At 38.0% G+C, this 576,716-nt stretch overlaps 2 protein-coding genes and 2 pseudogenes across 3 annotated transcripts; 3 read left to right on the top strand and 1 right to left on the bottom strand.

Moving 5' to 3' along the window:
* Positions 1–69,499: 69,499 nt before the first annotated feature.
* On the top strand, positions 69,500–74,249 carry LOC122749199 (annotated as a pseudogene).
* A 40,250-nt stretch (positions 74,250–114,499) lies between these two features.
* Positions 114,500–360,534, top strand: MYO10 (myosin X). The gene is made up of 41 exons (XM_043971604.1): positions 114,500–115,128; positions 171,572–171,670; positions 223,184–223,342; positions 241,996–242,183; positions 247,875–248,009; positions 250,277–250,401; positions 250,894–250,907; positions 251,015–251,099; positions 253,387–253,490; positions 261,455–261,584; positions 262,020–262,138; positions 263,747–263,893; positions 264,539–264,639; positions 264,743–264,809; positions 267,059–267,151; positions 267,979–268,047; positions 268,666–268,748; positions 270,853–270,961; positions 272,993–273,073; positions 310,236–310,360; positions 310,656–310,770; positions 318,847–318,953; positions 319,806–319,997; positions 320,695–320,740; positions 322,684–323,559; positions 324,508–324,631; positions 329,550–329,793; positions 332,334–332,429; positions 335,366–335,459; positions 336,141–336,196; positions 338,408–338,550; positions 339,009–339,203; positions 340,549–340,706; positions 343,204–343,327; positions 345,364–345,661; positions 346,683–346,890; positions 350,670–350,806; positions 354,292–354,412; positions 355,688–356,140; positions 357,925–358,116; positions 359,001–360,534. Exons 1-41 carry the CDS (start codon positions 115,108–115,110, stop codon positions 359,109–359,111), a joined length of 6,144 nt encoding a protein of 2,047 aa, XP_043827539.1. The 5' UTR covers positions 114,500–115,107; the 3' UTR covers positions 359,112–360,534.
* An 8,138-nt stretch (positions 360,535–368,672) lies between these two features.
* LOC122749194 lies at positions 368,673–371,588 on the bottom strand (annotated as a pseudogene).
* A 38,652-nt stretch (positions 371,589–410,240) lies between these two features.
* On the top strand, positions 410,241–576,245 carry RETREG1 (reticulophagy regulator 1). Of its 2 annotated transcripts, XM_043982932.1 has the most exons (9): positions 410,241–410,774; positions 450,913–451,019; positions 454,984–455,014; positions 559,710–559,836; positions 564,597–564,681; positions 565,651–565,788; positions 566,531–566,595; positions 566,802–566,928; positions 571,402–576,245. In XM_043982932.1, exons 1-9 carry the CDS (start codon positions 410,392–410,394, stop codon positions 571,896–571,898), a joined length of 1,560 nt encoding a protein of 519 aa, XP_043838867.1. In that variant the 5' UTR covers positions 410,241–410,391; the 3' UTR covers positions 571,899–576,245. The 2 variants fall into 2 exon arrangements, with proteins under 2 accessions (XP_043838867.1, XP_043838877.1); XM_043982942.1 differs by lacking the exons at positions 410,241–410,774; positions 450,913–451,019; positions 454,984–455,014 and adding an exon at positions 520,989–521,555.
* Positions 576,246–576,716: the final 471 nt, after the last annotated feature.

The following is a 576,716-nucleotide window of genomic DNA, read 5'->3' as shown; positions in this document are numbered from 1 at the left end:
CAAAGAGAGAGTCAGAGAGACAGGCAAACAGAGACAGAGGGGGGAGCCGGGGATTCTGGCCTATTAATCTAAAATAAGTCATGCATTAATGTATTAAATGGAAGCTGAAACTCAATATTACTTTAAATGTATAGATCTTTTTATCAGTGGCCTAGCTAAAGAATCTGCAAGGTGGAGAATTCATAGACTTTCAAAGGCTGGGAGTAATGCACTTTCATCTACAGCTCCAGCCCACTCTCAATCTGACCTATGGTCCTAAACAGAGGTCACCAACTGAAAGTGAGATAAATGACTCAAACACACACACACACACACACACACACACACACACACATCTGTAAGGGGTCCTGGCATTAATTTAGAATGGAATTGGTACTTCCAATCCTCTTTCTCAGTTTCTATGGAGATCCTAAAGTTCAGGTAGTTTTCTACAAGGGAAACCAAGATAAGGCACATCATTGGAAGTGAGACTGCTCTAATCTTCTCTACAACAGAGGGGACAATCAAAGCTTTCATGGTGTGAATATGCTATAGAGCAGGAAGACTCACAGTAGGAGAGGTTGATGAAAACTGTATGCTAAGGTGTCCTCAATTGGTGTCCTGTTTTCTTGCTGTTCTCCTTCCATGAGTGAATCAGATTGCTCTGGGCCATGGCTGCTGCCAGGGATGTTGATGGCGGGGGACCTGGACCACATAGGGAGATGCAGAAACCATTACCAGTGCCACACTGAAGCCATGGTAGCATGAGGAAAAAAAATACCCAGAAATCCTTAGGTGGGAGTGATTCTGATTCTGGAGCATACAGGGGTTCCAGGAATAACAAAGAGAAAAGATCCAGAGTTGCCCAAGCTGCCAACTATTTTCAGTACTATTGGACTTGTGAGCAGGAGGGAAAACTGATTTCCTTCACTGCCTTCCCTGTTTCCCCTTGTCCATGATGTTGTATTGGAGTACAGATACATCCTTTCTCTTATTTCTTTCCCATGACCATGGGATTTAGGAAGACAACCATATGAATGTTGAAGTGATAATGACAGGTGGATCTCTCCTATAAAAGAGTTCTTGATCCATTTCCTTTTTACTTTTGTTCTATGTTCAATAAATGATGTGATCATATCTATAAATCCTGTGAATGCAGTGAACTGTTAGAGAAAAGCTAAGGTGAGGCAGGCATTCATGATGTACATACAGACAAGATTTTATATTTTAATATTCTGAGCACTTGTAACTCCTGTCCCAAAGCCCATTGGTATGAGGGCTTATTGGTGGAGATGGTGGAGATGAGTGACATGCTCTGTGTGAGGACAGAGTTGATGAAAGGTGAGAGAGTTTCAGTCTTCTCCAATTCCCTTTGGCATTGTCCAAAGACCTGTCCTCCCTTTGAGGATCCTTCAAGCAGGAGTTCCCCTTTGGGACTCTCCAAGAAAAGGTCTTCTTTGAGTGTAGCAAAGAGTTGGTTTCCATTTTTGAGAGAGAAGATGGATGAGGCCAACTCCAGGTTGCTGAAGGAAAAGACTCTGGGAAGATATGTGAGGCTCCAGCTGTCTATCATGTTCTTATTCCCAACTTTCCACTCGAGAGACTTTAGGGAGTTTCCCCTTGAGTAAGATCTAAAACATTATCTTTTGGTTGAGTTGAGTTATTTTGCTCTCAGTGGGAGAGCTCCTTCATTCTGTATTGTCTGGTATATATTTTCCTATGTATACCTTATCCGATTTCAGTTTTGCTATGATTTGGATAAATGAGCTTCTTTGCTATTCTCTATGTGTGTTCATTATAGAACTGGTATTTCAAAGCAAAAGAGTCAAGCCTTAAATATAGAGTTTAGGGCCCTTCTTCCTCTAAACATGAAAAAGTGATAAAAAGTCAGATGGAATCCAATATTATCCCCTAGATGAACAATATTTTAAAGCAGCAGATAGATATGCTTCTAGTCGAGTACACTCTCTCTGAGGAGAGCAGAGTGGTAGCCTCTGACCCCAATCTCCTGCTTCCTTTCCTGGCAGGAATGAAAGTCACTTTAGTCCCTTCTAGGCATAGGGGACAGTGATTGAAAAGGCAGAGACTTGGAAAATGGAATGTCCTGTGCCAAGAGCAGCAAGTGGGCCTGTGTAGTTAGATTATAGAGGGTATGGAAGGAAGTAATCTGTCTGAAAAGGAAGGAAGGGGCCAAGAGTCGGGGAAGAAGAGGCTCAAGATGTCTAAACTGCCCTGTTTTGAGCCACAAAAAAGGACAGGCCTTCACCATACCTGGGCCCCTCTATACATGGGGAACCATATTGCTGCACACTGTCCCACTTCATCCAGTAGATTGATTTTGAACCCAGTGAGTGTAGTTTTGTCCAAATTGCTAACAGCCACCAGCAAAATCTGGGTTGGGGGTGGGGTAGAGAAGGAGAAACAGTTTAGATATTTGTAGCCTTGATTTCCTTTGGTGACCATAACAGATATAGCAATCTCTCAGGAAGGCCATCTCTTGCATGAACCAGAAACTGACAAGACCACTAGTTTAATGGTTTGAGTAGACCCCACTTAGTAGGTAACTCAGACATAATTTTCCCTTGTTGAATAATTAATTAAGGATGTCCCCAATAAAGCTTATAAGATTATTAAAACTTAAAACAGCACTAAGACTTTGGGGGCACCCAGCACCCTGTACAGTAACTTGTCAATTTTCTATAGACTAAAGGAAAGTAGCACTGGAGTTATCCAGCCTAAAGGCCTTAGATTGGGGGGTTCCGGTGGGGAAGGTATAATATCATATACTGGTGCTTTTATTTAATGAATTTTCTTTTAAGATGGAGAAAATATATCCAACACACACATAAATGGGAAGTAGAGAGTGGAGAGGGCTATCATAGACAAAGATTATGAGAAGCATGTCTACTACTCATCGACCTCTTAAGTGATCCTTCTTGGCACCTTATTGGGGAGACCTAAAATTAGCTTCTAACTAATAGTAAACTTAGCATTTTCCATGCTTCTCCATATGCCCTGACAGTAAGTAGAGACAATGTACTGGAAGAAAACAATGCTTATTTCTGACAGAAGTAATCCATCTTGCCTTTGAAGATGCTAGGCAGATTTTAAATACTTTGCTTAGTCAGCTCTAAATGGAGCACCAACTTCCCAGGTCTACAGGTCTCTGTGCCTTTCAGATGAATTCAAGTTCCCACTCTGTACAAATCAGGTTTTTTACACATTAATTGTAATCTTTAGTAGGAACAAAATAAAACCTTTTAATCTACATCCTTCCTTCCACAGTTTAAAAAAAATCTAAGGCCACATCAAAGAAAACCAGCTAGACAGACAAAACAACACATGTTGTTTAGCAGGGTTTAAATAAGACATTATTCCTCTTAGTTATGACTAACCCACATTTGTCTTCTGGTTCTACAAAGTCCATGGGTACATTTTTCAATGTTTTAATAACTCCACATTAGAAAACAGTTATAATGAGAGTCAGTTTAAAGACAGCCCACAACTAGCTTCAGGAACTCAGTTCTTATATATGTATTATGGTTGATGAATTAGGTCATAACCTCTAGAATTGCTTTCACCTACTCCTTCCAAAGGATAGGAATGATAGAATAAGGCCAGCTTATGGAGTGGGTTCTGGGGAGAGGAGGGATGGCAGAAGGGAAGGAAGTCACCTGAGAATTGCATAATGCCAAAAGAGAAAATTTTGATAGGTAAATTAGATCAATATTATTTGGAAATTAGGATTAAAGAAAGAGAGGGCAGCTAGGTGGTGCAGTGGATAAAGCACCAGCCCTGGATTCAGGAGGACCCGAGTTCAAATTTGATCTCAGACACTTGACCTAGCTGTGTGACCCTGGGTAAGTCTCTTTTTTTTTTTTAAGTGAGGCAACTGGGGTTAAGTGACTTGCCCAGGGTCACACAGCTAGTAAGTGGTAAGTGTCTGAGGCCGGATTTGAATTCAGGTCCTCCTGAATCCAGGGCCGGTGCTCTATCCACTGCGCCACCTAGCTGCCCCTGGGCAAGTCTCTTAACCCTCATTGCCCTGCAAAAAAAAAACTCCAAACAAAAAGGGATTAAAGAAAGAAAATCTCTTTATTCATAAGATTGGGAGGATAACTTCAAGAAAGCTGTTAAAGTTTAGTGTTACTTATGTTTATATCTATAACAATATCTAGTGATTGGTGTGAGCAAAAATTATGGGGGAAATGCAGGAAAAAACTGCACTGAACTAGAAAAATAATGATAAGGGATAATAATAATAAAACACATAGCAATTTAAAGTTTGCCCACTGACAAGGTAGCTATAAGGTCACCTTACAGGGAAAGCACTTACAGCCAGGAGGTGCCTAGGAAAGGTATTCTGCTTGAGCTGAGTCTTGAAAGAAGTGAGGGGAGCTAAGAGGCAAAGGTGAGATAGGAAAACTTTCTAGGCATAGGGGACAGTGATTGAAAAGGCAGAGACTTGGAAAATGGAATGTCCTGGGCCAGCAGCAGCAAGTGGGCCTGTGTAGTTAGATTATAGAGGGCATGGAAGGAAGTAATGTGTCTGAAAAGGAAGGAAGGGGCCAAGTTGTGAAGGGCTTCAAATGTCAAACAGAGGCATTTCTATTTGATCCTAGAGGTAATAGAGAGCCATCAGAGCTTACTAAACAGAGGGGTGCCATGGTCAGGCCCTATGCTTTAGGAAGATCACTTTGGCAGCTGCATGGAAGATGAATTGGGGGCAGCTAGGTGGCACAGTGGATAGAGCACTGACCCTGGATTCAGGAGGACCTGAGTTCAAATCCGGCCTCAGACACTTGACACTTACTAGGTGTGTGACCCTGGGCAAGTCACTTAATCCCAATTGCCCCACACACACACAAAAAAAGACGAATTGAAGAAGGGAGAGACTCGAGGCAAGGAGACCTATTAGAAAGCTTAAGCAATAGTCTGGCAGGAGGCAATGAGAACTTGAAGCAGGGCAGTCACTCTGTGAATAGAGAGAAGAGGACCTATGATACAGACATTATGGAGAAAGAAATGACAAGATTTAGAAAATTTCAGTGTGGCCTAAGTGAAAGTGAGGAGTCCAGGATGACCCAGAGTTTTGTAAACCTGGGCACTGGGAAAATGGTGGTGCTCTCAACAGTAGTATATTCACTTACAGAGGAGGACACTCAGGGAAAGAGAGGTTGAGTGATTTGCCAATGATCACACAGGTGGAGAGTATGTCAGACAGAAGCATCTTCCTGACTCCAAGTCCAGAACTATTTCTATTCTTTTAAAAAGCCCATTTCTATTGTCAGTGTTATGCTGTTCTGAGAACATGGCCTAATCATTACAATTCCCCATGGTGCCTCAAGCTTCCTGTGAAATGGCCGTAATAATATAGGCTTGTTTTGAGGATTTAGTATAGTAAAAATATCTTAAAAGCTTTAGGAACTCCTCAGAGAAAGGAAACCTGAAAAACAATGAAAGGAACTTTACACATACTAGTGTATTAGACAATTAATAGACCTCGTAGCTATCTGTAACTCCCCCAATTCATTCTTAATGTATTTAATGAGAACTAAGTAAATAGTCTGAGGCAAAGTTCAGGCCATATCTGGCCAGAGTATCACCCTACCCAAGTAAGGGGAATTCCTAGAGAATTGTAGGATCTGGGAACATAGCCAGACAAGGATTTTACTCTTGTCTCTTCCCCTCTGACACAAACACCCCTAAAAAAGCTTTATGTTTCTTTTGGTTTTTGTTTTGTGAATACAATAGTAAGAATGAACTCATATCCACCTTTCTAAATTCAGGCCACCATCTTTTATTTGTAATTACTTTTAGATATTAAATAAAGTCCATACTTGAACTTTAGAGAGAGAAAAAAAAGGTAGCAAGGATGGAGGAGATCACTAGTCCTTCTGCTTCTTTCTCAGCTAGAAATTACTGCCACATGGCTTGAATCATAAGAATTGGATTCAGGATTATCTTGAAGAAGGAGGAGGAGGAGGAGGAGGAGGAGAAGAAGAAGAAGAAGAAGAAGAAGAAGAAGAAGAAGAAGAAGAAGAAGAAGAAGAAGAAGAAGAAGAAGATGATGATGATGATGATGATGATGAAGATTTTACTCCTGGCTGCTTGGGAATTCTGACTCAGAGTGTGATGTCTCTTGTATAGAAGGGATTCTACCTAAGAATTTTTTTGTTCGTTTGTTTTTGTTTTGTGGGGCAATGAGAGTTAAGTGACTTGTCCTGGGCCACACAGCTAGTGTCAAGTGTCTGAGGATGGATTTGAACTCAGGTCCTCCTGAATCCAGGGCTGGTGCTCTATCCACTGCACCACCGAGCTGCCCCCCACCTATATATTTTTTAAAGTTTTCGGCATTACACGGTCTCAAGTTCCACATCTGACCACACAAATGTTCTTTGGGGTCTGAGTTGAGGAACTGTCTAATCTTTTCTCCTAAACCCATCTGCTTTTTCCCAGTGAAGATTCCCAGGACTGTAATGCATGGGCTTAACACTTATTATGTTTATTTTTTCATCATAAAGGTAGAAATTTTTCCTTCAAATTAAAATGAGAGAATCACAGCCATCTGTTTTCTCCACTTTATCTTCCATATCTTCTTTTTTCTACTTCTGACCACTTTCTTTCACTACAAAATGATACAAGGATCCCATTTAGGGATTTTTATCTGAGAGGGTTCCTGGTGCACTGTACCTATACCGCCCGCCCCCCCCCCCAAAGTATCTTCTTTATCAAGGAACCTTTAATCTTATTACTTTAGTTGGGCTGTTGGTCACAAAGGATCAGCATAAACCTAGCCTCAACACAGTCTCAGATTAAAAGGAGAGATTAGCCAGATATTGGCACAGTAGGCGATATAAACTACAAGCTCTTTAAAATATCGGTTACTATTCAGATAACATTTAATGCAGCTACTTCTTATCACCACATACTTTTTTCAATGACAGTTTCACCCAATGGGAGAAAAGAAAATGTGACTCATGGAGACTTAATCAAGGCTTTCACTAAGAAGAAAAGCTCCGTTTGGGTTACTTCTCCCACCAACTTCAGCCATTGTTCTTGCCTCCACTATCATCACAGCTGATTCAACTTTGACAAGGACAAGGAAAAGAAATTTTTCTGCTTACCTTTGTATTCGTTTTTCTGGACTGGAAAAACAATGTGACATAGTGTGCCCACGTCAGGCCAAAGACCTGAGTTCATATCCCACTTCAGATACTTGATATGGAACACTGGGTCATATAATATCTCAAAGCCCCAGGCAACTCTCCATTGTTGGAGGGGCTTTCTTCCCCATACCAAAGAAATCATAGCTCTAGACAAAAGACAATTTGGAATTACATAGGTAGTATGGAGAAACTTTCCTTTTTTTACTGGTGTTTTTCTATTTTACTCTAAGACAGTCTTTAAGGCAGATAAGTAGAACAATGGATAGAATTCTAGAGCTGGAGTCAGAAAGATCAGAGTTCAAATTCTGCCTCAGACATTTCCTCAGTTTCCCCATATGTAAAAAGGGAATAATAATAGCACCTACCTCTGAGGGTTGATGGGAGGATAAAATGAGTCAATATTTATAAAGCACTTTGCAAACCTTAAAGTACTTTATAAATGCTAGGTATTATTAGTATAGTATTGGTATAGTGGGGCAGCTAGGTGGCACAGTGAATTGAGGGGAGCCAGGAAGGAATCAGGAAGACCTGAATTTAAATCTAGCCTCAGATGCTTACTATCTGCATGACCCTATGCAAGTCACTTAACCCTGTTTGCCTCAGTTTCCTCATCTGTAAAATAACTGAAGAAGGAAATAGCAAACCACTCCACTATCTTTGCCAAAAAAAACCCCAAATGGGGTTACAAAGAGTTAGTCATGACTGACTCAACACCACTAAACAAAAACAAAAATATTAGTATAGTATGTTTCATAGTCACTGTGGTTGAATTAAAACTATTTTAAATCTAATATTTTGATGATAACAGCAATTCTTTCCCTTCATTCTCTTCTTTAAGGTATTTGTCAACATTGTTTACTGTAAAAATATGCCCAGGATGTACAAAGTCTTCTAAATAAGGCCAACTGGCCTCTTGATCATGATAGTAGAGTAGAAACTGTCAATCTAGGTGGATCACTTGAAGAGAACTTGATTGCCAGTCATATTATAGCATATTGTCCCCAAGAAGGGTAAGATTATGGTGTCAAATCAGCACAGAATGAGGTGGGAAGTGGTCAGGACTGTTATTCCAGGACCAGCCTCTCAATATCATAGAAGCAATGTGAGGTACAAGAAAGACTTCCACTTCGGGGATTAGAAGAGGCCTATATGAGTCCTTTTAGCTTCAAAGGGGGCTGGCTTTGGACTGAGAGTTCAATAGCCTAGCTATGCCATTTACGACTTACGTGACCTTGAGAGAATCAAGCTCTCCGACCTCAAACTTTGCCCAATCTGAACCTTTGTTTTCTCATCTGTAAACAAGAGGGTTAAGCTGTATGACCCATAAGGCCACCTCTATGAGAAACTTTTTCTAAAGTGGAGAGCCTTATTTCAAGGAATTTTCTGGTTCTCTGCCTTTTAGAACAAGGATCCCTACCAAAGTGTGAGGCAATATCTTCCTGTTTAACTCCCATTTCTTCTAAACTTTAGAGTCTAAAGGTATGTCTGACCAAAGGGGTGTTTCCAGGTACCAACTATACACTAACTATTGGCATCCAAAGGACCAAGTATCTTTTCCAAAGACTTGGCCAAGAAGGAGGGAGGTGGCACAAGAGGCAGAGCATTGGGTTTGAAGATAAGAAGGACATGCCTCAGAAAGTACTACCTTTGTCATGCCTAGAAAGTCCTTTAACCTGTCTCAGCCTCAGTTTTCTCATGCTTAAAATGGGATGATAATAGCACCTGCCTCACAGGGTAGTTATGAGGATCAACAGTGTTATATAAATGCTATTATTATTACTATTATTATTTTCTTATCTGAAAAATGAGGATAATAGCACCTACCTCATAGATTTGTAAGGCTCAAATAAAATAATATATTGAAAATATTTTTGCAAACCTTAAGTGGTATAAGAAGGAAAAGGAGGAATCAACAGGAGAGAGCTGACATGTAAAAATTAGAAAAATTGTTTCATATAAACATTTGAAGCCAGTCAGAAAGCTAATCTTGTGTAAGAACATGCAAACATAGGTGCAGTTCTGGAGAATTTATCTAACCAATGTTCAAAGTAATATAGATTAATTCTAAGACTGCTCCATCTGTACCTGATATTTAAAATTTTTTTTTAATTATTTTGAATAATGAGTCAAAGGAAATGTATGCCATTGTTAAGGAAACTAGGATGAAACACCAAGCTAACATTCCTAATAAAGTCAAAATTGAGATTGCAAGTCAGAAGACTTTCCTGTTTTTGTCAAAGGATACCCAATAAAAATACATATTTTTTTCAAGTAACAGTTACTGTGTCTCTATTATCTCAAGAAGATGGGCTGACCACATATCAGTTCTGTTTTGTAAATCAGAGAGATAGCTTGTTCTTCAACCACGAGTTTGTCTTCTGATTGGTGGGGGTGGGAGGGTGAGGTTGGTGATACTTACTCAAGGTCTCGTTCCTCCCAGACTTTTCCAGGGCTTTTATTTTGATACTGTATTGCTTGGCTTGTGCAGCTTTAATATTTCTTAAGGACAAGCAAAAAAGCTGACAATGAATTGCTCTGTCAGTATTGGAGCTTGGACCTATTATAAGAAATGCAAGATAATACATAAATAGAGCTGCTCTATGCAGCAAAAACACTTTTAATTAAGGGGTAGGGGGTAAATAGAATTTGCATTTTGTTTTTAGAGCTGTGGGATTCTTTGGAATTTCCTCCTAAATCTGGGTGAAAGTTAAATGTTCTTTTCCCCAACTCTGGGTTACCTAGATTCAACTGGCTACTTCACCTTGAAAATTGCCAATTGTATAAAGGCCCCTTCTGAGCCTAAATTCCTTAAACAGATTATCTGTTATTCCATCAAGAAACATTTATTAAGTACCTAGTATGTGTCAGATACCATGACCAAGTGTACTTAAGTTAGCAGGCATGTGAGTGAGATTTTTCACAACCATAAGATACAAGTGATTTAACAGTAGTACTAAGCAGTTTACAGACTACAAACTGTGATATTCTTTACTAGCTTAATAGTAAATAAGATAGATATTGAAAGGAGCTAAGGCAAATGCTAACTTGCCTACTCTACAAGCTTTACCAAAGATTCAACTATTTGACTTCCAATTGTGGTTAGGTATAGCCACCAATCAGCTTAAAGGTCAAATACCTAAAATGGTAACTTCTGAGCTATAAGGGACCAATCAGAGAGGGAGAGTAGTTGGAAAGCCAAGCTTAACCAATATGGTGGAAAGTCTTGATAGCCGAGAAACAACTCAGAAAAAGATAGACCAGAGAGGCTACATCTGAGATGGCAAAGATGCAATCCAGTAGATGGCTTCTTATGTTATGAACCTGTTACTTAGTAACAGGACTATTTTAAGTAGGATATCTAGAATGACAAGTGTTTGTATTAGTATATGACTGATGGTTTCTTTCTTCCTATTCCATACTTATTGTATTTGTACCCCTGGAATTATGTTAATTTGTGGGAGGAGTCATGGCATATAAATAATTATGGATCCTGAGACTCAGGGTCTTTGGATCCTAGACCTGAGACCCATTTTATTGTGAGACAGGATTCCTCTCTCAATAAACCTATTTTCTTTTGGCTTGGAGACTTTAGGTTTGTTTTTTCTTCATATAACAGCACGACTTAGAAATTTTTGCAACAGGAGTTATAGGGGTTTTCACTTTAAAGTCAGAGTAAATTGAATTTCAAAATGGAATTTACTTCAGCCTCATCATAACTTTAGGATATAACTCACGGGGAAAAGAGAAGCCTGTAGACCTGGAATAAATGTTGCTATCAACATTGGTTAATTAACACTAACATTATTCTCAAAACATAAAAACAAAAACACTACAGAGCTAAAGCTAGAGATAGAACCACAAAGAATGTCATGATCATAACTTTATTTATAACTGAAAACTCACCTGCATCAATATTTATTACAAAAACAGTTGCAGCTATACATGTTTAGAGTGACATCAGCTACGTTATCAAATCTTTAAAGATAACAATACATCGTCATCCTGTAAAGATTTCCTTAATGTTTCTATCTTAAATATGTCTTGAAAAGACTATTCCTTTTTCCATGAATATGTTAAAGCCAACATTAGCCCAAATTCTTACTAGGGGTATGTTGGAACCAACTCTAGGGTTGTCATGTGAGCCTATTGTTAAATTGTCAGTGTGAGCATTCACACCTTGGAAATTAACAAATTCTACAAATCAGGGCTTTATTTATTGTTTTCTTAATTGTCTAGACTTAAGAAAGCAATGGAGAAAATGTTAATAATATAAATTAAACTTTAAAGTGGGTCCTGAGTACATTCCCCCTCTCCAGGGAGCTGGTTGTTAAACATTTATTAGCTCAACCCTGGCTCCTGTGGAAAGGCAATAGAAAATAAAGCATTCTCTTCCTTTGTGGAGGAAAAGGCTGCCAAGTAGTATTAGGTTTTCCCACACTCTCAAGACCCAGTCTGTTTCCAGTAGTATTGTTGTGTAGTTTGCTGCAAGAATGAAAAGGCCTTTAAACACAACTCTGCATGTTGATAATCTAGGTCTCTAATGTAAGCTCATACTATTGTTGACCACACTGACTTCACTGCTCAGGAATTTGTCTCTAGCATTGTTCTTCACTGTCAACAATAGCATACCAAATGGACTCTTCAAAAAAGAAAACACATTTTTAAAAGCAATCATTTAAATGTCCAAGGATTCAAGAAAAAAAAAGAAATGGTTTCTTAAAATATTTAATAGCCACTGTCTGCATAGCACCTCCATGGGTCAATGACCTAAGAAAGAAACAGGCACTCCTTCCCCAGGAGCATGAAAGAGATGGCTGTATGAACAGTGGATTCTGCTTTGTTTGTTTGTGTGGGTTTTTTTTCCTTTTTAACACCTGCATGGTCATTTGTTGTTTTAAATAAACAGCTACATCCCCGAAGGATTTAGAAGGATCCAGATCTAGAAAGGATTTTGCAGATGAGGAAAGTGAGTCTCAGAGAGGAGTAAGCTACTTTTTTTTAAACAATTGCATGCAGGTAGTAATTGGCAGAGCTCGAAGGAGAAAACAGATTTTGGGGCTATTCATCCAGTGCTTTTCTCCCATTCACTACCCCATCCCATTTCCTTATCCCATTTGACTCACCCTTTCTGTTTCTATGTGAGGCCCTGTATCTGACTCTGGCTTTCGGACTTGTTCTAACCAAGTGTGTACTGTATCTGTCTTAATCTATTTCTTTTTTTTTAAATTCTTTTTATTTTTATTTTTTTGTGGGACAATAAGGGTTAAGTGACTTGCCCAGGGTCACACAGCTAGTAAGTTTCAAGCGTCTGAGGCCAGATTTGAATTCACAAAAAAAAAAAAAAAGGAAAAGAAGAAGAAGGAAAAAAAGGGTACTCCTTTCACCTCTGCTGATTGCAGGCCCTCTGTATCTCAATAGATGATTTCATGAGTTGCTATGTACAAGAAAAATCATCAGGTGGCTAATTTTCTAGTGAGGAGCCTCTCTTCACTTAACTAGGCTGGATCTTAGATCTCTAGTCTGTTGCCCAAACCTTATTCAAAGCCCTTCTAACCTGAAAGAATGTGCCAAAGTTGACATTCTGTTGACACACCCTTCAAGAGTCCAGAGTAGCCTCCAACCCATGATAGTACATCAGAGTAGGACTTTATGGGAGAATTCTGCACATGGTAGACTTTTAATAAATGCCTATTGAATTGAATTCTTCATAGTAATGGCTTACATAGATTTTTTTTTTTTTAGTGAGGCAATTGGGGTTAAGTGTCTGAGGCCGGATTTAAACTCAGGTCCTCCTGACTCCAGGGCCAGTGCTCTATCCACTGTGCCACCTAGCTGCCCCGGCTTACATAGATTTTTATAGGATTTTACAGTTACAATGCCATTTATATGCAAAAAAATATCTATGTATAGATATACATACACATATACATACATATATACATCGCCTTTAATCCTCACAACAACCTTGTGAGGTGAATAAATGCAAGTATTATTATCTCCATTTTATAGATTAAAAAACCTGAGCCACAGAGACATTAGATCACTTAGCGAAGACCACACGACCAGTAAGTGAAGTGGGGCTAATACTTATTTAAGATAAGAGTGTCATGGAATCATGGATGTAAAAACTAGAAGGGACCTCAGGGCCATCTATCTAACCCTCTCCTTTTACAGATGAGGTACCAGGTCTTGTGACTAAATCCAGCATTCCTCCCACCTTATCATGCTGCCTGTCTAGACTCAAACAACAAAGGGACCACTGGCAAATTAGAACCAACAGACCAACTGAAAACCATAAGATAGCACGGGTCATATAGATAGAAAGCTGAAATGATTAGATTCATGGGGTAGTTCAGTCATTTAAAATTCAAATTCAGTTTGGCATTTAAGGAATATCACAGCCTTGATCTCTATCTGTAAAACAAGATTAATAGAACTTTAGCTTTCATCTAAGATTATGTGAGAATTCCTCCTGACTCCAGGGCCAGTGCTCTATCCTCTGGGACTTGAGTTCAAATCTGGCCTCAGACATTTGACACTTTCTAGTTGTATGACTCTGGGCAACTCACTTAACTGATTGCCTCAAACATCCAGAGCCATCTCCAATCGTCCTGATATGTATCTTGTCACTGGACCCAGATGGCTCTGGAGGAGATAGCAAGGTTGGTGACTTTGCCTAGCACCTCCTTCTCTTAAATCCAATTCACTGCAAGTCATAGCATGACCCAGATGCCATGGTTCTCTTCTAGAACGAAGGACAAACAACAACCATAATGCAAGAATTATTTGACTAATGAATCCAAAGCCTGTTAAAATATAAGAATATCATGTTTGTTGAATCCCAGTCATATATTTTTTGCTGTAAAGAGTTGCTACACTGAAGTCTCACTCACTCCTCTCAGTAGTTCTATAGGACTGTATTATACAGTATGTGAAAGTCTTATAATGAGATCTTCTAGTATTTCCAAATACTAAACCCCTTTGAATAAGATTCCAAGGCAGTTCTTGAATAAAGTTGATACCTTACTTTGGTTTTTCTTTTAATAGTTTATAATTTTTATTTTTTAAATTAACAATCATTTTTAGAATTAATCTGCCCCTTCTACTGCATACCCTCCTGCACACTGAGCAAATTAAGAAAAAAATAAGACCCTCAATACTTAGTTGCATAGTTTGACAAAACAGATTTCTAAATTAGTTGTGTCCAAAAATGGATCTTTTTCTGCATTTAAGTTCACCTCTCCATCAGAAGGTGAGTGGTATGTTTCATTTTCATTCTTTTGGATTCATGATTCATCATCAAAATTGTTTCTCTCTCTCTCTCTCTCTCTCTCTCTCTCTCTCTCTCTCTCTCTCTCTCTCTCTCTCTCTCTTTTCGAGACAATGAGGGTTAAGTGACTTGCCCAGGGTCACACAGCCATTAAGTGTCAAGTGTCTAAGGCCAGATTTGAACTCCTGTTCTCCCGAATCCAGGGCTGGTGCTTTATCCACTGCACCACATAGCTGTACCTTTTTCTTTTCTCTTTTTTTTTCCAAAATTGTTTTTCTCAATAATGTTTTCATTGTATAAATTATTCTACTACTTCTGCTTATTTTGTTCTCCATCAAGGTCTTCCCAGTTTCCTATGAAATTGTTCTTTTCATCATTTCTTATGGCACAATAGTATTCCATTCCATTCATATGCCACAATTTGTTTATCCATTCCCCAACAGGATATGTTCTTAGTTTCCAATTTTTGGCTACCATGAGAAGAACTGCTAGAAACACTTTTATGCATATAGGTCCTTTCCTTTCTCATTGATTTCTTTGGGGCATTAACCTAGGAGTGGTATAATTAGGTCAAAGGATATATACAGTTTGGTAACTTTTGAAAATAGTTCAAAATTGCTTTGGAGAATGGCCAACCAATTCACAGCTTCACCACAGTACATGAATGGGCAAGTGTTTTTACCTCAGCTCCACCACCATTTGTCATTTTCTTTATCATCATTGCCAGTCTGATAGCTGAGGTATAAACTCAGAGCTGCTTTAATTTGCATCTCTAATTTTTAGTGATGCATAACATTTTTTCATGCCATGTTGATAATTTGAATTCCTGTGAAAATTGCCCTTTTGTACTTTTAACTATTCGTCTATTGTCACACACAAAATGAAAGGTAATATCGTGTCAAAGATAAGAATGCCAACATTTAAACATATTATAAAAAGATTAAAACAAAATGTTTTGTTTTTGTTTTTTTTTTGCGGGGCAATGGGGATTAAGTGACTTGCCCAGAGTCACACAGCTAGTAAGTGTTAAGTGTCTGAAACCGGATTTGAACTCAGGTACTCCTGAATCCAGGGCCGGTGCTTTATCCACTGCGCCACCTAGCCGCCCCCAAAACAAAATGTTTTTTAACAATAGTTCACTATAGACCTTTATTTGGCTTTGTAACAAAATCCTATCTATGTATTAAAAAATAGGTAATGTAATGTATTGTTGTAGAAAAAATAACTAAAATAGGAATCGCATAAGCAGGACAACTTTGAAAGTTACATGTTTTCTTACTTCAAAAGCAAGCTTTGCATAATAGATTTGCAGTTTCATATATAGGACTATCCTTGTGTTCTGTGTTACATATGGAAATGTTCATTTTATTGGTATCTGTTAAGGTTATCATTTTAAAAAAGAAAATCATTAAAATATTTAGTATTTCTATCCAGTAAAGTCCTTCTCCAATACCAGCTTCTTTGTGCTATGGAGATTCTTGAAGGCTATATAAATAGTGTGCAAATTCTGATCCTACCAGGAAGAAAAAGCTTTGAATATAAGCTCAGCAAAATTCAATCATCCAAGAAAAAGGATCCACATGTACAAAAATATTTATAGCAACTCTCTTTGTGGTGGCAAAGAATTGGAAATTGAGGGGATGCCCATCAATAGGGAAATGGTTGAACAAGTTATGTTATATGAATGTAATGAAATACTATTATGCTATAAGAAATGACAAGCAGGCAGATTTCAGAAAAACCTGAAAAGACTCAAGTGGACTGAGGCTGAGTGAAGTGAGAAGAACCAGGAGAACATTGTACACAGTAACAGCAACACTGTGTGATGATCAGCTCTTCTCAGCAATACAATGATACAAGGCAATTCCAAAAGACTCATGATGGAAAATGTTCTTCACAACCAGAAAAAGAACTGTGGAATCTGAATGCAGACTGAACCATACTATTTTCACTTTAAAACATTTTTTTTTCTTTCTTGAGGTTTTTCCCTTTTGTTCTGATTCTTCTTTCACAACATGACTAATGTAGAAATATGTTTAATGTAATTGTACATATGTAACATATCAGATTGCTTGCCACCTTAAGGAGGGGAATGGGAAGGGAGGGAGAAAAATTTGGAACTCAAAATCTTATAAAAACAAATGTTGAAAACTATCTTCACATGTAACTGGAAAAAATAAAATACTATTAAGAAAGAAAAAATACATTTTTAAAAATTCTATCATCCAAGGGCCCGTCTAGCCAAGCTCAAAGAGGCTTATCACCTACAGGTTTGAATGTTTTAATCCAGAGGAAATCATGAAACCATCTACTACAGAAGTAGGCAGCATAGCGTAATAGAGAAAGTCCAAAATCCTGTGATTCATAGAACCAGGTTCAAATCTGTTCTCTGCTAAATAACTAGATATATGACCATGAGAATGTGATTTCTTCTTTCCCAGGTATCCACATGGATGAAATGATAAGTATTGTGAAGTATATGTAATTACGACAAATTGTAATTTAATAATCTTCAAGGATTTAGAGAGTGGCAATTATTCCCACTGATAAGTAATCATTGGCAGTGCTGGGGCTACTCACAGGCCTTTTATTCAGGGCAATTGTTTTAATTATTATGAACCTGATAAACATTGTTGAATGCTTCCTTATACAAAGGAGAATAAAAGAGGATTGTGGGGGCAGCTCGGTGGCACAGTGGATAGAACACTGGCCCTGGATTCAGGAGGACCTGAGTTCAAATCCGGTCTCAGATATTTGACACTTACTTGCTGTGTGACCCTGGGCAAGTCACTTAACCCTCATTGCTCTGAAAAAAAAAAAAAGGATTGTGTAGGATACTACTGATCTCTGTTATATACAGATTGGAGTTTTGATTTGGGGTTTTTTTTGTTTTGTTTTGTTTTGTTTTTTAGTGAGGCAATTGGGGTTACATGACTTGCCCAGGGTCACACAGCTGGTAAGTGTTAAGTGTCTGAGGCCGGATTTGAACTCAGGTACTCCTGACTCCAGGGCCAGTGCTCTATCCACTGCACCACCTAGCTGCCCCTGGTTTTGTTTTTAGTATATATTGAATTTAACATCGTAGTTCCAAAACTGCCCTTTTAAATTTCCTTCTCTTCCTTTCTATGTATTTTAAAATGTTTCATTTATTCTGCTTTTTTTTTTACTCTTTTTTTGTTATCAGTATCGCTAGTTACCTTTCTGTCCCACTTCCCCGAAATAACAGCCCTCCCTTATTAAACAAAACAATTCTACACATTGGGCCTGACTGTTTAAAAATCTATGTCTCATTCTCCTCCTCTAGTCCAATATCTCTCTGCTAAAAAGTGGGAACTAGGAGTAATTATCTGCCTTCTAGAATCATGATTGTTCATTGAGGAGATCACAGTTCTTAAGCTTTCACAGCTATTTTCCTTTACAATAATGTAGTCATTGTATAAATTGTCCTGCTAGTTCTGCAAGATAGAACCTATCCACTGCTTCATCTGGCAGGATTTCAGGTAGTGCAGTAGGTGGAGTGCTGGGCCTAGAGCCAGGAAGACCCAAGTTGAAATCCTGCCTCACGTTCTTACTAGTTACATATGATCCTGGGCAAATCATTTAGTTTCTCTTTGCCTCAGTTTCCTAGACTAGAAAATGAATATGTTAATAGCACTTATTTCTCCCTTCCCCACTCCACTTTGTTGTGAGCATGAAATGAAATGAAATAAGGTTTTTAAAGCTCAGCACAGTACCTGGCACATAGTCTATACTAAATAAATGTTTATTTCCTTCCCAGTTATTGGGCACCCACTTTGTTTCAAATTCTTTCCTTCAATAAAAAGTACTGCTACAATGTTTGTATGTATATGGGTCCTTTACCTCTTTCTTTGATTTCTTACATGTCTAAGAGGTATTGCTGGGTCAAATGATATAAAAAATTTAGCAGCTTATGGGTATGCTTCCAAATTTAATAATTGCTGGACCAATTCATAACTTTGCCAACCACATATTAGTGTGTTTATCCTCCTGTAGTCCTTCCAACAATTATTTTCCTTTTTTGGTCATCTTAGCCAATCTGATAGATGTGAGGTAGAGCCTCAGAGTTGTTTTAATTCTATTTCTCTTACTAATGATTTGGAGTACTTTCCCCTATGATTATTGATAACTTGCCTTTCTTTTTTTTGAGAGCTGCCTATTCACATCTTTTGACATCATCCATTAGGGAATGTCTCTTATTCTTCTATATTTGAATCAATTCCCTATATAGTGGATAAAACTTTCACTAGTTCACCAAGCCACAAGGTCAGCATTCAGGACTCTCATATACTCTCATATACTCATTATTATTACTGTCTGTAGTTTAAAATTATAATTGATGTGTAGTTTATACTCATTTACTTTTTTTTCTTTTTCTTTCTTTCTTTTTTTTAGTGAGGCAATTGGGGTTAAGTGACTTGCCCAGGGTCACACAGCTAGTAAGTGTTAAGTGTCTGAGGCTGGATTTGAACTCAGGTCCTCCTGAATCCAGGGCCTGTGCTCTATCCACTGCGCCACCTAGCTGCCCCCACTCATTTACTTTTAAAGAAAATTGTATCATTCCTAATTAGTAAATAACAGTGAAGAGAAAAAGTTCAAAATAGCTTAAAGTAGTATATCTATTTCCCTTTGCCTTTGGAAGATTCCCCCCAATAATTACCTCCTACACTACTGAATGGTGAATGAAAGAAAACCAAATTGTAAAAACAAATTTTCACTTTCTTTATGTACAGAAGAACTGTGAAACATTTTGGAGATTAGGATATGCATGAAGAATAAGATAAAACAATATTATTTGTGTGGTATTTGTAGAATATGTGTCTAGACAAATGCCTGAATCCCAGTCATATATCGGTGATGACAAAGAGCCTGGCACAATGAATAATGCACCAGCCACAGAGACTAGAAGACCTGTGTTCAAGAGCTGCTTTTGATACCTATTAACTATTTCACTCTGGACAAGTCATTTAACCTCTCCATGTCTCCAAGCAACTCTCTATGACTCTAAGTTATAGAAACGGCACCAGGATATACTGTAGAGGAAATTCCTCACTGGGGTACTCCATACATCAATTAAATCACGTCTTCAGCCCCACCCAAAAAATGTTAATGATGGCGGCCACATAATATAGAAGTTTAAGAAATTACCAAGAAGCTACAAGTTACATGGCACCTAACTGTATACTGAAAAATAGATACAGACAGTATCAACTTAGCAGTGGACATTGCAAATGAGAATACAGCCTAACATACAGACATATTGTGCCTAATGCTATTAATCTATCCCACAAAAACATAGAATTCTAGGGTTGGAAACAACCTCTAGGGTTGTCTAGTTCCCCCTTTGCATCATTTCCAGTATATGTTCACGCATTATGTTAGGTAAAATATTGTTACAAGGGTCAATTAGCTCTGGGGTCATAGCATGACGGATACTAGCTGACAACTTTCAAGATATAAGAAAGGAAAGGTGAGGCTTCAACACCTCCCCTAGCATAAGAAATCGGCTTTCACAACTGTTGTTGAGTCAAAGTGTTTATTTACCTAGATTCTTCCTCTCTGGTCTTTGTCTCTGTTTTCCCTCTCATTGTTGATCTTGGCTTCATTAACAGAGAGGTTTACTCTCTGCTTTTTGCCAGATCAAGCTCCCTCTACTTGCCCCTACTAGAAGTCTTTACAATCGTATTAGATCACACCATAGTTAAAAATCTTTTTTTTTTTTTTACTGATAAAGAAATTGAGGACCAGAGAGGCTTTTTAAGGACCATCTTTATGCCATCGCTTCCATTTTCATCATAATTAATAGATCTCTCTCTCTCTCTCTCTCTCTCTCTCTCTCTCTCTCTCTCTCTGCATTTGTTACTAAAACAAAATTTTCACAAAAATGTTTTGTGAGAAAAGTCAGAAATCATACTAATGGGGTGAAGAGATAGGGTAGTAAAAGGTAAAGAAAACTAAATTGGATTTAAAAGATCTGAATTCAAGTACGTCCCTTACCACTTGCTATCTGTGACTTGGGCATTTGACCTCTGAGTTTCATCGGCCATGAAATGGAGGCAACAATCAATACCTGTCCTTGGATGAGGGAGAGTAGCACAGTAGACCTGAGTTGATAGGCCATCTCTCTCTCTTTTTTTTTTTTTTTTGTGAGGCAATTGGGGTTAAGTGACTTGCCCAGGGTCACACAGCTAGTAAGTGTCAAGTGTTTGAGGCTGACTCAGGTCCTCCTGAATCCAGGGCCAGTGCTCTATCCACTGCATCACCTAGCTGCCCCTGATAGGCTGCCTCTTATACCAACTAGCTGAATGGCAGTGGAAAAATCATATCTCACTGCCCTAGATTTTATGGTTTTAAGTTATCTGTTGCTAATTTTCATTCTTTGCAGGGAGACCTCATACTTCTGAAATCACAGGTTTGAAAAAATAAAATCTTTTAAAATTTCCTACCTCCAAAGGTTGTCATGAGGCTAAAAGGAGGAAACGTAGAGGAGGGAGAGTAAAGAAATAACCTCCTGGAGAAGGTAACTTTGAGTCATGATATAAATGAGGAATGTTGCTTTATGTCCGGATGGGACAAAAACTAAGTACTCAGAGAATGAATTTAATTGTAAAGAAGCAGGGACAAGTGTTGGGGAAAGGTTTGTCAGAAACACTCCAAAATTTCAGCTGCATTATTAAGACGATCTATATACATGTTTCACTCCGACAAAACCCCATATTTCACATATTATTATGGATTCCCAATAGAGTATCCAAAATATGAAATCAACTAGAGATAGGGGATGAATCCATAAAATTCAAGTCAATGAACTTATTAAGTATCCATTATATTCAAAGCAAAGAGACATAATGACACAATACAGAGAATTGTCCTTGGAGTCAGAAGTCTTGGATTCAAGTCCTTTCTCTGACACACAATGGCTTTATGTGACTCTGAACAAGTCCCTCAACCTCTCAGTGCCCAAGAAACCTCTAAAACAATGAATTGCAGAGCATTTGGTGATCTGCATTAGTAGAAAGGGGTTTCCTCACTGTAGGATCCCTCTACCAATGAAATTATAGGTCCTGATCTGTATAAATAAATGTGTTAGGTGCTGTGCTCAATGTAAGAGATGCAAAACCCAAAATGAAATAGACCCTTCTGGGACTGGTCCATGTTAAAGAAAGAATCCTGTATACAATACCCCTCACTGCTCCATTTCTGCTACATACACACACAATACGGGTAGCAGCTGGGGACTCTGGGATGAGGAAGAGAGGAAGTGACTTGATGCTGCTGGGGCATATTTCCTGCACTCAAGGTCAGATGAAAGGGGATGTCAGGTCAATGTCAGCATGGCTTCTTGCCAGAGCTGGCTGGTAAATCCACTTACCCTGATCTATGCTGGCTTAGTTAAGCCTCAGAGCAGACAGAGGTTCTCACAAACAACCAGATTACTAGAATTGCATCAAACTGCATCAAATCCCTTTTCATGTCCCTGGCTGAGCCAAGAGCCTGAGTCCATCTGAATCCTGAATCCATTCTCTGAGCCAGGAATCCCAAAATGCTAGCTCCTCTAGAGTTTTTCTGCCTCTTCATCTAGCCAGACGAGCACTGAATGGGGGGGGGTGGCAGCCCCCATCAAACAAACCCAAAGTGTGTATGCCCTAGAACTCCTGGGTCCAGATCCATCCTAAGCCTGGTGTGGGGGAGAGGAGAGCTTCCACTCAGCACTTCTATCCCAGCAGGGCATGAACAAACGGCCAGGCTGTGAATATACCTTTCTTCCATTAAGGGTTCTTGAATCAAAGGACTAGGTTATTCAGTCTTCCAGTTCTCCGTATTATGTAGTTTTTGTATATAGCTTCATTTCTCATCCCCTGCACACACAACTCTGAACTTTTTCATCACACATACACACATACACACAAACACACATTTGTATCTAATGGTAGTCATAGTGGGGGAAAAGGTACGTGATAACTGTATTATATATTTGAAAGGAAAAGCAAGTTGTACATAATAGATTTTTTTATATCATAAAACTGTTTTATTATTTTCCAGTTACATGTAAAGATAGTTTTCAACATTTATTTTCATAAGATTTTTAGTTCCAAATTTTTCTCCCTCCTTCCCTTGCCTCCATTCTCCCCAAGACAGAAAACAATTTGATGTAGGTTATATAGTACATAATAGATTTGTAGTTTCATATGCAATCCTCTTTTTCTTCCTATTCTATTTTGTTATGGAAATGCTTGTTTTATTGTTTTATTTATTTATTCATCTATCTATCTATCTATTTATTTATTTGCAGGGCAATGAGGGTTAAGTGAATTGCCCAGGGTCACACAGCTAGTAAGTGTCAAGTGTCTGAGGCCGGATTTGAACTCAGGTCCTCCTGACTCCAGGGCTGGTGCTCTATCCACTGCACCACCTAGCTGCCCCTGTTTTATTTCTTAAATTCAGAATTTCAACAACAACAAAACTCTTTTTTCCATCATGTTCCAGAAACTCCTCATCCTGGAAGATCACTTCAGCCCTAGAACTCATACCTCAAAAGAACCCTCTGCCCCTGTGCTCCCTCCCTCGGATGGAGGGCTCCTCTCAGAACCTTCATTTAAGGGGGGGCGACTTAAGACTTAAGACACCATTTCATTTCTCACTTGGCTGCACTGCTCTGTCTTTCTCCATCTCCACCCGCTTCGCCCCAGGTATCTTCACTTCCTCCCACTCTACCCCTTTTCAGCTTCCTCTATTAGATTGTAAGATACTTAAGAACTTCTATATGCTTGTATTTATATTTCTAGAGTTTATCATAGTGCCTGTCACATGGTAATTGTTTTATAAATGCATGTTGGGGGCAGCTAGGTGGTGCAGTGGATAGAGCACCAGCCCTGGATTCAGGAGTACCTGAGTTCAAATCTGGCCTCAGACACTTAACACTTACTAGCTGTGTGGCCCTGGGCAAGTCACTTAACCTCAATTGCCTCACAAATAAACAAACAAACAAACAAATAAATGTATGTTGACAGACCGAATGTCATATTGCATATAATTATTTCTTGACATCATGTATTTATTTTCACTCATTCCGCAAAATTGTAGAAATAAAGGATTAGACGTCATCTAATCCCACTGAAAGCCGGAATCTCCTCTAGAACATCCAGGTGTCCATCCTACCTCTGCTTTGCCACCCCAATAAGGGGACCCTCTTAATTCACGTGGAAATCCATTTCATTTTTGGACAAGTCAAATTGCTAGAAAATCATTCCTTACATTAAGAAGAAGTCTGCATATCCTTAACTTCTACTCTTTTTTTTTTTTTTTTTTTTTGGTGAGGCAGCTGGGGTTAAGTGACTCGCCCAGGGTCACACAGCTAGTAAGTGTCAAGTGTCTGAAGCTGGATTTGAACTCAGATCCTCCTGAATCCAGGGCCAGTGCTCCATCCACTGCGCCATCTAGCTGCCCCAACTTCTACTCTTTGATCCCATTTTTTTTCCCTTTGGACCTCAAGAATCTTTTATGAACAGGAACAATGTCTATTTCCTTTTTCGTTTCCTTTGGCATTTGGTGCTACTGACTAGATCCCAGTTTGGGGAAAAAAAGATTTGGGGCCTTCATATCTTGTAGTTCCAATTTTGTTGTTGTTGTTCAGTCCTGTACAACTCTTTGTGACCCCAATGGGGTTTTCTTTTTTTCTTTTTTCTTTTTTTTTGTTGAGGCAATTGGGGTTAAGTGACTTGTCCAGGGTCACACAGCTATCTCAGGGTCACACAGCTAGGGGTTTTCTTGACAGAAACGCTGGAGTGCTTTGCTATTTCCTTTTCAGATGAGGAAACTAAGGCAAACTGGATTAAGTGACTTGCCTGGGATCACACAGTTAGTAAGTGTATGTGGGTGGATTTGAACTCAGGTCTTCCTGACTCTAGGCCTGGCACTTTATCCACTGTGTCACCTAGCTGCCCTATCCCACTCATCAAAAATTTGAAAGGTATCTTCAAGGGAGATAACCTTCACCATGTCTAGGGAAAAGTGGCCTAAGATAAATTTTCCAATACCACATAATAATAAGCTTTTTTTCCTAGAATGGAGCAGCATGAAGAGAGTACCAGATTTTATGTCATCAGACTTGGGTTCAAATCCTGGTTCTGACCTTGGATGAGTTGTTTCAAATCTCTATAGTTTTCATCTTCCTCATCTGTAAAATGAAAAGGTTGGACTCAATGATCTGTAAGGTTCTTTCCTATCATAATACTCCCGATCCCACAAACGTGAATTTGATTGCCATTAATCATAATCCTAAAAGGAGTAGAACAGAAGAGAATCTTGATTCTGAAACAAGTAATTTCAGAAAAGTTACTGTGTACACTGAGATGAACTTGGTTTGCAGGGCCTCACTAAAAACATCACATTCCCTGAAATCCCAGGCCTGTTCTACCTTCTTCAAATATCAAACCTCTTCAAAGCAGGCTGTATTGACAAATACCCCCTAGAATTTAGAGAGATTGTTTAGTCCTTGGAGCATGAACATTCTTGCATATTGCTGAGTTCATCTTTATCTGAAGACCACAAGAATTGTGCTTAATGTATTCTTTCAGTCTGACAGAGAAATTTACTACCCACTAGGGAAATATTCTAAGTAATGTAACACTAGCCAATCTGCAAAAGGTTTGAGATTGGGCCCTTTCCCCCCCTTCTTTTCCAATGTTCTTTAGGCCTTTGTGGAATGAAACATATTTTTCTACTGCTATTGAAAAGCTCTTTGCAAAGCTAGCCAGTCATAGGCTGTTCTGACTGAGCATCTGATATACTAAATGACCCAGTCATTCCCAAAGCTCCAAACAAATGGAAGATAATTAGCCACAATGATTTTTTTCCAAGAATATAAATATCACAAGGTATCGTTAAAAATGACTCTGGCTGCAAAATATGAAATACTGGAAAAGTTCTAGCTCATACCTTAGTAATTTTCTAAAATGTTTTTGAGAAAGTAGAATTCCTTCTATTGGCAAATAGCTAATGACATTTGTTTATTTAACATAGACATATAGCTAAAATTGAGAAAGAATTTTAGTTCTTAAGATAGCATCTGTATTTACTTTGTATAGGAGTTGTGCAGTTCAGGTCTATAATACTATCATTACTGATTTTTTTTCATACAAATAGCTAGAGAAACCTAGACTCTATGAGTTACTTGGAATCAAATGTAATAATGACTAGCATTTATCTAGTGCTTTAAGGTTTGTAATATACTTTAAAAATATTACCTTATTTGATCCTGTAATTAAAAATAAAGATTAGTTGCATTTTTTATTTGGTTGTTTCTGGGAGACAGAGTTAAGTGACTTGCCCAAGGTCACACAGGTAGTGCATGCCTAAGCTGGATTTGACCTCAGGTCTTTATGGCTCCAGGTCCAGAACTTTTTCCATTGTGCTACTTAGCTGCCTCAATTAGAATCAAATGTAATAAAGATTAGTAATACCAACATTAACTTTTTTGTTTGTTTTTGTTTTGTTTGTTTTTATGGGGAAATGAGGTTTAAGTGACTTGCCTAGGGTCACACAGTAAGTGTCAAGTGTCTGAAGCTAGATTTGAATTCAGGTCCTCCTAAATCCAGGGCTGGTGCTTTTTTCACTGTACCAACTAGCTGCCCCCCAACATTAACTATTAAAATAATTTATTTTTAAAAGTTCAAAGCTATACTTTCATTTCACATCTCAAAAAATACATTAATTATGAAATTTGGTTGAGATCCCATAGGAAGCTGTTAGGGGTATCAATTGGAAAGATCAGATCCAAATCAGGGTTTTATTTTTGTACATTACATGAAAGAAGATCTCAGGTTTAAAACACATGTAAATCATACTTTGACTCATACATTTCATTCTGAAAAATGGGCACCCTGAATTTCCCAGTGCAGATCCCTTTCTGAACGGACTAACTATAGGTACTACAGTGTCTGACTCTGTAGGCAATGCCAAGGAGAGGCGCAAATGAAACATCACATGCTATTTTTGACACTGACATAAGTAGAATGTGAAGGGTATTGTTTTTGTAAGTCAAATCTCTTGATACAGAAAAAGGAATCCTGTTCAAATCTTACTCTGATTCCTGAAGCTGTTTGTGTGTTTTCCAACTTTATTGTTAGCTTCTCTTTATAGTATTTTTAAAAGTTATTTTTCTTTTCTTTTTTTAATTTAAAAAGGATTTCAAATTAAGTTCATGCCCGCCTTCCATTTACTTTTCATCTGTCCCAGAAGAGGGATATCTATTGTTAAATTATGCTCTGACAAGCTTATTTTTATACACATTATAAAATAAATGTTTTCAGTGAGATGGTATAATCCTGGTGAATAGACAATTAGTACAGGACTCTGGAGAGCAACACTTTCTTTCCAGTCCCATCATTGCCTTGCTATATGGCATAGGGCAAGTGGTCCCAGAATTTACTTAATGGAAGGGGTGAAACTTCAGGTTCTTGATTTATCTTCTTTTATCCAGGGAGAATTTTACTTCTTTCCAAAAGGGAAATGAGAGTACTGGTTGATGTGGGGTCATGATACCAGGTCTGCTTTGTGTCTTATGCTGATGCTATCACATCTCAACCTCCAGAGACGCTTGAGTGGAGGTACTCGGCCTGAGGCTTTCAGAGATAAAGAAAATGACATTTCATACCTTGAGTCTGGAAAAAATGCTATTGGTGAACTGAAGGGTGTTTAAAAGGAAGAGATAGATGTGATATAATGAAAGGAGCAATGGACTCTTCTATCCAAAGACATTAATTCTAGTCAAGATGCTGCACTAACTGCAGGTCACTAGACAAGTACAGAGCCATAACTAGCCACTATGGTACCAAGGGCAATTAGTGCTAAACACATTCTCAAGTTCACTACAGTTGGGATAGTGCGGAAAGAGTCTAACACTAAACCTGGTAGGGATTTTCTAATATGACATAAGTCTGTTACTTGGGAATCTGCTGCCTGGGGAGGAACAGGGTGTAGCTAGGCAAGGGAAGTATCTGGCCTTCTAAGCATACAGCCACTAGGGGGAAAGAAACCAGTAATCTGGAAGTCTCCTGACAACTAAATACAAAAGGAGTGAGAATTCAATCAAAACATAACTAATCTAGGACAGCTAGGTGGTACAGTGGATAGAGCACTGGCCCTAGAGTCAAGGAGGACCTAAGTTAAATTTTGCCTCAGACACTTACTAGTGACCTTGGGCAAGTCACTTAACTCTGTCTCCCAGAAACAACCAAATGAAAAAATGAAACTAATTTTTTTTAAAGTACAGTATTTAAAAACCAGTATTTTAAAGTTTTGCAGGCTCTGAACTGTAGTGCTGTGGGGCAAAACCCTAGTCATCCCAAACTAATGGTGCTAAATTCTTTCTCAGCTCCAATATTACAGAACCATTATCTTCAAGAAAAGATTCCTACCCCCATACCTCTCTAAGGCACTAACTCAGCAGATTATATACTTGAAGTTAGCTTCAAGAGGCTAAAGTGTCTCCTTAATGATACCCATAATTACTCTAAACAGATTGGCCTAACAATTTATGTTGGAAACCTAATTAGATGAAAGATAACTATTCCATTTCTAAACATTGACATGCTGTTAGATGATTAGTGACTTAAGTTAGTAAATATCTAGATCAGGAACTAGAAATGGATAATAAGTTGGGCCCAATCTTTTTTTTTAAAAGGAAGAGAATGGGCTATATTGCATTTGGGAAGTTGCACAGTAGGTTCAGTGATCCTAAGCAATGCACTGGTGCAAAAATATCTTTAAACCCCCCCCACAAATGTTCTGATTTCTAATTGCCCTAGGAGACATAAAAATTATGCAGCTTGAAAATCTGCTAAAGAAACCTGATTTAACACATTGGATATCTCTGAGAGCTGTTGCTCAACTATGTTCACTGGGTTCTTCAAATTATTTCATTAAACACATTAGTGGACAAAGGAAGCCTTATAGATAGAAACAACCAAGGAATTTTACTTCCTTGGTAGGATTTAAGGGCATATATTATACTTGTGATTTATTACAATCCATCTCATACAGCCTTCTACCATGCCTGCTCAGTGTGGATGTCCTCTCCTATGGACATATTGTATACACATGCCACCTACTGACATGTGACTGCCAACTAAAAGTTTTTGGACTAAGGCTACCAAATATTCATTCTACATTCTGTCAAGGAAACAAGTAACTCACTATTCATCCTGAATAGACTATTCCAGGCAAAATGAGCCACATTAAAAAAAAAAAGTCAAGTCAAATTAATAAGCATGTAATAAGTGCTTCTCACTCTGTATTAGACATTGGGTTAAGTGCTAGTGATACAACAAAAATGCAAAAAGACGATCTTGGGAGACCTTATGTTCTAGTAGTAGGCCTCCACCAGTCACAGACGACCATGGATCAGTGCCTTGAAGAGCCACAGGCCACAGTGTGGGTGAGCAGTCCGATACGGGAGCCACAGCTCCTGAGTGACTTATAACTGGTAACTGCCGCATCCCATGTTGTATCTACCCCATGAGGAGTAGCTGGAGTGTCCTCTCCAGGGCGCTGGCCTGGGCGGATCAATATGGAAAACAAGCTGTTGCCCATGCAGCAGGTTTTCCCTCTCTGTGACATTGGTGGATCCAAAGAAGAGGCAGAGCCAACACAGTTTGGCACCAGTGCCCTGCAGGAGTTGCCAGAGGGATGTGATGTCCAACATCCAACTGCCTAAGGCACTCCAACTCCTGATTTGTCCTTGGGGTTAACTCCCGAAGCCTTTCCCATATATGGGTATAGCCACAAGGCAGCGGAGGTTTAAATCAGGGTTTTCCTTCCCCTAGGCAGGTTGCCTGCCAAGGCTAATGAGCCCCACCTGCCCAAAGTGACTGGTTTTAAGGCGCCAATGATTCGCCTTTGCCCCTTCTCCCGTTAGTGGAAACAGTTCTGCCACGAGAAGGCCAGGAATTGGGTTTTGGTTGTCAGAGGCTATTTGAGATGCACGCCATTGGAGCATTTTATAGACAGTGGGAGCTTATCCCCACTCCCAGCCCTGCATGACAAACCTTATGTTCTAATGGAGGAGATAATGTAAGCAACTAGGTTACTGTAAGATAAGTGCAGGGTTGATTCTAGGCACTTTGAAAAGGGGAGGCATTCATGGCTAGGGAAACTGGGAAAGGCCTCCTGGAGTAGGTTAGATTTGAGCTGAGTCTTAAAAAAATGTTAAGAAACCTGAGGCAGAAGTGATAGGACAGTCCATTCCAGGCCAGGGGAACAGCTAGTGCAGAAAGCACAGAGATTGGAGATGGAGTATCATGGAATTGTAAATAGATAAGGGTGCCTCCAACATGGAGTATATGGAGGAGAGTAAGGGAAAAGAATAAATAAGACAGGAAGGGGCCAGTTTATAAAAGAGCTTGAAATGCCAAAGAAAGAAGATGATATTTGATCTTGAAAGTTATTCCTTTGAAGGGAGCCACTGGAACTCATTCAGCAGGGCAGTGACATGGTCAGACCAAGTTTCAGATACATCATCTGGGCCGTTGAGTAGAGGATGGATTAGAGTGAGGGATAGTATGAGGGCCAAATTTAATATATGGAAAGTTAATTGAGTGGCTCACTGTAATATTGGGGTCCCAGAAATAATGAGGAACCTCCAGGTCCAAAGTTCCCTCCCCTCCGAACTGCCTTTTTAGATATTTCTCCCAGGTCAATAAGAAAGGAGCCTTACAGCTTCTTTTCCACAAATGAATCAGGTTTTATTAATGGGAATAAAATAAATAGCAAAGGTGAAATTAATGAAATCAAAGACAAGGGAATAGGGAAAAAGAAATATGGATAATCCCCCCAAGTCTATACAATTCCCAAACTCACTTCCAGTTCAGCTAATTCAAAAGAGCAGGGCTCATATGTTAGCTCACCACCTGGGGTCCGTAGCTTCAATGGAAAAACAGCTTTGCAGCCAGGGCCCACAGGACTGCTGCTCGCTCCACGGGAAGAGAGGTCACTCTGGAAGAGACTGAGCTCCCAAGCATTACTCCCCCTCCCCCAAGAGGGGAGGTCCTTCAAAACTGCCTGTGGAGAGTGGTTTCTCTTGCTGACATCAGCAGCACATGTCACTCAGGGCAGGTCAGGTGTGGCTCATCCATAGTCTGCCAAATTCCAATAATCTTACCACATTCCCCCCTTTTATTGGACTGGGAGGATGGTGGTACCCTCAACAGCAATATGGAAGTTAGGAAGAAGGAAGGGTTCGGGAGGAAGAGATAATAAGTTATGTGTTGGGCTTGTTCAGTTTGAGATGCTTTTTGGACACCCAATTTGATATTCCCAAAAGGTAGATGGCAATATGTAACTGGAGCTCAGGAGAAAAATAAAGGCAGAATATAAAGATCTTTGAATCGCCTCTATAAAGATAATAATGGAACCCATGGGGACTGATGAGATCACTAAGTAAGATAGTATATAGGGAAAAGCTAAGAGGGAGGGAACAGGCTAGAACCTTAGGGCATCCTCATAGTCAGTGGATGTGGCCTGAGTGAAGATTCAGCAAAGGAAACTGAAGGAGCAATCAAACAGCTAGAACAGAGAGAATATCAGACCTAGAAAGGTGTATTGAGGCTACATTGCTAAAGGCTCCACAGAGATCAATAACAATGAAGACTGAGAAAAGACCATTAGGTTTGGCAATTAAGTGATGATTAGTAACTTTTTTTTTGTGACACAATTGGCATTAAGTGATTTGCCCAGGGTCACACAGCTAGTAAGTGTCAAGTGTCTGAGGCCAGATTTGAACTCAGGTCCTCCTGAATCCAGGGCCAGCGCTCTATCCACTGTGCCACCTAGCTGCCCCGATGATTAGTAACTTTGAAGATGGTGTGTCATTTGAATGATGAGGTCAGAAGTCATACTACAGAGGGTCTATTTAGAAAAGTGACACAGTGGATAGAATGCCAGGCCTGGAGCCAGGAAGACTCATTTTTCTGAGTTCAAGTCTGGCCTTGGATATTTGCTAGCTGGGCAAGTCACTTAACCCTGTTTGCCTCGGTTTCCTCAGCTATAAAATGAACTGAAGAAGAAAACAACAAACCATTCCTATTTCTTTGCCAAGAAAACACCAAATGGGGTCACAAAGAGTCAGACACGACTGAACAATTGCAACAATGATTGAATGGAAAAGAAGTGGAGGCAGCTTTCTTAAGAAATTGAGCTAAGCAGAAGTGATGGTACAGGACAATAATTATTGGAGATAGTAGAATCAAATGGGGGTGTTTTAAGGTTGGGGGAGAAGAGAATGTGTCTGTAAACAGCAGGAACGAAACTAGTCAACAGAGAAAGATTAAAGATAAAAGAGAATGGGGCTGATGGTTTGTACAATCTTCTGGTGAAGTTGGAAGGGGATGTAGAGAAGTTGACTTCATCAAAGAGAACTGCCATGTCTTCATACAAGACCAGAGTTAAGGAGAAGGTAGTAGTGAAAGATGTCTGAATGGTATGAGATAAGGAGAAAGTAAAAAGGGAGAGATGGGTTCTTAGTGAATGGCCTCATTTTACTGTAAGATTTTACTATAAGATTCATTTTAAAAAATGAAATATTTAATAAAAATAATGAAATATCTGAAATGAACTATGAAATGAAAAATCTAATAAAATATTATTAATGAAATAATAAGGTGGGGCAGCTAGGTGGTGCAGTAGATAGAGCGCTGGCCCTGGAGTCAGGAGGACCTGAGTTCAAATCTGGCCTCAGACACTTAACACTTACTAGCTGTGTGACCCTGGGCAAGTCACTTAGCCCCAATTGCCTCACTAAAAGAAAGAAAGAAATAATAAGGTGCTTAGCTAAGAGTCAGAGGAGGGAATGCTATGGAGGGTCTGAGGAGGTGAAAGAAGGTTTAGAACAACTGTTTAGGGGCGTAATATAGCAAATCAATTGGAATGGATAAATATTTGCCTTTGTAGCCCAGCTGAGATTAAATAACATAAACTTTTATTGGAATCAATCATCATAGTTTTGTGATTTTCCCAGCTCCATTCAGTGGCTTGTGAATAGCATTAAAGGAAGCTGATTGTGGAGATAATCCAGGGTCAGAGTTTGACAAGACAAGATCAGAGATATATGTCAAGAGAGCAAAAGGTTCAAGGTGGAGGATAGAGCAAAGCTCAGTTGGTTCACCAAGGCATCAAGATAGGGAAGGGAGAAGGATATATGTAACTGATAAAGAAGTGATGGATGACCTAACAATGAACTGACGAATGTGGTCATAGTGAGAATGAAGAATAGGGGTAGGGGTTATAAGGCAGAGGGAAAGATTGAATAATAAAAATATTATCATATAAAGGAATTTAGGAGTTTGTGAACAAGGAAGTGGAATGCTTGTGGGTAATGGCATGATCAAAGCTATGAACATCTCTGTGTGTAGCTGAGGTGGAATGGAAGTCATGGGAACTAAGTAGATTGGGGAACTTTAAAGTTAGAGTGTTTGAGAGAAGATCAATATGTATGTTATAGTTCCCTAATAGGAGTTACCTAAATGGCGCAGTGGGTAGAGCGCCAGGCCTGAAGTCAGGAAGATCTGAGTTCAAATATGACCTCAGACACTTACTAGCTGTGTAACCCTGGGCAGGTCACTTAACCTCTGTTTGCCATACAGGTCACAGAGTTGGACATAACTGAACAACAAAGTCCTCTCATATGAGTAGGAGATGAGAAGAGTAAGACTATGAGTCATGCACTAAACTCTCTGAAGAAGGAGAGAGAGTATGATGGAGGTTGGTGAATAATTAGACTTTTGATTGGGTGATAAATAGGGACTGAATGAACCTCAAAAAAGGAGTAGTTACTAAGTAATGGTGGGAGCCATTCCAGAGTCTGGAAGTAGCAATGGGGAGCCGGGAGTATCCAACTCTGCCACCATGATCACTGAGTGCAGGATATGAATGAAAGGGTAACTAGGGCTCAGGGTACTGAGGGGCAGAGACTTTCTCTAATGCTATTAGCTCCAGCCACAATTCCAGTGTGTTTTCCCCACCATTAACTGCTGGTGATTAGCGCTCCAGTTCCATTTAACCAATTAATGTAGTTTGATACCTTCCCTGCAAATTACAGTCTTAGTGAGTTGCCTGGTGCCCTGAGAAGTTAAGTATCTTGCCAGAAGTCATACAATCAGTCAGTAAGAGGCTGAACCAGGATTTGTATCCAACGAATTCTTCCCAACTCCAAGACTAGCTTTCTATCCATATGCCTGGCTGCCTCTCTATTTTGGCTTTTAAATCCACACAGATTTAACACCAGCAAATGTAAAAATCAACAAAGAAAACCACCCTTTTCACTACTTTCTCCCCCAAGGAATAACTTAAACCTTGCTTTCTAAAGTTCTTGGCTCTTCTTTGCTGGATGGAGCTCAGTGTGCTTTAGTGAAAAGAGCTGGAGATTAGTCAAGAAGAGCTGGACCCAGGTCCCCACCTCACTGTTCACGAGCTGTGGGAGCTTGTCGAGTCACTCCAACACTTCTATTTACCCTTAGTTTTCTCCTCTGGGTAAGTTATTTAACCTCTCAGATCCCTAGGTATTGAAGGTGCCTACCTGCAGTGGGAGAGGGAGTTGGCTCGTCCAGAGCTCCCTTTTTGAATGAAATAAATCATAGGCCCAGTCCTGATCCCCTCTCCTTCCTCCTCTGTAAAAACATGATTTACCTATTTAGAAAGTAGAAAATGTTATTTAATACAATACAATAAAAACATTATTTACCTACTTACAGTGTAGAAAACATTATTTAATATATTACAATACAATAAAACATTATTTATCTACTTAGAGAGTAGAAAACATTATTTAATACATTACAATACAATAAGAACATTATTTACCTACTTAGAGAGTACAACTTATAGATTTGTTATAGAGAAAATCTGGTGTCAGACATTCCTAGTTGTGTAACCCTGGGCCAATGACTTAACCACTGTCTGCCTCAGTTTCCTCTGGAAAATGAGGATAATCAAAGCTCCTAGTCTCAGGGCTGTTGTGAGGATCAAATGAGATAATATTCATAAAGTGCTTTGTAAACTTTAAAGCACCATATTAATGCTAGTTATTATTATTGTAGAGTACAACCAAGGTACCAGTATATGGGAAAGGACTTTCCAAAAAGTACACAAATGTAAATTATTTTTATTTTCTACAAAGAGATATTTTTACCTCTCTGACAAAAATGGATGTTTCCCCGTAAATATACCCATTTTACCGGGAACCTATTTTCCTTTATGACTTTTACAATTGCCCACCAGGCCAAACATAGCCCTTTGAATACCCAAAAGGTTATTCAGCCACCCAAGCTTTCTGCCTTCAGTCATTCTCATGGTTGCAAAGCCAGAGGTCATACTGGAGATCTGCTGTTTACACACGGCCAATAACAATATCAGTTCTGGGAATTTTCATTCCCCTAGGCCTGTGGCCAGCTAATTTCAAATCTTCCATCTTGTGCCCTAAAAAATTTTACTTTCCTTCTTGGCTACTCAAGGCTGGCCATCATCAAACAGCTCATGTGAACAAATGCCTGAGACTCTAGTGTACCCAAGGACTTCCTACCTCCAGGAGTTTTTGGATCAACTGTTAGGGTCTCCATCAATGGAGGAAAAGGTTAATGTTTCCCCTGCTCAGACTCTTCTCTTGATGACTAATGAAAACATGTATAAGTTCTGACAAGTTGTATACATTCCCCCTCCTCCCCACCACTCTTTGCTATAAACTGGTGGCTTTATATGGGTGCTTTTATCAGATTTACAATTTCTGAGATCTTTCCTGGGCTCCTGGAATTGGGTATGTCAGCTTCTCTGACAAGATACACAGTTTAATGATCAGCAGGGAGGGATAAGCTTAGAAGGAGAGTTTGTGCCAAGGCCAATTTGGGAGCATATTCCTGCCTGCCTTGAGCCAGAGCTGCCTCTGTTCTAGAGGATTTAGGCCAGGGGCAGTTCATTCTGTGTGGTCCCCTGTGCATCCTCAACATTTTTCCTGGGAAAATCAGATTAAGCCAAACATCAAGGGAGGGAAGAAGTCACTGAAGGGCGCCTGGGCGTGGATGTGTGTTTGGGGGTGGGTAATTGCACCACAGACTCCAGTAAATGAATGCTTTTTGAACTTCTATGGTATAGTGGAGAAAGAGTACAAGACCTGAAGTAAGGAACACTGGATTCAAATCTCGACTCTTTACCATCTGGGTAGTTTCTAGGCAAGATTGTGCTGTGGATAGCTCAGGGCCTGGAGTCAGAAGGACCTGAATTCAAATACAGCTTCAGACACTTAATAGCTGTGACCCTAGGCAAGTCATTTAACCTCTTCTTGTTTCAGTTTCTTCATCTGGAAAATAGAGATAAAAATAGCAACTACCTCTCAGGATTGTAAGGATTATGATATAGTTTAAGATCTGGCACTGCTAACCCTCCTTCCTTTACATTTTTTTCATTAGTTCCTTTGATATTTTTGACTTTTTGTTCTTCCAAATGAATTTTGTTATTTTTTTCTAACTCGGTAAAAAAAATTCTGGTAATTTAATTGGGATGGCATTTAATATGTCTAATGTCAGCCATCTCTAAGGGTGGGGTGAAAGGGAAAGGGAAGAAAAAAGGGGAAAAAAATAAATTTACATAACTCTATTGTATATTTAAAAGGAATAACAAGTTGTACATAACAGATTTGCAGTTTCATGTGCAATCACCTTTTCATTATACTTTATTACAGAAATGCTTGTTTTATTTCATAAATTCAAAATAAAATTTCCAAAAAAGAGAAATAAAATTTGTAAAGTGCTTAGCACAGTACCTAGCACATTGTAGGTACTCTATAAATGTTTGGGTTTTTTTTTTTTTAGTTAATCTTTGTTCTTTTTTTGTTTTGTTTTGTTTTTTTAGTGAGGCCATTGGGGTTAAGTGACTTGCCCAGGGTCACACAGCTAGTAAGTGTTAAGTGTCTGAGGCTGGATTTGAACTCAGGTACTCCTGACTCCAGGGCTGGTGTTCTATCCACTGCGCCATCTAGCTGCCCCTAATCTTTGTTCTTAATCATATATTTATTTATTTAGAATTTTTTCCCCACCTTACATGTAAAAACAAATTGTAACATCGATTTTTGTAACTTTGTGTTCCAAATTCTCTTCCTCCCTCCCTACCCCCACAAAGAACTCAAACAATTTGACATAAGCTATACATATACAGTCATACAAAACATATCAGACAAAAAACTTTAGAAATAGGAACTAACAACAACAAAATATACTTCCATCTGAATTCAGATACCATCAGTTCTTTCTCTGTAGATGAATTGCATTTTTTTCATAAGTCCTTCGGAGTTGTCTTGGATCACTGTACCACTGAAAATAACTAAGTCATTTGCAGCAGATCATCCTATAATATTGCTATTATTTTGTATACAATACATTTCACTTTGCTTCAGCTACTGTAAGTCTTTCCAGGTTTTTCTGATAGCATCCTGCTCATCTTTTTTTTTTTTTTTAATAGTAAACTACATTTATATAGTACTTTAAAGGGAGATTTCCTTACAAAACACCCATAACAGTTGATTATTGCAACAACAATAATAGCCAACATCTATACAGTACTTTATACCTGACAAAGAATTTTCTTCACAAGAGCCCAGCAAAGTAGGCACTATATAAATGTTAGCTATCATTACTATTATTATTGCCACTACTACTATTACTACTACTGCTGCTGCTGCTGCACCTGCCACTACTACTACACTATGACTACTACTACTATCTGAACCTCAGTTTCTTCATTTGTAAAATAAAGATAATAATACTTGTACTATCTCCCTCACAGGGTTGTTGTGAGCCAAGCACCTTGTAAACCTCAAAACGTTATATAAATGTGAGCTATTGATAACTGAGTAGGTCTTTCAAGTCAGAGGACCTTCTTCATACCCTGCCTTTGTCACTACCTATGTGACCCCGGGCAAGTTGCTTAACCTCTCTGTGCCTCAGTTTCCTCATCTATAAAATGAAGGACTTGGGTCAAATGGCTTCTGAGTCCTCTTTCAATTCCAAATCTGTGATTTATGAACTGAAACTCAATTAAAATGAAATCCATTGAAGAGGAGCTCTATCATTGTTTCAGGAACCCAGGGGCCAGCTGAGGGATTGATTTCAAGCTGGTGATATAGCTGTGGACTGCAGATAGAGCTCTTTGTTCTCCAATCAACTGCTTTTCTGCATGTCTGAGAGGAAAGTAAAAGGGGAGGGTCCAGGATTACAGGACTGGGTAGATGGGGGGTAGGAGTGTTAAACTTTAGGGAGAGCTATCCCTCAAACCAAAAATGTCCCTAAACTCAAATAAGGGACTATAACAATGACTAACATAGGAATTCACTATCTACAAAGACTTTCTCTTACCTCATCTCATGTGAAACTCATACCTATCCATTGAAACAGAGGCTACAATCGTCACTAACCTCATTCTACAGATATGAGTGTAGGGCTAAAGAGTTTCAGTGCCCTGCCCTTGTCACTCAGCCAGTGTTAGAGGCTGCATTTGGACTCAGGTTTTGGGGATCCAGGACTTACCTTTCTGCTGATGTGCAGAAGATTTCACTTGCATTCTCAGACAACATATGTCTCCGTGGGAGAGAATGTGACACAGACTTTTGGATTTTTGTACTAAATATTCTCACACAACATTAGTAAATATCCTTTTCTAAAATCGACTTAAGGCAGGCTGACTAAGTGATTCTTGGCTAAGAAACAAGGGAAGCACACCATGGGTGGGGTGGGAGTCAGGGGGGAGGGTTAGCCAATAAAATTAGAGAATCATCCCTAACCCTTCAGAGATACCCCAAGAACCTTGAAGAAGAGATATATTGGGGGCAGCTAGGTGTCACGGTAAATAGAGCACTACCCCGGGAGTCAGAAGGGCCTAAGTTCAAACCCAGTATCAGACACTTACTAGCTGTATGACCCTGGACAAGTCACTTAACCCCAATTTGGGGTAGGGATGGGGCTGGGATTTAAGTTCTAATACCTGACTCATTAGTGGGATTGGAGTTGGGATAATGAACCTTTTAGCTCATATAGCCTACAATATGCAACAAAACAAAACAAAACCTGAAAACGAACACTGTGGAATTATGTCAAAGTTTGACCTGGAGAAGAGTTTAATAAATGTACCTGCCTTCCTTCTTTGAAGAGCTAAAGGCCTATGGGTGTGGAATATTAAGAATAGCTGACATTTATATGTCACTTTTAAGATTTATAAAGTACTTTACATATAATTATCTCATTTAATCTTAATGATAACTCTGTGAGTAGGTGCACTATTAGCCTCATTTTACAGATGAAACTGGAGTTAAGTGACTTGCCCAGGGTCATATATCTAGTAAGTGTAGGAGGGAGGATTTGAACCAAGATCTTCTTGATTTCCAGAGCAGTGCTCTACTCATTACGCCAGGTTTTCTTGATATGTTGGTTGGATTTGCTAGGCTTCCTTTTTTTTTTTTTTTTTTTTTGTGAGACAATTGGGGTTAAGTGACTTGCCCGGGGTCACACAGCTAGCAAGTGTTAAGTGTCTGAGGCTGGATTTGAACTTAGATCCTCCTGACTCCAGGGCCGGTGCTCTATCCACTGCGTCACCTAGCTGCCTCCTAGGCTTCCTTTTTAATCTGTCTTTTTTTTAAAAATTATTTGTTAAAAAGAATTGCTTGACAGGAAATGGAGGAAGTAGGGAAATATTTAGAAATGAAGGTGATTTTAAACACAAGATATCAATAAATTTTTTGTTTTTATTTTTTGCTGGGCAATGGGGGTTAAGTATTTGCTCAGGGTCGCACAGCTAGTAAGTGTCAAGTGTCTGAAGTCGAATTTGAACTCAGATCCTCCTGAACCCAGGGCTGGTGCTTTATCCACTGCGCTATCTAGCTGCCCCCAATAAAAATATTTTTAAAGTATCATTTAAACCAAGAAAGTGAGGGCAAAACACACACAAAAATTAACTCTACATCCACACATCAAATTTGAGTCCAGTTTTTATGTCGTTCTCTTGACAAAACAGTCCCAAGGCATTAACAATAGACTTGGAGGAGCTACATGACAGTTTCCTCTGTAAAGGGTAAGGGAGTTTGGATTTGAAAGTCTCATGGGAGAAGCAAAGCTGGCTTGGAGGGCGATCATAGGATGTTATGGCCCATAAATTTCCTGCTTGGTAGGAATCTTCCTCTGCTGGTTTGCAATTTGTCACGTCGAAATAAATAAGTGCTCACCTTAGGTAGGGGTTAGGACAGAACTTAGTTTAATTCAGGGCGATTCAGTCTTTGCAATCATTAATGCTTCCTCTGGTGTGTTTTGTGAGCAGCTGCCCTAAGACTTCACCTGCCTAAGCCCCTCAGTCAGTTACAGAATTCCAAAAGCTTAAGCAGTTTGCATTTCCATAGCCAGGAAACCACTTAAGTAGCCTGGAATTTCTGTAACACTTCCATTTTATCTAGGTCTAAAAGACTGACCACAAAAGCATGAAGATTTGTGAGCTGAGATGAATGTAGGCTAGCCTACAGAGGGTTTACAAATCTAAAATTTTCCCAACTCTCTTATCTCCCTCCAAGTCCCATCAGCAATTGTTAAACTATTCCTGGGGCAATTTTAATTCTGCAAGTATTACTTCATGGATGAGATTTCCACAATAGCCAAACAACTGAGTCTCTAAATAACTCTTCTGCATCTACCCTAGCCTGGAAGTGAAATTGATATTGAATGTTCCCACTTGAATTGTTATTGGCCTGAAGATTTTCACAGATAGGTCTCAAAGAAGCCAACGTAGATGGAGGTGGATAGGAAAAAGTGACCTGTTATCTAACTCTGAGCATTTCAGGGAGAGCCAGGAGCAAACTTTGATGACAGCTGCTTTGGAACCTACATTTCCCTTGAGCAGATTTTTACTGTGAAGCTATTTATCAGCAAGGTGTCCAACCACTGGGTTGGTCGTAGGCACCTAAGTGGTTCCAACGCTACAGCCATGCTACATGATGAAGCGGGGGATATTTGTTTTCAGTCTATTCCACCTCCCTTCTCTGTGCTCTTTCTCTCCTTTTTACACCTCAAACCTCACCACAGCCCTAACCCCAGTGTTACCCTAGTCCTTTTTGTCAGTCGAGGTGATAAACCAATTCATACTAAGATGTGTGAGATAGGTATTACAATAAAGTACTATCTCTCCTAAGTATAAATTGATAATAAATTGACTATTAAAGAAGATGCCTGGAAAAAGCAATAATTATCTTCAAAGAATTAATCAATAATAATAGAATTTCATGTGCAATCTGTTGTGTTTAGTATAGATATTTTGCAGGAGGGCACTCTTTCCAGTTGACACCCTCCCCCCTCCCTCCAAAATAAAGAAAATCACAGGAATATAGGATTGCATTGCATTTTTTTTTTTGGTGAGGCAATTGGGGGTAAGTGATTTGCCCAGGGTCACACAGCTAGTAAGTGTCAAGTGTCTGAGGCTGGATTTGAACTCAGGTACTCCTGAATCCAGAGCCAGTGCTCTATCCCCTGCGCCACCTAGCTGCCCCGGATTGCATTGTATTTTTAAACTTATCTATAGGATCTTTGTTTTTTGAGAGGCAGCGAGGGTTAAGTGACTTGCCCAGGGTCACACAGCTGGTAAATGCCAAGTGTCTGAGGCTGGATTTGAACTTAGGTCCTCTTGAATCCAGGGCCGGTGCTTTATCCACTGCTCCACCTAGATGCCCCCATAGGATCTTTTTAAAAAAAATAGTATTTTATTTTTTCTAATTACATGTAAAGGCACTTTTTGATGTTCATTTTTAAAATTGAGTTCCAAATGTTCGCCTTTACTCCCTCCCTCTTTCCCCCATCCCTCTGAAAAGATAAGAATTTTAAATAGGTTATATGTGTGCAATCATGTAACACATATTTCCAAATTAGTCATGCTGTGAAAGAAGAAACACACCAAAAGGATAAAACCATGAAAAAGATAAAGAAAGTGAAAATAGTGTGCTTTGATCTGCATTCAGACTCTATTAGTTCTTCCTTGAGATGAGGATAGTATTTTCCATCATGAGTCCTTTGGAATTGTCCTGGATCTTTGCACTGCTGAGAAGTGTTAAGTCTATTACAGTTAATCATCATGCAATGTTGCTGTTACTGTGTACAATGTTCTCCTGGTTCTGTTCACTTCACTCAGCATCAGTTCATGTAAGTATTTCCAGGTTTTTCTGAACTCTGCCTGCTCATCATTTCTCACAGCACAATAGTATTCCATTACATTCATTTACCACAAATTGTTCAGCCATTCCCCAATTGATGGGCATATCCTCAATTTCCAACTCTTTGCTACCAAAAAAGAGCTGCTAGAAATATTTTTGTACATGTGGGTCCTTTTCCCTTTTATATGATTTCTTTGGGATACAGACCTGGTTGTGATATTGCTGCACCACAGGGTAGGCACAATTTGATTGCCCTTTGGGCATAGAGGACCATGGGATTTTGAACCTGAAAGATATCTAATCCAGTCTCTTTATTCTACAGATTAGGAGACATAACAAAGGTAAAGTATCTACCTGGGGCAGCTAGGTGGCTTATTGGATAGAGTATTGCAGGTAGAGTCAGGAAGACCTGATTTTGAATTCCACCTTGAACACTGGCTTATGTTACTTTGGACAAGTCACTTCACCTCTCTCATGGTCCTATCATTTAAATGGGGAAAATAACAGCACCTATCCAACAAAACTGTTGGATCAAATGAGATAACAAATGGAAAGTGCTTTGAGTCCTAAAGTGATAGGTGTGAGCAATTATGGTCATTGTCATGCCAGTCCTATTGTTATGTTTCAGGTCTAGGACCAGTATTGGTTTTGTAAGGAGTGTATGTTAGATTTTTAAACTTTCACAAACTTCTCTCTGGCCCTGACTTTATTAGTTTGGTGCTTGCCTAGGGTTCCTCACCCTTTCTCACCCCCAGAGCATACAGAGGTCTGAGAAGGGGCAAAAGGTGTTGGCTCAGCTGCTGCCAACTCACTCCAGTCACACAAGAGTGACCTAGGATTTGAGAGAAGAGAGCAGCAGTGCCCAGTGCCTGAGAAAGGTAAACTTGATTTGGAAGGAGTCAGGAAGAAGGGATTTGAGTGTGAGAGTCCTAATAAGACCACAAGTGAAAGAGAGTGAAGAATTATGAATGGATGCAAAGAAAGAGAATAAGATTTTGGTCCTTTTCAATCCCATATCCATTCACTCAACTTATTTAAAGCATCAGATCAGTTAGAAACTGATCCTGAGATTGGTGATATATCTAGTCACCCCCACTTTACAGTCTCAGATGTGGAATTGAAATAATCACTTAATTCAGTAGCATAAAGACAGATTGTACATCTTCTATATTTTGGAACTTATTGATGGGCAATAAATGTGTTTTTAATAGCCTCACTCATGTAATTAAACATGAGACAAGTCTGTGTTGTTAGGCAATAAATTATGGAATTGAAGGTGGAAAATTCCTGGCTGGGAAAAGGCTGAACATAGCAGACAATAGATTGCCTTCTTGGCCCATATCTCTCTGACAGCTTCATGGTAACAAGTAAACCAGCTGTGGGTCTCTAGAGGGTTCTCAGTGTTCTTGGACATCTCTTAGATCATAGAATTAAATCATCATCTTATTGAGCTTGACAACACTCCTGGGAGTCAGGTAGCAAAAATCATTATCCCCATTTTACCAATGTAGGAGTAAAAGTTAAATGATTTTCCCAGTGTCACAGGGCAAGTTCCCACCATCGAGGCTGAGCTCACAGGCAGCAACATGTGAACAAATTAAGTCAGAGCCAAGAGAACTGAAACTCAAGTAAAGATTTTCCTAACTTCAGGCCAACAAAGGCTAGCACGTAAGCCTTTCTACCTTGCGATTTTTTTTTTTAATGTGTGTGCACGCGTGCGTGTATAGAAATTTTCCTTGTAGCATTGCTTGTTCTTAAAAAAATCTCAGCCTCCACATCTCATGCTATCTGATAATTACTTTAGAAAACTCTTCTCAGAACAATGCTTTTAGATGCATAAAATAAAACTGGTAAGGTTGCCAAGGAAACCAATTACATTGAAAAAGTTATCAAAATATTTTTTTTAAATACAATTACACATACCCCAGGTTAAGAACACCTGTTTTAGATGATCTCCAAATACCTTTTATTTAGTGTAGAAATTATGTAAATTGTATTGTTCACCTGTGCAAGAACACTGTCTGAAACTATCAATTTATTGAAGTGAATTAATCTTTTTTATTTCAATGCTATCTAAAGTTTTATCCAAATACCCCATCTGGTATCAATTTTTAAATTCTGAGCCCCCAACCAAAGTATTTAAGAAAATTTCTTCTTTATTATCTGGCAAATAACTAGATCTCCAGGAAAAAACGGTTTCTTCCTTTCTTCCCCTCTTCTTTTCAATGTAGATTTTTCTTGAACAATATTTATGCCTATGACTAAAAGTTTGTTTGAACAATGCCATCCCTTACACATAAAGCATAAATGCTGAGGCTCATCAGTAGCTTCATGTTCTGTTAATTTCATTGTTGATTCATTATCAGCTTTTAGCTAACTCCTCTCACTCACTAGTATGATGATTATTGTCAGCATCATTAGTTTTGCAGTCATTGTAATTAATATAGCAAGAAAATGTCTTGATGAAAAGAACCGAAAGTGGAAAACACTGACAGCCTGGCTAAATGGGTTAGAGAAATTTTAGAATACAATATTTATTGTCTTCCCTGTATCAATGAGTTTTCAGAGAAGATTAGTTAATTAAAGGCAAGATCTGGTTAACTACTACTTGCCCTGTGTTTCTTTGATATATCTAGAAAGGATGCTTCTCTAGTTTATGGGAAGATGGATAGGATAATGGAAATGTTGGCCGGAGAGCTGGGTTCAAAAATCACATCTGATACTTTGTAGCAGTAATACCCTGGGCAAGTTGCTTCAGCTTTATGAGCCTCAGTTTCCTCTTCCATAAAATGGGTTGGGGGGGGGTGGGGTAACCCTTGTATTGCCAACTCTACAGGATTATGAGACACCATTTTGCAAATATTAAAATCCTAGAAACAGGAACTTCTGTTTTTCAAAACATAAAATAGCAAAGAGACAGAGACCAAGCATTTGACTGCTCCCATCCCCATCCTTTTCTCAAACAACATTTTCAATAATGGTTCACTGTCTCAATCTTGTTATTTTAATAATGGCTCTGCTGCTCTCTTCTCTCAAATCCTAAAGTACCGGGTCTGGAGTCAGGAAGACCTGAATTAGAATCCAGCCTAAGACACTTACTAGTTGTGTGACCCCTGGCAAATCATTTATCTTCTCTTTGTCTTAATCCACTAGAGAAGGAAATAAACCACTCCAGTATCTTTGCTAAGAAAACCCCACAGGCAGTATTGGTATGATATAGTCTATTGGGTCATGAAAAATTGGACTTGACTGAACCACCAAATAACAACACTTACTTTGCATATATGTACAGATGACACACATACACATATTATTATCTATTCCAAAGTAGAAATACTAGTCAAAGCAACTATAAAATCTTTGTCTATGGGGATCTTGAATTTTCCTCAGAAAGCATCTCTACAACTTAAAATCTGTGGGTTTCACTTGTAATGCCACAAAAAGCCCAGAAGGGATATGTGGGGTTGGAACCTTCTCTTCCTCATAGTTGAATTTTAGAAATTCTCCAAAGAATATTGGGGAAACCCTTTTTTTTTTTTTTTTTAAAAAACAGGATTTGGTATCAGTCAGATGATATTTAGTGCATTTGAGACTGCTTGGGGTTTACATTCAAAGCCAGGAATATTTTGTTTCTTTTGCTCACTTGAAATGTAAAAGAAGAACTCATTTGAAATGTGAGCTCCAGCTTGGGACAGTCACATTATTACACAAATCATTCTCAACTGGATTGTCTCTAAAAGTAAAAGACTATAGTAATTCAGCCTGCTTTGCAAAAAGAGACAATAAGTGCCCAATGTCCTGGCTTGGTAGAAGCCCAAGATTATTTAGAGAGAACCAGATTCAGGAAGACCTGGCCAGGTTCAAGTCTTCATCTGACAGTCTGGCTGTGTGACATAGTACAACTCTTCTCAATACCCCAGTCAACTTTCTAAGACTATAAACATAATTGCTGATCTGCATGGGCAAAGGGAGTGTCCTTGCCAAGAGTTCCTTACGCTGATTAAATAAATAATGTTTGGACACCCCAAAAATACTGTACAGCATAAATATTTCTTTTTAGCAGAGATCATAAGATTTAAAGCTAAAAGAGACCTTAGAAATCCATTCATCTAATCCCTTTATTTATTTAGGTGAGGCAATTGGGGTTAAGTGACTTGCCCAGGGTCACACAGCTAGTAAGTGTCACTTACTAGCTGTGTGACCCTGGGCAAGTCACTTAACCCCAACTGCCTCACTTTAAAAAAAAAAAAAAAGAACTCATGGTCAGAATGTTGCAAATATGGGGTAGATCAAGTCAATCATCCAAGTAGGAAAGAACATTTCCAAGCCTCTTACTTTTTGAAAGAGACCTCTTTAAAGCAAGGATTAAATTAGTGTTCTGACCCTATGATCTTAAAAATAGAAAGCTGGTCCAGATGCTTTCCAACTCAGTATGCGTTTACATTATCTAGAGACTCCTTTTGTTCATGCTACAGGTGCAGCAAGGGGAGGTTATTTTAGGTGGCAGGGCATTTCTAGCATGCATGTGACATGATGCACTCTTAAAAGACCTCACTTCAGAAATCTCCATTAAGAAAAAAATGAAGCAAAATGCCTCTATTCCTGTACATTTAAAGTGGATAATAAAGGCAGAACTTTTGTGGGGGGTAATACTTCTGTGCTATGCAATGCCTCCATTTGTGTCTGGTTAAAAGAGACATAATTAGGCTAAAAGTAAAAAGTGACTGTTAGAAGATCCTCTGGGACTATCACGTTACGAGCACATAAAACCACCAATGCAGCTCAAGCAATTTACCGGTTTTGCCATTAAAAGTAATATATAGTCTGTCCTATCCTGAGGTCTGACAGAAAAATGCTTTAAAGAAAAGACAATATTCTCTTTGTTGCCAACTCTCCAAACCGAGAACAATTCTGTCTGTGCCCTGTTTCCTGCTGGCATATCCTCGAAGAAAAAAAATCAATTCTTTCTTTGTGGATATTTAGAAATTGTGTAGGCATTAAAAAGAAAAACCCTCAATAGACTTAATGTCACTGGAGACAAAAGATGTAAATGAATTTGAAGAAAGAGGAAAGTGGAAGGAAAGCTCATTCAGGATTTGAAGCATCATACACTAGGGCCATGGGGTAATTTAAGGTCACTGACCAGGGGCAAAATACCAATCTTGGTGTTCTGATTTCATGTTGATCTTTTTGTTAAACTTTAACTAAACCATAACATATGTTTTCACTTGGGGTGAAAAAAAATCAGGTATTTGGTATTATGGTAAGAACAGGAGACTTGAATTCCCAAGACCTGGGTTTGAATGCTGGCAAAACCACTTAGTTGCTATGTGATACTGGCAACTTCACCCCAGCTGAACTTTACCTCAATTTTGTCTCATTTTTCTTAGTTGCAAAACAGGGATAATAATACCTACCTTGCATGTCTGACAGGGTGGTTATAAGATCAAATTCATTAAATAAATAGTTATTGATACACCGTGCAAAGGAAATCCTGGGCAAGGTACAAAGTTTACATAAAACATAGTTATTGCATTTGCCTTTGCTAATATTACAGTCAAGGAGGGGAATAAGACATCAGCATTGATTAGTGTAAGATGCAGCATTACATATTAAGTACATTAAAAGAGCTGAAAAAAATTAAGTGCTAAGTGTGGTCCAGAGGCATTGGTCATTACTGAATCCATGTGAACATACTTTATGTGTTTGTGTAAAATGCCTTCCAAACATGAGGTGATTTTCATGTTGGGCAACCCATAAAATTAATGTGTATGTCTTAGACAAGCACTATGGATGGAGAATCAGATGAACTGGGAATTTAGTCAGAGGAGGCTGGGCTGAATCAGATTGGGAATTGTAACATTTTAATTGATTCCCCAGAACTGTTGCTTGGACATCATTATTCTCCTGTGGTACAGAAGAGAAAGAACAGTCTCTGGAGATAGATAACCTGGGTTCAGATCCAGCCTTTGATACTTACTGTGTGACCTTGAGCCAGTCACTTATAGCCTTGGGGCTCAGGTCCATTATTGTACAATGATGAAGGGATTGGATTAGATGACCTCTGGGGTTTCTTCTAGCTCTAGAGCTGTATCCTATATGGCTGAGTATCGTGGAATTTCATGATCTTGAAAGAATTAAAATTATAAAGAACCGTTCCCCCCAAAATTAATTAAAAGATATGTGATCGGGGCAGCTAAGTGGCACAGTGGATAGAGCACAGGCCCCGGAGTCAGGAGGATCTGAGTTCAAATCCGGCCTCAGACACTTAACACTTACTGTCTGTGTGACCCTGGCCAAGTCACTTAACCCCAATTGCCTCACTAAAAAAAAAAAAAAAGATATGTGATAAGTTTAGACTGCTATACCATGATTGACTTTTATACAAAAAGTGACATGAAAGACATATGCAAGGATATATATGATTAGAAAAGGTTATATTGAGAGAATAAGACAACAAACAGGTTGGTAACCTGGGGCATATTCTGAGCTGCTAGGTGATATAGTGAACAGAATGTTGACCTCAGGGTTGGAAAGACCTGAGGTCAAATCTAGACCTTTACTAGCTGTGTGACCCTGGGCAAATCATTTATTCTCTGTCAGTCTCAGTTTCCTCTTCTGTAAAATGGGAATAATAGTACCTATTTTCCAATGGTTTTGTGAGGATCAAATGACATAATATTTGCAAAGCACTTTGTAAACTTTAAAGCATTATATAAATGCTAGTTAATTTTATTATAGCCACCCCAGAGATACAACAAAACAAAACAAAAACCAAATAAAAGAAAGCCTCTACCATATTGGATAGATCCTCTATGTCGAACTGAAGGAAAAACAAGAACAAGAATCATAGGGGATGAATTCAGGAAGAGTTTTTGATCTGTGTCAATGGGGAGAGTATCCATACTGATGAAATCAAGTATCTTTAGAAGTCTTGAAGTAAAAATAATAGTAACAACAAGAATAACAATAACACTTAAATAGTGCTTAAAGATTTACAAAGCATTTTATATATAGTGTCTTCGGTGATCCTTACAATAACATTGTGAAATAGATAAATGCCCACATATAAGGCACCTATGTTAGACACTGCAAATACATAGCAGCAATGAGAATTAACATTTGTGGGGCAGTTAGGTGGCGCAGTGGATAGAGCATTGGCCCTGGATTCAGGAGAACCTGAGTTCAAATCTAGCCTCGGACACTTGACACTCGCTGTGTGACCCTGGGCAAGTCACTTAACCCCCATTGCCCTGTAAAAACAAACAAACAAAAGAATTGACATTTGTTGAGAGCTTCAGGGTAACAAAGCAATTTTCTCATAATAACTCTTTGATTTAATTAAAGCAATTTTCCTTATCCTCATTTAACAGGTAAAGAAAGCTGCCTTGGCTTCCTGCAAGTCCAAGCAAAAATCTCACCTTCTGACAAGAAGCCTTTTCTGACCCCTCTTACTTAATTCTAGTGTCTTCCTTCAGGGAATTATTTCCGATTCAATCCTGTTTATATTCTGTTTGTACAAGTTGTTTGCAAATTGTCTCCTTCATTAATCTGGGAGCTCCTTGAAACAGGACACTATTTTTGTCTCTTCCTAGCACTTAGCACAGTGTCGGGGACACAGAAAGTGTTTAATAAATGTTTGTTGACTTGACTTATTTGATTCTAAGAAAGATATTTAGTCGCTTTGTACTTCACCTTTCTCACCTATGAAATGGAGATAATGATATTCAACCTACCTTTCTCCCAAGGTCATGAGAAAATTGTTTTGTAAGCCTTAAAGCTCTAAACAAATACGAATTAATATTATTGCTATTTATTCTCATTGCCTAACACAGTGCCTTATCCAAAGGCACTTAGTAAATGTTTAATTGTATTTTTTTTTTGCAGGGCAATGAGGGTTAAGTGACTTGCCCAGGGTCAAACAGCTAGTAAGTGTGAAGTGTCTGAGGCAGGATTTGAACTCAGGTCCTCCTGAATCCAGGGCCGACTTTTTATCCACTGTGCCACTTAGTTGCCCCCATACATTTGATTTTTTAAAATATTTTTAACCACCCCTCATATCACAGAGAGTGTTTTTAACTTATCTCTTCTTTTCATTTTAGCAAATTCAATCTACATCTGAGGCTTAAGTAAAAGAACTTTTAATGGTGATTTAATATTTGGTCAATTATGACTGTTAATGGTGTCACTGCACATTAGAGACTGACTGAGAGCATTAAAAAAAAAAACCCCAATACTAAATCCAGATCTATAGTAAGTAGGTCAATGAAAAATAAATGCTATCAGATTTATCCTCCAGTTTCAGTTTAGCAAGATTATCTTCTTGTTGCAGTAAAACCCTCTTTTAACTGAAATGTTTAGTGTGTCCTGCTTAACTCGGGAATAAGCAGAAAAAAACTTTCGATTTCAATCCATAATTTTGAAAACCTCTCTAAATCATAAGCCCCACTGTCATGTAATCCTGACCTCAAAGGACTGATGGCAAAGCATATCTCTTCTCCCGTGGCAGAGAGGTGGTGGACTAGAGGTGTGCAATGAGACAAATGTTTGCAGACATAACTGATGCATTAATTTACTTTATTTAGCCACAGTTACTTGATATTAGAGAGGGTCCTATTGGCAGTGAAAATCATAGGAGGTGACAACAATATAAGAAAAGAGAAGAGATTATCAATAAAGCATTTAAAAAGAAGAAAAAAGAAAATCCAATTTTCTATTACAACAAGAACATACTAAAAATGGTTTGAGCTTTGTTTGTTGGCTACATGTAGATGGGAGATGTTATACTGAATCTGTATCAAAGAAATTACTATCCTTGACTCCCCCAAAAAGTCTGTTATACAACTATTACTCTATTGTCACTTGATTCATTCACTTAAAAGTCAAATGCCAGAAAATTCTGGTTACCTTAAGAATATGTTAATTGAAGTTCAGAATTAATCAAGACATTTCTGGATTATTCTATGTATTAAATTGTTCATTCACTTGCTGGTTAGTAACCCACTGTGGGTAGTGTGGAGCACAGGTAACACAAGGTATGGTGCCTTTTAACAATCTCTTCTCTCTATATCTACTTTCTCTTTTCTCCCATTGGGAAACTAACTAGGGCTACCACTTCTCAGTATTGGCCTTAATTTGTATCACATAATGCTCGTTTCTTTTCTTTCCTTTCCTTTTCTTTTCTCTTTTCTTTTCCTTTATTTTTCTCTTCTCTTCTCTCTTCCTTCCTTCCTTCCTTCCTTCCTTCCTTCCTTCCTTCCTTCCTTCCTTCCTTTCTTCCTTCCTTCCTTTCTTTTTTTTTTTTTGCGGTGCAATGAGGATTAAGTGACTTGCCCAGGGTCAGACAGCTAGTAAGTGTCAAGTGTCTGAGGCTGGATTTGAACTCAGGTCATCCTGAATCCAGGGCCAGTGCTTTATACGTTGTGCCACCTAGCTGCCCCACATAATGCTCATTTCTTATTAATAATTTCCAGAACTGACCTACAAGCAAGGAGAGCAGACTAGAAGGGCTAAGAGCCCTTCTGAAGTAAAGTGTGACAGAAAAGACAAAAAGATCACCCATTTCCCCCTAACTAGTCCTCCTTGCCATACTTTATAGAACCTCCCATTTGCAAACAGAGTTTGGGCCAGGGGATGTTCACCTTTTTGTGTGTCATGGACCCTCTTAACCATCTGGTGAAACCTAAGGACCCTTTCTCAGAATGATGTTTTCAAATAGTTAAAGGTAATGCTAAATGCTAACTAGAGGTTAATGAAAATAAAGATGTAATTTTTTTCATCCCAGGTCACAGACCTCTTGAAATCTATGCTCAGAGTCATAGGAACCCCAGATCCAGGCAGATGAGAGTAGAATGGACAGGAGGAGTGGCATTCATGGCTGTGAAAGATATAAAGGAATCCTTCCTGTTTTTCTCACCCATTGTTCTCCCTGGAGGGAGGCCTCAATTCCCAAGGTTTGATAGTTGACAGTTGTCTCTTTATAAAGGGCTGTGCTGCTGCATCATGTCAATAGTATATACAGCCCTCTTATCAGTGTGAGCAATGTAGAAGGTGCACAGTCTTTAGAAGAGTGTACCAAATCACCCACCAAAAAGGAGAGTGGCAGCATTTTGTCTTCACCTGATTCCTGAAACCAGCCAATGTCACAATTTACTTCTAAGAGACCTCTCTGCAGCAACAGGAAAAGTGTGCGGGGTGATCTCACTTACCAAAACAACCCAAGGTAAAGGACTTCAAGAATAGCTTTTGCTTTCAAATGTCTTAAAATATTGTGTGTTCCTCTGAGGGGAATAAATGACTAAGTCACAGCCAGTTCAGCAGTTACAGATTTAACTCTAATGCCGTAGACTTGGAGTTCTGGTTTGTAAATAATCTTCTATCCTTGCCATAAACCCCTCACACATAAACACAGCATCCTGATGATAGATGAGCAGCAAGAAAGAGCTGTCCACATTTACAAGGATCATTTAAGATAGACTCCTTTCAGACGCTAGGATGAGCCAAATCCATTGTCACTGACTCCCTTAAGATCCATTCCCATTTGAGTACGTTACATTCAAGTCATCAGAGACTGTTCAACCAACTGGCTGAAGAATGCCTTTTCCAAGGATGAGCTCAGATGTGGTACTGACCACATCCGCTGCTCTTCCTTCATCTGGCCAGGAACAAAGGGTTTATTCCCAATTCTGCTCTTCCTCTGACACCATATGGGCATCAAAGTATGCATCTCCAAGGTTACAAAAGCCTATCCTCCATTTGAAAATTTAGGGGTTGAACGGAATCAGATTTGTGCAAAATATCCATCATAGAATAGAATTTACTCTGACCCTTCCTTTTCTTTTCATTTTTTTTTTTTCAGGAAAGAAATAGCCTAACTGATTCCAGGATTCTTGGCTCAAATCATGTCCTAAGCCACAAAAACTTCAATCATCCAATGAGTCAGCGGCCTCTCAACCACACTTTAAATAAAGGCCTTTTATCATGATATTTTCACACGCGTTTTCTCTCAATTGCATCCAGTGTCAGTGCTAAAGTCTTTGGAGTTCCTTCCCTTTTTCCAAAGAAATTATAGAGTAGATAGATCTGTTCCAGCAGCTATTTTCATAAGAAAGACTCTTCCCCCTCCCTTCAAATGCCTAAGCAGTCATCTTGGCAGTTAATTCCAGTGGTGGTTTCCTGTAGACTACTCTAGCTTTTCTCCATGGCTTTGTTCTCCTTTGGTTTACTTCAGTACCACATGGTACTCATCATTAAGGCAGCAGGTTGCCCCCAAGGTATTGCTGAACATCTCTACAGTTAATTCCTTAGGCTAAACCTGTGCACTGAGATTATCTATGTCCGTTGCTTCCCCTTGTCTTTGCCTACCCACCTTCCAGCCCTTTGAACATTTCAATGCACCTCAGCAACTTCACCAGCGATTAGTCAGATAGAAAGGTCACTCTCGTTTATTTGCTTATTCTTTAGTGGTATTATTGAGGAGGATGAAATTCTTTACTTGAAGTTTTAGGACTGTGTTGAGTTTATAATTACCCAGGCTATTTTTGTTCCCCATCACTATGGATAATTGAGAAGAGTTTATATTAGGAACAGTCAACTGAATAGTATATAGAGAGCTTTTTCTGACTTCCAAATGAGGTTCCTTTCTCTCCCGAGAGAGCCCTTTGGTGTCCCAGTTAGAATATGGCCTAAAAATGGACCTAAGAAAACTTCTAAAGAGCAAAATTTTAACAGGCTAAGGCTTGGCTTCTGGGCACCTTAATATAAATGATGGGTAACAAAAATGCCATTCCTCATTTGTTTGGTTTTTCAAATGATGTATGAATGATGGGAAGTGGAACAGGAACTTGTAGTCAACAATTTGTGGATACAGCTACTAGAATATGGCCCAGTGAGAGGAAGAGGTCAATTACCAAGCATTTATTAGGCACTTATTATGTGCCAGTCATGATGATAAGTGCTTAGAGAATACAAATACAGGCAAAACGACAAAAACCATCCCTGCCCTCAAGGAGCTAACATGGAAGCAAATGGTTACACACAGATACATACAGAGCAGAAGGAAGGGAGCTTTAGAGGGGAAGGCTCACTTGGCTGAAGAGATGAACTGAGTCTTGAAAGAAGCCAGAGACATCAAGGGATGGAGGCAGAGAGGGAAAGAATTTTAAGTGCAAAAGACAGTTGGTGCAAAGGCATGCATATGGAAGCTGGAGTGTCACATTAGGAATAGAAAATGGGCTAGTATCAATGAATTGTAGGTATATGGAGAGGAGTGAAGGGTGAGAAAACTAGAGAGGCAGAGAAAGGTCAGGTTGTGAGGACCCTCAAATGTAAAATAGAGGATGTTATATTTATTTATTTTTTTATTTTTTTAGTGAGGCAATTGGGGTTAAGTGACTTGCCCAGAGTCACACAGCTAGTAAATGTTAAGTGTCTGAGGCCGGATTTGAACTCAGGTACTCCTGACTCCAGGGCCGGTGCTCTATCTACTGCACCACCTAGCTGCCCCAGGATGTTATATTTGATCCTAAAGTTAATAGGGAGCCACTGAAGTTTATTGAGTAAAGATGTAACAGAGTCAACCTTCATTTTAGGAAAATCATTTTAATGGCAGCAAGTAACAGACTAATTTTGGTCTCGTTTTATTTTGATATTACAAAGTAACTATCAAATTAATTTTTTCTATATTTAAAAGTAAGTTGTACATAACAGATTTGTAGTTTAATGTGCAACCATCTTTTTTAAATTCTACTATGTTATGGAAATGCTTGGGTTTTTTTCTTAAATTCAGAATAAAATAAATAACTAAAAAGTAATATTCCTATACATGTAAATTCTTAGAGTACTTTTCTCCTCGTTTCCCTATCAGCATTTATATGTAGGCCAAAAAGTAGAGCAATAACTTAATTCTTCTTGCATTATCTGTGCAGGAGACTTCATTCTATTACCTCTATTTTTCAAGATCAAAAATAGTAAAACAATTGTCTTTAGCATTATAGGATTAGAAACCATGTGCTCTTAAAATGAATCTACTTTTTTTCTTTTCTTTCTTTCTTTTTTTTGTTTGTTTTTTTTGTTCTATACCTGTAATTTCAATGTTGACAATCCTAATACCAATGCAGACTGGTAGCTTTCTGTGATTTATAGTTTTACAGATGGAGTTAGGCAGCATAGATGGAGCTCTGGGCCTAGAGTCAGGAAGACCTGAGTTCAAATATGGCCTCAGATACCACCTGTGTGACCTCAGGCAAATCACATTTGCCTTAGTTTCTTCAACTTTATAATGGGGATAATAATATTACTTACCTCCCAGGATTGTTATGAGGATCAAATGAGATAATATCTGTAAACGTCTTAGCACAGTGCCTGACACATGGTTGGTGCTTAATTAAATCGTGTTCCCTTACCCTCCCCACCACCCCCTTAGAGAACTTCCTGAGGTACTTAGAGGTTAAATGACTTGTCCATGATCATACTGTGAGTAAGAGGTTTTAGGACTTGGGCTTAACATTTTCCTAATACCAAGGCCACACTATGCCATGCTGCTTTTCAAAAAGAAGTAGATCATGAGTCATTAAAAGATCCCACAATTACAAGGGGCTTCTCAAAATTAGAACCTCTTACCATTCTATACATTAATTATAGGGAGACATGACTAGACAGACATGAAAAAGACTTGAGGATTTTAGTGGGCTACAACTTCAATATGAGTCAAAAGCATGACACAGCAGACCAAAAAACTAACCTTGTGCTAGATTAATAGAAATGTATTGTTAAGAACAAAGGAGGTTCTCATCACCTCCATTACACTGTGCCCTGGTCAGGCCATATTTGGAGTCATACATTCAAGAATGGGTGCCACATTTTCGGAAAGACTATTCCTCATTTACTCCAAGTTCCTGTTTCACTTCTCAGTATTCCTGCATCATTTTTTTACAAGGAATAAGGTCCTGTTACGCTGTTGACTGTTCAGAGGACAGCAATCAAGATGCCAGAGGGTACAAGGGACTAAACCATGCAAGGAAAGGTTGAAAAAAATTGTAATGTTTAATATGAAAATGAGAAGATAAAGAAGATGATATGGCAGCTGTCTTCAAGAGGTGGGCCTCCCCCTACCCCACTGTTTTTTGCCTTTTTTGGCCCAGTGCTTGACATATATTAAGTGCTTAAGGAATGCTTGTTGACTGGACTTGATTAGATTTAATTCTTTTTGGCCTTAGAGTTCAAAACAAGAAGCAATGGGAGAATGAACTCATGTTCTATTTTTCCATGCCTTTGCACTGGATTTCCTCCATAATTGGAATGTTCTCTCTCCCCACGCCCAGTTCTTGGTACATCTAACACCCTTCAAGACTCAGCTCAAGTGATACCTCCTTCAAGAGAACTTTCTTGAGTCCTTTAGTTTCGGGTCCCTCTGTTGCCTCATCACTGTGGGTGTGTTTGTTTGTTTTGGGGGGCAAGGGGAGAAGGATGTATGTCATGAGAAGTAGCATCTTATACCAGAGAGAGATCAGAACTAGGAGCCAGGAAGAACTAGGTTCAAGTATCACCTCTGACACAAACTGACTATAGGACCCTGGGCAAGACATTCTAGACAACCTTCTGAGAATAAGACAAGGGAAGGTGCTGACCCACATTATTGATGGAATTACCTCATCTGGGAGTTCCCTATAGCAATGAAATCACATCCACTCATCATTTTCTATTCTATATTATTTTATGTTGCATCCTCCTGATACAATGCATGCTTTTTGAGGGCATCAGCTGTTTCACTTTTATATTTCTATCCTCAATGCCTTAAACATAGCAGGAAAAACTGCAGGTGTTTAATAAATACTCACTGATTGAATAATTGGCTTTGCCAAATGGCAGATTTCAGCTTGATAAAAGGAAAGACCTCCTAAAAGTTAGAGCTATCCAAAAGTGGAACATTTACCCAGGAAATAGAGATTCATATCACTAAAAGTCTTCAAGTGGAGGCTAGATGACCATTTATTCAAATACTGTAGAAAGAAAGGATGCCTATTCAAAAATACATTGGACTAGATGACCTCTGAAGTTTCTTCTAAGTCCAAGATTTTGGAAGTTTTATAGAGAAATCATTCCATTTAAATTAACTTTTGGCTTGCCTTACACGAAATGTTTGGGGTTTTTCTTTCTAACCCTTAATCATTGTGTAATGCACTCTTGGGGGTCTTTATCAACTCTAGAAGTCACCTACTTTCTGGGGGAAAATAACTTTGTAAAGACAGGAAGAACAGACATAGTGGTGAACATAGGTCAGACTCCATTCCCGGGACACAGCCTGTTCAGAGATCTGTTTAGGAAAGGTGCTTTGTATTGAAGGTATCTTGTTATCTTAAGGAATGAGTAAGATCCCTCTTTTACACGCATTTTTTCTTCTTTTTAATTTTTTTACATACATTTTAAAATACAACCAAAATCCACTCCTCACAGATATATTGCAGGAAAAACATAGAAAAACTAGCCAAGTAGGCAGAAAGCAGAATAAAGGGGGAACGGCTAGCAAGGAACTGAGTGCTTCCAATAGTCATCTTCCTACTGAGCTGAACACCCAAATATTTCAAAACTCCTTATCTGGCCTGGACTCCTCTAGGAAGAGTCAGCTGACTCCATCTCCTAGAGCTGTTTATCATCTCCTTATCCTAAAATCAGCAAGTGTTCGGAGAACAAAAACAACAACAACAACAACAAAAAGACCCAAATGTTATTTCTCTGTAAGAGCGCTAAACAGCTGAAAAATTCATCACAATCCCACTTGAGTTGCTATTCTTTCCCTTGTTGCAGTAAACATTACCAACAAACACAAATACATCTTACAGGTACTAAGAAAATCTGTGCCAAAAATATCACAAGCCCCCTGCCTGCAAACTTCCTTTCTCTGACTTCCTTGAAGACTTTTAAGGTCCTGTTCACATTTGCCTTACAAATAACAATGCACACTGCTGGCTTTCATTTCATCCATCCTGCTTCCCTGCCCCAAACGATTGTGTTGTGTTGCTGGAGGATGTTAGTGGCTGGCCTGAACAAGGAAGCAGTTGTGTGGTTCAGGGGTGACTATGCCCATCAAAAGGAGAGAAGAGGGTGCTGTGCTCTAACTCTTCAGAGTGTCTGGGTCTGCAAGATTCACCACATTTCTCTCATGAGTATCTGACTCACCAAGTGGATAGCAGTACATGGGAATAAATAGGATTAGGCTGGAGGAAAACATTTCATATTCTCTCTTACAGAACATCCATGAGCAAGCTTTGACTTCTGGCTCTTTTGGGAATGGTGATGATTTTGCAGGGGAGGCTGCTGCTTTTTCAGTGTAACAGACTACATAAGCCTCTGGCATTTCCTTCCTACCCAAAGCCCTTTTTAAGGATATGCAATGGTGTAGGGCAGTGGTGTCAAACTCAAAAAGAAATGGGAGCCAGTAAACTGTATGGATCCCTACAGGTCTCATATTGATTTACAAAAACACATAGTAATACTTATTTTCATTATCAATTTTTATTGTATTTTTATTTATTTTGTTAGATATCTCCCAATTACATTTTAATCTGGTTCAGTAAACATTATACCAGTAATTATTATTAAGCTACTTCGGGGAATCTCAGAACTCTGTGTGGCATGATGTTAGTTGGTCACTAAACACCTATTAAATGCCTACTATGATCCAGGGACCTTTTTAAGTGCTAGGGATACAAAAAAAAAGTAAAAGTCAGTCCCTACTTACACTATTCACAGTCTAATGGAGGAGGTAATATATGAACAACCCTGTACAAACAAACAATATACAGGAAAAATCAGAAATAAGCAACAGAGGGAAGGCCCTGGAACAAAGATTTTAGCAGAGGTTTGAAGGAAGATGGGGAAATCAGGACATGGAGATGAGAACAAGAGAGTTGCATGCATGGGAGACAGCTGGAGAAAATGTCCAGAGTCAAGAGATAGAGAATTTTGTTTGAGGAACAATCGTTAATAATTGAAAATTTTCACTCATCACAATTCACTTTATTAAAAATGAAGTAAAACATATTTATATCTGGCAATTAGATAGCACTTTAAGGTTTGAAAAGTTCGATAACATACATAAAGGGTTTTACAATACTTAAGGTGCTATATATGTCAGTTAATTATTATTATTGTTGTTTTTGTTATTATTAATCATCAAAACAGCTTTGTTAGGTAGGTATTACTATTTCCCTTTTACTATGTGGAGGTCAAGTGATTTGTGCCAAAGCTAATAAGGATTAGAGGCAGACTGAACCCAGGTCTCTCCTGTAGCTAAGTCCAGCACTCTCCACTGCCCCAAGTTAAAAAGTCAATTATATGACTAATGTAGAAATGTTTTACATGATTGCACATGTATAACCTATATCAGATTGTTTACTGTCTCAGAGTGGGCAGAGTAGAATAAGGGAAGAAGGGAGGGATAGATAGAGTTTGGAATGCAAAACAACAACAACAAAAAAAACCAACAAATGTTAAAAATTGTTTTTATATGTAATTGGGGGGAAAACAAACCATTTTATAAAAAAAGTCAGTTACAAATGTTGTTTAGAGAGTGAATGTACATACCCTTTCTGCTTTCCCCCCATATCTTCCATTGCTTCCTTTACTCATTTCTCTTTTTTCCTGCATTTTTCTCTCCCTCATTTCTTCTGCACATGTCTCTTCCCTACTTACCATTTGCCTTTCCTTTCTTATTTCCCCCCACATCTCATTCCCGGTCCCCCCATTTCCCCTTTCTTTTCTTTTCTTCCCTCTCAGTTTCTTTCCCTGTGAGGAGTCTGTCTGGCATTGGTCCTGGACTTGAAAAGAGATTGCATTAAGACATTAAAAAAAAGTAACTTCATCTGTCTGTGCCCGGAACTTGGGATGGAAGCAGGGATGAAGGGAAAACAGAGGTGAGAGAGGAATGATAAGAAGGAAGAATGGGAAGAATTGATTTGAAATGGAGAGCAGGAGAAAGTGATGAAAGAACAGGACTAGGAGAAAGAGATAAAGAAATAACCAACCAGCATAATGGGAATAATAATGAAAATAATAACTGACCATCATGTAGCCCATTGTCTTCATTTTATAAATGAGGAACCTGAGGCTGAGAAAGGTTGAGTGATTGGGCCATGGTCCACAGCTTGTAGAGGTAAGAGGAACGGTATGAACCTAGGCTTCTCCTGACTCTCCCCAATGCACGTAGGTGGTACAGTAGACAGAGCACTGGGCCTGGAGTCAAGAAGACCTCAGTTCAAATTTGGTCCCGGGGGCAGCTAGGTGGTGCAGTGGATAAAACACTGGCCCTGGATTCAGGAGGACCTGAGTTCAAATCCAGCCTCAGACACTTGACACTTACTAGCTGTGTGACCCTGGGCAAGTCACTTAACTCTCATTGCCCTACAAAAAAACCCCCACAAAACAAAACCAAACAAATCTGGTCCCAGACATTTACTAGCTGTGTAACCCTGGGAAAGTCAATTAAGCACATTCTGCCTCACTGTAGCAGGTAAAATGCAGCTAATAACAACATCTATAACATGGGGTTGATTATAGCACTGACCTCACAGGGTTATCATGAAGATCAAAGGAGATACCTGTAAAATGCTTAGCACAATGCCTGGCACATAACAGGCATTTAATAGGTCCTTGTTTTCTTCCTTCTTTCCTCCCTTTGCTTTTTTCTTCCTTGCCTCCTTCCTTCTTTTCTTCTTTCTAGTATAGAAGATAAGCATATGGCTATCAATCCAGAACCAATTGGTTTCTTGAAATGACTGGTTGTTACTATCCAATTGTGGAAAAGAAACCAATATAATGAAAATGCCCTTCAAAAGCAACTTGCAACCAGTATTAATATGCCAAAGAAAGTCACCACCCTCCCAAGAAAGTCAATTTATAAAGACTGGTTTTAGGGCAGCTAGGTGGCACTGTGGATAAAGCACTGGCCCTGGATTCAGGAGGACCTGAGTTCAAATCAGACCTCAGACACTTGACACTTACTAGCTGTGTGACCCTAAGCAAGTCACTTAACCCCCATTGCCCCGCCAAAAAAAAAAAAAAAAGACTGGTTTTGTAACACACACACACACACACGCGCGCGCGCGCACACACACGCACACACAATGTGAGTGAATGGGTGTTCATCTAGTCTAAGGCATATGTGCCTTTGATGAGGACTAAGTTAGAAGATCTACAGAGGGGCCTGGCACCAAACACTGGCTCTTTTACAGAATAAGCTGTAAGGCTTGTGGGAAGCACCTAGTTTAAAGTGATCTTTTTGCTACCATGCCTATCATGTCATATCAAACCTTCAAGACAAATAATGTGATTTATTCCAATAAGGAAAGGATGCTGTGGTGAGATGGTAATTAAATGCTGTCACTAAGAAGAAATAGGCATTTTCACAAAACATTTTCTTTAGGTTAACTTCTTTTGTTCTCTTCCATTTTGCTTCATCTGATTTCAAAGTCACAGGAGTCTCACTTCCCTGGGTTCTTCGCCATTCCAATGAATGGAGATGATCCTGAGACTCATGGGTGATTTCTGCCAGTTTCCAAATGTATTTCAATGGGTGATCTCTGCCAGTTTCCAAATGTGTTTCAACACCACACCCTGATTAGTCATAAAGCTCAATAAAACATTAGTACATACAGAAGCTGACAAGCAAAATTCATTCCAGAACTCTTGACAAAAATAAATGATACCCAGGGAGCCCCTCCTGCCCACAGTCAAAACCACTGTAGTTACACTTAAGAGCCATTTACATTCCCTCTTCAAATGCTATGTTGCCATCTTTAAAATCTGTCCAACTAAGGAGAGGGTGGGGGCACCATGATGAGGAAGGGGTGCCCTGAAAAGATAGGAAAACTCTTTCTTTTTCATTAGTTAGAATGGAACATAGCCAAGAAACACTTGGTCATTTTTCAAACCAAAGCTTGGTAGGCCAAAGTTGGAATTGCTCATAGCTCCATCAGGAAAAAAAATTACCCATATTATATTGTGCCAGCCTAACAGATTTGTTTCTTTAAGATTTTGACACAAATCCTGTGGGAGGTGAAAAGTCCCTTAAATTTTAACCCTACTCATTAAGTAGTAGTTAACTAGTTTTTACCAAAAGATCATGTCACTGGAGCAGCAAAAAGTATTCACTGCCGGTTATGGTCATGCTTATTCTGAATGTCTATTATATATTTTCAGTTTAAGTTATTCCTTTGCAATTGTCCTCTCACTAAAAAGCTCAAAGCATTTCACAGATGCTATTTAATTTAGCCTCTCCTCTGAAGTGGGTAAAAAAAATTCCACCTGTTTTTCAGAGGGTAAATATGTGAGATTTTCCTCTTGCCATATTTTTGACTAGTCAAGCTAGCAGAGGTGACAAATTTCACCCTGCATGGTGCAATGTGTTGGAAGAGAGGACAGCATAAGACAATAGGAGAGTCTACCCCTTTTTTTCTCATTGGGAGGCAGGGTCAGACATTATCACACTTAGAGTTTTCATTTGGATTTGTGATCTCAAAGGTTTCACAGGAAAACCCTGCTAATTTAGCAAGATGACCCCCTCAAGTACTGAATTCACTGAGTCTATTCAGGAATTTCCTTTTTTACTATGTGAACTATTCAGTCTGGATTGCACAACTAAAGACTTTTCTTGCTCTGATTATCAAGATGACAGAAGCAATTGGGTTAGGCCAAATACACAGAGGAGAGGTCTATGTTGGAGACAATACAATGTTGAGGGAATCAAACTAAGTATATGAAGGAAGGAAAGATACTAGTGAAGGCCTAAAAAGTATCTTAGATCTGGGCTACAGTCTGGGCCCTTTTCTTTTCTCTCTCTACTTTCTCTCTTGGTGATCCCATAAGTTTCCATAAGTTCAATTTTCATCTTTATGTAGATTATTCCTAATTCTACCTATCCAGCCTTCATCTCTTGCCTGTCCTACAACCTCACACCACCAAGTAAATATTTCACATTCCCACTAGAGTCCCATAGGCATCTCAAACTCAACAATTCTAACAACAATACTTACTTTCTTTCCCTTTAAACCCACCCCTCCTTCTAACTTATCTATTTCTGTTGATGATACCACCCTTCTACCAGTCAACCAGCTGTACGACCTCAGAATTATCCTTTACTTTTCATTCTTTCTTCCTCCCTCCCTTCATTTGATCAGTTAGCAAGTCTTTCCAATTCTAAATCTATAAGCTCACTCATATCCATTCCCTTCTTTCCAAAGAACCACCATTCCAGGCTCTCATCACATTCATATGGATTATTGCAATAACTTCCTTATTGGTATCTCTCTCCTTCCCAAACTATCCTCCATAGAGCTAGCAGCCAAATTCATATTCCTAACCATGTCATTCCATTACTCAAGAAAATAGAAACTCCAATGTTTGACATTTAAAGTACTTCACAACCTGGCTCCAACCTATATTTCTAGACTAATTTCTTATTATTCTCCCTCATGCATTCTAAATCATAGTCAAGCTGACCTACTTTCTGGTCCCTGTCTATGACATTCCATTTCCTGTTGATGTGCCTAAACCATGTTTCACCTTTGCCTCTTAGAATTCCTAGCTCTCTGAGGCTCCTCAGTGCTCATCTCAAGTATCACCTTTCATAAAAGACTTCCTGATTCTTTCCACCACCAACAAAAATCATCTTGTACTTATTTTCTTTATTGGTTAGGGTGTACTAGCAAATGTTTAACAACTGGCTTTCTGGAAGGAAAAATGTTCACATGACATATCTTTAAATTTCAATCTGTATTTTAACACTTTCTCCATCCCTTTCTTAGCTCTAGTCAACAAAATAATAAATCAAGCCTTGGTTCTGTAGCATTTGCTGATGTCATAGGTCTAAATGCTCACCTTGAAAATGTAACAATGGACTCCCATACACTGGCTCCAGCACACCTCTGCTTATTTGCGGATGTGTAGTTTTTCTCTAGTGGAATGGAAGCTTCTTGGGAGAAGGAGCTGTCATTTTTGTCTTTGCATCCACATCTCCTAGCATAATACCTGCCACATTGTAGGCACAATAAATATTTTGAATTGAATTGAATAATCACCATTTATGTAGCACCTTACAGTTTGAATCAATTCAACAAACATACATTAAATATCTACTATGTACAATATACCACGCTACTCTCCAGAGATACAAAGACAAAAACCAAACAGTACCTGCCTTCAAAAAGCTTACATTCTTCTGGGTTTACAAAGTGCTTTCTTTATAACAGCCCTGTGAGGTAGGGAGTATATTTGCAAATACCATCTTGATTTTATAGATGAGTAACCTGAGTCTTAGAAATGGTGAAGTGACTTGCCTGGGTATTGACAAAGATGTAATTAGAACAGGGCTAGAGGCACTTTGTTCCAGGGGGCTGAAACTGGGGAAAAGGCTGCTTCACTGAAGTTATCATCCCCAAAGTGATGTCTTCTTGCCTTGAGGGCCTTCAGGAACAGTTAACAGTCTACCTCCCCAAAAGTTTCCATCCTCTTGGCAAACTTTTTGATAGCTCCTTTCCTTCTCAATACCTGTAAAATAAAGGTCAGACTGCTCCTTATGCTGGGGCAACTTTACTAACTGTCCAATTGCCCTTGCTGTTTATCTCTCACTTCCACCTTTGCCACCCTGTCCTGGGCTTCTTGCTGCTAAACTTGTTTCTCTTTTCCTTGTTTGACAGTACTGGTCTTGGTCTTCCTTTGAAGTCTTCCCATAATGACTCATCTTGGAATGGAAGTTGGGAGGAACTTCATTATTCATCTAGTCCACCCTGTACTAGGAGAAGCATTCCTTCCATAAGAGACCCAAAAAGTGGTCATCCCTCCTTAGTTTTAAGACCTTCAGTGAGAGGGAACCCACAGTCTCCCAAGGCATTCCATTCCACTTTAGGATAGTCCAAATTATAAGGAAGGTGGTTTTTTTCTTCATCAAGCTTAAATTTATATTTCTGCAACTTCAATTTGTTCCTTTGTCTGTCCTCTGGTGCCAAATATAACAAGTATAATCATTCTTGCCCACAACAGCCCTGAAAATTCCTAAAGCCAGCTATCATACTGGCAAACATGCAAGTCCATTTCCCTCTCTGAACCTCAACTTTTTTTCCATATAAATATTTTATTATTTTCCAGTTGCATTTAGAGATAGTTTTCAACATTTGTTTTTATAAGATTTCTAGTTTCAAATTTTTGTCCCTTCCTCCCCTCCCTATCCCCTCCCCAAGACAGCAAGTAATCTGATATAGGTTATATATGTAAAATCACATTAAACATATTTCTGCATTAGTCATGTTATGGGAGAAGAATCAGAGCAAAAAAGGAAAAAACCTCAAAAAAGAAAAACAACAACAAAAAAAAAAACAATAGAAATAGTATGGTTCAATCTGCATCTAGATTCCACAATTCTTTATTTTTCTGGATTTGGAGAGCATTTTCCATCATGAGTCCTTTGGAACTATCTTGGACCATTGTATTGCTGAGAAGAATCAAGTCTATCACAGTTGATAGACACATAATGTTGTTGATACTGTGTACAATGTTCTCCTGGTTCTACTCATCTCATTCAGCATCAGTTCATGCAAGTCCTTCCAGGTTTCTCTGAAATCTGCCTGCTCATCATTTCTTACAGCATAATAGTATTCCATTACATTCATATGCCACAACTTGTTCAGCCATTCCCCAATTGATAGGCAACCCCTCAATTTCTAATTCCTTGCCACCACAAAAAGAGCAGCTATAAATATTTTTTGTACACGTGGGTCCTTTTCCCTTTTTTATGATCTCTTTGGGAAAAAGACCTAATAGTTGAACCTCAACTTTTGCATCTGTAAAGGCAATGTGATAGAATAAAAAAAGAGTATTGGGTTTGTCATTAGAGGACTTCTGTTCAAATTTCAGTCCTACCACTTGCTAACTATGTGACTTTAAGCATGTCAGTTCCTATTCCCATCCCCAACTATTCTTACCCTAGGTAAAAATATGTTTAGTTTTAATTCTGAATTCTGGAACCACAGTTTGGATCCAAGTCTTCTGACTCCACGTATGTCTCATTTTAGTATCTACTTCAAAGACATCATCAGTGTAGTGTGGGGTGGCATGGTGTGACATGGCATGGCATTTCATGGTTTGGTAAGGTATGGTATAGTGTTCTATAGTATAAGGTAGGATAGAGTAACATAGTAAGAACAGGATATTTGATATCAGAATACATAAGTTCAAATCTCAGTCTAGCTATATAGTACTTACGTGACTTTTTGAACAAGTAATTTAACCCCATCTATGTCTTAGTTTCTTAATTTGTAAATTTAGTAAGTTGGACTCAATGAACTTCTAGTTTAACATCCTACATGATTCATTTTGCAACTGTGCTTTTGTCAGGGTCCAACATTTTTTCAAAATGTTAATAATGATCAATATCAAATTGTTACTAGAATTTTTCTGATGTGACTCAATTAAAAACAATGTATCCTAGAAAAAGGAATGAAGCATTTAGATTTGGTGCCACGAGGTACAATTCTCTGTCCTACTTAACTGGATAATCCTTTGATCCTGGATAATAGTTGATTTCATTTCTCAGAACATGAGTAACACCAGAAAAGAGAGGACTTGTATTCATTTCGGTCACATTATGTGAATGTCTGTATAAAATATTTGGATACTTAAAGTGTTCAACAAAAATCAGAAAGAGGAAATAGGAGCATGTTCCATAAATTATTTCCATGGTCAATGACAGAGGAGTGTAAGCAAGCAGACAAACAAAAGGGTCTAATGCACTGAGTCACAACAGCTTTTTTCGACTATTCAAATGGAAAATGAAATGAATCATGGCTAGCTCAAGAAAAAGTATGAAAGAGAACTGGATGTAAGAATAAACAAAAATGGCCATTTCATTACAATTTCTTACCATTCTGCCTCATCTCCTAAATTGACATTGTTTCATTGTATTCAAGGCAGTAAAGATAGGTCATCATTCACATAATTTATAATGTTTCTCAGGACAAATGATTAAGCTCTCATGTTCTGTTATTTTAAAAATTACCTCCCAAATCCATGTATTGCATTTATAGAAAACTTCATTTGCACTCAAATAAAGTTGGTACTAGCTCATTTTCTACTTGTAAATTTTAGTCTGTCGAGAGATTAAAGCTATACCACTTTGAAATGCTACATAAATATGTTACTATCATTATCTTTATGTGCAAAAAAAGAAAAGAAATAGGAGCCTGTAAAAAAAGTTGAGTAATGTGAATTTTGGTGTTGATTTGTGTGTTGGATTGAATTATTTTGATTTTGGGAGATGATAGAAACATTATTATATTCATCTAATTTGGAATTGCTTGCTTGTATTTTACTGTAGGAGAGGAAAAATTAGAAAGCAAGTGACTACATAAGAATGTGAGTGAAGCGTCCACAACTCTGACCAGCCAAAAGAAGTGTTCCTGATTGGCTGACAGCACTCTGGGGATTCTTGATTAGCTGCTAGTCATCCTAGAATTACAAAACTAGGCTCTACTTACTTAGCTGTTCAAATGGGAGGATCCCAGAAGCAGGGCCACATATTATGAGAATGAAAGTCAATTCAATGATAGAATACATAAGAGTATGTTCTTCAATGTGAGAGCAATACAAAAGCTTAGTTCAACCATGACAAGAACAATCTCACTAGGGAAGTCTGTTCTTAGCAGTCAATGGGAATCAAATGACTTTTCATGGACTGGTTTTCCTCACATATCCTGCAGTTACAGCGAGATCTACCACTCACCATTCAAAAGTTCACACTTTCTCTCTCTGCCAACCAACCTGAGGCCCCTTTACACACACACACACACACACACACACACACACACACACACACACACACACACACACACACTCTATGGAGTTATCACAAACCCATCCAATGTTCTGCATCCTGGGAACCTGAGATTCCCAAAGCATGGGATTCTCACATATTATTTTTGTATCCATAGATTTTTTTCCCTTGTCAATAAAAATTGTATTGTTGTGATCTGGAAAATAAAGTGGCAGGATTAGAAAGGGAAAGAATGAAGTAGGTATTAGGACTGGACACAAAGATGGGGGACAAGTAGGTAGAGATCAGATATAGCATTTCTCTGAACCCAAAGAGTCAAGCTTGCTCAGGGACCCAGAGGGTCAGGAGACTCAATAATTTGAGATGAGATGTGATGATCAAGGAAGGTTTAGAAAAGAATGAAAGAGGCATAGCCAGGCAACACAGTGGATAGAATACCTCTCCTGGAGTCAGAAAGACTTGAGTTCAAACCCGGCTTCAGATAGTTACTAACCATGCAACCCTGCACAAATCACTTAACCCCAATTTCCTCCAAAGAAAGGAACAAAAGATCAAAGCCCTGAGATCAGCTCTAAGAAAGTGCCTAAACTTGTTGGAGAAGATAAGCTGGGTTCTAGGGAAGCTAAGATAATTCAATGAGGCTATCCTTTACAGGGACTAGGAGAACTATAAAACTACGGTAAAGAGGCAGACCCTTTCAAAGTTTTTGAAGGATTATAATTATTATTTGTACATTCAAATACATATGCACACACACAAATATGGATCTTCATTTGAAACACAATGTTTTGAAGTAAAAAGTAAAAGTTATGGTATCTACCCAATCAGATGGACTTGGCTTGGGACAAGTAGAAAGGTGAGAAAGACCTGAAAAAGCTTTGGGTAAGCACTGATTTATTTAAAATAAGCCTGATCCTATGAAGAACCAAGTTGAACAGGAAACACCTTAGGAATAAAACGATCCTTTGGATAGCTTCTTCCAGTCATCGGTAATGTAAGAAATGATGAGAGAAAGGCAGATTCTTGAATCTGCCTGCTTAACAATTCATCTAAAAGTATTCAAGTGATTAAAAAATAATGGTTTCCAAAGTAAATAATTTTCATTCCTACCACTGAATCATTATGGTATTTTTGGCACTATAAAGAAGGTAAAGCAATAAAAATTTACTAAAGCCAGGGAGAAGTAAGCCAGGCAGCAGAGTATTTTTGTGATTAGAGAAAATATATTACATGTCAGACAAAGCACTCCCTGCCACCCCCTTCATTGGTCATACTATATGTATGCATGCATGCATGCATGTATATATGTATGTGTATATGTATATTATGTATGTGTATATGTATGTATGTGTGTTATTTCACTGATTTTCACTGAAGGTCTCTGAGTAACTTTCATTGTAGATTTATTTTTGATATCACATCCGATCAGATGTTTCAGATAAAGCAGATAATCTGCTATTGGTAATTCTCAAACTGGCCTTCCTTTTCCATCCCCAGGGTTTACAATCAATTCTTTCTAATCACTGATGACTGTGGGAGATCTTGCCTAACCTCTAGGGCGACTAGTTGTCCTATCCTGGCCAACAAAAAAGTAGTTACTGGTGACAGGCCCTTCTTAAAATCCAACTACAGTATTTAACTGTTTGACTATTTGACCCTCTGCACCAGTAAATTCCTCGAACTGACCACATGCTGTGCGTAAAACTATTTCCTTTTATTTGTTCTTAATTTCCTTGTTAAGTGACCCCTTGTTCTCATGTTAGAGAAGAGCTTTAAAAAAAAGAAATTCGTCTTGATGGAAGTTTGACAGATGAGGAGGAGTTAGGAGGGAGATTATCTTAATGACCTCTCTACTCTTGTGAAATTAATTAGATAAATAAATTTACTAGATTTTACTCACACATAGGTTTCTTCATACCTTTACTTCCTAATGGTTCTCTATTATTAATCCGACAAGTTGCCCTTATGATCATTTTAAAAAAGAAGTTGCAAAAAATTCCTATCTTACAGGAGTGGTGTAATCCAGCATGGATTTCCTGGATGGCCAAGAAAAAGTGGTGTTTTGTCCTGATTTTTATACCAGGTAATGATTTGGGCTTCAATTTCCTCCTCTGTAAAATAAATAAGTTGTAAAAAATTAGGTTATCTTTAAAGTATTTTCCAGGTTCTTATTTTGTAATGCCAAAATATTTTCACTAATAAGCTTTCCATTAAAGTATTATCATTTAATGATTATTAAACCAGAAACTAGTTTTCACAACACTATAATATGTATTTATTATAATTAGTAATACAATCATACAGTGCCTTACACTTACAAAGCATTTGACATATATCATCTCACTTTTAAAAATCAAAAATGTTCATTACTAAAATGTTACAAAGTCTTGATTTGCCTTGGTAGTTACCAGCCATGTTGTTTAAGTTTTGTCTTTACATTTTTCAGAGGCATGATAGAATTTTAGAGTTGGAAGGGACCTTTGAAGAAATGTAATCCAACCCACTGCAATATTCTAAACCAATGGCCATCCGGTGTCTACTTGAAGACCTCCAATGAGACAGGAAATGACTACAATCCACTTTTGAATAGCTCCAGTTGATAAGAAATTTCTCCTGATATATAGCTTAAATTTGCTTTTTCAGCTTCTGCTCCTTATTCCTAAATCTGCCCTGTAGAGTTCAGATAAAAGAAGTCTGATCTCTGTTCCACATGATAGCCCTTCAACTGGGTAAAGACACTATCACAGCAGTTTGGTGGTATAACGAATGACTAGAACACTTGGGCTTAGAATCAGGGAGACCTGAGTTCAAATCCCACTCACACAGCTGTATGACCCCTGGGCAAGTCACTAAACCTCTGTCAGTTTCTTTATATTTAAAATCAGGGGATTGGACTAGATAGACTCAAAGATCCCTTCTAGCTCTAAATCAATGATCTTTCAACCTCTCTTCTAAAAACGAAACATTCCCAGTTCTGAGGATCACATATGACAGATAGATAGAGGATTTATTTATTAAGCACTGCTATTTATAATTGGAAAGGACTTTGGAAATAATTTAATCCAACTCTCTCATTTCGTAGATGAAGAAACTGGAGCCTGGAGAGGTTGTGACTCATCCAGTGTTACGCAGTTAACAATTAACCAAGCTGTGATTTAAAAACCCTATTTTCTGACTGCAAATCCAGTTGTTTTTCCAGAAAAATAAATAAGGTTAATTTGGCATGGCCTGTTCTATCTTGAAGGTATGATACCTCTATATGGTGCCTGCTTCCTTTTCTAGATATTCACCAAACATTTAGAATTTTATTAGAAATTGAAATTATACTCTTTGGTTTATAGTTTACTCTCTGTCCCCTTTTGAAAATTGTGAAAATTTGTGTGTTAGTTGTGCAGTGCCTTTCCAATCTTCATGTTTTTTTCAGATTATCACCAACAGTGTTTTAGTAATCTTATCTGTCCATTCTTTCAGTATCCAAGGATGTAGTTCATCTGGTTCATGTGACTTGAATTCATAAGTGACAGCTAGGTGATTTCTTAGTTTTTTAAATTTATACTGGGTATCTCCCCCTGATAACCTTTTCTTTGGCCATGTGGACTGCAAGAATGGCTAGAAGAAATTAAGCAAGAGTTTTTTTAAAAATGGAATTTGGATTAAAGTGAGAGTGATAGAAAAGAAAGAAATAGGAGAAGTAATGACAGAATTGTAAGCTCCAAAACTGTCCAATCTTCAAGAAAAAACACTGAGGTAGAGTTCTAAACGATTAAGCATTTATTAAAGGAACCAGATCCCTTCAGTGAATGGGACCTTAGACCTTCCCCATGATCTGATATGCCTTCTTCCTCCAGTGCCTTAGTTTTATAGTGCTTGATAACCAGACTATGCAGAAGAGGCACAGTAAAATACAGAGACCTACTCCTTGATAGAGTTTGGCCTTGATCCTCCAGGAGGGTCTACACAAAATAGAGAATCCCATTGGTTGACAAACAAGCTGATGAGCAGACCTTGACAGACCTCTTAAACGTTCAGGAGGTCCTGCTGAGCTGATGAGCAGACTCATGGACTGGGCTGAAAAACATATCAAAACATCTATGTGGATCAACGGGCTAGTAGAAAGGGAAGCTACTGGCCAGCAAGTAGGGTCACTTATTGGACAAATGCTCATGGCCATCTCTTCATCTTGGGTAACAGAGGGATGATGAAGGACAGAGGGGCACCTAAAACATCTGGGAGACTTTCCATGTCATTGAGTCACCTTCACCACGCTGGGCTGGGTCACCATAGCAAGGAAAAATAAGGGTAGAGGTCTACTAGTTAGCTTCCTATGATTAAGCAAGTGAAATTACAATCTGCAGTTCAGAGCTCTGGAGTCTAATATACAGGATTTATAATCATTACTTCTACGTAATTATATCAAACTGATTAATAGTAAATGGAATAAAATAGGGGTCCAATTAATCATTGATCACAGAATGGAGGGCAAAAACCTTTACCTGAGAAATGGTCTACTTGAAAATAGAATATAGCAATAATAACTCAAGTGTCTGAGGTCGGATTTGAACTCAGGTCCTCCTGAATCCAGGGCCAGTGCTTTATCCACTGGCTGCCCCTACCGATGACTTTTGTTATTTTTTCTAATTTGAAAAAGCAATTCATTGGGTTTTTTTATTGATATGATGCAAATAAGTAAATAAATTTATGCAGTTTGGTCATTTTTATTATACTGGCACTGCCCTACCATGAACAATTAATATCTCTCCAACTCTTTCAGTCTGTTTTTAATTTTTACAATAGTTGTATTCATGAAATTCTTGTACATTTTTACTGTACTTTCTAATATTTTATATACTCTAGTTATTTTTAATAACTACAAAGAAGTAACCATAAAAATCATTTCCTACTTCTTTCCAATCTTTGTGGTGCAGTTAGTGCTGGCCATTTTAGCAGCAGGAATCTTTGCCATAAGCACCCCAGTTTTCCTTGACATCACTGAAAAGGATCAAGCTGAAGAATTTTGACTTTACCTGAAATCTAAAAGAATTGAAATCTTCAAGTGAGAACACTGGAAGTGGATTCATGTAAATGTAGCTCAGATCATTGAAGCTTGTGATATTTTGCTAAAAAGATGATAAAAATCCTAAAAATAAAATAAACAATGTAGTATTCTCTCCATTGATCCTGGAGTCTGACATGGAAAAAACTTATTGAAAGCCTTTGTAAAAAGTTGGTTAAATTTCAAGAAGGTGAATATTTGTCCCTGAGGCTGCAATTGCTAAGCAATCTTTTGCATGGCATGGATTAGAATACCACTATATGATATAGACTCAAGTATAATCTTATTAAGGTAGCAGCATCTGGTGGTCCCACTCCAATTGAACTGATCAAGTTTAGAAACAGACATCTAAATGGAACCTCAATGCTGAATAGCAAATATTCTTTTTTTTTTTTTTCTTCAGGGCAATGAGAGTTAAGTGACTAGCCTAGGGTCACACAGCTAGTAAGTGTCGATTTTGAATTCAGGTCCTCCTGAATCCAAGGCCAGTGCTTTATCCACTGCACCACCTCACTGCCCCACAAATATTCTTTTGAGGCTATTCTGTAAGGCACCTGGAGAAGGTAATTGCTTCAAAAGTCATATTGGAATTATTAGGAAGTTACACAGAAAACAAAGTTTCTTAGGCTTGAGTTGATGCCCATAGGTATATCTTAAAAGTAACCAATCAATTAATAAACATTTATTAAAGCACTTTCTATGTGCCAGGGACTGAGCTAGGAACTAGAGATACAAAGAAATGGAAAAGATTGTCCTTGTTCTTGAGAAGCTCATGATTTAATGGGGGAGACAGCATGCACATAACTTTGTATAAACAAATTATATAGGGGCAGCTAGGTGGCGCAGTGGATAGAGCACCAGCCCTGGAGTCAGGATTACCTGAGTTCAAATCCAACCTCAGACACTTAACACTTACTAGCTGTGTGACCCTGGGCAAGTCACTTAACCCCAATTGCCTCACTAAAAACAAAACAAAACAAATTATATACAAGATAACTTTGAAATAACTAACAGAGAGAAAACACTAGAATCAAGAGGAATTAGGAAGGGCTTTCTATAGATGTTGAGATTTTAGCTGAGACTTTAAAGAAGTCTCAGAAGTTGGGAGGCAGAGATGAGACGGGAAAATATTCCTCCTGAACTGCCAATGAAAATGTCTGGAGTCAGGTGGAGTGTCTTGTTCAAGGAACATCAAGGAGTCCAGTTCCACTGAATGAAAGAGTATGTGGTGGGTTGTAAGATCTAAGAAGACTGGAAAGGATGCATTCCTTTTTGACCACCTTCTTGTTTTACTACCATCCAAAACATGGAAAGAAGCTTATTCATGATCCTTTGACCAGTTTCATGAGTGCAAAATTGGCATCATATGTCATTTTACCAGAATAATAAAACTTCATTGATTGTCTTGGCCCATTTTATGAATAGCATATAGCTAAAATTGAAACAGTTATGGAACTGGAAATGGGAAATAAAGAAATTTCTTCTGATACAATACAGCAAGAACTTCACACTAAAGCTAATAATGTTGAAGTATTTGTTAACTGATGGAAAAACAACTAAGATAGTGTTAAGCGAAACTGACCAAACATAGAGAAAAGTAGTTGTTAAGCATAGTGCATGTCAGAAATTTTAAACATGTCAATGGCTACAACTGTATGACATACAATGACCAGAAACAAAACTTGAATTGAGAAAATGCCCTTCTCAGTCTTTCTGATACCTGAATTTCTATGCATGCTTTTATTCTCTTTGGGACTCGGCGAATTTTATAAAGGAAAATAGACTAAGTTTAGATCTAAGGCCATTCATTTGTATTTCTACTTCCCTATTTCTCTAATTGGTATCACCTTTTGTTGTCTAATTAATTCCCAAGCAATAAAAACTAATCCCTCACAGATTAAAGCTCAGAGGCTCCTTTTTCTTATTGGTTTGGGAGATATATATAAAAGGGAAAAGTTAAAAGGGGGAGTTTAATGTGCCGTATATCCAATTTTGAATCTCATAAAATGTTGAAAACTATCTTTATATGTAACTGGAAAAAATAAAACACTATTAAGATTTTTTTAAATTAGATGGGAAAGATTAACTATGTATAATGTCTTTGGAGCAAACTTCTTGGATAAAGGTAGAATATCCAAGATGAATAGGAAAGTAATGCAAATATATAAGAACAAGAGCCTTCTCCAATAGATTTGGAAATAATCTCCTAAAGCCAGTAAATCATTCATACCCTTTAACTCATCTATACTACTGGTAGGATTATAATCACAAAGGGATCAAAGAAAAAGGGCAAAGACCCATATCTATTAAAATATTTATAATAATAGCAAAATTCATATAGTACTTATACATATAGTGTTATCTCATTTGATCCTCTCAAACAATCCTATGAGGTAGATGCTATTATTATCCCTATTTTCCGAAAAGGGAAACTGAGGCATGAAGAGTTTAAGTGACTTGTTACATACTTTATAAGTCTGTGTGTGGTGAGGCAATATTTAAACTCAAATCTTCCTGACTCCAAGTCCAAGTCCAGGACTCTCACCAACTGTTACCACTTAGCTGCCTCAATAATAACAGAATTATTTACTGAAGAAAAAAAAGGCCTATAAACAAAGAGGGTGTCCATTAAATGGGGAATAGGTGAGCAAACTTTGGTATATGTATATAATACAATATTATTGCACTATAAGAAAAAATAAAAGAGATTAATTCAGAGAAACCCGAAAGGGCTTGAATGAACTGATACACAGTGAAGAAAGCATAAGTATGAAAACATTTTCTACAATGCATTGCAAAGGAAACAACTTTGAAAGATTTTAAAAGTCTTTTTCTCAATTTAATGAACAATTATAATTCCAGAAGATCCATGAATTATGCTTCTCAGTTCTTGACAGAAAGATATTAGACTACAGGTACAGAATAAGACATAAATTTTCTGTCATGGTATGTGGATCTGTTTATCTTGACTAATTTGTCCCAAGTGAGGGCGTGAGGAGGTGGGGCTAAAGAAAACCAGATAATTGCAGTAAAATCAAAGAAAAGAAGAAAAGAAAGAAATGTGCATCAACAAAACATTTATAAAATACACAGAAAAAAAAGAAGTTCAGAAAGAGGTACTGATAATCGGGACAATATTGGAATTACTGTGTTAAATTTATTATGTATTTTTAAAATGAGAGATTTAAGGTTTCATAGACAATTCTCCAAAGTCCCTTCTAGTGCTAAAATCTATGATCTAGGACTCTCTTCTTTGTTCTTTATGTATGGAAATGATCATAGTTGTTGACATTTGTTTAATTCATTTTTTAAAAAGACAAGAGAGAGAGAAAGAGAGAGACAGAGAGAGAGACAGAGAGAGAAGCATAACAAGGACCATGGCAAGCAGAGCCATGTTAGAATCCTGTATCGCTGTGTTCAATTTAATGTATAGCTGTACTTTGAAAAGAATAAGCACATAATGGATATACATGGTGGGGTGGGCAGCTAGGTGGTACAGTGGATAAAGCACCTGCCCTGGATTCAGGAGGACCTGAGTTCAAATACAACCTTAGATACCTGATGCCAGCTGTGTGACCCTGAGAGAGTCACTTAACCCTCATTGCCCCATAAAAAAAGAGATACACAATGTAATACACAATCCCTTTTTTCCCCCTATTCTTCTTTGCATGTGGAAATGTGGGTGTTTGTTGACATTCACCAAATTCATAAAAGAGAAAGAAAAAAATTAAAAGAAGTGATTAATAACTCCTCTGCTTTGGCCAGTGAGTGATCCAACAGGTGTCTGGTTAATTAAAGTTCACTATTCCTACCCTATCATACCTCTGTGCCAGGCTTGTGATCTTTTTCCCAGACTCATAAATGTTTACAAGCATGTTTTAAAGCTTTCTAAATGGGAAGTGACCAATACAACAACCTTGTGCAAGACTCCTCTTTCTCTGCCACATCTTTCTTCCTCTAGTCTTGAAGAACATGTGCAATTATAGGGAATAGAAATAAAATCATCTTCAAAGCTAACAAAGATAAGTTGAAACCTTTTGACAAATATTATCATGTATTATAGTTTTATAATGCAATTTAAAGATATCTAAAATTAAAATGTAGAATTAGATCAATCCATTAGATTGTGAGTTCCTCAAGGACAGGGACTGTCTTTTGTCTTTGTATCTCCAACATTGGTACATAGTAGGTGCTTAATAAATACTAATTTATTGAATTTTTCTGCCTTCTATCACATTCTTATGCTTAAAGTTTACCAAAAACTATAGAAAATAGAATATTAAAATAAATTAAGTTTATTCTTATCATAAAATGTTTCACCTTCTAGGATACTAATTACTGAACAGTCAAAAATTTTATTTATATATATGTGTGTGTGTGTAAATATATGGAGAGAGAGAGAAAATAGTTCAGCTGGAAAACAAATTAATAAAGTTGCTCTTCTTTGTCAAGGATTTTTCATCAGTTGAGGCAGTAGTAGAGTCGACGAGTGGATAGAATATGAGACCTGGAGTCAGGAAAAACTATGCTTAAATTCTACCTCAGACATTTATTAGTTGTATGACCCTGGGCAAGTCATTTAACCTCTGTTTACTTCAGTTTCCTCATCTGTAAAATGGGGATAATAGCAGCAGCACCTACCTCACAGGATTGTTGTGAGGATCAAATGAGATACTATCTGTAAGGTGCTTAGCACAGTGCCTGGCACATAGCAGGTTCTTAATAATGTTCCTTAAGGGCAAAGATCCTCTCTTTTTTCTCTGTGGCCACAGCACCTAGCACAGTGCCTGCTACATAGTAGGCACTTAAAACATACTTCTTGGTTGACTAATGTCTCATTGTTGCATCAAGGTACCTTAAACGACAAGCCAGCAGAGCCCACATTCTGATACCTTGTAAGGAGACGAAGTCTTTAGTGATCGACTACATTTATCCTTCAAAGACCAAGGAATGGCCTTGCTAAGTTTTGAGAGGTTTATCACCAGTTGGTCAGTTGATAACAAATGCAACTGGACCAAATCATTATAATGTCTACTATGGCAAACTGTAGACCCAACATATCTCAGTGGGCAGTTGAGAATCTTAACAATTAGTTTACTTTTTTCAAAGCCGGGACTTAAGGAATATCATGCATGTTATACTTTTTAATCCTCGAATACCTCAGGGATCTGTAATTTCATGGGGGGCTCATACACTGCTTTAGAGCTGGAAAAGAACGTTAGAGGTCACCTACTCTAACCTTTTCAATTTACAGATGGGGAAAATGAGAAGCAAAAAGGTTTGGTGGAAAGTGGCATATCTGTCCATGCATATCTTATGCATGACTTATATGCTGTGGTTTAGCAGATCACCTTCATGGAATATTATAATTCACACTCCTCTGATGTGGTATTCTTGACATTTTTATCACATGTCCTAACACTTGTAAATTAACAGAATTGTGTAATTCACAATCATTATCCTGGTAGGAGGGTACATTACTGAGTGCTAATAGTCTCGGTCTGCCAGAAAAAAAATATTATCTTTACCTCCAACCCACAAACTCTCCTTCCTCTCCCAATTTTGCTGGAAGCTACCACCGTTCTTCTAGTATCTCAGAATTTGCATCTTGGCCTTATCCTGGAATCCCTTACCATGCATGTACAATCAGTTAGCAAGTTTTGCCATCTCTACCTCTACAGTATCTCTAATGTACAACCCCTTCTCTCTTTGTTCACTACCACTGCCTTAGTTCAAGCCTTCATCACCTCCAGCCTAGATTACTGCAATGGTCTCCTAATCGCATTTCTGCCTGCCAATGTCTTCACATTTCTGATCCATTACTGCCACCAAAGTAGTTTTCCCTAACTACAGCTCTGACCACATTATACCCTACTCAGTGAACTTCAATGGCTCCCTATTGCTTCTAGGATAAAATATAAACCATTCTGGTTAGGTTTTAAAGCCCTTCACTACCTGGCCCTAACTTATTTTCCAGCCTCATTATATTTTACTTCTCATCTAGCAGTTAGGTACACATTGGATGAAGTATTGGACCTCTAATCATGTCTTCAGACATGAGTTCAAATATGGTCTCAGACAATATCTATCTCTGTGACCCTGGGCAAGTCATTTAACCCCTGTCTGCCTACCTTCCAGGGTTGTTGTAAGAACCAAATGAGATACTTTTTTTGAGCTGATGTATAATTTTATTCCATTTTCCCCTCAGTGTATTTTTTTCATTTTAAAAATAGTTAACAGGGGCAGTTGGGTGGCACAATGGATAGAGCACTGGCCCTGGAGTAAGGAGGACCTGAGTTCAAATCTAGCCTCAGACTCTTGACACTTACTAGCTGTCTGACCCTGGCCAAGTAACTTAACCCTAATTGCCTCACCAAAAAAAAAATAATAGCAAACATTTAATTTAAAGTTTGGAGTTCCAAATCTTATCCCTCCCTCCCTTCCTCCCCTTCCTCCTCCTTGAAGTGATAAGCAATCAGCTATAGGTTATACAAGTGCAGTTATGTACAACATTACCATATTGATCATTTTGAATAAGAAAACTTGAATAAAAGAAAAAATGAAAGAAAGTGAAAATAGCATGCTTCAGTCTGTGTTCAATCAATATCAGTTCTTTCTTTGGAGGCAAATAGTATGCTTTATTGTTAGTCCTTTGGGATTGTCTTGGATCATTGTATTGTTGAGAATAATTAGGTCATTCACAGTTCTTCATAAAACAATATTGCTGTCATTGTGCACAAGGTTCTCCTGGTTCTGCTCATTTTACTAACATCAGTTCATATAAGTCTTTCCAGGCCTTTTGGAAATCATCCTGTTTGTAATTCTTACAGCATAATAATATTCCATCACAATCATATCCACAGCTTGTTTATCCGTTCCCCAATTAATGGGCATTCCTTTGATTTCTAATTCTTAGCCAACACAAAAAGAGCAGCTATAATTATTTTTGTATAAATAGGTCTTCTCTTTTTGGGGGATGAAATGAGATACTTTTAAAGACCATAGTACAGTGCCTAGCACATAGTAGGCACTTAACAAATACTACCTTCCTTTTTCCCTCCCATCCTTTCTTCCTTTTGCACTCTACAATCCAGCTAAACTGTCTCTCTCCATTCCTAACATATGACACTCTATCTATCTCCTATCTCCTTGCCATTTCACTGGCCATCTCTCATACCTTTGTCACCTTCTCCTCATGAAATCTCTCTTCTTTCAAGACTCAGCTCAAGCATCACTTTCTCAATGAAACCTTTTCTGATCCCTTTACCTGCTAATACCCTACACTCTCTTCTATAATGATAGACTCCCCAATGGCAGTCCTGGAAAAATGCCCAATATGTATATTCTGACTACTACTAACCTCTATGGGAGGTGGGAAGAGAGCAAAGTTTACTGGGCTTGTTTCTGGAAATTTGTGATGATGTAATAAAGGGGTTGTGCCTAATTCAGAGCATATACAGATATTCTCTGACTTTCATATCACATTCCCTATGGTGAATAAAAAAAAATTAATTGTCTACTGAGCCAGAAGTGAGGCTACGCATTCGGATGCCAAGTTACCAGTTAAATTGTTCTTTTATTTTTGATGGCCACAAGGTATAAGGATGACTGTGATCCAGAGGACTGGTGGGCCAGTTCCCTTTCACTAAGTGATCTAGCCAATGAGTTGTGGCTTCCTAGATAAGCTTGTGTCTGGTATGGGGCTGCCTCCTGTTTGTGTATCTCAAAAGGTTGGAAGAGCAAACAACAACAGGTGGTTGAGTCTAAGAAGGAATCCAACCCTGAGGTACAATCTGCTTGATACAGACCAGCTGTGGATCTAACTGGCTCTAAAGTGGATCTAATTTTGTCTTGCAAACATGGGAGTTACTTGTCCCTTGGTTATGCCTTACCTGGAAGTGAACTTGATGATGGGAAAAATGTTTGTAGTAGCTGCTTGAAGTTTGAATCCATATGTTTCCCAGGGGCAAAGTGTTTGAAGGAAGTATATAAACCAGGCTCAGGAAGGAATATGTTTATACTTCTATTCTTGGATTATCTTGTCAGAAAATATTCTTTTTAAAAAGCTGATTGATGCTAATTCTTTAATTCTTTTTTAAATATTCATTTTTAAATTTTGAGTTCTAAGTTCTCTCCCTCTCTCTAGCCCCTCTCCTGTCCACTGAGAAAGCAAGCAATATGATACCCATTACACATGTGAAGTCATGCAAAACATGCTTCCATATTGATGCTAATTCCTTATTGAGGAGACATAGCTAGCATTTATTTGGAGGTTTGAAAAGCATTTTATATATTTTTTTCACTTTACATACATCATCTCATTTGATCCTCACAACAACTTAGGTAGATGCAATTATTATCCCTGTTTTATAGATAAGGAACTTGAGGCACAGAAAGATCAAGTGATTTGCCCAAGATCAGATGATTAGTAAGTGCAGGATTCAAATTCAAGCATTCTTGACTTTAGGTTTCTAGATAAATTGAGAGTGGGAGGCTTATTAACAATATCAATGATAATGGGGAGATATTAACTGGAAATATATTGGTATTAAAGAAATACTACAGGGCAGCTAGGTGGCACAGTGGATAAAGTAACGGCTTTGGATTCAGGAGGACCTGAGTTCAAATCCGACCTCAGACACTAAACACTTACTAGCTGTGTGACCCTGGGCAAGTCACTTAACCCTCATTGCCCTGCAAAAAAAAATACTAAAGAATAGGCACTCAAGCCAATAGCATTAAAGAAACCCCTCCTACACTCTGAATTAATCCTAAACTCTGAGGGAGCATAAATCCAAAGCTTATGTGGTCTATTCTCTTTATATCGATAATGGATATAGTTAGAATATAGTATATAGTACTTCTTGTTTCCCCTATAAAAAGGTAAGTTCTTTGAGAGTAGGGATTACTTCGCTCACTGTAATTGTATCCATCATCCAGTACAGGACCTCCCATACAGTAGGTTGATGCATGTTGATTGATTGATTGAGAAAGGAGCATTTTCTGAACTTGATCCATCCTCTGAAACCTGGAAGCAGGAGCCTGGTATTTTCATGAATCATGACCCCTAAGAAGGTTAGACTAGTTGGCCAGGGAATGAAATAGGAAATGAAAAGCCTGAATTCAAATGTTGAGACATGTCTGGTGGAATCTGTGACTAAGCTGAATACTTGTCACTTGCCTATCTTATGCAGGTTACACCCTTGAAATTCCTTATGTGATGGCAAAGTAATTTTGGCACTGAAAACAGCTCATTGAAAATGTTATCATGTGCTAGGGACTCCCTAGGAGGACCTGGGAAGCAGAGTAGAAGTGTGTGGCTAGGTTTTGATCCAAAATCACAATACAAAAAGGAGAGTCTCATCTCCTTGGTGGATGGGGGCCAGGAATCAGAAAGAACCAGGGGGTGCCTGTGGGGCATTCTCTTTGAGAGTAGTTTCATAACAGTCTCCGTGGAAAATGCAGTTTTCTGTTTCCCCAGGCACCTGGGATCTCATGAATACTGTAAGGATAGGCGTGAAAGAAAAAAAATTATACTTCAAAGGTTGTGGAAGAATGGTGGTCAGAAACAACAACATATTTAGGAGTTGCCATCTCGTGTCTCCAAGCATTTTTTTTCCTGCCTGTCCTCCACGCCTGGAATTCTCTCCTTCCAAGTCTGTACCTACTGACTTCTCTGACTTCCTTTAAGTCTCATCTAAAATCCCACCTTTTACAGGACACCTTTCCTAGTCCCCTTAATGCTACAGCTAGGTCCCATTTACTGTAGATAATTATTAGTGTGAATGTAAGTAATGAATTCTCTGAAATAGTAACTTTATTTGAATTCCCACTGCAAGTTTCCATTGATCTGAAACCAATGTCCATATTTTACCATATTTCTAATTTAGTTTTCAAAAAATTGTTCAATGACCATAATTACAACTCTGAAGGATACAAATTTGAATGCGTGACCACTTCATGAAATTTCCATTTTTTGCACTAACCAGGACCTCTGCCTTCCCTCCATTGATCATTTCCAATGCATCCTGTGTGTATATGCACACATATACATATACATATGCATATACATCTTGTTTACTCATAGTTGCTTGTATATTGTTTCCCCTATCAGACTCTGAGATCTTGAGAAACAGAGCTATGTTTTTGCCTTACATTGTGTCCTCAGTATTTTACACAGTGCTTGGCACATAATGGATGTTTAATAAGTGCTTATTATTCATTTGACTTGACTTGTATATGACCCAGAAAATTAAGAAATGATTTGAGGATTTCGGGAATGTGAGAGCAAGTACTTTCAGGATATCTTCCACTTGCCTCTATGAGGTGCCTTGTGCTATATCTGGAGTCAGAGGAGCTCAGTTAAGTTCTAGCTCTACTATTTATTGCTTGGATACCCTGGGTAAGTAATTTCACTTCTCTAACACTCAGTTTTCTCATTTGAGAAACAAGGGTGTTGAACCAATCAAACTCTAAAGTCCCTTCTGAATTGATGATCCTTTATCTTTGAATGTAGAAGGAAGCATAGAATATGCCTCCTTATATCTTCTTCTTTTGGTGAGGCAGTTGGGGTTAAGTGACTTGCCCAGGGTCACACAGCTAGTAAGTGTCAAGTGTCTGAGGCCAGATTTGAACTCAGGTCCTCCTGAATCCAGGGCTGGTGCTCTATCCACTGTGCCACCTAGCTGCCCCCAGTACCATTTTTTTAAAAGTCAATTTCCAAAGTTCCAAGATTATACTTTACTCATCTTTATTTAATTATTTTCTTTTGAACTCGGTACTTCTGAACAACATATGAGAATAAAACCAATAAATACTTCTAGCTACTTTTATATCATTCTTGTGTCCAAAGACATAGCATATCATGGAGAAAGGCCTGAATTTGTAGTCAGAAGACCTGGCTTTGAATTCTGGTTCTGTTATTTAATCATTGGACAAGGTCTCATTGATCAAAGATTGACCTTGGCCAAGGCATCTAACTTCTCTGTGGTTAATTTTTCTTGCCTGTAAAATGAGGGGCTGGACTAGATTATCTTCAAGGTCCTTTCTTGCACTAAGTCCTATCATCCTATACATCAGCCTTATATAGTATAATTTAATTTATAACTCAATTTTTTCAATTTCTCCTAGAATTTAAAGCTAATTTTATAAAATTGCTAAAAAATATAGTCTTAAAAATAAATAAACAAAATAAAAATATAAAAGAGTCTTAACATCATCATCATCATTCATCATTTCCCTCTTTAAAAAGCAACTAGCTGAATCCCTTTTTAGTAACCAAGATGCCTGAAAACATTCTGCAATGTATGCATTTGCTTTTCTGCTGACTTCTCAAAACTGGCCACGATGATTATTTTAGAAGTTTATTTTGCGTTTGGCTCAGGCACCGAAAGCTTATAATTTAAAGATGAGACTAAGTAAGAAAATAGAAGGCTTAAACAAAATCTGCCCAATCACCTGGGTTATTTTGTGGCCATGAATGTTTTAATACACACAAATGGTTTCAAGTTGATAAGAGGATCATCGCCACGGAATTTTGGTTTAGACTTAAACAATGTAAACGAAGAAAGAACCAAAAGGCAGCAAAAGGCAGGATAGATCCGACAATGTTGGTGCCCTAGTGCCAGAATGAAAGGGTAACAATCAGTAAACTACAGAAGAGAACGACCTATTCTATTGTTGCCACCATTGCATCGAGGTTGTTGGGCTTAGCTCTTTTCCAGGGAATATACAGTACAGTACTTTGTCAGGGAGTGCGGGTGTTTGTTGGAAAGTATACATTGCTATCAAAAGGAAATGTATCAATAAAAAATAAATGAACACAGTCCCAGGACACCACAGAATGTGGCGGCTTTCATTTAGAACAAATGGCTCTAACACTCAATGACTAGAATATTTGAATAGCATAGTCATCTGCAGCCATTTACAAGTCAGTGATAACAGCCAAGGCAATTTGCTATTAACACTTAGGGTACCAACCCTTGCATCACTAGCTCTCCTGCTGAGCATTTCTAATATTTACAGATAAAGGTAGTGGCACCTCCAAATCACAAGGAAGGGACTTTTGGCAGATAATTGGATTTAATCACCTGAGAGACAACTGACCCTATGGGTCTTAATGAAGATTCCTGGTGACTATGAACCATTTACCTTTGTGGGGAGGGGGAGGGAATTTTCCCTTACAGTAGAAGGTTTGCATGCCTGTAGTAGTGCCCCCCCAACAAGATTTAGTTTGAGGAGAGAAATAATTAAAAGGCATCCCCATTTCTTCCCTGCCTTGAAAAAGAGTCAGAAATATGTGAAGCTTCTGATGAGGTAAAGACATAGGAATTTTCCTGCTGTAAAAAATTCTTACTCTTCCTTTGACCCTCTGGCATTAGGAGAATTTTGAAATTTCCCTCTGCCTGCTAAAAAATCTAGATAATTGTAGGAGCCTATATAGATGTTTCACATCTGTATGTGCACTACTTGGAGAGGAGAAATATGTTCCGATTTAGAGGAAATACAGCCATTTAAGTATGTTTAGTATTTGGGACCTTCAAAACACACACTCCAATTACTTTTATTAACAAGCTTGCTCTTTCTCCCCATACACCGCACCCCCATCTCAATGTGCATCTGTGAAAGATAGTTAATTAGGGGGCAGCTAGGTGGCACAGTGGGTAAAGCACCGGCCCTGGAGTCAGGAGTACCTGAGTTCAAATCTGGCCTCAGACACTTGACACTTACTAGCTGTGTGACCCTGGGCAAGTCACTTAACCCCCATTGCCCCGCAAAAAAAAAAAAAAGAAAGATAGTTAATTAATTCTGTCTAGTCTTTTCTTGTAACTCATCAAATGAAAGCAAAACAAAAACAAAGAAACAAAACACTGACTTCCATAATGAATTTTTAAATGGCACTGTGGAACCCAGGGATGGGCTGAATCTATTTTTTGAAGACTAACCTAGTGATGAGAAAGGATCTTCACTAGCCTGGCTATGAAGTGATGAATTTTTAGGTCATGTTAACTCTAAAAGACCATTTAGTAAATCATAGAGTAGGATTGATGCATTCTGGTAGAAGGCCCACCTTGAGGCCACCCCCCACCCCCTATATACACATACACACACACACTGTGTCTTAGGTTATTTCTTTTTTTCCTGGGTATTTATTTCTTTTTTTGTTTTGTTTTGTTTTGGTTTTGGTTTTGGTTTTGCAGGGCAATGGGGGTTAAGTGACTTGCCCGGGGTCACACAGCTAGTAAGTGTCAAGTGTCGGAGGCCTGATTTGAACTCAGGTACTCCTGAATCCAGGGCCGGTGCTTTATCCACTGCCACCTAGCTGCCCCCAAGGTTCACGTTTTTTAAAAAAGCAATAGTGAGGACCTCAGTAATTCTGGATAGAGAATTTCATTGTTCCTTGATGCGAATTCTTTTGAACAATGCTTGTAATCTCCCTGTTGACAATGTTTCTCCAGAAGAGGAACTAGACCTTTCTATGACTGTCCAGCTTCTGAGGGGAAAGCAGCAAGGTCTGGACTGACTTTCATTTGCTCCAACACAGCTTCCCCCTGTACATGAGACTTCTACCTCTTGCTTCACCCCTCTGACCTCCAGCCTCAATTAAGAAGAGGATTGAGAACTTGTGACTGGGCCTCTTTCATCTGTGCCGTTTCGCCCGAGGGAAGGCAGCAAAGGGCCTGCAGCACTCCCAGAGCGGGGCAATGTTCACCTCCTGCTGCTAGCCTGATCCCCCATCTATACAAGCACATTTTGGAGAAATTGCCAGTTTCATTCCAGACCACCACAATAAAGGAAGTCACTCAAAGTATATAAAGATTATGTTTACACTATACTGTAGTCTATTAAGTGTGCAAAAGTATTGTCCAAAAAAGCTAATATACATATCTTAATTTAAAAATACTTTATTGCTTTAAACAAATGCTAACCCGGGGCAGCTCGGTGGCGCAATGGATAAAGCATTGGCCCTGGATTCAGGAGGACCTGAGTTCAAATACGGCCTCAGACACTTGACACTTACTAGCTGTGTGACCCTGGGCAAGTCACTTAACCCTCATTGCCCTGCAAAAACAAAAACAACAACAACAGAAAACAAACAAACAAAACAAAACAAAAAAACTAAATGGAAAAAAATGCTAACCACCATCTGAGCCTTCAGTGAGTCATAATCTCTTCACTGGTGGAAGGCCTTTCCTAGATGTTGATGGAGGCTGACTGATCAGGGTGCCTGTGGCTAAAGATTGGGGTGGCTGTGGCAATTTCTTAAAATAAGACAATAAAGTTTACCGCATTGATCGACTCTTCCCTTCACTTGGACACTTAGAGGACATTGTAGAGCTATTAATTGGCCTAATTTTAATATTGTTGTGTCTCAGGAAATAAGGAGGCCCAAGGAGAGGGAGAGAGAAGGAGAACAGCTGGTCAGTGGAACAGTTAGAACACACACATTTATTGATTCAATTCATTCTTATATGGGCATAGTTTGTGGCACTCCAAAACAATCACAGGAGGAACATCAAAGATCGCCTATTACAGATCACCTTAATAGACATAATAATAATAATAATGAAAAAGTTTGAAATGGAAAAAGTTTGAGAATGGCCAAAATGTGACCCAGAGGCATGATGTGAACACATGCTGGTGGAAAAATGGAGACGTGGCATTGTCACCAACCATCCATTTGTAAAAAATGCAATATCCGCGATGTGCAATAAAACAAGGTATGCCTCTCTCTCTCTCTCTCTCTCTGTCTCTCTCTCTCTCTCTCTGTCTCTCTCTCTCTCCCTCTCCAGCCTCTAGGCAGCCTTTCTTTTGGTCTTAGGCCTTCTACCTCCTAGTGATCCTGTCACTTGAGAGAAGAGGAAGAAAGTAGGACTTTCATCTTCTGGGAAGTTTTGACATCCATCTCCTGCTGTATGATCTCCTGTCTAATCTCCAGCCTTCAGAAAGAAGAGGAGGAGTGGGGCAGCTAGGTGGCACAGTGGATAGAGCACCGGCCCTGGATTCAGGAGGACCTGAATTCAAATCCGGCCTCAGACATTTAACACTTACTAGCTGTGTAACACTAGGCAAGTCACTTAACCCCAATTGCCTCACCAAAACAAAAACAAAACAAAACAAAACAAAAAAGAAGAGGAGGAGGAGTAAAAAAGGCCCTCCCATATGCCCACCTGTCCATGAGCCTTCCACCTCATGCTACTCTTGTTTCCTGCCTGATCTTCAGCCTCTTCTGGAAAAAGAATGGCACCTTCTACACAAAGATGAATCATCTTACACAGGGGCATGCTCTACATATTCCAGTGATTTTTTTTTTCAGGACAATGAGGGTTAAGTGACTTGCCCTAGGTCATAGTAAGTATCAAGTGCCTGAGGTCAGATTTGAACTCAGGTCCTCCTGAATCCAGGGCCCGCTCTTTATCTACTGCATCACCTACTTGTCCCTCCGGTGATTCTTAATCTTGGTAACTGTTGTCTATAGATCTTCTGTTGATTCTCTTTCCTTCTTCAATGAGTTCAGTACTTGGTTCACAATTTTCCCCTCCTTCCCAACTCCTGCCCTCACATTAGGAAATTTCGGCATACATATTAGCTCTCCTTCGAACACTATAACCACTCAGTTCCTCAACCTACTCACTTCCCAAGACCCAGTCTTCCACTTCAACTTAACTACAAAGATGGTCATTCCCTTTATCTTGCCATTTCCCACAAATGAAACAGTTCAAGGCACAAGTCCTGAAATGTACAAGTTCTGTACATGTCCGAGTTCTGAAATCCCCTTATCTGACCATAATCTATTGGCTTTCCACTTCTCTCTTCTGCCTTCCCTTATCAAATCCTACTCTTCTTCCACACCATGACCTCCAATCCTTAGACCCCTCAGGTCTCTCTCAGGCCATCTTCCCTGAACTAGCCTCTCCTCCTTCCTCCATATTAACTCATTTGATGAAATAGTTCAACCCCACATTGTCTTCTTCTTTTGAGTCTCCGGCCCCCTTATTACATTACTGATTGCACCCTGCCAAGCCTCAGCCTTGGCTCATCCCCACCATTTGCCATCTTTGTTCCTACATATGAGCTTCTGAACAAAGGTAGAAAAAATTTCATGTAACCATTTTCATTGGGTCCACAAGAAATTTATGTTACACAAGTGCAACTGGGCCCTTGCTGCTGCTAGGCAATCCTATACCTTCCTTATGAATTCACTATCCCACTTTCTGCAATCGCTCTTCTAAATCTTTTTTTTTTTTTTTAGTGAGGCAATTGGGGTTAAGTGACTTGCCCAGGGTCACACAGCTAGTAAGTGTTAAGTGTCTGAGGCTGGATTTGAACTCAGATACTCCTGACTCCAGGGCCGGTGCTCTATCCACTGTGCCATCTAGCTGCCCCTCTTCTAAATCTTTTAATCTCCACCTTAAACTTACCAGAATTATGAGAATTTTGCCTCATATTTTACAGAAAAAAATGAAGTTCACTCTCAGTGAGCTCTCTTTGCTCCTCTCTTCCTCATTTCATATCACTCAGATGCCATCTGCCACTATCTTCCCCTTGCCCCTGTCACACATGAGACTGTCCCCTATGCCTGGAATGCTCTCTCTCCTCATCTTAAACCTGCTAGCTACTCTGGCTTCCTTCAGGTCCCAACTAAATCCTTTTATTTTATAGGAAGCCTCCCCTAACCCCTCTTCTACTGCCTTCCTTTTAATTATTTCCTATTCATACCATATAGCTTGTTTGTGCAAATTTGTTTGCTTGTTGTCTCCCCCACTAAATAGTATGCTCCTGGAGGGCAGAGACTACTTTTTGCTTCTTTTTGTTTCCCCAGCATTTAGCACAGTACCTGACATATACCTGGTGCTTCATAAATGTTTATTGACTAAATGGCATGAAGAGTTGATATGTATATGCTAGTTTAAGGGTAGAGGGAGGTGTGAGAAAAATAATTATTTATCACTGAGTTCTTGGGAGACCCAAAGATCAGTCCTTTCTCCATCCCCTCACCCTCCACTCCAGAAAATTGAATTCTCCTTGAGAAACTCCATCAAATCTCATCTGGGACAAACCCAAAGGAAAAAAAAGAATGGAGACAAAATCTTTTTCTAGACTACTTGAAGGACTGATGAGATTAAACCAAACCTATATGAATGGACTTTGCCCTGATCAGCTTGAATGAGGGTCTTACATTCCTTTCCCTGATGTTATCCTTGGACTTCATTATAATATACCCCACCTTCAAGTCACATCAACCAATTAGATTTAAATCATGCTAACAATTAGATTTTTTTTTGATGTATAATGACCCAGTTATATTTGATTGATGAATAATGACCTTCCTCTTGTCAAAAAGGGATAAAAACCTGGACAGATAGCCATGTGGTCTCTCTTGACTCTCTGGGACCACATAGTCTCTGGCTCTCTCACACTCTTTCTTGGGTCTCCTTGGGACCACATGCTGTCTCTCTGGGGGACCACATGTGACTCTCGGGAGCTTTTCTCCTGCTCATGCTAACTGGCATGCTGAAGCTTTCTCTCTGCTTCTACTACCACGTGGCCTGAGACCATGAGAAGTTAGGGAGACACATGGTCAATCCCTTACTGGTATAATATTAATAAATGAATATAAGCTTATCTAAAACTTATGTCTACAGTAATTATTTTCAATGTCACAGAGGGAAATTAGAGTGATTAGTCCTTACTAAGGAAAGTCAAAAGATATAAATTTATATTGAATCTAATCACATTTGCTTACTGAATACTACTGAATAGTCACTATCTTCATCTTATATAACAGATTCATAATTTGACTCACTGCTGTCACCATCTAGTCCTTTATGAGTATGGGGGGGGCAGCTAGGTGGCGCAGTGGATAAAGCACCCACCATGGATTCAGGAAGACCTGAGTTCAAATCTGACCTCAGATACTTGACACTTACTAGCTGGGTGACCCCAGGCAAGTCACTTAACCCTGTTGCCCCACAAAAAAGAAAAAAAATGAGAATAAGGATATTTTAAAGTACCTCCATCGTGATTGAACATCAAGTCATAAGTCAGATTCGGTTAATTCTAGTGTAATGAGAGCCTAGAGCATGTCCAAACCACCAAAATATGCATTAAAAATTTAGAAGATGGTAGGAACATACTCCTGAGAGAATTGTGAGAATGAAGAGGACATGGTCATCCTGTATTGGCCTATTCTATCGTTATTTGAAACCTTTCTCCATTGACTGGGTAGCAGGATTGTCAGCATCTTCAAAATGGCCTGACTCAGCACCAGTCACCGCTTGGCTGTATTCATGTCTGAAGGAATGAAGTAACTATTATACTTCACTCACAGCCTGTGATGCCAAATGGAAAGGGGTGAAGACCATAGGGCCTTCTGCTTCCCATCCTCCTAAGGGAGTCATATGACAATAAAAAACATGACTGGGTCTTTGGCCTTTTTGTTTGTTTCTACTGGATTTTAAGTACAGGGAATGGAGCTTCCAATCTGGGATGGGAGCTTGAGCTATAGGGATCTGGAGTCTAGGAAGCTAGTTTTGGTATTGTAACCAGCCCAAGAGTGAAGCTCCAAGAAACAAGCATCTCAGCATACCAGACCAGCAGAAGCAGACAATGATATTGGCTTTGGACATGAATTGGAGTTATAGTTGCTGTTAATTTTAGTGAGACGGAAGGGGAAGTAAGGTGACTAAAGCCCTAGGAAATGGGAAGGTAGGAAAGAAAAAGGGTAGTATAGTATTGTAGTGTGGTGTAAAGAACACTGGACTGAGATAAATAATATGGGTTCGAGGTCTGGCTAATAGTCATGTTACTTCTTTGAATTTCACTTTATTTAGCTATAAAAGGAAAGAATGAGTATAGATGACCTGCTGTCTGTGAAAGTTGAATTCTGTGTCTAAGATTCTGTAGGTGCTAGACAAGGGAGAAAAGGCCCTGGGGTTTAGGTGTGAGCACCAGGCCCTGAAAGGAGAAGGATTTGAGATAAAAGAGTATGGAAAAGGAGAGAAAGATCCAAGGATCCAAGGATCTTAGATGGGCTAAACCAGGTTGTTGGTAATGGATTGACTGGCCTCAAATCTGTCAGTGAGTTAGGGGGATGTCTACCCCAAGCATGTTTACCCCAAGTTAGGGGTGTGTCTACCCCCAAATTTAAAATTAACCAAAAATTAACCAAATTAAGGCAGACTTCCTAATGGTCAGATGAGAACAATTTGTTCCAATGACCATGAAGGTGGCTGAAGCAGGCACTGTACAGAGCTTGGAGCTTGGTCAGACATCGAAGATGCCAAGGACATCCACTGCACCCCAGGCTATTGCCAGTCATCCTGACTTTTTTCATATCACCGGACTTTGATGACTCTAGAAAAGAGAGTGAGGTTTATGATTTTGTGCCACTCTGCCTCACTTAAATCTAATTCACCCACCAGTCAAGACTTCACCCCAGATGTCATTGGTTATCTTCAAAAATGAAGGACAAGGGGCAGCTAGATGGCGCAGTGGTAAAGCACCGGCCCTGGATTCAGGAGGACCTGAGTTCAAATCCAGCCTCAGACACTTGCCACTTACTAGCTGTGTGACCCTGGGCAAGTCACTTAACCCTCATTGCCCTGCAAAACAAAAAACAACGACAACAACAACAAAATGAAGGACAAACAATAACAGTGATAGTGTTGTTAAGGCAGCTAGGCAGCACAGTGGATAGAGTGTAGGGCCTGGAATCAAGAAGACCTGAGTTCAAATCCACCCTCAGGCACTTACTAGCTGTGTGATCCTGGTCAAGTCACTTACCCCTGTTTGCCTCAGTTACATCATCTGTAAAATGACCTGAAGAAGGAAATGGCACACCATTCCAGTATCTTTTCCAAGAAAACTCCCAAGGGGGTCAGGAAGAGTCAGATACAACTAAAATAAATAAATAACGAGTGTTGTTAAAGGTGATGAGGTGGTATAGTAAATAGACAGCTGTACTCGGGAGTTGGGAAAATCCAGTCTTAGACACTTAGTAATTGTGTGATCCTGGGCAAGGGTCTTTCTGCTTTAGTTTCTTCATTTGTAAAACAGGGATAATTATAATACCTACCTCACAGGGCTGTGAGGATCAAATGAGCTAACACAAGTAAAATAGTTTTACAACCTTTAAAGTATTATACAAATGTATGAATATATTATTACATGCTTCATAAAGGCCTTTTCATCATTTATTCATCCATCCATTCATTATCACTGAGTACCAACAAACAACAACACTGCCTTCATGGGTAACACAGTATAGCAGTTTTTGGTGGGTTACTATGGAATGTACAATATTATTTTAGGAAGCGTGTAGTCAACCATGATTCACATAGGAATGCGCTTCAGAGAGATAGTACAGAGACAAAGGAAATATGTAAGATACACAACTCTCAGGATTCTCTTACCATCAAAAGCTGAGCTTGCAATCTAGGGGGTGGGGGTGGGGTGGGGGTAACTATATATAAAAGGAAGCTGAAAAGGCGTTGGGAGGAGGAGTCCAAAAGCAGTGTAGCTAGTGGGAAATGGAGAGAAAAACTGTGTTGAGCCCCCATTTTAACTAGAGGTCAGGGCCAATGGCCCTGCCTTCCAAGCAGAGTACAATCACTGGGGCAGAGGGTACCAATGTGATATGAGCACCAGGCAGATTCAATTTTGTGACATGATGAAAATTCTCCCTGATGAATGAGAAAAACAAGAGAGAGGGAAGACCCAAATGAAAATGGACAGTATGAACTTTGACCTAAATTGAGTCCAGGCATTTTATGACCACATAAATAATTGATAGAAAAATGTATTGATAGACATATAAATAAATAATTTATAGAAATTACAATAGCCCCATATTTGTATTATCTTTATATCTAGAAATAGCAGGTATAACTCTCACTAAAATAGACATATGTGGGCACTGCCATTCCAGTTTATTAGTCAGTAGATATATTTCCATTTTTATAACTTTAAGATTCTCTAAACTTAAATCTTTTATATAAATTTAAGTGAAGAACAGAAGCAAAAATGTGTTATTTTGAAATGTTACCATGATGAACCAAATAAGAACCACTGTAAAAGCTAACTTATTTTTTAAGGTGCTCTAAAGTTCCCTTCACAACTTGTAAAATTCCTGGCTGTGAGGCACACAAAACCTTCTCTTTAAATGCTAAATATGCCCTTACATGGCCAGCAGAGACCAACTCCCCGGTGAGAGAGAATTAGAAGAGTGTGGGATTTCCCAAGTTTCCTCACTGACCTACAGCTTTGAGTTTCCTCTGTCAGTCAAGATAGCTGAGAGAGTATTCCGTGTAGGAAGTGGAACAAACTGTATCTACTTCTGTCTTCACAGCAATGCCATTTGTCAGGGAGAGAGTGTGATCTTGCATTTTGAAGGAATTTGCTGCTAAATTTTCAAGGTGGTATGTCATCTTTGGGCCCTACTTAACTCATCGTGACTCCTGAGATCCCAGGATTGAAAAAGTGAAAGAGGGGATTTTATGTTCTAGTGGCCAAATTCCCCCTCCCCCAACCCTCCACCCCCCCAAAAAAAAGCAGAAAATGTTGACCTTTACTTCCTGATATTCTCAAAGAAGACCTTGCACAATGAATTGCAGATTTCCCACTTCAAGATCTAATTAATGTAATGCAATCAATTCATTGGAGTCTTATATAGTCTGACTGCTAAAATAATATTCACACATTTAGAACTAGAAAGGACCTTAGAGATCACCTACTCAAAATTCCTCCTTATACAGATAAGGAAACTGAAGTCTAGAGAGATGAAGTGGCTAACCAGGGTCACACATGGAATAAGGAACAGAACTGAGATTTGAACTCGGGCTCTCTGAGTTTAAATCCAATGCTATTTTCCTTTGCATTTTTAGGTTTAGTGATTTGGGATTTTTTAAGACAGGAACTAGAATGAGTGTTCCTCCATCCTTTCACATAAACCATAGTTAGATTTGCAAGGGGAGTGTGGAAGGGAGAGAGGAGTATAAATTAGAAAGGGATGGCAAAATGGTAATGCCTCTGGCCAAGAATCTGGGAACAGATTAGAACCACTCTACAATAAATTTGCTCTACAGTAAAAACCCACCAAATGATATGGGTCGTTCAGGAAACTAAAAACTTGTAGGCTTGCCATGGATTTCCACCGAAATTCTACAATGGAGCATTAGGTAGATTTGTGAGTAATGAGAACGGGAAGTGATGAATACTAGGAGACGTTATGAGTTCACTAAACAAATCACAACAAAATTAAATCTTTCTTCCCTTGCTCCTTTTGATAGGTTTCCTAAAGAATGCCACAGACACAGTATATCTTGATTCCAGCTAAGCATTTGATGAAGTCTTGTGTTGCTTAAAATCTAAATGTGGGTTCTAATCTGTCCCCCCAGTTTTTTTGGGAAACTGGCTATTATGCTCAGGGTTTGTAATTGAGTTTTCTTTTTTTCTGAGATCTTTGGTAATTTCAGCCTTTTCCCCTCATATTCCTTCTGACTACTTTAAAGCAGATGCTCTCGGGGTTGGACTTTAATACTGCCTCAGCCACTTCCAATGCTAAGGAATTCATGTTCTGTTGTTTTTTTTTTTTTAATTGGAAACCTTTTTTTTGCAGGGCAATGAGGGTTAAGTGACTTGCCTAGGTTCACACAGCTAGTAAGTATCAAGTGTCTGAGGCTGAATTTGAACTCAGGTCCTTCTGAATCCAGGGCCAGTGCTTTATCCACTGTGCCACATAGCTGCCCCCCATGTTCTGTTGGGGTTTTTTTGTTTGTTTGGTTTTATGGGTTTTTTTAGTGAGGCAATTGGGGTTATGTGACTTGCCCAGGGTCACACAGCTAGTAAGTGTCAAGTGTCTAAGGCCCGAATTGAACTCAGGTCCTCCTGAATCCAGGGCCGGTGCTTTATCCATTGCATCACCTTGTTACCCCTACAGTTAATTTAAATGAGATACCCCTTACTATCTTTTCTTACAGGGTTTTGATGATCTATAGAAATGCTGATGATTTATGTGGGGTTGTTTTACATCCTGCTCCTTTTCAAAAATTGTTAATTGTTTCAAATACTTTTTAGTTGAATGTCTTGAATTTTCCAAGTATCTCATCATATCATCTGCAAAGAAAGATTGTTTATTACCTTACAGCCCATTCTGATTCCTTCGATTTCTTTTTCTTCTCTTATTGCTATTGCTAGCATTTATAATATACAATATTAAATAAGCTCTAAGGATACAAAGGAAGAAAGGAGCTCACAGTCAAATGGGAGAAGGCAACAAAGTGAAAAGAAGTTGAAAAGTGGGGCAGAGGAGGGTACTGAGCAGGGACCCAATGAAGTCCTGCAGCCACCTTGGGTTAGGAAATAATATGATGGTGCATGAGTTTCAGAGTTGATTTTTTTAGTACAGATTGATGGAATTCTAAGAGATGATTTTCTGGAAAGCATTTGGGTAATCAATGATGGGGAGAATTCCCTGGGTGCCCTCCCTATATGTGGAGGATCTCAGAGGAATCACACCTACTCACAGGAGCAACATTAAAAGGAAACTGCAGAGAGGCAAAGCAGAATGAGCTGCCTCCAACATAGATTTTTAGGTACTATTTCTTCCCTCAGTTTTTCTAACACTAGTTTCTCCCCTAGTTTTCCTCTTCCATCTGACCACTCCTTGGTATCCTCTGCTAAATCACCGACCACACTCTATCCTCTAACTGAAGTCCTTGAAGGCTCAGTAGGGGCTCTTCTCCTTTTCTCTCTTGGCACCCTTTCTCTTGGTGATTTCATCTTTATGACACCCTATATATCTCTTCCCAGATCCTGACTCGGTTCTATATAATGAATCCTAATCTCTCTCTTTAGCTCCAGAGCTACATCATTAACTAATTACCTGTTGGATATCTTCACCTGAATTTTCTGCAGGGCAATTAAACTGCATGTGTTCAAAATAGACCTCATTATCTTTCTGCCCAAATCTGCCTCACCTCCAAACTAGCTAGGTGGTGAGGGAAGTGAATAGAATGCTGGACCTAGAGTCAGGAAGACTTATCTTTTGGAGTTCAAATTTAGCCTCACTTACTAGCTGTGTGACCCTGGCCAAGTCACTTAATGCTACTTGTCTTAGTTCTTCAATTGTAAAATGAGCTGGAGAAAGAAATGGCAAACCACTCCTGTATCTTTGCCAAGAAAACCATAAATGGGCTCACAAAGAATCAGGCACAACTGAACATCAAATCCAATACTGACTAACTGAATGCAAATATAAACTCTTCAGCTTGGCACATAGTCTGGTTCTATTTTACTTTTTTCAGATTTATTTCACATTACTCACTTTCATCCATTCTCTGGTCCAGCCAAACTGGTCTTTTATTGTACCTTGAACTTGGTATTCTATTGTCTTCTTCTTTTGCCTCTTAGAATTCTTAGCTTCCTGCATTAAAGGCCCAGCTTATATGCCAACCCCTCTGGAAAGACATCTCTGATTCTTGTATTTGTTACAACTCTATTCTTCCTCATATTATCATGTATACAGTTACCCCTTCCACATCATGTCCCTCCATTGACGTTTCAATATATCTCAGGCTAGCATGAGAGATTAAATGAGAAATTCGGGGAAGTTTTGCAGAAGCCACAGACGACACACAAAGCCCAATAGACAACACAGAAAAAGTTTACAAATTCAGAAATACATAAAATATATGCATAGTATTGTATAATACCAACCCAGAATTTAAAATATGGTACTATAAACACATAAGAGAAAAAGAAAAAAATCCAGATTTCTTCCCTGGTATGAAGAGAGGGCCCAAAAATTTTACTCAGATTTCCCAGATCACAGGGGCACTGTGCCCCTCCCCCCTCCCTCCCAATGTGGAAGGGATAACTGTATATTTATGGATTGACATGTAATGTTCCAATGGAATAGAAACTCCTTGAGAGCTGGAACTGTTTGTTTTTGTTTCTGTTTTTGTTTTGCCTTGTCTATAAGGGGCACTTGATGAACGCTTGTTAAATTGGATTGGATTAGAGGCTGATTGGGAATGTAGTAAAGAGGGTGTGCTGGTAAAGGATGAGTCAGAGTAAATGACATCTGAAGACTCAAGGAAGAGTTAATGTGGAACAAGGAAAGGGCAATGGATTTGGAGTCAGAAGACCTTGGCTTAAATCCCATCTTTGTTACTTGTGACCTGTGTGACCTCGGCAAGCCTCTTGATCTCTCTTGGCCTCTTCATTAATGAAATGAGGGGGTTGGACTAGATGGCCTCTGAGGTCTCCTCCAGACTTAGATTTATGGCTCTTCCAAATCTGAGATTTTGTCATTTGCACATGGTGCTTGAAGGCCTTGCTCTAAATATGGATTAGAGAATGAAATAAATTAATGAGGGAAAGCAGCTATATTCAAACCAGAAAAGGAGACCAGCATTTGTATAGGGTATTGATTTTTTTGGGGGGGGGTAAGGCAATTGGGGTTAAGTGACTTGCCCAGGGTCACACAGCTAGCAATCGTTAAGTGTCTGAGGTCGGATTTGAACTCAGTTCCTCCTGACTCCAGGGCCGGTGCTCTATCCACTGCACCACCTAGCTGCCCCTAGGGTATTGATTTTTCAAAAAATCACATGCTAGACTGGAAGGGACAGAAACTTGCTTGAAATCTGCTACTCATTGGTCTTTTCTTGGGTGAGCTAAAGTATATCCCAGCCTACCTTGGATGTTGTTGAGTTGCTTTTCAGTGGTTATAATTCTTTGTGACCCCACTTGGGGTTTTCTTGTCAAAGATACTGGACTGGTTTGCCATTTCCTCCTCAAGCACATTTTACAAGCAAACAAGGTTAAATGACTTGCCCAGAGTCACAGCTAGTAAGGACCTAAGGCCAGATTTGAACTCAGAAGATGTCTTTCTGATTCCAGGCCTGATACTCTATCCAATGCATCACCTAGATGCCCTACCTTGGATAGAAAAAAAAGGCAATTGGGACAGCTGTGCCTTATCCTTGTTTTATGATCTGTTTATGATCCTGCATTTTCCCCATCATCTACAAATTTTAATTTAAAGGGTCATTCACATCCCGATCCCAACTTTCTAACCCTACTTTTATATATAGATCATAGTATTGTAGATTTAGAACAGAAAGGGTCATCAGAAATCATCTAGTACAACTGCCTCATTTTTCAGATGAGGACACCAGGGTCCAGAGAAATCAAGTCAGTCTAGATTGTGTAATGGTTAAACAAATAGCAGTGCATGAATACAATGAAATATGACTGTTCTCTAAGATGAATACAGAGAAGCCTGGAAAGACTGATAAGGAGTGATGCATAGTTAAATAGAGCTAGGATAACAATATGTACAACAACAACATAAATATTAAGTGCAATGGCAACAACAACATTGCAATCAAATGTAATGCTACAGAATTATAATTACCATAGCGATTATAATAACGAACATTATGTAGCACTTACTATGTGTCAGGCATCAAGTTAAGCACTTTACAAATATTATCTCATGTGATCCTTACAACAATCCTGGGAAGTAGGTACTGCTATTAGCCTCCTTTTTCAGATGGGAAAACTGAGGCAGACAGAAGTTAAGTAACTTTCCCAGGGTCACACAGCTAGTAAGTATCTGAGGTCATATTTGAACTCAGGTCTTCCTGACTCTAAGTGTAGAACTCTATCCACTGTACTATCTAGCTGCTCAAAGAAGAAATATGAGAAGACATATTTAATGTTATTTGGATTTGTATTATTTTTTTCTTCCTTTCTTCAAACTTTATCATATGCAATGACTCTCTGGGAGGAAGGAGGGGGAGAGGAGAACACAGTGGGAAACATAGGTGACTAAAATAGGTGAATAAAAATTAATTTTAAAATATATGATTTGTCTGTTTTTATGGAAAAATTAAATGAAGCCAGATTTTTTTGAAAAGTAAAAACATTATTAACTCATATAATAAATGTTCATTAAGGTCCTACTTTGCACAGTGAACATTGTTAAGAACTAGAGAGATACAAAGATAAATAAGGCATTGCCCTCACTCTTAAATTTACAATCTAGTAAGCCCTAGATTTGCTGATAAAACAACTTTTAAAAAGAGGTTAAAGAAAAAACCCACAGTAAATGGTTTTTAAATTTTAAAAGAATTTGATTTGTTGTCGAAAAGACAGGCCGAGATTATTTTCCTGATTAGAGGGAGCCGTACTGGGCTGCAAGAAGAGTCCAACCCCATGATCGTGCCAACACAGACCCCAGACATGCTGTGCAAGAGGAAATGACCCCCGAGCCTCCAATTTAGCTGCAGCACCAGCGTCTTCTGGAACTAAGCTTATGGTCAGGTGAGAGGGTTGAATGGCTGATGCGGGGTGAGGGGGAAGTGCAAGGGTGTCTGTAGGACCTAAGGAGGAATTCAACTATCCCACCCCATGGGGAACCAGGAAGAAATCCTGAGTGGCAAGGCCCAGGTGGGAGAGGGGCCAGGGCTCACTGGAAGCTAAGAAGTACAACACACAAAGTTCTGCTGGCTGGTTAATTAGTAAGTTGGCTTGAAGTTATCTTTGGACTAGAGAACAGGTCAGGTGAGAGAAAAACCTGCCTTCCCTCAAACCAAAACACCTGGGACCCTCTGAAGCTTGGGACAGTGTAGCTTGGAAGTAGGGCCTCACTGTAAGGGAGAGTTAAAAGTAAAGTAAAAGACTGCAAAATGAGCAAGCAAAGAAAGTTGAGAATTATTGAAAGTTTCTTTAGCAACAAAGAAGATTGAGGTGCACCCTCAGAAGAGGATAGCAACCTCAGGGCCCCTACATCTAAAGCTTCCAAAAAAAATTAATTGGTCTCAGGCATGGAAGCACTCAAAAGGGACTCTGAAGAGAAAGTGGAGAGATAGAAAGAAGATTTAGAGAGGTGGAGGAAAGAATGGAAAGATAAATGAGAGCAATGCAGGGGAGTCATGAGAAAAAAGTCAACAGCTTGAAAAGCCAAATGTAAATGGAGATAAAAAAGCTCTCTGAAGAAAATTATTGCCTAAGAACTAGGATTGAACAAATGGAAGCTAGTGACTTTATGAGAAACCAAGACACAGCAAAGCAAATCCAAATGAATAAAAAACATAGAGGGCAATATGAAATATCTCCTTGGAAAAATAGCTGACCTGGAAAATAGATCCTGGAGAGGTAATTTGAAAATCATTGGACTACCTGAAAACCATGACCAAAATAAGAGTTTAGACAGCATCTTCCAAGACATTGTCAGGGAAAATTGCCCTGATATTCTAGAAGCAGAAGGCAAAATAAAAATTGGAAGAATCCACTAATCACCTCCTGAAAGAGATCCCAAAAGGAAAACTCCCAGGAATATTATAGCCAAATTCCAGAGCTCTCTGGTCAAGGAAAAAATATTGCAAGGAGCCAGAAAGAAACAATTCAAGTATTGTGGAGCCACAGTCAGGATGGCACAAGATCTAGCAGCACCTACATTAAAGGACAGGAGGGCATGGAATATGATATTCCAGAGGCAAAGGAACTGGGACTACAGCCAAGAATCACATACCCAGCAAAACTGGGTATAATCTTTTAGATGAAAAAATGGGACTTCATGAAAAAGAGAACTTTCAAGCATTTGTGATGAAAAGACCTGAACTGTATAGAAAATTTGACTTCAAATATAAGACCCTGGAGATGCATAAAAAGATAAACAGAAAAAGAAATCATGAGGGATATTAAAAGATGAAACTGTTTGCATTCCTACATGGGAAGATAATACTCTGAACTCAAGAACTTTCTCAGTAAGGAATACATGAGGACACAGGTCTGAACTGAATATGAAGGGATGATATCTGTAAAGTATTTATTTTGTGGGGCAAACAGGGTGGGGTATCTTATGGCTGCAGCTGGATTTGGGCTCAGGGCCTCCTGGGTCCAGGGCTAGTGCTTTGTCCACTGTGCCACCTAGCCAACCTATGATGACATCTTCAAAAATAGGGTTGAGGGGTAGCAGGAATAGACCGGGGGAGGGGGAAGGGGAGAGGTGGTCTGGGGAGAGGTTGTTCACATGAAGGAAACAAGAAAAAAGCTTATGGAGGGGAGGGGAAGAGGGGGAAGGAATTAGGGAGTGAGTGAACCTTACTATCATTAGAATTGGCTCAAAGAGGGAATAACATACATACTCAAGTGGGTATAGTAATAATATTTTTTTCCCTGAAGGAAAGTGGGAGGGGAGGGAGATTGGGGGAGAAAGCAGTAAAAAGCAAAACACTTTTGAGGAAGGTGAAGATGTTCTGCATAACTGCAGAAGTATGACATAGAATTGCTTAATTTAATAGAGAGGGTTGAGGAGGGAGGGAGGAAGAAAAATTTAGAACACAGAATTAGCTCAAAGACCTTAATCTCATCAGAGTGGGCTCAAGCAGGGAATAACATACACATGCGATTGGGAGGAGTAGTCTATTTAACCATACAGAAAAGTAGGAGGGAAAAGGATAAGGAGGGAAGGGTGAAAGAAGGGAGGGCAGAGCAGGAGAGGGGACAGTCAGAAGTAAAACACTTTTGAGGAGGAATAGGGTAAAAGAAGATAGAGAATAGAGTAAATATCATGGGAAGGGAATAGGATGGAAGGAAATAGTTATGATGATTGACTATAATGGCAAAACATATGGTACCTACCTTGCTGGGTTATTGTGAAGAAAATTCTTTGTCAAGTTAAAGGTACTATATAAAAGTTATGATGAACAGGATGCTAACAGAAAAGCCTGGAAAGACCTACATGAACTGAAGCAGAGTAAAATGTACTGTATACAAAATAACAGCAATAGTGTAAGATGATTTGCTGGGAAGCACATGGTTATTTTCAGCAAGGCAATGATCCAATATATCTCTGAAGAACTTTTAAAAATTGCAATCCATCTACATAGAAAGGACTGATAATATCTGAAAACAGACTGAAACACAGCTTTTTTCTTTGACAATTCTTTAATCTGAAGTTTTGTTTTCTGTTTTCCCTCACAACCTAGCTAATGTGGGGATGTCTTCCATGACTACTCATGTATAACTTATATTGAATTGCTTGAGTTTTTGGAGTTGGGGGTAGTGAGGGAGGGAGAGAGGAAGATAAGTTGGAACACAAAGTTTTAAAAAATTGATATCAACATTTATTTTTATATATATATTGAAAAATAAAATTCTAAACAGAAAAAAAATTGATTTTTTGCCTGAGAAACTGAGGAAAAAAAGTTTTATTTTATTGTGTGTTGGGGAGGGATAGACAAATAAGCCCCACCTGATCTGTGGGACCCTGGGCCACTGATAGTGGGCCACATGTGGGTTCTGGCTTACTATGAAAGAGCTTGGAGCTTTGGAATGATGCAGCAAACTCTGGAGAGTCCCTCCCCCAATCATGTGGAGAAACAGCTTTCTCTTTCTCCCTCTTTCTTTTCTGGGAATGTGGGACTTCAAGATCTCTCTTTCTGGGATTTCCTATGAAGGATGAGCAGATGTGACTGAACAGCATTTCTGAGAAAGCCTTTTCCAGTTTTGGGGACAATTCTGTGAGTTCAAGAGGTCCAGATGTTCTGGGCCCATCAGTCAGTGCTGGCTCAGGTAAAGAAAAGGAAAGTAAAAAAAGCAGCTAGGACGCTGAGGTCCTGACTCAGATTCATTTGGCAGAACACCTGCTCTAATGAGCAAATGCAAGCAGTAGGCATTTCTGGTAGGATGGGGGAGGGTGCAGTATCACAGAAAGAGAGTTCCAAGCCACATATTGGGGGGAAAGCTAGGGAGGTTAGTTAAGGGAGAGGGAGAGGGGGAGGGGGAAGGGGGAGAGGGGGAGGGGGAAGGGGGAGAGAGGTGGGGAGAAGGGAAGAAGAGGAGGAGAGAGAAGAAAGCAAAAACTGTCTCCTTTTAAGCTGTGGGGGGAAACCCAGGAACTACCCAGAGGTTTGCTGCATCATCCCCAAACTCCAAGTCCCTATGAGCTGAGTTGGAACATACGTGGACTACTGGAATGGGCCCACGATCCTGAAGATATGGGTGGGGGAGGGGAGGAGTTCCTATTTGCTCCCATTACAGTTGTTTATGGATAATGATACAGTGTTTAAAGATTTTCAAACCACTTGGAATACATTGTCTCATTTGATTAACTATGATTTCCTTTGATTAACTATGCAATAACTGGTCAAAAAAATAAGTAAGACGTGTGTTGCTCATGTAGGCTATGTATATGTCTATATAAGTCTGTCTAAATGTGGCTCACAGGGAGATATGGATAGATATTTCTGGGATCTCTTCTCCTCTCCAAGTTTGATTCCTCCCTGGACCGAAGCAGGAGATTGTGGCCATGAAGGTGGTCTGCTCCACTTTCTTCAAAGGGAGTAAGGGGCTAGATTTATATCTGTACACCTTCCTAAATATTGCTAGTCCAGGGGAAAAACTTTTTAGGTTTAAGCCACTTATCCTTGTTGCTATCACTTAATGAGGAAGGACTGCCGCAAGCTATATCCAAATACTTGACTCCCCACCAAATACTAGTTACACAAAGACCATCACACATACAAGAATAGTAAACAAATCCATTTATATGAGGAAATAGCAAATAGAAATCAGAAAAATTATACACATAAGAATGTACCAGTTGATTAGATGGATAGATAGATATAGATATAGATGTAAAACAATATACCAGAAAATACACAGATTGAATGAACTCTTCTATTGAAAATAAGACATTTCACCACAACTGAAAGAGACTGAATCCCTGAGAAATTACCCAGTTGGAAATTCTTGAAGGCTCTCTCTTGTATAGCAAGCTAGAAATAAAGATCCGCTGAAGGAGCCTCCTATTCTATATTTTGACTTCTTCCAGGAGTCTTTGCCTCCGGGGACATCTCCCTGAAGAAAGACTTCAATAATGCGTCCTCTGTCAAAGCCAGAAGCCAGAAGTAGGGAGCTCTCTTCTTCCAAGCTCCCACCCATTTTTCAGGCATGGAACATTGAGTAATCATTCTCTCTACCAATGAGTCTTAAGAAAATCTCTAGGTTTGAGCCCAGCATTAAAAGTGTGAAACTGAACTAAACTTAATAAGCTATGATGACCAACATATTGTATCACTTGACCTCAAACCGATGAGTGATTTGCCCCTGCTCATTTCTGAAAGGAAATGATGCAAGGGGAGGGAACAAAAGAGAAGCTGTATAAGAATGGGAAGGAGAACACTTTTGAGACATGTATTCTTTTCAAATTCTTTCGGCTTTAAGGGGAAATATATCCGACACTAGCATATGATTGACTTGTGAAAACTTTGTTACCCTTCATCAACTACAGTTTGAGCCGATTTTAGGTGTGTCATAAGCAACCTGGATGCCCTAGAATTGCCTTAGCCTGTAACATTCCTCAGTCTGACTTGGAGTAGACTTAGATATAATTTTGGTTGACCAAGTATTATACTTTCCAGATTCAATTGATTAGGCCTCTACAATGATCCTGAGAACAGAGTAAGGCAGAGATGAAAGATGCCTTTCTGGCGTAGTGGATAGAGCACCGGCCCTGGAGTCAGGAGGGCCTGAGTTCAAATCCAGCCTCAGACACTTGACACTAACTAGCTGTGTGACCCTGGGCAAGTCACTTAACCCCAATTACCTCACCAAAAAAAAAAAAGATGCCTTTCTGTCTCAGTTGGGGTTCCTAACTTTTTTTGTCATGGACCCCTTTGGCAGTATGGTAAAACCTGAGACCCTTTTTCAGAATAATTTTTTTTTGGGTGGGGCAATGAGGGTTAAGTGACTTGCCCTGGGTCACACAGCCAGTATGTGCCAAGTGTTTGAACTCAGGTCCTCATGAATTCAGGTCTGGTGCTTTATCCACTGCGCCACCAAGCTGCCTCCAGAATAATGATTTTAAGTGTATAAAACAAAATAGATGGGATTACAAAGGAAATCAAAAGGAAGTGAAAAACTATACAACTTTTTTGCCATTCAAATTTACCAGACTCTCCTGTCACAATGGGTGGCACATTGAATAGAACAGTGGTCCTGGAGACAGGAAGACTTTAATTCAAATCCAGTCTCAGATACTTATGAGCTATGTGACCTTGGGCACCTCTGTGTGCTTCAGTTTTCTTAACTGTAAAATGGAGATGATAATAGCACCTACTTTGAAAGGTTGTCATGAGGATCAAATGGGATACTTCTAAAATATTTCTAAAAACACTCAGAATATTGCCTGGCACATAGTAAATGCTTATTCCCTTCTCCCATTCCCCGGCCCTTAAAATCTATCCATGGAACCTGTGGAGATCCTTGGACCCCAAATTAAGAACCCTCGTGCTACAGAGAAGTGTTTTTCATTTAGGGGATTCAGATGAATTGACTTGTATCACAGAATCACAAAATCACATAGTTGGAAGAGAACTCTGAAGCCATATAAAAAGGCATCCCTGACAAACGTTCTTCTGTGATGGACAACCCACTGTCTTCCAAGGGAGTCCATTTCACCTGTGGAGAGCCCTAGCTATTTGGAAGGTACAACCAACATGCAAGCTGGAAACAGGGGAAACACACTTTAAGGAGAATCCAAAGGCAGACCTCTATTGTTCTACACACAGCATCTTTGTCTTTGATGAGTTTCATTGTGACTAACAAGTTAACCTTCAGTTTTCTAGGACATTCACTGGACCACAATGACCTAATCTCCAGCTATGACTTGAGTGCTGCCATATATTTAATGCAAATGACACATATAACCTATTGCTCCTTATGAATGGCTTTTTTCTTGTTTGCAGAATCACAGAGTTAGAAGAAATATGAGGCCCATTCATTATTCCAATCTGGGGAATCTTCTCTTTAACATCTCTGAGGTTTTACTGCTTATTTGCAGACTTATAGTGAGTAGGAACCCACTATCACCCAAGACAGCCCATTCTACTTCATGACAGTGTTATTTATTCCTGAGCTTTTCTTTACATCAATCCTGTGGCCCCAAGAAGCTGTTGCATGCCCCACCCCAGTAAACTATCTGGGCAGATGGCCTAAACCAGGTGGAGGGTAACCAACGAGCCTCAAACCCATCGATCCATTAGGAGGATGTCTACACCAAGTATGTGAAGACTTTCCCTGGTGGAATGGGGGGATATGAACAATTTGTTCCAATGGTCATGAAGGCAGTTGAAGTAGGCATCTTGCAGCACTTAGATCTTGGTGACTCATCCACTGCCTCCCCAGCCATTTTGTCTTACCACTGGACTTCAATGACTCTAGAAGAGAGAATGAGGCTAATAACTTTATGCAACTCTGCCTCACTTCAGTCTGATTCACCAGAAAGTCAAGACATCACCCTGTGATGTCACTGATCCTCTTTGAAAATGAAGGATGAGCAATATCAATCCTCAGTAGAACTCTCTGCATCTTCTCATTGCTTCTAGTTCTGCCTTGTGCCCAGTCTAATCTCTCTTCCAAATGTTGGATTTTCAAATACTTAAAGACAGCTATCAAGGCACCTCTAAGTAGTCTCTTCTCTAAGCTAACCAAAGGGAATTCCTTCAACTAATTCTTGTAACAAGGTTTCAAGGGTCTTTATAATATTGATGCCGTTGATAAAATGTGGTACCCAGAACCAAACACAATACTCCATATTTGATCATTGATTCATTCATTCAACAGCCATTCGTATGCATCTATTATGTATAAATGATAGTACTAGATGTGCTTGGGGGAGGGGAGGGTAAAGATACAAAGATAATTCAGGTAAGATCATTACAGTCCTCAAACTTGCATATATTTCAAATTAATTTGAAAAGACACTTTGAGACCATCACCAAAGACCTATTATCTAGGTTTGTGTTGTTTGATTTGACTTGGATATTGGTGAAAGAGTCCTATAAAACTGGTTTTCCCAAATATCACAGCACAAAATAGAAGTGAGAATGGGTGTTAACAAGTGAATTAGGATTGTGATTATAGTCAAATTTATGACTATATTTGACATTTATGATGGGAATACTCCCTCCTCTGGCACATAAATAGTCTAATTTGGCTATCACTAAAGTACATTGTTGCCAGGTAAATGAGATTTCTACTTTTCTGTGTGTATCTGGTCTATTATTAGCAGCAGTAATAACAATAATAACCATAATAGCTTACATGTATATTCAGTAGGATGCTGAAGTCAGTTTATACCAGTTTCTGAGAGACAATTGTTAAATTTTCAGTAGGAGCATTTATACTTTGAAAATTGGCAACTGCTACAAATTGGGGCTTGATGTGTTATTTTATTGATTGTCTAGAGTTAAGAAAGCAGTGGGAGATGTTAATGATTCAAATTAAATGAAAAAGTGTGTCCTAAGTACATTTTTTTTTCTAGAGAGCCAGTTGTTAAACATTTATCAGCATACTCCTATGTATAAAGCACTTTAAGGTTTAAAAAATGCATTATCTACATTTCACTTGAGTAAAAATGCTAATCTCTAGATAGAGCTACTTTAGAAAGGCGTATTAATTCTCTTAGATGATATACAGAACCATATAACCTAGGGTTTAAAGGGACTTTAGAGATTATTTATTCCAACTTCCTCATTGTTTGGATGAGAAAACGGAGAACAGATGAAGGGAAGTGATTTTCATAGGGTCATCCTGAAAGCTAGTGGTAGAGCTGGGACTAGAATCCAGAAGGGCTCTTTTTACAAACACCTGCTGTAGTTGCATAGTAAGTACATTAATAAATGCTTGTTGACTGATTGATTAAATGATTAAGAGTGGAATTTTATCCTGCTAAGATTGCTGCATGAAACAAGGCTGACCAACCAATTCCCACATGACTTTTCCAGCAAACCCATAAAGATCACACCAGAACAAAAAATGCTTATGAAATCCAGTGAGAAACTAGTCATTTTTTCCATCCTAGAGCTACACAAAAACTCAGCCTGAAACTCACAGGCAGTAAGAAAAGGGTTCCCTCCAACAAAACCAGGGCCAGGGTCTGGTAGCCTCCCACTACAACCAGAGATGAAAGATATGTAGTTTACAAGGCTCTGTGTCCAGGGGCAGCAAGAGCCGAGGGGTCCCTGGAAATACCCAGAGTAGTAAGAAAACTCTAGGAGGGAACCTTGAAAGCAGTAAGAAGTACTGAGCAACAACCAACATGGTGCCACAGTATCCAGAATTAGACAGCTGAGGCCAAGGATCTCTCAAGTCCCTAAACTTTTGTTCTGAGATTTGAGAGAGGGCCCTGAAGATCTAGTTCTCTGAACCTTGGTAGAATCTAACTTTGGGAGGTAGAGGTCAACACAAGAACCCAGGAGACCCAGGGTTAGACCAAGGAGGGCCAACCACCCTACCTAAAAGCACAAAAGCCTGGCTCTATCACAAAGTCCCATTTCAGGAACTAAAAGATGGAGAGATGAATTAATCAAAGAAAATATCAACCAATATGAAAAATTATTATTCTTTTTCTTTCTTTTTTTTTTTTTTCGTGAGGCAATTGGGGTTAAGTGACTTGCCTAGGGTCACACAGCTAGTAAGTGTTAAGTGTCTGAGGCCAGATTTGAACTCAGGTACTCCTGACTCCAGGGCCAGTACTCTATCCACTGTACCACCTAGCTGCCCCATGAAAAATTATTATAAAGTTTGTGATCTCCCAAATAAAGGAGAGAATTAGTTTTTAACAACTGAAAGAAACTCAAAGTAAAAAACAGATTTTCTACAAGGACTACATGCACATCTAGAAGAAGTGAAGAGATTAAAAAATGAAATAAAAGTTTTGGAAGCAACTGTTGTTGAATCATCTTTCCTTGACCTATTTTGCAGCTGTAAGGAAAATAAATAGCATAGAAGTAAATCTTACCTAGAAAATAGACTTCTGGAAACTAGAATATACCAAACAAAATCATGACTCTCTGAGATAGCAAGAAATATCAGAACAAAATTAAAAGACCAAAAAAAAAAAACAGAAGAAAATGTGAAATTACTAATAAGAAAAAAACAATAAACTGAAAATTGGTCAAGGAGAGATGATTCAACAAACACTGAATTTCATGATCCTTATAATAATAATAATAATAATAATAATAATAATAATAATAAGCAGACACCATATTTCAAGAAATCACAAATGAAAACTGTCTGAATCTATAAGAATCAGAGGGGAAAGTTACAAGATATAAAGAATATTCTGATAATCTGAAAAATCCCAAGAATGTCAGAGTCACATCCAGATCTCCTCTGTCAAAAGAAAAAATACTGCAAGCATACAGAAAAGGAAGGCCAAGTACCAAGGAATTACAGCCAGGAAAACATAAGACCTGGCAGCTTCTACAAAAACAAAACAAAACAACAACAACAACAACAAAACAGAAACAGAAGAGATCTTGGAATTTGACATTTCAAAATACAAAATAAATAGGCATACATTGAGGAATAACTTACCTTAAAGAGTATATAGAGGAAATAGATATTTAGTGGGAAAGAGAACTTACAAGCATTTCTGATGAAAAGAGCAGAACTGAGTAGGAAATTTGAGAAAAGTGAATTTATTTGAGCAAGTGGAAATAGCTGTATGATGATGTAGTGCTAACATTTTAATAGAAGCAGAAGAAACAAGTGTCCCATCAGAATCTTAATGTATTTAAAGGTTATTAAAGGAGTTAATAAGAATAACAGAGGTCCTGGGATAGATTGATTCTGTTCCGAAGATTTTAAGTGGGGAAAGAGAAGGGAAGATAAAAGGAGGAATATATTACTGTAGATGGGGGGGGGGGTGGAAATTCGCCCTTTCTTGTAATTCTTGCATAAATGGAGGCGGGTTGGGAAAAGTGAACATCAGATGAACTTTGCTCCGAAAGGAAATGGACAGAGGATGATTGAACCCAACAGTTTAGTGCAGAACACATTAAATTCAATGGGGGAAAAAAGTGGGAATTTGGAGTGGGGTTAAGGGGAAGCATGATGGGGGCAGCTAGGTGTCACAGTGGATAAAGCCCTGGATTCAGTAGGACCTGAGTTCAAATACAGACTCAGACACTTGACACCCACTAGCTATGTGACCTCAGGCAAGTCACTTAACTCCCATTGCCCCTCCAAAAAAAAAAAAAAAGGAGGCATGATCCTGGGGAGGGAACACTTTAAAGCAAAACAAACTTCCTGATTCTGAAGGGGAAGGGGAAAGAAAAAGGAAAGAAATTAACTAGAAGGTGGTGTCTTAGCCTCTTAGACACTGGGATAATGGCTGAACAAATTGTGGTATATGAATGTAATGAAATATAATTGTGCACATAGTAAATGATGAAAGATGTGATTTTCAGAGAATCCTGGGTCCTATGAACTGACTCAGAGTGAAGTGAGAAGAATCAGAACAATTTATATGTAAAGGAAAACGAAAACAAAAACAAAAACTGGAAGGCTTCAGAATCCTGATCAGTGCAATGACAAACCAGTTCTCCAGAGAACCTGTGCTGAAGCATGTTCTCTTCCTCCTGACAGAGAGGTGATAAACAAAAGGTGCACAAAGAGGTATGTTTTTTTGATTTGGTCACTGTTGGATTTGCTTTTGCTTTACCAGGCTTATTTCTCATGAAGTTTTAAATTTTCTTTATTTCTCTTGGTTTTTAATTGGGGAAGGGGATACAGGAGTAAGAATTGACAACAGTGATAAAAAAAGAAACCACTGTAATATCTTTAAAAATGCACAACTTACTACCTGTGTGACCCTGGGCAAGTCACTTAACCCCAATTGCCTCACCAAAAAAAAAAAATGTACAGAAGTGGACAAAAGGAAGTTCAGAAGGAAGCATTTTGAAAATAATATATAGGGGACAGCTAGGTGGTGCAGTGGATAAAGTACCCGCCCTGGATTCAGGAGGACCTGAGTTCAAATGAGGCCTCAGACACTTGACACTTACTAGCTGTGTGACCCTGGTTAAGTCACTTAACCCTCTTTGCCCTCCCCCCAAAAAGAAAGTAATATATAGAATTTATAATATGCTTTAAAAAGGTAAGTAGTATGAAATGTAGATTCATGGAGATTTCATAAAGAATCCTCTTTTTGTGTCCACTGTATATAGAAATATTCTTTTGTGTGTGTATTTAATCTCAGAAAAATTGTTTTTAAAAGAGTGGAATTTTATAGATTTAAAAAGAACATTTAGAAAAAAATATTTTTCAAAGTAATATTCTTTTATTCACCCTTTTATAGGTTGAACCTTACAGTGACTTCCTACCTTGCTTACACCTAGTTTGACCTTGGGGGTGGGCGAGACTGAACAAGCAATTATGTTTTGAGTAAACTAAACTGTGTTAATAAGCGATGATAGGAAATTAGAGCTGAAAACAAAGCATGATTGCTCTTGTGTATTTTGTATCCAAATAAAATTTACAATGAACATGTGGCTAGAATAGTTGTCAAGTTTTAAAAAGGAGTGCAAAATGTTACTTGTTTGCATGTTATCATTGTGGGGTCCCTGGTCACAGGGAGGGAGGAGTTTGTGTCATTGTTCAAAGCTGGCCTGTCACAAATACACTAGTCCAATCATGTTTCATGCTAAAATCTCTTCATTCTATGCTCCAGCCAAACTGGTTTACTCTTTATTCCCTCAATGTGTCTTGCCTTCTTATGTTGTCTTTTTTTTTTTTTTTGTGCGGGGGCACAAAACTTTGTTTTAAAATTCTGTTGTACTTATCATGCAATGTGAATTAAGGTAATCTGTGCTGGTCTATTTCTCTCCCTAGTAGGAGGCAATGTAGAATAGTACTAGATTTGGAATGAAGAGATATCTGCTTTGGAATCATGTCAACGCTACCCCAGTCACCATGAAAGAGTCATTTAGACTTGTGTTTCAGTTTCCTAATCTTTAAGATGGGGATGTCTATTGTGCCTAACTCAGTATTGTTGTGAGAATTATAGTAGTTGGTATAAGATATAAAGCACTTTGTGAAAAGTGCTAAAGAGCTATATAAACGTTTGCTACTATCATTACTAGGTTGTAAACTCCAAAAGAATCACTACGCTATTGTGGATTGAAGGTTTAAGCACCTGAGGCAACTCTGTTAGATTCAAATGGGAATTTAAATGGGAATTGCTGATCTGCTTCCTAGTAGAGGGAATTTCCACTCTTCATTATTTCTGTGCAAATGAAATCAGATGAATGAAAAGAAATCCCTGAGATAATGGGTCTTAGCTTACTTAAATGTTATCTCTCTCTCTCTCTCTTTTTTTTTAAGTGAGGCAATTGGGGTTAAGTGACTTGCCCAGGGTCACACAGCTAGTAAGTGTCTGAGGCCGGATTTGAACTCAGGTACTCCTGACTCCAGGGCCGGTGCTCTATCCACTGCGCCATCTAGCTGCCCCCAAATGTTATCTCTTACAGTGTGCTATGTATACAGTAGGAGCTCATTAAATGTTTATTGACTGAAGAAAAGAAGTGGAGGCATAGGTATTATAATATTTCCATGGTCTACACAGTAAACTCAGACTTTGCCCAAGTTTGCACAGCTGTTCAGCGGCACCTCGGATCCCGGAAACAGCCATATTCATCAAACTAGACTCCATTAATAATCCCTCTTATATCCAGGTATTGTTTATATTTATAAGACATTGGACCTCTGAGCTCACTGGAGAAAGGTGACAAAACTGAATTTAGATAGGACTCATTGGACCAAGCACTAGGTTTGAGGTAAGGTGATTTGTAAGAGGAGCGGTTTTGTTGTTGTTTTGAGTAGTTTCAGTCTTGTCCACTCTTCCTGACCTCATTTGGGGTTTTCTTGGCAAAGATACTGGAGTGGTTTGCCATTTCCTTCTGAGGCAAACAGGGTTAAAGCGTTTTGCCCAGGGTCACACAGCTAGTAAATGTCTGTGGCTAGATTTGAATTCAGGAAGATGAGTCTTCCTGATTTCAGGCCCCGCAACTGGAGAGTCATTTTAAATCTAGACACTTTTACTTACCTTGTGATACTTGGCAAATATGCTAATAGTTCGATGCCTCAAGTGTCTGATCTCCGAAATGGTGCAATAAAGTTCATCGTAACAAGCCGCTCTGGGAAATGAATTGTAAAAATGACTGAAGTTCTATACAAACGCTAGGGAGCACTTCTATTGACTAGCCTCCGTGTCAGAAATCTTGACCACCTTCGACTTGGTTAAAGCTTCCTCGGTTTCCCTTTTTTTCCCTCTTAAAATCCAGAAACTGAGCCATTACACTTTGTACGGTGCCATTTAGCTACGTCTTCTTTGACTTTCCTTGTGGTTTGACAGAAAACATTTCGCTGTCCTTTGAAAATGTTATCTAAACTGACCGCAGGAGAGAAAGTATCTACTGCACCGAGACTTATAATTTGGTTATGCTGAACATCTCCGCTTTGATAGCACTCGGGTACAGACAAGGATTAAAGCAGTGGATGTTGGGGGGAGGAATTTATTAAGCGCTTATTAGGTGCAAAAGCACTGTGCAGTAAGCCAGTCCGTGCCCCCAATGGGTTCACACTCAAATGAGAAGTTGAACAGCCTTCTGCAGTCACGTCTCTTCATCTGCAGATGCTGCATTACCAAGATCCCCTATTGAGTTGGTTCCAGGATATGCCAAAGACTAAACACCCGGAAAGAACTTAAAACTCTGATCTTAAATTTACTATTCACGCGGGGTGGAGAGACCACCTCACTGCTAGGGGGGAGCTAGGGAGGAAGGTGGGTGTGTGGAGGAGAGTGCCGGCCAGCTGCGGGGCAGGGTGGCTGCTGCTGCCGCATTCGAAGTCCCGCAGAGTGGGAGGAGCGCAGGAGGTAGGTGAGGGGCGGGGTGGGGAGGAGGGGAGGTGAGGCGGGCGCCGGGCAGGAGAAGGAGGAGGAGGTGGAGGAGGAAAAGGAGGAGGAGGAGGAGTATCGCTCGCGCCGGCTGGGTCAGGATTCCAAAGCAGCGCGGGACCAGGATTGGCGGAGCGCTGGGCTTCTGGCGAGGCGGGGGCGGGGCTTTCGGATCCCCCGGGGCTCCCGAGTGAGCCAGCAGAGGAGCGAGCGGTGCGGCCGGGACGTGCGCTGGGGTTTGGATGTGTCTGGGAGAGTGCGCGGGGGGCGCGTCCCGGGAGCCGCGGACGGACGTACCGGAGGAGAAAGCCTCTTGCAGACTGCCCTGAGAGACCTGAAACGTGCTTCTTTGTGGCGAGACCTTCGCCCTGCTGTGCTTCTGTCGGAGTGAGTGTGTGTATGTGAGTGTGTCTGCGTGCGCGCCCGCCCGGGAGCCGAAGGCTTTTTAAGCCCCCCCTCGCCCTTGGAGAAGAATGTGCCACCAGCTGCTCTCCCTCTGCTAGCACTTTACCCAGAACTGAGGAAATTCGAGAAAGAGACAAAGGCTCCCGTTGGACCGAGCGAGTTTAAGAGACTTGGATTAAAACAGTCAATCAAACAAAAAAGCAACTACCCACCCACGAAAGGTGAGAAAGGAGAGAAGGGAAGGAAGGAAGGAAGGAAGGAAGAGATGGCAGCGTGTAAGCAACCCGAATCCTAAAGAGCCACCGTTCTGATTGACCGGGGATCTTGACACACATGGTTGACCCAGACCTTTTGCTCCGCTGACTTCCGCAAGTTGGAAGTTGAACTCTCTGCAAGTTGGACTCTCTCGTTAAACAATGGATAACTTCTTGAGTGAGGTGAGTACGTACGGTTCTAGGGGGTACGCAGGCGGGGTTGGGAGGGAACACCAGGGATCGCTCTATCTCCTTTTCCCTTTCTCTCCCTCCCCACCCCAAGTCTGCGCTGGGGCTGCTTTTGTTAAGAACCCGAAGCAAAAGGGTCCTGGGGCTCCCTCCTCAAAGTTGGGGCTCCTGGCCTGGCAGGAACGCTTTTCTGGGTCCAGTTGTTGAGATGGGTGAATAATTCTTTCCATCTCCCGCTTGAAATACAGTATTACGGTTGCTTTTTAGCCCACAAGGGAGAAACTTTAAAAAAAAAGAAAGAAAAAACTTGTATGAAATTAATTCCCCAGGGAGGAGGCTCTCGCTGAGTAAGTGTTGGCAGCTTTTGCATTGTCTCCTCTTCCCACTTTTCTCCAGGATGTACAGAAGGTGAGTTTCCTTTTGTGTAGGCTGCTTGCTCATGATTGTGTCACAGGCTGTATGTAAGCTCTTAGGTAAGTCAAAGGGCTCTGGGGCCGCTGAATATGGTTATGAGCTAAGGACCAGCCGGGAGAAAGCGGCTGGATAGGCAAGATTGCCTTTCTGCAAAAAGTCCACTTAAATGTGAAATAAGGACATGGCCATAATGCTTGATTTCTCATAGAAAGGCTCTGGTATTTCCTTTGAAAAACTTGTTGGCTTCCTGTGAGAGGGGTTTACTGGTTACTGCAGGGGTTCAAATACTTACGAGGCAGGCCAGAGTAATAAAGTAAAAGAAATAGGGGAGAGGATTTAATTTACTCTTTTTCTTACTCTCTGCCAGAGTTTTTGGTATTTAAGATTTGTTGCCCGCCAAGTGTTTCTGTTTTAAGATTTGGAACAATTACAGATTATATCAAAAGATCATTTCTCTTAAATTGACAGTTTTGTTGAGGGCTGTGAATGTTTTGCTGAAAAATATATTCATTTATGAGACATTTAAAGATGAGCAACTATTTAAAAAAGATCCTGTTAATAATGATTAAACAAACTTCTTGATACCAGGACAACATAATTTTTTTTAAAACTACAAAATTAATTAAAGGATTATATCTCTCATTGAAGGAATTAGCTTACTTTCTAGAATGGAGTTATTCCTCTAGTTTGATTTAATTCTTATATATTTCCCAGATTTTAGGTTTGAAATGACCCAGAATTAAGCATGACATGAGTCAGTTTAATGTGGTTTTCCATTAAGTCCAAGGGAGAGTTTGTGAAACTTGGGTAATTCCACCACAGACTCCAAGTCTCATCAGTGGAATGGTTTTGCAATGAAGCGTATTGTACCATTTTAATAACTTGTTTTACGTAGCTCAACTGGATGTAACATTTATGTCTTCAAGCCATTCAGTTTTCAGGATGCATATTTATCCCATTCATGGAAAACAGCCTTTTTAATGGCCAAAGTAACAAATGGTTATATGTACAGGTGCCTTTAGAAGCAAAATTAAATTAACTTTAAAAACAGAAGTTTCTCTTTCGAATGACATTATTAGTCTGATGATTTTCCAGGTTCACAGCATTTATTTCCCTGCCGACAGGAAAAAAAGCCAACGAGCCTTTTTTATTGTTGCTCTTTCAAGAACTCTAGGTTGTCTTAACAGTATAGGTTTAGCTTGGTTCTTTTACTTTCATCTGTAAGAAAGTTAATGTTCTGCCCCTAGTGCATTTAGGGGAGAATGGCAAGGATAATCTACTGGAAATGAGTGCTTACTGACGTTCCTATTGGGTTTTCTAGGTAGAAAGATTACTTTAACATTTAACATTCTAAACAAAAAACACCATGAAAAGGGAACAGCATTTCCTTTCACTTTAAGAATGGTACATTAAAATAGTGTTTTGAGTGTAGGCACCATATTTTTTTCATATACTCTCAATCTCAAGTGCAGTGCCATGAAGTTGTATGACTATAGTATATAGAGGGATGCCAGACTTGGAAAGACAGGAGTTCAAGATCCATCTCTGACACTTATTAGTGTGTGCACGGCACTTAAAATTGTCTGGGCCTTACATCCCTCCTCTGTGAAATAGGAATAATAACATCTGTGGTACCTACTGGGCAGCCTTGTTGTAAAGGCTTAAATGAGATAATCATGTAAAGTGCTTCACAGGCCTTAAAAGTGCTACATAAATGTTAGATAGAGTTGCTATGATAGTGGCACACATCTGGAGTGAAGTTTAAGGAATCATTGCATCTTAATTACTGACATTATTTATAAAATGCTTTAAGCTTTCCATATGTTTTTATTTCATTTGACCCGCATAATGTGAGGGAAATACTATAGGTATTATCCCCATTTGACAGATGAGGACACTAAGTAATGCTCAGAAAGAGAGGTAATTGATTTGTCCAGCTTTACAAGGCAAGAGTTAAAACAGCATTTTGCTTTTTCTACCACAAATAGCTGTCCTCTCATTTAGAGGAACTTGAAGATCAATAAATGATACAGGGTCTAGTGCAAAGAACTTTGGACAGTCAGGAGAAACCTGAGTTCAATAGCTGTGTGTCTCTGGGAGAGTCACAACCTCTCTGACCCTATTTCCTCATCAGTAAAATCTAGATGATAATAGAGCCTTCTAAACAGGATCCACGTGAGGCTCAGCTGAGATAATGTCTGTAAAGTCCTTTAGAAACCTTAAAGTGCTATGTGTCGGCTATTATTATCCCTTGTTGGACTCTTGCATTTTTACAGGAAACTGGCCCTGAGAGTTTTACGTGATTTGGTTAAGGTCATACAAATGGTTTACAAAGTGCTCTTCTCCCAACAACCCTGTAAAGAAAGTAGTAAGTGTGCAGTGTTACACCTTTCATTGAGCAAATGAATAACCAAGAAAGGTGCTTGGAGATCACCTAACCATGGAATTACAAGTGTGAAAGGGTCTTGAACATAATCTAGTCTAAACCCTTCATTTTACAGAAGAGGAAATTGAGGCCCAGACAGATTAAACAACTTTGCATGGTTGCAGAGTTAGTTGGCAAAGGTGTTTCTAAAACTCAAGTCACCTTAACTCCCAATTTCTGTTTCTCCTGAGCAACTGGCTTTCCTCTTTTACCCAAACTTATAGTGTGCTTGAATCTTTTGCATCATCTATGTGATTAATATAATAACTTGGCCCTTATTTTATATCCAGAGTGCCACCCATAAGAATTACTGGTTTCTTTTTCTGCTTAGTGTGGCAGACACCTAAGTCTTGTGTCAAGGAGTTCAAGCTTGATAAATTAGAAATGTATTAGGCTGTCAGAGGACTCAGCAAACATCTTGTGAGTGCCTTGTTTTGAGAATTTAATCGAATATTCTGCATATGAAATATGATGAGTAGAAAAGATTTGTAATATTCCATTACACTGAAAGCAGTAGAAATTGATTTAAGTAAAGGATTTCTAGGTAGGACTTGATTTTTTTTAAGGACCTTTGTTTTTTTTTTGTTTTTGTTTTTGTTTTGTTGAGGCAATTGGGGTTAAGTGACTTGCCCAGGGTCACACAGCTAGTAAGTGTCATGTGTCTGAGGCTGGATTTGAACTCAGGTCCTCCAGGGCTAGTGCTCTATCCACTGCACCACCTAGCTGCCCCAAGGACCTTCGTAAGATTTTTTGTGGTGGCCTTCTTGTTGGGGGCCTTCTCTTAGCTTCTCTCAAGGTAAATTACAAGATAATAACTTGATGAATGATAGTTACCTTGAAGCTCATGTTGAAAGATAGTTGACTAAAATTTCTGTTTGCATTTATTATCTGTATAAATGCCTTGATAAGGAGAAAATGGAAACTAATTGTGACGAGCATGTTTTATGTACTAAAGTATACACATTAAGCAACAGCCTAATTGTATTAATTTCTGTGTGCATTTCAGGCCCTATATTCGTGTCTATACTTGTCTGCTTTAAATAACACCTAGGATCTTATCATTGACTGGCAAGAACTTGTGCCAGTCATCTGACAGCTATTGACTTTAAAATGTACTTCAGGAGACTGGAAAAAAAACACAACAACAAAACCTCAAGCGGGTAAAACTCCCCCATCAAGTTTTAGTTTCCTCACTACTTTCATTAGTTTTTTATAGCCTAACTATAATACATTGTGTCTGCATTTCACAGAGCCTGTTTTTTCAGCGTTTCAGATAAGTGGTTAAAAGTTTGCTGCAGGCAGAAACTTAAATTTAGAGCCCTGAAGTAATTAAAAAAAAAAAGTTGAATGCTACCCACCCTCCCAAGCACCTAGGAATCTAAAATAGCAGGAAAAATACTTTTTTTTTTGGTGAATTTAAAATCAAATAAAAAATATAAACTAAGGCCTACTCTTGAGTTGACATAAAATTTACTAAAAACTTAAGCAAAAAAAAATATAGATAATAAACATCACAAACTTAATTCTTCAGTTTTCTTCTTTCTATGAACTTGGTTAATGACATATTCTAAAGAATGTTTCTTATTGTTCAAATCGTTGTAATGTACATCAGAGGTGTCAGTCTGGCTTAAAATAGATTAAAATATAATGTTTAACAATGTTATGTTTAACAAAATATTTAACAAAATAAAAAATTTAACAAAATAAAAATATCATTGTTGTGGTTGTTTAGTCGAGTTCGATGCGGTTTGCCATTTCTATCTAATGGATTAAAGCAAACCCGGGGGTAAGTGACTTATCCAGGTCCACACAGATAGTGAGTGTCTGAGGCCTGATTTGAACTGGTCTTCCTGACTCCAGGCCCAGTTTCTAGCCACCAACTGCCTCAAAAAATATACTGTGTAGATAATGTTAATGTGTGGTTTTGTAAGTCAATATGGAACTAGTAGGGATGATGTGCATAAAGGCTGTTAAGATTGCAGGGTATAAAATGCTAATGGAAAAGTTATCAATACATATTTATCAGACAGCATGGTTCACAGGCTGCTTTTCTGTCATGTAACGTTTTTTAGGATTGAAAACTGAGATGTTAGATGAAAACACTTAGAACTCATCTTGAAGAGGTGTGATTGATTCTGGATTTTGTTCCTGTTTTGGGTTTCTATAATAACATCTTACACCTCAGATCTGTTTCTCTAACATTTATTTTCTTCCACTGTAGACATGTTTTTATAGTTATCATTTGCTTGTGATATTTTAGCATAGTTTCTTTTTCCCCTTTAGAGGATAAAAGGTTTGAAGCATTTGCTTTGTTGTTTTCCAAGACTGTAGTCTGCAATTGTACAAGAAAGGAGAAATGTAGGAAATGCATCTTTTATATGTCCTGGGGCAATTCTGTTGAAGGCTGTCAATAGGAAACAACATCTGGGCCATCCGTGGAACTTCCATGTGAGAAAAGGGCAATATATATCCATTTGTTCTTTGCTTAAAGCTGTATACCGGGAGAGGACCCCTCTTATCAAATATTCTCTTAGCCCTATTGCACAGCTTACTTCCTTCTAGCAAAAATCAGATGCTGACTGACATTGTCCCAGCATTTTGGCTATGTAACTAGAGTGATAAGGGTAGGGTGTGGATGGAGTTAGTTGGATGGAGTTGTTTTTACTTTTGTTTTAGTCTGCAGGATTTTAAACTGGCTTGACCTTTTTTTTTTTTTTTGGTGAGGCAATTGGGGTTAAGTGACTTGCCCAGGGTCACACAGCTAGTAAGTGTCAAGTGTCTGAGGCTGAATTTGAACTCAGGTACTCCTGAATCCAGGGCCGGTGCTTTATCCACTGAGCCACCTAGCTGCCCCTAGCTTGACCTTTAAGAACTGGAACAATGAACACATTCTCAGCTTGTGTGATTATGAGAATATACAGTACCCCTATTCTTTAAACATTTGATAGAAGGGCATATAAAATTAGGTTTAGCCTTTTCAATAACCATTTCATATTAATGGTACAAGTTAAGAAGATGAAATAAATGGAGCCTATGGCAAGCATAATTTATTTACTTCCAAGCTCTTTCTCAGAGGAGGCAGTTTTCAGTTCTGTTGAAGATCTTGTTTGTTTTTAAACCAAGAGTGGAATTAAAGATGAATGAAAAGTTTTGGTATACACTCAAGTGTGGGATCATGTGCCTACACATCTCCATATAACTGATGGCATTAACTATCCATGTCTAAAGAAGCATACCAGTCATTGAAAATGTTAGTTTCCCATCCAATCTCTCTCACCCCCATAGCTGTTGAGTCTCCCCCAAACTCTGCTTTTATGTCGTTCTGATGCCCCTAAACTTTTCCGTTATTCCCTATTTAATTATAAGATCAAATGCAAAGTCCTTAGCCTGGTATTCAAGGAATATTCAGATCTCCCAACCTATCTTTTCAGCCATATCACCTACTATATGTCATTTCTCTCTTGAACCCTCTGTTCCATCTTCTGCAACTCACTCTTCCTGGTGACTTCACATTTGATGTTCACATTTGGCCCAGTCTTCTGCGTGCCCAACAATCTTGTTATCTTTAATGTATTTTTCTTTACCTCTTGTAGCCAGTCGGCATTAAAATCCTGTGGGGTTCTAGCTCCAGTATCTCTTGCAAGACACACTACCAACTACCTAGCCCAGAGTCTTCCTAATGAGTCTTCTCACTTCCATTGTTCTCCTCTCACTTCTAATTCATCCCTTATTCTGTTGCTTCAGTTATCTCTGTATACATCTGGGCAAATGGCTTTTAAAAAAATGTTTTGTGGCTCTATATTGCTTACTGAATTCAAATTCCTTTATCCAGTCAGTGTTCAAGGCCCTCCATGATCTGATGGCACCCCGCTTTTCCAGCCTAAACTATATTCTTTTTCATATTCCTTTCTCCTGTGTCTTCATTAGAGGGTAAACTCACTGAAGGCAGGAGCTTTGTCTCCTCAAGCCTAGCACGGTGCCCTACACATAGTAGACAGTAATAATTGCTTATTGGGTCTAACTGAATTCTAACTGTCTTTGTAGTTCAGTTCCTTTGGATAGAGAAATTTGAGGGAGAGTATTTCAGGCCTAGTGGCACAAGATTTGAGTCTTCTCTGTAACACATTCAACTTGTCTCCTTTTGTTTGTAGAACACTTTTCTGGGATTTCTACCCTTTTTTACAACCAAAGCAAAAGTTTCCCTCCCTCTCTCTTTCTTCTAATTCTTTCTCTCTGGCTCCAAATGTAGCTTCCTTAAGATTTTTTGTAGTTTCCAAAAGTTATTGGGCTTGACTCTATTTTCTCTATTCATTCTCTTTCTTGGCAATTATTCAGCAGTAATCATTAATAATCCCACTAAGTACCATGCATTATACCAGGCCCTGGGGCTAGACTTATAAAAATAAGAGACGGTTCCTGTTCTTAGATGGGGGAATACAACATGCAAACAGAGAAGTATATATGATAATTTGAGAATGGGGGAAACCACACAGCTTTAGTGACTCACCTCTTTCTGCTGACTCCCACTTTTGTCTTCCCCACTCCAGCTTCCCTCCTGAGCTGTAGACTTGCCTTTCTTCCTGGGTGCAGGACATCTCTACCTGGATATCCCAATAGCACTTCAAATTCAACGCGTATAAACCCACTCTTCTTCCTGGCTTCTATCTTTTTGATTGTGGGCCACCATTCTTCCTGTTACCTAGGCTTAGAAGCCTCATTAATTTTTTGACATTTCCCTTTTCCTTCACATCCAATCAGTTACTGTATCCTGTTAATTCTGTCTTGGCAAGTTCTCTCCAGCCCTTCCCTTCCTTGCTGTTCTCATCAAATCAGTTCTAATTTTCAGGCCATAATCATTCTATCCCACCTTAAAGTGCTGCACTAGCCCCCTAACTTGTTTTCTTTATAATCTTTCCTCTCCAGTCTACCCTATGTCCTGTTGCCAGATTGATTTCCTAAAGCAGAGTTCTGATGAATTGGCTTCCTATCACCCAAAGGAGAAAGTTCAGATTCTTTGAATTGTTGGTCCTGTCCCTCCTCTTCATGCTCACTTTAGGATCATAGGCTCTTAGATCTAAAACTGGAAGGGCCCTCAAAGGCCATCTAGTCCAACCCCCTAGTTTTACAGATGAGGAATATAAATCCTAGGGACGTAGTGTGCATTTTCCAAGTGTCTGTAGGTGGTTAATGTCAGAGACAATTTAAACTGAGGTCCCCTTACTTTAGAGCTGATATACTTTTTTACTTCACTGTAAGCATGCTTCCCTGTGCTGTGGTTCCAATACCCTTTCCAACTTTGTCATCCTTCTCTCCTTGACATATACTGTGCTCTAGCTAGACTGAGCTACTTAGAATTTCTGGAACTGGCTCTGTATTTACCTGTTTCTGTGACTTCTTATTCCTTTCCTTCTTTTCATCTCTACTTTTAAAAATTCTCCCTATCTCAAGACTCAGTTTGGATACTACTCCCTTATTGCGCTTCCCAGTGTGAGCCCACTGGAAGTTTGAGCTTTTACTGTGTAACCCTTGCTACTCGACTTTGTTTTGTTTTATTTTATCTTACGTTGTATACATGTTGCACAAAAAGGTGCATTTTATATAAGTAATATGAAAAAATATTTCTCTTCTCTCTCCTCTCCCCTACACCCCAGTTGCTTCCCCAGGTAGTAGCCTAATTTATCTATCTCTAGTCCCATCTCTGAAGAAAGTTTTCTTTATTTCCCCAATGGCAAGTGACCATTCTTTTTCTTTTCTTTAGTGTTTATTTTGTGAATCAGTGAACGCATTTTCCCCCTTCACTTCAATTCCCTTGCATTTCTCCATTCAACTTTCCTCTTAGTCTCTCTCTCTCTACATTAAGTCAAACTTCCACTTAAGAGTAGTAGGATCTTAGCATTCTAGTGAGTCAGCTAGTGGCACAGTGGATAGAATGCCAGTCCTGGAATCAGGAAGCCCTGAGTTCTAATCTGACCTCAGATACTTCAGAGCTGTGTGACTCTGGGCAAGTCATTTCATCATTGTTTGTCTCAGTTTTCTCAAATGTAAAATGGGGTTAATAATAGCACCTACCTCTCAGGGTTGTTGAGAGAATCAAAAGAAATGATTTAGCACAGTGCCTGGCATATAATAGGTGTTTTATAAATACCTATTCCTTCCTTCCTACTTAATCCCCAAACTGAGTAGGAACCCTTTCTACAGTGTGGTTATACAGTTTATAGTTGAAGACCTCCATTGATGTAGCACTTCCCAAGGCAAGAGTTATTTAGTACCCACATCATCACGAACACTGGGCCTCTCTGGGTGCAGTTTAGTTTAGTATTAGCTCTTTTTGGCTGCCATGTCTAACTGTTGAGTGGTTTATAAGATATTCCCTGCTTCCCCCATCCCCCAATTATCTAATCACAACTCCCTCATCTTGTATTGATGAAAGTCATTTTTGAACCTTAGTGTAGACCTAGAAATTTGAGGTTAGATGTTATTAAATGCAACCTTTTGTTGTATTTTATATAGACAGCCTCCATCTGACATAGTGCTTCTTGTTAACAAGAAAGAGATTATTGTGAGTTAGCTTAAGTTGCTGTATAGCCTGAGAAATGATATGATGTCTATAAACTTTTTTCTCCATCCCTACATATTGTCTCGTATAAAATTCACTCCCCTTAATGAGTAGTTTGATGAAGGAAGACGAAACAAGCCCATGTTGTGCATTTTTTTGTTACATATTTTATATATACACACACGTGCATGTGTATGTATATATAAATGTCTATATATATATAACATTTCTATTTACTTCATTAACTATTTCCCAATTACACATAAAACATTTTTTTAACATTCATTTAAAAATAATGAGTTCCAAATTCTCTCCCTTCCTCCCCTCTTCCACCCTTTGAGAAGTCTAGCAATATAATATTTATCATACACTAGTTTCTATAAGAGACTTTAGGCCCAACTGGAAATGAACCTTTTTTGGTCTCTACTTAGAGAAAGTTTCACCTATCTGCCTGTGTATCTGTCAGTTTCAAGTACAATGGAAGGTCCTTAAAGGGGGTGGGGGAAGAGTGAATGTGTGTGTGTGTGTGTGTGTGTGTGTGTGTGTGTGTGTGTGTGTGTGTGTGTGTGTGAGAGAGAGAGAGAGAGAGAGAGAGAGAGAGAGAGAGAGAAAGGGATTGATTCATTGCAGTTTTTGCCTTTTTAGCTTCCATCTCCAAACAGTGTCTTGTATTTTAACAAATGCTTATTGAATTGAATTTCCATATTGGAATACTGAAGAATTGATGATTTCATCAAAGAAAATAACCCTTTTTTGAAAATTGCAACTTTTCTATAATTTAGTAGATTAAGTCCTACAAAATTGCCTAAGGTACACATAGAGGTTAAGAGATTGGCCCAGAGTAACACAAATAAGTGTCAGTGTCATGTTTGAACCTCTCTCCATCAACAGATGTTTCAGCAGAGAAGACAGAACAGTCATTCTTTTGATATTGTCACGTTTGTGTTTTTGGTCAATGAAATAAGGTGATTACTGTCTACTGAAAATGTAATGCATCACATCTGTTACCTGGCAGAGTGTCTGGGCACATGTTATCTGTTTAAAGGAAACGAGCTCAGGAGGTTACTTTGTACATCAGTGATCTATTTAAAATAAGTTGCCTCTGGAGTGATCTGATCTGAGTCTACCATTAATATATATCTAAGTGGAGAAGGAATTAGAGTTCTCATTCTGGCGTAACTATAAGTGGAAGGTTTATAAGTTTGTGGATGCTTGAAGTAGGTCAGTTATCAAGTACTTATTTTGTACACAGGTCGTACTCTTATTAAATCTGAAGCTTTTATAAAATACATGCTACATTTATAGTGGCATTCTTAGTGCCAAAACATTTATGGTTCTTCTCCTCCGAACAGTTCCATGGCAACAGAGACAGTACTGATTTTGAGCCGATATATCTATGCTACTTAAATAATTTTACTTTTGACTTTGGATTAGAATTCTTGGGAAACATTTTGCCCAACTAAATAAGCTTAAAACATAAAGCTTACCATTTTGCTGTGAGCAGAGATGCAAGACAGTTCCACTGTTAAGTGTAAACCACTGATACACACACACACACACACACACACACACACACACACACACACACACACACACACTCTCCTCAAGTCCATGGAGTATGCCATTTCCCATGCCTAGTGCTCTTTGGAGACAAAAACCACACAAGGGGATCCCTCTTTGCCCTTGCCAAGAGAAGCATATGTTGTGGGAATTGTTTCAATGGATTTATTTTCTAATCCCTCATTCCATTGCATTTTGTTGCCTTCATGGGTACCATGTGCTAGCTGGAAGGGAAGCCAGGTCCCAGAATGGGCGGTTTTGTTTAACATGATCATGACGAGTTTTTTAACTTGGAGTTTTTTTTTTTCTCTCATAGGAAGTATCTGAATTCAATGACTTATTTTTTGAAATTAAAAAGTAAAGATGTTTTCATTCTAGTTCAAATGATCACTATCGTTTCTGTATTCTAAGCTTTTAGCACAAGGCTTTGTACATAGATACTTAATAAATGCTTGTTAAATAGACTTTGGGTCATATCTGCTTTTCATATCAGTCATTTAATGCAGATGCTCCATTTTCTCTGCCAGGGCTCTCCTGCTGTCATATCAAATCTTTATATCTTTGGTGCCTAGCCTTGTATTTTGCATACAGCAGGTACTTAATAAATATTTTTTGACTGTCTGGGAGGAACTGGTAGAAGTATTATGTTTATTAAATTCAGTTTTTATTTTTGTTTCTGAATACTTTAAGATTTATAGAGCTCTTTACAAATATTTCATTTTATCTTCACGATAACCCTGGGACGTAGGTGCCATTATTATCTTCATTTTTTATAGATGAGGAAACCGAGGCAAGCAGAGGTTAATCAATATAACAGCCTCTGACCTAAGAACCTTTGCCTTTCTTCCTTCTTTTCCTTTTCCTCTTCACTGTCCCTAACAACACATAGTACATGGTCTTGGAGAGTTCAGTATATACCTAGAATAATACCTTGTACATATTCAACCTTCAGTAAATGCTTATTGAATGAAAACAAAACAGTCTGGCTCTAGAGTAACTTTACACCTATATTTTATTTTGCTCCCTTTTCTTCACTCAGTGTCCTAGTCAGACTGGCTTGCTTCCTCTACCTTACACAAGCCACTCCATCTGTTGTGTGCCTTTGTGATAGTTATCCCACTTAGGTGGAATTCATTCCTCAACATCTTCACCTCTTAGCTTTCCTAATTTCTTTGAAGATTCATCTCAAGAACCCCACCTACATGAAGTCTTTCATAGTCCCTCAGCTGAGAGTGCCTTCCTCCATGATGACCTTTATCTATTTTACATACAGCTGTATATGTACATAATTGTCTCCCCCAATAGAATGTAAATTCCTTGAAGACAGGGGTTGTCTTATTCATATTTGTATCTCCAGCACCTGATAGTGCCTGACACATAGTAGGTGCTTAGTAAATATTAGTAAAAACTAAAATTCAAAGTTGAAATTGATTAATTTACCACCTTTGAACCTGTCACTTGAGATAAATGATGATGTAATTCATCCCAACCTGGGGTCTGTGAACTCGTAAAAAATGTTTTCCATAAATATATTTCAATATGAGTTTCCTTTGTAATCTTATATTTTTAATTTTATATATGTTTATATATAAAAGAAATATTATACATATGTATATGTGTATGTGTATACACACACACACACACACACATATTATTCTGAAAAGGGGTCCATAGATTTTATTCCCCAAAAGGATCCATGGCACAAGAAATTCAGAACTCAATGTCTAATTTATAGAAACTTTAATGGAGATGATTTATTAACCTATAAGTACCAGTTTTCTAATATTTCGGCTTTCATTTCTTTAGTCACTTGGATTTTCAGTTTTCTGTCATTCGCCCTAAGCCCTACCACAGCAAACCACTCTCTCACATTGTTTTGTTTTGTTGTCCTTCATTTTTGAAGAGGATGGACATCAGGGTGATGGCATGACTTTCACTGAATTGGATTTAAGTGAGGAAGGACTGATGGCTCACATTTCTGTCTGTTATACTATACCTAAATTGCCATTATTTCCCTCCACAGTCACTTCTTTAGGTCTGATGGGCTGAACTCTAAGCTTTTCCTCATATTCCCTGTTTTCTTGATCTGTGATTATTTCTGTGGCTCTTTGTGTACATCTTTAAAATATGTTACCCCACGATATGGACATGCTTATTCATCTGATTTAACTCCAGTATAAAGAGGTACAGTTATGAGCATACATCTCACATGTAGAACTTCCCTTCAGATTTAGGCATTCTGCTTGTTTTGCAATGCTGTTCCATGGTTGACTCATGTTGGCCATAGGCTAAGTGTTTCCAGTTAGTTGTTTTCTTTCTTACTGTTTTCTAGATTCTGTTGTTGTTTTTGTTCTGACTTCCCTTTTTTATAAATGATAGCCATTTAATTTTCCTAGCCTACAGTTTACCTGGCACTTAGTAGGTATCTAACAAATGTTTGTTGAATTAAATCATATTTTTTTAAAGTAGACACTATTTCATTTAGAACATTGCATTTAGGATTTGGTTCCTTCTCTGTTCATTTGGACTCTATTAACGTATGTTTTATTTCATCATTGGAGGAATTTGTCAAGGAATGAAGCTCATTTGGAAATGGTAGTATGGGCTAGTCCATTTGGTTCTTCCCATCTGCTCTACCTCCAGCTATTGCATTAAGTACAACTCTGTCTTTTTATGTCATCCCTATATCATTTCTGCTTTACACATTTACAAGTTTGCTAATTTTCCAGAGAATATGTCATGTGAGACTTTATGGTAAGTCCCATTTACTACATCTCCTGTAATTCAGTCAGCATTTGTTAAGCTTCCTTTGGCCTGTGTACTGTACTAGGGCCTGGGAATACAAAACAAAATGAAAACTGGTCCCTGTCCTCAAGGAGTTTATTTATCATAGTTTATTTTCTATTGTCATTTGTTGTTATTAGTGTCAGTCTGTTATCCAAGCCAGCAATGATTTTGATAAGACTTTCAGAATTTTCTCATAGAAATGTTTCCTAGTTTCTATTTTTCTTAGTAATTTTATGTCCTTATGTACTGTGATTGCTAGTCTTCTCTTAATAATATTGACTCCCATGTTGTGCTCTTGTTCACTGGACTATGTTAGGTAGATTTGGTCAGACCTTCCACAATTCATATGGTATTACTAATTGCAGAGATTATAAGGATTTCTTTGATGACTTATACAGGTGAAACAACATTGTGGGAAATGAATTGTTTCTTTAGACTTTTGGATAGAAGTAATTGTATACTCTCTGAATGAATCCTATGTGAATGTGTCTTGTAAATCCATATCATATATTGAAATGTGCAAATTGAAGAGGGTAAACAGTTGCCATTTTTGAAGGACTTCTTGGGACATTGGACAAAATTAGCTTTCTGTGATGCCTGCTGTCACTCCATTGGGTCATTTGAGTTTGTAGTCCACTGATTCAGAAATTGCTATTCTCTGAAATGATGATGGTTTACAGTGCTTCTTTTTTAAGGAATTTATTTCCATTGTGAAAAGTTTCACTCTGTCCTAATATACCCGTCCACCTCTTTTTACAAATGTAAGAAAAGAAGCAGAAAGTTAACTTTCTGACCCTGGCCTCATTATCCCTTAGAAACAAGAAAGGGAGAAAAAACCCAACTGACCAGCTTTTATGTTAACTTGCATAGTTTCATCTAACAGTGAAGAATACTAATGGGAGGGAAATAAAGAAGGTTAGGAAAAAAGTTTTTCAGACATTTAGTACAAGTACTCAGTCTATCGGCTAACATTTATTAAATTCCTAGTGGTCCCAGGCACTATGCGAGGTGCTGGGGACCTGCTCTTAAGGGACTTTGTATACTCTTGAGGGAGACAGCTCCTCTCTCTGGCTCCCTTCCCCCGTCCCCTTTCTTTCTGTGGTTTCCCCTCTTCTCTTCTGGGTCTTTCTCTCTCACCCAGGCTGGAAGTGAAGCAGCCACTCATGGCCTAATCCTACTGCTGAATGGCACTTTTGACTTGGGCTGGTTTGCCTCTCCATAGATTGCTGTTCCCCCCTCCCCTCGTTTCTGGGCTTACGGTATTGATGTTGGACTTACTTAGTGCTGACACCTGATCAATTTTAGGCCTACTGCCACTCAGAACTCCTGAGCTCCAGTGATTTTTGAGGCTCAGCCTCCCCAGGGATCATAGAATGGGCCATCATGCTTGGCTCATTTGAACCTTTGAGCACCCCCATGGATAGATGCTACCTGTATGATTATCACCATTTCACAGGTGAGAAAACTGAAGCTGTCAGGTACAACTAGTACATTGTCAGAGATGGCAATTGAACCCTCATATTCTTAACTCCAAATCTAACCCTCTAACCAAGTGCCATTGCCAAAGATGGAGTGTTTGTCACACCAGTGCAGGCTCATCAGTTGTGATCCTGTCTCTGTTGTTCTCCCTCAGTCTCATTGTCATAATTCATACCTCCTCGGCTAAGTTAGTTGGAACCTGGTGGGGCCTGTGGAGGGAGTCACTAAGAGCTTTCAAAACAAGTGTCCTGACCACTTGGTCTTGCCAGTAGAGACTGAACTACTACTGCTGGCATTAAGCTGCTTCCCCAAGTGCATTCATTCCACTTCTCTTAAATCCCCAACCCTTTCTTTGCTTGGTATGTCAACGCTGCCTTTTTTGTAACAAAATCTTGCTAAGGGTCCATTCCAAATCATGTGGGACCAGAGGCTCTATTGTTTTCCTTTGATCAAAACCATCTTGGTTTTGCTTTCATACGTAGGTTGAGGATTTCTTCTTATGAACATTTTCAGACCGTACAACTAACTTTATAGGATTTTCTCTTCAATCCCTCCCTTCTATGAATTCTGTGAAGTAGCTATATGAACCTACTTTCTGCAGAAAGCATAGGGACTTGTCACTTGTTCCATGTGAAATAGATGAAAAGTGTGTCTAAACTAGGCTCTGAAAAAAAAAAAAGCCACAGCTTTGCCAGAAGAGTTCAGAATTGGCTCAGGAAGTGATAGCCACAGCTTTTGGAATTCCTTTATATGACTCTTGGTGAATGCTGTTTTACCAAACATTCATGAGCATGTTTTAAGTACCTACTATGTGCCAGACACTGTGCTGAGCATTAGGGCTACAAAAGAAAGCAAAAGACAAATAAGTCCCCATTTCGACCAAGGGCCAGTCCATCTATGGATTCTAGGCAATGAGGGTTAAGTGACTTGCCCAGGGTCACATAGCTAGTAACTGTCCAGTGTCTGAGGCTGAATTTGAACTCAGTTCCTCCTGAATCCAGGGCTGGTGCTCTATCCACTGTGCCACCTAGCTGTCTGTGAATTTCTTTAAACAAGTTTAATCTTCTTTTAGCCATGTGTAGAGACAAAAATAGAATGTCAACTGAGTCATTTAATGTAACTATACACTCGCTTTTCCCTCTTATAAATTTGTGTCTGAATTAGTAACTGGGGCAATACAACACTACCTTATTAATATCAAATGTAGTTCAGACAGATTTTCATCATTAGGTGACATGTTGGATGCTGAGGTTTCCTGGGCTGTCAGAGGCAGGAGCCAGAAAGTTCTCTCTGAGGATAAGGCCAGAAGTCTTGGGTTGGTTGAGCCATGGTTATAGGAGGAAATACAAAGTCCTCAGCCAAAGGGCAGGAGTCATGGTGTGAAATCTAGATTAGAAGTATGAGTGGTGTGTGTAAAGATGCAGTCTTAGGATCATAAATTTGGAGCCAAGAGTGACTTCAGAGGCCATCTTGGGTCATCCCTCTTATTTTACAGAGGAGGAAACTGAGGCCCAGGGAGATTAAGTGATTATAGACCTAGATAATAGACCTAGAGTTGGAAGAGATCTCAGAAACTATCTATTTTACAGATAGGGAAACTGAGGCCTGGGTAAATTAGGTGACTTGCCCATGATCACAAAGGTAGGTTTTCAACAGAGGTCCTCTGACTTCAGAACTACTGCTCTGGCAACTGTGTCATGCTGTCTCCCTGATTCAGGTTGAAGGGTCTGGTACTTGAAGAGTGAAGGTGTGCTTGGGCTTATTATTTGTTGTTCAATTGTTTTCAGTCATATCTGACTCTTGGTAACACCATTTGAGGGTTTTATTTTGACAGAGATACAGGAGTAGTTTGCCATTTCTTTCTCTAGCTGATGATTTTACAGTTGAGAAAACTGAGGCAAACTTGGTTAAGTAACTTGCTTAGGGTCATACAGCTGGTAAATGTCTGAGACCGTATTTGAACTTAGAAAGATTAGTCTTCCTGACTCCAGGCCCAGCACTCTATGTACTGTGCCACCTCCAGTCTGATAAATCTTGGTTGGTTTTTTTCTGTGTCTTTATGCTTGGAATCCTAAGGCTGTCCAGTCTTCTAGTTTACTGTGAGTGACCTTCTGGGTCACTCTTGTGATCCTTAGTGGCATGATGGTTGGGAAAGAAAGAACTGCTCCGTTGGATCCTAGATACTCTTTCAAGTAGACAAGTCCCAAATTTTTAAGAATGAAGTTCTGGTCAGCATAAGATACAGTAAATTCTGAGTCCTATTTTTTAGCTTCTTAAAACTATTAAAGTTTTTTTTAGCTTTTAAAAATGTTATGTGTATTTTGAAGTATCATAGTTTAAATTGCTATAGGCTGATCTGGAACCTTTGTCAATTTAGCTTTAGCAATTTACTTCTTTCTTCTTAGGAACATCATGGAGTTCAGTTTACTATCTTTTAAAGTACTGAAGCCATGTTCATCCAGGCTTCTCCCAGAAAAGGCCCAGTGTGGTTTTTCCATAAAAGATTTAAAAGTTGGCATTTCCTGTTGCTTTTCAAAGTGTATACCAGAAGAAAATCTGATGAAGTGAGCTCTTTGTTGTAAAGCTATGAGAGCCAGATTCTGCCATACAATATTAAATAGTCCATTTTGAAGAATAAACAAGTCAAGCGCTTTTTGCATATGTTGCGAAGGGCAATTTGTGCAGCTGTCTTTTCATGATAGGTATTATTTTCCAGCGTTTTACCATGAAAAGTTAAAACAGATGAGTGAACAGTTCTGCTGAGGGCAGGAGAGAGGAATGGAAATGTTTTCTCTGCTGCATAGGAGCCAGGTTCTGATCTCAGATGTGTGGCATGTGGCATCATGAAAATATATTTCTCAATTTGACACCTTTCTTCAAAAGAGTGCTATTGGGCTTGAAACATAAGCACAACATTAACTTCTTCATCCTCTTTGTGATACAAATATCTAGTAAATTGTGACTTTTTTTGAGGGAGTGAGTAACGAGGGTTAAGTGACTTGCCCAGGGTCACACAGCTAGTAAGTGTCAAGTGTCTGAGGCCGGATTTGTACTCAGGTCCTCCTGAATCCAGGGCGGGTACTTTATCCACTGCACCACCTAGTTGCCCCAAGCATATTGATTTTTTGTTTTTGTTTTTGTTTTTTGTAGGCAATTGGGGTTAAGTGACTTGCCCAGGGTCACACTGCTAGTAAGTGTCAAGTGTCTGAGGCCGGATTTGAACTCAGGTCCTCCTGAATCCAGGGCCGGTGCTCTATCCACTGCGCCACTTAGCTGCCCTCTACATATTGATTTTTAAAACTCTGTTTACCTATTCTGTTCTAACTTCTCTGCTAACCCCTTGCCTCACATGTTCAACTGCCTTTTCCTATATCTCAAACTGCATACCAGTGGGGATCTTGAAGTCAACATATCCAAAATGGAATTCATTATCTTTCTCCCTAAACTTTCCTCTCTCCCCAACTTTGTTTTTTTACTGTAAAGGACACCGCCCTCTTCCTGGGCCCTCAGGTTCACAACCCGTGTTTCTCCTGACTCCAAGTCTAGCATACTTTCCCCTAAAACATGTTGCATCTCTATAGCCTTAGAAAAAAACAAAACAAAAACTGATGGAAGTTTAAGAAATAATGGTAGTTTCACTGGGGCAAAGATTAGAAGCTTTTTTTTTTTTCATCAGAAAAACAAATCTATGGACCCACTGCATGAAATTTCAGGCATTTAGTTACAGCACCAATAAACGAAACTTCCCTTCCAGGGTTACTTTTACTTTTCTAAACTGCAAAGGTGGTTGAGGAGAGAATTCAGACAATATTAAATTAAATTTTAGTGCTAAGAGTATTCTAGTAAGTTTTATTGACTTAAAAGCTATTGTCAGTCCTATTACTTAACTCTAGACTTCATCAGCTGATCTTATTTGAATTTTGGTAAATAAAAAAGTTGTTTGTTTTGAAAATTTTTCTTGCTTTCTGAGTAGTTTTTGTCATTTGTCAAGGCAAGTGTGCTTCTCTACCTAGTAATAAATTCTTGTGGACACACAGATGAGTTTATTAAACTTTCCTTTCTAATATTCACATGGTTTTTTTGCATATGAGAATGGCAAGAACTCTCACATACGGCATAGTTATAAAATGTATGAGAGGTCATTTTAGAAATTCCCCTTCTGAGCTTGTGAAGTTTTTAAGGAGATACTTTTCTAAGTGAATTTCTGAACAACAAATTTGGTTAAGGTGATGATGCTTGGTAGTTTGTGCTGATTAAATATTCTCTCAGCCATAATAACTAGGTCCTAAGTGATATTGATTCTGTCAGACTTAGAAAACTCTAATGTGATCTTCTCCAGCGAAGAAACCTTTCTTGATGTATGGGACATCATGGCTGTCAAAACAGTGGAATAAGGATGTTGATCAGTGAGTTAACAGTTTTTTGTTTGTTTTTTACTCGAGAAAGATGTTGCTAACAAGTAGAGTTCCTGCCATCACCATGTTTTGCTGGAGTGAATTGCTTTTCTTTTATTTGTTCCTTTTTTTTTTTTTTTGGCAGGGTAATGAGAGTTTAAGTGGCATGCCCAGGGTCACACAGCTAGTAAGTATCAAGTATCTGAGGCAGCATTTGAACTCAGGTCCTACTGAATCCAGGGCCAGTGCTTTAGCCACTGTGCCACCTTGCTGCCCCTCTGTGAATTGCTTTTCTTAAGGAAAGGAACCTTGGTTGCTGGTCTGTGTTTGGAGTAATTAGGTCCTGTTATATGTGCCAGACATTGTACTATATACAGGTGAATACAGAGACACAAATGAAGTTGTTATGTCCTCAAAAGAGTAACTCTACAATCTGTACAAAATATGAAATAATTTTGGGAGGAGGGGGATTAACATGTATGATGTATTATGTAGATGGTGGTATATAAGCCAAGCCTGTAAAGAAATTAAGGGTTCTCTGAGGCAGAGGTGAAGAGGAGAGTATATTCTAGACACTGGGACAGCCTGTGCAAAGGTGTGGAACCTAGAAGAATAATGAGATCGTTAAGTAGGCCAGTTTGACTGGAATGAGGAGTGTGGAAAGGGGAAGTAATGTGAAATTAGGCTGGAGAAGTAGGCTGGAACCAGACCGTGAAGGTCATTAAATGCCAGACAGAGTCAATAGGGAGCTTCTTGGGCATGGCCACACCTGTGCATTGGGAATATCACTTTTGCAACAGTGTGGAGGATGAACTGGAGATGATTGGATACAAGGACACCAATTAGGAAGTCATTTCAGTGGTCCAGGAAAGAAATGGTGATGGGCAGAACTAGGTTGGTCATTGTGCAAGTGGAGAGGAGATGGATAGAAGAGATTGTGGAAATAGAATCAAGACTTGGCAAGTGATTGTATATGAGAGATGAGGGACTTTTTTCATTCTATAGCTATGGATATTATTAAATGTGGCAAAGAAATAGAGAACAGGACAAAGTCAAGCTACAACAGAAAGAATAATTTCTCTTTATGAGAAGGATTGGAGAAAGGAAGTCTTTGTTGAGATTTTTTTCTGTAGTTATACTGTTTGTTAGTATTGTTTTGACTGTCCTGGTCAGTATACAAAATTCTTATGTTACTGAATGAAAATTTGGGATACACCCTTCTTAAAACATGAGAAGGAAATATTGGTACATGTATACCAGTTCCCACCTTCAGCCTTCATATTTCCCTCCTTTTCCCTCAATTTTGATGAGTAAACCCAGGTTTCTTTCTTTTTAGAATCTGCCCCTGGCAGGTTGCACTGTTGTCAGAGCAGAAATTGAGAGGTATGAACAACTTGATTGGGTGACAGTAAAAGACCACATGAGAACAGTTCATCTCTTCAGTGTCTCACTACAGTTTTAGAATAGAAAGGCAGTAAGTGCCATTGTTTCAGTGTGTTATGGTGAGGATTCTTCTGACATAAGAGTTGGATTAGTCTGCTGAGGCTTCATTATCACATTTTTTTGCTTCTGGGATATATTAAGCATTAAGGTGGTTACAGTGGATTGAGCACTAGACTTAGATTCAGTAAGAACCGAATTCAGGATCTGCCTCAGACAATTTATTAACTATCCTGGGCAAGTCACTTAAACTCTTACAACCTTCAGTTCTTTATCTATAAAATGAGGATAATGATTGCATCTATCTCCCAGGATTGTTGAGGATTAAATGAACTAATAAGTGCTTTGTAAACCTTAAAGCAACATGTAAATGCTAGCAGTTATTATTGTTCTTGAGGGCAGAGACTATATTTCCAGTATTTAATATAACAAACATTTCAGAAATGCTTGTTGAATTGAAAGGATCCATAAGAAACATTCACTTGGTTTAGGACAAGGTTCAAATGAGACAGTATCATTGCTGTAGCATTTTTATAGGTGTTTTTCTCAGTCATATATTTAGTTCCCAAGAAGATTCCTGTGTAAAGTGAAATGAATCTGCTAAATAGAGAACCTTCTGAAACTCAGTTGACGTAGAGCCAGAATAAGTGGCTCGACTGTCACCATTATCTACCTGTGGGCCATCATGAACTAAAATATGTTTTGGCCCTAGTCACCAATCTTTAGAGAATTATCATTGGTTTTACTGAGGGATCCTAGCAACTGGTACTTTACACCAACTGGAACAATACCTTTGATCAATAACCAGCTTTCACTGATTATTCTTTAGTCTTTTTCAATAGTGAGAGAGTAGCGAATAATTTGAGTGTTTTTCACATCTCAGAAACCAGTTCATAAAAAAGAAAACATTTGACAATGACTTGAGTGCCAATGCAGCCTTTGGTTGGCAGAGAAAATTGAGGTTAGTAGAGTCTGATCTCTCAATTAAAGTAAACTTATGGTTACTAATATCTACCAGGCAATTATTTCCCCTCTGCTTCACAGTACGATGTTACTGACTGAGGGAGAAAACTCAGAATACCATGGATGTACAATGATTATACTTATTATAGGAGAGGTGTTCTTAACCTGGGGTCCTTAAACTTGATAACTATATTTTAATATAATTGGTTTTCTTTGTAATTCTATGTATTTTGTTTTATGCATTTTAAAACATTATTCTGAGAAGAGGTCCTTGGGTTTCTTCAGGCTTGGAAGGGTCTCTAACACAAAAAGTTGAGAATCCCTGCCAAAGGAGATACTTCAGACCCTTTTCTGAAGCAGCTTCTAATTCTTTTATCCATATGCAAGTTCACATCACAAATATCATAGCAGTTTAGACTCTCAGCTTATTCTTTTTTTTTAATTTTTAAATTTTTTTTTAAATTTTTTAGTGAGACAATTGGGGTTAAGTGACTTGCCCAGGGTCACACAGCTAGTAAGTGTTAAGTGTCTGAGGCCGGATTTGAACTCAGGTACTCCTGACTCCAGGGCTGTTGCTCTAGCGACTGCGCCACCTAGATGCCCCCTCTCAGCTTATTCTAATGGCAGACTTTATTTTCCTGGCTTAATTGCCATACATGACCAGATATGGTATCAAAGCATCCCAAAGATATTCTCTTGGCTAATATACCAAACTGTGGGAGTGGTATCCAGGACTACTTTAATTATTGGAGAATTTTGCTTCCAGGAACTCGATGTTTGTGATTAGAAATTCTATGAAAACAAAAGAGAAACTAGGCTTAGCAGAAAAATTGTTTGTGTGTGTGTGTGTGTGTGTACACACACACATACACACATACATACATATTGGATTAACAATGCTGTGCAAAACAGCTGATATTTATACAGTACTTTAAAGGTTTCAAAATGCCAACCGTGCATTCACTGGACACCAGTGTCAGAAATGGTTCATCTTTGTTCCAGTGTTCCTCATGTAGACCATATGGAAAATAGAGTTTCAGATTAGCCTTGTCTTTGGCACTACCAGCTTGTACTTGTTGGATTCGCTGGCATGTGTGGATGGCAGGGAAAGCCACAGGGGATACAGGACAGATGGCAACATGCCCGTGATAGGAAACTCTGGTGACTTGGTAGATGGATGAAAGAGATTTGAAAGCATGTCTTGGGATGGCTATATAGGAAGGATTGAGGCCCCCTGATGAGCACTCATAACACACAAAGGGGAAGATAGAGGTACATCAGAAGCATCAGTAACCGTAGGGTCAGTCTAGCCTAGTAGTCTTGTCATAGCACTGTGGTCTAGAAGCAGTTATGTGATAGACTCTGTGACTCAGTTGGTCATAATTGGGGATATTAATCAATCAGATGTAGATCCATCCTTTTGTGGGTAACACCATTCTTCTGAGTCAGATTGATAAGTAGACCAGCCATCCCCCATGTACTTGTGTTGGCACCAGCTGCTTAGCACTCAGAATTCTGCTTTGAATACTGCTCTCGAAACAGCCCACATGTGGTTTCCCAAAGTTTTCTGTGGCTTCAGGGAGCCAGGCTTAGACTCACTGGCACTGTCTACATTCTGGGAGTGTGCCTGAAGCTCAGATAAGCCATTGATACTATAGATGACACTACAATGAGCATTACACTTGTGCCTTATGTTGCACTGCTGGCTAGTTTATGAAAATATAGATGAAAATAAGGACAGACTTGCTCTTCCTGTGCACATGTTTTGGGGATTTATGGTCAAATCAAAGTAAGAAACTAACCTGGGTTTCTGAATAGAAAGATCATTAGATAATGAAGGAGTGAGGGAGAGGAAAGGGGAAGGACCAGAAATCTCCCTATCCTTTAAAAGTCATCCAGAAACTACTGCTTTCTGCTATTCATACATTGCAGTTAAGTGTTCCCATTTAATCCTGTTTTTACCTTTACACTATCCAAATAAACTTCACTGGGACTAGTTTCTTACCTACAAAGGAGCCATTTTAAAAGGGTTTGGGTTTTTTTTTTTTTGCTAATAATAATAACTAGTATTTACATAGTGCTTTGAAGTTTACAAAACACTTTATAAATGTTATCTCACTTTATCATTAACATTAACCCTGTAAGGTATCCCCACTGGGCAGGTGAGGAAACTGAGGTGCAAAGAGGTTAAATGATTTGCTCAAGGCCATACTAGTGATCTAGTAAGTGGCTAAGGCAAGATTTGAACTCAGGTCTTTCTGACTTCAAATTCAACCCTCTATCCCCTCTGCCTCCTAGCTTCATCTAGGTTCAGCAAGTTTCTGACACCTCCATTCCAGTCTTGGATCTTCTGTTTTACTACCTGTGTAACCTCTTGGTCTCATCCTTGGTAAATAAGGGGGTTGAGAGTAGCTATGGTCCTTGCTTACTCCAAATTCCATGATTCAATGATTTGGTCTTCTCCTTGCCTTGCTCTCTCTGTCTTCATCCTGTGACTCCTGGTACCTGATTTTTGCCCTTGACTTTTTACCACCCAGCATTCTCGGCTCTAGCCCTCATTACCTTTTTGTATGTACCAATTCTGACATGGTTTTCTGTTCTGAATTTACTCAAGAGCCCACCCTTACCTCTTGTCACTGAATTTATCCCCAGTTTTTGGACTCTCTTGTTTTAACCACCATCAGAACCTTGCTTTGGGTTGAGCTTTGGGTCTAAGTTCACATTTTGTTCTGTGTTGACCAGCGTTGCTTTAGATCTCCTGGTCCTGACTCCTGGCTCTGTAACCTGTGACCATCTGTTGTCAACAGTCTTTGTGCTAACATGTTGTAGCATCATCTTTCTTCAGTTTAAGAGCATTTGTACTATGTAAATCAATCAAGTGATTATTTAATCATCAGCATGTTTTTTAACAGCCAGTGTAAACTGATCATTGCACAATTATCTACTGAATTTGGATCTGTATAAACTGTTTCGTTGATGACTCCTGAATTGATGTGCCCTTTCTCCATGATATCCGTGGAGTGGAGTTTTGCCCAATATCTTTTGATCAAATGAGTGAATTTAATGTTATTGGACAAGTAGAGGAGATGACTGAGTACTGAGAGCTTCCTATGCATAGCGCTTTTTCCTATATTGTGTGTTTTTTTGTCCTTTTTAATTTTGAGTTTAGTCAAGCAAAGTTGATAGTATAAGACTCCAAAACTAGAAATGAAAGACACTTGTGACAGGATACTTAGGCCTATGAGGTTTAAAAAAGACTAACCTGGAATAAAACTAAAATCTTTGTCTGTGGGGCAGGGGTGGCAGTGAGGCAGAGGGTGTATGCTTATTGAAGTAAAATAGGAGAGAGAGGAATGTTTCTCTTGAAATGAAAAAAAAATTTGTGCTCTTTGGTGTTCTTTTGAAAAGAAGCCAGCAAGTGTGCCCATAGCTCCTAAAATCCTCCAAAACGAAACTAATGGAAAAAGCTGAAACTCAATATTTGAGGAGGTGGTATGTTGTAGGGAAAAGTCTGTCTGGAAACCATAACTTGGATGACTAAAAATAGAATGCTTACTCATTTGAAACTTTGGGTGGTTAAAGGAAGAACATTTTTTTTTAAGGTTTCATTGTGCCATGTGGTCAAACCTGAGGTATGACTTGGGTATGTCATAACTAACCACAGCTGCCCTAAAAAAATCACTTTCTTTTAAATCTAAGTTACAATTTATTTCAGAGCATTGCTTGAATAATCAGACTTTCTTTTGAAAAGTTTACCTTGGATGACGGCATTATCTATAGGATGATACATTAAAAAAACACAACCCAACCTTTACTGAACACCTGCATTGCAGGAGATGATGTATTTTATTATTTAGTCATTTTCACCCCATTTGGGGTCTTCTTGGCAAAGATACTGGAATGGTTTGCCATTTCCTTCTCCAGTTCATTTTACAGACAAGGAAACTGAAGCAAAAAGGGTCAAATGACTTGCCCAGGGTCGTACTCCTGGCCTGGCGCTCTATCCATTCCTCCACCTAGATGCTATATATAATGTCATAAAGAAATAGTTGCTTCCTTTTAATGCAGTGGAAGCAGGTTAATTAAAGGATTTTCCTGTTTTAATTTAAAGTTGCTTTTCAAAATAATTATTACATAATTGAATCAGTATCATAAATAGAAACCCAATTTCAATCTTGTATTTATTAGGAGTGGATCCTGATGTTAGGGATTCTCTTATTCCCTCACTTTATTTTAAAATTATTACTGGCTATTAAATCTGAATTATCTTGTGTTTCAGAGGGAAATATAATCTATCTTCTAGTGTAAAAGAATCTTATTTTTCAAGAATCTATGGAAAAGATGAGGCTATATTTTTAAAGCATTAGAAAAAATAGTTTTATAATTATTCCCAGAGTTCATGCAGTTCATAAATAATTTCTTACTTAGTGTTCTTTGTACTTCTATTTTCTTTTGGCTTATCAGGACAGGTGACTATAAAAATAGTCGATTTCAAATTAAAAGGGAATTTAAGGTAGAAGAGTTTTCAAATAGAATTTTTTCTGTGCTTTGCAAAATGTCACAACAAGTTTAAGAGTAGAATTATATCTCCATATCTAACTAGCTTGGTCACACTCTTATTTTGATTTCACACTTGTGGTTTAACATACAAGTCATTATATGGTTAAACATGATATTTTCAAGGTTAAGTCTGTATAAGAAGAAGTGGGCACCAAATAGCTTAAAGTGATAGTCAAGCTTTTAAGAATAGACATGTGGCATCTTCAAGTGAACTGAATAATTTGTGTCTGCAGGAACATAATTCTCCTTTTATCAATAGGAGTAGTAAATGTAAGCTTTTTTTTTTTGCTATTACACATTTTATTAGATCTTTAATATGATATCCCACATTAAAATAAACCTGAAGATACACTTTTTTAACACTAAGTTAAAAAGCAAAGGTAAGAAAAAAATGTGTATGTGCTATATAAGTATATGTTTTTACTTTTATCTATTTTCTTTGCTGTCATTAGGCTCTAGAAGAGTTAAACTAAGAAATCCCTATTCTTTCTCACAATAATTCCATTCAAAGATTTTAGTTTGTCAGTACAGCCTAAACTAGCCTGTATTGTTGGTTTCTAGTATAACAAGATTAGGTCTCATAACTTCCATAATCCAAAAGATTCCTTCATAAGGTTGTCTTTGTATCTTCAAGGTATCAGATCACTTGAAACAACAAACTCACCGAGCTAAGTAGGAAATATATTCACGAACCCCCAAATGCTGATCCCAGGACCTGAAGTGAGGAAATCCCAAAAGGACAAAAAAGTATGTGTTGCAGGAGAATTTTGGAGCAAAATAGAAGAAATTAAGTTCATTTTCATACCCCCAAAAGAGCTGCATGTAACATGTATCTTTGATATACATATAACTTCATTTGAGAAAGTTTTCCATGGAGCTCACTATTCAAGGCACACAGGTTCTATAGAACATAGATCAACTTAAGTTAATCATGAACCAAACTCGCCCTGTGCATAAAGCTTTTCTTTCAGAGTAAGTCTTTGCAGGGAGGCTGTAATCTCTAAGGTCACCAATGACCTCTTAATTGCCAAGTACAATCAATGACTTTTTCTCTGTTTTCCTTCTCTCTGTGTGTGTCTCTCTGTCTGTCTGTCTGTCTGTTTCTCTCTGTCTTTCTCTCTCTCTGTCTCTCATTCTCTGTCTCTCTCTGTCTTTGTCTGTCTCTGTCTCTCCCTCTCCCTCTCTCCCTGTGTCTCTGTCTGTCTCTCTCCATACTTTGACATCCTTTTCTTTTTTGAATGTCTTGATTTCCTTGACTTCCCTGACCTTGTACTATCCTTAAAGTGAGTATAAAACATATGTAATAAGAAATTGGATACACAATCGATGTGTTTTTTCTCCCTCTTCAGATTTGTGCAAATAATTTTGTATTTGGCATAGTTAATAATCTACTTTAACTCATTCCCGTTTTTAAGTCTTGATCATTGCATTCTCAGTGATCTAATTGCATATGATGAGTTTGTGGGTTAAATAAAGACTTATGCCCTGCTGTATAAATAAATGACTGTCTTTGTAAACCAAGAGTTAAGTTTCTTCTTAGTTACAGGTTCTGTTGGCCCAGGCTGTTCTCTTGTAAGGCAAACAAGAAAATCACATGGTGCCTTTTTGTTACTGAGAGCCATAAAAATATATTTGAAAGAGTGTCATTTATAAGATAAAATTCTGGGTTCTCTGGTTTGCAGACCTTAGAAAGTGAACTTTCTAGTTCTGTAATGCATGTCAAAGAGGTCATAATTGGCCCATGACAGTCATGAGCAATACAGTGGTGCTATGAAGTGGAAGCATTGTATTAGAAAACTTGTTATTTTGGCACAGTGGTAGCTGTTGATGCTGCCACAGGGGAGATTTTGCTTTCAGGGAGACTTCTCTTATTGCAGTGAGACCTTACTGGTCACAGGGATGGGAGGTGTCCACCCCTTTTCTCTTTAACTGAGAACAATGAAACTGTTCCAAGAGCAGACTTAGAAAATTGTAACAGTGTGGGAGAGGAGGCTTCAAGGTCAAGTGAGGGAAAAGATTGTTATCCTCAAAATAAAATAGTATTTCAGGATGAACTAAATAAAAAGGGAGGAGGAGCCGTACATTTGTCAGTTCTAGTGTAGTAGGTGGTATAGTAAATAATCTATTCATAGCCTTTCTTGAATAGGGTTTAGCAACAAATATGTTTTGGTTAGCCAGTGGATCAGCTTAGATATATTAAGGAAAAAGTGATTTAAAATGTATGTTCCACTGTGTGCACAATTCCTAGCGTTATGTTGCATCTATTGAGTATACAAGAAACAGCATGTTACAGGAGAGTTGAACTGTTCCATAGTGGAAGTCATCTTTGTAGTACTCTTTGCAGAACTGGGCTCCATTCTAAGATTCCATTCCAACAGCACTCTTTTTCAGGTGTTTTCATTTCAAGGAAGATAAAGTCCTCATGGAGTTTTTTCCCATTAAGAAGACAGTTTGAAGAAACCATATGTGCTCTTGGCAAATCAGATCTGTTAATAAACAGCAGCACATTATGTACTAGCTTTGAATGTAAGAAGTTGGCAGGTCTACTACTGTGGAGTGCTGAAATACTGTCTTTGCATGCCTTAACCAGTACTGCAAATCTAAGGGATGTCTCAAATTAATCATTTTCGAAGAATTCACATGCAGGCAGAAAATAGTGTTTCATATAAATTGGGGGTAGAAATCTGCAGTCAAGAGGGATATACAGCAAATGTAGTCAGAGGATTCCTTAATAAGATTATCTTTGTAATTCTTCAAGGTTTTAGAGCAGCAAACTCATTCAGCCACCGAACACATCTGAGTTTGAAATATGTTAATGAACCCTCAATGCTGGATCCATGGAAGGGTACACCTACCTGGAGATACCCAGAGAATATCTAATCTAGCCCCCTCATTCTATAGGTTAGGGAAACCAAGGTTTAGGGAGGCTATGGTTTAGCTAAGGTGACATAGATACTAAGTATTAGAGATGGACTCTGAACCACAGCCTGTGCTTTCTACTACACCATAAGCCCCCACACCCCAAAAAAGAATTTTCCATTAATTTTAGGCAAATTTTAAAAGTAAATGGATGTTAGTAGGTTGGGATTTTTTTTTTTTGTCACAGGGTGTGCAACTATTTTTCAGTTGTCATGGCTTAAAACACCTAAAAATAGAACAGTATTAAAATATAAAACATTTTTAACTTGGCAAGTTCTATGGCATAGAAGGGGAAAATCTTGTCTGAAGAAGAAAGGTGTCCTGTTTAAAAGTTACATTTTGGGGGAACTCTTTTTACATACTCAGATTAAGTAGCTTATAGATGAGACCTGGACCATCCCATGGTGGTTGGATTCAGGCTCAGAATGTCACTGAAATATTGTACATATATATATATATATATATAGGTCATGAGCGAGTTGTAGAGACCGATAATAAGTTTTATGTGAATTGCAAACCCAAGTTCTTGAGTTGGCAGGTAATAACCGTTGAAGCACTTTGCTTTGCATGGTATGTATCATGCTTATATTTTGGAAAGTTATTTTGGCTTGCTCAGCATATTCATAACATGTTAGGGGAATTTTCAAGTTATGCTCTGGTGAATGAATGGTTTATAATACACAAAGTAATTCCCTGTTTCACTGCCATCTTTTAAAGTATAGTTCATGGAAACTCCCAGTTAAAGAGGAGTCATCTAAGAAGACAGTAATTGGATCTTGGAAAACCTTGTTCTTCTTTGTAATCCTCTCGTGTATCTGGCACTTAAGAGGGTAGGGACTTAGGGGAGGCATCCTCACATTCTTCCACTTGGTTTATTATTTTAGTTTTTTACTGTACTGTTAGATATGCAGGTATTGAGTAGGTATCCATACCATCATTAGTTATTGTTGTATCATTTTTAAAGTTGTCTTCAATTCTTTGTGATCCCATTTGGGGTTTTCTTGGCAAAGATACTGGAGTGGTTGACCATTTCCTTTTCCAGCTCACTTTACAGATGAGGAAACTGAGGGAAACAGGGTTAAGTGACTTTCCCAGAGTCACACAACTAGTGTCTGAGGCCAGATTTGATGTTGGAAGGCGAGTCTTTCTGACTGCAGGCCCAGTATTCTATCCACTGTGCCACCCAGCTTCTCCAATCATTAGAGCACAAGTTTAAAAAATTTTACTGTGGAACAGAGCAGTGATTCATTTTCTTTCCTAATTAAAAAAAGAGGGAAGAATATGTGCTAGGAATTCCTTTAGTCTAATCAGAAAGCTTCCATTTGATTGTCTTGGATTCAGGAAATGGAAGATTTAAAATTCTTTTTTTTTTTTTTTTTTGGTGAGGCAATTGGGGTGAAGTGACTTGCTTAGGGTCACACAGCTAGTAAGTGTTTAAGTGTCTGAGGTCGGATTTGAACTCAGGTCCTCCTGACTCTAGGGCTGGTGCTCTATCCACTGTACCACCTAGCTCCCCCAGATTTAAAATTCTTAATTGTAATCTAAGTTCTTCCCTATGAGCAGTCTTTTAGCATTCTTTTTGTGGTGTGAAAATGGATTTTCCTACTCACCATGATGGCAGTATGAATGTATGATGGAGTAGATTAGGGTTGAGCAAGGTGGAACATGGTGAATAAATCCTATAAGATCTGAGAGGTTACTGAATAGATGCCTTTAAACTCACACAAGCACACAGGATTCCACAGGGTACCACACACAAAAAAGCATTATACCTACGTGTGAATTACAAATTCAGAGAGAATCGCTTTATTTCTTGTCTTTTAATGTTGCATTAATGACGTGATTTGCTTTTCTTTGCCTAAAGACATGCACAACATGTAAGTTCACAAATTGATGTCAAGTAAGAAGGTGCATTTTTTTCAGGAGTGAGATGGGTGTCTATGGAACTGATAACAGATGAGGAGAGAGCTAATGAAAGGTTTTATCTGTGGTGAACTGTAAGCAGCTTTTTGATATTTCCTGCTGTTGTAACCTCCGGGAGAACTGCAGGGGCACCATCTTTCATTACATTGTCACAACTGCTGGAAGTTCAGTACTGCTTGCATGTGGCAGAATTCTGCTTATCTTTGGAGTCTATGATTAATGACAGCAAGAGGGCAAACGAGCTTGTAGGTCAGCTCTTCCTGGAGTAAGAAAGGGTTCAAGGAGTTCTTGAGATTAGTAGGGTCTGCAAAACATCAATAACACTTCTGAAATACTTGGTAGTAATGTTTTGTTAGCTTAAGACTGCATTGAAATTGGAATTGTTTTTTAGAACGGATTGTGTAATAATTGTCCTTATTCATTTTTCTGCCTTCTATGAGCATTGAAAATGTGAGCCCCAGGAAGCTTTCTTGTACCTTGACTTCTTTCACTACCGTATATGACTAGAGAGAATTTTCACTGTAGCATAGAATTTAATGCATCAGAAGAGGGTTTGTTTTTCCCAAGATTTACATTGTCACTTGACAAATCTCCTTGGCAATTGTCCCAGGTTATGTTTTCCAGACAACAAAAAATTGTGAGCCTTTTAATGATATATATCACCTAGAGCTTTTTGATTTGAGTAACGTAAGTAGTTGAAGGAGGGCATGGATGTGTCATGGACATCTCTATGGGAAATACAGATTGATTATGCGAAGGCTCATATTAACAATTGAAAAGTTTGCTTGTAGGTCTTGAGATGGATTTACTATATGGGTTCCCTAAATCCCAGCTGTCACATAAGAAGTTCATGAGCCTAGTCTACTAGTATACAAATTTTATATGCTGTAAGCTGAGGAGTGATATATATTGGGCTGGATTTAGGATTTCATCAGTGTAAGGAGCTCCTGGTGAGGAGATTCTCTTAGTGCAAATCAGCAGCCATGCTGCAACTTACAGCCTTCAAGAGTTGCCTTTGGTATTGAGAGGTTAAATCATTCGTTTCCACCTTCACTCAACACCCTGGTTGATGCAGTACCTCTTCACCTCATGCTTGGACTATTGCAGTAGCTTTATGGTTGGGCCCTCTTCTTAAATTCTCTTCCCATTCTACTCCATCTTCCACTCAGCTATCAAAATATATTTCCCAAAGTGCTGCTCTGATCGTGTTGCTTCCCTCAATAAATTGCAGTGCCTCTCTGTTACCTTGAGGATTGCATGTTTTCTCCCTCTTAGAATGTGTGTCTGGCACATAGTAAGTATTTAATTATTGTTGATTGACTGACTAGCATTACACAACCGGTATGGGTCAGGTACTTGGTCAGTGTTCAGATTAACTTGATTCCAAAGGCAGCCCCTATTTACTATACATACTTTGAAGCCTCATAAAGTTGTGTGAGAGTGTGTGTGTGTGTGTGTGTGTGTGTGTTAGAGCTAGGACCCAGGCCTTTCTCAATCTAATCCAGTATACCACAGTACCTCTCATTATTTTAAAAAGAAAGCCCACATTTTTGTCCTTCATCTTTTGTCCTATAGAAATAGGCATGGGAGCAAAGTTCTTTAGTTATGGCTAATCAGTGCAACCCCTTTTAGTAAGGAATTACATCATCTTTCAGATCTCAGGGTATATTACCAGGAGTTCTAGGAAGAAAAAACTAGAAGTAAGAAATGAGCCAGAGGAAAATGATAAATGTTGGAGAGGATGTGGGAAAATTGGGGCACTAATACACGGTTGGTGGAGTTGTGGGCTGATCCAACTATTCTAGAGAGCAATTTGGAACTATGCTCAAAGGGCAACCAAATTGTGCATCCTCTTTGATCCAGTCATGAAACTACTAGGTCTGTATCTCAAAGAGATCATTGAAAATGGAAAAGTACCCTCATATACAAAAATATTTATAGCAGCTCTTTTTGTGGTGGCAAAAATTGGAAATTGAGGGGATGTCCATCAATTGGGGAATGGTTGAATAAGTTGTGGTATATGAATGTAATGGAATACTATTGTGCAATAAGAAATGATGAGCAGACAAATTTCAGAAAAACCTGTGATGATCAACTATGAATAAGTTAGCTCTTCTCGGCAATACAGCGATCCAAGAAAATTCCAAAAATCTTATGAGAGGGGGCAGCTAGGTGGCGCAGTGGATAAAGCACTGGCCCTGAATTCAGGAGTACCTGAGTTCAAATCCAGCCTCAGACACTTAACACTTACTAGCTGTGTGACCCTGGGCAAGTCATTTAATGCTCATTCCCCCACAAAACAAAAACAAAGTCTTATGAGAAAAAATGCTATTCACCAATGATCAACTATGATAGACTTAATTGTTCTCAGCAATACAGTGATCCAAGACAATTCCAAAAGACTCATGATGGAAAATGCTCTCCACATCCAGAAAAAGAACAGATGGATTCTAATTACAGATTGATTTTCACTTACTTTATTATTTCATAGTCTTTTCCTTTTGGTCTGTTTCTTCTTCCACAACTGTGACTAATATGGAAATATATTTTATATGATTGTACATATATAACCTATATTGAATTGCTTACCCTTTTAGGAAAAGGGGAGGATGAGAGGGAGGAGAATTTGGAGATGAAAATCTTATAAAAATGAATGCTAAAAATTGTCTTTACATATAATCAGAAAAAAATACTATAAAAAAGAAAGAAATGAGCCAGAGTACAGGACAAACTGAGCAAGGGAGGAATCTAAATTCTCTCCTCTACTTCCCCCACCCCCAACAAACATACTGTGGGAATATGAAGATAGATTTTAAAATTCTTATTATCATTTAACAAAAATCTACCTTCTCTCCTTCCCACCCTGGAACAAGAAAGGCTATAGCTTATTAAAATGTAGTTGTGTCACTCATTGTCAAGAGGTAGGACTTGCTGTTGGAAGTTCTGGAAAGCTATAGTTGCTTTTTGTGCCTTGTGGTAATGTGCTACTTCAGTAAGAATTCATCCAGACAAAAGTAGACACAAATACTTACACAATCAACATAAGAATATAGCTTTGTAGCTAAATCGAATAGTGTCAAATCAGATTTAGTAAAATATATTGATTTTAAAGAAAATTCCTTGAAGACATGTTAAGTAGTTGCTTACTAAAGCAGTGTAGGTTTTCCTCCTTCTCCTTCCTTTCCCCAGATGAGTCCTACCCCATTCTTGAATTTGGCATTCACAATTTCATGTCTTTCTCAAGTCTTCTCTCTGTGTGTCTGTTTCTCTGTCTCTCTGTATCTCTTATTGGAATTAGAGGACTTGAATTGGAATCAGAATGGTGACCCTAACTACTACCTCTTTGTCCTTAGACAAGTTATTTAACCACTTTCGACCCTAATTTCCTCATCTATAAAATGAGGAAATAGTACTATATGAACTCTACTTATAAGGTCATGTTCAGCTTTAAATTGATGATTCTAAGTAGATATTTCTCGTGAATCCTGTGATTATAAAGAAAAACAACCTGAAAAGGTAGAGGTTGCAATGATATGTAGTATTGGGTTCCTCCTACCTGTTCAGTTATGATGACTTGCTTTATTCCCTGGTTGGACTGGAAATAGGGACTAGATTAGGAAAAGCTCTGTAAGCCAAAAACCTTATTAAAAAAGATCTGCCCTCATCATTCTACCAATTTGGAGGAGCAGGTAGGTACCCCAGAAGCTGGGAGGACCTGAGTTCAAATCTCACCTCAGATACTAGCTGCGTGACCCAGGGCAAGTCACTTAACCCTGATTACTTCAAATATCCAGAGCCCTCTCCAGTTGTCCTGATGTATATCTTGCTGCTGGACCCAGATGGTTCTGGAGGAAAGAGTAAGGTTGGTGACCTTGTACAGCCCTCCCTCACTTAAATCCAATCCAGTACAAGTCATGACATCATCCTGATGTCATGGTCCTCTTCAGGAACTAAGGACAAACAACAAACACACACCAAATTGGAATTTATTTAAAGAATCTGTAGTCTGATAGTTAAAATAATTTGGGGTGCCAATACCCTCCCTTGTTTCAATAGTAAGTGTAATATTAGTCATTCATAACTTAGTGCCAGTTACTGTCAGTAGGTTACTACTACTTGAATGAGATACCTTAGTGCCTGGAGAGTTTGAGGATGGGATTTGAATACTGAAAGTACAGATGTAGTCCATGGTTTAGCCTGCAACTTGGAGTCTGAGTATGGAGATAGTAAGAGAGAGGAAGGAGAAATAGGATGGACCAAGGAAAAACTCTGCCAGCAAAAGCTTGGAGTCTTGCTGGTGGATGGAGTGCAAGAAAAATAATCTCTCCTCTGTCTGGCACTTGTGCTCTAGTTGGCTGGTGCCCAAGTGTGAGTGTCTGTCTGTGTTTGAAAGTCTCACAAACTCATGGTAGATGATCTGTTCCTTTTTTTTTAGCTTACTTATCTGACAGAAGGGTGAAAGGAATTTATTATGTAGTGCAAGCAGGACTGTTCAGCTTCAGAAGGTTGACTTTTTGTCATTTGGGCAAATGTTTTAGGTCCTTACCTGGTTTGCACAATGTAAAATTGTATGCCTTTTAACATGATCCCAGTTCTCTTGCTTTTCTGATTTATTTGTACCCCCCCCATATCCAAGTTCTAATACCCCAACTTTGTTCTGTACAATACCTCATTTCCTAACGTACGACCCATTTTTCCTTCCGTCAAAATTCTATCCTCAATCTTTGCTATATTCCTTTCCTTTCTGTAGTTCACATAATTTGTTGGCATTGTATTACCCTGCTGGGGAATTTACCGAGAAGACCTGTTCCTCATATTGATTTCCTGTTTGAAATTCTCACTGTTCCAGCACTGGGGGAGCTGGATCTCACATATGAGCCAATATTTGGATTGTACTGAGCGTGATTTTTGAGTGAAATCATCCCAAACAGCAAAGAAACATACCACCTGTTGATTTCAGGGGGTTCTACAGCAATAACATTCTTTTTGCATATTTCAATCACTTCCAAAATTCCTTTGAAACCCAAGATGAGAATGAGTATGGAGAGAAGTGAAAAAGGACTTTGAAACAGGAGAAAAATAATTTTAGTTATCTGTTTACCATAAATATGTCATTGGTTTTAAAGTTGCCACCTTTTGTCAGGTGCTATCTGGCATCCATCCATTATCCAGTCAAATCAGCAGCAAGCCTTTATTAAGCACTTACTGTTAACCAGGTTGTGTGCTTAGCACTGGTGAATACAAGGAGCTTACATTCTAATGAGGAAAGACAACACATAAAAAGAAGAAGGAAGATGAGAGGAGATAGTTTTCTTTTCAAGAACATGGTAGAGTGAATCTGGAAAGTGAAGAGCAGAGCTTGGGAGAGGAATGAAGACAAGAGGGCTGATTTGGGCATTTTCTTTACAATGGTGCTTCTTGGAGCCAGTTAGAGGAGGGAACTACAGGTTTGGAGTGTACTTGATCATCACAAATGACATAAATGTATTGCAGGGTGTACCACTATCTTGGAAATTGTCTTTTTCGTAATCTTGGTCACTTAGTGGACTTGTGGCAGAGAGGGATGGTGGAGGGAAGTGACTACATGCTGCTCAGAACTAAAGACTTCCTTTATGTGGTCATTGATGCCAACACTTCATACTCCAACCACACCACCACAATAAAGGCTTCTTAATTTAAGCTAAAAACAATTAGAAGGTCTAGAAAGTTTTGTGTATTGAGGGATGAGGGAGAGGATGTCAGCCTCTGAGGTGTTGGGTGGGAAAAGGGAGGAAATAAATCAATGGATGGTCTTTATGTTTCTGGTTGTCTAAAGCTGCCATGGATAAGCTACCTCATGCTTGAATACTTCATTATTTGTTTGTTTGGGGTTTTTTTGCAGGGCAATGGGGGTTAAGTGACTTGCCCAGGGTCACACAGCTAGTAAGTGTCAAGTGTCTGAGGCCGGATTTGAACTCAGGTACTCCTGAATCCAGGGCCAGTGCTTTATCCACTGCGCCACCTAGCCACCCTCAATACTTCATTATTTATAATGATGTTCCCTTAAAAACCTTGACTTCCAAATTTATCACTCTCCTAAATGTCTATGATATATTTAGAAATATCTGTCTTCTTCACTCTACCATAGCTACCTACAGAGGCAGTCACAGCTTGACTTGTACCTCACCATCATGGATTTTCAATCCCCATATGATCTTGAACTCTAAAACAACCTTTTCAAATGGTAATCTATTATTTACCCTTTCTCTCCCACTCTTTTCCTTCACCATATTGTACCAGTCCATCACCCATACTCCTCCTTTGATTTTACTTTCTTGCCTTGAACCTATAATGAACCATTTTAACTACACACTTGTCCTCCACTTTTGGCTTCCTTTTCTCCTTGCCTTTCTGTTGATCAGGCCGTGGTAGTCTTCAAACCTAGGTCCACCCTGATCGTTTCACCTTCGTACCTACTGGAGCCCTAGTTTGACTAAGTGGTGAAACATTTATCTCAGTCAGTCAAGGGGCATTTCTTGCTATGCGTCAGTCACTATACTAAGCACTGGAGATACAAAGAAAAACTAAAATATGATCTCTGCCCTCAAGAAGCTCTGTTCTAACAAGAGAGACAACTATGTATGTATAAAATATATTTAGTAAAAATGGGAGGTATTCTCAGAGGGAAGGAACCAACAAAGAGGTAAGAGTAGAGTGGGCCAATAGACAAGTAAGGTATCTTGCTGAAGGTGGGATTAGCACTGACAGTCTTGAAGAAAAGCAAAAGGTATAGTGAGGATGGAGGACAGTTAGCGAAAAGATGTGAAATTGTCCTCTGCAAGAACAATAGTGAAGTTGGACCACAGAGCTCTTGGAAATAAGTAAAGTTTAAGAAGACTGGAAAGGCGGGAAGGGGGCTGGTTATGAAGGGTTTTAAAAGCCAAACATAGAATTTTCATCTGGTCCCTTACTGCCACATGTTAATCCTTTTAAATTTCCTCCATGGGCTTGAGCACACTGCCCATAGGGGTATGTATAAAGTCTCATCTCAAAGCCCTTGATGGTCCCATGACCCCTGACCTCTCCACAGTTATAGATTTAGAGCTTGAAGGTATGGAAGTCATCTAATTTAAGTCCTTCATTTTACAGATTAATAACATGAGGCACAGAGAGTTGTAGGTCAAGTTACATGGGCTGTAAGTTTCAGAGTCAGTATTTGAATCTCTTTCCAAATAAAGACCTTCTCTGCTTCTGCCACACAGCCTCCAAAGGAGGTAAATGTAATCAATTGACATTCATTTATCTGTTCATTCGTTTGTTTGTTTATTTATTTATTTCGAGACATATTTCCACACTAGTCTTGTTCTAAACAAACAAAAAAAAAGGAATAAAAAGAAAAAACAATAAAAAAGAAAAAACAATGAAAAAAAACAAAGAAACCTGCTTCAGTCTGCATTCAGGCTCCATCAGTTTTTTCTCTAAATTTGGATAGCCTTTTCCATCATGAGTCTTTTGGAATTGTCTTGGAAATCCACATTTATTAAGTGTTCTCTCTGTGCCAGGCATTGGGGATACATGTCCAAGAATGAAATAATCCTTAACTCCTAATGAGGTTACATTCTAATGGGTGAGACAAGAAGTTATAAAAATATAAGCAGCATAAATATATGCAAAGTAATTAAATAGAAGGTAGTTTGGGGAGGGAAAACACTAGCAATTGGTGGGGGAAATCAGGAAAAGATTCATGTAGAAGATGGTCTTTGAGTAGCATCTTACAGGGAGACAGGTCTGAGAAGGGAGAGCCTTCCATGCAAGGGCAACTGCTATTACAAAGGCTTAGAGATGGGAGATGAGTATCTGGTGTGAAGAAGAAGACGAGAAAAGGCCTGTTTGGCTAGATCATAGAGTTTGGCAGGAGGAAAAAAAATGCATTGTAGCTGGGAATATAGGTAGGATCAAAGTTATATAGGGTTTGGTTTTTTTGGTGAGGCAATTGGGGTTAAGTGACTTGCCTAAGGTCATACAGCTAGTAAGTGTTAAGTGTCTGAGGCTGAATTTGAACTCAGGTCCTCCTGAATCCAGGGCTGGGGCTCTATCCACTGCACCACATAGCTGTCCCGTATAGGGTTTTTTTTTTTTTGGTTTTGTTTTTTTTGTTTTTTTTTTAGTGAGGCAATTGGGTTTAAGTGACTTGCCCAGGGTCACACAGCTACTAAGTGTTAAGTGTCTGAGGCAGGATTTGAACTCAGGTACTCCTAAATCCAGGGCCAGTGCTTTATCCACTGTGCCACCTAGCTGCCCCTGTATAGGGGTTTAAAGCTAAATCTAGCATTATATTTGATGAGAATTTATTTTTGATCCTACAGGCAAAAAGTAACTACTGGAGTTAGTTGAGTAGGGGAGTCACATGGTTGGATCTGTTTTTAAGAAAAGTTATCTGGCAGTAGTGTGTGCAGTGGATTGGAGAGAAAAGTCAGGAAGAGTTTGGAATTCTTGATGAGGACAAAGAAAGGGTATAGAAGGGGTGAAACATAAAGAGAGCAAGAATGATAGGAAGTTATGGTCAGATAGGGGAATGTCAGAATTTCTAAGTAGATCACTTGTGATGGCACCATCCCTACATGTGGTTGAGATGGAGTGAAAGAATAGGTCATCACATTTAAAGAGGTTGAGGAATGGGAAGTTGGGAAGTTTGGAAGAGCGGCTACATCAGTATGAAAAGTTCTCTGGTATAAAAAGCAGGAGATGGTGAACCAGGTGCAGAACTCATTGAAAAGGGAGAGAGAACCTGACTGGGCAGAGCTGTATGCTATAGTTACCATAATTTTGATTGGGTGGAATTTTGAATGAGTGAACTTCAAAGGAGGAAAGGTTACTGAGTGAAGGAGTTAAGTGGAGAATTTGGCAGTGACAATGGGCAGTAAGAAGTATCTGATTCCCAGTTGAATATTATATTCAGTTATGAATAAAGAAAATACTTCTTTAATGATGACATTGAAGCTGTCCATCATCAGCTCCTTCATTTCCCCTACTTTATACATCAGAACCCATCTAGAGGGACACTCATCCTCTCTCCTTTTTGTTCTGCTATCTGATGAAGATGTGTCCCCTTCTTTTCGTGGACTTTATCCTGTCCTCTCTGGGAACTTGGCCCATTGAGAATACCTTTCCCACTTTCTCATTTTCAGCCTTTCTGACTTTTAACACGCTGCCTGCAAACATCCTCAAGTCTGTCTCATCTTTAAGAAAACATTCAGTTACTTCACTTATTGACTGTCCACTGATGCATCATCCTTTTGCAATCTGGTTTCCAAAGCCACTAGACTGAAGTGCTGCTCTTAAAGGTGATCTTAGTTGCGAAATCTACTGGCCTTTTCTTTCCTCCTTGACTTCTCTGCAGAAGAATGTGCTGGACCCACCTTCCACAAGAAGCTTTTTCCAACCCACCCCTGAAATCTAGTGCATTCCTTGTGTTGATTACCTCCAGTTTATCTCAAATAGAACTAATTGTTCATGGTTGTTTGCATGCTGTTTCCCCCATTCAGCTGTGAGGTCTTTTAGAGCGGGAAGTGTCTTGTGCCTTTCTCAGTATCCTTAGCACTTGGTATAGTTTCTGGCACATTGTGGACGTGCTTAATAAATGCTTATCGACCAACTGGGTCACCTCATTTCTCCTGGGTACTTTCTCTTTCTCAGTTCCAGTGATACTTCCTTTTGGGTCTCCATTTTTCCTTTCTTACTCAACATGTTCAAAATAGAAATTATCATCTTCCTTCCCTAAACCTGGCCATCTTCCCAAAATTCCCTTATTTCTTTTAAGCCGTCTTTCTCATCAGACAGGCCATACCCTGGGAGTCATCCTTGGCCTTTTCCTCTCTCTCACTCTGCTACTCTCCATATCTAATCAATCATTCTCCTTTCTACTTTTATGCTGCCGCCAAAACCTTCCCAGGGCTAGGAGCCTGAGGATAAAATATAAACTCAGCCTGGTAGTTAAGGCTTTCCCCAGTTTGGCTACCGAAGATTGAATTACTAGCTGTCCCCATAATTGTTGAATTCTGTATTTCTCCCCCTGCCCCCCCACTCCCAGTGGTCCCTTTATCAAAATTTGAGAGCCCTTTCTTGACTGTATGTTCAGTGATAATTATGTATTGCTAAAGTACATAAAGAATTGAATAATATAAATGAACTTTGATCTTGGTACAATTGAATATGAGCTGTATAAGAGGTTTGTTCTAAATCATTTAGGTCACCTATTTAGGACAAATGGGAAAACTCCAAAAAATTATGTTTTGTTTGTGAACACTAAAAGTGCAAATCCTTTATTTTGAAAGAATCTAAACCATAGAAGTCAGTAAGTCACCAGAGAATTACCTGAATATGATGGCTATTTTCAGAATATCTAGGTTTGGGTTTGAGATTTTTAGTTATGAGATTACTTTTTAATGTGTACATTTGTAAAGCTTTCAGAATAGATAGAAAAAATAAATTAATGTTTAATCGGTTTTTTGTTTGTTTTTTAAAGCTGGGATCAGACTACATGTATTGAGGGAACTGAGCAAATTCCCATAATGCTAAACCAATATTAGTGTGTGGGCATTTAAGAATAGCGAAGCTCTTAGGCCTTAATTGACTAATCTATAAAACAAGGGATTTAGATTAGGTTATTTTAGGTCCCCTCTTCTAAAATTCTTTGGGTCCACAAAAGAGGAGTTGAGTATCTAGATACTAAAGTGAGATTATTTTGAAATTTTACAAAGCTCAGCTACAGACTGGCAGGAATGAGAAATAGCCATCTTGAGTTTTATCTATTTACTGCTAAGGTTTATAAGTCAGTTCACATAGTATGCAATCAACAAATATTTAATGAACATGAAAACATGTTAAAAAGAGACTTCTGTTTGGAGCAAATTTGTGTGTGTGGTTCTTTTTTGCCTAAGTGCTGTTAGAATTTCATTAAGCTGTCAACTTTGACTTGCTTTTATTTTCTGACTATAAAAAATATTCTTGTCAAAGATAAGAAAGGAAATCAAGGGTAAAAAATGTCTTATTTTATAGTCCTTCAAGAGAGCAAACATCTTTGTGAATATCTTTTTTTATCTAGCTGTCTTATAGTTTATTGCTTCTATTAAAGAGTAACAGTGAGGAAATATAATTCATAATTCTTGTTGTATTTTTACCTAGCTGTCTTATACTTTATTGCTTCTATTAAAGAGTAACAGTGAGAAAATATAATTCATAATTCTTGTTTCTTTATAACTTAGAATGGATTTGTTCCAGCTTTACAAATAGTTTTTAAAAAGTCATTGTGCTTGCTGCAATTCTGTTTAGCTCACCAAAGTTACATTCCTCTCCCCCTTTACATTTACTATTTCCTGCTTCTAAATCCAGTACTGCTTCCCTTAAATACTTGGGAATTCCCATGAATAGAAAGGAGAGAGAGATTATATTGAGCCTAATCATTTATTTCCCTTCCTAGATTATATGCTTACACTTTGGTGCAGTATCACCTTCATCTTTGGATACCCAGCTAATCATTTAATACATTTTTATTATTGCTTGTTTCTTTTTATTTATTTTAGACTGGCCAGTTGATTCTTTGTAGGCCCCATTGTTTAATTTCCTTCTAATGATTTAGGCATACGCTTTTGTCGTGGCTAGCTTACTTGACAGATGAGGAAATTCATTTTATGTACTTTCCAATTTGTCAGATCATTCATTTTTATAATCATGTGTTTCAGAGCAACATAAAGCTGTTGTCAAATTCACACAGATGTTGCTCTGTTTTCTTTACTTTGGGAATAGGGTCTTATCTTTCATTAGCCTCTTTTACATGTTCTTCCAGTTATTTCCATAGCGAAAGCTCAGAACCATTGGAGTGAAGAGTTTCTTATGGACAAGTTACTAAAGCAAGGTTGGATGTAGGAACTGGTCTTGGAGTCAAGAACACTTATTTGTTGTGGGTGCAAGACCTGGTGACAATAGTGATACATTTTCCCGTTTGTTGCTTGATCATCTTGCAATTAAGAGCTTCTTTATTCCTTGGGATGTCTTTACCTTTCTCTCTCGTTTTTTTGGTTTTTGGTTTTTTTTGTTTTTTGCGAGGCAGTGAGGGTTAAGTGACTTGCCCAGGGTCACACAGCTAGTAAGTGTCAAGTGTCTGAGGCCGGATTTGAACTTGGATCCTCCTGAATCCAGGGCCGGTGCTTTATTCACTGGGCCACCTAGCTGCCCCCTGTCTTTACCTTTCTCAATTGGGAATATATAGTTTGAAGACCTGCCAAAGGTCTTCTGTTGAATAATTTTCACCTTTACCTTCATCCTTTCTTTCTTGGACCATATCCAGATGGTTCCTGTGTGCATTACTTTCCTTTTGAGCAGTGAGTTGGTTGATGACTATTGGTCTCTGTATCTACCTAGAATAGACTAGAACTGCTCATTGAATTTGAATGTCAACAGCATGCGCTTTATTTCACTAGCTTTAAAAAAAGGTGAAACTGTACTTGTAATCCTGTTGTTCAAAAAACAGTTTTGGCATTAGCAGGCTTGATGATGCTGAATGAGGATTTTGTGTTTGGATGATTTTTCTGAGAGGTCTATTTTTCCATTGTAAATTTTATAGAAATACAGATAATCTGTAACATCTCAAGGATTTGTGTTCCAAAAGTTCTTTGATAAGTTAGTCATTTGGAAGCAGTTATGTACTTTCCCATAAAAACAAGGTTATAAGTGGTAGAAACATGATGTGTGTGTGTGTGTGTGTGTGTGTGTGTTTGGATATGTGTGGCTATCCGCACATAGATAGCTTTTATCTATCTTTGTTTCTAATGGCTAACTAAGAGGTTAGCCTTTGAAGCATGTATATATGTGTGTGTATGTTTGTATATCTTTTTTGTGTGTATATATACACATTTACATACCGTATCCCATGTTGTGGCCAAAATGCTGTTATGAGTACATTGAAAAATATAGAAAAGTGTCCTGTTACAAATGGATTGCCTTCCAATAACATTCTGTAGGTATTTGAGGTGAGACAGGAGACTTAACTACCATTTATAATGCCATGTCTACAGAAAAACGAATCCTAAGTTTGATTTTGGGACAGATTCCTCCCTTTTCCTTCATGCTTGCACTCCATCCCAACAGAAGGAGAAAGTACCCCCTTGGCTTTGCTGGCTGGTTGTGTGGGGTATGGGGAAAGCCAGGGCAACTGTTTGGATATTGGGCTCATTGGCAAATTATAATTATTTGTGCATATTTTAATAGTATAAATCAAGTTAGGGGAAGAAGAAATGACTATTTATGTTATGACTGTAGTTAAGGTGGTGGAAGTGTATACTCCTTAAACCAATGTTTCCAGTATATTATAATAGGCTGTAGGATCCAAGTTCTAATGGTAAATTGTTATGTTGATTGTCAAGTTCCCATTTCTTTTCTCCATCCCTATATTTGGTATGTGATTATGTCCACCATGCCACTTTGGTGGCTTCAAACCCAGTTCTCTGTCATTTGAAATTGCAGTGAAGCACAAACCATGTTTCATTTAAAGTTAGAATAATTTTAATGAGAAGTTGTAGGCTGTGGTTTAGGCTTTCCTTTTCAGAACTCCCACAGTTGTCCTAAAAAGGTGGTGGATAAAACATAGGCCTGAAACACAGGAGTCTCAGGACAAGAAAATCAGTTATGGGGAATCAATCACTCCCTTTCCCTGCCCATTGAATCTGTTTCTTTATCCTATCAGGTGTGGATTATAAAGACCACTCACTGCAGTGGGAACCCCTGGAACTCCCAGGAACATAGATGTGATCAGAGTAGAATGCTATGCACACTAGTGATTACTTTACCCTTGTTATAAAAAATTCTGTGATTTTTCTCTCTGTCGTGCCACTTTCTAAGCCCAGAGACAGATTCTAGTTTGGGGGAGATAATGTCTGTTGTTAAATGCAAGTAAAGTAAAAACTTGAGAATGAAAGAACAATTGGTGTGGAGAAGAGGTAAATAGAATTGCAGTGGAGAGTAAAGAAATACATCTCTCTAGCTCCAGCTAAATATAAAACTAAGAGAATGAAATTGTCTCTTTTTTACTTATGTAAATATTACAAAGGAAAAGAATATACTGCTGTATAATGCGTTATGTGTGTCTATTCATATAGACATACATGAATATATATATATATATGTTTAGTTAATATGTAGCATAATATAAACTGTGGATTATGTTACCCAAGTTACCTAGCCTCTCTGTGCTTCAGGAGCACAACAGTCAGTCATGGCCACTTGTATTTATCTTATGTTGGAAAACCACATAAATTGGCAAATTTTAAATAATGAAGGTCACGTTCTAGTAAGACACTCATTGGATGGTCTAAGAAAAATTATGTAAATCACACAAGTCTAGATTAACCCTATAGAATATAAAATGCATACATCCTGGAGTAACCTTATATATGTATGTCACTAGTTTGAAACCATCAAATCTAATAAAATTTAAAAGCCTCTTATTTCCATTTGATAAAAATGATAGGAAAAAACCAGAAGTACTATTTAAGGATGTAGTGATTTCAACTTGAACTTCATTTCCTAAAATTGAAAATTTATGAAGATATTGTTTTGTTACCTTCTTGATGAATGCCAAGAAAGAGTACTACTGGCAGCTATGTGTCAAAATGGATAGAGTACCAGCCCTGGAGTCAGGAGGACCTGAGTTCAAATTTGGCCTCAGACACTTAATAGCTGTGTGACCCTGGGCAAGTTACTTAACCCCGATTGCTTTAAAACAGACAAACCCAGGAGTAGAACTCAGTTAGGCTTTGGCCCTCTATTAAGTTCCCCTTAAGCTTGAAAATAGTCTTTGAAAAGCTGGGACACCCATGCACTCTTGGTGGAGTTGTGAAAAGATCCAACCATTCTGGAGAGCAATTTGAAGCTATGCCCAAAGGGGTATAGAACTGTGCATACCCTTTGATCCAGCAATGCCACTGCTAGGTTTATATCCCAAAGATATCCCCCAAAAGAGAAAAAGGCATATCTGTACAAAAATATTTATTGCACCACTTTTTTGTGGTGACTAAGAATTGGAAATCAAAGGAATGGAATATTATTGTGCTATAAGAAAGGACAAGCAGGATGATTTCAGAAAGACCTGGAAAGACTTGTATGAAGTGATGTATAGTGAAGTGAGCAGAACCAAGAGAACGTCATACACAGAGACAGCAATATTGTTTGATGAAGAACTGTGAATGACTTGACTATTCTCAACAATACACTGATCCAAGACAATCCCAAAGGACTATGGATGAAACATACCATCCACCTCCCAAGAAGGAGCTGGTATTGATGAAACAGACTGAAGCATGCTATTTTTCACTCTTTCATTTTTTCTTTTATTCAAGTTTTCTTGTACACAATGACTGATATGGTAACGTTTTATGTAATCATACATGTATAACCTATATCTGCTTAATGCTTCAGGAAGGGGAATGGAGAGGAAGGGAAGGAGGGATAAAATTTGGAACCCAAAACTATAAATAAAAATATTTATTACTTAAAAAAAGAAAATAGTCCATGAGTATTTACCTTGAAATCAGTCAACGGATATTTATTGTCTGCATATGTGCCAGGTACTGGAGATGCAAAGACAAAAAAAAAAAAGAAAGAAAAAGAAAGAAACAATTCCTATTCTTGAGGAGCTTATTATTGGATTAGGGAGAAAAAAGTCATTCCCTACTCCTTCAGAGTGTTCTTCATAAGAATGGTATAATCTTTTTTTTGTGTGCTTTAAATAAAAGGTTCTCTACTCCAAGCCTTAGCAAGTCTCCTTCCTTTATTTTGTATGCTTTAAAAAAATCTTGTTATTTGCCCTGCTAATAGATGACAAAAAGGCAATTTACCTGTTCTGACTGACTCAAGTATTTGACTTCATAGTATCTTCTTTTCTATGTTATTATATGTAGAACATGCTATAGAATATGCTGTTTCAAATTAACTGGTTACTTTTTCAGTTTTTTCCTAATTTCAAAAAAAACCCACAAAACCCAAACCATCTGCTAGTGTGTAGAAAAGATCCCCCCCCCCCATGAAAAAATTAAACTCATTTTCTGAAAAGCAGGAATCAAGGTGAAATTCACAGTGAAGTCAATATCTGTTCCTTTCTTCCTATTAAAGATTTACTTATCTTTCAAATCTGACCAGGATTGCCATGTGGCATTTTGCTTTGAAGTTCATTTCAAAGTCTTCCCTGGTGTAACAGGTCTGAATAGATTTAATTATTTTAACACACCTATACAGTGTTACTTAATTTTGTATTGTGTAAGAGAATAGTCTAGAATTGTCTGGGAGATCTTGGAGTTAAATCAACCCCAAAGGTGTATGTAGGTCTATTTTAAGTGATATAAATATGATAAAAGCCAGGGAGGAAGGGAGAGTATAAAAATGTAAGCTTGTTTGGGAATTATCCAAATTATAGTTGAAAAGTTAGATCATATATCAAAAGCTGCTAATTCAAATAAGAGACAACCAATGTCTTGGTTGATCAGAGAAATGCTTTGTATTTTCCTCCCCAATATAATCTCATATTTCCTAACTACTTTTTCATTCGGTTAGTATTTAGAAGAATTATTCTATATGCCAGTCTCCACCTATGTCATAAGGAGCCAAGATAGATCACAAATGTGCAAACAACATGAATTACATACAGTGGTAGTTTTATATATTACAGTAGTTTTAAAAGTCTCATGATTTTGTCTTTTGGAGTCACTGATTGCTTACTGTGTCTTTCTTATGCCCTAGTTCCGTATAAATTCATCCCAGTAGTGAGAGTTTTCAGCAGAGGTTTAAAAAACTGTTTAATGGTTGAGATAGTATGTTTCAGTACTTTTTTTTTTTTCCCAAACAGGAATAATGGGACTCACATAAAGGTTATTAGACAGCTGTTGTTTGATCTTGGGATCTTCTTGGGAGAACTGCAACTCAAGGAGCCACAGTTAATTCAAGCCTGAGGCATTTATTATCTGATGAGTCATATTTTAAGTTTCAGAGCCAGTTCCAGGGGTAGCACCACAGAACATAGAAGTATTATATTTAGAAAGAGGTCATGCTTGTTTTTTCAGGATGTTTCTTTGTAAAAGCATTTACAGTTATTTGTTAAGCAAATCTTTCAGAAGTCTCAAGGAGGATGGGCACCTCTGGCCCATGTATCTACTTCTGTCTTCTTTTTTTTTTTTTTGGAGGGGTCAGTACCTTATTGTTCCTCTTCTCCGACTCTCTTCCCCTCCCTCTTCCCCCTTTTGGCTTGGGAAGTTATTTTTTTATATTGTAGGCAGTCGTCTTTTGTTTCAAATCTCGTCCAAATTCTGGTAATTCAGTAAGTGTTTTCAGTTATACAGTATAGCCTGAAGAGCTAATTCCTTGGGAAGGATGCTTTTTTATGCAGAGTTGGCCATTTAATAAAGTTTTTTTGGTTATTATTAAATCATCTGAATCAGAACTGTCTGCCTGCTTTATTGCTATAGAACAAAAATATCTTATGCATATCTGACATTCGTTTTAATTCAGCTGAATGTAAATGGGGGTCACCATAGATAAAGCTGTGAAAAAAGCTTTTCTCTTATATCACTCAACTCCTTTCTCTCCACCCTTTTATCTCCTCCTCCGTGGTGACTCCTTTACTCTTATAGACTCCAGTGCTCACTTGGGTATTCATGAACTCCGTGACTTTGAGCAAATCACATCCTTACTGGGCCTTCAATTTCCTCTTTTGTAAACAGCAGAGAAAGTGAACAACTCAAAGGGTTGTTTTGAAGATCATATAATTTATATAAAAGCTCTTGAACGACTATCTAAGCATAAGGGATTTTTCATTATGTTGCAAATTCACTTCTCTTTTATCACAACCAAGAAGGATCTGGTAACCAGTCATTTAAATAGGTTCCTTGGTTGATATATTACATATGAACTGATCACACTAAGTTTAAGTGAAAGTCTTTTCTTTAATTGTGAAATGAAATCAGTGCCTAAAGAAATTATTAGGCTAATGTTGGTAGTCATTTAGGTAAATCTCATTTGATCCTTGTTGCAGTTTGGGAGTGGAAGGAATCATTATCGGCTTCCAGCACTGGTTTTAAAGTTTCTGATATAGAAGTGCCATTGGAATTCACTCTCCTTTAATATTACTATAGTTATAGAAACTACAGTTGTCTCATAAGATTATCTGACCTATGTGATATCGTCTGAGTAATAATGCTTAGGCCTGAGATGGGAAAATTATTTGAGAAATAGTTGTGTTTTTTTTAATGGTTATGATGGTAAGCTTTAGATTCAAATTGTGTTCCTGCATTAGTATGCTGGGCAGAGCAGAAGTGTATTTTATCTTCAAGAACTAAAGTGTAATGGTACTGGGGTGTGTTTGTTTCAGGGTCACAGGGGAGTTCTGTTTCCTTCTGCTAGAGAGTGTCTATTCTGGCTTGGACCTAGAATGAGAGAACAAAAATGGAAAATATGGAAGCAATATGGCAAATTATTGCCCAGTGAACCTGACTTTGAGTTAAAAAAAATTCTAAGTATAAATAAAAGAACTGTTTGTTGAATGTATAGAAAAATGAAACAATGGTCTTGAAGAACCAGTATGGATTCATTTAAAAAAAAAAAGATCCTGATGAGTTAACCTTATTTGACTTTTTTTTTGATGGGGTTGCTGGTAGATCAAGAGAATGTTTAGATTCGAAATGTCTCATGCTCTTCTTGTGTACAATATGAAGAGATGTGTCTAGATGATAACTGGATTGAGTACTGGTTGAATGACTGTGTACTTGGAATAGTCAATAAATAATTTGATGTCAATTTGGAAAGAGATACCCAAGGGATCTGTGCTTTGGCTCTTGCTGTTTATAGATTTTATCAGTGGTTCAGATGAAGGCAAAGTTAGTATACTTAGCAAATTTGCAGATGATACAAAACTAGGAGGAAGAGCCAGTTAATGCACTGGATGACAGTCAAAATAGAAACAGATCTTGACAAGTTTGAACAGTGGACTGAATCTAATAAAATGAAGTATGATAGGTATAAATGCAAAGTCTTTTTTTTGTTTTTTTTGAGGCAGTTGGAGTTTAGTGACTTGCCCAGGGTCACACAGCTAGTAAGTGTCAAGGGTCTGAGGCTAGATTTGAACTCGGGTACTCCTAACTCCAGGTCTAGTGTTCTATCCACTGTGCCACCTAGCTGACCCAATGCAAAGTCTTAATTGTAAGTTCAAAGAGATCAATTCACCTTTAAGGCATGGATAGACAGTAGTATTCCTCAAAAAGATTATGGGATTTTTGTGGACTGCAAGGTTAAAAGTATGATATGGCAGCTAAACCTTCCCCAGTCTTAGGCTTCATTAAGAGAGGCACAATGTTCAGAGAACAGAGGAGATAAACTGTGAGAAACACATCTGGAGTAACATACTTAGTTCTTATATATTTTAGGAAGAACTTTGATACGCTGGAGAGTGTTTAAAGAAGGTAAAGAGATTCATCACTGTGCCATCTGAGGACTGGTCGAAAGTTGAATCTGGAGAAGAGAAGACTTGGAAGTGACATGATAACTGCCTTAAAGTATTTGAAGGGCTTTCATGTGGACTTGTACTGCTTGGTCCTAAAATGGAGCACTGTAACCCAGAAGCAAATTTAGACTCAGTGTAAGGAAAAACATAACAATTAGGGCTGCCCTAAATTAGATGTGCTGTCTCAAGAGGTATTGGGTTACTCCTCAGTGGAGGTCTTCAAGCAGAGACAGAATGACTGACCACTTGTGGGACATGTGTAAGAGGTGATTCTTGTTCCTCCATGGCCTCTCAGTGTCCCTTCTAATACTAAGGTTTTCTGCTTATGTGACTGTTGGATAAGCTCCAAATTTTCTAAATTCATGGTTAGTGACTGGAGAAAGATTTTATATATCTAAGGGGGCAGCTAGGTGGCACAGTGGATAAAGCACCAGCCCTGGATTCAGGAGGACCTGAGTTAAAATCCGGCCTCAGACACTTGACACTTACTAGCTGTGTGACCTTGGGCAAGTCACTTAACTGTCATCACCCCCACCTAAACAAACAAAGAAATAAACATAATAATGTCTATGACGTTGTAGCCTTATTTTGGGTGTCAGAATAAAAGATTGGGTATAGTAGGCAACTCTTATTCCCCACCCAAACTTCTTTAATATTTCAGCAAATTGGTTTCTGTTGTATGCTTTTGCAGTTGTTAGAGGAACCTCCTTTCAGAAGTTAGTAGTAACAAAAAGAAGTGATGTATAAAAAGCCTTGGGCTCAAAGAAAGTACAGAATCAGTTGTGTTAAAAAAAAGAATAGGTGTGGGACCATGGTTAAAGTATTTAAACTTTAAGCCAGCTGTTAAAAAAAAATAGAACACACAAACAAAAGGATTAATCTTTTGTGTTTTATACTTTCAACTTTTCCTTGCCCAGAAGACACTTAAAAGGCTGGCAAATAGTAGCACTGATAGTATCATTGCTTGACTTCTGGAAATTTTTGCTTATCAGTAGCTATTCACACCTGGCCAAAAGACCTTTGAAATATAGGAGTGAATATTTCTATTGGATCCTGTAATGCTATGTCAACACTATTTAAATTTGAATAGCCAGCAATTAGGGGAGGGGTGATCGTGGAAGAGGAGGAGCCTTGCTGGAGATCAAAACTTTGAAGCAAAACACCTAACAGAATGTGACCCAACAGGTATCAGAACATACTTGCTAACTGTAATGTAAATTTCTTTTTCCTTTCTAAGGAAACTGACTTCAAGATTTGAGGGGTGTTTATAGGAAAGACTTGTACGGTTTGGTCTCTAAGGACTGGACATTTAAATGTTTTTGGTGCCTTTAGGTCATCTAATTAAATCAATTCTACCACCTCCTTCTCCTTTGGTTTCTTTAACACTGTTTTTCCTGGTTCTGGTCCTCCTATCTGTCTGACCTTCCTGAATTATTGTTCTACCCTTGCCTTTTGAATCTCGTTATCCTCCAAGGCACTCTGTCCTCTGATTTCTCTACACTCTATTTCTTGTTGACGTCATCTGCTGCTATGGTTTAGTTATCACTGCTCTTCATACGACCCCTAAATCTACCTTTCCAGTCCTATTTTCTTCTCTTATTCCATTTCTATATCTCCATCCACCAGTAAGACATAGCCACTTGGATATCCCCTCAACATTCAGACTCAAAATGTTCAGAATTGAACTCTTCATATATTTAGTCCCCTCTTTTCCCCTTTCCTAAACCCACGTCTCCTCCCAATTTTCCTTTTTTTGTTGTTTTTGAGGTCATTACCATCTTCTGAGCCACGGAGGCTCAAAACCTCATAGTCATCTTTGACTCTTTTCTTTCTTCCTTCTGTTCATTCACCCATTCAGTTGCCAAGTCATAGGGTCATAGATTTAGAGTTGTAAGGGACCTCAGAGGTCATCTAGACCAACTTCTATTTTTTGCAGATGATGCTGAGACCCAGAGAAGTTCATGGTCACAGAAGTAATGAGTGGCAGAGTCAGAATTTGAAACAGTCACCCAACTCTAGATGTGATGCTCTTGCCACTGTGTGCCTACTCTGTGCTGCCTACTCTGGATTGGGGTGGGCTGGAGGGATGGCCCTGCTCCTTACACAGAGTACACTTCTAGAGAAAGGCCTGGACCCAGTTGGGTTTTTATCTTCCTTTCCTTCAAGCTTAAAAGTCCTTTCCCGGGGCAGCTAGGTGGCGCAGTGGATAAAGCACCGGCCCTGGATTCAGGAGTACCTGAGTTCAAATCCGGCCTCAGACACTTGACACTTACTAGCTGTGTGACCTTGGGCAAGTCACTTAACCCCCATTGCCCCATTAAAAAAAAAAAGTCCTTTCCCTTTTAGCTATCCTTGCTATAACTGCCCACTTGGCTTCCTATTGATAAAAATTCAGCCTTTCCTGGTCTGGCTGCAACCCACTTTTTCAGCCTCAGATAATGTAAGCAGCACAGACAGTAGAAGACTTATTTTTTTTTCTCCTTGAATTTATTCTCTACCTACTGTGTGCCTTAATCAGTGGTTGCTGAATCAAATTCACATACTCCTGTGTTCCAGCCAAATTCATAAAGATCCTCTTGTTTTCTGAGCTCTAAAATCTTAGGATCTGGATTTTAGTGGAATGAAGGCTCAATATGAGTCAGGAATATGATAAAGCAGCCAAAAAAAAAAAATCTGGTACAGTTTTGCACTACCTTAGGAAGGATGTAGCTTACTATTTTCTGCCCTTTTCAGACCTCATCTGGAGCACTGTTATCATTTGGGGGCACCACATTTAAAGAAGGATGTTGCTAAGCTGCAGCGTCCAAAGGAGGGCCCTTGAATGCATGATGTGAATCAGTGGAAGGAACTGGGCATATTTTGCCTCTTGAAGATTAGCCAGGGGCAAGGTATATATGTGTATATGTGTGGGGGAAATTAAAATATTTGAAGTGCTGTCATGTGGACAGAACCAGGAACAATGAGTGGAAGTCCCTAAAAGAGCCATTTTAAGCTTAATGTTAGGAAAGAACTTCCTGCACTTTGAGCTGTGGGTTCCCTTCCTTGGAATCTTCAAGCAGAACCTGAATGGTCACTTATATATATGTCAGTGGAGATTTCTTTGGTGTGTGGGTTGGACTGTAGTTGACTGCTTAAATCCTTTCTAACTCTCCGATTCTGTAATCCTCTCAGAAAAATGTTAGGTTTCTGGGTTTTACCCTTTTGTAAGGGCTACTCCTGTGTCTTTGTATCTTCAGAATCTAACACAGTACATTGAACATAGGAGGTGTTTAATAAGTATTTTTTTTATTGGATTGCACTCCCTCCCCATGTCCATATTTCAGAATCTTTTCCCTCTTCAGGACTCAGCTTTGAGACCACCTCCTCAGTAAAATCATATTTATTATGCCTTATCATGGTTGACGGGAGCTTTGGGTTCTTTATGGTGGGTGTCCATGGAAACCAAATGTAATGTTATATCTTTTTTTTGTGTGTGTGGTGAGGCAGTGGGGGTTAAGTGACTTGCCCAGGGTCACACAGCCGTTAAGTGTCTGAGGCCTGGTTTGAACTCATGTCCTCCTGACTCCAGGGCCGGTGCTCTATCCACTGCGCCACCTAGCTGCCCCAATGTTATATCTTTTTAAAATAATTTTTTAATCTTTATGGTTGATAGATTTTTTGGAAGTACCTGAAATTTCATTTAAATGCATCTATCCAATCTATAATTAAACTCTCTCTTTATTTGTACATATAGTTTTTAAAAAGGTATATAACATAAAAGGAAGTCATGACATTTATAAAGAAAAGTTACATTTTCCTAATAATGCATGCATAGAGACTAAATAGAACTATTTAGAGGCTGAAAGAAAATAAGGATGCTTTTTGACAGCAGCTGTTTGCTAATAACTGACCAAAGTTGATTGGCAGCTGCACATGTCATTTTTATCAATGTAGTACTGTTTTCAGATCAGTTTAGGGATGGTCATCCCTCCTTTGGATTCGGAAAGTATGTGACTGTGAAGCATGAATAGTGTAAGGCTGAGTGTATTAAAACCTCTTGGGTTTTGCATTAGCTTGTCTGTTACATGGAAGCCTCCTATCAGGAAGCATACTTTATGGCTAATCTTAAAACATTGTACAGCCATGATTGTTGTTGTATTGTGTGAAAAATTAATAAAGAGACCTTCAAATCACATACTAGAAGAGCCTATGAAAATGGATTTTTGTTCATTTAGATTACAATGAGCAAAAATGGTCCATTCCCAGTCAGCAATGCAAATCCATACTATTAATGGCTTTTCAATAGGGAAAGGAATTACAAAGTGTTAAATATCATGACACATGCCCAGCTTTGGAGCACATTGACTCCATTTTGTACAATAAGAAGTGGAAGAAACTCAGAAGGCAGTAGAGTGTAAATTAAAAAGTGAAATCAATGCTCTGATTCACCTTTTTAAGCAATCAGTACGCATTCAATAGAGACCTGGGTCCAAAAACTTGGCCTAGGAACACTTTAGGCAAGTGTTTCCAAATTTTTATTTAAGAGCAATAAGCTACAGTGGTGCATATTTCCATTTTTTCCTCCTATGGAGACATTTTGATTCTTTTTGTGAAATTAATTTCCCCTCCTTTTAAAAAAAACGTGACATGGATTGCAGGATAAATTGTTGAGAAGGATTATCTAGAAATGCAGATAATATAAAAAGAAAAAATACCAACAACTTTTAATTTAAAGACTGGGCCTTCCCATCTTACCCAGTCTAAAAGTACATTTATTACTTATAGGCCTGAGTCCACATACTACATTTCTGATAGGGGTAGCTTGGTGGCATAGTGGATAGAGCGCTGGCCCTGAAGTTGGGAGGACCTGAGTTCAAATATCAACTCAGACACTTACTAGCTGTGTGACCCTGAGTAAATCACTTAAGCCTGATTGCCTCAAACATCTGGGGCCGCCACCAGTCTTTTTGATAACATATCTTGCCACTGGACCCAGATGGCTCTGGAGCAGAGAGTGAGGCTATTGACTTTGCACAACCCTTCCTCACTTAAAATCCAGTTCAGTGCAAGTCTTGACATCTGTCATGGTCCTCTTTGAGAACGAAGGACAAACAACAACATTTATGATTTGTGCTGGTTCATGTTTTCCTTAGACAGCCCTGTAGTCTGTCAGCACTGATGGGCACACAATATTAATACCAAACTTAATGTGGGCATCCAAGCTCAAGAGATGATCCTCCAGGCTTAGCCTTCCCAGGTTTATAGATTTTGCCACCATGCCTAGACTTGAGGTCAGGTGAGATCTGTTCTCCCCATCTCCCAGAGTCATATGCTAAGACTAACTGTAGGATAGAGGTTTGATTGCTTGAAAGAGAGATTCTATGGGCAATGCCTTAATTTTTAAATTACCTTTTTTATTAGGGAGAGGTATGTAGTGATTCTGGCATTTGGGGGGAGTTGTGGTTTGTTTTAAAATTCTTTCCAGGCTTAAAACTTACTTATATTCATTTTGTTTACAGGGAACCCGAGTCTGGTTGCGAGAAAATGGCCAGCACTTTCCAAGTACTGTAAATTCCTGTGCAGAGGGAGTTGTTGTCTTTAGGACAGATTATGGTCAGGTAAGGAGCAGACATATCGCTTTGTAAATTAGCATCTGGCTTACTAGGCTATTTTTTTAATAATTTTTTCATGCTTTTGAAAATTTACAAATTTCTTTGTTTTCCAACTGATCTAGCAGTATCTAAAGAAGATTACAAGGTTTCATGAATGTCTTAGATCCGCTAAAATTCTTCCAAATGGAGTCTCTAAAATGAATGACCCAAACAAAATATGACAGGAGGGCATTTAATTACACTCTGTTATATTCATAGAGCATCAATAAATAACCTAGAGTATCTGTCTACCAGGCAGCACAGTGGTGTCCTAGTCCGTATTAGCTATTTTAATAAAAAACCATGTGATTAGTTAATAAGTTCAGCTTAGATGATTATCATTCATTTTCCAGATCTGAGTGTATTCCAATATAATTGATTTTATGCATTTAAGTAAATAAAAAAATAAATGCATATAATTTATTTTATGCATTAAAAACATCATTCTGAGTAGACTATAATCTTTGCCAGAGTTCTTAAGGCATCCATATGCCACAAAAAAGGTCAAGAACTTCTGATTTAGATGCAGTTAAGACTTGGATTCAAATCCTGACTCAGACATTTACTAGTTATGTTATCCTGACAAGTCATGTAGCCTCTTTGGGCCTCAGTTTCCTGATCTGTAAAATGAAAGGGTGGACTTGATGGCATCTAAAATCCCTTTAAGCTCTAACTCTTTGATCCTATAATGTTTAGTAGAGAATTCACAGGAAATCCACCCACTGTGCATTATTTTACAAATGAAGAAACTAAGACCTGGGGAGGGTAAGCTACTCCCCCAAGGCCACAGATATAAGTAAGTGTCAAAGATGGAATTTGAGTTTCTAATTCCTAGTCCTTTTTTCTACTATAATTAAGGACTAGGGGAAGTTTGTCTGTTATACAGAAATCTGGGTTAAGGTCCAGCCAGAGTAACTTTGGGAGTTGGGGAAAATTGTTTTTCAATGAATTCTATAATACCTTTCAAAGGGGTTGACTAATTTGGGTATTTGCTACTAAAATAATCCTATCCAGTTTGTGGTTTGGCTCATTTTGTTGATGGAAAATGTTAAATGTTATAAAAGCATTCAAGTGGGCATATATTTAATTTTTAATGAATTCCAGTTTAATTCAGTAAGTGTATAGATATTGAACAGTGATTGATTTCACTGTTTAGAAACCATTTACAAAGCCCAAGTTTCCCTCCCTCCATCTATCTCTCTCTTTCTCTCTCTCTCTGTATTCCCCTCCTTACTTTTCCCTTTCCTTCTCCATCCCTCTCCTTTTCTCTCTCTCTTTCTCCTTCTCTGTCCCTCTCTTCTCTTTCCTCTCTTTCTGTCTGTCTCTCACTGTGTCTTTCTCTCTCTGACTCCCCCCTCTCCTTTTCCTGGGTCTATTTATCTGGCCCAGCCTAGGGAAGTATGTGGACCACTCATGAGAGCTTTTACCTCATCTTGTTTACCCTTTCCTGATAAGTCAGGTGGCTCCCTGCAGCTTACCATATTGGTGACAAACTTTTAGTGTGTACAGCTAATCACTGGGGGGCAGCTAGGTGGTGCAGTGGATAAGGCACCAGCCCTGGATTCAGGAGGACCTGAGTTCAAATTCGGCCTCATAAAATTGGCACTTACTAGCTGTGTGACCCTGGGCAGGTCATTTAACCCCCATTGCCCCGCAAAAAAAAACAACAACAAAACCCCAGCTAATCACTGTACCCACTGCATCTTAGAAATCCTGACCTTAAAGCATCCACCAGCCTTATCCACTCCAGCAACAAATATTACAGACATAATCACAGAACCATGTGTGGCCCCATTTATTCAGAAACATTATCAATTTTCTATCTTAAAAAAGTAAACTTTATTAACATTTTGGTCTTTATATCACATTTGCTAGTATTTCCTTCCTTGCCTCTCCCACAGAAAGCCATCCCTTAGAACAAACAGTATAAAAAGAGGAAAAAAAAATACAAAACCAGTTCATCAGAAAGTGATTAAAATGTCTATACTCATTGGCTCAGAGATTCAACTACTGAGCTTACCTCCTAAGGAAGTCAGTGATAAAAAAGGGACACCCCCCACCCCTAATATGCAACAAAAACAACACAATTTAAATGGCAAAGAATTGGAAACAAAGTTGATAACCTATTGTTTGGGGAATACCTAAATCTTTCTTGGATTTCAAAAGTCCTTCTAAATGTGTAACTGAGGAACTTAGTTTATGCTAAGACAACCCATTATAGAGCCCAGTGGGTTCAGTGTTGGGACAAATGAAGCACTCATAAGTCATTGAACAATTAATAAAAGGAAATTTACTTAGCCCTAACACATCAATAATATGCAGGATCAAGTCATTGGATTGTGAGCTCCTTGAAGGCAAGGACTATCTTTCACTTTTGTGTCTCCAGGGACTTAGGAGGGACTTAATAAATGTTTATTGATGAACCTTAACAAGGATACAATGGCACTTAGCTTATATATATTTGCATCTACCTACCCTTTCCCCACCCCCACCCCTCTTCCCAATATGGAAAATGCTAAATTCAGGATTACTCCTGTGGTTTTCTACAGCCACCAAGTCTGAAGGTTCCATATGGGTAGGATTTTTGATGCCTCTCCATGAGCTAGTAGTAGTCATAGTCTCTCCCCCGCCCCCTTTCCTCCTGAGGGAATCCTTGATCTCTTCCCTCAAACTCTTCAGTGCTTTTTTTCCCCTAACTTTTCTCTTTTTGGAACAGGGCAAAGGATCTAATATGATTATTTTTATTTTGATTGAAATTCACTGATTCAAACTTGTTAACACTCCTAATTGTGCTTGGATTTAATGGTGTTGAGGAAGAAGGTAGGGCAGAATTGGGGTGGGGAGAGCAATTGATATGGTAGAGGATACTTATCTTTGCCTTTGAAATTATATTAACCTTCCAAGTAGCCTGTATGCCAGCTATTTGGAAGGCTAAGCTGCTTTCTGGGTTCTTGCGTGGAGCTAGGGCCCTATCAATTAGAAGATTAACCCCCAACTACAACTGGCTTAGGCCTAATCTGAGTGGGGGATACAGCAGTGTTTCTCAGCTTTTTTCATAGTTTACCATTCTGAGTGTCATCATCATAGCATCAGCTATCATTGTACTATGGAGAGAGGCAGTATAATATAGTAGTGGTTAGAGAGCTGGCATAAAAGAAAGTCCCTCTGCCACATAGTGACTCTACAAGCCAAGTCAATTCATTTGACCTCTGAGTGCTCCAGGTAACACATGATGATCAAGTTGCAGAGGAGTAGATCTAAATTGGTTATTTGGGAGTTCCCTATACCAGTAAAATCAGAAGTCAGGTTCTATCCAGCCCCTATAGAGAGAAGAAGTAAGGATGGAGCTACTTAGTGGAGAATGGACTTCCATTTGCTAGAAAGCTGGATTGATCACCCTCTACAGTACAGTAGCAGACTCCTGACACAGACACAGACACACACACACATATATATATATATATATAAAAAACCAGAAATTTGAAAACATAAACACCACCACCCCCCCCAAGAATATTAAGTATATGGGGTAGCTAGGTGGCATAGTGGATAAAGCACAGGTCCTGGATTCAGGAGTACCTGAGTTCAAATCTGACACTTGACACTTGTACTAGCTGTGTGACCCTGGGCAAGTCACTTAACCCCCATTGCCCTAAAAAAAGAATATTAAGTATAAGGTATTACTTATATTTGGTCCTTTGGATGTATGTATAAATATAATACTTTACAAAAAAATTCTTTTGTTATGTTGTCCTCAGAGAAGTTAGCTCAGTGTTTCTTTTTTTTCCTCTTTCATTAAAGAGAACTTTTATAAAATTTGCCTGAAGGTTATCATAATGGAGTTTAAACTTTTGGCCTTCAATCGCCAACCTAAGACAAATTTCCTTTAAAATAAATTCTTTATTAGTGCAGTGAAATAAAAATGCATAGTTGTGAGTGAAAGGTAAGCCAATCAGTATGGATCAAGAATGTTATTAGTTAGATGAAGTGAGACAAAAGTTTTGATCAGTATATGCTATTTTTTCTGAGCTGCAAGACAAAAGACTTCCCCCCACCCTGAGATGCAGCCTGACTCACAGTTTTGTGGTATGACATATCATTTGTCCCAGTATAGAGGGACAGAGCCAGAAGAAATCCTAGATGACCTAATTCTATGTAGGCCTCAGCCTTGCTGCTCTAGACTTCCTGACTCTTGACTTTGACCTTTCTCTTGACCCTTTCAGACCCTATTTTCCTTCCCTAAGGCCTCTTCCTGGATCTTGTTTACCCTTAATTACTGACATATACTGCCATATTTTCATACCGATCTCTCAGCTCTCTGGCCATGATCATTGGTTCCTGTGCCACAAGCTTCATTTTGACAGAATTATACTTAAAAAGACATTTCTTCATTGAAGGACTAGAAGTTAATGATGTTTCTTTGATTGAATGGTAAAATGTCTGATTTGTCCCCTGAGCCATTTAATCTCACTCTGGTACAAAATATTTGGGCTTTTTGTGTAACTTCATTTAAAAGTCACACCTTTAGCCATTTGTGTTCATTTTGTTCCTGAAATAACTTAACATTTTTTTTTGACCCTTTAAACATCTACTCTCATGTCCCTCCCCTGCTCAGAAATTTCCAGGAGCTCCCCACTGGCTAAGTAAAGTTCAGATATTTTTGCCTGCCATTCAAGACCCTTTACAGTCTGGCGTCACTTTTCTGCCCTCTGAGAATTTGACATTCCAGCTCTATTGGGCAGTTGGACAACCCTGCCCCTCCAACAGCCTCTGATCCTTCTAACCTTCATGTTCTTGCTCAATATGTTCCTTAATTCTGGAATGCTCTCCTTCCCCCCCACCCCCCACCCCCCAATTCATATGTCCTTGTCATCATGAACCCTTCCTTAGTTCTCCCTGACCTTTTCTCTCAGACTTAATGTAGCACTTTGTTTTGCATATCTATCTGCAAAGCTGTTAAAACTTAAAACAGTCTGTATAAGACACCTTGTATAGTAAATACTATATATTCTGTATTTGTATGTTATCTGTTTTAGTATCTTATCACCTTACTAGGCTCTAAATTCTAAATAGCATATGCTCTATTATTGCCCTGTCTAAATCTATCCATCCCAGTGATCTCTACATAGGAGGTAATTATTAAGTGTTTATTAGACTTGAGTCGAATCCGCTAAAGTGGATATTTTCTAACATTTTTCCTCTCTACTTTCTTTCCCATGACATTTTCATTCATCATCATGGTTTAAACTACCATGTATATGTGATGTTTAAAATCTAAATGTGGATCCTAATCTGTCCCCCCCACCCCAGTTTTGGGGGGGAAACTGGCTAAGATTACTGATAAATTCAGCAAGAGTTTGGGCTTTAAGGATTTATTAAAGTATATTAGAAGGTAGTGAAGAGAGAGAAGTTGAGAAAACCACCTTTATTTAGCTATCCACACTTCTATAGAGTAGATCTTTCTACTCTGTTCTGCCCCTGCCGCCACCACGCCAAAATCCTGGACAAAAAAAGAGAGATCCATTGAGCCAGCCTCAACTTCCTACTTCCTGTCTCCCTCCCCCAAAAGGGAGGTCCTTCAAGCTGATTAGTTGAGAGTGGTCTTCTGTTGATGGCATAGTCCATAGCCTCTGAGAACAACACTCCACTCAGGGTCGGCCAGGCATGGTCTCCATTTAATCATTCTTAAGTAGGTTCTCAGTCAGTTTCTCAGTCTAACCCAATTCAGTGAATTCCAAATCAATCTTCAGGGCGTCTGCCAAATCCCATTATTTTATCACTTGTATGTATATGAATACAAAAATCAATATTTACAGCTTTCATTGCCCCTTTAAGCTCCTAACCTAAATGTCCAATTGCATCTTCTACTTGGGTATCTCACCAGCACCTCAGATTTCACATGCCTCAAACACGGTTTGATATCATTGTTGTCCTAATGCTTCTCCTTCTGACTTTAATTCTTTCAGCTACACTACTATTTACCCAGTCTCCTATGTTCAAAACCTTAGAATTATTTTTTGCTTTTTCTTTTCCTTCACATCTTAGGTCCAATCAGTTACTAAATCCTCTTGGTTCTTCCTCTGGAATATCTTTTCTGCCACTAATTGATAATTAAAATGATTAGGAGTAGTATTTTGGAGGAGGAAAGTGACATCAACAACATGAAAGAAAAACTTGAAAAGCATGATTAGAAATGATTCCCAGCTAGATCCAAAGAACATGCAATAGTGGGCTATTTTGTAGAATTAAGTGCTATAATAGAGTTTTTGCTTTTGAAAGATTAATACTGTTTTCTGGAAAATGCCAAAATAGTTGAGGAATCATTTGGTTTTTTCCTGATATACTTAATAAAGCCTTTTAGTGTGTGAAATGGCTGTTGACTTTTCTAGTTGTCTTGTTTCTACATGCTGTCCTACAGAATTTTTGTTTTTTGTTCACTAACAATTTAATTACTGACTTCTACAAATTGCTGGTTCTGCTTTCCCACACAACTTTTTTTTCCTGTCCATTTTCACATCAAGCATAATTAGACATGATTTTTTAAAAAAAAAGTTTTCTCATAAAAAAGAAAAACCGAACCAAACCAAGTTTACTGTCTTTTCAGCTTTTTTTTTTTTTAACCCTAGGAGAAACTGGTTATTAAACAGAGTAACAAAGTAATGAGACCATCCCCACAGGAATGAGTACTATGTTGCTTTATAGTCCCAATCCACATTATGGGCCCTGTATGTCCCTTTACCTGGTAGTTGGAGTTAATGACCTCTTAAATGATTTTTTAAAATTAGTGTCATTTTCTCATAGCTGTGTTTCTCACAAATTCTACCCATTTTTCCTCTTGTTTTCCTTCATTCTTCTTTTCCCCGTAAGTTCCTTTTTATCCTCTTAGAAAATAAATCCTAGCTGTGTGACCCTGGGCAAGTTGCTTAACCCCAATTGCCTCACTAAAAAAAAAAACCAATTAATTAAAAATAAATAAATCAATCAATGCTATTATGTTACAATCTTGTAACCTTTTTGTATCCTCCCTCCACCACATCATACATACATACCTACACACACACAGACACACACACAGACACACACACACACACACACACACTCTCTCTCTCTCTCTCTCCTCTCTTAATCATTTTTTGCCCTGAAAAGTTTATCTGCTCAGCAGAGTGTAAAAACATCTTAAGCAGGTAGGTTGTTCTCTCTCTTCCCCCTCTCCCCCACTTCTAGACAGTAGTGGAAAAAAGGGAGCCAGCCAGAATTGTGTACTTGCAACATTAAGGTGGAAAGAGAAAGGATATGGCTGCTGAGGGGAAATGACAGGACTCCAGACGTTTTAGGTTCTTGGACTAAGAGTTTCCTCTGGAAGGAAGCACATTATGTCTGTTGGGTTTTAGGAGCCTGGGGATGCCCAGTTCTTTTAGCTGCAACCAAAGCTGCATTCCAGAACCTTACATGCAGAGACAGCTGCTCCCTTAATAACCAGCTGCATGTGAACAGAAATGTGACAGAAAGAAACTGGCAAATAACAATAAGCTTCTCAAACATGCATCCGACTGAGAAATCAGCTTCTACAGAACTACAGGCAAGCAGTTTGCAAGACTCGAGGCTCTCTGAGATAAATAATATACGCCAGCCCATCTGAAGCTGAAAAGTGACAGGCAATGAATTTGGGGTTAGAAGGAAGGGAAAGTAAGACATGCGGGGGCAGGGAGGGGAAATCTTAGAAGAGAGGCTAACTGGGGCAGCTAGGTGGCGCAGTGGATAAAGCACCGGCCCTGGATTCAGGAGGACCTGAGTTCAAATCCGGCCTCAGACACTTAACACTTACTGGCTGTGTGACCCTGGGCAAGTCACTTAACCCCAATTGCTTCACCAAAAAAAAAAGAAGAGAGGCTAACTAAGGAGTTGAAATATTGGAAGAGAAAAAGAAATGAATTAAAATCAAATTAGCAAGGAATAAAAGAAAAATGATGTGGAGATAATATTAGTGATAAGCTAAGAAGTACTCTAATCGTAGGAAACTGAAATCCACTGAACTGAGAAAAAAAATTTTCTGGACATAATTTTCATGTTTATAAACTTTCATGCTTAGACTAAAGTTGATTTTTAACACACTGCCACATCCTCAAACTACTTTTTTATTGAGGGAGGTATTGAAAATATATTCCTTATAATATGTTTGCCTGGAAGAAATGTTTCAAATTAGAAAAAGAACTGAAGTTACCTCTTTTGATGGTCCCTCTACACCCTGCAGCCTCATAAGTATCACGTCTCTATTTTGCCTCTTACCAAATTGCTTCTCTGTTACACTTTGGACCTTCGGATCAACTGTATGATTTGGGCTTGACAATGAAAGGGTTTTTGGTTATCCCCTATTTGGGTTTTCTTTAACAAACAGGACAAATTATCTGCAGTCCTATGGAGAAATTAAAATATAACTGACAGAATTTGGACTTTTTGAAGAATGCAGCTAGCTGGGGGTTTAGAATTGAGGTTCTCTGGGTCTTTTTTAATGTGAGTCTGAAGGGTTTGCTGTGATTGGGATAAAGTGAAAATTCCCAAGCCAGAATTAAAAGGAAAAAATATGTGGATTTGTAATTGAATTTAAAAACAAACAAACAAACAGACAACTATCTTTTAAATTGTCTTTTGTTCTCAACTTCTTTTTTTCCTTCACATTGTTGAATCTAGATGTATATGCTTGTGATCATGGTATATTCTAAACTCCCCCCAAACCCTCCCTACATCCTCCCAGGAAATTAGGCATTCAACTAGATTTTTCTTGAATCTGGGGACTAATGTAAGTTTCTACTTGACTTCCAGATGCTTTTGGCAATACACCTTACTAAAGGAGACACATCTCATAATCTAACTCTTGAAAGTTCTCACATAGGGTGACATCATGATGCCCAGATTATTTACATTTTGCTTTGGAATGGGTTTTTTCCTGTTTGTATTTCAATGTGAATATCTCTTGTTCTGGGAATTAACTCAAAAAAGGCAGTCACATTGTGAAGACCTCTGCCTGGAAGAACTGGGAAACGGTCCATTTCTCTTCTGTTCCCATTTTAAAACTCTTTGTGAACTTCCCCAACATTACTTCAGTCTAACTAGTGCAACAGCTTTTTTTTTTTAAATTAATAAAGTATTTTTTTTTCCATTACATGTAAAGATAGTTCTCATCTTTTGTTTATACAAGCTTTCCAATTTCAGATTTTTCTCCCTCCCTCCCCTCCCTTCCCCCTCTCCTAGACAGCAGGTAATCTGATATAGGTTATTTTTATATATACATATACACACACATATATATATACACACATACATACATATATATACATATATACGCATAACATTAATCCTATTTCTGCATTAGTCATGTTATAAGAGAAAAAATCAGAGCACTGATGAAAAACCTCAAAATGGAAAAAAAACAACAGCACCAAAACCAAAAGAAATAGTATGGTTCATTCAGCATCTATACTCCACAGTTCTTTTTTTTTTTTCTTGGATTTGGAGATCCTCTTCCATCATGAGTTCCCTGGAACTCTTCTGTACCATTGCATTGGTGAGAAGAATATAGTCCATCACAGTAGATCAACACTCAATGTAGTGCAACAGCTTTTAAGTTTCCCTATAGCAAGAGAATTAATTTTTGTGTTTCAGTGTATTTCTCTGCAGGATTGAAAGCCACATAAAAAATAAAAATGACTAGAAAACAATTAATGTCAATCTAAGATGTCCTGTGATAAACAGACATAAACTGATCAAGTCACAAATAAAATCAGATCTAAATAAATGGAAAAATAATAAATCAGATCTAAATAAATGGAAAAATATCAATTGTTCATGGATAGGCTGAGCTAATATAATAAAAATGACAATTCTGCCTAAATTAATTTATTTATTCAGTGCCATACCAATCAGACTACCTAAAAATTATTTTATAGAGCTATAAAAATAATAACAAATTTAATCTGGAAGAACAAAAGGTCAAGAATATCAAGGGAATGTGTGAAAAAAAATGCACAGGAATGTGGGCTAGCTGTACCAAATCTGAAGCTTTACTATAAAGCGACAGTCATCAAAATTATTTGGTACTGGCTAAGAAATAGAATGGTGGAGCAATGGAGTAGGTTAGGCACAGGAGACACAGTAGTAAATGACTTTAGTAATGTACTGTTTGATAAACCCAAAGACTCCAGCTTCTGGGGTAGGAACTCAGTATTTGACAAAAACTGCTGGGAAAACTGGAAGATAGTATGGCAGAAACTAGGCATAGACCAACATCTTACACCTTATACTAAAATAAGGTCAAAATGGGTACATGATTTATAAGGTGATACCATAGGCAAATTAGGAGAGGAAGGAATAGTTCTCAGATTTATAGAAAGGAAAACAGTTTATGACTAAACAAGAGATAGAGAAAATTATGAAATACAAAATGGATGATTTTGTTTACATTAAATTAGAAAGTTTTTGTACAAACAGAACAATGTATCTAAAATTAGAAAGAAGGTAGAAAGCTGGGAAACAATTTTTATAGCCAGTATTTCTGATAAAGGACTCATTTCTAAAATATATAGGGAACTAAATCATATTTATAAGAATCCAAGTCATTCCCCAATTAAGAAATGGTCAGGGGGGGGCAGCTGGGTGGCACAGTGGATAGAGCACTGGCCCTGGATTCAGGAGGACCTGAGTTCAAATCTGGCCTCAGACATTTGACACTTACTAGCTGTGTGACCCTGGGCAAGTCACTTAACTGCAATTGCCTCACTTTAAAAAAAAAAAAAAAAGAAATGGTCAGGGGCAGCTAGGTGGCTCAGTGGATAGAGCACCGGCCCTGGATTCAGGAGGACTTGAGTTCAAGTCCGGCCTCAGACATTTGACACTTACTAGCTGTGTGACCCTGGGCAAGTCACTTAACCCCAATTGCCTCACACACACAAAAAACCCCAAAAAAAACCCATAAAACAAAACAAAAAGAAATGGTCAGAGGATATAAACAGGCAGTTTTCTAAAAGATGAAGAAATCAAAGCTATTGCCATATGAAAAAATGCCTAAATCACTATTGATTAGAGAAATGCACATTAAAACAACTCTGAATACCACCATACCCCTATCAGATTGGCTAATATGACAAAAAAGGAAAATAATAAATGTTGGAGAAGCTGTGGAAAATTTGGAACACTAGTATACATTGTTGGTGGAGCTGTGAACTGATCCAACCATTCTGGATAACAGTTTGGAACTATGACCAAAGGACTATAAAGCTGTGCATACCCTTTTACCCAGCAATACCACTATTAGGATTTTTTCCCAAAGAAATCATAAAAAAGGGAAAAGGGCCCACATGTACAAAAATATAGCTGCTCTTTTTGTGGTGGCAAGGAATTGGAAATTGAGGGGGTGCCCATCTATTGGGGAATGGCTGAACAAGTTGTGGTATATGAATGTAATGGAATACTACTGTGCTGTAAGAAACAATGTGTAGTCAGATTTCAGAGAAACCTGGAAAGACTTACATGAACTGATGCTGAGTGAGATGAGCAGAACCAGGAGAACATTGTACACAGTATCAACAACATTGTGTGTTGATCAGCTGTGATAGACTTGACTCTTCTTGGCAATACAATGGTCCAAGATAGTTCCAAAGGACTCATGATGGAAAATGTTCTCCACATCCAGATTAAATGCATTTTTTTTTTTTTGGTGGGGCAATGGGGGTTAAGTGACTTGCCCAGGGTCACACAGCTAGTAAGTGTTAAGTGTCTGAGATCAAATTTGAACTCAGGTCCTCCTGAATCCAGGGTCGGTGCTCTTTCCACTGTACCACCTAGCTGCCCCTATCTCCACATCCAGAAAAAAAAAAAAAGTGTGGCATCTAGATGCAGATTGAACCATAGTTTCTTTTTTTTTTTTTAATTTTTTGAGGTTTTTCCTTTTTGCTCTGATTCTTCTTTCACAGCATGACTAATGCAGAAATATGGTTGTACAGTAATGTGATTGTACATATATGACCTATATCAGTTTGCTTGTTTTCTTGGAGAGGAGGGAGGGAGGGAGAAAAATTTGTAACTAAAAATCTTATAAAAACAAATGTTGAAAACTATCTCTACATGTAACTAGAAAATAATAAAATACTTTTATGATTAGAAAAAAACAATAGGGCAGCTAGGTGGCTCAGTGGATAAAGCACTGGCCTTGGATTCAGGAGGACCTGAGTTCAAATCCAGCCTCAGACACTTGATACTTAACTAGCTGTGTGGTCCTGGGCAAGTCACTTAACCCTCATTGCCCGGCAGAAAAAAAGGAAAAGAAAAGAAAAGAAAAAAAAGGATAATAGAAGTGTAACTATTTGGGTGGCACCCATATTTGCATGTAGGCTAAGTGAGATTATCCTCTCTCTACCTGCTTCTAGCTCATTTTCCTTATTCTCATCGTAAGTTCTAAGGCAATCAAGGGGCATATTACTTATGTTTTTAAATTAATTACTAAATTTTCATCATATCATTTAGTCAGTTATGTCTGAATCCCAACCCAACCTTATTATATATGTTTAATTAATTGGATAAACCTTTTTATCCTTTAGCTTTTGCTCATCTTTCTCTATAGTTATCAACCCTCCTTGAATTAAACAAACATTAAGTTACTGATGATACTGTTTGTTAACAGTATAACCAAAGTAAATAATGAGCAATGATTATTTACATTATGTCAGTTATGAGAGATTACAGCCCAAATCGCTTTTAATTATTGCTCTACAACTGACTTCTCAGTTCTTTTTAGAACTGTATTTCTATACAGCCCCACCATTCAGTTCTCTTGATACCAATTAAAATCTTCTCAAGAATTCTCTTCATGTTTCTTTTCAAGGTAAGGGTTAAACTTACTTTTCTCAGAAATAAGTTCTCTAAGGCTCCCCCTGCCTTTTCTTTTGCCTTCATATTTAACAGCATCTCCAGAAATAACAAAATAACAGCTCTCACAGCCATTGTAGAACCCTCACTGCTGGAGAGATATTGTAGGAAAGCCCCACCATGAGGAGAAGGCATCTGAGGACAAGCCATGTGGCTTGGAAGGTCAATCCCTTGGTGTCAGGAAGTGACATTTGCTCGTGGGTACTTTCGATCAAAGCTACCAGCCAATTAGCTTGGAGCTGTGTGTGTGGGGATGGGCTGTTTCCGTTTTTGAGAGAGGCTTCTAGGATGAAGAAAGAGCAAGGGGCTCTCTCTTTTGGCTGGGACCTCATGTGGAGTGGAAGGGAGATGCTGGCTCCCTTAGATAGATAGATGAAGGCACTTTGGCCTCTTTCTCCTCACCAAATTCTTATGCTCCTTAATAAATACTTAAAAGTCTAAACTCTTGCTAAAGCTTCTACTTTATTGGTGACCACTCATTAGATTTTTAGACAGTCTAGCTAGAATTACAGAGAGCAACTATTCATTACCGATGAGCGGCTATCTCTCTTATAGCACTGTTTATTAAGGAGTACCAGTGACAACAATGAAAACAGGAAGTTTGCTTCAACAAGTACTTGGACTTGACAATAGAACTATAAATTGGATCTTTTTTGGGGGTGGGTGGGGCAATGAGGGTTAAGTGACTTGCCCAGGGTCACACAACTAGTAAGTGTCAAGTGTTTGAGGCCAGATTTGAACTCAGGTCCTCCTGAATCCAGGGTTGGTGCTTTATCCACTGCACCACCTAACCGCTTCCTATAAATTGGATCTTATGACAAATTGTCTCCTATTTAAATTCTAAATAACATTAGGTGTTGTGGGGGGTTTTTTCGTGATTTTTCCAGTTTTACTTTATTTAGTATTTTATTCTTCCCCAATTACATGTAAAAACAATTTTTAACATCCATTTTTTTAAAACTTTGAGTTCAAAATTCTCTCCTTTCCTCTCCCCCTTTGAGAAGGCAAGCAATTCGATATAGGCTATGCATGTGCAGTCATATAAAACATTTCCATATTAGTTAATAACATTAATTTTTAATATATTTTTAAAGCAACTATTTGCTCTAAAATTTCATGTCTTTAAGACCAAATATTACTGAACCATGTGGCTTTTATGGGAATGTTTTTGTTCTTTCCAAAGAAAATTTTCCTTCAAGATACTGAGTGAAAAAATTCCAGGAGATATAGAAGGTGACTTTGGAAGTAATAGAATCAACCTCATTATTTTACAAATGAGAAATAGAGACCAAAAGAAGTTAAATCACTTGACCAGTCTTATAACTGGTGGTAGAGCTGTGCACATCTCGTGTGTCTCAGTATATTTTCTTCTACAATTTCTGCTACCATATATTGAAAAATTTGGTGGAAGGTACACAGAAAGGTGTAGACTGAAAATATTTAAGTGGTTATTATAAACTTCATTGGCATTAGCAACAGAAAACGTAGGTACAATTACCTTTTCCTTTACTTAAGACTTTTTGTAAAAAGACAAAACATGTTTTAAATGGAAGCAGCTGATATGTAATCTCAGTAATGTTGTTTTTCAATACACAGATGGTCAGTATCACAGGTAAGAATCCTGTCAGTCAAAGTTAATTTCTTTGAATTTGCTATCACAAAGAAATCATTCACAGTCTAATATTGTCAGCATGGAGAACATAGCATGATGGTATCCTTAACTTTGTGTCAACTGGCACCTGTAAGTGGTTTTGTCTGTAACAAAGGTGCTTTTCTTATGTTAGTTTAACTTAATACCGATCTGTTGGGGCATTTGGGCACTATGAGAACAGAAAAGTGACATGAGTTTTATGTTAATTACAACAAAAGTATTGTAGCTTGTCTAGAGGGAGTTAACACCTATCCCATGGAACCCTTTCAGTTCTGGGAAAATGGTTTTCAATTATTAATTCTTTCAGAGGCTTAAGTTCTTATAAACTTATAGAATACACTTGTTTTATTTCCTGGAATTACTATGTAATATGATCCATGATAAAATACAACTACCTCAATTTGAAAAGCACTCATAAATTATTGATTCATCCAGTTTCTCTATGAAACCCATCAATGTTTTTCCCATTTTATAAACCAGGAGCTGAAGCATACAAGCAGTTATCCTAGGGCAATATAGTAAACTGTTGAGGGGACCCACTGTTAGCCTTGCAAATTCCTGATACTTAGGCTTAATAAGCTGGTATAGACTATTTTCCATGATATAACACAAGACAGTAACTTGAGAAAACAGAATATCAAATTGAGCACAGGCTTATGGTTAGATGATTGGAATTGAAGCTGGACCATTGTATGGCATTGGGCAACCTAGATAAGGTTTGAAAATTTGCATCTCTGCATTTGAGAACGTCACTCCCAGTGTTTATTATCCACAAAAGATTTTGATCATTCATTATAACATATGCAGCCTATCACAAAAAAATACTCCCATGCCATGGAAAATGGAATTTTCTGATAATTTGCCACTATAAAAAGTAATATCTTAAAGCAGTCTTTGTTGACTCCTTCTCCATGTGTGTTAGCTGCCTACCCATTTCTATTCCAGATCTTGTCTCTAATTGGAAATCACAGTTTGAGAATCTTCTATGTACATACTGTAAATGTAGTATACTAAATCAGTCTGTAAAATGTGGACTATTCATACTAGAGGGTATGTTTACAAGTGGAAGAGAATTTAGAGGTCCTCTAGCCAAATGATATGAAGGGACATACAGTAATTGACAAAGTCAGCATGTCAACCTGGGTACTCTGACATGCTAATCAAACTTTGAGGAGTAGATATACATACCTAAAAGTCTTAACATTTTTTTCAAATGCCTGCAAAGATTAGATGTATTGCTTAAGGATATAAAACACTTCACAAAATATTGATTTTTTTATTTCTAAAAAATTTGGTTATATGATATTTTTTTCAAAATATTTTATATTTCAAAAAAGTTTTTTTTTTTCAAAATAAAATCTCAGAGTTTTGAAAAAGTATTTAGGAGGAAAAACAAATCAAGGTTAGAACAAGGCAATCTATAGTAGGTTAGTCCATCATACATATAACATTCTGCATACAAAATGTGCCATCATTTCAGTTTCAAAAATAAAAAATTAGAACCAGTCTTTCAATGAGCATATTTGGTCATGTGCACTGTAGTTTGCATAATGATTTTTCAGGAGTTTGAGTATATTTAGATTTTTCACATGAGGATGGTCAATTGCTAACTCTAGAAATCAGCAAGTATTTCACTCTTCTGGAATGATCTGTTCTGAAATGCATCCATATTTGTCAGAAGTCAAAGTTCACCAAGCATCTGCTTATATCCTTGCAAACAGAACTATTGACAGATGTTAACTGGGTAATGTGGAGAAACGGACACTTGTGAAACAATAGGACACCATATGCTGGCCGCAGTTTTCAAGGAGCTTTTGTATCGTGGGACTTTTGTAACATAGGAAAAGAGAACAGAGTTCTGGGGAGACTAGCCAGCATGCCTTTAGTCTGACAGGATTTGCTCTTTGCAATTCAATTTCCTTCCATGATATAGTGATAGGCTGGGAAGGTGGATTGGTGGATAGTTTTAATTTACATAAGGCTTTTGATTTAGCTCCTGAAACTTTGGCTTGCTTATCATTAAAATGGGTAAGTTCTGTCTGAATCAAGCAGCTCTGTGTTGTCATTGATGAGAGGACAATTGTCAGTATCGTAATTTATCACATACATAACACATGGAATTCTATATTATGCATATAATGCAATATATAATAAGTATGTAATTCCAGTTGCATTACATTATGCAAAGTGAAGCACACTTATTTCAGGGATCCATAATTTTGTGACTATATGTATCCTCTAACTGATGGAGATTACCACTCCTACACACATTACTTAGTTTTTATTAGTTTCTGGGGCCAAATATAAATCACCTACTGGTCAATCCACTGATGAGTTTCTCCTAACTTATCCTCAGAAGAGAGGCCTACAGGCAGATGCCTAATCTGAACTTGAATACTTTTCTTTTTGGCATTGGAGCCAAATTGTTGAATTCTAATTGACCGTCTTTGAGAGCCCAACCTCAAGTTATGGTGTGGCATCAGAGTAGTACTTTAGTACAAAAGATGTTATATAAGAGGGAAAAAATACCATCTTGCTTCCTTGATGAGGCTAATACTTAGAATTTTCTCCCATTAGGCCATTTTTACCATTGACCTTAATGATAATGTTAAAAAAGTATTGTGCTTTTAAAAAGTTTTCATGTGTCATTTTACCTAATGAAGCAAAAAGACAATGTCCAAAATCTTATAAAATTAAGAAATAAAAATAACTTAGAACAGTGAATTAAAGGAAAAGAATTGAGAACTGTGAAGGATGGGTTAGGTGTGATTGATTTACATAAATTATGTATGATTGATGAATGGATTGTGTATATGTTTACCATTGGCTTAGATACGCTTTTCTTTTAAGCTATTTCAAAAAGTTCGTCCCTCTTTTTTTTCCTGGTCCAGACGTAGAATCTGCTACAGAGAATGAAGTCTTTGTACTTGTAGTAAGAGTTGGGATGTGGGGCTATAGTTAAAAGGAAGGTAGGAGTATGGGGTTGAGAAAACCAGGTATCTACTCTTAGATGAAGTAAATGTTAAGTTAACCGTAAAAGTTAAGTAACTGTAAAGAATACGGTGAATTGGGGGTAGTTAGATTGTACAGTGGATAAAGCACCAGTACTGGCCCTGGATTCAGGAGAACCTGAGTTCAAATCCGGCCTCAGCCACTTGACGCTTACTAGCTGTGTGACCCTGGGCAAGTCACTTAACCCTCATTGGTTCACCCCCCCCCCCCCCCCCCCCCCGCAATAAAAAAAAAAAAGAATACAGTGAATGCTGTAACAGAGAAAATGATCTTAGCAAGTTTATTCTAAATCATTTACTTCTAAAATGTATTCATATACAGAAATATATAGAAAGAAGCATGTTGCCTTTGGTTTTCATTATAAACTCTTTTGCATGGTTGGTATTAGTTAAGATAGATACCACTCTTGTTGGATTCTTAACTTCTCTTCCTCCCCAACTCATTTTGAGTCAAGTTATAAAAGATAATGTCATCGGATATAACTCTGGTCATATAATGAGTTTTCCTTTTTCCCCCATCTATTGATGCTGATGACCAAATCTGTTCATATATATATTTCAAGCAAGTTGCTTTATTTTCTTAAAAATTTTGAAGCTATTAGGGAGCAAGGACTCTGACTCAGTGTATCATATCAGTATGAGAATGAAACTGCTAAATGATATTATAATGCTGTTGTGGGTTGAAAACATTTGTCTTATTACTGTGGTGCTATTGAACACAGTTAATTCTCAGTGGAATATCACTTTAGCCCAATTAATTTTTAGTTGCTTAAAAGAATTCCCCTTTGTCTTATAGAAATTCCTGTTTTAAAATTGCTACTAAGATCAGACTTGGCTGTATAAATACTGAAGATGTTGGTCTTCTCAGTCACTCTCTATAAAGAAAATCTAAACCATCTGTGCTTTTTGTGCTTTGATTATGCTTGCACTGAAGAAGGAGCAAAACAGCTTTTGTTTTTAGGTTAAAGCAGATGTACACCGACTGCCATTTTAATTTCTTTTGTATGAGTTGGATTTTTTACCCCAGTTTTCTTTGAAAATCTTGAAAAGATTTTAGACCAAGTTATGGAAGAAAAATGATGTTTTAACGAACAAATTTACTAGTTCCAACATTTTGCAAGCAAGTATTCTTTGAATTAAATAGATTTATTTAATTTCACTTAGATGTCATCTAAATTTGTTGTTGAACGGTTTTGTGTGATGTTGAGATTATGTCTGAATGACATTGGATTTTTATTCATTTTTGCATCTAAAAAGGAAAAGTATATTAGATTTAATAATATTCAACAGCATACTTGTATTTTGTAAGGTGATAATATACCTTTTTCTCCAAAGTACAGAAGCCAAAAAAATCTAATTCTATCACCATCATTCCACCTAAACCATCCTTTCTTCCTTCTTTCCCCATGATTCTCTACCTTCCTTCTTTCTTCTTTCTTCTCTATTTCTCACTTGTTTATTGTAGTAATACAGATACAGGATGTTTTTGCCTATTTAGAAATATTGACCTTGAAAATTGTCTATAAGCAGTCTTTAATTTTTTCTCCATCATCTTTGGACAAGTCATTACATGAAAATATTTGCTTTGTTTTAGTAGTATTAAAACTGTCAAAAAAGTTTTGATTCCCATAATTGCATACCATGTTACAGGTGTATGTATATATGTATGTGTGCAAAAGAAAGCACAATCCCTACCCTCAAAGAGCTTACAGTCTAATGGGGGAGATGACACAGAAGGGAACTGAAAAAGGGTGGAGGAAAAAGATACCTTTATGGGACTTGGTATTAAAATCCAGGAAGTCAGAAACATAGCCAGCAAGGAGATGAAGGATGGATGACATGATGGATAGATGTTCTAGGGTGAAGAGGCCCCCAGGGGTGGATGGATGTTTCAGAGTGAAATAGTAGATGGGGCATAGTGACAAAGTCTAGAAAGTCAGAAGCAGATCCAAGAGGGGGAAAATATCATAAGTTACTTTTTTGCTAAAAAGATGATGGAAATATTTTTTGGGGGGTGGGGAAATGAGGGTTAAGTGACTTGCCCAGGGTCACACAGCTAGTAAATGTTAAGTGTCTGAGGTCGTATTTGAACTCAGATCCTCCTGAATTCAGGGCCTGTGCTCTATCCACTTCGCCACCTAGCTTACCTGGAAATATTTTTTAAAAATATACTGTAGTAGTAACTACAGCTTCTTGAAGTTATCTTGTACTTACTCATTTGTGTATATGTTGTTTTTCCTCTTAAATGTGGGGTTTTTTTGGTGAGGCAATTGGGGTCAAGTGACTTGCCCAGGGTCACAAAGCTAGTCAAGGGTCTGAGGTCGTATTTGAACTCAGGTCCTCCTGAATCCAGGGCCAGTGCTCTATCCAAGGCACCACCCTTTCCAGTTTAATGTAAGCTCCTTGAAGGCAGATGTCTTTTCCTTTTTGTATGGGTATCCCCAGCTTTTAAGGCCTAATCCAGAATATAATGGGGGATTTTAAAGATTTCTTGAATTGATTGTAGCATGATTTTGCTGCCATTTTTAAAAAGTTTTTTTGTTTGTTTGTTTGGGGTTTTTTAGTGAGGCAATTGAGGTTAAGTGACTTGCCCAGGGTCACACAGCTAGTAAGTGTTAAGTGTCTGAGGCTGGATTTGAACTTGGGTCCTCTTGACTCCAGGGCTGGTGCTCTATCCTCTGCGCCACCTAGCTGCCCCTAAAAGTTTTAACAAGAAATAAAAGATGCTATGTTATATAATTGAATTCATTTGAAAAAAATACTGAACACTTTGTGTGAAGACTATTGTGCTAGCTGCTGGGGGAAATAAAGCCCACAGATATGACCGCTGCCCTTAGTAGGGTTGTATCTCTATAATATGAAGTAATACATGATAAACTTATTAGAGGGGTTTTTGTTTTTGTTTTTTAAGAAGTACTATGCGAGGTACAACGGACAAAAGGTGGTTCTGGGAAGACCAGTTGGTAGCTTTCATTCCTGACCATTATATAAATTGTGGCCAGATGCTAGTCTATAACCATCCAAAGAAATATCAGGAGCAAATTTTGGATTTTTAAAATGAATTGAGTGCTAAATAAAAACATAAGCCCTTAGGAATGACATAATATTGTAGGGAGAAAGACAGTGGAAGGAGTTGGAGGACCTGGATTTGAATCCTAGTCCTGAAATACAATTCATTTTCCATCTTGAATAAGACATTTAATGTACCCCCGGAGCTTAGTTTCAATATCTGTAAAATGTGGGGATTAGACTACATGATCTCCAAATTTTCTTCTACCTCTAAGAGCCAATGTGGGTATTAAAACTTTTTCCTGGGCCCGTTTTTCTCTCTATATATTTTCTTCCTTGGTAATCTCATCAGCCTCCACAGGTTCAGTGACAATCTCCTATTGCTGATGATATCACCAGGGAAGATCATCTGGACTATTTCAGTAGCCTCCTGATTGATTTCCCTGTTTCTGGTCGCCATCTCCATGCCATCTTCCACACAGCTGGCAAATTGATATTACTAAAAGACACATAAATGTCACCTACACCTACGCATGGTCAAAAATCTTCGGTGCTTCCCTATTGCCCCTAAGATAAAATTCATAATCTGGTTCCCGCTGGCCTTTTCAGACTTACATAATGTTCTTTCTAAATTTGCACTCAGTTGTGGTCAAACTGGCCTGTTAGCTGGGGCCAATCCATGACATGCCATTCCTGCCTCTATGGCCCTGCAGAGATGTTCATCATTCCATGTCCAGAATGTATTTGCTTTTCATCTCTACCTTTTAAAATCCAGTTTCCTTAAAAACCTTGGATGATGCCAGCTCCTACACGAAGCCTTTTCTACTCCAGGTACACTGATTTTTAATGTTCTTTCCCTCTAGAAAGTACATCTTTAAAAGGGAAAAGGACCTACACGTACAAAAGTATTTATAGCAGCTCTTTTTGTGTTGAAAAAGAATGGGAAACTGGAGTGGGGGGTGTCTCTCAAGTGGGGAAGGCCTCCCATTCTCTTCCATACCTCAGAGATAAGTGACTGCTGCTGGGTAGTCACATCCACAAGTTGTTTCAGCACCAGCGCCTGAGATGTAATTTGTACAGGCCCAGTGACTTCAACTCAACAACCAGGTAGCCTTTTATCATCTCCCCACTTAATCTTGGTTTTCAGTTTCCTCTTAGGCATTTTAGCTCTATCCTTTCCACTTTGAAGATCATTCTTCTTGATAGGGAAAGCAGAAACAAAATAGCAATGGCAGAGATGATCTACTTCCGTTCTGTGAGATAATGCCCCTATCTACTCCCAGGACCAGAAGGAGTCTTTCATTGTTCGTATCCCTAATATAGCTAAGAAGCTCTTTTTATTGTCCTCAGCATTTTTCTTTATAAAGAGTAGTAAAGCCTGAGATTGGGTTCTACTGTGCAAGACTTCAAAGAAAGCTTTGTTATAATTTTAATGGTTTGGAATATAGAAATGTTAGACAAGGAATGAACACAGACACACACACACACACAAACACACACACCTCTTGAGGAAATTTACTCCCTCCCCCCCAGAAACAAGTAAAATTAAAGGGCTTTTTGGTCTGTTAAATAAAGTTGCTAGAATATATGTAGCTCTTTTCTTACCATATTTTGCTAAACCATATTTAGCTAAGGGCAGGATATGGAGAGACTGAGTATTTTTTAAGGATCTGGAAAATTTTGGATGCTTAATCAGTGTAAAATAATGATAATCTTTCTAATCTTCCATATTTGTGCTTTCTCCTCCATATCATGTATGGAAACTGTCATGAGGCCTTCCAGTCCTAATCCCTCTGTCTTGTATCCTCCTGCTTCTAATACCAAACAAGCATTTATTAAGTGCCTACTATGTGTTAGGCACTGTGCTAAGCATCAAGGATACAAAGACAGACAAAAATGGTGCCTATTGTCAAGGAGCTCACAGTTTAATAGAGAAGATAAATGCAAAAAACTATATAAACATATGTTATACTTAGGATAAATTGGAGATGAGTACCAAAACATCAATTAATCAATAAACATTTATTTAGCATTTACTTTGTGCCAGCCGTTGTGCTAAGCGCTAGGGATACAAAAAGAGGCAGAAGACAGTCCCTGCTCTAAAGGAGCTTACCATCTAATGGGAGAGACAACATTTAAACAGATATATACAAAGCCATCTATATAGAGAAGAAATAGAGAATTAAGAGAGCAAAGACACTGGAATTAAGAGAGGTGAAACAGAGAGATTTTAGGTTGATCAGTAAAGTCTGTTTTCTTCCATAATGACTTCACAGCAAAGTTTATTTTAGAGTGCTATAGTCTTTGGAGCTAGGTATTATCCTTTGTGTTTATGTGAGAGAAGGAAGAAAAAAGGATGTTTCATTGAAAAGAATTTAAACTTGGCTCCAAGAAATGACTGATACTCTCCATGTACCTTGTGGTAGTCTTTAATATTCTGCTAGAATATTTGATGTGAAAGAAACTCAGACCACTTCTGTTCACTCTTTTCCAGTGTCATAATTAGACATCCTATATTTTGTCACATCATAGAGTCTATTTTACTTTGAAAACTAATTTTATTTACAACCCAGTGCCAATAATTTGCCAAACTCAGTCTTTGTTTAGAATTCCTTAGTGCCTAGTTAATATAGCTAACTCCAGCAGTGTGGATGAAGGGAACTTCACAAATCATTGGAAAACGAACCCAAATTTCTAGATACAAAATTCTTCCATTAGTTGGTTGATGGGTGAATTTTGCAGCATGTATTTAGAAAATGTTTATATTCTTCTATCACCTTTGTTTAAATATACTGCTTTTGGTTAGGGAAATGATTTTTGTGAGAAGCAGTCTACAATTCTGGGTTTTGTAAGGTAATCATTTGGCATGGTTTAGTCTAAATAGCATGTGTGCTGTAGCAGTATCCACCTTCATCTCATTTCACAGTTGGGTTCACAGATTTTGAAGAAAGGAAATTAGTGCGCAAGGTCAGACTTGACTGGATACAGATCAGAACTTAGAATCCTATTGGCTGCATTATATAAATATACATCCTTCTACCTTCACCTGAATACCAGGACTATCCATTTTATGGTAGTTTCATTCTCCTAGTCAATACTTGAATTATACCATTTTTCTACTTTCTTTGTGGGGGAGGGAGTTAAGGGGGGAAAGGGAATAGATAGCATCCTTTTCTTCCCAGTGTGCACTATAAAGAGCCATTTATTTGACTTATTTGCTTGGTGAGTATGTGTGTGTATATATACATATGCACATACATACTTGCATACATACATAATTATGTGAGAGAGAAAAGGAATTTTTGGGGGAAGAATTAAAAAGGATATTTAAAGATGATATAATAAAAAATATATAGTTACAATAGTCTTCATTCCTTGGATTCTTTTTCTTGTGACTGGCCTACCTGAAGTGTTTTTGTATAGATAAACTGTTTTTTGAAAGCGAAAACCTTATGTAAATGTGAGGTAGTAGAAACTGAGTTTCAGAGACTTTGATTCAGTAAAGTACTATTCTCAGTAGAGTTATGTTACTGGCTCAGTACTTTGGGGCAACTCATTTAGTGTACCCCATTTTTTCCATTTTAAAAGGTGAATAATAACAATAGGTGAATAAATAATAGATAGATAAATAATAAATAATAGGTGAATGAATAAATAATAAGAGGTGAATAAAAGATGTCAGCTATTGCTTTGTGAGGATGTTTTAGATATTTATTAATCAAGTAACAAGTAATTGGAATTCTTTATACCCACAGAATTGTTACTCATTGATGTTCACTTACTACATCTCCTTAGGTCTACATACTTAACTCAGACAGCAATATATACACTTAAAAAGGATTTTGTTCACTTGCTTTCAGTGGCCCTTTTCCGGTTTTCTCCTCTACCCTTGTTTAAAAAAGAATGCACCAGGGGGGCAGCTAGGTGGCGCCATGGATAAAGCACCGGCCCTGGATTCAGGAGGACCTGAGTTCAAATATGGCCTCAGACACTTGACACTTACTAGCTGTGTGACCCTGGGCAAGTCACTTAACCCTAACCGCCCCACAAAAAAAAAAAAGAAAAGAAAGAATGCACCAGTTACCATGTATTTAGTACATCTTTAATTGAACCCAGATACATATTCAGATAAAATATTGCCTCATTTTAATTTGATTTTCTTTAATACTGGCAATAAAATCATTCTTTTACATTTTATCCCTGGTATTTCTTTAAAACAAAATTGTCTGAAATGTAAGTTAGGGAATATAATAGTCCCAGGTATTAATTGGGAGTGGTAATAAAATACTATGTCCTTTTTATTAGTAGTATTTTAAAATGTAAGTTAGTACATTTTCTTAAAGATTATTGCCCAGTTGGGAATCAGTTAGAGATTTGGAGAAAAACTTGACCCTTTATAGGCAAACTTGAATTCTGATTTCTTGTATCTTTCCTCTATGGCAAATAATCCCCATCTTTAAAAAGAGATAAAATTTTCCAGCATGCCAATTTTTGAAAAGGTACTAGATTTGTAATTGCAGAAGAAACAAAACCAGTATGGCCAGTGCTTTCAGAATAATTTTTAGATGGTTGTGATTTCCCTTTATTTTGCAAAGAGTATAAAAATAATTATTCCAAAAGATGTTTTTGTGGAAATCTTAAAAACAAAGTTAATTTCTGTTACTTGTAATTAAAAAATGTGTTCCATAAAACATTTTTAGTAGTTTATTAGAACACATAATTTTGAAAAGCAAAGTAATTTTTAGAGGCCACAATGGACACTGCTCTGGTGTGATCTGAAACTGACAAAAACTGCATTGCTGCTTGCTAAAAATTTCTCAAATATCATATGTATGTCTGTGTATATGTGTGCTGGCTTCACACATCTGTATGGTTTTCTCATCCCTCACTTATAGCAGCAGAAACAAAGTTGCATGACTGTGCTTTTAAAATTATTAAATGAATTGTAAAGATAAAAATTGTTTGAATTCTGGAGAGATCAGTACAGTTTTTTCTAGGAATGTAAGGAAGAAGTGGGATTTGGACTGTGCCTTTAAGAGGTTTGGTTTAAATGGGAGGAGGACATTCTAGACAGGTGAACAGCATCAGTAACTATGTGGAGTGATTTCTTTTCAGCCTTCAGGAGGATATATAGATGTCTTTTATATGAAGTTATATAGGCCTGGACCTGTGATTTCATTGATTTAGGGAACTCCTTGATAAGCAGAGTCCCTTTACAAGTCGGCATGTCACCTCCAATTCCACGGTCTCACTGTCATTGTGCTGGAGAGGCAAGATGGGAACCCAGGTCTTCTTATCTCTGAAGGTGGCTCCTTGTCCATTCTTTCACACTGCCTCTGATTATGTTACGGTAGAGGGATTTTTCAGATCTAGAAGAAACAGGTGGAAGAATTATTTGGTTCAGACCAGGAAAGACTGACAGAAAGAGGAGTTTGGTGGGGATAAGTGAGACCAAAGAAAAAGTAGATCCCAGATAGAACTTGGAAGGGACCCCTAGTACCCTAAGTGTTATAGATAAGGAAACTGAGGCCTGGAGAAGTTAAGTGAGTTGACCAAGGTTACCCAGATATTAAGCCTCAAAGGTAGGATCTGAAATTAGGTCCTTTGACTTCAAATACTACTCTGTTTCCTTTGTATTATATTGCCAATCTTTGAGCTCTTGCCTGAAGCACTAATGATGAATTATTTAAAGCATTGAGGCCAGAAACCTTTAAGATTATATGTAATCCACTGTTATCTGTTTTTTCCCCATTATGAGTCATTTTCTTCTGTAGAAGTCTCATCTTAAAAGACTTAAGGTGAATATTCTAGACAGGAGTTCTTAACCTGGGATCCAAGCGCTTGTTTTTTTTTTTTTTAAATATTTTGATGACTGTATTTCTATATAATTGGTTTCCTCTAATAATGTATATTTTGTTTTATGCTTTTTAAAAATATGTTCTAGAAGGGGATTCATCCTTATATTTTAGCAGGATGCCAAAGGCCTCCAGCCAGGTGTTGCAATGGATAGTGTGCTGGGCCAAGAGTCAGGAAGATTCATCTCCCTAAATTCAAATCTGGGCTCAGACACTTAATAGCTATGTGACCCTGGGCTAACCACGTAGTAATCCTGTTTGCCTCAGTTTCCTCATCTGTAAAATGAACTAGAAAAGGAAATGGCAAACCACTCCAGTGTCTTTGCCAAGAAAACCCCAAATGGGGTCACAAAAGGTCAGATACAATTTGACTGAACAGCGACAACAAAGGCCTCCATGACATGGAAAAAAGTTTAAGAATTCTTGTTCAAGAAGCTACAATACATATTCTCCATCAATTTCTTTTCTCTTTCAACCTCAAATTCCTTTTTTGTACACCAGCAGTAAGTGAATGGATGAGTAGGATGACTGTAAAAACAAACACAAAGCAGGATTTTTAAAGGAACAAATCTTTGAAATTGCGTGAGCAGATTTGATGGTTCTAATTCGAAGTATGAACAAGAGCCTGACAGTTGTGTAGTACTTTGAACACCACCTTTCACAACTTGTTATCTAGTTTGCTTCTCACAACAATCTATAGCAGGTTGAACTTGTCTACTTTTTTGGGGGGGACAATGGGGGTTAAGTGACTTGCTCAGGGTCACACAGTTAGTATCAAGTGTCTGAGGCTGGGTTTGAACTCAGGTCCTTCTGAATCCAGGGCTGGTGCTTTATCCACTTCATCACCTAGCTGCCCCCAAGCTTGTCTACTTTTTGAGAAAGAAAAAATTGAAGCAAAAAGAGGGAAAGTGACTTGTTTCTGATCATACAACCAATGATAGAGCTAGTTAGTCCTTGGTTCTCTTGATTTTTAGTCCTGCCCTTTTATCTTGACAACTATAGTGTGGCTGGCTGATTAGGCAAAACTGGACTTTGTGACCAACTAGTTTAATACCTTATTACTTTATTACTAATACTTTAATAACCATCAGTTAGAGATACACATACCATACTTCATACTTTCATATGACTTTGTTATGTATAGCACCACCACTGACTTTTTCTTGGTATATTGAATGCTTTTATATAAGGAACATTTTCCTAAAAATCTAATTATAGCATTATATCAAGCTGCCATATTTGACTAATATCTTGCTAAAAGAGTTTTATAGTATTTGCTATCTCATTTTCTCCTACACGTCTTCTCCTTCATTCTCCTTCCCCCTTCCCCCCCATAAAAAGAAAAGCTCATGTCCTCAGTGATAGAATATTCATTTGTCCTGTTAGATGCTCCTGAGCTAGTTTCAATAGACAAGATGATGGGATTTCCAGCATGTTGGGAACTTGAGCTAATATGTGTCTCACCAGTTCAAAAGACCAGGCCCAGCAAGACACCAGAATAATGAGGCCAGGACAAAGGGAACAGTGGTTTTTATTATTAGACACACTTTAAAAAGCTTATTAATGAAAAGCAGTTTGCAAGAAAATTTGGCAGAAAAGTCAACTTCCATTGTTCAAAGTTCAAATAGAACTTGTGCTTTGTTTAAGGGAAAGCTTGAGTCAGTTGTTAATGTCTTAAAGCACCAAAGTAGCTTTTAAAGATGTAGTTGTGAACTACAACCTTTCCTTCTGGCTCTGTTTTTTTTTTTAAATAACAAATGGAAATTTTTCCTTAATTTTGCTATTTAATGTTTATAATTTTAAAAATTGTAGGAAAATTTTTAGTGTCACCTCCCAATTCAAAAATTTTAAGTAGCTCTTTTAAAAGTAATTAGCAGGGGCAGCTAGATGGCGCAGTGGATAGAACACCGGCCCTCGAGTCAGGAGTACCTGAGTTCGGATCCGGCCTCAGACACTTAACACTTACTGGCTGTGTGACCCTGGGCAAGTCACTTAACCCCAATTGCCTCACTAAAATAAAAAAAAAAAGTAATTAGCAAATCTTTTCAAGTACATCATTATAGCTTGATAGTGTTGTTTGAATCATGCTTGATTGGTTTTTAAAATTTCCTTTTATCTGGGAATATATGCTTCATTTAAAAGGGCTTTGTTTAGCATATGTACTAATCTATCCAAAAATAAACCTGTCTGATTAACAAGCAATAGAATTTGGCTTCAGAGTTTATAACTTTTTTGTGTTATCTGTCAGACAGCTTTGCCTATGAGAAACCACTGTTCTAATCTTGTATCTGGTGAATATAAACAGTTTCAAAATAGCCATATTCCTCTTCTTAGTGAATTTTTTTCTTTTCCTTCTTTATAATGAAAATTTTTATTACTACTCCATATTCATTGGCTTTTACTTTACTTTCCACATCCAAACTTTTTATTGTGGCCTTGTTGCTTTATTTATAGCAGTTGTTTTAAAATACTGCCAATTATGACCAGCTACCATGAGCATATGCTCTTGTGTTTTTAACTGGACTGGCAGTATTCCAATACACCCCTATAAAGCTTTACAGGTGCCTCAAAAATGGGAAATATTAAGTGTTATTAGTGATTATGTAAAGTAAAAAGTATAGCTAAAGATTTAATTGTAGGTTTTGCAGTTCTTATGTTACATTTTAAATATGTGAAAATGTTCATTTACTATTAGATGCATGAACAGTTAAGAACATAGCTACAGGACAGCTAGGTGGCACAGTGGATAAAGCACTGGCCTTGGATTCAGGAAGACCTGAGTTCAAATCTGGCCTCAGACACTTGACATGTACTAGCTGTATGACCCTGGGCAAGTCACTTAACATTCATTGCCCCACCAAAAAAGCAACATGTGTATATATATATATATATATATATATATATATATATATATATATATATGTGTGTGTGTGTGTGTGTGTATACATACATGCATACACATACATGCATATATTACACACACACAGCCACACAAACATTTTTCTAACCAGCCTCTTCCATTCTACCTTATCCTGTTATCCATAGGCTTCCCTTCTTGAGAAAACTTTCCCTCTGGCCCTTTTGTCCGCTCTTAACTCCCATCCTCTGTCTTTCCTTCCTCTTACAGGCAAACTTCCTGAAATACTGGTACATTACCTGCCACCTCCAGAGTATTCCTTTCTTCCCTTCCTGATTTCACTTTAATCCTTGTCAAAACTGTGCTTTCATAGGTCACCAGGGATCTCTTAATTGCCAAATAAGTGGGCTTTCTCTGCATTCATTTGTGCTGACATTTCAGTAACATTTTTCTATCCTGGTTTACCAAACCTTCCTTCTTAAAACTTTTTTCCCCTTGGCTTTTCTGTCTGTTGGGTCACTATCGAATTCTGATCCCTCCTTCCCCACTTACTCTCTTGGGTTCTTCCATGTCTCCTCTTCTAGCTCATTTTCATCTTTCTGACTCATAAACATGGAGAGTCACATGACTCAATTTTTGGACACTTACTCTTTCTTTAAATGTGTTTAGTCATAGTCAGCTGAATCTTTCTTGTGATTTCAGAGACCTTTCTCTGCAGATGGATCTTAGATCAGTAGATACAGCAGTACCTGTAGGCTATAACTACTCAAATGCAGCATGTCTGGGAAGGTACTACCCTCTTTTCTAGATGGTATTTTATATTTTATGGTATTTCTAGATGGTATAGCCTTTCAAGTGGGGCTATTTTTTCAAATATGAGCTTGGCTAATCTGATTTGGGGCAGTTATTACTGGTGGTAGATACTCTGAACAATCTGAACATTTCAGACTTCTCCAACTTTCCTTCCACCACCCATAATAGTGTTCTTTTGTTTTGTTTTTGTTTTTGGTGAGGCAGTGAGGGTTATATGACTTGCCCAGGGCCACACAGCTAGTAAGTGTCAAGTGTCTGAGGTCAGATTTGAACTCAGGTCCTCCTGAATCCAGGGCTGGTGCTTTATCCACTGTGCCACCTAGCTGCCCCCCCCCCCCAATAGTGTTCTTACACCTTATTCCCCTCCACATACTCTTACCTTCTAGTAACACTGGCTTCGTTGGTGTTTCTCATACAAGATACTGACTCTGCATTTTCAGTGGTTGTTTCCCCTGTCTGGAATTTTCTCCCTTGTGTCTGCCATCTGACTTTCCTGGCTTCTTTCAAGTCTGTCTTCTGCAAGAAGCCTTTCCCAATCTCCCTTAATGCTAGCGCCTTCCCTCTGATATTACCTTCAGTTTACTCTTTGATTTCTTGTTTGTATATAAGTGTTTTCATTTTGTCTTTTTGATTGGTGAGATCCGTGAGGGAAGGAACTGTTTTGTCTTTCTGTTATCCCCATTGTTTATTTAGCACAGTTCCTGGAATATAGTAGGTGCTTGTTAACTTGACAAACTGTAAAAAAAAAAAAAATTCTCACTTCCCAGGGTTCTATTTTACACTGGTAATACATAGGACAAGATATAATAGTTCCCTAGACTCCTTCCAGATCCCAAGGCAGATAAATATACTTTGAGTAAAGACAAATACTCAGTTTGGAAAACTTTGAGATGGAGAATTGCCTAAGTCATGATGTCTTACACATAGTAGGTACTCAAAAAAGGTTGTTAAATTGAATTTGCAGGTCTAGCTTCCTACTTGCAGATTTGCTCCATTTTTCATGTTGTACTCAGCTCGCCTGTAATTAGAAGTAAATCTCCCACTTTTAAAATATTTCGGTCAATAGGTATTCCATAGCATAATGCTGTGGAAACAGTAGTAGATTTTGTGAAAGCTAGGTGGTGCATGGATAGAGAGCTGTGCCAGGAGTCAGGAAGACCCACGTTCAAATATGGCCATAGAAACTTACTAGCTGTGTGACTTTGGGCAAGTCACTTAGCCTCTGTTTGCATCAGTGCTCAGCTGTAAAATGTCTAGGGCTGTTATGAGTATCAAATGAGATAATAGTCAGAAAGCACTCAGCCTAATAAATAGTGCATAGTAGGTGCTAAATACATTCCACTTATTATAATTATTATTACTTTATAAATACTGAAATACTTAAGGCAGCCTGGGTAGCACAGTAAATAGATCACTGGGCCTAGAGTCTACATATAAGGGCACCACCTCCCAGGATTGTTGTGAGAATCAAATGAGATACTAATTGTAGGGCTTAGAGAAGTACTTGACTTGTCATAAAAGTTCTATATCAATGTTAGCGATGATGATGATGAGACGACGACACAGTAAATTTTGGGGCACCTTAAACTGATGTATGAACATTGAAAGAGGACGTTTAGCAGAATTAACAGTGAACCCATTAGTAAAGGACCTTGCATGAACTTTCATAACTGAAAAATTGCGATGGACAACTGAACTACTTTCCTTTTGGACAAAGGTTTATTTTTGCCCCCTAGTTCTTGTCAGTCTTAATAACTCATAGAACTTGAAGTACTGTTTGGACAGAGTTCATTTGGCCATTTACAAAGAGGCTGTACTGTCAAAACATGTGTCTAGCCTGAATTGCTATCATAGTCATTCTAGTATCTCATTTGGGTTTTAAGTTCAAATTCCAAATTTAAATATTATTTAAGTCTCTCTCTTCATTTTTGTTATTGTGTGGGAGGAAGAATGCCAGACTTTCAGAAAGAGATATGGACAAAATCTGTGGTTTCATTGGGTTGAGGAATTTTCTCTACCACTCCAGGTTATACCCTTCTCTGCCACTTAATGGCCTTATAGAAAGTATCCAGGAACATACTAAGTGATGTGACTTTTCTAGCATCACACAGTGTCTTTTTCTTTTTGTCCTTGTTTTATCTAGGTGTCCACTAGTGGTCCTACAATAGCTGATCAGTAAATACTTATTTAAACCATTCTTGTAAAAAAAAAAAAAGAATTGACTACTTTTCATTAGTAGTTGGTAGTAGAGAGGACTTTTTGAATGTGATTGCACAGTGTATAGATCAGATCCTGCCACAGTGATCTTTGTGGGACTGTTCAAGTTGTTTTCCTCTATTACAATTTCCTTGTATTTAATGTCACCAGAAATAATATGGTTTCTGCACTAGGTGCTTTGGAGTGCCTTGATTATGCAGAGATTGTCCTTCAGGATATTTACCATAATTGTAATTTGACTTGTACGTTTTCGCCTGAGTTTTGTCCTTTTTGTGAGTTGTTCTCCTTAGAGATTAATTGTTCTATTTAAAGCATTTCAGAGATAAATGGCAAAATTGTGCTTTGTCCTCATGTAAACACAAATCAAAGGAAAAAACCTAACTACCCCATGTATCCATTTGGGACTTTACAATGCAGTGAAAAAGCAAGTCTCCTCTACTTGGTTCTCTTGGATCTCTGAAGACGTAAAAACCTAGCAACAAAATTGTACGATGAAAAACCACTGAAGCATTAAACTATTGATTTTTCTTAACTAAGGTTTAGAAAGAAAAACAGTAGTAGTAGTAGTAGTAGTAACAGCAGCAGCAGCAGTAGTTATGATGAAAAAGAAACAAAATTAGCTTGATTGGCATTTTTAAAAATTGATTAAAGGGGGATAACCTAGATAAACCTCAGTAACAATTCACAAATAATAACTTGGCCTTCTTTAAGCTCTATATAAGCTTTGAGGTGCTACATAAATGTGACTTGTCTGGGTACTGGAGAGTGGGAATCATGTATTTTGTCTGTTCACATAGACCTGTCCCTTGTGGGGCAGAGTTCAGGGTCAATCACTTTCACCCAGGCTCTCCCCATCACTACTATGACTACTGCTCCTCCTATGATTTCCTGTGGCCTTGGCGCATCTTACTCTTCCTCTTTGTTCTGCCATTACTGCATATTCAGGTGAGGAAGTTTCTTTCTCTAGGTGATTCCTGTTGTTTACCTTTACTCATAGGTAAACAACAGCAACTGTTGGGACTTTGGCAGTCTTGCATGATTGACCATTAAAACCTTCCCTCTTTTTTGCTTGTTTGTGTTTTCAATTCCAATTTTTAATATTTAATTTATGGAATAAAACATGCATTTCCATAACATAGTACAATTGAAAAGATGATTGTACATGAAACGGCAAATCCACTGTGTACAACTTGCTATTCCTTTTAAATACATAATAAAGTTAGCACATAAATCTGTAAATCTCTGGCCTCAGAGATGGCTACCATTGGACAGCCTTTCCTCTTGAAAAAGATTTTAACTGTCTAGGAGCTGAAGTCTTAGACTGTGGTTTAGGAGAGGGTTCTGTTGTCTTTTAGACTTGTATCCTTCTAAACTGACATAAACACTGCAAAGTTCACCAGAGTTTGGGTTTGCCCTGCCTTTGCTTAATCCCAACCCTTTGGATTTTACCTTGGCACCCCCACAGCCTAGCAAGAATACATTTGTACATAGTATGCACTTGATAAATGTTTGGTGAATTGAAACTTATCTGTTTGTTTTTCTGGGTTTCTGTTTTTGTTTTTGTTTTTGTTTTTGTTTTGCGGAGCAATGAGGGTTAAGTGACTTGCCCAGGATCATGCAGCTAGTAAGTGTCAAGTGTCTGAGGCTGGATTTGAATCTCAGGTCCTCCTGAATCCAGGGCTGGTGCTTTATCCACTGAGCCACCTAGCTGCCCTTCCCCCCCCCCCCATCTGAATACACACTTGTATTTAAGGAATTCATTCAGTGTATCCAGAATCAAAAAGGAAATAAATATTTATTGAAAAAAAAAAGTCTTTACTTATTAAGTAACTTTGACTTAGAAGAGGATATTATGGGAAGTAGAAGTAGGATGAATTCAAGCAGGATGATATGGTTTTTATTTTATTTAAGTACTGCTCAATTGATGTTGCTTACAGTTATTTTTAGGACTAATGTATAGTCTGTAATATGTTCGTTGTAGTTACTTTATTTACTATGGATAAAATTAAAATAGCCCCATTTGCTTTTCTGGGTTATTGTGTCACATGAACATAAATGAATATGTATGAGTATTATATTACTTCATTCACTTTGCTTGCAAAAATGTCATGGGGCAGGTGCCATTTCTTTGTTATTGTAACTGTTTGAGCATTAGCATCACAGACCCAATAACAAGCTAATACTAGTAGGACTCGTCCCTACAAGAAGCCTTTAGTGCTTATTCACTGTGGCTAAATGAGTGGAGAGAACACTAGGTGCTCAACCTGGAATCAACATAACCTGAGTTGAAAGCCTTCCTCATTTTTCTAGATGTGTGACCCTGGACTAGTCACTTAACCTCTCTCTGCCTCGGTTTCTTCACCTGTAGAATGAGGATATAAAAACATCTACCTCCCTAGGTTGTTGTGAGGAGAAAATGAAATGTTTGTAAAGTACTTTGAAAACTGGAAAACTCTATATAAATGCTTCTTGTTATATTCCAAAGAAACTTAGTAGAAATCTATAAGTTATAGAAAAATAATATAGTACAATATATAATTTTCTTTTCTTTCTTTTCTTTTGCGGGGCAATGAGGGTTAAGTGACTTGCTCAAGGTCACACAGCTAGTAAGTGTTAAGTGTCTGTGGTTGGATTTGAACTCAGGTCCTCCTGAATCCAGGGCCAGTGCTTTATCCACTGTGCCACCTAGCTGCCCCCCTCATCCATATATTTTTGTCATTTCTCTTCATGTTCATTTGCATTTGATTTTCTTGCATCCATTGTTAACTCATCAGCTCTTTGGAGGGACTTTTGCTCTTGCCTCCCGACCCCCCCCTCCCCATTTCATTTTTAGTGTACTAAGGGACATTTTTTTGCAACACTTTTTAGATTTTCCTAGAAAGTAATCAAACTATGTCCTTAGTTTTACTAACAAAAGGAAGAGTAACGCATTTTTATGGCATTTTTAATATTTACTAAGTGCTTCTTGTAGTTTAATTTGATCCTCAATGCAATACTGTAAGTGCATAGTGTAAATGTTATCCTCATCTTAAGCAGAAGTTGAAACTCTTGAGAGGTTGAGGCTTGCTGAAGGTCTTGTGAATACCAAGTGGCTTAGCTTGGTTTCAACTCTGTCTTTCGATCCCAAATCCAGTACTTCATCTACCATATCATGATCTCTGGCCTGTTCTATAGAAAGTTGCTAAGCCAGCAGCCCCAAACAGCAGAAGTACTAAAGTTTATGTCTTCTTATTTTCTGTTTCATAAAGTGTAGTAACAAGGATGATATTTTCTATTTGTAACATATCTTTGACTTTCTCAAAACGTTTGAAAGAATTAAATGACAAGATAGGTCTACATAGACTGCAATTTGTTAGATAATAGCTACCTTTAAAATATATTAAGATAATTTGTTTTAAAGTCTCCTACATTTCCCAATATATCACTCTCATCTTGCCCCTCTCTTTCCCCAGAGCAAAGTATAAAAAATGAGGAGAAAGTTCGGCAACAGTAACCACAGTATGGAAAAAGCCTGAACTCATAGACTGTATTCCATATTCATAGCCCCCAACTGTATAAAGGAAATGAGGAAGTATCTTCTTATGGCTGATATTTTTTACTAACAGATTTTTTTTTCCCCTAAACTCACTTTGCTTCATCTTGCCCCCATCCTGCTTATAAACTGGGAGAAATGAGAACATAGTTAAAAGGGAAGAAGAGTGACTTTTTTTTTTAAGTGAGGCAGTTAGGGTTAAGTGACTTGCCCAGGGTCACACAGCTAGTAAGTGTTAAGTGTCTGAGGCCGGATTTGAACTTGGGTACTCCTGACTCCAGGGCCGGTGCTCTATCCACTGCACCACCTAACTGCTCTGAAAAGTGACATTAAGTAATTGGTTGAGTATAAATTATTGATAGCCATCAGGGCATGTGCTTGTTTTTATTTTTGTTCTAAAATTCTGTCATTGTTCTTTGGGGTACCTGTGTGTCTCTTGCTGATTTATTGTACCAATTAGGTATAATTTCAGTAACAAAAATGATCCAGCCTGACTAATCTTATAGAGATAAGCAATTTTTTACCAAAGTTTTCAGTTCTCAGACCAATATCCTGGATTTCCTGTTGGACTTTTTCCTGAAATACTTTTACCAAACAATTTTTAAAATAGAGATTTTTTTTCCTCCTTTTATTCTCATAATCAAGTCAGTAAGCCAACAAACATTTATTAAGCACTTACTCTGTGTTCAGGCACTGTGCTAAGTCCTCAGTATACAAAGAAAGGCCAGCAGCTAGGTGACAAAGTGGATAGAGAACTGGCCCTGAAGTTGGGAGGACCTGAATTCAAATTTGACCTCAGATAAGTACTTACTAGTTCTGTGATCCTGGGCAAGTCACTTGACCCTGACTGCCTCAAACATCTGGGGCCATCTCCAGTTGTCCTGATGTATATCTTGCTACTGAACTCAGATTGCTCTGGAGGAGAGAGTGAGGTTGGTTACCTTGCACAGCCCTCCCTCACTTAAATCCAATTCAGTGCAAGTCATGACATCACCCTGATGTCACGGTCTTCTTCCAGAATGAAGGACAAACAACAACAATACAAAGAAAGACCAACTAACTCACCACCACCCCTCAAAAAAAAAAGCACTCTGCTCCCAAGGATCCTCCTCCATCCTAATGGAGCAAGTATTATGTATATTACTGGTAGACACAAAATAGATACTGAGAAGATACCTGAAAGAGGAAGCATTAGCAGTTCAGGAGGATCAGGGTGGGCACTGCTGGGAAGGGCCTGCTTCCTGCCTTAGAGGTAGAATTTCAGCTTTCTTGAAGAAAGAATTGTTGAGAAAACAAGGCTAAGGTGGGAGGGTAGAGAATTCCAGAGCTGGATGGAGAACAGAAGGCATGGATTTGGGAAAATGGAGCGTTTTGTTTGAGCAATTTCAAGAAAGCCAATGTAACTGGAGATTTATAGTTCTTGGAAGGGAGTAATAAGGCCTTTTCTTTTGGTCTAGACCTGGGATTTCACTGGTGCAGGGAACTTGTAGCGACTCTTCTACCACCTACTGTTGTAGATACTTGCCTGGGGTCCCTGAGAGGTTCACCTGCCCTGGTTATATGCCAGCCAGGCTGTGGCAGGCAGCTGTATGACTTCAACCCAGTTACTCAGATACCAGCTCTCTCTCCCAGTAGGATAGCGCTAAACAACTTGAGAAAGGGTAGGTGGCATACTGTAGTTCACTGACTAAATAACTGAAAGCTCAACTGCAGTTTCGTGACTAATACTTTCTCACTTCTGATGAAAGTTGTGCTGGGACTGGCAGACTGATAACAATCACAGGCACAGGAAGCTGATTAACTAGACAACCTTTATGTTGGTGTGGGGCTACAAAGGAGGTATCTTTATCACATAACAAATAGGTTGCATGAGCAATTGTTAGGTAATGTAATTATTCCTTAAATGGCTTTTTACCCCAAATGTCCTTTTCCTTGACGGAGAAAATATGTAAGTACTTTTACCATACTTTCCTCATCTTTTGTGACTCTTGGACACTTCTTTATATAAATCTTCTTCAGGGGAAACTATCCAGTGAAGATCTGTATTAAATATACACATACATGCAACTATATCCTTATGTTCTCCTACGTTACAAAAGCACCACATACACAAATTAAAGCAAAAAAGTGATTGACCCAGTGTTCTACTAAATAACGGATTTCTCTAATACATTTAAAAATAAAGATCTATTAGATTTACTTTTCAGAAATACTCTGAATGTGCAAAGGAAATCGCCTGTACAATATATTGCCTTCACCCACAAGCCTTATTAAGGCTTTTTTGGTGCCTTAGAACAGAGGTGTCAGACACCCTACTGCAACACTATGGAACCAGATTAAAAGGTAATTGGTAAATATTTAGCAAAATAAAAACACAATAGAATATAGAAAATGTTGGTAGGTGGATTTATAAGTCAATATGAGGGCAAGCCTTAGGTACAGTTTAGTGGCCCCATTTCTGTTGGAATTCGACATCATTGCTGTAGAGTACTCCATTTGAACCATTTCATGCTGGTACCAAATACTAAAGCAAGTTCCCTGTTCTAAAGATTCTTATCAGTCACAGTGTCTCATTTGTCTTTATGCCTTCTCTGCCAAATTAGTGAGGCCAGGTTAATGGCTGAAGTTGTGGCAGGCAGAGGTTAAGGGATTTACCTGGGGCTCTTAGGGATAGCTCCTTGGGGATGTCTGGTTCTTTTTGTATCCCAGGGGCTTAGCACAATGCCTGGCACATAGTAGGGGCTTAAGAAATGTTGAAAAGACAGTACCTGCTCTAGAGTTCATGGTCTAATGGGAGAGGTAACACACAAAAGATTTCGTGTGTGTGTTTATGATTGGTCTGTCTGCCTGTGACCAATTGAACTAGAATATCCATCTCCCAGCTATTCAAGATACATCATATAATAAACCTCCTTTAAATCTTTAGTATCCTAGGAAGCAGAAAGAGAGATTAGGAGAAAGAGAGTGAAGGAACAGAGATAATTAATAGTCACAAACTTTGTTCTGTACACCTCCATCAGGTGTATGATTAGTGACTTTACGGGAAGCCCTTTTGAAATTTCATCATTTAAGATTTGGGGGGTAGGGGAGGCAGTAAGCAAGCAACCCTAGAGATCTTGGAGTGAGTCCTGGATACACACAGGTGATTTTTATTTAATATTTGACTGCTTAAGGGTTTTTGTGAGGAACTTTTGTTACTTCAAAATTTTAGTAAAAGGCTAAAATTTAAACCACTTAGTCTTCTTCAGTATTCTTCATATAATCATTTATAAAGGGTCAGTTTTAATTTTCTTCCTTGTGGTGGTGATCTAGTTGATAAGTCTTTGAATAATTTAGTTTCAGACTGCGAGTGAGTCATTCTATTTCTGCTTCAGAATTTGCAATGAAATTACCAAGTTTTGCTGGAGATTTTATTACAGCATAACATTCCTAAGGGAAAAAAAAAAGCACTGCATTTAGTATAAGTAATAACAGTGTTCAAAGATGGATTGGAAAACACAATTTCTTCCTCCCTTTCCTGTTAATGAACTTAAGCTTTTTGTTCCGATTCTTGGGAATAAGGAACTTTATTAAAATTTTGGCTTGCTTATTAAACACAAAGTAAACAATGCTGCTCCTTAATATCTAATGTGAAAATATTACAAGCACAGGAAGTTTGGAATGTTATATAGTAAATTAAACTTTTAAACAACTAGATCTATTCAGTAACTCATTCTGTGTCTCACTGACTGACTGTGAGGCTACCGTCTCACTCTTGGCATTTGATTGCTACTTTAACTCAATGAATTACTTTTTAAAAAAAGACAAAAATAATGCCTCAAAATAAATTTAGGGGGGGAAACAGAATCATTAATCTCCCTTTAATGACTTGAGAAATAATGATCACCTTTCAACAGAGTCAGATCGTTATAGTTTACGGCTGCAAAAATAGCTCTATTTCTAGAAGGAATAAAAGAATTTCATGCTTAACCCTTTCATTTGTTTCTCATTGTGCCTTTTCCTTCTTATAAGAAGGAATTAAAATTATTAGAGGTGGAAGGGAATTCAAGAGTCATCTAGTTCATTCTCCCTTGGTTTTCTTTTCTTTTTTTTTTTTTTCTTTTTTGCAGGGCAATGAGGGTTAAGTGACTTGCCCAGGGTCACACAGCTAGTAAGTGTCAAGTGTCTGGGGCCGGTTTTGAACTCAGGTCCTCCTGAATCCAGGGCTAGTTCTTTATCCACTGTGCCACCTAGTTGCTCCCTCCCTTGCCCAGAGAGCAAATGACTTATCTAAAGTCACACAGTAAATAAGTGAGGTGGAAATCCATAGCAAATTTTCTAATACACCTTTCTGCTCATCTTCTTTCAAATATAAATTTAAATAGGATGAAGATGCTGATGTAGATTTTACTGTTACTAGAGTTTATATAAAAGGGAACCCCTTTGTCTCTTATTTCTAATAAAAGTCAATTATCTAAGACATATAGGAAAATAACACAAACAGGACTGGCAAATATTACTCAGTAAGTAAAAATTGTAAGACTTTTTATTTATTTTTTTTTTTTGTGGGGCAATGGGGGTTAAGTGACTTGCCCACGGTCACACAGCTAGTAAGTGTTGTGTCTGAGGCTGGATTTGAACTCAGGACTCCTGAATCCAGGGCTGGTGCTTTATCCACTGTACCACCTAGCCGCCCCCATAAGACATTTTCAACACTTTAAAAACCACAGGCAAGCCATATACCAAAATAATCCTAGCACCAGTTTTTATCATACCAAAAGGAAAAAATAGAAAAACAAAACCTGGAAATAAAGTGGGTGACCATTATTTAGGAAATAACTGAACAAATTGAAGTATATGCTTGAAATGGAGCATTATTTCACCATTAAAATTGACAAGTGTGAGGAGCAGAGAAGACTTGGGAAGACTTAGAGGAAACAAAACCAGGAGAACAATATACCCAGTGACCAAAAAAAGGTAAACAAAAAGAACATTAAAAGGTAGTTGAACAGTGAGTAATTGTAATGACTAATATTGATTCCAGAGAAAAAGAGGAAATACTTGCCTTCCTTCTTTGGGTAGAGAAAGACAGAACTGCAGAGATGGAATATTGCATACCCTGTCAGATATGGCTACCAAACTGGTTGGTTTTGCTTAACTGATTATCTTTTTTATTACAAGGCAGGGCTTATTGGAGGAAATAATGGGTAGGGTTATAGACAAAAAATGGTTATAGATGAAAAGATATTACTAAAATATATATTCTTACAAACATACATAAACTAAAAAGCATATGTAAAGAAGACCTAGTTTTAGTCTTTTGTCATTATTTTCTGGAACAGAAACCTGGATTTTATATTCTTATCTAGTACTGCTTTTAGTGATTATACTTCCTAGGCCTTCATAATTCTGCATCTCCTGTAGGTGTTCCATTAATTCTTTTTTTTTTCTTTTTTTCTTTCTTTCTTTCTTTCTTTTTTTTTTTTAGTGAGGCAATTGGGGTTAAGTGACTTGCCCAGGGTCACACAGCTAGTAAGTGTTAAGTGTCTGAGGCCGGATTTGAACTCAGGTCCTCCTGAATCCAGGGCGGGTGCTCTATCCACTGCGCCACCTAGCTGCCCCATTAATTCTTGTTAGAAGACTTGGGAGGGTTGAAAGTGAGAGTGGCATGGTTGAATTTCTTGGGAAAATTGAAGATATTTCAAAAATAGCTGGTTAAAGAACCAATCCAGATCTATACCAGGCATTTCACAGCAATAGGGAATAATTAGGTAAAGGAGAGGAAATCGTTTTGATGCAACAGTGAGAGTTTTCCAAAAATATAATGGACCCTTTCAGGAGTTAGTGGGTTCTCCCTTATCAGAAGTCTTCATGCTAAGGGTGAATGACTACTCAGTGGGTACATTGTAGAGGGGATTCTTTTGTTCAAGGACAGGTTGTTTTAATTGACCTCTAATTCTGTCCAATTGTCCTATCAGTCCACTTCAGGCTCACTCATTATTTCTCATTTAGCCTTATCTGCTCGAGATCAGATAGTTTTCAGGTCAAGATTATTGAGGAAAATAGAGAAATAAGGATTTTGCTTCTCAAATTATTCATAAGAGAGTAAGCTAGGCAGTATAACAAATGACTTTAATAAAGAAAAGTGCAGTACATCTTGTTCAAGGATGTAGCTTAGCCTATGGACTTTACTGCCCTTTGGTAGAACAAATAGATAAGAATGAATGGATGTCAGAGATCAAGTTTAATTTTCTGTGGGTGGTGGTTAGAGTGAAGTTTAGGGGAAAGACAAAGAAGTATGATAGGAAAGGAAACAACTTGGTGGTCTGGTTTTAAAGAAGACTGTACTGCATTTCCAGTTTGCTGTTCTAGATATAGATTTAATTAGTTTTGTTTCTTAGATGATTTTTTTTCATCCTACATACTAAATATTTACATTCCATGTGAGAGGGAGCCACCAAATGTTTTCCCCTAGATCCCTGAAGGATATTTGGAGTTTTAAATGTTTTTATTTTGTCACTTTAGGTTGTCACATTTCAGTTTGTAATCTGAACAGAAAGTGTTCCCATTCTTCACCCCACTCCAAGTAAAAAGGTTTTTTTGAAGGGTGGTTTCGTGGTATTTTGGATTTGGAGTCCACTTTGCTGCTTACTAAGTGGCTGTGTTACCTCACCACTCTGCCTTGTTTTCCTTTTTGTAAAATGGGAATAATAATAATTGTGCTGTCAGCCTTACAGGCTTGTTTTTAAGGATGGCAATTTGTGTAAACTTAAAAGTGCTATATAGTTGTGAGTATTCTTCTTACCTTTTATATTTATAAAAAGCAGACTCCTCAGGGTCATTTTATTTTTTATCATCTCATAGAATTTTCCAATAACTAACATTGTGTGTGTGTGTATACACAATATATATGTAATAATCTCTATATAATATAGATATTTCCAATAATCTATCACTATATATGTGTGTGTATAGAGAAAGAGAGAGAGAGAGAGAGAGAGAGAGAGAGAGAGAGAGAGAGAGAGAGAGAGAGAGAGAGAGCCATACATGTATAAACATATACACACAAATAAGGCAACTTTGGGATGGAGAGTACAAAGAACTGGAAATTGGAAGCTGGTACCTGAGCTTAGTGGGTTTTGTTTTGTTTTGTGGGGCAATGAGGGTTAAGTTACTTGCCCAGGGCCACACAGCTAGTGTCAAGTGTCTGAGGCTGGATTTGAACTCAGGTCCTCCTGAATCCAGGGCCAGTGCTTTATCCACTGTGCCACCTAGCTGCCTTCTGAGCTTAGGCTTGAAGGAGACAAGGAATTCTGAAAAGTGGAGGTCAAGAAGGGAGGCCATTCCAGGCATAGGGAGCAGCCAGTACAAAGGCTGAGTCGGGAGAGGGAATACTGTGTGTGAGAACAGCAAGATGTTTCGTTTGGTTAGTCCATAGATCAAATCCAGGGGAGATATATACCAGGAGTAAAATAAAGCTGGAAAACTACGTTGAAACTGGATTGTGAAGGCTTTAAATGCCAAACAGAAGAGTTTAGGAGGTAATGTGGGACCACTTGAGTTTATTGAGTCAGTCAGGCAGTAAGTATTGAGTCCACTGTGTGCCAGGCATTGTTCTAAGCGCTGAGGGTACAAAAAGAGGCGACAGACAATCCCTGCCCTCAAGGAGCTCACATTCTAAGTGGGGAGACAACAAGAAAATACATATATACAAAGTAAACTATATCCAGATAAGTAGGAAATAATTAATAGAGGGAATTAATGCCTGGAATCAGGACCTTTTCTTCATTGTCTCTGCTTTTTGGAGTCCCTTGTCCTCTTTAAGACTAAGCTGAGGAACCACTTTTTGACTCCCAGTTCCTTGTGCTCTCCACCCCAAAGTTGCCTTATTGGTATGTATTTGTTTTCTTCTAAGAGAATTTAAGTTTCCTGAAAGCAGAGACAGTTTCATTTTTGTCTTTCTATTTTCAGTGACTAGAAAGATGCCTGCCATATAGTAGGTGGTACCTAAATGCTTAATTGATTGAGAAACTTTAAAGTGCCTATGTTTATGTTCTTCTCATTATTTTTACTTAACAGTAACAATAATAGGTGGAGCCAAGATGGTGGAGGAAAGGCAGTGAGTTTCCCAATCTGTAAAATGAGCTGGAGAAGGAAATGGCAAACCATTCCAGTATCTTTGCCAAGAAAACCCCAAAAGGGATGACAAAGAGTCGGTCACAATCTATAATACTGTTTAGGATTTATAAACACTTTGATCACAGCTACTGTGTAAGGTAGGAAGTCTGTATTACCTATTTTTCAAAGGCAGCTGTGGGTCAGAAAGGGTCAGTGACTTTCCTGGGTACACACAAAGCCAGCACTTTTCTTCTCGACTCCCAGTCTAGTTCTTTCTACTGTATCATAGAGCCTCAGGAAATGAAGTAGAGAACAGACTAGGGTAGTAACTGGTGTATGCAAGTATGCGTTTTTGGAAGTGTACATGTTATGGCATTGAATTTCAGAAAGCATCTTAGGATGCAACATTTAGCTATATGAATTAGGGCATTAGATGCCATGTCTTACTCAGGAGTCAGTCATGCTAGACTAACCTTATTTCCTTTTTCTGACAGGATTTCCAAACTCATAAATCAGAGGAATGTGGTAGATAAGAGTTCACCTAGATTTGAGCAAAGTTATTGATAAAGTATCTTTTGTTGTTCATGTAGACAGGATGGAAAGAGGTAATCTGGACGATAGTACAGTTAGATGAATTCAGAACTGGTCGACTGGCCCAGCTCAGAGTAGTCTTAAGTGGTTCCATGTTAGCTTGGCACTAGGCCTGTAGGGTAGTACCCCATGCATCTGTGGTTGTTCCTGCTATTTGAGATTTTTAGACATTACAAATTGTATTATAGCTGCAGATGACATATTGGATGATAGTCAGGATGCAGAATGATTTCTATAGCCTAGAAAATTATGCTGAATCTACTGTGATTAAATTTAATAGGGAAAAACACAAAGTCTTAAACATAGATTCTAGAAATCACCTTAAGTCCAAAGTTAGACAGTTTATCTAAAAAAAGATCTGGAATTTTAAGTGGCTTGGAAACATGAGCTAGTGTGATCCGACTCATAGAGAGTCAATAAACATAAGAACCTACTATGTGCCTGCACTGTGCTAAGCACTGAGGATACAAAGAGAGGCATGAAGCAGTCAGTCCCTGCCCTGAGAGACTTCATAATTCAGTGCGGGGGGGGGGGGGGGGGGGGGGGGGGGGGGGCAGTACATAAAAAGAAGCTTTCCTCATTAAATCATCCAGCAAGTTTCAAAATGATCTGGGGAGGTGTGTATTTCCAAATTGATTTCACCTAGTAGAATAATGTGTTTTTGAAACTGATGAAGTTCAGGAAAGTATCTGGGTAGGAAATGATCCAGCATCCCATAAAGCAAATGGACTACATTAGAAGAGGAATACTTTGATGAATAAAGAGCGGATAATCTTATTGCATTGTGCCCTGGTCAGACCAAATCTGGAGCATTTTGTTCAGCTCCAACAACCACAGTTTAGGAAAAATAATGTTACACTAGGATTTTGGGTATGAGTTTGAGCAGATCAAAGCTTTTCAAACTGGGGGTCGAATACCCTCATGGGGTTGCAGAACTAAATGTGGGGGTCATGAAAAACTTGGCAACAGTAGAAGGTTATCTATACCTATATACCCAATGTCACATAAAAATTTATCGGGTGAAAAGGAGTCACAAGGGGAAAAAGTTTAAGAAGCCCTGCACTAATAGCTTCTAAGAAAGAACTACAATAATGTTGGAATTTTAGGTAGGTATTTTGCCCTTATGTATTCATTTTCATGAGTATTATTGAGATATGCACTTAAGTGTGTTAAAATGAATATATACTGGGGGCAGCTAGGTGGCGCAGTGGATAAAGCACTGGCTCTGGATTCAGGAGGACCTGAGTTCAAATACAGCCTCAGACCCTTGACACTTACTAGCTGTGTGACCCTGGGCAAGTCACTTAACCCCCATTGCCCCACAAAACAAAACAAAACAAAAAACAAAAACAAAATGAATATATACTTGTCAAATATTTCTTATCTGAATTGAGGATCTTTCTCATGAATAGTTTATTTCTTTCCATAGTCCATCCAGTTCCTGTATCTTAGATAATATACTTGTCTAAATTATTTTTGTTGTAGGTATTTCAGATATTTTTTTTTACCATAGCTGTACCATATAGTTCTTAGGGGATTTCCATTACATAGGTGAAAGAGAAAACAAGCACAGAATGGAGAAGACAGATCCACGTACACATTTGTAGATAGAAGAACATATACGGTATATTCTTTTCCTCACAAGGAGGCTGAATGAAAAGATTTTAGATAGCTACATTCTTTTAGAATTATAAATGATTTTAAGACTACTTATCAACAGTAACACAAAGCGTTACAAGGTATTTCACAACAACTTTGTAATGTAGGTTGTGTATTACTGTCCCGTTTTACACGTGAAAGAAATTAAGGCTCTGAAAGTTTAAACAACCTGCTAACCATTGTAGTAATAGAGTAATAATAGTAGATTAGTAAGTATAGAACCTGGGCTGGAACCCAGCCAACCTAATGCCCTTTCCCCTATACCATGTTTCTTGATAAATTATTCTTGTCACTTTGTAACTGAGAGCTTGATGGGTTTTGTATGTTTGTCTTCTATGAAAAACTGCCAATATGGTGGCAGTTTTTTTTAAAGATATAATTTCTCAAAAGAAGGTCCTGTCCTTGTATCCAAAATTGAATAGCAAGACAAGATAAGTGAAAGAACATGGTGGGGTAAAGTTACATAGCAAAGATTTCCTGAATAAGAATTATGATAGCATTTTGACACTTTACTTGATTAATAGGGTTTGTACACCTGTAATAATGTGTTAATGATGCACATTTCAATAATTTTTCTATCCGTTCATGGCCACTCCTTAGCTATCCATCGGCAGGTTTGGAGGAAACCAAAGCCATTTGTAATCTTCCTGAATGTCTCACCCTTCTTTTAACTAGAACAATATAATTTACCTGGTCTGACTAAGGATATTTGATTTGTTATAGAAATATGTAGAGGTAAAGGATCAGAGGAGTGAAAGGTGGTAACTAGTACTTGTCAATGAGGTCTGCTTGGAAGCACTGGGAACGTCTAGCTCAGAGAAGGGAACACTTTAGGGGAGAGAGTAGCAGCCTTCAGATACGTATAGGGTTGTCATTGTTGTAGAAGGAACAGGCTTGTTCTGTATTGCTTTCGGAAGCAAAACCAATGGGTGGAAGTTACAGGAAACAAAGTTGGACAACAATATAAGAAAGAACTTTCTTCACCAATTAGAGCTTTTGTCTCCTGGGATATTGTGGTCCTGTCCTGGGAGGTCATGAGCTGCTCATTACTGCAGTTATTTGAGAAGAAGCTGAAAGACCATGTATAAGGAATTTCCCTGAAAGGGATTCTTGCATTAGAAAGAAGATTCTGGTTGAGCTCTAAAGTCACTTGCCGTGCCTGCCCACCTTCTCTGACCACCCCATTCCATGGAGATTTCTCCATCCTCCCTCTGTACTGTTTTGATTAGTGGTTCAGGCAGTCTCCATGGATTCAATTATCATGTCTGTGTAGATGATTTTCAGATGTAATTGTCCAGCTATAACCTCTTTCTTAATTTCTGGTTTCACATCTCCAACTGCTTGTTCATCATATCAAACCAGATAGTTCCATTGACTTTTTTGGGGGGTGGGGCAGGGCAGTGAGGGTTAAGTGACTGGCCCAGGGTCACACAGCTGCTAAGTGTCAAGTGTCTGAGGCTGGATTTGAACTCAGGTCCTCTTGAACACAGGGCTCATGCTTTATACACTGTGCCACCTAGCTGCCCCCTCATAGACATTTTATATAGTTATTTCTTGGCGTCCCTGCAGTGTGGAAAATCTGCATAAATTTTTTGACCCTCCCTTCATACAAGAGGAAGTCTGAATTTTTTCTTTTTCTTTTATGGGGTATTTACAGTACTTTGTTGTAAAATGTGGGTTAAGTATTTGGTCATAGGCTGTGTGTTGGCTGCTCTCCTTCATATGTCATCTGTAGCCTCCATAAAAGTCCCCCCAAATTCCCATTTAATTTTTCATGCTGACCTGTGTTAACTATAGGAAGGGATAACTTTTTTCTGTATTCAAAAGTGAACTAATTTTATTTCCCAGAAAACCCGCCCCACTTCCTAGCTTTACTAGTTGGGAGCATTACAATCCTTCTAGACATCCAGCCTCAAAACCTAGGCATCATCCTCAACATCTCACTCTTGTGAACAACACCCTGTATGCTATCAGTTACCCAAACCTGTAGATTCTACCTTGTTAATATCTTAGGGCTAGCTAATTGGTACAGTAGACAGAGTACTGGATCTGGAGTCAGGAACACCTCAGTTACAATCTGGCCTCAGACATTTACCAGCCGGGCAACCTTGGGCAAGTCACTTAACCTCTGTTTGCTTCAGTTTCCTCATATGTAAAATGAAGATACTAATAACACCTACCTTCCAGGGTTGTTATGAAGATCAAACGAGATAAACACAGTGCCTGACATACAGTAGATGCTATATAAACAATAACTATTTTTACTATTATCTCTTATGCCTCCTTCCGTCCTCTGACACTGCCACCACCCTGGTACAGGCCATGATCACCTGACTGAAGGACTGTTATAAAAGCCTTCTTCTGGTTGGTGTCTCACTGCCTCAAGTCTCTTCCCCACTCCATTCCATCTTCTACTCAATGGGCAAATTGATCTTCCTAAGGTATAGGTGTGATGACATCACTCCCCTTTCAGTAAACTCCAGGGACTTCTTATTTCCATCAGAGTGAAATATAAAATCTTCTGGCTTTTAAAGTCCTTTGTAGCCTGACCTTTTTCTACCTTACTTCCCTCCAAGGGCTCTTTGATCACTGGCCACTTTGCTGTTTTAGCATGACTGCCGCTCCCCCCCCCCCCCCCCCCCATGCCTGGAATTGTTTCCTTTCTCATCCATTACCATCTCCTGTCTTCCCAGGCTTCCTTCATGTCCTAACTAAAATCCTATCTTCTTCAGGAAGTCTTCCCCAGTCTTTAATTTTACCATTGTTGATCATCTCCACTTTATCCTGCACATCTCTTTTTTGTACATAGTGGTCTCCTCCTTTAGAGCAGGGAATGTTTTTTGCCTTTCTTTGTGTGCCCAGTACCTGGAACAAAATAGGCATTTAATAAATGTTTGTTGACTTGATTCATAATTCCTATACTTTAACTCTTTTGTTAGCAAGGGCAGTGGTGTGTTTGGGATTCTTCAGCATAAATCCTGGGGACTTATTATTGCTGAAATAATAAGGTTGGACCAACAAGTGTTATCCTGTAGGGAGGCTGGCACTGTGGAGAGAAGGGAAAAAGGGAACAAGTATTTATTAAGCACCTACTATGTGTCAAAGCATTGTGCTAAGAAATTCACACATTATTTCTTTTAGTCCTCACAACAACCCTGGGGGGGGGCTAGGTGCTATTATTATCTTTCTGTTACAGGTGAGGAAACTGAGGCAGGCAAGTTAAATGTCTTGCTCAGAGTGACATAGTGTCTGAAGCTGGATTTGAACTTAGGTATTCCTGATTCCAGGCCCAGCGCTTGGTCGAGTAATAAACATTTAGTCATTTTACTTCAGGTGTCAGAAGTGAGAAGTCCAAGCAGAATTTGATTGAGAAAATATCCAATACTTGGGTAAGACTCCTAACTAGAGCAAATAAGCCTGGTAGAGTGAAGGGATGATATGATTTTACTTAGGAACTGGCACTGGGTATATGGTTGAACAGAGGCAGACAGTCTGAGCAAAGACTGGAGAAACTAAGAGTGGGACAGGGCATGCAGGTACCAGTCATAGGCAAGAGCCTTTTTCATTATCAGAAGACTGGAAGACAATGTTACATGTCCAAGAAGAAGAAGAGTGTTATTCTTAACTGTAGTGATATGCAGTTTATTGCTATATAGGGATCTCAATAGTGTTTTGTTTTGGTTTGGTTTTTTGTTGAGGCAAGGGGGCAGCTAGGTGGCACAGTGGATAGAGCACCGGCCCTGGAGTCAAGAGGACCTGAGTTCAAATCTGACCCCCAGACACTTGACACGTAATAGCTGTGTGACCCTGGACAAGTCACTTAACCCCAATTGCCCACCCCCCACCCCCCCACAAAAATTGCCAACTATTATTATCTCTGGTAAGGATTTTGGAAAAACTTATCAAGTTCCATGTTAGTAATATTCTTTTCATTTTAAAATTACTTATGGTGATATTACTATTATGTAAAGTTTGCCATGTAATAATGATACATAAATCAACAGTGAAGTTCCATTATGAAACACCTTGCCATGCACAGATTTTGATATGTTAATTGCTCAAATCATGTCCCTAAACACATAATCCTGTCTTGAATCATCATTTGCAAAGGGAGACCACCCCATTTCAAAAAAGGAGTTTTTATTCACAAAACAATTCCATAGGGGAAAAAAAGAGATAAACTGTGTAGTATTTAGAAGAACTGGTTATCAGTGCTGTGAACTTAAGTAAAGGGGGAAGAAAAAGTCCCAGAAGGAAACAAAATTTATCATGTTTAGGTCCTAGGCCTGAAGTTGTTTTCTCAAAAGAACACATCAAAGTTTATTGCCCAGATGCTGAGACCATATTCCAAGAACATCTTCAAAATATTTCTCTGATGTTTGCATACCCTGAATTTTACAAGCAAATATATGTTTATTATTTTCAATTATTAGAAATTTGGCCTATAGTGCTACATGAACATTGTGTTAGAGATTATACAACACTTTGAAAAGTCAGAGCACCTGTGTTTTAATCCAATACTGTCAAGGGAGTGGATTTATAGACCTCCAATTTCTATAGTTCCCTGAGGATGGTCGGCATTTAAATTAATATCTGTCAGAAACATCTGATAGTAATTGTCAAAATAGCTCACCTTCCTATCCAAAAGTGTGTTTTTGAGTAGATGCTAATAGTTTCCATGAATATGTTGTAGTGGATAGTCCTGGACTCGGAGTCAGAAAGACATTAGTTTAAGTCCTGCCTGCTGGGTGATACTAGGCAAGTTACTGAACCTCAGTTTCCTTATCTGTAAAACAGGGATAGTAATAGCACTTAATTCACAAGGTTATTGTGCACATTAAATGAACTAATGTATAGAAACATGAAAGTGTTATATAAATGTCAGCTCAAACCCCATGCCAAAGTAGTCCAGAATACCTGGTTACAATGTGAAATCCTTTGATTGTTTTTTGTTGGGGCTTGGGGTTTTGGGGGGTTGTTGTTGTTGTTGTTTTGTTTTGGTGAGGCAATTGGGGTTAAGTGACTTGCCCAGGGTCACACAGCTAGTAAGTGTCAAGTGTCTGAGGTCAAATTTGAACTCAGGTCCTCCTGAATCCAGGACCAGTATTTTATCCACTGTGCCACCTAGTTTGCCCCATTATGTTTTTTTTTAATGATCCAATTAACAACTGTATTGTTCAGATGATTCCCAGTTTACTTTGAAGTTTCTTTACCAGGCCAACTTACTGATGGTTGATAACTAAAAGATCCAATCAATCTTTTCTCCCCAGGTATTCACCTACAAACAGAATACGATTACACAGCAAAAGGTAACAGCTATGCATCCATCAAATGAAGAAGGTGTGGAAAATATGGCGACTTTGATAGACCTCCATGAGGGCTCCATATTGCACAATTTATTCCAGCGATATCAGAAAACTCAAATTTACGTAAGTTCTATCTTAAATTTTTAAGGAAAAAGGGTTAAAATACTAGATCTTAAAATAAGGTTGCTTTATTCTTAAAGTATTTCATACTTTTAAATATTTTTAAAAGGACAGGCAATACAAAAATTATTAATTGGGTTTCCAAGTGTTTGATCAGTTGAAGTTATATAATACAGCCAACTTTTATATAATTTCCTTATTTTTTCATCTTTAGGGTGAGAATTTCCTTAGACTATATAGAATGTCTTGGGTTTAGGAATGCTTTTATCTCCTTTTAGAAATATATTTTTTATTTCACTTTTCCTCACTTGCTTTTTAAAATTAAATTCATTTTTCAATTATCAAATATTTATTCTTTATCTCTTCCATCTTCTCACTGAAAAAAGAAAAGCAAAAACCTTGTAACAGATAATCATAGTGCTTACTTTTTCTAAGAAAGTTATTTGCATTAATTTTCACACTGTGAAATGATAATATTGCCAGGCTCACCTAAATGTTTTCCAAATGTTTTCGAACAGTGATGTCTAGAGAATAAGCTTTGTGATCATTCTATAGTATTTGGATTAGCTGAACTTGGCTTAAGCTAAATTCTGCAAGTGAAAATGTTTTCCATATGCATTTTCATAAAGGTGATGTTTATTTTAAAAATATGACAACTAGGTACCAATTACTATATATCATGTCAGAGGAAACTTGGAAATAAATGCATTGCATATCAGAAGACCTTTCTGTAAACATGGCCTATAAGACATAAAGGGAAATTTTGGTCTTTCTGTTGGAGAATCTCTTTGTGGAGTACAATCTCTGCATCTGTACTTTTCTTGTTTTTAAAGAAAAATATCCTTAAGCTTGCTATATATTCATTTCCAAATTTAATTTTTTAAAAATAAAGATTAGGAGGAAAACCACAGTAAGCAGGTGGAAAAATATATCTTTAGGAGAAAAAAGTTAGTTTTCTTATTTGACTTTGAGAGGACCTGATCAGTAAGCTTCCTAATAAACCGTGTGAATGGCCCTTTTGTTTTTTTCTTCTGTAATAGAGCTCTTCCCCTTTGCCCAAGCAGACTGAGGTAAATGCTCATCTGAAGTTTCTGTGAATTCAATTTGCAGCTCAATTCAGTTAATTATGCCTTTATAGCCTGATTTAAGTCTGGGGGTAATTATATCATTATCTGCAAAGTAGCCACCATTATATCCTCATTAGATTAAATATATTTACAGTGGATGCCAAGGCCTATCAGTCTCTTCACTCATCAGACCTTAAAGTTAGCCAAGAATTCCAGCAGGGAAAGCCATTGTCAAGCGTGAGCTTTGTTTATTTCCCCCTTTCATCTAGAATTTACTAGATTACTGAGGGTCCTTTGCTGCCATCATTTAAAAGGGAAAACTCATCATTAGAAACGTATCAGGGATGATCATGTTTGTTTAGTTTTTTTTTCAATGACACTAAAGTATTTTCTTTACTTCCTGGCTATTGCTGTTGAATATGCTTAGGTAGGATATGTATTTATTAATTAGATTAAATTTCTATTCCATTCTACCAATAGATTCAATTCATTAAACATTTCTTTAGCCAGGCATTGGAGAGAGACAAAGATTGAAAGGCCAGAGTCCCAGCCTTGAAGGGCCTTAGAAATTTTTAGTTCACCAGTACACAGGCTGCTAACAAGTAGGTTTCGATGCCAGGGAAACAATGTTCATGGTACTGTGGCCTAAGAAAGATCCTAAAATCAGTCGTATCTATTATGTGTCAAATACATGCCAACTGCTATGCTGAGAACTGAAGTTCCTCAAGAAGACCATGTTCTGCTAGTGAGGAATGAACACATTCAGATATATACGAAATATATGCAAAAGCAATTTTGATGGGAAGGGCACAAAACACCTGGAAAGACCTCACACAGAAGGTGGTACTTTGATGGAATCTTAAAGGGGAGCTGGGGAACACCAAGGTGCATAGATAGTTGAGAGAGCATTTCAGACATGAGAGACAGAGCCTTTGCAGAGGCAGGGACAGGAGACGCAATGTTGTTATATTCTGAGTAGCCCAGTTCAGTTGGACCATAGAGCATGAGAGGGGGAGTAGCTTGGAAACAGATTGTGAAGAAGTTAAATGCCAAAAGTGCCATTTGCATGAATTTGTGAAGTAGCATTTATTAAATACTAACTGTGCTAAGTACTAACTAGGGATATAAATAGAAAAGTGAGACAGTCTTTACTCTCAGGGAGCTCACATTCTAATTGGGGGAGACAACACATAAGAATGTTCAGCTGCAGAGTGGATGGAAAGACTAGCAGGACTGTAGCACATGTCAGATAGCAGGGCTTTGGAATCTGGTGGACATAGTAACAAGATAAATGGTAATAATAGCTAATAGCTGGGTAGCACACACAATGGATAGAGTGCCGGGCCTGGAATCAGGAAGATTCATCTTCCTGAGTTGAAATCTGGCTTCAGACATTTTCTAGTTGTGTGATCCTGAGCAAGTCACTTCGCCGTATTTGCCTCAGTTCCTCATCTGTAAAACTAGCTACCCGGGGAAGCTAGGTGGCACAGTAGATAGAGCACCGGCCCTGGAGTCAGTAGAACCTGAGTTCAAATTCAGCCTCAGACACTTAACACTTACTAGCTGTGTGACCCTAGGCAAGTCACTTAACCCCAATTGCCTCATTAAAAAAAAAAAAAGAAAAAAACTAGCTACCTAAGGAAATGGCTAACCACTTGAATATCTTTGCCATGAAAACCCCAAATGGGGTCATGAAGACTTGGACATGACTGAAAAACAACTGAACAGCAGCAGCTGACATTCATATAGCTCTTACATGTGCCAGGTGTTGTACTAAGCACTTTACTATTGTTATCTCAGTTGATCTTCACAACAACCCTATTATTATTTTCTCCATTTTCCAAATGAGGAAACTGTGATAAATGGGATAAGTGACTTGCCCAGTGTCACATAGTAGTCAGTGTCTGTGGCCATATTTGAACTCAGGTCTTCCTGACTCCAGACTTCTCACTCTATCTATATACACTGTACCAGCTAGCTGCCAGCTTCCAACCAGGGAATGCCTAATTGTCTTCGATTTTACCAGAAGGATTGTCATTAATGACTTCTTGCTTATCAAAGGACTATCAACAGCCATGTCTGCTTTCCAAGTTGAAGGTAGCAGGGGAAGGGGAAGAAGCATAGTTGAATGACTCATGATTATTAGGAAGGGAAAAATGGGCCCAAGGGTTCCAGAACAGGGGCTTTGGAAAGGAGATTAATGTAGGGGGTCAGTAACCAGCCAAGTAGGTGAAAGGAAAAGAGAACATTGGCAATAAAGTTGGGTGCCCAGTTGATGGGATCTGAATGGTGAGTAGACTAGGCCAAGAAAAGGAAACCTTCTCCTTTTACCTCTCCTACATGACTGGGCAGAGTAGAGGTTTGCCGCTTGTTGCAACATGGAGCTAGAGGAAAGGAAGGGATGGTTTGAGCCAGCAGAGATTATAGAAGAAAGGAAATACCTGAGTGGATCCCAAAGCATAAGATGTTGAGTTGGTTTGCAGGCCCTGGCAGAGTGTGGAGAGGGGTGCTGAGTGAATACTTTAGGGATTAGTATTTTTCACTGTTAATTCATAAAACTTTATTTTCTCAGCTTCTTCCTTTCTTCTGCTCTGGAAAAAGTTGCTCTACCTCAGGTGTGTAATTCCTCTCTTGGGGTTTATTTACACTGGAGAGAATATGTAGTTTTTCCATCTTGTTGGCTCTGTGACTAAAAACTGCCCCCTGCAATATTTCTTTGTTTCTATTTTGTTGTTGTTGTTTTTTTAAATATAGGGCAATGAGAGTTAAGTGACTTGCCTAGGGTCACACAGCTAGCAAGTGTCTGAGGCTGAATTTGAACTCAGGTCCTCCTGAATCCAGGGCTGGTGCTTTATCTACTGCGCCATCTAGCTGCCCCCTGCAATATTTCTAACAGTTATTGAAGTGTACTACAATATTTCTAAATTTCTTTGGAATAATAGCAATTCTTTAAAACAGAGAATTAAGAATACAGCAAAGGAAAGTTAAAAACTGAAGTATATAGCATGAAATCTAGCACTCAACTGACAGAACAAACCAAGGGTGGGAGAAACAGCTCAATCCAGGTTCCTTTGGTTATGGTTAGATGTTTTCTGAGTCAGCCTGCTGTCAGCAGAAGTACACCTACATGATCATGCTGTCACAAAATTAAGTGATAACAAAATTATCAGTTGTCCCAAGTAATTAACACACAACTCTAGCAAAGTCAGAGGAAAACAGAATGTACATTGTCTCTGAAACCAAGAGGGAAGACAATAGCTAGAGGAGTGGTTAACCACCTCAGATGACACAGAGTTGTTATAGAGTTTGAAAACCAAGGGATGACTCAGTGAGCCACAGTGACCTTTGAGAAAGCAGTTTCTTTTATTTTTTTCATTTTCAATATTTAGAATTTTATTTTCCCAAATTACATGTAAAATTAAAATTTTGACATTTTTGGGGGTGGCAGGGCGGGGCAATGAGGGTCAAGTGACTTGCCCAGGGTCACACAGCTAGTAAGTGTCAAGTGCCTGAGACTGGATTTTGAACCCAGGTCCTCCAGAATCCAGGGCTGGCACTTTATCCACTTCAACACCTAGCTGCCCAAGAAGGCAGTTTCAATAAAGTGGTGCAGGGGCAGCTAGGTGGCGCAGTGGATAGAGCACCGGCCTTGGAGTCAGGAGTACCTGAGTTCAAATCCGGCCTCAGACACTTAACACTTACTAGCTGTGTGACCCTGGGCAAGTCACTTAACCCCAATTGCCTCACTTAAAAAAAATTAAAATAAAAAAAAATCAATAAAGTGGTGCGAAGTCAGAAAGGTTGACAAAATCCTGATATCAGGTAGTAGAAGCACTGATTATAGATAACTTTTCAACAATTCACCAATGTAAAAGAGGAAGTAAGTGGAGAAGGATGGAATCGGAAGTTTTTAGGATTAGGAAGTAGTAGGTTTTGTAGTAATTTTAAGTATGAGATAGTAAGATCTGGACCATGGTGGTAGATGTCAGTGAAATGGAAAAGAGAGATATCAGCCATCTTGAAAACTAGATGTTGTATTTGGTGACTAGAGAGGGATGAGCCAAAGATGACTCCTCAAATTTTGAGACTAAGCAATTGGAAAATGTTAGGGCAAATTAATTCAGTAGTATAGAAAAGAGTACATAATTCAGCAAGCACTTATTAAGTGTAAGTCACTGATATAAAGACAGAAATGAAACAGTTTTGCCCTTCAGAGAGCATATACTCTGTTTGGGGGTGGCAGAGGCAGGCACAACATGTACACAAATTAGTCTAGTACTAGAAAAGTGAGGCAAGAAGAGAGTACTAAGAGCTTGCCTGATGGGAGGCGAAGAATGAGAAATTTAATTGGAGTCTGGCTTTGGACTGACCTGTCCCACTAAGATTCTCCAGCACCCACAATCCTATCTCTAGTGGGCTGACAAGAGTTGGATGAAATTTTTGAATATCTACAAGCTTTCCATGTATGCAGAAGAAGGGTCAATAGCAGCTTTTTTTAAAAAAATTATTTTAAAAAAAGACATGTCCTAGAGCAATTTAGTGGAAAGTATCCCTCTTGGGTGAATTATAGTTAAGCTTAGTGTACGTAAAAGAGACTCTCCCAGCCTTTGAGGAGTGACTCTAAACCACATCACTGGACATGCTGCTGGGTACAGCACAGTTGACTTGAAATTATGGTGTTGAAGTTGACCCCAGAGGAAACGACTTCTGTTCCACCCTGTCAGTTGGTTAAGTTGTTGGTCTAACCCAACAAACAGAACAGAAAGCAGTTAAGTAAACTGGAATTTAAGAACTGAGCTTGTGTCTAAAAATAAAGTGTTTGGTCAAGTAGGAATTTATTCACCTCAGCATTTTTAGGTGTCAAAAGTTTGAAAGGTGAATTGAAATGACCCCCTCAGAGGGTCCCACTTTGAATTTTAGGATGGTTATGAACACGCTGGTGAAATTTACTGTTTTGGATATGTAGCCTTAAATCTGTGTTTCATTTCCCATGCAGTTTTCCAAGCTGAGTTTTTCCAGAGAGGCCTTTCTTCTCATTTTTTTTCCCTTTCCAATGGAAGTGCCAAGGAGTGGTGTCCATCAGGTTCTTTCACAGATGGGCTAAAGGCTATCAAAAGGTCAGATAGTTACTTCAACTTGGCATGTGGTCAGCTGTGAGGGAAGAGTAATAAAATATGGTTATAAGGGGTTGGTTTTTTGTTTTTGTTTTTTTTTGGTTTGGGGTGTTGTTTTTTTAAAATCTGAAATCAAGACACAGGCACTGCCAGAAAATGATTGTAACCATCTGTCAGACTATATGTATTTTTAAACTTCACCAAACATTTATTCCCCTGAGCAGCCACTTGTGCACCATCAGTTTAAGATGATGGTGATCAGGAACTCCGTTATCATGATTTCCCCATTCCCCTTTTTCCCTCTCCCCTTCCTCTTTTCTCACTGCCTCCTCTTGCCTTCTTTCCCTCTCTATTCTTCCTCTCTCAAATTTAGTCAAATGGGAAAGTTATTTTTAAAAGTCTTTCAAAGATTCAAATTTCTTAACCATGTTAATAACTCAATAATCTTTTGAGATCCAGTTATATGTATGGGAAAAAGAATACTTTTTATAAATGACTATCTTTGTTAAACATTTTAATTGAATGGTAATCTTATTTGGTTTTTAAATTTCATAAAGTTTATCATCGTCTCATTATAACACAGATTGTTATTTAATGGCTAAAAGGCCAAATCATGTGTCCCATCAGCTATATTCAGTATGTACCTCTGTGTGTGTGTGTGCATGTGTGTGTGTGTGTTTGTGTGTCTGTGTTCTTATGATTATCTTTTAGTAGCTGTCAGTACTACCCTTCAGCATCATTATTTATTAAGAAACTCCATTCAGTTCATATGATATACAGAAGGAGTTCCTGGCTATATTTGTGTCATGGATCCCTCTGACAGTGTGGTGAAACCTTCTCAGAATAATATTTTTACATGCACAAAATAAAATGCATGAGATTATAAAGGAAACAATTCTATTGAACTATAGTTATCAAAGTATAAATTTGTAAAGTTCACAAATCCCAGGGTAAGAACACCTGGTATAGGGGAAGTGATAGATGAAGCAACCCTTTTCATGCTTCTGTCTGTATTGATGTTTGAAGTGGAATTTGAATCTGGGCAATTTAAATAATTAGACTAGGATTTCTTTTGCTGGCCTGTATTAAAATACTGAAATCATTTTAAGTCATTTAATTTCATCATTAAATACCAAATGGTGCTATACTGAAGCTTTGCATCCAATCTTCAGGTAATTGCTAAAGGAATTACATAGTCAACATGTGATATTGAAAAGAGAGAGCTCTTGATTTTATTTCCAGCACGTACTAGCTATTTGACATATTGGGCAAGTCACCTACATATACAAGCCCTGGGTTCTTTATCTGTAAAATAAGGGTAATAGGGGCAGCTAGATGGCGCAGTGGTTAAAGCACCGGCCCTGGATTCAGGAGTACCTGAGTTCAAATCTGGCCTCAGACACTTGACACTAGCTGTGTGACACTGGGCAAGTCACTTAACCCTCATTGCCCCGCAAATAAATAAATAAATAAATAAGCAAACAAACAAACAAATAAATAAAGGTAATGATGGAGGGCTGTAGTAAGTATAAAATGAGATGATGTATGTACAGTGCTATTGAAATATAAACTATTTATCACAGTCATTGAGATTCTTGTATATCTCTGCCTAGAGGGCATGAATTCTTAGGATTTATATTAGGAAAATGAATGTTTAACAATGTTTTTTTTTAGAAATTATATTTTAAATCTTACGTATGTAATTTCCAAGCAGTTGCGTAGTCATCATAGGTATGTCTTTCTTTTAGAAAATGTCACACCTGTAAAAACCCAAATATAGAAAACAAATACATGGTGGGGTCAAATAAGCATTTCACAAGAGAATGTGAAACCATCCATTTTAAATAGCTGGGTCCTCTTGTGCATTTAAGATTGTTTGATTCATCACTGTAGTTTTCAGAGTATAACATTTGTGGTAAATAAGTATGAGTGTGGGGCACACCTGTATTGAGATCATAGGAGTTCCCATAGGTCATGGAATCTACCACCCTAGTCTCAAGCCACCTGGACTGCTCTCTTGTTTGCCTCCTTACCTATCTGATCAATCTTTCTGAATCTTCAGTCTGAGCTAATCTATATTTACAGGGTACTAGGTTTTACCTCTACATTCTGTCTTGGCAGCCATATCAGTTTAATGATTATCTTTCCACATGCGGCTCCATTTTCTTTTTATTCTGCTCAAATTTGTCCCTTGAGTGTCAGCCCTGGATCACCAGCTCTCTATTGGATATTTCAAATTGGATATCCTGTAGACATCTTTAACTCAACATGTTCAAAACTGGACTCATTATCTTCTCCTCTTCCCAAACTCATGACACTTAGCTAATAATTCATTTCTCATTCCTGGTTTTTCTTCAGACTATAGATTCATTCTTTTTTCTCGTTTTAATGAACACCTTCTAATGTAGTTAGTGTTGATATCATTGCCTTCAGGAAAGGAAAAAGGGGAATAGTATGTTAAAGCCAATGAATTATATTGAAATAGGCCTTAAGTTGCTATGGAACTCACTATGTTTTGAATCTGTTATTTCTGTTTGAATGAGTTGGGTAGAATCATTCTTTTTACTATTTTATTTATCACCTGTATTTTATCAGTGTTAAGAATTACTTTACAAGTTATAAACAGGTATGTAAGAGAACCAAATATTATCTTTAGTAGAACAAAAGTGACAATAGAAATGATGACTATCCCAAAGTCTGTGACCTAGGAAATGATAAAACCCTCTTCTGAATGTTCTACTTCTGCGCTCCTTCCTTACTTCCCTCCCTCCTTTCCAAGTGGACCAGGTAGAATGGACCAAACAGAAGGAATAATTAAATATGGAGGTATGGTTGATAGCACTTTGAGTTGAAAAGGATCTTGGAGATGAGGTGGTTAATTCAGTCTTATTTTATAAAAGGGGGGAAGCTCATACCCTTAGAGGTAACGTGATTTGTTCAAGGCTTTAGATGGTAAGTAGCAGAGCCAGAATTTGAACGCAGATTCTCTGATTTGAGTGCTAGGGTTCTTTTTATTATTACCTCTTAGGTTCTAAGAATTCTGTAGATTGCAGATAACATAAAAAAGACATTTGAGTTGAAAAGTTAGAGGAAGAAATGAAATATTCGGGTAATAAGAGTGAATAGGTATCCATTTTCAACTGAAGGAGTTAAAAACTTTTATGAGTTAAGTAAAATAGAAAACTCTAAAGGCAATGAGTTTTAGTTTGCATTGGAAAATAATAGAAGTTGAGTGAATGACTAAGAGGATAATGTTGTTTTTGTTTGTTTGTTTTTGTGAGGCAGTTGGGGTTAAGTGACTTGCCCAGGGTCACACAGCTAGTACTTGTCAAGGGTCTGAGGCCGGATTTGAACTCAGGTACTCCTGAATCCAAGGTCAGTGCTCTTTCCACTGCACCTCCTAGCTGCCCCTGAGGATAATATTTTTAATTTTCATACATATATTTATACTAATTTATAGACACTCTAGAGAAGGTAATAATTCTACTCTCTTTTCTATTATACATTATGCTTTCATGTTAGAACTGTGTTCAAGAAGGGAATGAAGCAATACTAAGTATTCGTTAGGTAAATGTTGTTTTTCCTTTAAAAAAATAGATGATTTAAATTTAGAAGAGGGAGCCCTCTGAACACAGGCATCTGGGTTAACTTTCTCTGTAGTCTTATATAAGAGGGACACTGAATAAGTGGGCAATACCTATGTAATGGCTGCACCTGAAAGATATCTGTGCCTGCCTCCTCTGCAAGAGAATGTTTTACATTATTTGGAAAACACATTTGTAGGTCTAATTCTTGTTTAAAAGTGTAAATGAAATTCTCCTTCAGTGTTTAATCTGAAAGGTTTGTAAAACTTTTGATAATAAACCAGTCATTTCTTTTTCCTTTGACATTGTATGGTGAGAACTCAGAAATAAATGTTGAAACTTCAAATGTTCTAAGCTTTCCTTTTAAATTAATTAAGTGCTCAGGGAGATAAAATAATAACTCTATCATATTTCTATAACATACAAAACACAGTCTTAAAAAAAATAAAATCAAGCCAATCTTTTTGCCATACTAGCTAAATATGCAGTTTGGAAAAGATACCAAAGACCTAAGACTGCTTAAATTAAACTCTTTTGATTTTTAAATGACTGCGGATTATTTCCACCTTCATGGCCTTTTGATACATCAAAACCTTTTACTTCTTCAGTTTATTTTCACTCTATATGGATTTGGAGGATTGTTTAAGCTGTGATAATGAACTTAATTTTTTGGTTTATTTTTTAGTCAAATAAATTTGTCCCCTTCCTCTAGCTTCTTTTATCTCTTGGCTCAGTAGGGTATTGATTTTTCTTAGAGTTAACTTGACAATAAGTAAGCCTTTGCTTTATGGGTCTCTATCTGAATATGGGTTGACACACTAACCGCTGTCCCAAAATTTTATATTATGATTCAGTGACATTGATTTTCCCATTGTTTCCACTTAAGTATGATTTCGTTCAAATTAGCTTTTTTTTTTCTTTTTTCTTTTTTTTTTTTTAGTGAGGCAATTGGGGTTAAGTGACTTGCCCAGGGTCACACAGCTAGTAAGTGTTATGTGTCTGAGGCCAGATTTGAACTCAGGTAGTCCTGACTCCAAGGCTTTTTACAATATAAAAGCAGTCCTCCATCTAGATCTTGTTATAAGAACATGTTTCAAATCTCACTTTGATATTCTGTAATGCCTTAGTTTCACTAGCGTTTCCCCAATCCATGTTACAATACTAGAAAGATCACAAAGCCAATTTAATTTATGGTGACACATTACATTTCACTGGAGGTACTGAAGGAGACTGGACTACCACTATTCAGGGGTGCTACAGAAGGTATTTGTGTATCAGGCAGTGAGCAGATTACATTTAGATGATTTGTTTAAGTCCCTTCCAACTTGAGTATTCCCTAGTACTGTGAATGTAACACTCATCTTTCAAGAAGTTTAGGTCAGATGAAAATCTTTCTTTTGTTAAGCTACACTTAACCCCTCATGTAATGACCCGCACCAAAAGCTCTGAGAAGTGATTGCTTATAACAGAGGAAGCAGATGGGGGAAGGTGGGGAGAGTAGATGTACTAACTCATAAAACAAAGCAATCTCTGTGTGTGTGTGTGTGTGTGTGTGTGTGTGTGTGTGTGAGAGAGAGAGAGAGAGAGAGAGAGAGAGAGAGAAAATGACCCACAGCAATTCAGTTTGAATACTTTAAAGAGACATGTATTAAAACCTTTCTATATCATAAGCATTGTGCTGGTCTGTGGTTGAGATGCAAAAATAACATACTGTCCAGTTCCTCTAATTATATAACTCCTTAAGTAGTAGTGTTAACAAATACACAAATAATGGGTGTTTAGAGAAGAATTCTGAGACTCTAGTTTCATAGAAACCAGGAGAAAGGATATCCAGAAAGAAAATCACAGTGTGGTATTCCAAGACAAATTAGAGATAGTAAAGGTAAGAGAAAGATCATTTGCTATGGTGATCAAGAGGTCATTAGAGACTAGATCATTAATTGGGGGATTTGAGAGCTTAAGCTGTAGCTTTACTACTGAATTGCTATATGACCAGTCACCTTTCCCTTCTCTTTCACAGTGCAGTTTGAGGAACAAATGTGTACAGAACTTTTTTATAAACTATAACGTGCCATACAAATAAATGTAAGGAATTCTTTATAACAATAAAGCAATGTTTTCTTGTAGTATATAAGATTTAAAGACAAATGGTAGTATGTCATCATTTTTAGAAAGGTTTCCCCCAAAATAATTAAAATAGCATCCAAAAACAATTAAAATAGCATCCAAAAACATTTCAGTGCTTAAAAGAAGATGAGCCTCAGTTTCATGAAAAATGCAAGGAAAGCATCTTTCAAAGGATGTAGAATGAATAAGTTATTCATATATTTTTTCTCGATACCTTGTTAGCTGAATGAGGTGCTGTGTAGTGGTAAGGACACATTTAGTGTGTTATATTCAAAATAAGGTTTAGAAAAGGAAAAAGCAAGATCATTTGTGAAATTCTATTTATAAAATCATTTAAATTATAAGTATAGCTTATGTTTCCATTTTGCTTTACATTTTCCAAGGGTCTTTCCTCACAATCAATGTTGTGATTGCAATGTAACAGAATATGCTTATGATTCTTAAAGATATTATACTCCTTTAATTATACCAGAAAGTCTCCTCTTCTAGGAAACCTAAAGTATTTGTTGGTTTCACTCAATTAAATACAGTATTATCTGTGAATAGGAACCTTTGGTGAATTCTGATATTAGCTGTGAATACTCTGTTGTGATTCTGTACAGAACATTTTTCAAAACACTGTCAAGCAGGCAAGTATATGTTTTCCCATTTTATGCCTTGCTAGTTACAAATACTTAAGCACTCAATAAACAGTTTTCTTTGTAGTAATGTCTATTATATCTTTATATACTTTTAATATGTGTGAGAGATACTTGTTTGAGGAGAACCTTCAAAGTTATAGTCATACTGTCAGACGGTGTTTTAAAATCATTAAATAACAGATATAGCATGAATTTGTATTCTTTAGAAATTAAATAGACAGAACCTATTTCTGTGTTCTGGCTGCTTCCCTGCTTCCAACAAACCTGCCTATATCTCTCCACCATCCTCAGCTTGCTCATCTTGCCTGTCTTTTACTTGACTTTTAACTCCTTCTTAACATGGGCCCTGCTTCCATGCTACACTGTTCCAAGCTTCAGGGAGTCCCAGGTGATATGATTTAAGGAGGGGCAGGTTCTTCACTTACCTGGTCTATGCTCTGGTCTGTAAATAACCACAGATCAACTTGCTAATTAGCCAGGCTACAAAATTTTTTTTTGCTGTGGTTGTTAGCTGCAACAAGCCTGCACCCCTCCCCGACCTGGGCCTACGTTGCTCACAATTTCTTCCTGGTTCCTCACTGGGGTAGGGCAGCCAAATTCCTCCTCCTCTCCCACAGACACCCCTGTATGTCCCCCTTTCCCCCTCACCCCCAGCCATTCAGTCCTCTCACCAGACTGTGAGCTTAGTTCCAGAAGATGGAGGCTCAGGGCTAATTTTTTCTGGCACAGCCTGCCTGGGGCTAGATCTGTGTCGGTGTGATTGTGGGGTTGGACTCCACTCCCAACCTGGCACAGCAGCCCCCTCCTGCCGAGTTTCTAAGTTGTCTTTGTCTGGAAAATAATATCAGCTTGTCTTTTTGTGGGTTCTGTTGCTTCAGGGGTTGTCTTATGACTGTGTTTGGAGTTTTTTGGAGTAATTGTGTCATGAGCTCTGAGATTTAACTCTCCCCCATCCTCAGAAAACCCTCTCATTTCATCCATCCATCCTTGCTATCATCCTATATGATTTCTTATTTTTGTGGCTAAACTTTTTGAGAAGGCCATCTACAGTTGGTTCCTCCTCTTCCTTTCATTTCATTCTCTTCTTAACTCTTTACAGCCTGGAATCTGACCTCATCATCCAACTGAAACTATTCTCTCCAAAGTTACCAGTGACCTAGTAATTGCCAAATCTAATTTCCTTTTCTCTGTCCTTGTTCTTCTTTGCCTCTCTGCATCCTTTTCTTGTTAACCACTCTCTTCTCCTTGATAATCTCTTGTTTCTAGGTCCTCACCTGCTCCTCAGTGGACTTTGCTCAGATCTTTATACCTACTAAAAGCATGTGTCCTCCACTGTCTTAGGACCTCTTCTTTTCTTTCTTCCTTTTTACTACTTTGTTTTCTGATCATATCATCTCCCATGGATTCAGTTGTCATTACTGTGCTGATGATTCTCAAATTTACTTATCCAGCTATACTCTCTCTTTCCTGACCTCTAGTCTCTTGTCTGCAGCTGTTCATTAGACATCTCAAACTAGTTGTCCCATAGACATCTTAAACTTAAATTGAATTCATTGTCTTTCCCCAAGGCATGGTGTACCCCAAGGACACCATGTTTCTAGTCACTCAGGCCCATAACCTAGGTGTCATCTTCAAATCTTCACTTTCTCTCACCCTCCATATTCAGTTGACAAGTCCCATGCAACATCTCTCATGTTCCCTTCCTTCCTTTGATACTATTAGCCTGCTAGTCAGTCCCCCTGCCACAACTTTCTTCCCACTCCAGTCTATCCTCCCTTCAGCTGCTTATCATTGATCTTCCTAAAATTCAGTCTGAACAGCATCAAGCATACCCCACTCTTTCCCTTCACACAATAGACACATAACAAATGCCTGTTGTTTTGAATTGACTAGTAAATAATTCAATTGAATTATTTCTTTTTAACATTCATTTTTTAAAATTTTGAGTTCTAAATTCTCTCTTCTTTCCAGCCCTTCCTTCACCTATTGATAACTTAAGCAAATATAAAGTCATATGAAACATTTCAGTATTTCAGTATTAACCATGTTAAAAACAAAAACAAGAAGAACAAAGTCAAAAAAATATCTTCAAATCTGAGTTCATCAGTTCTCTGTTCAATTGAATTACTGAAGCTGTTCTTTTAAAAATGAGTAACATTTTATGATATGTTGATTATAATAATATTAAGAAGGAAACCTATTGAGAAGAAGCTGTAACTTGGTGGGGGAGGGGTGGTTATCAAATATAGTGATATGCTTTTAAAAGGCAGCATAAACATAATCATAGGTTGTGCCACTTAAAAAGAGAATATGATTGGTAGATAATATCTTAAGTTATTACCAAGCTGATGTACTAAACTATGGCTTTAAAAAAATCAATTCCATTTACTTAACTTAAAATTGAGAGAGAGAGAGGGAGAGAGAGAGTGAGAGTGAAAGCAAGCTGAAATAAATCCGGTGCAGATTAGACTTGGATAGATCGAAATATAAATTCCATTTACCACATGACCAAAAAATCAAAATTATGAGTTTCTAGGAAAGAGATTACATTTTTTCTTTATTTCTTTTAACATGGTAGGGAAAACACATTTTATAAACCACAGAGGGATGTTATTGTTTATGTTTTTGTCTTGGCATAACTCATACTTGAATTACTTCTGCTACCTCTGCCCTTACCACCATCATCTTCCTTCTCCATATGCACTGCAGAAAAGGCATAGAGAATGTTACACAACCACTAAAGTTTGTTACCTAGTCTCAACTTAGTTCTCACTGCCAAAAGGCAGTTCTTACCATCTTCTTTACTTGAATTCTTTTTCGTGACCTACAATGTTTGTTTCAGACCTTCTTTCTTTAAGCCTCCCACACCATCCCTAACCCTTTGCTCCTGGCAGAAGACTTTGCCTCATACTTTGCTTGCTAAAGAGATTTTTCCCTGAGCTTCCATCTCTCCCTTATTCTATATTTGGAATCCTGTGATATTATCCCCATTCTCCCTTCCTGTACTCCTATGTTTGATAGAGAGGTGGCCCTTATTACCAAGGTCAATCCCTTTACCAGACCTCCAAACCTAGCCTCTCCATTCTCTTACAGTATATTGCTTCCACAATTATCCTCTCCTTGTCTAAATCTTCAGTCTTTCCCTGCCATTGACTCTTTCCTTGTGCCCTACAAAAATATCAGAGTGTCTCTACCTTCCTTAAAAAAAATCCTCACTTGACTACATCTTCCCCTTAAGCTGTTGTCCTATATCTCCATTTCCTTCTTTCTCTCATTTCCCAACCCTCTGCAGTCTCCGTTTTGATCTAATCCGTTAACTGTAACCACATTCTCCAAAGTGATCTCTCTGCTAACCTTGGACATTCTTCACTACTCCCTCTTCCTGGATATTTACTCCTCTCTGGGTTTTCATGACATGGCCTACCTCTTTATTCTTCCACCCTTCTAGAAAATCTTCTCAGTTCTTTTTCCAGCTCATCAATCGTGCCCTGCCCTGAAACTGTGGATGTAACCTCAAGTCTCCATCCTGGGTCCTCTTTTCTCTCTATACCTATTCTCTTAGTGACTATAACTTCCACAGATTCAGTTATCCTCTTTGTATATATCCCAGATCGATGCATCAGTCCCATTCTCTCTCCTCACCTCTAGTACCAGATCATAAACTGCATGTGTCCCAGATGTCTCTCAAATTTAACACGTCCGCCCCATTTTGAACTTGACTATTTCTATCGAGGGCTTGCAACCTGAGAGTAATCTTGACCCTTCACTCTCCCTCAGCCCTCACGGCCATTCTGTTGCCAAATCTTGTGATTTCACCTCTACAGAGCTACCACCCTAGTTCAGGCTGTAATTCCCTGGACTACTGAAATAACCTAATTAATCTCCCAACCTCAGTCCTTCTCCAATCCTTCCTCCACATAGCTGGCAGAGTTATACTCCCAAAGCACAATTATGACCCTGAGCCCCTTTAGAATCACTTAATGAACTTTTTTTTTCCAGAGGAGGTATTTTTCCCCTCAATCTGGCTCTAGCAATACTTCCAGGCTTATTATAGATTACTCCTCTCATGTGCTCTATGAGCCAGCCACACTGGCTTTTTGTTTTTTCCTCATAAATGTTAGATATTCCATTCCATTTCCAAGCTCCATTTCTGCCTAGGATGTCCCCTCTTCCTAGAGTGCGCACACTCCTCTTCTCTCTCATTTAGAATCCTAGTTTCCTTCAAAACTGAACTCATCTAGTATGATATCTAGCAGTGATCTAGCTCCTCCTCCTATCTAACACAAGACCTTTCCTGGTAACACCCTACTGCTGCCCCCCTCCCCATCCTCCCCATCCACCAAACCCCTATTACCTTCTATTTACTTTGCATTTGCATTTATTTATATGTATACATGTTGCTTCTTCTAGAATACATGTTCCTCAGTTATTACTTGGTCCATTTTTGACTTTTTATTCACAGTTGTTGGCCCAGAGTAGTTGCTTGATATGTGTTGTTTAATTGAGATTTACTGGTTCTATTGCTCACTTGTTATGGTAAATAAAACAGCATTAACTTGAATTGTTCCTGGGAAGGACTTTTTGGGTTGGTCATTTAGTACAACCCACTCACTTGACTGATGATGAGATCTACAAATATTAAGTGATGTGCCAAAGGGGTCACTACCAGTTTAATTGAAAATTTAGGAGTAGAACAAGGTCTCCTTTGCCTTTCTTCTTCTTCTTTTTTTTTTTTTTTTTTTTTAGTGAGGCAATTGGGGTTAAGTGACTTGCCCAGGGTCACACAGCTAGTAAGTGTTAAGTGTCTGAGGCTGGATTTGAACTCAGGTACTCCTGACTCCAAGGCCAGTGCTCTATCCACTGCACCATCTAGCTGCCCCATCCTTTGCCTTTCTTGAAGGACTCCTATTAAAAAAAGATTCGATTCATGATTAATTGTGGCTCCAGAAGTGAGAACTAGGATAAAATGGGTGAAGGGAGAGAGGATATATATATATATATATACACACACACACATTTATATAGTGTCTACTGCATGCCATGTACTGTGATAAGTGCTTTTTACAAATATTGTCTCATATGATCATCACAGCAATCCTAAAAGGTAGATGGTATTATTAACCCCAATTTACAGTTGAGGAAACTGAGGCAGAGGTTAAGTGATTTATTTGCCCAGGGTCATAAGGCGATTAAGTGTCAAAGGCCATATTTTATAACTAGCATTTATATAGTTCTTACTATGTGCCAGGTAAGAATTTTACAAATATTATCTCAGTTAATCCTCACAACAACCCTAGGAGGTAGGTGATATTATTGTACCCATTTTACAGATGAGGAAACTGAGGTACACAGGTTAAGTGACTTGCTCAGGGTCACACAGCTAGAGGTGACTGAGGCCATATTTGAACTAAGGTCTTCCTGAATCCTAGCCCAACACTGTCCACTGTGCCATCAGCTACCTTTCTGGGTTATATGGAGGCTGATTTTGGCTTAGTATATGGACAAACTTTCTAACTGTTAGAACAGTCCAATAACAGATTGGGCTCCTTGTAAGGTATTGATATTATGATCACTGGAAATTTTAAATAAGAAGCTGGAAGAACTTTTGGGGGGGGTCACACAAACTATTAAGTGATGAACATTTTCCTGGGGTGTTTTAGAGGGCTAGAAATCAGATTAGATAACCTCTAAGCACCCTTAAAAGCTCTCAATTTATTGGCACGAGATAAGATGAGGTTAAGAGGAAGTACAACATGTAATTATACCCCCTGAAAATGTTAGATAACAAATAAACCTGACCTTAATACAAAAGGCATTCTCAGTAGTTATCCAGACAGCATTCTTTATTTCAGTTTTGTGTGTTCAGACTATATCCTACTTTTATAGTGGGGAGATACCCCATTAGAATTCATAAAGAACTGCTGTAGAGTTAAACCGTTCCCTGGTTTCTTTTCTTATAACAATACCTAGAATTTATATAGTGCTTTAGAGTTGGTAAAGTGCTTTCCACCGTCACCTTGTTCTGTGTCTTAAGAGAAGATTTCAAGAAAGGAGGGCAGAAGTTCTTGGTGGTTGCTTTCAAGCTTGTGAATCATTGTGTTTCTCCTCCATGTGTATTTACAGACCTATATTGGGTCCATTATTGCCTCGGTGAATCCTTACAAGACCATCCCTGGCCTGTATGACCAGTCCACAATGGAGCACTACAGCAGGCACCACATGGGAGAGATTTCACCTCACATCTTCGCAGTTGCTAATGAATGTTACCGCTGTCTCTGGAAACGGCATGACAACCAGTGTGTTCTAATCAGGTAAATGGATGTGATTTTAATAATTCAGCATTCTGCTTGTATGCCTTAAACAGAGTAATGTGAGAGCATCGTCATAATGTAGACTGGGGAAAGGGGCCAAGGATTTTCAGGGGGAGGCAATAGGGGAGGGATTGACAGGAAAGAATGAGATGAAGTTAGCCAAAAACTACTACTTGGCTATTTCCCCATACACCTCTTGAATTATTGGGTTTCTGAGGATGTAGTGTCACCACATGCTCCAATTATCCTGTAAAAGAAAACATGCTTTGCTTACATACTTCTTAGAATAATTAAATGGAAAAAATATTTTATACCCACATACTGTTGCCTTTTGAATGACTACTTCCTTCATTATAAATACCTTTTTTTCCTCTTTCAAACTTGGGCATGCCTTTTTGAACAGTTCGATAATCTGTTTTTACTAGGTTTGAAAATTGCATCTATCAAAAGATCTTTTGGGACCTCATTTGGAAAGAAACACCTACAACTTGTTATTTAACTAAAGATAATTATTTTACCCAATTTCTTCCATTGTTTGACTTTAATTGCTCTTTAATTTTATGAGGATTTGAATTGTGTTCCATTTGCTCTCTTCAATACTGTTATTCCCCTAGCACTTCCAAGTTGAAAGTGTTTCACACTTATGGAGCCAACTTTTGCCCTCACATAGAGTCATCTCTCATTGATTTTTTGGCAGCCTGTACTATGCCCAGGCAGGAAAACAGAATGAGAGCCATTTGGCACTCAGAAGTTGCCAAATACTTTTATTAACACACATTGATTTAGCTGTTTTCAGTTCCCCTGTCTCATCCATGAAACTTCCTCTCATCTTTTTTCATCTAGTGAAACTAACCCAATAAAACAAGTTGGCTAGAACCACATGCAGTCTAGCTTTGTACTCAGAAGTTTTATCTCCAGGGCAGCTAGGTGGTGCAGTGTATAGAGCACTGGCCCTGGATTCAGGAGGACCTGACTTCAAATCCAGCCTCAGATACTTGACACTTACTAGCTGTGTGACCCTGGGCAAATCACTTAAAAACCCAATTGCCTCACCCAAAAAAAAAAAAGAGAGAGAGAGAAGTTTTATCTCCTCTTCTTATCATGGAACAGTATTGTCCTTAACTCCTTCTGTTTTAGTACCCAGATTTAGTTGAATCAAAATGGCATGTGTTTAAGTATTTGGTTGAGGTGTCTCATCAATGCACTTATGCCTCACTAAATAGGACTCTGATTTCAGAATCTTTAATAACCCGACAACACAGTCCTGAAGTTTGATGGGCATATTGGTTTAGTGAAGTGGCTTAAGAGTCAAAAAGATCTGGGTTCAAAACCCAACACTGACATCAGACTGGCTAAGTGAGCCTAAGGTAAATGAGTTAACCTTTCAATTCCCTTGGCAATGTTCTAAGACTCTAAGTTTCAAAACAGTTGTAGATCTGTATCTGTGGAGGGAGATCCTCACCAGGCCTGCTCTGCACCAGTGATATCACAGGTTCAGACCCACCCCCACTGCCACCCAAAAAAAAAAAAAGCCTTCACAGATAGAAACTACCTCAGCCAATGCAGATCACACTATAGTCTTCCTTGCCTGGGGTCACTGAGAGATGAACTGATTTTCCCAGGTTCCCACATCAGCAGCATATGTCAGGGACAAAAACTCAAGCCCAAATCATCTGGACTCTGTATAACTAAGCTCTCTTTATACCATACTATGCTGCCTCTCAACTTTGCATTTCCCATGGAAAAAAAGGTTTCTTACTAAGCATATACTAATGAAAATACTGACTGAAAAAAAGCATTTGTTAATTATTATTATGAGATCTACTTTAGGGGAGAGGGGAAAAAACTAGCATATAAGCTCTATTAAAAATAGATGCTGTTAATTCCAATGAGTCTTATTTTGGTAAAACAAACTACTAACAAAAAAACAGATCTCTCTTGGAAAACTTCCTGAAAAGTTGTTCTTTGTACTTGAAAGTAATTAAGATGTATTTCCTTAAAAATCCCATGATGCTTCTCTTTTGAAAACTAACCACAGCCTCTTCCTACACCCCCCATTCCTCCCAGTCTTCCACCCCTTGGCCAAGTCTAAATTTCTTCTCTTTTATTGTATCTTACTGCCATCAAAGTTTAATTTCAGTTGTTTATATTGGAGCCTTATGCTAATTATATTCTCAGGGTCCAAAGCAACCAAGACCCTTTGGCTCAGCATCAAGGTAGCTCTTGCCCTGTAATGAATCCCATTCTAAAGTGTTATAAAGAGTGAGCTTCTCATGTGGAGTCCAGAGTACTTGCTGAGACAGGGAATACAACATTTGCTAAAGGATACTTGTGAAAGAGTTGACATAGAACTGTTCTACTTCTAGATGGGTTTTAAGACAGGCAAACAATGCCTTCTATCTAATTTTACAGATGAGGAAACTGAGGCTGGTAGAGTTAAGTGACTTGCCCAAGATCACACAGGTAGTGAAGTGTCTGAGGCAAGAGTCAAACATGGGTCTTCCAGAATCCAAGTCTAGCACTATATCCAACTTCCAGGACCTAGCAAGCAAACTCAAGGCAATTTAGGTAGCCAAAGCCACTTGTATAAGTAATTGGACAGAGATTCTAATCTGGGTCTTCCTGATTGTAGGTTCAGGGCTTTTTGTACTACAGTTTTATTTCTTTTTCTTGGGTTATTAAATAACCAATAATATCATTAGGGAAAAAAGAGACCACAAATCCATCTGACAGAGTAACTTTGGAGTTCTAGAGGGAAAATTGGAATGTGATTATTGTATATCTTCATGTATACTTAAAATATTGCACTGTAGTACAACTGGGGAAAGCTTCTATTGTATAATGTCAATGTGAACATTGTCATTTTATCTAAATAAAGCTACAGTAAACTTTCAGACTTGGGAGAGATTTTAGATTAGAATACTTTACTTTTTAATATGTATTTCTTTTAGAATTTTTACTAGAACTTTTTCTTTGAGAAAAAGGGGGAGAAAACCATTTTTTAAAATGGGAACAACTGTAGTTTCCATTTAGATTTCCTTGAGCATAAAGTGCCCTCTTGTGGACTTACTCAGTTTTGATCCTTTAAAAGCATCCTCTCACATTATTTCTCATATGCCTGCCATGCATCATAGACTTTATAAAAAGTGATTAGGCACAATAAAAAGCACCTGGATGATGCTGATTGATCTAATCCAATACCCTTAATTTACAGATGAGTAAACTGAGGCCCAGAAAGAGAAACTACCTTGACTTGAATTTACAACAAATTTCAATCTATCCCGTAGGTGCCTTCTGTGTCAGTCAGTTTGCCATAGACTGGGGATACAAAACCCAAAATGAAACAGCCCTTTTCCTCAAGGAAGTTTCATTCTGTTTAGGGGATATAGCATGTATCCAAAAAATAAATGTATGATTAAAGTGGGGGGAAAGTGTAGCGATCTCATTAAATGAAAAGTAGAGCTAAAAGATGGGCTTCTATGATGGAGTGTTTCTCCTCACTCATTTGGGGTATTGCCTTCCCCTTGGTCCCTCCAAGGTGACCTATGATGTATTCGTATGTAGTAAGGCACGGCATAGCTGGTGAATCTTAAGGTAAGTAGATAAGTGAATATTATGTATCCTTTGAATTGCCCCAGTTGGTATCTTCATCATTCTTTGATGATTTTCCTCTCTTTGAGGCATGAAGGCTAGAGAGATTTTGATGCCATTAGTCACCTGGAGGGATTTCTGATCCCAAATGTGACACAGGATTACTTTTATTTCCAGAGATAATTATAAAGGGCCAGAATTGAATTAGTTGCCAAAAAACATATGCTTATATTGCTGGGGCAACTGGGTGACTCAGTAGATAGAGCACTGGGCCTGGAGTCAGGAAGACCTGAATTCAAACAGGGCCTCAGATACTTAATAGTTGTGTTACCCTGGCCAAGTCACTTAACCCTGTTTGGCTCACTGTAAAATGAGCTAGAAAAGGAAATGGCAAACCCTTCCAGTATTTCTGTCCAAAGAATCCCAAATTGGGTCATGAAGAGTCAGACATGATTGAACAACAACAAAATCCTTGTGTTGAGAGTTCTCCCATCCCCCTACCCCATTGACACTGGGCAATATATTTCCTGTGCAATTTCTAGAAGATCTTGAGAGTGGTAATGCAGTACAGTTTGAAAGCAGTGAACAACCCAGACTATTTTTTGGCTCTACTTCAACTTTTTTTTTTTTTGGCGGGGCAGTGGGGGTTAAGTGACTTGCCCAGGGTCACACAGCTAGTAAGTGTCAAGTGTCTGAGGCCAGACTTGAACTCAGGTACTCCTGAATCCAAGGCCGGTGCTTTATCCACTGTGCCACCTAGCCACCCCCTCTACTTCAACTTTTGATAGAAAGATGTAGCTAACCAACTTACTTGCAGATATTAACTGAATAATCAAAGAACTCTGTGTCTAGGTTGCGCTAAAGACTGGGGATAATTCTGTTCTTAACAAGAATATTCTTGGGGCAGCTAGGTGGCGCAGTAGATAGGGCACCCGCCCTGGATTCAGGAATACCTGAGTTCAAATCCGGCCTCAGACACTTAACACTTACAAGCTGTGTGACTCTGAGCAAGTCACTTAACCCTGATTGCCTCACAAAAAAACAAACCAAAAAAACCCCAAGAATACTCTTAAAGCAAAAGGTTAAGCTAAGAATTGATTTCTAGAATGTACTGATTGAGATGCTTTGTATTTGAAAGGTATCTTAGTTTTAAAAAAAAGTGAGACCTAACCCCTATTCTGGAGTTTTGTTTCTGGCTCCCTCCTTGTGGGCTTAAGAAACTGTCTCCATGGAGAAGTCAGAGAACAGAGAATGGGAAGATTAATAAGGATAGATAGAAGAAGTGTCCTCTTTGGAGTTAATTTCCTGAAACAATTTGACATCTTTCCCATTTGGAATCATTCTGATGGCTTATTTTTTTTTTAATAATAAAAATTTTATTATTTTAAATAACCAAAAAAATTATTTTAAAAAAGCTTAGTATTTGTTATTTAACACATAGAATGTTCTCATGAGCTATCCACAAAGTAAAATCTGGTGGTTTTTCTAATGGTTCATCAGCATTAAAACCAATTCAATATTTGATTTAAGAAAAATGTTCCATGACAGGATCATAGAAATGATAGCACTCTCAAAGATCAGAAAAGGATGATAAGCTCTCCTGAACTCCAAGCCTACACCACCAGTTGCTTACAGGACACGTTCACCTTGATGGCAATACTTCTCAATTTAGTACTGAATCATATGCTATCTTGTCTTGTTTGATAATTGTTTCATATGTTTTGGTCTCATTACCCAGCTAAATTCTAAGTCCTTTGAATGCGTAAGTCATGGTTTATACTTTATTCCCCAAAGTTCCTAAATATATTTGTAAAGGCATGCATTTCAAAGCTCTGTAGGGAAGGAGGAAGGAATATTTTTAATATGCTTTGTTTTGTTTTGATGGTGAAAATTCCATAGTATTATCTTTTTCATTATTGAGATGGTAACTTTCATTTCTTAACCATAAAAGGGAATAGAAAGAATAGTAGGAGCTATATTGCTAGCTGCAGAAATAAAGTGTTTTCCTACTTAGCAGTATTATATTGTAGTAATTACCCTAGTTTTTTAATGATGATTATATAGCACCCTGTGTTTGCTGATTTTTATTTTCCCTTTCAGTGGAGAAAGTGGGGCAGGTAAAACAGAAAGCACTAAACTAATCCTGAAGTTCCTGTCTGCCATCAGCCAGCACTCTTTGGAATTATCAATAAAGGAAAAGACAGCCTGTGTGGAGCAAGCTATTCTCGAAAGCAGGTATTTCTTAGCTTAATTATTCTACCCTTTCATATCAAAAGTGCTTGACAATTTTGAAAGTTGTCTCCTAAATGCTTCTGTTATAAGGGCAGGTCACTTATGTTATTAGTAGCTACTATATGAACTGCCAACATGTTTCCTTTAATGTTTCAAGGAGACTATGATAGATTAACAAGCAAAAAATTGGAAGAGGACACTGGTCTACATTAGCAGAAAAACAGATTTTTATAATCATATATCATGTGAATTGGAAGCATTTTTTTCTCTTACCTAATAATTGTAGCTTTCAGACATGAAAAGATCTTAGCAATATCAGTATAGGGAAAGTGTTGGCAACATTCCACACCTGCAGCTCCCCTTGCATTCCTTTATTTTTTAATTTAAAAAAATGAACAGAAGTCTATTTTTTCACTCCCACCTCCCACCACTTTGGGGAAAAAAGGGAAAAGAACAGCAAATTACTCATAACGTATGCATGGTCAAGCAAAACAGATGCATTTATTGACTGTTAACATACAGAAATAAAAGTGGCTCGTTCTATACATGTGTAATTCCTACCTAGCCTGTCTCCTCCACAAAGCTTTGCAGATCCCCCAAGCCAGTAATATTCTTGGATTATATTCTTCTGTACTTCTATTATTGAACCTTACCGTTATACTTTGTTTTGCATGTATAAATAATTATATTTTTGTGTGCCACACTGCCATTTCTGTGGTTTTTTAACATGAGGGAAGTAGTCAACACATTGTCATCAAATACTTGTTGGATGCATGAAAAAATAAATGATATATGGCTAGTGGTATCAATAGTGAGGCATCTTCTAGCAGCTCATATCAGAATTTTTTTTCTTTAAATTTTTTTTTTAAATTTTTTAGTGAGGCAATTGGGGTTAAGTGACTTGCCCAGGGTCACACAGCTAGTAAGTGTTAAGTGTCTGAGGCCAGATTTGAACTCAGGTACTCCTGACTCCAGGGCCGGTGCTCTATCCACTGTGCCACCTAGCTGCCCCTCATATCAGAATTTTAAAGGTGATTTATACTGTCAATGTTTATTGAAAAAAATTTGCCACTTTGTTGTTTACTTCATGACTTTTGGATGTAAGTTCATACTAATTTACACAGAAAGCAAGTGTCCATTTTGAATTTTTCATAAGTGCTCAAACTGTAATGACTTCTCGAAATCATTCTCATGATAAATACTGTTTAATTACCTTATTTCTCAAAATAAGAATGTTCACTGAGAGATAACATAGTACATTGTATAGAGTATTCTCTTTGGAGGTAGGAAAATGTAGCTTCAGATCTTGTTTCTGCCACATACCAGCCGTGTAACCCCTTCACCTCTCGATGCCCCACACTGTTCTCTAAGACTAAGTTGCAGATGAGTCGGCATCAGTATTGGTCACATCAGTATGTGACAGTCATCATGGAGAATTCTGTAATACTGGCATCACAGATCCATACCAAAGAAGAAAAAACAAGTATGTCGAGGAAGGTTCTAGGTTTTGGCTAAAGAATAAAGGATGGGGGCAGCTAGGTGGCGCAGTGGATAAAGCACCGGCCTTTGATTCAGGAGTTCCTGAGTTCAAATCCGGCCTCAGACACTTGACACTTACTAGCTGTGTGACCTTGGGCAAGTCACTTAACCCCCATTGCCCTACCAAAAAATTTTTTAAAAATTAAAAAAAAAAAAGAATAAAGGATGTATAGATGCTGAATGAACCATACTATTTCTTTTGTTTTTGATGCTGTTGTTTTTTTCTATTTTGAGGTTTTTCATCACTGCTCTGATTTTTTCTCTTATAACATGACTAATGCAGAAATAGGATAGATATAGATATATATATATGTGTGTGTGTGTGTGTGTGTGTGTGTGTGTGTGTGTAATCTATATCAGATTACCTGCTGTCTAGGGAAGGGGGGAGGGAGGGAGGGAGAAAAATCTGAAATTGTAAAGCTTGTATAAACAAAAGTTGAGGACTATATTTACATGTAACGGAAAAAAATAAAATACTTTATTAATTAAAAAAAAAGAAAACTTGCAGGAGCTGAGATCTGTAGCTGCCTAGCAAAGATTGACACTGATGAGATTATGTATCCATTAAAATATCTAAATAAGTTTAAAAAAAAAGAATAAAGGATGTAGCACCTGTGTGGGGGTAATGTTTATTCCTGGTTTCTCTATAGATGACATTTTGGGGGGAAGTGATTTTATTGTTTTTACTTCTGTTCCTAATTAGCCCTTTCTACCACCCTCTCATTTCATAGCCCAATTATGGAAGCTTTTGGTAATGCAAAGACTGTTTACAACAACAACTCCAGTCGCTTTGGGAAGTTTATTCAGCTGAACATCTGTGAGAAGGGAAATATTCAAGGAGGAAGAATTGTAGATTGTATCCTGTTTTCCTTTTCATTTCTACTCTATTTAACATTGATAAGTAGGAAGTACCTGCTGCTGATGCTGGACTGTCACAGTGATGGAGGGAAAGAAGAAAGAGAAACATGGATCTGCTTTAAATGGTTGATTTGAGAGTGAGCAGAATTGAACTACTTAATTAGTGCACGTGGTTAAGAACAAATTGTTCTTTGGAAAGTTCTGGTAGCTGGTGACATTATCTTAAACCCTACGCTCATAATTAACCATAAAAACATAGTTGGTTGAAATCTATTGTCACATAATTTGACTTCTGACTTTCTAGTACTTAGCATATTTGTAATTAAATCTCGATGAGCTAGTCTTAATGTAGATTTCTTCGTGTTCTGGCAACACAAATAACATGGCAGAGAGACTACTTGGAAGGAAAATAAAGAACAGAAGATTGTAGATAAAACTAATTTAAAATTCTTGATATTTTTCCTTGACTTAAAATTCTTTCAAAATGAAGATTTATTAGAAAAAGTAAGTTTTATTTTTGGTTCCGTTTGCATTTTGTTTGTTTTTTTTTAATTGTCAATTTATGTCAATTAACAAGGGAAAAACAGTGTAAATTTGATATATTCTTACAGAACCGAGTGGTAAGACAGAATCCAGGAGAAAGGAATTATCACATCTTCTATGCACTGCTGGCAGGCCTAGAGAATGAAGACAAAGGTGAGTGACAGAAACAATAGATACACCTGTGTTTATAGGTTTTCTTTCCATTTAAAAAAAATCAGTAATCATAGAAGAACTATGGAGAAAGCTTTATGAAATGTGTTGGTAGATTAATAAACCACGATGTGGAATAAGTTGTTTCAAAGTAAATGGAAAATCGAATTTACTGAAGTGCCAAGTCATGTAGGCAGAAGATGACAGACAGAAAATCTGGAATCTCCTTGGCTTTTGACCTTTCTTGTATATCTCTTAATTCAGAGAATGTTTCTGAAAAGAAAAAGCATTGAAATTGATTGTGGGGTTTTTGGTGTGACACCTGAATAATGATGCTTTCTAGTGTTTACAGGAGCAAACAGAAACTCTAATTAGTGGGTACATCCATTTGTTATTTTCTAATAATAAGGGCTGACATTTACTTAGTGTTTTTCAGTTGTAAAACATTTTTGCTCCTCACAGCAACACTATATGTGAGCTAGTGCCAATATTAGTCTATCATTTTTAACAGAATTCATTAAGTGCCTGCACCAAGCATTGTGCTAGGCCCTGGGAATATGGACACAAAGAAAGGGGGAGGGGGAAGAGTAAAAAGCTCCTTCCCTGTTTGGGGACACAAGGGACATATGCTTGTGTGCATGTGTGTGTGTAATATAAATGAACTTACTTTGTTGGGGTTCAGAGTTTGGTTTGGTTGAGGTGCAGAAGAGGTTCTAGCATCAGGGGAGCCAGGAAAGGTTTCATGTAGAAGGTGGAGCCTAAGCTAGGCTCTGTAAGAAATGATAGATTGGGGCAGCTAGGTGGCGCAGTGGATAAAGCACTGGCCTTGGATTCAGGAGTACCTGAGTTCAAATCCAGCCTCAGACACTTGACACTGACTAGCTGTGTGACCCTGGGCAAGTCACTTAACCCTTATTGCCCAGCAAAAAAAAAAAAAAAAGAAATGATAGATTGTAAGAATAGCCAGCCGGTTTAGAGAGGTAACCTGCCCAGTGTCACCCAGATGGTGGGTGATAGGAGACCTGAAACCAATATATCTTTTTCTGTTAAAGACACCAACATCTTTCCAGTCACCTAAGTTTACAACCTTGGTGGTGGTTCATTTGTTTTTCAATCCTGCCCAACTCTCTGTGACCTCATTTGGGGTTTTATTGCCAGTGATACTGCAATTGTTTGCCATTTCCTTCTCTAGCACATTTTATAGATGAGGAAACTGAGGCAAACAAGGTTAAGGGACTTGCTAATATGTCTGAGGCCAGATTTGAATTCAGTAAGACAAATCTTCCTAACTTCCAGCCTGGCACTCCATCCACTGAGCCACCCAGCTGCTCCTCACAGCCTTGAAGTCATCCTCAACTCTTCCTTCCACCCTGCATCACCTCTAATCAGATGCTTCCACACTGTCTCTCCTCCATCTATCTCCACACTCAAACCAAACTACAAGCATTCTAATTCAAGTGATGATTTCCTCTCACATGGACTGTGGCAAAAGTATCCTAATTATTTTCCTGACCTCTAATCTCTCCCCTTTCAAATGTACCCTGCACACAGCTGTCAGAATAATACAGCACAGGTTTGTTCATATACCTCTACTGCTCAAGAAACTCCAGGCTTCCTCTTGCCTCTGGAATAAAATACAGACGCTGCTTTTTGACCTTTAAAGCCCTTTATGATCCATCTTCAATCTTCATTTCCATGATTAGTGCACATTACTTATTCTCCTTCATGCACTCTACAATCTGGCTAAATTGGCCTGATTACTGTTTCACATTCAGGACATTACTTGTTACATTTCCATGTCTTCTCTCAGGCTTTGCCCAATGCCTGGGATGGACTTCTACCTTTAAAAGCTGTAGCTTCCTTCAAAGCTAGCTTTGATGTCACCCTGTTTTCTTACTCACCTTAGTTGCTTGCTCCATTTCCCCAGTAATAACTTGATATGTATTTGGTATTTTGGTTTCTGTATACGGGTTCCTTCACTGGTAGAATATAAGCTCCTTGAGAGAAAGAACTGTTTCTTTTTTTTCTTTGTTTCCTCAGCACCTAGTATGGTGCCTGGCGCATAGTTGGCTTTTAATAATATACTGATTTTAACATGTTCCACCATCCTGATGTATAAAAACACACTTAACCCAAATCATTGTTATTTTCTTGATGGCAGTGTGGTATACTTGGTTCTCTTTCTAATTGCAGGAGGAAAATCTTGTTGTATTCTGTTGTTCCCTAAGCTAACCAGCTGAATGACAATAAAAATTGTGGGCTTACATTTTTCTCTCTTTTTATATTGCAGAAGAATTTTATTTATCTGTGCCAGAAAATTACCACTACTTGAATCAATCTGGATGTGTAGCAGATGCGACAATCAATGATAAAGAATCCTTCAAGGATGTCATTGTAAGTTACTTTCCCAAAAGGAGTTAAATAATTTCACTTTCTGGTACAGTGTACTATCAGTTATCCTAAGTAAAAACTGAAATAATGACTAATCAACAAGCATTCAAATACAGGTATTTGCCTTTTTTTCCCTTTTGCTTAAAATTTGTCTTCAAAGGTTTGGTAATCCTTTTTAATTGGCATTAAAGGCAAAAACCAATAGGGACCTTGAGAGATAATGAGCTTTTTTTAATAATAATATTACTTCATATTTACATAGTTCTTTGCAATTGACAATGTCTTTTCCTTACAAAGCTGTACAAGGATTTTCCTTATTTTCTAGATGAGAAAACAAATTGATAGAGGGGTTAAATGATTCTTGTATAAGTGGTGAAGCTTGGTCTTGAGTCTTCTGATAGGAGACCAGTGCTCTTTTCACACCACCATACTGAACGAAGGATTGTTTTTTTTTTGGTTTTTTGTGAGACAACTGGGGTTAAGTGACTTGCCCAGGGTCACACGGCTAGTAAGTGTCAAGTGTCTAAGGTCGGATTTGAACTCAGGTACTCCTGAATCCAGGGCCAGCGCTTTATCCACTGCAACACCTAGCTGTCCTGAACAAAGGATTTTTAAACCCCTTTGGACAAACATGTACATTTTTTGATTGAAGATTTCTAGCCATAAAAAACTGTACATCAGTTCATTTCAGTGTTTTCTCGGCATGGTAGTCCAAAAAATTGTTACTGAATCTTCTCCTTTTCCTTTAACACAAGGAGAGGCAGTGTGGTAGAGAGGATGGAGAAGGGGTCCTTAGGGTCAGGAAGACCAGAGTTCAAGTCCCACTTCTGACATTAATTTGGCTTTGTGACCCTGAACAAGATAATGAAATTCTTGGTGCCCAAGGCAACTTTCTTAGATGCTGAAATTGGAGAAAGCTTGCACACCTACATGGGTAGAGAGAGTTTCCTCATTCAGGAATTCCCTGTATCATAAAAATCAAATTTCTAGTCCTTATACTTATCCATTTTTATTGTCAGCCTTATTATTTCCTGCATGCCAATAATATCCTGTTTATTGGAATATAAGAATATTCTTTAACTTTTCCTTATAGGAACCTCTTTTCCATCTTTTCAATCATCTTTGTCACCTTTTTCTGAAACATTCCTAGTTTCTTCTCTTTTTAAAATTTGGTGGGGGGCAGCTAGGTGGCACAGTGGATAGAGCACTGGCCCTGGATTCAGGAGGACCTGAGTTCAAATCTGACCTCAGACATTTGACACTTACTAGCTGTCACTTAACCCTCATTGCCCTGCAAACAAATAAACAAAACAAAACAAAAAAGGCATCTTTCTCCAAAATGAGGGAGCCAGCCTGGATGAGACCCCAGTCGTTTTCCAGTCATAAAATTTGGTGAACAGCACTGGACACACTACTTTATTAAAGTATTTAATAATAGTAAAACAATAAATAGTAATAATAACAAAATAATTTTAAAATAATAAAGTATTATGTAAGTATGTAAACAAGATAATTTAGCAGCAGAGTGTTTATCAAGGAAACAATATTACTGATGTATATTTAGTTTACATCCTGTCCTTGGAGATTTTAGTTTTTAGTCCTTTTAAGTTTTAACTCTTATTTAGAATGTTCCTTTTCCAATTGGTAAATGTAAATTTTTTTTGGGGGGGTGAGGCAATTGGGGTTAAGTGACTTGTCCAGGGTCACACAGCTAGTGTCAAGTGTCTGAGGCCGGATTTGAACTCAGGTCCTCCTGAATCCAAGGCCAGTGCTCTATCCACTGCGCCACCTAGCTGCCCTGGTAAATGTAATTTTGAACTTAATTCCATCCTCCCAGGATGCATCGGATTACTCAGAAGAGCTAGATTCCAATCTCGGCTTTATCACTTACCGAACAAAACTTGACTAAAGCAGATTCATCTAAAAGAACTTTATTACTTGGGTTTCAGAAAGCTTTTGTTATCAGTCTTACTGATAAATCATTCTCAATAGCCCTCCCCAATTTAGTAATATCTGTAGATAGCAAATCTTACTAAAATAATGTTCTCACTCCATTGTCCAGGAGGCAGCTAGATGGTACAGGGGATGGATCTTGGACCTGGAATCAGGAAAATCTGGGTTGGAATCATGCTTCAGACACTGATTGGCTGTATGACCATAGGCAAATTACTTTTATTCTCTCAGCCTGTTTCCTTGTCTGGAAAATGGGAATCATAGTAATAGCACCTACCTCACAGTGTTATTATCAGGATAAAATGTTAAATATAAATATAAATCACAAATCTTAAAATTCTATATAAATCTTGGGTATTATGATCATCAACATAATGGATTAACTAAGATCCTAGAACTTATTCCATATTTGAGATCAATAACTAGAGAAATCACTCAGATTGTTGCAAAAACATCAGTCACTTGGGGCAGCTAGGTGGTGCAGTGGATAGAGCACCGGCCCTGGAGTCAGGAGGACCTGAGTTCAAATCCGGCCTCAGACACTTAACACTTACTAGCTGTGTGACCCTGGGCAAGTCACTTAACCCCAATTGCCTCACCAAAAAAACATCAGTCACTTTATATTTAGCCTTTCAAAAACGTTTTTGTTGTGTGGCACTTTTATTTGCTAGTTTATCATTAAGAATTTTGGAAGTGGAATGAAAAACCTTTCAGAGTTTATGGGATCATAGTTTTAGAGCTGGAAGGAACCTTACAGTTTATCATATCCAGTCCCCTCATTTTACGTTTAAGGAAATTGAGGGGGCAGCTAGGTGGCGCAGTGGATAGAGCACCGGCCCTGGAATCAGGAGTACCTGAGTTCAAATCTGGCCTCAGACACTTAACACTTACTAGTTGTGTGACCCTGGGTAAGTCACTTAACCCCAATTACCTCACTAAAAAATTAAATAAATAAAAGAAAGAAAGAAAAGGAAATTGAGGCCCTGTGAGGTTAAGTGACGTCTGTAATGTCACACATTATGTGACTGAGCTGAAATTGGAACCCAGTCTTCTGACTAAATGCATTGTACCACTTTGTGTTTCCAACTTAAAATGTCATCCTCTTGTCACCGTCATTCAATCAGAATAAAATTCAATTCACTTGACAGATGTCCTTAGAAAAGCCATTGTTGATTGCCTCTTAAAATATTCTGGGTGTTTACAGATGGCTTGTTTTTTCTACCCAGGTCACTGGTCTGTAATTTCCTGGATCATCCTTTGTTTACCTAAGATAGGCACAACCTTTGTCCTTACAAACCACAGGGAGAGGCAGCATGCTTTTATTGGATAGAGAACCAGCCTTGAATCAGGAAACCTGGACCCAGGTTCTTCTTTTGACATGTATTAACTGTGTTACCTTCAGCTAATCATGTAACTTTTCAACACCCCAGGCAGCTCTCAGAGATGACAAATTATGGACTAGTTACATATGAATGAATCTCTTTATTGAGAGTTTATTTGGATGAAATCATAGGTTTCCCCTGAGCCTTTTGTGCCTGTCCTCCACCACTCCCTCAATTTCTCACAGAAACATGTCCTATCTTTGACAGTTTTTCAAGATTATTTACTAGTCCTGCTACACTGATACCTTCCTGTTCCTTAAATATTCTGGAGTGCTTATCATCAGGCCCTGATAAGTGATCTAGTATATTCTAGATACTCTTTAATTGTATTGTTCCATTTTAATATATGCTTCCAGCCTTCTGTCATAGATAGGGTTCTTAACAGTCACCTTGCTTTGATCTTTTTGTAACAATCTGACATAAATAAGGAAACCAGGTCCCTTCTTGGTGATTTAAAGAAAAGAATATAAATAAATGCTAGCTATGCATGACCCTATGTAAGTCACATGACCACCTTGTGCCTCAGTTTCCTCAATGATAAAATAAATAAAGGAGTAGGCTTCTGTTGTCTCAAAAGTCCCTTCTAGCTGTAAATCTAAGATTTTGTAAGTGAAAAGCTTAGATTGCTCTGTTAGCTACAGAAGGAAATATAATTTTCACAGATTCATTTTCCTTCCTCCCTATGACCAAAGAAAATTGTTGCATTATGGAACTCAAATAGTAAGGAGGGACCATTAATCCTTACCTATGGGTCTCTGGGCCACACATTGACTTAGTGTTAAAATGTAATGTTCTCTGTGTTTTATTGTATTTATTTCTTTTGTTATTTCCCAATTACATTTTAATCTGGTCTGACCATGCACTCTGAGAGTGTTGTAGGTAGTGCTGTGTGTTTCATACCTCTGATCTAAAAGATAAATTGTTATATAAATATAGTGCCATCTTAATTTCAACCCAGTCTTTTCTCTTTTCACTTTGATCCAAGTCACTAATTTTCTCTGTGACCACTAGGGGGCGTGTTACAGCAAGTAGAGTGCTGTCTTCCTGACAGTGCCAAGTTTCAGTGGGATTATACTTTACTTACTCTTATTTGACAAAAGGAGCCGAAAATATTGAATAACATGATATTCTAAGAGGAAATCTCTTATAGACTATGATTTATCTAACATTGCCTGATTAAGCCATTGGTTGTTATTTTGTTTTTTCATTTAAATAATTTAGTTCTCAAAATCTTGAGTACAAAAAAAGTGTCATCTATTTGATAACTATTAAGTCCTGGAGATAAAATAATAATAAAAAAGCTAACATATAACATACTATATTTTTTAAAAAACTTACTTGTTTTAATTCTTCAAGATCCTGTTTTTAATCATCCTCAACACCCCTCCTCCACATTTGAGAATACAAAAAAAAGCAAAACCCAATACAAATATGTATACTCATGGGCAGCTAGGTGGCGCAGTGGATAAAGCACTGGCCCTGGATTCAGGAGGACCTGAGTTCAAATCCAGCCCCAGACACTTGACACTTACTTGCTGTGTGATCCTGGGCAAGTCACTTAACCCTTATTGCCCCGCAGGAAAACAAACAAACAAACAAAAATATGTATACCCAACCAAAATATCTTCACATTGTCCACATCCAAAAAATATCTTGCCTCATTTTTCATTCTGAGTCTTTCATATCTCTTTTAAGAGGTCTCTGGCTCTAAGAGATGGCGGTTTTCTTTTAAGATTTCTTAAAATATGATAGCCAGGTTCTTTATTTTATCATGGTATTGATATCATAAGTTCTCTGAAATAGTAGGTGGACGTTATGCTGAGAAGAGTTCAGTACAATAGTATGTAGTAAAAAAATATGAAAGTTTTTTTGTTGTTGTTGTTTTTTGTTTTTTTTTTTTGGTGAGGCAGTTGGGGTTAAGTGACTTGCCCAGGGTCACACAGCTAGTAAGTGGTAAGTGTCTTGGGCTATATTTCTGATGGACTACAAATATTGAGGTAATACTGGGGACCTGCCAGCTTTCATGGTTTTCAAAGTGGTGTGATCTAGGCCACAGTCTGAATGCTTCTCTCCTCACCTCCCACACCCCATCCCTTCCCTTCCTGGTCTGAGCTCTGCAATTTTATGACCTCTCTTTAGGTCTGTTCCAGAGTAGATAGCTGCTGGATTCAACCCCTGTCAGCTGGAAAGCTTCGTTCATTCAACATGGCAGAATTGTAGGCTCTCTCTTTTTTTTTTTTTTTTTTTGGCAGGGCACTGGGGGTTAAGTGACTTGCCCAGGGTCACACAGCTAGTAAGTGTCAAGTGTCTGAGGCCGGATTTGAACTCAGGTACTCCTGAATCCAGGGCCGGTGCTTTATCCACTGTGCCACCTAGCCGCCCCCGTGTAGGCTCTCTTTTACTCGGATATTCTTGCCTTGTTTATTCTTCTGCAAGTGGGCCTAGATGCTTTAAGTGAGATTTGAGTCTGAGCCACACAGTTGCTGCTATTGCTGCTTGCTTCTGAATCTTCTCCCTTCTTGGTACACTGGCCAGAGCCACTCTCCCTGAGAACACAGGTCCCCTTCTCAGTCAGCCCGGAATCTGTGGCCCAGAACTGGGTATTGGGCACCCAAACTTCCAGTTTGCACCTGCCCCCATCTCAGTGCCCAAGTATGGGTAAGGAGGCCCATTCTGTCTCTGGGTCCCCACTTATCTTTAGTGCCACAGCCCTTCCCTGGGTGCTAGAGGGCTTATCCTCAGTGTCCACAGGCTTCTCTGTCAGCTGGGCTGGACAGATGACTCACTGTGATACTCTAGATTTCCCCATTAGGATTCAGTCTGGTACATTTTCTAGATTTCTTTGGAGGAGTTTTTGGAGTGGAACACACTGTACAGGTTTCTACCACTCCTCCATGGTGGTTCCACCCATCTTCTCTAGTCACATAACAACACTTTGTTAAGCCTTTTACATTATGTTAGCACATATCATAAAAAAGATATTTAAATAATAATCAAATGTATATGTTAACCAAAAAAAATTTTTCTTTGAACATTTAATTTGTGAACATTTTAGCCTATCTCAACAGAATATTGCAAAGAAGCAGGCACTTAATAAGTATTTCATTTAGTATATGCATTAATTGTAGTCCATCAGAAATATCCATTGAAATTAGATTGTAGGCATTACTGCCTTGTGAAATGCTGTGCACTCAGTGAAGACTTACCTGTACCTTTTTTGGTTTTAATGGAATATAATTGCTAATATCTTAAAATGTCAGCTTGTAAAAGTGTCTATCAACTCTGTCCTCATTTTTCAGTGTCAGCATCCTGAAGTATGGTGTCACAATTTTGAATCATGCTTTTCACTTTTTTGTTTGCTCATGCATTTTGATTTCTACTTTCTTCATTACTGACTTAAATTCGTATAAACAAAACAACCTGTTAAGTGTTTTCAGACCAATTTTTTTATTTGTATAGGCACTTTTAAAAGGCAGCTTTGCAGTTAGTTACCTCACTAAGAATATATAGCCATTTATGCACAAAAACTTTACATATTTTATAAAACTTTATTTTAGGGAGTAGCCAGGTGGCACAGTGGATAAAGCACTGGCCCCTGGATTCAGGAGGACCTGAGTTCCAATCCAGCCTCAGACAGTTGACACTCATTAACTGTGTGAGCCTGGACAAGTCACTTAACCCTCATTGTCCCACAAAACAAACAAACAAAAATAAAACTTTATTTTATAACATTGTTCTAAATGATACCATGTTATAATTAGAAAATGTTCTAAATTATAAGTATGTTCTAAATATAAATGTAATATAAAATGTTCTAAATTAGGCCAGTAGAACATATATGTACGAATAACTTCGAGTATGCTGATTTATGATAGTGCTTTGACAACAGCGTCTTGATCTCCTGCAAATGCTTCTCTTTTCCCCTTGAACACTGTAGTATATTGATATATTTTCAGTCCCCATATATGATGAGAATAGCACCTTATATATTTCTTAGAATGATTAAAGTTGCAGTCTAGAGAAATAGATTCAATGCTATAGTTTATGTTTTATTTGTATTTCCTATTATGAGAAATAAAGAAATTTCCTTTTACCGATCTGGAGACTGATAATTCTATCTAATCCAGTTGCCTTTCTGTTTAGTTTAACCCCTGAGGAAAGCTGCTAAACTTTCATACTGGAGTATATTAATAAAGCTGTCTGTGCCTGAGTTAGGTCGGCATTTGTACAATGTTGCGAAAATAACATTTACGCCTGTGTGCTTTGAAATAAACCAATAAAAGACAGGTTTTTATTATAATTAATATCTGCCTTTCCATTTTGAATTATAGTAATATAACACAGTCCTCAGAAATTAAAAAAGGAAAATTTTTAAATAACATGAATATATATCACTTTTGTGTTCTGCCCATTGTGTGGTTTTCTTAGGCTTGTTTGTTGTCTAATCTAATTCTTTTTTTGTGTACCTGTGATGATTTGTGATCTAAGAATGGATGGCTTGGTGAAGTCAGCCTTGTGCTTTGATGTATGGACACCAGTGTATAACTCACATCATTAGATTAAAACACTTTTGCTAGTTGTTCAGTTTAATGGGGTGGGGAAGCCCCATAAGTGAATTGTTTTTTCTTCTAGACTGCAATGGAAGTGATGCAGTTCAGCAAAGAAGAAGTTCGAGAAGTTCTTAGACTACTTGCTGGTATTTTACATCTTGGAAACATAGAATTCATCACTGCTGGTGGAGCACAAGTTTCTTTCAAAACAGGTGAGGTTGCCTTTTTTCTTTTCTTTCTTTCTTTCTTTTTGGGTACTTCACTGAACCTCTTTGGGTTTGAGTTTTTTCTTGGTCTAAGATACTTAGAATCAATAATCTCTAAGGTTGTTGCAAATTATAAATACTATGATCCTGTGTGATCTTAGCTATAGAATTATAATTCTAGCCAGAAGAAAAAGAGATTTGATTTTTCAAGTATTCCAGTCACTCACCATAATAACTTACATCCTATATGAATACTTACTTGTCTCACCATTCTGTAATTTCTAAGGAAAATGACTTCAAGAATATTACTTGCTTAGAGACCTTGGAACATGCTACTGTAGCCTCAAATCACATCACAAATAAGAAATCACTTATTCCTTGTACAAATACAGTCGATATTTTGCTTATCTTTTTTGTTTATTTTTTTTTCTTTTTTGTCAGCTCTTGCTAGATCTGCAGAGTTACTTGGGTTGGACTCAACACAGCTAACTGATGCCTTGACACAGAGATCAATGATACTCAGGGGAGAAGAGATCTTAACACCTCTCAACATACAACAAGTAATTCTCAGCAAAAGTTACTGAGTTTTTCCCTAGGTCAATTTATGGAATGAAGGGAAGGCTGTGGATGCTTTCTAGAGAAGATAAATCGTTTGAGATGGGGTATCATAGTGCAAGGTGAAAGGCAACAGGGGGGTACTAGGGACCTGGGAAATAAAGTTATCAGGAAATAGGAAGATATCAAATACTAACTTTGTGCCCTTTCAAAATTTTGCCTAGAACTGATTCTGAGCCAAGGAAAAGAAGAATTTATTTTCCTACATTTTCTTCTCTCCTTTACTATGTGGCTTTCTTATAAGACCCTAAGCCAGTGTTTGATGTTAAATTAGTGCTAAATTCACCCACACTAAAATAGGCATTTTGGAGACTGGCTTGAGAACCTAAAGATTGGGGTCCTATTGGAAAGTAATTTCCAGTATACCAAGTTACAGACTTTTGAAACATAACCCACTAGCAAATTTGAAAATGGATCTGTTGGAGGCAGCTAGGTGGTGCAGTGGATAAAGCAATGGTCCTGGATTCAGGAGGACCTGAGTTCAAATCTGATCTCAGGCACTTGACACTTACTAGCTGTGTGACCTTGGGCAAGTCACTTAATCCTCATTGCCCCACCAAAAAAAAAAGAAAATGGATCTGCCAATTTTCTTAGAGTGGGGTAGACTCATACCAGGCCTGCTACATCTAGTGAAAAGGAGTAGCCAAGAAATGGAAATAGACTATGCTTATTGTCATGGGGGAAATAGGTGGTGGTGGGGGGTGGTCCTTAGGTATTTCTTTTTAAAGAATTACAACTCTCACACAAAGTCCAATTAGAATAAAATGGTCTTTTATTTGGGCATTATAGAAGGTGATGGCTTAGAGATATCTTTCTTCTCTGTTAACCTGGAAATTAATGAAACAATCAGTATAGGAGATAATCAATTGGGGCAGAGGAACCATAGCTCATAGTTTGTGGTATGGCAAAGCAAGATGCTAGGAATACCCCAATATGGGGACTGAGGACAGGGTTTATATGGGGTTAACAGAACTGAGGGAGCTATGAGACTGCCCTTGGGAAAATAAGTTTCTCACAGAAACTATTTAATGTAAATGAATCTTTCTGCATAATAACCTAAGGGAGTGAATTTGGGAATCTTTGGGAGAGGATAGTTTATTTGGGGGGAGATCCATAAGACAATCAAGAGTCTGGAATTGACAAAGATTGGTTAGCCCCAGGCAATTCATTGACCTGGGAATGGAGAGTAGGTGGGAATCAGTCAATTCTGAGGAAATTGTGGTTATCACCTCCAGTGGAAGAAAGGCCAAAGCTTTTATAGAAGGCAAATGGGGTGACCACCCGACAACGACAACGGAAAGTTCCATTTGGAGGTGGGGTGGAGAAAGAGTCAGGGTTTTTTCTTTTGGAATGATAGTCCTGACCTCTTGTGTCCAATTTCAGGTAGTAGCCCCACCCAACTGACTTCCTGCTATAGAATTTACTCTCCCCTAACTTCTTAGGTGTGTCCCTCCTGATATCTAGTTGGCTAAACTAAACTTCAATAGTCCCCTAATTCATCAATATGTCCTAACCCCCATGTCACTTATCAATGTGTCTGATCTGTCCCACAGGCAGCAGATAGCAGGGATTCCATGGCCATGGCACTTTATTCCCAGTGTTTTGCCTGGATTATTAAGAAAATTAACAGTAGAATCAAAGGCAAAGATGACTTCAAATCGATTGGAATTCTAGACATATTTGGATTTGAAAACTTTGAGGTATGTTTCAGAAGATTGGTATTCAATAATTCTCCCATATGTAAGCCTATTGCTATTAAGTCCCTTAAATTTGAAACTCAGAGTGGATTTCTGAAGCTCATGGTTGTGAGAATTGGAATAACACCCCCTGCTGGGAAAGATATTGCAGGGAAGCTCCACCATGAGGAGAAAGCATGTCATTTAGAAACCATGTGACTTTAGCATCTGGAAGTTACATCTATAGAACCACCTGTGGGACCTGTCAATCAGAGCTACCAGCCAATTAGCTTGGAGCTGTGTGTGGATGGCCCTGTTTCCGGTTTCTTAGGAGGCTTCTGGGAGAAGCCGAGGAGCAAGCGGGCCTTTTGGTTGGAGACTTCGGCTTGGCAGCAAGAGACAGGCAGGATAGGGAGAGCAAGCAAATTTCATGCTTGATCCACATGTTTCTCTTTACTTAGCCCTAATATACTTTAATAAATACTTAATGCCCAAAGATTGGTGCTCTACATTTTCTAATTTAAGGCGACCACTCATTAGATTTTAGACATCACAGCTATAATTTTAGGCCCCTTACACTGTGGATTTTTAGTTCTTTCTTCTCTTAACATTTTATGAATGGGAAATTTAAAGATATTTTATTGTCCAATGTGTCTTTTTTCCTCTTAGGTTAACCATTTTGAGCAGTTTAGTATAAACTATGCAAATGAAAAGCTTCAGGAGTATTTTAATAAGCACATTTTTTCTTTGGAACAATTGGAATATAGCAGGTAATCATGGATTTAAAGTACAATTAACAAAATGAGAAAAGAAAAATTGAGAATTTGAAAGTTATATTTGAAATTTAAATGTTACCTTCTGCTTTTATTATAGAGAAGGATTAGTATGGGAAGATATTGACTGGATAGACAATGGAGAATGTCTAGATCTGATTGAAAAGGTAATCCATTGTTGGGAGAATGTGGTTACAGTATTTAATTTGTACTTCAGAGAACAAAATAGCTTGTACTAACCTGTACTTGAAAGGTAATGAAAAAGCCAGAATGGCCTATTGTATTCTAATTAGAGTTGCCCTCCAGGCTTTGATAGTTCTACCATTCTGTGATCTTAGTAGCATTTCCTACTTTCTACTTTGATTTTAATTTCAGCAGAATCTAAGTTCTGATATAAATACACATATGTGTGTAAATATATTTATCATATGTAAATGTACACGTGTATGTTTGCACATATACAAACATGCACAGTATATAATCTATTAAACCATATGTGCTTATTCTTTTGTAAAATTTAGATTATATATTTGAAATTTTTACCGATGCCAATACTTTGTAATGCAACAAAAAAAAAAATTCCAAAATGCCAGTTACTAAAAATAAATGCATGTGATTTTATGGAATTGAAGAATCTATGAGGGGGGTGCAATTCAGGGAATGCACAGCTCCAACCTATCTGTGACTTAAAGAAAAATCCAAAGGATGTCTGAAGCACATAGATAGACGTTAAGTGATTTGTTCTAGATTAGACAGTTTGTATGTAGCAGAGAGAAGATTTAAGCCAAGGGCTTCCTGACTCCATGCCCAGTGTTATATGTGTCCCATCAAGCTTCCTTTTTTATTTGATTTTTTAAAAAAAATCATTACTGTTTAGTTGCTTTAAGTCCTGTCTGACTCTGACCTCATTTGCTGTTTTCTTGGCAAATATTCTAGAGTAGTTTGCCATTTCCTTCTCCAGGTTGTTTTACAGATGAGGAAACTGAAGCAAACAGGGTTAAGTGGCATGTTTAGCTAGTAAGTGTCTGAGACCAGATTTAAACTCAGAAGGCTGCATCTTCCTGACTCTAAGCCCAGCACTCTGATATTGTAGGAAATGGGGTACAGGTTGGGGTTGGGGTTCTTAGGAATTCCTCTTTAAAGAATTACACCCTCTTGCACACAAAACGTAGTTAGAATAAGGTGATAGTTTATTTAGGAGCAAGGGAAGGGAAGGGAAGGGTGAGGGGAGGGAAACCATGAAAGAAATCCTTGGACTTTTCATGGGGAGATTTGGCATAAAGCACATGGCTCAGAGGTACCAAATCTCCTCGAACAGGAGACTGGAAGGTACTTTTTATAGAGGCCTGATGGGGGTGGACCATCTGCCTGTGGAAAGTTCCTTTAGTGAAGGTGGACCATCCCCCACTGGTGGTAGCTGGGGGAATTGGGTGAGGGGTGGCTACGGATCCCTCTTCAGGACACAAAGGCTGCAGCCACACCCAAATTTATCTCCCCAGGGTAAGGGAGACCAGAATGAAGGGTAGGATTCCGAAGCTAGCTCAGTCCGATTTGGTTCAGCTTATCTCTCTAGGCGTTATCTGTCCTCTGGTTTAGTTTCTCAAGGAGAAGATTCCTTGGTGTGCCCCAGAGAACTTCTGGGGTGCTCTGCACCCCATGACAACTCTATCTACTGTGCCACCTACCTGCCCCTAAAACATTATTTAAAATCATTCATATGGGGAAGCTAGGTGGTGTAGTGGATAAAGTGGATAAACCAGAGTTCAAATTCAGCTTCAGTCACTTGACACTTACTAGCTGTGTGACCCTGGGCAAATCACTTAATCCTCTTTGCCCCACCAAAACCAAAAACTCACCTGAGGCAGCTAGGTGGCATAGTGGATAAAGAACCAGCCCTGGATTCAGGAGGACCTGAGTTCAAATACGGCCTCAGACACTTGACACTTACTAGCTGTGTGACCTTGGACTTTGGGCACATCACTTAACCCTCATTGCCTCAGGAAAAACAAAAGATAAAGAAAGAAAAGAGAACTATTGAATAATATCTAACATAAAAGGGGCAGCTAGGTGGCACAGTGGATAGAGCACCAGCTCTGGAGTCAGGAGGACCCGAGTTCAAATCTAGCCTCAGACACTTAACATTTTACTAGCTGTGTGACCGTGGACAAGTCACTTAACCCCAATTGCCTCACCAAAAAAAAAAAGAAAAAAAAACACATTGATATGATCTAAACTTTTTTCCTTTATAACATGAGGTTAAAAACTTTTTTTTTCATTCTTCAAAATAAATGTATTTTATAAATCTTGTGGTACAAATGAGGGAATGGGAAGGCAACTCTAATTAAATACCAGATAGGAAAACTGTCCCTCTTTTCTGTTTTGAAAACATTTCTTGTTCTTTTCTCCCCTCTTCTAGAAACTTGGACTACTAGCCCTTATCAATGAAGAAAGTCATTTTCCTCAGGCCACAGATACCACCTTACTGGAGAAACTGCATGCTCAGCACGCTGTATGTCAAAGACCGTTTCATATTCTTCTACCTCAAATAACAAACCTTTGAATGAAGTGTACATCTGATATTCGAGAGCCCTGATTATTTCCTTAATGCCCACCAGTGTATCTGCTTTCCAAACCATAGCACTTTTTGGAACCATTCATTAGAACAGATACTTCAAGCTGAGTTCAATTAACCATAGGATCATTCTTATTTGATCCACTGCCACACCGTGGACATCTTTGTTATCTGTATTTAGTGTGAGAGTAGCAGAGTGATTACATTTACTAACCTTGTAAACTTCAGGACATCTACGAAGTCACAGTATCAGCACTTCTAGTTGTGTGTGTGGCATCTAGGGTTTTGATGCCATGTGCCATGTCACTGCGTGGGTCCTCTTGTGTGTGTTATTCCATTTATTGTTCCCTTTTTCTTCATGAGCCTGTGCAAGTCCCTCCCATCCCCATCCCTTTACTCAAACTGTACGATCTGTTTGGAGTACCTCCCTCTCCATCTCATGCTATTGTATATTTCTGTGTATCCATTCAGTTCAGCCCAGCTCAAATAGCGGTGAAGCCTTTCCTGGTTTCCCTAATAGAAAATGACCTCTCCCTTCTCAGACTTGACAGAAGACTTTGCATCTCTTCTTATACCCTTAAGTATTTTTTGGGTAGCAACTTATAGCTGTGTCATATCCCCTTACAAGACAGTAAACTCTGTTAAGTAAGACGCCAAGATTTATCTAAACTTTGTATTTCCCTATTACCTTTTATAGTGTACTCTGTGGAGTGAACACTAAAAACACTCGTTTAATTATTCCTTTTTTTTTTCTTTTTATTTAGCATAACCACTTTTATGTGAAGCCAAGAGTTGCTGTTAATAATTTTGGAGTAAAACACTATGCTGGAGAGGTAATATATTTTTAGGATTTCTTCTTCGGTGTTTCAAAAGATCCATGGTTTTGTCAGTGTGGGTATTTCCTTCATTAACACAGATCACAGCTTCTCCATGCTTTTGTCGACATGATTAGTCTGGGAACCAAAAAAGAAATGATCACTTAGTAGCTCACGTTCATATAATGAACTTCTCTGAACTAGGCTAAACTGTAGACAATAGAAAGTTGTTCGACATAGGACATGTTCTCAAAGCCTTGTCAGCTTGATAAGAGCTGCCAGTGCTTATTATGTGCTGGCATAAAACTTTGGAGAACCCAGGGTCACGACCTCTGCTTAATATATCATCAAAGTAGCGTTTTGTGGAAGATTTTTTAATTCCCTGTGAAATTCCTCTGATTACCTTTTAGGAAAAATATTTGTTTTCTCCATAGGAAGAGAAACAAACTCATTGAAATGTTCTGGTTTTACTATTAATTTTTATAAAATTTGTTTAATCTCTCTCTCTCTCTCTCTCTCTCTCTCTCTCTCTCTCTCTCTCTCTCTCTCTCTCTCTCCCTCCCTCTCCCTCTCTCTCTCTTTCCCTGAAACCCTCTTCTCCCATTCTATTCCCCTTTTTGGGGGGTGGTTTAACAGGTGCAATATGATGTTAGGGGGATCTTGGAGAAGAACAGAGATACTTTCCGAGATGACCTTCTCAACTTACTAAGGGAAAGCCGGTATGTAACACCACTCACTGAGAATTAATTGACCAACAAATGCAGATGTGATTTGCTACTGAATTATACTATGTACATTTTTCATATAGTAATATTTAAAATATTAATATTCTTCTAGAACTTAAACATATTCTGATATGCTTTCATTTTTATGCAATATCCCGCTCCTGGTAATATTTTAATTAACCAAAAATAAAAAAGACACATATAACATAGATATCTTAATGCTGTGGCTTAAGTCATCAAATTCTCTATTCTATTTCCTGTTATCTCAAGAATGATCAGGAAATTCTCAGAAACAGCTTTGAAATAAAATTTATTTTACTTTACTTTCAAAAAATAATTGCCTGCCATGCAACACTTAGAAATGGCAGTACTACATAGTCAAAGATGGGATATGGCAAACCACAAAAATCAGTTAATCACTGATTTGGATAATAGCATTTAATGTTATTAAGGGCAGCTAAATGGTGCAGTGGATAGGGCGCCGGACCTGGAGTCCGGAAGACCTGAATTCAAATCCGGTATCAGAATGACTTATCTTTTTGGGCTCAAATCTGGCCTCAGACACTTCATAGCTGAAGTTTTATTTCTAGTGTGGAAATTATTTGATATGGAATCCATAATTTCTTTTCCTCCTCCTTATTCCCGATGAATAAACAAATATTTTTTCTTTTGTTTATTATCATAGAAAAGTATAGAGAAGTTATTTGATTTTATTAATTGAAAAGCTCAAATTATAATCAGTAGCTTTGTTTAAAAAACTTAAGTTACAATACCTGATATATTTTGGTGGTTTTGTTCAGTTTGCCATTTCCTTCTCTAGCTCATTTTACAGATGAGAAACTGAGGTGAACAGGTCAAATGATTTTATCAGAGTCACACAGCTAGTATGTTTGAGGCTAGAATTGAACATAGGAAGATTTCTTCCTCACTCCCCAGCCCTGGAACTCTATCTGCTGTGACACCTAGCTATTATAATTAGTGGACAGCATCACAGGATAATTGTCTCTTACCTGGTTCACATTGGGTCAAGAGGTCTAGTCCTCCATTTTATAGGCTCAGGAGTTTTAAGGTTTGTTTGGGTTTTTTTGAGGATTCTCTTCAGTAAACAGTAAAGTAAACACATCTTATGTGTAAGACACTGAGGATTTTTCTTTATGATGTAAGGAACTCGCATTGAGAAAACTCCCTTTATCAATGCAGATCTGATGCTGTTCTGCAACTACTTTTCTGGGGGAGCTGCCTGAGTCAGTGAAAGGATAGCCACACAGTCCAGTATGTAGGTAAAATAGCTGATTTTACTAGTCAGTCAGGTGTTCTTGACTCCAAAAAGTATAGGAAGATAAAGTCAAACAGTCCTCTCTTGCATTCTCCTAGGCGATACAATATTCACAGAATTAAATAAATACAAAGTACACATAAAGTAATATCTAGCCCAATCCCTTCCCTTCTCTCCCCCACTTTATTTAACTGATGAAATATAGACCCACGTGTGGTAAGTATTTTGCCCAAGGGCATACAGCTAGTAGGTCTCAAAGCGAGATTCAGATATTTTTTCCTCCAATTCTCTTCCTTTTTCTTTTTTTAAAAAATGGGGCAATGAGGGTTAAGTGACTTGCCAAGGGTCACACAACTAGTAAGTGTCAAGAGTCTGAGGTTGGACTTGAACTCAGGTCCTCCTGAATCCAGGGCTGGTGCTTTATCCACTGTGCCACCTACCTGCCCCATCCAATTCTCTTCCTACACAGTGGGGACACAATCCTTTTTCAGACTCAGAAGGACCATAGATTTATAGCTGAAAGGAACATCAGAAGCCATCTCATCTAACCCTTTCATTGTACAGATGAGTCAACTGAGGCCATTGAGGGTTGTGAAGTTTGTCCAAATTCTAAGAAGTAGTAAGTGTCATCTCAACACAGATGAAGTATATTATGATTCCCATGGCTAACCTGTTCTTGATAATAAGCTTGCAGCCTTTGAAAGTAGTGTCAACTTAGAGTAAATAATTGCGTTATCAGATGAAAAAAGGGCTATAATCATGGGAAGGTGAAGTATAATAATTTTATGACTACTTCTTGAAACTTTGTTGTTTCTCTTTTAGACTTGATTTCATCTATGATCTATTTGAACATGTTTCAAGCCGAAATAACCAGGAAACCCTGAAATGTGGAAGTAAGCACAAGAGGCCCACTGTCAGCTCACAGTTCAAGGTTAGTTTAAGGTACCTTTGGTGTCTGATTGTTTAATATCATTTTAAAAACTGAAAATGGTAGTTGTGTATGCATCAGGAAGTGTTACAGTTTTGTTTTTTAATGTTATACCAAAATGCTTCATTAGAAGTAAAATCCTTTTACTTTTAATAAGAAAAATGAGTAGCTTTTTAAGTTGGGTTTGGAGTTAGTTGTATTATCAAATTGTGCTGTTTATGAAAAATCTTCATTTGAACATGGGGTTGGTTTCTTCCTTTGTTTGTGTTCTTTTATGTGTTTAAAACATTCTAATGAAAAAAAATTAACTGGTAGCTTTTAAAGAGTAAATAGTAAAGAAAATTTTAATTCAGTAGGTATTAAAAAATTTTTCTAAAGTTATATCCAGGTGCACATGATATGGACCCTGCACAGTCAATTTGCAGGGGAAAGAACAAATACACAAATAACCCTAACCCAGTAGAGAATGAGATGCATGCAAACAAGAGGTTTAGGCAAACTGGTGTGAAATTTGAGAAGGAAGAAATTCTTTTTTTCTGGAAAGATATTAGTGTAAGCTTCAGGGAAGAGCTTGGCTGCGTGTAATGGGAATGGAACATAGAGACTTAGTGTACAGAGATGTGGGGCCATTCTTCTGCATATGGGGGAATGTTGTGAGCAAAGGGAAGAATTGCTATTGTCATTTCTCTGTATCTGTGTTTCTCTCATGAAAGCCAGGATAGAAAAGGGTGAGGAAGAGAACAGGGATCAAAGAATATTGCACTTTGGCAAGGAAAAAAAATATGTGGAGGGGACTAGTAAAATGAAGCTAAAGTTGTGCTGGTAAATCATAGCCAAAGGTGAAGAGGAACTTAAAATCACAATTTCAGGAGTTCATACTTTATGGAACAAATAATGGGAGCCCCTGAAAGTTTTTGATTAAAAGGGTGAAGTGTATGATCATAGTAGTGCATCGAGAAAATTACTTAGACAGCAGTAATTGGAGTAGGGAAAGACCAGAGGCAGAGAACTCATTTAGGAAGCTATTATAATAGTCTAGGTGAGAAGAAAGGAGGTTCTGAACTATGATAGCTTCCACAGAAATTGAAAGGAAGGGGAATCATGCCAGATATCCTGCAAGGGTAAGGTCAGCAGGATTTGGTCATTTGGATGTGTGGGGTGAAGGAAAGGGGATAAGGTAATAGAATCCTAAGAGTGTAGGAGCCTAGACGGATGATTAAGTTAAAGAAAATCAGGAGGTTGGGAAGAAAAGCAAATTTAGGGGAGAAAATGACCTGTTCAGTTTTTTATACTTTTGAGTTAAAGGTTCTAACAGGCTCTTGGTAATAGGGCACTTGGAGCTCTGTGGACAAGGTGGGTGGTTGAGCAGGGGGTTAAAAAAGTTGGAGGAGAAGAAATAATAGTGTAGTATGGTATAGCCAGAGAAGGAAAGAGGGAATCTAGAACAATGGGATGTTCCACAGCGTCAGATCTCATAGAAAGGCCTAAGAAGTTATTGGCTTCACTCTTGTAAGCAGAATACCTATTTCCCAAGAATTAGAAGAGCAATTGAAAAGGATGGTCACCTTCTTCCCATTCAGGTTCCTCATATGTAGGATAAGCAATGAGTTATGTTTCTGAAGAAAAATGCTAAATTAGAAGACATTCCTAGAATGGGAAAATGCTATGTTTTTTAAAAAATAAAGTTTTGCTTTTACTCCTTTGTTTTTTTTTTTTTAAGAAATGGATTAGTTTTGTATGTAGGTAGAATAATCATTTGAACTGCTAGCAGTAATAATATACTTTGCTATAGTATGAGACCTCATTTATGAGACTTTTTCCTCCCTTCCTCCCAACATAAATAATAGTATCTCTTATAGACTTCTTTTTACATTGGACTTAGACTTTTAAAATGAAAATACCTACCCAAAAAAAGAGTCTACTACTCTGTCAACTAAGGTTGCTATTAGAAGTGCCTGGGGTGCTTAGAAACTAAAAGGGTAAAATAATAGGAAACTAAATAAAAGAGATTTTTTTTTTTTACCTTTTCAATAGGACTCTCTGCATTCCTTAATGGCCACATTGAGCACATCTAATCCTTTCTTTGTTCGATGTATCAAGCCAAACATGCAGAAGGTAAGATTTAAGGTACTCTCAGATCTAGATGACTTATTATAGTATTTGGCTTCTTGGAATGAGTCTCTGAAGCAGGTGGGAGTGGGAGGGTGAATTCTCATTATTTTAGTTTCTGTCAGGTCACTTGGAATGGATTTGAATGTATTATGTGCTAGTCATATACTCAGACTATGTTATTCAAATCTTAGGTGGAAACTTTCATTCTCAAATTTGAAGCCAATCATATCTTCATTTTACTTTTTTTTTTTTTTAAGAAAATGTCATTGCATTTCCGAGAAATCTTTCATTTGTGATCAAATTAACAATTCTAAATGTTTTCAAATTTATATTTAGCTTGGGGTTTGAAATTGTTGTGTGTACTCCCTGGGTTTGTATGTATTATAGAAATGTTCATAAATCAAACCTGAATCTGTGTTTTTACATATTACCTTCAGTCAACTTTTGTATTCATCTAGACTCTGTGATCTTAGTTGTCCAAAGTGTAAAAAGCTATTAGACGCTAAATGTAAGGGGAGGTGGGGGGAATGCTCACAAAGTAAAGCAGAGGCTTTTTCAAGAAAATCAGTTTGCTGCTAGCTTTGCCTGTGTTCTAAATCTGTCCCCAAAATTGTAGGTTAGAGGCTTTTCACAGGTGACTAGAGCTCTGTTGTAGTATTGATGGAAGTTAGTCTGATTTGGGAAAATTGATTTTTTGCAATCCCTTTTTTATGGTTGGAAGAAACCTCCAGTGAAATCCAGTTGGTTACATGGGTTGAGAGAGAAGGTGGAGTCAGCTTTACTGTGATCCTTTTATACTATAAAGAAATGTGTTCACTCCAGAGAATATAATATTCAGTTTGTCAACCCATACCTAAAAAATGACTGGGTAGACTTTGATAAATGGATGGCAACCAAAATGAGGGGGAAGAATTTAGGTTTTTTTTGTTTGTTTTGGGTTTTTGTGGGGTGTGTGTGTGTGTGTGTGTGTGTGTGTGTGTGTGTGTGTGTGTGTGTGTTTAGGCAATTGCAGTTAAGTGACTTGTGCAGGGTCACACAGCTAGTAAGTGTCAAATGTCTGAGGTCAGATTTGAACTCAGGTCCTCCTGACTCCAGGACTGGTGCTCTATCCACTGCACCACCTAGCTGCCCCAAGAATTAAGTTAAAAAGAGAAAACCTAACTTTTTGAGTTTTATTTGTAAACGATAGGCGTTCTCATAGGGTCTTTTGTATTCAGATATGTGTAAAATGATAAATTTCCGTGTGTGTATATATAGGCGTGTGTGTGTATATACAGGTGCATGTGCTGAATTTGTGTGTTCAGTAATTTAAGCAGATACACCTCTCTAAGCTATTTATATGGTTGGTTTTAGAATCTAAGTTATCTATAGCTTTATTTTTATGTCAAATTCTCTTGTACTGTCCCTTTTAAGTGTTTATAGAGCACAGCTAATATTCTTTGTGATGATAAAATGTTCCAGTATAACTTTCCATCCCTTATTAAAATGAAGCCTTGATTGGGGGCAAGTTCTTTGGATTCTCTTGCCCAACCATGCTGAATTTTCTAAGTATCAAACAGACATCTTTTCCAAAAATTTTTTTTTTTTGAAAAATATACAGTGTTTTATTCTCTCCCCACAATTACATGTTAAAACACTTTTTTTTTTTACTGAGACAGTAAGTATTCAGATGTAGGTTATACATGTGTAGTCATGTAAAACATTGCCAAATAAGTCAAACACACACCTTTTTTGAAAATTAACATCTGACCTTGCTTAAGATATTTAACATTATTTGACACTGGCTCATGAGATAATGCTATTCCAGTTAGGATTTTCACATAACCTCGAGATACCCTGACCATTTATAGTCATTCTCTTGGAGCCTAACAGCAACCCATGATGAAATGAAGCTTTTTGTCCACAACCTTTAGTAATCCTCTGGAGTAGAATAATTTATGCCAGACAGTCCTGCTGGTATTCTTCACTTTGGGGCCGTTAACTTTTAAAAATTAACTCTTATGGGGTAGCTAGGTGGCGCAGTGGATAAAGCACTGGCCCTGGATTCAGGAGTACCTGAGTTCAAATCCGGCCTCAGACACTTACTAGCTGTGTGACCCTGGGCAAGTCACTTAACCCCCATTGCCCTGCTAAAATTAAAAAAAAAAAAATTTAACTCTTTAACATTCAGTTTTGAATATCAGCTCATCAGGAGACCAGGTACGGGTCCAGGTGGCGCAATGGATAGAGCACTGACCCTGGAGGCAGGAAAACCTGAGTTCAAATCCAACTTGATACTTACTAGCTGTGTGACCCTGGTCAAGTTTCTGAATGCTTGTTTTCCTTAGTTTCCTCATCTGTAAAGTGGATATAATAATAGTACCTGCCTTCCAGGGCTGTTGTGAGGATCAAATGAGAGAATAATTGTGTGGAATGCTTAGCACAGCACCTACCATGTAGTAAGCAATTGTTTGCTTTATGAAAGTAGACCATTCTGCAGACCTCTACCTCAAACAATTTTTTATGTAATGCAGATTTGCCCAAAGAAGGGAGGATGCCATGTGCCCATGGAGGGAGGTTCAAGGACACATTGGGACTAAGGACAGACACGAGGTCCCTGATCTTGGACTGATAGAAGATAGACAGGCAGGGGCATACACTCTGGCAGGTTTATGGACAAAACGAACAAAGGTCTCTTCTCCTGGTGCGAGAGGTCTTACGCCAAGCCCCCAATCTGGTGCTGTTGGTGGCAGTGGCTGTCTGTGTGATACTCCCTTCTTCAGCTTAAGTTAAATTTACATAATGTGAATTTACATAAAGCAAGGCCTATATATGCAAATGTTATAAATTATTGTTGTTATTAGTAATCAATTTAGTATTTCTTTTTTGTTTTATAATTAGAACATTGAGCTTTTAGATATAGTTTCTTGGTTCTTATAATTGGGTTCAGCTATTAATGTCTCAAACTCCAACAGAATCATTGATGCTTTAGCACAGTTTCTAATGTTAAAATAAAAGTCCAGATTTGAAAATATTCAGATCATGGTATTTAAATTTCCTCCATATATTTTTAAGGCCCAGTAACAGTTAAAATATTTCTAAATATTTTATACAGGTGATGCACTAGTACTTTTGAAGGCTTTGGAATTTGTTCAAAGTATTTCTATCCCTGGAAGGTAAAAGGCAGTGAGCCTTTTCAGCATTAGCTTATTTTTCCGTGCTTGTTTTCTATTTGACCAATAATTGCTGCTGTTTTGCATTTTCTTTGAAAAAAAAAATGAGCCAATGTATCCAGGATTGTTCCATAATTTTTCCAGTAATTATTTCCCAATAATTATTCCATAATCTTTCTGTTTTCATTAGCTCATGTGTTCTTCATCTTTTGTAGTCAGTAATTAATTCCATGAATAAATACAGATAAGTGAAAGAATTTATAAATGACCTTGGTGTTTTTTAAGGCACCCACAAACTACATGTTCAAACAGATTTCAAACTTGTATAAAAAAGTATATATTAACAGTCTGTAAAGTCCAATATGTGACTAATTTTGAATATTAAGACAGTAAAAATCAGGAAAAATTTATGACTCTTCATCCTTCATTTACTTAGTGTAAAAAGTTGGCAAGTTACTGTAGTGAATTATAAGTTGCATATCTATTCCCCTTTTGGGTCACTTTGAATCAGTATTTATTAAACACTCACTAGTGTCAAGCACTTCACTAAGCATCCTGGAAACAAAGAAAAAATAAAAACAGTCTCTGCATTTCAGGAGCTTCCAGGAATTGTCCATTATTAATGAACATTTAGCATGTATCTTAATTTGAAAGATAAAACTTTAAAGAGAAAAGGTATCAGTTACCTGTTTCCAAAGCTGCTTGATGCTGAGCTGTAGCATAACTGTGTTCAGTTCTCAGAGCCACACTTTAGGAAACACATTGGTGAATTGGAAGAGCAACTACAGGAGCCAGTACCAGGATGGGAACCTCAAAATCTTCCCATACAAGGAAGAGTTCAAAGAAATCAAGATGTTTAACCTAGAGAAGATTTAGCTGCCACATACTGCTAAGTGTGACCTTAAGCTCTAGTTAATTAGACAGACAGATTTCTATATGGGAAGATGAGCTTGCCTTTCTCAAACTTTACTTGGGCATTGATGAAGAGAAGAGGAAGCCTGAAGAAAGGCAACTCTATTTTGTTTGTGGTGGGAGGGTTTGGCCTGTTATTTGAGCATGTTTATTTCTTAGTATAAAGCTAGAGCATCTTGGACATGTTAGTGTCCCTTTCCTGCACAGCCCATGGAGATAATTCCTTTTATATAGGATCCTTGCTACTACTGACTACTAGAATGTGCTTTCTAAGCCTGTATTAAAATTTCTTCTTGGCTCTTAGGTTATAAAAGCTATTTTTACAATTTTCCTCATAGTGGCTACTACTTTTAAGGCCTTTGCCATGATGCACTAGTCCTCCTAACCTGTCTTTCTTCCTCCTAATCTTTACCCATAATGCTTCCAGATTAATTTTCCATGTGACACAGATCTGATCATGTTATCCTATTGTTCAAGATTCTTCAGTGACTTCCTGTTTCTTAACATAAAGTTCAAACGCCTTAGCCTGGCATTCAGGGATTTAATCACATAGCATCGTCCTACTTTTCCTGTTCCGTCTCCCTCGTTGGCTATATGCCAGCTAAACTGGCTTGCACTGCTTATCATATGGCACACATACCATCCTATGCCCCTATACCTTCACCTGGTGTTCCATCTTCACTTGCTGAAAATCCTACCTCTTCTTAGCCTCAATGCCTTCTCTTCTATTAATCCCTCCTTAATTTCTGGTTGGTAAGGAACCTTAATGATGGATCCATCCTTTCCCTGTACCCTCATCCCCTAATACTTTCCCCTCACTTGATTTGAGCCTCTCTCATGTACTTGGTATTTATTCGTCATAATGATTTGTGTGCCTGTTCTATTCCCTTACTACATAGTAGTAAAATCCATGAAGGTAGGGACCATGTCTCATTTTGTTTTTTATCACTCCCAGTGCCCCACACAGTCTAGGTAAGCACTTTTTAAAATGTTTAAGTTCAAAATATAAAGACAAGTCCTTACTTGTTGGGTACTTGTTGGAGCTCTTGGATGACTTGGGCATAAAAAATGTGACCATTTTGCTACTTAGCTTATAATTTGGCATATGCCACATTTATAGCTAAGAATAATCTACCATATATAATAAACCATGGGAGATTTCTCTTTCAAAACCTGCTTTAACCTCATTAGAACCGTTCCCTGAGGAAAGTCAAGCAGTATTTAGCCTTTTCTCACAAAGTATCTAAGTGAATGAGTTTGGGACAGAAAGGGCTTTCATTAACATTCCTCAACAAAATCACCTAAGGGGTTATAAGATGGAATTAAAGAAGGGAACATACAGGTGACTATCACAAAATCTCAATAAGTATGGGAACTCGTCTTCCCTAGTTTCCAGGACATCTAATTTTATGTTGTATCAGAGTTCTCTTCTCTCCCTAGGGAAAGAGTACAGCTATTGCCATTTACTGTTGACTGATACCTTCCTTTTGAATGAAAATGAATTTGCTTGGTTGGGAGGTGTTATTGGCTTGACTGCTGATGCCTTTCACCATACTTCACTCTGATTTTGTATCAGAGTAATTATATGATGAAGAAGAAATTAGATTCCAATCACACATGATCCACTTTTAAAAATAGGAACCCAGGAAAGCTATCTTCTAAAAGGATTTTAATAAACTCTTCAGAAAAATGTAATTGGAGCGTGAGACTCACTCAGTATCCGTTCTTTTTTTCTTACCCACACTTAGATTTATTCTGCTTCTTTAAGCTAAGCATTGTCCGACAGTGGGGAAGGTATTATTTAATCTTTGGGTTTGTGATATAAAATTAAGTAGTTTATACTTTGTCCGTATACTCACCAGAAAAATAAAACATTGCTGATGAACATCTTTCTCTGTTTGAATGTAGCAAAATAAATAGGAAGCAAATGTCCCTCCTAGATGTCCTTCCCTTCCAACAAATCCTGTCAGGCTTTATTAACATATTCAGTGACCCAAGTGTAAGTTTATCATATGAATCAGACTCTGACTCATACTTTCACTTATTGGAGGCACAGATAAAATGCAACTTAATACTTTAAAGGCCCTCTGAGGGTATCTCCTCCTGGCCTAGAAACAGAAGGATGTGTAAATGGGCTCTTCTTGGAGAATTTCCTGATTCTGCCAGGACTTTCTTCAAGAAAGCAGGATTGTCCCAAGGCTAGAAGCTGGCCGGTCTGAATAACCAGCCTATTAAGATAAAAAAGGGGAGATGGCAGGGGGCAGCTAGGTGGCACAGTGGATAGAGCACAGGCCCTGGATTTAGGAGGACCTAAGTTTAAATCCAGCCTCAGACACTTGACACTTACTAGCTGTGTGACCCTGAGCAGGTCACTTAACCCTCATTTCCCTGCAAAAAGGGGGGGGGGGGAATATGGTAGTGGCAAAATAGAATTTAAAATATTTGGTCAAATTCAATTATATTCACCATTTTGGTATCTTCTACAATTTATGTAATGTCTTATAATCTGTCATCATCGACAGAAACACAATATAGCACTAGACCAAGAACTGTAGCCACTGATATTTCTTCAGCTCAATTATGCGGATTTCTGAGCTTGTCCAGTCTTTTGAATACCTTACCCAAGAATTGTTTGACCTAGAACACTTTCCCCACAATTTGTTGTTCCAATATGTTCTGTAAAACCAAACAAAAAGCCCTGTTAAAGTTAAGAAAGGTTATTTCCTTTTTGATTTGTCAGGCCCATTCCTCTGCCATGGCAGATTATTCATTCTACTGACAGTGTTTACTTTCTTATTAATTTTTCATTATTTAGTTATTGTTATTTTATCCTTTACTATTTTAAAAATAAATTCTTTATGCTTGTTATCTAGGACTCAATTCCTTTAAAATTTATTATGCTTTATGATTTTTTTGGCAAAGGAGTTTCCAAATAGAGTAGTTACTGTCAATGGTTTTAACCTTTTGCTAATCTTTAGGTAACTATTCAGCTACTTAATAAAAATGATAGTTTGCATTGTATAATAACTTCATTATTTTCAGTAAGGATCCTGTAGTTCAAATCAATAGAATCTGCCAATTGGAAATCATCTAAGCTATTTATTGTCTTGGGCTATATAACAAGATTCTTTCAATCTGCAAGCAGCCTGTTCCCATTTCTCTTTTATAGTAAAGACAAAAGTAGGGGCAGCTAGGTGGTGCAGTGGATAGAGCACCAGCCCTGGAGTCAGGAGTACCTGGGTTCAAATCTGGCCTCAGACACTTAACACTTACTAGCTGTGTGACTCTGGGCAAGTCACTTGACCCCAATTGCCTCACTAAAAGGAAAAGAAAGAAAAGACAAAAGTAGTAATAAGTCCCTTAGGAAGTTGGTGTTTTTTTTTTTAACTTACATCTGAGATTTAACATCTTTCCCCATTGAATTTTACTTAGATCCAGCCCCAGGCTGTAGTCTGTCAGTTTTTTTGCATATCTTGACCCTGTCATACAATGTTTTCAAGTTTGTGTCACCTGCAGATTTTATGGGCCTGCCATCTCTGCCTTTATTCAAGCCATGCACAGATGACATTTATGTATGTTTGTATATGGGTGTATATAATTTTATAATATTATTTTAACCTATTATTATATAATGTGTTTTGTGTGTGTATATACATATATGTACAAACACACAATATATTCCTTTCTATTCCCATTTAGTAATCTTCAGAGAGTTATCATATCTAAAATTATATAAAATTCTATTCCAGGTCCTAACTTCTTTCTTGTTGTTAGATTTGTCTAGGCCTAAGAAGGCTACCCAATTATCATGATTTTGATATTTTTCCCTGTAATTTACTTCACTTTCCCTTTTAAGCATTCAGTGAATATATGTTAACTATTGATATTATTTGGTTATCTATGGAGTTTATAGTTCCTCCATTTATCTCTTAACCATATAATTTTTACTATTGCCTTTTCTTAGATCATTATGATTGCCCTGGCTTTTTTTTTAGTTTTCCTGAAGCATAATAAACTCTACTCTGGTTCCTCATTTTAACTCTTTCAATCTTTATATGTGAGGTATGTTTCTCAAACAGCATATAGTCAGATTCTGCTTTTTTATCCCTTCTACTATCCTTTTCTGTTTTTTGACCATTATGTCATTTCATTGCCTCATTTTGTTTCCTGCTTGCCCTCTTCAGTCTTTACAAAGAAGGTGGTGTATGATCCATGCTGGATCTTTAATTGGAAAAGTCTTGAATTGCCCAATCTCTCTGTGTTTATATTTTACTTTACATCCTCTGTGGCTCTTCAACAGTGAGAATCTGAAGAGACACTTGTCCTTTCTCCCTCTATTAAAATATAAATACTTCATCATTGTTTAGCTTCTTTCAATTCTTTATAAATATTTCTAGATTTAACTTCTGTGTTTTCAGTTTACTGTTTCTACTTAGCTATGTTGGTTTTTTTTTTCCATCAGGACTTTATGCAAGTCCTTTATTCTATTAAAAATTCATTTTTACCCCCAAAGAATTATGCCCAGTTTTGTAGGATATTATTCCTGGACTTTGTCTTTTGTCCATTGTAAGATTTTATTCCAAGATTTTCTCTCTTCTATTGTTGCAGTGTAGTCTTGTTTATTGTGTTCATTGTTCTTGAACTCTTTCTTTCTGGTTATTTGCATTATCTTTTTTGCCTTGGAACCTCTGATATTTTGATCTTAAAATATTTTTTGTTGTCTCAAGCACCTTCCTCATGATCACAAGCTTTTGGTTTGTTTAACAGAGTTTAGGCTGACTGTTTCTGGCGCGACTCTTCTCATTGCCATGGCTGGTTTCTAGTCATCTTTTAGAATTGCTTGTTTCTTTTTATGGGGGGTGGGGTTCGCTCATCATTGCACTTTCTTATGAGGGCATCTTCAGATCAGAATGTGCATGAAAGAGCTAGATTCCTCTACATTTCTTCCCATTGTCACCTTAACCAAAAATTTGAGATTAATTCTATCACCATTCCAGGAGTTGGTTGGTGTTTCAAGGCAATGGCCAGAGATGTTAGGGCTTGATCATAGACTTTTCTTCTGGGCTGGGTAAGACAGCTTTTTTGGTTTTAGGGTTTTTTTTGAGAAGTGGGGGGGAATAGAGGAGTAAGAAGGTATGCTGGGTCTTATTCTTGTTCCTCTGGCCATTGCCTCTTCACAGTCTGGATTGAGATTCTCAGGACTGGAAAGGTGTTCCGCCTCAGGCTTTCTAGAGATTGAGGTAAGGTGAGGTTTGGAGTTCAAGGGACCAGAAGGGAAAGAAGGGTATTCAATCCCAGTCCTACATCCAGTATCTCCTCTTTCCCTCGTCTTTTTTTTTTTTTTTTTTTTTTTTGCGGGGCATTGAGGGTTGTGACTTGCCTAGGGTCACACAACTAATAAGTGATAAGTGTCTGAGGCCAGATTTGAACTTGGGTCCTCCTCAATCCGTGGCCACTGCTTTTATCTACTGTGCCACCTTCCCTTGTTTTTTAAAGGATAACATCATTAAGGCAAAACAGCAAGTTATAAATTGTTCTGTTTTTTGTTGAAAGATCTCCTGCACATATCTAAATAATTGAAGTTTCAAATTGCTACTGTGTCATGCCTTTTCCAGTCTTATGATCTGCTTCCTAAACTCCTATTTCTCCACTTTCTGTCTGAGTAGTCTATAGTATATTCAAATGACAGTAGGTGGCACAGTGGATAGAGCAACGGCCCTGGAGTCAGGAGTACCCGAGTTCAAATCCAGCCTCAGACACTTAACACTTACTAGCTGTGTGACCCTGGGCAAGTCACTTAACCCCAACTGCCTCACTAAAAACAAACAAAAAAACATACAATGATGCTCAACCCCCACCAATTTTTACCTATCCTGTCTCTTTTGAATAAATTATAACCAAAGCCATATTTTAGTCATTGACTTCCTCTTAGAAACTAACTTTTTTAGGTCTTAGGTTTAAATCTTTTACTACCTCAGTGGCCATAGGTGCTTATCTTCCCTGTGGGTCTCAGTTTCTTTATCCCTAAAATGAGGGGATGTTCAGTTCCAGGCCTCCCACAGCTCCTCTCACTTTCTGAAAAATGACATCATTCAGGCAAATCAGGAAGATATTAGGTGCTCTGTTTTTGGCAGAGAGAATTTCATGTGTGGATAATTGACATTCTCTTACCCCCTCACTCGCTCATGTCTCTGAGCATGGTGACCTTTGAACTGTCTTCTGGCTTTAGATCCTGTGATCTGTTCCTTGTATACAGATTGCATTTTCCCTGCAAGTTCCCACACTATTACGTTGTTCAATTGTTGGTTTTTCTAATAGCCCCCAGTGCGGCCTGGCATAGTAGGAAGAGGGTGAGTTTTCAATTAGGACAGTCCTGCTTCGGAGCACTTAGGAAGTATGGGGCTGTGGACCACTCTGGGCCATGACACACACTATTCTAAGCCCATATCTTCTCTGACCCCTGGCTTCCTCATCTGGTGGCAATTCTATAGCACCCACCTTCAAAGGTCGTGAGGATCAAATGAAATGCCATGTGAATTATCATTCTTTGCCCTTATATAAAAAAGTACCCTCTATTTCTTTTTGTAGTTAGTAACCCTTGTTACCTCCTGTCACTTTCCCATCCTGCCTGCACTGTATATATTTTATAGGTATGGAGTTATTTGTGTATTCCCTCTCCTGTTAGAATGTGAGCTCCTTGAATACAGGGATGGTATTTTGCCCGGTTTTGTGCTCTCCAAGCTTAGCCTAGTATCTGGCACATAGTAAACATTTAATGCATATTGAGTGACTGATTTTCATTTTCAAAATGATACAAAATGTTAATGCTTGTCTTGTTTTACTGGGGGTGGGGGGAAGAGGAAGAAAGATACCCTTAGAGGTATTTATAAGTGCATCTATACAAGCTTAACATGAAGTTAAAGTTGAATAGAAGATAATAAAAACTCTTAAGCAGGAGCGCTGTTGAAGCTTTAAAGAAGTAACCTCTGCCAAATTACTGAGGATAGCTTGGCTTTATTTTTAGAACCTCTGTTTTTTGTTTGTTTGTTTGTTTGTTTTTTTGTTTGTTTGTTGTTGGTTTTTTTTGGTGAGGCAATTGGGGAGAACCTCTGTTTTTTAATACAGACAGTTTTTGCTTTAAGAAAATTTTTATTATGCAAATTAAGCTTTACATAAATAATTCAGAAAAATCCCCATTCTAAAGAACACCTATGTTAACTTTACTATACAGCACTGTGTGCTCTCTGCTCCTGCCCTTCTGCTCTGTGCTCCCCAGTCTCCCACCCACCGCCACCAAAAAAATAGAGGCACAGAGATAGGGGTACACTTCCATCCCTGCCCATAAATGGAGACTTGGCTTGACACCTCAGGTGTAGGGAAGAGACTTTTGCCTCATTCTACCCACCCCTCCAAGTGTCTGTCTTCTGTCCCTGTCCCTGTTTTTCACTGTCCTCTCTTAGGTTTCTGTGTTTGGATGCACATGGTTGTTTCTACCCTCCCCCCTTCACCCATCCCCAAGATTCTTCCTCTCATGTTTTGGGCAGACCCTCCCATGGCTTACCCCAGCCCAGGTGTTCCTCTTGGCCTTGAACCACATTCCAGCCTTCTCCCTCCATTGGCGCATGGCCCCCTTCCTTCCTTCCTACACCCCTCCCTTTCCCACATCCTCCAGCAAATTCAAATTACATAAAAATCACTTTACGTAGAGCTCTGTGGAAGGGTTCACTTATATCAAGTGAGAACTATCTATATTTGTTACGTTATTAATAATGTTTGCCATTAAAATTTAGTATTAGAGAACTTCTAAAGAGAAAACAGCAGTGTAAAACATCAGAATCCAAATGTGAATTTTATTCTTCTCTACACGAGGGAGTGAAAAATAGAGCTTTAGAGATAACTAGCTCTTACTTGGTACTACTCAGAAGTTCAGCTTCCTGACTCATTTTCCATTCTTCCTTTGAGACAGTCCTCTCTTGATGCGAATTAGTTTATTTCCACTTTGTTTTTTACTGAAAAATGCCCACCTGGCCCTACTGTGGAAGAGAAAAAGGCCATTCAGGAACCTTTAAGCATTCCACTCTCATTCTATCATTGCTATTAATTTTTGTTGGGCTCTGTAGACTTACCACAGTGGATGTGGGTTTGTGCCCAGTCAAAGGTACATCAATTGCCAACATTTTATTCTTTGCCTTTTGAGAATATCTCATACACACAGGCACTTTTACCTTTTCAGACAGTTTTAGAAAAGAGGGCATTGAAGAGAGACCATTCTGCTCACTAAATAGAACAATCCCCCCAAGTCTCTCTCAATGGTCACTTGAATCCTGTTTACTAAGTTGTCATGGTAACTATTCAGCAAAGCTATGTACAGACCCTGATAAATAGGCACAAATGCAGCTCACAGAGTGCAGCTGAAGTGAGAACTCCAGGACTCCTGATAAATTTTCTGAGATTAAAACTGAATAACTTTACTTTTATCCTAGTCCATATTTTTTTTTCTGGTAGTCGATCTATTAAAGTTTGAGAATTCATTGGCTCTGAAATATTTGCATTTTGGCTTCATAGGAGCTGGTTTGCCTTCTCAAAGCCAGTCGCAAATATCTTCAGCATGTACTGTTGAGCCAACCCTCACCAGGCATGACTTCCTCTGAGTAGAAGCAGGAATGAATTAAACAGGCACAGCTTAGGATACCACATGAAAGGCTTGAAATACCAGCAACCTAGAGAAAGCCCGTTTTTGTGCCTCTGTCAGTGCAGGCGAACGTAGCAGCTTTGACTGCTAAAAATGCAACCCTTCCCAGTGGACCAAAACTAAAGGGAGGAAAAAAAGAAATCCAAAGGTAGGGGCTTTATTTCATTGCTGTATTTGAAAGATTTTATCTGACTTGTGGGAACTGCATGTGGTGGAATTGTGAAAATGAGCATATGCAGAGTGGAGGTTGCTGGAAATGTTTCTAGGCATGCAGTTTCCTCACGAGTGGGTCAGTATAGATTTGGATTGCTTGCAGAACTTTAATCTATCAGGAAACCCTTTTCAAATATTCAAGTTGTGTTTGAATCTGTAACAAATCTTTCTGTTAATTCATCAGAACAGTGGCTGATAGTGACATTTGTATGGGGGGAAAAATGGTATGACTTTTTTGATGAGTCTTTTGTTTGAATTTGTTATTTCAAAGAAATCCTCCTCTGTTTTCAAGTGAATATACAGTAACATGCAGTTTGCTTGTGACTTGTTTTAGTACTTTATGTGAACTTTCACGTTAAGTGAACTTTTAAAGAAACTATGGCCACTCTAAAAAAGTAACATTAATGTTATTTTATTAAAATGTGCTTTAATGAATGACTTTCATAAGTTTTAAAGTAGAGAAAAGATTTTAGTTTAACGATCATCTGTTGCATATCATGTGCCTGCCTTACACTTGCATATACACGTCTGAATTTTGCAATCCTACTGGAGAAACCTGATGAGGCACATTTTGTTGAGATTTCACTTGTTACAGTCCAGTAAGGATCATAAAGGAAATCTTAGCTAAAGAAAGTATACAATAAGGAATGTGTGAAATACAAATCTCAATTTATATAGATGGACATGTGAATAGAGCTTGAGGGACAGTCGTTGCCTTCTGTTCAATTACTAACTTTACCCTTATAAATAATCCGTGTTTTACATGTGCAGATCTTTTACATTAAACATAGAACAAAGATTCCATGCAAAACTAGCATCTGAATATAATTAAAATTTATGCTCAGCAGAAATTGAGATTGGATGTTGGGATTAAATATAGTAACACACTCAGAATGTCACATGACTAAATCTATATTTTGAATAAGTCATTATAGTGTCCAGTAAAATTAATTTCCTTTATTTCATTTTATATTTTTTCTTTCCTCAGCAGTATAGTTTTTACTACCTAAGTCGGAAATAGAGAAAAATGATTTACCAAAAAACAAACCTCCCCAAAAAGTGTTTTGCAGCTTTTTACACTTTACACCTACCTTTGCTGTAGCCTTTTCCAGGCTCCTTGGGGCCTCAGTTCTGATCCTGATCTAATATTCACTCATAATAATAATCATAACTGCCTTTATATAGCACTTTGAGGCTTATACAGTGTTTTCTTGACCTGCTACTTCATTTGATCCTGCCTTCAGCCTTGTAAGGTAATAATTACACTCGAGATCTTATTGTCCTCTTCTGATAAATGAAGAAACTGAGGCTAGTAATTGTCAGAGACAGGACTCAAACTCCAGACTTCCTGATACCAAATCCAGTACACTTTGCATCATTTTGCATTTCCACTGATTGGGCTACTAACAGGCTTGAGTATTCTTCTAACCCTGATCCCTTAACAGCCATTCTTTCTGGTCCAGGGATTTGAAGGCCAGGCATTTGAGTTAAGGGCTCTATGTCTCCAGGGTAGAAATAGGGGATAAAGGGGGCAGCTAGGTGGTGCAGTGGATAAAACACTGGCCCTGGATTTGGGAGGACCTGAGTTCAAATCAAAAAAAAAAAAAAAAGAAAAGAAAAAGAGAAATAGGGGATAAAGAATGGGGCTCTTTGGCTAGAGAGCACACATTCCTTTCTGCTTCAGAATTTCTCCTTCTTCCTCCTTTGGAAAGGTAGCCAAAAGTCCTTGATCCCATCCCCTCCTCCTGGAGCAGGACCAGGTCCTTTCTTATGTCCTTTACTTCTCCATTGTCCACCAGAACTTTTTCTTCATCTGCAGACATCCTCAAGATTTCCTTATTTAAAACAAAACTCTTCTGTCATATTTTTACCCTGTCTCCCTTTTAACTACTAGCAGTTTCAAAAGTGGAGTCTATGGGGGTAGCTAGGTGGCGCAGTGGATAAAGCACTGGCCCTGGATTCAGGAGTACCTGAGTTCAAATCTGGCTTCAGATGACAGTTACTAGCTGTGTGACCCTGGGAAAGTCACTTAACCCCCATTACCCCGCCCCCCCCCCAAAAAAAAAGTGGAGTCCATATTCACTGTCATCTACTCAAACCTTGTTGTTGTTTAGTCGTTCATTCCTGTCCAACTCTTCGTGATTGCTGGGGACTACACTGTTCATTGGGCTTTCTTGTCAAAGATAGTAGAGTGGTTTACCATTTCCTTCACCAGTGGACCAAGACAAACAGATTAAGTGACTTGCCCAAGGTCACACAGCTAGTAAGTGTCTGAGGCAGATTTTAACTCAGTTCTTCCTGACTCCAGGACCAGAGCTTTTCTCTACTGAAACATACCATCTTTTTTTTTCTCTTAATAGTATTTTTCCCAGTTCCATATAAAGAGTTTTCATCATTAAACCGTACCATCTTTCAGTTTAGATTCTACTAGCTCTCAATTGAAATTGTTTTCTAAAAGTTCACTAATGGCCTTCTCGGTTTCAATCTGATGGTTCATTCCTAGCATTTTTTCTTCCTTGGCCTCACTAGAACTTAATTAATCAGCCCCTTAAAATTATCTTCTTTGGCTTTCATATATATTACTTAATTTGTTCTCCTACATCTCTTTGTACTCCATCTTCAGCACTGCTTGCTTTAAAAACCAAAACACAAACCTCCAGGAACTCCCTGTTCTTTACAAAACTCTAGGACAGCATTTAATGCTTGCCACGAATTGGTCCTAACTTCTCTCTCTGGCATTATTTCAGCTGATTCCCCTTCTCAGCTGCCTACATTCTGAATTGAACTAGTTTCTATTTAAATGACTTGATGCCCCACTACTTTACCATCTTACTACCTTTGTTCATTATGTGTTCTCCACCTGGGATGTTCTTTTCTCCCGTCCTGTCTTCAAAGCTTAGGTCAAATGCTCCCTATTTGATGAAGACTTTCCTCATTAGACTAACCTTCTCTCACCTCCAGAAATGTCCTCTCTCTCTTTAGACCTTCCAAAATATCTTTTAGCATACATTATACTTGTTTAAATGACTTACACCCCCAAATAAATAAGAGGTTCCTTGAGGGTAGACATTGTTTTATTTGTATCCTCTATTACATTGCTTGTATGCGGTCAATATACTTGCTTTGTGCATGCATGGAAGCTTTGAAAAGTAAGAAACAATACCCTTTTGTATTAAGTGTGTGTTTTATTCATAAACAAAGCAGTATAAATACAGTTCCAGTCTAAATAGTTAAAATATTTCAGCCTTAGTACTGATATTAATTAAGTTGTATTAACTTTTAGGTAGACTGACATGTCTTCTCTCATCCAAATTCAGGTAGCAGTAGCTTTTTCACTATCAGGTTTGGGTATATGCCCCCATACTATTGCAAAACTACTGCTGCTGCTGCTGTGTTAATACTGCTGCTTTTCCTGCTTCTACTACTGACACTTATATAATCTGTTATCATTTACAAACTGCTTTATTTGATCTTCAAATCAATCCTATGAGGTAGGTCGTCCAGGAATTTAAAGATAAGGAAATGGAAACAGCAATAAATTATTTTCCCAAAGCCATTGGGACAGCTGGGTGATCCAGTAGATAGAGCACTGGGCCTACAATCAGGAAGACATGAATTCAAATATGGCCTCACTCAGAGCAGCTATGTGGCGCAGTGGATAGAGCCCCGGTCCTGGAGTCAGGAGTACCTGAGTTCAAATCCAGCCTCAGACACTTAACACTTATTAGCTGTGTGACCCTGGGCAAGTCACTTAACCCCCATTGCCTCACTAAAAAACAAAACAAAACAAAAAAACCCACCAAATATGGCCTCACTTATTAGCTGTGTGACCCTGGACAAGTCACTTAACCTCATCTGTAAAATGGGAATAATAAGATTATTTACCTTCCAGGGTTGTTGTGAGGATCAAATGAGATAATATTTGTAAAACAGCACAATGTCTGGCACATTGTAGGTGCTTAATAAATGATGGAGTAGATGAGACTTTCTCATTTGATTTACAGGCTGTGTGATCCTGGGCAAGTCACTTAACCTGAATTTCCTCACCTACAAAATGAGGGTAATAATAACACCTACCTCCCACAATTGTTGAGAGGATTAAATTAAAGTGGTAGCAAACTGTAAAATGCTATAGAAGTGCTTATCTTTATTCCTATTACCACCATTGAATGTTAGAGAGACATTTGTGAACTGGGTTGTTATATCTCTAACACTCAGCAAAGTCTCATAGGACTATTGGGAGGAAAGCACTCTTTTAACTTAAAAGTGCAGTGTAATTTCAAGTTCTTGTCTTAGTTATTTTATGCAGTTAGTAGAAATAAAAAGTAAATGAGGGAAAGAAAACCCCAAGTATCAATGTGCCACTAACAAAAATTAGCTCTTCTGGTGAGATCCACTCTCAGAAGATTTGTCCCAGATTCATCATCTTTGAAAGGACAAACTACTTGCTCTCATTCCCCATCACCATATTTGCAGTGCCAGACATTTCTTCCATCCCTGTTTTATCTACAAGACTATACTATCCAGACCTTATGTTATAGTGTTATAAACTCTGAGTAAAACTTTCAGGAATGAAAGAAAAATGACTTCATTGAAAAGTAAAGAATGGCCCTCCTACAGGCAAGGTTGCAGCTTATTAGGAAATTGAAAAGTGGGGTTTTTCAAAGAAAGATCTATCAGAATGTGTCAATAGCACATTTGAGCAGAAGTTTTTAAATACTTAGTTGTTGTGAGGTAGTGACTGCATGATGAATAGTTTTACCTAAATGCCAACACAAAAATCTTGGTTTTAATGTGGAGATTGGTGGTGAGGAAAAGACCAAAACATGTCCGCAGTCCATTTGGAAGCTTGTCAGTGTTCATCTGTTTAGTCTTGGCAATACCCATGCAATCTTTAAAGTAGAAACTGATATTCCTGAAAGTTTTAATTAAGCTTACTGCCATCATATCATAAGACTTGGAAATGTTCAGGTTTTGAATGTATGAAAACATGCGAACAAGGGTGAGATCATTTCTGTGACCATTATAAGACTTGTTTCAGACACCTTTAGGCTGTGACACTTCTAGAAGATTATTTGTTGTAAAGCACTTAACACAGTGCCTGGCCCATGGTAGGCATTATACAAATGCTAGCAATCGTGATTATCATCATGACAACAATGATGTTGATGTTGTTTAATATAGTGGACTATATATGGTATATACCACTAGGACATCAATAAATTTGCCTCTAAGTTTTATAAAATGTTCAAATATAGTCTTATCGAATTTTTGCCAATTACAAAAACAATTTACACATGTTCCACATGCAGGTGTAGATTAAGGAAACATTACTTTGATTTAGCATTTCCATCCCTAGTGCCCTCAGCAAATATACAGGGCCATATACAGTGTGGTACAATGGGAAGATTTGGAGTCAGGACAGTTTGAAGTACTTGGCCAGCGTGACCGTAGGAAAGTCCCTTGTTTTCTGTGCCTCCATCTCCTCTATCAAATTTTAAGGGTTTGGATTGTATTGGATCACCCCAAGATCTAATTCTGTGATCCTGTATAAATCAAACACCTGCATTCCATAAAGAATCCATCTCATACTACTCCGGGTCTGTAGCCATTGTGTGGCATCTGTAGACCTTACTTTTTGTCATCCCTTTTGAAATGACTAACCATGGCTCTGAAGCTGCGCCAGAGGGTATTTCCTGTGTTAACACAAATAGTATCACCAGCAGTTATATTATTAAAACTCTTCCCCTTCTCTTGTTCAGACAAAACAATAGCTAATATAAAATAGGCATTCAAACTCGGTACGGAAGGAAGGAAGTCCTTATCTGATGCTGGAATCATATTGTGGTATGACGCTGTAGCAAATTAAAGTGAGGATGAGGTTGTTTTCAGAAGACCTTCATGATTTGTCACAGAGTGGTTCACATTTTTTTTTCTTTTCCTAAAGAGATATCACGTGGAACACCACTAATCCTTGGAAGTCCTGCCACTAGAAGCCTCTTCCATCAGTTCTTTCCTTCGGTAGTCATTCAGGGATTCCAGATGATGTTTATTCACTATGTTGAGCAGAGGTATCAGTCAGCTGTAGGAAGGACCACAGAATCTCAGAGGGGGCTTCAGGGGCCATCTCATCCAACCTATACTTGAACAGGAACCCCCACTACTATAGACTTGTAAAGAGGGAAGGGGGGCAGGGAGAGGGAAGAAGAAATAAGCACTTGCTATATGCCAGGCATTATGCTAAGCACTTTACAAATGTGATCCTCTCTATAATCCTGGAAGTTAGACAGATTTTTTTTTTTAAGTAGTGAGGTAAAAACAAAGCAGAGAATGGCCAGATTTTTATTTTGAGTATTCATGTGGATGTCATAATAGTATTCCTTCTTTAATCATGTTCATTACAAACATGTTTGTTCCACGATTCTCTAGTTTAACTGGCAGCATTTGAACTCAAGTAAGTGGAATGTCTCATTCTATATCTATTCTGCTTTAGTATGTTACCCCATACATCATCACCTAGTTAGAGAGAGTGTGTGTGTGTATGTGTGTGTGTGTGTGTGGGGGTATACCTGTTCTCAAAATGTCATCTAATAGTCCTCTAATCACAGAAAAATACTCAATTTTAGAACATACCTAACAAAAATAGTTATCCAATGTTTGCTGAAAGACTCAAGGATGAATCCACTTCCATCAAAGCAACCCATTTTAATGTTGAATATCTCTAATTCTTACTTTTTTTTTCTTTACATCAAGTCTAAAATTTCTTCTAGTCAACTTTTATCCAGTCACTTCTAGTTCTGCTCTCTGAGGCCCAACAGAATAAATCTAATCCTTTCCCCTCGTGACAGTCATTTAAAGACTTTGCCAGTTGTGTTCCTCCTTGGTTTTCTTTTTTCTCTAGGCTAAGCACTTCAGTTTCCTTGAAACAATCCTCATATGAGTTATAAATGACCCCAAGTTATTTAAAATTCAACTTGGTTGAAAAAATTAATAAAGATACTTTTAAAAGTGTTGTCAAATTTCTCTTTACATCCAAGAAATTGAAGGATTTAAATACTGAATCAGAACAGGATGAGCTACTGAAGGAAATGACATTCAATATCATTATCCACAGGTCAAATACATATTTAAGAATGGCTTCATACAATAAGAAAAATAATAATAGTAACTGACATAAAGCTCTTTAAGGATTGCAAAGCACTCTACATACAACCTTTCATTATAAGCCAGCCAGGTGATAGCTTCTTTTGTTTCTTTTAAACCCTGTTCCTTTCTTTGATTACAAATAATGGGCTCTCATCAGGTTTCTTTTTCATTTTTTAAAAAAATGTTTTAAAATATTCTCTTAAAATCTTTGCCAATCAGGTCATGAGTTGCTATGGACTTTAAAACCATTCTTTCTTATGGACTCACAGGAGCTATTAACTTGGTGAAAAGTTGCCAAGTTGTGAATAAAAGTAGCATGGAATCATAGAACTTGGGCCAGGGGGGATGGGGAGAGAAGGGGAAGGAGAAGAAATTGAGATTTGTTCAGAGTTCAGTGAGGACAGTGTCATGGAACTCTGAAGACCAGAATCACAATTAGGTTCCGTGAGTGCTGGGTCACAGAGTCTTTGCAGCCCAGCACCCACGGAGTTGGGAATTTAGGATGAATAGAGTTCTATAAGTGTACTAGAGGATGGGAATAATCCGGCCTTTGAATGTCGGCTGACCTCCTGTTTCCTAGCAACTCAGAGCTGCTCAGTGGAATATTTTGTGGTGTTCCTAATTTATACTTATCAGATACTGGCTGTGATCTAAGACTGGCTAATTTCCCATTATGACTTGTGGGCAGTCACTTTAATACATGAATAAGAGGGGGGAAAAAGATTCCTAGGAAGCTGCATTCAGTTGTATACCCTCCAGATCTCCTCCCCAGCCTCTTCTGAAGTAGAATTTATCAGTAATTAAATTTTAATATGCTTTTTTCTCTCATTTCAGGCTTAACATTTAGGCACAAAACTTTTTTTTTAATTTTTACAAAATTGTACCGTATTTTTAAAAATTCAGATTATAACCTATTTATAAATGTAGTCATTACCTCTTAATAGTCTTAAAATGAAGAGTAATCACCTAATTCTTCAGGACCTAATTTTTCTCCCATATTTAACTCAGAGTGGGACAAGATGATCTCCAAATTTTTATTTTTTTCAATCTAGTGGTTCCAATTCTAATTTTAAAAAAAAATATTATTATAAATGTTTATAAATTTATTATAATTACTTTAAAATATTTTTTAATTCAGTATTACTCTTTCAAATATCTGTCAGCTCTTTGGTGGCATCTATAATAACCATAGTTCAGATTCTTCTGAATAACTAGACTTGGTGTATCTATCCTCTAATGTCTAACCCCTTTTGTCTGCTCACTGACTACTACCTTTCTGCTGATGTCATCTCCCCTCCACACTCCATGAATATTCAAATAGATGAATATAAAGAGTAGAGCAGCTGACCACTCTACCAAACTGAGACCAACCCTCATAAGGGCCTGGAGAGGAGGGACTGAGTTTTAGTTTTCTTTTTAATCCCTCAGTCACCAATCACAATGTCTTTTAAACCTAGATGTTACTCAGTACATATTTGATGATTGAAGAATAAAGCCTTTCCTGCTGTAGTAACTGTTTTTTCACAAAACACACATCAGTATCCTCAAACCTAGGGGTTTGAATAGAATAGGGTTCCTAAGGTAAATTTTTTCTAGGGTTTAAGTCTCCTAGATTTAGAGTTTATAGCAAAGTAGGTATTCTGTCACAGTCTTGCAGGTTATTTCCAGATTATTTAGGCAGTATCTACAAAGAAGACTTAAATACCTTAAAGAGAATTAAATATATTAATGTGGTGTATACACACATTTATATATGATATTATCTCTGTACTAGATAGCAACATCTATTAATTTGACTTGAAACAAATGCAGTAATGACCCAAGATGATATGTTTCAGTTTGGTTTTTTTTTTTTTTTTTGTCAGGGGTTTTCTGAGAATAAAATTTCTTAGGTCCTGAAGGAACGGGCCGCTTTTTAATTTCTTCTCTTCTTTGGTATCATCTTATTCATTTCTCCATCACTCTTTATTCTTCCCTCCCTTTCCCCTTCTCCTTAGATTTAAGGTTTTACTGCAAGTTCTACTTGTTGCCATTATGCTGATTTTTAAGTTCTTTCATGTTCCCTTTACCTGAATAAAAAGAAACTGTCTTCTTTCTTAAAGAGAAAAAGGTGAGAGAGAAAAAGTGTGTGTATGTATATAAATAAATATATATTATATGTATTATAAATATACTATCATGTTATAGAAAAAAAAAGTTAAGTTTGTGGGACTTCTTTTCTTGTAACCAGGGTGATTATGCATCTGGCAGAGTGCTTCAAGGCCTTAGTGACTTTGATTGGGTATACTTGTGACAGTTTTCAAACGACAGCTGTCCTTTTAATTAGGATTTCACAGCATGACTTTTCATACTACGTCTGGAGCTGTAGTACAAGGGGATACAGCTGACCACTTAACAATGTGGTGGACAGAGGGAAACAGTAAGGGACAGAGGGGCCAGATTGAGTTTTATTTTGGGAAGATTAAAGGCTTTAATTAACTTCCTTAGGAAAAAAAAATGCAACAGACTATATCTATACAAATGGGAAGGAGGAGGTTCCGTGGAGATTTCCAGATGGGAGATATATTGAATCTCACCTTCTGTCACCTTTACCAGAGAGGACTATTTGTACAGCTTACTCCATACCTTTCTCTTTTATATCCTATTTCTATATCCTTTCTCTTTAAAAAGCATTTTAAATGAGTCTCAAAATAGATTTGAATATGTCTTCGATCAGTAGAACCCTTTTACATTTCTGTAAGCTTTTGAAAACTCTGCTTAATCAGCATGATGTCATTTTGGCTTTTATATGCCTCAGATGGATTTCTCTGTGTGTGTGTGTGTGTGTGTGTGTGTGTGTGTGTGTGTGAGAGAGAGAGAGAGAGAGAGAGAGAGAGAGAGAGAGATTTCTCCAAGTAATATCTAAGAATTGCAATAGAACTCATTGATGCCTTATCTTTCTTTTAGCTCTTCTCATCTACCTCCCAGAGTCATTATAAGGTTTAAACGAGATAATAATTATGTTTTTTAAAAATTATAATAGTATTTTATTATTTTCCAGTTTCATGTAGAGATAGTTTTCAACATTTGTTTTTATAAGATTTCTAGTTTCAAATTTTTCTCCCTCCCTCCCCAAGACAGAAAGCAGTCTGATATAGGTTATATATGTACAATCACATTAAACAAATTTCTGCATTAGTCTTGCTGTGAAAGAAGAATCAGAGCAAAAAGGGGAAACCTCAAAAAAGAAATAGTATGGTTCAATCTGCATCCATATTCTACAGTTGTTATTTTTCTGGATTTGGAGAGTCCTTTGGATCTATCTTGTACCATTGTATTGCTGAGAAGAATCAAGTCTATCACAGTTGATCAACACATAATGTTGATGATGCTGTGTATAACGAGATAATAATTAATTGTAAAACTCTAGCAGAGTACCTAGTGATAAGAAATACTATATAAATGTTACTCATTATCATTATCATTATTATATCTATTGTGGGGACCAATTTTTAATTGGGGAGTGATAGCTAAGCGGCTCGAGGCAATATTGGGGCAAGGAAGGAGACCAGCAGCCTCCCTCAAAACAGAACAAGATTTATTTTAACAAGAACGAACTTAAAAAAAAAAACAAACACAAACAGGATCAGTAGGATCAAGGGAAAGGAAATAAAATGGGGAAAGGGAGATTATAATACCTGAAAAAATACCCCAGGAAAAATACGCCCAGGAATCAGCTGAAGATACACAGCAGAATGCCTGTCGCTTTCCAGTTTCCACCTAGAATGCCCAATTCTCCTCCCCCAAACCTAGAAACACCCCACACAGTCCCAGCCAATGGGATGGCCGCTCTGACAGTCACATGACTGCCCTCACTAGGCTTCCAATCATTATAATTTTGCCAGGCCCGTGTAGGCGGTTGCGAGTGGTGATGACGTGAGGTGCCAGAGCCTTGGCAATGGCTACTACCATTGGTTGGTGCACCGTGTGGTTTGCGGAGCCCCAGGCCAGTATGTGCAGAGGCATAAAAACCTCGAATAACAATTAATTCTTTACACTATGATTCTATGGAAGAATTACTTTAAGGGAAAATTTTTTATAATAAATTTTTAATGCTATCTTTAATTTTAAATGGTCTACATTTTCCAATATAATTCTTCCTTCTTCCACTCCTAGAGAACCATTCATTTTAATAAAGGGCAAAAAGAAGGAAAAAATAGTTCAGGGGGCGACTAGGTGGCGCAGTGGATAGAGCACCAGCCCTGGAGTCAGGAGGACCTGAGTTCAAATCTGGCCTCAGACACTTTACACACTTATTAGCTGTGTGACCCTGGGCAAGTCACTTAACCCCAATTGCCTCACCAAAAAACAAAAACAAAATAGTTAAACAAAACTAATATCAAAAAAGTTTGCCAGTATTTACAGTGTTCCATATCTGCATAATCCCTCATTTCTATAAGGAAGAAAGGGGGAAGGTTTCTTTCTTTGCAAATGAATGTTTAAGCAAAGTCTATCTTTGTAATAGTTACTGTTATACAAGCAAGTCAGAGAATTTTCTTCATGCATTTCTCCCTTGTTTTTTAGTACTTGAGAAAAGTTGACTACGAAAGAAATCCTGTTTTCCTATGAACTTCTGTCAGATCAGGGAGGTACTGCCTTAGAAAAATTCCCCAGGAGAAAAATCCTCCTAAGACTTGATGAGGCCAGAGTGTGTTAGGTTTTCTGCTGCTAGAAGTGTTTAGACAGCTCTCTTGGAGCTAGCAAAAAGTGCCACAAACTCAAGAACCTCCTTGCTGCCACATCTTCACTTCTCGGGTCACAGTAACTTCTTCCATGCTTGGAAAATCCCTTCATCTGTATTTGCAGCTTCTGGAAAGTACACTCCTTATTTTGGCCTGGGCGTTCCAAGGGAAAATAGAACTAACCTTCAATAGTATATTTTACTGATTGGTATTGATTGTTATTCATTCGTTTGAAAATTATTTGTTGAACACCTACTAGGTGTAAGGCACTACATGTAATATAGTGGGGGAAATACAACAATGTGCTATATATAGTCCCCATTCTCAAGGATCTAGCACAGTGTACCTCAGCCTGTCGAATCTTTTAAGTTTCAAGTTTAAGGTTCTGTAAAACTAAATTGTGTCACACTTCATCATCTATGTAATAAGAGTTGTACATAATGTACATTTGAATTTTATTTAAAAGGAGAGATGTACATATCTAGTATTACACAGCCTGTCTAGTTGCCACTGTTTAAAGTGCCCTAAGAATGATGTGTTAGGTTTTGGGGTTTTTTTAAGTTCATTAAACTCAAAGCGTTTCAGCTTTATCAAAGGGCACATTCATCAAAAGGACTATAGAAATTCAACATAGGACACTGGGCTTGCAAGCTCTCGTTTTGCAATTTCAAATATGCAGAATTCACCATAACATTTTTTTGTAAATTGAGTCCAGTAAGGGACAGAAGGGTTTGCAGAGGTGAGGAAGAGTTGTGGATAGTATTTGACTTCAGTTTGGTTTTCACTGCCAGACTAGTTTGCATGACTGCAAATGCCATTTCAGCCGTTTTGCCAGGCCAAACTCTTCAATTCAACTCAGTATCTCCCTGCCTATTTTCTCTATTGATAAAGGTCTTTAAAGTGGATCTCTTGTGCACGCCTGCTCTTTAGCTTTTATTCTTAACTATAAATAATCATTTTCCTCCTTCATAAAATATGCATAATTCTTTCCCCCCAAAACTGAGTATTGACTACATCTACATTTTCCTTTATTGTCCCCTTTGACTACTTCTAAGGCAACTGGCTTCCTTTATATTGTTAAACTTGTATAGCTCCTTTAAAGTATATTGTTGTTTACTTCTCAAAACAAGCCCTACTATATTTTATAAAGAAAAAAAACTGTACAGCAGAGAAGCTGTCTTTGATTCAAGGTTACACAGTAACTATTAATAATCATATTGGTTATTTGATTTATAATCAGTCAAGAATTTATTAAATGACTATGTTCTGGACATTGGTTATTAAAAAAAAAACACACAAAATAATCCATCCTCTTCAGGAGCTTATAGTCTGTGGAAGGAGGTATACATAGCTGGTACATGTGGATGGCTAACAAATATGATATGCTTAGAACTATAATTGAACCATCTGTGATTTCATCACCATATGGAGCTATGCAACCTTGACCTAGTAGATCATAGAATCATAAAGGTTACAGATTTAGAAGGGACCTCAGTGGTCATTTAGTCCAGCACTCTTGCTTTATAAATAAGGATCAACAAAAATGGAAATAACAAATGTTGGAGAAGCTGTGGAAAAATTGGAACACTAATGGTTTCTTGGTTGAGTTGTGAACTGATCCAACCATTTTGGAGATCATCTGGAACTATGCGCAAAGGGCAATCAAACTATGCATACCCTTTGACCCAGCAATACCACTACTAGGGCTTTATCCCAAAGAGATCATAAAAAAGGGAAAAGGACCAACATGTGCAAAAATACTTAGAGCAGCTCTCTTTGTGCTGGCAAAGAATTGGAAATTCAGGGGATGCCCATCAATTGGGGAATGGCTGAACAAGGTGTGGTATATGAAGGTAATGGAATACTATTGTGCTATAAGAAATGATGAGCCTGCAGATTTCAGAAAAACCTGGAAGGACTTTAAGTGGACTGATACTGAGTGAAGTGAGTAGAACCAGGAGAACATTGTACACAGTAACAGCAACATTGTGCAATGATCAACTGTGATAAACTTAACTCTTTTCAGCAGTACAATGATCCATGACAATTCCAAAGGACTCATGATGGAAAATGTTCTGCACATCCAGAAAAAAAGAACTGTAGAATCTGAATGCAGATTGAACCATACTGTTTCTACTCTTTTTTGTTTGTTTGTTTTTTGAGGTTTTTCCCTTTTGTTCTGATTCTTCTTTTACAACATGTAAAATAATGCAGAAATACGTTTAATGTGATTATACATATATAACCTATATCATATTTCTTTCTGTCTTGGGGAGTGGTGAGGAAAGGGAGGGAGGGAGAAAAATTTGAAACCCCAAACCTTATAAAAACAAATGTTGAAAACTATTTTTACATGTAACTGGAAAATAATAACTACTTTATGATTTTTTAAAAAAAGTATCAAGCATAGAGAAGTCAAGTAATTTGAATAGGATCATAGAGCCCATATACATCAGAGGCAACATATAAGTACAAGTACAGTGTCCTATTGATACTTGAACTGGAATCCTATGCAGTTATCTCTAATATAATCATTCATCCTTTATTTGAACTTGTTACTTCCTGAGACACGAGTCATTCTGCCTTTGGACAGTTCTTTTAGTAACTTTTCCTTTGTATGAAGCCAAAGTTGGCCTTGCTACTGCTTCTATCTACTTCTTTGGCCTTTGAGGCCAAACCACATAAGTCTGATTCTTGGTCAATAAGACAATACTTCAAATATTTGAAGAAAGTTGTATGTCCTGCCCCACTCCTCTTCCTCTCTTGTATCCCTTCCCAGTCTTCTTTAGATTTAATGTTCTCAATTCCTTCAAAAATGTTCCATATGATATGGCCTTGAGACATGCTCTGTCTTGTCAGTGTGTCTTATCAACGGGACGCCCAGAACTGAACAAAATAGTCCAGCTGTGGATTACAATAGAAATGTCACTTCCCTTGTTCTGGATGCTGTCCTCTTAATTCTACTTAAGACTGCATTTCCCTTTTTGGCTGCTGTGTCACAGTGACTGGGATTACATCCCACTAAAACTCCTAGATCCCATTTTATAAAAATGTTGTCTAGCCACACTTCCCCCATCCCAGATTTAGAGTTCATGAAATGTTATTGTTTTATGAGACTTTGGAGTTCTTGACCCTTTTATTTTCTAAATGAAATGAAATGACTTGCCCCAAATCACAGCTGTTTAATAGCAGAACCAGTACTAGAACCCTGAACTTAAGTGATAAATTGTTCCTTCTCATATGCCATGTCACCTTATAGCATACTTCATTCCATCAGTTCGTTATGTGTCATATAGTTAATATTAATAATAGCACATATTTTTGTAGGTTTTTAATTCACTTTACATACTTTCCTATTCCATCCTCTCAAGATACCCTATGAGGTAAGTGCTGTCATTCTCTTTTGAAGGTGAGAAAACTGAGCCTTGGAGAGGCCAAGAGACTTCTCTGAGAGAGGATGCCAACAGATGTTTTCCTGACTCAGCATTCTGTCCACTAGTAAACTCTGTAATTACAGAATAGGCACATAGCTTAATGCTACTTAAAGTCTCACCAGTTAGCGTCAATTCAGAAATCAGCAGAAAACCAAAGGATATCTCCCCAGTATTCTTGCCCACCAAGGAATAGTAAATAAATAGGAAACTTCTACTTTGTAGAATCGAATATTCAATAGAAATCTATATAGATAATTGCTGATCTAGTGTTGGTGGCACTCTGGTGACTAAACTGTTCATTTATGTTGTCCATTAGCATCTATAATTAGCATTTATGTTGTCCAGTAGCATTGTAGGGAGACGTCTAGGGCTCCTTATTCTGTTCAACTGTTAGACAACTGAATTTCCACATTATGATTTAGGAATGGAATTCCTGACCCCAGGTAACCTAGAAAATTTTGTGGTAGGAAATTTTAACATCACTAGGCTTTTAGCAGTACACTCTAAATGGTAAGAACTATATAAGCATCCACAACAAGTTTTTTCTTGATCTATATGCTCCTCAGCTGTCTGCAGTCTTTGAAGCTGTTGATCATTCCTTTCTCCTTGAAGAAAATCTGTTATCTTAATTTGTGTGACAATGAACTCTGGTTCTTATCTCTACCTTCCTTCTCCATCTCCTTCAGTGACTCCATCTTCCTCCTCTACCCCATGCCCCTCAAATATGTTCCTTCTACTAGCATTTTTGCATATCACAGTGGGGGGGGGCAGGTAACTGTGTGTATACCTTATGTTTTAACTTTATATTACAAATTTATTCAGAATTCTTCGTGTTAGTCCTTTTTTCTGGATGATAAACATTACATCACCTTTCTGACTCAGATGTAATATAAGGAAGTTGGAATAGATAATCTTTAAGGCCCTTTCAGCTTTAAGTCTGATTATTGATTACAGTGGTCCTGTAAAAGACAAGCAAATTAAAACAAAAGTAAAACAGAATAAACATATCTTTACCTAAGACTGTTTCTTATACTCATGTTAAATTGGCCATTCAGTCATCCTTATAAATTCATGGGTGACTATGAAATTAATGTCTCACATATTGGAAGAATTATGCTTTTTTCTCTATAAATATTTAGAATTTTCCTTGATATGTAGACATTCCCATGTGTAATTGTAATTCTTGGACGAGGGGCATGCCATTTAACTTCCCTGGGCCTTGGTTTCTTCATATGTAAAATGATAGAGTTGGCCTAGAATGCTTCTGATGTTCCTTCCTCTTCTAAATCTATAATTCTATGAATCAGAGACCAAGGACTCTTAGAGTTTTATTGCTGACAGGAATTACAGAGATGATTAGTTTAATCCCTTACCATTTTAAGATGAAGAAACTGAGTACAGAAAAGGTTGTAACTTGTCCATAGTTACATGCCAAATGAATAGTACTCATTAACTACTCTTCGTTTTACGTTTTCTTTCCTTTTTCCTTTAATGGATGACTAGATATCATTTTTGGTTAGACTTAAATATGTACATCGTACATGAGAAATAGCATTAGTCTGGAATTTGAAAATGAGAGGTATAGGCATCAGTGGATTTCATTCACATCCTAACTCTGCCATACTTATGAGACCTAGGGACAAATCATTTCCCCTCTCTTGGCCTCAGCTCCATCATATCTAAAAGGAAAGATTTGGACTTTATGGCCTCTAAGGCCCCTTACACCCCTAAATCCCTGACCCTAGCATCTTGTGCCATATTCCATATTCAGTGAAGATAGAAAAGATTAAAATAATAGTCCTTGCCCTCAAGGAGCTTAAAGTCTATCAGGAGACCCACAAACATGTACATACATAAGTTGCAAATGTATACAAAATACTTATGAGGTTATGTAACAGGAGAAAGTCCCAGTAACTAAAGGAATCAGGAAATACTTTTAATGTAGAAGATGGTGCTTGAGTTATGTTTTGAAAGAAGCCAGAGATGGAGATGAAAGAGTGCATTGAGATGGAAGATAAGAGTGGCACATGTTGCATGTACTATAGAGTAATGAGACTGTAAGAAGGCCAGTTTGATTGGTGGGGAATATAATCAGACTAGAAAGGTAGGTTGGGACCATGTTGGGCAGGGCTTTAAATGCCAAACAGGAGTTCCTGTTTGATCTTAGAGGTCAAGGTGAGCTGCTTGAGTTTATTGGCGAGTAACATGGTCAGACCCACACGAGAAAGGCAGTGTGTGCTTTATCTGTACCGTTCATCTTATTGCTTTATATTTGCCGGGAACTTTAGTTCCCTAAGGATTATTCCAAAGCCAACATTTTCTAAGAATTTGTTTCCATTAGAAAACACTACATTAAGATTTGTGTGCTAGTTTTATGTATTCTACTCTTTTGAGGGCAAAACCCGCTGCTATACAAAGATTACATAGGTCACTTCAAAAGTATTGGCACCAGGCAGTGTTTATAGCCAGGTAGAACAATTAGCAAATTAACTGTTTACCCTTCTCTTTTGTAAGCTGTTAGTAAACTAAGGTCTTCTGTCTTGATGACAGCGTTTATCTTTTGGGCTCATATACTGAAATTGGTCCCCTAGTGTGAAATATAAGACTTAGATATTTGAAGAATTTTTATAACTTCAATCCAATCCAGTAAGCATTTTATTAAATGACTGCTATGTGCCAGGCATAATGCTAAGTAAGTAATTAATAAAAAGGAAGACAGTCCCTGCCCCCAAAGAGCTTACAGTTTAATGGAGAGAGGCAACAAGGAAAAGGAGGCAGAAAAACAGGAGAATAGGGAGACAAAGGTGGGGTGCCCAGTGTGGGGACAAAAGGGAAAGGAGGCTAAGGAAGTTTGTAGCAGTCAAAAGTTTGAGTCGGAAGCATGGTGGAGAGTTTAGAAGTGATGAGTTTAACCTTCAAAAACACTTTAAATTGCTAAGGACTTATAACTACAACATAACTTATAACTACAACAGAAATATTTAATTAAATATCTCACCCAGGAACCAGAAAGGGTGGGGGGACAATGTCTTAATAATGCAATTTTTTAAATGGATAATTTATGTACATCACAGGATTGTACATAGAGTTTGGAAGGGATCTGTAAAGGCATAAAGTCCGGCCCCAGGTTTTTTCAGTTGAGTAAACTGAGGCCTAGAGAGATTAAGTGACTTGCTCAAGATCACATAGATACTAAGTACCAGAGATAGGATCTGCATACAGGTACTCTGCAGCAGCAATGTTCTTCAGACTATATGGGCACATATAGATTTTTTGTTTTTGTTTTTTCGGGGAAATGGGGGTTAAGTGACTTGCCCAGGGTCACACAGCTAGTACGTGTCCAGGGTCTGAGGCCAGATTTGACAGGTCCTCCTGAATCTAGGGCCGGTGCTCTATCAACTGCGCCATCTAGCTGCCCCAACTTTTCTTTTTATTAGACATGGTTTGGAGTTTCCATTTATATTCCTCAGCTCTATGTAGGCATAAAATAATTGCAAGCATGCTCAGCAGTTCATGCACACACTCTGCCCCTCGGATGTCCTGGAGAAATCTGATACTTAACATGCCCCAAACTGAACTTCTTTTCCTGCCCATCCCCATTCCCAGACACTCTCCTCTTCCAAATCTCCCTATTTCTGCCAAAGGCACCACCATCTTGCCTCTGTCAGGTCTGTTACTTCAGCATTAGCTTCAACTCCTCACTACCCTGATCCCTTATATCCAGTCAATTGCTGCATCTTTTCATTCTACCTTCATGACACCATTTATCTCCTTTCCACTCAAAAAAACAAAAACAAAGCACAGACCTTTCTCTTCTCTAAATTATTGTGCCAGCCTCCTAATTGGTCTCCCTGCTTCAAGTCCCTCCCCACGGCAGTGCCTCCTACCTACAGAAGCCTCAGTGATTTTCCATAAGTGAAGATGTCTGTATGTCTCCCCTACTTAGTTAACTCCAGTGACTTCTTACTACCTCACAATAAACTATAAACTCCTGTTTAGTTTTTAGTGCCCTAAGCTGACTGGCCCTGATCATTCTTTCCGATGTCATTGGACATCAGTCCTTTTCTGTTCTTCACTCAGAATACCAGCCTTCTCCCCATGCTTACAATACTTTGCCTCTTTCCTTACACCTCAGAGAGTTCCCTTTCTTTTAAGACTGCAATTTTCAAACCTTTTGGTCTCAGGACCCTTTGTATTATAAGATAAATAATAAATGTAAAAAAATGCTATATTTATATATTTGCCATATTAAAATTAAAACACAAAATATTTATTATTGATATTTTAAAATATGTATTTATAATATACCCACTACATGTTAATATAAGTAACATTTTTATTTAAAAATATAACTCTTTTCTGAGACCAAAATGCAGTGAGACTAGTGGCATTTTAAATATTTTCGTAAATATCTTTAATGGCTGGCTTAGATAGTTGGATTTTTCAGCCTGCTTCTATATTCAGTCTTTTGTGATATATTGTTTTGTTTAAAGTTTATAAACAAAATCCAGCCTCAGAGATAGATATATAGTTGCCAAATAGAGGAGTATTTTAATGGGAAAATACCCTCTTACCAGGAAAGAAACAACCATTTTTGTAAGCACGTATCTGCAAAGGTGCTAAACATTTTACAATATATCATTTGATCCTCACAGAAACCTGGGGAGAAAGGTGCTATCGTTGTCATTCTCATTTTGCTGAGGAGGAAACTGAAGCAAATTGAGGATTAATTGACTTGCCCAGATTGAACTCATTTCTTCCTCAGTCCAGGCTCAGTGCTCGATCCACTACAATATCCAATTCAATTCAATCAACATTTATTAAGCATCTCCTATGTCCCAGGGACTCTGTTGAACACTGGGAATAAAAAGAGGCAAATGGAGTCCTTACCCTCAATGGGGGAAACAACATGCAAGCAAAACTATACAAAGCAAGTTCTATACAGGTTCAGTAGAAGATAATTAAAAGGGTTTAGGGAAGGCTTCCAGTAGAAGATGGGATTTTAGTTGGAACTTAAGGGAAGGCACCTAGCTGTGTCCATAGTTATGAAAATAGTTTTGATTTCTAGGACTCCTTGAAAGGGTTTTAGGGACCCCCAAGATCAACTTAAGCTGCAGCTCCAGCAGGAAGGCCTTCCTGATTCTTCCAACTGCTGGTGCCCTTCCTTCCAAACCACCTTGAATTTAACTACTTTGTATATAGTTGCATTCATTCCCTTTATATTTAGGTCATCTGTATTTCTAGAGGCACTGCTTTTCCTCCTCTTCCCTGCCCCCTAGATAAATTCCTTGAGAGTAGGTATTGCTTCACTTCCCGATCTTGTATCCTCCATGCCTGGCACACAGTAGACAGCTAATGAGTGCTTGTGAATTGATAGCTTAATTGTTTGCTCAGCCTGACAGCCTTATTTAGGGTAGAGAAGGATGGGGTCTGAACGCTGTACTTTCTTTCTCATTGCCTCCCTGGGAGTCATGTGACCCTCTTCCTCCTTTTTTCTCCTCCTCCCTTCCCCCCTCCCCCTGAAGCCAGAGAAAGGAGAGGTTTCTTTTCTGCTTTATTTCCACAAGTGACTCAAGACCCCCAAATGTCCTTATCTGGAGCACACGGAAGGTGTGTTCTGTGAGTACGGGATGGCCTCCTTGCTGACCTAATTATTCTGCCCAGTGCTTTGAAGGTCAAGAAAATGGCATAGCCTCCTTAATGAGCAGGGCTGAAAACCATTTAAAGCACGGGGTTCATCTGATAATATTTAATAACCGCCCTGATGGAGCTGAGGCCAGTACAGGGGGTAGCTCCCTTGAAGATGTCTGATAGTTCCTATGTTAGAGCCAGGAAAAAAAATGTAGACATTAGAAGCAATTTCTCAGCTGGTTAATGGGCAAGGCATTTTTCTTAATGAAACTGTTTTTAAAGACTTTTCAGAAAAGCTTGGGCTTAGAAACTGTGGTATCCTTGGCATAAATAATTTCTTCTAGAATGACTAGCCCTTTACATAAATAAGAATGTACTATTCATTTTATTAAAGTTGAAGGATTGTGAAAGGATGGATTTGGGGGAAGAGTTGAATGCGTGTAAACAAAAGTATGATTGCATACTAGGGGTAGTTTCTCAGTCCTAGCTAATTCCACCTCCCCCACCCCCTCAGTTTGAAACCTAAAAGGTCCAAGTAGTAGTTCTTTTTACTAAATGCAGTATTTCTTATTTTGTGCTTCACTGTGGAACTTGCCTGGTGACAGGGACATACATGTCATATGTAAAACTTGAATGAATTCCTCTGAATTAATGAGTTAATAGGTAAAATGATAAAATTTCAAAGCAAACAGCAGTTTGAGTGAACCCTTTTCATTTAAATCATTCTCAGAATTTGAACCTTGTTCATAGAAGTGAGAAAATGGCATAGATAATACACATGATTGAATTTTGTTTTATTTATAAAGCATAGTGCTAATAGGTACTCCTTTATCTGTTTGAAATTTAACTGAAATCAAGCCCTTCATAAGAAAACCAGGAAAAAAGACCTTTTAGGCCTGAGCTCCCTGAAATTTGGGTCTGCTTTGCAATTTAGTGCCTGTGAGCTTCATGTACATTTTTGCAGTTTGCCTTTGGTTTGAAAGCCCCTGTGACTTGAAATTGAGGAGACCAAATAAATCAGCAGTAGAGGATATTTACCCCTGACACTTGAGCTAGTGAATATGGCTCCCCCTCAGAAACAAACCTTAACCATTTGTCCCCAGCTAAAACTCCGTGTTTCCTCCCTGCCAGAGACTTTTCTTTAGTTGTTCCTCCAGTTCTGAAAAAACTAGTTACCAGTCAAGACCAAAGCACAGCTGAGAAGTTTTGAAAGGCCAAGTGCTTTAAGTTGCTTCTTAGCCTGGCTCCTACTGTGTTTTCTTTCAACATTAAGTTCACCACAGGGAAAAAAAGTTGAGACCAGAAAGAACACTGCTATTAGAAATGTAGTATTTCTGCCATGATTGTAATGTATGTTGCCCACAGTGACAATCAGCCTATAGACCCTTCTCCCCACTCCTCCAGTTAAATTATCATGAACCGGGGACAGAAACACAATCTCAATGGGAGACTGGAAGTAGCAATAGTGTTTGGTGGCGGAATCTCACTGCCCTGTTCTCTCTCTCTCTCTCCTGTATCAAATCCTACAACCACACCACACTAATTATCCCCAGAATGGGAGGGGTTGCCATGGTGACTGAGCACTTTTTAAAGCACAGGAATGGTGTTCATTATTGTTCAGTGTCTTTAGCCCTGGGGAAAAGGTCAGTGTGTAACTGTTGTTTTCCATATGAATTTTGGCCATAGAGCCAAACGGGAAGGCAGTGGGGACTACCTAAGAGAAGGTAAGGTGGTAAGTGTTTCTGAGCTTTACAGTCAAAGTGTGTGAAAATAGTTGGTTTTAGTTTGCTATCCTGACTCTGCAGCTAAGTGATTAAAGAACTCCTTTTGACTGCTAAACAAGGAAAAGAAGAAAAGAGAAAAGTAGTGAAGGGTGTGCTTTTTTTCTTGGTATGAGTCAGGTAGAGAGTCTTTCCAAGCACAAAATACTTTTTTCTTAAAGAATTTGAATATCAGATTTATTATCTTTACTTTTGAAATGTTTGTTTGAATTTAGAGTTAATGAAATGTATGAGCCTTATCTATACTTTCTCCATCAGTCTTAGAAACTACTATTCTTAAGATAAATAATTTTTGTTTAGGTAAGTAGGCAAAATAATTTTCTATGTAAATAACTTTCTGTTCAAATTTAATTTTGTAGTAAAAATATTAGAGATAGCTAATCAGTTAATCATTTTATAGTGATCTTAAGAACAAGATTGTTAGATATTATAATTTGATACCTGATATTTGGTATCACAAAATAAGATTTTAAAAAAAAACTAAGTTTGGAAGATCTATTTAGACTTCTAAGTTATTATAATAATTATGTTTCTAATTCTTTCTTCAGTCTGTTAAGCCTATTTTAAATAATTAAGAGTAAAAAAAAAAAGTAGGGCCAGCCTTATTTGCAAGGCTCTGTTCTTGTTAAAATAGACTGTGTTTGTTGTTTTTGCAAAACAATGATTCTTCTTTGAAATGTAACATTGACTGTTTGAAGAACTTGTAATTATTTCATCTGAAACACCAAGACTCAATGTTTTATTTATTTTTTTTAATTTTCATTGTCTTTGGAAAAGTTGTTTGTATAGATAGTTTTAACCTTAGCTTTGTATTGACTGGCTGACGAACTAAACAGATTTTTCTCTCTAGAAACACAGAATAAGCTTCTTCTGTATTTTTATACTTTTAAAGCTGTTTATGAGGCTGCCTGATAATGGCAAGATACCAATGAAATGAAAGGGAAAGGCTGATTAAACAAACAAAACCAGTGGCTAAGACACTGTAAATGTGGCACTTAACTTGCCTGCCTTAGTTGGCTTCATTCTGAAGAAATATTGGTATTTGGTCAGAATGTATGTGTTTTAAGAAACTCAAAAGATGAAGGTGAGATTTTTTTTAAAAATTTATGTCTTTTTGGCCTAATTTCTTATGCCTTTAATGAAATAAACACGTTACTTTCTTCTCATACTATTTATATAGATAACTATAATTAACTTGAGATTAATAGGTAGGTTGGTTACCAGGCTAGAAATTGAGAAACACTTGAATGTCCTTTTTCCCTCTTTCTGACCTCTCCATTGATCACTTCTATGACCCTGAGCATACAAGACAGATGGCCCCATTGGGCTACAATTTCCTTGTCTATAGTGATATGTTTAATATTAGGTTGCAGGTGCAAAAAAGGTGGTGTCCTGATAATTCTCTGAGGTTCTTGAGGAAAAATGCTTTGTAAAATATTCTGGTGGTGTTCACTTTATTTAAAGTTTACTCATTTCTCTTTAGATGCCAGATCAGTTTGATCAAGCACTAGTGCTTAACCAACTGAAATATTCTGGGATGCTGGAGACTGTGAGAATAAGAAAAGCTGGGTTTCCTGTCCGAAGACCCTTTCAGGATTTTTGTAAGAGGTAAATAAGGGTTCTGTTGGACCATTTTTTTGTTTGTTTGTTTTGTTTTTACGGGGCAGTGAGGATTAAATGACTTGCCCAAGGTCACACAGCTAGTAAGTGTCAAGTGTCTGAGGCTGGATTTGAATCCAGGTCCTCCTGAATCCAGGGCTAGTACTTTATCCACTGCACCATGTAGCTGCCCCTCTGTTGGACCATTGAAGTACATTGTATCCTATTATTTACAAGAGGTTTTGGAGAACAGAAAGTTAGGGGAAATTCATTACACCAACTAAATATGGAATGTTCTTCACAGGTATAAAGTACTGATGAGAAATCTGACTCTTCCTGAAGATGTCAAGGGAAAATGTACTGTCCTGCTTCACCACTATGATGACACTAATAGTGAATGGCAGCTTGGAAAGACTAAGGTGAGAATTACTGTAGTTACCGTTTCATGCTTATACCATCACTATAATTGTCATATCTCTGTCACCTTGTTAAAACAGTTGTTCTGTTAGTTGAAATCCATAAACATTCCAGTATTCTTTTCTCTTAAATACATACTCTTAAGCTCCATCAGGACAGACATTGTGTCTTATCTAACCCATATGTTTTCCCTACCACCTATCCTGGTGTTCTGCCCAAGCTAATGCTGATAAATCTTTGTTGAATTGGATGGTTTTATTAAACAGCATTTTAAAAAAGGCAGCCTGCTTTTTGCATATAGAATTTCTTAAGAATTCAGGCCATTTTATTTTATCAAGCATTTGCATTTCTGTATCTGTAAATTGAGTACTACTTTTTTTTTTTAAGTGAGGCAGTTGGGGTTAAGTGACTTGCCCAGGGTCACCCAGCTAGTAAGTGTTAAGTGTCTGAGGCCGGATTTGAACTCAGGTACTCCTGACTCCAGGGCCGGTGCTCTATCCACTGCACCACCTAGCTGCCCCTGTAAACTGAGTACTGCTAACTAGACCCGACTGTATATGCTAGAGGAACACTAGCAAAGAAATTGTTTGTGGTACTTAGGTAAATTCAGTTGACCTACTAATGTGAGTTTGCTTACATTGTCAGGTTGTTTGTTTTGGGTTTTTTTGTGGGTCAGTGAGGGTTAAGTGACTTGCCCAGGGTCACACAGCTGGTAAGTGTCATGTGTCTATGGTCGGATTTGAACTCAGGTCCTCCTGAATCTAGGGCTGGTGCCTCTTCCACTGAGCCACCTCCCTGCCCCCCATTGTCAGTTTTGAAAGTTATCCATTACTGTAAAACTAGGCTATACTAAACAGAGCCTGCAGAGCCTCATTAATGAAGCCTTTCCATTACTCATTTTTTCTCAAAAGATAAACAGCCAATAAAAATTATATTTATTAAGTCATGACAGGCCTTGGAAACCATTATGGGCAAACTAAGTGTTATATTGTTTCATGTCTGCTGAAAAGTTGAATTATAGCATCAAATAAAGACTGAGTCTTTGTAGAAACTATGCTGTGTCAATTAGCAAATACTCTGGGAATTTAAATTATTTCAGGATAGAATCTATATTGTTAAGGAAAAAGTGACTCAAAAAGCAGCGTTAGGAGACTTATACAACATGGTTTCTGTTGAGTATTACATATTTAGTTATGCAGGATAGAAATCGCCATGGTGGTTTTTCTTTGCCAACAACAATTGACCATAAACTGTGCCAACCCAGAAAAGATTTGGGGCTGTAAAAGTTTGTCTTCAGCATCTTTAATTTTCCCTTTCTTCTCTATTTTCCACCCATCTTCATACAATGCCCCCCCCTCAGATACCATGTCTTTCTGTTCTCCGACCTTCTTCCTGCTGCCAAAACAAGAAAAAGATGAGATGTGGAATATTAGAACTATCATATTTTGTTTGTAACAAAAACAGAACAGTCCCTGTCTTCTGGGAGCTTATATCCTTGTGGGAGAGACAAGTATGTATATAGGCAGAGACAGGCTCTATAGAAATCAAATACAAGCTAAACCCAGTTCTTTTTCATAGATTAATGTATTTTTTTAATTTTTCCAGTCTGTTCCCTCATAACTCTTCAGATACTTGTAATTGAATGGTAGTTCTGTGTTCTCATTGTGTCAAGTAAGGACTAATATGGATGAATGAGTGCACTAATATGTACTTAATATGCTTGAAGACAAAGAATCCCCTTAGCTACAATAGGCATAAAAAAATTGGCTAGCAATAAGAGGCTAAATAATTCAAACTGGGAGTAATAAAAAGACAGAAATAGCTAACATATTATTTGCAGATTGTTATTACCTGAGTGAGTTTCCAGGTCACTTTTTGGAGGGGTGGGTGGTGAGGTAATTGGGGTTAAGTGACTTGCCCAGAGTCATACAGCTAGTAAGTGTCAAGTTTCTGAGGTCGTATTTGAACTTGGGTCCTCCTGAGTCCAGAGCCTGTGCTATATCCACTGTGTCACCTAGCTGCCCCTAGGTCACTTTTTTATCTGTAGTTGGGCTGACACAAGCAATCTATGGAAGGCATTTATTAATCACCTATACAAAGTACTTAGGAACAAAAAAATAGTATTGGTCACAGTTCTTGCTTGGCCTTGAGAAGCTTGGCGAGACAAGACTTAAGCAAATATTAACAGTTTTATAGAAATTATACATTTTTAAGAAAATCAGGCTAAGAAAAAGGCCATTGTTTAGTATGGTAAATCAGGAAAGTTAATATAAATAAAGTAACTCTTGTGTCTAGTTTATGACAAATGCAGAATTTGGTAGAAAGGAGGAGAATAATATTAGCAAAGTCACAGAGGCAGAAATAGGTAAACTGTATTTTGGGTATAATAAGGGAGCCTACTTAACTGGAACAGTGGGCTTATATTGATTGGGGAATAGTGAGAGAGGAACTTGGTTGGGTAAAGCAAGAGAGTTTAAAATAAAATTTTGTAAAGAATGTTTTAAAATTATTCTTCCCAGAGTATTTCATAGTTTCACAGGGAATTATAGGTAGTTTCACAGATTTAGAACTAGACTGGGACTTCAGGGCATCTATTCCAACATCATAATTTTATGGATGAGGAACCTGAGGTCAGAGAGCTGATGTAACTTACCTGTGATCATACTGGAGTGTTAGGAGTGGGCACTCGAACCCGGGTCCTCTGACTCTAAACCCATTTCCTTACCCCATTCCCCTTAACTGAACCATTCTGCACATAGTGACCATTTAGACATCTGTTATCTAATTCATTCTTTTCATTTTCCACTGCCCCAACCCGAATTTTCTAAAAATATATATATATATCCTTTCCCACCTGATTTGCCCAATTGCTATTTTCCTAAAAAATATAAGAAGCATTTATTTTCCCACAAAACTTTTGTCACTGAAGGGATCTTAGAGATCATCTCATGCTACTTCTTTATTTAACAAATGTAGAAACAGAGGACAAAGAGGTAAAAATAACTTCTCTAGAGTGACATTCATCTAGTTAGGGTCAGAAGCAAGACTAGTATCCAGTTTTCCTGGTTCTTAATCCAGTTCTCTTTGTACTGTAGTCGTCTGCCTTCTAGAGATAACCTAGACTTGAATAGTCAACCCCAGTCTCCTAGCCTGCAGAACAGCCAGTTGTAGAGTCAGACAGGAGCATGTGGGGCATAGCAGGTAGGCCAGTATGGCCGCTCTGAAGAGCTCTGGAGGGGAGTGATGCATGAGTGCTGCAAAGGTAGGAAGGAAGTGGGTCATAAAGAGCTTTAAATATCAGAGTTAGATATTTCCTTCAGAGGCCATAATGAGCTGGGGCAGGGTTGACATGGTCCGAGCTGTACTTTAGGAAAAGCTCTTGGGCATCCGTGTGGAAGATGGGTTAGAGAGGGAATAGTTTGGGGACAAGGCTACCCAGTCCTAGGCTATTTCAGTAATCTAGGTGAGAAGTAATGAGGGCCTGACCTAGGCTTGTATCTTTGTGAGTAGAGAGAATGGCAGGGATACTGTGACTATAGAAATGACATGATTTACAGCTTATTGGATATGCGGATAATGAGGGGTTGAGGATGTTACCAAAATTGTGAACTGGGGTGATTGAGAAGTGGGGGGCACTCAGTGAATCTGAAAATGGTGCCATCAACTCCAGAACCTCCCTTTAAGGAGGAAGCTCAGTTCAGACATCTTCTCATTTCTCACCCGGGTGCACTACTCTGGGACTTGTCTGACTTCACCATGGTCTCAGGTACCTCCCCATCCACACCACTCCTCCTCTTCTTCACTTCTCCACTTTTTTGTGTGTGTTGTTGTCCCCCTATTAGATGGTAAGCTCCTTGACAGAAAAGATCGTCTTTTTTTTCCCCTATTTGTATTTCCGGTATTTAGCACAGTACCTGGTACATAGTAGGTGCTTAATAAATATTTATTATGACTGACTGAAAGGAGTTCAGAAGAGGGGATTGGTGTGAGGGGAAAAAATAAGTTCCTTTTTTGAACATATTAAATTTGAGGTGCTTCTAGGACATTAGGATAAAATAGGCAAATGGAAATGTGGGACTTGGCTCAGGAGAAAAACGAGGATGGGAAACAGGTCATTCGTAAGGTACAAGATTAATTGTTGGACAGCTTTGATTATATGGGAGTCTTCCATCACATTAAATCTAAATATACCTACCTCTCTGCAACTTCTGCCCCTTCCTAGTCCTTCCCTCTTTGGAACAAGTAAAATAAGTCTAATCTCTCTTCTGTGTGAAAGTCCTTCAATGACTAAATATGTATATCCTGTCCTACCTGATTTCCTCCAGGTTGAATAAGCACTACTGTTTTTTTCAAATGATTTTCTTTTCACACATTGTCTGGTCCCTTCATTGTCCTGCTCACCCTCTTCTGGATGTACTCCAGTTTCTCCATTTCCTTCCTAAAATGTGTCATGTCTTACACTGAAATATCCCATATTTGGGGTCAGCTAGGTGGCGCAGTGGATAAAGCACTGGCCCTGGAGTCAGGAGTACCTGAGTTCAAATCTGGCCTCGGACACTTAACACTTACTAGCTGTGTGACCCTGGGCAAGTCACTTAACCCCAATTGCCTCACTTAAAAAAAAAAAAAAGAAGAAGAAATATCCCATATTTGGTCAGACATAGGCTGAAGATAGTAGGATAGTCCCCTGATTTGTTTTGGACGCTACCTTTTTTTTTGCGGGGCCATGGGGGTTAAGTGACTTGCCCAGGATCACACAGCTAGTAAGTGTCAAGTGTCTGAGGCCAGATTTGAACTCAGTTACTCCTGAGTCCAGGCTTTATCTACTGCGCCACCTAGCTGCCCCACGCTACCTCTTTTTAATGGAGCAGTTAGAATTGGGGGTTGTTTTTTAATATTGAACTTTGATACCGTTGGTTTTTTTTTTCATACAGCTTACAAACAAACAAAACCCTTTGATCTTTTTTTACACAAACTGTTACCTAGGGTAACTTATGACGTTGACTTTTTAAACAAAAATATAGGACTTTACATTTATCTTTATTAAGTCTAACCTTAGATTTGGTCAATAATTCTAGTCTATTGAAATCTTTTTTTGGATCATGGTGACCATCTAACCATAGTCTGCCTAATCCTTCAAGACCTTCCATTCTCTTCTGCCCCCCTAATTTGAACACAAGTCAAGATCCTCACTTCCCTCTGCTCTAAGAATTCTATAGAATAAAAGAGTTTTAGAGTTTGAAGGGACCTTATAGATGATGTGGTCATATGCTTAGGGGGTTTGTTTGTTTTTTTTTTTTACTTCTGTCACATTTGTTTTCTTTTCTTTCTAGAAATACATTCCTAGACATCCTGTCATAGTGTAAAGAGAATTGAATATTCAGTCAGAGAACCTGGGTTTTAATTCTGATTCTGCTGTTCTTACTCAGTGTATGACCTTGAAGAAGTCTCTTCACCCTTGGGGGTGAAATTGTCTTAGGTCTCTTTGTTTTTTGATTTGATTTGGTTTGTTTTTTTGCTGGGCAATGAGGGTTAAGTGACTTGCACAGGGACACATAGCTAGTAAGTGTCAAGTGTCTGAGACTGGATTTGAACTCAGGTCCTTTTTAATCCAGGGCCAGTGCTTTATCCACTGGGCCACCTAGCTGCCCCCTTAGTTCTCTTTTAACTCTATATTCTTTGACTTACTATAATGCTTATGCCTATTATAGCACAGTCTGGGGCAGTAACCCAGTGGAAAGAATATTCTTTGTTAACAAAGGGATTATTGTACCCATAACCAGCTAATCTAGAGGAACCCAAGCTGTTTGACCAAAATGAGAGAAAAAATACATAGTTTTTTTCACAGTCTGATTTCAATACATTTAATGGCTCTGTGAGGACTGTGGGGAAACACATCATATCTTTAGATTGCTTTGCTCCAATTCTCATGGAGAATAACTGTTCCATTATCCCAATTTGGGGCAGAGCTTTGGAAATGTCTGGTGTAATGATTTAGAATTCTCTATGTATAGTTACATTAACTCATGGTTAAGTCTTATACCCAAAGCTTAATTCATTTTATGAAGTTTTCAGCGCTTTTTTGGTTTGGTTTGTTTTTACTAAAAAAATTAATGTTTGTTTTGTTTTGTTTTGTTTTGTTTTTTAACCCATTGAAATCAGAACCATGACATATCAAATACAGTTTGTGACCCTTAATGGGGATAATCATTTTTCCTTTGCAGATTTTTTATTTCTTTTTTTCACTTATAATTTTCAAGTCTATACGTGGCATATATTCTTCTCCAGTAAATTGTAGGACAGACAAGGTAAAAACAATTTTATTCACAGTTTTTCTGTACCCTTAAAAAAAACCGTTTTAGATGAAAAAGAAGTACTGTGGAAGAGTTTCTTCTGGTAATGGATGAACGCTACTTGAAAAGAAATAGGCTGGCCAGATTGTTATCTTCATGCTTAACAAAGCTGAAGCTTCCTTGTGTGCATACTTATATTTAAATTATGTTCCCCTGAAAGAATGTACTTTGTTGAGTTTCTTTTAAACAACTTCCAGAACAAAGAGCCATGGAGAGCAGTCTTAAAGATTCAGGAATCCTAACTTCCCCTGAAAAGTATATTGACCAAGACAGTAAGTTTACATGCTGTCGCATTTTTATGAAACCTCATTTTGGTCTATAATTGTGACATAAAGAAACTGCTATTTGGGAAACACAAACAATAAAACAGACTTATTTATTGTACTTTTAGTTTTGTCATCTTTGTCTTTTACATAAATATCCTAGATATTTAAACCATTTATATATGAAATGAGATGATTTTCATATGTGAGAGTATCAAAAGCTTCTCATACAATATAAAATTTTTGGTTTTAGGAGAAAATGTAGGGAGGCCAGCACTTGATGTGATTTTTTTATATTTGTTTGTATTTTTACCTGAATGCTGTTGAAAGGAGTGGGAAAATGTGTCTTATAGCCTAGTACCTACCTTCCTGTGTGACTCATGGGATGCACTAAAATAAGATTATGTGTGAGGAAGTTTAGAATTTAGCCAAAATTTTTTCTACAGGATAAAAATTAACTCCTAAGTCAAAATGTAAGGCTATATTTCTCCTCTTTTTTAGGAGAGACATTTAAGACCTCTTAATTATGTCTTGATTTCAGAAAAAAAAATGAAGTGGAAGATGACATTCATTTGCAGCCATAATGTTTGTATTTCTTTTTAAAAGTTAGAATTCCTAGTGTAAAATTTATACCAGTCTACCCATGATGCTCAATCTCTTCTCCTACTAGTTAAAGGGTACTATTTTTTATTTGGCAAGTAGACATAACAGCTGTTGTGAATGGAGGATTTCTGTTCTTCGCCCTAAGGAGTTAGGCAGTGCACTTAGGAATTATCTTCAGCAGTCTTCTCAGTAAGTATGATGTACCAAAAATGTCTTCTCTATTTTAATCACTTATCAGGAATTCATAAAGCACCTTGACCTTCACTCCAAAAGTCTATTTTCTAAGATTAAATTCTTAATATAAAATCATTATGTGACTGCATGTTCCCAGAATAATAGATGATTGCATCTATTATTATTATTATATATTATTATTACTGGAGCTAGCTATTATCATTTAATAGTCATTAATGAATGGACCAACATCAAAACTAATGTTTGGTTGGGCATATTGACATTTGGGGGAAATGGCTTCAGTGAGAAAAATCATTGTCCTTGGACTTCCTTTTTGTTCCATAAAAAATGTACCTTTCTCAGGGCCAGGTGGCCCAGTGGATAAAGCACCAGCCCTGGATTCAGGAGTTCCTGAGTTCAAATGAGGCCTCCAACACTTGACACTTACTAGCTGTGTGACCTTGGGCAAGTCACTTAAGCCCCATTGCCCCACAAAATAAAATGTACCTTTCATTTGTTACAAAGGATTCAGAAATGTCATATTCTATATGTGGGACCAAAATATAACTCATTCCATTCCCAACAGGTTCTCTTCTCTGATTCTGAGTTATTCCTTGAATGTAAAACCTGTTTTCCTGGCAGTTTGGTCTTAAGAGGTTCTAACACCTGAATTTTCTTTGAGCAGGTCTTTCTTCGCGAGTCCTTGGAACAGAAGCTGGAGAAACAGCGGGAAGAGGAGGTCTTCCGGGCAGCCATGGTGATCCGTGCTCATGTCCTTGGCTATCTGGCCCGGTGTGTAACCTGTTAAACCATAATATACAAGAAATGCTTTTCCTGCTTTTGTTGTATAACATTGAATAATCTAAAATCATGTGAATTCAGTTTAAAACTACTTTGGATCTCTGAGAGGAGAAGTGGAGCAAAGTAAAGGGTGTTCTTGCAGCAGTCTCCTACCCCCAAGCCCCAGTCATTCCATCTACTGCTATCACGAGTCATACAATCTCAGCCTGGACAAATATAAGGAAAAAGGACCCATCCCTGATATTACAAAGAGAAAAATTCCCATAGGTGAAATGTTTTCATTTTCTTACCTAGTTTCATGCATTATGGATTAGAGTCCTGGTAATACAGCCCATCTGTTTACTTTTGTGTTTTTTCAGTAACTCAATGGAGGCCCATTCTGGAGTGGTTTGCATAATGAGGCCATCTCTTTTCATATGTATATTAGTTCTCTCCATATATATATAGAACAATATGTCACACGAAATGTACACATTCCTTTTTCTGTGGTACAAGGCTCTCCTGCTGTGGTGATTTCTTTTATAGAAGCAGGAGATACATCAAACCTCCTTTCATTCCTAGGAGTATCTTCTTGTCAGGGTCATAAAAAATGTAGCACTAGGTGGTATGCATTTATTTTGTCAAAATAATGCTAGTTTCCTCACAAAATGGACCTTGTACTCTGGGTGGGAGTAGAGGGGTAGTGGAGAGAGAACATCACCATAGTAGAAGGATTATTACAAAGCTAGGTGCTTCCTCTGTTCTTTTGATGCCTTGAAACCATAAAACAAACTGTTCTCAAGGAAATCTCTGTTTCCATGACTCATCTGACCCCCTTTACCATGTTGGTTGTTCTTCCTTCAGGAAGCAGTACAGAAAGGTCCTTTATCATGTAGTTATAATACAAAAGAACTACAGAGCCTTCCTCATGAGGAGACGATTCTTGGACCTGAAGAAAGCAGCTGTGGTATTCCAGAAACAACTGAGGGGCCAAATTGCTCGGCGAATTTACAAACAAAAGCTAGAAGAGAAGAGGAAAAAGGAAGAACAAGAAAGGTGCCGTGTGCTCTAGTACTTTGATTTAACTAAAAATTACATTTCAGATTTCATTCTGAACATCCTTTGTAGCAGACATTCATAGTGAATGTTGCAAGATCCTTTAAAAAACAACAATAATAAACCATTCCTCTCTGAGTGGGTCAGTATGTAAATTTCTTAGACTCAGAGTGAAGATTTAGAGCCTTGGAGCTTTATTTTTTATTTATGGGGGGGGGGGGGGACAATGAGGGTTAAGTGACTTGCCCAGGGTCACACAGCTAGTAAGTCTTAAGTGTCTGAGGTCGGATTTGAACTCAGGTACTCCTGACTCCAGGGCTGGTGCTCTATCCACCACGCCACCTAGCCACCCCCAAATGGAGTATTCTTGATAAAGGAAACTTCCCTGACTGATATTGGTCACAGTCAATCCCCTAGAGTGCTGCTGGGCCCACCGGAGGGGAAGAAGCTGGCCCTTGGTCACAGAGTTAATATGAGTGAGAGGCAAAGACTTAAACTCAGTGTGTTCCCTGACTTCAAAACTAGCCTTACGTTCATTGTATACCATTTCTTATTCTTATGTGTAGGTAGAATAAATATATTTCCAGAGAGAAGTTATAACCTTCATTCTTGTAAAATTTCTATCTGTAACCACTAGAAAATAAGTGTCTCTTAAGAAGGCGTTATGTTATGTTCACATTCTTTTTTAACTTTCTAGGGAGAGAGAACGGAAGAGACAAGAAGCTGAGCTTCTTGCCCAGAAGGTAAAAAATGGTTTCATAATTTGGCTTCCCTGTTTCTCCTCTTTTCTTTTCACTCCTAAAATATAACATGTCCAAAACTGAGGTCGTTCTTATTCTTCAAATTGCCCTCCTCCTAAGTTCTCTATTTTTGTTTATTGCACTACCATTATCCTCATGTCCCTTAGACTTGAAATGCCGGAGTCACCTTAGACCCATTTCTTTTACCATAAAAAGGATTGCCAAATACTGTTGGTTCTACCTCAGCAGTATGTCTTCCATCTCCCCGCTTCTTTCTGACTTCACCGCTGTGATCCTAGTTAAGGCCCTCATTACCTAGAGTGTGGTAATAATCTCTGCCTGATCCCCTTTCTCCAGTCGACAGACTCTTTCCAGTCTAGCCTTTGCAGTAGCACTGGATTATTCTTACCAAAACATAGGTCTTAACATATTGTCTCTCTGAACAATAACTAACTCCCCATTGCTTACTTGATATTACTAGTATTCAAGGCAGTGTACATAGCCAGAAAGGACAAGCCTCTATTCTTCAATCTTATCCTGCCTTTTTTTACTCTCCTTTTGCCAAGTCTTCCATTCTAGGCTACTCATCCTTACAACACCTCCGTCCCCCTACTACTCTTCCCTTCCTCTAAGGAGTTATTATGGAGTCAGGAAGCATTTATGAAGTGCCTACTATGTGCTAGGCACTGTGCTAAGGTCTGAGAATACAAATAGGAAAAAAGACAGCCCTTATTTTTGAGGAACTCCCAATCTAGTGGGTGAGACAGCATGTAAACAGCTGCATACAGATAAGCTAAATGCAGGATAAATAGGAAGTAGTCAACACAGGGATTTGGGACAGGCTTCCTATAACAGTGGGATTTTAGCTAAGACTTAAAGGAATCCAGGAAGACCAGAAGATATAGATAAGGAAGAAGAGCATTCCAAGCATGGAGAACAACCAGTAAAGATGTCCTGGAGCCAAGAGATGCAGTGCTTTGTTCAAGATTGAACTGAAGAGCATGTGGTGGGAGGGTCTAATGTATAAGAAGACTGGAAAGATAGGGGAAAGGGACAGGTTTTGTAGGCCTTTGAACACAAAACAAGATTTTATATTTGATCTTGGAGGTAATATGGAGCCATTGGAGGTTTACTGAGTAGGAAGGTGGCATGGTCAGATTTGTGCTTTAGAAAAATCACTTGGACATTGAGTGTAGGATGATCTGGAATGGGGAGAGGCCCCACCATCAGGTGATTGTAATAGCCTAGGTGTAGCAAATAAGAACATGAAACAGGATGGGGGCATGTCAGGAGAAAGAGTGACTTATTTGAAAGATACAAAGGTGAAATGATCAGGTCTTGGCCACAGATATTGGAAAATGCAGGGTTGCAATGGCAAGAGAGAGTGAGGCATCAAAGATAAACTGAATTTACTGCCTAGGGAAATGATAGTAATGGGAAAGTTTGGAAATGTGCTGCCTGTATTCAAGGAATTCAGTTCACTAAACACTTATAAAGCCTGGCATAAATTATCTCTCCTGCCACAAGTCTGGCATAACCACTCTGGTCCTTTGCTTGCTTACATTATTATAATGTGTATTACTTATTTGTTTATTTTTCATCTTGTCCCTGCTTGACTGTAAGCTCTTTGGAGACAGTGATTGCATCATGCATCTTAGTATCCTGGGAGCCTTGTACAGAGTGAGCACTTGATATGTGCTGAATTGGATTGCCCCTTGGAATTGAAATCAGACAAGTTAAAAAAATGTGTGGGGATTTCCTATTCATTACCTTGGGTTTTTTACTAGAAAAAGCTTTGTGCGTTTGAGTTTCTCATTAGGAATTTAATTTCCACAGTCCATTAAAACTTTTCAGTTTACATCCTTACTGCAGACGATTTAATGTGATGACACCATCTCAGGTGTGTATTGAAACATGCTGAAGTCTTGCATTTCTCCTCTGGACAGGCTGAAGAGGCAAGGAGACTGGAACAACTTGAAGCCCTTCGGAAAGAAGAGCAGCTGAAACAGGAGATGGAAAAGCAGAAGGAAAACAAGCAAGTGGAAGAGATCTTACGCCTGGAGAAAGAGATAGAGGATCTGCAACGGGTGAAGGAGAGGCAGGAGTTATCTTTGACAGAGGCTTCTTTGCAAAGACTGCAGCAGCTCCGGGACCAGGAGCTCAGGAGGCTCGAAGATGAAGCCTGCCGAGCAGCCCAGGAGTTCCTGGAATCCCTCAACTTTGATGAGATCGATGAATGTGTCAGAAATATTGAGAGGTCTCTCTCTGTGGGCAGTGGCTTTTCTACAGAGCTCAATGACCTGGCTAGTAATGCCTGTGGAGAAAAGCCCAATTTCAACTTCAGCCAGCCTTACCCTGAGGAGGAGGTAGATGAGGGTTTTGAGGCTGATGACGATGCCTTCAAGGATTCACCCAACCCAAGTGAGCATGGCCATTCTGACCAGAGAACGAGCGGCATCCGGACAAGTGATGACTCCTCAGAGGAGGATCCCTACATGAATGACACAGTGGTACCTACAAGCCCTAGTGCTGACAGCACTGTGCTTCTGACGCCTTCTGTCCAGGACTCTGTTAGTCTGCACAACTCGTCCAGTGGGGAATCCACCTACTGTGTGCCCCAGAACTCTGGAGAGCTTATTGCCCCAGATGGTGACTATGATTATGACCAGGATGATTATGAAGATGGGGCTATCACTTCAGGCAGCAGCGTGACCTTCTCCAACTCTCAGAGTAGCCAGTGGTCCCCTGATTATCGCTGTTCAGTGGGGACATACAACAGCTCTGGGGCCTACCGCTTTAGCTCTGAGGGAGCACAGTCCTCAGTAAGTACAGACTGTTGTTGTAATTACTAAGCACAAAGATTTCCACTGTTTCAATCCACATGCACCAATTTCTTTAGCTGAAATAATACAAAATGTACCAAGTTTCAGAATCCATGATTTACCTAACAATAATAAGATCTTAAAGCCTTTAATTTTCAAAGAGGATTTTCATTAGCAAATAGAAGCCTTTGATAGTGCCTTCTGTATGTAACTGCATACACACCCAGAGTTGAATTTTGCCTGAAGCCTAATAAAACTGGCTTGTGTTTACTTGGGGCCTAAGCAATGTCAGCCATGGCTTTTGTAGTAGGTTAGGAAATGAGACGCCTTCACCCAGCATCAAAATGGCACGTTGGGGAAAATTTGGAAAAGTTACTTCACATTTCACTCAATAGAATATTATTTGTAATAGTGTTAAAAAGGTAAAGAATGGGCCATAACTACTCTACTTTTTATTGTTTTGTCAAATCCTTTTCTTAAGTAGATTAGTTAATTATATGAATTCACTTTCCTCTTTTTCTTCGGTTCTCAATTTATACTCCAGTTCATGCACTAAGTTCTTCCTGCATTTTATTGCAGTTCCCAAATCTATTCATCTCTTAAATAGCTTTAAATGTTTTTAGCATAGTAGCATAAGATAAATTAACTTTTAAATAACTCGATTACCATATTATCCTTTAAACACTAGTTGTATTATGTTTATATTAAGACAGATATCCTCCAGATTATGTGAAATCAACCTGTATATTCTAGAATAGTTCAACAGTACTTGAATCCAGACTGTTGACATGTATTTAAGCTTATTATAAACACCTGTCCTTTTTTATGTCTGGACATTGATGACTATCAAAAAAAAAAGGTTGATCTCTTCATGGTGCATGCCATCATTATTTTGTTCACTGTATACTTTTATGTTTGAGTTTTAATATTTTCTATCTTTTTGTACAGTTTGAAGACAGTGAAGAAGACTTTGATTCTAGATTTGATACAGATGATGAACTTTCTTATAGAAGAGACTCAGTCTATAGCTGTGTCAGCCTGCCGTACTTCCATAGCTTTCTGTATATGAAAGGTATGTTTCAGTGTCACACAGATTCTGTGGATTTGCCTAGTGCAGTAGATTGGTAATAAAAGAAATTGGATTCCTTTTGACTGTGCAGTCTCACAACAGAAACAACCAGAAAGTAATCTTCTTTTCCCATAATGGTGGTGATGAGGCTGTTTGCCTGCTACCCACCAGAGCTGGGTAACATACTAGCATCCTACAGGACAAATATTTTACAGTTCTGAATTCAGCCTTCTCCACAGGGGGTGTTCAGGTTGGTGAGTTGTACAGTTTTCTACCCGTGTCAATACTGGCATCATTCTGTCTTTCGTCTGCCCCCCCCCCACCTCTCTCTCTCTCTCTCTCTCACACACACACACACACACACACACACACACACACTCTCACTCCATTTTATAGAGGCCAGGTGCATTGATTATTAGCATTTTCCTTTCTTTCACAGGTGGACAGAGAAGGAACAGAGATAGGTGTGGCATCTGTGGGTAGTAGAAAGGGCACACCCTGATTACTTAAATGGCTTCCCACACCCATATCAGTCAGTCTTCATGAGGCCATGGTGAGATTTTTGGTCTAGAAGATGCTTTATAAACAGTTTTATGTTTTCATTGTTAAGGAATTGTCAAATACTGTGCTTACATTTTCCCTTGACTGTTGACTACACAGTGTGGGAAGGCCATTTTCAGTGATCACCAGCATTATCTTTTCTCTCTTAAGTGGATGGAGGTAGAACAAAAAAGTGTCTGGGCTATATTAGAACCATGTCCAACAATCCTTTTTGAAAAGTGTCCTAGAGGGACAGTACAAAGTGTGAACTCCTCCTTGCACTCTCACAGACTCAATGGGAGGGAAGCAATAATTGGATGAGCCCTAGGTAAGAAGACCTAAATGAAGTAGGAAGAAGAGACAATATGAAAAGAGGCCTCCTTTAGACTTAGCTCTAATAAGAGTACAGCTCTTAGAAATTGAATTATAATGAAACTCATCAAATTAAAGGATAAATTGTTCAGCCATTTCAGTCATGTCCTCTTTGTGACTGTTTTCTTGGCAAAGATACTGGAGTGGTTTGCCATTTCCTTCTCCAGCTAATTTTACAGATGAGGAAACTGAGGTAAACAGGGTTAAGTGCAGGGTCACACAGTTAGTAAGTGTCTAAGGCCAGATTTAAACTCAGGAAGGTGAGTTTTTCTGACTCCAAGCCTGGCACTCTTTCTACTGTGCCACCTAGCTGCCCTTAAAAGATAAGAGTAGTTTAAAATGTGAAGTTAGGTTTCAGAAGAATTGGTCTTCTATCAGTCTAATTTTCCAACCAGGGCATAATGTTTTCAAGTGTTTAGTCATTTTTTTAAAACAGAAAACTTTGTTTATTAACTTTTCTTGTCTGTCTGTTCTTTTACTCATTTTCTGTACTACTTATTTTTCTCTCACTCTCTGTTCTTTTTCTCCTCATTTTCTTTTCTCTTATCTCCTTTCCCATTCACTTTTGGTTTTGTTCCTCTTCTTCCCCTCTATTCTTTTTTTCTCCTCTTCACTCTACATTGTTCATCTTCTGTCCTTCTCTTGAACTTTTTTCATCTCTCCCCTTCATCTTTTTTTCTTCTACTATTCACTTTCCTCTTTTCTCCTTCATCTGCCTCTTCCCTATTCTTTGTTCTCTTTAATTCCTTTCTTTGATTGTGCTTCTTTTATTCACTTTCATTTTAGTTCCATCCCTTCAGTCAAGTATTCACTCGTCAAAGTCTGTCATTCCTATCTTTACCCCATCACACTAGCATGGGCACAACTAGGACCCTACTAAATTTGATTCAAGGAAATACCTTCCTATCCCTCCCAACCCTTTTATCATATGTCATGGAAAATTTAGAACTTTAGAGGTGTGTCACAGAATGTGAACAAAATTGGGAAACTCTGCTAACCAACTGACCTAATAAGCCACAAGTTACCTGAAGAACAACTATAATTAAAAATGACTAACAGTATTATAGCAAGCCTAGAAAATCCTTGTGAGGGCTCTATAACATTCTAAAAACACATGAAGATTCTCTAGTTATGGTTCTGAGTATTCCTGTTTTACCAAATGGAATCAGCATGGCTTTGAGAGTACAATATACAGCTTAAATATGTTTGTTAATGAGATGAAATATCTCTTTAACTTAATTATTTGTTTTAATTAGAAGTGGAGAAAAGGCAAGATAAATAAAGCTTTGAAACTAGTTAGGGAAGACCTGCTAACAGTGATTCAGAGAAGAACGCTTGGAAGTCTGATTTTACAATGAAGCAAGGTGATGCTATTGCAGTTCATTGATTTTTAAAAGAGAATAAAGAAAAATGGTTTGAAAGAAACAGTTGATAATGAAATCACAATGCTTCAGTCTTATCCACTTTTGTCACTTAATTTTATCAGCAGAATGACCTATTGAAGATGTGTACAGTTAGGAAAATAATAATAGCTTCACCTTTGTTTTACAGGAGATTGGTCATATTTCATGAATATATAAGTATCAAGGGAGAAAGAATTTGGTCTAGAAATGGGAAATTTATATACCGCTTTAGGAAGAGCTGATAATTTAGTGTTATTAGTTAGCCTAAAAGCTAATTTATGTTCCATTTAGGAGGAAGTTACATTAACGATTTTAAATTTGATATAATAGATTAGAATAACCTTCATGATTCTAATGGTAATAAAATAATGGATTTTATTATTAGTCTTAATCAGTTATTCCACAAGTAGAAATGAATTTTATATTTATTGTTAATAACACTTATTTGGTTTTGGTAGAAGACAGATCACTAACTTAACACATCCATACATTCCTGTTGTGGGCAAACACAAAATGCTTTTGGTTTCATTGTCATTTTAGTCAATTTGTCATGGTTCTTAATTGGAGCAGCATCTGCCCATAGTCATTACCTAAGCACAACTGGGAGAGACTCTTCCTTCCCCTCTTCCAACATGGAATTCTCTCTATTTTTTTTTCCAAAAAGGAGTGTTAAAGCAATAGATTAAGTGGTTGTTTATGTTACAATGAGTGAACCAGGAATTAGCAACAGGACATGCAAAGGTCAGTAATAATTATAATTATAATTCCAAGTTTTGTGTGTATTTTGCATTTTAAATACTTCCATTATTAGCATTTTGTGAATCTTAAAAATGTTTTAAGTGAGAAAGAGGGGAATATATTTTATTTTCACTCATTTTGAGTACCAGTTAAATTCAAATGTGGCTATCTTACACTTTCTAATTGGGCTATGTTTTTCAATTCATTCAGTAAAGTAAATCAAGAAAAATTACCATAAAGCTGTTACCCTTGTTGTTGCTTTAGGATAGAGGTTACAATATTTATGTATTACTGATTCAGTAAAACAAGCATTTTTTAAGCTAGTGCCCATACTAGGAACTTTGAATAAAGAGGCAAAAAACCCTCCCAAAAACACATTATACATTTGAAGGGCTTTACAAATCTTAGGTTTCTTTGTAAATGTAAATTTGAAAGAAGTTTCAGTTAATTTATCTGAGCGCCATATTTTATTCCCAACTAACCAAACCATGATTGAGTTTTAATCAGCATCAATACTGATTAAATCTGCCTTTGGATTTTGCTAAAAGCTGTGTTTTTTAATGTAAATCATTTACCTAACAAATTAGAAGAATTTCCTGAGGTAACATTTGTTCTTTTTCAAAATATACAGATATACAAATATATGTTTTGTTTATATAAGAGGCTTTACTAAATTTCAAAGTTGATTCAACTTCCTCAGAAAGTAACTTTCAAATAGAGAGAAAGCAGAGAAGGGATTAGAGAAAAATGTCTTTAAAATTGTCTTTCTGGGGACAATCCATTAAATCTGAGGAGATCTGCAATAAGGCAGCATGAACTTATATATAAATCCATGCAGCCTATAAAGATTATTCTTCCATGTAACACAACTCAGCTACTCTACCACATTATGCTGTGTGTATGTCTAGATGTGTAGGGCCCCTTGGTAGCACAGTGAATGGAATGCCAGGTCTGGAATCAGGAAAACTCAGTTTACTGAGTTCAAAACTGGTCTTAGACACTTAGTAGCTGGGTGACCTTGGACAAGTCACTTAACCCTATTTGCCTTAGTTTCGGGGGGGGGGCGAGGGGCAATGAGGGTTAAGTGACTTGCCCAGGGTCACACAGCTAGTAAATGTCAAGTGTCTGAGACTGGATTTAAACTCAGATCCTCCTGAATCCAAGGCCAGTGCTTTATCCACTGCGCCACCTAGCTGTCCCCAATTTCTTTTTTCTTTTTCTTTTTTTTTTTTAGTGAGCCAATTGGGGTTAAGTGACTTGCCCAGGGTCACACAGCTAGTAAGTGTTAAGTGTCTAAGGCCGGATTTGAACTCAGGTCCTCCTGACTCCAGGGCCGGTGCTCTATCCACTGCACCATCTAGCTGCCCCTGCCCCCAGTTTCTTAACCTGTAAAATGAGCTGGAGAAGGAAATGGCAAACCATTCCAGTATCTTTGCCAAGAGAACCCCTATTGGGGTCACAAAGAGTAGGACATGACTGTAAAGGGCTGAACATTATCATCGTCATCATCATATACACAAGAAAGAGACTCCAGAGGTCCTGCTGTACAGACTATTGTAAATAACAGAAAAGTCTGAGCTTATGAGATACCCTGATGTGACCTGTAGTTACATGCCTGAAGTTGAACTAAATGCTGTTTGGTGATTGCCCATCCCTGGACTATTATTTGATTCACCACAGGTTTGTTTAGGAAGAGTTACGTATAAGATTTTAAAACAAAAACAAAAAAAACAACTTGGACTGAAACAGACCCTCTTATTATTGTTTGTCTCATACTGTTTTTATGGCACAACTTAATATGGTTACAATCCAGGTTTATTTTTGTTCTCTTTTTTCTTAACTTTGCTCTTGCCCTTTTGGGGAACCAGGTGGCTTAATGAACTCATGGAAACGTCGATGGTGTGTCCTCAAGGATGAGACCTTTTTGTGGTTCCGTTCCAAGCAAGAGGCCCTTAAACAAGGCTGGCTGCACAAAAAAGGTGGTGGATCATCCACACTGTCCAGGAGGAACTGGAAGAAGCGCTGGTTTGTTCTCCGGCAGTCTAAACTGATGTACTTTGAAAATGACAGCGAGGAGAAGTTAAAGGGAACAATTGAAGTCCGGACTGCCAAGTATGTTTTTTTTTTGTTTGTTTTTTTTGTTTTGTTTTGTTTTGTTTTTGCAGGGCAATGGGGGTTAAGTGACTTGCCCAGGGTCACACAGCTAGTACATGTCAAGTGTCTGAGACCAGATTTGAATTCGGGTCCTCCTGAATCCAGGGTCGGTGCTTTATCCACTGTGCCACCCAGCTGCCCCCCAAGTATGTTTTTGAATCTAGTTTTTTCATGAACTGTTGCTAAATTATGTAAACCATTACTAATATGAGTACAGTCTTTTATTCTTTTTTTCTAAGTTCTTAGCCATTTGCTCATGGTGGGCATCAAATAAATACTGATAATAATAACATTCTCTGACATACATGTGATTCTGACCTTTTAAGTCTTATAAAATTCCCATGGAAACTTGGACATGCTTTTTTTAAAACTGAACTTAGTGACCAGATCTTTATTTAAGGTCCCCTGCTGTTCTTATTAGCGGATTATACTTCCATGCATGGCCATGGAAGGAAGATCTCATCTGTGAATAACTATATTTAATAGACTTTTTGTAGTCACAATTAGCCATTTGGCTCTCATTTGAAAGACAAATGCTAGCCAGTTGGACTTGAAATTAGCCAAGTGGAAGCACAATTAGTTGCACTCAGAATAATGCTGTGAATAAGTGGAACAGTTGGTCGAAGTTCCTTTTAACAATTTCACCCTTCAGCATATCGCTTTTGGAGTCCCTTGACTGCCAAAAGCCAGACTGCTAATTGCTAAATTGAGGGGAACTTAACAACCTGGAGATGTTTTCAGAATAAATCTACTTTCTTCCTCTGCTCCGCATTTGAGGTCAGAGTTGTCCTTTGACTCCCTCACCACCTTAAGCCCCTACTTCTTCTACAAAGGATGCTGCCTAAGAAAAGTTTTACAGATGGAGACCGGATTTTCCCTTACTAGAACCATTTAGTTAGCACTAGTTTTATTCAAAGTAAGTTGACTGGGGTACAACAAGGTTCAGCCTGCTTTTAAAAAAAAAAAGGCTCTTCTTCCAACCTTTCATGGTCTCTGAAAGTCCCAGGCAAAGTAATAGGTATCTATTAACTCATCATTTGTTTTTTTTTTTTTTTATCATGATCTTATTCATGAGAAGTTTGTCATATGGAGAGCAGGGTCCTAGGGAAGTAGATACAGAAAAGCTAAATCAGCAGAGGGGGAGCAGGGCTAGAAACAAGGCCTTTACATTTGAGGGGGGGGTGCCTAAGTAATTAAGGGACTGGTCACTGAACAGGGAAATGCAAAGACACCGGAGACAATTTACACCAGCTTCCCAGCTTTGCTTAGGATCTGCCTGTGACCAATTTTGTTTCCTGGCCAGGGAATGATCTTGCATTGCTCCAGCCCCACCCTGAAGCAGTGTGGCACTGTAACTGGAGGACTGGATGTGGTGTCCGCAGAACTGAGTATGAATCCTGCCTCAGACACCTACTAGCTTTGTGACTTTGGGCAAGTTGCTTTGCCTCAGTTGCCCTATCTGTAAAATGACGATAATAGGCTATATCTTATAGGAGTGTTGTAAAGATCAAGTGAGATCATCATATGTAAAGCATTTGATGAATCTTCAAGTGCTATAATGTTTACTACTGTTTACTACTGCTATTGTTACTACCACTATTATCACCATTATATTTACAACTTAGTGTATGTCCCTGTTAAGTATGGAGTAGTGTTGTGTTCTTCTTAAGGCAGTATAAAAATTCTTCCTGCTTTATCACAGCCCCAAATTCTCAACAGAAACACACCACCTACACCTTCAATAGGAGCAGAGTGGGCTTATCTGTGTCTTTCACCCAGTGTATTAGAAATGTGATATTTAAAATCTATATTGTGTGATCGCTTTAAATTAGAAGATTCAGCACCAGTCTTTGGGCATTAAACCTTTATTAAAGCATATAGATATTTACAAGGAGTTAAGAAAGTTAAGAAAAAGAAGTCCTACCTAGCCTAGAGTTCCAACCTGGTTGGGTTCTTCAAGTCCTCCTCCACGAGCCTGCTTTAATCAGGAACTCCCCAGCAAGCTGATTGTGGAAGCTTTTTATAGGTCTGGAACAGAGGCAGTCCTTAGACACTGCTTCAAGGTGATTGGTTGCTGTCCTCCAAATCCATTGGTTTTGAAGGTGTTCTCAAGTTGAGTTCACAGTCTAGCTTCTGAGAACAATACCTTCTTAAGGGATAATCAGGTGTGATTACAATCCAGTTAACTAATCGGCAGTCAATCACTCTCACTTGATTCAGTCAGTCTAGATTAATCTCCAGGTGGGTCTTTGAGTATCTGCTAAATCCCATTATTTCATCACAGAAGCAAATCGGCACTTCAACATTATCTTTGTACATAGTGTAGTGAGTGGTGGATTTGTTATTTTTACTTCTAAGATATCATAAATAAATATGACTAACTATAAAATCTCTCTTGAAATTATCATTTTCAACTCATTTCCTAGATTACCTTTCATTAAATATTATTAAGATTACAGTGCTCCTGGTTTAAGATCAGTTACATGTTTTTATTTCAGAGAGATCATAGATAACACCAGCAAAGAGAATGGAATAGACATTATTATGGCTGACAGAGTATTCCATCTGATTGCTGAATCCCCGGAAGATGCCAGGTGAGAGTCTGAATTATTGCTTTGTTTCTATAGAATCCCTGTTTATTTCGAGTTGTTGGTATCATATAGATTACTCTTGCTAATGGTCATATAAAAGTGTTTAGTTGAGTCAATATTTAGCTGGACTTAAGGTAAATGAACACTTGAAACAAGAGACATGGATTTTCACATCTGGGGAAGCTGAGCAGAGGTGTGCAGGAAAGCAGTCTCTACCCCCTCTGTATCTTGGTGTAGAGCCAGGGCAGGGGGACCTTTAATTTTTTTCAGATGGGAAAGATAAGGATTACTGTAAAAGGACATTTAACTTATACAGTACATATAAATTATGATAAATATGGGGAATTTTAACATCTTGTTTTATGTTAATGCAGCAGAATAGAATGGGTGAAAAAGTATGGTGTTACTTGTAGTGTACTAACTACAAGGATAACCTTCCCGTTACCTACCCACTTAAACTTTTAGGAGGCACTTTTGAAAGTCAACTCCTGAGGTCAAATCAAGCCTCTACCACTGACTGACTGAGCATATGCCAGAGGGTCGACCTGGAATCCATGAATTTTTCTTTAAAATATTTTTATAATTGTATTTCATTATTATTGGTTTCCTTAGTAATACTATGTCTTATTTTGTGCATTTTAAAACATTCTGAGTTAGTAGCTCATATGCTTAATGAGACTGTCAAAGGGTCCATGACACAAAAAAACCTCTTGCCAGCCTCAAAGACTTCGGTTCTTCATCCACCTTTCCTACCTAACCATCAAGATAATCTCTGTAAAAAAAAAACTTTGAACATTTCAAAATAAATATCTTCTAAAAGCAAAGAATAAGACGATATGATTGCTACTATTTAGAAGTGAAATTTCCTGTCCTTTTGTGGTATTTTCTGAGTTATATTAGAAATAAGTATGGTCCTGAATATTAATAAAGGTCCAAAATATCATGCTTATAATTCCTGAGTATAACATCTCCTGGCCTACGTTTTTTCTCCCCTTTACTTGAAAATGATTTCAGTAAGTGTAACCAGTTCTCAGGGCCTCACCCTCCCAGTTGCCCTTTTAAAAAATCTTAAGTTGACATAGCACCATGGCAGCAGCAGTAAGGGGAAAGACAGCAGGGGGAAAAAATCTTCCCATGGGAATAGACTCAAACTTCAGTCAGATCCATAAATTATACATAAAATAGAAAAGCAAACAAACTTGGAATTATGGTCCTGTAATTCCATTTCATGGCCCTGGAGACTGCATGTGGTTTCTTGTGGATAACAAAAATGACCACAACTTCTCAGTGGAATTATAGCCCCTACCCTTGGCAGCTCTCCCTTGTTTGCTTTGTACCATACTGAATCAGCTAAATTTAACCTTGTGGATATTTCATCCAAGTGCTTCCTTTCTTCCACTGACCAGTGCATAGAATAGTTGTTGTTCAGCACTTTTCAAGTCCCAAATTATATTTGATTAGGAGGAAAAAATGTGTGTAATTTGAACAGTGTCTTCTCTAAAGATTATGAAAGAACAATACATTCCCTTGTCATCTTGAGTATCTGAAAAAGTCTGTCTAGTTGCCGAAAGCTGAAGTGCATATGTGTTTTCCTACATGCATGTAGAAGTATTTGGAGCATCGTAAATCAGTGATTTGGAAATTTTGCCTCTTGTATAAGCTTAGGAATTCATTGAGCTTATGAGCTGTTAAGAGCTTGTCTTTTGAGACTTTGTGCTCCTAGTAATGCATCTTTCCTTTAGGAAACAGTGATAAAGATGCTTACGTTTAATCCCTTTGTGTGTATGTAGCTAGTATTCTCATTTCTTTACATATTTGTTGATATTTTTACATACATATATGAATTTATCTCCCAGGAAGAAATATAATACTCCCTTAAATTCTTTTAGCACTTACTCTCTTTATCACTTGGGTGGCTCTGCCCATTTGCTGGCTTGTTTTGTCATATCTTCTCTTTTTTGCCCTACCTCCCCCTTCCAAAAAACAAATTAAACTGGATAATGCTTGGGAAAAAAGGTCCCCGTCTTCGAATCCAACTATATTTGTTTTTAATGTACCTTTTGTTTAATAGATAGTTCCCACCCCACAGCCTCTTCCCTGATGGCACAAACTAATTGTAAGGCACTCAAAGTTAATTATTCACTTAGTTCAGAACCTTTTTCCTTTCTGCTCTACTATATATAAAAGGGCAGAAGGAAAGGCTTATGCTCCTTTTAATTTTTGCTTTTTATGATAATTTAAGCAGAAAAACATTTTAAAACAGAACCTGGTGTTAGGCACTTTTGTGTGGGAGATGTGCTCCCCGACTAACCCAAGATCTTTAGATTTCTAGCTCTATTATGGAAAAATAATTTGACTAGAAACCTATCATGTTGCCGAATAGTTATACTAAGATAGTATTTCTGAACATTTAAAAAATGCTGTTTCACCACTCCTTCCCTACATATCACACACATATTCGTTTATGTGGCCAGTTCCTTTTTATCCTTATTTTCAAAGAAAACAATCCAATAAATGTATTTGATAAAAGGATTTTCAGTGGAATGACTAACAAATGTTTTACCACATTTACTAATTATATAGGAATATCATGTTTATTTTTTTCCCTTTAATTGTATTTCCTGCTATATTGAATGATCACTTAGAGGCAAGGGAGGGGGGGGTGCACCAGGAAGAGTGGAGCAGAGCAGCAGAAAGCAAAAGCAAAGGAAGTCCCTCCTGTGGTTGCTGCTATAGGGGGCCTAAAAGCAATTGGTGCCGATATTTTTAACTGCTCTTGAATGAGCCAAAAAACATAAGTTGTTATCTGTGATTTTCTGTGTAACATAACCAAGTAGAAATCAGAGGCCCCTTCCAAAAGGTTGCTTCTAGGTCAGCCTTTTTATAAATTCAGAGTTTAACCTTTATTTTTAATGACACCTACTCTTTCCTTCTTACAGTCACTGGTTCAGTGTGCTGAGTCAAGTCCATGCATCCACAGACCAGGAGATTCGAGAAATGCATGATGAGCAAGCAAATCCACAAAATGCAGTGGTGAGTGAAAGCTTTACTTAGCTGCTAACATAGGTTAAGGAAATTAAGAGTACTAAGGTAGACTAGGGAGGAAATAAAAGAAAACAAGAATGGTATCTTTTATTTAATAAACATGAAAGGCCACTAACATGACAAAAGATGGTAAAAACTACCATTATCTTTAATGATGTACCCATAATTTTACAAGGTAAGGAAGTAGAACTGATGGGCCAAAAATCATGTAGAAGGGGGTGGGGTGGGGAGAAAACAGAATGAACTAGAAAAACAAGTTACAACTTTTTTTTTCCCAAAGAGGCAGGACTGATGACTTTTATCTCTATGCCTGAAATCCATTTTAACCTATTAGGCATTATTTTTGGCTATTCATAGAAGAGGCATTCAGTTTAAGCTAATCAGGAAATTCCCCTTCATTCCCATAATTTGGATTGCAAGGATGAGCTCTTCAAAGTTTCAGAATTTCTTTCACTCTAGCTTCAGTACTGAGTAGAGGTCATGGGTGATTTCTAAAGGACAGGAATGGCTCTTGAATGAGAGCTCTTCTTATTTTTCAGTTAACAAAGGATAAAGGGGGCCCTTTCTAAATTCTTTTGCTAAGAGCCATATAATTTCAGGTATAGAAACAGTTGTAATAAGTGCTTTAATGTTTTCTTGACTAATTTCCTCTCTCATATTCCTTTGCAGGGCACTCTGGACGTGGGATTGATTGATTCTGTGTGTGCTTCTGACAACCCAGATAGGTAATTTCAACTTTGTCTTTAAGGGGGCCAGAAGCTAATCACTTACTTTGTATATATAAACCTCATTATTTGTTCATAAAAAGTTTTTTAAAATAAGGCCAGGGTGGATGCAAAGGTGGATTAGGGAAATCCAAAGCAGTATTTCTTCCATAATGGTTTTCAGTGATTTATAAATCCAAAGTCAATTTTATTTATGCCCCAAATGGAGATTATTTTGCTTGCACTATATTGAAAATCTCTAAAAGTCAATTGCTCCTTCCCTAGTTTTTTCCTATGAACCACAGAAGATTATTGCCTAATGATACAAGAGGCAATGAGAACAGCAGTGGCTCTGAGGCAGAAGGTCTGAGTTTTGAGTCCTAACTCAGTGTGACAACAGACAAGCCATAGCATCATTTTTGGGGGAAGGGGCACAATGAGGGGTAAGTGACTTGCCCAGGGTCACTCAGCTAGTAAGTGTCAAGTGTCTGAGGCTGGATTTGAACTCGGGTCCTCCTGAATCCAGGCTGGTGCTTTAATCCACTGCGCCATCTAGCTGCCCCATCTAAGCCATAGCATCTTTGAGCCTCAATTTCCTCACCTACAGAACTGGGATAAAAATACGCCAACAAACTCACAAGATTATTGTGAGGAACAAGTTTTGTGAACTTGGAAACTCAGAAGTGCAACCCATTATTATTGTTATGGACCACATGAAATTACTGTTTAGGTCTTCCTGGATTTGAATTCCACTCTATCCTTTATGCCACACTGAATTTCAAGTCAGATTCAGTCAACATTTATTAAGTACATTTTATGTTCTGACCATAGTGCTTAAGATTGGGGAGACCCCAAGATGAACAAAGACAGATCATCTTCTTTCATGGGGTTTTACACCCTAGTCGTTTCACCCTTTCATGAAATCATTCCCACTGTTCTGTCTCCCTTCTTTAAACTTTGTAGCATTTACTATATTGTAATACGTGATCTACTGTGCTTTTTAAAAATGTTATAAGTTTGCTTGACATCTATAAATCTCAGTTCCCCAGATTAGATTGTAATTAAAGGAATAGATGTAGCATAGTCCCTAGTGCTCCACAAAAACTAAATTGAATTTACAAGACTTAATCTAAGATATCTTTGACTCATTGATTTAACAAATATTCATGGATCATTGACTGTGTATAAGGCACTGTTCACTAGGGAGGTTTCACTCAACTCTTTTTAACTATTCAGAGTATTTATTTGAGCACAATATTACATTTTTTTTAATATTGGTCCATATATTTCCAACAATTTCCAACAACATTGTGTTCTGGAATTAATCCCCTTACTATTTCATATTTCTTCACTTACGAAATTTAGAAATATGTCTCTTTCCCTTTTGGATACTTCTTTATTTAGTTGCATGTTACCATTAAGACAGTAATCCTGCACAAGGAAAATAATAGTAATAAAATGTATATGATGAATTATACATTACAATAGTTTAATAGTAATAGAGTATATTAAGGTTATACAAACAGCATCTCATTTTCTACTTTAGACACTAATATCCTTCAGGCAGTAACTTTCTTCTTTCCAAAGATTTATAAACTATTTATTCGTTGGCATAACAAACAGGTTAACCTGAGGCCTTCAGTAGGAAGACAGACCTATAGGAGTCAAAATATTCCAGAACAGAAAAGGACAAGAGAAACAGTCTGTCACTGTATCCCCACTTCCTGGCCCTCATCCCAGTGCTAACATGAAATGTATAGGACAGAATGGTTTGAAAAGATACCAAGATATTTTACTTTCTTAACTTTTTCCTAATTTACTTATATCGGTGGTAATTGCCTGTCATTAATTACTAATCCACAATATTATAACCCAATGTTACAATAAATAATAAAGTTGACTTGGGGAAATCATCATTTTTTCCCCCCAAAGTTGCTTTATTTAGCTCTCCCAGAACTAGCCAAGTTTTCATTTGGAAAATTTTGCATTAAAAATGTTTTCCCTTCCCAGAACTTTCAGAATGTGTTGCTCCAAGTGTAAAGGTTAATCAAGCTTAAAATAAATGCTCCAAAAGTGAGCAGTGTTTGCTTTAATATAAAATACAAATAGCACAGCAATGTTTATACCTATGATTGGTAAGCCAGGAAAGAGTCATTTTAGTTGTGGTTCAAACAAAGGTTATGTTGACAGTCTAGCTAATAGATTTTTCCACTTTCTCTTCCCTGTGCACAGGCCTAATTCATTTGTGATCATCACTGCTAACCGGGTCCTTCACTGCAATGCTGACACACCAGAGGAGATGCACCACTGGATAACTCTGCTGCAGAGGTCAAAAGGAGATACCCGGGTTGAGGGGCAAGAATTTATTGTGAGAGGTAATGCTCATGGATTGCAAAGATATTTCTCAAAGTATCCTGTGCATTGTAAGAGTATTCTTTGATAGTGTTTGATTTGTGAAATTGTTTAAAAGTTAATGACACTCATTTTATTATATCTTTTAAAAGTTACCTTTTTTTTTTTTTTTTTTTTTTTGCGGGGCAATGGGGGTTAAGTGACTTGCCCATGGTCACACAGCTAGTAAGTGTCAAGTGTCTGAGGCCGGATTTGAACTCAGGTACTCCTGAATCCAGGGCCGGTGCTTTAACCACTGCGCCATCTAGCTGCCCCCTAAAAGTTACCTTATTAACAAAAGAAAGTGAAAAGGCATTTTAAACCATAAAATAGGAATGCAACTATATGCATGAATATCACCTTATTTGTACTTAGTATCTAGTATTTTGTATGATTGTAAAGGCCTTTAATTCCCACCATATAAATTTTTTTTTCTTCCAAGGATGGTTACACAAGGAAGTGAAAAATAGCCCCAAGGTGTCTTCACTCAAGTTGAAGAAGCGTTGGTTTGTCCTAACACATAACTCCTTGGATTATTACAAAAGCTCAGAGAAGAATGCTCTGAAACTGGGCACCCTGGTCCTGAATAGCCTCTGTTCTGTTGTCCCACCTGATGAAAAAATCTTCAAAGAAACAGGTAAGTGCTTCATTTACATAATGACATCTCATTAAAACTACCTTGGGACAATGTTTTTGGACTCAAAGGGCACTGCTCAGAGTCTAGTCTTTCTCTCCAGAAGTTTCTTTACTGCATTTGTATCTTCTTAGACTATGTTTCTGTGACTTTGATTATATAAATAGAAAGTGTGTGTGTGTGTGTGTGTAGCTCCAGAGCTATGTCTGTGTTTGAAATAAATAAGATTTTTTTATTTAAGTTGTGGGAAAGTTCACATGAAATTCAAAAAAAGAATTGGATGAGGTTTTTCTGAGATTTAAAAATTCTAATTCTAAAACTCCCCATAAATATCAGTTATAATTATTATGCCTGTTAATAGTATATGCCATTAGATATATCTAAGATATAATTAATTTTAGGTTAAAGGATTGATATGAAGATTGTGTGCTGTTCAAAAGCAAATCTTGGCAGTTTTTCTTTAGGTATATCATGCCTGGTAGAATGGGGTTCTGTGCACTACTTTATATTCAACTTCTAACATGTTATATTAGGTAAGGAATATGTTCAGTTTCATATGTTGCCATAGCCAAAGAGTAATTACTTAATTTTAAAAATTGCAGTTAAGTCTTTTTAACTTTTGAGAACAAAATATACAGTAGAGTTGTGTCTCTTTAGAAATTAGTCAGTTGTAGATATTTAAGTGTTTAGTGGGAGTGGGAAAAATTGACATGGTACGGTTTGCAGATTATCTTATAGATGTAGTGAGAGTTAAATCATCTATATTCTTGTGTTCACTCTTTCATCTTCATTAAAAATTTATAGCATTATACTCAGTGGTACATGCAGCATGAAGAAAACACAGCCCCAATTGTCAGTGAGATTAATCTAATAGAAAAGCAAGATGCATACGTGTATCCAAAAGAAACCATCTCTGTTTTTTACTAGATTGGGGGTTGGAGGAGATGGTTGGTAGCCTTTCTTGTTTTGTTTATTTTTAATCTGGGTGATCATCTTTTTCTTTTTGTTCTATTTGTCGTCAATTCATCAGAGTAGAGTTTGAAGGAGGGTGGGAAAGGAAGAAGAAAAAGACTTAAGCAACATCCATCCACACAAACTTGCCTGGTATATTCATTTATTAAAGTCTAAGGGAAGGGAATGAGAAATTGGAAGGAAAGTCCATTGCCCACTTCTAACTATCCAAGGGAAGAACTGTCAGGGTGGTCCCAAGAGCATAGGCCTCAATTTTAGAGGGTGGAATAGGGCCCCTAATCCCATTCGTGATGATAGCTTTCCCAAAGAAGTACTAACTCAAGTCAGACTCCTTGGTTCAGAGAGCTTTGTAATTGTGTGTTCACTGATACTTCAGGCTATTGGAATGTCACTGTGTATGGAAGGAAGCACTGTTATCGGCTCTACACCAAATTGCTAAACGAGGCCACCCGGTGGTCCAGTGCCATACAAAATGTGACGGAGACCAAAGCTCCAATTGACACTCCTACCCAGCAGCTGATCCAGGATATCAAGGTAAGACAACCACATAGAAGGAATTTTGTTTATCTTCTTATCTTTGTATCCAGTGGCTCAAAGGCTCCAGAGCTATGCTTGGTGCTCAGTTACTAGTCTTTGATCAGAAACAGTAGGATGAATGGGTTGATTGATTAAAGAAGAAAATGAAGTTACTTTTTATCTGAATTTCCCTCTTTCAACCAAGAGTCTATACACTTTAGACTTTAAATAGAATTTAATTGGAATGCTTTGGAGATTGGAACATTGCTGCGCTGGCTGAGGGCCTTTGGAATATTCAAAGAGATATTGGAGTATGAAATCTGCTAGGCGCATCTTCTCTGATAATGGTGTGAAATTTTCCATCATTGTTCTGTAGGTACTGACTCTGAACTTCTCAAGGATAGGAGTCCACAGTGGTTTTTGGAAGGCCTTTTGTTTTCAGCTACTGCTTATTGCTCACATTTTTCTTCTGAAGTATCAGCCCTAGGTTACAAACCACCACTAGTATTTCTTCCCAGTTGAATCCAGAACCTTTTGATCCATTGGCTGTTACTCAAAATCTTCCAGAGTCCTTCCTCTGGGACTTATCAGGCCAGAAGCAAATATTCATAACTGTATTGGGCCAGATCTTCCAAAAATCTCACATTTTTGTGAGGTCAAAAGGATGGAATCAGCACTATCCATGTTTCCCAGATGTGGAAATTCAGCCAAAGAAGGAAGGTATGGGGGCAGCTAGGTGGTGCAGTGGATAGAGCACTGGCCCTGGAGTCAGGAGTACCTGGGTTCAGGTCCGGCCTCAGACACTTTAACACTTACTAGCTGTGTGACCCTGGGCAAGTCACTTAACCCCAATTGCCTCACTAAAAAAAAAAAAGAAGGAAGGTATGAAATTATTGGCTAATTGGCTAACCTGTTTCTGAACCAAAGCTGAACATTAATTATATTTCTTTATTTTTAATAACAAGCTATTTTCATTGTCTCTCTTGAAATGGGCAAATAGTAAAAGGAAGATGTGAAAATAATAGTGAATATGCACAACATTTGTGGCATAATTGCTTTGTAAAAGCAAAATAAAGATGTGCTGGTGGTTTGAGGAAAACCTAGTGAAATTTAACCTTTGGGACTTTATCAGCTCCTAAATCAAACCATTCATTCCAATGGAACAAAAGAGGGCTAATTAAAAGAATTTCCTATTGTATCTATATTCCATTCTCTTGTGAGCTGGATCTAAAGTAATAAAATGGTCCAAGGGTTTTTATGACCAAACTGCCAAAAATTTTGGAAATGTTCTGTGAAACTTTGTAGAGTTACCTAGGGACTAGCCTGATATTAAAGCCCATGATTTGTTAATGTCAATGACAGTCTTTATATTTTTGAAGATCTTTGACAGAGCAATGAAAATCAAATTCAAATATCCACTGAACCACCTAGCTGCCCCTATTGAATTTAATTTTAAATATTGATTTAGGGGCAGCTAGGTGGTTCAGTGGATAGAGCACTGGCCCTGGATTCAGGAGTACCTGAGTTCAAATCTGGCCTCAGACCCTTGACACTTACTAGCTGTGTGACCCTGGGCAAGTCACTTAACCCCAATTGCCTCACCAAAAAAAAAAAAAAGATTTAAATTTAAAATATTTTCTTCAATAGACTTAGATTTATAAAGAAAGATTAAAATTTTTCAAATCTGAAAAAGAAACAATGAACATTTCCATTCAATTTTACATTTTTTGATAAAGGACAACTAATAGGGAAGTCTCCTAGAAATATTACAATGATAGTGATGGAGTGATTCTTTAGATTTTTCTCCACTTTTTAAAAATCTGAAGCAATAAAAATACCAGGATTTCCATTGCTCCAAGTACAGTGTATTGTAGCAGCATAAACACATAATGAAGGTACCTATGTAGTGGCATACCAGCATATTTTTACACTCTAGGAGGAAGGAATATAAGTAATCCATGAATGTGAAATCTTATTTGAGGTAGGATTCAATTTTTAGTTGCTTGGGAACTATATTTTTGTTGAATCCATTTTTATTGATGACCTTTCTGTACACATTAAAGTTTGGGAGAATATCCAGTAAGAAAATTAAGGAGCTGGGGGAGGGAGGATTTATTTGAAGAAAGAAGTTGTACAATTTTAAAAGCATAATTTGGTTAAATGATTACTTACTAAATAATTTCTAAGTCTATCATTCCATTTTTAAAAGGGTACAGGTTCCTGAAAATGATGTTAGAAATGCTTTAGGGAAATATTTGCAAGTTAAAATTAAGGTAAATAGTTCCCTCAGAAAAACTTCATATTGGGAATTAGTTTTCCAAGGCAAATCATTTCTCTCTTTGTGTTTTTAAATGTCAATAATTTTTAAAGTCTGATTTTGTGACCATTCAGAGACTTGCTATAAGCAATGCTTCCTCTTTTTTTAAAAAAGAAATCCATGTTGTATGATTTAATGTGCTTCTTTGTAATAAAATGCGAATAATTTTTTAGAATTATTTTTTAAAATATTTTTAAGGAGAACTGTCTGAATTCTGATGTGGTAGAACAAATTTACAAGAGAAATCCCATTCTGCGTTACACCCATCACCCTTTGCACTCGCCACTTCTACCCTTGCCTTATGGGGACATAAATCTAAACTGTAAGTATAGACTTAAATATAGACTGCTCAGAGACATTTTCTGTGTATGTTTAACTCTTTTTTTCTTCCTTTTTTTGGGGGGTGGGGTGAGGCAATTGGGGTTAAGTAACTTGCCCAGGGTCACACAGCTAGTAAGTGTCAAGTGTCTGAGGCCAGCTTTGAACTCAGGTCCTCCTGACTCCAGGGCTGGTGCTCTATCCTCTGCACCACCTAGCTGCCCTATGTGCCAGGCCCTGGGCTAAGTCCTGCAGCAGCGGGGCGGGGGGATGCAAATAAAAGCAAAATCAATAACTACTAGCAGGGAGCTCTGTCTAATGGGGGAGACAGCCTGCAAACAACCACATGCAAAGAAGAGATACACAGGATAAACTGGAAATGATCAACAGAGGGATTAGGAAAGACTTCCTGGGGAAGGTGGGCTTTTAGCTGGGGCTCGAAGGAAACCAAGGAAACCACTGGGCAAAAATGAGGAAGGGGAGCATTGCAGGACTTGAGAACACCAATGGAAGCTCCCATCATTGGGAGATGGAGTATCCCAGGTTCAATAACGAAAAGAATCCTTTTGGATGCCAAGGCATCAGAGTTGTTTACAATACTCTCCTTGTTAGAAGTTATAACACCCCCCCCCCCCAAAAGAAGTTATGATAAGCCAAAAGTAACTAGAAGCAGATATTAAACTGAGTATGATCTCATGGGGTTTTTTAATGCATATGATGCAGGGTATGATAAAATATTCAGCTGCTGCATTGTCCCAAATGTGTGAGAATAAGGCACAGTATTAAAAGAAGCATCTTTTTTTGTTTGTTTTTTGGTTTTTTGTGGGGCAATGGGGGTTAAGTGACTTGCCCAGGGTCACACAGCTAGTAAGTGTCAAGTGTCTGAGGCCAGATTTTAACTCAGGTCCTCCTGAATCCAGGGCTGGTGCTTTATCCACTGTGCCACCTAGCTGCCCCAAAAGAAGCATCTTTTTGTTGAATAGTCAGCTCTTCAGAATTGATGTGACGTTTTCAGACTTTATTCCCATGGGACCATGCTTACATCTAGTACAGCTTAGAAAGCCCTCTGAAAGGAGAGGACAGGTTCACTTCCAAATAGCAGCAGTGATGCTGCCATATGCTACATTCTTAGACAGCTCTTCACAGAGATTGTCTCCTTGGTTCCTAAGACAAGGTGGAGAAAGAACTGAGGGCTTTGCTGTTGGCAGGAATTCTGAACCTTTTTTGTCTTGTGAATCCTTTTGGTGGTTTGATGAAGCTTATGGACCTCTCCTCAGAATAATGTTAGTAAATCCATAAGAGAGGATTACAAAAGAAACAAGTTACAATGAAATACAGTTAGAGAAAATTTTTTTTTTTAAAGAAGTTTACAGACCTCAGGTTAAGCGTCCCAGTGCTCAACTAAGGCTTCCTGAGAGCTAAAAAGACTCACAGAAACTATTAAAAACAAGTTGAAGAATTCAGAGTACAGAGTCAATTCCTACTTCTGTGACCTAGATCAAGTTATTTACCTACCCTTCCTGTGCCTCAGTTTCCATAGCTCTGAAATAAAGATGTTGAACTAGATGGGCTCTAAGGTCTTTTCCATCTCTCAATCTATGAAAAATATGAATCTATATGGTACAGAGATTGAATACATAATTTATTTTTTAAACTAATCCATAAGTTATGCATCTTTTAAAAGTTAAGCCCACCTGAGATATTTATTCCTATCATTTTTTCTAAAAATTAATCTTCCCTCTACTTAGGATCATAGATTTGGAGCTTGAAAGGACTTAAAAGACTGTTTAGTCTTATTCCCCCATTTTATAGATGAGAAAATTGAGTCTTAGACAAATTAAGTATCTTTCCCAAGGTCATACAGGTAGTAATCACAGAGGCAGGTTTTGAACCCTAGCCCCAAGGTGCCAAACCTAGCATGTTTTTCACCGCAGTCTATTTTTGTCACCTTCCACATAATTTGTTTGCTGTTAAATTTATATATTCGCCTAAAACTTTTTTAAAATTATCCCTATTTTTTCTTTGATTTGGTTTTCCTAGTGTTAAAAGACAAAGGCTATACAACACTTCAGGATGAAGCCATCAAGATATTCAATTCCCTCCAGCAACTTGAGTCCATGTCAGATCCTATCCCTATTATTCAAGGCATCCTTCAGACTGGACATGACCTCCGACCTCTCCGAGATGAGCTTTATTGCCAGCTTATCAAACAGACCAACAAAGTGCCCCACCCAGGCAGTGTTGGGAATCTGTACAGCTGGCAGATCCTGACCTGCCTGAGCTGCACCTTCCTGCCTAGTCGTGGGATTCTTAAGTATCTCAAGTTCCATCTGAAAAGGTAAAGGCCAAAAAAGTCTTATTTAGAATGGTTATGGGGCAGAGGGAGTGTTATGATGAAGTGCTTTTTCATTTTATCTCCGTGCTAACTCCACCCAAATGAGAGTAGAATACAGGCATCGATTTCATTTATGTAGTCATTTATTCAAATTTAAAGACATGGAGAGCCCTGGAGAAGATGCCTAAGCTCCCTTTTGGCTCTGAGGTTCCCTCAATGATTGGGGGGGGGGACCCACATTTATTATGCACTTACTATGTGCCAAGCAATATGCTAAGTGCCCAGGATACAAAATACAAAAAAAGATAGGTCCCTCTTTCAAAGAGTTTATATTCTAACAAAGGAAAATAACCTAAATAAGGGATTGGTGGCCAGGGGAGAGGTGATTTGGACTCGGAAGTCACAGAGATGGTGAATCAGACTGTAGGCTGCTGGAGGAAAGTAAGGATATCCAGGTCCCCAAGGCACAAAGATGAAGATTGCAGAAGAATGGTCTTAGAAATACTTAAGTGATTTTGGTATTCACATCTGTCTTCAGGCAGCACATCATATCAGTGAGTGTAGCTTGTACTTAGGCCACTTAATAAGAAAAATGGATTGGCATTTCATATTCCACAGAGAAAAAGGTGATTCATGTTTTTATTTATTTTGTATTACTGTGGGTGAAAGTTTGGTGCCCCACCACCACCACCACCACAAGAGTGTGTGTGTTTGAATGAGAGCTTCAAGTGTTAAAGTGTAAGTATTGCTATTCATGGATGAGTTGGCAACAAACGTGTACTCCTTTAAACATTTGGTTGTTTTTCGCTTATTTAAACTAAAATCCACATAAAATGGGCATGTGCCACAAACAGTGACCAGTGCCAGTGAGTCACTGTTCTGACTCTGGTGTCCTCTGGAGGGCCTTTGGCTTATTGGATCTCAAGTGAAGTCAATTCAAAGTCCCCAGAAACACAGGCTACCAAATCTTCCATTAAAATTTTTCCTTAAAACTTGTAATTAAGGGCCAGTGTTTGTCTCCTAGGATACGAGAGCAGTTTCCAGGAACAGAAATGGAAAAGTATGCTGCCTTCGTTTATGAATCTCTTAAAAAAACCAAATGCAGAGAGTTTGTGCCTTCCCGGGATGAAATAGAAGCCCTTATTAATAGGCAGGAAATGACATCTACTGTTTATTGCCATGGTGGAGGATCCTGCAAGATCACGATCAACTCTCACACCACAGCTGGAGAGGTGAGCTATTCTGTGGTATTTTCCTGTTTGACAGTGTTGCTATTAGCATATGTAGGTCTAAAGTATTAAAAGTCATCCATCTCTAGAAGATACTTTTGGCAAAATATGTTCTCAGAATTAAGCTGCCAAGTTAATAAGTAACTTAGAGTATTTGAATTACTGTAATCACAAAGAAACCAAGTAGTACTGACAGGTTGTATAGTGTAACCCAGCCTCATTATGTCATATCTGCATAGAAGCGTAAATATTTGCTTGTCATCTCAGTGACCACAACTGTAGAATGTGTGAGCTAATCACCACATTTTTCCACTTAATCTTAAAGTAAGCATGGGAGCAATATAAAATCCAGAATGGTTTCCAATATACAGGAAATGTGCCACAAGGAACTTACTGAAGTCACCTCTAATACTCCTTAAAGTTAATAAATTTTGCAGGTAAAAAACAACCCTCCAGAGTCTCTCATGGGCTCCAGGCCCTGTGCTCTGTACACCATGCCACCAGCTGCCTCAGAAGGCAGGGAGAATAAAGAAAGGGAAGAAAGGAAAGGAGGGAAGAATTTAAGTGTTTACTATCTGCTAAGCAGGGGGATGCAAATTTAAAAGCAGAAACCACCCTTATGGAGCTTATATTCTATAACAGGGAACGTGGCCAGGGAAAAGAATTTTGTCTTGGAAAGCTTCAAGGATGTATTCACCATTGAGCAATAGGGGAAATAGATTGACGTGCCTTTTCTAGGGTTTGGTTTGATTGATTTGATTATGGTTTCAGAACTTAGCCTGTGAGGTATGGGGAGGGGGGTGTATAATTCCTTAGAAAGATTGACATAGCCCTCATAGTCAGTAAAAGGATGAGAAAAACAATAGTGGGGTATAATCTCAAATGTTAGTATGATATCTGTTTGAATCCAAGACAAACCTTTCAATATCACAGTAACACAAATCTATAATCACTGATGCCAGAGGCCAAAGTTGATCAGTTCTGTGAAGACCTACAATACCTTCTAGAAATAACACCCCAAAACGATATCAGATTCATAATAAGGTATTTGAATGCTAAAATAGGGAATCAGAAGATAATTAGAATAACAGGCAAATTTGGCCTTAGAATACAAAATGAAGCAGGACAGAGAATAATAGTTTTGTCAAGACAATTTCCTCATTATAGCAGCATTCTGGTACTTCTACATATGGACATTAACAGATGATCAATGTAGAAATCGGATTGATTATGGAGAGATAAGATTTTCTTCTAATTACATTGTGTGTGAGTATAATTGGGGGGGGGGGCTTGCCCAGAGTCACACAGCTAATAAGTGTCTGAGGCTGGACTTGAACTCAGGTCCTCCTGAATCCAGGGTTGGTGTTTTATCTACTGTGCCACCTACCTGTCCCCAGAAGATTTTCTTAAATGAGCAATGCAAAGACATGGAAGAAAACAATAGAATGGGAAAGACAAGATCTCTTCCAAGAAAATTAGAACTATCAAGGAAACACATTCCTTGCAAAAATGGTAGGGATTTAAAAGAAGTAAGATTATCTCAGTGTTGTTCTAATGAAAGGACTAAATGCTAAAACATTATGTAGATGTACACTTATTTTATTATTTCTATTAGTTCTATCCAATTCTGGAGAGGCTAGTACTTAACTGTTTTACAGTATGAGTGCTAGTCAACTATTGTTATGGGTCTAACTGTCCCGGGTATCATTTGTGAAACCATTTCCCATCATTGCTCTTTCCAAGATCCCTGACAATAATAAACCTAGGTTTAAATTTTTTTTTAAATGAAGAGATTAAGAAGAGGTGGCAAGAATACACAGAAGAACTATATAAGAAAGGTCTTAACCTCACTGATAATCATGATAGAGTGGTTACTGATTTAGAGCCAGACATCCTGGAAAATGAAGTCAAGTGGACCTTAGGAAGCATTGCTAACAATCAGGCTAGTGGGGACGATAGAATTCCAGAACCCCCTAAGTGATGATGCTGTTAAAGTGCTGTTTTCAATATGCCAGCCAATTTGGAAAACTCAACAGTAGCCACTAGAGTGGAAAAGATCAGTTTATATCTCAATCCTAAAGAAGGGCAATGCCAAAGAATGTTCAAATTACCCAACAATTGGACTCATTTCACATACCAGGAAGGTTATGCTTAAGATTCTCAAACTAGACTTCGGCAATATGTGAACCAAGAATTACCGGGAAGAGCAAGCTGGTTTTCTGAGGCAGAGGAACTAGAGACCAGATTGCCAACATTTGCTGGATTATGGAGAAAGCAGGGGAATTCCAAAAAAACATCTATTTCTGCTTCATTTACTACACTAAAGCCTTTAACTTTGTGGATCACAACAAAATGTAGCAAGTCCTCAAAGAGATGGGAGTACCAGATCATCTTACTTGTCTCCTGAGGAACCTTTTGCAGGTCTAGAAGTAACATTTAGAAATGAACATAGAACAACTGATTAGTATAAGATTGGAGAAGTAGTACAACAAGGATGTATATTGTCACCTTAATTATTTAACTTCTATGCAGAGTACATCATGCAAAATGCCAGACTAGATGAATCAAAAGCCATAATTAAAGTTCTCAGGCAAAATATCAACCATCTCAGCTATTCAGAATATACCACTCTAATGGCAGAAAGTGAAGAAGAATTAAGAAGTTTCTTGATGAGGGTGAGAGAAGAGAGTATAAAAGCAGGCTTGAAGTGTAACATCAAAAAAACTAAGATGTTTGCAATTGGTTACATTACTTCCTGCAAAGAGAGGGAGAAGAAATGAAAACTGTATTAGATTTTATATTTTTGGGCTTAAAGATCACTGTAGGGGCAGCTAGGTGGCGCAGTGGATAGAGCACTGGCCTTGGAGTCAGGAGTACCTGAGTTCAAATCCAGCCTCAGACACTTAACACTTACTAGCTGTGTGACCTTGGGCAAGTCACTTAACCTCAATTGCCTCACTAAAAAAAAAAAAAAAAGAAAGAAAGATCACTGCAGACAATGACTACAGCTGTGAAATTAAAAGTTGTTTGTTCCTTGAGGGAAAAAAACTATGGCAAATATGGACAGCATACTAAAAAGCAGAGACATAAGCTTACTGGCAAAGATCCATATAGTCAAAGCTATAGTTTTTTCCAGTAGCTATGAATGGTTGTGGAGAGCTGGAGTATAAGGAAAGCTGAGCACCACAGAATCAACACTTTTGAACTGCGATGCTGGAAAAGTCTTTTGAAAGTCCCTTGGACAGCAAGGAGGAGATCAAATCAGTCAATACTTAAAAAGAAATTAACTCGCACTATTTCCTGGAAGGTGAAATGTTGAAGCTGAAACTTAAATACTATAAGGCCACTATAAGGACAGGACTCATTGGAAAAGACCCTGATGTTGGGAAAGATTGAAGGCAAAAAAGGAAAAGGGGGATGAATGGCAGAAGGTGAAATGGATAGATAGTGTCATGGAAACAATGAACATGGACTTAGACTTTGAGAGATAGTAGAGGATAGAAGGGCCTGGTGTGTTATAGTGCATGGTGTCGCAAAGATTCACACGTAACTAAACAATTGAATAACAACAAAAACCCTTCATTTCTAAAAATGCTCCTCTCCTTTCCAATATTCAACAAACCTCCCTTATAACAAAAAATTTTAAATGTATTGCTTCTAAATTAAGGTACCAATTAACTTGAATTTCAGGTAAAGGCATACTTATTACTGTTTTGTTTATTTTTTAAATAACAATGTAAAGAACTCAAAGACACTAATGAGTTGAATTTTTTTTGTTTTAGGTTGTTGAAAAATTAATCAGAGGTTTGGCCATGGAAGATAGCAGAAACATGTTTGCTCTGTTTGAGTACAATGGGACTGCTGATAAAGCAATTGAAAGCAGAACTATCGTAGCTGATGTCTTAGCCAAGTTTGAAAAGTAAGTCTCCTTAAAGTTCCACAAGAGCAGTTCTAAAATGAACTATCATATATAGTAATCTATATCATCTTTTTCTTTTTTCTTTTTTTTGGGAGGGCGGGGCAATGGGGGTTAAGTGACTTGCCCAGGGTCACACAGCCATTAAGTGTCAAGTGTCTGAGGCCAAATTTGAACTCAGGTACTCCTGAATCCAGGGCCGGTGCTTCATCCACTGCACCACCTAGCCACCCCCTATCATCTTTTTCTAATACATTATTTTTGTTTGTTGGTTGTGTCCCATTTGCTTAGTCATTAAATAAAATGCAGCTACATTTATATCTTATAGAAAGTAAGTAGGATGGTAAATATTGTGTTTTATTCTGAAAATACTGTGACATTTTAATTAAGAGACATTCTAACAACTCTTTTCTGCCTTTATTTTTCTCTTATAAGCAAGTCTTCCCATCTATATTACCTCAGGTCTTCCCCATATATTATCATATGAAGTTATTTTTCTAACCAAGAGATGTTAATGTCCAACTTTCTTCATAAATGACACTAAAATCATACTTGTGCTTTCATTTAGTCAATTTTAATGATATACTTATGCACAATGCAATATAAAGTTTCTAAAGTATATATAAATCTATTAAATAGGGCAATATTAGTAACCAAGTACATACCTTTTTTTTTTTTTTTTATTGAGGCAATTGGGGTTAAGTGACTTGCCCAGGGTCACACAGCTAGTAAGTGTTAAGTGTCTGAGGCCAGATTTGAACTCAGGTACTCCTGACTCCAGGGCCGGTGCTCTATCCACTGCACCACCTAGCTGCCCCTAAGTACATACCTTTAATATTTTATATGAAAGATCTATGGGGGAAGAGTTGGGGAAGGGGAGATACAGTCTTACAAATTGGAATATATCTCAGACAGTGTTGAATCTCCTAAAAGGGCTATAAATAATGTAGTTGTGATTGACTGTTACCTATTTGATTCTAAGAACTCACTCTATTAGAAGCTATTAAAAGCATTAAGCTTTATCTTGTAAAGTTCAAGAATAATTAAATTAGAAATTATATTCTCACTACCACAACCCACAAAACAACTTAAGTGGAATACCCCAAAATTAATTGTCTTATAGGTTCCCTGATTTATGTTTTTTAATATAGGTTCTTTGGATATTACATTTGCAAACCATTAACATAAGTAATATCAGAAAGGTTTTTAACCTCTCGTCCATGGATAGGTTTCAGGAGATTTGTAAAAGTGAATGGGTGGGGGGACAGCTAGGTGGCGCAGTAGATAGAGCACTGGCCCTGGAGTCAGGAGTATCTGAGTTCAAATCTGGCCTCAGACTCTTAACACTTACTAGCTGTGTGACCCTGGGCAAGTCACTTAACCCCAATTGCCCCCCCACACACACACACACAAAAAACAAAAACAAAAAACAAAAAAAAAATGTTCTTAAAAAAAAAAAGTGAATGGGTGGGGTGTGTGTGGGGTGTTACATCTTTATTTCAATATGATTGGTTTCCTTTATAGTGCCATACATAATATGTTATTCATTTAAAAACATTCTGAAAAAGATAATGAACCCCTGGCCTGGAATTTGATTGAACTTGATTGAAAAGTCAGCCTAGCAATTTTCTGATCTCTTAATAGATATTGACTCATTCAAATACAAAGTAGATATACACTTTAAAATTCTCAGTAATCTGAATCCTGTGAGCATGAAAACACCAGGCAACCTTGAATGTTGGTTTTTTTTTTTAATCTTTCTGCTTCATAAAGCTCCCGTTTCCCTTGACTAATAATTGGAGATATGTCAGGAGGTGTTATGTGCAAAGCATTGCTAGGGCTTGGAAATACAAAGGACAGAAACGAAATAGTTCTTGGATATAAAGTGATTATAATATTACTGCCTTTCTGGCTTCTAAAATGTCCTTCTTTATCTGTACATCTCATTCTCCTTTCCCTGCCCCTCCCCCTCCACACATACTTCTCCCAGTATAGTATTAAAATCTAGATGCTTCTCTTAATTCTTTAAAGTGCTTTTTTATGTAATTCTCTGAATTTTAGTTTTTCTGTAGTAATTAGATTGCTTATTACCAAATATAGGCTAATACTTCCTCCATCCCCCAACCTGAGTTTTGGATATCCTCACCCGTAGTATTTCAAATCAGACTCATAATTTATCAAAAGTCCTTGCTTCAGAGCAAATCAACTCCACCTACCATCTAAAGGCCAGCCCTCTGCTAAAGTGCTGGGACACATTATTAAGATGTTTTGTTTTTTAAGGAAGCTGGAAAGGAGGAAAGAAAGGGAATGGAGAAGCTCTCTTGGTTTCCTTGTTCCATTTAATTGTTCCCTTTGTGGACTCAGTAGCCAACAGAGTGCTAAACACCTAAACACATAGTATGTATTCAAGAAATAGTTATTTAAATTTTTAAAGTGTTATTTTTTTTTTGGAAACTGATAACAGAATAAAAAGATTCTGTTTTAACTCAAATTAACTTAAATGTATGAGAAGATAATGTCTGTTTAGCCATATACAGGGTGTCCCAAAAATCTTACTAAGAAAGGAATAAGGGGGCAGCTAGGTGGTGCAGTGGATAAAGCACTGGCCCTGGATTCAGGAGGACCTGTGTTCAAATCCAGCCTATGACACTTGACACTTACTAGCTGTGTGACCCTGGGCAAGTCACTTAACCCTCATTGCCCTGCCAAGCCCAATATCCCCCCCCCCAAAAAAAAAATGAAGTAAAAAAGAAAGGAATAGGAAGGGGAAGAGAATAAGCATTTATGTAACATCTACTACATGCCTGACTGTTGAGCACTTTACAAATATTATCTCATTTGGTCCTCATAGTAACCCTGCAAGGTATGTCACTATTATGATCCCCATATTATTTTGGAGGAAACTGAAGCAAACAGAGACCTGCTCAGGGTCACACAGCTTAGGAAGTGTCTGAGGCTAGATTAGAATTCAAGTTTCCCTAACTCCAGATGCAGTTATCTTCTCTACTGCACCATTGAGAGAGACAGAGACAGGGAGGGAGGGAGGGAGGGAGAGAGAGGAGAGGGGGGGAAGAGAGAGAGAGAGAATGTGTATATAATCTGTCATAAATAGATATACATCTATATTGAAATGATGTTACTATGGTGACATGTTAACTATGTAAAGTTGATTTAAAAGTAAAGAAATCAGATATTGATTCTAGAGAGCCGCTAATGGAAAAAACTCTACGTTAAGTGGTGCTTGGGAAGGTGAGATTGTTAGCAGTTTCGAACGTGTCAAGCATGAGCAGGTGAGATGTTGCTATATTGGTCAGTTTTGCTGGACAATTTTTTTTTTACAAAGGAGGATTCTGAGGAAGGCATGTCAGTGAGTGATTGTCACGTAAAGAATATAAAAACTTAAAAGTAAAAAGTAAAGGTGTCCTCTGTGGTCTATTTATTGACTATTATTTTGATTTCTAAAAGTGCATGATGATTTGCGTTTGCAGGCTCACTGCTACATCAGAGGCCGGCGACCTGCCCTGGAAGTTCTATTTCAAACTTTATTGCTTCTTGGACACAGATAATGTCCCAAAAGATAGTGTGGAATTTGCATTTATGTTTGAACAGGTAAAATGTGTGTGGGGGTTTTCAAATACATTTCATCCCCTAGCAAAAGGTGGGAAACTTAGTTAATTTGTTATATACAGGGATAGTTCTAATAAACTATTGTTCAATAGGTGAATAATGGAAGGGAACAAGCATTTCTATAGCTCCTGCTATGTGTCAGACACTGTATTAATCTCTTTAAAAAGTCTCATTTGATCCTCACAACAACACTGTGATATAGGTGCTATGATTGTCCCCATTTTACAGTTGAGGAAACTGAGGCAAAGGGGTTAAGTGACTTGCCAAGTTCACATTGTAGGAAGTGTCTGAGGCTGGATTTGAACTCAGATCTTCAGATCCAGTGTTCTGTTCCACTGTGCCACCTGGTGGCCTAGGTGAATGAAAGAAAATACTCATGAAGCACTTAGCATGTGCAAAGCCCTTTAATAAGAACAGGGGATACAGTTCAGAAGTGAGCTGATCCCTGCCCCCAAGGAACTTACATTCTAATAGAAGTCAACACATATAAGGGAGTTGTGTCCAGGGTGAGATGCTTTGGTCAAGGAATTCCTATTATAAGGGGCTAAAATTCTAGCTAGTCTGTCTAAAATATCTAATGAGTGGTCACCAATAAATTATAAGCTTTAGCAAGAGTTAAAGTTTTAAGCATTTATTAAGGAGAATAATAATTTGGTGAAGAGAAAAAGAAAGAGGCCTAGATTCAGCTATCTATCTTGGGGAGCTACAGTTCTGCTCCACTCTCCGTGAGAGTCCTGGTGAAAGAGAGCTAGAGGAGAGCGCCAGCCTCCCCGCCTCTTCCTCCCCCAAGCAAACATCACCTGACCAAAGAAAAGCCACAAGTCTTGCCCTCAGGAGCCTTTTCCTCTTGGCGGAGCTTTCCTACAGTAAGTCTCCAGCAGGTGGCGTCATTCCAATCATTACACTATAAAGTGGTGAGTGGAGGCTTAGGATACTCAACTGACACACATTTCCAGTAGACATGGTAGTGTTAACTGGATTACTGTTTCAGAGCTTGAAAGCCAGAGGGATGGAGGATTACATGCATGTTAACAGGATGCATGGCAAGATGGCTTCCGCTGTCCTGAATATAGTGGGGCATAAGAGGCACTCAGCAATTAAAGCAGCACAGTGCCCACGGAGAAAGTTCTGGAGTTAACATAGTGACATCCTCCAGACCTTGGTCGTGGGACAAGAAGATGGAAAAGTGAAATGTGTCTTAAATATGTGTCAGTGGTGAATCTAGGGCCTCTGAAATTGTGCGCTTATTCCTTTTAGGCTCATGAAGCAGTTATCCGAGGTCATTATCCAGCTCCTGAAGAAAACCTTCAAGTTCTTGCTGCCTTGAGGCTTCAGTACCTGCAGGGAGATTATACAATGCATACACCTGTTCCAGCCTTAGAGGAAGTCTATCCTTTACAGAGACTCAAGTCTCGCATTACACAGTCAACTAAAACCTTCTCACCTTTGGAGAGGATGGAGAAGAGGCGCACTAGCTTTTTAGAAGGAACGCTGAGAAGAAGCTTCCGGACAGGGTCTGTCAGCCGACAAAAGATCGAAGAAGAACAGATGTTGGATATGTGGATTAAGGAAGAGGTCTCATCGGCTCGAGCCAGTGTCATTGATAAGTGGAAAAAGTTACAGGGAATGAATCAGGAACAGGCCATGGCCAAATACATGGCCTTGATTAAAGAGTGGCCAGGATATGGGTCTACACTCTTTGACGTGGAGGTAAGGGGACTGGGAGTGGTGACACATTGGTAGAACTCTAGATACTATATAGGAAATATAGATAATGGAGATGTTAGTTGATTGTAGGATAGGATAACGCACAGCTAAGGACTTGAAACATGCTAAGAGTAATTCAAGAAAAATAGAATAAATTCTACTAATAAAGGATGACAATGAAGTGGATGAAAAAAACCACATCATGGTACAATTTGGTCTGCCACACACACTTTTTTTTTTTTTTTTGGTGAGACAATTGGGGTTAAGTGACTTGCCCAGGGTCACACAGCTAGTAAGTGTTAAGTGTCTGAGGCCAGATTTGAACTCAAGTCCTCCTGAATCTAGGGCTGGTGCTCTATCCTCTGCGCCACCTAGCTGCCCCTCTGCCACACACTTTAACTGGATCTGGGTAAAAGCTTTTCTTCATTATTAAAAAAATTCTTTATTTCTAACAAATATGTGAGGAATGAGGGAAGAAATATTTACTAAAATAACATTCCATTTTTTCCTCTTAGAAGTTCTAAGTAGTACCAATATAGTCTTACCGTTTAGAAACTGTGCCAAACCCTACATTTAATGTTTCCACAAATTATATACATATATCCTCTTTTTCTTCTCATCAGCTTTGTAATTCATCATTAACGTTAATGCAGTGACATTTAATCTCTTATTAAAGTAAGTTATTTTTAATGAAAGTATCTCAATAATGTCCTAGATCATCTGGTTTATCATCAGAGTAAATTGATAAGTTATCCAATTACCTCTTATTCCATGTAAGGCTTTTTTTTTTTTTTAGTGAGGCAATTGGGGTTAAGTGACTTGCCCAGGGTCACACAGCTAGTAAGTGTTAAGTGTCTGAGGCCGGATTTGAACTCAGGTACTCCTGACTCCAGGGCCGGTGCTCTATCCACTGCGCCACCTAGCTGCCCCCCATGTAAGGCTTTTAATTATAGTCTCTAAAAAGATAGTATATAAAAGTGAGTAACTGGCTCAAGAACCCTTCCCAATTTGGATTTAAAATTTACTGGTCATAGGCATCCAGGTCAAATTTGTGCACATCCACTTTTCATTATATCCAGTGCATTTCAAATGGAAACTAGCTAATCTTTTACTTTTGTATAAGGGCATGGTAGAGATGTTAAACTGTAAAATGAACAGGTGATTGATTTGACAAGGAAGATCATTTGAATCAGGCCTTTTATCATCCCATATATGGTGCACAAAGATCAATTAGATCCGTCTACAATATTTGTTTCAGGAGAAGCCCAAACTACCAAGTGTAAAATGATTTGGGGAAGTGGCCTTCAATGTTCTTATCCCTGTAGGGATTATATTTGAGGAATAATCTATTAAGTAAAGATCTGGGGCAAAACTTAAATTAGAGCAGTGAAATATGCCAGAAGCCCTGACTTCTAATCCCCATTCTGAGGGAATCTTGGCATATCAGGTTGTGTTGCCAAAATAATTGGTCAGTTTTAATCAAACAGTTGCTAAATTAAGTAAAACACACACACACACACACACACACACACACACACACACACACACACTCATTTGAATTGGCTGACTGTTAAGACTGAATTCATGTGATTGGCCATGCCGTCAAAATGGCTGCGCTTGTATAAAACAGTGTTCATCTCATCTTCCAGTTTCCCCTAAGAGAATGAAGTGCAAATAAGCTTATTAATGTATATAGAACATTTGTGAACTCTCTGGAGGGAATCACAGTATTTCAATAATTGCTACGATGTCTAGAACTCTTAGGTTATTATTCTCTTTTCCAATAGTGCAAAGAAGGTGGCTTTCCACAAGAGCTCTGGCTGGGAGTCAGCGCTGAAGCAGTGTCTGTGTACAAGCGTGGAGAGGGCAGGCCTCTGGAGGTCTTCCAGTATGAGCACATCCTGTCCTTTGGGGCACCGCTGGCAAACACATACAAGATTGTGGTGGATGAGAGGGAGCTGCTTTTTGAAACCAGTGAGGTAAGAGGCAACAGATATTAGCATCATAAACATCATTGATGAATAAAATGGTAACAACTAATTCTTTGTGTTAGCATTGGCCAGATCATTGTATTTAAAGATCTTTCATCTTTAAAAAATCGGTGCAGCTTTAAGCTCTAGTTGGTAACCCAGATGTTTACCACTTTTAGAATATATACTATAAAGGGCAAGCATCATTACTCAAGTTTGTGAGTAGAGCGAAAAGTGCAAAGAACAGGGGGGAAAATTATAATCATGTTCATGAGAAGACATAAGAAATCAAAACCTCTGACCCTATGATTTCATGGGTGTGGAGAGCTCTGGAAATCCCTCTGCAATTACCATCTTACCTGTAACTTGTCTAGCATTCAGGTTAAATGACTTGCACAGGGTCACTCTTTCTCTGTGTGCTTATGACCGCTATTAAAATTGAGAAACTTCAGGGTCAAAAGTTAAAAGAAACACGTGTTGCTATCCCTGAAACACTGATTGATTGAGCAATTAAATAGGGATTTTAACATTTAACAGGTAGTGTTTGTTTACCATCTATTTTAATATCATTGGAGCTACAATATCCTTGTTTCAATTTTTATGTGTTAAAATATGCTTAAAGTTTAATTTCAATATGATAGCACCAGTGGGAAGAATGTTTCATACATCGCCATGATTTTCCTTTCATCAGACAATCCATACAAAACTTGACCTAAGGCTAAACGTTCAGAGTTAGAGATTCCAACTCTTGGACCTTTTAGTGTATCTCATTAAATGATAAGCATTGGAATGCTGGCTTGATAGGGGGGAATCATTGGATGGTTTGTTCTTTGTGTTGCTGCATTGTGGAAAACTCATCATTTGGTCCGGACTCCCTTTGTTTTGTTGGACAGGTAGTGGATGTGGCCAAACTGATGAAAGCTTATATCAGCATGATCGTGAAGAAGCGCTACAGCACCTCCCGATCTGTGAGTAGTCATGGAAGTCAGGGGAGCTCCCGATGAAGAGCAGGGCCAGTCATCAGGACCTTCACATCTAAACATATCACCTCCTGGCCTAGAAGGGCTCTGACATGCTGACTGATTCAAGCCATCAGCAAAGCTACACAGGACATTGTAGAAGACCCTTGCAGGGGGAAGGTTTCTCCACAAGTCCTTACCAATGCCAACTTGAAAAATCATGTATTAAACTGTCAGCTTCACTGTCTGCAAAATTTCCAAAGCTTTATTACTTTTAGATGAAACATGCCTTAAATATGTGTGTATATGTGAGTGTGTGTGTGTGTGCGTGCGCGCGCGCGCTGCCAATGAGGTGGCGAAAAGTGCCTTCACCTTGTAAACCAACGCTAATTGACCTTAACTGTGCTCCTGTTGAGAGAGCCTTTCTTTCCATTCAGAAGAGTTAAGAAAACATGGAAGAGGGGGACTTAATCCATCTATTATGCACTCACCTCCCAGCCGGACTTCCTTTGCTAGTGGTACAGTGAGGCGTCTGGGAGATGAGTGAGAGGGAGGGGAACCAGAACCGTCTGTTCTTTTTGGAGTGCTGCTGGCAGCCTTCTTCACAGACATTTAACTGTTTTGTTCATTCTTCTAAGTAGATGTGCTTGCACATGCATGCGTGTTACATAAGCTCTAATTTTATTTCATTTCTCATGAGCCTTCAAAGCAAAGGGAATAATGATGTGCAATGGTGTAAACAGTCCTTCTGTATATTTTAATAGTTCAGAGCTATAGTTGTTTCAATTTTATGGTTACTTTATAAGGCAGTTTTATTAATAAATCAGAATCCCAGATTTTCCTATGTCTTTATGGTATTTCTAAATCAAGTTTTGACAGTTTTATTCTACATGTAGCAAGTCTGCATTCTGTATCTGCTGTATTATATACAGATAGGTAGCTGATAAGAGAATTGTATTTATATATTACCCTTATGCAGAAATGCAGTTTTCCATACCATATGCCATACGTGTGGGATCTTGAGTTTATAAAGTTTTAAATATTAAAAGTTACTCTAAAGGACGCTATCTTCTAAAACTCTGGCTAAAGATTACAAAAGCACCCTGTTGAGGTTGGGGAAAAGTTGTCAAACTCTTGTAAAATGGAAGAGATCTTTTAAAGGAGCATGAAATTATATTGTGTTGTTTTAATTTTTAAAAATACATTATCCCAAGTTCTTAATAGTGGTCTTGACAAACACCTGTAAATAAACCCACAGTTATGACCAGGAGAAAAATCTGGTCTGGGACGTTTATTTTTATATGGAAAAGTTGTAATATAAGGCAAACTTGCGTCAACAACAAAGAATCTGTGCATTAAGAGAATAAACGAAAGCCATTTTGGGCCTTTGTAACAAACCACAGCCTTTAAGAAATATTGCATATTTGCTCAAAGGAAGTCTGACAATAAAAGATCCTAGTTAACCTATTGTACCTTTTCTCTCTCGTCTTTGTCGTCAGCACACCTAACTTCTTGTTATTTGACCTTTGTTCTCAAAGAGGCATGACATTGGAGAATGTCATGAATTGGATTTAAGTGAGGGAGGGCTGTGCAGAGTCACTAGCCTCACTCTCTTTAGAGCCATCTGGGTCCAGTGGTAAGATAGGACAACTGGAGATGGCCCCAGGTGTTTAAGGTGATTGGGGTTAAATGACTTGCCTAGAGTCACACAGCTAGCAAATGTCTGAGGTAACATTTGAACTCAGGTACTCTCTGCTTTAGTGCTCTATCCATGGTGCCACCTAGCTGCCCCACACCTAACTGCAGTGCTTCTTAAGTAATCCTTTGGTTTTTAAAAAAAATTTCTGTGTTGTCGAGCGCTTGTACCATACACTAGATTGAGTGAAATTCTAGATTATCTGCTGAAATTCAAATAATTTGCAGCATGTTTGTTAAACACGAATGCACATAGGGAAAGGGTGTGTTTGTATTCAGTGTTCATCTACTTAGCTCATCGCCAAAACTGCTATGTTCGTGATAGTCAAAGCCTTCCTTCAACACATGGAGCAACCTATTATATATATTAGGCATACATGACAAAAGGCAAAAACAAAACTGTTCCAGTTCTCAGGATTGTACATAGTATGTTCAGTATCAGGGGACTAAGTGATTTCTATGCCAAAAGAGCCTCATCTACGAGGAAGTAACACAGCCAAAGCACCAAGAAGAGCATTCCCTCATCAAGTCTCCAATGTGGAGAGTTTCACTTTTGACTGTCGTGTTGTGAGGCTCTCCTCCTTTAATACATCACCTCTTAGGGCTTTTACCCATTCGTTTTGTTGCTGTGGCAGTGCTGCAGACAGTGTATGCAAAGTAGGAAAAATAATCACACATCTAGAGGTCATCTAGTTCAACTGCCTCAATTCACAGATGAGAAAATGAGACCCAGAAGGCTAGTGATTTGATCAAGGCATCACAGCTGTTTAGTTATAATGTCAGGACACTAGCCAGGTCTTCTAATTTCTCAGGCCCATATTTTTCCTATCCCCCTAGATCTGCACCAGATGGTGGGGCTGGGGTCCCATTATGGATGGCAAGTTCTGCATCAAGGGTAGTCACTTTGAAGGAGAGGAACAAAGTAGGGTAATGAAGCCCAGATTAGGAGAAGTTAAGTAATCTCTGGTCTGGTAACAAAACTGGTAGTCAATAAACATTCATTTTAAGCACCTGCTATGTGTCAGGCAGTGTGTAAGTGCTAGAGATACAAAGAAGAGCTTGTTTCTGCACTTGAGCTCACAATCTAATAAGGGAGATAACATCCAAATAACTACATACAAGTTACATACTGATATGTGTGTATGCCTGTATATAATAAATATATGTTATTTAGTCATTTTCATTCATGTCTGACTGTAGCACCCCTTTTTGGTTTGGGGGTTTTCTTGGCAGAGATAATGGAGTGGTTTGCCATTTTCTTCTCCAGATCATTATACAGACTGAGGAAACTGAGGCAGCAAATAGGGTTAAGTGACTTGCCTAGGGTAACACAGCTAATAAGTGTCTGAGGCCAGATTTGAACTCAGAAAGATGAGTCTGACTCCAGACTCTGCATTCTGTGCACTGCACAATCCAGTGTGTGTGTGTGTGTGTGTGTGTGGACTTTAATATATATAGCTAGCTACACAACTGGTAACTATAGCATATACAGTTACATATATATGTATACATATATGTATGCTATATATACACATATGTATACAGTAAGCACCCAAAAGAATCACAGTGATTTAAGAGGAGAGGCTCAACAGAGCTTGCAGTAAGTGACAGGGTGTGCTTGCTTAATGACTGGGATCTGTGTAATATCTACTTTTTAACCATACCTTGCCCACTCAGAGCTCTGTTCCTTAATGTTTCACATGGCTGCAACTGCTCATTTACTACACTGCCTTCCTGGACACTAATTGGTTGATGGACATTAACAAGGACATCAGTATATTTAATATTTGCCTTGAAAAGCCTATTGGGGAAAAAAACTACATTCCAGATTCAGAGGAAATTGGTTTTTATTCAATGCAAGTGAACATTTATTAAGTAGCTAGGTTCTGACGATACCAAGATCAAAATAATAGGCTTTGTTGTCAAGGGGCTTGCATTTTGCTGGGGGAAAACAACATGTACCCAGTTAAATCAATACAAAATAAATACACAGTAATTTCATGGGAAGGGGAAGAGGAACAGTCAGCACTAATAACTGGGGTAATCAGAAAGGACTTAGCAGAAGGTAGCTCTTGAGCTTTGAAGGATTTTATGAGGCAGAAATAAAAGGTTGCATTTCAGGAATGGGGGAGAGCATAGGCAAAAGCACAGAGATGAGAAATGGGATGTTGTGTATGAAGTACAGGGATCAGGCCAATCTGGAACATAACGTGCATAAAGAAAATAACGTGCAATAGGCCAGCAAGGTAGTTTAACACCAGATTGTGATGGGCTCTACTTGCCAAGTAAGAGATTGTATTTTATCTTAGGGACAAGAGGTAGCCATTGAAGCTCCCCGAGGAGAGTAGAGATGAGGTCAAACCTATGTTTCAGGAATATCAGTTTGGTAGCTGTATAGTGGATGGATTGGGGAGGGGACAGCTTGGAGCCGGGGAAGCCAATTAGGTTCCTACTGTACATTGTTAAGGGGAGAGTTGAGGAGACCCTGAATTAGGCTACTTGTACAAGTGGAGAGAAGAGGGTAAATTTGAGAACTACTGGGGTAAGATCTTTAAGAGCTGGCACATCATTAGCTATGAGAGTGAATCATCAAGAATGACCTTTCTTAGAAACCTGGGTAACTAGAAGGGTGGTGGTTACCCTCCACAGAAATAGGGAAATTAGGAGGAAGGGTAAGTTTAACGGGAAAGATAATTCTTCATTGGATATGTTGATTTTACGAGCCTATGGAACATCCAAGTGATAGCCAACAGGCAGTTGGAAAGGTAAAGAGGTGAGGGGTGTCTATGTTTTGGGGAGTCTTCAGCTTAGAAGATAGTTGATCACTGTGCAAGATAAAGAGAGTAGAGAAAAAAGCCCAGTTCACCCATCTAAAAGATGCCCACACTTAGGGGATGGAACACAAATGATCATCCTGCAAAGGAGACTGAGAAGGAATAGTCAGACAAGTAGGCAAAGCCTTTTCACCTTAAACTATCCATAAGCATTTCTTAATTCCCACAAAAATGAAACTTGACTTCTTTGTACATGCTTGTGCCGAGATGTTTTTATTTGAAGCCTCATTTAGTAGTGAATGATTAAATGTATTTTTTAAAAGGAATCCCCACACACCCCTACATGTTAGCCAATTTTTTAATGCCCATGGCAAATGCAAATAATTACCATCATTAATTTTCAAGGATTGATATTATGCCAAGAATATCATTTACTGAAAGCATATGATAGATCAGGCTGAGAAAAGCAGCAAGTAAACTAACTGAAAGAAAATTCTGGCCTTGAGTCTCTGGGGGTGCATAATAGGCTCCCAATAAATCGTTGTAGATGGTTTCCAAATTGTTGATCCAAGATGGGGCAAAGTTCTCATGGGGTCTGAAGTGGGTTTCCTTTGAAAGCTGAAGCTTTAGTATAGGGCCACCATCGCACTCAAGGATGATCCCATTTCAGAGGCAAGCCTTTCCATCAGAGGGGAGCAGGGACAGCAAGAGATAAGGTGTGATGTGACTTAGCAAGGTTTGGATATTGCAGCACCATATTTTCCTATCTACTAAAGCCTTTCTCTACAACATAGGCTGTGACATCACAAAACAAATATGTGCCATAGAGTAGAATTTTCTGGCACTAAAACTGTGTGCGTTTTTCTTTTTTTTTTTTTTTTGCAGGGCAATGGGGGTTAAGTGACTTGCCCAGGGTCACACAGCTAGTAAATGTCAAGTGTCTGAGGCTGGATTTGAACTCAGGTCCTCCTGAATCTAGGGCCAGTGCTTTATCCACTGCGCCACCTAGCTGCCCCCAATTATGTGCATTTAACAACAGAATTAAGGGCCTATTATGAGATGCATTGTAGAGTGCTTTAGTTAGGAAGACCTGGATGGAAGAAGGCCAGCAATGACACATAATGGCTGGGTGGCTCAGTGCCCTCAGGCAACTCTCTGATACTAGTCCCTGCAGAACAGGCATTGATCTTCCTCAATATAGGGAATTTCTCACCTAGAGTTCCCTACAAAGATGAAAGCAGAGATCTGGTCAACATTTTCTTAAAATCCTTCCCCAAGCCTCTCTATTCATTGTATCTTGGGATGCCTTCCTCATGCACTTACTCCTAACAGTGATTCCCCTCTGGGTCAGGAGCTACCTACTACAGCTACATCAAGATTAATGCAAGTTCAGGGCAGCTAGGTGGCACAGTGGATAAAGCACCGGCCCTGGATTCAGGAGTACCTGAGTTTAGATCCGGCCTGAGACACTTAACACTTACTAGCTGTGTGACCCTGGGCAAGTCACTTAACCCCAAATGCCTCACTAAAAAAAAAAAAAAAAAAAAAAAGATTAATGCAAGTTCAAAGCAAAATTCTATTTAGTGTGAATTACAAAATTATATCATATCACATTTAATGTGAGACAATTCAATTAATGTGATGTGTTCAGTGAACTAGTTGAGGGTTTTAATACACTATTGTGTTTTCAATTTATATTTGACTATTGTCCCACATGACCACTATGTGTACTAAATTGCCAACAGTTGTATTAATTTTTTTAAAAATAGAACCATTAACACAATTAAAAAGAAGAATTCTTCAGATTGAAATATCATCAGCATTTTTTTAAAAAAACTTATTACAGGGCAGCTAGGTGGCGCAGTGGATAGAGCACCGGCCCTGGAGTCAGGAGTACCTGAGTTCAAATCCGGCCTCAGACACTTAACACTTACTAGCTGTGTGACCCTGGGCAAGTCACTTAACCCCAATTGCCTCACTTAAAAAAAAAAAAAAACAACTTATTACAGTAAAGCAAAAACTTGATGTAATTGAATAGCATGGATGAAATTAACTCCAAAAAAGGTGTCAGAATGCCTGCATCTTCAATACAGAATATTATAAAACATGAATATATGAGCACATAAATATTTTAATTTTATATACATGTGTAGAATTTTATATAGTTTTATAAAGTTTATATATAAACATATAAAACAAGTAAAAGACTAAGACAATATTGTACAGCTCTTTGTGGTTTGTGAACAATACCAAGGAACAGAAGTATTACAATGATAAAAATGAAGTGTCTTTTACCAGAATGGTTTGAAGACTGCAATCAAATACATGTTTCTCTTGGCATAGCATCCATTCGGACAAAAGTTTTAAGTTTATTTAAGACAGTGAAAGAAAATGGAAATGAAGTGGATAGTGAAGGAACTTTTAGTACAAGCTGATTGGTTCAATCACTTTAAAAATTGAAGTTCAACTGCATTAATGTCAAAACTACTGAAGAGGCAGACAGTACAGTTGAGGATGGAGTAGCGTGAAAGTACATTTTGTCACATTGTACAAATAGTCATTTTGAAGGTTCTCTGTCTCCAAAACAGACTGACAGAAGAAGTAGCAAAAAAGGGAGAGAAATATTGGTTTTGAATAAATAAAAAATGATTATGTCACAGAACTGCTAGATTTGTACTCAGAAGAATTGACCAATGATGATCTTCATTTAGATCAAAGCTTCTTAAACTGTGGGTTATTACCCCATATGGGTTGCAAAAATTTGGCAACAGCAAAAAGGTTATCTGTACTTATTTTATATATCTATATGCCTGGGGTCCTGTAAAAATTTCTCGGGTTTTTGAAAAGGGATCGTGAGTGGTATAAGCTTACAAAGCCCTGATTTAGATAAACAAGTATTTGGAAAAGCTGACTGTGCAAATGAAGGAGTCCACAGTCTTTTGAACTGTGGAAGTTGTAAAGCAAATAATTATGGCTTGCTGACTTTAACATCAAACAAAGCATGTAAATTCTTCTCTAAGATTTGGATAATACTCTTTTGCACCTCCCAGAAAATATATGAAGATTTAAAGAAAGAGAAGGTGATTCAGTCTACATGGTTCGAATATGTTAAATAATATAACAATGTTTTCATCATATTGTCAATATAGGTTTATCTTTAAGTACAATATTCTTTTTTACATTTTGTTTTCTCTATTCTACTGCTTGGTAATAACCTTGAATCAGAAATACATTTAGTTATCCTTTGCTGATAAACTACTCAAAGATAAAAAAGTATTTAAAATTTTGTTACGTATTTCTTTGGGCTAGAACCCATTATTATATTTTACATAAAATTTTAACTTTGAAGAGCATGAATTCAAATAATGTGGCTACTTCGTGGGATGTGTTATTCATATGAATCAGGACCTAGTAAGATGTCCCCTTAGTTCCAGTGGCTATCCTGCCTTGTGGAAATGGATCCCAACCCTACAATTTCAGTAGTCATGTTGGACAGTTAAAGATATAGGCATTTTGGCTCCTGGCCTATTGCAGAGTTGCTGCAATCTTTCCCCTTTTTTGAATGAGTTTCCACTAGTCATCTTGGATGTGTCTTTCACTAGAAGGCTCTCTGGTAATTCTGCTCTAGTGATGAATCATGATAGGTCTATGATCTAGCCGTTCAAAAATTGCTATACAGCATACACATACATGATGATTTCACTGGCCTTACTTGCAACCTGGCAATAATTTGTGTAGGCCTGCTCCAGTCCCCCACCCCATCTTTACTCCTCCCGTTATGCTGGCTTGGCATTCCCTACCCTATATCCCTATAATTTTTAAATTGTATTATCTGACCCTTTTGCAGGGTCAGCGCTCCTTTGTCAGGGATCCAGCACAAAAATCTTCTTTCCCAAAGTTCTTTAATGATTCAGGATTTTTTAGCCACAATTCTTTCCTTCCTCCACACAGCTTGTTATCCTGTTAGTGACCTAGTGAATCACTCATCCGGCTATTGAAAACTGGACCTGAGGGAAAGGGGCAAGCTCAGTAAAGAGATAAATAATTTATGTCCCGGTGTCTTGACTCTTTTAACTCCTGTGTCTCTAAAACATAGATGTGTGCTGCTTGCCAATACTGTGTCAGCCTAACCGTGCCAGTGAATAGGCCTAGCACAGACATTCACTGAAATGTCCTGTAGAGAGAGTCTTAGCATTTAAATGAATGTGATTGTTTTGATAGTCTAAAAAACTTAGGAGATGAGGCTCACTGTTTGTAGGCTGTCTCTACTATGGACTCTTGCCAAGCCCCTCTTTCTGCTCAATTCTACCACCCTGCCATTGATTGAAAGTGTCATTGGGGCAGTTAGGTGGCACAGTGGATAGAGCACTGGCCCTGGAGTCAGGAGTACCTGAGTTCAAATCTGCCCTCAGACACTTAACACTTACTAGCTGAGTGACCCTGGGCAAGTCACTTAAGCCCAATTGCCTCACTAAAAAACAAACAAACAAAAAGAAAGTGTCATAACCCCATGTTCAAAGTCCTTGATTAATTCCTCTGCCTCCACTGCCAAATACATAGCATCTCCATGCCTTAGGATATCGGTGACGGGAGATCAACCATACAAGTAGGAATCTACTGCCACCTATAAAACAACTGTAAAGGAATGGTGAGAAAAGCTCCCAATCAATTCAATGAGTCCCCCAATCAACTTCATTAAAATTTATTATATTGCTGTCTTTTTTATGACAGCTACATTTCTGAATATATCCTGCTTTCCTCCCCTTTCTAAGAACCAGGTCTTATAACAAAAAAGAAAAAAAAGGGAGAAAAAACAGTTTAGCAAAACTAACCAACATAACAAAAGAAGTTTGACATCATATGCTATGTTCTACACTCATGGTTTCCCATACTCATAGTGCCTTTTATGTCTTCTCTTTGGGACAAGCTTGGGCATTCCAATTGTAGAAAATTTAGTTTCAGGTCTTTTGTTCTTTCATTTACATTTTTATAGTCATTGTGTATAGTTTTCCTGGCTCTACTTTCTTCATTTTGCATAGATTACCATAAGTCTTTCCATGCTCCTGTGTATTCATCATTTCTTTTTTGTTGTTGGAATTTCCATTTTTATGTAGGGGAAAAAATCAAACTGACGCATTTAACCCAGTTCCATAGCAAGTTCTTTAGCTTTTGTCTTTTCTAGCTTGACAATATGCGTCACTGAGTTTGGACCTTGGGCACTGCCACCCCAATGATAATGGATTTCACTTTATGTTATTTATAATTGGTCTTAATAGCTTTTACTAGCTTAGCCAGGGCTCCCTTGTCTTCAAGATTAACCTGTGTGTGCAGTCTTTTTTGTGAATTAAGCCATACAATTTGCCCTTTCCTTTGATAATATAGTAAGGAGCCCTCATTTTTTGGTACAAGGCAGGTAGAAAGAATGAGGTCCATGTCATATGCATTCTCTGTCAACTAAGTAGTAACAGCAAAGAAGACTCTGAAGATGGGTGGTCTCTTGGTAGGCATACCTCCTTGTCTGAAGCTTTCTACAAAGTCTAGAGAGCAACTTTGGTTTCTAACCTTGCTTCATTTCAGTTCTGTGCTTGTGGATCAGTTGAGTGGATTGTCTAATGATTAAAAAAACAACTGGTTTTGAACTGGTTGATTGCTGGTGGCACTTTCAAATGGTTATAAAGGATAACCTTTGATACCGCAGTCCAATGTACTGAGGCCTTATAACAAAGCAGATCAAGTCCTTTTTAGTCTGACCAAGGCTAAAGCTGTTTCTTTGTCTCCTATTTCTTTACAACAGTAGAGGTGAGGTCACCTTCTTCTCCATGGTCTTCTTTCTTTTTGCTATCTTGATGAGCAGGAAAAGAAAGAAAGATGAGAGATTTGCTTTTTATCATTTCTTAAAACATAATGATAGTCCATTATAATCATATATCACAACTTGTTTCACCGTGACCAAACCAGGCATCTTTGTTCCTAGTTCTTTTACACTACAAAAAGTGCTGCCATATTTTTCTGTCTTTGGGAGCCCTTTTTCTTTTTGTCATTGTCCTTCTTGGGAAACATACCAAGCAGTAGAAAATCTAAATGAAAGGGTGTGTACATTCTAGCCACTTTGTTTCCAGAATGGTTGGGGCAATTTATAGCTCTACCAGTACTATATTAGTGTGCTCATCTTTCCACAACCCCTTCATATTTTGTCATTTTTGCCAATTTGCTGAGCATAAAATAAAACTTCAGGTTTTTTGTTTTTGGTTTGTTTTGGTGAGGCAATTAGGGCTAAGTGACTTGCCCAGGGTCACACAACTAGTAAGTATCAAGTGTCTGAGGCCGGATTTGAACTCAGGTCCTCCTGACTCCAGGGCTGGTACTCTATCCACTGCCCCTAAACCTCAGTTATTTTGATCTTCATTTCTCTTATTGTTGGTGATTTGGAACATTCTTTCATATGGTTGTTAATAGTTCACAATTCATCTTTTGAGAACTCCTATAAAATTGTTATAAAATACTTTATCCCTTTCTTTTCCAGAGTTTTCTTTTTCTTTGACTTTGAGAATGTAGTACAGAAGATAGGAAGGGAATTTTTCCATTCTCCTCCCCAAAGGAAATAGGAATGGAGATGTGCAGGAGAAGCATGCAGTGATCAATCCATGATTGCCCGGGTAAGCCTGGTAGGGAGTTCTCTCATTTTTATTTCCTGGGTGCCTACTTCTACCATTTTATTTCTTTTTTACTGAGGACAGGTCAGAGACTAGTGACCTTGAAAATGGATGATTCCAACCTGGTAGGTTACCCTTTTGGTAACTGAGTTCAAGACTTCCGAAGTTCTAGAATTCCCAAGACATTGGGAGTAACTAAGTTTGGACGTTCGCAGTCTGGAGAGGGAAGACCATAGACTTCTTGCTAATGAACTAAAACCATGCCATGAGGAACCATGAGATCCGGACTTTGCCAGCCCTCCATGATATTGCTATGAGTTGTCCAAATAGAGCAGGTCTGAGGTGAATGAGGAGTCTTCATTTAGCAGTTCCACAAAATGCTGTTACCTTCTGGGCAAAGTCTAACAGGCTGAATGCTTTCTATTTCTATATTTCTTCATAGGTCCTGTGCTCTCATGGGTAAAATAAAGGAAGTCCCATAATCAATCTTATTGACTCTGGGACATCTTTTATTGAAATTGATAATCAATTTGATTCATAATCAAATGTCCTATCAATGAATCAGCAAGCATCTATTAAGCTCTTACTATGTGCCAGGAATTGTGTTAAGTGCTGGAAATACAAAGAATAAGTAAAAAATGGTTTCTGGCCTGAAGGAGCTTTTCATTCTAATGGGAGAGACCATATATATATACATATATACATATACATATATACATATACATATATACATATACATATACATACATACACACACACACACACACATATATATATATATAAATTGGTACATACATGATAAATACAGAGGAGACAGAAGTCAGCCTTAGAAGGGGAGGCACTAGTAGTCAGAGGGTGGAGTGGGGGAACAGAGAGGAGAGACTAAGAAATGCCTCAGGTAGGAGGTGGCATTTGAACTGAATCTAAAAGAAATCTGGGCAGTTAGGTGAGTTCAAATGTGGCCTGAGACACTTGACACTCACTAGCTGTCTGAGGCCAGATTTGAACTCAGGTCCTCCTGAATCCAGGGCCGGTGCTTTATCCACTGCACCACCTAGCCACCCCCCAGCCCTCCCTCGCTTAAATCCAGTTGACTTCAAGTCATGACATCACCTCCCAATGTCATGATCCTCTTCGTGATGGAGGACAAGCAACAACAAAAGGAGGAAGCCAGATATTCTATGAGGCAGAAGTGATAATAAGGGAGCATTCTAGGGTTAGGGGACAGAGGGTGAATACAAAGGCAAAGAGATAGGAGTTGGAGCATCCTGTGTGAGGAGCAGCAAGGAAATACAAAGAAAATACAAAGAAATAAAAATTCACCTCAGACCATCTCTATTTGGACAACTTATAGCAATATCATGGAGGGCCGACAAAGTCCGGATCTCATGGTTCCTCATGGCATGGTTTTAGTTCATTAGCAAGAAGTCTATGCTCTTCCCTCTCCAGACTGCAAACGTCCAAACTTAGTTACTCCCAATGTCTTGGGAATTCTAGAACTTCAGAAGTCTTGAACTCAGTTACCAAAAGGGTAACCTACCAGGTTGGAATCATCCATTCTCAAGGTCACTAGTCTCTGACCTGTCCTCAGTAAAAAAGAAATAAAGTGCATGGAGGGAAGAAATATGTTGGGGTTTTTTAAACTGGAACTATGGGAAGGAATCACCTTATGAAGAATTTTAAATGTCAAACAGAGGAACTTATATTTATTAATATAATAAGAAGCCATTAAGGGGGGGGAAACATGGTCAGATCTGTGCTTTAGGAAAATTAATTTTAAGGTAAGTGCCTAGCTGGGAAATGAATATCCACATGTGTGAAAACATAAAAACAAGCCATGCCTGAATTTAATTTTGGAGATGACTCTGGAGTTTTACTTCAGGATATAGGCAAAGAGCCAATGAAAGAAACTTACCTTAAGGGAATGGACCCTCAGGCTTGGACACAGGTCATGTGAGCCCAGAATCCTTAGAGGGGACCTTGGCCATGGGTCATACTACAAATAATTCTCACCTGCCTCAGTGAGCCTTGTGGGCAATTGAAGCTCATGAATATGGTAGCAACTAGAAAGAGTGACAGAGAGTTTAGAGAAGCTGGTCATGCCAAGTCATGGCATAATCAATTAAGAACTAGAAGAGATATTAGAAGTCATCTAGTCCAACTGCCTCATTTTAAAGATGAGAAAACCAATTTCCAGTGAATTTACACAACTTGACCAAGGAAACACATGAAATAGCAGAGCTGAGATTTGAACTCAGGTCCTCTGATTCCACTGTACTGCAATGTCTCTCCAAGATCTAGGGAAGCCTCTCCAGAGGAACATGACTTATGTCCCTTCCTCCTCCAGAAGTGGCCTGAAGCTCTTCATGCCCAAGGCACAACTAACCCCTCTAGTGACTGACAGTCAGAAACTTTTTCCCTCCCTTCTCTTCCTTCTTTATCCCTACTCTCTTTCCCCTCCCCCATGCTCTTGCCCCAGCTGCTAAATTTTAGGCCTGAGCCTCCCACTTGTTTGAGTTAAAAGGGGCCATAATAGAAGATCTGTTGCTTTTTGTGTTACTGGTCCATCTGATACTTTTCTAAAACCCCTCTAAGGCTCTTTTTGGAAAAAGGTAATCTGCGTATCTCTCTCTCTCTAGATAAATATATAGACACAGACATAGACATAGGCACAGACACAGACATAGATACCTACCTGTCTTAATATAGATAGCTACCCATCTATATAAAGATATGTAGATTACCCTTTTTGAAAAAAAATGAGGCAGAAGTAATGAGAGCATCCTTATATATGTATATACTTGTATGTGTTCATCCAGATAGCATATATGTATTGGTCCATGTATATATGTTATATCTATACTATATATTGTATGTGTAAACTATGTGTACTATATACATATTACCCTTTTTAAAAAATGTAGCTGTCCTAGTTCTTAATAGAAATTATGGTACTTAGAGGGGGTATTTGCAAAAGCATCAAAACAGACCAGTAACACAAAAGTCAACAGGTCTTCTATTTTGGTGCATTTTAACTTGTATAAGTGGGTAAGTATATAGTATATATAGTATATATAGGGTGACTGTCAGGCAACTAGAATATTAAACTTCTCCCAAGAGAAGTCAAAGTTTACAACATTAAGCTTAAGAAAAAAGTAGTCTAAAGTTATAATGTGAGTGCATGAAAAGGGTGGTTGGACAGGATTGGTAACTTGTCCTCAGAAGACTATAGTTTTATAGCCTCAAGAGCTCAGTTTTCCAGATCCATTAATTCAAAGAAGCTCATTATTTCTTTGTGAGTATAATAATAGTGTATATTTTGTGGGCCCTCCTTTCAAGAAGTTCAAAGCACTCTTCTGACACTGCCTCACTACATCCCTGTAAAGTACTTTTAAAAGCATAGCTTGCCTCCTTTTGGATGGATTTTTCTCCTGCCTCTAACTCTTTAAAATCCTCCAGTGTCTCTACCTAAAGTTTGAACTAAGTTCTTACTCTTGCCTATAAGTCTCCTTATAGGTCTGGTCCCTACTATTATCACTTTACTAACCAATTAAGCACCATCTGAGGATGAGGCTCTGTCCTGGGTGCTGTGGGTAATACAAAAAGTTTAGTTGGGAGATAAGACATATAGATGATCGTTTCAAGGACAATTTGAGGCAATATGTATGGTAGGACACCAAACATTAAAGATTCAGAGGAAGGAAAGAGCCCTGTGGGCTAGAATGATTATTAGCAAAGACTTCATAGAAGAACCCAGAGGTCACCTGCACATTGGGAGACAGAATGGAAGGGGAAAAGCAGTGGTTCATATGCCCAAAGGGCTATAAAACTGTGCATACCCTTTGATCCAGCAATACCATTCCTAGGTTTATATCCCAAAGACATCCCAAAAGAGAGGAAAGGACCTATTTGTACAAACTTATTGATAGCAGCTTTTTTTGTGGTGGCTAAGAATTGGAAATCAAAGGAATGCCCATCAACTGGGAAATGGCTAAACAAGCTGTGGTATATGATTGTAATGGAATATTATTGTGCTATAAGAAATGAAAAGCAGGGGGCACCATTTTCCAGTTGAGGAAAATGAGGCACAGAGAGGTTAAGTGACTTGCCCAGGATCACACAGCTTACATGTCTGAGGCCAGATTTGTACTCAGGTCTCTCTGACCCTATGTTCAGAACTCTATCCACAGTTCTACCTAACTTCCTCCTATGATTAAGGGGAGGGAGCAAGGAATTTTTTTTGTGTTAAAAAAGTGACCTTCTTATTCAAAAAAGTTGGGAACCACTAATCTGTACCATACTACAAATATACAATTTGTGGCTATAAGGTAAAGACATAGCTATTGATCATCAATCTTTTGAACCAAATGTTAGTGAACAATCCATATGTTTATGTAGCAGGATTTTAGAGAATAAAAACGGGTAAGAAATCACCTGTATAGAATGACAAATATTATCCATATAACATTTGAGCTTCTACTGAACAAAGGCCTGTTTTAAGATGGAAAAATTTACAGCTAGAAGGAATTGTAAAAATCCTCTAACCCAAGGGCCTCTTAACTGGGAGCCATGAACTTTTAAAAAAATAAATAAATTTTTATAGTGGTATTTCAATGTAAAAAAAAAAAAAAAGCAGGGGGCAGATAGGTGGCACAGTGGATAGAGCACCAGCCCTGGAGTCAGGAGTATTTGAGTTCAAATCCGGCCTCAGACACTTAACACTTAGTAGCTATGTGACCCTGGGCAAGTCACTAAATCCCAACTGCCTCACTAAAAAAAAAAAGAAAGAAAGAAATGACAAGCAGAACAATTTCCGAAAAACCTAGAAACACTTATATGAACTGATGTATAGCGAAGTGAGCAGAATCAAGAGAACACTGTGCACAGTGACAGCAATATTGTTCAGTGAACTATGAACAGCCTTAGCTATTCTCAGCAATACAATGATCTAAGGTAATCCTAAAGGACCAATGATGAAGAATACTATCCACCTTCAAAGAAAGAACTGATATTGATTGAACACGGACTGCAGCATGCTATGTTTCACTTTCATTTTTTCTTTTATTCAAGTCTTCTTGTACAAAATTACTAATATGGTGATGTTTTACATAATTGCATATGTATAACCTATATATGATTGTTTACTGCCTCAGGGAAGGGGGAAGGGAAGGAGGGAAGGAATTTACAACTCAAATTTTTAAATAAAAATATTTATTAGAAAAAAAGAGGGGCAGCTAGGTGGCGCAGTGGATAAAGCACCGGGCCTGGATTCAGGAGGACCTGAGTTCAAATCCAGCCTCAGACACTTGACACTTAACTGGCTGTGTGACCTTGGGCAAGTCACTTAACCCCAATTGCCTCACCAAAAAAAGAAAAAGAAAAAGGAAAAGCAGTGGTTCAGGAGGTAGAGTACCTGGTTTCAAATGCTGTCTCTGGTGATTCCTATTTGTATGATCTTTGACAAGTCACTTAATTTCCCTAGGTCTCAGTTTCCTCATCTGTAAAATGAGGTTTGGAGGTGGATGGGGAGAGGTACAAACCAGATCAGGTACCTTCCAATTCTTTATTTCTTTTTTTTCCCCAATTCTCAATCAATGAACCTTCAATGGAATCATAAAATCTCAGATTTAGAAAGAAATTCAAAGACAATCTACTCTAATCAATATCCAAGGAATGCCCTCTGCAGCACACATACCTAATGATTCAGGATCCCCTTGAAGACCTCCAGTGTTAGGAAACACTACCTGCTGAGTCGGTCCATTCTATTTTTTCTAACTCTTAGAATATTTTAATTTTTATGAAGCCAAAATCTGCCTCTTTGAAACTTCTGGTTTTTGCTCCTAGTCTTGCCCTATGAGACTTAGCAGAACAACTTAGAGAATCAGAGATTCAGACCTGAAAGGAACCTTAGAGATCACCTAGACCAGCACTGGGGACAGCTAGGTGGTAACAGTGGTTAGAGTTCAGGGCCTGGAATCAAGAAGACTCACCTTTCTGGGTTCAAATCTGACCTCAGACACTTATTAGGTGTGTTACCCTGGTCAAATCACTTAACTCTGTTTGCCTCAGTTTCCTCATGTATAAAATAAACTGGAGAAGGAAATGGCAAACCATTCTAGTGTTTTTGCCAAGAAAACCAAAAATGGGGTCACAAAGAATCAGACACAACAAAACAACAAAAGTCCAACCCCTACCATTTTATTTTTAATAGTATTTTATTTTTTCCCAACTGTATGTCAAGACAATTTTAGTATTCATTTTTATAAGATTTTGAGCTCCAGATTTGTCACCCTTCCTCCCTTCCCTCACTTCTTCCTAAAATTGTAATTTGATATAGGTTATATATATATGTGATTATGTAAAATATATATGCATATCAGTCACAGTTGTGAAAGAAGAAACAGTTCAAAAGGAAAAAAAACACGAAAAAATAAAGTAAGTGAAAAAAGTAGGCTTCAGTCTGCATTCAGCATCCATCAGTTCTTTTTTTTTGTTTTTTGTTTGTTTTTGCGGGGCAATGGGGGTTAAGTGACTTGCCCAGGGTCACACAGTTAGTAAGTGTCAAGTGTCTGAGGCCGGATTTGAACTCAGGTCCTCCTGAATCCAGGGCTGGTGCTTAATCCACTGCGCCACCTAGCCGCCCCCAGCATCCATCAGTTCTTTATCTAAATGTGGGTAGCATTTTCCATCATGGGTCCTTTGTCTTGGATCATTGTGTTGCTGATACTGTGTACAATGTTTTCCTGTTCTGTTCATTTCACTTTCCATCAGTTCATGCAAGTCTTTCCAGGTTTTTCTGAAATCTACCTGCTCATCATTTCTTATTGCACAATAGTATTTCATTACATTCACATGCCAGAGCTTATTCAGCCATTTCCCAATTGATGTGACATCCCCTCAATTTCCAATATTTTGCCACTGTGAAAAGAGCTGCTATAAATATTTTTGTATGTGTAGGTCCTTTCCCCTTTTTTAGGATCTCTTTGGAATATAGACCTAGTAGTGGCATTTCTGGATAGAAGTGTATTTAGTTGCTCTTTGGGGATAGTTCCAAATTGCTCTCCAGAATGGTTGGATCAGTTCACAACTCTACCAACAGATCATTAGTGTCCCAATTTTCCTACATCCTCTCTAACGTTTATCATTTTCTTTTTTTTTGTCATATTAACCAATCTGATAGGTGTGAGGTGTTACCTCAGAGTTGTTTTAATTTGAATTTCTCTAATCAGAAGTGATGTAGAGCTCTTCTTCATATGCCTATAGATAGTTTTGATTTCTTCATCTGAAAACTGCCTGTTCATATCCTTTGACCATGCATCAGTTGGGGAATTGCTTGAATTCTTATAAATTTGACTCAGTTCCCTATATATTTAAGAAATGAGTTCTTCATTGTACACAGTATCATCAACATTGAGTGTTGATCTACTGTGATGGACTATATTCTTCTCACCAATGCAATGGCACAGAAGAGTTCCAGGGAACTTGTGATGGAAGAGGATCTCCAAATCCAAGAAAAAAAAAAAAAGAACTGCGAAGTATAGATGCTGAATGAACCATACTATTTCTTGTGGTTTTGATGCTGTTGTTTTTTTCTATTTTGAGGTTTTTCATCATTGCTCTGATTTTTTCTCTTATAACATGACTAATGCAGAAATATGTTTAATGTTATTATGTATGTATATATATATATATATATATATAAAACCTATATCAGATTACCTGCTGTCTAGGGGAGGGGGAAGGGAGGGGAGGGAGAGAGAAAAATCTGAAATTGTAAAGCTTGTATAAACAAAAGTTGAGAACTATCTTTACATGTAACGGGGAAAAAATAAAATACTTTATTAATTAAAAAAATTAAAAATAAAAAAAAGAAATGAGTTCTTTATCAGAGACACTTGATATAAAAATTGTTTCCCAGCTTTCTGCTTTCCTTCTGATTTTGGTTACATTGGTTTTGTTTGTGCAAAACCTTTTTAATTTAATATAATCAGAATTATTTATTTTACATTTTGTAATGCTCTCCATCTCTTGTTTGGTCATGAATTCTTCCCTTCTCCATAGATTTAATAGGTAGACTATTCCTTGCTCTTCTAATTTGCTTATGGAATCACCCTTTATGTCTAAATTATGTACCCAATTTTACCTTATCTTGGCAAAAAGTGTGAGATTTTGGTCTATATCTAGTGTGTACCCTATTGTTTTCCAGTTTTTCTAGCAGTTTTTTGTAAAACAGTGAGGTCTTATCCAGATGCTGGGTTCTTTGGGTTTATCAAACACTAAATTACTGTGGTCATTTACTACTGTGTCTTGTGCACCAAATCTATTCCACTACTCCATCACTCTATTTCTTAGCCAGTACCAGCTAGTTTTGATGATTACTGCTTTATAATATACTTTGAGATCTGCTATTGCTAGGCCTCCTTATTTTTTATTAATTCCCTTGATATTCTTGACCACTTGTTCTTCCAGATGGATTTTGATGTTTTTTTTCTAGTTCTATCAAATAGTTTTTTGGTAGTTTGATTGGTATGACACTGAATAAGTAAATTAGGTTAGGCAGAATTGTCATTTTTATTATATTAGCTCAGCCTAACCCATGAGCAATTGATAGTTTTCCAATTGTTTAGATCTGATTTTATTTGTGTGAAACCTGCCATTTTAAAGATGAATAACCAGATACATTTTCCAGAGAAGTTAAGTAACTTGCCCAGGCTCATATGAATAGCAAATAACAGAGCTGAGATTTGAGCCCAGGAACTCAGATTTCAAATTGGATGCTCTTCCCACCGAACCATGCTGGATCTCATGCTGTTTGTTTTTAAAATAATACTATTTAAGTAAACACAATTAGCATGTCAATTACAAAACCCTCCATACTTGATTTATTTGAACTAATAAAAGGGAGAAAAAATGTCAAATAAAGCTGTTAATTTGAGTTAATGTTCTATGACAATTCCTCTTCTAAGTGTTATTCTTTCAAATATTTAAAAACAGATATTAAATCATATATCCTGAGGTTGCTCTTTCTCAGGCTAAATATTTCCAATTTCTTCAACTTATCCATGTGTATTGGTGAGTACCTTCATTACACTGGTGATACTCTTGTGGGGATGAGTTTGGTTTGGTAAAATGTAGCACCCATAATGTATATGATAATGCCAATTAATATAGCTAAGACTACAGTGTGCCTCATTTTGGACTTTGCATTTCTATTAATACCTAATAATACCTAAGATGAAGAGATAAGATTAGACCAGACAGATCCCCAGGCTCTCCATCCTACACAAAAGACAAGGAAATTATTTTTCTTTCTTTCTTTTTTTTTTTAAGTGAGGCAATTGGGGTTAAGTGACTTGCCCATGGTCACACAGCTAGTAAGTGTTAAGTGTCTGAGGCCGGATTTGAACTCAGGTACTCCTGACTCCAGGGCCAGTGCTCTATGTACTGCGCCATCTAGCTGCCCCTAGACAAGGAAATTCTGAAGAAATTTTCAGAGTACAAAATTTGGTCCTTCAGTTTACCCAAGGATTTTTTTTTTCTCTTTTTTGGTGAGGCACTTGGGGTTAAGCGAGTTGCCCAGGATCACACAGCTAGTAAGTGGTAAGTGTCTGAGGCCAGATTTGAACTCAGGTACTCCTGAATCCAGGGCCAGTGCTCTATCCACTACGCCATCTAGCTGCCTCCTTACCCAAGGATTTTTTTAGTGTTGTTGAATCTGAGTAAAAGCTCATAACGTGCTTAAACTTATGAACAACTGATTTCAAATGTGGCCTATCATACCTCCTAGCTATGTGACCCTGGGCAAGTCACTTACCCTGTATACCTCCATTTCCTCATCTGTAAAATGGAGATAATAATATCACCTACCTTCCACAGTTGTGAAGATAAAATGAAATAACATTTGTAAAGTTCTTTGCAAACCTTATAGCAGCATATCAATGTCATTATCATTATCATTATTTTTTATGATTATGCAAGGATATATAGAGTTTTGAGACCTGAGAGGAAATTTAGGCATCCACAAGGTTGGACTGAAATGTACCTTATTCTTTTCCAAATGAAAGAGTGGTGGGAGCCAGCTGTTCTATTAGCCCTCAAGATTCTAATCATCCTAATTTATCTTGCCTCTGGAGCATCTATCCCCATGAAAAAGGTGCTCAGTGACCTGGGATCATAGTAATTTTAATTTGTCTGATCAAATAAATGGATGGAAGTCTGAATCTGAGGACAGAATTGGTATAACTGGCTTATTTATTAATTCAATCAGCATTTTATCAGTCATCTACTATATATGTGTGTGTGTGTGTGTGCACATAGGTATATAAGTGCATAATCATCATAACTAACTGTGCTTTATTATCTCATTTGATCCTTACAACAACCCTGGGAGGTAAGTGCTATTATTTCCCCCATTTTATAGATGAGGAAACTGAAACAAACAGAGGTTAAGTGACTTGCCTAAAGTCACACAGCTAGGAACTATCTAAGTAAGACTAAATTTGACCCCAGGTCTTCCTGACTCCAGATCCAGCACTCTGTCTCCTGTACCACTAGCTACCCCCAAGGTATATGTATATACATATGTAATAGGTGTTTGATAAATGGTTATGTTATATATTTATATGTGTTTGCTAGGCATATACACATGTATAATAGGTGCTAGATAAGTGCTTATTGGATTAGTAAAATATTCTATACTTTTATTCTATTATATGTGTAAATGTTACTTAGAGGTAAACCCAAGAAACAGCAAAAAAAAGTCACTTCTTAAAAGAAATTTATGATCAGTGAAAGGGTCAGACATACAAAAGCAAATACAAGAGAAATGAGGTAGGGGAAAGGAGCACAATGTGTAATTAGAATCTGTGTAAATAATATATAGAGCTGAGTGATAACCCTATGTACATTTATGGGGAGACCTCTCTGCTATAGAAACCTGCAGCCAAAGTTGCCTCCAGAGCCTTTAGCAGGTATAGCCTCAACACCTCAATCTTTTTTTTTTTTAATTTTACTGAGGCAATTGGGGTCAAGTGACTTGTCCAGGGTCACACAGCTAGTAAGTGTTAAGTGTCTGAGGCCGGATTTGAACTCAGGTCCTCCTGAATCCACGGCCATTGCTCTATCCACTGCACCACCTAGCTGCCCCCAACACCTCAATCTTAATGAAGAACAGAAAACTCCAGAACTTGGGACACAGCTGAAAGCAACACTCAACCTCAACAAGTTCAAAGTCAAAATACGCACCCAAATGGGCTTCTGTTTGCCTCCGTGGCTTCTCCAACTGGTGTAGGGGATGAGTGTTTAGGTTTATTCACCGTGTCTCTCTTTTAGGGACCCAGGGACTTCCCCCCGACACACAACTTGAATAAAAAGGAATGGTGTCTCCAGTGTTTTCAAAACTTCTTTCCAAATCTATCATGGAGACACCATCATAAGCCACAGAACTCAGAATTAATGGTCACCAAGTTTTCATTCTGATCAAAGGGAATAAAAGTGATAGCAATAAGGCCAGTAAGTAGTGGGAGGGCAGGGAACAGTTTGCTTAGATAAAACCACCTTCTGCTTGTTTTGCTGGCTAGTTTAAAGTTCTTTTTTTGGGTGGGAGGGGAAAATTGGGGTTAAGGAAGATGCCCAGGATCACACAGCTACTAAGGTATCAAGGTCACATTTGAACTCAGGTCCTTCTGACTCCAGGGCTGGTGCTCTATCCACTGCATCACCTAGCTGTCCCTTTAAAACTTTTCCAGCTACAGAAGACTGGAGAGACAGAAATCTGGACTGTTAACAAGGAGGCTGCTTACACCTTCTTTTAGATCAAAGTGGAAGGAAAGAAGGTGTCAGCAACTCTGTGCTAGTGTCAGTCTCATCAGCCCACACTTTCAGTTCTCCAAAATCTCTCTGGTTGACCCCATAGCTCCACTCACCACTGTCCTAGAACAAAAGGCTTCAAGAATCTCAGATCAAGGGCCCGTAGGGAAGAGTCAGCACATTTCTCAAACACCTTAACTAAACCCTGTCCACAATCTACTCCAACCACATGGCTCAGAAAGATAGGTTCTCTCCATCTCTTACTAAGCATCCTGTTCTAATGCCAAGTTCCAATATCATGTCTCTTGAGACCTTTGAGTAAAACTCTGATGGTTGTAATAGGCGCCCTCCTCCCTTCCCCTAGCATCCTGAGACCCTGTGATGATACTATTTAAGTATCTACTACAGAGTATTTTTCAAAGCACCATTGTTGTTGAGTTGTTTTCAGTTATGTCAGGCTCTTCTTGACCCCTTTTTGGGGTTTTCTTGGCAAAGATGTTGGAGTTGTTTGCCATTCCTTCCTCCAGCTCATTTTACAGATGAGGAAACTGAAGTAAATGGTTAAGTGACTTGCCCAGGGTCACATAGCTAGTATGTTTGAGACTGGATTTGAACTCAGATCTTCCTAAGTCCAGGTCAGTAGATGCAGTTTGGAAAAGACAGAATTCATACCCTTGAAGAGTTTTCATTCTAATAGGAGAAGACACAAATACAGACAATTATAATACCCAACAAGTGAATTAGAGTCATAAAACAAGTGCTAAGAAAATTCTGAGGGAAAATGAATTGTGGCATGTGAATACTTGCATGAACTGTGATGCAGAGTAAAGTGAGCAGAACAAGCAGAACAATTTATTTTTTAAATAATAAACATTTTTATTTAAAGTTTTGAGTTCTAAATTCTATTCCCCCTTACCTGAAAATATAGAGAAGAGAGATCCAGAAAGATAATCACGAATATAATGTTATAGTTGCTGGCTACTATATATACATGTATGTATGTATGTATGTATGCAAATATAAATCCTGTAGGTGTATGTCTTTCCAAAGGCATCTCACCATAAAAAGTGTGTCCCCCTTTTTCAGGAAGATTAATTTTTAAAAAATATTTCCCCCCCAATTACATGTTTTTAAAAATAATAATAAACATTTTATTTTAAGTTTTGAGTTCCAAATTCTATTCCTCCTTCCCCCACTCGCTTTTCTCCTCCCTGAGGTGGTAAGCAATCAGATATAGGTTATACATGTGTAATCATGTAAAACATCCTATTAGTCATTTTGTATAAGAAGACTTGAATTAAAGGAAAAAAATGAAAGAAAGCGAAAAATAGCATGCCTCAGTCTGTGTTCAATCAATATCAGTTCTTTCTTTGGAGGTGGATAGTATGCTTTATCATTAGTCCATTGGGATTGTCTTGGATCATTGTATTGTTGATGATAGTTAAATCATTCATAGTTCTACATCAAACAATATTGTTGTCTCTGTGCACAAAACATTCTCCTGGTTCTGCTCACTTCACTATGCATCAGTTCATACAAGTCCTTCCAGGCTTTTCTGAAATCATCCTGTTTGTCATTTCTTATAGCATAATAATATTCCATCAACATCATATACCACAGCTTGTTTAGCCATTCCCCAATGGATGGGCATTCCTTTAATTTCCAATTCTTAGACACCACAAAAAGAGCTGCTATAAATATTTTTGTACAAATAGGTGTTTTTCTGTTTTTTGGAATGTCTTTGGGATATAAACCTAGCAGTGGTATTGCTGTATCAAAGGGTATGAACAATTTAGTTGCTCTTTGGGGATAGTTCCAAATTGCTCTCCAGAATGGTTGGATCAGTTCACAACTCCACCAACAGTGGATTAGAGTCCCAATTATCCCACATCTCCTTCAACATCCAATATTTTCCTTTCTTGTTATATTTGCCACCCTAAGAGGTGTGAGGTGATACCTCAAAGTTGTTTTAATTTGCATCTCTGATCAGTACAGATTTAGAGTATTTTTCATGTGACTATAAATAACTTTGATTTGTCTGAAAACCGCCTGTTCATATCCTTTGACCATTTATTAATTGGGAAATGACTTGTATTTTTATAAATTTGACTTAATTCTCTATATATTTGAGAAATGAGGGCTTTATCAGAGACTTTTTTTTCAAAAATTCTTTTCCAGTTTTCTGCTTTCCTTATAATCTAAGTTATATTAGTTTTATTTGTGCAAAAGGTTTTTAATTTTATATAATCAAATTTATCTATTTTACATTTTGTATTGCTCTCTATATTGTCTTTATTATCTTTTTATTTTCCTTTTTTTTGCAGGACAATGAGGGTTACGTGACTTGCCCAGGGTCACACAGCTAGTAAGGGTCAAGTGTCTGAGGCCAGATTTGAACTCAGGTCCTCCTGAATCCAGGGAGGGTGCTTTATCCACTGCGCCACCTAGCTGCCCTCTATATTTTCTTTGGTTCTAAATTCTTCCTGTCCATAAATCTAACAGATTATTCTATGCTCTCTTAATTTGCTTATAGTATCACCCTTTATATGTAAATCATGTACCCATTTTGACCTTATTTTAGTATATAGTGTGAGATGTTGGTCTATACCTAGTTTTTGCCATCCTCTTTCAGGAGAACAATTTATATGATGACCACAATAATGTAAAGGAAACCAACTTTGAAAGACTTCAGAACACTGATCAATGCAGTGACCAATAGAACTTCAGAATGTATGATAAAACACACTTTCCATTTCTTGGCAAAGAAGTAAGGTCAGAAGGAAACATGATTATAGACTGCATTGATTTGTTTTGTTTGACTATATCTATTAGGAAAAAAAGTTTCTATTGGCAGGGTATGGATAAGGAAAGTTGAGGGGGCATGAGAGTGTTGCAAGAGAAGAAAAAAGGGAAAAGAGCATTAATGAGACTTTTGTTTTGTTTTTGCAGGGTAATGGGGGTTAAGTGACTTGCCCAAGGTCACACAGCTAGTAAGTGTCAAGTGTCTGAGGTGGGATTTGAACTCAGGAACTCCTGAATCCAGGGCTGGTGCTCTATCCACTGCGCCACCTAGCTGCCCTCCATTCTTACTTGTATAAGTACTATAATCCTCCATTAAGCTGTAAAGTCCTGAAAGTCAGTTATTGCCAGTGCTGATTTTCACCTTAGACAAATGGTGCCTCCTACCTTGCACACAGAAGGGGGTTATAAAATGTTTGTGAACTGAGTCAAATCGCAGTGGATAGAGCACCGGCCCTGGATTCAGGAGTTCCTGAGTTCAAATCCAACCTCAGACACTTGACACTTACTAGCTGTGTGACCTTGGGCAAGTCACTTAACCCTCATTGCCTGGCCAAAAAACAAAAACAAAAACAAAAACCCCAAACTAAACCAACCAACCAAACAAAAACCACATAGAAGGAAAGGAGGTTCAAAGGGGAGTTGTGGTAGGCTACACCTCATTCAGACTGTGCTCCAGGTCCTTAGTTGGACTGAAATGAGACATGCACAGTTAACAAAAGGTTTATTTATCCTTAGCATGGAAAGGATATTCAGCAATTATATAGCACTGGTTTAGGTAGATATGACACCCCTCATCTCCACATGGAAATTTCTGGTCAGCAGGATGTGTTGGGTGTAGTAACTCACACAAGCATGGGGCATCCACCAAGTTTTAAAGGCATCAACTCCTCATGGGCTCGTCTCTTATGCCCTAGGTAATTGGGAAGCTTTACCCCCACCCCAGACCAATGAAATGTCAAGGGTAGCTTCTCTAACTTTTTTTTGGGGGGGGGAGCTATCTAAGCCTACACAGCAATGAGAAATTGTCTTATTTCTTAATAATAAGAAATTATAATATAATTACATTACCTACCATTCTATTATATTTGCATACTATAATCTATTTAGCCATTCTTCAGTTGATAAGTACTTCTTTAATTTCCAGTTCTTTGCTATAATAAAAAAGTTGCTACTAATGTTTCATACATATAGGCTACCTATCTTTTCCAAGAAAAATGCTTATTTTCCATCACTTTAAATATTTTTGTTGTTAGTACACTTCTCTGCCCAATTTTTCCATTTTCCTTTAACATATGAAGACTAAAAAAGGGATATGAGATACAAACAATGGTCTTACAATATCAATTACAGAAGGAAAATTCTTTTTGCTTTTGTATGTTATACAGATAGCTGTCTGTCCTAATATCAGTTGAGCAGTCTAAATTACTGCCTAATTCTTAGTTTGTGATCCACCGTGTCTACAAAAGATTCCTTTTTTGAGGTAGAGAAAGGAGAGTCGAGGTACAGTATTGATAATAGAGCAGAATTTTAGAATAAGTTTTTGCTTTGATTTCATCTTGTTTTTTTCAAGAAACAAAAATCTGTTTTCTCTCCTTCCATCCCTACCCCACATTGGGGGAGGGGGGGAAGAAGAAGGAAACCCTTGTAACAAATAAAGCACAATACATTTGAAAAAGAGGCTTTGCAGCAACATTTGTGTTCCCATGGAAGCACAGAATTGAGCCCAATAAATCACAACCCACTTTTCCTGCTATCTTTTAAATGTTTGTCTTATTTTTATTATGAACTCAACAAACACAAACATTTCAAAATGTAAAGAACAGCAAAAATAGGATTGCACATAAAAGTATGAACTTTTGTTAAATACTTCTATTTCAAAGGTATATATTAAGTTTAACATAGTAGTAACAAAATTGTCATTTGTTAACATCGCATTTTTAAAAAAAAATCTGAAGCCTTTAGGAATAAGTAACATTTTTTTTTTTAGGATTTCGCATCTGGCCTGTAGATGGTACTGTAGTTATTTCTAGGATTTTCCTTCCCTTTATTGATTTAGGACAAAGGTTAGAGGCCTGAGGGCTCGAATTCTCATAGGAACTGATAGAGAAATAGCCCCGACTTGAGGTAGGTCTGTTAACTGGCTGATACTATCGATGGACCCAGTGCTTAAGCAGAAGAAATTAGGAGATAATTGGAGTGCTATGTCAGATCTGTAACTAGTGAGAAACATTTCCTAAGGTAGACAGAGCTACCTGGCAGCTTTTAGTACCTGAAGCTGGAGTTTGTGATCGGAACTATTGAAACAGAAATATGTTGGGAGACCCTGTATATGACTGGAACAGAGGCAGGAGAAAACATCTGCATAAGAAGATATCCCCTGGTCTGGCAAAGTGACTCCAGGGTTCTGAACTTTGAAGGGGAAGCCAAAGTTCCAACTACACAAGGAGAAAACTTGAGTGTTTCTTTTTTGTTTTTTTACATTTTATTTTGATTGACTTTTTGTTTTTACATCATATGCATTGTCGAATATATCACTCCTATCCCTTTACCAGCAAGGCATTGGTTGTAACAAAGTATATTTTTAAAAAAAAACAAAGAAAGAAGATCCATGAAACTAATCGATATGTTGAGCATGTGTGACAGCACATATGACATTCTATGCCCAGAGTCCCTGCCTTTGCAATGAAATGAGGAAGGAACATTTTCCCTTCTCTTCTCCCTCTCATCTCCCTTTTCTCTGAGGTCATTATAATTGCACGTTATTTATTTTTTTAAAATGTTTTCTATTTAGAGTTGAGGCTAATGAAAAGGGCAATGGAATAATAGATGGAAGGTATAAGCAGGCATAGTGTTTTCCTGGTTCTACTTTATTACCTCTGCATCAGCTGCTATGTCTTCTCATACTTCATAATTGTCAACATTTATTAAGTACCTACTACATGCCAGGCACTATGCTAAAAATTCTCTGAATTTATTATGTTCTTTTTTATAACACATTAATATTCCCTTATGTTCAGGTACCACAACTTGTTTAGCCATTTCATAACCAAAGAGCATCTACTTTGTTCCAAGTTTTCTGTTACCACAAAAAGTGCTGCTATGAATATTTTGGTTGTTATAGGAGATATATATGTGTATGTAAGCATATACATATACACACACATATACACATACAGTATGTTTGTATGTATGTATGTATGTATGTATATACATATATACATACCCATGGTAGATAGTTATGTGTGTGTATGTATATATGTGTATATATATATACTGTGGAAGTTTATTTTGATTTGGGGACCCTACCTTTAGGTTGAGATTAGAAAGCCGTAGGCCCTCAGGGTCTCTTCTGTGTGGGAGGGGCTGGTGCCCCTCTTCTTCAGCTTCAGCTGAGCCAAAAAGCCCTGTAGGCTGTACAAGATATCAGGTCAGACAGCTGGGGGAAAAAAAAGCCCCCAGCTCCCTCCGACCTGAGCGGAGCTATCTTTCAGATAGCCTGTGCTGAGGCACGTGAGGCTGAGCACACCCTGCCCCCCCAGCCGCAGCCCTGACTGGCAGATTAGCTTGGTCTGTGGGGGTGCAGGAAGCCCCAGGATTTGAATGGAGAGAAGAAAAGGTATATATAGACCTGGGAGTTAGATTAGAGGGGAGCTGAGCAGGGGGACGAGATGAACAGTAACGCAGGACTAGGAGCAAGGAGGAAAGGCCAAGATTAGAGGGGTGGCAAAGGCGGCAGAGGACAGACTGACGGAGCAGACAGATAGAAGGTCAGTGAGAGAGAAACACAGGGGTTCAGCGGTGGCAGTAAGGAGAGAAAAATTAGAAGCAGGGGGATTTACAAAGTGAAAGGGTCTCAGAGTTAGAATAAAGTGTAATGTGCCCTGAGGCAGGAGGTGGCTAAAGCCCTTATTGTATTCAAAAGTTTGAGGCACAGCAGGTGGGAAAGAGACACACAGCAATGCAGTCAGGTTGTACATCTTATTTCCCTGTATTCTTAATTTTAAATAGTATCTCATAAATAAATTCTGCTTTGATTATTTAGTTGGGAGGTTTCTTAATATTTTGCTTGTCGATTTGTGAGTGGAGCAGTGTGGTGGAACTTTATAAACGGCCCATATTAAATTAAACGTAGTCAGCCAAATAGTCAAAAGACCCCAGATTAGTCCTCCACAGTTTAGTGCCCCCAAAATTAGGCCCAATCATTCAAAAATATTTCCACATTTGAATGGTGACTGCGGCAGGACTTACAGCCCAATTATAATTTTCCCAAACCTATAATTTTTCATATAATTATAATTATAATTTTTCATAAATCCAATTGTATAATTTTCCAGATTAGATATACTTATTAATAATTAATTATTTTTTGTACAATACCCATGTAAGATGCATGCGTACTGTCTAAATATACAGACACAGCTTGAGGGCAGCATGAATAAATAAGATCGGAGGTCTGAGCAAATTTGTTACCCACAGGACAAGCATTTCAGTGAAAAGCACAGTGAAAAGAGGTAGTAGCTGGTTTCTGAATAGAATGTTAAAGGGTTTGGGTTGTGAGGGATAGGGAACAGGATTTGAATAATGACAGCAAAGGAGTCAGAATCACTGGGTTGGGGAGGATGGGAATTTGTTAATTGCTGATGAATGAATTCAGGTGTTGGGCTATTAATATCACTAAGGGCTTCTACCTCTGGGTAGTGCTCTCTGGTGTTAAGCAGCTCAAGCAGAAGATGAGGGATGGAAGGTAATAGAATGGTGTTTTTCTTTCATCCTTTCAGATAGGCCAGGTCAGAGGATAGGTGAATGAGCAGGAAGAAGCCTGTCTCCTACAGACAGAAAGGGTCCCCTGCGATCCAGAACAGTTCAGTCTAGGACAGGCATGAATTCTGTCTCCTGGCAAGTAGGAAGAGGCCAGCCTAGGACACTAGCATGTGATGAAATTACATCTTTCCATGTGGATGTTCATATTTTGTGAGTATTATTTTGAAATTGTTTGATAATGCCATCATAGAATGCACATTGGAGTCAAATAGTCCACCTCCACTCACTCTTAACAGGTGAAAGAACTGAGAGAGCTTCATATTCTTTGGCAATATTGATGTTGGCTTTGTATTAGTTCTCTTAAAATCATAAGATCATAAATCAAGAACTTGAAGGGACCTCTAAGGTCCCTTAGAGATTAGTGCTTTCACAATGATAGGTAATTGTTTCATTTTTAATTTACTTAAAAAATAAGCGGTGCTGGTTCCTTTTGTTTTTACATCACAGTTACTTCCACATGTTTTCTTTCACTCCCATCTCTAGCCAATGTGCTTAGAAAGAAAAGCAGCTAAACAAAAGTAAACCACAGAGTGATCACATTCTGGTAGTGTATACAGTGTTCTACACCCAGAGTCCCCTACTTCGATGTTGAAAGGAAGGAAGGAAGTTTCATTATGAAATGTTTCCATAGGAACTGCCAGTACTGTGTCATTTTAACCCCAGTAAAAGGGCATTTTTTGGCTCCAAGGGTAGCTAATTGCTATTCCTTGTGGTCAGGGACTGTCTTTCTGTCTCTAGCACCTAGCACAGTCACTGGAATATAGTAAATTCTTGTTGACTGATTAAAGACAGGGGGAGTAGCCAGTAGCATAGGAGCTAGCCCAACAAGTGACTGATAATTTCTGATAAGGAACCCTGCCTAGAGCCTGGAAAGCAACAGATGGGAGCTGAGTGCTGGATGATTGAAAATGTGCCTGTAGGATACTGCCTTTCATCTGCCCCAGCTTCTTAATACAGGTGCAAATCCCTAAGATCCTGACTGCTGAGAGGACCAACCTGTTACATGTGCATTTTTAGAAGGTGGATATAAACACTACAAAACCTTGCTATGACTAATGATTACTTGGGTATGCCTAGTTCTGGTGTAACTAGGTATCAATTAATCAGCTAAGGCAGCAGATTAAACTTTTTGGTGACATGTTTACAATAATTTCCTAGTGAAACTATCTGAATACTGATGCTTCATTAAAATATATTTTGACATTTGGATTTTCTTTGGCATTTTGCTTGGATTTTTCAACATAAAGTAAATTAGTATTCCAATAATAATTTAGTAACATTACTAAATTATGGTTTTATATAATTTTGTATAATTTAATATTTGTATTATTTATTAACAAATAGATTTTAAATACATAACTAGAATTTAAAACTTACTAATAATAATTATAATAATTTCATATCTTCACAAATCAAAAGGGTTTTGAATAAACACCTACTATACAGGGATATGGGGATATAAAGTATATGAAAAGCTCTTGACTTCAAAAAAAAATTCCAAGCTAAATGGCTTCGTAAGAGAAAACAATGAAACAGTGAGTTTTCCAGCCTCACAAGACATTACTTCCCTCCCATACTCTGAGATCCAGCCATATTGGCCTTCTCTCTGGTCCACACGGCATTCTAGGCCTTTGCACTGGTCATCCTTAATGCCTGCAATGCACTCCTTTTTTACCTCCACCTCATAGAGTCCCTCTCTTTGTTTAATAGGTAGCACAAGCACCAACTTCTACTCAAAGACTTTCCTGATTTTCCCAATCGCTACTGCCCCTCTTCCTAAACTACCTTGTATTTAACTTTGTAGATATCTGTATTTCATTTCATATTTATGCTATATATATGTATATATAATATACAGTTATATATTTGTATGTATGTGTGTGTGTATATTGTTATTTCCCTCATTAGAATGTAAGTTCCTGGGGCAGCTAGGTGGCGCAGTGGATAGAGTACTGGCCCTGGAGTCAGGAGTACCTGAGTTCAAATCTGGCCTCAGACACTTAACACTTACTAGCTGTGTGACCCTGGGCAAGTCACTTAACCCCAATTGCCTCACTAAAAAAAAAAAAAAAAAAAGAATGTAAGTTCCTCTTGAGTAGGGATTACTTCATTCTATTTGTATCCCCAATACTTAGCACAGTGCCTGGTACATGGTAAGCACTTAAGATACTGCTTGACTGATTGATTGATCTGTTACATCTTCCAAAGTTGTTTCTCATTACAATGTGTTAGTGATTTATAAATTGTTCTCATGGTTCTGCCCACTTCACTCTGCATCAACTTATACAAATCTTCCTTGGATTCTCTAAATTCATCTTTTTCTTTATATTCTAGGGAACTTACTGAAAGTTAATTAACTTCTTTCTAGTCACCTAATTTTGGCTGTTTATTGTAATTCCAGGGAAACATTTCTTATCATCTTCCCTCTCTTTAGAAACTCTGCTTCCTTTCTATATATGCAGTTGAAAATTGATAATTACCATGCCCTTGGAATAGAAAAAGTATCTTACCCCATGTATTGTGGAAGGGTAGAGTTTGTGGGTAGAGGAAAAGGGAAAGGAGACAGTGTGGCCTGACAGAATGATGGACTTGGAGTCAGGAACACTCAAGTGCTATGGGGTAGATTCCCTCTGGCCCTACCTAGATCTTTGCTTTGTATAAGGAGCTGCAGCCCCTAAGATCCTTATTCAAGGAGAGGGTGAAACTTAATTTTCCTTATCCCTCATTACAAATGGAACATAAAAGCTTCATTCCCTGGTATTGGTATTCTATGGAATTCAAAGACAAAAAAGAAAAGTTCCATACATGTCACAGTAGTCATTGTGGTACTCTTCATGTTGCATGAACTTATACAATGTAAAGTAAACAGAATCATAAAGCAGATATATACAATAATGTAAATAAGAGCTACATGAAAGTGCAACTAGACTCAGAATAAATGCAGTGGAACCAATACTGAATCACCTAGTTTATGACTACAGATGTTGCATGTGGACAAGATCAGAGCCGCATGTTTCCTAGGGCATCACTGTGGGATTGTAACAAGCCAAAGTGTGAGAAAAATTCTAACCTTTCTTGTAGATACTTGGTCTCCCCCTGCCCCCCAAGATTTAACTGGTCTTGGCCTCCTTTGTGAGTCCAGGTAAATCTGAATGAGGAATGAGTGTTCCGGGGCCAGCAATGGTTCTTATTGTTAGATTAGCAAAGCCAGTCCAATAGAAAGAGCACTACTTCACTTGGAGTCAAGACCTAGATTCTATTCCTAGCTCCTCTATTCAATAGGTATACAACCTTGGCCAAGTTACTTCACCTTTCTGGGTCTGCTCCCTCATCTATAAAGTAAGCTTCTAAGTTTATTTGAAATTTAACTTTCAAAGGACAATGCATCTGATGACCTCTGTTCATTTGAAAGTATATCTTAAGTATATATAGGTGTAGGGGCGGGCTAGGTGGCACAGCGGATAGAGCACTGGCCCTGCAGTCAAGAGGACCTGAGTTTAAATCCAGCCTCAGACACTTGACACAAGCTGTGTGACCTTGGGCAAGTCACTTAACCCCAACTGCCTCACAAAAAAAAGAATATATAGGTGCAGGGGCAGCTAGGTGGCACAGTGGATAAAGCACCAGACCTGGATTCAGGAGGACCTGAGTTCAAATTGGGCCTCAGACACTTGACACTTACTAGCTGTGTGACCCTGGGCAAGTCACTTAACCCTCATTGCCCCACCAAAAAAAGAAGTATATGGGGGGGCAGCTAGGTGGCGCAGTGGATAAAGCACTGGCCCTGGAGTCAGGAGTTCCTGAGTTCAAATACAGCCTCAGACACTTGACACTTACTGGCTGTGTGACCCTGGGCAAGTCACTTAACCCCCATTGCCCTGCAAAAAAGAAAAAAAAAAGAAGTATATAGGTCCAAAAACATCTACAGTGTCTAATGGGAACTGTTCAAAGGGGACTCACATAGGAGCAGGGAAGGTCCCCAGTAGGGAGGATGATGACATCATTAATCCAGAGAAGTCTGCACAGTCAAATGATTTTTATGAAAGTAAATACTATACTATGATAAGCAGCAGCTCATGTAGCTGCAAGTGATATGTCAGGTCTGACTCCATCCTACCTTTCTAGTCTTATTACACATTATTCCTTTCTGTATATTCTACAATGCAGCCAAAATCATCTGCACAGAACACTCCATTTCTAACCTTTGTGCTTTTCCTGTGCCTAGAATGATCCCTCTGCCTCTTGGAACCCTGAGCTTAGTTCAAGACCAAGCTTAAGTATCACCTGCGTGAGGCCTTTATTGCTCCCCAAAACTGCCGGTGTCCTCCTCCCTCCAAGGTTACCTTGTCTGTGCTTTGTATATGTTTGCATGTGATTATAATGTCTTCCCCCACCCACCTAACCATGCCACCATTGGAATGTAAGCTTTTTGAAGTTAGGGCCTATTTTGTTTTTGTCTTGGTATCTCTAGCATCTGGCACAGTGTCTGCTGGCATAAATCAATCAGTTGACCATCATTTATTAAACTTACTACGTGTGAGGAACTATGATAGGTATAAGAGACACAAAGACAAAACTGGTGCCTTCTGTCAAGCTGCTGTATTCTAGTGAGCAAGGGGCAAAGAAAGAGAACATCCCAGGCCTGGAGGAGAGCCAATGAAAAGGCATGGAGACTTGGGAAGGAGTATTGGTGTGTGCGGAGCAGCAGGCAGGCCAATAAAGTTGGATTGTGGAATTCATGGAGTAAAGTATAAGTAGGCCTGAAAGGTTGGAAAGGACTAGGTTGTGAAGAACTTAAAATGACAAAGGAGAATCTATTTCATCTAGGAGATAATGCAGAGCTGGAGTTTACTGAATGGGGGCTAACAATGGCAGACCCACACTTGAGAAAAATCACTTTGGCAGCTGATGGAGGGTGCCTTGGTGTAAGGAGAGGCTTGAGGTGGAGAGATCAATTAGAAGGGCTTAGCATAGTTCAGGCAAGAGATGATGAAAGCCTGAACAAGGACGGTGTTTGTGTAGGTATAGAGAGATGGAGACATGTAAAAGAGATATTGGGAAGGTAGAAATAAACCATTTAGCAATGGTTTGGATATGTGGGGGGGTGAGTAAAAGTCAGGAGTTGAGTTGAGTTGAGCCTTGGTAAACAAGATGATGGTGGTGCCTTCAACAACAGTAGGGAAATTCAGAAGGGGGTGGGTTTGGAGGAAAGATAATGAATTCTGTTTCAGATATGTTTAGTTTGTGATACCTATGGGACATTTAGTTTGAGCCAAAAGGCAGCTGGTGATGGGAGATTTTGGCTCAGGAGAACCACTTGAAGAGATATATGGATCTGAGAATCTTCTACATAGAGATGATAATTGAACTCACAAAAGCAAGTAAGATCACTGAGAGATAGCATAAAGTAAAAAGAAAAGGAGATAGAGTTTTGAGGGATACCCATGATTTGAGGGTATTTGAGGATGAAAAACCAGCAAAAGAGAGGGGGGGGTCAGACAGGTAGGAGAAGAACCAGGAGAAAGAAATGTCAGAAAAACCTAGAAGAGAAAGTAAGGTGATTAACAGTGTCAAATGTTCCAGATGTCAAGAAGGATGAAAAGTGAGAAAAGGTCATTAGACCCAGAAATTAAAAGATCACCAGGAGAGAGCTGTTTCATCTGAATGATTTTGAGTGAAAGCTAGGTTGCTAAGGATTTGGAAGACAGTAAGAAGAGGAGGAGTATAGACTTCTCAAGGAGTTCACTTACTAATTGAATGACTGACTGATTTATTGGTCAGGGTCTCCTGAGCAGTGAACTACTTAGTGGGACGACAGTCCCTGCTTCTTTCCTATGACCTGAGAATAGAGTCTCTATTACACCTACAATAAATATTTTTTAACATCGTGACTCGGCACTGAATAAGTTTTTCTAGTGTTAAAAAGATAATCAAAGACAAATACCTAGCAGCACTGTCCTAGTTGTTGCAATAGTTTGCTTTTGGTTTCTCAGTGACTGTGAGAAGTCAGAGGTGAGGAAGACACACACATCCATCCTACTATGCAAAAAAAATTCTGGTACCAGACTTTCTAGAGTAATTTAAAATAAAAAGATTTATGATAGTGGGATGTTATAATTAAAAGAGAGGTAATAACTGGCAAATTATACAAATGAGCTTAGGTTTTATATCTGTGTGCTAACAATAGCTTTTGCTATGGTCCCTGATAGCAGTAGAGTTCCTGAGGAGAGGCATAACTAACATGAGGCCTAACAAATATGCCAGAAGTATGATTGAAGAAGAAAAAAAGTCTTTTAAACATATTTTGGTAATCCATTTGGTGTTGGTGAAGGTAATGGGGATACCTCATACTGTGTACATTTTGCAACACATCCTTCAGTTCTAAGGTGTTTAAATACTAATATAAGGTTACTACAAATATTAAGTGGGGTGCTACATAAAAGACTAAATCATATAATTAATAATTTGTTCTCAACATATATGGTATGAATGAATGAAGAGCATTAGACCAGGGGTCAAAAGACTTGGCTCCTTTTTTTTTGTGGGGCAATGGGGGTTAAGTGACTTGCCATGGGTCACACAGCTAGCAAGTGTCAAGTGTCTGAGGTTGGATTTGAACTCAAGTCCTCCTGAATCCAAGGCTGGTGCTTTATCCACTGCGCCACCTTGGCTCCTTTTTCAGATTCTGAAAGTATATTATTCAACTTTGAACAAGTCACTCCTTCCCTTTCCTAGGTCTCAGTTTCCTCAGCTTTAAAATGAAATCAATGTGCCAAAAGAAGACAAGATTGGTTATTTCTAGCTTTATGGTCGTGTGATTGCATTAAAAGTTCCTTTATAGCACACTAGGGTGTGCTTTCCCTTTGCCCTGTGAGTTCATGAATGGGAGTGACTTTTTTCACTGATATGGATCAAACCCCTCAAAGGCCATAGCTACTGAAGACACATAAAAGGAAGTTCTCACTACTAAAGTCTTTTTGCTGTCAGATGGCTCAGCATCAGAAATGGATATGGTTTTATCAATGCAATTACACTAAAGAAGATGCAGCATTACCATCCAGACCACTGGGCCTCACCATCTGCATAGAGCAGCTAGGTGGTACAGTGGGTAGAGTGCCAGGCCTGGAGTCAAGGAGGACAGGAGTTCAAATGTAGCTTCAGAAACCTACTAGATATGTGACTGGGCAAATCACTTCATCTCAGTCTGCCTCAGTTTCCTCAATTATAGAATGAGGATAATAATAACATCTACCTGTGGTGAGGATCAAATGAAATAACAGTAAAGAGCTTAGCACAATGCCTGGCACACAGTAAGCACTTAATGCTTGTTCCCCTCCTTTCCCATCTGACTTGCATCTGAAACTTCTTATATATTTTGTCTCCCCCTATGAGAATGTGAGTTTCTTGAGATTAGGGACTATCTTGTGTTTCTATTTATATTACCCCAGGATGTACACAATGTTTTGTACATAGTATGCACTTAATAAGCTTTGTTTCTTTCTGTCTTCCCTCCTTTTTTCTTTCTTTCTTCTTTTACTACCCTTCCCACCTTTTTTTCTTCTTTCCTTCCTCCTTTCTTCCCTTTCTTGGGCAGCGGGATGGTGCACTGGATAGAGCACTGGGCCTGGAGTCAGAAAGCTCATCTTCTTGGGCTCAAATCTGGCCTTAGACACTTAGTAGCTGTGTGACCCTTGGCAAGTCACTTAACCCTGTTTGCCTCAAAAAGGGTTCAGGGAAGACTAACAAGTACCTCTAGTGTGAAGGCTACTGAGCCCTTTTCAGGGTTGCTTTCCACCTTTGGGGTCCACCTGATTCACCCAACTCCACCTGTGGCTCCAAGAAGCTGTAGCACTCCTATCAGCCACACCCTGGTGAACCAGGCTAAACCAGGTTGAGGGTGACTGAGGGGTCTCAAACCCTTCAGTAAGTTAGGGGGTTGTCTACCTCAAGCACAAGAAGATTTCCTCTGGTGGAATGGGCAGATGAGAACTTGTTCCCATCACCATGAAGGTAGCTGAAGCAGGTTCTATGGAGAGCTTAAGAACCTGATTAGCCATCGAAGACACCAAGGTCATCCACTATGTCTCAAGCTATCACTTTGTCTTGTCATTGGACTCTGATGACCCTGGGACAGTGGACTTCTTGTAACTCTGCCTCAAAGTCCTGTGGCAACAGGCAAGTGACAGAGCAGCATGTGCGGATACACTGAGAGCTGTAGTCACAACCCTTCAACGTCTTTGCATTGGAAGCAGCAGTGGGATTTGGTAGCCCCCTGGGTGTCTTGAGCAGTCCCCGTGAGCAGCTTTTTTTTAAAGGACTGAACTACTCACCTCCTGGTGTGAGGAAGGGGCTAGAAAAAGATGTTCTAAAAATTATCTGCTTCACCCAACTATTGTGGCCTACTTACCTTGGCAAGTAGGGATCCCACCCTGCAGTCAAAACAAACACAAAAGGGGGCAGCTAAGTGGCACAGTGGATAAAGCACTGTCCTTGGATTCAGGAGGACCTGAGTTCAGATCTGGCCTCAGACATTTGACATTTACTAGCTGTGTGACCCTGGGTAAGTCACTTAACCCTCATTGCCCTGCCCCCCCAACACACACACACACACACACACACACACACACACACACTTTTGCAAAAATTATTCCACTCATCAGCAATTCATGGAATGTTCCCATGCTTATGGACAACACAAAATCCAGTAGACCTAAAAGATGGATAGTTTTTGTTGTGAGAGAACTCAGGAGGTATTACATCCAAAGAGCAGCCAAGTGGAAAAAAGGCCGGCAAATGAAGGACAACTTACCAAAATCGTAACTGGATACCCACTTTTCTGGAGTGGCCATAGTGAAAGGGAGCACTGTGAAGTCAGTGTAGGTGTTGCAATCAAAACTAATCTAGTCTTTCTATGCCTACCAAAAGGAGTGAATGACAGACTCATGACAATGTGATTGCCAATTGCAGCAAAACACCACACCATCATCGGTGTGTATGTTCCCACCATGATGAACCCTGATAAGGTGAAAGAAAATTTTGTGGGCCTGGAGGCCCTCGTCATCATTGTGCCAAAAGAAGACAAAGTTATAATTCTGGGTGACTTTAATGTAAGAGTAGGCACAGACTACACAGACTTGGCAGTCCTTGGGAGGAATGGAGTAGGAAACAGCAACAGCAATGGTCACTTACTACAGAAGACTTGTGCATCTCATGACTCATCACCAATACAGTCTTCCGTTTACCTAAAAGTAATAAAACTTAATGGATATACCCTTGCAGCAAATGTTGGCATTTAATAGACTATGCCATTCTAAGGTGAAGAAATAGATAGTAAGTGAGAGTGACAAAGGCAATGTGTACACAGAATGCTGGACTGATTGATCACAGACTTATCCTCTCGAAGATAAATATTCACATTAAACAAAAGTGGCAGCTCCAAGGCAAAATGACTACTAGAAGACTATATCAACAAATGAGAGTACTCCTAGTGGGAATAGTTCACTTCTCACTTCTAACATGGAGGGAAGGCTAAGCCAACACATGGTTGGCAACATTAGAGCAGAAAAGGACTGAGCAGCTTTCAGAGATTTGGTGTTAGAACCACATTTACTCATATAGGCCAGAACATTTGCAAACATCAAGACTAGTTTGACAAAAATGATGGGGAAATTTAGAGGCAGCTAAATCAAAAATGAGAATTACACAGGGTTTACCACCAGGATAGTTTTTCCATCTTTCAGAAAGCAGTATTTAATTCCATCAAAAGTACAAGCAGGGGCAGCTAGGTGGTGCAGTGGATAGAGCACTGGCCCTGGAGTCAGGAGTACCTGAGTTCAAATCTGGCCTCAGACACTTAACACTTACTAGCTGTGTGACCCTGGGCAAGTCACTTAACTCCAAATGCCTCACTTAAAAAAAAAAGTACAAGCAAAGCATAGAGAGATGCAGGATTCTCAGCTCTGTGAGAAGGCAGAAGAAATTCAGTTTTACCCTGATAGTAACAATCCAAAGTGCTTTTATGATGCCCTTATAGCTATTTATGGGCCAAAGACCTGTGGTGTATCTCAATTACTGAGTGGTGATGGAGCCACATTGATTAGTAATGGACATGATTCCTGGAGAGATGGGATGAACACTTCTATAGTATTCTCAACAGACCACTAAAGCCATTGAACATACACCTCAGGTTGAAGTTAATCCCTCTCTAGCTAAATTTCCAACTGAAGAAGGGGTTTTGAATACCATTAGGCTCCTCTCCTGTGGCAAAGTGCCTGGTGCTGATTTTGTTCCAGTTGAGATTTACAAGGCAGGAGGTCCACCACTTATACAAAAGCTGACTGAAATTTTCCAGATTATGTGGAAAGAGGAGGTTATCCCCCAGGAATTCAAGAATGCCTCCATTGTCCATCTCTATAAAGATAAATGAAATAGATTGTTCTGTGATAATCACAGGGGGTGTGTCTCTCTCTTAGTCATTGCCAAGTCCTCCTTAATAGGCTGATCCTTCACCTGGAAAGATGGTTATCTACCTGAGAGCTTCTGAAAGGGATGAGGAATGGTTGATATGGTGTTTGCTGCTCAATAACTCCAGGAGAATGCTAGGAGAACAACAGAGGTCTGTATACAATGTCCATCAATTCAACCAAGGCCTTGTGGAAAATTATCTCAAAATTTGGTTGCCTGGAGAAGTTCCTCGGTATTGTATGTCAATTTCATGATGATATGCATGCCCAGGTTCTGGATAATGGATGATGCTGATGTGGGATGGAATTTAGGGTCAAATTGATCATGAGTCATCCCAAAAGAATTACAAGACTCAGTGACTCAGTTTCCCAAGTTTTATTGCAATACTGTGAGTGAACACAGGGAGAGAACCAGAAAAGCGGAAAGGTATCTCTCGAATAGGGAAAGAAAAAAGTTATATTTATAGTATGGATAAATTGACCATCAGTCTCATTATAATAATCTCCACCTTAGGGAGGTACAGGGGAGGGCCTATCCTGATTTGGAGTCCCTGGGGGCTTGAGCCAACCCCCGAGGTGGGTACCTTTTTCCGTGGAGGTGTGTTTTAGCGGTTTATACATCATAAGGTGAATCTGGGGACAAATTTGGCCTTTTCTGCACATGTCACCTTTTGATTCCCATGTCTAGTTTAAAAATATTTTCATTTATCAGTTTGAATTTCCATGACCTGTCTGTGTATCATTGTTATAGTCAAGGTCTCTATGACCTGCTTCTTTATGTTCTTGTTATGAGTGCTATTTAATGTGGGTAATGAGAACCTAGGCCCTGACTTGTATTAATGGAGACTCAAGTCTTAAGTTATCCATTAACTGGGGTCTGAATCCCTTTTAGAGCTCATATCTAAATTAGAGCTTGGGTCTTAGGTTTTCCTGTTAATCCTTTTTTTGCCTCCTATATCAATGCTCTCAAACTTTCCCAGTTATCAATGGAGTGAAACAAGGCTGTGTGCTTTCTCCCACGCATGATGTTTTTGGCAATGTTGCCAGATGCCTTCGACAAGGATGAAAATGGAATCAAGGTCAGTTACCACATTGATGGTATTTAACTTGAAAAGGCTACAAGCCAAGACTAAAGTGGAAGGAGAGTTGGTACATTACTTTTTTGTTTGCAGATGATTGTGCACTCAGTGCAGCCTCTGAAGCTGAGATACAACAAAGTATGGGTTGATTCTTTGCTACTTGTGCTAATTTTAGCCTAACAATGAACACCAAGTAAACACAGGTTCTCCACCAGCCTGCAGCACCATACCATCCATCTGTAGAACCATTGGTTACAACAAATGGAGAAATTTTGAATGCTGTAGATAAGTTCACTTACCTTGACAGTATGCTTTCCAGGGATATACACATAGATGATAAGGTTGATGCACACATTGCCAGAGCTAACTCAGTGTTTGGGGGGCTCCAAAGGAAAGTGTGGGAGAGAAGAGGTATTAGACTGCCTACCAAATTGAAAGTCTACAGAGCTGTTGTGCTGACCTCATTGTTGTATGGTAGACTTGGGACAGTCTACCAGTGCTATGCCAGGAAACTGAATTGCTTCCATCTGAATTCTTAGGAGGATTCTGAAGATCACCTGGCAAAATAGGGTACAAGACACTGAGGTCCTCTTTTCCAGCTAAACTACCAAGCATTCAAACTCTACTGATGGGTTGGTCAAGTAGTTCTAATGCCAAACATATATTTGCCTAAAAGACTATTTTATAGAGAATTTGAATAAGGCAGGCACTCACATGGTGGCCAAGAGCAGCTCTACAAGGATACTCTCACGGTCTTTCTGAGGAACTTTGGAATTGATTAAGTGACATGGGAGACACTGGCAAAGGACCACTCAGCATGGTGTGCCTCATCAGAGAAAGCACTATGCTATATAAGGGAGCAGAATTGCATTAACTCAAAAGAAATGTGAGATGCATAAATTTAGAGACGTCTTTACTCCAAATGTTCATATGGACTATCTATGTCCAATCCATTGCAGAGGCTTTGAAGCTCATATTGGTTTGATCAACCACAGTTGGACACACACACACACACACACACACACACACACACACACTGTACCTTGACTGCAAAATACCGATATCATTTCAATCCTTTTTGAGAATGAAGGTCAACCAACCAACTGGCCAGACAATCTCTCTCTCTCCTTCCCTCTCTCCCTCCCTCCCTCCCTTCCTCCCTTCCTTCCTTCCTTCTTCCCTCCTTCCCTCCCTTCCTTGTCTTCTCCCCCCCCTTTTCAACCTTTCCTTACCCAGTAACTCCTCTGTTATCTTTAAACATTTGTACATCCCTCCCTGCATTAAAAAACCTGTTTTTACTCTATCATTCTCTCCATTCCTTGCTTTATTCCCCATTTCTGCCCTTCTCTAGTCCCTCCCCCCACGTTACCCTTCATGACTTGTTAAATCTACCTTCTATAGAACTCATTTAAGTTGTTTGGCCCTTGCATGACAAAAAGATATACAATGTCACTACAGCTTACTTGAAACATTTTTATCTTGGTTAAGACCTACCATAGCTTGAATTTTATTGGCATGGTCTGGGAAAGCAGGACTACTTCTACATGATGGAACAACTTTAAAGAAAAATAACATTAGTTAACATTAAGGAAAAATAGTCTAATAACCTTCAACTTGGAACAGTGGAAAAATACATAGTCTTAGAATGAGAAAACCTGGGTTTGTGTCCTACTTCTAATACTAATTAGCTGTGTGACCTTGGACAAGGTACAATCTCTAACAGTACAACTGGGTGAATTTAAAACTGGTTGAATGACCATACTAAAGGAATGTTGATGTCACCATGGAAAGGGGGTCTTTGGTAGAATGCTCTGGCAATCTTTGAGTCAGTTCTGTTTAACATTTTAATTAATGACTAATAAAGGAAGGCATAAAAGGTCATCAAATTTTATATAATGCAAAGCCAGAAGGAATATACTTATTGTTTGTTTGCTTGTTAACAGATGGATGAGAAGGTCAGGATCCAACAATATCTTAACAAGCTGGATTAATGAGCCAAATCTAAATCTGTGTTCCTATGATCCTAATGAGAATGTTAAAAATGACAAAACATTAGGAGAGGCAGAGTTAGAACACAAATCTAAACAAAAAAAGCTGAGGATATTAGGCACAGGGAAGAATGACAGATAGCTCATGTGCTCTAGCACTTTGGGTTGACCTCTGTGTTGAATTTATTGGAGGCCACAAATCAGAGTGAGCAACTAGGTAGCACAGTGAATTGAGTGGTGTTAAGGGCTAAAATTCTAGCTAGTCTGTCTAAAACATTTAATGAGTGGTCGCCAATAAATTATAAGCTTTAGCAAGAGTTAGATTTTTAAGCATTTATTAAGGAGAATAAGAATTTGGTAAAGAGAGAGAAAGGCCTAGATTCCTATCTATTAAAGGGAGAGCACATTTCTAGCTCCGCTCTCCACCAGAGTCCAAAGGAAAGAGAGCCCGAGACAGAGTGCTAGTCTCTTCCTTCTTCCTCCCACTACCCAGCGTCACTTCCTGACGCCAAAGAAAAGACTCCTGGTCTTGCCCTCAAAGACCTTCGCTTCATGGGAGGAACTCTTCTACAGTAAGTCTCCAGCAGGTGGCGTCATTCCAATCGTTACAGTTGTAGGCTTAGAATTGGGAAGACTCATCTTCATATGTTTAAATTTGGCCTTACACATTTACTAGCTGTGTGATCCTGGACAAGTCACTTAACCCTGTTTGCCTCAGTTTCCTCATCTGTAATACGAGCTGGAGAAGGAAATGGCAAATCAGCCCAGTGTTTTTGCCGAGAAAACCCCAAATGGGGTCATGAAGAGTTGGGAACAACTGAAAAACGACTCAACAACAAAAAACAAATCAAGAATACAGAACTGGATGGAAAAGGCAAGTGTGGATGAGTTGGCCATTTGCTTGTTTGAGGGAATAACCACATCATTGAGATGACCCAGTGGAGTGTTTGTTAATTTAGGTCACCTCAACATTACCTTTTATGACTATGGTGGTAAATTTAGGTGTTTTTTTTTTTTACTTAATAGTATTTTTTCCAATTACATGTAATTTTTCAACATTCGTTTTTGTAAGATTTTGAGTTCCAAATTTTTCTCCCTTCCTTACCACCTTCCTCTCCAAGACAGCAAGCAATCTTATGGAGGTTACATATGTACAATCATGTTGTGAAAGATAAATCAGAATAAAAAGGAAAAACCACAAGAAAGAAAAAGCAACAAAAAATTGAAAATAGTATGTTTCAGTGTTCATTTGGACTCCATAGTTCTTTTTCTGGATGTGGCGGACATTTTCCATCATGTCTTTTCGAACTGTCTTGGATCATTGTTTTGTTGAGAAGAGCTAAGTCTATCACAGTTGATCATCACACAAAACAGCTGTTACTGTGGACAATATTCTAGTTCTGCTCACTTCACTCAGCATCAGTTCATGTCTTTCCAGGTTTTTCTGAAATTTGCCTGCTCTTCCTTCTTTCTTTCTTTCTTTCTTTCTTTCTTTCTTTCTTTCTTTCTTTCTTTCTTTCTTTCTTTCTTTCTTTCTTTCTTCCTTTCTTCCTTTCTTCCTTTCTTCCTTTCTTCCTTTCTTCCTTTCTTCCTTTCTTCCTTTCTTTCTTCCTTTCTTCCTTTCTTTCTTCCTTTCTTCCTTTCTCTTCCTTCCTTCCTTCCTTTTTTTTTTTGTGAGTCAATTGGGATTAAATGACTTGCCCAGGATCACACAGTAGTGTTAAGTGTCTGAGGCCGTATTTGAACTCAGGTCCTCATTGACTCCAGGGCCGGTGCTCTATCCACTGTGCCACCTAGCTGCCCCCTGCTCATTATTACTTATAGCACAACAGTATTTCATTACATTCATATACCACAACCTGTTCAGCCATTCTCCAACTGATGGGCATCCCCTCAATTTTCAATTCTTTGTATGGTGGTAAAATTTGTGAATAAAATTAATGATATATAGTTTTTATAGCTCTAAAGATAAGGTGGTCTTTTCTATATTGTGCAGTGTAGGATTTAATCTCATCTTAGTGATCTAAGGGTCTGATAAAATTATAAATATATGCCTCATTGAATAGTCAAGGGCAGTTCTCTTGTCCAGGAATCAGCAACCTATTTAGTCCTGAGAGTCACTAGTAGAGTTAGGCAATACTCATTGAGTACTTTTTGGTAAACAGGTTTGGCTGCCTTTGAGATGGAATGGGGTGGTGATGGTGTTTTGGTCCCTTGATCAACCCTAGGGATTTAGGGCCAGGGCAAACTACCTTGTGCTTTCCCTCTACTCATGCCTAACATTTTTATATAGGCAAAAATCAGCTTAAGGTGATTACCATGGGGGCAGCTAGATGGCTCAGTGGATAGAGCACCGGCCCTGCAGTCAGGAGTACCTGAGTTCAAATCTGACCTCAGACACTTAACTAGCTGTGTGACCCTGGGCAAGTCACTTAACCCCAATTGCCTCACTAAAAAAAAAAAAAAAAAGGAAAAAAAAGAAAAGATAAGGTGATTACCATGAGCAGACTTGATGGGGAAAAAAGTCACAAAACGTGATCTGAAGGGGGCTTTTGGAAGGAGGAGAAATCAGCATGTTATAATTAGGACAATAAAACTATTTTTTTGTTTTTGTTTTTGGCCAGGCAATGGGGGTTAAATGACTTGCCCAGGGTCACACAGCTAGTAAGTGTCAAGTATCTGAGGCTGGATTTGAACTCAGGTACTCCTGAATCCAGGGCTGGCGCTTTATCCACTGAGCCACCTAGCTGCTCCCAGGACAATAACACTATTAAAAATCCTTTAGCCCCTTTGACCCAGCAATCCCACTTTTAGGTCTTTTGCCCAAAGAAATCATGGAAGGGGGAAAGGGACCCACATGTACAAAAATATTTATAGCTGCTCTTTACGTGGTAGCAAGGAATTGGAAGTTGAGGGGGTGCCCATCAATTGGGGAATGGCTGGACAAGTTGTGGTATATGAATACAATGGAATACTATTGTGCTGTAAGAAATGATGAGCAGGAAGAGTTCAGAGAAACCTGGAGGGTCTTACGTGAGCTGATGATGAGTGAGATGAGCAGAACCAGAAGAACATTGTACACAGTATCATCAACATTGAGTGTTGACCTACTGTGATGGACTATATTCTTCTCACCAATGCAATGGTACAGAAGAGTTCTAGGGAACTCATGATAGAAGAGGATCTCCAAATCCAAGAAAAAAAAAAGAAAGAAAGAACTGTGGAGTATAGATGCTGATTGAACCATATTATTTCTTTTGTTTTGGGTGCTGTTGTTTTTTTTTTCTATTTTGAGGTTTTGCATCACTGCTCTGATTCTTTCTCTTGTAACAGGATTAATGCAGAAATAGGATTAATGTTATTATGTGTATATATATGTGTGTATATATATATATCTATATGTATATGTATAGAGATATATAGATATAACCTATATCAGATTACCTGCTGTCTAGGGGAGGGGGGAGGGAGGGGAGGGAGGGAGAAAAAATCTGAAATTGTAAAGCATGTATAAACAAAAGTTGAGAACTATCTTTACATGTAACGGAAAAAATAAAATATCTCATAAAACCAAAAAAAAAAATCCTTTAGCAATAGCAACTCTCCAAATTAGTAGGGACTGTTCTGTGGTGTGTGTGTATGTGTGTATATATGTATGTAATGAATATACTCTTTCAAGGTTCAGTAAAATGCTGATTTTTAAAACATGAAAGTTAATTATATTTTTTCTATAGTTATTTTTCCTCTCATTTCTGATTCTGGCCACAATTGGTAAATTTAAGTTGAACAAGATATTTAAAGGAGAAAGAGGTCTCCTCTTACTTAACTCCTCTTGCTTAATGAGAGGACGCTATTTTGGAGTAACTCAGAATGTCAGTAGATAGAATACAACATTCTGTATGACAGCATTCTGATGAGAGCATCCTGAAAAGAATTATAAAAGCAGCTTTGAAGGGTAGTGTTGTTATAAAATCAGGTTTGAAATCATTTTTTAGCCAAACATTTTCCAAGTATGTTTGAAGCATTAAGTACTTTCATCTCTTTTGGAATATATTCAGCCAGTTCATGAGCCACAAAACCAAGTCAGTGTTGGTATCTTGTAGTCAAATTTAAAAACAAAAGCAACACAAAAGATGGTACTACCTAACTTCATGATACACAGGGTGGGTAAATAAATGCTTGTTGCTTGCTTGCTTCCTTAACACATGGCTTTGCCACTTACTACTTGTGGGGACTTGGGCAAGTCGCTGCCTCAATTTCTTCATCTGGAAAATGAATAGGTTGGATTCCTTGACTCTAAGGTCTTTATCTTATCTTATGACCATAATTATACCAAACTTGCCTCTGATTAGCTTTAAGTCTTTTCCAAAAATCAGATCCACTTTCAGTGAAGATTTTCCATCATTAAATATATTCAAAAGAATATGAAGCAGTTCTGAAGGAATTTTCTGAGAGAAATTCCAACAAGGGTTTGATTAATAGCAGCAGCTTTGGAGTAAGCCTCCACAGGTAACTGCTCTGAAGTGGACAACAGCTAGTACTAAACAAGATCTGAGAAGCAAAGATTTGAAAACAAAAAGTACCCACTGAATGGGGAAAGGGATGAAAAACTGGTTGCATTTGAATGTAAGGCAGATATTACTACTGATATAAAGTAAAATGATAAATATGAAGAATTACAAGAGGAATGGGAAGACTGACAATTATGAAGACTTTGGAGAAGGAATAGGAACATATAAGAACTCCTGCAGAGTGAAATAAGCAAAATGAGGAAAACAATATGCATAGTGACTATAATGATGTCTGGGGGCAGTTAGATGGCTCAGCAGGTAGAGCACTGGGCCTGGAGTCAGGGAGACCTCAGTTCAAATCCGGCCTCAGACACTTTTTAGCTATGTAACCCAGTCACTTAAGCTTTGTCTCAATCCACTAAAAAAGGACATGCAAACCAGTCCACTATCTTTGCCAAGAAAACCCCATGGATAGTATGGTCCATAGGGTCACAAAGAGTCAGACAGGTCAATGGAAAGAAAAAAGGAAACTCAATAGTGTAGTTAAAATGACTAAATTTAGACCAAGAGATGATTCACTCCCCTCATCACATTATTGAGGGACTATGGGTATGGAATATTATAAATATTCTCAGATATGGTCAATATGCTCATTTTTGCTGAATTGCTTTCCCCCTGCTTTTTATTTTAAATGTTATTGCTGTTTTGTTTTCATATGTCCTTCATTTCTGAAAATGTTCCTCTCCTACACAGCAATCTATAGCCCTTACAGCAAAGAATAAAAACCAAAATTCTTTTAAAGAATTTTTTTTACAAGGCAGACCCGAGGTGCAAAATAGATGAGATGTATAAACAAATAGCATCAATAACAATAAAATTTTCAAATCAAGTTGATAAAATATGACTATAATGCAATGATATTGATTTTTAACAGGTATGTTAAGTCTCCAAATGAGTATTACCTCCTGATGGAGTCATCTGTGTCACTCATCCTGTTTCCCCCAATAGAATGTAAGTACCTTGAGGAGAGGGGCTGTTTGTTGTCATCTTTATATCCCAAGTGTCTAGCATATACAAAGCTTATTAAATGTTTATTGAATGAAATTTGTTGAATTCCCCAATGGTCTGATTACAATAGCATAAGATCAAACCAATAACCTGAAGTGATTGCTTCTATTTGCTCTCTAGTTTAGGGAAGCTTTTCCCTCTTTCAACCTCATAAATAACTGAGAAGGAAACGGAGGGAAATGAGAAAAAAAGATGCTAACCTGGTGAAGGGAGAATCCCAGTAACAGCTCTCTCAGCTGCCATTGAAAAGTGTTACGTTGTCATTAGGTGGAGCCCAACACTGGGGAGGTGGGTGGAATTAGGATTTCGAGGATATGTCCAACCTCTGTCATGAATTGGATATTTATGAGAACAGTGGGGTCTAGTGGACAGAACCAGGAAGACCTGGGTCTAAATTCTACTTCTGAAGTTACTTAAACTTCTCAGTGATCTTACAGGTAACTCTCTTAAGACTATCAGTTGCTGACTATCTCCTTCACTGACAAAAGGAAGTTTCCTTCCCAGGGAAATAACAGCCCAGTCGCTTCCAGGAAAACAAATGTACCTCCGAGTATCTTTATATAGGACACCATTTTATTTTACCCACCATGGAACAAACGAAGAAAATCAAGGCCCCGAAAGGTTAAGTGATTGGAGAGCTTGATTAAGGGCAAAGAATCACAAGTACACACCCTTCTGGGTCTCATGCTTCTTTCCATCCAAAACGCCCTCATCCATCTGTTCTAGATTGGGTTCCCACCCTTCTTATCACCTGCAATCTTCTTTCCTAGAGTGTCTAACAGAGGAGGCTGTCTGGTCAGCTGGAGTTTTGACATCTTATAGTCTGGTCTCCCAATAAATGGATGTCCTCCACGATATTGAATTTAATACTAGGTTAAACTGGCTTTTTCTCCAGATTACGTAGTGGGGAGGGTGGCTGGGAGGGGGAAGAACAATCACCTTTCAGTTTATCCGCCTCTAAGAATGAAAGTAAAGAGTAAAAATTGTTGAATCATTGTGAGGCCAGGGAAGGGTGGTTTGGGTTCTGTCTCATACTTACAGAGGCACCAAACGTTCCTCCAGCGAGCTAACTTTCCCAGGAAGTCCTGACACTTCACCCCGCCACTGCCTTCCCCAACGCAAACCTGCTCTCCCACCCTCATTGCAAGCTGCCCCCAATTAGGACACTTGCTCGCCACTCCCCGACTATCTATCCGCCCGCATCTACCAGCTGGTCTTGGGCTAACCTGGCCACACCCACTTCCTCCCCAGCTAGCACTGTCTTCCCACCTCATCAGCCAGCTCTGCTTGGGGCCGGCTGCAGCCCGGCCCGGCCCGGCTCCCAGAGAGGTCCGCGGCCAGCCCGGGCTCTGTGACGTCACTAGCCCCCCACCCCCAATCAGCGGCTCCGTGCGCGGCCGCCGCCTGCAGCCCCCGCCGCAGCCTCGGGCCAGTCTCGCGCCCGCCCCCTCGGCCCCCCGGCCGCCCTGCGCGCTGCATCCACCCACACTCCTCCCCTCTCGGCCCCGGGGAGCCTCGGCGCCGAGGCGGAGGCAAGCAGCAACAGCAGCAGCGGCAGCAACACCATCCGTACTCCCACGACTACCACCATCACCAACAGCCCCACGCATCGCAGGGCTCGACAGTCCCTCCGGGCCCCAGAAAGCACTAGTGGAAACTGAAGATGGCGAGTCTGGGACCCCGGGAGGAGGAGCAGGAGCAGGAGCAGGAGCAGGAGGGAGGATGCCGTGCGCGGGCAGCCGCGGTGGTTGCACCGGCTGCTGCGGTTGCCGAGGAGGAAGAGGAGGAGGAGGCTGCGCCCGCGGCAGCGGCGGACACCGAGCCGGGGGCCGAGGCCGGGGCCCCCCCGCCCTTGAAGGAGACCGCGGCGGGGTCCCGGCCGCCGTGGGAAGAACAGGAGGCGGCCGGCGGCCGCGTCGCCGCCGCGGTGACTTGGCTGCTGGGGGAGCCGGTGCTGCTACTGGGCTGCTGCGTCGGGGATGCTTTGAGCTGGCGGAGGCCACTCCGCAGCCTGCTGGGCTTTGTCTGCGCCAACCTGCTGTTCTGGTGAGCGCGCCCCGGGCGGGGGAGGCGGCAGCGGGGGTGGGGAGTGGGGGGGCGGCTCACCTGGGCCAGGTGTGTCATTCCCGGGGCCTGGAAGAAGCGCAGGAAAAGTTGGAAGAAGGGTAGCCTAGGCCCATTTCCTCCCCTGCCCCCTTCTAGTTCCTAACTTTGCTCTTCTAAGCGTCTACCTGTGAACATGTTGTATACACCCCCTTTGCATGTTCACATTCACTTGCCTGTCCATCTAATTGAAGTCTGTCTAAGAGGCCAGCGGCTAAGAATGCATCTGATCCCTGTTATGTGCCAGCATGTTTAGAGACACATTGGTAGCACGTTCAGAAACATACATGTCTTTACTTGCTCTTCCATGAGTACATGAACCAGCATGTGTGAACTTGTGTCCCTGAATGCAAATCACAACAGGTACATCCAGACAGACTCCTGGATACATTCAGGACTACGGTTTTCATAATCCACCTGAGGCAGCGACTGAATGATTTGTTTTTCCTCTCTTGGGATCCACTTTGCTGGATTTACTCCCTGATGAGAAAATGCAGACAAAGCAAGCAAACAGGTAGATAGATTATAGACCCTACTCAGTCTAGAATAGTAACATTTTTAATATTAAAAAAAGTGGAAAATACAGGGATGGTGTGTTTAGGATTGTTCAACAGGTTTAATTTCAAAATGCTCCTCTTCAAACATACAAATGAAGGACCTAGCTCTTTAATCTACAGGAGTGCTTTGTCATCTATTTATTGTCAGCATCAGCTGGAACAATGACAATCTTCTGCTGTCTAAAGAGTTCCTACAAAAACCACGTATAACCCAGAATAAACATTTCTTGTTATAATGAATGCCTTGTTATAACTAAGGGTGTGGCCCTTCCATGCCTAGGAGGAACAGGATGAACCTTTCCTTTTGAAAAGTCTTTTCAGAGCTGCACCAACCCCAGTTCCTGCAGCTCTTCTTCATGTGACATAATTTTTCCAGGTCCTTCATCCTCTTGCTTATTCTTTTCTGCCTCTGCTTCAGTTTGTCATTGTCACCCCACTGAGCATAGTACTCCAGATGTGTACAGAATAGTACACAGTACATTGGCACTTAATTAGCTTTCAAGTCTATCAGTGTATGTGCTGCCATTTCCTAGATACTCATGAAAGCCAAGGAGTTTTTCTGCAAATAGAAACTGATAGAACCCCATATCTCGGGTAAAATGAACTGTCACCTTGGTAATGTTATTGTAGCTATATTGTCCTTTGCTCTGTTTTCCTGGATTTCTCTTTTCTCTATCAGTAAACGTTTGCCTATTGTTGACATTGTGACATAGCAACTTGGATCAAGAAAAAAAATGGTATTAGACAATCTATTTGTAGGGCATTGGATATAGTGCTGGTCTTGGAGTCAGGAAGACCCCAAATCCTGATTTATATACTTACAAGCTGTGTGATGCCTCATAGGGTTGTTGTGAGGATCAGAGGAGGGCACATGTTTAGGCTTTGCAAACCTAAAATTCCTATATAAATGCTAGCCATCATTGTAGATGCAATCATAGCATTCCAGGTTTAGTATAAACATTTTAGATAATTTAGTATTTACTAGATTTACAGTACTTTTTACAGAAGAGACAAAATGTATTCTGAATAAAACTCTAGTACTTCATGCATTTGATTTTACTTTATGGGTACTTTCTTTACTGATGATAGTTTTCATCACCATCACACCTTGGCAGATAGCCTGAGTTACTACTGAAGAAGAAAAAAATAATCATTATCTGTTGGCCAGCCTCTTGAAAATGAACCCCTCTGCACTTAGCTGGCCCAGTCCTTAGACAAAAGTAATGCAGTCAATATTGTAAGTACAATTTTCAAAGTTTGTTTAGCTTGGTGGAACCTGAGGGCTTGTGCTCTTCTTGGAGTAGCTTTCAGGAACTCTGGGATACCTCTGCTTTGTGGTGAGGCATTGTAGGAAGACTTGAGTGAAGGATACTAGTTATCTATTGAAAGTGACATCACATTCTGCATCCTGAATGAAGTTATAAAGCAGTGCATTTGATAAATTACAGACACACTGCCTGTCATTCAGTAATCCTAAATTTTTCAGATTTAAGAAATGGACAGAGGGACATGTAGTATCAAGATCCTAGTTCTCCAGGTTACCAATGCGATGAGTAACCTTGGGCCAAGCACCTTACCTCTTTGGGCCTTAACCTTTTCACCTGTAAAATGAACATTTCTGAGTTTTCTCTTCCAGATCTAAGTTTTAAATGAATCAAATAAAAAAAGTTATTTCCAATACTCTGTGTAGATTAGCCTTTTGTTTGTGATTGGATGACTTACCTGTTGTTTTTACTTCTTTGTGACTATGCTCCATGCATGAATTTCTTTTGACAGAAAAAATTTCTGTTCTTTAAACTCTGAAATAGTCATAATTTCTCCATTTTTTTCTGTCATGATCTCTTATATTTGACCCATTTACCCAGCTCCTTAGCATTTCTTTCCATCCGTTTGTTACATCAAGAATTCTATGTTTAGAATAAGTTCAGCCTTTGTTGTTAATGACAGTAACATTTTAAACATCCATCTTTTTGTGTGTGTGTTCATCTCTTCAAATGTCCATAAATCAGGTCACCTAAGGTTCTGCTTTTCCTTCTTACCTCTTCTCTCAACCTCTATTCTGTGTCCTTACTTTTTCTATGAAAAGATGAAGCCTAGGCACAGATGAGATCCAATTACTGTCTTAAGAAGTAATACTATTTTTTTTCAATTTATATTGAATTTAGAATTAATGGATTGAAATCATTTTGATTAAAAACACAAATTCTGATCATGTATTATTCTTGTACATCTGGTATTGATGAATACTTTTAGAATTTCTATAGAATAAGTATTAAACTTATTTCAGGGCATGTTCAAAAAATAATGCAGAAGCAAAGGTTTTGTACAGGTCAGTTTCTTCTTAATGAATGTTTCTTCAGACCTCCGAATATTGAAGTATAATACTATCCTTGTGCTTATGAGGAAGCCAAAATATATGTGGAGAAAATGACCCACTTTAGATGGCTAAATTGGTCACTAGAACTAAGGACTCCCCTGTTGTAGCTGTCATTCAGGCAGTTCTTCTGTGGCACTATGGGTATTTTAAAGATACTAAATAATAGAAATCATAGAACCTTGGGGTTGAAAAGCACCTTGGAAGAACATTTCATCCAACTTCCTTTCCAGTATGGTCCCTTTTACAACATTCTTGGCTGGTAGTGAGAAACTTTGTAAGCATTTTTAATGATTGCGTAGTCACTTCCTTAGGACTTAATTAGTTCTACTTTTGAATATATCAAATGGTTCTTTATATTGAGCTAAAATCTACCTCTACCTATTGGTACTAATTCTATACTTTGGAGGCAGCCTAATGTCCTGGAAAGAGTATTGATTGGATTTGCAATCCTAGGATTTTGGAGACCAGCCATGATGGATAAATAGGAGGAAGCAGTACAGCCCAACTTCATCTCCCTGCTGGCTTCCCCCTTGCCCCCAACTCCAATAAAGATCTAAGAACAGCACCATACTGAGTCCTGGAAAAGAAATGAGAATTAGGACCTGGAAAAGGATGAGAGGTAGGGCTTGGAAAAAGAATTGACAACTTAACACAAAAGGTACAAAACCTCCAAGTAACAGGCTCCTTGAAAATTATAATGGGCAAAACCAAAGTTAATGACTATACAAGACAATAAGAAATATTAAAACAAAGTCAGAAGATTGAACCAAATCAAAGAAAATGTCAGGTTATCTCCTATATAAAAAATTGAAACAGACCAAGAGCTAATTTTAGAATCATTGAATTACCTGAAAACCATGAACAAAACAAGAGGCTAGATATCATATTTCAAGAAGTTGTGAAGGAAAACTGCCCAGACTTACTAGAACCAGAGGAAAAGGTGAAAACAGAAAGAATCCACTGGCCACCTCCTCAAAGAAACTCCCAAGAAGAAAACTCTCAGGAATTGAATCATATCCAGAATCCAGAGCTCAAAGGAATCTTAGGACCTGGGTTCAAACCCCAGTTCTTTCTTTACTTCTTGTGTAACTGGACAAATCACTGAACCTTTCTAGACCTCAGTTTCCTAATTTGTAAAATAAGGGAGTTGGATTGATGACTTCTGAGGTCTCCTCCAGCTTTAAATATCTAGCCCTGTAATCAAATTTAACTACACAGAAAGTCCACTCCTGCCTCTATGCGAGAAACCTTCTAATATCTGAAGATGGCTTTAGTGTCCCACTATGTCCTGACTCAAAGGAAGTTTTTTTTTTTTTTAAAGTGAGGCAATTGGGGTTAAGTGACTTGCCCAGGGTCACACAGCTAGTAAGTGTTAAGTGTCTGAGGCCGAATTTGAACTCAGGTCCTCCTGACTCCAGGGCCGGTGCTCTATCCACTGCACCACCTAGCTGACCTCACCCCCCACTATGTCCTAACAGTCTTGAATTCCTTCAGCCATTCCTTATGTGATGTAGTTTCTACTTCCTTTCACTCTCCCTTGTTTTTACTTCAGGTTTTCAGTGTTCCTCTTAGAGTGTGGTACACTGAATTGAACTTCAAATGTGATTTCAATAGTCAGACTGTTATCTTCCTTGTCCTAGATGCTTATACTTCTCTTCATGGATCCAAACATTACATTAGATTGTAAAGCTGGTTTTCCTTACCCCAGTTGGCTGCTCATGCCCATCTGCTGTATAACTGGAGCATCTGATGATCCTTGCTCTTGGTTTCTAGAGAGCAGCTTGAAGCCAGAATCAGAAAAATGTGTTTGAAGAATAATATGTAATTAAATAATCAAAACTGAGAGATCGGAGGCGGCTAGGTGGCGCAGTGGATAGAGCACTGGCCCTGGAGTCAGGAGGACCTGAGTTCAAATATGGCCTCAGACACTTGACACTTACTAGCTGTGTGACCCTGGGCAAGTTACTTAACACCCATTGCCCTGCAAAAAAACAAAAAACAAAACAAAACAAAAAAAGTGAGAGATCATTTGAATGAGCAACCTAAAACAGTGACTAAAATCTAACCATCTAATAAAATTAGACCTTGTGGCTTTCTGAGAGTATTTCATTGTTAGATGCTGACTGAGGGGTTCCTTCTGCATTGAAAGTAATATGTAGTTCCCTCTCATCTAATGTTGATCTGTCCTTGACTTTTGTCCTGTCATTTCTTGGGTGTACCAGGCAAGACAGTTGATCAGCAATTATTGAGTACATACTGTGTGTTCTGTATTGTGAGGACTAAGGATAATATGAGAGATCATAATAGATTACATATCTGTAGCACCTTAAAGTGTATTAAAATGCTTCCTGCCCAGAACTCTGTGGTATAATGAGTACAGTTATTGTCCATATTTTACAGATGAGAAACTCAGAGAGGTGACCTGATTTTCTCAAATACACACAACTGATAATTATCATTTCTGGGAGATTCAAGCCCATCTCTCTTGATTTCAAGTGTGGTGCTCTTCCCACAGTACTACTACATTACAAGAGAAGCATATGCTCTGAGTCTCCTCTCCCTTATTTTGGCACATTGATTTCTTTCTTTTTTTTTTAATTAATAAAGTATTTTATTTTTTTTTCCGTTACATGTAAAGATAGTTCTTTTTTTTTTTTAATTTTTTTAAAAAATTTTTTAGTGAGGCAATTGGGGTTAAGTGACTTGCCCAAGGTCACACAGCTAGTAAGTGTTAAGTGTCTGAGGTCGGATTTGAACTCAGGTACTCCTGATTCCAGGGCCGGTGCTTTATCCACTGTGCCACCTAGCTGCCCTGGCACATTGATTTCTTAACAGTAATAACTTTGTCGAGTGAATGAATAGCTTATAACTGTTCACTCACCATGCAGTCATGGAGACTGCAAAATAATTGGGGAAAGAAAACTAATATACAGGAATTCATTAGAAAATAGTATTTGTGTGGGACATAAACATAGGGTTTCAGGCATTGTAGCCTTAGAGCTGGAAGGAAGAAGTCATCACAATCCAGCCCTCTAAAGATGAGGAAACTGAGGGTCAAAGTCCAAGATATTATCGCCTTACAGAATTGCAGTAGGGAGCTACTGAAAATTTGGTTTGTATGTGTGTCAAACAATGGCTTGAGAAAAAGCTGAGAAATACTGTTAGGTTATATGATGTCACTTGACTGGATCTTTTAGGTCAGATGTACCTCAAATTAGACAGTTTTGTACTAAATTCATATTCATACTTGTTCTGACTTTCATCTACTTTTTGGTCTTGAATAGTTTAGATAAAACTGCATTCAACTTCATATTACAGATGACATTGTGCAATTTTAGATTGAAGATTTCATGTATAATTCTTCATTTTTGAAGTTTGCCTGATAGTACAAATGTGCCAGTGTAGAGACACTTTTTCCCTCCTCTGTATTTTTTGAATACTTCAAAGTGTAGTCTTAATGTTCTCCAGCCTCTGTTATTTTTCAAATTTTGACAAAAAATTATTTTCTAAATATTTTATCAGCACTTATATGGCAGAGTTGCAGCTGGAAGTGGTGAATCATCAGTGCAGAGCATTGCAGGAGGGGCCCCTTTCTACCCCTGGCCCTGCTGACTCTGTTGGAACTGAGGGGAAAGTCACCCAGATGGCATTTGACCTGTTTAAGCATGGATTACATTCTTTATTATTGTAGATTTATACCTATGTTAAAATGTGGACATGAAGTCTTCATTTTTAAAATCTTGTCCTATGTTGGTAAAACATAGCACTGCATTCATAGATGAAGCCAAATTACTTTATCTAGAAATAGTGCTAGTATATAACATTTAACTAGGGTAGAACATTTTACTTTAAAAAGTAATTCACTGGCAGTCTCATTATCCCTGCCCTTGCTTTCAGGTGATGATCCTTCTGTATGTAGGACAGTGAGACTATTACAGTTTAAGATGAAGGGAGAGGACACTGTACCCATATTCTTATGTATGTAGTCTCTGTCTTAGAGAGGGACATATCCCATACTCTAGGCCTTGGATATATATTTTAAAAATTATGATGGTAATATCTACCATTTACACAGAGCTTTAAGGTTTGTGAAGCACTTTACATTATCTCATTTGATTCTCACAACAGTCTTACAAGGTAGGTGCTGTTTTTAATCTCCATTTTACAGATGAGGAAACTGAGGTTGAGAGAGCTTAAATGATTTTCTCAGGGTCATACAACTCCTCGCTGTCTGGGACTGGATTTGAATTCAGGTCTTCCTGATTCCAAATCTAATACTCTGTTGACTCCACCACCTATTGTCTTACTGATCTGAACAGTATTTTTAATAACCAAAAGACCTTTCCTTGTGTCACTTCCTATGTGAGCAATTTTTCTCTGAGATCTTTTAGAGCAGGGATTGTTTTATTCTTTGCATTTGTATCTTGTGCCGTTACAGTGCCTGGCACATGGTAGGCACTTAAGAAATGCTCCTTCGTTGATTCACCCCCCCCAAACCATTGCTAGTACCTACTGTTCCCCTTTACATTGTATTTCCTTTGTATAAACTTAATTGTGTACATTTCTTTCCTGGTAGAATGAAAGCTACTTGAGGCCAGGGGAAATTCATATTTCGTATTTTTGTATCTTTAGTGCCAAGCACAGTGCCTGGTATATAGTAGTCATTTAATAAATACTTGCTGATTATTGGTCCTACTGTTTTCTCTATCTTGCTCTGCATGTCTCTATCCATCTACTTCCTGCTCCCTGTTGAATTTAATTAAGGTCAACAAGCATTTATTAATGGATTCATAACTCCTAGTCCCAGCCCATGCCATAGCTGATGGAGAGAATTTAGATATCATCTAAATTCTGTAGTCCATAGTATAATTTGGAATAGGAAATAGTGCTCCAGGAGGGAAAAAAATAAATTAACTACTAAATTCAAATTTCAAGCATCAAACCAATGGTCTTTTCTCATTGTATATCACTAGCACAGACATTATACTTTATCAGTTCCAGTATTTCCCTTTTGGGGATTATATAACCCTCTATACCTCTCTGGTCATTCTTTTTATCTTCTGCCTTATGTTAGAATTATTTGTGTGTTTGCCTCTTCTCTTTGCTATTGAAGTATAAACTCTGTAAAGAAAGAGGCTGTCTTATTACTTTTGGTATTCCCCAGAGTTTAATACATTTTGCCAGTAGGCACTAAATAAATGCTCAATGAATGAATTAAATATGAATCTTTCCCTGAGATGATAAACAAAGATTTTGCCCAAAGCCACTCAGGTTACAGTTCAGAAATAGAATTTTGCATTTTCACATTCCTCTGCTCTACTAGACTGTGTCTTTCCATTTAAATTTCTAATATGCAGTTTAAAACACTGCATAATTCTCCATAGATACTTAGAATTTGTAAGTTAGATTCTAGTAATTGTGCTGCCTCTTTACTTTTTGAAATGGGCATAGTTTAGGGGCATTTTGACAAAGCAGGGCATTTTTATGATCCCTACTTTTTTGTGTTTTTCTTTTTACAGTTGAAAGGGAATTTGATTTATTTATTGTTAATTTTTTAAAAAAAATTTTAAACATTTGGTTTTTCAAAATTTTGAGTTCCAAATTCTCTCCCTCTCCTCCTGTCTCCCTGAGATGGTAAGAAGTTTGATATATATTATACATGTGCAGTCATGTGATCCCCTATATCTTAACTAGGATATCCATTGAGGAAGACTTGTTATAATGCATATGAAGAAGTGTTATTTTAGGATTTAGCACATTATGAATTTGTGAGAAAAATGAAAAGTTGACCCTCACAAGTGCTTTGTAGTAAATTTTCATAGAGAGAAACAGCTATTTAAAAACAAAAGTGAATAAGCTCTTAATTTATTCAGAGAAAATTTTTTTTAAAGTAATAACATAATTTCTTGGGTCATTTTATCTTTTATGAGCAAAATTTTTTTAAAAAATCCTTTCTTTCTTCCCATTTTGGATATGAAGAGCTCCCCACCCAAGTATTGCATAGTATAATTTGAAAATTTAAGTTGACAGTTTGCATGAAATTATTGAGTAATGTATGTCCATGTTGTGAATAATTTAGTAAATGCAATATTTATCAGTGTCAGAATAGATTTGGTTCTTATTTTTAACATCTGAAGGGCATTCTTTAATATGGACTACGCATTACAATAAGAGAGAATAAAAACATATGATGGGGTTTTAGTTACTGAAATTGGGCTCTGCTGAACTCAGGCTCTGAACCTCACTTGGGTAGTTCTGGATTGCCTAGGAATACTTTGGGTAATGAGAATAGGAGATATGGCTGGAATGACTTATTTGGGGCTTAGCTGTTGGGAATGCCTGATTAGGCATTGAAAGATTTGGAAGGATTCTGGCCACACTTCAGTCCAGGAGTTCTTAACCTTCAGTCCAGACCTTGTTTTTTAAAAAAATTTGATAACTGGATTTCAATACATTTAATGTCCTGTATATGTTATTTTATGCATTAAAAAACATTTGTTTTGAGAAGTGGTCCACAGTCTTTGCCATACTTGCAGAAGTGTCCATTACAGACCCCCTGGTCTGACGGTTCAGATGCATTCTAGGGGTAATGCAGACTAAAATAGGTTCCTTGTGAGCCTATTTTACATCCTGGAGTAGGAGAAGTTAGGATAAATTAGAATTGGCCTACTCACATGGGAGTTTATTGGACTAAGAGTAATTTTGTGCCTGGGGCAGCTAGGTGACGCAGTGGATAGAGCACCGGCCCTGGAGTCAGGAGGACCTGAGTTCAAATGTGACCTCAGACACTTGACACCTACTAGCTGTGTGACCTTGGGCAAGTCACTTAACCCCAATTGCCTCACCAAAAATAAATAAAATAAATAAATAAAGAGTAATTTTGTGCCTGCAGTAGGACCTGTTTGATGCTTGTGGGTCCTAAATCTGACCCAGTCTAGAATTCCATTCTTTGAGATTACCCAGGGGAGCCCCACTGTTTATGTTATGGGTCCATTGAAAAGGGTGGAAAGGAAGCCTGTTTTTCCTGGGCACTGAGACATAGGATTTTATACACCCTATCAACAATTTTTTGGGAGTTCTGTAATGGGAAAATGCTGGCATATTATATTATTCTCTGAACCCATACACCTTATTCTCCATGCATTATTTTATTTTTCACTTGCTTAACGACTCCTATTTTGGGGTGAAGTAAAGGCTTAATGGATTATTGGAATGTACCCCAGAGGTAGCCCTCTACTACAACCCACACCTGGCCAGCAATCCACTTCTGCCTATCAAGTAAGTCATCCAGCATTTGCTTGAATACTTCTGGTGGAGGAGAACATAGAAGGTGACAAGATTGCTCTGCTAAGCCTAACAAATTCTGATTGTTAGAAAGTTTTTCCTAGCATATAACCTAAATCTGTGCCTCTGCTACTTCTATATATTATTGCTCATTCTGCCCTTTGGGGCCCAGCACATCAAGTGTAATCCCTCTTTGTGACAGCTCTTGAAGAAAACTATCATGTTCTTCCTCCCTCAAGGAATCTCTTCTCTAGGTTAAAAATGCCTATTTTCTTCAACTGATCTTTCAGTACCTTGCTTAATCGCATGGCCTTTTTTGTCATTCTGGCCTTTGTCATTCTGATCTGGGCTCTGTATGTTTTCCAGCTTATCATTGTTGTTTCTAAAATGTGGCACCCAGATCTGAACACAATACTCTAGATGTGAATTGATCAGAATACAGTGGAACTATCACTACTATTCTGGGAAGCTAGCCTAAGTTCTTGTGTGTTACATGTGAAAAAAACAGCTTTCACTCAAATTGTGTAGATTTTTCAACATCCCTTCTAATGAGAATAGATTGCTAGAGAAATGTTGACAGATTTGTTCCTTTTGTATCTATTTGTTGTCTTTCCAATTTTATCTATGAATGTTTTTTGAATGATATAACTTTGTTCTTAATCTGTTTTCTGTAGCCTCAACTTCATCTTCCATTGCTTTTTGTTGTTTTGTGAGGCAAGATTATTTATAATTTCCTGCCTCCTTTTGTTCTTATTATTCACACACTGCCAATGCCTCAACCTCTGGTTACCCAAGCCATCTGCTTTTTCCACTCCTTCCAAATTGCTGACTTCTGTTGGAGGAAGTCACTGAACTGTGTTTTCTAGGTGTACCACAAAGTCATATTCTCTAATCTTATTTGGATTTATAAGAAATCTTGTATTCTTCCCTGATCAACTCTAATAGTCTATGATACTCCTTGTAGTGGTTGTTGCAAACTTTCTCTCCTTTCCAGCCTTCACTACCGTCCGTCCTACTATTTTTTTCTCTCACCAGACAACCTTGGTTTCTACTTTCCTGAGAAATCCAAGGGCATCCATTGTGAGTTCCTTCATCTCTCTTATATCCACACCTCATGATCCCTTTCCATCTTTACCATCTTCACTTGTCCTCTCTATTTTACTCTGATCTCTGGAATAGAGGTGAATGTTTTCCTTGCAAATCTCTCTTTGCCACCATTATTCCCACGGCCTCCTTTGTGCTCTGGGAGCTTGTTTCATAAATAATTCTAAATGTGTGTCATTGTGTGATGCTTTTACTTCTTGTCTGTGTATGTTTTAGTGTGTCTCTACTCACCATCATACTAGTTCTTTCCTGATTTGCCTACATAGCTTGCTCATGTCTCTCCCTAACATAAAAAACCTTCACTTGACTCTGCCATCTCTTTAAATTAGGGGATTTTAGGGTTTTTGTGTATCATATATTGCTTTGGCAGTCTGAAACCTATGGATTCCTTCTCAAAATAGTGTTTAAAAATAGTTGAAGAAAAAAATTTGTTAGAGGTTAGTGAAAATAAAAATGCATTTTTTCCCATTTAAGTTCACAGACCCTTAGGTTAAGAACCTCAGTTTTAAACTACCATCTTGCATGCCCTTGCCTTTCATTGCCAATTGCTTGGTTATCTATACTTACTACTTCTAATTACTACCCAGTCACTTCCCCAACCCCTCATGATCTGTCTTCCAACTCAACCATTTCACTGAAACCACTCTCTTAAAGGTTAGTAATGCTTTTTAAATAACTAAATCCAATGTCCTTTAAAAAAATCTTCTTCATCTTTTTTTCTCCAACCTTTGACACTGTTGACCATCCTTTGCTCATGTCTAATCTGTCCTCCTTTTTTTGACACTGATTTCTCCTTTTCTTGGATCATCTTCCATCTGCCACCTCCTCATCATGGTTCCCCAAGGCCTTGTCCTCTACCCTCTATTCGTCTTTCTCTGTATCCCTTTTCTTGGTGATCTTATTAGCTCCCATGGACTGCAGAGATGATTCCTAAATCTTCACAGTAGTAATAGTCTCTATTCCTGAACCCTTGCCACACATTTCCAGGGGCCTGTTGTATACCTCCACCTAGATATCTTTTTGGTATCTGAAATTCAGTATGTCTAAAACAGAACTTATATCTTCCTATCCCTTCTCTAAGGGGCAGCTAGGTGGTGCAGTGGATAAAGTACCAGGCCTGGAGCCAGGAAGGCCCATCTTCCTGAGTTTAAATCTGGCCTCAGACACTTACCTGTGTGAGTCTGGGAAAGTCACTTAACCCAGTTTCCCTTACTTTCCTAATCTGTAAAATGAGCTGGAGAAAGAAATGGCAAAATTCAAGTATCTTTGCCAAGAAAATCCCAAATGGGGTCACAAAGAGTTGGGACATGACTGAAACAACTGAACCACAACAAATCACTTCTTCAAACTTCCATTTCTACTAAGGACCCCACTATCTTTCTAGTTACCCAGCTTTATAACTGTTATCTTTGATAATCTTTGATTCTTTCCCTCACCTTTTCCTCTACCCTTCAATCAGGTGCAAAGCCTTAACAATTCTGCCTCCACAATCTTGAGTATGCATCCCTTTTTCTTAAATCACATAGCCGTCATCTCATTTTGCTTGTATTATTGTCATAGCCTTCAGTCTCTCTCCTTTCCAAACCATATTTCACAACCGCTGTCAAGTATACTTAACTAAGGTTCACGACTGTAATTTCACTGCTCAAAACTATCTCTAGTTCCCTGCTTTTTCACTTCTTCCAAGTGACATTAAAGGCCATCTATAGCTTGACTCCAATCTACTTTTCACATTATTTCTCTTCTTGTACTTCACATTCCAGCCAAACTGAAGAGGCTTTTCTCCTAACTCAAAATTTCATCTCCTACCTCTCTATATTTGCTCAAGCTTTCTGTAATGCCTGGAATGTGTTCTGAACTAATCTTACCTTTCACAGTCCTCACCCTCCTTTAATACTTTTTCCTGTGAAGCCTTCCTTAATTCTTCTAGACACTAATGTTCTTTTGTTCCTTTTTGTGCCTTCTACTTACTTGTCTAAATATTGTATCTTCCCTTGAGGGGTTGTTTCATTTTTGTCTTCCTAATCTTAGCATCCAATTCAGTGCTTTGCATAGTCCTTCATTCTCCACACTCTGTTGGCATAAACCTTTTGAGAATCCAGGATCATATCCATGATTCAGGTACCATGAGACTTCAGTGTAGGACTTTTGTGAAGGGCATTTGCCATTTACCAAGTATTATTAAATTTAAGCATGCAGTAACCTGGGATCGGCAGTTCTTATAATTGATACTTGTATATGTAGGTTTTGCTGTGTATATTTGCTGTGTATATTTATGATGTTAATTCCTTCATTTATTCAATCATTGACTTATTTACCAGTAAACATTTGTTAAGTATTTGCCACATACAAGTCACTGTCTCAGGTAGTGGTGATTGTTTTTTTCTTTCAGACACATTATTTTTTATCAGCATTAGAAGCCTGAAGGCTCCACTAATGGAGATGGGCAACTTCTGTGTCATTTATAGTTTTTTGCGCACTGTCTGGGGCACTAAGAAATTAAGTCATTTGCCCATTGTCACATAACCAGTGTTTACAAGAGGTAGGACTCAAACCCAGGGCTTCCTGATTCCAAAGCCAGCTCTATACCCTTCTGTGTCTAATTGTCCTAGGTATTGTGGGAAATAAAAAGAAGAATGAAATATATACTGAAACTGCTCTTAAGAAGATTTCTGTCTAGTAGATGTGATAAGAATAGTTTGTAGATAACTAGAATGGAAAGTTAAATGGGACATATACCATTAGAAAATCACAGACTACTTTGGGAGTTTAAAGGAAGGAAAGTGGCCACAGAGAGGGGAGGGAGAGTCTATGTATGGAATTTTTCACCTTATGCAGAAATGTAGAAATGCTGCATAAAAGAATGGACCATAAAATGTAATTTCTCTTTTTCTCAAGAAGACTACCCTAAAAGCTATTATTATTATTTTAAACGTCTTAAATCCAGGCCTGTCTCATTTCGAGTTTAATGAGAAGTGTTCTCTTGTAAATTTTCTTGGATTCACATTTTGTTTGTATTGTTAACCATGTGCCTCATTTTTCTAGCATAAATACTTAATATGGTCCTAGAATTCTCTGGTGGTACTATCAGGAGAGACATATGTTTTCCGTTGGAACCTAGTTAGGCCTTGTGCTAAGGGAATACACTGTCCTCATCTGCTTAATTAGAGAATGTATTGTTACTGTCTTTCTACCCTTACATATAAAATTTACATGCACACAAAGAGAAAAAAACGCTGGGTAAAGCTGTTGTATAAAAATAACCTTTCTTTGGGGTGAGAGGAGGTAAATTAATGATAGCATAAAGGTGACACTGTTGTCTAAATCTCCTTATGAGTAGTTTGATTGTACCATTATGGCATATTCCCCTTTAAGGAAGATGGGAGTGGTAGGGAAAACAAACACCCCCCAAAAACATAGTTAGGAAATGAGCATAGAGGCATAAAAGGGTTTTCTCTAGAACATATATTCTTAACCTTTTTAAAGGGTCATTGTAGTCTCCAGTAGTCTGGTAATGGTGATGGGTTCATCAGAATAATATTTCTAAATGCTTTAAAAAATTCATAGTATTATAAAGAAAATAAATTGAAATAAAAATATAATTTTTTCACAACTATGTTCACAGGCTCCAGGATTAAGAAGCCTAGTCCTCTAGCCCAACTTCGAGTTATTTCTACTATCAGATTCTTATTTCTTATTAGTATAGGCTTGGGTTGCTGAAATAATTTGGTAGATGTGTTAGTTTTTTATTATCATATCTCAATACTGAATTTCATAACAGAAACAAGATAAAAAAGCTCACTACTGTATTACAGAGTCACTCCACTAGGGTCAAGAAGAGTTTCTAGATAATGAAAGCTATGCTGTAGCATTCCAAGGAAGCCAAGAATCACACTATTTTTCCCATTTCAAAGATCACATTTTACCTACTTATACTTTTTTTACCGTTTATTAAAAATATTAAACAACATAAAAAATTAAATTAAAACTTTGATAGCTTTAAAATAACCTAGAACAGGAATTCTTAGTCTTTTTGTTACATGGACCCCTTTGACAATCTGGTGAAGTCTATGAACCCCTTCCCAGAATAATGTTTTTAAATAAGAAAAATAAAATACATAGGATTACCAAGGAAATAAATTATTTTGAAATAATTATCAAAACAGTAAAAAAAGTTGATGGGCCCTAAGTTAAGAACCCCTCATACAGAGTATATATTGTAAGGGCTAAAATTCTAGCTGTACTGTCTAAAATAACTAATGAGTGGGTTGCCAATAAATTATAAGCTTTAGCAAGAGTTAGACTTTTAAGCATTTATTAAGGAGAATAAGAATTTGGTAACGAGAGAGAGAGAGAAAGGCCTAGATTCATCTATCAAAGGGAGAGCGCATCTTACACTCTGCTCTCAGCCAGAGTCCACACGAAAGGAGAGTGAGAGCGAGAATGCCAGCCTTGCACCCTCTTCCTCCACAAGCAAATGTCACTCCCTGAGGCCAAAGAAAAGCTGCGTGGCCTTGCCCTCGGAGGCCTTCTCCTTATGGTGGAGCTTTCCTACAGTAAATCTCCAGCAGGTGGTGTCACTTTAATCATTACAATATAAAAAAGTTGTTTGCTAATATATGTTGTTGTATTTTAAGATGCATGTTAATCTTACTTTTTCTTCCCAAACTTAAGGAAGTTTTTTTTATCATGAACCTAACAAACACCAAATAAAAAATATGTATTTCTATATACATTGTAGAAGCTAAAAAGGAATACTTTACACTGAATCTCTATTATGTAGAGCTTGCTTTCCTTTTAAAGTATATAATAAATTTAACAGGTTATTTCAAAGGCTTGCTTATGTTTGATAAAGTGGAAGGGGGAGGAAAACATTTTTCTTATATAGTGTGTGGGGGACTGCCTTTATGTATGTATGTGTGTCTGTGTTCACCCATGTGCATGTGAATCATTGATCCAACAAATATTTAATGCCTACTATGTGCTAGTGGTGGTAAAAAAATGAACAAGACTTTGTATATGGAAAAATTATTAACATGTTGTATTCTAGAATTGGTTGTTACATCCCAAGCCTGACATATTTAAGAAATGTTTTTCACAAATGTACACATAAATGTTTCTGCTGAACCTAATGAACGTCTATTTCTCAGACAATACATTCCACTCAGCCACCTAATCCTAATTCTGAAGGATAGGAGTCATGATGATACTGGGGTGGAGGGGCTGAAATGCTCTTTTGCATTCTATTGTGTCCTAAAACTCCTGCCTGGATTTCCAGACCCTTCTATAGTTCTGTGTTAGCCTCAGGACTAGAGGTAGAAACTGAGAATCTTGGAGAAATCTCATCTATGTTTAGCTTGTTCTGCTTTCAGGTTTGAGGTGTTCCTAGGACACAGGGTCAGGGATATTCTTAGGATCAGGGTCGTTATGACAGATGCAATTTAAAATTACTCCAGAATTAATCTTCATCCCCTTTCCCTATAGTTCCAGTCCTAGCTTTGCCTAGGGACCACTTCAGTTAGTGAACTTGGGTATGACTTCCGGGTTCAGTTTCTTCATTTGTATAAATTGAAGGCTTTTGATTTGTGAGATGATCTCTAAGACAGCTCGTTAGGAGGTACTGGGTCTGACTTGAGTTATGACTAGCTATATGTCTTTGTACTGCCTGGAAGCTAAGAATGGTTTTTTGTTTTGTTTTGTTTTTTTTACATTTTAAAATAAATTTTTATTGTATTTAATATAACTTTGGTCCATATACAACCAACCGCTGGTGTAAAACTACTTAGGAATGGGGGCAGCTAGGTGGTGCAGTGGATCTCTATCTAGTGGATCCTGGAGTCAGGAGTACCTGAGTTCAAATCCGGCCTCAGACACTTAACACTTACTAGCTGTGTGACCCAAGTCACTTAACCCCAATTGCCTCACTAAAAAACAAAACAAAACAAAAAAACAAACAAAAAAGACTACTTAGGAATTATCTGTTAGGCAAAGAGGAAGACTTTGGCTTGATATAAATTTACATTAATATTTGTATGAAATGCAATAATCATGTTTGTGATAGAGATTGTCAGGGGAAGTCCTTTATCTGTTGTATTGGGACATATCTTATAGAGTTATTTCTCTGATACACATGACATAAATTATTTAATTGTACCAGACTTGTGATTTCAGTGCTGTAAGGAACTCCCAGTGAGAAGACTCTACCCATCCATGTTTCTCATTGGCGAGTTCAAAGAGTTTTCCTCCCTGGGAGTTTCTTACTTATGTGAAAACTGAAGCTTAGGGGGATATTGAGACTAGATGTATAGATCTGTGAGTCATCTTCATAGAGATGATAGTTAAATATATGGAAGATGATGAAATCACAAAGAGAGGATGCAGAGAAAGAAAAGGAGAGGGCTCCAGACAGAGAACGGGAACCAGCCACATTTTAGAGATGTGATAAGGTTGATGAGCCAGAAAATGAGACTGAGTGAAATGGTCTGATAATAGAGGAAAAAACCAGGAAAGAGTAGTATCCTGAAATCCCAGAGAGGAGGAAGTATCCAGAGGGGAGAGACATGTAGTAGAGGCTCAGAGAATGAGGACTGAGAACAGACTATCAAATTTGGTAATTAAGAAATCAATGATAACTTTGGAGAGAGCACTTTCAGTTTGTGATGGGATTAAAAAAAACAGTTTGCAGTGTGTTGAGAAGTAAAGTGAGAAGAGAATAAGGCAGAGACAGCAAGTTTAAATTTTTTTAGGAGCTTGGCTGAGAAAGAGAGAAAGATAAAAGATGATGATAGCTTAAAGGGATGGTAGGGTCCATTAAAAGTTTTTAAGTGTGAGGAGTCTTGGGCAGTAGGGAAGTAACCAGTAGATAAGGAAAATTGAATATTAGAGAGGGCATAATTGAGGGGACAATATACCAGAAAAAACTGCAGGGGATGGACCCAGGGGCAGAGTTCTCCTTGTCAAGGACAAGGGCAACTGTATATATCTGAGACTGGGACAAAGGAAGAGGAAGTGGGAGATGATGTCAATTATTTTAGATGAAAAGAAGGGGAAAAGAAGTGCTCACGGTGAAAGGCCTCAATTTCTCAAGTAAAGAAAAAGGGGGGGGGGGTCTTTATCTGAGAGACTGGGGAAGAGAAGCATGGAGGCACAGTAAATAGAAGAGAAGGTTTGGAATAGCTTCTGAGGAGACATAAAAGTATGCTTTTGCTTAGTAAGGGTCCAAGTTGAAGTTGGATAACATGAATGTAGTAGTGCATCTACCTAATAAGGTTGTATGACTTCTTCAAGTTTTATTCAGTGTGCTAGAGCAGGAGGGGAAGGAAGCTATGGTGGATTAATCATGGACTGGAGTTTGGCATGGGACAAGGGTGTGAGGTTTTCTGGAGTAGATAAACATGTGGAGTTGAACTGGTTAATTATATGTTCAAGATAGATAGGAGAAAAGGTGACATAAGAAACAGGGTGATAGCCTGAGAAAGTGATAAGGAATGAAGGGACTGAAGGTCTGAAGGCAGAAAATAACAGGGGTATAGCATAAGGCATAATGTCAGTGTTTTTATTATGGAAGTGGCTAATGGGGGAGATCCAGGGTGTGACTGCTCTTGTGTGTGTGTGGCTGAGATACCTTGAAGGTACCTATAATCAAGCACATTTTAGAAGAATGAGACATCAGTGTAGATTTTTGAAGCCCTAAGACTCTAAGGGGAAGAATTTAGGAGGAAAAGAAAGCAGTGAGTCATGTGATCATTTCCTACTTGGCTCCATAATATCTTCAATATCTGATACCTAGAACCTATGAACTAGAGATCTTGATGCAAGGAAGTGAATTCTATCTGGAAACATTAGATTGGGGGAGCTTTTTGAGATCGGGGGACTTTTTTGGCTTTATTTGTATCCCTAGAGCTTAGTATCATGCCTGGCCCATAGTAGGTGCTTATAAATCTAATTGACTAACTATAAACCATGGCTCAACACTGGGATATGGTTATGGAAGGGTATTGCTAATTCCAAAGGAACAGACTGGATCGAATAAATAAATGTTAGATAAATAAATGAGGAATACAAGTTATAAATGATAACTGTTATTTATCTAAAACTTTGTGGATTTCAAGGTTCTTTAAATATTTATCTCATTTAACTCTTCAGAGCAACTATATGTGAGGTAGGTGCTCTTGTAATCATTCACATTTTTGGGAGCCAAGATAATGGTTTAGAGGCAACTCAGCTGAACTCTCTCAACAGTTCCCCTCCTAATAGCTTTAAAATAATGTCTCAAATCAAATCTTGGAGCAACAGAGTCAAACAGAAGGTCAGGGTGGAGACATTTTTGCAGCCTAAGAAAACTTAGGGAGGGTTGGCAAGAGAAGTTTGTGACACTGGGGTGGAAGCCTGTCTGGAGCCCACACACAGTGGCAGCTTTGGGAGCTTGCAGCCCAAAGACAGTGAGAAGGTTGAACAGCAGGTCAGACAGAGATTATGAGGAACCTCTGGCATTGATTGTGAAATCTATTGCTCATATGCAATCCTACTGCTCATACGCAGTTCTGGATTGCAGTTCCAGGGTGGAGAGGAACATTGGAAGTTGGTCATAAGGGATCAAGGTCTCTGGTCACAGTTCCAAGACAAAGAGAGTGCTAGCCCTTGTGACTGCAGGGGACCAAAGGCCCTTCCTGGGTAAAAACCATAGCACAGACCACGAGAGCAGTGACCACACTTTTCACCATATCACAGCACCTTGTAAGCACAAAATCTTTCAGATCTCCAGAACTAGCTCTGGAAATAGCAGCATGAAGCTTAGGACAGTGACTCCCCAACCCCAGGTGAGCACAGCCCAACCTTAACATAAAGGTCAAAGTGAAGAATTAGACTGGAAAAATGAGCAAACAACAAAAAAATAACTTGATCATAAAAAGTTACTAAGGTGGGAAGGAAGACCAAAACAATAAACTTAGAAGAAGACAGTAATATGAAAACATATTAGGAATCTCAAAAAAAAAAATGCTGATTGGGACCCAAAGTCCCTTGAGAATTTCTGGAAGAGATTAAAAAGATAAGAGTGATAGAGGATAAATTGGGACTAGAAATGAGAGTGTTTTAAGAGAAATATGAAAAGAGAATTAACAGCTTGGTCAAAGAGGCACAAAAATACTGAAGAAAAAAGCAACTTAAAAACAGAAATTGCCTCAAGTTAAAAGAGGCATGAAAATTCACTGAAGAAAAGAATTATTAAAAAGCAGAATTGGTCAAGTGGAAAAAACTCACTTAAGAAAATAATTCCTTAAAAATTAAATTGGGCAAGTGGAAGCTAATGACTCCATGAGATGTCAAGAAACAGTAAAAGTCAAAAGAATGAAAACAATATAAGAAAACAACTAATCTGGAAAATAGATCAAGGAGAGATAATTTAAGAATTTAAATTGCTTGAAAGCCAAGATCAAAGAAAGAGCCTAAACATCATCTTTCAAGAAATTACTAAAAGGAAACTGCCCTGACATCTTAGATCCTGAGGGTAAAATAGAATGGAAAGAATCTACTAATCAGCCTCCTGAAAGAGATCCCAAAATGAAAACTCCCAGGAATATTATAGCTAAATTCCAGAGCTCCCAGATCAAAGAGAAAATAATTCAAGCAGCCAGAAAGAAACAATTCAAATATTTGGATTCACAGTCAGAACACACAAGATTTAATGGCTTCCATGTAAAGGTACTGAGGGTTTTGGACAAAGGAACTAGGATTACAACCAAGAATAACATATCTAGCAAAACTGAGTATACTCTTTCAGGGGAAAAATGATATTTAGTGAAATAGGGGGTTTTCAGGTATTCCTGATGAAAAGACCAGAGCTGAATAGAAAATTTGACATTCAAACATAAGACTCAAGAAAAGCATAAAAGGCAAACACCAAAGATTAATCATAAAGGTTTCAATAAAGTTAAACTGTTTTCATTCCTATATGGAAGATGATACCTGAAATTCCTATGAACTTTATCATATTAGGGTCAGTTAAAAGGAGTTTACATAGCTAGAGGTCATATGAGTCAATTATGTTGGAATTATCTCTAAAAAAAATGAAGGGGTGAGACAGAGGTATGCACTGGGAGAAGGGGGAAGGTAGAGGTAGAATGGGGACAATTTTTCTTACATAAAAGGTATGTAAGGAAGAGCTTTTACATTGGATGGGAAAATGGGGGATAGGGTGGCAAAAGCAATGCTGGGACTACACTCAGTATATTTAGTTCAAAGAGAGAAGAATGTGTGTATGTGTGTATATATCTATACATGCATATATATATATATACATACACACATATATATGTGATTTATATGTATATGCATACATACACACACACATACTCAGTTGGGAATTAAAATATAACTTACCCAATAGGGAAATATGAAAGGAAGGGGGAAAACGGAAAGGTAGAAGAGATGATAAAAGGGGAACAGATTAAGGTAGTGCACTGGTTAGAAGCAAATAGACTTTTGAGGAGGGACAGGATGAAAAATAGAAGAAGAAACAGAAGAAAAATGGGATAGAGGGAATAGCACAGTAATCATAACTGTGAATAGTGAATGGAAAAATGAGAGCAGGAGGCTATCAGAAAAACCCAGAAGACCTACATGATGCTAGATGCAATGTGAAGTGAACTGGTAAACAAAATAATAGCAATACTGTAGAGATGATCTGCTGTGAATATCTTGGTTATTTTCAGCAATGCAGTGATCCAAGACAACTCTGAAAGGTCCTATGAAAAAAATGGAGTCCATCTACAGAGAGAACTAATGGTGTCTGGATACAGATTGAAGCATAATTTCTTTTGTTAGATTCCTTCATCTAAAGTTTGTTTTTGTCTGATTTTCGTTTCACAACCTGGCTAATGTGGAAATGTTAAAAAGAAAAAAAGAAAGTGGATGGGATGAATTCACCCATAAAATGGAAGCAGGTAATGGAATGGATTAGAAACCAGAGTCCAACAATATGTTGTTTAGAAGAGACACACTTGAAACAGAAAGACATTCAGAGTTAAAATAAAGTGCTGGAACAGAATCTAATATGCTTTAGCTGAACTAAAAAAAGGAAGGTGTAGCAATCATGATCTCAGGCAAAGCAAAAGTAGAAATAGACCTAGGTAAAAGAGAAAACCAGGGAAACTACATTTTGCTAAAGTTACCCTGGGTAAGTCACTTAACCCTGTTCGCCTCAGTGCCTCATCTGTAAAATGAGCTGGAGAAGGAAATGACAAACCACTGTAGTATCTTTGCCAAGAAAACTCCAAATGGGGTCACAGAGCTGGACATGACTGAAAAATGATTTAATACAACCCCATGGACAATGAAGTAATATAAAAAAATTCTACAGTAAATTTCTTTGGTTGATAAAGCCTCATTTTTTCAAATATTTACTGGGTATAGAACTGAATCAAAATTATAAAAATGAGAGCCATTCCTCAATTGATAATTGGTCAAAGGATATGAACAGGCAGTTTTCAGAGGAAGAAATCAAAACTATCTATAATCATATGAAAAAATGCTCTAAATCACTATTGATTAGAGAGAGGCAAATTAAAACAATTCTGAGGTACCACCTCACACCTATCAGACATGATCAATGCTGGAGGGGATGAAGGAAAAATAGGTATATTAACGAACCATTGCTGGAGTAGTAAACTGGCCCACTCATTCTTGAGAATAGTTTGGAACTAAGCCCAAAGGGCTATAAAATTGTGTGTACTCTTTGACTCAGCAATACTATTGCTAGGTCTGTACCCTAGAGAGATGAAAGAAGAAAGGAAAAGTACCTATATTATACAAAATATTTATTGTTGTTTGTTGTTTGGTTGTTTTCAATCATGTCTGACTCGTTGTGATCCATTAGGGGTTTCTTTGGCAAAGATACTGGAATGGTTTGCCATTTCCTTCTCCAGATCATTTTACAGATAAGGAGACTGAGGCAAACAGGGTTGAGTGACTTACTCAGGGTCACACAACTACTAATTGTCTGAAGCCAGATTTAAAATCAGCAAGATGAGTCTTTCTGACTTCAGATCTGGTACTCTCTCCAGTGTGCCACCCAGCTGCAATAAATATTTATAGCAGCTCTTTTGTGGTGGGAATTGAAATTGAGGGGTTGCTTATCAATTGGGCAATGACTGAACAAGCTGTGGCTTATAATTGTGATGGAATACTATTGTGCTGTGGGAAATGAATGAGGGGGGTTGGTTTCAGAAAAAAGTCCCTATTATGAATTGATGTGAAATGAGATGAACTGGAAGATCATTGCACACAGCAACAGAAATGATTATGATCAACTGTGAAAGACCTGACTACTCTGATCAATACGGTGATCCAAGACAATTCCAGAGGACTAATGATAAAATGCGATCCACTGGAGAACTTAGGAACTCTGAGTGTAAATTGAAGTATAGTTTTCTCACTTGATTCTTCTTGTTTTTTTTTCCAAAAAATATAGATAATGTAGAAATGTTTTACATGATTTCATATGTATAATTGATATGTTGCTTGCCTTCTCAGTGGGAGGGGGAGGGGGGAAGGAGAGAGAGAATTTGGAAGTCAGAATTTAAAAGAAAAGGATGTCAAAATAAGTAAATAATAAATTTTTTTTAAATACATTTAAAATAATGCTAGAGATACAGGTTTATCAAAGAAAGGAATACGGTCTCTTAGTTTTTATCCTTTTGGGTGGAGGATTGTAGTTTATTGATAGATAAAGCAGACAAACCCACTTAACTCATAAATCATCATAAAGTATATTTCTTCCCAACAAATAGCAGCACAGTTTAATAGTATGATGGGACTAATTACAAATCCTGGAGAATTACCATTTGTTAAAAGAAAGAGGAAGACTACCAATATTGTTCATTGTCTGGGCCATAGTTTCATTACTATTTAACCTATTCATTTACACAGATGTGGGGCATTGTATATATATTCTTTTGGTTCCACTTCCTTCATTCTGGGTCATGCAATATCAAAAGTTTTCCAATTATTTCTTTGAATTTTCATATTTGTTGTTCCTTGCCTCATGGCTCTTTGGTAGTATGAGCCTAGTAGTGGGATTGCTTGGTCAAAGATAATGGCAACTTTTCTTACCATAATTCCATAGTGAAAGATCTAGACATTTGAAGGAAAATTAGGCATGAATATAAGTCCTGTTCCATTAACCCATAATCCCAGTATCTAGAAGTCCCCTCCTAGTTCCACAAATGACTCCATCTACCTCTTCATAATTTTAACTTGCTTTTTTTCAGGCACAATAGTCAGGAAAAAAAATTAATTACTTATAAAAAGTGATCATTTCCATTTTCCAGGTGAGGAAACTGAGACTAAGAGAAATTAAGTGACTTTCTCAGGGTCATACAGTAAGTGAAGCAGGATTTTAATCCAGGTATTCTGCTCTCAGGTTGATAACTTTATTCATTTTGCAATATTTTTTATTTCCTCCCCTGAGGAAATCTAGGAATCCGAGAGGTGCAGAAATTTGGTTGATAGTCAATGGAAGTAGAAACAGAATTGATAATTATGTTTCATGAAACTGGCTCTTCACCTAAGCAAAAAGAGGAAATCAATTTTGGGGGTTGGCAATGGAGATATGATCTAGTAGTGATGAAAGACTTCCAGATATTTGAACTGGGACTAGGTTTCTAGTAAAAACAGGGCAACTGATTAATTCTTAAATTGATTCGATGATTTCATTCTTCAAAAGCCTATGAAGAAAAGGTTATGAATACTTTTGAGGGCAATTAGTGTTCTATACCTGATCCCGACCAATTAGTAGGGAAAAAAATTGCTAAACTACAGATAGTGGTGGGAGCTTTGGTAGGAAGGAACTATACTATCTTAGAGGAAAAATGTGATAGAGGTTATATCAAAGTCTGATGTATTACCCTAAGTTCTGGGAAAGCCTATTTCACAGTTTATGGAAAGGACAGATTAAAAATCAATGGCTTAAATTTCTGCAGAGAAAGTTTATCAAGACTCCCAAGACTAAATTCTAAGAACAGAACACAAATTATTCTAGAAAGGAAAAAGGGACTTGTATTGAAATTCATCAGTCAATTCATTGTTTTTATAAGACATATGCAGGAGTTGGAAACCTGGGTAAATCTCTGAAGGTGAATGCAAAAAAGTGGCACAGTCCTCTAAGAATGTGAAGAATGCTAAAGCAGAAAATGAGCTGAGTCTGATGATGCTAGTACAATAGGAAATAAGGCTTTAAGCAAAAGCACTAGGTTCAAGGCAAAAAGCACGATCAAACAATGATAGGACTTCTACCTGGGACAAATTAAGTAACATCGGATGTACAGAAGGAAGACAGCTACAAAAGTCAGGTTTGTTTCTCTTTTTTCTCTAACAAGGAGAATAATCTTCAGATATGTTTTGTTTGTCCCAAAGGGCAGAAATGCAGAGAAAACTGCTTTAGATATCATGTAAAGAAGACTTTCCTATATTAGTGTTGTTCAGTACATGTCCAACACTTTGTGACTGTATTTGGGGTTTTCTTGGCAATGATACTAGAGTGGTTTGGCATTTCCTTCTCCAGCTTACTTTATGGATGAGGGAACTTGAGGTAAACTGGGGGTGGGTGGCGTAACTTGCCTGGGTCACAGGCTGGTTTGAGGCTGAATTTGAACTCATAAGGATGACGGATTCCAAGCCCAGTGCACCACCCACTGCACCACCTAGCTGCTGTTCTGAATATTAGGTCTAGGGTTTTCTGTAGTTTGCATGGACTACCTAGATAGGTAGTAGGTTTCTCTTCCTGGAGGTGTTCAAGTGAAGACTTGATGACACTTGTTGAGAATGTTTAGAGGGGACTTTGGTCAGGTATGGGTTGGACCATGAGGTTTTATAATTTCTTTTCAGTGCTTATTGTGATTCTGAGAAATGTGGACAAAAATGAAAAAATGAGATAAGTCACTTATAAACTACCTGCAAGGGTGCTAAAAGAACTTGTAGCATAAATATTGGATCATGTTAGACATTTTTGAGATGCTGTGGAGTATAAGGGAAAGGTGCTACAAAAACAAAGATAGGTAAACATTGTTTCAAAAAGGGGAAGAACCTTAACTTCAGTTCTTGGCAAAATTCTATAATTTATCTAAAATGGGTAGATTTTAAACTTCAGCACAGGAAACATTGATTATCACTAGCCAATATGCACTCATCAAGAACAAGTCATAAAAAAAAAATTGAAAAAAAACCCCAACAGGTCATGCTAGACTAACATTATTTTTCTTTTGACCTGTTTGTTAGGTTGGTAGATAAAAGGAACCCCACAAAAGATAATAGACCTGAATCTTAGCAAATCATTTAAGGTCATAGGGATCACAGATTTGAAACTGGAGGACTTCAGAAGCCATCTAATCTAATCTATGGCTTCTTAAACTTTCCTGTTCATGACCCCTTTCCACCTGAGAAATTTTTGCATGACCAAAAATAGGTATACATAACCTTTTTAATTAATTTTTTTTTTTTTTGCGGGGCAATGGAGGTTAAGTGACTTGCCCAGGTCACACAGCTAGTAAGTGTCAAGTGTCTGAGGCTGGATTTGAACTCAGGAACTCCTGAATCCAGGGCCGGTGCTTTATCCACTGCGCCACCTAGCTGCCCCTACATAACCTTTAATGTTGCCAATTTTGGGGGAACCGTCACATTCAGTTATGCAACCCCATATGGGGGTCATGGCCCATAGTTTAAAAGTTCTGATCTAATCACCTCATTTCGAAGATGAGGAAATTGAGTCCCTGGGAGGTTAATTGATTTGCCCAAGGTCATATAGGTAATATCAGAGATGTAATTTGTAGCCCTCTGACTCCATATCCAATACTCTCTTTTTCACAATTAGTAAACATTTATTAAGCACCTATTATGTATGAGGCACGGTTCTAACATACTGGGCATACAAAGAAAGGTAAGAGTCTCTGCTCTCGAAAAGCTCATCTAATGGGGGAGACATGAAAAACAACTACACACAGGCAAAGTTATTTACAATATGGATCAGATAAAATCAATAGAGGATGGACAACTAGGTTTAAGAGGGATTAATTAGGAAAAGCTTCCTGCAGAAGGTGGGATTTTAGCTGGGATTTCAAGGAAGCCAGAGTGGAGATGAGGAGGAGAGCATTCCAGGGCATGAAAAACAGCCCGAGAAAATGCCTGGAATTAGAAGATGGAGTGGGCCCTACACAATTGTGCAGTAACTGCTGGCCTGATAAACAAATAGATGAGGGAATGCCTGTTATCTAGATCTGATGTTCCATTGATTGAAAAACATGAAGAGCTCCTTCAGCATATGTATTTTGGCAGGTACTGCAAAAGGATAATGGATAGGCACCCAATGAGTTTTTACTGACTTGAACAGATACCTTTGTTTTCTAAGTTTTGAGTTTATATGATTTTTCTGTGAGGCAATTGGGGTTAAGTGACTTGCCAGGTCACACAGCTAGTAAGTGTCAAGTGTCTGGTGTCGGATTTGAACTCAGGTCCTCCTGACTCCAGGGTTGGTGCTCTACTATCCATTGTGCCACCTAGCTGCCCTGGAGTTTATATGATTTTATGAAATTATTTTTTCAGCATAATCATCTCATTTCATGTATTATATTTCAAATTATTTCTTATGGTAAGCTTGTAGTATAGCTACCCAAGTATTAATGCCTTTATTTTGCAGATTAGTAAAATGAGATCTCAGAGGTTAAATAACTTGTTATAGTCATACAACTAATAAATTATCAATACTTTGAACTCAGATCACTTGACTTAAAAATTCATCCTGCTTCCTATCATTTGGGAATATGCTAGAAGTATCAAGTCAGCAAGTAATAATTTCTTATGTATACATAATGTTGGAAGTCTTATCACTGTTCTTGTGCTTGTCAGGAAATTAACAGGTGGTTTAGACTCTTAGAAAAGCAATTGAATTTACAGTAATGTTTTGATTTTGGACAAGTCTTGAAAATTATTTTCTGTTGTCTGAAGTCAGACTGTGGTAGCAGTTCCCCTGGGAGTACTGTTTCACATCTCTGAATTATTTATTCCAATGCTTCCTTTCATTGGCATGGGTGACTAAGACTTGACTAAACTTCCGTTCTTCCCCTTTCTGGTTATTGGCCATCTTATTTTCATTGCCCCTTGTTTTGCTTAAAGACGATACCCAGTTTTGTGTTTCATATGGTACCTTGAATGTTGGATATCCACAAATAATAAATATTGATAATAGCCACATTTGGCCACTAAAAATACTATGAGGACACCAACTTTGTTTCTTTTGCAACCTCAGACTCACTCTTAATTCTTCATTCTCACCCAGCCAGCCCCATATCTAACTAGTTGGCAATTCTTCCAGTTTCTCCTTTCAATCACATATCTTGCACCTGTCACCTTCTCTCCATAACTCAAGCCCTTATCACCTCTCACTTGATAAGAGTCAGCCTCTGCTTTACTCTTGATTTCCAGGCTCCTCCCTTGTCATCCTTCATGTCAGCAGTATCAAACTCAAATAGAAACGGGACCAGCTACTCTGTATGTAAGGATTTCTGTGAGCCACATATTGACTTAGTTTTTTTTTAAATGTATACTATCTATGTTTTATTATATTTTCATTTATTTTGTTAATTATTTCCCAATCACATTTAATGTGGTTCACGTTGCTCGAAGAGACTGTAATGCACAATACCCCTGCTCATGCGATTACCAGAATGATCTCTAGCACAAGCTTGACTTTGGCCACTCCTGTCTGTGCTCAGGAACCTTGAGTGACTTTCTATTGTCTCTAGGATGAGAGACAGACTACTCTTTTTGGTATTTCACTGTCTTCACAGTCTCAATTAGTTCTATTTCTCCAGGTTTATTACACATAAGTCTCCTTCATTAGCAAAATGCTTAGCATTAAATACTTAATAAATGTTGTTGTTTTTTAAATTTTTTTTTTTAGTGAGGTAATTGGGGTTAAGTGACTTGCCCAGGGTCACACAGCTAGTTAAGTGTTAAGTGTCTGAGGCTTGATTTGAACTCAGGTCCTCCTGATTCCAGGGCCGGTGCTCTATCCACTGCACCACCTAGCTGCCCCAATAAATATTGTTTTTTTTTAAAAAATATATTGATTTGTTCTGCATTTCAGCCAAACTGACCTACTTAGCTGTTCTTTGAACTTGGCATCTCCTCTCCTAGCTCCTTCCCTTTGTATACTCTGTCTTCTCTGTCTGCAATTCATTCCCTCCCCATCTCTGTCTTATAGACTCTCTAGTCTGCTTCAAGGCTCATGCTACCTCCCAGGCTTTACTAAACTCCCAAGTTTTTAGTGCTTTTTCTCTCCTCAAATTATTATAGATATATATCCTTACCTTTTTGCATGTTGTGTGCCCCAGTGGAATCTCAGCTCCTTAAGAGGAAAGACATTAATTTTTGTATTCCTACTGCCCAGCACATAATAGACTACATGCTAGGTAATACATGATAAAAGCACATATATGATTGTTCAATTGCCCCATTAAATTACATATTTATTATCACTCCCCTTGCAGTCTGGGTTGTGACTTAACAGCTAGTAAGTATCTAAGGCTGGATTAGAACTCAGGCTCTCCTGTATCCAAGGTAGGTGCTCCATCTACTTCGCCAACTAGCAACTCCTAAACTATCTTCGTAATGTATATCTATATAACTGTCAATAATACATAGTTATAGGCAGATCTTAATGTTTATAAGCAAGGTGCATAGGTGCTTGTGGGCAGCTAGGTGGCTCAATAGATAGAGTGCCAGGTCTGGAGTCAGGAATACTCATCTTCCTGAATTCAAAATTGGCTTCAGACACCAGCTGTGTGACCCTAGGCAAGTTACTTAACCCTCTTTGCCTCAGTTTCATCGGCTGTAAAATGAGTTGGAGAAGGAAATGGCAAACCACTGCAGTTTCTCTGCCAAGAAAACCCCCAAATGAAGTCACAGAGTCAGATATGTATGAAAAACGATTGAACAACAACATAGGTCCTTATACCTCAAAATTGATTAAAAAAAAAAAAACTGGTCTCCTTTATCATTTAGCATTGTCTTTAGATGAATATACCCATCCCAGCCAAACAAAGGCACTGATAGAAGAATTATAGATGTCCCATAAATGGGGCCACTAGAGCAAAATTTTAATTAGAATAGAACTCATCACAGTGTTCTTATTTGTATCAAACTGGTCTCTTACATAACTTTCACACATTGCAGCCTTCGTAGTTTTTTTTTATTAGTTCAGTTTATTAAGTGAAAACATTTCAATGTGGCTTCTGTAAATCATATCTTTGATATTTCCTGTGCAAATATTTTATATCAGTTATATAATCATTGGAGCAGAAGAGGTGACTTTGAGAATAAGCAGGTTTGAGTAGCTGCAAGGGTTTAGTCTGGTAAGCTTCTTCTGCCATTAGTATTATTAAATTGACAGTCTGCTTTTCCCAGATAAAAAGACATTTCCATTTCCAGCATTGTTCTATTCTACTTAAGCTCTGTTGTCTTATTAGCATACCCTTGCTGATAGTTTCAGTTTAGATCAAGGTGCTAAGGAGGCTGCCGTACCGTTTAATAGTTGTTACCTAGTTTTCTTGTATTTCCTAGTCAATGACTGAACTCTTAAGACTGACCAGGTCATGTTTGGTTAAATGGGAGATTGGACAAAAAAATTTGGATGGATTAGCACTTCATCCACTGCACCACATGGGTACCCATTTCCTACATCTTTGGATGTGGGTATGTATTTTCTTCATAAGTAAAGTGAGATATTGGGATAAAGGATCTCTATAGGTGGTACAGTGGATGGAGCACTGGACCTACAGTCAGGAATACCTGAGTTCAAAGCTGTCATTAGATACTTACTAGCTGTGTGACACCGGGAAAGTCACTTAACCCTCCCTGTTTGTCAGTTTCCTCAACTGTAAAATGAGCTGGAGAAGAAAATGTTACACCACTCCAGTATCTCTGCCAAGAAAACCCCAAATAGGTTCACAAAGAGTTGTACATGACTGAATAGCAACAAAGTACCTTTCAACTCTAAGTGTTAGTTTGCTTGTTTTGTAATGTAATGAAATTCTCATTTGTAAGGGCCTAGTCTTCCCAACAAGATTGTAAATTCTTGGAGGGCAGGAACTTATATACCACACATTTCCTTCATGTTCTAAGAAATAAATGCAGTGCTGTCTACATAACAGACAATAAATGTTTGCTGATTGAGAGAAGAGTTCGTGGAAATCAGTTCATGTTTGCAGCGTTCTTGTGGGTACAAGAGTGGGGTACTTGGGATTTATAGAATCAGTGGGATAGTATGCAACATGTAACGGGTTGGGCATTTGTAAAGTTTTGCTTGGTGGGAGGGAACCTAGTATTTAAATTTATACTATTTAGCACATAGCCTAAAAAAATGATCTTATTCTTCAGTACCTGAGAGCTCAAATAAAATTAAATAAGTGGATGGATCAGTAAGAATTTTAATTAACTGTTTCTTCTCCTATCCCCACTTTGGTTTCCTTAATTCCTTGTATTCATTCTGTCTTTTTTTTTGTTTCCCTAGGTTTCACTTTCTTTTTGTGTCTCTGCTCTTGTCTTTTTCAATTTCCCCTCTCTCCTTGCGGCTTATATTAAAATGCATGACTTTGAAGCATACTTTGTAATTATCTGATCTAATACTTCCTATCCACTTTGGAATAGTACCTCATTAGATTTTCATGGATATTGCTATTTTTTGGCAGGCTGACTGTCTTTGGCAGTAGAGTGCTTGACTTTCCTCTTAAGCCAATTGATGTGGGGGAGTAATGGAGAGGAAGGGGGAGCAGGCATGGTGGTAGAGAGCTAGGTAAGGTAGGTAATGAGGGGTTGGCATTGGAAAGCGTGGGTGGTGTAGTGAAGAAATCTGACATGTGTAATTTTCAAAAATAATTCTCTGCAAACCTGAAGCAATTTTCTAATTTCTTTCAAAGAATGGGATTATTTTGATACCTTTCCCCTCATGTAGTCAATGATCTTCCACTTTATTTGTAAGCAAGGTCTTGAGGTTCATGTGCAGAATACAGACTCCTTATTTTTGTCATTTCCTCCTCAGTTTTGTCATTTCCTTTCATTTATATGAATAAATTCAGAGTTTACATGAAAGTATAAAAACTGAAAGAGTAGCACAAAATAGTCTAAATCCCAGAAAAGCTCTGTTTAAATGCTGAATTCCTCCCAGCATCCTTTTCAGATGTTTTGCAAAGTTCTTTACAAATGGTTTATTGACAAAGACTAAGACTGCATTGTTTGAGTCAGGCCTGCTTGTATTAAATTGGATGAGGGACTGCCAGTGTTCCCAAGAGTTGATAAGAAAATAGAATCAATTGTCAGTAAAATTCAAGGTTCTGTTATACAAATAACAGAGCAGATAAATCCTTATGCTTGATGAAGCTGTACTTTCTGTTATGATTAGAGCAACATTTGTTATACAAAAGTCTTGAAATTAAGGGTTCTATTTAAGTTAATTCTGTGAGTTGTATAAATTCCAAAGAAAGAAAAAAAAGCAGATTAGACATAATTTTCTTTTCTTTTATGAGAAACTCAGACAACATTATCTCACTGAACAGGCTGAAACTGGAAATTACATTTTTTTTGTTATCTATTTAAAAATATTTACAATTCATTTAGTACAAATTAACAGTATCAGTCCTTTTCTGCTGTTCCTATCTCCACTGCTGGTATACTGGGCAATACTATACTATCTAGGGTACCACTTCAGTTCTCCGACCCTCCACTTCTGTTATTGTGGCAGCGGCTAAATCGTTTCTGATACTGACTGCTTCCTCAGTACTTAAATTCTTTCTTTCTTTCTCTCTTTCTCTCTTCTTACAGTATTTTTTTTCTTTGACCTGGAAGCTCTAGGTGTCTGAGAGTTTCATTTTAAGGATCCTTTTAGGAGGTGATCAATGGATTCTTTCAACTTCTATCTGCCCTCTGGTTCTAAGTGGTATGGGCAATTTTAAGATTTCTTGAAATACACACTCACATATAGAGCTCTTTTTTGGTCGTGGTTTTCAGGTCTTCCACTGAATCTTAAACTCTCTCTTCTTGATTCGTCTTCCTGGTCAGGTTTTTTTTTTTGGGGGGGTTTGTTTTTGCTGGAAATATGAGATGTTTCACATTTTCTATTCTTTTAGTTTCTTGAGTTTGTTTTGATATTACTTAATGTCTGATGGAATCATTAGCTTCTTTTTGGTCAGTTGTACTTTTCAGGGAGTTATTTTCCTTGGATAAGGTTTTGTACCTTTTGTTCTTAGCTGTTATTCTCTTATAATATCTTCCTTTAGTAGCTCTAATTTTTTCGCCCATTTTAATTCTCTATACCTAGTAGGGAACCGCTATATATTGGATCGAATGCTGGGCCTGGAATCAGGAAGACCTGAATTCAACAAGACCTCAGATGCTTACTAGCTGTGTGACCCTGGGAAAATCACTTACTCTGTTTACTTGTTTCCTCATCTATAGAATGAGCTAGAGGAGGAAATGGCAAACCACTGTAGTATCTTTCGAAGGAAACCCTACCTATATGGAGTAATGAAGAGTCAGAAACGAGCTGAAAGACTGAACAACAATACCTTAGTAGATACAATCTTTGAGATGCTGTGACTAAAACAATTCAAATGGTAGCCAGCATTTTGTTAATTGGCCTTTTAAAAAATTTAACTTGATTAGTTTTCAGATGAGAAATATACAACCCATTTTCAGACTCAGGTCTTTTAATGAGGTGGCGAACCAAATAAGAATTTTTGTTAACTAGCATCACTTTTCAGAGTTCAGGGTTACGTTGTCATAATGAGGGAAGTGTGCCTGTTTCTTGCTATGTTTCTTTCATGAGCAGTCACACCAGTGTGATATTAACAAGATGTTGGAAACAGATAGACATTTCTCCCCACCCCAGTGCAACAGTAGCAAACTAAACATTGGTTATAGCTCGGATGATAGAAATTAGAGGTGGTCTTGCTCCACTTTTCCTCCCTGATAAGACAACCGTGTAAGGCAAAAAGTCAAGGTAGAAAGTCAGTACCCAGGAATGTGAAGGGATAAAGACAAGTGGGATGGGGCAGCTTTTCCCAGTCATTGCTGTTGGGAGAGTGGCTGAAAGAAAGCTATAGGGGCAGCTAGATGGCGCAGTGGATAGAGCACCGGCCTTGGATTCAGGAGTACCTGAGTTCAAATCCGGCCTCAGACACTTAACACTTACTAGCTGTGTGACCCTGGGCAAGTCACTTAACCCCCATTGCCTTACTAAAAAAAAAAAAAAAAGAAAGCTATAAAAAGCATTATCAAGGCACTTGCTTTTGTTGGTAATCTCTGTTAGACTGATGAGCCAGAGCTATTGCTGTGTCTTTGAGATGCCATTTATAAGTGGTATATTCCCATTCCTATATTTCCTCTTTGGCAAGTGATTGTATATTCCTAGGCTTTAAATCCCTTTCTGTGTATGTCTGGGTAATAGAGGCCTCTGAGAAAAGACTCCACTTCCTTTTGCCAGTAAGTACTGGGAGGTGAATTGGTGAAGTAGCTGATCAAAACAGGAATTAACACTTTGATGCTGTGTGACCCAGAGCATGTTTAAAGTAAATATGTCTTTTCTTTTTCTCCCCTCCACAGTAGAGATTAGCACTCAGGAGAAGAGTTAGTCCCTATATAGTTAATGCTAGAGAAGATTTCTTCTTTTGTCCTACTGCTTAGGAAGAGATGAAGAGAAAGTGCTTTGTACACTTCAAAGTGCTACCATATAAGTATGAATAGTTTGGTAATAAGCATTTTCAGACAGGATGGAAGAAATGAACCCAAAAGAAAAAACAGTAAGAAAAAAGTCTCTGAGGAGTCAGTGTGATTCTAGTAACGTCATTGGCCAATTAAAACTAATATATAATGGAGTTGTTATGTATGTAGAAAGTGAAATTTTTTGGGGGCTTCTTCTTTAAGAGCCAGAAAAAAAATGCTATTAGGACGAGTAGGGAATACAAAAACAGTCTAGGTTCCCCCTGATTCTATGCGATACAAAGCATTGTTTGAGTACAAGAGAAGATGGCATTGTTGCAAGTAGGCCACTGGAGGGCATCTAAGAGCCAGGGACAGGTGTTGAGCAGGCTGGAAACAGTTCCCCGAGATGACGAAGGAGTCCCAGGTTCAGATTGGGTTCTTAGAAGCCAAAGGAGACAGTACAGGGATATGATACAGAAAGAGAAGCCAAGTCAAGGCTTTTTGAAACACTAAGGACCATAGGGGCAGGAGCAGGAGTCACAGGTTTAAAGAAGTCCTGAACCAGCATCAGGAACAGAGGGCATTACTAGAGAGTTTGGAAACAGCCAGATCCAGGGCCAATGTCCAGACCTGGCGTCAGCACGATTGACGTGTTCAGCTTACAGAGAATGAGTTAGGGCAATGTAATTGAGAAAAATTGTTCTAATAAGATCTAAAGAAGCAGTAGGAGTTTGTTGACTCTCTGCAATTGGGATTTAAAGGGCCCTTATTCTAAGTTCAGTGGCATAAGCCAAAAGACCACCAATATTTGTTGTATTGGATCGAAATATTCACTTGGTCTCCACTTAGCTTTCTAGCTTTATCTCCTGCTATTTTCATTCACGTACCAGGCCAACTGGATCAACCACTATTTCTTAAGTATGTTTCATTCTTTTCATGCCTTGTTGCTGTACTCCATTCCTTTCTGACCTTTCTTACCCTACTCCACCCGAGTTGTGTCTCTCTTTTTTTTTCATATTGATCTTCAATATCTAGCTTCATTGTCATTTCATTCTAGCCATGTAACCTTGGGCAGATCATATAAATTCTCTGGGACTCAGTTTTCTCATCTGTAAGATGTAGAGGTTGGACTAAATAATCTCCAAAGTGCCTTCCTATTTGAAATCTGTGATCCTACCATTTAGTGACATGTAAACTCTTTCCCAGAATGGCATAGACTCCATCCCCTCTCAGGATTTCAGAGGGGCCACCCTGAGATTTTTTTTTTTTTTTAGTGAGGCAGTTGGGGTTAAGTGACTTGCCCAGGGTCACACAGCTAGTAAGTGTTAAGTGTCTGAGGCCGGATTTGAACTCAGGTACTCCTGACTCCAGGGCTGGTGCTCTATCCACTGCGCCATCTAGCTGCCTCCACCCTGAGATGTTGAGGCTCTTTCATCCAATTCACAAAATTGAGCACCCATTGGCTTGTATTTGCCTTATTTTATGGGGGTCTGGTAGCATCATTTTTTCATTTAACCCCTTAACATCAGGTAAGTTTTACAAAGTACATTTACTTCAAAGATACAGTAAGAACAAATGTATACAGACATTCCCGCCCCCCTCTACCTCCAGGGTATACCAGTTTGGTCTGGAGAATAGAGTTAAAATTTAGCACAAGGCATCAGTCTCACCGAGTTCTTGTCCAAAGGTGGCATCATTGCCAAGTGAGTTTTTCTGCTGGGCTGGGATCCCAAAGGCCACTCCTGAAGATTACTCCTTGTTTGTAAGGTCATCAATGCTGTGCTGACAAGAAATCCTGTCCTGGAATTATGGGACACCAGGATACCCTACAGACCCCTTGAACTCACAAAGTTGAGGAGGCTCCACTCAGTTCACCTAGAATGGACAACAAGCATGAAGGCCAAGAACCGAAACCCATTTCTTGGAGGCCATGGCCTCAGAAAGAATGAAAGTCCAGAAAGACTCACATGGTCTCTTAATAGGTATCTTGAGAGAAAGGGTTATTGAATTCCCCTAGAAATGAATGAAACAGACAGCCAAAGCTGACTCAGGCCTTTTTGATGGCGCTTACAGTTCTGGATGTGCAGCCAATTTAAAAACAAAAACAAAAACTTGTAGCTACATGTTTAGTCATCTGGAGCCATTTACAAAATGTACATGTGCTTCACAGTCTCTTCTGGGGATTTACACTTGCCAGTTCTCCACGCTGGGAGTTCTTGCATCAACTGAGCAAGCCAAGTGGGCCTCTCTCCATGTGCCAGATCCCCACTAAAATTTTTCCCTCCATGCTGCTTTTCCCCTCCCCAAAGTGTTATCTTTAACTTTGAATTACTATGTAACATGTATTTCTCCTACTGTTGTGTCACATTCTTATTTGTGAGCTTCTTAAGGCCAGAAAATGTGTCTTATTTATATATTTATTCCCCCAAAACATGGATTCTATATTGTTTGGAAATGGGGCTCTCTGAGCCTTAGTTTCTTCACCTGTAAGATCAGGGGGTTGGACTTGATCTCTGAGATTCCTTCTGGTCCCAAACCTATAGTGATGAGTTGACTATGATCCTCTTGTTACAACTTAGGTGGACCAGGAAAATGTTGGTGGCCTTGCCACTAATGGAGACATTTGGAAGATAGGTGGGCTTTGGGGAAAAGATGAGTGCTGTTTTGGACATGTGGAATTAGAGATGCCCATGGTTTCTGTTGGGTAGGAAACTTCTTCTGCCAATGTAGACCACCAATTCATTTCTGACTTTTAGTTTTAGAAAGTTGCCATGGTCACACAGCTATTATATGTCAGTCAGGACTTGATCCCAGACCTTGACTCAAAGACTGACTTTTTATTCACTATTCCCTGGTGCCAGACTTATATGTAGTTCAGTCATTCACCAGGCTTATGTAAGAAGTGCCTAGAGGTGAGAAGACAAGGACAGAAGTGAAACAATATCTGCCGTTGGAGTTTATGTTCTACTGGAGTAAACAACATGTACCTGCATATACAAAATAAATACAAGGTGATGGGGAGAAAGAGGATACTAGAAACTAGGGGTATCAGTAAAGGCCTCATGTAGATGGTGGTTGAGCTTAATCTTGAAGGTGACTTGGGCTTCTATGAGGTAGTAGTGAGAATGGATTGCATTTCAGGCATTGGGTCATCTCGTGCAACTTCCTAGAGATGGTAATGAAGGTCTGTGTATGAGAAGCAGTAAGATGGTTAGGCCAGGGGGGTGGACAGTGGAAAGGTAGGTTGGGGGCAGGTTGTGTAAGGTTTTAAAGGCTAAACAAAGTGTTTCCTTTTGATCTTAGATAATAAGGAACCACTGGAGTTTACTGAGGAGGGGAATGAGTGACATAGTCAGATCTATGCTGTGGAGTAAGGATTGGAGTGGGGAGTCAACAGAGGCCAGTTAGAAGGCCCAGTGATAGCCCCAGTGAGAGGTGATTAGGGCCTGAACTAGGGTGGGGGTCGTGTGGTTGTAGTAATAAGTAAACCCATGAAAACAGATGAGGTTTTACCAGGTGAGAGAGTGTAGAGGGAGGAGAGAAGAAGACCCAGGACAGAGGCTTGGGTGGAGGTGGGGGTCCTAGAATTAGTGGGCATGATATGGATGATGAACCAGTAAAGGAAAACAAGGAGAGGTCAGGTAAGGTAGAAGGAAACCCAAGGGAAGGCAGTGTCACAAAGTGCCAGAGAGTGGAGAGCTGCTTGGGAGGCAGAAGGGTGGCGAGTTGTTTCAAATACTCAGAGATCAAGGAGGAAGGGGATTGAGAAAAGGGCATCAGATGCAGCAATTAAGTTCATGAACATTTGTCAGCATAGTGAAGAGGCAAGTGATAGGCTAAGTGAAAATCTAATTACTTTGTAGACAGAAGTCTTGGGTTTGAATTACAGCTCTGTGATTCTCCCCATGTGTTGTAGGACATATGATTTAACTGTTCAGAACCTCAAGTTCTTTCTCTGTGAAATGAGGAGATTGTTTAGCAGATGATTTCTCACATTTCTACCAGCTCTAAATTCCATACTAAATGTGTCCTAATAAGTCGATATGAAACAGGGAAAGTTAGAGATTGCTTTGGCTCGGAAAAGATAAAATAAGAGGGAGGTTGTGTTAGCAAGCAATCATCACAGCCAGTATCTAGCAGCTTTTGTGAAACCTTAGCTCTGTGTTTCTAACCTAAGGATTCTTAACTGAGGGTCCATGAACTTGTTTTTTAAAATATTTTTGATAACTTTCAGTATAATCCTCTGCCTTTTTCTTTATACATTTAAAAATATTCTGACAATAGGGATCTATAAGCCTCAGTAGGCTCTCAGAAAGGTCCATGCCACAACAAAGGTTTTAAGTACTCTTTCTCTAACCCTGTCTGAATTTGGCATGCCTAAGTCATTGAATATTTAATGGGAGTTTATTATTTTGATTAGTGGGGCAGCTAGGTGGCACAGTGGATAGAGCACTGGCCCTGGAGTCAGGAGGAGCTGAGTTCAAATGTAACCTCAGATACTATCTATGTGACCCTGGCTGAGTCCCTTAACCCCAATTGCCTTAAACAGCCTTGGGCCATCTCCAGTTGTCCTTGTAATATATCTTGCCATTGGACCCAGATGGCTTTGGAGGAGAGAGTGAGGGTGGTGACTTTGCATAGCCCTCCCTCACTTAAATCCAGTTCGTTGCAAGTCATGACATCTGTCATGGTCCTCTTCAAGAACTAAGGACAAACAACTCCACTCCACTCATTATTTTGATTAGTATTGTGCATATAATTTGGATTATACTTAAGATAAACTTTCCACCTCAATTAGGGTTTTTACAGTAGAAAATCCAGCACAAAATTTGGGGTGGTTTTGTATTTTGGGGCCAAGCAAGATTTTCTTTGGCACATATACTTATAATACCGGTCATACAATAGTAATGTTGTGACTTTGGGATGACGCTGAGGGTCCTCCGGCAACCCAAAGAAGAACTTTAAGCTCAAAGTTGAGATTGCAATAATGATTATTCATCTTTTAATATTCTAGGTTTCTTGCACTGACACCCTGGAGAGTGTATCACCTGATTTCAGTCATGATACTTGGGCGTGTAATTTTGCAGATAATAAAAGATATGGTATTATCTAGAATGAAAGGTAAGGAAGCTTGCCAATTTTGTTATTCTCTTAATTCTCAAGAAATCTTTCTCCAGGATTTACCTTTCTATGTCTGTCTTGGAATTAGCAGAATATATCTATTACCTTCCCCGTAGACATTGTTGATCCTGCAAAGAGGTTAACTGTGCTTAATATTTACTACTTTTATAGTTCAGGAGGTCACTTGTTTTTTAATAACTTTTTCCTCTCTTAAGTGAACTAATGAGTATAACAATCAAATATATATTTTACCCATATGCAAAAACTAGCCCATTACTAATGCATCACCCTCTGTGCTAATGAGCCTGCAAGTACTGGCCAAAGGTGGAAGAACATTTAAATCATGGTTTCAAAACAGTTAAGCACTTAATGAAAAAAATGATCATTTATTGAGTTTTAAAAGAATAAGTACATGAACAATCTAGTTAATGAAAATGTGAAAATGTTAGAAAATGTTAGAAAAAGTGAAATTATTGAAAATTGTTTAATAATTAAAAGACATCACCTAACTAATTTTAAAATGTATTTTTTAATTTAATATTTTAAAAATCCTGATTCTGACTTTCTCTGTACTCGAGGGAGTCCTACTTGCCAATTTGTAAATGAGCCAGCCAGATATGATACATGGATACAAGGCTATCCTGGGAAGAAAGCTATGTGTGTATTTTGTTTCTTATTAAATACTTGTAGTTAATAATTAGGAAAGAGTTTAGCTTGGGACATTTTCGCTGTAGTAAAATTGGAAAATTGTTGTGCTAAGCTCTCCTACTTAAATATTAAAAATGATTCAGCCAGATCTCTGTTACGGTTGAAAGAACAGTGTGTCTGTAGTCAGGGGCCCTAGATTTTGTATCCCTACCATTTTATTACCACCTTGAATTTGGACAAGGGTTTTAAGCTCTCTGAGTATCATTTTCCTCACCTATAAAGTGAGGCAACTGCACTGCTCCCCAAGGTACTTTCCATCTATAAATCCTTTGATCTTATGATTACTGCATGGTCCATCCATCATCCATCTTCCATCTTCAACATGGCCCCAAAGGATGTTTTGTGGAAATGCACTGCTATTCTGCCTGATGGCATAGAGGCAACATGGTATAGTAAGAAGGCCATTGGCCCTGAAGCTGACTTTAAATTTGAATTTTCATTTCCTAGATGTGTGACTTTGGGCAAATGACTTAACCTCTCGGGACCTCAGTTTCTTTAATCTATATGGTAAAGAGTTTGGAACAAATGATCTCTAAGATCCCTTCAGGGTTGAAATCCTCTGATCTTGAGTCACTTAATCCCTCCAAGCACCTTTCCTCATCTATAAAAGGGATATAATACTTAGACTTTCTACCTCACAGAGTTGTGAAGATCAATTCTAAATAGGAACGAGGCTGTTCACATTGAGTTTGATCTGCATTAAAAACTTTTTATCCACCATTTTCTTAAGCCTCAAAATCAACAAAACAATAAATCAAGATTTAATCTGTAGTATAGGCCAATTTCTGAGGTGTAAATACTCATCCTGAAAATTCAGCAATCAACTAATCTGAAGAGCTTTTATGAGCTGACTCTAGCAATATCCCTGGCCATAAATCACTTTGTAGCCAAAAAATGTAATATAAATATCTGCATTTGTATGCTGCTGCGGCTGATCACCTTCAAAGGTTAAGCCTCTGTTGTCCATTAATTTATCCAAATCTCTTTTGTATATCTATATTTTCAGTTCCCATTCTCTTGGGGTTGCAAGTTAGCATTAAAGATGTTCACAGATTGAGTTAATGTTTTGATTTTCTAAAAAAAAATTTCTAAATTATATCCTCTGTTATATATTTTGCACATATGCCTATATTCCAGATTATCTGCTAAGAGCTAATGAGGTGTGTTTTTTTAAATTAAGCAAAATGTTTTTACGATAAAATTTTCAAATGTGAAAGTACCATGAACAGTTCCAAATTATGGAGGAAAGACCAAAGAGAAATAAAGTTATACAATCTTTATGCTTTGAAAATTCAGTCTTCTGATTTGTGGTTATGGGCCATAGCATGATGTTAGTGAATTCCATTATTTTACCACCTGTTGTATGATACAGGCCTTCCTTTTATTTGTACTGTGTTGCTTTCAAATGTTAGAGGCTGCCTTTAAGAATTGGCATTCTTGAATTTGATAAATGCCTATACATTTTCAGTCATATCTTCATGATTTTATCCATAATTCCTTTTTTGTTCCCATTTCAAGACATATGTCCTAATTTTAAAAATCTGTCCTGATATGGTAATCCTTCCATGCCTTTGACTCTGTTAGCTGACATTCAGCTCAGTTATATCTATCTTGATGTGCATGATTTTAACTGCACACAGTGTTCTAAGTACAAATGCACAGTGGTTTTATACAGTGGTAAATGAATGTTTTCTTTTTTCTTTTGGTATCTTTCATTATTGCTGCTGTCCAACAAATACACAACATTTTGGATTTGGTGTCTTTAGGGAATAGTCTACTAACCTCTCCCAAGTTCCTTTCTTGAGTTAATAATCAATTTCACTTTAGTTAATCAGTTTAATAACTTTTCTATATACTCAGAGATTTTCATGTAATAGGTGGACTTGAAGACTTCAGCAAAATAACTTATAAATAACTTAGGCCTTTTATTTTAGGCCTAATAGTGCAGATCGCTTAAATTCTGAAACAAGAATAAATGACCCTAGAATCTATTTCATTAGGTAGGTGGAAATTAAAGGGCCTTCTGTGTTACCAGGAACCAACACTGCACAGATCTGAAAATGGTATTGCTGCTTTTTGAGGAAAAAGAAAAAAACCCTTATTTTTGCAATAGTGTCTCTTTCCCAATCTCTTGCTCTTGTTGAAGAAAGACTTTTGCCTGCAAAGTGTCATAGCTGTCTAACAGTCTGGCAGACACTGTCTATACAGTTGACTTGGCCTCAGAGTCTGACCTATTTTAATGACTTGGTTTTGAGTAGGAGCTAAATGAAACACTTAAGTCAGGTTAAAATGTGATAATTAATAAGCTTTTGCACAAATACAAGAAACCATCACTTTCAATCAGATACTTTGACCCATACCCACAAATCAGATGATTGACCCTTTTTTTTTTTTTGCTGGGGCAATGAGGGTTAAGTGACTTGCCCAGGGCCACACAGCTAGTAAGTGTCAAGTGTTTGAGGCCGCATTTGAACACAGGTACTCCTGAATCCAGGGCTGGTGCTTTATCCACTGCACCAACTAGCTGCCCTAGATGACTGACCTTTTAAAGAATAAAGAATATATCTTTATTCCTCTTTAGCCCCTCCTTTGCCATGTTTTGTAATTATTTATGTTAGTTCCAACTCTCATAATTTAATTGTAAGAATATAAAAATTATTAGATTTTCCTAAGATACTTTTAAATGTTTGATATGAAATAGGGAGAAAATGAAGGTAAATAATTTGTCTTATGACTCTGCTACTATATCCCAAGTTTATAATGGAAAACTTTTTTTTTAAAACTAGAGTTGGGGTAGCTATGGGGGTAGGGAGACCACATGGGGAACTCCTGGTGTAGAAAATTCCTCCATGGTTGCACATAGGCAACTCACTTATAATTTATAGTCCAGAGAGTTGCCTGGAGCACAGAGGGGTAAAGGAACTTGACCATGGTCAGGAAAGCTGGTGTGTGTCAGAGTCTGGGCTTCAATTTAGGCCTTTCTGATTCCCAAGCCAGCTTTCTATCTACAGTGCAACCCTGTTTCTCAGAAAACTTGAGTTTTCATTTATTTTCAAGCTCTAAACTTGCCTGAGAAATCATTTTTCAGTTTTGGGAATTTTTAGTTGGTATGTGTTTTGTTTTGTTTTTAAGTTTTAAATTTTAAGTTGTTTGGAAGATTGTTTTAATTTCAGGTTGTTTGGAAGATTATTTAAAAGAGAAAATGGTTAAGGGAAAGTACTTGAATTGAATTTTATGTTGTTACTTTTTCTTTTAGGTGCACAATTGTGGAGGAGTCTCAGTGAAAGGTAGGAAATTTCCTTTGTAGTCTGTCTGATAGGATAGTTAAATTTCAGGTGTAAACTCTAGGGGAGGGCACAAAACCTCCACCATGATATCTCTTTTCCCTATATAGTTCAGACTCTTGGTGATGGGGACCCAGCTTCTGTGGCAATGTCCAAAAGCGGAATGTCCCAACAACATAGTTGATTTGAGAACAAAATTATTATGAAGATTATTCTGAAAAGTTGGTTGCATCTTGAAACCTTTCAGTAGTGGGTTTTTTTTGTTTTGTTTTGTTTTGTTTTGGTGAGGTAATGGAGATTAAGTGACTTGCCCAGGGTCACACAGCCAGTAAGTGTTAAGTGTCTGAGGCCGGATTTGAACTCAGGTCCTCCTGACTCCAGGGCCAGTGCTCTATCCACTGCGCCATCTAGCTGCCCCAATAAGTGGTTTTTGTAGGGCCTGATCTTTTTTTCCTGGAAAAATAGTCTGTCCTGTAAGATATGTTGCTTAACTTGGCTAATTGAATTAGAACAGTATGCTCAGGCCAAGTAAGGCAAAATGGCTTAAAAGCCTATGTCCTAGAGATATTTTTATTTACATATCTAAAGAATAACATATAATTATATATTTGTTCATATAAGAAAGAATAGGGTAGAATTATTCAGGGAAAGAAACATTTCTTGTTTTTATCTCCTGAATGTATTTGAGTGAGGGAAACTAAGAAAAATGTAGCAATGAATAGTAGTTTGTAAATATGGTATTAGCATCAACTTGAGAAACACAATCTAATATAGGAGTTTCTGACCACATGTTTGGATTTATTTTGAGGGCTCTGTTATATTAATTTTATCCAGTAGGCTGTAAGAGGCTTGAGGACAGTAACTATTTCATTTTTGTTGTGATCTCTCCAAACTTCACACAATGCCTAAGTATCATAGGTACTTACAAATATTTACATTAAGTCGAATGTTACTTAGGTGCACACAATTGGATATGTGTGTGATTGTGTGTATGCACACCCACACTCATATATCCAAATTTGTTTACATGGACACACACACACACATATATACACACATATTACTATGCATAAGTCAAAGTAGATATCATGAAACTAACATGTTATAATTAAGATCATACCATTTAAACTTTCTTAGTAGTATATGTTCTCCAACTTGAGAGGGTCTGCCAGATTTCATTAGTTTTTTTTTTTATTAAATTTTGTTTTTGGATCTAGTGCAAGAATATTCATTTGAAAAATGAAGGAAAAGTTTTCTCTCGGCCTCGAGATATTTTGTCACTCATTTCTCACCTATAACTGCACTAACAAACCATGAGAAATAGTTTGGGAGCAAGCGTAAGGTACCAGCCTGTCATATATGGACATTTTGATTGCTAAAAAAGGCAGAAAAGTGAATTTATATGAGGAAGACTATTAACATCAACTTGAGAAACACAATCTTTCAGATAAATATTTTGCTTTTAAAAATAGATTTTTGGTAGTATTTTTTGTTTTTACATTTACTTACATTTCTCATGTATCCCTCCTCCTTCCCCTGTCTCAGAGAGCCATTGCTCTCATTTAAAATGTTGAGAGAAAAAGACGGAAAATTACCCCTATCAACAACCCAAATGACCATATATGAAAGGGGCAGTGCCTTACAGTTGCTCCTAAACTGTTCCTCATGGTTTGCCAGTTACAGCTGCACATGATCACTGGGTTTAGTGAAAAAATCTGTTTCTAAGTGACTCTAAGTAATGCAGGATGCTGGGGGATGACAGTATTTGATGAGGGATCACTAAAATAGATGGATACTTCCCTCAGTAAATCAGATCCTTAATCATTTTTATTTTAATACCTTCCTAGAAAGACAATTAGAGCATTTTTTCCCTTGGTTAAAAAGTACCCTTTGATTCTGGGTGTACTCTTTTAAAAATTATAATTACCTTGAAGGATGTAAGAATGAAGAAGTATGATTTGAGATTGCTCTTTAGAAATGACAGCATATTTCACAGCAATGTCATTAATAGTACAAAATCTCATCTCTTTTGGTTTTATGGAAAATAATTTTCTGTCATGTTTTCATTTTTCATATTTTTGTAAAAATTAAAAAGGTTAAAAACTACAAGTGAATAATCAGAAGGGACTTTATAACATAAACTGTTAACATTCCCATGTGGGAGGGGATGTTAAAAGGGCTCTTTTAGAATCCTAATGTCACAAGGGGTCATAGAGACAAAGTGAGACAGAAAGACATAAATAGTTTTGTTATATTTTGAATATGTCAGAAAAAAAGAAAAGCAAAAGAGGAGGGGAGAGGATAGATTAAAAGGAAAATGGGACAAAATATAGGAGAAATTATTAAAAATACATAATTGGATTTTGTTAAGTAGAACCATATACAAACTTGGTAGGGAGAATAGGGGAACAGCATCACTTGAATTGGTTAAGAGAAGGAAGAACACACAGATTTACCAAAGAGTTTAGTGTAGAAATACATTCAACTCAACAGGGATATAGATTGGACAGAAAGGATAGGGAAATATAAGTGGGACGTTAGATTCAGGGAGGAATTAGTCATAAACAGAATAAATCTTATTTATTTATTTTTTTGCAGGGCAGTGAGGGTTAAGTGACTTGCCCAGGGTCACACAGCTAGTCAGTGTCAAGTGTCTGAGGCTGGATTTGAACTCAGGTCCTCCTGAATCCAAGGCCAGTGCTTTATCCACTGCGCCACCTAGCTGCCCCCAAACAGAATAAATCTTAAGTCTTGGAAAGGGGATACTGGAAAAAACGGTAAAAGGAAAAAAAATTAAGGGGTAGTAACTTGAAATAAGCAGGAAGAGAAAAGGTAATCCATTAGGGGTATAGAATGAGATATATCAGGAATTCAACCTGAGAGAATTTGTTTTTTTGATTCTGTATATTTGTTAAAATAAACCTGTTTGTCTTTTTCTTTTTTCCACTGTAGTAGGGAGAGGAAGAGGAAATAGATTTCTGTTCATTTAAAAAACATAGAGAGGCTGGGGAGTGCTGCAGAGGGGAAATGTTGCATGCATCTTCAGATGAGGTCGCTCTATCATTAGTTTTGCTTAATTGTTTTGGTTTTTTTGTTGTCGTTGTTACCAAAGACTTCCCACAGAATGCGAGTAACCAGGAAATGTGTGTCATGGAAAAACAAAACACATCAATAAAACTTTTCAAAAAACTCAAATTAATGGCATTTGGTGGGATGTCTGTATACGGGCTCTCTAATTTGTTAGAATTTTTACCGCCACACTTCCATGTTCAGTTCCATTTTGTAGCAGGTTATCAAAAAAACAAAAACAAACCAAAACACATAATTCTGGTTATACTCCAATAGAACTTTATAATGAAAGAAATGTACATAGATACATTGCCCTTGTGAGATTAAAATTGGATATTAGATCATAAATCTCCCCTACTTAACTTTTCCCTTAATTTATCTCCCAGACTAGTAAATGGAAGAAGCTTCTGGTTTTCTAGATAGAGCCTTTATTGTATGGTAGTCACAAGGTGATGTTGATTAGAAGGATAGGAAAATAGAAATACAATACAAATTGTCTTAAGTCTAGGCTTAGTCTATATTCCTTATAAAAACTCACCAAACCGAAAAGGCCACCTTTGGAGAGAGAGACCGTCTGTGCCGCGCCGTCAGGAGTCCCGCCAAGCAGGCAAAAAGGCCTACTCCCGTTCTCTCCTCCCCGGAAGTCAAGAGCCCGGCAGGCAGTCTGACATGCGTAGCAGGCGGACTGTTCATCTCCTCCCCAAAAGGGTGGTCCTTGAAAAACTGGCGTCTTTCAGTTATCCTAACCAACTGTTAAAAACTTTCATATTTTACTACATTTCCCCCCTTTGCTTCCTCAAGAAACGGAATGTTTCCTTGATGGAACAGTAAAAAGAATATAATAACTTTGATCTTAAGGACCCTCCCACCCTCCCTAGTTTGGCCATGAGCCACCTAATTTAGTGGACTTTCTCTTAAATACCCCCACTGACTTTGCCTCATTTGCCTAATCTCCCTTGCTTTAAGCCTCTAAAAGTCTTGCTTTAAACAGAAAAGCCAGCCCAGTTTAAAGGGCAAGATGCTCGAATATTCTACTATCCCTTTGATTTTTCTCATCGGAATGTATTGGGACAGCATAACGTCCCGACTTAGAGGAATAGTTTACTCAATGGTCCTTCATAACATTATTGGTTTTTTCCTCATTCAGGCAGCAAAAAGTTTTTTGTATAATAGTATAAGTGAGAATCTTTGGGAAAATACGTTTAATATAAGTAGAAATTTTATGCCTGCAATTGAAATACCTTTTAATACCACATCCATAGTTCATACGACTAAGGATTTTATTTTTTTTGTTATTATCATTGTTATAATATGGGGGAAATTCTCATATATGGAGAGAGTTCTCAAAATGGCTGTTTCTACTAGAGATGATCCAAGTTTAGAATCAGATCAGCAGAAACTACTCCCTCTGCAGGAAGCTATAGAACATAGTAAAAAGGGAGTGCCAATTCAAGTCAGAAAACATAGCCCCTTTAGACCAAGTGACTTGAGCGCATGGAAATCAATCATCCCTAGTTTTGAGAAAAATCCAAACACTGTAATTTCACAGTTAAGGACTATATTTAATGCATATCAACCCAGTTGGGCTGATGTTACTTGCCTTTTGGAAACTTTACTGTCCCCAACTGAGATTACAGATATTATCTCAGCAGGAAATGCCCTTGTTGCGAAAGGTAAGGCCGATGTGGAATGGCCTCTAAAGGATCCAGAGTGGAATTATAATAATGATAGGGATTTCCAAAGATTAAAAGATGCTAGAGAAACACTTCTGAAGGGAATGGAATCTTGCTCTAGAAAACCGGAAAACTGGCATCTTTCAGTTATCCTAACCGACTGTTAAAAATTTTCATATTTTACCACACCCTTAATAATTAAGCCTGTTTTTTATTATCACTTGCTTTTTAATCTTAAAATTTAGTCAAATTCTTAATTTTATCATAAATTGCGATTGTATTTTAGCAATAGCTAAAACTACCAGATGATTTACTAGGAATGATGTTAGAAGGAGAAATACAATTGAAAAAGATTATGTAAATATAAAATATGTTTCAGCACATAGGACATAGATTTCTGATTTAACAATAGTATAAGTACAACTATTAGATATGAAAAGGGGTTTATCTTGAGTTTTAGAATGCATTTTAATGTGCTGTCTATAAGCTGTATTTATGTACTTAAAGTGATTCATATTGGATAAATTATCGTGAAGCATTTGTACCCAGTCTCTTTAGTTATAATGAAGTGTTTGTCAAACCCCAAGCCATAAACATTTTTTCAATTCATTTGCCTTTTAAGCACTGACTGTGCAAAGTGTTGTTCTGGACTCTGGAGGATAAAGATGAAAAATGAAAAAAAACCTCTTGCAATCAAGAAACTTATATTGTGTGGATTACAACACACATATATACATGCTATATATATATATATATATATATATATATATATATATACACACACACACACACACATATATATACATGCTATATATATACATATACACATATATACATGCTATATATATATACCATATATATGTATATATATGCCTGATTGAAGGTAATAACATTAGCTAGCATTTATATCATGCATTGAGATTTGCAAAGCACTTTTACATACATTATGTACTTGATCCTCATAGCAACATTGTGAAGTAGGTACCATTATTATCCCTACTTTATAGATTACGAAACTGAGACTGTCAAAGTTTAATTGACTTGCCCAAGGCCACACAGGTAGTGAGTATATGAAGAAGGATTTGAGGTGAAGTCTTTCTAATTCCAAATCTTGTGCTCTATCCACTGTGTCACCTAGGGGGCAAAGGAAAGATCCAGATTGGGAAACTTTGAAGAGAAAAAAAAATAACTTTCAGTTGAGGATAATCAAGGAAGAGTCGGCCCTTGAAGGCAAAGAATTTCAGTAGGCAGATACAAAAGTGGGAAAGTGTTCCAGGCATGAGGTCGATGGGAGACTAAGGAGGAGACCAGCTATGAGACTACATGGAGAATCAGAGTCAGTGTACATTTGTTTAGTACTTTTTATGTGCCAGGCACAGTGCTAAGTACTGGGAATACAAAGAAATGTATAAGATAGTACCTGCCCTCCAGTAGCTTACAATCTAACAGGGGAGACAACACATGAAAAGAAGCTGAAAAGTGAGTTAGGGGAGTTTTGGGGGTGCGTGATGAAGTCATGCAGCTAGAGTAAGAAATGATCTGAGGAGGTAAGAGTTTCCAAGTTGGTTTCATCTTGCAGAATGCAGTTTCTGGAGATGATGAAGGAAAGTAGTCAGATGGGAACTGATGAGAATTCTGTCTTTTATCCTTAAATAGTGAAAGATCTGGGCAGAGCTCTCCTGTTCTCTACCCGTTCCAGTCAGAGGGAGAGAGGGGCTCCAGGGATAAGGGGGTGTTTAGGCAGTTTGGGTTTCTGGGTTGATTTCATCTTGAAAAATGATGAACTTCTGGAGATGATTAAATCAGGAAAGTAGCTCTTTGGGAAATAGAGACAAAAGAGATGAGGATGAGACAGGGGCTTATTGCTTGTTTGTCTGGAACATGAGTTATGTAAAGGGGATTTGTCTAATAAGGTTGGAAAGCTTGAGAGTCTCCTTCTTAAAGGCTCATGAATTCCTGGCTAAAGTGTTTATATTTTATCCACTGAAGGTTTTTGATTAGGGAAGCTATATGTTCAAATTTCTACTTAAGAGAGATCATTTTGCCAACTATGTGAAGGATGGATTGGAGAGGAGAGAGACTGAAGACCTGGGAGATTCTTTAGGAAGCTGTTCTAAGCAGTGTCAGCAAGAGGTGTTGAGAGCCTGAAATGAGATGACAACAGTGTTAATACAGATAAAGTGACGTTCAAGAGAGAAGATAGAAGAAGCTGACACAATTGGCAACTAATGCGATATTGGGATGGATATGGAAGAGTCCAAGATGATTCTGAGGTTTGAGCATGGTTGACTGGGTGGATAATGGTGTGCAATCAGCAGAAATAAGGAACGTAGGAAGAAGGGCAGAGTTAGTGGGAAAAGATAAGTTCAGTTTTGTATAAGTTGAGTTTGAGGTGCCATTGGGGCATCTGCTTGGGATATTCAGCAGTCTAGAATTCTGGGGGCCAGATTTGGACTGGATACATATATTTGGGAGCCATCTATGTGGAGGCTCTAACTCAAGCCATGTGAATGGATGAGATCTGATCACAATGAGAGAGAATATGAGAAAATATGAGAAAAGAATAGGGCTGAAGACAGAACCTCTAGGGGACACCCATGTTTAGGGGGTGGCAAGAAGGCACTGGACCTTCAGAGAAGTCAGAGGAGTAGGAATAGAGACCAGAGGACAATCCAGAGAGAGGACCTAGAAGAAACAGGCATTTAACAGCTACAGAAAGGTCATGGAGGATGAAGACTGAGAAAAGGACATTGGTTTTAGTGATTAAGATAATATCAGTAATTTGGGAGAGGGTAGTTTAATTTATGTAGCTGGGACTGGGAACCAGATTGCAGAGGTTTGAGGAAATGATTACATGATAAAGAAGTGGAAACAGTGAATGAAAAATGTTTTTTCAAGAAGTTTAGTAGTGAAAAGGATGACAAATTATAGGAAGATAGTTTGTGTAAGTCCTACCAGGTTCTACCATGTCAGAAGTCCTTTGAATCTAGTTCTGAGGATACAATTTACTTATCTATGGTTCAACCTAAACTTAAGTGCAGATAGGTTCTTCACCTATAGGCTGGCTACTAGGCTATGCAATTTTTGGCTATGGCATGTTATAAAACAAAAAGCTTGAAGAGATATGATAGGACCAAGGAAATAAATATAATGTGTGCATATAAATACATATATTTTTTATATATTATATATTTTCACATCTCTAATATATATGAAAATTTATACATGTATGTGTTTAGGTATATCTACATGCATATAAACATGAACACATGCATACATGTATGTGTGGATATATACATGTGTATGTCTGTATATATGTATATATATACATATACACACACACACAGATGGATCAAAGACATTTATAGTTATCAGGTAAGGGAGTCAGCTTAGAAAGATTGAAGAGGAAAGAGAGAGAGAGAGAGGGAATGATTGATGGATCCAGGCCCCAGAGGATATAAATATAGCAGTACTCCTTGGAAAGGAGGACCCTATCCTTTGAGACTGTAAAGAAGAAGCAGGGAGAGCATAAGTGAAGACACAGAGGATTGTGGGGAGATTGTGACAGATAGACTGATATTGGTAAGAAGCAAGGTCATCTGAAAAATTGTGGCCAGGGAAATAAGGGTGAAGATGTAGATGAGTGATACGACAATTTGAAAGAGTTCTTGGGAGAGAGTGAAAGCAGCCAACCAAAGATCCCTTTATCAATCAAAAGGGCTTGTTTTGTAGTGGTGAAGGCTCAGTTGGATTTAAGTAGTATAAATTTGTGGTGGATCCAGCCAGTGTGGTTTTGTGAACTGCTCCTGAGTTGCCTGGTGGCTAAGGAATAAGGTATGGGAAAAGGAGATGAAATGATTAGAGTGGCTCAGGGTTAGAGCGTTGTGGCTCAGGAACAGCAGAAAATAAAGGGGCAGGTGTGTCAAGAGTATAGTCAGTTACAGTCATTTACTATGTGCTTACTATGTGCTAAATGCAGGAGATAAAAAGAAAAACATGCCTTTAAGTAGGTCACATTATTGGGGGAGAAAAATGTTTCAATAATTATGTTGAAATGGCATCTTTTAGGGTCAAGATTGTGAAGGAAGGGAAATCAAGGCAGAAAAGAGGTAATGGATGAAAAAAACAAGGAATGAGCTATGATAGCAGATGTTGTCACCTGTTTCAGGACGATTTAGTCATTGTGAAAGGTTCAAGGAAAAGACATTGAACTTTTTTTCCTGACAGATTTCATGATCTTGAAGGCAGAGAAGTTTCAGGTGGTAGTGAGGTCTGAAGGTCAAAGACCATTTCTGTGGATAGCTTATGGAAAGTCATCTTTCATTCAGCATGATACTTGCTTTCACCAGCTTTCTCAGATTCTTGCTGAGGTCTCTGGACCTGAACTAGAAAGACAGGGTAACACAAGGATCATATAATACATTATGGAAGTTACCAAGGAAAATTAGAGTGCTTGTGATGGAGAAGAAGACAGTGGGTCAGGTGCTGCTGTTATTGCGGAAGGTGGGAGAATGACCCTGGGGAATAGTATATGAGCCACAGAAATAAAGATCTGGGCAGAGTGATTTTTTAAATAAAAGTATTTTATTATGTATGGATAGGTTTCAACATTTGTTTTCATAGGATTTTTAGTTCCAAATTTTTCTCCCACCTTCCCCTCTCTCCTCCCCAAGACAGAAAGCAATCTGATATAGGTTATATATGTACAATCACATTAAACATATTTCTGCATTAGTCATATTGTGAAAGATGAATCAGAGCATCAGGGAAAAACCTCAAAAAAGAAGGAAAAAAACCAGTCAAAAAGTAGAAATAGTATGGTTCAATTTGCATTCATAAACCAGTCCTTTTTTTCTGGATGTTGAGAACATTTTCTATCATGAGTTCTTTGAAATTGTTTTGGATCATTGCACTGCTAAGAAGAGCCAAGTCTATCACCACTGTTCATCACACAATGTTGCTTGTTACTGTGTACAATGTTCTCCTGGTTCTGCTCCTCTTAGTCAGCATCAGTTCATGTAAGTCCTTCCAGGTTTCTCTGAACTTCTCCTGCTCATCATTTCTTTTATTTTCTTAAAAGTATTTTATTATTTCCCGGTTACATGTAGAGATAGTTTTCAACATTTGTTTTTATAAGATTTCTAGTTTCAAATTTTTCTCCCTCCCCTCCCTACCGCCTCCCCAAGACAGCAAGTAATCTGATATAGGTTATATAGGCAAATCACATTAAACATATTTTTGCATTAGTCATGCTGTCAAAGAAGAATCAGAGCAAAAAGGAAAAACCTCAAAAAAGAAAAACAAAAAAATTAGAAACAGTATGGTTCAATCTGCATCTAGATTCCATAGTTCTTTTTTTCTGGATTTGGAGAGCATTTTCCATCATGTGTCCTTTGGAACTATCTTGTACCATTGTATTGTTGAGAAGAGTCAAGTCTATCCTAGTTGATCAACACACCGTGTTGTTGATACTGTGTACAATGTTCTCCTGATTCTGCTCATCTCATTTAGCATTAGTTCATGTAAGTCCTTCCAGGTTTCTCTGAAATCTGCCTGCTCATTGTTTCTTACAGCACAATAGTATTCCATTACATTCATATACCACAACTTGTTCAGCTGTTCCCTAATTGATAGGCATCCCCTCAATTTCTAATTCCTTGCTACCACAAAAAGAGCAGCTATAAATAATTTTGTACACGTGGGTCCTTTCCCCCCTTTTTATGATCTCTTTGGGAAAAAGACCTAAAGTGGCATTGCTAGGTCAAAGGGTATGCACAGCTTTATAGCCCTTTGGGCATAGTTCCAAATTGCTCTCGAGAATGGTTGGATCAGTTCACAGCTCCACCAACAATTCATTAGAGTTCCAATTTTTCCACAGCTTCTCCAACATTTATTATTTTCCTTTTTTGTCATATTAGCCAATCTGATAGATATGAGGTGGTACCTCACAGCTGTTTTAATTTGCATTTCTCTAATCAATAGTGATTTAGATCATTTTTTCATATGGGAATAGATAGCTTTGATTTCTTCATCAGAAAACTGCCTGTTCATATCCTTTGACCATTTCTCAATTGGGGAATGACTGGGATTCTTATAAATTTGATTTCGTTCCCTATATATTTTAGAAATGAGGCCTTTATCAGAAATACTGGCTACAAAAATTATTTCCCAGCTTTCTGCCTCCCTTCTAATTTTGGATGCATTGTTTCTCTTTGTACAAAAACTTTTTAATTTAATGTAATCAGAATCATCCATTTTGCATTTCATAATATTCTCTATCTCGTTTGGTCATAAACTGTTCTCCTTTCCATAAATCTGAGAGGTAAATTATTCCTCCCTCTCCTAATTTACCTATGGTATCACCTTTTATGTCTAAATCATGTACCCATTTTCACCTTATTTTAGTTTAAGGTGTAAGTTATTGGTCTATGCCTAATTTTTGCCATACTATCTTTCAGGTTTCCCAGCAGTTTTTGTCAAATACTGAGTTCCTATCCCAGAAGCTGGAGTCTTGGGGTTTATCAAACAGTGCACTGGACAGAGTGGTTTAATAGGATCTTATGACTCTCAAAGGAGAATTTGTTGAATAATGTTGGCTAGGCAAGGAGCTGAGAATAGTAGTGGAAGCCAGTATCATGATGAATCCTTCTTCCTTCATTCTCTTCCTTTCTTAATATGTGAAATATCCAGAAAGGGAGACTTGAGATACTTCTAAGTCTTAGCTGATCTTTTTTTTTAAAAAGCAGCCCAGTCACTTTGCCAACTTAAAGTTAAAAAAATAAAGTGGAGAAAAATATTCTAAAACTTTCTGTAGTGGAACTTTTGTTCTTTTAATTATAGTATAAATGAGCCACATTGTTATGACTGTATAAAGAAAAATTTTAATAAAGTAATTGATCTTATTATAATTAGGAGGTATTTGACTCATGGAATATGAACACCATGAGTTTTGCATATTGATGTATTTGATTTTGTAATTTCATCCAGAGAGGTAATCAGGCTCCAAGATACTAGTTCATAATAACCAAACTCACAAGAGATTAACGTATGAAATGGAATGCTGGTTTCTATATTTACTTTGAGAAATAGTACTGCCATGTGAAGTAGAATCCTTATGTTGACTGCCTAGACTGTGTTGTCATTCTAGCAAGACAGTCCTCTCAGGAATCAAATTAATATCATAAATAAGCTGAATAATCTTAAGGGATAACATCCTTAGGCTATGATAGACATACTATTTATATCATTATAGGAATATATCTGCCAAACAAATAAAATCCTTATTTCTGCTGCCAGGTCACACCACAATGGAATTGGAAACACACTAATGTGGGGACCAATTTTTAATTGGGGAGTGTTAGCTAAGCAGCTCGCCGCAATATTGGGGCAAGGAAGGAGACCGGCAGTCTCCCTCAGAATAGAACAAGATTTATTTTAACAAGAACAAACTTTAAAAAAAATCACACACAAACAGGATCAGTAGGATCAAGGGAAAGGAAATAAAATGGGGAAAGGGAAATTATAATACCTGAAAAAATACCACCGCCCAGGAATCAGCTGAAAATACACAGCCCCGTTCCTGTCGCCTTCCAGCTTCCAGCTAGAATGGCAAATTCTCCTCCCCAATACCAGAAAACCCCACACAGCCCCAGACAATTGGATGGCCGCTCTGACAGTCACATGACAGCCCTCATTAGGCTTCCAATCATTATAATTTTGCCAGGTCCATGTAGGTGTCGGTGAATGGTGATGATGTGAGGTGCCAGTGCCATGGCAAAGGCTACAACTAGTAGGTGGAGCCCCGCGTGGTTTGCGGAGCCCCAGGCCAGTGTGCGCCGAGGCATAAAAACCTCAAATAACAATTAATTCTTTACACTAACAAATTCTTTCTGCCTCTTCTTTTTCTGGGCTTCCATCAGGTTCTCACACTTCTGTTTGCACTGGTGATGAACAAGTTATAATTTCCAAGATTACCACCCCATTGGAATAGATGATCTCTCTTAGGTCCTATCCAGCTCAAAAACTCATTTCAACTGAGAAAATTTTATCATTTGTAATAAGTTATCTTATTGAATGACTCTCAAAGTACTTAATACACATAATTATATCCCCTAGGTATCACTCTTGTCATGTTAATTTTTGTTATGAGAATTTAAAATTTTGTTCTGTTCTCATAAAACTCCTCAGAGATATAATTAAAACACTCATTCTTCTTCCTTTATGACTCAGTAGTCTTCCTTTATGCATAATACTTTCTGACATTTTATGGTAGGTATGCATTTAATTTTCCAAAGTTTTATCCATTCTTTTATGTATAAAAGATGCAAGAAAAGTATCATGGATGCATAAAGTCTGTATTATATGCCTTGTGTGCTATGTGAGATGAGCATTGTTAGGCATCTTAGTTCTTAGTTGTCTGCCTTTCAGAAATCACCTGCTGACTGACCATAATTGGATTCTCTCTTATTGGGCTCAGAAAAGAATCCTGGCCTTGAATAATCAAGGTCTCATTTGTGCTGGGCCATGTTTCAGTACAGACCTCCTGGGGAGTTAAGGTTGACCTATTTAGTCAACATTAATCTCATGAAAAAGATATAGATAAAGTTTTGGACCATTTCTTCAACTTTCAGAGTTTTAATTGTAAGTGGATTTCCACCTTGGAGCTTTACTTTATTTCATGTTTTGTAGGTCTTTCATTTACTGTGTTGGAAAATGAGTTTCTGTTGTTTACTAGATCAAAGTCTTTAAAGATATACTTTTATTTGTGATTTATAATATAATTTATAAAAATAAGTGTTTATATATACATAGGCATTAATTTACCTGTCAATGTGTGATTTTTGTAAAAATCAAACATTTCTTTCAAAAGCTTATAATACAATTGTATTCCATTTTATTATTATTACAGATATACTAATTATAATTAATGTTCCTGTGAATGATTTATTATTTTCATAAAATAACAGAGGAACTCTATTTATAGTATTTTAAAGTCATTGGCATACTTTTTGACTGTGTTCTTAGAAGTACAAGTTGGATAACTTTCATATATAGAACGCACTCATAGAATTGATCTTTATGTTGGAACATTAGTGTAATGTGAACTTGGTTCCCCGTATGTGTGCTGAGTACAGCTCTGCCTGACCTATTTTTATGAATGATAGGCAGCAAACACAGCAGGCTATGGTAGTCTTATCCAAAGTGGTCTGCCTGTGGAGCCAAGTTGTAATGCTAATTTTAAGATTTTTTTTTCAGGCAGCTTAGTTTCACATAGGTTCTTTCTTTTAGTGTCCATGCATAGTATCTATTGAAAATATCAACAGGATTATTTTTTCTTTGACTATAAGATTGGATTAAAGTCTTCAATAGATACCCTAAATCATAAAAATCTAATCTTAAAATTGTTTTTAGCTTGGTCAGCTTTAACATTCCCAAAGAACACCCCTTTTCCCAACAGTAATTTTATCATCATCATTATCTTTGGTTTTGTTTTTATGATGAGTGAAAGTGTTTTTCCCCCTCAAACACACAGAATGGTAAAATCCCAAATATAAATGTGTTTGGTATATGAAAGTTATTGCTAAGCCGTTTGGGGATTTAAATAGAAATTTCAGGGATCTAAAGGTTGGATCACAGAGAATGGATTTGCCATTTTCTGACCAAAATTTAGTTTTATAATGGCATACCAAGGTAAGGACTTCTGGTACCTTCTATTTCAGGTCCCTGCACAATAAGGAGAGCTGGGAGCCCTGGGATGCAAATGGTTCAGGCAATTAATGGGCCCTCAGGTAGAGAATATCCCTAGAGAAAAAGAATGTGGTCCAACTAGTCATCCAGAAGGATAATCAGAATGTCATTCTGCATGTAAGCCAAAAAGTGAGTTCACTCTGGACACTAAATTGAGAGGGCTAAGGCTGGAGGTATAGACTAAAACCAGAGTGGGTGAGGGTTGGCATAGAATGAGCTAACACTGGAGGAAATAGCACCAACATGTCAGTGAATAAGCTTCACACACAGAGCCTCTGACCAAAATAGCATCCTTTTTATGGCAGCAGCATCCTAGCCATATTTGCTTTTCCCTTGGCTGCATCCAGGCCACGTCAAGCTGACCCATTTACATGGTATAGTAAAAGATGAACAAGGTTACTCCTTCCAGAGCCTTCTAGGGGTGAGTGAATCCCCATCACGTCACTAGAGCTTTTAATGAGCTAGTATCTTTTGGGCTTATTTCTCTCTGGAGTATACCTGATGAGAAGTAAAATCACTGCCCTTCTCTCAGACAGTGGCATATTTTTGCCTTTGTGAGCTTCTTGGAAATCATCATCATAGTTTGGCTATATTTCAGGGAATGGAGTAAGATAGCCTTGGGCTAGAAACCTCAAATCCTGAGCCCCATCTCAGCCTTAAACAGAAGAAAAGACTTTACAGATCACATTTCTAACATTAAGTATATTCAATCAACGGCAATCTACTCTGTTGCCAGGTACTATGGATACAAGCACAAAGAATGAAACAATTTCAACTCTAAAGAAACTTAAATTCATCAGGCACCCTCAGTTTGTACCCTTGGATCCTTATAGCCTCTATAATTAACATGAGAATAATTTACATGGGAACATGACTAAATCTGACAGTTGTAGTTCTAAAACCTGCATGGTTCCTGATTTCGGAAATGGAAACCTATAATTCCTACATTTGCGATTTACAAGAAAACTATATAGACAGATATGCTGGCTGAAATCTAGATGCTGTTTAGTCCCTTGAAGTTACCTTCGTGGTTTTAAAGCCTGATTGGGGTTCAGTTTGCTCATGTTAATGCTTGTGGTCCCTGCCAATTGAATTTCTCTCCTTTTAGACTATTCAGGATTAATCACATCTTCATTTCCTAATGAGAATAACAACATCCACTTAAATAGAAATCAACTTGATACCAAGAAAGCATTACAACTTTCAAGTACAATTTTCATACCAAGAGACATCCTCCCATGTGCCTGACTCCTATCCCATAGCGAACTAGGGCCCCAAGTCTTTTACTTCTGCCTCCTTGGTGCATGATCTAGGCAACAGATGGGAGTGTCAGACTTACTCATCAGATGAACAGAAAAGGTGCTGTGTTTTGCTGTTTGGGTTGCCATTGCAATTTGCCTTGCAGATCACTGAGAGAGAAGACTTGGCTGCTGTTAGATACTAAACATTGAGAGGTCTTTCCAAGCTCTGCAAGGGAAGGCATGACCACACTGAATCCTAAGTCATTGGGACACAACTCATATCATGGTGCCCAAACCTGTAGTGTCAAAGGGGAAAAAAATCTGCCTTTAGTTTCTTAAACACCAGCATGGATGCCATGGGGAGAACACCCTGACCCCTTCAGTGTGCTGGCATTCTCTTCCTCTTTACTTCCAGGTTCTTCCCAGTACTCTTTTTAAAATCCCTGCCTCCAAAATATCTCCAACTTATGTATGTGTGTGTGTGTGTGTGTGTATATACATATATATACGTATATACACACACACATACACACATACATATATCCTGGGATAGGTACAATGTAAATAATTTCTAAGACTTAAAGGAGTTTATAACAATAAGGAGTAAGGCATTAACTACTTAGAGGTTTAAAAGAGTTAATCCTAGATTTTTAGAGCTACTGAGGAAAATTAGGGTCAGTAGTACTTAGACCTTGTGCTACTTAGTATAAATATTTTTCAAATAATGTGGAAAACACATTTTTTTTTTGCCTTTTCAAATTGTTTGCCTTCATGATAAAGTGCTATTATTGGAAGTGTATTGATATCTTCTTTTTTTTTTTTTTTTTTTGCGGGGCCATGGGGGTTAAGTGACTTGCCCAGGGTCACGCAGCTAGTAAGTGTAAAGTATCTGAGACCAGATTTGAACTCAGGTGCTCCTGAATCCAGGGCCAGTGCTTTATCCACTGCGCCACCTAGCTGCCCCTTGGAAGTGTATTAAGACTGAGACAAAAATGCTTAAAATCCATATTTACTATGATAATTTTCATTTTCAGCTGTTGTGATCTGGAACAATGTATTTTTAAAATGAAATCAGTCGGCTGACAAGTATTTATTAAATGCCTACTATGTGCCACATGCTAAGGATACAAGTACAAAGAATGAAAGTCTCTTCCTAGCTGTGGGACTCTGGGCAAGTCACTTAACCCTCATTGCCCTACCCCCCTCAATAAAAAAAAAAGTCTCTTCTTGAAAGAAGCTTTTGTTCCAATGGATACAAAAAGTATGCATACAAATACATCATAAATTGAAAAACATGACTATATACAAAGTAGCTACATAAAGGGTAGTTTGAGAGAATCCCTCATTTTGAAGAATATATTATATTAGATGAAAAGACTTGTTTTTTCCCTGCAAAATTATTCTTTAATTTATTCAAATTATGCTGGAAGAAAATGTTTAAAATAAGATTATCTTTGTCTTAAAAGACTGATGGAAAATGCCTGGGATAGATCAGAGTTACTGTTAAGGTCAGAGAATCTTAATGAAAATCAGCAGAAATCTTTTATTCATTTTTCAAAATTACTTGAATATAATTACATAGTTCATTTGATACCATACCATGGCAACTTTTAGTACTTTTTCTCTCCATAAGAGATGATTGGACATTATTCATTGACTGGACCTGGATAATAGCAAGAGATCAAGCAAATAGCTTCTTGAGATTTAGTCGGGAGAGTTCTGGAAATCCAATGTACATCCTGATTTTAATCAGTTAAAATTTTTTTTCACTTTGCTTTGGGAATTAGATAAACTAGAAAGAAGTGAGGAAGCAGGACATTTGTCATTTTAAGTATTCCCTTTTTTAGAAATGAACTTTTTCCGGGGGCAGCTAGGTGGCGCAGTGGATAGAGCACCGGCCCTGGAGTCAGGAATACTTGAGTTCAAATCTGGCCTCAGACACTTGACACTTACTAGCCGTGTGACCTTGGGCAATTCACTTAACCCCAATTGCTGCACCAGAGAGAGAGAGCGAGAGCGAGCTTTCAGTGGAGTAGATACAGAATTCATTATTTGAATTTTGAAGAACTTTAAAAGCCCCCTCAGAAGATTTTGTAAATTGTAGGCAAGCAAACAGAGTCCTTCAAAGGAATTTTGTATTTATATAGAGTTTTGTATGAAGAAAGCCCAAGTTATTACCTTAAAAGGATTCATCCTAAAGAAAGACACCACCATTTGAATTCAAAGTGCATATTCTGGTCAATAGAAATTATGTTTCTAATGTAAAATTGTTGACTTTTTTTTTGAGGGGGAGAAGGAGGGAAAATAAACCCTAGAATTTATTTATACTTTGAGATAGAGATTGGATTAGGTAATTTATGAAGTCTTTTCCATCTCTGTAATTATGTGATTGTGAATTAGCAAATTTTTTTTATTAATGATGAATCTTGCATGTTTTAGTAGTGTAGCAAATTCAACAAATTCTCATGTCTAAAATGCCACTCAATTCAAGCAGATTGCCAGGATATTAGAGCTCAAAGGAACCTGGGAGATCACAAAGCTTGCAATCTGGCTCTAGATCCTACCATTCTATTGAAAACGCTCTGTTCAAGATTACCATGTATGTCTCTCTCTCTCTTTTTTTTTTTTTTGCTTTTTCTTTTTTTTCTTTCTTTTTTTTTTTGCTTTGCAATTGGGGTTAAGTGACTTGCCCACAGCTAGTAAGTGTTAAGTGTCTGAAGCCGGATTTGAACTCAGGTCCTCCTGAATCCAGGGCCAGTGCCCTATCCACTGTGCCACCTAGCTGCCCCCATGTATCTCTTAATTGCTAAATTTAGTGAGCTTTTCTCAGTTCTTATTCACCATGATCATGTCTCAGTAGCATCACTGAACCACTATAGATGTTCTCACTTGGTTGGGTTGCCTCTCCTGGTTCTCCCACTTATGGATGACCTCTCCTCACTTTCCTTTGCTGGATCATCCTCCATCCTGGTAATTAAGGATTTCTAGAATACAGCTCCAGTGCTTTTTTCCAGGCTTGTTTTAAGTTACTTTCATTCACAGGTAGCATCATGCTATGTTCTCACAGAATTTTGTTACCAACTATTCTCTGAATTCAGCATGTTACCTCCTGTCATCATATATTTTACAAAGGTCATCCCTCATTCCTGAAATGCTTCCCTTCTTTATTGCTACCTCTCAGAATGGTTTCTTCAGGACTAAACTTAGGTGCCACTTCCTAAACTTAGATGAAACCTTTCCTCAGCCTCCCTCTCAGTTGTCTATTTATTTGTTTACATTCTGTATTGACCCCAGAAGAAGGTAAGCTCACTGATAGAGGAATTGTTTCATTCTTGTCTGTGTATTATAACAAGGCACCAGTGCCTTGTACATAGTAGGTATTTAAATATTGAATTGATTTTTTTAACCTTTCATTTCATGCACAAGTAAACTAATGTCCAGGGAGCTGAAAAAATCTGCTGGAGGCCACATAGTAAACAACACATGCATGATTCAAATCCAGGCCTTTTCAGTCTTTTGACTCCAAGTTCAGTTTTCTGCACCATGTATCTCCATCGCATCACTTCCAGATTTCATTTGCTATTGATCCTACTGCTCTCTTCTAGGTGGTATGCAAAGATACTAAAGGGAAAAGCTATGTTATACATGTGTGTTGTCACAAACATCTTTAAAGTTATTGTTATCTTAAATAACATGTTACAGTCCCCCTGAGTACTCTGCTCTGTTAGCCTAGATTGACATCAGCTCAGTAGCCTCTTTCCTCTTTTTTGGGTGCTACTCTTTCCTTACATAATTAAACGAATACAGTGCAAGTCCTCATGAGGCTGCCTTGGGTGTCAAGTAGCTACACCAGAAACATGAGGAAGAAAAATACAACTCTGATTGTGACAGTCTCAAATGGCCTTTTGGGCTACAATAAAATTCTAGTCTATCATTTAGACCAGCCTTCTCCCCACCAAGAGTGAACATTATTTAGAGAAAATTGCAATTTTATTACTTTCAAATACATTCTTCAATAGATTTGTGTTGTTGATGAACAATAATGTATCTATCCATGTTCTTGTGTTGCCTGACTTCTGTTCATGCCCTCTCATAAATTCTCCATTGGAATTCCTGCAATTTTTCAGGCTCCTTGCTTTAATTTTCCTAACATTACATGCATACCAATGTATCATAAGTACTGTCTACCTATAACAATGATGATGATGATGACGACTAACATTTATATAGAACCTATTCTGTGCCTGGCATTGTGCTCAGCTCTTTATAATTACTATCTCATTTGATCCTTATAATAGACCTGGAAAATAGGTATTATTAGCCTTATTTTACAAATGAAGAAACTGAGGCAAACAGGTTAAGTGACTTGCCAAATGTCACACAGCAAGTGTCTAAAGCCAAATTTGAACTGAGGTTTTCCTGACTTCAGGTTTGATATAGTATCCACTGTACCACCTAAGTTATACTATGCTTTGCTTCCACATGAGTATTCTACTTCCTTTTTCTAGCAATACATTTTATTGAGGGTATCTTTTACCTGCTTGGTTCATCCAATTCAAAGGTCATAATAGGGGGCAGCTAGATGGCGCAGTGGATAGAGCACCGGCCCTGGAGTCAGGAGTACCTGAGTTCAAATCCTGCCTCAGACACTTAACACTTACTAGCTGTGTGACCCTGGGCAAGTCACTTAACCCCAATTGCCTCACTAAGAAAAACAAACAAACAAACAAAAACAAAGGTCATAATAGGCTATAACTTGCTTTTGCTCAGCATGGTCCTCTCCATTGCCCTCTTAGTGACCTGAAATTTTTATTCCTCAGAGTTTGTGGAATTCTATAATTTACAGCCATTTACATAAATTAACTAAAACTTAGTTAACCTTTGTTAACATTGTATTAGAAGCCCTGATTTAATGAGTATAAATTAATGACTAGTAAGAATAATTTATAATTCAAATAACTTAAGCAGTGCTTGGCTTCAGCTGGCAATACAATGATGGTGTTCTATAAATATTTCAGCTGCTTCAGAAGTTTTCTTCTTATACTATTTATTTAAGATGTTCCATTTCCTCATCAATATGGCACAGGTAAGTTGTCTGTGCTGAATGATTGTGAAGGCCCAATTTAATGAGGCTTTATTTTTGTCGTAAAAAGAAATATTATTCTATATACTGGAATAGGGTGTCTTGAAAACTTTTTGTTTTTGTTAAACTAATAATTTCAATTATCCTTTAAGTGGAATTTAAATAATTGCATGAAAAGGAAGTTTTGTGTTGTTGGAACTTGGCATAGTGCCTGTAGATCCAATGAAGAAGAAAATGTCTGTTGATTAGGTGACCTAGGAACAGAAATTGGCATTGGGGCATCTATATTTTGATTAAATTTTCAATTGGAAATCAGTTTTTGCAGATCAAATTTATTCATCAAAAATAAACCATATGTGTTGTTTAGTTTGCTTCCTGCTCAGGAGAAAGAAAGCTATATAACTGATTTTTTAAAAATATCACAACATAAGTTCTAAGTAAAACTGTCTAGAAAAGGATCCCTTTTAAGAAATTACCATTGCATTTTGGGGGGGGCAGTGAAGGTTAAGTGACTTGCTCAAGGTCACACAGTTAGTAAGTATCAAGTGTCTAAGGCTGGATTTGAACTCAGGTCCTCCTGAATCCAGGGCTGGTGCTTTATCCACTGTGCCACCTAGCTGCCCCCAAAGAAATTACCATTGCATTTTGAAAAATACACTAGTAGGTTTAGAGCTGGAAGAGGCTTTAGAAGTCATCCATTCGTTCCCACCACCATCCCCATTTTACAGGTGAAATTACTGAGTCCTAGAGAGGTTAGGTCACATAGTAAGTGGCAGAGGCGGGATTTGAACCCAGATATTCTCTAAATGTAAATCTATAATCCTTCTCCAGCACTTTCCATGAATGTCAACTTTCTTTCTCTTATGACCCTAACAATTACAAAAAGCTTCTAAACAAAATCCCTTTAAGACCTGACTGCTGAAGAAATGATTACCATCCTTGATGATGTAATTAGAAATAGCTGTAAAAGCACAATGCTTTTTCAAATTTAAAAAAAAATTGAGTTCCTGCTACATGCTAATTCCTCTGCTTGTTCCAGGGCAGAATGAATGGGGTAATTCCAGTCTGCTTGCTTTCTGACATAAATCATCTTATCATCATCTGTGTTTGGTGTGCAGAATTGATACTTTATAGGCAGACATATGGAGGAACATTAATGTGAAGTGATTAGCTAAGATGATTTGGAGTCTTAGTGGTAAAACTGGGCTTGGAACCCATGCCACCTAAATTCCTCCCCCCTGCTTAAGGCTACATTCCTGAATATTCTCTAGATGCAACTGAGGATTTCTAATATGATCTCATCCAGAATAAGATATAAGATCCTGCATATACTAAAACTGTGGCTTATAACCTGTAAAATAATAGAGTAATAGACTGTAATAAAACTGGAAGGAACTTGAGAGAGATCTTTAACCCCTTGTAGTATAGATGACCCAAGAAAGGTTTTAATGGTCATTTCCATTCCCTCTGAGACTTCTCTGGGCCTTCTGAGCCCACCACCCCTACATTTCTAGCTCAGCTAGAAGGAGGATATAAAGAAGGGTATTGGATGGGGGTGGGGAGATACGTGGCAATCCTCTACTTCATCCAGTAATTTTATCACTGTGGGTATGCCTTCCATTGACACAAAAGACAGCCAGCCCATTGTGCCTTAGTAGTCAGTTTCACGTGTTGCTGTGCCTGGAAAAATTCCTTTCCTGGTGGCCAGCTTTCTCATATTAGGTATCTCTGAACTTTACTGGCCTGTTCCTCAGATGACAGTCTGTCACCAGATCTCTACCTAAGCCATTTCAGCTGGGTAGAAAGAACTTGCCAGATCCAATGCTTCACTGACCTAATCTTTTAGAACCCAGGGGTTACTTTCACCTCAGTCCTGAGCTATTATCTATTCCCAATAGTAAATTGGAGAGAGATGATATGAGCGATGGCTAGCTTACATCAGGTAAAACTTCAACGCTAAATAATGATGGAATTAAAATAGACATTTTGTATTTCAGTCAATCAGTAAGTATTTATTAAGTACCCACTATGCGCCAGGCACTATGCTAAACACTGGGGATAAAAAAGAGGCAAAAGACAGTCCCCAAGGAGAGCATGCAAACATAAAAAGCCAGCCACATAGAGAAAATAAATAGGAAGTAATTAACTGAGGGAAGGCAGTAGGATCCAGAGAGGTTGGAGGCTTCCTGTAGAAGGTGGGAGTTTAGTTGGGACTTGAAGGAAGCCAGGGAGGTCAGTCATCCGAGCAGAGGAGTGTTCCAGGGATCGAGGACAGCCAGAGAAAGTGCCCTGTGCCAGGAGACAGAGTGTTTTGTTTGTGGAACATGCAGCCGGCCAGCATCACTGAACCAAAGAGTATGTATCAGGGAGTACAGTTTAAGAAGACTGGAAAGGTAGGAAGGAGTGAGGTTATGAAGGGTTTTGAAAGCTAAACAGCATTCAGTTTTTGAGCCAGGAGGCAATAGGGAGCCATTGGAGTTAATTTTTGATCAAATACATGATTTAATCAATGTAGGGGGAGGTAGCACTGGATGAGAAACTTCTTTTGCTAGTGAAAATCAGAACCTTCTCTGCCACTTAGAGCATTAGAGCATTGCTTGGTGCAAGGAGCTTTTAAGTGACTTGCTCAGAGTCACACAGCCCAGGATTTGTCAGAGGTAAGACTTAAACCCAAATCTCCCAGATCATGGCATGGTCAATATTCTAAATTCCTTATTTGTACACACACATACACCCATTCACAGGCTCACATTTTTACACTCTGTGCAGACTTGAGAATGGGGAATACAACAGCTGAAATAATGAAAATGAGAGAGCAAACACTTGTTCAATTAAGACATAATTAAATGGGCATTTGTAAGAAATCACCAAATGGCCATTTGTGATTCATTGATATGCTGCTGGTTTGGATAGTTTTATCTGCAAAGAGTAGGTGAATATTTGAGTCACAATGTTTATGTGACTTCCGTTAGTTCTTATATTTGTATACTACCATCTCTCTAAGGTTCACAACTTTAAAGTTATCCTTGACTCCTCACTGTACTTTTGTAGGCTTTATAAGCTCTGAGAATTCTTATCCTAAATTCTGTTCTAACACGAGTCTCAGGTCCCAGAGGAAGGCTATATCCACCTCTCAGAGTTCTAGAGGTACCTCAGGAGATTTGGGGGTGATTCTCTTCTACCATCTGCTCAAGCCCCCACTAGCATGATCCCCAAGATTATCAACTGATAATTATTTTAGTTATACAGCCTTAAGTAGCTTTTAGAAAGGGAGGTTTACTGCATTTGGTATAATACAAAATTTCCCCCAAAAGTTTGTGTTATATTTCCATACAAGTACATATTGGGAAGGCAGCCCAAGCTTAAAGAGCACATGTAGCAAAGAGGTAACTCGCAGCCCTTGGCTGGTGGACATCCTTTTTTTTCCCCATTCATAAGGGTGCCCAAGAAGTTCTCTGTAATTTCCTTTTTGGGCTCTTGGTAGAGCCACGAATCTGCTCTTGTATCTCAATACAGATACTGCTGTCAGCTGATCTGGGAGATGCTGCTAGGGCATTGATAGGTATATGGAAAGTCAGATATACTCTAGATCCTTTGAATATGAGAAGGGCTTCCGTAGGCCACCATATGGTTGTGGAGGTGGGAAGGAGGCGAAGGCCAAAGCTGAAGCTATATCCTTTCCTTATTCCTCCCCTCCCCCCTAGTTTCTCCTTAGGTTTTTACTCAGTCACCACACTTGCCCTAAGCTCCAGAATGAATAGTTCTAACTAGTTTGGATAATTTATAGACCTTCCTTAGGGCCTGGCTAAGTTTCCTCAGCCTTTTTGAACACATTCTTGTGCAATTAAATTTAGCACTTAGTGTAATGCCCCAGATTGATTTTAAATGCATGATTGAGCATCTTATCACTCACTTTATGTGAAGTGACTTGATTTTGATTACTTAACCATCCCCACCCTTATACCTTATACCATAAACTCGGTCAATGGACAACTAAATAGGTGCTCCACAGCTTTTCTCACATCCATCCCTTTCTCACTCCTCATCTGGACCATTGTTATAGCTTCCTAATTGGTCTTTCTGTTTCAAGTCTCTCTTCACTAATCTTTCCTCCACACAGATGATAAAATGATTTCCCATAAGTCAATCTTATAATTTAATTCCCCACTTAATAAACTTTGATGGCTCTCTATTACTTCTAGGACAAAATATGAACTTCTCTGTTTGGCTTTTATAATGTGTCCAAACTTACCTTTCCAGCCTTATTAAAAATTACTTCTTTCCCCCCACATTGTGATCCAAACTGGGCTTCTTTTAGCAACACTCCCATCTTTGGCTGACACCTTCCTTTTATACTGGCTAACCCCTGTGTCTGCAATATACACCCTCCTGCTCTAAAACATTTCCTTATTCCTTAATCTGCTAGTGCCCTCCCTCCCCAAAATACCTTGTCTTTATTTTGTTTCAGTCTTTTTATACATTACTCTCTTCCACATGGTCTGTCGTATAGCCACAGTGCTCTGTCTGCTTTCTTTTCCTTACACATTAAACTGCATCTTCTCTGTCTTTGCATGGGTTGTTCCTTATGACAAGAATGCCTCCAGCCCTCACCTTCTGCACACCTTCAATACTTAACTGACACTCTATTCTGCAGAAGCCCTTTGCTGTTCTCCCAGCTGCTGCCTTCCCCTCCAGCTCCATTTCCTCTACTCGTGTGTATCTTGCTTGAAAGTACCTATTTGTGTATGTGCTATTCCCCCATTAGAATGGAAGTGCCTTGAGCGAAGGGACTGTTTTTGCTTTTTCTTTATATCCAGAATGTGGCAACAGTGCCTGACGGTTGCTGGATGATTGAGTTTTGTTTATTCTGTTTGTAATTATATATTTATATCCTACTGCCTTCATGCTCTAAGCTCTTTAAATTCAGGGAGGTTGTATTCTCAGCACAGTACCTGGTATATAATAGGGAAGAGAAGGGAACAAGGTCAAGGAAACAAGCATTTCTTAAGCATCTACTATGTGCCAGGCACTGTGTTAAGTGCTTTACAAATATTATCTCATTTGATCCTCCCAACAGCCATGGGAGATAGGTGCTATTATTATCTTCATTTTACAATTGAGGAAACTGAAGCAAACAGGTTAAATGACTTGGTGAGGGGCACACAGCTAGTAAGTGTCTGAGACCAGATTTGAACTCAGGTCTTCCAGATTCTAGATCTGGAGCTCTACCCACTGCACCCCTGAGCTAGAAGACACTGAATCCCCTCAGGGAGTTCTGTGAAGTGATTTGCCCAAGATCACATTGGTAATGTCAGACATAATTTGAACCCAGGTTCTTTTTCTCCAAAACCAGTGTTCTTTCCATGCTTGGCCACTCTTTAATTAGTGGAATAGTTTAGTAGAAAAACTCTCCCTTCTAGGGAGAATTGCTGTTAATTAGCTCTTCATTCCTTCACTTAACAGATACTTACTGATTGCCTTCTATCTGCATCAATGCTGTATTCGGTTCTGAATTGGGGGTGGGGGTTAGATACAGAAGAAATAATTGTACAAAACTTTTGTTGGGAATCCGGAGTTTAATAGAGATCATTTTAACTTGAAAAATGTTAAAGGGAGGTATTATCTAATGACTTCTCTTGTTCATAGAACAACCTCAGTGTAACCCTTGTAAAATATCTGCTTTTAATTATCTGAATCCTAATGTGCTTTGCCAGGTAGAAAGAGCTTTAAAATATACTGAACAAAGAAAATGTCTTACCCTTCTCTGAGCTTATAGATGAGAGCACTGAGCTCCAACATTTTTGACCCCATCAGTAAAATATTTTTGAGGATGGATGGGCAACATGGGTATGTTGTATTTATTTATGAATTATATGTATATACTACTGTACTAATAGATAGAAACATTACAAAATTTACATTGAATACTAATGATAAAGATGATATAAAATGAAATTTTATTTTTGATTAATAGGGAGAACTATTTGAGTTTGTTGAATGGGAGAGTGACATGGTCAGATCTGAGCTTAAGGAATAACACTTGGGCAGCTGTATGGAGGAAAGAGTGGAGAGAGAATAGTGGAAGCAGGGAGCCTAATTAGGAAGCTGTTCCATTAGTCTAGGTGAGAGATAATGAAGGCCTTAACTAGGGTGGTGGCTATGTGAGGAGAGAGAAGGTACAGATGGAGATGACATGGGGGTAGAAAAACAAGATTTGGAAAGAGGAGTTGATAACACTGAGCTTGGAAAGTGACTGGAAGAAAGGTGGTATCTTTGACAGAGGGAAGTTTGGAAAAGGAGTTTGGGGGTAAAGATGATGTAAGGAGGTCTGTGATTGTATATCACTACTCATCCACATCAGTCTAGCTTGTATGACTCACTTGTCCCACTCAGAACAAAAGGTGGGGGTGGGGGTTGTCACAGAGCCTATTCACTAATCAGTCTTCCAGAGCACAGAGCTTGTCTTTCAAGGGACACCTGCTATGACCACAAGGTGATCCTGGGGTTCAGGGGGTCGGTACATTAGAGGGGAGTGTATTTGTCCAATTTGTGGTTGTCTCTAGTTGCAGCTATTCTGGTGAGCTATGGTGGATGGTGGTTGGGCATGGGAGTGGGAGAATATTAGTAGATAAGTGTAGTTGTGTCTGTGTAGGACACAAGTCTCATGATTGGCTATCATGGGAGAGTGTAATGTTACTCATCTTTCCATTTTCCTTTTGACTCATAATAACCCTAGGAGTCAGCCTATGGTTCCCAAGGGGGTCACAACTAATTGTCTAAAAGCCACTAAGTTTGGTGTTCTATTTGTACAAAAACTTAATTGAATTAATTCTAGAATAGGTGGGAAAAAAGGGAAATTGAAACTTATTTTTTCTACAATATTTTTAATTTTGTGATCAATTCAGAATACTTCATCTCACAATGGATAGACTAAAACTGATCTTACATTTTTTGGTTATCTATTCTGTAACATCTACAATATGGGGTAAAAATACTTCTCAGTCACGTAGCAGGAATGAGTGATAAGTGATGGACAGCCCAAGTGCAGCCTTGGTCCCAGTGTGATTTTAAAAAGCCTAGAGGAAGGCCTCTAATGTACTGAATGCATCTTTCATGGAGTATTTATGGGAGTACATTAGCAACAGTTGCATAGAATGAAGAGGTCTGGATGGGAAGCTGCAGTCTGCGATATTGGATGGAATAACCAAATACTGTATGGATCTGTTGAAGGTAAGTCTAGTGGCAGAATGGATTGGAGGTGAAGAGACCTGTTGGGAAGCTAATGCATTACGGTGGATGTGATGTAAGGAATGCCTGGACTACAGTTGTGACTGGTAATAGAGGAAGGGGTTTTAAATTACAGACATTTTGAATGAAGGATCAGACATACTTGGTAACTAATTGAGTACAGGGAATGAGAACTGGAAAGAATCTAATGCTGAATTACTAGTATTATACCAGAATGACTAGAGGAATGGTATTAATGCTGATGGAAATAGAAACATTAAAAGTGAAATCCACTTTGGGTGATGAACATGATTAATTCTCTTTTTAAATGGGAGGAAGAGCCTGTACCAAAGAAAACAACAACAATTCTCTTTTAGCCATTTTAAATTTGAAGTGATACCAAGGGAAAATGTCCAATGAGCATTTGCAAATGTGAAACAGGAGCTCAGGTAAAAGGTCAAAAATAGATATGTAAATTTGGGAGTAATTAGTGTAGAGATAACTACTGAAATTAGTGTACCAAGATAAAGAATGTGAAGAGAGCCCTGGAAATAGCCATAATTAAGGTGTGCAAAGAAGAAAGCAGGAGTCAGAAGATGGATGGGAGGAAAACCATGGAAATAATAATGTTATGAAAGCTAAAATTTTACCATTTGCAATATACACACACACACATTCTTGTTACTAAATGAGTGATATCATCCCCACTTTATAGATGATGAAACTGAGGATCAGAGAGTCTGAGTTACTTGCTCAGGGTCCTATTGCCAGTGTTAGAAGGACTTAAACCTTGGACTTCACTACTCCAAGTCTACCATCAACAAAACTGTTAAAGAGTAATAAATAAAAGAGGATGAGGAATGGGGAACAGCTCTTGGATTTTACAAGATGGGGGTCATTGTCATTGGAAATCTTTTAAAATGAACCTCCAGTAAGGTAGTAGATACCACATTTTAGGGAGTTATAGAGAAAATAGCTGACATAGACTACCCTTTGCTTTTGTGTTTTTGAGATGGGTAGAACAGCATGAATTTGAAAGGACTGTAGCATGGCACAGCATTAGCAGAAGGGCCAGACTACTATATAGGAAATCAGGCTGTTTTCATGATGTCAGGTCGCTGGAGGGGCTGGGCTGGAGTGGGAAGAGATGAGGAAGAGAGTAATTTTTAGAAATTGATTTGTGTAATCTACCTTTTGCCAAGCCCTTAGAGGTGTGGCCAGAGAAACTTGGTGGGGAGCCAGTAAACTGCTTGCTGGACAGAAAAAACTACCCAGAATTTCATAGGGTCTTTTTGAATATTGCAAAAAGCTGGTTATGTCTGTGTGATATCCCTGAGGCACGGGAGTAGAGGGATGGTTGGGAGTTGGGGGTGGGAAGATGGGAAGACAAGACTTGGCAATTGAATGGCACTGCTCTTGCCTTTGAACTGCCTCTTCCTCTGAAAAATGGAAGCAATGCAAACAACTGAACCAAATGTCTAAATGTCTCCTGGGAAGAAAGTATCTGGCAGTACTGAATGTATTACTGCTTAAAAGGGGAGTCCATGAATGTGACCTTCTTTTGTGAGGTTCACTTTTTGGTTGATGAAGGAGGTGGAGGGGAGAATAAAGGAGGAAAGGAAACAGATCACAAGGTTGTTTAGGAGGATTGGTCAGCAAGGAAAAAATTACATGTTGTACTGCCTTCTATTGCACGTATGCTGTTTATGACTTTTTTGAGAGCTATTCTTACTTGCTGCCATTTTTAATACCTGAACAACTGGGAGAGAGAACTTATAATCCTAGTCATTTGGCTTGTCATCTTAGAGAGTATTTTTAAACCATAACACTCAGTCTCCACATGTCATTTACAGCACAAGAAGGACTTTCAATATTAATATCTCCAGAGTACAGACTATAAGCATTAGGTGTCAAATAATATTTCTTACAACCAAAGTAGTATTTCCAGTTACCCCTGAAAAACCATTTTTCACTTTAAAATTGACTTGCAGTATTATAGTTATTATGATAATTTAAAAAATTGCATGATTCAACTGTCAGCGGACATCAGTTAACAGTCACTTAGAGCAGAAGCTTAATAAATGCTTGTTGATTGGTTTACTTGTAAAAATTGAGCTATTTAAATTTCTTTGGCTAATTATTCAAACCATTTACAAAGTCACAAATTGGTGTTTGTACCTCTTTCATATGTAGTTACATGCCATAGTTGAAAGAAAAATGGATTTGTAATTAGGAGACATAGGTTTGAGTTCTTGCTGTATCCTTTATTAGTTATTATTGTTTTATTATTCCTTGGCAGGTCATTTAGCTTGTCTAGAACTTCATTTCCATATCTGTAAAGCAACAGTAATGATAATGTGTGTGCTGCTCATTTCATAGGGTTGTTGTAAGGAAAGCACTTTAAAAGGAAACCTTAAAACTTACTGTGTATTATAGTGATTTGTCTATGTCTGCTAGATAAAAGGGTTGGACTTTGGGTCTGGAAGACTTGGGTTTTAAATCGGCCTCATACACTTCCTAGCTGTGTGACCTCAGCAAGTCACCTTACTTCCATCAACATTAGTTTCCTTGCTTTTAATAGGCAATAATAGGACCTACTACCAAGGTTGTTGTAAGGATCAAGTGACATAACACATGTAAATGTTTTGCAAACCTTAAAGCAGTCTATAAATGCTATAATAATAATACTTATAACAATTTTTATTATTACTAACTGTGAGGCCAAGGATTCTTCTATACTAATTAAACTTCCTGTCTTAACCAGTATGTGATGTAGTATTTTGGACATATTAAGTACTTAATAAGCGTTGGTGGATTGAATTGATCATTTTGAATAAGTAGCATTTTAAAAAATAAGTACTTTTTTAGAACTGTCAGGAAAGGCATTCACCTGTCTGATCAGTTTGTGTTTATTAGGAGGCAGGGGAGATGGTAATTAAAAGTACACTCAAATGCATCACAACATAACAATGTTATTTGTATAAGACTTTTAGAGAAATGGAAACTTTGATTGCTAAATGAAGTAGTTTGTTTTTCAGTTCTTTTTGACTTGGAGCAAGACTGCCTCATTGGTTACAAGTAAAGCCAAAATTTAAAACTGTCCATTTTTATTATGCTACAAATGGCTATTTCCTTGATTTCAGCGATGTCTGGTCAAGTAGTATTGGTCTACTTTTGTGAAATTTACAAGTGCTTCATTGAAGGCCTGCTCAAAGTTAGGAATTAACTTTATAAGTATGCCTTGCCTCTCAGTTAAGTGATTGAAAATCTTCCAACAACAAAAATGCATTATACTGGAAAAAAAGGAATGTGTCTTATGAATGTTGTAATAGTGGAATTCAGTCTTTCATCATTACAAGGAAGCTACTAAATTAAGAATCCTGAGATAGGGAAAGTGGCATCCTCTGGATAATGCCAGCTGAACTCTAGAATAGAATCACAAAATTTCAAGGCTTGAAGGAATCTTCAAGATCATCCCCTTCCCCCTTCTCATTTTACATTTGGGGAGACACAGATGATCAGAGAGATAGGAGGACTCCTTCAGTGATACCACAGTCAGTAAGTAGTAGAACCAGGACTTAGACATAGCTGGTTCTTCCTGAATTTTGATGCACAGTTTTTTCCTCTAACCTGAAAAGAGTTGTCTTTCTGTTCTTGAGACATGGGCGTAGTGAAAAGAGTGCTGTAATTGGAGTCAGAGGATCTGGGTTTGAATTCTGACTCTGCTATGTAATACTTCTGTGATATTGAGGAAGTCAATTCCTCTCTCGGCCTCAGTTTCCTCATGGGTGTTGGATTAGATGATGGGCAAAGACCACTCCTGCTTTAAATTTTGTGATCTGTCAGGGAGAGTAAAAATGGATTGATATTATAATATTTTCAAATGGCTGTATGTAAGGAGAACCAAGAAAATATTATACACATTGCTTATAACTATGTAAATGGAAAGAACAATGAAATAGAATTGAAGACTGTATAATTATACTGACCAGACTTGGCCCTAGGGGATGGATGAAAAAAATACACATTCTCCTTTTGCTAAAGAGGTAGGGGACTATGTGGGTAGAATATTGACTATATTGTCATATAAGATTAATTTGTTAGTTGCTTTTGTGTAGTTGTTTTAAAAAAAAACTTTGTTACAAAGGAATGCTCAGTGAGTAGAGGAAGGGAATATTTGGGAATTAATATGAGCCAGGTAAGTGACCCGGTTGTTGACAATATTTGTGTTTGAATCTGACCTAAGACATTTGCTAGCTGTGTAACTCTGGGCAATTCATTTAACTTCACAGCCTCAGTTTAGCTAATAGCACTAACCTCACAAAATAGTTGGGAAAATCAAATGAGTTTATATATGCACAGTGCTTTGAAAACTTTCAAGAGCTATGTGAATGTAAGTTAGTATTATGTAAAACCAAATGGCATCAGTAATACTTTTAAAAATGGGAGCATATATACAGTTTCTACTGCAGAATCTGCTTAAGTGTTGGCATTGTTGATATAAAAATTATGGTGAAGAAATTTTATGTGCTCTCAGAGCAAGTTTGCTTTCTCTCAGGGGTTTTGGTGTTTTATCTGATGTCATTTTCTTGCGCTCCCATGGTAGTGTGTCCCTCCTCTGCTCTCCACAATTGATTAATGCTTTAGTTCCTATCAGTTAGCTTTTAAGAAGAGATATTTACCACAGGGATATGTAAGTAAGAAGTACAGTTGTTTCTTCCCCTCAATACCTAGCAAAACACCATCCTTTATACTACCTGAGTCCCTGGGGAGAGTAAGGCACAGTCTTTTTTTTTTTTTTTTGTTTGTTTTAGTGAGGCAATTGGGGTTAAGTGACTTGCCCAGGGTCACACAGCTAGTAAGTGTTAAGTGTCTGAGGTCGGACTTGAACTCGGGTACTCCTGAATCCAGGGCCCGTGCTCTATCCACTGCGCCACCTAGCTGCCCCCAAGGCACAGTCTTAACACAATTCTGCCCAGCATTCCTCCAGCCAAGTTCACCTCCAGATTCAGAGTGCCAGTGGGTAGATGAGCCTGCATCTCTACTGCTGCAGCAGTTGGGACTTCATGTCCCATATGCTTCCAGCATATCCTGGCATGGACTCCACTTCCAGACCTCTTGGTGGCTCACTCATCTGAACTTTTGAAGCTCATAAGGTCATTTCTGTTCCTAATCTCCTTCACCTAAAACAAGAAAAGAATAAATGCAAAGATTCAGAGAACAGAGAAACCCACATCAGTCTCAAATGAGAAGGGCCTGGTGCCTCTCATCTTACATTATTGACTGACTAGAATTCAGCCAGGCAGGAAAAAGAGGCCAACCAAGAGTCAGCCTGGCCAACCTGTACCTTTTGAATGCACCTCAGTACTGGCTACACAGCTGGTCAACTATCTCTGTCCTCATTATGTGGTTATTAGACTGGAACCAACTACAGAATCCCTGTACACCACTCCAAACTGGGGAACGGGAGACAGGAGACTTTGTTGCATCTCCCCCTGCTTCTTTTACAGATGCATGTAGCTGTACAATGCTCTTAAGATTGGCCATTTTAACCATATTCTATGGGTATATCTCACAGATCTTATAGTGTCATCTCCCTATCTCCACATAACCCTGGCTCGTGCCTATTCCCCTACTTGGAGAGGACAACTCTCATTGTTCTCCCAAACTCTGTTGTGGTAAAACAAAGGACACCAGGCAACTTAAAGACAAAATCATTCATAGATGTTTATAAATTAATATCTGACAAACGTATTTTTAAAATTTTTAAAAAAGAATAACAATTAAGTAGAAGTAAGACAGGGGTGGACTAGGGACCACCCTTTCCTCCTATCACGTTTTCCCTCAGCACTTCTTTTACCATGATGAGCACCAGACTCAACCTCCATAACTGCCCCCCCCCCCCAAAAGACAACCCAGAGTCATAGACTTCTCTGCTGCTTTATGCCGAGGTTGCCCCTCAGGGCTTTGAAAAAGGAAACTGCAGGTGTCCTGTTGCCTGGCTTCCACAAGTTGTTTGGTCGCTGTCCGCTGCCCTTCTCTCCTCTCTCCCTATGACCATCCTCCGCAGTTGGATAGGCTTTTGCCTTCTGTCAGAACTCCAGACTTGCAGTTCAGGGGCTAATCTTAGTTTCCTTTCTTCCCAAATTGGGAAGAGCTACACATTCCAGAGGGCTTTGTGGTCAACCCACTCCTGGCCATGGGTGGTTATATACATGTTTGGCAAGACCCTAGGATAGAAATTAGTTTGATACTTGAAAAGTGAAAATCAGGAGTGTATTTAGGATTCCAAGTTGTATTGATAATAATGAAAGTAAAAAACAAGGAATTGAATTGATACAGTTCACAGAAGTAGATCATGAGAAGGCTGGAATGGATTCATAGTGAAAGCTATTAGATGCCTTGCTAATCTGTAGGCTCCTGGCTGGAGCTTTCAATCTGTAAGGGGGGTTTTAAAAATCCCTCAGGTTTGTTAAGCCCCATATGGGGAACCAATCTGTAAGGGCCTGCCTCCTCCCCAACTGCTTCTCCCAGACTAACAAAAAATAAGACTAAAATGCCTCCTTTCAATAAAAGCAAAAAACAGGGTTTATTAAGAATAAACTTAGAGATAAGGATAAAGAAAAACAGGAAATACTACCCGTGAACTTGGTATACCGGACTCTCTATCCCCCTGCATTTCCTCCTCTACCGCCGCTGTGAACTTTTCTTGTCTCCTCAGTCGCTCCCTCTCTGTGTGTTTGGCTGGCTACTGCTGCCACCTGCCTGTGCTTCCCTAGCTCCTCTACATCTCTCCACCCGTCTCCTTCTCCTGTGTCCTTGCCTTTCCTCAGTTGGCCTCTCTTTCACTCCCCCCTGCTTTTTGCCTCTTTCTTTGGTCACTCCTTCACTCGGTCATGCCCTCTCCTCTGCTCTACATCCTCTTCACTCCACCCGTCTCCTTTCTCCTTTCTCCTTTCTCCTTTCTCCATCGTGTCTCTCCTCTGCTCTACATCTTCTCCATGGCCCCTTCCCTCGGTCACACCCCCTTCTCCTCTCTCACTCTTGTCTACCGACCTCCGTCTCCTCCAGGTTAAAAAACCCTTCCCTCACAGGAAAAACTTCGGCTGACCACCCATGCCCCCTAAGATAATTCACTGGCACCCCCAGGGCCACGCCCAAGGCCGGCTGGGGCACAGAGCCCCTGTGCAGGGCGAGCCTGGAGCTCCGGGGTTTCTGTGCCTACCCCTGGCTGGGCAGAGGAACCCGGGGTGTGATGTACCCAAGGGATGATGTAAGTTGCTCAGTTACATAGTAATAAGTGGTTTATTCCCTAAAGAGATCAAAGAAAGAAGAAAAGGACCCATATGGACAGATATATTCATAGGAATTCTTTTTATAGTCACAAAGAGCTAAGGGGGTGCTCATTACTTAGGGAGTAGCCAAAACAGATGACTGTATGTGATATGAACACTAACAAAATATTTTTTGCACTGTAAGAGATGATGGGTTGCAGACAAACCTGGAAATACAAATTGTACAAATTGCTGTATATAGCAAAGTGAGACGAACTAGGAGAATGAGGTATACAATAACAACATTGTAAAGAAAAGGAGATAAAAAAGACATAAGAGCTCTGATAATCACCATGATCAACCTTTTTTTTTCATTTTGATAAATTTATTGCTATGCTTCTTTTACTTCTCAATACTCCTACTGAAAAAACCAAACCAAACCCTGGTATCAAATATGCGAATTCAAGAAAAACAGATCCCCATATTGGCCATCTAAGTCTCATTCTGACCTATGAGGTCATCTTCCTCTCTTTCAGGAGCTGGATAGCATGGCTCATCCCCCATCCTTTGTAACTATGGTTGATCATTATGATCATCAGAGTTCTTATGTCTTTTTTTATCTCCTATGATATTTTAAAGCAGTCTGAAAATTGCACTTTCAATTTGTACAACAAAGTATCTCAAAAGTTTTAAAAGATACATAAATGATAAAAACAGTAGAGTGTGTTCGTGACTATAATTGCTAGAGTTACTCTGTAATAACTTTAACTGATTTCTTGAGAGTCCTTGTAGCTTTAGATTCAGGGGGATCATTAGGTACCAGCTGGGGCCTGTGCAAATGGGGAGTAGTGTTATCCCATTCAGGAAGCAAACAAAGATCAGAACTTTGACATTATTGTGATGTGTGTCTGTTTTGGCCACTTACTGGGATTAAAAGATTTTTGTTTTAATACCTACTATACTGTTTTTATCATTTATGTATCTTTTAAAAAATTTCGAGACACTTTGGTATACAAATTGAAAGTACGATTTTCAGACTGCTTTGTTTTGTTCAACAGTTCATCTCTGTGGTTTTATACTCTGCAACAATATTAATAAATGTACCATTTAAATAATAATATTTGTTAACACATATCATGTGGCTCATACAAAAAACAAAATTTTTTATTTGTTGCTATGAAATTCTTATATATTGTCTGTGCTGTTTAACTTAAAAAGTTCATACTTTTGTGTGTGTGTGAGGCAATTGCGGTTAAGTGACTTGTCCAGAGTCACAAAACTAGTAAGTGTCAGAGGACAGATTTGAACTTGGGTCCTTCTGACTCCTAGGCCAGTATTATATCACTGCACCATTTAGCTGCCCCTCACCTTTTTCTTAACAAAATGTTTCTCATATCTGGGCCTGAATGTTGTTAGTAATTTTATGCTTGAACTTGCAGAATTTGTTGTTTCATTTGATAATAATAAAATAACTTTTTAAATTAGCTATAACCCTCTCTCTTTTCACTTAGTGAAAAGAGATGAGCATAAGGGAGGTGACTTTAACAAACAGCAAGGGCAGAGTAGTGTCTGGAATAGAGCCTGCTGCTTTGGACCACTGTCCTTTAGCTTTCTTGAAAACTGGTCAGTAGACATGCATTGTGTACCCTCATGTTGGAACTGGAGTTCCATCCTTGTTCCCTCTGCCAAAGGAATGACAGCCCATTCCACAAGGGTTAAAGGAAAAAAAAAACGTACATCACCACCAAAGCAAAATTTGATTGGTTGGATCATACTTTGAAGTAAGAACATTGTGGCCTTTGTACAGTGATACTATTCCGACCCCAGAAAATGATAACTTTAAAAATAAATGAAGGCAGGGGGCAGCTAGATGGCGCAGTGGTAAAGCACCGGCCCTGGATTCAGGAGTACCTGAGTTCAAATCTGGCCTCAGACACTTGACACTTACTAGCTGTGTGACCCTGGGCAAGTCACTTAACCCTCATTGCCCTGCAAAAAAAACAAAAACAAAGACAAAAAAAAATAAATGAAGGCAGAGGAAATGGCAGAAGGGGGAAAGAAGGGGAAAGATGTGGTCTTAGAATGATATTTAATTAAAGAAAATCTTCCTGTTTATTTTTTTTAATATCCAAAAGTTGAGACCTGTTATAACCTGGTATGATTGGATATATGGGATCGAGGAGTGAAAAGTGCTTTGATAGAAGAGCCTTCATTTTTTCTTCACACTTCTATAACACTTAAATATTGGCATCAGATATAGTGCTGGGTCTGGAATTATAAGACTTGGATTCAAATCTAGTCTCAGACATTTTCTAGCTGTGTGACACTGGGCAAGTCAAACGCTGCCTGCCTCAGTTTCTTCAACTGTAAAATGGGGATAATAATAGTAGCTTCCCTCACAGAACTGTTTTGAGGATATTTATATAGGACTTTAGCACAGTGCCCAACACTTAGTAGGTGCTATATAAATGCTTATTCTTTCCCTGACCCATATATGGTTTGAAACTTCTCTAGGTCTTCACATGTTGTGTCATTGTCCTGTCTGTCTCTTGATAAATTACCGATAGAGAATCCACTGGATGCCTTCCTGTGATTCTTTTAATGCTTTGGGAGGAGAATCACAAGATGAAAGGATCCCAGTTCTAGAATAGGAAGGCATTTAGTCCAGACCTCTCATTTCCTCATCTGAGGAGACTGAGGCCCACAAAGGATGCCCATGGTCACACAGTCAGCATCGATATTTGAGCTCTGGTCTTGGGATGTTCGGTTCAGTGTTTTTTTCACTATACTATTCAGTAGCATTTGGGCTGTCTATGTCTGTTCTCTTGTTCTAGTCCCAGGGTTCTTAGACTGGCAGTTTGGTGAAGCCTAGAACCCCTTCTCAGGATATTTTTTAAAAATTGTAAATGAAGGCTATGCCACATTTCATTTAGAGGTTAGTAAAAATGATAATACAATTTCCCCCTCTCCACCCCATCGGAGTTTATAGACCTAGAAATCGCTTCATCCTGAAACTCATTCCAGCCCTGGAATTCATACTTTGGAAGTACCCTCTGCTCCTGAAGCCTCTCCCACTGACAAGGATGGTTCTTCTTAGACCCTCCATTTAAGGAGGGCACCCAGGCCAACCACTTCTCATTCCTCTCCAGGCGGTGGTCTCCAGACCTTATCTAACATGTCCCCCAGGCGGAGTGTCTTTGTCTCCCCTGCAAGCTTCAGCTTCCTTTTATTTATTAATTTCCCTCATTAGACTATAAAGATGTCAGCTACTCGAGGCCAGGGATTGTTTGTCTTTATTTTTTCCCCCTACTTGTACAGTCAATTCTTGAGGCAACTAGATGGCTCAATGGATAGAGTGCTGGGCCTGGAGTCAGGAAGAGCTGAGTTCAAATCCAACCTCAGATACTAGCTGTTGTAACATTGAGCAAGTTATTAAACCATTTGCCTTAATCCAATGGAAAAAGGAATGGCAGACAACTCCAGTATCATTGCCAAGAAAACTCTTCATAAACAGTATGGTTCACAGAAAGAATCACACACAATTGAATAACAACAACAGTCAGTTCTGCTAAATATGTACACCTGTGTTCTGAAAATCCATGAAACTATGCAAAACTGCACAATAATAATTACAAGACTTATGGGGGAAATTAGGGCTAGGGACACAACACTCAAAAACATTAGCATTAAATTATAATAAAAGATAGGAACAATAAAAATGGTAACATAGTTTTATACATATTAAATGATTAAATACATAGATACTAAAATAGTGGTGGCACCTGTGGCCTTGGGCTGCTGCTTGGCCTGCATCCCAGTTCTCATGAGGCCCTGGGCTGGCAAAGTCAAGGGCTACTGGTGAGATGTAGCCTCCGTGGTGAACAGGTGGTGGGTTGGTGGAGTGAGTGTTCAGACCACTCTCTTCCTAGAGCTTCTACTTCACTAGAGGATAATACAATAAATATGGTATTTACCTTGAAAAAGAACTGGTTTGATTTTTGAAGGTGGGTGTTGGAAGGGTTATAGCTTGTAGGATATTGTGAAATTGCAATTTTCTGAGTTCTCCTGGATGAAATTGCAAATAAACATTCAATTTGTCTTCAAGTTATTGATACTCAGTTGTGCTCAATTTGTTTCCTAACATATCAATTCTATTGAAACAAATTCATGTTTTTTTTTTAAAAAGTGCTATAGCAGAACTGACTATATTTAGATTCCTAGTGCTTAGCACAGTGCCTGGCATATAGTAGGCATTTAATAAATACTTGTTGACTAACCATTTGGTTTGGTTTTCCTAAAAAATTTTAAATATTCTTATACTCTAAACCAATAGTTTTCCTTGACTACCTAGTCTCTCAGGTGGTTATATGACTTTCAGACCCCTTACCTATAAGAAGATGTACTCAGGTACTCTCAGTAATTACTTTTTTTTTTCTGGCTCACAACAGTGCAAAGGTCTGTCGATTTGTATTTTTTGGTAATTATTCTCTAAATACATTCCTCTTTTCTGCTTAGAGCCTTGTAAGCAGTTAAATCAATCAGGTGGAATTTTATTATCTAAAAGTAACATCAATGAATTAAAAGGCCATATGTTAAATATCAACCATGTGAAAGGTACAGGGGACTAGATTTGCACACTTAACATACACACACACAAATATATATAATCTGCAAACTGTAAAATATTTTGAAGCATTTTACTTCTATGTTAAAAAAATGCTAAAGCTTATAAAAGTTTTTCCATTCCATAAAATGTGTGGTTAACCTTTTCCACATTGAAAATCACTAAGTATATCACTAGGATGCAGAAATGTAGTACTAAGTTAATACTGTATACTGTTTTCCTAATTTTTTTAGGTCACACTCCTATAATTTGCTTGGTTACTTTAATGAATGTCTTCTATTTCCCCATGATTTTCATTCATTCTCTTTTCTTTTAAATATGTTTTCTTTATGGGTTTTGATCGTACATCTTGGTTATTGCTTCTGTCTTCCCATAAGCCTGGGAATTGAACCATTTGTTGTGACAAAGAAAAGCAGTTAAGAAAAAAAGATTCTATTGAGTGACTTGTCCTGATATTTTATTCAGTGTTCTGTCTTTATATTCCCCACCCCCTTTTCTGCTGGATGGAAGATTCCTTTTCTTTTCATCAGATCTGTGGCCCATAAGAAAGGCCAAGGACTTTGCATTTTCAGAATTATTATATGACTGTGGCCAAATCACTTAACTTTTGTGGGTATCATTTCCCTTGTATGTAAAATGAAGGGGTTGGACTAGGTGACCTTTTGGATTTTTCCCAATTAAATCTCCAAAACCTATGATAAAATAGAGACATATTGCATATATCAAGACTTTTTAGCTATCATAGTTATCGTTAACTATTTCCTCTAATTTGTGATTTTTGTTTTGTTTTTGTTGCAAAGAATTTTTAATTTTAGTATAATCAAGCACATCTAGCTTGTTCTTAATAAAATCTTCTATTTGTTGAATTAAAAATAATCTCCATTTTCACAATTAAGGTAATGTATACTGTTCCATTTTCTTGTCCCATCTGGAATTTTTTTAATTGCCATGAAGCTAAAATTCATAGATTGAGGTAAATGTTGTGAAGATGTGGGTTCAACTCCATTTTCCAGCAAATCCTGACCAGTTTTCCTAAGTACCTGTTAAATAATGAATCCTTTTTCCAGTTTTTATTTTCAATAGATTTATCAAACATCTTATATGTGTATTTGGATGTCTGGTTTATCTATTTTACTCCTTTAATCATCTCTACTTCTTGTCAGATACCAGTTAATTTTTATAATAATTGCTTTTTGGGGGGAATAATATACTTTAAGGCTTAGGAGTCTAAGGCTAGAGAATACTTAAGAGACGATGATAGTAATAACACCTTATATCAAACTCTATGAGATGCAACCATTGTTATTCTTATAAGCAAATGAGAAATTGATTTTTTTGTGAGACAATTGGGGTTAAGTGACTTGCCCAGGGTCACACAGCTAGTAAGTGTCAAGTGTCTGAGGCCAGATTTGAACTCAGGTACTCCTGACTCCAGGACCTGTGTTCTATCCACTGTGCCACCTAGCTGCCCCGAAATTAATTTTTAATGATGGCATTTCAGGTATTTTGATTAGGCTGAAGAGAGAAGGTATCATGTCTTCAATATTTCCATTTTCATATTAAAATGTGGACACCCCAATGGGATATCATATTCAACTATTATTGGCTTCATTAATTCATGGGATTTTTTTTTCTAATGGAATAGGTCCTCTCCCTCCCTCCTTCCCCTTTTTCAGTTATATTTATATATTTTTTTTCTTTTAGCTAGGCTATGAGGGTTAAGTGACTTGCCCAGGGTCACACAGCTAGTAAGTGTTAAGTGTCTGAAGCTGGATTTGAACTCAGGTCCTCCTGAATCCAAGGCCAGTGCTTTATCCACTGCACCACCTAGCTGCCCACCAGTTAATATTTTTCTTCATACAATGACATTTGTTAAATGTTACAATTCTCAACTCTTAGGAGGACTTACAAATTTTAGTTTTCTATTGTTATCTGAGAACATTAAGGCACTATGAAAAAAGTTATATAAATTAATTAGAATGTGTTACAGCATAGGTGAACTTTCAATTGGCCAAAGTGGAATGAGCTCTGCGTCCAGAGCTTAGGCCTCTGATGTGGAAAAGTCAGGCCTGGGTGGGATATTTTGGGGGGAATAGTGGGGAAGTGAGCTACAGGAGGACAAAGTAAAAAGCACTGAACATCTGATGAGGGATAGGGCTATAATCAAGATAAGAGGAAAAGGGCTATAGAAGTGGGAGTCAGGAGAGTATTAAAAAAAAAACACTTTATTCTATAATTTTTTTAGATGTAGATCTTAGTGATAAAGGGATAATACAATTCCCTTAATTGAGGGAGCAAGATAATTTTTTTAAAAATTAAGATTATTTCTTGAATTTTATTAGGTTAACTGTCTGCCAGGAGTGTGCTAACCTGAACTGGTTAGTCTGAACTGGTTAGCAAGAGCCAGTTGTTAAATTTTCAATATGAGCATTTATACCTTGGAAATTGGCAGATGCTATGAAACAGGACTTGATTGTAGAGACTTAGAAAATAATGGAAAAAATTTTAATAATGAAAGTTAAACTTAAAGGTGTGTGTCCCGTATAATTTTTTAAAACAGAAAGCTGGTTGTTAAACATTTATTAGCACACCCCTGATCCTCTCCCATATGTCCTTTCCCCCAGATTTGGCACAAGCCTGGGATAGCAAGTTACTTGTTCCTTGAGATATTAAACACACAAATGTGAGTGCACAAATACATGTGAGTGCACACATACACAGCTGTATGTCACGAGGTAATTGGTATTGAAGTTCAGCCTGAACTCACTTCCCCAGTGCCCTAATGTATATGTTGACCAAAAGAACTGATTATGAAATGGAGCATTGCACTGGAGATCCTTTCCAACTGTCCCTACACAACCAATGAGCAATCACCTTGTTGACATTCTCTGGGCTTTACTCAAGGTATAGGAATGCATCCTTGTAATGAGATTAGCTCCATTCCTGCTGGTAATCACAAATAGCCCTGTGATCAATAGGATCTGGATTTCAAAGAATTGAACTTGACCAGAGTTCAAAATTTTGTTTTTGTTGTTGCCATGTACTACCTTTTTGGGGGGTTGGGGGGGGGGCAATGAGGGTTAAGTGACTTGCCCAGGGTCACACAGCTAGTAAGTGTCAAGTGTCTGAGGCCGGATTTGAATTCTGGTCCTCCTGAATTCAGGGCCCATGCTTTATCCACTGCGCCACCTAGCTGCCTCCCCCCAAATAATGAAATTTAAGATTATTGTTAAACTATTTAAAAAATTTTCAAGCATGTACTTTTTGGGAGAGAGCTTCATATGCTTTATTAAAATATCATTCAATAGTTTCCTAAACATTTGCTGAGGGCCTAATTATATGTAAGGTACTATAATAGACCTAAGGGATATGCAGAGGTAAGATTTTTCTCTCAAAGATTTTTTTATATCAGGGAAGCCAAGACATATGCAGACAGTTTTGACTTTATTTAAATTCACATTAGGCATATTTGATTTTATGTAAAGAATTCGGAAAGAAATCCAAATTTCAAAAAAAAATCTATGTTAACTTTACTGTCCTCACTTGCTCCCCCTCCCCCTCTCCTTCCCTCCCTCCTTTGTGCTCTTGGCTTGGGTGCTCTGTAGCCTCCCATCTTCCCTGAACCCCTAAAAAAACCACTCCAACTAAAAGCAAAAGAATCGACTTTGGAGAGACTGCTATCGCAGCTGCTGTCAGATGGAGGATTGGCTTGAGACCTTGGGTACTGAGAGAGGAGACCTTTGCCCTGCACCAGCTACCTGCCTGAGGGTCCTGCCCAGTTTTACAAGGAGTTTGTCCCCATAGTGTTCTTCCTCCTCCTTCTTTCGCTTTTCTGTCTGAGGCCCCCATTTGTCCTGGAACTGTGTGCTGGCCCCCTCCCTCCACAGGATTCCCTTCCAACCTCTCTGCCCTCCTCACCTCCTGAGCAAATTCACATTAAGTAAAAATCCTTTACTGAGAAACTCTCCACTTACATAAAGAGAAAACTGATTGTAGTTAGTATCCCCATAGATATTATTTGCACAACCATATATAAAACTCGAACTAATTTTAAATTTGGTAAAGACATTTTTATATCATGTAGGTTGACATAAACCCCTTTTTGTTGGACATATGGTTAACTATCCAAGGTGAATGATATCCACAATTCAGAAATTATTATATGAAATAGTAAGATGTGTGTATGAGAAAAGTACAGGCATCATACTGTTAGAGTTCAGAGAATGAGAGCTTATTTCTGGCCAGGGGAGTCTTTCCCAGACTTCATGTAGGAGATGGTATTTGAGTTAGGGCTTGAAGATTTTAATAACAGGAGGTTTAGGAAGGGAAACTGATATTCCAAGCCTGAGAAACTGCATATGAGCATCCACTCTGAAACATGGTTTAATAATAGTCTGAGTTTACATATTATATTCAATGTCTCACCAACCTACAAATCTACAAATCACTGGGATTTTTTTACAGTTTTACAAAAAAGAAATATTTTAAGGCCTATCAGAAAACTCTAATGAATGTTCCTTTTCATTAGCTGTCTACTATCCTATTTCTATTGTTGAAAATAAAAGGATATGTTAGAAAATAGCTGCCATAATTCATTACTTTGCTTTCTTGTTAATTGAAAATAACTTTGAAATTTAGGCTCATGATAATAAGGACAGGTGCAGTGTGGCTGTGTGTACCAGTATATGTACAAGGGGATGGAATAGGAGAAAGGGGTCTCTGATGAGGGTGAGGGTGTTTGAAGTAGCAGAAGATAAGTTAAGTACCATGGGAAGAGTGGTTAGTTTTGACCTTTACTTTGATCTGGCCCACAAAGTTCCAGTATTAGATTACAAAACATGTTCTGGAAATTATTTGCAGAGGGCACGAGTCCCTTTAGTGACAGCTTATTTCTGGATAGTTGGTGCAGATGTCTGGACTGTGATGACATTCGGGGGTGTGTTTCCCAGCACATCATCTGATTAGTCACTGAGTTCTAAGGAATTCCTTGGCTGGTTTCCTAGCAAAGCACGCGAGTGTATAAGAAAAATAACTTTGCTTATTTCCTTTGGCCCCTTTTCAACACCAGTAAAGGCTTCCCCTTCCCTTCTTTACACTTTGTCCTTCCTTATTTTTGTTATTCCATAGGGCTATCTGGGAAATAACATATTGTGCATGTTGAAAGGACTGCTTCTAAATAAAAGACTCTGCTGTGTTATTAACTAAACAGTATTAGATGACTTGAGCTACTCTAGGAGGCTTGGGGTTCTGAGGTTATCATTTTTTAGCCCTCTTCTGAAAAAATCTTGGAAAGCAGAGTGTTACCTGGATTAAGCTCTGTAAATAAATCCTCTCTCATATTCTCTCTCTCTGTGTCTCTGTCTCTCTCTCAATATTTGTGTTTGTTTTAGTGTTCCTTGAGTTCTAGGAAGACAGTGTCCATTACATCGTGTTTACTAACTAATAAAATTCATTTAAATACCCATGGAATTGTACTAGGTGCTACAGTTATATGTAACTGTATACATTTTATATCTTATGTAAGTAGCTCCTTCATTTTAACATTCTTACAGTTTAATAGGAAGATGGCAGGTAAAATGATTTTAATGTACATAACTATTTTAACTTTTTTTTTTTTTAGTGAGGCAATTGGGATTAAGTGACTTGCCCAGGGTCACACAGCTAGTAAGTATTTAAGTGTCTAAGGCTGGATTTGAACTCAGGTACTCCTGACTCCAGGGCTGGTGCTCTATCCCCTGCGCCACCTAGCTGCCCCAATATTTTAACTTTTAAGAATGAAAACAACTCAGGAGGTAACATGGGAGTGAAATCAAACTCCAGTGGCCTCAAATAGTCATATTACAGATCTTTTCTGGGCTCAAGAACTCTTGTTATTCAAGTGATATTGGAAGTTCAACCTTGACAGAGTAGAGGCAAAATTCAGTTTGCTCTCTGTTCTACCTGGAAAAGAGGAAAAATAAGAAACTCTCTGGGCCTTCCAGCCAGGGCATGAAGAAGTCTGTTGCTGCATATTCCTGATCTGAAGGGGATGGCAACATTATATGATAACAATCCTTAGACAACAAAAATATTTAGAGTAATACTCATTTATGGCACTGTATGTTCCCTCTTGGTTCTCCTGTTGCCTATCTAACTACTCCATTTCACATATCTCCTTTGGTTCATCATCACACACAGCCTAACTGTGAGTATACTGTCCAAGGCACTGTCCCTGGGATCTCTTTTGTTCTCCCTCTAATGAGTTTAATTGTCATTTCTATGCAGAGAATTCCCAGATTCCTATATCCAGTTCTATCAAGTCTCTTAGACTCCAGTCCCATAGCTGCAACTTCTTCACTCATTTCAGCCATGTCCAGCTCTTTGTGACTCCATTTTTGGATTTTCTTGGTGAAGATACTGGAGTGGTTTGCTATTTTCTTCTCCAGCTCACTTTATGGATGAGGAAACTGAGGCAAGCAGGGTTAAGTGACTTGTGCAGGGTCACACAGCCAGTAAATATCTGAGGCCAGATTTGAACTCATGAAGATGTCTTCCTTATCCCAAGCTTGGCACTTTATCCACAGAGCTATGTAGCTGCCCCATCAGCCACTCAGGGACTATTTCAAACTACAAGTCCCAAAGACATTTCAAATTCAACATGTCTAAAATCAGGTTTTTTATTTTTACCCTTAATTCCATGCTTCTTCCAAACTCTCTTGTTTTCTGCCAAGGAGACCACTGTCCTTCCAGATTCACAGTCTTGGTGTCATCTCTGACTTCTTATTTTCTTCACCCTACATACCCAGCAAGTTGCCAAGTTTTGTCTTTTTCTCCTCCACAATATCTCTTGCTTCTGCATCCTTAATATTCACACAAGCACTGCCCAAATTCAGGCCCTCCTCACCTTTCTATTGTGGTAGCCTCCCAATGGGTATGCCTGCCTGAAGTAACTCTAAGTAAACAAACACATTGTTCTCATAGATGCCAACAACTCTAGGTCTGACTACATCAGTAACCTATTCAGTAGACTACAATTGCTCTCAAGTTCTTTTAAGATCATATATAAATAGAGAACTGAGTCAAATTTATAAAAATGCAAGTTATTCTCCAATTGACAAATGGTCAAAGGATATGAACAGGCAGTTTTCAGATAAATCAAAGCTATATAATCATATGAAAATTGCTCTAGATCAATACTGATCAGAGGTATGCAAGTTAAAACAACTCTGAGGTATCACCTCACACCTATCAGAGTGGCAAATATAACAAAATGGAGAATATTGGAGGGGATGTGGGAAAACTGGGACACTCATCCACTGTTGGTGGAGTTGTGAAAGGATCTGACCATTCTGGAGAGCAATTTGGAACTGTGCCCAAAGGGCTATAGAACTGTGCATACCCTTTGATCCAGTTAGTTTATATCTCAAAGACAAAAAGACTTATTTGTACAAAAATATTGATGGCAGTTCTTTTTGTGGTGGCCAAGAATTGGAAATCAAAGGAATGCCTATCCATTGGGGAATGGCTAAACAAGCTGTGATATATGATTGTGATGGAACATTATTTAACTATAAGAAATGTCAAGCAGAATGTTCAGAAAACCCTGGAAAGACTTGTTTGAACTGACGTATAATGAAGTGAGAATAACCAAGAGAACACTGTGCACAGAGACAGCAATATTGTTTGATGAAGAACTGTGAATGACTTAACTATTCTCAGCAAGACAATGATCCAAGACAATCCCAAAGGACTAAGGATGAAACATACTATCCACCTCCAAAGAAAGAACTGATATTGATGGAACACAAATTGAAGCATGGTATTTTTCACTTTCATTTTTTTCTTTTATTCAAGTTTTCCTGTACAAAGTGACTCTTAATATGATGCTTTATATAATTGTACACGTATAACCCATATGTGATTGCTTACTGCCTCAGGGAGGGGTAAGAAGAAGGAGGGAAGTAGGGATAAAATTTGGAACCCAAAACTATAAATAAAAATTTTTTTTTTTTAGTGAGGCAATTAGGGTTAAGTGACTTGCCCAGGGTCGCACAGCTAGTAAGTGTTAAGTGTCTGAGGCCGGATTTGAATCCAGGTAGTCCTGACTCCAGGGCCGGTGCTCTATCCACTGCGCCATCTAGCTGCCCTAAAAATGTTTATTTTTAAAAAGATCATATATAAGCTTGTTTTGATTTTTAAAACCCTTTACAACCTTTACCCTATTATGCACCTTTTCAGCTTTGTTACACATTACTCCTCTTGCACTCTCAGCTCTTTTCACGTGACACTATATCCCCCTGTCTTTGCATTTGCACTGGTTGACCCCCATGCCTGTCCCACATCCAACTCCACTTTTTAGAATTACTAGTTTCCTTCAAATTTGCTCAAGGGATGCTACACAAAGCCTTTCTTGATTCCTTTCTACCCCAGCTTCTAATGCCGTCTTCCAAAATTTACATTGTATTTATTTGCTGTATATATTTTGTATGGATTTCCTTATGTCCATGTTGTCTTCCCCAATAGAATAGAAGACCTCTGAGGTCAGAGACTGCTTCATTTCCTTCTTGGCAACTTCTAAGAGAGTTAGAACTCATTAAATACTTGTTAATTTTCATAGGTTTCAAAATTCATCTTTGGTTACAATCCCCACACAAATGTGTTTTGCATTTTCTAATGAAGTAAAATCTCCCTCTCTCTGAGAGGTTGTGAGTGACCTGTCCTTTGTCAGGAGCAGCTGGTGTCTCAGGTAAGATCTGTGCCTTAGTCTGTCTGACTTGGGTCCAGTGTTCTATTATGACACAGTGTCTCTAATATTTAGAATATTTGTTTTCTGCACTAGAAAAGAGAAAGATTGCAAGATCATGTTCAAGTGAAATGTATTCTTTTGATATGTCTCATAAATTAACAAAAGTATTATTTATTATTCCTATATTCGAACTGACTAGTAAAAAAATTATGAAAGGAGGACAATATGAGTATGCTACAGTTTAAGTATTCATGTTGATATGGGAGTACAGAAATATCCTGGGCTTCCCCCTTATAATTTATTCACACATCAGCATGTGGTTTCTTTGGCCTCCATTAAGTTGACTGAAATAGGCATGGTAATTTTTCCACTCCTCCCATATCCTCCCATATACTTTCCAGTGATGAATGTAGTCCAAGCCAGGAACACTTGAGAAATGTAGTGTACTAGAAAACTATAGAAAGATAACCTTTGATAGAACATTCTCTCCTTTCTCCATTCCCTGCCCCCTTCAATTCCCTGTTTCTTCACACTGCTTTAAATCAGTAATTAACTCATTTATATAATTAAAGCATGTGATGCTGCAGCACCCTCATAAGAGGTCAAGCCTAGACAGTTAACTTCAAACCTGGGATTTCTATCAGTGTAGTACTTAAATGGATGAGTTAAGCATAGACCTATACAATATTAAATTTCTTGGTTTGGACTATAATTAACTTATTATTAACTTATAATGATTAATTTATCTGAACACATACAGTGTTATATTTTTCCCCGCTCCACCTTTTTCCATTCATACCTGTGATTCCATTGATGAAGGAAATTGCCACTATGAAAACGCCCTTCACTTATCAAGATGGGCAACTCTCTGCACTTTATAATCATAAATTTATGTCAGAAGCATCTGGTTGAGTGGAGTACATAGAACACTGGGCCTGGAGTCATTAAGACCTGAGTACAAATTTGGCCTCAAATACTTAGCTAACTCTGTGGCCCTGGGCAAGTCACTTAACTTTTATCTACTTCAACTTCTGCAACTGTAAAATAGGGGTTATTATAGTATGTATCTCTCAGGGTTGTTGTGAGGATCTAAAAAGATAATATTTGCAAAGTGTTTAGCACAGTGCCTGGCGTATAGTGGGTATTACATAAATGCTTATTTCCTTTCTCCTTTATAGAATTGCCTGAGACATTGAGATATATTGTTATTTGTTCCTAGTCACACAGCTCATATATGTCAAAGATAGGACCAAAACCCAAATATGTTTAATTATTTTTTCTCAATTAGAAGTAAAAACATTTTTTAACATTCATTTAAAAAATTTTTGAATTTCCAAATTCCCTCTCTCCCTACCCTCTTCCTTCAGAAGGCAGACAGTTTGATATAGATAATACATGTACAGTCATGCAAAACATATTTTTTATTAGCCATGTTGCAAAAGAAAACAGACAAAAAAAACCTCAAGAAAAATGAAGGAAGTAAAAAAGTATACTTTGATTTGCATTAAGACTCCATTGATTCTTTCTCTGTTGATGGATAGCATTTTTTATCATAAGTCCTTTGGAATTCTTTTGGATCATTGTATTGCTGAGAATAGCTGTCATTCGCAATTGATCATCCTATAATATTGCTTACTGTGTACAATGTTTTCCTAGTTCTGTTCACTTCACTTTGCATCAGTTCATATAAGTATTCTCAGGTTTTTCTGAAATCATCCTGTTCATCATTTCACATACCAAAATAGTGTTCCATCACAATCATATACCACACCTTGTTCAGCCATTCCCAAATTAATGGGCATCCCCATGATTTCCAATTCTATGCTACCACAAAAAGAGCCAGTATGAATATTTTTGTCCATATAGGTCCTTTTCTTTTCTCTTTAAACTCTTTCAGATACAAAGCTAGTAGTAGTATTACTAGGCCAAAGGGTTTGCACAGCTTTATAGTTCTTTGGGCATACTTCCAAATTGCTCTCCAAAATGGTTAGATCAATTCACAACTCCACCAATGGTGGCAGATAGACTCCTAGGTATTTTATATTGTCAGCAGTTATTTTAAATGGAATTTCTCTAAATCTTCCTGCAGGACTTTGTTGCTGGTATAAAGAAATACTGATGATTTATATGGGTTTGTTTTATATCTTGAAGCTTTGCTCAAGTTATTAATTATTTCAACTAGTTTTTAGTTGTTTCTCTAGGATACTGTAATTATAATGTCCTATCATCTGCAAAGAGAGATAGTTTTGTTTTCCCATTGCCTATTCTAATTCCTTAAATTTCTTTTTCTTCTCTTCTTGCTGTAGTTAACATTTCTACTACAAAATTGAATAATAAAGGTGATAACAGGCATCCTTGCTTTACCCCTGATTTTATTGGGGAGAATTCTAGATCAACCCCCCACCCTTATAGATAATCCTTGCTGATGTTTTGAGAAAGATGTTACTTATCATTTTAAGGAAGGCTCCACTTATTCCTAAGCTTTATAGTCTTTCTTTCTTTCTTTCTTTCTTTCTTTCTTTCTTTCTTTCTTTCTTTCTTTCTTTCTTTCTTTCTTTCTTTCTTTCTTTCTTTCTTTCTTTCTTCCTTTCTTCCTTTCTTTCTTTCTTTCTTTCTTTCTTTCTTTCTTTCTTTCTTTCTTTCTTTCTTTCTTTCTTTCTTTCTTTCTTTCTTTCTTTCTTTCTTTCCTTCCTTCCTTCCTTCCTTCCTTCCTTCCTTCCTTCCTTCCTTCCTTTCCTTTCCTTTCCTTTCCTTTCCTTTCCTTTCCTTTCCTTTCCTTTCCTTTCCTTTCCTTTCCTTTCCTTTCCTTTCCTTTCCTTTCCTTTCCTTTCCTTTCCTTTCCTTTCCTTTCCTTTCCTTTCCTTTCCTTTCCTTTCCTTTCCTTCCTTCCTTCCTTCCTTCCTTCCTTCCTTCCTTCCTTCCTTCCTTCTTCCTTCCTTCCTTCTTTCTTTCCTTCTTTCCTTCTTCCCTTCTTTCTTGGTGAGGCAATTGGTGTTAAGTGACTTGCCCAGGGTCACACAGCTAGTAAGTGTCAAGTGACTGAGGCCGGATTTGAACTCAGGTCCTCCTGAATCCAGGGCCGGTGCTTTATCCACTTTGCCACCTAGCTGCCCCCAACTTTCTAGTCTTTTTAAAGAATGAGTGTTGTATTTTATCAAAAGCTTTTTTCTACATCCATTGAGAGAATGATATGATTTTGGTTGTTTTTGTTATTGATATGGTCAGTTAGCTGATATTGAACCAGCTCTGCATTCCTGCTATAAATCCCACTTGGTCATAGTGTATGATCTTTGTGATGTATGGCTATAATCTCCTTGCTAGTATTTTATTTAATTTTTTCCATCAGTATTCATTAGGGAAATTCATTAGGGAGTTTTCTTTCTCTGTTTTTGCTCTTCCTGGTTTAGGTATGAACACCATATTTGTGTTATAAAAGGAATTTGATATGATTCCTTTGCCCATTTTCCCAAGTAGTTTAATAGGACATGAATTAACCCAAAGACTCCACCTTCTGGAATAGGAATTCAGTATTTGACAAAAACTTCGGGGAAAACTGGAAGATAATATGGCAGAAACTAGGCATAGACCAATATCTTACACTTTATACTAAAATAAGGTCAAAATGGGTACATGATTTAGACATAAAAGGTGATACCTTAAGTAAAGTAGAAGAGGAAATAATAGTTTACCTCTCATCTATGGAAAGAATAATGATTTATGACCAAACAAGAGATAGAGAATTTTATGAAATGCAAAATGGATGATTTTGATTACATTAAATTTAAAAGTTTTATACAAACAGAAGCAATGTAGCTAAAATTAGAAGGGAAGCAGAAAGTTGGGAAACAATTTTACAGCCAGTATTTCTTCCTTTCTTTCTTTCTTTCTTTCTTTCTTTCTTTCTTTCTTTCTTTCTTTCTTTCTTTCTTTCTTTCTTTCTTTCTTTCTTTCTTTCTTTCTTTCTTTCTTTCTTTCTTTCTTTCTTTCTTTCTTTCTTTCTTTCTTTCGAGGCAATTGGGGTTAAGTGACTTACTTGCCCAGGGTCACACAGCTAGTAAGTGTCAAGTGTCTGAGACCAGATTTGAACTCAGGTCCTCCTGAATTCAGGGCGGGTGCTCTATCCACTGTGCTACCTAGCTGCCCCCGTACAGCAAGTATTTTTGATAAAGGCCTCATTGCTTTTTGTTTTCTTTTTTTTCCAGGGCAGTGAGGGTTGAGTGACTTGCCCAGGGTCACACAGCTAGTTAAGTGTCAAGTGTCTAAGGCTGGATTTGAACTGAGGTCCTCCTGAATCCAAGGCCAGTGCTTTATCTGCTGTACCACCTAGCTGCCCCTCATTCCTTAAATATAGAGGGAACTAAATCAAATTTATAAGAATGCAAGTCATTCCCCAACTGGGAAATCATCAAAAGATATGAACAGGTAGTTTTCAGATGAAGAAATCAAAGCTATCTCTTGCCACATGAAAAAAATGCTCTAAATCACTATTGATTAGAGAAATGCAAATTAAAACAACTGTGAGGTACCACTTCACATCTATCAGATTGGCTAATATGACAAAAAAGGAAAATAATAAATGTTGGAGAAGCTGTGGAAAAATTGGAATACTAATGCATTGTTGGTGGAGCTGTGAACTGATCCAACCATTCTGGAGAGCAGTTTGGAACTATGCCCAAAGGCCTATAAAGCTGTGCATATCCTTTGACCCAGCAATACCACTATTAGGTCTTTTTCCTAAAGAGATCATAAAAAGGGAAAAGGACCCACATGTACAAAAATATTTATAGCTGCTCTTTTTGTGGTGGCAAGGAATTGAACATTGAGGGGATTCCCATCAATTGGGGAATGGCTGAACAAGTTGTGGTATATGAATGTATACTATTGTGCTGTAAGAAATGATGAGCAGGCAGATTTCAGAGAAACCTGGAAGGACTTACATGAACTGATACTTAATGAGATGAGCAGAACCAGAACATTTTGCACAGTATCAACAACATTGTGTGATGATCAACTGTGATAGACTTGACTCTACTCAGCAATACAATGAGCCAAGATAATTCCAAAGGACTCATGATGGAAAATGCTCTCCAAATCCAGAAAAAAGAACGGTGGAATCTATATGCATATTGACCTGTACTGTTTCTACTTTTTTTCTCTTTTTTTCTTTTTTGAGGTTTTTCCTTTTTGCTCTGATTCTTCTCTCATAATATGTCTAATGCAGAAATATGTTTAATGTGATTGCACATATATAACCTATATCAGATTGCTTACTGTCTTGGGGAAGGGGGAGGGAAGGGAGAGAGGGAGAAAGAAAAATTTGGAACTAGAAATCTTATAAAAATAAATGTTGAAAACTATCTCTACATGTAACTATACAATAACAAAATACTTTATGATAAAAAAGAATTAATATAGAAGCAATATTCAGGATGAATGAGAGTGGGGAAAAAGCTGAGTTCCTAAATCTTTTACTCAGAAATAAGTCATGCTTTATACTTGTCTTCAGCTTTCAGTTACACATGTATAACTTAAATTAGGTATAGGGATAGATAGGCCTGTGGTTTCACTGGTTTAGGAACCTCCTGCAAGAGGAAGCTTCCTCTAATGAAAAAAAGTCAGTGCTTTCTCTACAATTTATAGTCTTAGAGATTTGCTTGAATCACTGAAAGGCTGAGCGACTTCCTAGTCAAATATGTGTCAAGTGTGGGACTTAAATGAAGACTTTGAGGCCACCTCTCCGTCCACTGTGTTATGTAGTCTCTTTGCCATAGGTTTACATTAAAAATATTAGTATAATTGGTAGATTAATATAACTAAAGTTATAATTTGAAATGACTTATCTAAGTTATTAAAAGTTTTAAAAATAGATGATTGAAAGTGAAATTTTAACAGCCTTTAGGAATTTGTGATGTCAGACTGGATCTATGTATCTTCTGCCTAGATATTTTTATTATATTAAATCCAGTTGTGATATAGGAAAACAATGTTTTGACAGGTTGAATTTCCATATTAGCACCTACTGCTGCTAGTTTGATTTGCACATGATATGATAAGAGGCTAATAATATGAGAAGATGACCTACATGGCACAGGATGATTTCAGTCATAGCAACACAATATTTATCTTAACTGCAAAGAATCAAGCTGCTAATTAAAGCCTGCAACCTTTTCCGAAGATTAAGCCAAATGCAATAAAAACAACTTCCCCCATTCCTCAACTAGATAAGGTTGAGTTCTAGAAAACACCACTAAAAGTTCTTTTCTCTTAGGTTACTAGTTTGGGCATGCTTTCTACATACTTAATGATTTTATTTTTACATTTTAAAATTCACATTTTAAAAAGTTTTTTGGGGGGGGGAAGTGTGGGAGTATAAGCATTTAACCCATCTGCTATAAGTCATTAATCACTATGACTTTTAACAAAGTTATTTTTGGTTGAGTACATAGGGTAAATATTTGTATAATCAAAGAGAATAAATATATATAGTAATATAATTTTATAAAAATTTGTATACACCAAGAATGTCAAATCATATCCCCTGAAAAGTAAAAGCACCCAGTTAAAGCCATATTATATAAATGTATGTGCATATATGTATATCATGTGTTATTCATATATTGATAGTAAAATGCAAATTCCATGAAGGTAAAAACTTAAAAAAAAATCTTTGTATCTCTAGCACTTAGCACAATTCCTGGCAAATAGTTAATTAAACCTTATTGATTGATGGAAAAAAGCTCCCAGGGTAGCTAGGTGGCACAGTGGATAGAGCACTGGCCCTGGAGTCAGGAGGACCTGAGTTCAAATGAGGCCTCAGACACTTGACACTTACTAGCTGTGTGACCCTGGGCAAGTCACTTAACACCAATTGCGTCACCAAAACCAAAACCAGCAACAGCTCCCATTTTGTGCAAGACTGTGCTAAGAGCTAAAGAGAAAATAAAACATTCCCTTCCCTTTAGGTGCTTTATTCTACCATGGAAACAACATATACAAATGCAAACTTTATGTGACACAAAAATACACATAAAAATCTACATGCACATACATGTATATGTATATTATACACACAAAGTAATTTGCAGAGGAAGGATTAGCAATTGGGAAGGGGTTAGGAAAGAACTCTTGCAGGAAGTTGCACTTTTGACTTTTGAAAAGGTGTGTTTAATAATGTTTGATAATTGCAATGAAATTAAACAAAAGAAGGAAAGAATTGGCAAATAGGTAGATAGTTTTAAGGTGAGGCAAGTAGATTATCCAGGAGGTCATGTTGGATTTTCTCAGCCCTTTCAGTAAAGTAAAAGCAGGGGGCGGGGGGGGGGGGGCTTCATCATGTAAGAGAGAGGGCAGTGTAGGTATATTTTGAGGCTTGAAGAGAGGGAAAAAGACTTGGATCTTCTGTCATCACTGGGAATATGGTTGGGTATTAACAGGAGGTGAATAAAAAGATTTCTTTGCTGTAGTGAGGACCTAGTTGAAATCAGATAACAGATGTGTAGTGGACCTGATTCTCATGCTTTTCTAACTTCATCTAACAATTTTCTGGGATTCTCTGAGTAGAAAAAAGAGGTGAATAATTGAGGTTGATCCACTGTTAATGATTAGTGTATGAACAGTAGAAAGACATGTGGGCAAAGTATTCAAAAGTAGATGAAGCAGTTGACATGGCTAACCATAGGGTCGAGGTTTGAAGGAGGAAGAGTGAGATCGGAACAGCTGGCGATGCACTAGGAGAATAGAGAGGAGGGTTTAGGGGCTTGGTCAGTGGTATCAAACTCAAATAGAAATGTGGGCCACTCATCTGTTCATAAGGACCCTTACAGACCACATATTGACTTAGTTTTAAAATGTAATTTTGTCCATGCTTTATCATATTTTCATTTATTTTGTTAAATATTTCCCAGTTACATTTTAATCTGCTTCCTGCAGAACTTGGAGAGTGTTACAGGCCACATGTGCCGGCCCCCACCCCCCAGCAGCATGTTTGACACTTCTGGCTTATGGCAAGAATAAAGAAGGCTCAGCGTTGAGAAAGTTCTAAGTTCTGAAAGAATCTGTCTATGGCAAAGGTGGTGGGTGGCCTAGAGATTCTGATCAGAGAGAGGAATTTAACTTTGTATTTGCTAAATAGCATTCTGGAAGCAGTTGGGTAAGTTTTCTCCCTGTGATATTTTGAAAATTTCTTTTTTGTACCTCAATAGAAATAGGGCAGTCAAGATGAATATTTCCAAATTAGGTGGGTGAGAGGAAAACGTTTTTATTAAATCAAAACTAACCAGTATAAACAAAAGGATTTATTTACCTAATGACATTTAATGTTACTCATGTTAATTTGTAACACACTATTGAGGTGCACTGATAAATAGAGAGGAAAAGTGCCTTTACCTAGATCTCAGAGAAAACTAGGAAAAGAAATCTCTCTCAGATCTTTTATAACTATAGTACTTTACTCCTCATTCTGATAACCAAGTATATGATTTCTCGTTTTTACTAAGCTTCAAGCCTACTTAAATTTGACATGAGGATGTATTTCTGAAAGGAATTTCTTGTTCAAAAGCATCTAGCAACCCCCCACAAAAAACATGGAGGTAACAGAATTTTTATTTTTCCCTTTAAAGCTGCTTTATCCTTTTCCTTCCCCCACCTCTTCTTCTTCTTTTTTTTTTTGGTGGGGCAAAGGTTAAGTGATTTGCCCCACCTCTTCTTCTTCTTCTTCTTTTTTTCTGGTGGGGCAAAGAAGGTTAAGTGATTTGTCCAAGGATACACAGCTAGCAAGTGTCAAGTATCTGAGGCCAGATTTGAACTCAGGTCCTCCTGAATCCAGGGCCAGTGCTTTATCCACTGTGCTACCTAGCTGCCCCCCCCCTTTTCCCCCTTTTCTATCAGATACTGGCAATTTAGAGGAATATGAAGGACAGTTCTTGGATGCCAGGTTTCTGCAACAATAAAGATGTATAAAGATATGAACAAAAATGGCTTTAGAAAATTAAGGACACAGCAGATGTAAGAAGTCATTGATACATAATGGCAAGGCAAAATGTAAAATAAAGGCATACTTACTGTTTTCATAGGAGATTTTCCTCTGCTCATTAAACTTTTTGTCTAATTGTTCTTCAAAATATTTCCTGAATGCCCTCTTTGCCCTTAACCCATTGTCATAGTCCTATTCATCTTCTCTAATGACCTATCCAATAGTGTTTCAAAACTGAACCGGTAAAAGGTATTTAATTTTAATGGTTTACATTTTGACTTTTTTATATGTACATGTTACTGCATTCCAGACATAATTTCTAAACATGATAAAGAAATTAAAATAATACACATTCATTTCAATAGCAAAAAAGTTTAATGAAACAGCAAAATAAGTGATATATGCACACTGATGGGATAGCATTTGTTTAAGGGCCCTTTACCAGTCTGGCACTTTAGCCCTATGTGGTAGGGGGCCAGATCCACCTTCCCTGTCTTTCTAGATGCTCTTTGACCCCTGCTTTGGGCTCCTCTAGCTCCCCAACTCAGCATCCATCTGCTTCCATACAGATTAGCCTCCAGTTTTGACCCTTCATGTCTCCATTCAGCACACCTGCCCATGAAATCAAATTCATATTTACTTTGTTGTTTTAATCTCACCCAGGACATAAGAAATCCCAGAGACTATTCTCAGAAATTTGAAGTAAAGGACTATGTCAATTAGAAACATTCTAGTAGTTTTTACTGAACTCAGTCTATATAAGGAAATAGGTCCAATGTCAAAGAGATGCAGCACAAAGAAAACAATGAAACTTTACACCTGTCCAGAGGTAGAATTCAAATAGGGCTCACCTGGATTGTGATGATACATCTCCTACAGGTTCTCTGCCTTGTGTAATTTGTCTTTAGCAATGGACTTCTCTGGTATCTGGTGTCCCTCTCCCTTAAATTTTTCACCTTTACTCATGTTTATATTGGCAGGTAGGTGATTCAATGGATAGAGTACTAGGACTGGAGTCAGGAAGACTCAACTTCCCGAGTTCAAATCTGGCCTCAGACACCTACTAGCTGTGTGATCCTGGGCAAGTCACTTAACCCAATTTGCCTCAGTTCCTCATCTGTAAAATGAGCTGGAGAAGGAAATGGCAAACCATTTCAGTATCTTTGCCAAGAAAATCCCAAATGGGGTTAGAAAGAATCGGACATGTGGGGCAGCGAGGTGGTGCAGTGGATAAAGCACCGGCTCTGGATTCAGGAGGACCCGAGTTCAAATCTGACATCAGACACTTGACACTTACTAGCTGTGTGACCCTGGACAAGTCACTTAACCCCCGTTGCCCTGCAAAAAAGAAAGAAAAGAAAAGAAAAGAAAAGAAAAGAAAAGAAAAGAAAAGAAAGAAAAGAGAGAGTTGGACATGACTGAACAACAACAAAAACCCATTCACACGGACTCCTTCATCCTCATTTCATTGAGTAGAAATCAAAGCCTAAGTCCTTTCAACCCTCTCTGATTCAGAGTTCTCCCCTCTTTACTGTCCAGTAGGGATTCTGCTCTGCTTCGTAGTTCTCTGTCCTGCTTGATTTGTTCTGACTTCTTTTCTAGTTTCTGGACAGCATCCTGATGCTGAAGTATGTTGCTTTCCAACAGCTTCCCACCTAAATCATCCTCTGTTCACACAATGTCCAACCCCAGATGAGGAATCTGATCACTAGAGTCTGTAATTGGGTGAGAAGAAAGGATAGAGAAGATGGGAAACAAAAGTCTGCATGTTTCTGGGATAGATATTTGTGTTTACAGGTGGGCAAATCTCCAGGGGAAAAGGTCAGACATAGTAATTTGTTTACATGCCAGACACAGAGAAACAACTTTACCTCTCAAAGTGGGCCTCAGTTTCTTCTTCTGTAAGATGAAGATTAAAGTTAGATGACAGATTTCTTTGAGCTGTCATATTCTCTGTTTTTGCCTAGTGAATGGCATATGGCAGTGTGTGTGTGTTATAGAGCTTATCACACATAAGAGGAAAGATTTGACCTATATTTACCACTTGGGACAGAAGTGTCCAAAATTTAAGCAGAAGTCAGATTTCTGTCTTTACTTGGTATATTATTCTTTTCTTTTTTTGTTATGAGAAGATGGAAAGGTGTGAAAATACTTGATTTTTAAAGTTTACCTATTTTTGTCATCAAGCCACTGACTTTCTCACAGACACAGTCAGCTCAGCCTTTTTATAATGATATAATTTTAGCTAAACTCTCCCTTTAAAAGCCCTCATTATACCTGTATGAATTTTTGTTAGTAAATTTAACCTTGTGCTTAATCCCTTCCTCCCCTAATCCTTGAAGAAGGCACAGATTTTTTAATATTTCTAGGTCGGTTACAGTGGTATATAATAACACGTTTGGTTAACAATGTTGGTCTACCTTCATGGCTGTCACAACTAGTTAAAATATAAACATCAATTAAATTTGTAAATATAAATGTCAGAAATTCTAAGAGAAGAAAAGAAATGAAATGTATTTCCACATTCTTTCTATTTAGCAACATAGATCAGTAAACCAAAGAGATTATTTCATCATATATATTTTTGGAAAATGAGGTACCATTCTCCCCTCCCCCCAAAGAAGTCAAACATATATATCTCATATAGAATCTTATATAAACTACTCCCTATGTTCTTCATAGCAATATAAAATAGAGTTTAATCTCCCAATAAAACTTGGGTTTTGCCAACTGAAGTTTATATGGCTAAGAAGTCACTGGTCTCTGTATTTAAGCAAAGCGTATCAGTTGCACAGAGGGTACAGTCCAAAGGAAACATGACTGGAGTAGAAATTGAGATGGGATGATTTGGGCTCCCCTCCACTTTCATGTAGGACTATCCCTGAGGATGCCAAGTGTGTGAAAAGGAGAATGTCAAAGAGAGTCAGAGGATTCTCTTCTCCCCTCCTGGGGAATGTATGGTCTCTGTCACATAAGAGAAGCAGTCAAGTTTTGAAGAAATTAGTTAATCCTGACTTTTGGTCCTGATATAAAATTTTAAAATGAAAAACTAGGCCTAATCAGTATTTTTAAAAGTACTAAAATAACATCATGGTTAGCTCTCATATTAAAAATGATTAATTTAATACTACATGTCCTTATCTCTTACCTACAGATCTGTGGCCTCAAGAGTACTTCCCGAATGGAGCTTATGGAATTAATCTCTTAGTAAATACATATTGGTGATTTGGTTATCATAGTATTCATGCTTGAATTTATAAGATGCTCTGCTTGTTATCATCTAAGACCTGGAGTGATGGAAAGACATCCAGACCCTTGTCTCAGATAATCATTTACACACAGCTTGTGCTTATCTGATTTCCTAAGGAAATATTTGCATAATATCAGTTAATAAATGAGTCAGCCATAAAACAAATCCCAAAGAAAACAGACCTTCTATGTTAAAAAATCAGATTCTCCTCAATGCTGAGTCACTTCTTGGTGGCAGAGTGACCTTATAAGTAGTTATGCAATTATATTTAGGCTTTAGAAAGTAATCTTCAGTGCTTATTTGGGGGTCATACTGCTACACACCTAAATTTACAGTTCATTGGAGGGAAGTACATGTCCAATTGTCAGACTCTGTCAGCATCCTTGTTATCCTGGAGCAATTAAAACTAAGTGAGAATTTAATTTGTGTGTGGGGGGGGGCATAAGTAAAATAGTCAATAATTGCCCTGTTTACCATTGTATTAGAACTAAAGCTTAGGGGTCACTTAACAGCGTTGCTCCATTCATTTGGTTGCTAAATTCCTGTTCTCACAAAACCTGTGTTATAACATAAAACTGGGTATAAGAAAATGTTCCCTTTTTGCTGAGTCATTGAACTGTGAAAACTATGAGTAGTAAGTATAGACCTTTCAATTTAGTAAAAGTAGAATCATGGGGTTTTAGAATTGGAAAGAACTTTACTGGTCAACCTTTTGGGACCTCAGTTTCCCTATCTTTAAAATGAGCAGGTTTGATTAATTTGTATATATGTATGCTGTGGTCCTAAAGTTATCAATTGTTCTTTTTGCCATCAGTTTATCCATCCTTACCCCATAAGGTTGTGGTGTTCTGCATCTTTGTATCACCCAGCACAAAGCCTTGCACATAGTAAGCACTTAATGAACTATTAATCGAATTGAATTGAAATAGATCTAATCCAATCTTCTTTCCCATGCAGGAACTGTTTGTAAAGTTCCTGACAAATTGTTGGTTTAACTATCCCTGGCTGAAATCTTTTCCAGTTAAAGGAAACTTGTGACTCTTGTCATCCTGCTTACAGCATTCTTGAAAATTTCTCATTAATATTAGAAGATTCTTCTTTACATTGAGTCTCTTATAACTTCCCCTAATTGTCGTGAATTCTGCCCTCGATGCTGAGCTTTACATTGAGATTTTTGAAGACAGCTATTATGCTTCTCCCATCCTACTCTTTTGCCTGCTAAATGTCCTGAGTTCTTCCAATTCTTCATTAAATATTCAACAAATATCAATAAACTGTTCCTGATAAATAGCCTTGTTGGTGAAATCATAATCATGAAATAAAACTTCCATTATGTGTTGGAATAGAGAAAGGATCTTGGATTTGGAGCCTAAAGGCACAAGTTTGAATTCTAGCTCTTTCACTTTTGACCTGAATGACCTTGGGCCTAGGTCATCTCTGTAGGTCTCTGTTTTCTCTTATTTTAGATCAGGTGATTTCTAAGGTCTCTTTCATCTTTGAATCTCAGGATCTCTAATTAAAACAGATAAACTAGTTGTTTAAACACATCTCATCCTTAGATTTAGGACTGGCTTCTCAAACTAGTTTGTGTGGGCAGTGAGGAGCACCATGTTGATAACTTTAGGCAGGTAAAAGTTGTGTCAGCATCTGAAAGACCTTACAACTGTTTGAAACAAGATGCCATGGTAGCCAAAATGTGCCTGCCCCCAGTTGTTGTACAGTGTTTTGTGCAAACTGGTTGTTTCTTTGAATCTTTGTATAATGTTTGCAGCTTACAGTTATATAGCACTTTACAGTAAACAAAGCTTTTCCTTGCAACAACTCTGTGAGACAGATAGTGAAATATAAGAATCTAGTAAGAGAGGTGTAATAGAGCACTGGACATGGTCAGCAAGACCTGTGTTTGAGCTGTGCCTCTAGCACTTATAGTGTTGTGTGATCATGGGCAGATCATTTAACCTCTTTAGGCCTCAGTTTCTCCATTCATACAATGGTAATAATAATATCCAATGTAACTACCTCACTGGGTTGCTGTGGGTATCATATAAGATTATGTATGTGAAGCACTTCACACACTTTAAAATGCCATATACATGTTAATTATTGTGATGAGTACTTAACATGAGGTTTAAACTTATCACCCTAAGATTAAAAGCTTGGTATGATAGCATACTGTATCATTTGAGCTAGCCAAAACAATCTGTCTAAAGATATAGTAATTGTATATAAAGGGGTGGTGGGATGGAGTAGTATTGTATATTAATATATGAATAATTCCAGGTGTTTGAGTAGAGAGAGGCAGGATGGGAAGAAATTTGTTGAAGACCATCAGAAGCAGAACGGGAGTAATGTTGCCATCAGGGTGTACTCCATATCATCTTTGCTCTGGAGATATGATGTAGTTTTCATGGGGTGCTTCAATTATCCTGAAATCTATAACTTTCTCTACAAAAAGCAGGATAGGTATTATTTTTTCCTTAGTTTCATCTTTCAAAGTTGGATGAACCATTAGGGGAACTTCTAATCTAGAACTGATTCAAGCAACAAATAGCACCTGCTGTGGGAACATGGCATCTGGCATATGACATTTAGTTCTGTATGCAGTATTCTGGGAAGAACACTGATAAGCTGGGGAGTGTGCAGAGGTGGGCGCTAGGATGTTATTAAGATCGACAAGAACATGTTCTATGAAGATTGATGGGTTGAAGGAAATGGGGATTTTTAACTGAAGAGAAGACTGGTTGGATAGCTGCATGGGGCATAATGGCTGTTTTAAGTATTTGAAGGAGTGTGATGGCTTTAGATGACAGAAGTAGAAACAATGCATGGGGGTTGTCTAATCTAAATCCTCTGTAAGGAAAAACTTCCTATCAATTGGGAGCTTTTCCAAAATAAATGCGTCTTCCGTCACTGGAGGCCTTCAAGGGAAGGCTCAGTGGTCACCTGACAAGTGTATTCTATAAGAAGAATAACCTTTGGGTACAGATTGGACTAGATGGCTGCTGAAGTCACTGCTAACTCTCAAATCCCATGATTCTGTGATTCTCTGAATTCTACTTTTATAGAAATTGTACTTTAGGCTGAAATTTCAGAATTCTGAATTTCTTTCTCTTTACTGTTTTTGATCTAAGAAAAAAAGAGCCCAAAAGATCAGGGGAGAAAAATCATCTCTTGTACTTGTGGTTCAAGAATATATACATTATATATTGTAATAATATATAATGATACATAATATTAATAGAGATATAATACAGTATTCATGTATACGTATATCACTGTATTATACATTTATATAATACCCATAAAATTTCTATAAAGGCCAAGTACCCAGTTGTTGTTATTTAAGACATCACAAAATCTAAAAGTACTCTATAGGGCAGCTAGTTCAACTCATACAAGAGATCATTTGACCATTCCCTGAAGACCTCTAGTGAGAGGGAAACCCATACCCTCCCAAGCCAACCCATTTCACTTTGGGATAGCTCTAATCGTTAGAAAAACATTTTTTGAAAATCTCTGTATAAGTTCTCATTGTTCCTAATTCTGCTGTTGGGGGCTAAAATGAAGAAGCTATTTAATCCCTCTTCTTACTATAAGAGCTCTTTAAATACTTGAAGATAGCTATAATGCCCACTTCCTCTTACTTTTCTTCCTTGCCACTTTTTTAACACCTTAGAAATTACTACCAACATCTCCCTTGAATTTAATTCCTGGGGACAGGAAGTGATTTAAGATTTCAGGGAAAGGTGAATGAGAGCATTTCTGGTTGCATCACGGGATCATAATATACGTGGTTCATGCATCCTACTGGAGCATAGGAATCCCTTCATTGACCATTAAAATGCAGGTACAGGTTCTATTGAGTTCAATAGCATGATAACAGAAAATATTATAAGCTTTAAAGACATACATAATCATTTAATGTATAAAATATTTGAAAATATAATTGGCACAGCTAGAAAGGACTTGATAAATTTGGACCCTAAGTTTAGGGGATAGGACCCAGGAGTAATCGTTTTTCCTTGGAACTTCTTTCAGCACCTGAAACCATCTCATCCTTCTGTCAAGCTAGGGTTCTCCTTCTCCCATTGTTGCTTTCCTTTGGGAGTCTCCATTTTGGGTGCAGGCCCAGACCAGTCATGCTTAATTCCCCACTAGGCTTTATTTCCAGCTCTAAAGATTTTGCCACCACTTATATCCCTCCCCCAGCAGCACCTATTAGTACCAATTTTTCCACATCCCCTCCAGCATTTGTCATTTTCCTTTTCTGTCATGTCAGCCAATCTGATGGGTATGAGGTCATACCTCAGAGTTGTTTTACTTCGCATTTCTCTAATTATTAGTGATTTAGCAGTTCCAAATCTTAGCCTTGATTATGCTATTTTGGTCAGATAGCTTAAATATGATATTTCTAGGCCAGTTAAAAAAATGTGTTTGTATATCTGTCTCATCCTCTCTAACCTATCATTTATCTATGTGTTTATCCTTTTTGGTAAATAAAAGTTGAAACATACAGGTTGAAATTGTTTTGCCCTGCTCTTCAAAATTTTGACAAGCAAGTGTCATGGGAGTGGTGTTGGGGGGTCAGTAATGGATTTCAAAAATATTTCAGACTTACAACTTGGCCCTTTGCTGGTGTCATAGAAGGCTTTACTGGAAACCATTTTGTCTTGATTAACAAACAAAGCATATACTCTTTTTTTTTTTTTCTGCGGGGCAGTGGGGGTTAAGTGACTTGCCCAAGGTCACACAGCTAGTAAGTGTCAAGTGTCTGAGGCCAGATTTGAACTCAGGAACTCCTGAATCCAAGGCCGGTGCTTTATCCACTGCGCCACCTAGCCGCCCCAAAGCATATACTCTTATGTGAATTAGAAAGCTCAGGTGCTGATACTGCTGTGGTAAATTTTTCTTGGAAAAATAACTGACACTGTCCTCTAAAGAAATGCCCGTGTACAGTGATGACATTTCTTGGAGTAAGAGGGGGGAAAAATCAACTCCAGCTACATTTTTGCCAAGTGATCGGTTGTGACATCGAGCAAACATTACTAGGTACTATCACAGTTACAACACCTTTTGCTTCCAAACTCCCTGATTTGACTTGAGGCATACGAGATTGGATAGTCTGTGCTGAAGTTTAAGATCACCTGTGGTGTGTCTGTTCTTAGGGCTCGGTGCCCTGCCACACTTAGGAAAAAAAAAAGAAAGAAAGAAAGAAAGAAGCAAAGAAAAGGAACAGGCCTCTGTGAAGTCATCCAAATAAAGGTTAATAACTGGGTGGTGATGCCTCCTCATAAGACTGAGGAAAAATGCTTGGCAGCTGAGCTGCCCTTGCTCCCCAGCTGCCTGTCATGGTACTTAGAGTAAGAGGTGACAGACCTGTTTATTTATAGTAGGGGCCAATAACAAAGACAGGCCTGGGAGCTTCATTCAGGACCAGCAGGAAGTGTGTAAACACTGACTGGAGGAGCTGGGTGCACTGTTCTCCAAAGGGGGAAGAACTCTGCCCGGGTATTTTTCCTACTGACATATTTAGCTCCAGAGTTGAAAAGAGTCTATCATTTGGAATAATTACCTTGCTACAGAAGTGCAGGAGTTGTATCTCCTTTATTTTTTTAAAGGACTGAAATGCCTGAAAGTGAGGACTTTGGACAAGGAGAAAGGTATGCTTGATAAGTTTTTTGTTTTTGTTTTTTTTGGTGGTGAATCATTTTTAATTTAACACGTAATCAGTAAAAATAGTTATCAAGTTTAGATAAACCTATAAATATGAGGACATTAAAAGAATGATCAGTTAGTTTACTTTTATATAGATTAAAGGCAGAGATTTAGTTTTCTATTCCCAGAAATATACATTAGTATGACTAAGATAGAATGTAAATATTTCTATATATCATGATGAAAAAATGGGCATACTTTACCATCTTAAAAAGAATAAAGTGTTGAAATTGCTGTCCCCCATGTAAAAATTTAAATTTAGTATTTAAGTATTAAATAAGTATTGAAATCTTGTGGTTTCTGAGTTTTAACTTTAAATCATTCCTGTTTGAAATCTAAAATACTTTGCATTATTAGTTATGACTTCCTGTTTATACTTATGGACTTCTTAAAAATGCTAAAATTATTTTATTTCAAATCAAGCTATTTGTTTTTGTATATTAAAAATTTCTTTTCATGACAGTTCATGCTTTTAAAAGATATCATTCTGATAATCATAAGCGTTACATTAATGAACAATATTGAGGTTTTATTGTGCTCCAGTTATAGGAGTGGGTGGAATAAAACCACATGTCAATCATTTGGTGATATTTGCCAGTTTCTTTTTTTGTCTTTTTAAAATTTTGCACTTAAACATATACACACAAAAGAGAGAACCTTTTTTACATACAAAGTAGAAAAGAAAAAAGATGATTGGATAGGAAACCACAAATCTCTAATACATATCTCTTTGTGTCACTTTTTGGGGAGCATATTCTAAATTCAACATACAACTTTCAAAGCTGTCCTTATTTGTGTCTCCTTTGGAACTTAATTCCCCCTCCCCATTTTTTTTTTTTTTAGTGAGGCAATTAGGGTTAAGTGACTTGCCCAAGGTCACACAGCTAGTAAGTGTTAAGTGTCTGAAGGTCGGATTTGAACCCAGGTACTCCTGACTCCAGGGCCGGTGCTCTATCCACTGTGCCACCTAGCTGCCCCTATGTTTTCTTTTAAATGATTCATTTACCACCTTTCTTTTCTTTCCACTTTTTGGGCAACATTATCATCCTACTCTCTTCCCATGTTCAACAATTTCCATTCATATTTAAATTCTCCATTTACATTCTGCGTTAGTGTTTTAAATAAATATGTTAACCAGGTAAATTAAATATCTTTATTACAGTTTTCACCTGAGCAAATGGATTTCAGTATAAAAAAATGAACAGAAACCGCCTTATTTTAAGCAGGAGTGATTCTCAAATCATCTGTTTTTATAAAAGACTTTCTTCCTGTGACCTAAAAAAAGAAATATAATTGTTTGGATTCAGGTTGCTAAATGGAAATGTGACTGCTTGCAAGTTGCTTATCAAATTATCAATTTATATGGTTAAATAACTTTCATTTTCAACTATATAGCTTTCACTTTTTGCTCCCCTCCCTCCCCTCAATATTACACCAGCATGCCAGTATATGCTGAAAGGAAACTTTGGCTAATACTCAGTATATATAAATGAGATACCTTTTCAAATATCTGACAGGGTGGAATTCAATATTAAGAAGTCTATACTTTAGAATTGGATGGCTAGGTGAAGGAATATAAGATGGTAAATGATTCCCTTCTCCTGTTTCTTTTTTCATAATATAATTTCAGAAATTTTTTTATAAAACCTTTTCAGAGAATTGTAAAAGCTGGTTTGACTTTGAGATGACACGTTTGGACCTTTAGTACATTTGATACTGCAGCTTATACAATTAGCCACCATACTAGTGTATTTAAGTAACTATTAGAGGGCATGAGCATACAATTGAAAGAATTTTAGATCCAGGACAGTGTGGGGAGCAGTGTAATAGCTAGTGTTTTCATGAGTCACAACATTGTCATTTTTAAATGAAAGAGTAATTGGTTGTTAATGAGAAGTTATTTTGAAGTAACACATTTTGATTATAATTCAAACATGACCAGAAGGGAAAGATAATATATTTCACTACATAAAGAGAACTCCCTTTGATTCCCATGGGACAGCCTATCTTTTTCATAAATTCCGGTGAGCTAAGTAACGTTGTACCCTTAGGGAAAGAGTTGGTCACATAAAGACCTAAATGAACCTCCTATAATATTTTGTTTCTTGTAGGATCTAGGGCAGAAAAGGCCTCAAATGATAATCTACTTTAGAATCTATCCAAACATTTGCTAGTCTGTGGGATATAATGAATTCAGCATCAGCAAGGTTACCTCGCTATTCCAGGCCTAGAAAATGATGAATGTCTCTCAGGTTCCAAAGTTCCATGATTCTTTTTTTTGTTTGTTTGTTTTGTTTTTTTGTTTTGTGGGGCAATGAGGGTTAAGTGACTTGCCCAGGGTCACACAACTAGTGTCAAGTGTCTGAGGCTGGATTTGAACTCAGGTCCTCCTGAATCCAAGGCCAGTGCTTTATCCACTGCACAACCTAGCTGCCCCTTCTTTAAATTTGCTCCTTCTCACCCTCATTCCTATTCTCTGTAATTGTCTTACCTTCAGAATATTATTAAAATCACTCTGGATAGGCAACAGGAATATTGCCAGTGGATGGTTCTTTCAGAGCTTAGAATTGATATTATATATAGAGTAAATTATATTAATAAATTTGGGAGTAAGTTGGCTGCTGTTTACCCAGCTTCTATGATGGGGATTAAGGGTGGAGATTTCTGTGTATACAGAATTATGGATTTCTGCATATAAAGCTAACACTATTTAAGTTTGGTTGGAATTTTATAATCATTTTGTTTTCCTGTTGCTTTTATGTAACAATTTAAGGTTTGCAAATCACTTTACCTAGCAGTGTTTTTATTTGATCTTCACAAAGGCCTGGTGAATGAATTAGGCTCTAGAGAGGTAGTTTTGCAGGTTGAGGAAAGTACAACCTAGAGGTGAAGTGACTTGCCAATGGTCACATCCCTAGTAAGTTTCAAAGATGGGATTTGAACCCAATTTTTTCGGAACTCTTTCAAGTCTAGCACATATTTCCCTGTACTAAATTGCAGGTAATCTTCATTATGCACTTGGTTCTTGAAGTAGTACTGGGTTATTCAGGGTAATAATTATAGTAGGATTACCGTGAGTCAAAACACATCTAGACTAAAGAGATTAGCTTTACTTGGTGGAAAAAGTGCTGGATTTGAAATTGGGGAACCTGAATTTGAATTTGGGGTTAGCTATTTACTAGAAGGGAATTGTATTAATTTCGATCGTACTATTTGCCACTAAATCTTAAGATACTCTTGGTATATGTAGGTGTGTATAATGTAGATTTTAGACCCCAGCATGAGACTGTCCCTCATCAGTAAAATCAAGAATTAGGTCCCAAAACACTTGACCTTCAATTTTATGTGCTTTTTTATTTAGAAGGACCTAGTGTCATTGATAATAAATTTATTGGGCTCCTTTTGTATGATCCAGTTATTGAAGTACCAAAAGGGTCTCATCTAATGTAGTCTTTTGGATTTTAGGGCAGTGATATATCAGAATTCTGGTTTTACAGGAGAATATAGGGCAGGAAGAGATCCCTACCATTTTTTAAAATTGGGAAACTGAGGCACAAAGAGGTTAAATGACTTGTCCAAGGTCCCATAGTAAGTATCTGTGGCAGGATTAAAACTTGACTCCAAGTCCAGGGCTCTAACCCACTTTACCCCCCTGCCCTTCAGAAAACTACTCCATATATTAGCAAATTAGGGGAAAATAGGAGATAATTGGTAAAGAAGGGAGGGAGTAAACAAAAAGAGAAAGGTACAGTGAAGTAGTAGATAGAGAACTGCTTCAGGAAGCCCCATGTTCAAGCCTCATCTCTGACTGAGGCTGACAAGTCACTTAATGCCCTCTTGTTTCCCTTGCCCTCAAAGTCCCCAGACAACTCTTTAAGTTGACCAGAATCTGCTTATTTTTGTTGGCAGAGTGAATTTGCCCACTGGGTATTCCCTGTATCTGTGGAATTCCAGATTCAGCCCCCTCCCCCAAAAAAGGTGGAAGGGAAAAAGAAAACATATTAAATTAATTTATTTAACTGGGGTGGGAGGTGGGTGGGGAAGAGCTAGGTGGCAAAGTAGAAGGAGCGCCTGCCCTGAGTCAGGAAGACATCTTCCCGAGTTCAAATCTAGCGTCAGACACTTACTGGTTGTGTGACTCTGGGCATGACACTTAACTTTGACTCAGTTCCCTCATCTTTAAAATGAGTTGGAAAAGGAAATGACAAACTACTCAAGTATCTCTCCCAAGAAAACCTTAAATGGGGACACAAAGTGTCAGACATGAGTGAAAACAACCAAACAAATTTAGCTTGGGAATCCCAAATAGATGAATTCATTTCCAAAATTTTGTAAATGTCTTGTTCAGTATATTTGGACCTTAGCATGGATAAATGTTATTAGATTAGATCATCTCTAAAGCCTTTTCTAGCTCTTATGTAAATATTAACTTTATGTTTATAGTTGAAAAGATAATGTGTGAATTTAGAGTTTAAAGAGGAAAATGTTGGTGACTAGAGAAAAGGTATTACATATTGCTGTTTTCTTTGTTAATAGTTATAAATTTAAGATTTGTTTGTGAAAAACAAATACCAGTTTTTTGGAGAGATTTAAAATATAATAATTTTAAAATATAAAAAATCAATTACTATTAACAATAAAAAATAATAATAAAATTATAAACCACAAACTTAAGTTGTAAAGGGAAAAATGTGTATGTGTTTGACAAGTCACTTAACCTTGGCCTGCCTCGGTTTCCTTATCTGTAAAATGGTGATAATATTAGCATCTATCTCCCAGGGTTGTTGTAAAGATCAAATGAAAGAATATTTTAAAAGCACATTGCAAACATCAAAGTGCCATGTAAGTGTTAGCTATTATTAGCAATAATAATAACAATAATTAACTTCTGTGTCTTCACTCGAGATTTGTGTGTGTGTTTATATAAACTCATCAGATTTTTAAGAAAATATTTTTTAAAAAACTGAATGTTTTAGTGATAGAGGGGGAGATTCTACATGTGAGATTTCGCTCAGCCAATGAAAACTCAGGTCTAGAAACTTTCTATATTAAAAACTGATTACTGAATTTCCAAATATCCACTGAAGTTTGTTTAACAACTAGTTAAATTTAAAATAATTCATTTCAATGAATAAAGTAATCATAACTTTTCAGTTATTCTTTCAATGTCCCCATCAGGTTTTCTACCTTGTTCAGTCATTCTCATTCGCTATTTGTTTCTCTTTTGGGATCATAATTAGCACATACTCTGTTGTTCTGGTCCCTGAAATTTTTATTTTGAATTATTTCATTAAAGTCTTTCCATATTTTATTGAGATCTTCATTCTTATAAGTCTTAATAGTATTCTAGCATCATGTTAATGTAATGTGATTTATTCAGTCATTATCCTATGGTTGAATATAAATTTTATTTCCATTTTTTCCCAATTGCATATAATGATATTTTAAAAATATTTGAACAGGAAGCTTTTTTGTTATTTTTTATTATACCTTCAGAATATTACTTATGCTTTTATTGAGTTAACTATTTTTAATTGAGTTGTCAAGTGTGCATTTTCTTAGGCAGTTGGGGTGGCACAGTAGATAGAGTACTGGACATGGAATCAAGAAGATCCAGGCTCAAATCCAGCCTCGGAAACTTAATAGCTGTGTGATTCTGGACAGGTCATTTAACTAGTATTTACCTCAGTTTCTCTATATTTAAAATTGGAATAATAATAACACCTACTTCCTAGAGTTGTTGTGAGCATGAAATGAGATAATATTTATAAAGTGTTTTGTAAATCTTAAAGCACTATATAAATGCCAACTCTTAGCAGCAGCAGAAACAGCAGCAACCTCATGTGTTGCCTCCATAGTTGTATTTATTCATCACTATTTATGGTTCAATAATATTCCATTATAGTGTCATGCCAGTTTCTTCAACCTTTGGGTGGCAACATGACATAGTGGAAAAAGGGTTTGGACTCAGGAGACCTGAGTTCAAATCCTATCACTTTATTGTGTGATCTTGGGCAAATCCCTTCCTCCCTTATTATTCTTAATCTGTAAAATGAAGGGATTGAACTAGATCTCAGCATCATCTGCCTTTTTATTTTCTCATCTACATGTACATTTTATGTATCCACATATATGTGTATATCTATCAATGTATCTCACATTTGACACTTTCCCTACAATAGAATTGAACTGAGTTCCCTTCTGGCTCTGTAACTATGATCCTAATCACTGGATAAACTAAGTTTGTTTTGTTTTTTGTTTTGTTTTGTTTTTTTAGGCAATGGGGGTTAAGTGACTTGCCCACGGTCACACAGCTAGTAAGTGTCAAGTGTCTGAGGCCGGATTTGAACTCAGGTACTCCTGAATCCAGGGCCGGTGCTTTAACCACTGCGCCATCTAGCTGCCCCCTAAGTTTTGTTTTTTTAAACTGTGCCTGACACATAGCACTTAATAAATGCATTATCTTTGGCTCAGTTCAATTTACTTCAATGCTTAAATACTTCAAAAGAGTCATAATGTTGTCGTCTCATCAAAATGGCCACCCCCTTCATCCATGTGATTTGGGAGCAAGCCCTAGACTTCTGCTTTAAGCAGGCCCTTTAAGGGCCTGGCAAGAATGCTGATATCATTCAAGCTGGGGCTGCTGCTTTCCTGATTAGCCCCTGTGAGGGCCTTGTGAGCACAAGCTGCGGCAGGGTAGGGCCACTCTTCATCTGGAGACAGCTCAACTCTGGTGGGACATGGGAAGAAAGATCCTTGTAGCCTGCTGGGGATGAATGCTTTCTGTCCTGCTACTCGGACCACAATCCTCTCAACTCCCCTTGATTACTGCTTGTGTGCATGCCTGTGTGTTTGTACCCTGCTGTGAAGCTGGTCTGCACTGCCCAGTCATTCTCGCCCCTATAAATTTCCTTGCTAATAAGGCTAATAAGTCTTTGTGGTGGTTGGTATTTACAGGTACCTCTCCTTCCTTTCCGAATCCAAACCCACTGGCTAAGTGTAGCCAGACCACCATGCAGATGGCAACCCATCTATACCTTCTGATTCTGTGCTCTTTTTGTCTAGGTTTCTCCTATAGATCCTCTACAGAAGATACAACCAGTATTCTGGAGGCCTTTCTGTAGGGCTTGTCACATATTGAGAGTAGCAGTAGAGCATGGCTGAGCATCTGGCATTCTTACCTCTCATTGCGTGACTGGACCACCTCCTTGTACAAACATACCACAGTGTTCTATTTCTGGTTTAGTTCTTATGCCTTTTTAAAAAAATACCTTTTTGTCTCCTCCTTTGTGGGCTTCATCTTGGTACTGCTAGTGTGTCTGCCTTTGGGAATCCCCTTTCTAATGTTCTATTTCTAATTTTCTTTTGATTTCCAAGGTCTTGGGAATTGTGAGCAGAAGTCGAACAAGTAGACCTCTTAATGAAAGTTCAAGCAGTAAGAGTTGCAGCACAGACTTTAGTGTGTATGCTTCCTGACATTTGTATTAGTTGTTCGGGAAGGGTATTTTGTTTTGTTTTTTGCATATATCCTGTTTCCCAGCCCTTTTTTGAGATAAATGTTCTTGTTCAAGAGCTGAATTCCAGATAGGAAATGTGCTATTCTATTAAAGGGGAAATATTGCTATTTTTAAGGATTTTGGTGTTATGAGTATTTTAGGCTCAGCAGGACCTCTATTTGTAGACTCTTTGTTAGTAATTAGTTTGAGATATTTAAAATAATAACTTCTTTTAGAAAATTCATTAGGACAGAAATTTTATTAGTTTTGATAGGCCTTCAATGAAAAACAATATTACCTTTTAATGAAATTTTTAAGTTAAAGAATTTTTGCTCTGCAGTTTTTAGCTTGCAAATTATAGGTGGTTAGTAGGGTTCAGATTTTTGAAGCTTTTGTTATACTTTTCAATGACATTCTTTCAGGTGAACTAAAATAAAAATGAAGTCAAAGTGTGAACTTTTTGTCTAGAGAAAATGGGTGGTAGATATGTTCTGATATCTACTTGGCTTCTTAAACATGCCATCCACAGTCTTTTAAAATTCTACCCTGTGTCACTAGACAAAGGGAATTATGATATTGGCCAAGAGTCAGTACATTGAGAATTTGCCCAAAAAGAACTTCCTCTTTCAATTTTTTTCTAATCCAAGTGACAAAAAACAGTTTTGAGTAAGTAAAAATAGAAAATAGCTTACCTGGATCTAGGAATAGGATCTCCCCTTCCACACTTTACTAGCTTCTAGTTTGCTTTATAAGTTAAAATGGGCCTTAATCATTAGGAATTTCTGAAAAGGGGAGGGTCATTTCTTTGTTTATAAAATATAATATAATGTTAACCTTTACATTATTACCTAAAACTCATTTGACATCTAACTGTGGAATTGATGAAGGTTAGGAAGAATATTATTTCCCATCACTGAGAACTTTAGTGGTTTTCTTGTGGGTTTCCCCCTCCCCCCCAACCCCCAAGCTACCTCATTCATTTTGCCTGAATCATCTGCCATTTTCTTTCTCCTCCACATATGAACATATGTATATATACACATAAATATCTCACATTTCCATGATGCTTTCCCCCACAAGAGCAATGTGTTGTTGATTGTGTAAGTATTTCCCCAATTTTATAGATGAGGAAACTGGGATTCTGAGTGATTAATAATTATATAGCTCCTATGCATGTGGGCCAGAATTTAAACCTAGCTCTTCAAACCCAGTGCTTTTTCTCCTACCTTTTCTTTTTGCCTCTTAATATTAAAAACTCATTTTACTGGCATCATGGGGAAAGAAAGAGTTCCACATTACTGATTTTCCCAGCAAACAAAAGCTTACTTCTTTAAGCACCCAAATGTTGTCAAATTCATCCATTTTGATACAGGTTTTTTAAGTAGATTGCATACTTTTTCATACAGAGCATACTGAAGAGAATTTCATCTTTTCTTTATTTAATATCATCTTTGTGGATATTAACATATTAACCCTAATAGGTCTTTTTTGTAGTAATTCAAGTAATCAAAGGACTGAAGAAACCAGGAAGGGCATTTTTTTTTTCAGTTCAGACACACCATAAGGAGAATACTTTCCATCTTAGTTTGTTACAATCTGTAGAAGCATCCATTGGTAACGACCCTTTATATTGTAGTAATGCCTTTAGGGGTTGTTGAGATGTCTTTGATCCCATGTTAAATGGCTTTGAACAGCTGATTTTTTTGAGTTCTAGTTTTTTTAAAAAAAGATTTTCTGGTTTATTCCAACACTATTAATATGTCACCTCATAGTTCTAGCTGATATGTTTGTCTCTCTATTAGTTATTTTACATTCTATATTGTTTCTTATAATCTACTATGGGCTGGGACCAGATAACTAAACATTTTAGAATTATATCTAAAATATGAATGAGTAATCACTAAATAAGGGCCCAAGATATTCTCCTGTGACTAAAGTATAGGCTTTGTGATATCATCCATTATGGCTAGATAATATCCATTTTTGCATCCCTGTTCTTTGTTATTTTACTACCAATGATTAAAGTTGAAGGATGTGATCTCTAGGTACATGAGGTGTTAAAGAAGTAAAATCCTTTAGAAGTCTAAATCCAGCTCACTTTTCATTATTTTACATTACTAAACAAAAATAAAACTACAGATTTTGGTGTTTTCCTCTTTGAGGAAAACTCTTTGGTGTACAGAGAGGGAAACAACCTCCGTATAACTTTTTTGTTTTGTTTTTGTTTTTTTGTGAGGCAATTGGAGTTAAGTGACTTGCCCAGGGTCACACAGCTAGTAAATGTTAAGTGTCTGAATCTGGATTTGAATTCAGGTCCTCCTGATTCCAGGGCTGGTGCTCTGTCCACTGCGCCACCTAGCTGCCCCCCTATAACTTTGGTAAATGATGATTATGGCACTTCTGATAAATCTAGCAATAGATATATTAGCCTATCAGGCAGGATTTTGCCTGCTTTGAGTGAAGCAATATAGTAAATCATGTATGTTCCCATGACATGCCAATAAACTTGGCTGAGAAACATTAGAGTCTTCTCCCCCTCTTTCATCCCTCAAGTGCCTTGATGACCATGTCAGGGATTTTGCAAAGTTGATTCATGATTCAGGTATGGGGTTAGACTAGTTGGCTTTAGCTTTGTGACTCTGATGTTGTTACCTCAGTCTCCTCTGGGATCCAGTGACACTGGACTCCATGGGTTTCCTCAAAGTAGATACCCCATCTCCAGCTTTGGGCATTTTCACCTACTTTCCCATGCAGGGAACTCTCTCCCTCCTCTCTGCCTTCTGACTTCCCTGATTTCCTTCAGGTCCCAGATGAAATTTCACCTTCTAAAAGAAGCCTTGTCCATCCCCCTTATTGCTAGTACTTTCCTTCTATTATCTCCAGTCTCTCCAGTTTGCACATAGTTGTTTACATGCTGTCTTTTCATTAGACTGTGAGCTCCCTGAGAGCAGGGACTATCTCTTGACTTTTTTTTGTATTCCCAGTACTTAGCACAGCCTTGACACTTAGTAGATACTTAATAAATGCTTGTTGAGTGACCACTTCTCATTACTTTCATTTACTAAAATTCAACCAATATAAGAGGGTAGAGAAACTTTTGTTCTAAACAGTTGTGGATTAATAGAAAATATCAAGGGCAACAGGTAAATTATTAAAAAATGAAAGCAAAACAAAAACAAAAGGGTGCCAGCTAGGTGGCACAGTGGATCGAGTACCGGCCCTGAACTCAGGAGGACCTGAGTTCAAATACAGCCTCAGACCCTTGACACTTACTAGCTGTGTGACCCTGGGCAAGTCACTTAACCCCCATTGCCTCACCAAAAAAATAAAAATTAGTAACAAGGTATTTTAAACTCTTCAGTAAACAGTATTAATGAATCTTGAGTTTCATATTATGATTAGTTAGGAAAGAATACTTTTTTGGGAAAGGTTAAGGTGTCATTACATAGTGCAACTAGGTCACAGTTTATAATTGAAACTCCTTCCTTCCCCTCCCTCCCTTGCTCCTTCCCTCTCTCCTCCCTCCCTCCTCTCCTTTCTTCTCTCCCTTCCTCTCTCCCTCCTTCCCTCTTTCCTTCCTTCTTTCCCTTCTACCTTCATTTTGTGTGTGGGGGGGTAAGAATGGGGGGTGCGGTGGGGTTAAGTCCTAGTAGGAATAGTGTAGAATGAGGACTAGAAGAAACTTGTGAAGGAGGCAACCTTCAAGAATAAATGGACAAAAGTTGTCTGCTGCTTTTAGAAAAATCTGAAAATGATAGACAATGTAGTCAACTTCTAGGGGGAAAGGAGATGTAAAGAAAGAAGGATTGTTCTGTAGGTCATAGTGTTAGAGCAGCGTCACCCTATGCTGCAACTGCTATGGGATGGATGGATCAAATTAAGCAGGAAGGGGAGGTTCCCTACTGACATGCACATGCCCACCCACTCTTCCTCCCTCATGCCTCTGCCATGTTTACTCTAACCTACACCCTCTTGGCCCAAAGTTAACAGGGGTGTGAAAACCAAAGGTGCAGGTCTAGTATGGTGAGTAGGCTCCAAACCATGCTAGGATTGGTGAAAGAGCTGGAGATGTTTCACCTGAAGGAAAACCGAGCTCTGTCTTAAAACATTTTAAGGGCTGTCATGTTGTGCAGGATTAGCATTCTTGGTCCAAGTAAGCAGAACTAAGTTCGGTAAGTAGAAGATAAAAAGTGCTCAGGATAAGGAAGAATTGACTAATAATTTGAACTATCTAATAATGGAATGAACTTTTCTATAATGTCGTGAGTTCCCTGATGCTCAAAGTATTTGAAGCTGAGCTTGATGGATCATTTCTTGAGTGCTAGAAAGGGGGTTTCATGCTTCATTTGAGAGGTTGAACTGTATAACCTTCAAGATCCAAGGTCTCTCCAAGTCTAGGATTCTATGATTCTAGCTAGGGATGTTGCAATACATCAGAGACACTGTTTTTGTGACTAGGCCAATGAGATAATGGATAAAACACTTTGAAAATAAGTGCTTTATAAATGTAGGATGGTGGTAGTATTATTAGTAGCATAATACATTGGCATTTTGGCATTTTTCTTAGCAAATAAAAATATAAGGTATAGACTATCCCACTCTTATTTTAGCCCATTCTTGACACTAGCAGCTAGGCAGCTAGGTGCAGAGTGGCTATAGCATCAGGCCTGAAATTAGGAAGACCTGAGTTCAAATCCAGTTTCAGACACTAGCTGTGTGACCGTGGGCAAATCATTTAACCTCTGTTTGCCCTAGTTTCCTCGACTGTCAGGTGGGGATAATAATAACATTTCCCTTGCTGGGTTGCTGTGTGGATCAATGAGATATTTGTAAATCAGTTAGCACAGCTATTTAAATGTTAGCTGTTGTTGTTGTTAACCCCACATGGCCAGGTGGACTTTCAGAGTTTATATAATAAACCTCTAGGTGTGAAGTACAATGGAAACCACTGTTTACAAAGCAGGTTCATTACTCAGATGAGACTTCTGATTGTGTCTAGGGCCAGGCCATATCTGTTGCTTCTCCATGTCTTCATGAGCAGAGGTACTGCGTGTGGAGTCAGCCTGGTCATCACATGTGGCACATGTGTGATCTTTACCCTCTTTGTACTGGAATGGAAGGAGAGACAGTGAACAGATCTAGGGAAAGAGTAGAGCTGAAGGAATGGTTGACCAACACCTGTAGGTTCTTTTGGTATGAAGGTTTTCTTTTGTTCCTTGATCAGTGGTATATGACTAGGGGAGAATGCCAGTGTGTTCATAGACATTGCCTAACTGAGATTTATCAGTTCGGTGTGTCCTTGATAGAGATACTCCTCAAGGGCAAGGATGGGACTTCTCATCTCCTCTCTAGGACACCAACACATAAGTACTTAATGAATGTTACATAATTATCATCACGATTAAGCTTCAGTCCTAGGCATGTAAACAAAAACAGAGGCAGCTGAGTGTAAGTGATACCCTCTGGCTTAATAGCTGACATTTCATGGTGGTATTTTGGTTGTGCATCAACAAATATGTTATTTAAAAAGGGAAAACCTAAATGTGTGTATAATGTAATGGAAAGTCATAAAATTACACCCACCCTCACTAAAGTCATTTCCACTTTTGAGGTGTGGGGACAAGAAAATATTCTCAAATGTTTTTCTTCACCTTACAGAGTATGAAGTATATAAAATCCTCAATAGTGTGATATAGAAATGTTTTTATAAGAAAAATAAATAAATATATCATGAATTAAAATTAAACATGAATAATAATTGATAACTTTTCCAGCAAATTGATATAAAACCAATGGCTTTATACTTTAAGCATCTCTTGAAAGCATACTTCCGCTGAGGAAAGTTTGAGTGACAGAATGTACCATGGACGGAATTAACAAATAAACAAGTAAGCCATAGACCTAGACTGGCTCTGCATGCCAGAAATAAGATGAGACAGTGGCTAATTAATCAAGATACACCGGATATTGGCATTGGTCATTGTTACGTCAGAGGACAAGTTAAATGAGGCAGCCATTGCTTGATACAGAAAAAAATTCAGAGCTTGAGAGGTTACAATAAGGGTTTATTTTTAAAATCTTCTGGAAAAAAAAAGAACCAAGCAAGTTAAAAATATTGGTGGAATGACTGATTTTAGTTTGAATTCCTAGCATTTTTTTGCATTGGTCCAAAGATCATGACAGGTCTATAGAGCAACTGCCTGATAGTGAACAGTCAACATATATGCTAAGCCCTGGGGATACAAAGAAAGTCAATAAAAACATTTCCTGAGCTTAAGGAACTCACAGTCTGATGGGGGAGACAGCTCACAAACAGCTATGTTCAAATGATATATACGGGTACAAGTGGAGATAATCTCAGAGGGGAGGTATGAACATGAAGGGGGGTCGGGAAAGGCTTTTGCAAAGGTAGGATTTTAGCTGAGAGTTGAAGGAAGCCAGGAGGAGGAGAGGAGGAAGGAGAGCATTTCAGGCATTCAGTGGGGGAGCCACTGAAAATGCATGACATAGGGAGGCAGAGTGTCTTGTGTGAGGAACAGTTAGGAGGCCAGTGTCACTGGATTGTATAGAGTAAGGAGGCTGGAAAGATTGGACAGGACCAGTTTGTGAAGGGATTCAAAAGTCAAACAGGATTTTATATTTGATTCTAAAGGTAGTCAAATGATAAAATTTATGTAAAGTGCTTTGTAAATCTTAAAGGGTTATGCAAATGCTAGTTATTCTTATTATTGTTATGATTACTATATTTATTATGCCACTGGAGTTTATTGGGTGGGGATGGTGGTGATATAGTCAGAACTGTACTTTAAGATAGTCATTTTTGATAGCTGGGTGGAAAATGGACCTGAGTAGGGAGAGACTAGAGGCAGACCAGAAGGTTGTTTCAGTAGTCTTAGAATGAAGTGATGAGGGCCATACCATGGTGGTAACATATACAAGAGATGTTATGAAAGTAGAATCAACAGGTCTTGGGAACAGATTGGATTGGCAGGGGGAGAGAGTAAAGAATTAAGGACGACACCTGAGCCTGCATGAATGGGAGCATGGTAATGTCCTTTAACAGTAATAAGTCAAGAAGAAGGGAGGGCTTGGAGGTAAAGGTGAGTTGAGCTTTAGATGGATCAAGTTTTAGATTTCTTTGTACACAAAATTTAAGATATGCAATAGGCAGTTAGAGATGTGAGACTATGAGTCAGGAGAAGAGATTAGGACTTGATAAATAGATCTGATAATTACCAGCGTAGAGATGACAATCAAATCCATGGATCCTGATGAGAACGCCAAGGAAAACTGTAAAGAGGAAGAATCAAATAAGGCCCAAGGCAGAGCACCAAGGGGCACCCACAGCTGGCATGACCTGGATTAAGATCCAGCAAAGGATACTAAGAACGACAAGTCAGACTGGAAGAAGGAGAACCTGGAGAGAGCAGCATTGCAATAAATTAGAGAGTGCCAAGGAGAAGAGGTTGATTGACAGTGTCAGAAGCTGTAGTGTCCAAATCCTCTGGGATCACTTGAGGAACCTTGTCACTCTGGTTCTGTCAAGGGCACACCTGGCAGGTGGCAACACCAACAATCCATCAGCCAGCATTTATTAAGTGCCTACTATGTGCCAGAGGGTGGGAATACAAATACAGTAAATGAAACAATCCCTCCTCTCAAGGAACTTACAGTCTTCTAAGGGAGACAACAAGACTTATATAAGAGTTGCAGAATAAATATAAAGGGAACAAATATTAAATAGCTAAATATAAGTTTATTTTAGAGGGAGAACACTAGCAGTTGAGGTGATCAGCAAAGAGTTGGTACAACTTAGGAGAAATTGAAGAAATCCAGTCAGGATCACTTTTGTTGTTAAAAGTAGTATTAGGATTGATATTTCATTTGGTTCTTAGAGCCATTAAGGCAGTTATGTAGCATTTTCAGAATTGCAAATGGCTATACATGCCTTTTTAACATGGTGCATGCTCAACCCTTATTTCTTCTTAGAGGATTCTCCCTCTATTTATCATCCTTACCTGCCTCTCTTAAAATGTCTAGTCATTTTTATTCATGTATCTATCTACTAGGAGTCCAGCAGAGAACAAGTTAGTATAGAACATAAGAGACGGCAAAGCCCAGATTCAATGAATGGCAACTTCAGTATTCTAACAGAAACATTGGATTGTCATGTTTAATCCCTTAATGCTATCTGCTCTCCTTATTTTGGTTATTAATATTTGTCAGTTTCAGCTTGCCATGTGATTGCATAGCTTTATTCTCAAAGACTCACATAAACCAAGAGAGAACAATGGGAGATAGTTAATAATGGTGATGATGATGATAAACATTAGCCTGAGCTACATGCCTCAGATGACTGTTGGCTCACTGCACCCAAGTGAAGGACTTGGAATCTCAGACTGTAAGGTTGAAGCCATCTAGTCCAATCCATACCTGAACAAGGCTCCTCATTATAACATAACTAACAAGTGGTCATCCAGCTTTTGCTTGATAACTTCAGGATGGGAGGGGGTGGAGAAGCAGGGAGTGGGAAACGCCTATTACTCTGAGGGCGACTTATTCCATTTGGGGGTATCTTTAATTGTTAGGAAGACATTTTTGCCTAAACACCCAGCCCGAGTCTCTGCATATCTTCAGTTCTGCATCATCTTTTGCTTGTTGGACATTTTAGGCTGGATCTCCTGGAGATATCTCAAATTCAAAGTGTCCAAATCTGAACTTATCTTTTCCCTCAAACCTTCCCATCTTTCAAACTCCCTGTGTCTCTCTAAGGTTCCCCAGGTTCAAAATATTAGCATTACCTTGTCCTTCCCACTCTACCCTTACTGCATACTATTCATTTAATTGCCAGATCTTATTATTTCTAACCCTACAGCATCCCTCATATTTAAAAAAAATTTAATTTAATTTTTTTTGTGGGGCACTGGGGGTTAAGTGACTTGCCCAAGGTCACACAGCTAGTAAGTGTCAAGTGTCTGAGGCCAAATTTGAACTCAGGTACTCCTGAATCCACTGTGCCACCTAGCTGACCCATCACTCACATTTTTTGAACCCTTCTCTCCACTCACATAGTTAGCACCTTAGTCTGTCATCACCTCTTGCTTAAATTCTTGCAGTAATCCTCATTGGTCTTCCTGGAAGCATTTTACACATTAACTGCTGCCAAACTAATTTTCCTTAAGTCAATTGGGGAATGGCTGAACAAGTTGTGGTATATGGTTGTGATGGAATACTACTGTACTATAAGAAATGATGAGCTTATTGATTTTAGAAAAACATGAAATCACTTGCACAAAATAATGAAGAATGGAGTAGAACCAAGAGAACACTGTATGCAGTAACAGCAATGTTGTTTTAAGAACAACTTTGAGTAAGTCATTGTCTATTATAAATAAGGCCATATGAAGAAAGATGCTATTTGCATCCAGAGAATTGAAAATTAGAAGTATGTATATAATCATTTTACCCACATATATACATATACACACACATATGTGTCTAATGGTAGCCATCTCTAGGGCAGGGGGAGGGGAAGGGAAGGAAAATAGAAATTTACATGATAATTTTGTTGTATATTTGAAAGGAATAGCAAGTTGTGCTTAGTAGATTTGCATTTTCATGTACAATCATATTTTTATTGGACTATGTTAATGAAATGCTTGTTTTATCCATAAACTAAAGCTAAAATTAAAATAAAAGGTAGTTCTGACCAAACAACTCCCCAAAGCCATCATCTTCAGTGGCTTCCTGTTGCCTCTGGGATAAGATATAGATTCCTGTTTAGCTTTAGAAAGCTCTTTATGACCTGACCTCAACTGATCTCTTTAGCAGCAGATGTACTTAAAGAGGCCTTCTTTCTGTCCCCACTCCTGGCACTCCATCTCCCATCTTCCATGTCTTTAAAAAAAATTTTTTTTTTGTGGGGCAGTGGGGGTTAAGTGACTTGCCCAGGGTCACACAGCTAGTAAGTGTCAAGTGTCTGAAGCCGCATTTGAACTCAGGTCCTCCTGACTCCGGGGCCAGTGCTTTATCCACTGGGCCACCTAGCTGCCCCCTTACTGTCAGCTCCATATGCCTGAGATGTGCTTCTCCTTCCTTTCCTCTGCTTTACAGAGAGCCCTACTCTTCCTGTAAGGTGTACCTTGAGCACAATATTCTGAATGTGATCTTTCCTGACCTCACTAATTGCTAGTGCCCTCCCTCCCATGCTACCTTGTATTTAACTATGTTGTATCTATTCACTGTGTGACCCTGAGCAGTTACTCAAGTTCTGTTTGCCTCGGTTCCCTCAACTGTAAAAAAAAAAAAAAAAAAAGATAATAATAGTACTTCTATTGTAGGGCTGTTGTGAGGGTCCAATGAGATAATATTTGTAAAACACTTAGCACACTTCCTTGTGTGTAATAAGTACCATGTTAATGCTTATTCCCTTCCTCCTCAGTGTATATGTATATACCTGCCTCACAGCACACACGTCTCCTCCTTTAGAAGGTAAACTCCTTTTGGGAGGGATCATTTAATTCTTGGCTCTTGTTCTTGGGCTAGCACAATTCTTGGCACATCATAGATATGTTTACACATTGATTCATTCAATATGCCTCTTTGCAACTTCTGCCTATTGATGCTAATAATGAAGCACAGAACATGCCTAATTCCAGTACCTCATGTAGGAGAGCCCATCAAATACTTGAAGACAGTTCCCATATTCCAGGCTAAAAAATCCCCCTTTCTTCTCAAGTTCCTTTTCTGGTTACCCTCCTCTGGATACTTTCCAATTTGTTAATAATATCTTTACTAAAATGAGTTCCAGAAATGAATACAATACTCCAAATATGGCCTGAGCAGGGCACAGGATACCAAATGTTTTCTACTTCTGGACAGGATAGCTCTCTTAATGCATGCTGAGATTGCATTTGGGCATTTTTTTCCATAACCCATTGTTGACATATATCATTGACTTTATACTTAAAACCCCCAGATATTTTTCAACTAAAACTTGTGTCTGTTCATACCTTCTCTACCATATAGTGTAAGTTTTTTTAACTCAAGTACAAGACTTTAATATTTATCCTTATTCAATTTTATCTTATTAGATTTGTTCTATTTTTTCAAGAACTTTTATTGATTTTAACTCATCCAGTTATCCCTTCTAGTTTTGAATAAGCAGCCATCTTTGCCTCTTATGTCATTCTATTTGTTTTCCTATTTACCAAAGCACACCATTACTCTTTTATTGCCAAATACGTATGACCTCTATGAAGTTCCCCTTCTTCCATTGGCAAATTCCTCCTGGAGTCTCCATTGTTAAGGGGTCTAGGTCAGCTTCATTCCTCTCCCAGCCATGTTCCTGACTTTTTGGACTTAAAAATCATGCCTCCACTGCTGTCTCAACAAGGAGAATTTGCATTTTTAAAAAATCAAGGGGACAGCAGAATCACATTTTTCTTTCTAGTGGGGTGCCACCAGGGAATAACAAATCAATTTCCCTGAATTTGTAGTGAGAAGTAGGAGGTTTGATTATAAATGAACTTCGATGAGACTTGATACTTCAGCTTCTAATTTGTGGCAGACATTCAATAACATAGGCCAATCCTTTCACAAGAAAGGGCCATTTAAAATGAAAAGGCATACATACATATGTAAAACAACACTTTAAAAAGGGGTTTTATCTGACTTAAAGGCTCTGTGGCAATATGAGCTAGTAGAGAGGGTTAATAATGTATGTTCGAAGTCACTTCTTGCTGGAGTAGTAATGGCCTAATTGGTTCCAAGTTCAGAATATATTTCAAGGGCAGTGATTGAGTGAACTATATTTTGCCTTTATTTCTGCCCAGACACATGGTGTTCCATTAAATGACGTTCATTGAAAATAGAACAGTGTCTCATCTTCTGTTGACCAAGTTGCACCACAGGCTTCATTAGCTGGTTTTTTGTCCTGTTTGCTTCACCTGTGACTCATTGCCTTTTACTCTGGGCCAGGTCTAACTCAGTACAGTTTAGTAATTCAGGCTCAGAGTTAAAATGCAGCAAGACATGGTGCACCACAAAATGCACAAGAAAACAAAAAATACAAATCCAACCACCTTTATTTGTGATAAGATTAAAACAGATATAATTCCTTATTAAATTAAACCATTACTCCCCTGCCTGTATTTTCACACTACATTATGCAACACTTAGGAAGGTATAGTCACAGGATATTTGGAATTCTCCTAAATCCTTCAGAGCACTGACCCCATATAGGCTATCTCCCTTTTTAGACCTTTGGATCAACAAGTCTTTTTTTGGGGGGGGCGGTTTGGAGGGGCAATGAGGGTTAAAGTGACTTGCCCAGGGTCACACAGCTAGTAACTGTCAAGGGTCTGAGGCTGGATTTGAACTCAGGTACTCCTGAATCCAAGGCCAATGCTTTATCCACTGCACCACCTAGCTGCCCCCTGGATCAACAAGTCTTGAGGAAGCCCCCTTGCTTCCTTCAAGAAAAACCATCCCAGCTTATGTAAAAGAGATATTGTGCCCACCATACCTATCATAACTCTTAGGAAGTTTATGAGCCCCAGTAACCTAGTGTTTTTAATACAACTTAATTGACGCACTTAGGTAGGTGAAACTGGGGAGGGAGAAAGGGAAAGAGTAACTAACCATTTACATAGTACTTAATACTTGACACATTGTGCAAAGCTCTTTTTCCCATATAATATCTTGTTTGATCCTCAGAACAGCCCTAAGAGGTACTTTCTATTGCTCAATAGTAATTAAGAAATTGAGGCAAACGGAGTGATTTGCCATGGGTTACATAACTAAGAAGTGTCTGAGGCTGCATTTGAACTTAGGTCTTCCTGATTCTAGGCCAAGGGCACAATGCTGCCTCACATATCACTTGGATATGCAAGAGCATAATTCTCTAGTATTTAACAATAGAGCTATCTGTTATTAAATTCCTATGTAAACAGAAGTGGTTAAAGTTGATGGTTATTAGAGTTTTCAGTAAAGAGTGAATCAAGATTATTTCATATATCCAGATCGTATTTTATACAGCAAACTCTGTGGGGTTTACTTGGAAACCTGCAAGGGTTGGGATTTTTTGCCCTCTGGGAATATCTTTTAGCTCTACAAACTAAGATTGATACTTATTAAGAGAACGGATAAGTTTATTTAGATATTTTGTACATGGTAAGAGAAAACTGATTATGGTCCTCAGCTAGGATGAAAGGAGAAAAACTCTGTAGAACTAAGTGACAGAGAAACTTAAGCCTTAATGACTACAAAATTACAAAAGAAATCTGGCTAGAAACCATCAGTAAAAGGTAGGGTGATATTTAAGCAGAGACAAAGGCATAACCACAAATGTCTTCCAAAAAATAATGAACCAGTAATAGGTTATAAATGCCTGGTTTGTGGCAAGTAGTAATAAGGACCAACACAGTCAACTCCAGATACAGTGAATGGATATTTATGGAATACTATTGTAGGAAGCATCAGAATACTAGTAGTAAGAATATGTACCTAAGGGGCAGCTAGGTGGTGCAGTGGATAGAGCACCGGCCCTGGAATCAGGAGTACCCGAGTTCAAATCCGGCCTCAGACACTTAACACTTACTAGCTGTGTGACCCTGGGCAAGTCACTTAACCCCAATTGCCTCACTTAAAAAAAAATTCTAAAAAAAAAAAAGAATATGTACCTAAATGGTATGACAAGCAAGTTAATTAACCGAAATAACTTTACTGCCTGGTTCTTTTCATTTTTAATTGCCTATACTGGAAGTGGTAGAGGAAATGGGTATCTGGTGATGGCTGAGACTCTGTCACCAAGAACAAGGCAGTGAAAATGAATGGGACCCTTTGTCATGGTCCATCTGTTCCTGATAGGTATGGAAACATAGCTGTATTATTTAATTGACACAAAAATAAAATATCACTACTGTAGATTATCACACAGTCTTGTAGACTCGAGTGGCTATGAATTGAAAACAACTTAACTATAGATAGAATAATATTCATGTCATAGTCTATTGTAGTACTCATACAAGCATGTTTGGGCAGCTAGGTGGCATGGTAGATGGAGTACTGGACTTGGAATGAAGAAGAACTGAGTTTAAATCCTGCCCCAGGCACTGTGTGACTCTGAGCAAGTCATTTCATCTTTTCCAGCCTTGATTTCTTCATCTGTAAAATGGGGACAGGAGCACTTACCTCATAGTGTTCTTGTGAAAATCAAATGAGGGAAAACACGTAAAGGGCTTTGCAAATCTTAAAGTGATATAAAAATGCCAGGAATTGTCATCATCGTCATCATGGGCATTATTGTTGATACTACTTCCAGGGTGTGTGGGTGTGGAGGATCACTAGTACCTCTGGCGTGAGGGTATGCTGAGTTCTTTTCAGGGCTACTCAACCATGTAAGGTATCCACCTGGCACTCAACTCTTACCTGTGGCTCACTCAAATCCAATTCATGGGCAAGTGAAGACATCACTCCATGATGTCATTGCTCCCTTTTGAAGATAAAAAACAAACAACAAAACTGATGCTTTCAGAGTCCAGGTTTTCAGTAGGTAGGTTATTTTTGTCTAGTAATGTAGATAAAATGTCTTCAGTAGTGGGGAGGGGTCTTCATGAGTTGCTGTAGTCAAAAACATTTATCCCCTTATTACCTGCTGCTGCTGAGACTGTACAATACAGTAAAGTTGTCATACTTCCAAGCTAGTAAGTGTGGGATGCTATATAACCAGCAGAGGGTATTCTTTTTACTTTGTTTTGGGGGGTTTTTTGTGGGGTAATTGGGGTTAAGTGACTTGCCCAGGGTTACACAGCTAGTAAGTGTCAAGTGTCTGAGGCCAGATTTGAACTCAGGTACTCCTGAATCCAGGGCCAGTGCTTTATCCACTGCGCCACCTAGCCACCCCCTCTTTTTACTTTGGAACAATCTTTGAAAAAGTTTTGCCCAGCAAATTAATAATGGAGACAGTTTGTTGATCTTATGCGGAAAAACTGGGAATGGAAGAGACTGCAGAGGTCCTCTGTCTAGACCAGGTTCTCTTCATTTTACAGATGGAGAAATGGGAAATGCTGATCATTTAAGTGACCTTGTTCAAGGTCACAGATGAGAAGAGAAGGGTAGAAAAGGGGAGAGCAGAGGTCTTCTGATTCCACATCCATGTTACTCTTGTTTTGGGTTAAGAGAAACAACTCTGGAAGTCTCCATTTAAAGATAAACAGAAACAATGGGAAGCTAATTATACATGAGTCTTATCTATACATCAAAACATGTCCAAGAAAGAACACTGGTTGGCAACATATTATTTCTATAGTTATGATGTATATACTTGAAAGTAATAAAACGGAATTTCTTTCCAATGGTTAATAACTCAGACCTTTTCAATGATTTTGGCTTTTCCCCAGTGAGTCAAAATTAATTAGCTTTTATACTCCATTTAAATATAAACAGAAGGAATGATAAACTAATTATAGTTGAGTCTTACCTATACATCAAAACAAGTCCAAGAAGGAACAGCACTTGACAACACATTTCTATTATTATGTTACAGATATTTGAAAGTTAAAAAACAAACACACAACCGAATAATTTCTTTCCAGTAGTTAATAATTTGGACTTTTTCAATGATTCAGACCACATTTTCCCTAATTAGTCCATGTTAATTAGCTTTTATGCTGTCATTTTCAAGAAACAAATTTCTGTTGTTGAAACTTTTCCTTCTTACTAGATTTCCCTATCACTTCTGGGAATTTACTCATATATCCTAGTACACTCTCTACTACCCACTTAGTCTTACCTTGATGCCTTGTTATGGTGTTGCCATGACCTTGGGTTTTCAAAACCAATGCCAGCTTAGTGCAAGTCCTGGCACTTGTCACTACATTGGAACTGCCTTGTGGTACCACTAGAAAGGTCCCAACAGTGAATTATAGTTACTTTCTGAGGACCAGCCTAGCCACAAGAGGCTTATCACTAAGTCTGCTAGACACCTGGTGACAAATTCTTTTTCCATGACAACCTATGCCCCCCCCCCCCAAAAAGAAAGTTGACTTATGCAAGGATGGTGACAAATTGGTGGGAAAGGATGCAGAGTTTGCCAAGAAAGATAGTTTTTAAAGCCTTTTATACCAAGGATTTTTGTGTCATTGGAACCCTTTAGCGGTCTGGTAAAGTCTATGGGAAACCCTACTTCTCAAAATAACTTTTTTATATACGCAAAATAAAATTCATAGGATTAAATAAAATAGGCTAACAGACCCCAAGTTAAGAATCCCTACTCTATATAAACATTAACATAGTGTTTGGTATTTTATCTGTAAAATGCATTGAGAAACTAGTGGACATGTTACTGGAGGAACTGAATCATAGTCTTGACATTTTCATTATGAGATCAGAAGACAAAGGCAATTTGCATCAAAACTGAAGGATGCTTCCTAGGGTGTCCTTCAGGAGTAAAATAAAGGAGTAGGTTAAATTGCTCTTAATGTATTCCCAAAGGCAAGAGAAACATCATTTTGTAGGGACATTTGATCATCTCCTATTATAGTTCTCACAGTAAGCATTTGTCAAAAAGACTACGGTGAAGATACTTGCAACTTACATACCAACTGCTTTTCAAGAGGATATGATGAACCCTTTGATTTAAATCAGCATACATTTTATACACAGTGACTTTAAATGCAAGGTTGGACTTTGTGTAGGTTAGTGAAAATTGTTTGGGGTTCAGGAGTAAGAAATGAGAATGATCAAAGGTTTGTATACTCTTTAGAAGCTTTACACCTAAATACAACGGATATTTTCTTCAAGAAGAGTTGGCATCCATCGGACATGGCATATCCCTAATAATATCTCCCTCAAAATGGACTTGATTCTATCCTTAGGGAAGAAATAGTTACTGATATGGGAGCCATTTTTTAAACAACGCCCTTTGTATAGTCAGACTATTGACCTATTAGAACAAGGATAAAATTTTTAAAATCTTATTTTTAATGGCACCAAAAAACCTTTCCATTCTTAATAAAATTGCTATTTAGCGAGAGCAATATGATTGAATATGCTTAATACTTTGGTTGTGATTCCAAGGTTGAGTTCTAATTACATTTTTGTATTTAGTGTTAATTGTTGTCATAGCTAAAAAGATACCTAAGTGTAAATCCAAATGGAAGAAATACCTCACTGGCTGTAATTATTAAATCATGTACTCACTTTAAAAACTCTCAACCACTAAACATGAAATTTCCATCTTCCTGGTGTGTCACCTGTTATTGCAAACTGTTTGAAGATGTTGTATTTTTATATTTGTAACAAATGGGTTAAAATCCTATTGAAACTCTTCACTTGAGGCTTACATAAACTTATGCTGACTGAGGAGCAGAACCCAGGAGAATGTTGTACACAGTAATAGCAACATTGTGTGATGAACAGTGGTGATAGACTTGGCTCTTCTTATCAGTGCAATGATTGAAAACAATTTCAAAGAACTTAAGATAGAAAATGTTCTCAACATCCAGAAAAAAGACCTGTGGATTATGAATGTAGATTGAACCATACGGTTTCTACTTTTGGGCTGGTTTTTTCCCCTTCTTTTTTGAGGTTTTTCCCTTGTGCTCTGATTCTTCTTTCACACTATGACTAATACAGAAATGTTTTATGTGATTGCACATATATAACCTCTATCAGATTGCTTTCTGTCTTGGGAAGGAGGGAGAGGGAAGAGAGGGTGGGAGAAAAATTTGGAACTAAAAATCCTATAAAACAAATGTTGAAAACTATCCTTACATGACACTGGAAAATAAGAAAATACTTTTATTTAAAAAAAAGTAATTCTTCACTTGAAAAGTTTTTAAACAGGTTCATTAATTCTGTTTTCAAGTTCAAGTATGGAGATATGAGAGTTTTTACAAGTTTTCACAAGCTAACTTCTCATTAGATCTTCTTAGTTTGTCATTATTTTTACATTATAATGTGACTGATAAATAGTCAAGGAATAGAATGCAGTTTTGCCATTTTTTGTTTCTCAGTTGTATAGTTTGTATCAACCAAAATTTGACTTTGAAATTAAAGTTATTGCTTAATAATAATAATAATAATAATAGCGACTAAAAGTTATGTAATGTATTTTATATACATAGCATTTTACATGCATTAGATCGACTTGCACAACAGGTATGTAAATTAAGGTAGCGTAGTCATTATTATCCCCATTTTACATGCAGGAAAAAACAAGGTATGAAGAGGTTAAGGTGATTTGCTAAAAATCATACAGCTAGTAAATGATATAGTTGAAATTCCAACCTTGAGCTCTCATTTCCAAAATTCATTATTTTCTTCTAGAACCCTACTGCCTAGACTATCATTTTTATTACTCAATAAAGCTTATAAACCATTAATTCTTCACCTTTTTAAAAAACTACATTTAGGACCATCCCTGGCTATCCCAATGGGCTAAATCATCCCAATGCAAAACGTTAAACTTTTTTAGTTAAACAAAAATGAGTCTATCTTCTGTCACACAATTTTGATTGGCATGATGGTATCAAATCAAACTGGGAATCATTTATAGAGATCATGCTTCTTTTCTTTTAAGTGAACTGGTCACAAAATATTTTGTTTTGTTTTTTCTTTCTTATATCCTTATTCATGACCATATAGGAGTCTGTGGAGAAAAATAGCATCTACATGATAATTTGCATTTTTATACATTAACAAATTTACATAGCAAGATTATTGAGTGCCTACTACTGCAAAGCACTTTGGTAGGTGTCCAGGATAGTAAAAAGATGAATAGGTGAAGTTCTTATCCTTACAGAGCTTACACTCTACAAGGGAAAATGACACACACACATGAAGTACACTTTAAATGTTGTGAAAGGGCACAAAAAGGATTGTTTTCAGAAACAGGAGATCATGGAAAACTTCATGGGGAAAATGCTATTTTACCTGGGCCCTCATGGAAGGGTGGGACTTAAAAAACAGCTAGGAAAGGAGGGAAAGCAATTATATAGGTGCATGAATTGTTTTAATGCCTATAGACCTACATTGTATGTAGTCAGCGGAATATACATTTCATATTACTAAATATGTAAGAAAAATACATTTTGTGTCTATTTTAATAGAAATCTGCTCATGCTGTACCCTTAGGGAGGATCCATATCTCAGGCAGGATGATGCTAAGGGCATATGCCCACAGAAGCAAACTCATTTCACAGAAGTATTTTTCTTATTTAACTTCTCCTCAGGAATCTTGGAGCAAATGAGTTTGCATAGAGAAAAGATTACATCTTTATTTTCACAAGCCTTTGTTTTCTTTTGTAATCATATGTATTTTATTGTTTACATTTTAAAACATTATTCTGAGGAGGGGTCCCCTAGGTTTACCAGACTTCCAAATGAGTCTGTAACACACAAAAATGCTTAAAAACCCATGCTTTAGTGGTAGTAGAAGGGTCTGATTTCCTGACTATCTGATATTATTCTTCAGGGGGAAAAATAGAATCCTTTTCCCCCACAGAAACAATGATGGAAGACAAACTTTGGCATTTGCAAATGGAAACAGGCATTTAATCATCCAAATGCCTCCAGTAGGAGCTTGTCCCATTCTGATGGTGGAATTTAAATTGTTCATGCCTCAGGCTTATTACAATCCAGTTATTAAAACTTCAATGAAATCAGACATTAAAATGACTTCCAATTGGCCTCTGTTAACAAAAGCTTAAAAAATTGCCACTGGAATCAAATAAAAACGGATAATATTAAGTTTAGTTTCAGTCTCCTAGGTTGTCTGCTTAGGTCATATGCTTGGTTAACTTTACGCACCATGGGAAGGGCTAGAGTTGATCCACCCAAGGAAGTGAGAAAAGTCCATAAATATATTACTCATCCCTGATTAGTATGAAATAGTATAAAAAGAGGCCCTTGGAAATAGAAATTCAATTTCAGCAGTGAGAGGTTGATTTACTACTTAAAAGAATATGGCCTTCAACTTGTCAAACCCCAAAACAAGAGCAGACTAAGTGGCGTCTTCTGTTCCCTCATTAGGCCCCGCAGAAGATGTTTCACACTTGGCATGTGTTGTCTGAGAAAGTGAAGGCTTAGAGTTGAGTGCTGTGTAATTTCTTAATCTGGTGTTTGTTTGTGTAATCCTTTGGTCGACACATCTCATTCTGCTCTGTCATGACCATGATTTGTGTATCTGTATATAGACATGTATCTCTGTCTCCCAGTTGCACATATAACCACCAGGCACATTTATTTACGTACATATGTACATATACAAGTTTGGTATGTGCTTGCCACAGGCAATATTAGTGCCAGTTGGTTAAAAAAAGTTTCAACACATTGAACTAAGAAATTCTGAAGTCAGTAACTTGAGATTGACTGACCTTTCTAAGAAAAATTTGACAGGACTTTGCCTTAACAGATGTCTACTATCAACAGAGTACATGAGATCATTAGTCATTTCCAGAGAATGAAAAGTCTACTGGATCTCCAGGCCAAAACATATATATGAATGTGATGAGTTGGAGCATCTGCTTGTCACAGTTGCTAGGTGATAGTTTATGTGTTAACCTTCTCTTTAAAAATATGTTCATAGCACTATAAGAGTTAGAGCGAGAAGAGATTGTAGGTCATCTAGTTCAATACCTTAATTTTATAAATGAGTAAAACTAAGGTCTAAAGAAGAGTATCATATAAGTTGTGAATGAAATATAATTTTAAAATATTTTAAATATTCCCTAGGACTATTTTAGACACTTAATAAATGTTGAATTAAAATTTCAGTGTTTAATTTTAAACCTGTAGATCTAAAAAGGAAATGTTGATATGATACAGTTCTTATTTCCCAAGTCTCTTTTTTTAAACCTTAATTTTAATCTAAATGCACATTGATTAAGAATGTGTACCAGAGGGAAAGTTCTGAGTTTTAAAAAATGGGCCAGAAAGTCATAGATATGTTTGAACTGTAGCCTTATTCAGTAAAGTACTACAGTCCTGGAAAATCTTAACCAAAAGAACCAGAAAATTCTTCCAGAGCTCATTTAAAGTAAGGCATTATTTCATTCTCAATTTTATGTTCATTTTGTTTAATATTGCTCAGATTTGTTTCCCTGTTAGATTCCAAATTACAGTACTGTATTTGTAGTCTTTTGCATTTGGATCCAGAAATAAAGCTTTAAGATCTGAGTTTTGTCCAAAGAGATTCTTTGCAAAGTGCAGGTTTCTGGTTTAGGATGCCTTTCTCTAAGAGGATTGCAAATATCCTAACTGCTATTGAACATAATTGTGCTACTCTCATCCTAGATGGTACCTTTCATTTTAAATGAAAATAGAATTTAGAATTATGCAGGTGTTATTAAATAAGGCTTTTGAAGTTAGAGCAACAACTTTAATTACATTACATTGGTTTTCTTGCTTTACAAATAACTGAATTTGTCCAGGCCAATATAATAAAAGCCAGCACCAGAAATAGAAAATAAAATTTTTGACTTTCTGGTTTCCATGCAGTATATAATGCTCAAAATAGATTTCATAGGTAAAAGGCGGTAAAACTTTAATGCTATTTCTTTGAAACTTCTAGCTATATGTTTAACTGTCTCTTTTTGCCTGCTATTCTTTGACATGAAAAACCTTTGCTTCACCCAGGCCAATCTCTCTGCTGCATATGTTGCTTATTCTAATTTCCCTAACTTTGTGTATGCTTATTTTCCTGCTTGAAATGCCCTCTGACCTAGCCTCTAAAACAGTTAAAATGCCACTTTTTCTATGAAGCTTCCCTAGATGGCTTCAGCTCACATTGATTTTCCAACATACTTTCTTCTCCCTTTTGTACTTATATCAAGACTACACAATTATCTAATAGATTGATTCCCAAGGACTTAATACTTAATAATTTTAGTCACTTTATTTTCATAATTAGAAATTACTTTCCAAAATGGTTATACTGAGGCACAACTCTACGAAGAGTGCCATATTTCACAACTCTGCCAACATTGACAATTGCCTTTTTGATATTCTTCTTGGGGTTAGTACTTTATTCATATCTTTTAACCACTTAGCTTTTGGGGAATAGCTTTTGGAGTGTGTGTATGTATGCATATGTATATATACACATATGTGTAGTGTACATGTGCACACATATATACACACATATAAACACACACAAATACATACATATATGTGTGTTAATTGATTATATAACAGATACAAAATCCTGATCAGAGGAATTTGATATTTTTCCAATTCAACTGCTTCCCTTCTTATCTTAGGTGTATTTATTTTGTCTATACAAAACTTTTTCAGTTTAATTTAAACAATGTAATCTATTTTATCTTTTGTAATTACCTTCAAATCATTATCTAAATGGGAAATTGGTAAATATAAAACATAAGGAATTGTGGAATGATCTATGTGAGATGAGGTAGAGAAAAGTTAGCAGGATCAGAACAGCCTAATTGCAAACTACGGGAAGTTTAAAGAAAAGAAAAACAAGATTATAGATGTGAGAGTTTTGGGCAGTTCTGTAAAGGGGATTTAGCAAAAAAAGGGATTTTATTTGCTAAATTGTTGTGTGTTAATTCTTTTGGTTTTGGTTTGTTAACTTATAGGGATTTGGGTGAAATTATTCCCTACATTTCTGTGCTTTTTGTTGATAGTTATCATACCTTTTTTTTTTTTAAAGAAAAACTTAGGGGGTGCAGCTAGATGGCACAGTGGTAAAGCACCGGCCCTGGATTCAGGAGTACCTGAGTTCAAAAATCCGGCCTCAGACACTTGACACTTACTAGCTGTGTGACCCTGGGCAAGTCACTTAACCCTCATTGCCCTGCAAAAAAAAAAAGAAAGAAAAACTTAGAAGACTCAGAAGCAATAACTTACATTTATAATACTAAAAAAGTAAAGTAACCCTCCTATGGTCACATAGCCAATATGTGTCTGGGGTGAGGTGTTTTTTTTAATTGTAATTTTTCTATTATTTTTTCTCAATCACACATAAAAATAATTTTTAACATTTTTTTAAAATATTGGAGCTCCAAATTCCCTTCCTACCTTGTCTTCTCATTGACAAGGGAAGCAGTTTTTATATAGATTATACATGTTGTAAAAGAAAACACAGACCCCTCTCACTCCCCCCCCCAAAAAAAAACCCTACACACAAGAAAAATAAAGGAAAAAAGTATGCTTTAATCTGTATTCAGAGTCTATCAGTTCTTTCTCTGGAGGTGGATAGCATTTTTTAGCATAAATCCTTAGGAATTGTCTTAGATCACTGTATTGCTGAGAATAGCTGTCATTCACAGTTGCTTATCATACAATTTTGCTGTTACTGTGTACAATATACTTCTCTTCTCACTTCATTTTGCATGAATTCTTATGTCTTCCCAGATTTTTCTGAAAGCATCTTGCTCATCATTTCTTATTACATAATAATATTCCATCACTTTCATATAGCACTTGTTCAGCTATCCCTAAATTAATGGGTATCCCCTCAATTTCCAGTTTTTGCCACCACAAAAATAGCCCCTATAAATATTTTTGTACATATAAGTCCTTTTATTTTTCTTTGATCTCTAGACTTATAGACCTAGTAATAATATTGATGGGTCAAAGGATATGCAAAACTTAATAGCTCTTTGGGCAAAGTTCTAAATTGTTCTCCAAAATGGTTGTATCAGTTCACTACTCCACCAATAGTGCATCAATGTCAAAATTTTTCCAAATCGCCTCCAGATTTTTTTTTCCTTTTCTGATATATTGACTAATCTGATAGGTATGAGATAGTACTTCAGAGTTGTTTGAATTTACATTTCTGTAATCAATAATGATTTAGAGCATTTTAAAAATATGCAATAGATTGTTTTGATTTCTTCATCTGAAAACTGCCTGTTCCTATCCTTTGGCCATTTATCAATTAGGGAATGACTTATATTTGTATGGATTTGACTCAGTTCTCTACATATTTGAGAAATGAGACACTTATCAGAGAAATGTGCTATAAAAATGTTTTGAAAGCACCTCTCCTTGACAGTGAGGAACATAAGGACAACTGAAAAAAGAAGAAAATAGCTTAGATTTTCTCTCTAGGCTCCTTGAGGGGCAGGGACAGATTCATTTACACACACACACACACACACACACACACACACACACACACACATATATACATATATACACACACATATACACACATACTCATACACATATATTTTATATATATGTATATATATATATAGTTTAATAAATGTTTTAATTGAAGTGGGCTATTAGGTCTGAAGGAAGATAACTAGGTATAATTGAAATGGGATTATAAATGAATGGAGACTGAAGATGAAAAGTTTAGAGAACAGTGACTAGAAAATGGAAGATGTGAAATAATAGCTACAATCATTTATATAAGCACTTAAAGGTTTTCAGAATGCTATTATATACATTATCTCATTCCGTATAAGAACCTGGAAAGGTAGGCACTATCATTATTTGTATTTTACAGATGAGGATATTGAGACCCAGAGAGAGTGAGTGATTTGCTCATGATCACATTAACTAGTAAGTATCTGAGGCAGAATTTGAACTCAGGTCTTTGTGAGTTGAAGTCTTATACTCTAGACACCTAATAAATAATATGTAATAAGACTGGGAATGTAGGTCACACCCTAATTGTAGAGGGTTTTAATTGCTAGCCTGATTATCATAGTTAGATTTAACACATTGTACTTTATGAAACTTTGTTATTAAAAAAAAACAACACCTTATTTTCCTCAGCCAAATTTCTGAAGCCACTGAAGTTATTCAGACATGCTGTTACAAGTATGACATTTTCAGCTTTCCTGCCACTTGAATCCCACAAAATTTCCCACTGTCTTCCCTTTTTGGAGGTCCCAAACAACCTAAGTCTCAGGAAGGAAAACTTTTAAAGCACAGCCCTAAATCTCTGATATCCTTGTCCCTGTGTAACTTCAGCTGAAACTGGGAATCTATGACTTGTCCAGAAACAGTGCTTGTAGATCTATTTTGTATGTGTGTTGGTTTGCTGCCAAACTTCATCACAGTATCTCCAGGACTGCAGACTTTGTACAAGAAAAGGCAAAGCTAGAAGGGTGCTCTGGGATGTTGGCTAGCTCACATCCATTGTATTTGGCCATGATATCTATGTATCTATGTATCTATCTATATATCTATATCCCCCCACTAGCCAAGAGGCATCATTCTCACACACACACACACACACACATACACACACATATATATGTACGTATGTATGTACGTATGTATGTATGTATGTATGTGTATGTGTATATATATTTGGAGTATAATCTTGTAGGATTTAAGTGAAATTTAAAGATTTGAATAAAACTCAACTTTTGAGAAAAAACAATCCCAGCACAACACAATTTATTTTGATTGGGAAAAGAATTTTTGTTGTTCTCAAGTCCAGGAATTCATAGAACAAAGAAATTTTATTATATTTTTTAAAGTGTCGAAATGAAAAGACGTGACCTGAATGTTTACACAATGTAAAGCTGACTGATGCAGTTTGACCAGTTTCCCCCAGTTTGTTTTGTTTTTTAGGACTGGTCCTTGTTTATTGATTTGTAAAATTATTAATCATTTTTGGGATGTATAGTTTATGTGAGGATTTTTTTTTCTTTTTTCTAGAAAGTCTGGAATATTTTTGTTATACAGACTCTTCTACAAGTTTAAAGAGCATTGGCTAAGGAGATTCTTTTCCCTATTAAGATAATCAGGTTTATTTGTCTAGCATTGAAAATAGATTCCACTTCTCCTCAGTGTCCCTACACTGCAATATTCACAAGTACATTAGATGGGTCCAATTAGAGAAAAATTTCAGCCTATTTTCAGAGCATGAGGGTGTCACATTTCTCAGGATTGTAGAACCCCCTAATGGAGAACATTAATGTTGCAGTCTAAAGAATGCACTGAGTATATATTTTTGTTTCTGAAACCAATTTAAAAGGTGGTTAAAAATTCTAAAGTGAAATTGATAAATATATCTTCCCATTTTAACCCAAAGTGTAAATATTTTAAAATGTGATTTTTGTTATAATTACATTTTAAAAGCATAGTTAGAATTTCCAAGCCAAAATAGATAGGAACATATTGTTCACATTTTAACCCGAATTAGAAATATTATTTTTTAAAATTCCAAATATATAAAATTGTTTTTGTTTTCATAAAGAAAAAGAGAATGTTCCTGAAGAGTCAATGAATTCTCTGGATGAGAAAGAGAAATGATTACAAAATCTTTCTGCTCCCAGTGAGTTCATTTAAAAAAAATCCATCTGTCACACCCCAAATCTGGACATGTTTGTGGTGGTGTTCTTTTTTTTTTTAAAAAATGTTACCTTCAAAATTAATTTCTTTTGTTTAGAAGCTAATGAAAAAAAAGAAGCTAATGAATGGTTTATCATACTAAGAACAATTCAAAGAACTGGAATGGGTTTTAGTTCAGCTGCCTCATTTTCCACATGAGGAACTGAGACACCCAGAGAGATGAAGTGATTTCATCCACATTCACATACCTAGTTAGGTGCAGGAAGAGAATGCAGGACTCCTGATACAATGTTCAGGCTAGCATTCTTTCTGCATGTCACAACTATGTGCTAAATAGCCTATACTTATTATAAAACCTACTAATAGAAATCCAAACAGAAAGAAAATATTTACAGACATACTATAGTTTAGTGTTAGTCTTTATTAGTATATTCTCAAAAGTTAGGTACAGATTTCCTGTCTCTTGCTGGTATAGAAAAACCCCAATATTTTAAAGTATTCTTTTTTAGCTTCAGTATTCACAGGAATACAAGAAGTTAAGTAGCTCTGTAACAGAATAATAGTTGATATACAGCTGAAGAGAGAATCATGTTAGTTTTTCACTTCAGAAAAAGATGTGATTTGCATCCAGGTGAATACACTGGGTTTGTCTTTTCTCTCCTTTGGTCTATGTTGCTCTTTTGGATCAAATAATTATTCTGCCAAAGAATCTAAAGACCTGAAACAATAGTTTCTTAGTAGGCAAAAATAGCTTAAAGTCAGTGGAATAAATGTTTATTGAAAAAATAAATGACTACAACATGAGATTCAACCAATTTGGTCCATATTTATTGAGCACGATTGGATGTCTGTGTGACTTTATGAATTCCTAGGTTGAATTCCTAGCTCAAAATGGCATATAGAATATATATATAATGGAAGAGATAAGTATGCAAACAGATATCTATAAAGGAAGCAATAGGATAAATAGGAAATAACAGGGGAAAGGCATTGGAATTAAGAGGGGTTGGGATTTAAAGGAAGCCAGAGTTCAGTAGTTTGAGTGGTGGAGGGAGAGCATGCCAGACATGGAGGACAGACATGCTTGAAGCTGAGAGATGGAATGTCTTGTTTATGGAACAGCCAGGAGGCCAGTGTGACTGGATCAAACACTATGAGAACTGAATACACTATAAAGTGGTAGGAGGTTAGAAAAAAGATTTAAGGCATAAAATTCTACTTACAGGAAATAATAAAGAGAAAATTCTCCATTGCCAAAATAATACATTGTCTCCTAATGATTCTCATTTCTGATGGAAGACAACGTGGTATATTGGAAAGTCCTGGTTGTAAGACTTATTATAAGGGAGGCAGTGGGATGCAGTACAAAGTGGACTGGATATGAGTCAGCAGACCTACTACCAGTACTATTTCTGCTAATTCTTACCTATATGAAAAACATTTAGGAGGTTAGGGTGAGATGACTTAAGAAGGTCTCTTTCATCTCCATGATCCTATATACCATTACAGAAGATAATAAGTACCTCAGAGTGGGATCTCATTGTTGTAGTTTTAGAGTTAGAATGAACCTTAAAGGTCATCCAAACCAAACTCCCACATTTTATAGAGAAGGAAAATAAAGCCCTTTAGAAAGGAAAAGGTTAATTGCCCTTTAGAAAGGAAAAGGTTAATTGCCCAAGGTCCCTGGGGGAGTAAGCAGAAGAGCTGAAATATCAATCTAGGTTCTATGACTCTTCCATTATATCACACTGTCTCTCTAATAAATAAGTATCAAAGCTAGGACTGGAATCCAGATGTGAATCCAATCCTGGTTCTGCTATGTAATTCTTTTTGTATTGACTTTTAGGCAAGTCATTTCACTATACAAATGTAGGCTATTATTCCTCTATTAGCTTTTCATACTAGTGTGATCTTCCCCCACTCCCAAGTTCAACAACGGAGGTGGTGCCTACTTCACTATGCCTCATGGGTATGGTCATTTGTAAAGCTATCCTAATCTTATTTATGGAGACTTTCTTTTGAAATATCTGACAAAATTTCATAGATTCTTAGGTTTAGTTTTGGGGGGGAGCTCCATGACCAGATAATTTCCATCAGAATTCTCTGTGACTTACACTCCAGAAATGGGTACCTGCACAGTGTTTTGCCTAATATTTTCAGCATCAGAGAAAGAATAAGCTATATCCTATGGATTCTTGAGGAACTCAGGCATTCTCTCCTAATCTTAAACCTAGTGAAGGCAAGAAAGCAGTAGCTGTCTAGGAAATAATATCCTTAAAACTAAGTAGGAAAGTAATAATAAATATTGATCAATATTAAAGGCATTCCTAACCTCTTCCCTTAAACTGTTGAATAAAATAATGGAAGAATTCTATATTATTTTTTTAAAAGCTGCAGCAGCCTTACTTTTAAAAAAGTCTTATGTATATTTCAAGCCCTTCAGTCTCTTATGCTGTATGTCATCCTGCTTCCAAGGATTATGGGAAGGGAGCCATACTCCATGTAAAAGATCTCTTTCCTATGGGTCAGTCCAATATTCACACGGGTTTCTTTCTCTTAATTAAATGTTTTCATGAAAGGACTTTCTAGGAAAGCCTAGAATTTAATATTCTAAGCAATTATATGTATCATGTACATGACACCTGTAAAAGCACTCCAAACTTCAAATAAGCATGAACATAAATTTTCTTTCTGACTTTGGATTCTAGGAATGAGCTAATCATTTTTCCTAGAAAGTTCTCTCTCTAAAAGTGGAACACTGAACTGATACTAGGAAAGAGAACAGGTGGGGGGGGGGAGGAAGATAGTGTGGTCTAATGGGATGACTGACATTGTTTAGAACCAAAGAATTTTAGAGTTAGGTGGCACCTCAAACATAATTTTTCTTCAACATTCTTATTTTATACATGAGAAAATTGAGGTCCAAAGAGTTTGATATTTTATCCAGGATTTCATAGCCAGTTTATAACAAAACCAAGAGCAGAACCCTTTTCTTCCATTTCCCAGTCTAGGAATTTTTCCATGTGACTACATTTCATTATTATTTTATACCCTTACAGACAATATCAATACTTAATCTCATGGCACTTTGTACTTCTTGTATGTCTATGTGTGACATTTATTTATATACATCTTCTCACCTTATGAGATTGTAAACTGTTTGAGATCAGAACCCCATGCCTTTTTTACCTTTGTATTTCCCTCAGTGTCTAGAATGTAATGATTATTTAATAAATAGGAAGAAGGTGGGAGAAGGGGGAAGAGTTGAAAGAACTAGGTCACATAAATAAACCTGATTACACACAAAAGTACACTAGAGAAATCAAGGTATTAGACTCAAGCATTTAATGATAATGACTTGTTTATATAGAGTTTTTACTTAGCAATGTCTGTTTCAATCACTGTGCTATAATAGCAAGAGTTAAAATACTAGTTCAGAAAAGAACTACTAGGAAAAATGGGTTGTTTTTCTAGGGAAAACAATGTATTAATCTGGTAAGAGTCTTATTGGACATATTTAAAATAAGCATGAATAACATCAGACATTATTATCAAGGAGCAGAAGTCTTAACAGTCAATGAGGGAGAGTCCAGAGATCAAGCAGAATAAATGAACACATACTTAATCGGCCTAGGAACTTTTGTTGACAGCAACAAGTTACTAACCAAAAAGAACTCTTGGATGTTAGAGTCCATTAGGAAGGCTATTGTGATGATACTCTAAATTACCCCCAAAATAAGAACTATTATTCTCTAAACAAACTACTCTTTAGCTAATAAATTGATATCATTAATAAAGTTGAAAATATGATTCCTCTTTTTTCCCATTTGTTTTTCTTTGCTCACTAGGAGCGTCAGTTGGATATAGGAAAAATCTGTTAACTTGATAATCATTGAGAATTTTTTAAAAGAAACAAAAATGTGGTCAAGTTGAACAGTCTAGGAGCTTCTGACATTGAAAAGACTCTCTGCCTTTGAAGTTTCTTTTGTTGAACTTTGAAGCATATTATTTTAGTTATAAGGTTTATAATCCTTTTAATGTTTTCTTAGGGTAATACTCAAATAGTAATAGTCAAAGTAGTGTGAATTTTCCAAGTATTGTATACACCAAATAATGGTGGAAAGAGTCTATGTAGTACTTGGCTACTCAGCCTTAGGCTTTCAAAATTTTCATATAGGATTGACCAACCAATGTTAAGTGCATTGTGAACATTCACACTTTGATTATTTGATTGATACTAAATACCAGATGAAATTCCTTTAAGTGTTATTATCAGTTATCCAAGGTTGTGACATGTTTTATTTTTCTGTGTTTTAGCTGGGAAGTGGTAAATTCCAAAGCTGATGAAAAGCCCAGACTCAGCCAATGTATTGCAGAATCATGGATGAACTTCAGCTTGTTTCTTCAAGAAATGGCACTGTTTAAGCAGCAGAACCCTGGCAAGGCAAGTTTCATTGTACATGGTAATCATTACATTTATTACGGCACCTAACAGATTTGGAAACAGATGGCCTCACTTATGATATCAGGTTGCAAAGATTCATTAATTCTGAATAAGCTGTACAGAATTTATACTATTCTGAGAGCGAGAGCGAGTGAGAGTGAGAGCGAGAGCGAGAGCGAGAGCGAGAGAGCGAGAGAGCGAGAGAGCGAGAGAGAGAGAGAGAGCGAGAGAGAGAGAGAGAGAGAGAGAGAGAGAGAGCGCATTAAAATTAGAGGCAGACAACCTGAATTTCAATCCCAATTCTGTCACTATACTAGCTTTGGTTGCCCTGGGTAAGCCACTTTTCCACAGCGCTAAATTAGGAATAATAATACTTAAACAATGTTTCTTACAGAGTTATTGTGAGAAAAGGATCTTATAAATGTTAAAAGTATTATTAAATGAGAGGGTTTTAGAGGTGTGGATGCTATATTATATTAGCATAAAGTCAGCTACGCTTATATTCTGAATTTGGGATTTCTTGTTATGTTCAAATGAGATAAGCCATAAAGCACTTTGTGAATTCAGCATGATTCTCTTTTGGCTGCTGCTGTAGGAAAATAAAACTAATTTTTTTCTTCCCCCTTCCCTCCAAAAGCAAAAAAATATTTGGGAAACTTCTGTCTGAGAAATTTATGACAGCCTGATTTTCAGACTCCGTGTTAGAGAATCACATTTATCCTATTGTAAAAAGTAAGCATTTGCTAGAAATACACATGATTAAAGAGAACAAATAAAATAAATATTATTGGAAGTCCTTTTTAACACAAAATAAATAATGACCCTTAAAAAATGTTTGTTGAATTGGATTTGTGGGGAAGGAAGTGTCTCATGTAAAGGACTCCTTCAACCTTTTTGAAAAGAGGATAACTGAGAAGTATCACATGGGCAAAATGCACAGTAATGCCCTCCTCTGAGACTAGTCACCTTGGCAACCTAGTTCTAGAGAGGCCCCCTTTACTTTTTCAGCAGCTTCTGAGGTAAGCCCTTGGGAATAGGGCTGCACCTAGGTGTGGCAGCACTGACAATAAACTTCTACCTTGATTATATAAAGAGGAACCCTTAAGTTCCTTTGTCTTCCACTCCCTCCCTGTGAGCACTAAAGGTTGCAATTACTCTATTCCAGTATTAAGATATTTAATTCTATTTGAAATATTTTAAAACTTGTCTAGAAGATTTTCTTTTAAAGTTGTTTAAGATATTACTGAACTGGGGCCTTCCTTTTAAGATCACCAGGTGGCCTGCTGGAGAGATGCTAGACCTGGAATCAGGAAGACCTGAGTTCAGATTCAGCTTCATAAGCTGTATGACTGAGTAGAGCCACTTATCTCTGTCATTCTCCATTTCCCTACTTGAAAATGAGGTGCCTACCCTCCAGGGTGGTTGTGAGGGTAAAATGAGATATTTTTAAAGTGCTATGCAAAACTAAAAATGCTATATACATGCTAGCTATTGTTATTATTTTTAAGATTATAGCATGAATACCAGTGGAACACAAACTGTTAACCTCAGCTGTTTCAACCTCTTCCTATGTGAGCAGTCCATCCTTTTCTTTCCAGCCACAAATCTCCTTGATGATATCCTTTATGCCCCTTTTCACACTCAGTTGTTTGTTTCGGTACTGTGCTGCTGTATGTTCATGTGCCTTCTCCATTGCCTTGATGCCCTGTGATGTTCCTTGACTACTATCATACAGAATCACTGAAAAAAAATGTTGTTGTTATTAAGACTGATCAGTGTTTGAGAGAAGCTTAGGTCACTAAAAATATTCTGTAGTGTGTCTTGGAGCCTGGTGTTTCAAAAACTTAATTTTGTTCCACATCTTAATTTCTCTTCATATTTCATCAGATTGCCTTTATCTTTCTCATGTCAAAGGTTAAAAATGTAAAATGTTAACATGAAATTTAGCCCTTCTTTTTTTAATCACTTCTTTTTCAGAAGGTATGTATGTCTTTCTCACACATACCTTTTTCAGATTCCTTTTAACCATGATACTCCCTCAGCTCTGGTAATCCTATCTTCCTCCAGTTCAGTGGGGGTGTTTGTTTGTGTCCTAATTACACAAATATGACTCAAAATCTTTTTCTAGTATGCACTATTCCTAGGACATACAAGAGTCACAAATCAAATAGCAAGTGGTATATGATGGTGATGGAATATTATTTTACTATAAGAAATGACAAGCAGGATGATTTCAGAAAGGCCTGGAAAGACTTGTATGAACTGATGTATAGTGAAGTGAACAGAACCAAGAGAACGTTGTGCACAGTGACAGCAATATTGTTCAATGAAGAACTGTGAATGACAACTATTCTCAGCAATACAGTGATCCAAGACAATCCCAAAGGACTAATGATGAAGCATAATATCCACCTCCAAAGAAAGAACTGATATTGAACATAGACTGAAGCATGCTATTTTCACTTTCTTTGATTTTTTTCTTTTATTAAAGTTTTCTTATACAAAATGACTAATATGGTAATGTTTTACATAACTGCACATGTATAACCTATATCTGATACTGCCTCAGGGAGGGGGGAGGGAGGGAAGGAGGGATAAAATTTGGAACTCAAAACTTTAAATTAAAATGCTTATTTAAAAAAAGTGATGTACAAAAAATTAAGTATGAATATTTGTCCCTAATTTTCTGTAAGGGAATAAATTTTTTTATCTTAAAAAAAAATCAAACAGTAAATATTTAATTATGACAGAATACGGAAAGTAATGTACTCTGGACCCTAAACAAAGTATAGAATAATTCATATTATCTCTCCTCCCCTCTGTACAAAATAGGTGTAACTTCCTATAGGTACTAGTAATGAAGTAACACCCTTCCCCATCCAACCCCGCCCCCCCCCATATGCAGGGTTGTACTCATGAAGTTTACTGTAACATAGACCAATGAGAAAATACCTAATATAAAAATAATTGTTACATTCAAATAATCTAAGCCACAAAGCAACTTTCCCTCCCATATCCTCTTAGCTTGGTCTCAGCCAGTATAAAGATCTCACAATGCTTGTACGGTACTATAGCTCACTTTGGAAGCTCCAGTCATCAGGATTCTACCAGGACTCCCAGGTTTGGGGATGCCTTTGCAGACTCACCTATGTTGCTCCTCTTTCCAGCCCATGTTTCCTGATACAGTCCCTGTGTCCAGTCAGACACCAGTCTTGAAATTCTGAACTTCTGAGGCTTTCCTAATGAATAAGGAGCTCTCTTGCCTCAGCCACTGTGGGCAACAAGGTCATACTACAAGGAGTTTGCCATTATGGGAAAAGGCCAACGTGTCTTAATGATGTATTTTGTTTTGTTTTGTTTTTTGCGGGACATTAAGGGTTAAGTGACTTGCCCAGGGTCACACAGCTAGTAAGTATCAAATGTCTGAGGCCAAATTTGAACTCCAGTCTTCCTGAATCCAGGGCCTGTGCTTTATCCAGTGTGCCACCTAGCTGTCCCCAATTATGTCGTTTTAATGGGTTTCTCCCACTTGCATATTATAATTTAATATCCCCACTTGAAAAATAAAAGGAAAAGGAAAATGCCTAGTAAGATGTTTAATTTGAAGAGTTGAGTCTGAGAATCTGGAGAATAGCTGTTTGGCAGTGAGGGGAATAGGATGTGTGGTTGATGGTCATTTTATCCTTACATGTGTTTGGTGGAAATTCAATTAACTTTTCATAGCCTGCCTTCCCCATGACTTACTGTTGTCTTCATTGGATTGGTAAAGCAGGGGTTGGGGAGGGGAAAGGTCAAGTCCATGATGCAGCCTACTACCTGGGCATATTATTATATTTGCATATATGCTTTGGAATATTGTGATATGTTTGTGAAATATGATTGGCTTGAAGAATGAGCTTATTTTTTCTTAAAATGATGCTTTATTGAAAGGACATTTACCAAGTAACATCAAGTTTTCCATCTTTTTGCATTTGGCAGCAATATTGTCATTGTGATAATTAAGGTTGTAACTTATTGTATCAGTTAGGCCCTATGTATCCTTTAAAGTTATTATGATCAAGTATTGATGTGAGGCTATTGTTGATCTGTTGTCAAGGGAGAACAGTAGTCCTTAATATGAAAAAATGGTTGTTTAAAAACCTTTCCCTATGTATCTAATACTGAAAGAATATATTTTTGTATTGTAATATATGTATAGTATAAAGCATGTGATTAAGAATGCAATATAAGGAGTATAAGGAATTTTAGAAAGACATGAGATAATATCAAATGAAGAAAGCCAAACTAGATCAGTGTATGCATTCATTATATTCATTATAACATGATAAAAGGAAACTGTAGACAAAAGTACAGGAGTAGATGAAAAAACAATTGAAGATGATGCAAAAGGGAAAATAATAATTGTTAGGGACACCCCTAAATCGAAAGGTTTTTTTTTTAACTTGAATTATAAATGTAAGTTGATTTACTTGTTGTTTTGGTTTGTTTGTTTGTTTGTTTTGGTGGGGCAATGAGGGTTAAGTGACTTGCCAGGGTCACACAATGTCAAGTGTCTGAGGCCAGATTTGAACTCAGGTCCTCCTGAATCCAGGGCTGATGCTTTATCTACTGCACCACCTAGCTACCCCCAAATAAGTTATTTTTAAAGTTCACAATAAATAACTTGTAAGAATATTTGGGGGGTGTATTTGCAGCAATAATAACGTCTTCATCATATGAATATTAACAGCACCTTTTTTTTGTTGTTGTTAAATTTCTAGTTTTGCCTCCTGGTCTGCAGTGTGTGCACATTTTTTACAATCTTAGGAAGTTACATTCCTGGAGTCATACTCTCCTACTTTGTATGTAAGTTTACCCTCTTATCTTTGTCTAATTTATATTGTATTTGTGGTATAATTGTGGTAAATATATATTTTTTGTGTGGGAATCTCTCTAACTTACTTTAAGACTCAATTTTTTTGAGTGCCATCTCCAGCTGCTACTCTTGTCCCTTTAAGGCTTTCAACTTCCATATTTATCTTTTATGTTTCAATTTATACATGTTTTCTCCCCCATTAGATGTAATCTTCTTGAAGGCAGGGCCTGTTTTTGCTTTTTAAAAAAATCCCAACACATAGCACCATGTGCCTAGCACATAGTAAGTACTTAAACAGGTACTTGTTGATTTTTTTTTTTTTAGTGAGGCAATTGGAGTTAAGTGACTTGCCCAGGGTCACACAGCTACTAAGTGTTAAGTGTCTGAGGCCGGATTTGAACCCAGGTACTCCTGACTCCAGGGCCAGTGCTCTATCCACTGTGCCACCTAGCCACCCCAGGTACTTGATTAATGGTTTTCTAAGAACAACCAGATCAAAGTTAAACATCCATTCAGTTATCAATGAGCTACAACTACATCCCTGGTCATTTGACCCCAATTCCTGTCTTCTTTCCAGTATAACATACTGAATTTCTGAAATTTATTTTCCCTGAAAATGAAATAGCCCATGTACAAGTGCTTTGGCTCACAGTTTTCAGGTTGCAAGGGCATGAATGAATAGAACTCTGGTTTACCGCCAACTTTTGAACAAGACTTATTGTTAAAAGTTGTCTTGTGGTGACAGTGGTGATGATGAAGATGAGAAAAGGAAAGTGAAAGGCTGCTTTGTTTGTGAAATAAGTTCATTATGTTGTGTTCACAGTTTCTATTCTGTCCAGTGCACAGTACTGTTCCTAAGAAATAAACACTTATTTGATAAGAGACATTCAGTGTCTTTTTTTCCCTAGGATTCTGAACCCTTGAAAATAAATACTTTTTTTGCCCTTTCTTTCTTGTAGTACTCTGTGCCTTTTTGTGTCCACTGTTTAAGTGCAATGAATTTGGACAAAGAGTATACAGCAAGATCAAGTCATTTCTGTTGAAACTAGATTTTGGAATAGGAGAATATATTAACCAAAAGAGGCGAGAGAGATCTGGTAAGTGAGGTTTGAAACATCCATTCTCTATATGAAATGAGGCATACGTATGTGAATCGTTCTTGAGTTAGACTGAAGAATTTTCTCTGTGAGCAAAGCCCTGAACTATCCACTATTTCTACTGTCTCTACCAAAAATAATATACATTTTATTTCAATTAGAAACTTAAAAGTTTTTTTTCTATCTAAATTCTCAAGAGAGCAAGGTCCTTATAGACTTTTTCTTATTTGTTTTTACATATCCCCCTGCCCCCACCAAGTGTTTCACACTTTACTCTGCATTTATTGAATGAATGAGGTTTAAATGGGAGAAGCTGTAGTGGTGAAAGGTTTAAACATTTTATATTTTGCTATTACTGATTAAAGTCCTTAGTTTAAGTTGCATTAATTTGAGAGTGGGATATTGATAATATGGAGTAGAGAAATCCTAGAGAAGAAATAAGGTGAAACAGAATGAGGATGGGAATAGAGAAGAATCATAACCAGGGGGAGGGATGGAAGGAGAAGTAGGAAAACTGGCTTCCCACTCGAGCTTATCTAGGCCAATGATAGTTCTATATATAAATAATTCATTCTGCTCATAAATGAGGTTCCTGCTGTGAAAACAGTCAAAATTTGGAAGTGTTTGAGAATTTGAGAAATGTGGAATGGGTGTGAACAAGGAAGTCATGGTAGAAAAGATGTATTATTTGTAGAAATGCTAGGAAACTGAAAGCTTATATGTGTATTTTCTTTCTCAACAGAGGCAGATAAAGAAAAAAATCACAAAGATGACAGTGAATTAGACTTTTCAGCCCTTTGTCCTAAGGTATTTTGTGTTTGGTTTTCAGTTGTTCCCTTTTGAATTTGACCGTAAATTCACTTACGTACAACAAAACTGAATGTTCATTATGGTAGAACTTCAACATACATTAGTTAAATTATCTGCCATTTTAATCTCACAACCACTTTTGTTAGTGTTTGCACAAGAAAAGATGGTTGGAATGCAAATTTAATTTTTCTGATTTGTCACAGGTTAGCCTTACAACTGTTGCCAAAGAGCTATCCGTGTCTGATACAGACATATCAGAGGTATCTTGGACTGATAATGGGACCTTCAATCTGTCAGAAGGATGTACTCCACAAACAGACACTTCTGATGGTATGTAACAGTTGTGATGATGATAATAACTAGCATGTACATAGTGCCTATTACAGGCACTGTGCTAAGTACTGTACAGATATCTCATTTGATCCTTGTAACAACAACCTTTGGGAGGTAGGTACTATTATTATTCCCATTTTACTGTTGAGGAAACTGAAGCAAACAGGTTAAGTGACTTGCCTAGGGTCACACAGCTAGTTAGAACCTGAGGCTGATTTTGAAGTTAAGGTCTTCCTGACTCCAGGCCTAGCACTCCTCCATTGTATCAGCTAGCTGTGCCTTTTGGGGGGGGGGCGAGGGTCAGTGAGGGTTAAGTGACTTGCCCAGGGTCACACAGCTAGTTAGTGTCAAGTGTCTGAGGTCAGATTTGAACTCCGGTCCTCCTGAATCCAGGACTGGTGCTTTATCCACTGTGCCACCTACCTGCCCCCAGCTAGCTGTGTCTTAATGTAATACCATAATGTAATGTATGCCATTGCTTTTTGATAGACTAAATTAGTATTAAAACATCTTGCAAAAATAATCTTTTGTAACCTTTGTATAAGGAGTGATTTGGATACTGAACAGATCTCTCATAGAATCATACACTTAGAGCTAGAAGAGAAAATAGAATCCATTGAGTACAAGCCCTTCATTTTACATTTGCAGAAACTGAATCCTAGGTTTCCCCAAAGTAGGATTTAAAATTAGGTCCTTTTGACTTCATATCCTGATACTTTTGTATCAGATTGCCCCCACTGTACCATGCTGCAAAGGGAACAATCTTCCCTCACTTAATACTAGGGAATGACAGTTGAATGTGTAGCAAGTTATGGTGACTCCCACTTCCCCCCTTTTTTTACATATCATAAAATGTGAAAGACTTAATCATTTTTGTATAAATTCAGTATAACAAATTGTATAAATTTTGGATAGATCCATTTAGGTCAGTATAGCACAGTTTTCTTTAATATAATCCTCCAAGACCATCACTAAAACTTAGAGGAGAATCTTATCAGTTATCAGTTCTCTTCAGAATCAGTATCATCTGACCTTTGCTTTGATGTTTCATTGGACATCAAGACATGGGGCTGACCATTAGATTCTCAAAGGCTGTGGCAGAGGAACAAGTCTTAGCAAACTAGAAATGTTTTGAGTGCAGCTATTAGGGAACTAGTCTGACAAAGTTTAGAGAAGTTCATAACTTGGTGGCTGCAGGGTTGTGGACTGATTAAAAAAAACAAAAAACAACCTGCCAAGTTATAGAGAGGCTGTGATCACCATCAGTGGAGGGGAGTAATTTCTATTTCTATTTGAAATTATAGGGGGAAGCTAGGTGGTGGAGTGGATAAAGCACCGACCCTGGATTCAGGAGTACCTGAGTTCAAATCTGGCCTCAGACACTTGATGCTTACTAGCTGTGTGACCCTGGGCAAGTCACTTAACCCTCATTGCCTCACCAAAAAAACCAAAACAAAAAACATAAAAAGAAATTATAAGTATAAGCAGAGTAAAAGTCAGCCCCTCAGAAAAATCAGTATCTTCCATTTTCAATATATTTTACAAAGAAAAAGATTCCTGGAAGTATCCCTAATGAATGGATGAGGAAGGTAGCATAACACAGTCTAAATAGCAGGGACTCCATTTTCAGGAGCCCAGGGGTTTGTCTCAGTTCCAGCTGTTTGTGTGATCTCAGGCCTGTCAGTCATTTCACCAACTTCTGGGCCTCAGGGGATTCATCATATGTGAGATTGCAAGGTACTAGATGATTGTTGACCTGCCAGAAGGTTCCAGTGTTCTGTGGTTGATTGTTGAATATATGCAAATCTTCAAGGACTGGGGTCATGTTTTTAAGTATAAAATAAAGCAGCTCTGTGCCCTAAGGCACTGTACTAAGAAAAAAGGGAAAAGATCTTTAGGAGCTTAATAACAGTTATAAAAATGAATGTTTGGTAGTGGCAGCACTCAATTAAGTGGGGTATAGGCAACAAATAATAATAATAAATAATAAGCATTTATGTAACACTTTAATGTTTGTAAAGCATTTTATATACATTATCTCATTTCTTCTTCATCTTATGTGGTAAGATTTAAGTAGTAGTTACAGATCATAAAACTGAAGTTGAGAGGGGTTAAGTGACTTGCCCAGGGACACATAACTAGTAAGTATCTGAGACAGGATTCACACTCAGGTCTTCCTAAGTCCAAGTCTAGCACTCTATCCACTTTTAACATGTATAGTAAAGTTATCCATTACTTTATTGATCCATTTTGGAGAGAGATGGAAAACTAGGTAGAAAAATCACCCACTCAAATAACATTTTGATGCTTCAAGAAATTGTGATTTTATCACTGTAGTTAGTCTTTCTTCCCTGAATATAGATCAGAACCCTTGTATACCTTGATGGTGGAAGTGGAGGTGGTGGAGGTGGTGGCAGTGGTGGTGGCGGCAGCAGCAGCAGCAGTAGCATATTTATATAGTACCTTAACATTCTTTTATTCTCACAACAACCAATAGTAGATTTTTTACAGATGAGCAAACTGAGACAGACATGTTAGGTGACTTGTCCTAAGTCACAGTTAGTTAGATGTCGGATTTGAACTCAGGTCTTCTTGACTCCAGGTCCACTGCTCTAGCCATTGAGCTATCTAGCTGTCTTGAGTCACTACAGCTAAAAACATTTGTCATCTATTGACAAATTCTTGGATGATGAGTCTGTCTATGTTTAGCTTTGCTGGTCCTTGTTCAGAAGAAATAGTCAGCCTCAGGAATCGTATTTGAAGACTGTCCAGCTTGATAGGACTTGCCAGGGTTTGTGCTTCACAGGTAGAAGGGTATAAGTGGGTAATGCCTTGGACTTGCATCAGGACGAAGGAGGTTCAGATCTTGACTCAGACACTTACTAGAGCTGCGACCTTGGCAAAGTCACTTAACTTCTTTGTCAGAGTCACTAAAATTTTATTAAGCACCTATTTTGGGCCAAGCAGTGTGCTAAGCTCTAGGGATACAAAGAAAGGCATAAGAAAACTATCTCTGCCCTCAAGGAGCTCACAATCAAATGGGGGAAGACAAAACATAGAAAGAAGCTGAAAAGCTGGGAGTTCAGGAAAGGTTAAAGCATGGGGACCATGATAAAGTCCTGCATCCAAGGGAGGAGATGGTCTTAGGAGGTGAGAGTTTCAGAGTTGATGTCATCTTTCAGAATGATGAGTTTTTGGAGATAAGTCCAGGAAAACAGCTGGGTAGAAAATGATGAAGTGAATTCCCAGAGAGCCCTCCTTCTATGTGAAGGATCAGGGGATGTCTCCAGTGTCCACTTTCCCCCCTCTCCAGTCAGAGGGTTCTCAAAAGGAAAGCCCCAGTTTTCTCATTAAAACGAGGAAGTTGGTCTCTACGTCCTTGAAAGTTCCTTCTATCTCTCATTCTTTGATCATTATGAGAACTTAGCTTCACTTCCATGCTATCGTAGAATTATGTCTGATAAAGCATGAGATTAGGGCTTTAGTAGAAATAATAGTCTAATTACATCCTAGTTCACTTTTATCGTAAGCTCCATATGGTAAGTGCCTCCCCTCCCCTCTGACCCCCATATACTAAAATTAAAGACTTTTAAATACTACCAGTGACTTAACTGTTATATTAACAAAAGAGTAATTAACTCAGTATGTGTCTGAAGATAGAAATATTAAGTGCCTAATATATACTATATGAAAAGAATTTTAAGATGAATTTTAAAACATTCCTGTAGGTAGGAGTTAAGACTAAGTATAAACAGGATACTCAAGGTCTACTTTATTTTGTGGATGAGTATCAAGTTTATATCCAGAAATTCTTACGTTGAATATGGAGCTGAGGTAGATATGGCTTCTTTTATCTCTTTCCCTAAAGAAACACATATGGGGATATTGAAAGTTTCTCATGTATGTTATAGCTAACATTCATCCATAGGCTAATGGCCCATATTTGCCTGAGGGGCTAATTACACAGTTATCAGGGAAAAGCAGAAGTCAAGAAAGTACCCATTTCATATGTAAGAACACTTTTAATTTCGTGATTATTTCCGATTTGACATTGATATATGCTGTTCATACCACAAAGGGGGAGAACTTTTCTTGTTTTGATTTGCTTTGAAAATTAAACATTAAGCAGCCCATCAAGATAAATATTGGACATTGGCCCATTGTTCAATGTGTGCCATCATATATACAGTTGATTACAGGTTAAGCATATACCTTGTTGCTTAGCATTATCAACTTCGTGCTGCTCTGGCCTCTGAGTCAGCAGATTTTGGAAAATGGAGGAAGAGGATTCAGTCTATAATTTACCTACAAGATCCAATTCTGTCTCAGGTCTCTGCTGGTTCATGGTGATACAGAAAAAGCTGGGACAGCTTTGTAAACTGCCTAAGGGTTCAGACTAAAATAAGGCATTCTTCAGAGTGAAGAATTTTATTTCAGTTTTCTCATATGCTTATCTCAATTCTCTTATAGATCTTGACCGACCCAGTGAACAGGAGGAAGCTTTCTCCAGAGATCTTTCAGAATTTCCATCTCTAGAAAATGGCATGGGAACAAATGATGAAGACGAGTTGAGTATTGGCTTGCCCATCCAGTACAAGAGAAAAGAGCAGGTGGATAGTGTTCACAGACAGAGCAAAGACAGGCAGCTAGCAGCTGGTCTTACCCTTCCTCTGAGCAGTGACCAGACCATTCAGTTGATGGGTAATCTTGCTGGTGATGTCATTGTAGCTGCAATGTCTGCTGCCATCAAAGACCAGTTGCAGCAGGGAACGCAGAAAGCAACTTCCCAGCCTGCACCTAGCCCAGGGGAAGACACAGACACAGAAGAAGGTGATGATTTTGAACTACTGGACCAGTCAGAGCTCGATCAGATCGAGAGTGAACTGGGACTTACGCAAGACCAGGATGCAGAACCACAGCAAAAGAAATCTTCGGGCTTCCTTTCAAATCTGCTGGGAGGCCATTAACTTGGGAATCAGAGCTTGCAACAGAGCAGAAATAAACCACAAAAAAATTTAAAACAAACAAAAAGAAAAAAAAGAAAATTATATGAGCTGTGAGCTTTAACTATTACTTTAGATTTGTTGTCCTATTTTCCCTTCTGCAGTGAATTAACTGGATATATATCAGCTGAAACTGAAAATTCAATGTTTCTTATCATTATACCTTGACCTAATAGCATGGAAACAAATTCTATATCCACTGTGTTATTAGAAAGGAATGTTTTCTTTAAAAAGAAAAGTTCAAATTTTAGAATCATACAACTCTTCAAGTATTCTCTATTCTTTTCATCATACTTAATCTTTCAAGTCTGCAGAGCAGTTTACTGTGACACAGTCAAAGACAGACATTGCAAACATAATATAAATAGCTTTATGCTGTCCTTTCCCCCACTATTTTTTCTTTCCCCCTAGTATTACAAAACATTTAAAAATATTTGGTGTTAAAGAATCCTCCCATCATTTCTTTTTTAAAAATTAAGAACTTGGATAGCACTATCAAAAGTAATTAACTAGGAAAGTAAAATGATTTTACATAAACCATTATTTTAAACTCTTTGGATAGGCTGATACATTTCCAGGTTATTTCTGCAGTTGTGGGCTTATAGATTTGTAAAGTGGCCTGCTCCTAAATCAATTGCCATCAAGAAGCAAGTATTGCTATGTTATGTAGACGCTGATCATGATGTAAACAGACAAAATTTCTGTTGTATTTTGTCTTCTGTTTGTCAAATGCTTGTGATAGGGATTTTGTGAGTGCTGATGTTTAACATAAACAGGCCTTCTTCCTATACAGATATGGGCTGAAGATATATTTATTTCCTACATTAGTTGATGAAACAGTAGTCCCTAAAACTGTGGAGTTCTCCAGTCTATGCTGTGATTTGTGAATGTCAGTTGCCTAGCAGAATTATTTAGTCCCATACCCCTTGTCTGGGACGTTTAAGCAAGAGAGGAATTCAGTTTGTTTGGAAATGTATTTATTTGTCATTTTAAGTCTACACGTGTAATCTCTTGATGATTTGGGTTCTGGAATAGATTTTATCTATCATAATATTACAAAAGCCTTTTTGGATAATCTTTAAATAACTAAATTTGTTATAAGGAACAGATTTGTTATTAAGAAATGAAGAAAGACATTAAGCCAATTTATTAATGTGAAACTTTGAGAAGGGTTGAGGGACCATGTCAGCTATTAAAAAAACCAACCTACTATAGCTGGCATTTAAAAAAAAATGAACATGGTCACCTGGGACCCTCAGAAAGGAAGGGATAATCCCAGCATATAGGAAGCCTATTTTTCTCTCATTTTGTTTACCTGCCTTATCTTCCTAAAGAAAATTTATAAGTAATCCTACATTTTAATGTAGTGTACCTTATTTATTTATTTTTCTTTCTGAGGTATTAAAAATCTAGACTGAATTTGCCAAATATTGTAGGGAGAAAAGTTACATAAGACTTTTGACATTTCCTATTTGTCACTGCTGTGTTTTTGTGTCTGTAGGTGCCTAGTGGCTGTGTTTGCTTGTCCTTTTTGGTACAAAGTGAGTCTGTGCCTTTGTTATCTTGCCCATTCTGGAACAAAGGAAAACTATTCGTTAAACAAATTGTGTGGTTTTGGGGAAATATGTCCTAATTCCATTCAATGAAAGTTTCTGGGCATGAAGAAAAAGCTATATATTAATATTGTAATAGTTTCCAGCTTCTTTCTTCATATGTGCTTCCTCATAAAAACATTCTTGTCTAAACTTAGAGAAGCCATTTCAATTTCTCAGTTGAGAAAAAAATACAAGTGTCCCCCTCCCCCCTTAGTGTACCTGTAAGACAATCCAGGTAGTAATAAAAGTATAAAGAGGACAAGCCTAACAGAAGATTGTCAAGAGTTGACTTGTGTGATGGATAAACAGTGAAAGGTTAGAGGGTCAGATATTTAAAAATATATAAATTAAAAGGGGCTTGGGGTGGGGTGGGGTGGGAGTTGGCTTGGGAAAAGGTGTTACCAGGATTGCAAGTATAGTAGATCAGACATACTAGCTTTCTTTAAACAGTGGCATTGTAAGCAAGTGTGCACTTTAATGCTATTTGCTCAAAAATAAATGTGATTATAATGTATCCAACAAAGCAGAACTCTTCTCAAAACATTAATTAAACCAAGAAACATGTAAAGAAAGGAGTAGTTGTCAAGGCTTTTTGTATATAATCCTTTTTCTGGTTTTGAGATATAGTTGTAAATCAATTGTGCATTTGCCCTTGTGTTTGAGAACTTGTGTGTGTCATCTGGCACGTTAAAAAAAAAAAAAAAGCAGTGTCCCCATAGTGATCTTGCTACACATGCTTTATCACAAGAACATACTATGGCGTTTTACCTTTCCCCTGTAACTCTTTAAAAATGTTTTTAAATCTCCTATCAAATCACAAAGAATTCAGTCAAAGTGAACCAGGTGTACCTTTTCAATCCTAAATGTATTAGAGTAATTGTTCTCTAATTTCATGCAGAAGAACATTCTGAGTAACAGTATGTACTAATAGAGTATGGGTGATTATATACTATGGGGTTTTTTTTTTTTGGCTTTTGGTTTTTTTTTTTAAATAACAGAACAAGGCTAGAGAAGTGGAGGTTTGCTATGTTGGAAGATCAAATTGGACTTTGAAGAAAAGACCATTTTCTCATTTTGAAAGGCCTTTGTTTCTCCATCATTTAGCTTAAAAATAGATTCTTCCCCACCGAGAACCTTTTTAGAATCATAGACTATTAGAGCTGAAAGAGACCTTAGAAGTCATCTAATCCAATCCCTTCATTTTACAGATAAAGAAACTGAGGCCCAGAAAGTAGAATGTAAGCTTCTTTGAGGGCAGGACCTGTTGAGTTTCTGTTGTTTTCTTTTGGTCTTTGTCTCCTTGGTGCCCAGCACAGAGCCTTGAATGTTACAGGCACTTAATGAATGCTTATTCAATTGAATTAATAAAGAAACATCTATTTTACAGCCATGTAACAAGAGGGGAGAAAAGCAATGCTCTTTAATGAAATTAAACTTTTGGTATAAAAAATTGAGGGATCTTATTTTATTTCCTCCATTTTAAGGGAGGAAATCACACAACTTAGAATAATATTTAATTTGCCTTGAGTTTTAAAAATAAGATATTTTTCTAAGATAAATAAAGCAACTTAAAAGCAACTTTGACATTCATATTAAGCACCATTTGTTTAAGAAGTTTGTGCTTAATGTTAACATTTTCCCAACATTTGTGCAGAATCACTGTGCTTGGCATTTTGGGAGAAACAGATTAAATCAGCAATAGTTATCTGCCTTCATGAAGTTTACTGGCAAGTTTGAGGATCAGGTTAGGATATTTTAAATACATTTATGATTTGAACCACTCAAATTATCCTGCTACAGTTAGTGGTGAGAGTGGAATTATTCTGGGAGATGTGACTAAACTACCATTTAATGATAGATGGTAATGCTAGGAGGTCCAAGAATTAGATATTTATGCATTCCTATCCCTCTTTTCCACTCCTTTGTTAGTCTGGCCTAAGCTAGATGGAAATAAGCAAATCTGGGTTCTGGTTCTATTATTATGGCCTGAAGTAAGTCAATTTACTGCCCATGTGCCTCAGTTTCTCCTTCCATAAAATGAGGATTCCAGTACTTATTTTCACTCTACCTCACCATGATATTGTGAGAGCAAACAAGAAAGTTGATTCCTCGGACAAAAGGCACTGTGTAAAACCAAGGTATTCATTATTATTTCATAATGTAATTTATGATGTCTTCCTTTGAGCATTACAACAAAGGCAACATACAAGTGCCTACTCAAGTGAAAACTGGTAAGATTTTCATGGCTTTGCAAAAATGCATACTTTCATATACTGATGGTTTTATTTTTTGAATTGTTTATGAAGGAAGGCTAAAAGACAATTTGTTATAATTGAGCAGAATTTTGTGAAATATTAAAATCAATTTTTATTTAGATTTGGTTCCTTATTCACTCTTAACTGAATAAGAAAAACCTTGGGCTAAGAAGAACCCCCAGAAGTCAGTTGGTCTATTCAGACTAAAGTCTATGAACCAAACACTGTGACAGATATCTTAGCATCACTTCAAGTTTAATGTGAATGTAACGTATTAATCACCTGTAGACTCCATATATCTAGATAACCAGAAATTTAGGAGGTTGCAAAATGTCTTAAAACTGTTTATGGAAGTATCCTTTGCAGCACTTTACTTAACATGAATGTTTTATAAACATGGAATAATTGATAGCAATTGTTTGTAAACCATTTAATAAATGTCTGTTAGTTTTTACCTTTCATTACATGTTTTTTTTTTAAATCCTCAAAAATAAGCTGTAACCAACATACTGCCCACCTATAAAACTAAGGACTGATAGTAATAGGTGTTTATGAAAAAATTATTTTGAACTACTGCTTGGAACTAATATTTGGATTTTGCCAAGACTATTAAGATGTCTTCTGATATATTCAAGTGATAACAGTAGACTTAAGAATGCTGTTAACTCTTATATTCTGGATTCTTTCACTGTCAGGTGTCGACAGTCTTTCTCTTTGGTGCCTGGAAATAATGAGGAGTCAGACCTTTGTGTTTGCTGTCTCTTTATGGAATCAAAATATATCCTAAGTCCAGATTTAATTAATAAAGTGAGGGATATCTCAAGGAATATCACGGAATATGAAAACAATTCTTATTCAACTGCTTACATCTGAGCAAAATTTGTTACAGCTGGCTTCTATAAAATGATTTGAAAGTCTGTTTAAACCCTGTC

Source organism: Dromiciops gliroides, chromosome 1 (genome assembly GCF_019393635.1).
Source record: "Dromiciops gliroides isolate mDroGli1 chromosome 1, mDroGli1.pri, whole genome shotgun sequence".
In the NCBI taxonomy this organism is placed as follows: domain Eukaryota; kingdom Metazoa; phylum Chordata; class Mammalia; order Microbiotheria; family Microbiotheriidae; genus Dromiciops; species Dromiciops gliroides.
This window is presented reverse-complemented; position numbering and strand designations above follow the sequence as displayed.

Excerpts from the sequence above, each read along its gene's own strand:
- MYO10 (XM_043971604.1), top strand. The coding sequence starts at position 115,108 with ATGGATAACTTCTTGAGTGAG. Across the intron at positions 273,074-310,235 it reads TCAAGCCAAACATGCAGAAG|ATGCCAGATCAGTTTGATCA; the intron begins GTAAGATTTAAG and ends ATTTCTCTTTAG. Across the intron at positions 318,954-319,805 it reads GTCCTTGGCTATCTGGCCCG|GAAGCAGTACAGAAAGGTCC; the intron begins GTGTGTAACCTG and ends TTCTTCCTTCAG.
- RETREG1 (XM_043982932.1), top strand. The coding sequence starts at position 410,392 with ATGGCGAGTCTGGGACCCCGGGAGGAGGAGCAGGAGCAGGAGCAGGAG. Across the intron at positions 559,837-564,596 it reads AGCAGCAGAACCCTGGCAAG|TTTTGCCTCCTGGTCTGCAG; the intron begins GCAAGTTTCATT and ends TTAAATTTCTAG. Across the intron at positions 564,682-565,650 it reads CATACTCTCCTACTTTGTAT|TACTCTGTGCCTTTTTGTGT; the intron begins GTAAGTTTACCC and ends TCTTTCTTGTAG.